Raw genomic sequence first — 576,716 nt, 5'->3', positions numbered from 1 at the left:
GGCCAATCTAAGCAGAATTTGCCTGACCTCCTTTATAGAAAGTGGTCCTCCTGGAGCATGCCCTAGCAGCTCCAGGAGTCCTAAGCAAAGCATATGTGCCTAAGTTCATGTCTGGTTACTGACCTTCTAAAGTTACTGACACTTACTGGTCCATCCTTGCCCTTGAGAAAAGACTCTGCATTGCAAGCTCTGCCTGGGTCATTTCCTGAGAAGCCAGAAGATCAACGGGTGTCAATGTTGGCTCCTTGAGAGAGGTCACTTTACTTGGTGACAGACTATAAGTAAAAATAGAAGCCCCAGTGTAGCCTCTTGGGCAAATGACTTATTCATGGGTTCTAAATTATTGAGGTCATTGAAGAGAGTGCTATTTTAATCTTTGAGAGAGGAAAAATGGGGTGAACTGGGCCTTAAGTAAGGTTGTGTCTTCTAGGGCAGAAGGTGGACAGTGTGAACAGTGATTGAAAGCAGAGGGGTGGGTGCACACACCCCGTGATGAGCATCTGCTCAGTGGGTGGCCCTCAGAAGCCTGCATCTGCAGACAAGCCGGCCTCCTTTGTGGCCCCTCTGCATGAGGAAGGGCTCTTGGCAGAGACGGGTTGGCCTTGCAGGCAGGTGCCTTAACTAGAGAGATTTTACACAATGCTGGGAAGTGGTCTTTGCCACAACTTGAAAGCTTTGTTTTCCTCTTGAAATGCAAATGATCCCTGGGAAACTTCACACATTGATGGTTTATCAATCGCCACCTCCATTTTTGGTGAACATCTTTGAAAAAAAAAAAATCAACAGTTGATTGAAAGCAAAAATAAGATGTAAAATAGTCCTTGGGTGAGGGAAGGGGAGGAAGGGGGCCTGGGATGTAGGAAAGTAGAAACGAGGACACTGAAAAAGGAGGGAGAAATTGACAAAGGTAAACTTACGTTCGAAAACACAGTATTTCCTCTGCACTGTCCCTGAGTTCCTTAAGGAATTCTGGGTGATTTTCTCTTCTGTCTATTGTTTTCATCCCCTTATAACAATTTCTCGTCCAGATTTGATCAATAAGTATTGCAGAGAGCCTACAATTTATTCATCCTTGTATGAGGATTTGCTGGTTCTTTCATTTAATATTTTTATAACCCTTCTTCTTTTTTGGTGTTCTATGCCCATTTAGCATTCTTTTTTGACTTCCCAGTGTCTGGATTTCATTTCCAAAATTAGAAAATACCCAAAATTGTGAGGCAGAGCTCCCTTGTAGCTATGACAGGAGCCCTAAACTACCCCACCCCAGACATGAGCTCCTTCCACCTTAGACCTGGAATCAAAGGCTGGTCGCCCAAGAAAGCAGTGATGTTACAGAATTCCTTCTGGGGAGAATGGAGGCAGTTCCTTCCAGTTTCCAGCACCAACATCTGGGTCCAGCATTGTTGCATTGACCAACTGCAGTGTCTGTGGTGTTTTTGCCCTTCACGCCTATCCCGTCTTCATGAGACCAGCTCTGCGACCTCCTAAACATTTTGGGAGCTAGCCAATGTCCTCTTAGTGAAGATCAAATCTGCTGAAATTGATAAGGGTTGGCAACTTAGAGTTCTGATTTTTTATCTATTTAACACATGCACATGTTTCTATGTACCAGAACTTTATAAATATTAACTCATTTAATCCTGATACTAAGTCTCTAACATAGAAAATATTATTATCCCATTTTATACATAAGGAAACCAAGATACGTACAGGATCCATAATATGCCTTAGATATCTCACTTGGTCAGTGGTAGAGCTGGGATTCAAACCCAGGCTCTGAACCATTTTGTTCCCCTGCCTTCCAGATCTTTCCTCATTGTCCTCACTTGCCATCCTCCCCACTACTCCTACCTGCCTTTGTGCTTGGGTCTCCCCACCCTTTATGAACCGTAAGGGCCTGTGTCTCAGACCTGCCTGGTTACTTCACCAATTTATAAATCTAAGTCATTAAAAAAAAGGGGGGTGGGGGGAGCGTAGGTGTTTTCCTCCTGAGACCTAAAAACACTTCATTACAACTGTGAGAAACAATTTCTCTGGAAAAATCTTAGTGTTTGCCTTAAGTAAGTAGCTATGGGAATGCCTAATAGTTTTTAGACATAAAGTAGAAATATTGCTCTCAGTTAGGGAATGGCAAGGCCAAAAGAAATACTAATATTAATTCAAGTCAACTTATGAGAACTTCACCTGTGTTCAATAGCCTATGTAGAAATTTGCAATAAAGAAGTTTATTTCTATATAGGATATTGAGAAGAAATGTGTGATAAATATCAATGCTAGTTCTGCTGGGTTTTATGGTTTTTGTTTCTCACTGTCTCTCTTTGCCTTTCTCCTTCCAAGCCCTCTGTCTTCATATTAATTTGCTCATGATCCTGAGCAAAGTACTAACTGGCATCCAAGGGTACAGACCTTTCACTGGGCAGGGAACCAAGCAAGGCTAACTGTGGTCCCAAAGACCTGTCAGTGCTGTTACCATTTATTCCTTCTCGATCTGCCAAAGCTTCTCAACAACCCTGTTCCTTCTGCTGGCTATTGCTAAATGTCCATCATCTCCTCTGAAGGGGATAAAAATAACCCAATTACATTCCATTTAGGTCACATATACACTTAAGAGACCTGCAGAAATTTTCAGAACTTAAAGAAAGAGATTTTTTTAATAAATGAAGGGCAGCAGATGAGAACTGGGTAAGAGAACAGTTATCGTACACATTAACAGCGGTGATTTGGGTAAAAAGTGAGAAGGAATTCTCAGGTAGTGAGAGTAGAAAGGCATAAATGCTATACCAAAGGAGATGATAGTTTCTCCTTCTTGGATTTTCATATATATATATATATATATATATATATATATATATATATATATATATATATATAATAGGCAATTTCCAGTTAGAAATGAGAGTGTAGCCCTGCCTAAAAGCAGGAGGTAGATATCCCATGTTACTGCCTGAGTGGGCACTGATGGGCTGAGAGTATATGGAAATGCCAAGAGGACCAGAAAGGGAGAAGAGAAAAAAAGAAGAGAATGGAATTAGGCATACCTAATGCTATACTCTTCAAAATTCCCAAAGACTTCAAAAAGTGTATGTTTGAACTAACAAAAATGACCCTAAAGGGTAGCCCATGTACCAATGAACAAAAATTACAGATTCCAGTAATCTGCAAAGTGAGGAAATGCATGCTCTGGTACGAAGGATGCTAGCTAGTCAACAGTCAAAACTCTGGGTGGCATTCTTAGGAGTCTCTCCGTTTCTCTCCCCCACTCATATGAATTGTTATTCCTTCTCTTCTCAACCCTCACTCATTCTTTATGACCTGACCTGAACCCCATCTCTTCCATGAACCTGTCAATGGTAACTCTAGCCTTGCTGGTCCAACATTTCTCTGAAATCCTGTTAAATTCAGTCTAAGCACTCAGTTTTAAAAACTATGGGTGAATGTGGTCTAAAGGTACAAACTTCCAGTTATAGTTAAATAAGTTCTGGGGATGTAATGACAGCATGATGGCTATAGTTGATAATACTGTGTTGTGTACTTGAAAGTCACTAAGAGAGTAGGTCTTAAAAGTTCTCATCACAATACAAAAAAAATTGTAACTGTGTAGTGATGAATATTAACTAACGTATTGTGGTGATCATTTTGCAATATATAAAATATCAAGTCAAGATGTTGTACTTGTCAAACTAATATAATGTTATATGTCAATTATATCTCCATGAAAACAAAGCCCAGATACTTATAACCTGTATTGGATTATTTGTCTTTGGTTTCTGTGAGTTAGTCTCAGCTCCCAATCAGGAGTCGAGCTTCTTAAAAGGTCAATTCATTTCATGCTTTTACGTCTTATGCTTTTCTGTTGCCCAAACTTCTGGCAGAGTCGGAAACAACTTAATTTTCAGCTGCAAGTAACTGAAAACTCCAACTCAAACTAGCTGAAACCAAAAGGACATCTATTATCTCGTGTAACAAGAGGAGCAGCAATAGGTTGGGCTCCAGGTGTGACATGTTGGGGTGCCAGCCCCATCTCTCTCTGTGATGCTGTTAATTCTACCTTCTTTTATGAGTTGATTTCCCCCTCAGGCTGGGAGGAAAATGGCTATGGCCATTCCTGAGCCCATTCAGTCACGACAATCACTGGAGAGAAAAAAGGGACTACCTCTTCCTATGGCTCTTTTCTAGGAACGAGGAAACGTCTTCCATGACTCCTCCAGCAGACTTTGCCTCCCACCTTGTTAGCCAGAATTAAGTTACATGACCTTTCTTCAATCATGCAAGGGGACTGGGGTCACCACGATGAGCTGCAAACTGCCCCCAGAACTGAGGTCATCTCCCTCCAAGTCATCAGTGGTGATAGTGAAAGAGATGAGTTCTTTGAGCACAAAGGAAGTTCTCTTAATGAGCATTGGATACACATCCAGTGGTGTACTGGAGTGCTTTGTGCAGGCTTGTAACAGCCAGCTGTTAGCTTCAGGAATTTTGAATGCGGGTGGTTAAACACAGCCATTGTCAAAAATTAAATTATGTAAGCTTACAATTAAGGTATATTAAAGCAAAGGTAATAAATACTCAAAAGTCATCCATACCTAATTATTTTTGCTACATTGTACAATTATCTATGCTTATGATGTTATTCACAGTTGCTGTAACTCTGTATTGGAAATACCATATAATGCTGAGCTACTGGGGATCTCTTCCCAATGCTGCATTCAGTGACATCACGTTGGCCAACTGAAAAAGGCTATGGATGGTACAAGCATTTGCACCACAGAAATTGCCGCGTGATACAAATCAGGGCTTGATTTATTATTTTTCTGATTGTCTAGAATTATGAAAGTGATGGAGAAAAATGTTACTAATGCAGATTAAACTGAAAAGTATGTTGTATCTGTAGCCATTTTATTGTGAATAGCACCAAAAGAATTGAAGAAGTATTTTTCCAGTTTTCAAAAGCCATTATCTGAGGCAGCAAAATCATTTACATAATTGACAATGAGTGAAGTTTTCGTATATATCTTCCCTGTTTCAGTTTCATTATTACTCATTAACATAAATGAAAATATCAACCAACGTTTGGATCAGAATTATACTCAATTGTTTGGATTATGGATACAAGAGTTCAGGGAAAAAAATCAACGAAAGCATTCTGTGAGAATCAGCTTTATGGAATTTACAATAAAATGTATTGTATCATTTATTATTATTTGGAAGTTGTATGTTATACATTCTTATTATTTGTAAAATTTAGAATACTTTATAAAATTTAGAATATATATAAGTAATAATATATAGTATATGTACTATATATAACATATATATATATATTTTTTTTTTCCACCAGAGAGACCATTATGAAACATTTATAAGCACAACACTGGGATTACCAATATATTTACTGCAACATCCTTGATGACCAACTAATTTAAGTTAATTTTGTTCTATCACCATTTAGAAAATATATTAATCTGACTTTAGATTTTCTCAATATGTTAAAAATAGATTCAAAACAGTTCACTAAGTTTATTTTTGTGTGGGTAAGGATTTGAATGGACACCTTTTTCTTTGGTTTAGTTTGCTGAAGGTTTCAGCAAATCAGTGAAATTTATTTCCCTTTTGAATCTGTAGTTGAATCAATTCAAGTTTCTGGTAATAATAAGTCATGCTGTCAAAGAAATTTACCATAATGACATTATTCTCTCTGACTGTGATGAAACCTCCTGGACTTGGCATTTTGACACCTACTGAGAGGCGGGTGCTCTATCAGGAAGGTGTTTACCTCTGAGATTACACCGAGTCAAACGAGGAACTTCATTCATAGAATGTTTCTACCTCCTTTTCCAGTTGCTTTTCCCTGAAGAATAGATTGATATTCACCTGCTGTTCTCTGCCTCTATCCTGTTACCCAGTGTTGGGAGGAAAGAAGCGTGCTTGGCCCTTGGGAATGTATGTTAAAATGGGACTCCTATACCGGGGTGCCAAAGAAATGTATACACATTTTAAGAGATGTCATCTTAAAATATGCATATATATTTTTTGGCACCTTCTGTATAATTTGGAGACGTGTCCTCCTTGGGGAAGTTGCCCACTGGGCTTTATTCCTGAATATGGTTTCTGGTCCTAGTAGATGTGATGTATGTTGAAATAGGGAGATGAAGGAAACCCAGTCAGTATTGTTTTCTCCATAATCTTGTATCTCTTTGGTGCTTATCTCAACGGTGCTTCTCTTTTAGGTTCTTAATGTGGTTAAACAAATCTTGACACCTCATCTATGATTGTTATTGTTATTATTATTATTATTATTATTATTAAATATATGGGCAATGGCAGTTATTTATTGACCCCCTGCTATGTGTCAGGCACTAAGCCAAATACCTACCTATATCTTCTCTAATCCCCAGGACAACTACACAAATAGTGATAATCATTTTCTTTTGACAAATAAGGAAACTGAAGCCCAAGGAGATTTAATAATCAAAGTTTCAATTAGTCTATCTGATGCCAAAGCTCCCATTTTTTTCCATTATACCAGGATTTCTCTCCTTTTTCAGTAACTTATTAGGACTGAATCTTATTGGAGAAACATATCAAATGATCAAAAATGAGAGAAGTTGCATTTGAGTAATATTAGCCAATAATCCACATAGGAACATTCTTACTTTAAGCTTGACCATTTACTAATGGATTTATTAATAGTATTGATTTTTTAAAAAAAATGCATTTTTGGTGTCCTCACAAGTCTACAAAGGTCAGGCAGATTCAGGGCAATAAGTGCTCAGAGAAACTTCCTGAAAAATCTAGTGATTATCTGGACACACTGGGGCACAAAGTCTTCTGTTTCATTAATTTCATAACCTCTTGTATTTGAATCTCAGAAAGTAGGTTGATTTCAGTCTCTTAGAAAAATACCCCACAGGGTTTTTCCAGCTTTCATTGTGTAGGTGACATACTGTAGAGGTCCAGCAGTACCAGAAATGACATATGCCCTACCTGATATGACTACAGCTTGTTTTCCAGGTGGGATCCCAGCTTTCAGGTCAGAAAAGAGATGCCCTAGGTGTAAGGTCAACCAGGCAAGGAGCTAGCAGCCTTTCAACAAAACGACCCTTGACTGTTACAGACCATCTTCATTCTAAATGCCTGTAAGGCACAATCAGAAGAAATAAAAGGGGCCAAAGCATAAACACAGAACAATGGTGACTCTTGGCATCACCACCAAGTGGCATTATGCCTAGCAAGAAAAAGGCTATTGCTGGTATCCTTTTACTTCCATGAATTGCTTCTAAATATCAGAACCAAAAACAGCTGGAGATGCTTTATATCATTACAGTTGAGGTGCTCCATATTATCACAGGTCAGACTAGGCTTCTCCAAGTTTATAAGCTCAACACAGACCACAGACATGCAACTAGGTTCAGCCTCACCCAAGAAGACTCTCCCCAGTCCCCTTTACAAATCACTGAAACAAGCAACAGGCGGCCTTGAAATAAAGGAAGCATCACTAAAGGGCAACCAAGCTATGGCAGTGTTTTCAAAATGTTTTCTTCCTGTATCTGCTTAAAGAACTATGAAAATTATGTACCCTTGACATATCACTTAAAAGTTTTATCATAAATTTTATAGTTGCGAAACATATAGTTTCTGACATATTGTATGCTGTACATGGAATTCAAGATCTTTTCAACAAAACGTTGAAATTACAGATTTAGGACATTGAGTTTAGTGAAAATATCTACCATATAATCTAATTGAAAAGGCCGTCCTCATTGTCAAACTAACAAGGAAATCAGAAACACTTTATGTCAGAAAAAAACAGTAATTTAAAAACTTCAAATAAATTGTTTAATATTCATTCTCCCTTGACAACCTTCTCCCTTCTGAATCTTAACTGTGAAAAGAGAAAGAAAGACATTAAGAGAGAACAGTGTATCACCTGGATGACACAAAACCTCTGCTCTCTTCAATATTTCTTATCCAGGCTTTCTTGGTTTTCTTTCAGGGGACTCTTCCTCTATAGTGATGTGTTCTTGATGTGAACTTTTGTTTTTACTCCCAGAGCAATGGACCTTGGTAAAAAGATTGGGAGTGGATGTTGAATGTCTGCCTTTCTTTTTAAACTGGGAGAGGGTCGCTGTGAAAGTGGAGGCATGGCAGGAGAACCTGCAACAGCAGCGAAGTTCTCGGGCAGAGTAAGTTAGAAAGGCTGATACGGAAGTTGAGAGTCTGCAACGTTATTCTCTCAACGCTCTCAATACTGTGTTCAGCTTCAAAAGTCATCCTCATCCCCAGCAGTAAGCAAACCATTTTTGAAAATCACTATTCCAAGTCATCTGCATGGAAACAAATAGAGTGTTGTTTCCAAGACTTATGTTTATGAGTTTCTGGGTCTTCTTTCCCTCCTCTTCCCTTTTATCTCTTCTTCCCTTTTCCTTTCTTCTCTCCTTCCTCCCTTCCTCTCTTTGTCCCTCCCTCCCTTCATCAACCAATAGGAGCAGGGACCACCTATTTTTCCTCCACTATCTGATGCTCCTACCATCATTAAAATCCCTCCTCCCCAAAGTGGGTAGAAATCTATTCCTATTTGCCAAACCTTTGTTCTCAGGTCTTGGGAGAGTCCCTAACATGTGTTTACAATATCATATATTTTTGTAAATTTTTCAAAGAAAGGTATGTCAGTGTTCTTTTACTTAAAGAAGATGCCCACCCACTCCCAAATGTATAAGCTTCCCACTCTGTTAGTATTTCCAGATTTAACAAATAAAAATTCAGGATGCCCAATTAAGATTGAATTTCAGATAAACAATTAATAATTTTTATTATTCTAAATGTTGCCTGGGATATACTTCTGCTAAAACAATTATTAGTTGTTAATCCGAAATTTTGTCTAGCAGATGCCCTACATCCCTTAAAACTTTGATCCCCCCCTGTTTGGACACCAAATGGCAAGGTAAACCTTGCTGTTTCCAATCAGATAAAATATCTTTGGATTTATATTGTAAACTCTTCTCAAGCTATGATTTGAGACCTTGAAAGGTTTGTGGTGACTGATTTTATGCAAGATTTTTTGGCACATTTTTGCTACAGCAACACAGATCAAAATGATTTCCCAACTCTGTGGGAAAATGAGAAACTCTGTTTACTGGTGAGAGATGAGAGAACTGTGAGATGTCACCATTGCACTTTGTGTTGGGATCCAGCATGGAACGCGTGTGTTTGGAGAGGAAGCGCCATGATGGCTGCAGAAAAGCAAGAGCAAGTGAGAGAGGAGAGAATCATGGCTCAAGAAGGTTTGGGTTGCGACAGGAAGTACCAGAGCAAATGTTTCTCAGATGATTTGGTCAGGACCTACGGTGACAAATATATTTTCTGTAGCAACCCAAAACACACCTCCACATATATGTGATTGAAACAAAAGTTTCATGAAACATTGGTCTCCCCCAGAAAAGGAGCTTGCATCACAGCGTAAGTCAATGGGCTGTTTCTTTCACTGAGAAAATCTTGCTATGAAATCAATGTCCACTGAACAACATGCTTAGTGACAGTTGATTCATGTTCTGGTTGAGTGCCTTATCCTGTCACAGTGGGTAACAAAGAGTTAGAAGGTACACCAGTCCTCAGATGACCCTTTGGGAAGTAGCACAGACAATGCTACAGAGCAGGAGTCCAGAGCAGCACAGAGGGGATGCAATGTAAGGTGTGAGGAGAGGGGAGGAGGAGAAATGGTGATTGCCACTTAGAACATCCATGATTACACGTCACTGAGACCAGTGGGCCTGCTTTGGAGAAGGTATAGACACATTTCCAGGGACCCCATCCAACTGGAGGGGAAAGTCCCTTTCAGACTACCAGCTCAAGAGCAGATATTTAATTCCTACGTATGGAGGGTTGGGTCAGAGAAAATGTGAAGATTTTACAACAAAGACTTATATTGGTTTTGAAAAAGTGAACTTCATCTCTCACCTCTACTCTGTAATAGTTTCCTTACTACGCTCTCCATTTCCACTTTTGCTCCCTAACCCCAGCCCATGTATTTCCCATATAGCAATCATGGTGATATTTCTAAAACATAAATCAAATTATGTCACTACTCTGTGTAAAAATCATAAACTTAGAATCCAAATTGCTGAATGTGGATTATAGCCCTGTGGGATCGGGCCCCTGCCCACCCCTCCAGCCTCACCTCTTTCCGTGCCTACTTCACTCACTTGTCTCCTGCCACACTGCCCTTCTTTCAATTTCTGATAGGGTCAAAACCTTTATTTCCTCAGGTTCTTTGCACACACTGTCCCCTGTTCTGGGATTGCCCCCAACCCCACTCCACTTGCATAAATCCTGCTCATCTGTCTATTATGTGGCAGCTGACATGCTAATTCTTTAAAGCAGCCTCTTCTGAATTACTCCTGCCTCATCCATCTCAATTAAGTTCCCCTGGTTATACTCTCAGCGCCCTGTATTTTCTTCATAATATATATTACAATTTGTAATTAAATAATTATCTCTGCGTTCTTTGTTTGCCTAATATCTGTGTCCCCATTTAACTGCAGGTCTCGTGAAGCTAGTTCATACAGCAATGCCTAAAACGTTAGTAAATGCCCCAAATGTTTAAATGAATGAATGAGGAACATGATGACTAGTTGTTTCAAATGTATGCTAAACGTTGAAAAACGATCTCTCTGTCAACCCTCAGATTATTTGTAAATACACTTCACACAATGTGTGTGCACAATGGATCAGACACCTGTTTATTAATGTCTAACAGTGCTGTGCTGGGGTGAGCTTATATAGGCTTAAGACAGCCAGTTCTGGGCATTTCTTCCCAATTTCACATTTAGTGACACCACATTTAGAAACATTGATTTCACAGCAAGATTGTCTCAGTGAAAGAAACAGCCCATTGACTTACGCTGTGATGCAACCTCCTTTTCTGGAGGAGACCAATGTTTCATGAAACTTTTGTTTCAATCACATATATGTGGAGGTGTGTTTTGGGTTGCTACAGAAAATATATTTGTCACCGTAGGTCCTGACCAAATCATCTGAGAAACATTTGCTCTGGTACTTCCTGTCGCAACCCAAACCTTCTTGAGCCATGATTCTCTCCTCTCTCACTTGCTCTTGCTTTTCTGCAGCCATCATGGCGCTTCCTCTCCAAACACACACGTTCCATGCTGGATCCCAACACAAAGTGCAACAGTGACATTTCACAGTTCTCTCATCTCTCACCAGTAAACAGAGTTTCTCATTTTCCCACAGAGTTGGGAAATCATTTTGATCTGTGTTGCTGTAGCAAAAATGTGCCAAAAAATCTTGCATAAAATCAGTCACCACAAACCTTTCAAGGTCTCAAATCATAGCTTGAGAAGAGTTTACAATGTAAATCCAAAGATATTTTATCTGATTGGAAACAGCAAGGTTTACCTCGCCATTTGGTGTCCAAACAGGGGAGGGATCAAAGTTTTAAGGGGTGTAGGGCATCTGCTAGACAAAATTTCAGATTAAGAACTAATAATTATTTTAGCAGAAGTATATCCCAGGCAACATTTAGAATAATAAAAATTATTAATTGTTTATCTGAAATTCAATCTTAATTGGGCATCCTGAATTTTTATTTGTTAAATCTGGAAATACTAACAGAGTGGGAAGCTTATACATTTGGGAGTAAGTGGGTGTCCTCTTTAAGTGACATCAGGTTGGTAGCCATGATGGGAGTATTTATACCACAAAAATCAGTAAATACTGCAAATCGGGACATTTTTTTTTCCACTGGAGAGCCAGTTTACCAGCACACCACTGATGTCTGCTATATACCCAGCATCATGTTAGGTGTTATGGAGCCACCATTAAAAATAAGTCATCGTCCTTGTCCAGCAATAGTTTCCAGTCTAGTTTAGAAAATATGACATATATCAGGAATCAAGGAGAAGCAGGGTACAGCTGTGCAGTGTGAGTGCATCCCTGGTCAGAAAAACATGAGATCAGCATGTGTTGGAATAGGTACCAATGGACGTCCTTCAAGCCACGCACATTTCAACTACACCCTCCCATTCATCTCTCTAACCTGCTGGAGGCTCTGAGAAGACTTCCCCTAACTTGGCTCTCAATTTCCTAATTTGTGAAATGAAATGGTCCAACTTGATTGTCTCTAAGGTCCTTTGTAGCTTAGAAAAATTGCATGGTTCTAAATGGGTAGACATGTGAACCATAATTTCTGAGTCTGAAAAGAGACGAGGCAAACACCATTGTGAAACTGTGATTAAAGGACTCTCAGGGATTCCATGTAAGGATAAAAGGGCAAAGTAATAAAATGACCCTCTTGCTACAGAGTTAGGTCAGTTTTCTGTTAGCCAAAGAAGAGATTTGGCATCTGAGAATAGCGGCCCTCATGGGTTTTCCTCATGAGCACAATTTGGTAAATCCAGTGACCATTTGACAGGGAAATAAGGTCACTATTTTTAAATCAGCAGGAAAAGGGCAGAGCAGTAAGACAGAAAGATGACTTATCCTGTGGCCAGAGCACACAGAATTAACTGGAGAAACTAATCAAATCAGACTAGATAAAGCTGTTGCTGCCTTGTATCCCCTGTGCCTAGAAGTCTTGTTGGAGTTGCTCTGCCACAGATCCTGATTTATGATGCGGGCTGACTTTATTGCCTCCTTCTGAGTATCCAATTGTATGCATTTCAATTATTGGATTAAAAAAATTGCCATTAAATATAACACAAGGCTTTTGATGATGCTAAGTAGTGGCAAAAGTCTGGTACCTATTGGAGGGGCCTGCTCCCAGGAACCTGCAGAACCCTCAGGTGAGGCTGGTTCTGGGCTCTCCGGGCCCTCTTTCCTTCTCCTGCTCTGCCTCCCCCACATCCCTAAAGGCAGGAACAGCCACTGCCAGGTTGGATTGTGTAGTCCACTCATCTCAAACCACCCTGAGGCTGCAGGGCAGCAGGAAGCCAGACTGACAGGCTTTTCCCATTCAGTACGGCCCAGCTGCAGCTCTGCCCTGCTGCAGGTGGTCATGTTGACATCTGGCTCAGGGAGAGGCAGGGCTGGAGTCTTTTGAGTCCTGAGTTCCCCAGCCCAGCTGCTGTGGCCATGGCAGAAAATGAGGGTCAGGACTGGGCTCCTCCAGAGGGCAACTAGACGTTTGTTTGGGCCTGAACTTTTGATTTTTTTTCAGTTAGAGGATGAAGACAGTAAAGATCTGGGGCTCAGGATGGCTCAGTTCCCCACAGATTAAATGAGGGCCTGCACCAAGGATAGAAAGGTGAGAACAGTGGGCCAAGGGGAGTAAGAACACCGTTTGTGCATTTGAGGAGTTCACAGTCTAATGTGTGAGATGTTACATGAACAAATACTTTCAATGAACCAGGATAAGTGATAATATGCACAGGTTGCTATGGGAGCGCAGAGGACGGATCTTAGACCAAAAGGAGTTGTCCCTTGAGCTGTGTAGTGAAGGATGAGGAAGAGTCAGATAAAGCAAGTTATAAAGAGAGTTCCAGGCAGAGGGAAGTGCACAAAGCATGAAGAGCACGGCATGATTGGGGAATCACAGGAGGGGTGGAAAGTGGAAGGCAGGGTTTGGGAGACACACAGCTGGAGAAGGAAACATCAGCCAGGTGAGGGAGGAACTTGAGTGGCTGAGTAAGGAAATTGAGCTCTGCTCTGTAGGACTTTAAGAGCCCCTGAAGGAAGGACACTGAGTAAGAAAGTTATAAGATCAGTTTACGTCGATAGACCCCTCTGGTGGAGGGAGAGGAGTGTTTAAGGAAAATGAGTCTAAAGGCAGGCATTTCCATTAGGTTTGTGCAAAGATACTGGCGCTTCACAGCAGTAGCAGTGGTGGATTGAAAGACCGGCAATGGGCAGGTCTGAGAAGGATTCAGGAGGTAAGATCTGAAGGACTAGAAGATCTTCATGATGGATTGAATGTGGAATGCAGAATGGTGAGGGAGGGGCATTTGCCAACGATGGCTGCCAGGTTTCCTGCCTGAGTGATGGGGGCAGAGCTGCATTTCTCAAAGTATGGGCCTTGTAACACCAGCTCGCCTGGATATGAGAAGGTATTGTGTCTAAGGGGCGATGTCCTCAGATAAGCTTGAGAAACGCTGCCTTAACCCAAATTAAACCAGATTTGCATACTGCAGGACTTCTCAGACCCTGTATTATGTTGCTGCTACTACTAATAATAACAACTATCATTATTAATAAGTGGAACATGAATTCCACTTATTATGTACTCTTTGAACAATTTGGAAAGAAGCAAAATCCCTGAGAAAACTGTTCTGAAACTTGAAAGTAATCTGTGAATAAGCACACAAATATGAGCTAATAACAGTATAGAACTAATAACGTGGTAATGAAGCAAGAAGCTTATAGCGCAGGCAATCTGAGCCACAGGCATTGTGGGACATGGCCAGGTGCAAGGCTAAATATTTGATAGACGTTATTTCAGGTTCCCATAGCAACACTGTGGGATAGGAATTTTTTTTACCTATTTTACATATGGGGAAACTAGGGCTCATAAATATTAAATAACTAACCAAAGATCATCACACATCTAGTAAGGAGTAGAAATTCACCTTTAAAATTATATCATATCATTTCTATGTGCTAATATATTTAGTGAATCTGTAAGGAAGAAAAGAATCTCGCATATGGTGTCTCCCAAATTTAAGTGACCACAGAATCCTCTGTTTATGGAGCATCTCACAAGATTAGTGGCACTTGGAGTGCATTTTGTAGAGAGTAGTGCTGTTAACTAAGATCAGGAGAAGAAATTGATATGAAGAGAATTACATTTATGCAAATCATGGTAGTGTAAGTTTGAAAGCTACCATACTAGAAATACAGCTAACGTGTTATAAAAATTCAAAGTACACAAAGATTATTTCCAATATTGGTGGTCAGGGAAAATGGTCAGTTAAGATGTTATCACCTTCAAGTAACAGAAGACCCAACTAAAAGTAGCTAAACAAAAAAATGTATTAAAGCATGTATCGAAAGTCCAGAGACACAACAATTCTACCGTTGGTTAATTCATTTGTTCAACATCATCATCAAGGATGCAAGTTTTTCTCTGTTTTTCTGCTTTGCCATCTTCAGTATCTTTAATTGATCTCTGAGGCCCCAAGGTGGCTGGCACAGTTCCAGATGTTGGATGCAAACAGCAGCACAGGATGTCAGGACTGACATCAGAGTACTAAGACTCTTAGCAAAGAGGGGTTGAAGAGGGGAGCTATTACATGACATCACTAAGAACACATCTCCTTATACTTCAAGAAGAAAGTGACACTTCCTGCTAAAGATCACTTCAAATATTTTTTGAGTCCGTTGCCAAGTACGGATTGAATGGGGCAAAGTGAACACAGACACAAGGCACTTGGGTTGAAAGAGATGAGCTGCCATGAGCAAGCAGGCAGCTGGTGCTCAGCTGAGCATGCTGGAGGGAAGCCAAACCACTGTGAGGCCTCTCCTGAGAGCTGACTATGAGTCAGCATGCAACAAGGACTGATAACTTCAAAATAAGGGCCATCCCAATGCCAGGAGCATCCAGCTGCAGGAGGCCGCGCCAGGATCGCTGTGGACTTAGAGACACAGTGATGATTCGAGTTGGTCATCAGTTCCCTAGTGGATTGTCTGATAGACTGTCACCTAGGGCCTCCAACAGGAGGTATGCTGAGTGTAAGGTCAGCCAACTCTCAAAAACAATATTGTTATCTTCATCGCTGGGTGATCAAAATACTTCAGGATTTGTTACTTAGCGGTATCTGGACTAGGTGAGACCTATCTCTTGCTCTGATTGCTTCTAAGAATCAAAATGAGCAGAATTTAAGAATCGTGTCTTAGAGAGACTCATGTCTAAATTACAAAAGCACTTGGTAAACTGGAAGCCCCCATGCAAATGGTAGCCCTTATTGTTAGGAAACATTGACTGAGCTCTTGGCATGCTCTTGGAAGACAAGGAAATGCAAAAAGACAAACAAACAAACAAACAAAAAAACCAGGAGGATTGAAAATAAAGAAAATGTAAAAGATGGAAAATGTGGAATAATTTAAGTAGAAAACAAAAAATTTTCCTAAGAGAACATCTCTGGTGTCAGTTTTCTGTTTTTCCATAGCATCAGAGATGTGGTAGAACTATTGGAGTCCCACTTTATGCACAGATCATAACGTGATGGAGTATCAGGGCAGAAACAGTTGGAGGGCATCTTGTTGTCACACAGCAGCCTAGCCGCTTGTCCCTACCATCCTTTCCTTAGGGAAAGAGGGTTGCGGGTTGTCCCTCTTAGGGGTTGAGTTTTATAGGTCTCCTCTCTTGGTCCCAGTATGCTGGGTCTGTGGTCAAAGACGAGTAAGTTTCCTCAAGGGAGGGACGACTTAAGCCAGACGGGACCCCAGGGACCCCCATGAGTTAGCCTTTGAAACTAGGAGGGATGCCCCTCCTCCAATGTTTCCTGGGAGCTGCTGACTCCTGCTTCAAGTGACCAGCACTCTATTGTGCTAAGGAATGATTAATTGAGTGAAACCATCTCACTCCCCGCTTGGCTCATGGGATGATTGCCATGAGAGACCTGCTCCCCCAGGGATTGTATACACCGCACCTTGTTCACATGGGGACAGCGTGCACAGGTTGCTTTGGGACAATATGATTGGATATTGGGAACATGCTAATTGTATTAGTGGTGTAAGAGTTTTACAGACCCTGCCCAAAATCATGTGATGCCTATTGTAAAAAAGCAATAAATACCCACGACGACCCGATTCGGGGCTCCAGTCTCTTGAGGCTGTGAGTCCCTTGGTCCTCTGTGGTTTCTCTGCATTCAGTGTCTCTGGTCTCTTTATTTCTATAATAGAATTTAGCCCCTGCCGCCTCCCTCGCTTTCCCACTGCTTGTGTTGTGCAGGACGCAACAGCATCTCACTCAGTGGCCCCTGGAACAGCTCTCTAATCTAGTAGTTTGGAGTTTCAAGTTTTCAGGCAGAAGATGACAGCAATACTGTACCCAGTTCAGATCTTATCTGCAAGTGTTGAAAGGCTGCTGAGAAACGAGTGCTGAAAAGCAAAGTTGTCAAGAACAGAACAGCTCAACCTAAATGATTTTGGAAAGAAGTTGCAGAGGGGCACGTGGAGTCCAAGGACCTAGAAAAGAAAAGCAGGAAGGAGGGAATGGGTCTGGAGAGGCAACAAAAGTTTATGGGCTTGCATCTGCTGGGCTTAGTGCTCTCACTTGTCAAATCATTTCATCAGGAAGGTATAATTTCAAGGCCATATCAAATGACGTGTAGACTTATAAAACAGAATTTATGTTGCAAGCTAAAAGCAATATCAAGTTCTGCAGGAAGCACGCAATGTCTGCCCAAGAGACAAATGTGGGAAGAAGGGCCTTCGCAAGAGTTTGTCTCGGAATAATCCATAATAACCGAACACTGGTCAAGGTTATCGGAAAAGGAGAGGATATGCTGTGGTCATGAGGAAAGACTTCATTAAGTCTTATTAAAAAACAGGTGTTGTGGGGTCTGGGGATTTTTTTCCCTTGGTTTCATGTTACAAGTGGAGGAGCCTACAGCTTCTTGCTGCACCAATTCCTCCCTCTTCTCTCCAAGGATGGAGGAGTATTTTTTATGATTGGTGGGCTTGAAAGAAGCTAAAAGCGTCTGTCTCAGCCCCTTTCTCCATCCTCTTTGGGGATCGACACCCCTCAGAGAGCACACATCCCACTCTACTATTCCCTGGCACCCAGAGGGGAGACCTGGACAGCGGGCACTGCCATGACCAATTGGGGACCTAAATCTAGTTCGGGGATGCATCCTGGGGAATCCATTGTAGCTGCATTCGTAAGCCATGTCCTCCAAGTCCAACCAATCCCGTAGCAGAAACACAGGTGATATTTTTGTTTCCACCTTCCTGGCTCCTACATCTGCATCTCATTGTTTCTAAATTCAAAGGTCCTGGGAGGGACACTACTGCTGACCCCTTCCAACCCCAGCATCTGGAAGCAAGGAAGAAACCCAGAATCAAAACTTTAAAGAATACAATCAAATGTAGTGTGTTGAACTTATTTTACTAAATAAAGTCCGGATTCTATTGCCTGGCGTTCAAGGCCCTTTATGATCTGAAACCAGTATATCCTTGAATGTGAACTAACACTACTTCCCTGCACGCAAATTACCACTAATAGCATCAGACAGAAACACACTCAGCACTTTACTCTCTTTGCGCCTTCACTCAGGGGGTTGCCTCCAGATGGAAAGCTCTTTCCCCCATTTTTCATGTCTATATCTGACCTATATGCTCTTCCAGGACTAGCCCAAATTTCACCAAATCCATAGCTGTTTCTGTAGCAGGTTCCATTGAGAGATTCTCCATCCACAGTCACCCCCACTTTCTTCTTCTTCCACTGAGCCCCAATTTTCTTTAGTTCTCATGTGGCTGTATACATCCCTGTGACCCATGACTATCTTAAGCAAACATGGTAGTGGCAGCCCCCTGTTAATGACTGATTTAGGAGTGAACGTGTGACGAGACTTTGAACAACCAGCTGTTTAGAAAGAAATCCAAGGCTGGAGAAACATTTGGCCCCTGACTCCTGATACTCTGAAAACGCTATCAAAACTCCTTTAACACCAAAAGTTTCTCTTTTAGCAACATTTTAACTTTAATCCTCTTTCTCTAGTAAGTCTGCTACCACCCTTTCTCCTTTCCTTTTCTTGTATTTTTAAGGACATTCCATCTCATTCTTCCTTGTTTTTACCCCTTGCCCTCTGTAGGGAAGATGTTAAGAAAATTCGCCTTCATTGGCTGATGTTAGCTTCTTTTTTGTCTGTGTGTCTATTTCCCTCATGTCGGGTGATGTTAGTCTCCCCCACGTGAGGTGGCTGGTCACATTAAGATTAGGTTTTGTTCCCTCACATGAGAGACTGCATGTGAGGTGATGGTTATCTTTTGTCTGGTGGCTTTTCATGCCCCCACATGAGAGACTGCATGTGGGTGGGGTTCCCTCATGTAAGAGACTGCATGTGAGGTATTGGTTGGCTTAGGGTTAAAACAATTTTCCCTGAGATGCTGTTTTCTGTCTGCTTTACCTGCATCAGCAGATGAGGTTGAAAAGTGATGTTATATCAGAATGATGTGACAGGCTCGTTGCCAGGCTTTGGAAGGCCTTGGGCCAATGGTCCCAAGTAGGAACAGTAGATATGCTTGCCCTTCAGCTAGATAAGCAATATTTTTATCACAGTAACTGCCGAAACCTCCTGGAACTGACTATTCCCTGACAGGGAGGCAGAAACAAGGAGCTTGGCTCTTTTTCTTTTGAAAAGCTATATAAGACAGACCTCAGTGGAAAGGGAGAAAGATTGCAATAGGAGAGAGATTCTTTAGTGATTTTTCATCATTTTGGCATGCTTGGGAACTTGCATACAGCATTGAGAGACACTTGTTTCCAGCCGCAGACCTGCTGAGGTATTGGCTGGTTCCCGACCTCTCCAGTGTGCTTTCCCCATGGTTTGGAGAACTTTCCGGCAGAACATTTTTATTAATGTATATAGTTTAGTCTTAACTGATCTTAACTGCTTTTACCTTCTGTGATTGCCTTTCCCTTTAGTTGCCTTTGTCTTTTGCTATTGGATATTGCTAAATAAATTGATTAGCTGTTGCTAAATCAATCAATCAGTCCCTCCCTAGCATGTGCTTTCTCTTCCCCCCCCCGCTTGTCATCGCACCCTCCCTTGACTCTCTTCTCATAACCCTGCCTCACAACGTTGTACCTGTTTTCTTTTTGTTTTGCCTCTCCTCCCTAACCCCCCCACCCCCCCACCATTGGTGTATTCCAGTGCATTCTCTCCCAGTCAGGAATGTCTATTTTACTTTGTAAATCCTTTGGCTCTTCTCTCTTCCCTGAGAAATTTCTGTATATCACGTGTTCACATGGTCCAACTCTTGGATACCTTTTATGTTCTTCCTATTGCTGTCTTCAGGCAGGATTAATTTCAGCCTTTATCTTTCACTTTAAATCTGACAGTCTTTCTTCTTTCTTGCATACAAATCATCTCTTGCATATCATTTCACTGAGCTTGCTCCCTTTTTAATGTGAAGCATAAATGTGCAAACTGCAATAAGTGAGTAACCTTTGATCCTGTTGTCCGACCTTCTGATTCTAACTGTTTGGTTTCATGGCTCACTTCATTACTTCTAGTCCTTTCCCTTTTGCCCAAGGTTATAGTTCAAATGTTATTCTACAACCACCTTCCTGAACTAAGTAGGAATGGTTCCTAAACCTTAAGATCTTGAAATCATTTTCTCTTTCAGATTGTCTTGTGGGCTGTGTGTAGAGATGTCTCCTCCTAACTCACACTGCAATCCCATATTCATGGAGGTGGGAGAATAAACAGATTTATTAGTGTATGTATGTTCCCAGCAGTTCCTAGCAGTCCTATGCTGAGGCGAGCCTTTGGTAAAAGCTGGAGAAGGGGGTTCGGACATAGCAGAGATGCCAAAGTGATTGATAGAATATAGAGCTAGGTGAGAAGGAAAGAAGACTTGAAGACAAAAAGCCAAAGGGGAGGCAGATGGGGTGGGGTGGGGGGGAGAGAGAGAATGAGAGAGAGAGAAAGAGAGAGAGGATATGCAGATTCTCCAGCACATCCTCCCCTATGAGAGAACTAGGGAGAGGAAGAACAGCTTTTGAGAAGTGCCAAGAAATTGCCAGTAGTGGAAGCACAAAGTAACTATGAGAAGTCAATAGTTCTAGTAGGATCTTTTCATCAGCCTCATTTCAAAGTAAAACAGAATGGATATCTAATCAGGACTGAAAGCAGTTGTTCCCCCCCACACCCCCCAATTCTAAATTTTCATGAATTTGTGAGACATACATTCATTATTTCTAACAATGAGCCTTGTCCTAAGTCTGTAATGTGCCCTCAGTTATTTGCTAATTATGATATAAAGTCATCATGGCTCCCTCGGTATTAAAAATGTTATTTCTTTCATCTTGAACTTGTCCCTTTGACGGGTTTGATTTAAAATGGGTGGAGTATATTAATACAGGAAAACATGCATATGATTTATAAAGAAAATAGAAAATACATTGAGGGCAGGTGCTCCAAGTTTTTATGGATCAGGTTCATGATCAAAATTATTTAGAGACCACTCCTTATATTCTAGTACTAGTTGTAGGTTCAGTCTCCAGGGCATGGCCAGGACTTCCAGGTCCTCTGAACTCTGAAAAAGAGGTGGAATGAGGAGATTAGGTCACTAAGAGGCAATTAAACCTGAAGTGAAGCTTCCCTGACCCTCCTATTTAAAACAGGAACCGATGCCATTTCTCTGTGCCTCTCCTAACTTGAGTTCTCTCTATAGCTCTTATCACCTATCATATCCTATCACATTTCCTTACTCATTCCATGTATTATCTATCTCCATCCCACTAGACTGTAAGCTCTCGGAAGTCATTTTTTTTTTTTTTCTGTTTTGTTCATTGTTATATCTCTGGTGCCTGGGAACAATGCCTGGCACATAGCAGCTTGTCAATAAATGTTGGTGGAATGAATAGATAAAATATCCTTTCATCTCTGAAAAGCAGTCCCAAGAACACCTCGACTAGTAGATTTGGTGGCAATTCTAAGCGGCTGAGTCTTCAGCAGGTCGGCCTTCTGTAAAGTTACCAAGGTGGGAAATCTACTTTGGCATGTTTCCATCTATGTTGTGCACCTCCTCATACTACCTCCCTACTGCCCAGAGGGGACATAATGTGACAGCCCACCCCTGACCCCTAGCCACTCAGGTGCTCAGCGTGCTGCACTTCATCTCTCCTCTCTGTCCCCTGTCACATGCCTTGGGTTTTTGTTTTGAATATCACTTCTGAATGAATTGGTGTGCTGCCCTGGGCCATGACTGATTGTGGCCAGGTACACGCTTGCACTATAACTCACGACTGAGGAAGCAAGGCCTCAGCTGGGGAGTCTTACTCTAGAATGGACACGTCAGGATGCTGCAGAATCCAGAGCACAGAGAGCTTTGGTAGATTAGGGTATCTTCACATCACTCTCTCTGGGCAGCTGCCTCGGTGCCAGGCTGGATGCTCAGAGGTGTGCAGTTCACCCCCTCCTGCTTGCTCTTGGGTCTCCAGGAATTGCTGAGTTGAGCAATGGGCTAATGATCATAAGCAGTTTGTGTTGGATGGATTTGCTTCTCCTCCAGTGAGTCTTTCGATGAAGGTCCTGAGTCTGAGATGCAGATTTCTTGGGCTCTGGGTGGTTGGTGTCAACGGGGGCAGAGAAGGAAACTCTCGCTGTGTTTCCTTCTGCTCTAGTTGGTACCGACTGTTGCAGACACTAACCAGGACTGAACATGATGCTCCCTAATTCAAGGCTTATGGGTAGGGCATGTGACATCTCCGCATGCCTGAAAACCAGAGACTTGTTTTTCTGTCATGCGCTTGGTTTCTAAATAGAGCAACAGATGTTTTGTTTTTGCCTCTTTCCTTTCTGTCTGGGGCTCCTAACGTGGGTGATATTAACCAGGTGTGACAGGATTCAGGTTTTTATTTATAGCAGTGGAAAACAATTTTCATGTCTTTGCAGAATTCTGGGCCTCGGAGGCTGTCTTTCTACAGCCTCCGCTTAAAATCCTGAAGGTTGAAAGTGCAGGAAGTTTGAAGGGTCTACAAGGTAAAAGCTGCATTCAAAGGGTACAAGAGAGTATGAGGAATCTGATGGAATTTCCTCAGCACTTTCACTAATTGATACATAGTGGCTTAGCCAGAAAGGTGAGGATTATAATTACAAATATCTTTACACCATCATAGCAGAAGGCTCTTACCGTGCACCATCAAAACTTGTAGCAAGATTGAAAATTTTTTTGTTAAGTTGGGGAATCAAAATCATGCCTACCTTAAACATTTTAGTTCAGGTCACATAAATATATACTATATTTGTTTACCAATCATTTGATTAGAGCCAAATCTTTTTTACTTTGAGATGGGTCTGCTTATTTTAGTTCTATATTATTTTTCTTAAATAAATCAAATCTATAATACATTTTCTATACAATCATTTTTTCTCAAGTGGAAAAATAACTATAAAAAACTTGCAAAGCACTCTATGTCTTCCTTCTGGATTTTTATGAATTCCACCCACTTCTCACCATTACCACACACACACTGCCCAGTCTTTAATATTTGTTTATCCTGCACCTAATGGACACCATTTTGTAGGTAAAAAATATATTTTATTGGGTTATTACAAAGAATTCAACTACATTTTATAGAATGAACAATTCCTTCACTTTTAAAGTTCCCTTTTGAAAACAATGAGGTATAATTGACATACAACAAATGGCACATATTTAAGTTATACAGTGTAGTAAGTGTTCCTATGTGTCTATAACTGTGCAGCCATCACCACAATCAGAATGACAAGCATCTCCACAACCCCAAAGGTTTCCTCGTGCCCCTTTGTAATTGCTCCGTTCTGTTCCTCACAAACCACCCTCCTTCCCTGGCAACAACTGACCTATACACTCTCACGATAGGTTGGTTTGCATTCCCTAGAGTGTCACAGAAATCAAATCATAACAGTATGTACTCTTTTGTGACTGGCGTCTTTCACTTGCTGTAGTTACTTTGAGATTTACAATGCATCAATAGTTCATTCCTTTTTATTGCTTAGTATTCCATTTGGTGGGTATACCACAACTTGTCTATCCATTCACCTGATGAACCTTTGGGTTGTGTCTCAGTTCGTTTGGGATGCTGTAAAACAATACCACAGACTGGGCAAGTCATAAACAACAGAAATTGATTTCTCACAGTTCTGAAGGCTGGGAAGTCCAAGATCAAGATGCCAGTATGGTCGCATTCTGGTGAGAGCCCTTCTCCTGGTTGATAACAGACCTTCTTGCTGTGTCCTCACGTGGAAGGTCCAAGGGAGCTCTGTGTTTCTTCTATAAGAGACACTAATCCCATTTGTGATGGCTCCACCCTCATGACCTCAACACCTTCCAAAGGCCCCACCTCCTACTGCCATCATCCTGGGGGAGAGGTTAGGATTTCAACATGTGAATTTTGGGGACACAAACATTCAGATCATAGCAGATTGTTTCCTCTTCTTGGTGATTACAAATAAAGCTACTATGAATATTCATGTTCAAGTATTTGTATAAAGATCTGTTTTCATTTCTCTTAAGTAAATACCTAAGAATAGAATGGCTGGATCCTACGGTAAAAATATACTTAACCTCTTTAAAAAATTGTCAGACTGTTTTCTAAAGTGAACGTACCATTTTACGTTGCCACCAGCAATGTATTCATTCACCAGCGCTAGTTCTCCCACATTCTCGTCTGCACTTGATATGGTCGGTCTTTTTAATTTCGCCTGTTCTAATAGGTGTGTAATACTATCTCATTGCACTTTAATTTGCATTTTCCTAATGACTGATGACGTTGAGCATGTTTTCATGCTGTTATTTGCCTTCTACAAGTAGAACAAGTCCACAAACTTCCCAGGAAATCAAATATGTCTAAGCCTGTTGTGTCTTTCTTAGAGCCACAGAGAATGATCCATGGGAAAGCAGTAGCACCAGAATCCAATCAAATGATGGTCCACAGATGACCTTGCATGATTAAAAATGCAAGTACCACCCTGTATGCAACAAGAGGTCCCTTGTGGGCCCATTTCATTGCCTGTCAAATCTGAAGTTCCTATTGTAAAGGTGCCCAATGTATCACTGGTTCCTGTCTGTTTTTATCCTTCCTCATGTTCTTTAGTGAAATACTAACTCCAAATCCAGATTTTCTTGTCTTCTGGAGACAAAATGCTGCTCCACACACATACTTTTAGCAGGCCTGTTCTTCTGTCCACATCCTCCAGACACTTACTATTCCAAAATTTCAGAATATGTATGCTATTGTGTTTATTGCACTGTGTTAAAACCTCAGATTAACCCTGAAATTCATGTTCTGCACATTCACATCTCCTAAGTAAATAGCATCTTCTCAATACCATCCTCTTCCTCAACTCCACATCCAGTTTGACAGTGCTTCTGATCCAGTGTATCTCTTAAGTCTGTCTACTGTGTTATCTCTATAGGTCTCTTAGTGTAAGCCCCGTTTGTGTCTCTGGCACCACTCAGTGCCTTTCAATGCACAGTCATTATCCATCACCTCCTCTGTGAAGCCTTCCCTAACTCCTCCCTCCTTGTTCAGGTTTGGTGCATGACCTATGTGCTTTCCTGGTACTTTGCTTTTATAAATAGCATACCACTTATTATGCTATATTAAAATTTTATGTTTACTTGTTTGTCCATTCTGCTAGACTATATCTTCCTTGAGAGCAGGGACACTGATTTATATATCTTTATTCCTGGTGTTTAGCATGGTACTGGCACAGAATATAAATGTTTGTTGGAAGTTCAGTGAATGAATGAATGACTTAATGTACTGATAGCAGAATTCGGAACATATTTGAAGCTAGTTACTACTTTGCAAAATTATCAAAATCATCAAATCCAAAGATTCCTATTTTCCCATCTTGCTGAAGATCCATAAAAATAAATTATTTTAGCACTATTGACCGAAGACATATAACTATTAAGCTATGATTAATCTCATATGAAAAGCACTTCAGTTTTTGAAGCTTAACTTTTACATCTTGTTCTAAGTTCAGTCATAAGGATGTTCTCTTTCCTATTTCTATGCATTTACTTCAATGTCCCCTTTTCTCTTAATAAAACAGACCTAGTAATATTTCTCAGAATACAAGAAGAAAAGTCAGGACCCATTTTTTTTTCACCCTACAGGCTACCCATGCCCATGAAATTTCCTGTCTTAGAATCATTCTGCTAGTCTATTAAATATGTTTTCTTGCCTGAGGCAGTGCCCCTAAGAAGGGGAAAAATTGCCTCAAATCGCCTTAGCAAGTTGTAGAATATTGAGTAATGAGCACCTGTTCCTATCTGACCTGCAGAATGTTCACAGACTCTCTGTAAGTGCATGATCTTCCCGTATTTTGTGATTTCAAGTATTAAGGCAGAGCAATGAAGCTTTTTGAGAATTCAAACAAAATTTCATCCAATTTCCAAATCTTAGTCTCCTTTATGTCTCTGTGCTTGGTTATTAGTGATGTTTATCTGTATTGGACCTCCTTTATTAAGCCCCACACAATGAGTAGCAGCTACTGGGAGGGTGTCAATGAAGAAGTGAAAGGGAGCGTCGCATGTCTCCCACTTTTCATCAAAAGCTAGACATGATTAAGCTTAGTGAGAAAGGCATGTCGAAAGCTGAGATAGGCAGAAAGCTAAGGTCTCTTGCACCAAACAAGTTGTGAGGGCAAAGGAAAAGTTCTTGAATGAAGTTCAAAGTGCTCCTCTAATGAACACAGAAACGATAAGAAAGCAAGGCGGCCTTATTGCTGATATGGAGAAAGTTTCAATGGTCTTGGTAGAATTTTTCTCTATTATTGAGTTTTGGAAGTGAACGCAAATGCTGGAAGTGGGATATTTAATACAATGGGGCCATAGAAAGCATTAAAACAAACAACTATATATATGTATATCCAGTAACTTCTGAGAAAACAGAGAGTCTGAAAACTGAAAGACCTTGTAGAAATGCTGACAACATCTTAGAATTCTTCAACCCAAATTAAAGATGAAACAGTGACATTGATACTAAGTGGAAGTGGCTTTCCATACTTAGGGTCTCTGGTGTTTAATTCATGTGCTCTCTGGAGAGGCTCCTGAGTCTGTTCTGTCTAATCACCTCCCCATGGCACGTACTGGTGCAGTGAAAACTCAGCCAGCAGCTGTAGGGACGCCCTCAGTCTTCAAATCAGATGGTGGAGTTGTATCTGTGGTTCACAGGAGGATGCTGCAAGCGTCTGCCCTTCTGAAGCAGAGAACTTTAATAAGCATCTCATTAAACTAAGCATGAAGGTACTGGCTTAACTCTTCATACCACTTTCGATCTCTCTAAGCAGGAAAATCCTGCCCTCCTTGGCCTGGTGGGATTGCTGATTCTATTTTAGGCCCTGCATATTATACGTGATAAATAAAAAGGAATTCATTTTTCTTTCTGATGAAAGAGGCTTTTATTCCTATATAAGAGGATCATAACTTTTAGTAAAAAAATGTAAATTCAGCCTATTTTCATTACATGCATTTGGATTTGTTTTAACTGAGAGAAGCCATGAAGATAAGGGGGCAAAATTCCACAGCACCTCACACTAATTCAACTCTGTGAGTTAGAAAAAGCACACTCTTCAAGCAGACAAATTATAAAAAGGTACCTGCTCTGGACACGGCAGTCAGACAGAGGCAAACCTCAGACCAATTAGAAGACAGTGCCCCTTCCTGTGGGCTGCCAGGCTTGTGGCCTGGCCCCAAGAGCAGAAGCAGAATTCAGCCCCCACTCCTTCCTTATCTACCGACAGGGGCCCAACCTGCACAATTGCTCCCTCTGTGCATAACAGTCTGTTTCTTAGAACTCAACTTTCTTCGAAGGTCAAGAATGGGAGATGAAGGGCTGTGTAAATAAATAATATCTTTTCTCTCTGCCACTGCACAGTGACGAGTGCACGTGCAAAGGGCAAGTAACAATAATAAGGAGGGAGAGGTGAGGGGTGGTGTCAGAGGGCTGCAGGATGAGTGAATGTCATGGGGACAGGTATGAGGCCTTGAAAACGGGAGCTCAGTGAAGGGAGGTAGAACCAAAGCTCAGAAATGATGACGAGAGGAAGGTCAGATTCACTGGGAAGGAATAGAGTTGGACCCAACGCCGAAAACGGTGTTAGCTAGACAGAGAGTGCCTCAAAGTTGTGGCCGCATCTTCTTTCATAGTCCCAGGACGCAGCATGGAGCCTGGTTCCACACTTACTTAGTTGGTTGGCTGATTAATTCGTAGATTTTTTTTAGGCAACGTCAGATTGATCTGGAGGGAATAATGGCACAGCCAAAGCCACAGCAGGTAATGCCATCCCTACTCTTTACTGAGGATCAGTCCGTCACTTCTGCATTCACATAGCAGCCACATATCAGCCTGTGACTACTGCACTTCTAGAATTCCCCCATTCAGATCTGCAATTTCAACCAGCGATTGCCAAAACTGACTAATCGCCAAAACACCCAGGGACCATTCACCAAGGCAGCTCCAGGGTCCCTGGGTGCTTTTTTTTTTTGGACTTTATTGGGGAACAGTGTGCACTTCCAGGCCTTTTTTTTCCAAGTCAAGTTGTTGTCCTTTCAATCTTAGTTGTGGTCGGTGCTGTTCAGCTTCAAGTTGTTGTCCTTTCAATCTTAGTTGTGGAGGGCGCAGCTCAGCTCCAGGTCCAGTTGCCATTGCTAGTTGCAGGGGGCACAGCCCACCATCCCTTTCAGGAGTCGAACCGGCAACCTTGTGGTTGAGAAGACACACTCCAACCAATTGAGCCATCCGGGAGCTCAGCGGCAGCTCAGCTCAAGGTGCCATGTTGAATCTTAGTTGCAGGGGGCGGATGCGGGACTCGAGGAATTGAACTGGCAACCTTGTGGTTGAGAGCCCACTGGCCCATGTGGGAATTGAACCGGCAGCCTTCGGAGTTAGGGGCACGGAGCTCTAACCGCCTGAGCCACCGGGCCGGCCCCCCCTCCCCAGGTGCTTTTGATCTTTAGCCAGTTGAGCAAACATTAAGTTAACCAACAACAGGGAAGAGGAGGACCAGAGATCTGGAGCACAGGGGGTGGGGACAGTTGGGGACTTCCCTAAAAGGGCGGGGGAACGTGGGGACCTCAGGCTCTGAGAACATTCCCCTCTTTACACCCTCCCCCTACACATCTCTGTTTCCTGTATTACCTAACATTGAAGTGGCAGGAACGTCTGGGCTACTTCAGGTTGGCAAACTGCAGGACCATAGCATCATGGCAGCTGTCACTTTGGATTCACCCTCGGTCATCAAAGTAGTTATCTGTGCAGAAAGGCAGCAGAGTGCTCAGCACCCAGCCGCTCCTACGGTTCCAGCTTCCAACCTCTCCTATTTAAAATACCATTTCTGAGCCAAATCACTATATCCCCCCACCTCCCACCTCCATCCCCTGCCCCCAACATTGTTATTTGAAAATCCTCCTTCTTTCTACACTGCACAGTTGTTATAGGAGATTTCCAGGTTACAAGAGATTATATTCCAAAATTTCCTTTGTTGATTAGTTTTTTGGAAATCGAAATGCCTTTCCCAGAAAAATAATGTCTGATTTTTAGACCCACGCATAAAGTTTTATTTAACATACACTTACACTAATTCATGACATACTACTCTCTCTAGTTGCTCCTCATTTAACTGATGAATAAACCAAGGCCCAGTGAAAGTGAGTTGCCAGCGAAATGAGTTGCCCAGCCCACGGCTCCCAAGGAGGATTGAGTGAAGGCAGTGAAGGGCTTGGTGGTTGTGTGGCAGGCACAACAGGTGGCTTTGGTGGGCTGGAGCTAAGCCAGTAAACAGATTGGAGGGAGGGTTGTGTGGACGCCACTAGAAGGCATCAGGGGAACAGGGCTGGGTGGCTGCTTGGCTTCAATGTCTAGCCCGAGTGCTACTTGCACAGTGTGGGGATAACCCTCTTCCCTCACCTCCAACTCCACCATCCCCTGTATTCACTATAACAGATCATTGTACAAGCTCACATCTGCAGAGGTTCATTGTGTCAAGCACGATGCATATATACACACAACCCTACGAAGCTGCTATTCCCACTTTACAGATGAGGAAAGTGAGGCATAGAGAGGTTAAATAAATAGTTCAGGGTTGCAGCTGATAGGTGATGGAGCTGGGGTTCTTAACCACTACATAGTACTGCCCCTTTCATGTATAGCTGATCTGTTTCAATACACAGCTAAACAGCTCTCCTTAAAGATCCAGAAAAACAACTGACAAAATATACTGTCAAGGAGTGAGATAAAAAAAGAAAACGCTTTTTCAGTGTTCCAGTATAGAGCATTCTGCTGTGGCAAGGAAGCCTAATTATGTAACTTAGAACAAAACCATTCCACTTTTCTTTTAAGTGCCAGTTTCTTCATCTCTTAAAGGAAAGCACTGGATGAGAAGGTTACTTCCAACTCTAAAATGCTCTGGTTCTAATTTGCATGAAAATTAGACAGGCTCTAATGACTGTCTGAATGTAAATATTGCATCTACCTCTTTGTAGCCATGAAACTTCTCTAATCTTCAGTTCACTCACCTGTAAAATGAGGATAGCAATAATAGTGACCGCTTAGGGTTATTGAGAAGATGAAATGAGAGAATAATTGTAAAGACTTTAGCATGGGGCTGAACTTTAACTATGTGACTAGTATGTAGTACACGTTCAAGAACTGTTCCCTTTCTCTTCACCATCACCATCATCACCTTATATATATAGGTGCTACCTGTCAAGGTGCTCTAATTCTAAAGGCCTGAACACTGCTGATGCAATAAAGAGACAGCAAATTCTCAGAGTAGGCAAATTTGCAACCAAGATATTTAACTTTACACGGAAAAAGAAAAATTGTATTTTGATTTGAGCTGCTCTTTCAGAACTGGGGAAAGGGATCATTCAAAATCAAGTCCCTTGAAATAAACTAACCCTATATGCACCTGTGTCATAGTCCATGGAAGAGAAAAGGATTCATTAGTATTTCTAGGAATGTCCCTGATTCCTATTTTCAGCTCCAGCCCCAAACAAGAACATGTTTTCAGCAATGAGTTAAAAGAAGGCAGGCCCTCTGCCCCGCTTTTTGAGAAATTTCTACTATACTAGGCGGTGCTCCTATTTCAAGGCATCTAGAAAAGGCACTGAGCTGGAAAATGAAGTCAGGAGACTCAAGTTCTAAATCCCTGGCTGTCACTAAGTGTCTCTGTGACCTTGGGCAAGTCGCTTCTCCTTTCTGTGCCCAGCAAAGTGCTGTGCCTGAACAGGACGGTTTTTATGATCCCTCCAAATTTAAGATTATGTGGTTGACAAAAGGTGATCTTACTGTTCTTATGACAGACTATCCTCTCTTTTTCTTCTCTCCAGCTCAGGGTGTACACAAATGCCTGAATCCATACCCAGGGCCCAGTTCATATAGCAACCGCAGGCCATCAAGTGTGGGTGGTGAGGGCCTAAAACCTCTGACCTGTTGAGTCCGTAAGAATAGATAGAATTTCAGTGCTGGATATCACAAGCTTTATCCCCCACTAAAGACATAGAAAGACGCAAAGAATGTGGATCTCATGTGTGGACATTGTCATAGCAACTCACACCAGGGTCATCATATCACTGAAAAGCGAGCATCTGAGGATTGCATCATCTGTCCTCTGGTTCTCCAGCAGGGGACTGGGTAATTGCTTCAGGAGAATGAGAGGGCAACAGTCAATACAGTCACAGCAAATGTCTCTCCTTCTTCACTGCCTATCCGCACCACCTCCCCATGGGTTGAAAATACCTCCGGCTGGGTCCTCTGTGACTGGACATAACCTTCCTTTGAGGGAAGAGGGGGTGTTTCCTATGCTTGCCCTGATCCATGCCTATTATGTAGGTGTACAGAGAGCTGGCAGCCCCCTGCGTTTCTGGACACATTCAGTGTGGTCCCGGGAACAGCTGGAATACTGGAGGAGAGGGAGGCTGGGGAATATCATCTCGTGTGCCCAGGGAGAAGTGGTGTGGTGAAGAGAGGACAGTGACTCTAACACAGTGGAAGAAGCACCTGCTAGGGGCCAAGTATTTCCGCATATTACTTCCTTATAGTCCTTGAAGTTTGTTTGAATTTGATTCAAATTTTACACAAGTAACTGAATTTTGGATTTGGGGGATGAGGCGGGTGGGAAAAAGGATTCCCTCCCACCACGACATTTATAAATTAATATATTCTTTTACACTTTTCAAGTCATAAGTATGTAGAGAATTTCTGCTTTGTGCAAAACCCTGTGATCAATTGTATGGTCTGGGAGGAAGCAGGAAAGCCTGCAAATACAGTCTTTCAAAAGAATTCACAATTCATATGGGGGAATCAAATGAGCTCAGGAACATGGAGATGTCAGGCTGGCTGTGGAGAGAGTATACAAACGGTTAGCCTCATATCTCAAACTAGGATTTTGCTACTGTGAATCCACTCTTTACCAGTTTGTTTCTTTTGAGTAAGTAATGCATGCACACAATACAAATTCCAGTGGGGACAAAACGGTACTCAATGGAAAGCCTCTCTAGCTCTTTTTCCTCCCAGCCTTCCAGTTCCCATCCCCAGATGCAACCACATTTACAGTTTCTTGTATAGCCTTCTAGAATATTCTGTATATTTATATATCTCCTTGTGTGTTTTGTGTGTGTGTGAGTGTGTGTGTGTGTATGTGTGTATGTGTGTGTGTGTGTTTTCCCTCCTTGCTTTACTCAACAGCAGATCTTAGAAGTTTTTCCATAGGAGTACAAATAGACTTACCTCATTCCTTTAAATCAAGGTGGACACACAGCAGCCCACAGGTCAAACCCTGTCTCCGCCTGTTTTTGTAAATAAAGGTTTTTTGGAACACAGTCATATTCATTCATTTCTGTGTTTTCTGTGGCTGTTTTTGCACTACAGGGGCAGAGCTGAGTATTTGCGATAGAGAATGTATGAGCTGCAAAGCTTACAATGCTTACAATATTTACTCTGTAGCCCTTTATAGAAAAAGTTTGCTGACCCTTGATTTAAATGACTGCCTAATATTCTACATAGGAAGTATGGTCCTTTATTTTCTGTTCCTTATTAAGAATTCGCCAGTTCTTTCTAATCTGTTATTATTACAAATACTACTGTAATTGATATATTAATACGTGTATCATTCTGACATTTGTGAGTATGTCCAGGTGTGGGATAACTGGGCAAAACATGTCATGAGCTTTTCGTGTACATACGTATATGTCTGTTAATCTGGTCCCACCAGCATTAATGATGTGAAGGAAGCTTTACGGCCAGAAGATAAACTAATGGCAAGAATCAGTTGAGAAGTCTCTGCTGTTGGGAGATGAAATTAAGAACAGCATTTCAAAGGAGAGTAAACGGTGTTAGTTTTCAACCCTTCCCCTAGAATGGGACTGTGTGAAGCTGACAGATGGAAAGCATGGGTCTCCATTCACAAATCTACTGATGTATGGGGACTATGAAAACCAATGCAAGAGCACTCACTCCTGTTAAGGTCACTTGTTGTCCTAATTGCAAGCTCCTCCTTACCTCCCTCCCTGCTCTCATTCCCCCAAAAAGCTGCATCAGAGACTTGGGGGCAAATGTGTGCCTGCCTATGGGGGCAAATGGTGACTGCTGCTTTTAGGGAGCGCTGTGAAGATCACTGAGGTCACAGAGAGTTTGACTTTGTGTGATCAGGTTCGCTTGAGTCTAACTTTGCTAGCTTAAACAGGTTTTGGTGCTGGGGGTGCTGGGTTCCCCAGCCGGTGGAGGCCAGTTTCAGCTCATCCTTAGGAGCAGCGTCTGGAATGATCAAGCTTTGGGAGGAAAGTCGCCCCTTGGAGATTCGAAAGAATTCAGGCCTTTTCTATAAAGAGCGAGAAGTAGAAGCAAGAATCCAGACCTCTGCTTTCCCCCACTAACAAACACCCTGCTATGTGTCAGTCACTATTCTAAGGGTGAGCGTACAGGGACGAATAAGAGAATTTGGCTGCCTGTAAACAGGCTCAGAGGTTAGTAGAGCAAAACAGATTTGCAGTTCCCAGACTGTGAACACCTTTTACATTTTCAAGAAAAACACAGCAATGCTTGACATCTGTTGAACACAGTACGAACAACTAACTCAAAGTAGTTCACAGCTTTACCATTAGAATGAAACATTCCTTCTGATAATGCCCTATCTTTGCAAAGCTAAGTTTGGAGCAGTTGCTGTGCTATAACAGGAAGCAAGTAACGTGCAAAACTCAACACGGAAAGGCAGTGTCCAGGGTGATAAGTTTGAGAAGCTGTATGTGCAAATCGTATACTCCTCCCGCTAATAAGTGATGGCGGCTATTTTAAGAATGAAATAAAACGTGTTATGTTTTCTTCCAATCTACGTGTACTGTTTTTTCAAATGACTACTAAGTTGTCAAGACAGAAATATTTATGAGGTTGTTTGGACCTAGCTCCCTAATAAATGGAACTGTTGTTCGGTATTTCTTTTGGCCTATGTGCTCTATAAAAAAAAAAAAAAAATTACCAAAACACTAAAAGCACTGTGAACAGAACAAGTCTGGGAACTTTTGAGATGGACAGGCTGCTTCCCAGCCCCGTGACCTCAGGAAAGTTAACAATCCAAGCTCAGCCACTAGTGCCTCAATTATAACAGAGCGATAATAAGACTAATAGCCCCCGCAATAACTTGGGGGCTCTTGTGAAGGTTAACTGACATAATGCAATTAAAGAATTTGGTCCAGGGCTTGGCACACAAGTGATCAATAAATACTAGCGGTATAAATCCACAGCACCCTGGTCACCATTAGAGAAGTATATTTAGCTCTAACTACTATTACTAACTCAGCTTCAAATTCACTGGCTTTTCAGCCTACAGCTTCTCAAATCAAGTGCTATTGCTATGGTGGCTGCTGTAATGTCTGTAATACCTGGTGTCAACCACCATCATTGTGAAGCCAGGAAACTAACCATCCCCCTGAGGTTTGTCACAGTCGTATGTGAATGATTTCAGCCAGTCTTCTGTTAGGGCTTTCCTCTTTATCTTAGCTCACAGATTGCTTATTCTGTTTGATAAAAAATAAAGTTTTAGTAAAGCTAGTGACACTTTATGAAGAAGTCAATTTAAGACATATTGCATCAATATTATTCTCTAGTGTCTGAAATATGTCTAAGTTTCAAAAAGCTCTCTTGGCCTGACTATGCTACGTTTTCATTGTAGCTTGTATTTTTTAAAGACCAAGTTTGGATTTAAGATCTTCTTTCTCTCCGAGAAATGTATAGTAAGACTCGTGACTCCTCATTTAAAAAGACAACCCAACTAACAAACGAAAAAACCTCTTTTATTTTGGATGCTACCCTGTTTCCAAAACATCCATAAAGATGGCTATTTCCATCATTAAACAGCCTTCCTGGCCTTTCAGCAACGCTGCTAACTTTTCTGCCAGTTCCAGATGGGTTTTAAGAACGTATTAGGCTTATTAATTTTAAGAAAGGTAGAACAGATTAAATAAAGAAGAAGGGAAGCCCCACACTCTAATTGTCTAGATCAGTGGTTCCCAAATTGCTGGGGAAAGGAGGCATATACATACCAGAGGAAACGGGCAATACCTGGACACATTTTTGATTGTCACAGTTTGGAAGGTGGGAGTGGGGAGAAGGTGCTGCTACTGGCAGGTAGGGAGTAAAAGCCAGGGGTGCTGCTAAACATCTTACAAGGCACAGGGCAGCCCTCACAACAAAGAACAACCTGAGCCAAGATCTTCAGAGCCCGGTGGTTGAGAAACCCAGTTTGATCTTGATACTGTTCCTTTTCTTCGTTCAATCACACTTTTTGGTTCTTTTAATACCTCTTCTCCTGGTCTAATGGGTTCTTTTGAAGCATTAGCTTCTGGAATTAGGCTACCAACAGCTGCAGAAAAATATCAAGTGTTTCTCCAAATCAGAAGTCCTCAATATTTCTTCTGCCCATTAGTATTGCCTGGGGAAAGTGAGGTAGGAGACTTTTCCGTGTGAGTGCCGGGATCATGTCCCGTGAAACCAAAGGATGGAAGCACAGATCCGGGAGAGGCGAGGTGTTGTCAAAGAGAATAGTTTATTAAAAAGCAAAGAAATACAGCTCCTGAGCAGGAGGGGGTTCCCGAATGGAATGCCCAGTGACTGAGACAAAAGTTCTTCCTTTTATACCTTCCCTTGCCTGCTTGGGGAAGGGGGCTGACGCCTTCTAATGGAATTCGTCTGTTTGTCCATCCTTAAGGGATTAACGAACCCATTCATATCTATCAGATCTGCTCCATTGTCGGGCTAAAAGGGTTTTTGAGATAACTTATTAACCTCAGAACCTGGAGGTTCAGGATATGGCTGTCTTTTGTTTATTCCACCAGGGACCTTCCTGTCTGACTAACAACATGCTAACTAACCGTCTCAGAAGTTTAAAACTATGTCACTGCTGTACTCCACCTTCAGACCAATTAAATCTGAATCTCCAGGGCTGGGACCTGATCGCAGTATGTTTTGCAAGTTTCCCAAATGATCCTTACATGCAGTCAGGGTTGAGCACCATGAATCTAAATAAATAGAAAGGTTATTTCCTACACTTAATATGCACGAAGAGAGAACTCAGTTGTGGGAGGGGGAGTTAGTGATGTTGCTATCAGTATAGAAATGCTGTTTTTTCCCCTCAGGGTCATGTTGACTATTTGAATCAAGAGCTGTTTGAGATTTTTCACTCATGTGGCTTGATCACCTGAGATTTACTAGTTTTTGTGGCGGATCCATGTATAGCCAAAATTTTATATATCTGTAAGTTTCCAAGTGTTTTCTTAATCCTTTTTTCTTTTTTAATTACAAAGAAATGAGAATCAGATAGCCCTGCTGCAGTGTCCCAAAGCTTGACTTTCCCCTTTCCTGGAGTCTAAAGAAGCCAGGAATGTTTCTTCCATGTGTCTCATGCACCAATTGAACCTGGATGCCTCTCAACATCCTGAAAGGTCAAAGGAAGGTTTTCCAGTTTACCCTTTCTCTGTCCCTTTCACTGCTGCTCCCAATGCTCCTAGCAAATAGTGGTCAAGCAGATGGTTTTGGTGTGATGCCCAGAGGCTAACAGATGTGACTTCTGATGGAATAACAAGAGGACAGACCTTTTCTAGTGCTGCATTCGAACCAAACACATGGTCTGCTCCCCAACAAATAAGTAGTGCTTCCTATGGCTGATTTTCAATCTTCCAAAACAGGGTCAAAATCTTTTCAGACTAAGGGGAGAAGTAAAGGAAGTCAATAAGAAAGAACTAATTTCAACCTCACAAGAGATAAACATTTTTAGTGGACAATCTACTTCTCATTTCTAAGCATTAGATATCAACATAAGACTGGGGGTTCAAGAAAATGAAGGCTCAGCACTCAACCCTGCAGAGTAGAAGACGTTTATTGCTACCTGCTGACCCCCCTGCCCAATGCCCTCCTGGAAGGATCCCAGATGTTTGGGGAATTAGGCGTCTTTCTCTTGATGGTCTCTGATAAACTGAAAGTATTCTATTGAGATTGGGCCCTGGCCCATAGTTGTATCCTCAGGGTTCCAAGAGTTTCCTTCTAATGGATATTTTTAATTATGCTGTTATTTTATTCTAAACATTATATTTAACACTATTCTGATCTCCTGAATAACTACCTTATGTTTAAGTTGCCACTCGCTGTCATTGCCTGAATTTGTGCTTGGGACTTTCAGAAAACCATAGGTAGTATTGAGGGTCCCATTATGTGGCACCAGTTGTGGATGTAAAAGGAACCACATACTAACCCTGACAAGCACAGGGGAGGCCAGCACGGCAGCCCCTACAAACTCAGAGACTGAAAATAACCACGTAGGATGATCTGAACATAGAAATTCCTAACTAAAAGCAGGTCATGGTGGCTAGTCACATCCTAAGCCTGTAGTTTCCTTGACAAAGGTCCATCTTTACGTTAAACAAGCCTATCTGTTGTCTATTTTCATCTAAAATAACATACCCTTGGAATGTCAGAATAATTTCTTTTCTTCTGGACTCCTCAGGGCACAACCTCAGCTCCACAGCATGAGATCGCAGAACCCCTCATTATTATCTTGTTCTGCGCATACCATCTGTATGTGCTGTGAGTGTTAATTGTTAGCTATCCTGTACCCACCAATGGAAAAGAAGTATGGGTCTCTCCATTTTACTTTTAATCTAATCCCAGAGATATCCCCACATTGCTTTCTTCTCCCACCCCCTTAATCTACCACCAATGGATTTCATGCAACCCTCCTTACGTCTCCTCCTTTGATTCTAATGTATAAAATAAACTGCAAAACTGCCATTCTCTGGGGCATTTTCTCAATCTCTTGAGATTTTGCTTCCAGACAATTGTCATCAGCTTGGCTCAAATAAACTCATTAAACTTCTCTATAGGTTTAGAAGTCTTACATCGACATAATCTTACTTTTCTCCAAAATTTTATGTGTAATCAAGTGACTTGTTGATAAATTTACTCAGTACACAGTGAAAAGCATTAGTTCCCATCATTTCCATCCTAAATTCTATGTGTCCTTTGAGATCTCACGGGCACCTTACTTATACCTTTACTATAAAACGATGTCCTCTGTTGACACCGTCTTTTTCAACCATTCTCTGTTTCTCCACCAGTAGACTATGAGCCCCTCAAAAGCGGGGACCGTGGTTGTACTTCAGTCCTCTTTGTATGTCTGGCACCTAGCAGATAGTAGATGTTCAGCAATTGTTTGAGGAACAAATGATTTAATAAATGAATCAATTAATAGAAAAACAGCTACTTTAAGCCAAAAAATAACTTGAAGGGATTTTTTTTTTTTCTGGGAGATTTAGACACAACCAGCTAGAACTATCTATGTATCAATTAACTCAAAGTTTCAGTGGCAGCCAGGCACCAGAGCAGAGTCATCCAAAAGCCATTGCACATTTGCCCAGACATCAGTGACGTAATCTGCACCCTGTGTTAGCCAGTATCTTGGAGGGCAGGTGCCTCAAGGTCCACTGCCCTGGGACGTCTTCTACGGCGTCCTGTCCCTGGGAGAAGCATGCTATTTAATAATAGCCGGGGAGATGCTCACTGAAGGGAAAGCTTTGCTCGCTCACCTTTGGTGTTAAATGGGGATATCCTTCCCCTACTGAACTGCTTGCTTCTTGGGAGCTGCTTGCTTGTCGTATAAACAGTTTGTTAGGCACGGCTGGAGGAAAGAGTGGCAGGAGACCAAAACTGGTCTATTAGAATTTATCTGGGGTGTTTGAGCTGCGGGAGGTCAGGCTAGAAAAGACCATGACCTCCCCGAGCAAAAAAACGGGTATGGAGTTTTACAGGAAGGGATAAATGAGGTTGTTCCCCCTTCAATGCTTCAGGGGGTTTTCGTTGTTTTGTCTCTAGCAACCAAGGGTTTTGGGGCATGACCAAGCCCTCAGGCTCCACACCCTGGCCCCCAGGCCTCCATCCCAGGCCCGCTCTGATCACCAGCCCCTAGGAGACAAACAAAGTACAAAGCAAGACAGGATAAGATGGTTGCTACATTCCAGGTGGCTTCTCCAGGTCTAAGGCAAACACAAGCCCGGTAGATACAAAGTACAAAGCAAGACAAGATGGCTTTTAAGATAAGCCATCTTGACATAAATATGGCCTAAATATGGCCTAACACAGTTGACTTCAAAGCAGGTGGCAGACATTTTCTGTAAAGAGACAGAAAGTAAATATTTTAGGCTGTGTGGGCCATGCAATCTCTGTCGCAACTATTTCACTTGGCCATCATAGCCAAGTGAAATAGCACAAAAACAACCACAGACAACCTGTAAAGGAATAGCATGGCTGTATTCCAGTAAAACTGGGGAAACTAAAATTGGAATTGTATCTAATTTTCACATGTCACAAAATATCGTTCTTCTGATTTTTTTCACTCCTTAACCATTTAAAAATTTGAAAATCATTCTTAGTTTGTGGGCCATACAAAAATAGGTGGCAGGCCTGATTGGGCTCTGTAGTTTGCCTATCCCTTCCCTAAACCACTATCTTCCCCTCAACCTTGTCTGTTTCCCTTCACACCTATTCCTTTTACTCCAGTTAAACAATGATATTCAGATGAGAATATTTCTAGAAAGTAGTGGGTTGTCTCATGAGTCACTTACAGCTTGGTGTGAATGAGTAAAAATCAAGGTCTTTCCTCAGAGACTGGAGAGAACATGAAGATTGAGGACGCGCAAAGGAAACAAGACAAAGTCAAGTTTAACCCAACAAAGACTTGCCTACACCCTGCAGAAGAGAGCGTACTTCGCTTGCTGCTCAGGTCAAGTTGATTTTTCACTGAGAAAGAATGAGCTTATTTCTGTCATCAGAGTAAATGTTCTCATTTCAGATCAACCAAGGAAGCTGTTGATGTCATCTTGGGCCCCATACTTTTATGTGTGCAACTTGCTGACCTCAAATTCAGTGATGCCTGTGAGGGGTTGGTCTGGGCATTGCTGTGAGGCAAAGAGAACTCATCACTGATATGATCTGGTGTTGTGACCATCTGCACAGAATTAGAAGATGGATTATTGCGCATTTGTTTTCCTTTAGGAATTAGGGCTGGCACTGGCTTAGCTTCAGTGCAGCCAAAGTATTAACTGAAATGCATTTCTATCTTTACAGCCACATCCCATTTAGTCATGGTGACTTTGGGGTGACTTTTAAAGCAATCTCATCAGAATGAGTTGGCAGATTAAGGCTAACTTTCATGTCCGAACTGTAGGCAAGGAGAAATGAAATGTGCCACGTCAGCCCTCCCCGTGCAGAAAATGAAGCTGAACTGCGTGACGTTGGGGCTAATGAATATTGGTTCAACTCTCAAATGAATCTCCTTTAGTCAACGCGTTCAGGAAGATTCAAAGCGATATAAAACCTTCAAGACAAGGTGAAAATGTGCCACAGTTGCAGGCTATGCACTGTGCTGCCGGGCTGTCTTGTTTGCCGTCAGATACAATTTGAAGTTCTATCCTTGTCTCCTTACCTGGTTGATAAATTCACTAAGCTCTCTCAGAGCCAATACGTGCATGTGCACTAAGGATGGCTCCTCTGGATGGCCCTCCTCATCACTGAGAAGTCACCTGACTCTGGGGGCCTCAGCTTCCTCATCTGCAAAATGGGGCTTAGAGTCCAGATCCCAGAATCGCTGTAAGGATTACATGAGATAACATATGTGAGGATGCCTCATAAACTCTACAAATATTGACTTTTGTTTTACCTTCTCTTTTTGCCTAGAACTCAAACAGGAATATGAACTATTTAGCTACCTGCAAACTGTGGAATGAACCGCTGAGTCCGTTACCCAGGGAAGAATTGCTCACTGATGGTCTTCTTGCCTCTTGCCCCCATCAATAAGCACTTGCCAAAAGGATGTAGACACTGGAGCAGGAGACATTTGATTTACAGGAACATGAATTTTTTGAAGGATCAAGATTAAAGATATGTTTTTCTGACGCAATTCAATTTGCTGCTAGCCCCTCATTTTTACTTGCACTGTCCCTGCCAAGCCAATTCTGAACAGATCACCGGCCCTTCTATCCTTCAAACACACATAGCAAATCCGCAGCACACGACCATGTAAATAGGCACTACACACAGACTCAGCCTGACATATAGACAGCTAGGTGGTCAGCCATATTCTGTGGTGCAGGAGTGTTACCGAGGTTTCTCTGCTATGAAATACCTCCCTCCAAATTTAGGGTGTATACCCAAAATGTCACTGTTATGGCATTGTTCATTTAAGCTATAAAATTGCTCTTTTTCAGAAACAAATATTTCTTAGAAAGGTGATATTTTGCTACCACCAGGCATTCACAACTTCATGAAAATGTCTTTTATATTTTTTCTAAAACAGGCAGTCAGGGGCTTCTTTGAAGCTAGCTTTCTTCTTGAGAATTGGCCACAAAGCATCTCTTTCTCTGGGACCTCACCCTGGTCCTGCTAGGCCTCCCAGGATAGACGACAGGACTCCCCCCAAATGGGGACACTTGAACCTCTGTACTGGTTTACGTTAATTGAGTACTTGACATTTGCCAGGCACTACTATTGAGAGCGGTATGGGTCTGAATTAATTTAACTCTCACATACATCCTACAAGCTAAATGCTATTATAATCCACATTTTGCACATTAGTAAACTGAAGCACAAAATTAAGTAACTTGTGCAAATTTAGAAAACTGTTAAGTGGGAAAACTGGGTCTTACACACTGGAGTCTGACTTCAGAGGCCATACTCAGCTTGCCACTCAGAAAAGAAAAAGGGAAGAAGGGAGTGATCCAAAAATGCTTTGCCTGTTAGCCCCGCAGCCCCTAATGGTGTGGTGGGGGTGGTCGTGGTGTGCCTGCCTCTTCCCCAGAGCTGGCAGTGGTCTTCACACTGGGGAACGAATGCTCCTGGGTGTGCAGAAGCTTTCCAAGGGTTATGTGGGTGCAGTCAGTTTTAAGGGCACTGATTTCCACGTCCTCACCTTCCAAGTGTACTTAACTAAAATGGATCTTCTCAGACATTTCTCCAAAGAGGACATACAAATGGCAAATAAACATATGAAAAAATGCTCAACATCACTAATCATCAGAGAAATGCAAATCAAAACCACAATGAGATATCACCTCACCCCAGTCAGAATGGTTATCATCAACAAGACAAATAGTAACAAATGTTGGAGAGGCTGTGGAGAAAAAGGAACCCTCATACACTGTTGGTGGGAATGCAGACTGGTGCAGCCGTTATGGAAGGCAGTGTGGAGGTTCCTCAAAAAATTATGAATAGAATTGCCATATGACCCAGCAATCCCTCTCCTGGGTATTTACCCAAAAAATCTGAAAACATTTAGAGATAAAGACACGTGTGCTCCAATGTTCATTGCAGCTTTGTTTACGGTGGCCAAGACATGGAAACAACCAAAATGTCCTTCGATAGATGAATGGATAAAGAAGTTGTGGTATATACACACAATGGAATACTATTCGGCGGTAAGAAAAGATGATATAGGAACATTTGTGACAACATGGATGGATCTTGAGAGTGTAATGCTGAGTGAAATAAGTCAGACAGAAAAAGCAGAGAACCATATGATTTCACTGATATGTGGTATATAAACCAAAAGCAACAAAAGAACAAGACAAACAAATGAGAAACAGAAACTCATAGACACAGACAATGGTTTGGTGGTTGCCAGAGGGTAAGGCGGGTGGGGGGTGGGGGGTGGGAGATGAGGGTAAGGGGGATTGAATATATGGTGATGGAAGGAGAACTGACTCTGGGTGATGAACACACAATGGGATTTATAGATGATGTAATACAGAATTGTACACCTGAAATCTATGTAATTTTACTAACAATTGTCACCCCAATAAATTTAATAAAATAAAAATAAATAAATAAATAAATAAATAAATAAAATGGATCTTCTCAAGAACTTACCAGTGATAGACAGGCTTTCCCCCCCACCTCTCTCCCACGATAGCCTTTCTTCCAATTTATGACAGAAAAGGACACCTCTCACCCTTCCCAAACATTGATCAGATGCATTATCCCAGGTTGTCAATCTTTAGGACCCCAAACAAGGAGCAATTAGAAATTCTGGAGCTGAGAAAGTGAGTGATTCTAATGAATGGATAACACATTCTTTAGAAAAATCAAATGTTTCCAGTTCTTTGTTCTCAACAAAACTGAAACACCACCAAATAGAGCGGATGGCTCATTAAAAATAATTGTTGATGCTAAAGCACCATGTGACTATTGGCAAATTATTTGGGAGTTCAAGGATTGCATGACATGGCTATAATAAAATGCGTTTGATATTTATGTGAACAAGTTTTTTTTTTTAGTGTTTACATCTATTAAAATGAAAATAGGAATATCATTTTACATTCATTTTTGACATTTATCCATGGATATGTAATACTGTTCATCTACATGTATATGGCTAATTAGTGGGGAAACCCATCCACTAGAGGTGCATTTCCAATTTTTTTTTACTTTTTATCTTTAATAATCACCGAAATTTATAATATAGTAATGTTTTGATGTATTACACACTAATAGTCATTGTGGTACTATCTCAACCCAGAAGACTGTTTTTTGACACTTACATCAGAGGTTCCCAAACTTTCTTGTTTCCCAGCATCCCTAGTGAACCAGTAATTTCCGCTGTGTCCCCAGACCAAAAGAAATACCTCTCGGTTCCATTTATCAACTGCTTAGATCCAAACACATAAGTATTTATATCATAACAACGTAATAGCCATCTGTAAAAATAAGATACATAAAGTGAAAGAAAAAAATAATATTTTTATTTCATCGTTAAATAGCCACCCTGGCTTACTAATGGAATGTACACATATGTGCCTGTTGTATGCTGCACGACTTCTCAAACTTGGGAATCAGATTGGCTATTATTACCCTCATTTGCCATTCCTGGCTTACTTTTGTGCTGACTTGCTTTTTAATCACAGCATCTGCCAAAAAAAAAACAAAAAAAAACAAACAGTTTTGCTAAAATATATGTCATCAAAGGAATGTAGTTCAATCTCATGTCAAAGCTGTGAACTACCTCCAAACTGGTAGTTCGTAATGTGTTTCCCTTGAAAATTTAAAATATCTTGCACACCTGAGTAAATAGTTCAGGAGTTGCAGACTTAGAGCCTTAGGTTCACAAGAAATGTTTTAAAATATTTTAATTTACATACTTCTTTTGTTGCAGAGAAAATGATTGTGTAATTAATAAGACTTACAAGCATAAACTGTATCATGTTGGAGTAGTGTTCCATGAAGAAAGTGGAATGGAAATATACTTTGTTCATGTATCTTTTAAATGGATGATGTTAGACATCGATTTGATATGGTGTTTACATATCATTGGATACATTTAACAGAATGATGACTTTTGTTTTTAAATGTATTTATTTTTAAATATCATTATTAATGATATACCAGAAATTGTATTCTTTGCCACTGTTTAAATGTACAACAGTTACGTGTCAACTTAAATATGTGGGAAGGGATCATAATTTTTCAAAATTTTTTTAGGGCCACGCTTGTCAGTGTTGGCACCATTGGCATTTGGGGCTGTCTTTGCTGAAAGACGGTCCTATACATGGTAGGATATTTCCTAGCAGCACCCTTGGTCTCTTCCCAATAATGCCAGTAGCATTTTGCCCTAAGTTGTGACTACCAAGTGTCTCCAGATATTGCCAAATATCCAAAATTGAGAACTACTTTTTAAGGGGCATTTGAGCAAAAAGGATAAAAACCACATACTAGACTTATATGAGAAGCAATAAAAGCATAATCATTAGTAGGTTGGGTTTTAGAACTTCAGGTCTTACTCTTACTGGCCTGGGCAAGATAGCTCATTTTTCTAAGCCTGTCTTTTCATCTGTAAATAGGAATGAATTTTGCTAGCACCCTAGAGAGTAGTTGTGAGCCTTAGATGACAACATACATGTGAGATCCTTAGCAGAGCCTGACACATAGTAATCTGTTAACAAATCTGAAGCATTATTAGTTACTCCCAACGCTTCCTCAGTACGCACTTCTGTACAGAGGCTTCTCGTTTATTGCATCATCTGTCTGAACTCCTCTATCTGATAGATCTTTTTAATCTACCCTCACACAATCTAGCTAACCTCACATCCTTGTAAGAAAACCATTGCATGCCAGACTCACAATTATGCAATATAATTCCTTGTCGGAGTCTAGTTCTGTGCTCTGTCACCAAGGACCTGTATGAGCCACTTGGCCTATCTCCTGGTGTGTGTGTGTGTGTGCGTGTGTGTGTGTGTGTGTGTGTGTGTGTGTGTGTGTGTGTGTTGGGAGGTCTGTAGTGGAACTTGGCAATCTCAGATTGTTTCTTTAAACTTCAGAAGAAGGAGAAGGGAAAAATGAAAAGGAAGAAGAAGAAAGAAGGGTAATTCTGTAGACCACAGAATGCTCACTGTTCTCTTACAGGCCATCCTCCGCCTGCCTTTATCGGTGCAGCTCCTGCTCCTCTCTGCCTAGTCTGACTCTCTGTGAGCGCAGCTTAGATTCCACCTCTACTCTTAAACCTGCTCTGCTCACATAGCTGTCTCACTTCTCTAAACTTCTTTAGCACTTAATGACATGCTCTCAGGTCACAGTGGTCTCCGCTTGTTTCTTGTGTCCATCATGTGACTCTATTGAGACGATGACGTCTTTGGATACAGAGTACCTTACATCCTTTTTTCAGTATGCGTGTGATGTTCAGACTGCATCACACAATGTTGAATAAATACTGGTTAATCAGTTAATCAATCTGGCTCGTTATATTTTGGTGTGTGCTACATATTAAGTGTGTGTCCTAGAAAAGTTTCTCTAGAAATTATCATGGGGTTTGAAAATACATAGCCACTTAAAGTTATACAAGCCTAATTGGACAGGGCTATGCCATGGAGATTCCCATGATATTTCACATCTAATGTGTCCCTCAGTGGTTGAACAGTGATGGCAAGTTCAAGGAACATTAGATACCCAAGCTACTCTTGTTCATGTACTTTTATGGGCTCTAAGAGTGCTCTCCTAAGTAATTCTTTCAACTGCGGTTCATTAACAGCTGTTAACAATCGCCTTAATTAATTACCTTGCCTTGGAGTTAAAGAGTGAGAATGGTTGTCAAGGGCATTATTTGCTCCATTACCCAAAAGCCAAAGATAATGTGTGCTAATGAATCAGAAGATGGAACACCCAACCCTTCTCCAATCCCACAACTGTAAAAACTTATTCTGCCCTTTAAGGTGGGTAACATCAGCCTTTAGAAAGAGCTTGCATTCAGGGCAATCCTCAATGGAGTAAGAAGACGGAATATCTTCATTTCCCTTCTTACAGAAACACTAAATTTCCGCATTAATGATAAGGCTCAGCTTTTTAGATAATTCAGGGACCAATTACCGAAGCTTTTTGCTTTTTCTCATTGTCTATTCCTTCTCTTAGTCTGCCTTTTGGCCATTTCACGGCTGTTTCATAGGTGACTTCATGCGTAGGCTAGTTATACCTTATATGGTATAAGTCGAACTCCGTTTGGTGAGACTTCTGTAATAAAACTGCACTTTACTTTTGTTTGCTTTTAAAATGTTCTATTAGGCTTGGATTTGTAACTATAAAAGGAATACTTTCTTCTTTTAAAAAATTAAAAAAAATATTTTGGGGTAACATTGGTTAAGAAAGTTATAGAAGTTTCAAGAGTACAATTCTATAATACATCATTTTTATATTGCATTGTGTATTCTCCATCGAAAGTCAAGTCTTCTTTTTTTAAAGAAAGAAGTAGTGTTCTCTAGAAAAGAGGTAAATCTGATTTTATTCGAGATAGTTGCTAAGGAGATACTTGGTGTCTTGCTGGAAATAACAAAGCTGCAGGGGGTAAAGAGCTAAGGTGAGGAGAAGTAAATCAGAAGTTGAGTACCTTGTCTCTAATAGGAAAAATAAATCATGGCAGTTCTTGGTGATTTCCTTATTTATGTGTTGGACAGCATTCTCTTTTTACTTGAACCAAGGGAATAGAAATCACATCTTTCTGATTAAATCAGAAGTTGTCAAAAGTTTGTGGTTCCTCCCCCATAACAGATTTTGAACTGACGTTGGCTTTGGGTCTTAAAACTATTACAGTTCTAGGGTCATTAAGAGTGGGGTGGGGTCCAATGGTGGATTAAGCAGTGGTTAAAACCTCTTTGGAATTCACACCATTTGAAATGTTCTAATTGGGTACAATTTCTTAAGGAAATTACAGTTTAAAATTGTATGATATATTATATATAGCAGTAGAGGCATGTCAACCTAAATTGCTAGTACTGAGGAAAGGATCCTTAAATTTGTGGTGTGTAAGGGGTTGGGCGGAGCTGTGTGAAGTGTGTGCATGAGTGTTTGCAGTATGTGCAAGTATGTATGAGTATGTATGTGGTGTGTCTGTGTGTAGGTGGTATGTGGGATGTGTGAGTGTGTGTGTATGTGTGTGTGTGTGTGTGTGTGTGAGAGAGAGAGAGAGAGAGAGGGCTGCACTCAGAAAGTAACTCCTGAGCTGAGTCTCAAGAAAGGAGTGTTCCAGGTAGGTAAGAAGGGTGAGGCCTTCAGGCAGAATAAACAGCCCTTTAGCAGTAGAGAGGCACTGAGGAAACAGCAGCTAGATCCTGCCAAAGCAGGGAGGGCAAGCTGGGAGATGAGGCTGGCTGAGTGGATGTGGGCCGGGTCACAAATGCATTCATTGTCTGTCATACCCTGGCAAAATATATAAGACTTGAGAAAAAGGCAACTAGTTTGATCAGCAATCAGACAACTATTAAACTGCCAACATAGATCCTGACCTTCTGTGCTGAGGGTTGGGAAATTGTCTGCTCCCTGCCCATCTCCTTGGGTTCTCTGATCCTCTGATGCAAGCTGATGCCAATTTGTTCGGACTTAACCAAATTCAAACCTGGATCCATTTTCTTGGTGTTTCCTCCTGGTTTGTCAGACACTTTAGGCTCTGGTCCCAGCTTGCTGGCTCTGATCTGCTCCTTTTCAGCTGTAAGTCACATCCAGATCTCTCCTTAAAATGGAGCTATCCAGAGCATTCCCTTTCTGCATATCTCATTTCTGTATCATCCACATCCAGCTTTCTAACCAAGTGTTCATTTTGGATGTTCTTTTCAGCCCTTGACACAAACTTCAAATGCCTTTGCTTACCTATTTGAATAAAAGGGTTTGTTGTTTTTGTTGTTGTTGTTTTACTTTGTCTTAAAACACAATTGAATGAAAAAACTATGTGCCTTTCCTTTCCCACTGTGGTATAGTAAAATGTATTTGGTCTTTTTCCCTGGTTCCTGGCACAAACCTCCTTGGGATATCCTGAATGTTAGGAGTGTCTTTCGTCGTCACTCATAAGGAGCTACTTTAGAGCCCACCTGAGTTTATGCTAATGAGCTGACTTAGAATGGTGCCTCAAGTTTGCCTCAGGATGGGGCTGGTCACCAGAAGGACAAGTGATTGCAGGGCTGGAACTTTTAGTCACACCCCCTGACCTGGGAAGGGGGTCAGGGATGACTACAGATTAAGCTCTATAAAAACTCTTGAACAACAAGAGTTGATGAGCATACATGTTGGGTGACTGCATCCATATGCTGGTAAGGTTGGACTATTCGGGTTACTTGGGAACAGAAGCTCCTATATTTGAGATCCTTCTAGATCTCACCCTACATACCTCTTCATCTGGCTAGTCATCTGTACCTTTTATGATATCCTTTATAATAAACTGGAAAATGTTTCTCTGAGTTCTGTGAGCCGCTCTAGCAACAACAAACAAACAAAAACCGAGGAAGGGTTGTGAGAACCTCCAATTTATAGCCAGTCAGTCAGAAGCACAGGTAACAACCTGACCTTGCAAATGGCATCTGAAGTAAGGGTGGTTTTGTGGGACTGAGTCTTTAACCTGTGGGATCTGATGCTATTGCCAGGTAGTATCAGAATTGAGTTAAATTAAAGGACACTCAGTTTGCTGAGAATTGCTTGGTGGTGTTGGGAAACACACATCCAGCCCACCAATCTGTGGATAAAAAAGGGTTTCTGTGGAAAGTTACCTCACAGAGTATCTGATCATAAATTCTTAACTGGGTAAGTCATGGTAGGTAGTCGAGGCCCAGGCATATAACTTATTTAGTAAAACGTTTATCTCTGCTTTAAGCAAGCCCTGCCCATTGTGTCTGTGCATCTGGGCTACTTTTCAAATCTCTCCTTCTAAAGTATGACCACCCTCAAGAAAGCACATAAGCTTATCCATCCTGTAATCTGATCCCCACCTTCCTTTCTTCCACCTTCATGTAACCCTTAATTTCAAATGCATAAGACAAATTACAAACTGTTAGTCTCTAAAGCATTTAGCTCAGTCTATTGAGATCTTGCTTCCAGGTATAGTCTCTGTTTGGCTCAAATAGATTTTTATAAAAATTCTCTCCAGGTTTGGATGTTCTTATATTGATAAATCAATCACATTTGGCCATTAAGGCCAAAACATTTTATCGCCAGTGTTCCGCCATCCTTTATTGTAGTCATGGTTTGGTAGTTCTTCTTGAAGATAGAAAGATGAATTTGGAACCTATCCAAATTCCTCCAGTTCTGATAACTTCATGGTTTTATCCCTAGATTTCATTATCTGCAGCCCAGCAGTGCTACAATGCAAGCTAAATAATACTTTTTGCATTTTTTTTGGTTCAAATTTCTGATCCCTGTAGATCACTTTTCTGTGTCAGAGGAAACCATGTTGACATGCTCATAGAAAGAAGGAAATGTCCCTGGGAGCTCCCCTGCTGCCACTCCCTGAGGATAACGAGGGCTGGACACTGCCTAGCATCAAGGGACCATCAGCGCTTGCTTCCATGGGGCTCCCTCATTCTGGGCCATAATGAAAACAGACAGACTGTCTGACTTCAGCAGGCACCTGACATCCAAGAAACGTGACCGTAGTATTGTGAGGTGATTTTTATCTCCTAGTTCACATTGTATTGTATTGTATCTCAGCACCAGTTTTGACGGTACCCCCACTACCACTGGAGGCCCGGCACAGCCTGATGCCCCCTCGTCCAGATTTTCTCAGTAAATCCACGTATTTGCAGTTTGCAAAATGATCAGATCTTTTCTTAGTCCAATCAGGCTACTTTAACAAAAATGCCATAGACTGGGTGGTGTAAACCACAAACATGTTGTTTCTCAGTTTGGAGGCTGGGGAGGCCACGATCAAGGTGCCAGCAGATTCAGTGTCTGGTGAGTCTGCTTCCTGGTTCACAAGTGACTGCCTTCTTGCTGTGTCCTCATGTCACAGAGACCTTGATTGAAAAGAGACAGTCTTAGGGACTGAACTGTGTCTCCCCCAAATTTCTATGTTGATGCCCTAACCCCTGCCTCAGACTGTGACTGTATTTGGAGATAGGGTCTTTAAAGAGGTGATTAAGTTAAGATGAAGCCTTTAGAGTGGGCTGTAATCCAATCTGATTGGTGTCCTTATAAGAAAAGGGGATTAGGACACACACAGAGACACTAGGGATGCAGGCGCAAAGAGGAATGGCCATCTGCAAACCAAGAGAGACCTTAGAAGAAACTAACCCTGTTGACATCTTGACCTTGGACTTCAAGCCTCTAGAACTGTGAGAACACAAATGTCTGTTGTTTAAGCCACCCAGTCTGTGGTATTTTGTTATGGCAGTCCTAGCACACTAATACAGACAAAAATAGGCAATTGTTCATAAGCATTTGAACTAACAAAATAAGATGTGGTTTTTTTTTGAGGCTATAGTGTGAAGTACAAATAGAATGGACCAATGATCTTACAATTTCACCCTTGCTTCCAGGATATTTGGAGGGAAAGAGCATCCACTGTGAACCCTTTGAGAAACTGGATCTGGTTTACTGTCATTACCCAGGTGCTTGCGTGTGAACTATGGACCATATGCCCCAGTTTTCACCTGTTGTAGATCAATTATGCCTATTAATTCTTTTTAGTGCCTACGTTGAATTTGAAATGGGTCCTGATTTATATGATAGGTTATACGGTCATCCTTACAGGTAAGGTGGGGTAATGTGCCTCTCTACAGCAAATCTCTTTCAGCTGGGATTAGAAAACCAAGCAAGTTTCACAGCATAATTTGCTGAAGGAGAAAAGGAGCCAAGTGTCAGTGGCCCTGTGGCAAGCTCATACCAAAACACACAAGTAAGCAAACAAAAAAGAGCAAGATTTAATACATTATTATTGGCCTTTGTCCCCCACACAAATACACACACCATCATCCTAGAAACCCTCTGCCATCCCCAAGTCTAAGTGCATAGGGTTGCAGCCACGCCTGACCTCTCTTCTTCCATATTTCCTCATAGGGTTTCTAAAGGACCTTAGCTTTTGTGATCTCTCCCATTAAGCCTGCTTTTTACAGGAATTCGTTTTTAATTGGTTCCAACTGCATGAATACATGTGGGACTAGGGAGGAGATCCCACAATGTAGTGGACCTGCTTCCCTCCATTTCCTGCCTCTGCACAGAGAGGAGAAAGCTATTTCCCCCTCTCCCAAGTAAATTTGCTTATAGGCAGAACTGAATGCAAGTAAAAATTTAAAAGAGTAGCTATAAAGAGAGTAGATACTACATTTTCTCACCCCCAAAATAATAATAATAATAACTATTATTATTATTATGTGAGGTGATGGATGCGTTAACCTTAATGTGGTAATGACTTTGCAATATATACATGTAGCAAGTCATCACGCTGTACACCTTAAACTTACACACTATCATATGTCAGTTATAGTTCAGTAAAGCTGGAATCATAAAAGACAGCTAGAATAAGGAAGGTGGCCAGCAAGCAACAGAGGCTCAAGGAAAAAATAAAATCTTTATATGAAATAACAGGAATCTAGGGAAGTAGCCCCCTAGATGCTATTTTTTATTTTCAGCATTTCAGGTTAACACAGATTGAGTTAATGATGTTTGCTTATAGCTCCCAGGCAACTCTGAAATGGCAGGGCTCAGACTAGCAGAGATGCACTTCCTGCAGATTTGGAAGGGATGCAGAGCCAGGCCTGGGGGCTGTGCTCAGTCCCCCAGCTGCAGATATAGAGGGAAGGGGTATTATGTCAGAGATTGTCTATTGCACCCTAGGCACCTGGCAATTTTCACAGGTCCTCTCCTTGTCAGTTTCACAGGTTTGCATCAACTGCTCAATTTCAGTGGCTAACAAGCTTTTCTATTGAACTAACCCCAGAGGTTCAATGATGGAAAATGAACTATATTAGAGTAGGAGATCATTTAAGAATCCTGAATTCCATTTCACCCCTGGTGTTTATGTTTTCCATGGGAGAGATGAAAATGTGTAGGTTCAGAAAAAGGAAATTTCTGAAACCCTGATGGGAAAGTTTGAGATATTTCCTGCTGCTTAACGTACTGTTAAAGACCAAAAAATCAGTTCAACCTGAGGTCCACTTTTTGGTTGACTGGTGATTGCTGTTTGGAGATTTTATGACAACCTTTTTAAGTCAATGAAGATAGAGACATTTTAAAGTTCCAGCTTCACTTTCGTCTTTAGAAACATTTTCTCAACATATGTCTTTTATGAAATTATTTAATTATTTTCTCAAAATTATTTAATTATTCAAAAACCTGACTCGTGAATATTTTATGAGCTTCAGTAAATCGTGTGCGCGTGCGCGCGCGCATGCTCACGCACACGTGTGGATATTTTCATGTGTGCTCTTTGGATAACTCTCTCTCTGTATATATTCTAGATAGTTGTCTGCATTGGGGTCACAGTCTTTGGACTGTAAGCTCCAAGAAGACTACTTTTAAGTCGGTTGATATTGAACTCTATTATTATGTGGTATTTGAAACATAAACATGATGGAGATGGTGAAAGGACAGCGAGCACATTTCCTGAAAAAGGAATTGAAATTTTTTGGTCATTCATATCATATTATAATTCCTATTATTAATTCACACTGTCATATTTTGACACTATATTGAAATATTATGTAATTTGTACGGTGGAATTTTTTACAACGAAAAGCATTCAAGGTAGACGATATAGACATTCAGGCTGATGTGACCCATACAAGCAAAGTCACGAATGTTGAGTCTTCCTGTCAAGTACTTGGCCTGCAGACAGCATCTATTATATATAAAATGCATTATCTATTGTGCTCTTATTGATTTTTTTTATTGTGGCAAAAACAGATAACATAAAATTTGCCAGGTTAAGTATACAGTTTTGTAGTGTTAAGTATATTTACATTATTATGCAATGGATTTCCAGGACTTTTTCATCTCAAAGAACTAACCCTCTGTACCCATAAATAACAACTCCCCTTTCCTCCTCTCCTTGGTCTCTGGAAACCACCACTTTACTCTCTGTTTCCAAGAATTTGACTACTTTAGATATCTTATATAAGTAGAGTCACACAATATTTGTTCTTTTGTGATTGGTTTAAAGTAGCATAATGTCTTCATGTTTCATCCATGTTGTAGCATCTGACTGTATGTATTACCGCATTTTGTTTATCCATTCATGCATCGGTAGACATTTTCGTTGCTTCCACCTCTTGGCTACTGTGAATGTGCTGCTATGAATATAGGCATGCAGATATCTCGTTGAGATCCTGCTTTCAATTCTTTTGGATATATACTCAAAAGTGAAATTGCTGAATCAAACTTTATATTTTTTGAAGAAACACCCTACTGTTTTCCATAGTGGTTAAACCTTTTTACAGCCTGAGCAACAGTCTTCAAGGCCTCCAATTTCTCCCCATTCTCACCAATACTTGCTATTTTCTATTTTTCTGGTAGCAGCCATCCTAATGGGTGTAAGTCTTATTGATTTTTGACTAACAAGTTCCACAATTTCTATTAGGGTCTATTTCAGTGCCATATAATCTTTACTACTGAAATAACTTATCCCTGTTCATTCATTCACTCAGCCTTTGTTTAGCATCTACTTTGTGCTAGGAGTAAGGGGATATAAAGGCCCTTTAAAAAGACATCTTGCATGCCATCAGAGAGTTAATAGTCTCATCAGGGACAAACGAAATGACAGAGTTGATGCTAAAATGTAGGCAAGAGACAGATCTAAAGGGCCTTGTGTGTCATACTCTAGAAGAGGATGTCACCTCCATGATCTGGGAAGTGACATGAATGGAAAATGTAATGGGGTTGGGGAGAGGAGGAAAGGACAAGATTGAGGATAAGGAGGACAATTCAGGAATTTCAATTGTCTTTATATGGATTGAATTAAGTAGGGATGTTTGCATGGGGCCAAATTCAAGTGATAGGAGTTGAATATATGGACTCTGATGAGTAGTTTGATGTGGCGCCTAATGGAAGGTGAGGAATCCAGATGCCTCTCAAATTTCTGATTTGAGAAACTGGGTGGATGGTGATGGCATTAACTGAGATGAGAAAATGGCAAGAACAAGCAGGCTGTTGGTGGTGCTTGCTGGGGTGGGGACCACAGGAGGATGACAAGGAGATAGAAGAGGTATGAAGTACCCATCACATATAGAAAGAGAGATGTTTACAGCCGTAGTTGGAAAAATGAGCCTGGTGCCCCAGAATGTGGTCTGAGCCAGAGCAACATGGAGGATTTGGAAGTCACCACTAATAAATTAGCAAAGGCCGTGGGAGGGGGTGACATCACTCAGCAGACCACGCAGAAGAGGAGGAGAAGAATGAGGACAAAACTCCAGGGGAGCCCAGCACTTACAGGGTGAGAGAGGCAGGAAGAGGTTAGAAGAGCCAGGGGAAAAATTTCTCTGGTTGGCCAAAGAAGTGAGATAATGACTGAAAATTGTCCAATAAATTTAGCAACATGTTATTGTCACCTTGGCAAGAGTATTTTTAGTGGATTGATGGCCATAGGACACAGATTGCAGTGACCTTAGGGGTAGTGAAGAACTGAAAACCATACATGTGGCATACTTTTTCAGGGCTTTTGTAAAAAGAGGAGAGGGTAGGAGGTATAGTTGAAGAACTAAAAGGAAGTTATTAAAAATTATTTATTAATTTTTTGGAATAAGTTTTTAGGCTGGGAGAAAGGAACCAGTGGAGAAGAAAAAAATTGAAAATAGGAAACAATGGAAATGGGGGAAAATTGATGAAACAAGATCCTGAGATGAAAAGCTGGATAGGCTGAAAAGAGCAAGTGAAGGTATTGGCATTGGACAAGAGGAAGTAAGAACAGATAGAAGTTCCAGGGCCCATATCTCTCTTCTGTAAGTGAAATCATTCCTTGTTGCACTTTACAGCAAGTCTCGTCAAAGATGGAATATAGATCAACATCTTCTCCATTATTAAAACAACAAGAGAAATACAAATCCTATGGTCTAAATTTTTATTCCTCTCTTAGCCATTTAAACTCCAATGAAATCTTTTCTAAAAATCACCTTTAGTTTGAATGATCAGAAAACAATAGAAGGATTCTCCTTAGAATTTCCCAGCAAAACAGGAATCCCTAGTTCACCGATGGCAGGGTTGCTAAGCAACCATGTCACTATCTAACATTGTCTACCAAAATGGCCTGACATAGGAAATAGCCTTACTTTAAGTGCCAATGTAACTCCATACTTCATTTTGCTGTCTCCCCTAACCCCATAAATTTTGTAGTCTTTATGAAAGGGAATATTTGCCATAAAACACAAAGGATATTTGTTTCCTTAACCCTGAAATTTGTTATGTCACTTAGCAAATGATGCAAAAATAGTACCTATGTCCTTTCCAGAACAGGAAACAGAGAAATTCTTCAGAGTTGTTAGAGAGATTTAATTTAGAAACACCATTATACACTCACATCCATCATACAATTGCATCATGTTTGTTGCTAGAGAAAAACAGAAAAGATTTGCCATAGAGAATTACAGATAGAACTTAAGTATGAACATTTTTTTTTATGAGCTTCGAGGGACTATTTTCTTTCCTTTTTTTTGGTCAAAGTACTTTTTTTTAACATATATATTTAATTATAGTTGTCGTTCAATATTATTCTACTTCAGCTTTAGGTGTACATTGCATTGGTCATGCGGGACTATTTTCTTGACAATAGAGTACAAGAAGGTAATTGAGAAATACAATATTTATTATTCATGCTTATATTTATTTTTAAAAGTCTTGATGACACTGTATTTTGTATAACACTCTGAGATTTGTTAACATTGAATGCTTACCAACTGCCATATGTTTTTGGAGACTAATATTTCTAAGATGGATTATGATGAATGAAAAGAGAGCTAATACTGATTGGTTACCCACTGTAGTACGGAAATCTTGTATACATAATCTCATTTTTCTCCAAACCTGTGAAATAGTTGCTTTCTTTGCTATTCAATGCATCTATATTAATTCAGGGAGAGAGAAACCTACTGAAGTGGCTCCCAGGTGTATGTTTTAGATCCAGGACAGTCTCCTCTGTTTTTTACCATGTTTTCTAGTAGGGCATCCCTTAAACTCTGAAAGACTAAGTGATCTTTACTACTTACCCCTCTCATTACTCATCATTCTTTAAATTCTGCAGGTGCTTTCTAGTATGTATACTTGTCAAATAACAAGACTAAAACAATTTAATAATGAACTTGATGTCCTTTATTCAAGGGAAAACAGTCCATGGATTGGAGGGGTACAGTGCCTCACAAGCAGGAATTTGGGGCAGCAGCGACTTTTACAGAGCGGTTGAAGAGGCAATGTGGAAACAGGGCATGATTGATTAGGAGGTCAGGGATTTCCTTACACACTGAGCAGGTCCTGTTTTCTAGGGTGAGGTAAGCAGCTAAACCTGAGTTGGAGGATTGTGATTGGTGTATGTTAGGTTTCCTCGACAGGTGTTTCCTAAAAGTGCAGGCTGACTTAGGTGTAGATTTGTGATGTGGGCCAGGCCACTGGGGCGGCCTCCATTTTGTGGTTTCCAGAGTACAAATTAACTTTATCAAACGCTTTCTCACTAAGCACTGTCTCCTACCTAGACTGCTTTTTACTCCCCTTTCATGCTCTTATTTTCCCCTTATCTTTGAAGCCCTCTACCACTCCTTTTTCTTATCAGGCCCTCCCCAATTGTCTCAGAATTCTTTGATTGCCTAGCCGTGCTGACCTATAAAGCTCTCACTAAGACCAGTAACAAATCCAGCGTATCTTATCAACTGACAACACATTCTGGAATCCTCGTGAGTCAAAAGATACAATATCAAGTCCTTCTATCAAGACTTGAAGTTCTGGAACTAGAAAGTATTGATATGAATAGAAGACCTTCAAAGCTGCTAAGCCAGGTAAGTCCCAATGTATACAGTACACTCATCAAAGCAAGGAGGATGGTATTATTACTACACCCTGTGGAAAAAGCCAATAACGACGAAATAGATAAGTGAACATTTCATGCAATGAAACCTAAAGCTCACATTTTACTTCTCTGGCCTACCAGATTGGAACTCTCCTATGAAAGTGCAAACCTCTGGTCACCATCGTTAGATTAACTAAGCAAGGAGGCAGTTGGACTGTGGCAGCTCTAATGCCTTGGCAACCTAAGTAAGCAAACCAAAATCTAAGCTTGCAAATGCCCCAAGATTATAAAATCAAACCCTAAGGACAGCCAGTCATAAACAGACAACTGGGCTCTAAGCTACAGTCAGTTACTAATTTCCTTGCTTTGCTTCTGCATTTTCTGTATAAAAATTTCCCAGCTCCTGTCAGTGGAGCGCTCCTAACCACTTCTGGTTTGATGCCGTGCCGTGGGAATCAATTTTTACTCAAATAAACTGAAAATGTGTAACATGCCTCAGTTTATCTTTTAACTCCACTCTGCATTTTAAACCGGCATCAGATTATGTTCCTACATACTCTCTTCAGCTAAATATGGGCGAAAAGGGGGTGTTGTAATAAATTATAAATTCCTAACTGGGCAGGTCATGGTGGGTAGTCATGCTCCAGACATACTTTAGTGAAAGGTTTTTAAGCAAGCCCTATCCGGTGTTTTTGTGCTTTTGGGTTAATACATTTGAGATGCCAGAAGTAATACCCTTCGAAGGCATAACCACCCTTAAGAAAGCACATCATCTTGTTAACTATCTTATTCCTGCCTTGCTTTCTCCCACCCTCATGTAATCTCCCTTAGTCCCCTCCTTAATTTCAAATACATAAAAGAAGGTGTAAAACTTACTCTCTGGAGCATTTGAGATCTTGCTCCCCACCATGTCATCAGTTTGGCTCAAATAAACTCACAAAAAGTCTCTACAGGTTTGGGCGTTTCTTACGTTGACATAAATAAAGACTCTGTATGTTTGGGATACAATTTGTGAAAATCAAATTTCCATCCAAAATGGCAGAGAGCTACCTGCCTTTAAAAATGCGTTTCACTGGAATTTCATTCTAAACACATATTCAAAGATAGCCATACAAAATTAAGAAATTTATTTTAGTATAGTAAAATGGATTTCACTATAGTTTCAACAAACGTGGACAATAAAACTTCACACTTGGCAAACTTGCAGAGGTAGCTCATCTCATCTCCTATAACTTCTGATCAAAAGTCAATGCCTCTGTGACCTACAGATGTATTTGTTTGCCTCAGTTACAGACTGAGCTGTTCATAAAATTTAACGTGCTCACCTGGACCCACTAGCAAAAAAAAAAAAAAAAAAAATGCCCAAAACAAAAAAACAAACAAAAAAAACCCCCATAGATTTGAGGACTTGGCTGCCCTGTTTATTCACGAAAATTATCCTAAACTGAAAAATGTTTTGTGTTCCTTTACTCCCCTCTGCTGGTTAATTCTAAGATAGCGCTTAATTGTTTGTGAAAGTCAAATTGCTAAAAACATCACTTGTTTATAAAACAGTAAGAAACAATAATGTTGAGAATTGTGAAAAAGTATTCAATCTTTTCCTAAAATGCAATTCTTTCAGTTTGAAATATTAGACATTATTTTCTAGAACAAATCCTTGGTCTATATAATTTGTTTCTAATATCCAGTTATTTTCCCCCCACTTATATTTGATGCATGGTCAAGAGAATAGGAAGAGTGTATTTGACCACAAAAACTGAATTCATTTACAAACTGAAATAGTACCACACCACACCTTGTTTTATACCAATCCATTTACATTACAAAGCATTCTCAGGTATGTATGTCTTATTTCTTACAGTAATACCATGGTATAGGTGTGAACATTCTAAAATATAGAACTTATTCTTCCTAAAAAGCACAAAGAATCTCTGTGTTCAGCCTCAGTTAAATTGTGAAATAGGCTCACTAACTTGGCACCTCTGTTCTGTTTTTTGCCATTTTTTTTTCTATAAACCCCTGTTCCCCAGGTGACCAATGGTATAATGCTATCAAAGTCTCCCCATCAAAGTCTGCCTTTCGAAAATAAAGCATCTGCAACAATTATTCACAATGTTTCATCTCTCAGGAGAATTTGCATTTTAAAGGAAAACCAGAACTAAAGCCAAAGCAACCAACTTTTAACAGGAAATTACAGAGATTAGTGAGGGAGACATTTTTATTTATTTATTTATGTATTTAATTTTTTATTTTTTAAATTTTTATTGGGCAATTTTTATTGGGGAATATTGGGGAACAGTGTGTTTCTCCAGGGCCCATCAGCTCCAAGTCAAGTCGTCCTTCAATCTAGTTGTGGAGGGCACAGCTCAGCTCCAAGTCCAGGCACCATTTTCAATCTTAGTTGCAGGGGGCGCAGCCCACTATCCCATGCGGGAATTGAACCAGCAACCTTGTTGTTAAGAGCTCAAGCTCTAACCAACTGAGCCATTTGGCTGTTCCGAGGGAGACATTTTTAGATAGAAAGGTTTTCAGTTACCACGCAAATCAAAAGGTAGTGGCCTTTCATAAAACTTTGACACACTATTCCCCCTCCTTTTTTATGCTGTAACAGGAATATAGAATAAAAAGTTCCTCCCTAAACTGTATGCTTCTAATTTGTAGCATAGCTTGATTGATTCAATAATAGTATCAAGTATAATAATAAAAGTAAATACTGCCTATCATAAAAAAAAATAAAAGCGGTGGCTTTGAATCAAGGCTACTTTCAATCAAGTTCACTGGTGTCTCCCTACCGGAAAGATGTCACAATTAGTATTGTGTGTTTTAGATGGAGCATGTATTTTGGAGCCAGGCAGATCCAGCTTTGCCACTTAACAGCTTAGGACCTTGTACGAATTTCCCCATCACATCGAGTTCCTTAGAGACAGAATTCTGTGACACAGAAGATAGTCCAATGAATATAACATTGCTGTCGGGGGTTAAGTGAATCCACCCCTCTTTGAATTTTGGCCATAAAAATGCACTGAGGTAGTTCATTTTTCTCATCTCCTATAAATTCTCATCAATAGTCAAGGCATTAGGATTTTAATGCCTCATATATTCTGTGGATTATAGTGATGTACTTTACAGCCATGACCTTTTCAATATTCTGTAATTTGCTTGACTGAGCCTGGCCCTCTCCTGTTTACAGCATTATTGATGTCTGCAGGAGGCACACAGAATAAATAGATAAACACAGTAAACTCTTCAAGGGAAACAAGCCATGTCATATCTAGCAGGGAAATGGGGATGCTATCCTTTTCTCTTGTATTAAAAGTTTGGAAGTGAAAGTCTGAAGAGCATGCCTTTGTTCTGAGGAGCGGGGAGAAAGGATCTATGTGAAAGAATAGAGTTCTACACACACAGTATGGTACACAGCATAAAGACTTTCTCTCAACTTTCACAATTTCATCCAGCTGTCAGAATTCCCTGAGGGCTGAGACTCCTGACTTTGTACCAGTTACAAGTGTCTGTCATAATTATAGTTAACATTTTTGAGATCTTTAAGGTACCAGGCAAAATGCTAAGAATTTCACACGAGTCACGTTATTCTCATAACAACTCTTTGAAGTGTGTATTTTAATAATTTCCATTTTACAGATGAGGAATGAGGGGCTCAGACAAGTTACACAAGTTTCCCATAACTAAGTGGTAGAGCTGGAATTCAAATCCTGGTTATCTGACTTTATTTCCCCGGTGGTCATAAAAATGTGCCATTCATATTTCTGTTGCAAGGAGCATACATAGCTGACTGAAAGCCCCAGTTGTTGGTCCGCTGGATCCACCAAGACATTTGCACCGGGGGCTGCTCCCAGCCAATGACTGAGGATGACTCGCACTGGCCCATTCCTATGGGATACAAGACTCCTCCCACATGTGATTTTAAGTGAGGAACTCTCCATCAGCCTGGCCAAAATTTCTTAGAACTGTGCTGTAGTTGAGGTTTTTCCTATTTAGTCCTCCATCCCTCCCCCTCCCCATTCATAGGTGTCAGACCTGCATTGTGATCTAAAGGTTCTCCCTACCCACTCCTGCTCCCTCTGGTTTATCCTTCACAAACACTTCCCCCCCAAAATCTCTTGCACATCTAATCATGTCTTGGCGTCTGCTTGCTGAAGGACGCAAACAATACACTACCCCTGACTTATTCTGGAGAATGGCATAAACCTCCCCATCTTTGTCTGCTTATGTCAAAGGTCAAGCACGAATTGCCGATGACATTTTAGGTTGATGGGACAACAGCCTGTCTTCAAAAGGCCTTTGATGATTTCAAACCACTACTTTCCTCACACCCACTGTGAAAAAAACCCACATAGGATCTACAACTGTGTCCAAATTCCTTAGACCTGAGGGACCACAGACACGTGCAACTAAACCTTGGAGACGGTGTGAGTGCAATGATAGGAAAGCCGACCAAGTGTGAGAAGAGCAGTCCTGAAGGGTGTTCTCCGTGGGTTTCCGTGAACATGGTGCAGAGCGCACCAAAGCTCATTCCTCAAACACCAACCACCCAAGTGCTCTGAAACAACGAGAAAAAATAAGTCAGCAGTCAAACACTAGGACGTGCAGCCTAACTCCTGCCTCTTACTGGTAAGTCCCAGTGTACAATGGTGGATTAGAGGCCCTTGGAGATCCTGTGGCAAAGGAACTGGTTTCAGTCCCCACATTTATTTGACAAGGGGTCTGCTTTTTAACACTCCGCAGAACTAGGGATCTGGAGTCTGTGCACATAGCCATGTTGCTATACAGGTTTCCCTGCTTCCTGTCTTCCCAAATTTAGATCTTTAATTTTCACCCCCAAGGTGTTTTCTTGCTTGTTTGTTTACCCTACTGTATACGAGTGGCAGCTGAATCCGTCATTAATTCATTCAAAAAGCAGTCGATGAGAACTTTATTCGAAGTTCTGGGCTACACTTTGTGGGAAGTAAACATGAACCTGGCTCCTGTCATTCTCAAGGGTCTTAGCCTCAGAGGAGGAAAGATAAGGCGTGCAAACAGACCACTCAGCGGGAATCCTAAAATAATTACATCTCAGAGAACAGACAACACCCTGATGGGATCACAGATGACTGAGCATGGAAAAGCAGCGTGTATATGTAGCCCTGTTTATCAACAAGATGACCGAGGTTTCAGACATATGTGGGCCCCAAGCTGGGTTCCTCCCCAGTGTCCTAACTCCAAATCCCACCGAATAAAGCTTCTGCAGCTGCTGCCTCCCGCGGACTTCGCATGGCTCACGCACTCTACTCTCTCGACAGGATTTCTTTGTTATATTTAAGTACCTATGTGCTAAAATTTGAGCGTCACAATCAGCCCACAAATATGGACCAGCTCCCATAGCCGAAATTCCCACCACAGGCCGGGAGTTAGGGTTGCTAAAATCAGCGTTTGTGAATCCTGACTCAAGTTGTCGCACCTCGGGATCCGTAGAAGCCGTTTCTCCGTAAAAGGGCCTTCAGCCTCAGTCAAGTTCTGAAAAAAATGGGAATGAGGTGTCTATCACATTTCCCCGAATATATTGCTTCAGGCGCAGGCCAGGTGTATTAAAAAACTCTTTATAAAGTATTTTCCTTCAAAAATGTGGTTACGAAAGAACAAGTGGAACTCATTTTTTTTTAATGTTTCTTAGTTTTGCCCGCCACACCCTTCGTTGTCTCCCTTCCGACCACATCCCATTAGACAGGCAGCATCTGGCCACCCTCCGAGGTCCTGATTTTGAAAAGAGGAGCCGGCCAATCAGAGTGCGCAGCGATGTTTGGCGCTGCCATTCGAGCCTGAGCTGTGACTGAGGGTGGGACGGCCGCCGTAGCTCCCGGTGTCTGCCCAGGAGGTGGGGGCGGAGGCATGAGGAGAGCTGCTTGGCTTCAGTGAGCGCACCGGGATGTGCGGGCCGGGGGCCTCGGGCGGGCTGATGGCGGAGGGCGGGAGCAGCCTGTGAAACGGGGTGACGGTGGCAACCAGCCCGGGCGGGGACCGGGACTGGGAGAGGCGCCTGAGCAGCCGGCTGGTCCGGCGGCTGGGCTAAGGCGGGGACGCGGGGGGTCAGAGAGACGAGCCCTCCACTGAGCCTGCCGGGGCAGGAAGGGCGAGAAGAGTCGTCTGAACAGTTCGCAGAGAGACGAGGGCTGAGTCAGGTTTGGAGGACGCGGGATCTCGGGAAGTGGCCGGAAGTGGCGAGAAGCTGGTAACAGGCGTTGGTACGAGGATCCGAAAGGAGCAGGAGGAAAAAGGGAGGTGTGTGTAAGTTGCGGAAAGGATCGGTGACAAGAAAGAAGGTCTGTGTAAGTGAAGGAAAGGTGAGGTGTGACTAGATCAAAGGACTAAGAAGACGGTGGGTGGAAGTGGATAGAGGAACAAGGAAAACGCCGTGGACGTGTCTGGGGTCCGGGGTCGGAACAGCGCCAGCCTTGGCCGGAAGGCAGCGGAGCAGAGCGCAAACCTGAGCGTTTTCGGAAATTGGAAGACTTGGTGGCGAACGAGATTCCGGACTCAGATCCTGCCTCGGAGAGTCCCGGGCGGCGTGTCCGGGATGTGGGATCAGAGGCTGGTGAGGTTGGCCTTGTTGCAGCAGCTTCGGGCTGCCTATGGCATTAAGGTCAAAGGTAGCCGTGCGCAGTGCGATCGCAGGAGACATGAAACGACAGCCACGGAAGCAGTGGTAAGTTCTGAGGAAGTGGATTGAGGGTTTTGTTTTTAAAAAGCACACCCTGTATCATCACTTATTACCAGGTCATGCTAAAAGGTTCGTTCTGTATGGATCCAAAAGAGAATGTGGTGGTGCGTCTAATTCAATACAGATGGTCAACTGCTGAAATTTAAAGAATGACGTTTTTTATTCTTTACTGGAAGTTTTGGTCTTTGAGAGAAGGTGGCAGGGTTTTTCAGCCTCCGCAGCGTGACATTTTGAACTATAACATTGAGGGGGAGGAGTGTCGCTGTCCTGCGCTTTGTAGGATGTTTAGCAGCGTCTTTGGCTTCTACCCATCAGATGCCAGTAGCGTCTCATTTGTGACAATTAAAAATATCTCCAGATATTGCCAATTTATTGTATTTTGCACAAGTAGCACATGGGAAGGGAGACGGACACTACCCCATTACCACAGTTATAAGAGTGAGATTTGGAGAGGAACAAGGGGGACCGATACATTTTCTAAATGAATCAGTAGGTGAGGCGGTGTGACAGAACATTAGAAATAGGTTTCGGATAATATCTCTATATTCACCAATTAAAAAAAAAAAAGCAAGCTTGCTGCTTCACTATATCATATCTTGAGACATGAAGTTATTATTTTTTTAATGAGTAAGTGGAGAAGCCAGAGTGGAATGATTAAAAAGCTGTTGCTAATTTTGGGGTGGTCAAAGTAAGGGGATTTTGAAGGAGATTTTTATATCTCTACTGCATCATCCAGAACTTCATTGTGAAAAATAAATTGCATATAATGCATTTTATTTTAAATCTATTTGCCTATTAAATCTATTTGCCTATTACTACTTTCTAGGTGCTTAGAGAGGAAAACTAATAAAATTAAATTGCATAGCTCTTAATTTATAATTTCTGAAAGATAAGTATGTGGAGAAGAAAACTAACAAAAATTTGTATACCTCTTAAATTCTGGAAAAATTGTTTTTGTTGTTTGCAACTTAATGGCAACATATTTGTTTATATTTAAAAGCTACAGTGTTTTTTTTTTCTGGTTGTAAAACTGGCTTTCCAAGATCTCAAACGTAGTTGGTTTTGTAAGTATCTGAAAGAATTTGTATGTGCATTTTTTTTTTCACCGCTTAAGATAAACTGACACCTATCTTTAGAGTCAGATAGACCTGAGTTTGAATCCTGCTTGATCCCTACTAGGTGTGTGATTTTAGCCTGCTTGTTTAATTTTCCTCCGCTTCAGTTTCCTTCTCTGTAATAATGGTATCTCTCCTTGGTTGTTTAAGGGATTTAAAAAACTGTAGATTTAAAATCTGTAGATAGGATTAGCACAATGCCTTTCATGTGCCACTTAATTAATGATGGTTATTAGGATAATAAAAGTATTGAGAATAATGAAACTTAAGAAAAAGAAACACCCTAAATTCTACTTATGTATAACATTTTTAGACTTACAATCAGCTTCAGCATCTGATTTATTTTAGCATTTTGTTTGGTTGCATAGTATCAAGAAAATTCTGGTTTACCGAACTAAGCGGTTGTCCATACTAACATTTTTTTTAGGTAGCTCACCTTGAAATGATGGTTGTAACAGTAGCAAATATTCTTTGAATGCTTACTCAGTGTCAGACACTGTTATAAATATTTTGCATCTTTTAGTTTATTTAATTCTTTCTACAACCATGACTTAGGACCTATGTGGGTACTGAGACATAAATAATATTAATTTGATCAAGGTCACTTGATAAGTAGAAGAGCCAGGATTTAAAATTTGGCAGTCCTGCCTCTAGGAGCTTGCCCTCTTAGGCACTGTACTGCACTATCTTTTCTATATTTGTCAATTAAATGGAACCAGATGCTTGGAAAAGGACTAGTGAGATTTTGTTACTCTTTTGAATCATTAACAATGCTGGATGATTTCCCATATATGGTAAATATAAGGTTAAATAATATGCTCTTAAAACATAAGTGCTTCAAGAGCGTTCATGGAGAGCGCATGCATCTAAGCTAAATTAACCTTTGTGAGATTAGGTATACCCACTTATTTAACTTTGTATAAAGCTTCAATTTATTTTTAAGTCCAGTGAATAGCTATAACCTTTTAAATCAGTGACACTTTTTAAAGAAGTTTGAATGCGTGCACAAAGATGGTGAGGTATGTACAAACATGCAAGTTAACCAACATACAAGTTTACTCTGGGGGTCTTCAAGTATTAAAATTTGAATGTGAGTAATACATTTGAATATGACTTAAACAATGGTAGTTAAATGAAATTTGAATTAAGTAGTTGCAGAATCTCTACCTTGCATACCTCAGAACATAGTTTCAATAAGCACTTTTCCATGGACTGTGGAAAAGATAATCAAGTCTAAAAATAACCACTTCTAGTATAGTTTAGGAAGTACTCAATGAGTGACAGGAAGTACCACTGTAAATTGACTTAGCTTTTTGTTCAAATTAGTATTTAGAGGTGACAGAAGGAAGATATAAGGTCATTATTTATAAGGTTACTGAAGGAACCGGTAGTATTTTGGGGGTGAATGCAAGAGTTTTGGGCCAAATTCTGTTTAAGAGTTTTCTGTTTCAGTGCTAACTAGATTGATTTTCCTTTATGACATTAGAAACTGGTGGAAATTACCACATTGCTTGAGGGCAGTGACTTATCTTTACTATCTTTGTACTCCCAGCACCTAGCATAATGTCTGGTGTATAGTAGTTACTTTTTACCAAATGTACTCAAAATAATTGTTTTCATTGTCTTGACTGTTTATTTCTGCTATCTTTTTTTATCTCCTGATATTTTTAACTTGCCTAATGTTTATGAAAATTTATATTATGCCTAATATTTGTGTTAGAATAACTAAATTTGTCGTTTTAGGGTAAAATATTTGGAGTACCTTTTAATGCATTACCCCATTCTGTTGTACCAGAATATGGACACATTCCAAGGTAAGCAGAGTTTGAAATGAAGAATAAATATTTCAAACTGGTGTTTGAATGTTTAAAAATAGTCGATGGATGCACACATTTGTTTTTGAACTAGCAAATAATTTCATTTCTTAACAGTAATGTAAAAATTTTTTGAAACTTTTACATATTTTAACTTTTTGATTTGTACTCATTCCCAGGATTGAATTTTAAGGTTCAGCAGTGAATAAAAGTTAGAAAGAAAATTATTTTTGTTCTATTAAGTTAGAGTTTTCAGTTCTGTGCCAATTCTTTTGCTGCAATTCTGATTATATTCAGTAATATTTTGAATTACCAATTCAGTTGTAATTTTTGTATTTCTTGTTTTAGAAATGTTGGATAAAAGAATGTTTAAGCTAAGATATTGGAGTATTTGTGAATATAAATTATGTAACACTAACTTTTCTGTTCTGTGTCACTATTTATAAATAACCTATGGACTAACAGCATCAGAAATTACTAGAGAAGGTTACATCTGAAGAAAATATTTAAAAAATATATATAAGGAAACTGTCTTAGCTCTTACTAATTAATTTCCTCTCCGTCCAAAGTAGGGTTCATTCTGGCTACTCTAGTTCAGTAACCTGGGTTTTTAATCAATGCATTGTCCAAAAGCATTTATTGAACACCTTGCTGCTTAGAAAGGTTTTCCTTCAGCATATAGGTGTTGATTCACAATCTTTATAAGGTAACCACTTGCTGTTTTGCTTTTTATATGACCTATAAAAGGATTCTTTATAATGATTTTCAACATTTAGATTGCAAAGTCATATTCCCAGTAATAATGACTACATCTTTGTTGTAATTTCGTTGCCTGCTTTTTTTTTTTTAAAAAAAAACAAACTCTTCTGTCAGTTGCCCTCTGCAACGGTCAGCCACTGTGTACCACTATGATTCTATCAGTTGCTTGCAGCTGACATCCGTTCTAATTTCTTGGTACCAGCTAAGCATTTAAAGCCAACTCTGATTGTTCAGAATTGTTAATGTAAAGAAACTGAGCACATACCTTTAAATACGAGAAGGATTGTAAGGACTGGGATATATCCAACTTCTCTGAGAAGTAATGTTACGGTGAGAAAAAAACCTTGCCTTATTTTTGGGCTAATGTAGTAGATGGTAGATATTTTGATTGAGCTGTGTATGTTGTGTAAGGTCACACACGGAGAGAAAGAAAAGAAGGCTTTAGACAGTCCTGGGTCATCCTAGCATGTAGGTCTGGCAGAAAAAGGGGATCCGGAAAAGGAGTCTGAGAAGAAGCAGTCAGGGAGTCAGCAGAAAAACCAGAATAGTGATGAGGAGTATTTTCAAGATGATCAGGGGATGGTCAGTTGTGTTCAATGATGGTAGGAGAAGATGAAGACAATGAATTGACCGTGGGTTTGGCAAGGCAAAGGCCATTGGTAACCTTGACGAGAGCTGTTTTGTTGGAGTAATGGGGTAAAAGTCGGATTGGAGAGGGTGGAGTAGAGACTGGGCTATGAGGAAGTAGAGGCAATAAAAGTGACAAATCCCGTGCTCTGAGTGGAAGCGGAGAAATGGAGTAGGATGAGAAGGATGTAGGATTAAGCGGGCTCATTGAACTTGTTATGGATAAAAAGATGGGTGTTAGAGAAGAATTTAGGAGCTAGTAACCTTTTATCACAGGGATTAAAGGGATTTGTGGCATCGGAGCTTCTGAAGGGAGTGTAGTGCCTGGTCTGCTGATATACTTTGGCAGAATAATAGGATTTAGAAAGATGTGTATCTGGCCACCTGAAAAGATTTTTCTCTTTCAGTTTTCTTGTTGATGCTTGCACATCTTTAGAAGAACATATTCACACAGAAGGGCTTTTTAGGAAATCAGGATCTGTTGTTCGTCTAAAAGCACTGAAGGTAAGCATATTCTTGAACTGTACTTTTTCTTTTTTTCAACATTTTTAAAATTAGTTTCAGGTGCACAAAACAATGTAATAGTTAAACATTTATCATTTATATCCCTCACACAGTGACAACCCCCTCCCCTATCCACTACCCCTCTGACATCGCACACAGCCATTACATTTCCACTGTCTCTATTTCTTATGCTGTACTCCGCTTCTTGTAAATATATATATATTTATAAAATTGTAGTTAACATTCATTGTTGTTTAGCCTCAGGTGTACAGTGCAGTGATCAGGCATCTACATCATCCCTGAGGTGGTCTCTCTAACGAGACAAGTGTCCATTGGATACCCTACAAAATCTTTACAACATTATTGATTACATTCCCCAAATTGACTTTCATATCCCCGTGGCAATCTTGTGGTTACTGACTGTGCTTTCTAATCCCCTCACCTTCCCCCTTATCTCCACCCCACCCCCCCCATCTAGCAACCCTCAGTTTTTCTTCTATGTCTCTGAGACTGTTTCTGATTAGTTCATTCATTTATTCTTTTCTTTAGATTCCACATAAAAGTGAGATCATATGGTATTTGTCTTTCTCTGACTGATTCATTTCACTTAGCAAAATGTTCTCTAGGTCCATCCATATTGTTGCAAATGGTAAGATTTCTTCTTTATGGCTGCGTAATACTCCATTGTATAAATGTACCACAGTTTCTTAATCCAGTCGTCTACCGATGGGCATTTCGGTTGTTTCCATGTCTTGGCTGTTGTGTATAGTGCTGCAATAAACATAGGGGTGCATACATTTTTTTGAATTAGAGTTTTGGATTTCTCCGGTTAGATACCTAGGAGTGGAATTGCTGGATCATAAGGCAGTTCCATTTTCAGATTTTTGAGATACCTCCATACTGTTTTCCATAGTGGCTGCACCAATCTGCAATCCCACCAACAGTGCACAAGGGTTCCCTTTTCTCCACATCCTTGCCAGCACTTGTTGTTTGTTGATTTATTGATGATAGCCATTTTGCCTGGGGTGAGGTGGTATCTCATTGTGGTTTTTATTTTCATTTCTCTGATGGTTAGTGAGGTTGAGCATTTTTTCATATGTCTGTTTGCCATCTGTATGTCCTTTTTAGAAAAATGTCTCTTCATGTTCTCTGCCCATTTTTTTCTTTTTTTAAAGATTTTTTTATTGGGGAAGGGCAGCAGGACTTTATTGGGGAATAGTGTGTACTTTCAGGACTTTTTTCCAAGTCAAGTTGTTGTCCTTTCAATCTTAGTTGTGGAGGGTGCGGTTCAGCTTCAAGTAGTTCTTTCAGTCTTAGTTGTGGAGGGTACGGCTCAGCTCCAGGTCCACTTGCCATTGCTAGTTGCAGGGGGCGCAGCTCACCATCCCTTGCGGGACTCGAGTTGAGCTGGCAACCTTGTGGTTGAAAGCCCAGTGGCCCTTGTGGGAATCGAACCGGCAGCCTTCGGAGTTAGGAGCACAGAGCTCCAATCGCCTGAGCCACTGGGTTGGCCCCTCTGCCTATTTTTTAATTGGATTGTTTGTTTTTTTGGAGTTGAGTTGAGTGCTGTTTTTATAAATTTGGGATATTAACCCCTTATCAGATATATCGTTGGCAAATATCTTCTCCCATTCAGTAGGATCCCTTTTTATTTTATTGATGGTTTCCTTTGCTGTGAAAAAACTTTTTAGTTTGATGTAATCCCACATGTTTATTTTTTCTCTTACTTCCCTTGCCCGAGGGGCTATATCAATAAAAATCTTACTCTGGGTAATATCTGTAAAGTTTCTCCCTATATTTTCTTCTAGGAATTTTATGGTTTCAGATCTTACATTTAAGTCTTTCATCCATTTTGAATTCTTGTATATGGTGTAAGGAGGTGGTCCAGCTTCATTTTTTTGCATGTGTCTGTCCAGGTTTTCCAACACCATTTATTGAATAGACTGTCTTTACCCCACCGTAAATTCTTGCTTCCATTGTCGTAGATTAAATGACCATATAGGTATGGATTTGTTTCTGGGCTCTCTACTCTGTTCCATTGATCTTTGTGTCTGTCTTTATGCCAGTACCATGCTGTTTTGATTACTGTAGCCTTGTAGTATAATTTGATGTCAGGTAGCATAATTCCTCCAACTTTGTTCTTATTTCTCAAGATTGCCGAGGCTATTGGGGTCTTTTATGGTTCCACATAAATTTTAGGATTATATGGTGAACTGTAATTTTTCTTTTGTACCACTTTTTGATTTGATTTTTACGACCGAAATATTTGTAGGTATCACGTGAATCATTGACAGAAATTGAATTTGCAAATAGCTTTTTTTATGACAGGAGAAAAAAAAACTTTTTTCCAAAAGAAAATGTATATCATTTGTGTAATGTTTCTTTTTTTTTTCGGTTTTATTGAAGTATAATTCACAAAACATTTAATAGGTACCACTTGATGTTTTGATTTACGTATATGTTGTGAAGTGGTCACCACAGTTAAGCTATTTATATGTTTTCAAAGTTTACAAAGTACTTTTAAATTCGTTACCCTGTTCCTATAAATGAAAACAAACACTTTTAACATTGATTTTAGTCTTCTGAAAGGGAGTGATATGTCTTAAGGCAAAAGTTAAGAGAAATTCATTAAAGAAAGCTCTTTAGAGTGTAAGAAAGGATACTTTATTTGCATTGTACTCTTAAGCCCATAAATACTCAAGATTATTTTATTTATTTCAGAATAAACTGGATCATGGTGAAAGTGGCCTGTCTTCTGCACCGCCTTGTGATGTTGCAGGGCTTCTTAAGCAGTTTTTTAGGGAACTGCCAGAGCCCATTCTCCCAGCTGATTTGCATGAAGCACTTTTCAAAGCTCAACAGTTAGGAACAGAAGAGAAGAACAAAGCTACACTGTTGCTCTCCTGTCTTATGCCTGACCACACAATTGATATATTAAGATACTTCTTTAACTTCCTCAGGAATGTTTCTCTTAGGTGAGTAGTAAGTCTTGGGAAATAATAGTTTAATTTCTCAACTAGCTAGATTTACCCCTCTAGATAATGAATTTCATTTGGAATGGAAAATTTTCTAAAAAATATTGTACATTTCCTTACTCTAAGATGTGTACACTGTATAATTTAAGAAACAATATACCAAATGATTTAATATTTCTTTGGTGTCTTAGAGTCATCATGAATGTCTTAAAAAATTTTTATTTTATTTTATTGGGGAACAGTATGTTTCTCCAGGGCCCATCAGTTCCAAGTCCTTGTCCTTCAGTCTAGCTGTGGAGGGCGCAGCTCAGCTCCAAGTCCAGTCATTGTTTTCAATCTTTAGTTTCAGGGGGCGCAGCCCACCATCCCATGCAGGAATTGAACAGGCAGCCTTGTTGTTGAGAGCTCACGCAGCCACCCCTCCAGAAGCTCAGCGGCAGCTCGTTGTCTTCAATCTAGTTGTGGAGGGCTCAGCTCACTGGCCCATGTGGAAAACAAACTGGCAACCCTGTGGTTCACAGCTTGCACTCCAACCAACTGAGCCATTCGGCCACCCTATGAATGTCTTAATGGCTTATTGATGCCTATAGGATCCTTTGTCCACTGAATGATTTCAGATTACAGTGTTTTTAAAATATTTGTTTTGCTTTTCAAATTTGTCCCCTCTCCCTGATATCACTGAGCCTGTTTGTTCTAGACATACTTCCTGCCTTCTAATTCAAATTTTCTGTGTGTGGGTTTGAAAATCAAATAAACATGTTCAATTTGTGTGGAAAAACAAAGTTTGCATGATTTTTATGATGTATATCTAAGCACACATAAGCTGTGTACTTCTGGTTCAGTCTTATTTCAAGCCAATCATGTAGATGGATAGATGAAGGGTAACATATTTTCCCTTGTGTTTGGTAAAGTAAGAGCTCTTCAAAATGTGTTTAATATGTTATTTTTACTCCATATTTTTTTATCTTTGGCTACATCTCATAAAACCATTTTTCATTTAAGGTCCAGTGAGAATAAGATGGATAGCAGGAATCTTGCAGTGATATTTGCACCAAACCTTCTACAGACAAGTGAAGGACACGAAAAAATGTCTGCTAACACAGAAAAAAAGCTACGATTGCAGGCTGCAGTAGTACAGACTCTTATTGATTGTGCATCAGATATTGGTAAGATGTAGCTGCATTATTAAATAATGGGATTTGTTTAAATGAGGGAGATCCCAGCTTCTTCCAAGTGAACTATAAAGACAACTGTGAGGAAGTTGGTATAGACTATTTAAATATTTCTAGGGGGAGTAGAGGAAAGATCTTAATTGCGAACGTTTTCCTTTAGGGCATGTTCCAGATTTCATCATGGAGAAGATACCAGCTATGTTGGGTGTTGATGGTCTCTGTGCTACTCCATCACTGGAAGGTTTTGAAGAAGGTGAATATGAAACTCCTGGTGACCATAAGAGAAAGCGAAGACAAAGTGTAGGAGGTAAGTGTCAGTGACAGTCCGTTTTATGGGAGTACAACGATTTGCTTTTATCCGAAAGGCATTTGAACATAAAGAAGCAGAAGCTATAGTGTATTGGTGCTTACAGCATAGTTGGAAAGACATGGCATATGCATGTGAAAAGTGAAAATGACAGTACAGTCTAATATTAAGTGCTAGATATTTAGCACAAATAAAATGTGTTCAAAGGAGAAAAGTTCCCGGGGTTGTAATGTCAGGGACTCTGCAAATAGGAGGTCAAACTGACCCTTCCTGAAGAATGGGTAGAGCTAGGGGAAGTGGGTGGAGGGTAAGAATACTTGCATCCTGTTCTAGATGAGAAGGCTGCTATGGAAAAAGATTTCTGTAAGGAAGAAGTGATTCTGTAAGGAAGAATTGCTGTCTATAAAAAGACGAGCATGACGTGATTGAAGCATTCATCCTAATCCTTAGGATGACACTGGGTTAGCTCAGTGTCAGGCTCAAGACTTAGAATATTAAGCTGGTATTGGAAAACCATTGAAGGTATGAGAAGAGGAATAACATGATTAAACTATTTTAAAAGTTATCTGGTTTGAAGAATTGAGACTTGAAGGAAAATTAGGAAGAAAAGTCAGAAATGTGTGGCATTTCAGATTATAGAGGTAACAGTTTGTCTTTCCATACTCCTGATTTCGCTGTGCTGTTCTAATTGTGTGTTACTGTCTGCTGGGGCTGAATCTGTTGCTCCATTGTCTCTTCTCTCTTCTGCTCTGGCTCTTGTTTCTCTTCTTTTTTCCTTTTTCTCCCGCATATTAACCTTGTTTGTCTGCCTAGGTGCCTTGAAGTTTGGCTTGATTAGCCACTGCCTACCAATTAGATAGAGCATTTCCTGTCTTTGGCTCTTCAGTGAGGCTTTCAGTGAGGTTTGTGCCTATTTCACTTGTGGGTGTGTAGTATATACACATAAGTGAGGTATAGCTGAGCTTAAATAATTATTTTGAGTGATATTTAATGAACATATTTAAAATACCTTTGTGTTTCATTGTGACTGAAAATTAGGAGCATATTTTTGCATGAAACTATTCCTGTTTAAGTCACAATTTCCTAATAGCTAAGTCCAGTACATATTTTTTTGGCCTGTATTATTCAGAATCTGTTTGACCACTTGACTATTTCCTTCCATATATTTTTTTTTCTTGTTTTTTTCTTTTTTCTTCTTTTTAAAATTAATACTATGCTTCATTGTTTCCCCACCTCTAGCTATTTGTTCTGGCTCATTTCCTGGATTTTCTTTTTCTGACAATCTCTTAAATGTCCCATTCTTCCATACTTGATTCTTACACTTTTTCCTCTTCTTAAGTGATCTCATTCACTTTCATTTTTAAAAACTACCATTTCTGGGCTGATGACTCCCAAGTCTACTTCTCCAGCCCTGGTCTCACCACAAATGGATTTATATCCAGTTAGTGTCTCATAAACATGTCTAACTCTTTTTTGCATAATTTCCTTTTTCTTTTGGTGGCACCATTGTCTACTCAGTCATCAAAGTTAAAATTCTGTATGTCCTTATTTACTCTTTCCTCATCCCCACATCCCACTGCTCACCAGCGCTTATCCCTTTGATCTAACGACCTTCTTTCCTGCCTCCATTTTCCACTGATGCTTCCTCTGTTCTTCTCTGGCCTGGATAATTGCCACTCTTTCTTCAGGTCTCACCTTAAATATCACTTCCTCAAGGATACCTTTTTTGGCTCCCCAATCTAAATCTGTTACTGTATTTGTACTTCAGACTGTTTATCCCATTTGTCATTACGTATTTAGTATTTCCTTGGTGTATTTAATGTTTGTTTCCTCCAGGAGAATAAGTTCCATGAAGGCAAAGACCGTGTCTGTTTTGGTCACTCTTACATCTCCAGGGCTAGGCACAAAATAAATATTTGTTGAATGACTTAGTAACGTACTTAGAAGAACCTTCAGTTAGTTTGCCTGCCTCCAAGGAGGCTTGCTCCCTTAAGTGTATCTTTCACACCTGCTGCCAAAGTAATTTTTCTAAAATGCAGATCAGTCAATTTTGTTCCCCTTTGTCTTTGGAGAAGTTCAAGTTCTTGAAAATGACACACAGGCCCTGGTCTGCCTGATACACAAGGCTTATCCCTTATCATATCCACTGCTCCCTGTTTGCTCTAGCAATATCAAACTACTGGTTTCTAGTATACATAAATCCTGTTTTAATTACTTACATGCCTCCGCATGTGCTATTCACCTTGCTTCAAATGTTACCTTTCTACCTAATCAACACCTACTAATTCTTTAGAACACAGGCCAGGTTTTACTTCCCATGAAAAGCTTTCTCTCCTGCTGCCATTTCGTTCCTTTCTTTACAAGTAATGCTTTCCTCTTCCATACTCTTTCTGTACATTATACATACTTGTTTTACGTTGTCTTTTGTGTGTGTGTGTGTGTGTGTGTGTTTTTGAGTGGGAAATATGGGAGTATGGGAGTATAAGTGGAATGGAATAAAAATACATCCTTTAGTTTTTTGTTTTTTTTCTATTTTGAAACAATTCCTTTTAAATACCCTCACTTTAAATACCCTGACTTTAAAAATGTATAATCTGATACAAACTTAGACACTAGACCACAAATATCGATATAAATTATTGGTAAACAAAAGGTAAATGTTAAGTTACAATTGATTGTGTGATTATATATGCCTTGCATTTCAGATTTTGTTAGTGGAGCCCTAAATAAACTTAAATATAACAGAACACCCTCTATTACACCTCAACAGGAGAGAATCGGTAGGTATTATACATATTTATTTAAATGAAAATTTCTGACTTGTTTTGGTTTAATCAAATCCAATATTATTTTTAATGGAGATATTGTAGTATAATACTATGCTGTGACATTGCTAATTACATTGGATGTAATGAATCCAAAATTGTACGTAAGAATTTCTTTTAGGCTACTGTTGTATCTTTAATTTTCTAAATCATGCTTTTCTATTGCTTGTAAGTTGGGTGCTATTGAACATGTGAAAATAACTCAATCTTATTTTGTTTTAGAACCAGAAGTTTATTAGTGTATGTTCCATTTTTTATCTTGGCTGGCTTGTAGCTGAAATTCTGTAGCTCAGAAACAGACAATATAATAATTTGTTTTGTTTTCCAGATTAAATAAATTAACTGGTTAATACTCAGTTATAATGAAGAGCAAAAATAATATTTAGATCAGTTTTTGTTTCAACTCTTTGAAGATAATTTTCTTCCCTATGTTAATATTCTTTAATGTGAATTTTATGAATCTTAGTCTATTTGGTGTCAGTTTCTACTGTTTACTTTCTTTTTTAAGAATCTTGCCTATTTGCAACTTACCTATTTTTATTTTGTGGAATTGCATAGTGTTTATTAGATGTATAACATACATTTGATAATGTAAACATATTACCCTATTCTTTGGTTAGCCCTAAGTAATAACTTTATAAGAATAAATTAATAAAACTTTTGTATTTTATCCTGTGGGAGAAACAACAAATTGTGGTGTTTTTTTTCAGCCCAACTATCTGAATCACCAGTGATTCTCACACCAAATGCTAAGCGTAAACTGCCAGTAGATTCTTCTCTTGGTTTCTCAAGTAAGAAAAGGAAGTCGATCAAGCACAATTTTAATGTTGAGCTGTTGCCAAGTAATCTCTTCAGTAGCAGTTCTACACCCGTGTCAGGTAGCAATTATAATTTATGTAATTGGGTTGTAAACATTACCATGAGTGCCTATTCTGGGCAAAGAGCTATTTCATAATAATAACACTTTTATTTTTTATTTTTATAAAAATTTATTTGAGCCAAACAGAGAATAAACCTGGAAGCAAGATCTCAACAGACTGAGAAAAATGTTTCCTGATACCATTCTTTAGGAGCCAGAGCTTTATTCTGTTTTTTTATCAATCTGAATTTTTATGAAGTCCCTAATTTTTAAAACAGACACTGGTCCGTATAACTAATGTATGTGTTTTATGGCTGTGCTCATTGAGCGTTATGATAAATAGCTCGGAGTGAGCGTTTGGGCTTCTGTGCATAGCACTGGTGCTCAGGTGTTATGTGATTGGACATCCTGAATTCTACTTTAGTTATTTCTGGATCTATAGCTATGGCTGTATAGCTGTCTTCTGTTGGGTAGCCAGAAGTTTGATCATCTCTGAATCTAGAGTGGGGTGGGGGTGTTACCATTGGAGTAACCATTATGAGTTGCATTTTCTTTGGGGGGAGGGGTGGTATTTTTAATGTTTTATATTCAGTTTTTATAAAAGCTTTAAAAACTTGGTTTGCACTGTTATAGCATGGTTTCCAGACCCCTTACCAGCCCAGCTATTTTCTTCCAAATGAACTGCACAAGTTACTAATTGTGGCCGACCAGAGCCTCCAGAGGATAATATCATATAATCATGCCAATTTGAAAACCACATTTTTGTTAGTGTGGTCTTAGGTTGAGCTGGCTTCTTGTGCATGTGTAGAATACAAGTTGGCTCATAGTAACTTGTGGTCAACCCAAAATGAAACTAATTAACCCAGGGTCCTCCTCATATTTGTCTCACATTTAGTCAAAAGGTGGGTGATCTCTGATTCTTTTAGATTTGTGTTGGTTTCAGACAGTGGTAAGAGTTCCATTTTGAATTCATTAGCTGGGTTATCAGATCTTCGCAAAAGCCTCTCTTTTGTTTCTAGTATCCAAAAGGTTTATATTTTCCTTGTTTGTTTTATTTAAAAAATTGAACAGAATAGCAACTTGTTCTCTGTGTTCCTTCACAGGTTTTTTTATGGTTCATTAAAGTGTAATAAGAACTCTGAGTCTACGTCTGTAGCTTTTTCAGTATTCAGAATTTGGAGGCTTAAAACTCTTTTAAAGTAACTTCATGTTTTCTTGATATTTAAAAGCTTTTCCACTTTGAAGGACTTTTTCCAAATGGCACATGTGAATTGTAGTTCTGCCTGCCTTATTTGCATTATAGCATCTCCCCCAAGGAAAGAGCTTGTTGATTCCTTCTCTCCAAACTACTCCCAAATAACATTCTTATGTTATTGTAACGTTAGTATGAGCCTGCTTAATCAGTGAAACATTTTTAATAAAAAATTTAACAAGTTCAACAACAGTAATCCTGTTATTTTAACTCACAATTTTTTTTAAACCCTACCTTCTTGGCAGAATTTGATAAATTCCATCTGCAAAATGCTTTTTTAAAAATGTATACAGGCAGCAATATTAATCTAAAATAGCATACCTATTTATAATTGCTTTCATACTACAGTCCTAGAGTAAAGCTACCTGTGTCACATTGGGTATATTATATTGGCCTCCAAAATTTTCTTTCGCCAAATGCATCCTAAAGTCACTATAATGGTTATAATAGTTTCTGTTTTAATTAAAAAACATAGATGTCTCTGGGGACCCGTGTGAATTCTTTATCAATACTGGTGTTGAGTTGAGAGGGTTCATGTTTGTACAGTGTATCCTGGGCATGACTCAAATATAAGTCAAATGTATATGGAGCTTCTGTTCATCACTATTTTATTTTTTTCCTAGTTTCTGTTATAGTCAGCTTCATGATGTAGTGTTAAATAACTTAATCAGAACGAGCTGTAGTAACTGCCAGTTCTTAGCATGGAACATGGCAGTAGTCAAGTGATTAGGGATGTGTTATAGACAATTTATTTGCCAAAAATATTGGACAGGTTGTACTCCAGAGTCAGGTGGACAGCAGTTGGCTAGCAGGTGCATACTGGATACTCAGACTCTAAATTGTTTTTCAATAATTAATATTTTATAATAGCATTAATTAATATTATGTATCAGGTAATGTGCTGGACTTTTAATGTACATTCCAGTAATATTTATATTCAACCATGGAAGTCCATTTTCAGAGCCTAAAGCCATTTAGTAAGTGGTGGGACCAATTCAAGTCGATCTCGAAGGCTTGCTCTTTCTCCAGTATGCAGCTGTGCCCACCCCTCCCTTGTATTTCTAAACAAGTTTAAAGCAAAACTCCAATGTGAAAGCAGTGTTTAATCTGACCTCTAACGGGCATCTAAAAATTAGAAAATTGATACTTTTTTTTTTTAGTTGAGTTGGGTTATTTGGCTCCTGAAATTTTTAACCAGAAATTATGTGATTTTGTTGTAGCTTAGGGGTAGAAATTAAGGTTTTTAATAGTTTATATTTTGAAAATAAGATATGTGGTACATTACATGTGTTTGTTTTTATAGTTCACTTTGATACAAGCCCAGAAGTGTCATCTCAGAGTTCACTCTCTCCTGTAGCCATCAGTGGAAATCATTTGATCGGTACAGATGTTCCAAGGCGAAGTAAAAGGATTGCAAGCAAAAAAGTTTGCAGGTAATTTATTCAGGACATTTTGTTTTCATTGGATAAATATTTTGTATATATAATATAGTTAATAAAATATTTTGTCTTTATACTGAGAATCATAATTTTTAAAAATTCCCTCTGCCTTTATAGTCTTATTAATCAACTGCCCCTTATGTATCCTCTAGAGAAAAATTCCTAATTTGAGGTCAGTTTGCTTGCTTAAAATCCTGCTTCATGTTGATGTGTGTAATTTTTAAATTTCTGATTAATTTAAAAAGCTAGTCTATTCTAATGATTCTGGTTTATAAGTGACTAATGTGTGATGGGCAGGAAAGATCAATTTTATTTGCAAATACAACATGTTCATATATGGTATCATAAAGCTTAATTGATTTTAGAAAATTACTACACTGTTCACTTACTAACAATATGACTTGCTCTGGACGTTCTCTAAAATTTCAGTTTGCAAGCATTTCTCTGGGTTTATGTATGCTACAAACTGACGTTTCTAATTCTGCTCTTTTAAGAGTGGAATCAGGAAAAGCAGGCTGCTTCTCTCCTAAAATCAGTCGTAAAGAAAAGATTCGAAGATCTCTTCGTGTGAAATTTAGTCTGGGGAAAAGTAGCAAAGATGTAGTAAGTATCTTTCACCATTTTTCATTGATGTTCGTGTTAGCATAAAACTGTAGATTCTATGCTAAAAAATCCTCTCGATGCCCCCGCTCCAGTTACTGTCCCATCCACTGCTCCTCGTTAGGCCAACCTCTTCCACGTGAATGTCTCCAGTTCCTCCTTACATCGATTCCAGTGGGGCTTTCCTCCCCAACACTCACTGCAGCTGCTCAAGGCCACCCATGAATAAGGTCATTGTTGCCCCAGCCAGCGGACAAATACCAGCCCTGGTTTGACCTGACCTGCCTGCTTCGTTTGACCTGGCCGATCACTTGCCCCTCTTCAATGTTCTTTCTTTCCTTGCTTCAGGGACACTGCACTCATGATTTTCTTCCTTCTTCGCTGGTTACTTTTCTAACTCCCATGTATCAGAGGGCCCAAAGCTTTGTCGTTGGATTTATCTTTTCTTTTTCCACTCGTGGTGGTTGGTCATCAGCTTTAAACATCATATGTTTACTTGAGGCTTTCAAGTTTATATCAGAATGCTCTCCTGAACAACTTGGCTGTTTCTTAACATTCGTTTCCTTACCTCCTTACTTGGATGTTGATCCAATAGACATTCGGGTGTAACCTGTCCCAAATAGAGTTCTGATAATGCATTTCTTCACTGCCTCTATTTCCCCACTTCTCCCCCAACCACACTTCTATCTGCAGTCTCCGCCATCTCAGTTAATGGCAACTTGTTCTTCAGTCACTTAAGGCAAAAACCATGCAGGCATTCTCAACTCCACACTTTCTCTCACACGCCTTATCTAAACCCTCAGGGAATCCCATCTAACTTTTGCTTTCAGAGATATCCAGACTGACCAGTTCTCACCAGGACTATATTTCTAACCTTCTCTAAGTCCTGTTTTCTCGAACGTGGATTATTGCAGTAAGCTTCTACTGGTAGGTCTACTGCTTCTACCCTGCTGCACTACTACAGCCAAAATTATCCTTTTAAAACCCAAGTTAAGTCATGTCACTTTGCTCAAAAGCCTCCAGTGATTCCTCATTTCACTCAGGAAGAAAGGCGAAGTTCTTAGGTTGACTGCAGCCCTCCACATGAGCTGTTCCCAGCCAGGGATCCCTTTCCTAGCCTCTTCCTGCCATTGCCCCTTGTACACTCCGCTACATCCGCTCTTGCCTCCTTGCTGTTAGTCAAATGTGCCAGATCTGGCTTCAGCCTTAGAGACTGCACTGGCATTTTCCTCTCCCTGGAATGTTTGTTCTTCATCTAGAGCATAAATTTCAGAAGGTTTTGGTCTTGAGATTTATTTGTTTGTTTGCTTGCTTGCTTTTCTTTTCTTCTTTTCTTTCACTATTGTGAACAGTCCCTGGCACAGAATCCTCAAAAATAAATTTTTTTAGTTAATGAATACATGAGGCTGTTTTTATTTTAGATAATAAAATATTAACTAATAGCCAAGTCAAATGCGTACAGTTTTCATCAGCATACATGCAAATATATTTGTGTTGGCTATAAAATTGTTATTCAATTACATATCCCTTTCAATTCACTATAGAGGATTTGGTAACTACAAAAAATTTAATTTGTCTTAATATTTTGAAAATTAACTGGTTCATTTCTTAACCAGAATTTTTTGAATTTTTCTTTTTTGTACAGAATGGGTGTTCTGGTGTCAATAGATTTGAAAATGTTGGTCGACGACTTGCAAATCAACAAAGTTTGAAAAATAGGATTGGATCTGTAAAAACAGGTCTGCTTTTTAGCCCAGATATTGATGAAAGATTAACAAAGAAAGGTAAAGCTACATCTCTATGATATTGTTAGGAGTTTTACCCAAAAAGCCTACTTTAGTTGATTTAAAAAAAATTCCCCCCCCCCAGCTTTATTGAGATATAATTGATGTATAACCTTTAGTTGTATTTTAATGACAAAATATATTAGGTAATTTACTGTTCTAAAAATTTAAAATTCATGTTTGAATAATGAAAATAGTAGAATTGGCAGTGTATTTTTCTGTGAACAACTGGAAGATGCTTATGAATGTAAATGTGAAATGTTTGACATTTAAAAATTACTTTTAATATAATTCTCTAATTTATTGGAATTAAATGCTTAATACTTTTATTTACCATGTATTTGTATAATATTTCAAAACCAGGTAAAATATAAATGACTAAAACCCTGAACTGCTTTATTTTAGGTTCAAAAAAGATTAGTAAGTCTGAGGAAAACTTATTAACTCCAGAGCGACTAGATGGAACAAGTTACCGGATGTCTTGGACAGGACCTAGTAATTCATGTTTTCGAGGAATCGATACAAATGAAGCTTCTTCAATAGAAGGAAATCTTGAGGTGGAAAACTCTTGTTTGGAGCCTGATATTACGGTGGAAAAGTCATCTATTTATGAGCTCACCCCTTCTAATGTACATAGTAAACATAGTCACAACAAAACTGGAAGCTCTCTTAGTGATAATGAAAATACCTTGAGCACAGAGACTTTGTTGAAAATTCAGGAAGCATTTTCTGAATCTGGAAGTAATCTTTATGCATTGATAAATCACGGGCAGTCATCAGTAACTAATGTGGGGAAAGTAAAATTAAATGAAACATCTTTTTTAGCATGTAGCCCAGAGAAAAATCTATTTGAAACTAATGATTTGAATGTGATAGGATCAGAGGAATACCACACTAGTAAAGGTGAAAATCGTTTTTCAGAAAGAGACTTCTCACTACATCATACTCAAAAATTAGATAGAGAAGCAACTATAAAATGTTACTCAACTGAGATGAGGATGGTACATGAAGAAAGCATTCATTCAAATATACCAAACGATTATTTAAGCAAGCAGGAATTGCCCCTCGATGAACAAATAAAGAATCAACATTCCCCAAGGGATAAGCTAAATACTGAATTAAAGAAGGACAATGTGACTGAAGAAAACGTACCGAAATGCACAGCTACTACGGAGGATGTGGCTAGCACCTCTTCCTCAGAGCAGATTGCATGTAATGTAACCAACTTGTCAAAACCTAGGTCTATGAGAATGGTTCAACAGCAGTCATTGGTAGAAACATGTGATACAACGGTTTCTGAAAGTTTACAAGTAACAGAGCATGGAAAGGTTTCAGACCACATACAGTGGTTTAATAAGCTTTCTTTAAATGAATCAAATAGGACAAAAGTTAAGTCACCTCTTCATTTTCAGCGTACACCTGTCCGTCAGTCTGTCAGAAGAATTAATTCTTTGTTGGAGTATAACAGACAACCTGTGAGGCATAAATTGGCACATGTTGGTGATACAGCTTCTCCTCTGGTTAAATCACTGAGCTGTGACAGTGCTCTTCCCTCTTGTGTAGAAAGTAGGTCAAAAGATTCCTCAGTTTCATGTACCCAGTCAGGTCCTAAAGAACAGAATTCTACACCATACAAACAGTCAAATGATGCAATTTTAGAATCAAGCATGGAATTAACTTCTAAGTCTTTCTCACGGATGAAGAGGCTCCCAGACTCCATGAATGCTTCTCTTAGGTCTACCAGAGTTTATAAACAGAAAGGGATATCCGATGACCAAATTAAGGTTCCCTTTGATGATCTGACAAATCATGCTATATTAAAATCTGTTGTAAATAATAATATGGGCTTTTCTTCTGAGATAAATAACAGGGTCCTTAGGAAACCATCAGAAAGGGAAAGGATCTGGTATAAAGGTTCTCCCAAAAATCCTATTGGAAAAGCTCAGCTACTACCAACAAGTAAACCTGTAGACTTGTAATTGGTAAATGTTACACTTTGTAGACTTGTAACTGGTAAATGTTATACTTTGTAGACTTGAAATTGGTAAATGTTATACTTATCCTTAATGTAAATAAAATTAGCAGTTGGTGATGTGACTTGAAAGGTAATCTACATGTTAATTTATAGCTCAGGATCATTGTTACATGATGGATTTTAATTTCACTGTACAAGCAACTTGAATTCTTATGCTTATATAAAAGCCTTTGTTTTTCTTAACTATGGCAATATTTAAAACTTTAATTTTATTGTGATCTTTTAAAGCAGAGGTTACACTTTACTTTTTAAAAGAAATTGTTGACTAGGTTTATGAGAAATTTTTGAAAATTGCATGAATTCTATTTTTTAAATGTGATAGGAAGAATGGAATGAGTTGTGTCAATTTCCTGTTATCATTCCTCCTAAGTCAATAAAAGTTTCTATAGGACATTTCTAACATGTAAAGGGAAGAGACAAGTCTTGGAAATCTTATTTCTTGAATTAATGTTTATTGTTTTTACCCAAATACCTAGACATTAGCTTGTTTCAATAGTATCTTAATCCCTTCTTCCTATTTGGGGCAAAGTAATTAGGTTTCTATTGCCTGTAGATGTGTAGAGTGTGTTCCCTTGAATTAAGAATAATAGCTAAAGCATAATAACGACCTGAGTGTCCTCATATAGTATGATGCTGCAGGAGTAATTGATGACTTTTAAACCATACTGTTTTTTTAAATTTAATTTGCACAAATACATTTGTGTGTTTTATCTGACATAGAATTTAAAATTAAGGAGGAAGAATTAGCTTGAAAATTTTAATCAAGGTGATTTCTTATGTTGAGATGCTTGACTTTAGAATTTGAAGTAGTTGATGTACCTCCATATTTACCTTGGACTCTTCTTACATGTTAGATTCTTACAGAAGCCTATGATGGTTTTGTCTTGTATGTAAATATTATTTATTTAGCATGGACATTAAAGATAACTTTCTGAAAATGACGCCTGAGACTAATGAAATTCAAAGTACCTTTTAGAATTTGACCCAAATTGTCAAGCAAATCTATTTAAGTTTATATTTTAAATTATTAGAAATTACAAGTCTTTAAGGAAGGAATAATAACAGTAGAGGTTCTTCTCTAAGTTTTAGAGGAAGGACTATGCAAGGCAGAACCAACCACTGGAGGAAGTCCTGCTGGTCAGTTGTTAGAACTCCACAGGGAGAAGTCCGGGCTGAATAGAGCAGCAGTGCTCCCCTACTCAGAGCAGCCGGATTTACAGTGTGTGTATATATGAGGAATTTAAAGTCATCAGATGTTTGCTTTACCAAGTTGGTAGCAGAGCATCTGTTTTATTTCAGAGCTGTTTTCCTCTCTCTAGGAATCCACCTTTTCTCAGAACTAGTAAGTATTTGACTTAAAGACTGTAAAAAATCTGGAGATACAAGCATCATGTTTATGTGACATCAAAACAGTTTTGTAATGTAGACTGGGTATGTGTTTCAGATGTTTATAGTATTTCTCTACTAGTAGAGATAGAAAATATTCATAAACTCTGAGATATGTGTTGTCCAGTTTGAAGAAATTTTTTGAACTTTTTAACATGCATTAATGTCCTTGTATATCCATGAGGATGGGTGAAAGGGTCAACTGGAACAGTGATGTCAGTAAAAAGGCATAGGAAATTAACTACATATCACCTGAATTAGTGGCTTTTCTGAGAGATGAATCAATAATCAATAATGAGAGATATTTATTTCTAAAAAAATATCACGTCACTCCAATTTTGTTAGCTGAAAGTGAATAGCTTGGAAGCATGGGAAGTGGAGAAAAAAGGAAAATTGATTTTAGACTTGATTTAATCTGTTTCCATTTTTTTTCTTGCACAAAATAGAGAATAATGTTGCTAATCTTGTGGGAATATTTGATCAAGTGATATGCAAATATGATTAACAAAGTTAAAAGTGGACATGTACAGTAACTTCAAAGATTATTTTCACTGTCCTTAAACAAGTAAAGACTTAATTTATGAGCGACAAATAATACAATTACATAGAACTTAAATTAGGCTGCTTAGCAGCACCCTATAGAAATACAGGATTTTGATCATCATTAAGCTCAGGGTATACATGATAGGTGTTTTTAAAATACCAAATTTCATATGAATCATACACAGTTTGGTATATTTCAGTCAAATTTACATTCACCACAAAAGCAGAATATTGCAATGACTTCTCCATTTTTCCCAGCACAAAATAACAGTGAACAATGTTAAAGTAACTTCAGAATTGAAAAATGTAGAAGCTCAGTGTGCATGAATAATAATATTAACCCCCAGCTTGGTCTTTGCGCCCAGAACTAATAGTGTTGATCCAGCACACACCGAAACAAGAAGCAGGAAGCCGAAGAGCATCCATGGAAGGTAAGGTGCTAGGAAGGAGGCTTGGCTTCTACCCAAAAGGCCATGTGTCTCATGGGTGAATTTCCTGTGCCTTCCATTGCATAAAATTGCTATAGGTGATCACGGATTTGCTGTATAGAACTAGGGCAAGAGAGCTGCATTTTAACCTCGGCAAGTTTGTTTACTTATTAGTAATTATTAGTTACTCTCAGGCCCCCAGGTACTTCAGTCTTCCCCAATCTGAAAGAAATTTGCAATACAATGTTTATTGTGTGGTTTTACATTTCATTTTTTGTCTTTGAACAAAATCCAAATGTTCAAGGTTGCTTTATAAATATTGAACAGTATTCTGGGCCCACCTGGATAAATGTCTGCTGTGTGTGGGGAGCATGGTTTCTTTGCAGGCCAAAGGGTTTTTACTTGGCAGTTGGTGTGGATGTTTAGAAATAACACTCAGAATTAATATTCCCAGAGGTTTTCAAGTGTTCTGGGTGTATCACTTTAACAGGAGTTTCTATCATTTTGTGTTAAATATCCTCATAATTTCTCTGCTCAGTGAAAGGGCGCCTGAAAGCAGCCTTATGATACACCCTATCGTCGACATCATTAAAAGTTCTTAGGATGTCTTTATCTTTTGTTTCTTCTACCATTGCCCCGTTACCTCTTCGAGACTAAAAAATGCTGGAAGGGGGCAAAATTAAAGATGTGCTAATGGGGGCAAAGTACAAAGTGGCAATCAGGCGCCTTGTTAATTTGCTTGAGAAAAGGTGAGTCACTTCCATGGGGGTCGACAGATAGAGGATCCCTAGGAGATAGATATACCTGGAAAGCGAGGACTGAACGCTGTGCGGCTCGGGCAGGAGGCACCAGCATTGGGTTGTGTTCTGGGGAGTCCTAGCCCCGGTGGCCTCCACCTGCTGGAGGAGGAGCCGGGGCGGAGCTAAGATGCGGAGGGAGGTGACGCACCAGCGACCCAGACAGACTGCGCCGCTCCCGCCCGACCCCCAGCAAGGCCCAGCGCGCAGCAGGCTCCTCCGGCCCCGGGTGAGTCCTGCGCTGATGCCGGCTTGGCCTCCTCATGTCCAGCCGACCTGCGGGTTCTTGGGGATCGGGAGTCGGGGCGGGCGACCTCCTGAAATCCTTGAGTTGGGAGGCTGGGGGCAGACAAAGGATGTGTGTGGGGTTAGGAGGTGCAGCTATAAGCACGAGGGAAGGGGTACGGAGGGAGGTTTCGTAGCTCATCAAATGACAACGGTGTTGCCCAGGGTATAAATGAAACAGAAGGCATCCTGCATTGAGAGCGGACTAAGGGGAAGATGGAGATGTCTGGGGAGGCTGGTGGCTCCTCCGGCCTTTCCCGTCAGAATTGCAGGCTTTGCTCTTTGGAGAGCAAGGTCTTACATCCACGGGTGACTAGAAAAAGCCTTTTCTATGCAGGAAAAAAAGGGAGGTTATGAATATTTCGGTTTCAGGGAAGAAAATGCGTAGAAAAATGGTCAAAAGAAAGGGGTTGTGCTGCCACTGCCAGAAGTGTGGGTCTGCAGCTGCAGAGGGAAGCTGCATGGATGTTTGTCCCCTTGTTCTGCGGGCTTCTGATTCTACAGAAGCCAGCGTTTAGGACGGTGACTCCCCAGACTAGTGTTCTCCTTCACCGGTCTGTCTTCCCTCTTATCACTCTGCTTCCCCAAAGTGTAACCCCCAGAACCCTAAGGCAATATTGCCAACATAATAATAGCAACGTAAGGGGCCCTGTGCTTAGCAGGGTTCTAATCTTGCTTACGTGTTTTCCCACACTTCGCAACAACCCTGTAAGACAAATGCTTTGCTCATCCACCTTTTTTGCAGAAGAAGAAGCTGAGGCATTTGCCCAAAATCACCCAGCTAGTATGTGAGTGAGCGCGCGGACCCACCTCCCCTTCAGATTGCAGGGCAGGCCTGAGCTGTGTGTACTTTCATCCCCCTCAGGAACTCAGATGTATTAGATGTCCCCTAAGCTTCAGTGTTCCTTCCACCGCTCCTCACGTTTTTGGTTCTTTACCACTTGTGTCTTCCTCACTCCTTCCTGTGAGCCTTTTCTCCCCCAAGACTGGGAAAACTCAAGATGTTGCTTTCCCTCCCCTTTTCTCAAAATTGAAGCAAGAATTTTTGTTTGTTTTAATAAGAGAGGACGAGAATGGTGGGTTAGGGGTAATACAGAACTTCCAGGGAGCTGTAAGGTTAAAAAATGACTGAGAACTGCCGTTCCAGTCTAGTCTTCCCAAGAATTCAAGTACAAAGCGAATTGGCTATCTCAAACTGTTTTGTTTCTTTAACACCTCTTCACAGCCGATGTCCTGGCTAGAGTGGACACTTAAGGCAAAAGCAAACCCCTAGGATTTTCATTGCAGTCCCTTTCTGGGTGGTCCTTGAAATAGTCCCTTGAGTGATTATATCACCACAATTGCCAGTTGTGGCCATTCACTGTAATTGGTCTTATTTCTGCAGGTTAAAAATGGTCTCCAGGATGGTCACCACCATACTATCTGGCCTAGTGTTTTGGTTGACGTTTGGACGGACTCCTACATCCGCTTATAGCCCGAGGACCCCTGACCGGGTCTCAGAAGCAGACATCCAGAGGCTGCTCCATGGCGTGATGGAGCAGTTGGGCATTGCCAGACCACGAGTCGAGTATCCAGCTCACCAGGCCATGAATCTTGTGGGGCCACAGAGCATCGAAGGTATGTACTGTGTTCTGCCACTTTGAAGTTTCCATTAGCATTTAACATAATTAATGCATATTGAAGAAACTCCCTCTCTCTGTTTTCCCTTTCTTCTTACCCTACGCAGTACATACGATCCAGAGGAGAATATACGTCCCATGAGAGCAGGGTCCTTATCTATCTAATTCACAGCTGTAGCCCTAGCACCCAGCACAAAGTCTGGTGCATTCATATTTATTGAATGAATGAAGGAAGATCTAGTGTTATCGCTAAAGAAAGATTAGAACCCAGCTCCCATGTCTTCTCCCATACTGATCTTTGGGAAATTGTGTCCCACCCCCCACCCCCTAGCTGGCTGCCTCTGTGAGACACTGTTTGTAAAAGATCTTCAAAATGTAGGACCTATAGGATCTAATTTAATTCTTGGGGATGACATCATATAAACCCAAAAGGAGGCAAAAGAGGAGCTAACATTAAGAGTTTATCAGACTCACAGATACAGAGAACAAACTGATGGTTGCCAGATGGGAAAAGGATAGTGGGGCCGGTGGAAAAGGTGAAGGGATTGAGAAGTGTTATACAAATTGGTAGTTACAAAGTAGTCATGGAGATGTAAAGTAAAGCTTAGGGAATATAGTCAATAATGTGGTAATAACTGTGTATAGTATCAGGAGGTAGTAGACTAATCAGCGTATCACTTCGTAAGTTATATAAATGTCTAACCACTATGCTGTACAACTGAAATTAATGTAAAATAATATTGAATGTCAACTGTAATTTTTAAAAAAAGATTCTAAGAAAAAGAATTTGTCAGAAACTTAAAAAAAATAAATTAAATTGTTTTAGTGTGGCAAGACCATTTCCCCACAGAATTTTTCTGATTTCTGGCAATGTGGTTGTAATACTTTTATTAAAAAGCAGCAGTTTGTTGTTTAATGATTTATTTATAGAGAGAATCTGAAGCTAGCTCTTGTGGGCTGGTGAACAACAGCTCTATGAACAAGTGCCTTATTTCCATGCCTTGCTTTGTATCCTCTCTGATTCAGAATGATCTGTTTTTCCACTGAGGCGCAGCCCTAAAGCAGTAGCATGGTTAAAGTAGGTTAACTGCAGGGAGCATTTCAAGTATTTGCCCACAGGAGTGGGTCTTACGGAAAAAGGTGAATTCTTTGTCTGAGTTTTGTCAGAACACACACCCAGCAAATTCTCCTCCCTGTGGACTGATGACGCATAATGTTTCTGAGTTTTAAATTTTCTAAAAACACTTTCTACCTAGGAGTCTTGTGACTGGATATTGTTGATACGTGATTCTCGTATCTGACTTGCTACCCACAGTTTGAAGCCATTGAGTAGAACTAACCCTGTGGGATTATTGTCTATTTAGGCTGACATTTGATTTCAGCCTAAACGGATGCACATGGATGACTTGAATCAGCAAGCCTGCCGACCTCCCATAGGGCTTGAGTCAGAACAAATCACGGGGCTTCACGCCACCCCTTTTGGGGAGAATCTAAATCCTTCCCATTCCCTGCCACCTGTTGCTTCCAGCACACCTGTCCATTTCAAACCAGCTCTTTGGAGACAGTAAATATCTGCCCTTTTAATGCAGGAAGTGCTTGGTGAGTCACCCAGCTGTTGTCATGGAGAAAGCCTTTTGAGTTTCTGTTAATACCTTGATCATCTATGTGGAAAAGCAATAGCTCCCTGGCCTCAGAAGCCTGTGTTTATCCCGAGCCTCATTTTCTTTACTGGATAGCCCACTATTTAGCATCCAGTATGTGCCAGGCACCGTGCAGGAGGCTGGCAGCTCTGCCCTAAAGACTTACTGTCTGGGGGTGGGAGGGGGACAGGGGATCACAGATGTACAGACAAGCTGCTGCCATGGAAGCAGAGAATCGGAGTACTTATTCTGCTTGAGAGTGGATGGGATTGGCTGTAAGGAAACACTTCTTGGAAGAAGCAATATATATATATTTTTTAAATTAAAATTTATTGGGGTGACAATGGTTAGTAGAATTACACAGGTGTCAAGTGTGCAATTATGGGTTTTGAAATTGAACTAGGAATTCAAGGGAAAAGGCATGGAGGTTTGAAAGAGCCTGGATTGGGACAATTCAGAATTAAAAATCCTCTTCCCATTATTGTTACCCTTGTAATGTGAGGTCATGACCATATTAGGTGTCCTCTAACAGTGTCTGTACAAACGATGAATATTTGTTTGTTTTTAGTTTTCTGTTACTGTGCAACAAATTGCCACAGATTTTGCAGCTTCACACGATAGCCATTTATTATCTCGGTTTCCATTCGTCAGGAGAAGGGCTGGGTTTGCTGGGCCAGGCTGAAATCAAGGTGTTGGCCAATGATGCCACCTCGGCTGGAGCTCAGGGTCCTCTTCCAAGCTCAATAAGATTGTCAGCAGAATTCAGTGTCGTGCTGTTGTGGGACCTAGGTCCCCTTTTTCTTACTGTTGGCTGGAGTCCCTCAGCTCTTAGGGGCCACCTTCAGGTTGTAAGTCATGTGGCAGCCCTTGCACAACATGGCAGCTTGCTTCCTCAAAGCCAGAGGGAGACTGTCCATCCCTTTAGTCTGCTAATTATAATATAATAGAATTATGGGAGTGACTAGCCTCTGCCATTTAACAAGAAAGTGATATCCCATTTTGTTTACAGGTCCCACCCATAATCAAAGGTAGAGGATTATGCAGGACATGTACAGCCGTGGGGGATCTTGGGGGTCATTTTAATATTCGCCTATTACAGCTTGGGTAATAGCTTAACAAAGAGGAAATAGACCAAAAACTTTAAGGGGAAAAAGGAAATAAAATAAGAAGCCTGGATGTTTCCCAGTCTTGAACCTTGGCGCTAATTCGTGAGGTAGTCTAATACTTATTCAAGTGAGTGTAACATTGTTGCAACTCATGCATTTATTTGCTTTGTCTCTACTCAGACAAAGAAACTCTACTTCTTCTCATGCTAATTCCCAGGCTTCTGACGATGTATGGAGTATCTTCCATATCCCTTCCAACATTTATTTTATGATTTTATTATGAAGGACCAAGTTAGAAAAGTGTTTTCCCCTAATTTTTATAGAAAGAATACACATAATACATGTATTCCGGTGTGATTTTTTAACATTCCCAAAGATACTTGGATTTAAACACCAGCTCCATTATTTATTAGTGATGTGACCTTGAGCAAATTATTTAACTTCTCTAAGCTTCCGTTTAGCTTGGGGGTAGGACTTAAATGTACTCATCTGCAAGGTAGTATTCCAGATCAGATAAGCAAAAGTAAAGTCTTAGCATCCATGACTGCCCTACTGTGAAATCACTTCTAAATGAATCATCGTCATCACTTCAGATGACAATTACTGGATTCTGAGTGTCTTGCCGCAGGGTCGTTCATTGTCTAATCCATGGCACATGGAAGACAATTTTCTCGTTTTGACTACTCTGATTAAATTGTATGATCCTTAGATTAATCTCATTACTGAAGATGCATATTAGCTCTCAAACATAGTATTATAAGCTAACCTTTTAGTATAGGATAGTGTGAGCATAGGTTGCCATTAGGTCACTGAGGTTATATACTCCCTTAAAAACAATAATTTCCTCATTTCATCCCATACCCCTTCTAGTTATTGTAACATTTTTCTGCTCCCCGTCACAGCAACCTTTTGACACATACTGATTGTACTTCCTCACTTCCCCTTCTTTCCTAGTTCATTGCAGTCCGGTGTTCCCACCACGCCTTTGTCAAGTCAACAGATATTTCTCGAATGCCAGGCATGGTTTTAGGTACCGAGGAAATAAGCATGAACTGCAAAGATTGGCAGGGCAGGGGACATATAGTCTTTACATAAACAAATAAGTAAAATATATAATAAGTCAAATGGTTATAAGTGCTATAAAAATACAAAGCAGAGGAGGGGGATGGAGGAGACAATAGTAGGTAACTACATAATATCAGGGCAAAATAAGTGTTATGTTGTTGCTCACATATACTATGTAATTAGGCCTATGATGGTTGCGTTTCTACTGAATAGGTACAGACCTTTTTTCTTGTCGTTTGTCACTAAGCAATACAGCATAACAACTATTTATATAGCATTTGCATTGTATTAGGTGTTATAAGTAAACTAGAGATGATTTAAAACATACAGGACGATGTGCACAGGTTATATGCAAATGCTACACTGTTTTACTTAAGGGACTTGAGCATCCGCAGATTTTTGGTATCCGTGGGGGTCCTGGAACCAATCCCCCACAGATACCCAGGGACTACTATATTGCTTATCACTTTGTGAGGCATGTACATGTCTATTACATTCTTTTATACAACTGAAACTAATTTAAAAATATATCAAAATTCTTTCTTATAAGACTGACTTTGGGGCTTCAATGATCTCATGTCAAAACAAAGAGAACCAAGATTATTTTCTTAATAAATATCAAGCAGAAAAAGAGTCCTTTGTAAGAGAAAGCCTATTTGAAGGGGCAGATCCTAAGAAGTCTCTCCTTAACCAACCTTTGGCCTCGGTAAGGGGGCTGCTGTGCCTCTGCTTTGCCACCAGGTGGCAACAATTGCCTATTTTAAGGTTGGAGGGAAGTTAGACTTCATTGCAGAACGACAGGGTCTCTCTTGTTTCTGGCTAGCCACCCTCTGCAGTTGGAGGAAGAAGTGGGGCTGGCTCTCCATCCAGCTATCCTCACTCAAATCTGTTTCTAGGTTATCCCCATCCTGGGGAACCAACGAGAGCTGTGGGTTTAAGGGATGTCTTTGAGTGGGCCGGGGCCTCCAGTGGTGCGCGTGTCCTTTTGGGGTCCATCGAGCCCACCCTGAACTCAAATCCTTACAAAAGTCCCTGGATGATTTCCAGTTTTCTTTCTTGGGAAATTGCGTGGGTAGTGATGAGAAATTCAAAAGGAATACAGGGAGGTTTTTGGTGGTTTTTTTGAGGGGGAGGGCAGAATAGGGAGACGAAAATGATGACTTATTTTTATGTTGTGTTGAAGGTGCCCTGGGGAATCCAGGTGCAGGTGTCCAGGAAGCACGTAGGTGTACATAACACAGGAGAGGTGTCTGGGTGAAGGAAGCTATTTGGGAGTCAGCCCCGTGGTAGTGGTGGCTGATGCTGTGGGAAGGGATGAGATCACCCTGGGTGAGAATCAAAGAAGAGGAGCAGAGCACCTGATGAAAAGGCTGGGCAGACTCGGTCCATAGGCCAGGTAGCAGACGGAGAATCTGCAAAGGAAACCGAGAAAGACCGGGCATAAAGGGAAACCAGACATGTGAAATGCAAAGAAAACAAGGAAAGAGTGTTTCAGGAAGGAGCAGTGGTCACCACTGTCAAACTGGCAGAGAGCTCACGTGAAATAAGGACCATGGCGTGGAAAGCGTTCACTGGCTGTAGAAACACCAAAGTTATTGGGGGTTTTGGATGGATCCCAAAGCCCGGTGGAATAGTGGGGGCAGAAACCACACTGCAGGAAAGAGAAGACACAGTGTAAAAATCTGTTAACCTGAGTTTTCCAGGTAAGGGGGAAAAGACTGGGTAATGCTTGTGGAAGGATTTGGAGGGAGGGTGATATGGAGGCAAAGAAGGTTTTTGTTTAGGTTGTTGTTTTAAAGATTTAAAGTTGTTTAAGTGCTAATTGGCAAGAGCCAGTGGAGAGGGAGAGTTGAAGATGTGGAATGAAGAGCAGGTGACTGAGTGGTAAAAGTTCCTGAGGCGGGGGGAGGGGATGAGAACTGCAGCACAGGTGGAGGCCTGGGTCTTCCCTCCGATGGGAACAAGGGAAAATACATCAGGATGCAGTCAAGTTCAGAGGTTTTGACCTTAGTGTTGGCAGACACTCTACTCTTTTGAGCCACCTGCTCAGAATTAAGATAAGAATGAAAAACAATCAGCCTCCTACATGTATTCCTTTTCATCCATCTCATATAGCTCACATCCATGTTTTCTAATATTTTAAAATTTCAGACAAGACTTGTTTTAACTTTTTATGTATAATCTAACTAATGGTTTTTTACTAATTATATTATAAACATTTTATATTTGCATTATGAAACTCCTAGATAGCTTCTAAAATGTAATTCAAGATCAAAAGATCTAAAGAGTGTCATCTTCATTTTCTTTTTTACTTAATAGTAATAAATGTTTTAATGAGGCATAAACCCAGAACAAAAATGGGAAATAATTTTCATAATCTTAGTGTGCATTTTAAGTGAGTTTCACTGCATGCACAAAAGATGAAGTAATGTGAATCTTCACAAAACAACAATTTGTCAAGAATCACAATTTCAAAGTAGTAGGCTTAGTTGGTAATTGTAAACAATGCTTATTGGCTTTTAGCTGATAAGCAAAAATACTCATCATCCTTGATTAGGATTATTTTTAAATCCTGTGAATTTTGAATCATGTGAGCTCTTCAGTTCATCTTGTAAATAAAATGTGACCATCAAAGAGGTACATAGAACACCCGCAAAATTACTGGAATTAAGTTTACTGTATAACAACTGCCAATCATTGTGCCAGGTGTCTGATTCTAGGACAATCCTTGTGAAGTGCTCACTTCCATGAAGGTTTGAGCGCAGGTGAGTCTGAGCCTTGGTGTATTTTCATGGGAGTTAGTAGAACCCAAATGTGTTACTCAGGGTTCTTCAGAGAAACGGAATAAACTATATATATCTATATTTATAGATAAATCTCTCTCTCTCTCTCTCTCTCTCTCTCTCTCTCTCTCTGTATATATATATATACACACATCTATATATCTATATATATATATGTATGTATGTATGTATGTATGTATCTATCTATCTATATATAGCTTGTGTGTATATGATGTCTGACAATTAAGTTCAAGAACTCATCCTAGAAAAAGTGCTACATACCTCATTGCTGAATATCACTATGGTCACCTTTGAAGTACTCCCCTTAGGAAGCTACACACGGACACCAGTGCCTAACCCACCCTTCAAAAAAATTTTGGAACTCTTTTTCTGGAATGGCCATCAGAGCTGTTGTCATATTACCCTTGATGTCCTGAATGCCATCCAAATGTCTTCGTTTCAATATTTCCTTTATCATCGGGTAAAGAAAGAAGTCACTGGGGGCCCAGATCAGGTGAGTAGGGCAGGTGTTTCAATACAGTTATTTGTTTACTAGCTAAAAACTCCCTCACAGACAGTGCTGTGTGAGCTGGTGCATTGTCGTGATACAAGAGCCATGAATTGTTGGTGAAAAGTTCAGGTCGTTTTTGTCTAACTTTTTTACGCAGCCTTTTCAGCACTTCCAAATAGTGAACTTGGTTAACTGTTTGCCTAGTTGGTACAAATTCATAATGAATAATGCCTCTGATATCAAAAAAGATTAGCAACATCATTGCAACAAGTTCACGAACTTAATTATCAGACCTAGTGTGTGTGTGTGTGTATGTGTACATACAATGTATAGGCTGACATGTATAAGACTGGATGTGAATATATTTATATATTTATTATGGTATCTAAAAATCATGAAGTCCATCACTTAGCAGAAGCAGAGACACAAACACTGGTAGTGAGTTGGAGTTACTTTTCAGTGTATCATGACATTGCTAAAATGAGGCGATAATGTTACAGGGCTTTCAGATTTGTAAAAACATAACCATAAATCATGCTGATGTCCGATATGAGCTGAGAATCTAGAAAATATCACATATACCTCAAAATATTGGACTGCTGTTTGAGGACTGGATATTGCTGTGATATTTTCTTCTATTGTCCCATACCTGTTTGGAGAGAGAGATTTAATGGGATTTTAAATGTGCAAGCTGTCTAAATAAGATGCAGTCAAATGAAGTATGGTTAAGGTTTTACAAAAGAGAGACAGACAGACAGTTATTTTAAGGAACTGGCTCATGTACTTGGGGGCTGGAAAATCTGCCATCTGCAGGGCTGACCAGCTGGCCAAGACCCTTGAAAGGGTTGATGTTATCTTGAGTCTGGAGGCAGCATTCCTTCCTCCTTCAGGGATCTCAGTCTTTTCCCTAATGGCCTCCAACTGATTGGATGAGGCTCACTCACGTTCTGGAAGATAATCTGCTTTACTCAAAGTCTACTGGTTTAAATGGTAATCACATCTAAAAAATATCTTCACAAGGGGGTGGCCGGTTAGCTCAGCTGGTTAGAGCGTGATGCTAATAACACCAAAGTTGCCGGTTCAATCCCTGCATGGGCCACTGTGAGCTGCGCCCTCCTTAATAAAATAAATTTAAAAATGAAAATCTTCAAGGCAACATCTTGAATGGGGTTTGACCAAGCAACTGGGCACCATAGCCTAGCCAAACTGACAAATAATTAACCATCTCACAGGAGTGGATGACTAACTAACACAGTAGCATAGTTGCCACGTAGCTACACTTTTCTAAGCAAAATGATTCTAACTCACATAAAACTAGCCTAGTGCTTTTGGATGCCTCCTTATCGGTTCTGGATCTCAGGCGGTCATTGTGCCCAGTCGCATGCTTCCCCCTCACAAACACTTCCTTGAGACTGGCAAGGAGGGCAGACATTTCTTGTCACGTTTTGCAGGTGTGGAAAGAGAAGCTCAGAGAAGTGACTTATCTTGGGATGCAGTTAGTCGCTATAAGTGGGCTCAGAGCCCTGGTCATTTCTTCTGTTACGTCCCACACAGCTAGTTGATCACAGGTATAGACATAGATGGACAAGCTTGATCTGAGACCACACTGTGATGCAGGTTTAAAGGATGGTACTTACTCCCAGGCTCATTGTGGATCCTTCTTTGAACTGCTGCTTACAGAGGCACTGCCTCCCTCACTGGACACGGTGTCTGCCTGGCTTTCTGTCAGCAGTACCTAGACAGGGCCGGGCACGTAATAGACACATACTAAATATTTGTCAAAATAACCTCTTTGAAACAACATCGATGTCTGAGACACCAGCAAGTGCGACTGGTGTTATTTCAGTCAAGATCATCAGGCCTGTGATACAACCTATAAGTACACCTGGAGCATATTACGTATTTATTTAGGCTTATTTTTAAAATTTAAAATTCTTTTTTATTTTTCAATTACAGTTGATGTGCAATATTCTGCGAGTTTCAGGTATGCAACAGACTGATTAGACATTTATATACCTTACAAAGTAATCACCTCGATAAATCTAGGACCCACCTGACACCATACATAGTTGTTACAGTATTATTGACTATATTCCCTATGTTCTACTTTGCTGGAGCATTTTAACACGCTGCGTACGGATCACGAGAATCTTCACGAGGGATTTAAACCCCGCCGTACGCAACATGTTAACTTTAATAATCCAAAATTCACTGGGCCTTCTCACAACTACCCACTCAGGACCTCAGCTCCTTGTAAAGTACCCTAAATATTCCTGGAGATCCCAGAACATACCCCATGTATGATCCTGAACATAACGAATCGGTCTGCTATCAAGGGGCAGTTCCCCATCCCCCCCTTTTTCTTCTCCTGGTCCATTTTACCTGGGTATCACCTGGTCCTCCAGCCACTGAGCAGGTGCAGCTGCAGGGAGTTCTGTTGTAAGGTGTTGGTGATGAGGGCAGAGGGCGATCCCTCAGTATACCGTGTGCCCCTAAATCCTGGAGAGCTTTTCGGGAAGCAAAACTTGCCATTTTATTGCACAATGTTCCCAACAACCCCTCCATATCCCCGCCCTGTGGTTTCCATAGGATTCACGTGAGTGATTGGACAGGGAGACAAATCGAACTAAGCATCGGGCACCATAGGAGCTAAAACCCCTCCCTCCTCATTGACTGTGATTTGTCCCTGCGTCAGCCTCGGGGAGCCAGACTCCTCTTTCCATTAGTGTGCGTCTTTCCCAAGGAGGCATCTCAGTTCCTCCTGCAAATACGTGTCTGACAGGGGTCCTCCCGGACATGCTGTCCTAGCCGAAGCCCAGAGTGGGTTCAAGCTGGGGCCTCGGTCCCCATTACCTGAGACAGGCCATCTGGGAAAAGGGTGAGGCAACAAGAAGCGTGCTGAGTTTCCAGGGGCCCCACAGTGAACACTTCCACAGATAATCCACAAAGTGCATCATGCACATGTAGGAAATGGAATAGTGGTAACTACATTTTATATAATATTTTATGGGTTGCAAAAATACTTTCCTGTACTCTGTCTGATTGGATACAATCTTTGTAACAGTGGGGGGAAAAGTTGAAAGTTGCCCCCACGACACAGCTTGAGCTTCACAAGTTAGCTGGCAAGCCAGCTGTGTTAGGTTTGAATGCAACTCTCCAACCAGCTGGCTTCTGTCCCTGTCCCCTTGTAGACCCGTCTAATCCTGTGACATTTAGCTGAGAGGTCGGTGCAAAAGTAACTGCAGTTTAAACAGTTTAAAAATAATTGCAAAAACCACAATTACTCTTGCACCAACCTAATATGACGCTGGGAGTCGTGGTAAACCACATGCGGACTTGGGGAGATGGTGTTTTGGGGACATGAAGCTTCAGGAAGCAAATTTGCTGACAAACTGCCCTCTCGGAACAAATGGGTGCAATACCTGGGGCACCACAGTTCGTAAAGAAAGTTATTGAAGCAGACCAGAAGGGTTTCACAGGCCACTGCTCGGCACCACCATGAAAACTAGGCGTGCGCTTTTGACCGTGGGGTGCTATGTGACTGGCGTAGCGGTCGGGGCATGTGGTATGGAAGGTGGGGGTGGGCGGCAGGAAGAGCACTGAGGCAGGCAACCAGCCGTGTGGCACGAGCAAGTCCCTTAAACTCTGTGAATTGTATTTTTCCAGTCTGCAAATGGAGGTAAGTTGTCTGGTGCATCCCCAGCATTGGTACCAAAGCGTTTGGGACCATCTGAAATGTCCCGCGTGAGAGAAGCATCCCTCTGTGGTCATTCCTCCTTCCATCCCACCAGGTGTGTTTCCAGGTGTAAATGACTTCAGGGATGGTAGATGGTCGTATCTACGGCCACGTCCTGTGTTCCCCATCCCTGCGTTCTTCTAGGCGTGGCCTCGGAAAACTGCCCTCAGGAGTTGCGTGTTCAGCTTCAGAGGGACCCGTTTCCCCCACTGGGTCTTAAAACGACGCTCTCTGCTCCCTGTCGGTGTTGACGTCAGGCGTTAGGAAGATGTGACTGTAGTGAGCGCGGCTTCCTCCTGAACATTCTCGTAAATGGCAACTTTTCCATCTTCAACCTTGCTCTGTTCTACTATCTTGTCCTTATGTCTGTGTACGTGTTGTGTTTTGCTGTGAACTCGGTTATAGAGGCGTTTTAAAGTCAAGAAGACTCGTTGGTGAACTGCCAGGCCACGAGGGAAGCACGCGCCTGTGCACACAAGCGATGTCCGCGTCAGACACGTGTGCGGAGGCCCCGGCGACGTGCTGTCGGGGGCCTGACGGCAGACTGTCCCCGGGCTGGCCTGTCTGCGGGCCGTGACCGATATTCTTCCCTGGAACTGGGCGTCCTATCAAAATGCGGTCTACACGCTTTCATTTTTATTTACTCACTTGCAGTTTTTGAGTGTCTACTATACGCCAGGAACTGTGACCTTGATGCATTTTAAAATCAGTAAGCACGCATCTAGTTTATTTATATAGGATCTTAGTAAAATAGGTAAGTGTCAGGTATAACCTTCCTTTAACCCGTTAGTAAAGGTTAAACTCTCACCAGAGGAATTGAGTTGTTTTTATAGCAAATCAGGGATGGAGCAGGATTCGACTGTTTGCCTCCTTGCTTCTCCATTCTCTGGCTGCATTTTCCATTGGTGCTTCAGTCTAGATGCATCCGGAGGTGTGAGAATGACAAAACACAGAAGAGATCAGGGATAATGAACTGTTTTCATCCACCACCTCACTGCAGGGAGGTGGCCAGCTAGATCACTGTGTGTGATACAAACTGATAGCTTAGATTGATGCACAGCAGAGTAGCAGGGCCCACTTTCCCTTCCTGTGACATGCAGCCCTTGTTTAAGGAACCTGAGCCTAGGGGAGGGGGAGGGCCATAAACATTGAAATGCGTATCTACAACACACTGGGATAGAAGCTGGGAGCCCAGGATGTGGGTCAGACAGTCACCGCTAAAGGAGTTCTGGACGGGGATAAAGTGTTGGCCTCCAGAAAAGGCATCATGGGTCAGTTGAACTTGAGCTGGACTTCCTTAAGGAGGGGTCGGATGTGGACCATGGGGTTCAGGCAGGAAGAAGGATGTTTTAGCAGCCCAGTATGTGCTGAGTGCAGGGTGATTATGGGGACGGACTGTGGCAGCAGGGAAGCCTGGACACTTTTAAGAGTATCACCATATTCTAGACTTAAATCGTGTGGGGATGGGGGCATAGGGTGTGTGTTACTCAGTTCCCTAAGCTTCCCCAGGGAAGCTCCTGCCTCCCACAACCTGTCACCTTGCCTGCAGTGTCCTGCAACACATCTCTCCTTGCAGATAAAAAGGCTGCCCCAAACCTGGAGACGCCCTTGATGGTGACAGTGGTGGTGGTATTGGGTGGGAGGCTGCATTAGCTATTTGTTTTAGGGTTGGTCAAGTACATGCACATTTTGGCCCTCACACCGCTGGGGTCTCGGGAGATGGAGGTAGGGACTTCTTCAGTTACTCGGCCTGCATGGTTGACAGAGACGGAATGTGGTCGTTCACTTGGACACATTTGATTATAAGCTCCCCGAGGGCCAGACGCTGACCTCTCACAGTGCCGTAGAGTATACCTGGGTGTACAGTGGGTGGTGGCACACCTTGCAGTGGGAAGAGTTGTCCGCTGGCATTTGGCCTGAGCAAGGCAGAGCGACGCTTACCCAGAGTCGGACATGCCCATGGTGACGGGCCCTTCCAGCGGAGATTTGTGGCGGGCGTCTGCACTCCTGGTCTGCTCCCCCAGTAACCTGTCAACGTGTTTCTTTGAGACAGAGATTGTGGCTGAGGTGACAGTCCAGTCTGTCCTTCCCTGCAGAGGCCCAGGGGACCTTCCTACTGCCATCTTTCTGGTACGACAGCCCAGCAGGCCTGTGTCAACAAAGCCTGCATAGTTTGGACAAGAGGTGGTGACTAACATTTTCCTCCCCAGCAGCAGGAATGGTTGGGCCTGCTGGGAAGAATTCCTTTGCTGCGAACTTCCAAAGACGCCTGTCTCCTAAGCTTACCAGTGGGTCTCCTCCTCTCCTGCTTTCTTTCCTTTTTTTTTTTTTTTTAATTCCTTCAGCAGATGATGGGAGGGACCATTTGTTCAGTTTGTTCAAACTCTGTGAATAGTCCTTGGTCACTGGAGTGTGCAAAAATATGGCAACCAGGCAGGTGCTATTGTCTGAAAGTGTTTTGAAAGGAAGGGGGGGAAAAGAAGAGTTATTCCGACAGTCAATGATGCATTATACTAATTATCGAAAGGATTTTTTTTTTTTTTTCAAATGTGTGGTCAGTGAAGAGAATTTTTGGCAGTCAGCTCTCATTTTACTAGGCCTGTATAAAGCACACTGGAGCCTCGTAAGCACCTCTAGTTATTTTACAGGCAGGGTTTTGGTGCCTATGGGTCTGGGCCGTGCACAGGCAACATGTACCTGCAGGCAGGGGCCAGTCAGCTCGCTCCCAGCTTGCTGGTTCCCTGGCTGTGACCAGAGTAAGTTATCAGCCCTCAGGCAGCCTTGTCCGTCCTCCCGACCCTGCTTCACTGTGTTCATCCATGCTCCAAGGCATGTCAGGGCACCTCCCTCGCCCTCATCAGTTACAGCTCTGATGACAGTGCATGAGCGGCCGTCAGCCTCACCCCAGTTTAGGCAAAGGAGCTGAGCGGCAGCTGGTGGGATCTCCCCTGGCTCCAGATTGTACCAGTACTGTCTTGATGGAGAAGCAGTCAGCAATGAGGGTATCTTGGATGGAGAGTTTTGCTTTCTCCAGACCCTTTTTAATTTCTATGAGCAGATTTATAGGTAGAGCTTGAATCATTGGTGGAGGGAAAAAGTGCAAGAAACGCAAATTGATGAATGAGCCCCAAATCAATCACATGTAGCTTTGGTTGCTAGTGAGAGATGCATGCGTGACACCTATGCTTGTGTCCTTTGGTTCCCCGCACCCCTCTCCAGACTCAGCCTTTTAACTGCAGGGTGGACCCAGTTGGGCAATGTCAGGAGAGGCGATTAGCGTTTCATCTCTATCAGCTCCATACTCATGGAGACATTTGCCTCCATGAGTTTTTGGTAATCACTGTTATAGACCCAAGAATTCACTATTTCATCTGGGATATTAAAGCTCTAGAATCTGGGAAGAACACGTTAAAGCTTACTTAACTCCAAGACTATGTTGGAAATGAGTGTAATTGAGATGTAATTAAAAGGTTAGAAAGTACTATTTCATAATACCTAACAAACAAACAAAAACACACAAATTTGAATAATACTGTTCTTTCTTTAAACGTGGTTCTAGGGGAAGGGAACTAATATTTACTTTGCAAATACTATGTGCCTGACTCTCTCTGTATGTTGTTATTTTTGTCCTCGGAAACGCTATGTGATCACTCCGTTTTGCAAGGGGAAGTTGTGGTGTACAGTGAGTAATTGGCCCGGCACTGACCAGGTAAAGGGCATAGGATGTGAGTAATTGGCCCGGCACTGACCAGCTAAGGGGGATGGGATGTGGATTCAAATCGTGTGTTTGGCTCTAGAGCAGGGTTTTCACTCTCAACACTCTTGACATTGAGCCACAGTCTTCTCCATTGTGGAGGCAGCATCCCTGGCTTCTGCCCATCAGATGCCAGGAGAATCCCCCAACTTGTGACAACTAGAAATGTCTTCAGATACCGTCAGATGTTCTCTGTGGGTCAGCCTCACCCCCTTTGGAAAACCACTGCTCGGCAGGCTTTATTTTTCCTACCACTGCACCATCAGAAGGAAATTTGGGATTGCCTATAAAGACTCTAAGCAGTATGGGTTACTTATGACTATAGTAGTTTTTTGTATTATGGAGTAATAAAGCCCATTGTGGATGATTTAGAAAATAAATGGTTTCCAATCTTACCACCTAGAGATACCCATTTTTGACATTTGTCGTGTTTCCTTCCAGTCTCTTTTTCTATGTATCTATGTAGCTTTTAAAAATCATCCTGTAAATATTTTTATCTGGATTTTTATACTGAATATTATATCAAGAGCCTTTTCATGTATCATGAAAAATCACTGTTGTTTTTAGTAACTACGTTATATCCTATTGTATGTTTATGCCACAGTTCCCTTAAGTAAGCTTGATGTGCTCTCCTCAGATTCCGCAGGTTGGCCATTTACAGCTTTTACAGTTTGTCCCCATCATATACATTGTTTCAGCGACCATATTTGCACCATAAAGCTTTGTGTAGGCTTCTGATAAGTTCTCTAGGGTATATATGTCTATGAAAAGAAAAATTGGGTCAAGCTCCTTGCAGCTCTTTAGGTGACATTTCTAACAGAGTGTCACATTGCTTTCTGTGTGTGTTGGACTAATATGGCTGCTTGCTCTCCATCTGTTCGTGGGAATTTGTCTCTCCTGCTAACTGTGAGTATCGCCTTTTTAAAGATGTCTTTTCACTTAACAGGCAAAAATGGCATCTCATTGTTTTAATTTGATTACCAACAAAACTGACTGTCTTTCCATCTATTATCTAGCTATTTGTTTGTTTTATCCTCTGAATTACTTGTTAGTGAGATGGGCTGCCTTTTTAGTAGCTCTGATTTTGTCTGGCCTTTTATGATTTGCTGCTTTCCCTTTTCACAGTGCAGACTTGTAACTGAAGTTCCTTAAGTTGTTTAGCAGCAATACAGGGAGACTCTGGGCAAGAGTTAGGTGAAGAGGTGGAAAGGAATGCTTGTGTATAGATTGGGGTTTACCTAACCTAGAATTAACTGAACCCTGAAGATGGAGGAAGAAAAGAGGGGAGAATGGCTTGTGCATGAGGTCCCAGGACCGTGAGAGAGGAGGTAGTGCAGAAATAGCTGGTCAGGGATTTCCTGGGATGGCCACCAGGTGGTGCCACCGGCCCATGATGAAGTGGTTTCTCTAGTCGCCAGGGCTGGGGAAGGGTATTAATAAGTGGTTATAAGGTGAGTGACGTGATAAGAATGCTGAGTGCCAGTCACACACACAGGACATTCACAATTTGGACGTTTATAATTGACCTATCAATGATTATGAGTTGGCATGGTGTGTGTGTGTGTGTAAGGGAAGGTTAGGTAGGGTTGGTTTTAAACATATACACAGAGGGTGACAAAAAGATGTATACACATTTTAAGAAACGAAAAAACTATTAAAATTGTGATGCAATGAATGAGGCTAATATTCATTTGATTAACGCCATCTTTTGAACCAAGGTCATACTACATATTGCTACTATAATTCAAGTCAACTTTGAAAAGTAATACACAGATAACATCTCTTAAAATGTGTACATTTTTTTGCATACCTATATATATATATATACATATATATATACATATATATACACACACATATATATGTCTCCATTATATTGAGATATAATCCACATGCTATACATTTAGAATACACAATTTAATGGTTTTTAGTATATTCAGTTGGCAAATATCTGCCAACAGCAGAAAGAACACTGATTTAGAACCTTGCCAGAATATTCCAATGAATACTCCCTAGGGTTAGTGTGCGAATCCAGAGAGAGAGGGTGTAAGATGTAGCACACTGTGCAAGTTAGGGTATTGGAATCACAGCCCGGATGGGACTTCAGCACATCTTATCCACCTGCCTCCTTTCATAGTGGAGAACATTGTGGTCCCACAAGGTGAAGTTCTCTGCTGAAGGTTATGTGCCAGCTGTTATAATAGCAGTGTAGCCAGGATGCTTTGCCTCCTGTTTCCCACTGTGCCTTACTTTTCCACATCTCCCGCTTTTGGGACCTGAGGAATCATAGCCAATTGCCTTTCATTTTCAGAAGTGAGGAAACCCGTGCCTAATATGTCCGTGGTTACTGACTTAATTGATTTATATTTGTTTTGGATGAGTAGGAGTCGAAATAATGACATGAAAAGTTCAAGATCGAATTCATGGATGGCTTTTCAGAACAGCCCAGGGCAGATCCAAGTTCTGTGAGGCCTGAAGCTTATGCAGTTTGGAAACCTTTAAGAAGAATATAAAATTGCAAATACAAAATTCGGTGCCGGGCCTTGTAATTGGCCTGCAAATAAATGGCCCTGAATCTTAAGCTTCATTTTCTTCACTGTAAATCCACCTCTAGAAATAGTAGTAGCAAGAACCCTAGTCATGTATGTTCTGATAATTATTTTATGTATGTAAATAACGTGTTCTGTCTAGAACCATTCAGTCACCTCCAGTCGCACAGAATGGAGGCCGTCCTGTCAACAAATATGTATGGAATATCTGCTTCATGTAAAGAACACCGGAGCAGGCAGAGAGAAGGAAGGAAGCTCTAGTCTAACTTAAGAGCTGAGGCCCCAGGGAATAGTAATGAACTGCTGCCAGTCGTGCCTCCCAACTCCAATCTGGAACAGCGATGCCTAAGGGAGCCTGGCCTCCATTTGTGTCTCCAGTTCTCAGAGAATCTTCTTCCTCTCATAGTCATTCTTTTTCGTTTATCAAACAGGGAAATGTACGTCAGCATGAGTAAAACCCTTTGGGGTTTCTGGTGTAAAACTTCTCAAGGTTTAAGTATTATTTTTGTAGTTATACCCCCGCCCCCCCTCGCCAAAGTCCTTTAAGTCTCAAATCACTGCCTTGAAATGAATTATAAGTACGTTTATTCAACAGGGCCACTTTTCCCAAGCCTGTGCTTAATACCGCTGAAATAATTAGATTAACATGAGTATCCTGAATGGTCTGTATGTATATTCTTAAGAAATTAATTTTGTTTCTATTTAGGTAAGTCCGCATCTTTACCCAACTCTGTTTGTTTAAACAATCACATTAGTATTAGCTCCTGTATGTAGCAACATCAAAAAAGCAGGGTTTCTGCCACTTTCTGAACGATAACATAGAGATGGAAAGAAATCTAGGGTCAGGAGGGAAACTACTTTAGTGGAGGGTGTTTTGCTATGTTTGTTTTAGTTCCTTTTTTTTTTTTTAATTTTATTGGGGAATATTGGGCAACAGTGTGTTTCTCCCGGGCCCATCAGCTCCAAGTCGTTGTCCTTCAGTCCAGTTGTGGAGGGCGCAGCTCAGCTCCAAGTCAAAGTCCAGTCACCGTTTTCAGTCTTAGTTGCAGAGGGCGCCGCCGGGAATCAAACCGGCAACACTGTGGTTCAGAGCTCGCGCTCTAACCAACTGAGCCATCCGGCTGCCTCTTAGTGCCTTTTTTTATTGTTACATTTAGTTTTATTGAATTCCTGTGGAGAAGTGAGGAGTCAGAGTTGTGAGATCGTAAGTCCCTTCAGGTAAAACCAAGCACTGTTCAGTGTCTTATCAAAATTTTCCTTAGCACTGGTGGGAGAAATGGCTGAGCCCTCGGTGTCATCCAAATTCACTTTCTTCTTCATGGCAGTTTTACTGTCATTCGAAACGAGCCTTCTGGAACATTATAGCGCAAGGGAGCATTAAAACCTTTGGAGCGTTTACAACATCTCCTTAAAGTGCTCCGTGAAGGGTTCCGAGCTGGTGGTTTGAGGAATGGCCAGTGACGTCTGATGTCATGACCAATCCCATCACTCGGGTGTCCCTCCCTGCTTGAATCTTGGATTTCAAACACCCTCACAAGCTGTTCCCCCAAACGCTTAACAAATCAATCCTAAGAAAAAAATAAACAAATGCGCAGAGGAGCAGAAGGATATTTAGGATATGGTTTTAATTACAAATTTTTGAGTTTTCCTTCTCAACATCTTGTATAAGCCCTTAATGTGAAAACAACCAGTCTCTGAGTAGGAAAGCAGTCAAAGCCATTACCATTAGAGATTTTGAATTGCATAATAAACAAATAGTTTATTTGTTTTTCTTCTCATTAACACTAAGGGAGCTGAGTCATGGCTGTAGCTTTAAAGGACTGAATGGCTGTCTGTTGAATTCGGCATACATAGGGCTATAGCATATAAGGTGCAGATACCTCCTTCATCAGCCTGTGAAACACTGAGCCTGCTTGCTGTTATGTAGTTTCTAGTAAAGGGACTTCCAAAGAAACACACCTAGTGGGCACTCTCACACTTCTTGGGGTAGGTGGGAACCATCTGGATGCTTGCCTGTGGCGTAATTACCTTGGGACCATCCTGCTGGCCAACTACTCTCCAGGCCCCTTTACCTCTGTTCCCGCTCTGCTGGCCCTTGGGCTATTTCTCTGTTTATTGACACCTGAATCCAAGGAGAAAGAAATGAATATTTATTAAGTGCTATGTTTGTACCAGTTAATCTTTTCAATGAAGTATTATTATCACCCTGTTTTACAGAGAAGGAAACGAATATTCAAAGAGGTAAGAAAACTCATCCAGGATCACATAAGTATAGAGCTCGTGCATTGTAAAATAACAACCACTTAATATTTGCCAGAATCCATGCAAAAAGCTTTCCAAGGACGATTTTATTTGATTTTGTCCTTGTACCAACTCCTTAAGATTGGCATTACTTGTATCCTCGTTTTTACTGGCAACGTCATACAGCTAGTATGAAGGAGCCAAGGTTAAAACCCCAGCAGTTGGACTGTAGAATCTTGCTCGCCGTGTCAAACCTCTGTTACGTACCTGAGCTGTCCAATATGACTGCCAGCCACATGGGGCTCCTGAACTCTTGAAGAAATATGGCTGGGGTGCTCTAAGTATAAACTACACACCAGGTTGTGCAGGCAGTGTGGAAAAAAGAATGCAAGATAGCTCATCAGTCATTTGTTTTATATTGGTTACATGTTGAAATGAGAATAATTTGGATATTATTGGGATAAATAAAATAAATTATTACATTTAATTTGACCTGTTTCTTTTTGTTTTTTTTTTGAAATGAGGCTACTAGGCATTTTAAAATGACCTGTGTGGGTTCACATTATCTTTCTTTTTTTGTTTGTTTTTATTTATTTAAAAAAATTTTTTTCAATTCTGGTATTCAGTAATCAATTCTGGTATTCAGTACAAAAATTATGTTAGTGTCAGGTGTGCAGCCTAGTGGTTAGACATTTATGTAACTTACCAAATGATCCCCATGTCTAGTACCCACCTGATATCGTACATCGTTATTACAATATTATTGACTATATTCCCTATGCTGTACTCGCATTACATTTCTGTAGGACAGTGCTGCTGTATGTTAGTTCAAGTAATGAGAGATGGTGAAATTTACTCAGGCCAAACATTGTTTTTCATCAGTAGCTCTTGTTAAAATTTTGGTTGTGAGTAGGTGGGAAGGTTGAAGCCATTTGAAGAAAAGAATTCCAGGCAGAGATTACATGGATATGAAAGGAAGAAGCTGGGAATATTTGTGTGAGATGGAAAAACTATAGGCCAGAAAAAAATATACCAAAAGTTTGCAGAAGATTTAGTCTGAGCCAACTCCCTCTCTCCAGACACGTACCAACTGCCCTTCCCTCCTGAGGCTGGAATTTTAAAAAAATAAAAAATAAAAAAGGAAAGAAAAGGAAAAGGTAGTAACTGCCAGAAACTCAGAAACAGAAAAGAATGTTCTACAAGGAGATCACTGTTTGTCCAAAACAAATGTTTATGCTAGCTATTTATGAAAGACGTTTACTTATTTACAGCAGCTTTGGATGGAGAAAGAGAAGTAAGGACTCAATAATTAAGGCAGGTATGAATTTGTAAGGCCAAGTCTGAATGTTCCTGGTCATGGCCAAGAAGGCCTTCCCTGACCCAAATTGAGTTCCCCTTGTCTTAAGCTACAGACGAGTGGAGGGGACTGCCATTGGAAATCATCGCATTCCCGAGCTGTGTACCCCCAGTCTGGGCAAGGGTGCTGCTCCCCTGGCCAGTTCAGAACCTCAGAAAGGAGGCTCCTGACACCAAGCCAGTCAATAGAAGAGGGGTCTGGGCTGGTCCAGCACTGCCAGGCCTTCCCACCTCCCTCCTCCATTTTCCATAATGGGCCCATCCTGGCTCTGTTGCCCCTTCGTCACACCTTCTTCTCAGCTGTGTGTTCCCAGTGACCTACTTCCCCTGAAGCGCAGGCTGGCTGGAAAAGTTCAGCCTTAACAGAAACTACCAAAGAACTTTTGAGTCTGGGGCAGAGGACCACCTCCATTACCACGATGTCTTGGTGCCCATGCCATCTGTTGGCTTACCCATTCATTGCATCCCTGTTTCCTAGGTTTCTTCAGGTCTCTTCTGTTCTTTTCATTTGTGTTGGAAGCTATCTCCTTGGACCCTTGAATACTAATTCTGAACCTCTTATCCATTTACGTGGGTCTGGGTTAGCCTCGGATGTCCGACGTATGTTGATTTCTGCCTGCCTGTCAGGACCGTCCCTACCCCTGCCCCTTTTCCTGACCTGAGAACTTGACATTCCCTGCTTGTCTCTTTCACTGGTACACTAGGGGGCCTGGAATTCCAGTTAGTGAAGTCAGTACTTTACGATACAATAATGATCCCAGAACTTCTCTAAAGGGCAAACGCATTATAAGGGAGCAGAGTCCCACATGTGAATTAGGACTCATTGTCATGTTAGTAGAGAAACGTACCCAGAGGAATGATGCATTGGATTTGTCATCATCTTTGAGGACGGAGATGTGGGGCGCAGGCGCTGCACAAAGGACGTCATCCATAAGAGAGGTTTCAGAAAGGAAGATGCAGTGAGAGGATTTAAATAATTGGAGACAGTAGGACGCTCGATGGGACTGGGCGTGAGAGGGCCCAAGTTCATGTCATGACTTTTTCGGTTCGTATTTGAGGTTTGTCCATGCCCTCGCCTAATGCCAATACCCACCACAGTTTTGTTTTATGTCCCATTAATTTTTCAAGAATACTTGGTACCTCAGCTTAAGCTCCACTCTGACTCCCAGTGAGGTCATATAATTTCAGCAAGAATCATAGAATAAATTTTTAAAGGACCCCAAGCGGTCCTTAACCTCAGTACAAAAACAGACTTGGCTTCCATACAAATCGCTGAGTAAAGGCTTCATTTCAGGCAGCAAATAAAGTTATATGAAAGGGCTGAAAGTGCTACTGAAAATTACCTATTGAAATGACTGTTTTTTCCAAAACCTACAAAATTCACAGCTATCCTAAAAAAATGCCTCCTTTTCGAATTAATGTCTTTTATGTTAATTGTAGGTTGTGTGTGTGTGTGTGTGTGTGTGTGTGTGTGTGTGTATGTGTTCAGAAGGGCGGGGCTTGTGGTGGCTGCAGGAAAATTAGTTTAATTCACAGAATAAAATTTGAACTTTTGTAAATGAGTAAACAACCAAAACAAACACCACTTTGGAAAAAAGTACACATTTTCTCCTTTTGAAAAGCAAGCAATGCCTAAGCAAAATACCTTAAAAGTGAACTAAAAAGCTTTTCTAAAATAAACAACTCTGCTTGTGATCCTAAATTGGGACCATATGTAGATGTGAAAGCTAGAAATGCAGTACGCTTGCTCGACTCTGAGTCTCTGCCTCTGCTGTTTGCGTGCCTCCAAGTAGATGATGATAATGCTGCCTCTGGTCCCGAAGGAGCCTGAGTGCTTCAGATCCTAGTATGAGAGGCGCAGCAGAAGAAAGAAAGAAAAGGAATGAAAACAAATGCCTTTCAAGACAAAATATCTGAACAATGAGTTTCACTTTGCTTCTCTGCCAGCAGACGCAATTCAGATCTCCTGCACGTATAGGAAGGAGCCAGCTAAGTGCGGTGTGTTTGCTGCTGATGCAGGCGGGTGTGTGGGGAGGTCCCGGTGCAGGACTCAGAGCGTTAGTTAGCGTTAGGATGGCTCTAGCAAAGTGCCTGGACCAGCCCCCTGTCCTGGGGCAAATCAATGAATAAGCCAATTCAGCATAGATAGAATCATTCCTTTGTTTTTCTCAATTACCAAATGCTCTGTGCTTTGGGGTCACTTGTCATGGGTTTAGAGAATGTGGATATTGCAACATAAGTCCTCACAATTCTAAACAGCTTCAACTAAATTCTGTTACTAGGGAGGAGAAGGGTTGAGGCCATAACATCCATCTCTGATTGTAAGTGACCATATACTCATTTTCTCATTCTAGGACACATATTTCTCTGTCTGTATAGTGCTAATGGTCTCTTCCACTGAACTGGCATGTACATCAGATATGTGTTGAGGTGGATATGTTTTGTACCCTGTAACTGGACAGTAAATCCTTGAGAGAGAGAGATTATGCTGCCTGGGTGGGGATAGGGGTTGCCTGTTCCTGAAACAAATGAGTCCCAGTATTAATTATTTCATTGAGAATAATTGAGAAGGAGAAGTCAGACACCTCATCTGTCCCCTGTTAGTCTCCCCTCCTCTTAGTTTCGGCAGGGGATCTTTTCCATCTTCCCACTTTCTTTCCTTGTTTCCTCAGGTGCTCTCTCCTTTGCCCTTTCAGCTCTCTGTCAGGACTCTGAGGGGAAACACCAAAGGAGGGTAGCGTTCGTTGGAATAACCTATCTGATTACTTCAGTCTCCCAGACCATTAACAAAAGAAAAACTCGTCATTGGTGTATAAATGATGTATCGAGACGTGCTGGAGGAATGAAGGCCGGGACCACAGTGTATTTTTAGCGTCTGCTGTTTGTGGTAACATAAGTGAAAACTGCTGGATCCATTCCCTTCAGCTGAATGGCTGGTATTCAGGAGAGTGTGCCCACTCCCTGCCAGACTCTCCTCATGGAACTCCGTTTTTATGAGCTGGGTGACTGGCTCCTTGGCACCAGGCTGCCCCGCCACAATTATCCTTTATTGCCCAGCACCGATGCCCAGTTACGTGGTTCCATGGGCAGCCCCAGCGTGGGGCTGGGCTGGGGGTGGGGGGATGGATGAGACTGCTGGCTGCGAGCTTGTCAGGGTGTTACCAAATTGTAAGGCAGAGACTGCTGGGCAGGGGCTGCGTCTGGATTCTCTAAACCTGGCACGAGGCTGGCACACAGACGCGAGGACCGCAGCTGGCTCCCCATCTCAGCGTCTTTCCCATCCCATGGGTGCCTGGCTAGACTGGGAAGTTGTCACCCTCCCACCCGCCCCAGTCACTGACATTTTGGATCCTCAGAGTGAGTGAGAAAATAGGAGAGGCCCCTATTATTCTGACAGGTCATTCTGCCCATTATGCTCTGGAGCTAGAATTAATCTGATCTTTGGAAGATTGAAATCCACTGTGAAGGATTTGAATAGGCTCCATACGGCCCCATGGGGGGCCCTTCTGGTGCCATCGTGGAGGGGAAGCAGTGCTGGGAGCCCCAGCCTCTAAGTAGCAAAAACTGGCTTTGTGGCTTTAAGCAAGGAACTCTCTCCCAAGACTCACTTTCTCACTTCTAATTGTGAGTAGTAATTCTTGTCCTACTGACCTGTTAAAATGTTTTAATAAGGATGTAAAAGGACATTGAAACCATAATGTTACAAAAGGGTGGCGGAGTGGTGCAGGTCCTCATTTATTTTCTTCATTTCCAACCAATCTTGACGTCTATCCAAACTGTCTCCACCAGCCCCAGCCAGGAGGGGCTCTTGCCTCATTCTAAAGAACATCACTGGTACTGTGAGACCTTACCTTCAAGAGGGAGGTATTTACCGCCGATTCCCACAGAATTCGTTTGAAGGAGAAAGGGTGCTGGGGGGTCCTTTTCTTTTGAAATGTGAGGCAGTGCCTCTTTAATTAGAGTGAAACCTTAAGTAAAAGGACTTTAACTGTAGCTACAGCGCCCTTATCTGAAACCTCAAGTGACTTTTCAAAAGCCCTCTTAGCAGCCACACTGGATGTCACAAACTCCATGAACCGAGATAGTCACTGAGAGCTCTCTCAGAGCTAATGTAATCTTATTTTCTATATAATTTGAGTAAGTCTGGCTCTCTCATGTTCCAACCCCTTGCTACTGATAGTGTAATTCATGAGCCAACAGCATCAGCATTCCCTGGGAACTCGTTAGGAATGCAGAGTCTCAGGCCCCGCCCTTCACCTCTTGACTCAGAATCTGCATTTTGAATCCCCACGTGATTTGTGTGTGTGTGTGTGTGTGTGTGTGTGAGTGTGTGTGTGTGTGTGTGTGTGGTAAAGCAAATTGGAAGAGCCTAGGCCCGCTCTCAGTTTATTTATTTATGTGCTATACTTCATTAAGAAAAAGATTTGGGACGACTAGGATTACTAGCTTACAAGGGAGGAGAAGACAAAGAACTGTAAAAGCCATAGCAGCTGGGACCATTTAATATAGTTATAGCTCTGTGAGAACACACTGCTACAACCCTGTCAAGAAGTAAAGTCATTTTTCCAAAGCTGCTGTTTACTTAAAATTCACAGTGAAAAATTTCCTTTAATGTGGTGAAATAAATGAATATTGATGTTTAAGGGGGTGCATCAGTAATCTGGATACTACTGTGTTTCCCCGAAAATAAGACCTAGCCGGACAATCAGCTCTAATGCGTCTTTTGGAGCAAAAATTAATATAAGAACCAGTCTTATTTTACTATAAGACTGGGTCTTATATAAATGTAAGATAATATAAGACTGAGTCTATAATATAATATAATGTAATACAATATAATATGATACTGGTATAATACCGGTATAATATAATATAATATAATATAATATAATATAATATAATATAATATAGTATATAATACCCAGTCTACAATATAATATAATAATATGATATAATATAATATAATATAATATAATATAATATAATATAATATAATATAATATCGGGTCTTATATTAATTTTTTCTCCAAAAGATGCATTAGACCTGATTGTCCAGCTAGGTCCTATTTTCAGAGAAACACAGTATATGGAAAACCACATTCTCCAGTAAAGAAATAAGTGAGATATTTCTATAATTGGAAAGCTCAGTTCACACAGATTTTGTTTTTTATGCAATACACTTAGGAGAGTCAAATGACATTGAGATAAGGTGTGATACCAGAGATTTATTCTACAACTAAACAACTAAAAAACCCAACCAATATAACAAAAGGCCCATGACTATTCAGAGTCAGGTAAAAATTGGGGGTCAGTATGTATTCAATTTTATATTTTCATTCACTGTATACTGGCAACTTATCTTCAAAGTCACCAAGGCAGGAAAATGGATTTGAAATGAAAAGGAGTTTTTAATTAACCAGAAAAGTTAGTGCCCTTTTCTGGATAAATGAGTATTGGACCCCAGCTGTTAATCCTCAGGAGTCTTGCTGGAAGCTGCCATGTTGAGACTAGACAAGTCCATGAGTGGGAAAGCCTGAATCTGAGGTTGACCAGATAGCCAACTGAAACCAAGATCAACTACCCAGCTGAATCGCCATTGAGAGGAGGGCGAATCCAGGCACAAAGCAGGGGATGGGAACATAGAAAAAAAACTGAAAGCTGTTGAAGAAATCCACCCCCCAAATGTGGAAAAGGCCTCAAAAGACTTTTAGGGAGTGTTCCTGTTCATGCCAAGAAGATTTTAGGGCCCTGGCCCAGATCACACCAACCCAGGTCTCCTATTTCTTCCTCACTTCCTGCCCTCTATTGCTTCTGATCATGACAACTTACTGCCAAGCAATGCACAGAAAACCTACAATAATTCCATATCTAGATATCGATATAATATAATATAATACCAGGTCTTATGTTAATTTTTGCTCTAGCTGCTTGGAAATACATAGCTGTAGGGTACCAATCTTATTATATAAAGCAAGTTTATATAAACAAAACTGGGCTTAAAACTTATTTGGCAAGAATTGGATATTATCTATTTATTCTAGAGACATTTGTGGAGTGATGTGGCTGTGATGGAAACAGATAAATAAAGCATCCTCACAGGGTAGCATTAATTAATTGCCTGAAATAATTTTAAAGCTGTAATGAAAGGTCCTGTCTTTACCCCGTGGCATTATTTCCCCAAATCAGTGAGCCTCTCGACGTTGGAAACCTCATGCACGCTTGACTTATTTCGCCCTGATGCATTATTTGAAATCTCTCATTTTTCTGCTCGTGTTCTGGCCAGTCTAAGCCCAATCCTGTCTCTTTACCCTTGAGTTTCAGCGATAGCCTTACAGCAGGGCTTCTTAACTCTCCTTCAATCTACCTTTGTATAGTGGTCTTCAGAAGAACACTTGGATAAGGGGATTTGGAGTAGAGTCATTGGGATTGAAAAAAACAAGCACGAATTCCACAAATGATTCTGCTGTGCACCCCTAGGTGGGAACAAGGACTTTAAACTGTTGCTAAATGAATGTTCTACGCAGCATCCGATTATTACATGGCTCTCCTGCCCAGAAAGCTTTGGTTGCTGTTTATCATTATATAAATTCGTACTTTTTCTGCCCGGCATTGTTCTTCCCTCCCATTCAGCTCCTCCCTTCCCCAACAGTGCTCATCAGTGATGCTCAAATATCCCGTGCTCACACCGACCTCTGTACCCTGACTTGTGGTTTTTCCTTGGCCACCAGTAAGGATGGATTCTGTTTTTCATGATTCAATTCAAGTGTTACCTCTTCCAAGGAAGTTTCTCTGGCAAGTTCCTTGTTCCCTAAATTTCTACATCATTTTTGTCTAAACCATAATGACTTTTATTGGGAAATACATCTTATCACATACCACTGGCTTATAGCTTTAGCCTTAAATAACCGATGAGAACGAAGAACCAACTAGAGAGTAAGAACCACATCTTTCACAATTAGATCTTCTAAGCACTCAACATAATCATCAGTATGTTACTTCTTGCAGGAAGTCCTCCCTGTCCTAGATCTGGGTTAGATATATCTCCTCTACATACCAGTGATATCTTGCTGCATTCCCGTTACATTATAAGTGCATCACAACTCCCCGTTTTTATTTTTATTTTTGTATCTCTTATAGACTATAAACTCTATGAGAGCAAGGCTCATATTTATCTGGTCCATCATTGACCCTCTAGCACTTAGTACAGGTCTTGATATATGCACAATACATACTTTTTTTTAACTGACAGAATGATTGATGATTTAAAAATATGTGTTTGGTTGAGACTGGGACAAAAGGACTAAATAACATCCACAGCATCTTAACATTTTGATTGACTTGGTTTCAGGTGTCATAGATAAGTATAACCTAAACATTATACAGAATCAGATAAGTAGCATTTGGTTGTCTACTCAACTATGTCATGTTCTGATATATAATTGATAATGAAATTATCAATTCATTATAATTATCAAATTATTTTCTATACATGGTGTTTTCCTTGTCTAAAAAATGCAACCTCCTGGAGAGCCAAGGATAGTATTTGTTACTTCTACATGTCTCCCACAGTTCCTACCTCAGTGAGTGTTTCTTGATTTGATGTCATAAAATGTAGTTTTTAAAGAGCCTGTGTTATAATGTATCTGCCTGGTGCTAAACATCTGTTGCTTCCTCACAAGTGCTGCATTCATTTTAATGGCACTGGTGCATAGAGGTAAACAGAGCCTTGGCAGGCCTTCCATAAAGGAAACTGTGTTTGCTTCCTTCATTAATTACTAATGGAGCATTAAGACATGCATTCTCCTTTGAGCCAAGTTGGATAATTCCTGGCACTTAAGACTAGGGTGCTTTCAAAAGTTGAGGCATGTATTGACACACCAGAGAGCGTGCCCTATAGCAAGCACAGGGGTGATTATTTTGCCAAGACTGTACAAAGCTTCAAATATATCAATACCACACGTACTGATCTGTCTCTTTTACCTTTTGCAGGTCTTGGGTTAACGTGGGATAATAAATAGGAATCTCCAGAATGTCTCTGAAGGCAGCCACCACAGTACGAATTGGGCAAACCATCAGAAAGATACAGAAAGGTTAAAAATAAAATGGTGGTCAAAGATTTACCGGAACACAAAACATCAGAATGAGGGTGCAGTGCCAATAGAAGACATCTGGAACAAAATACGATTTATCAGTTTTTACTTAATGCATTAATAACACAATCAAAATGAAGCATTTATACTCTGGGGCATGCCAACTAGCATAACATCAACATGCTAAAGTGAAAACAGTAAGAAATAAAAGAGATTGACAGACAGTTATTGGTAGATAAGTGTATCTTGGTAGATACTTATTGATAGATGTTGGTATACTTTAACTATAGTCATCATATGATAATTTAAACAAGATAATATATGAATAAAGACATAAACTAATATAATTAAGAATGTTGAATAATTGGTTATATTTAGACATTTATGGACTATATACAAATGCATCCCGTTTTAAATATTCACTTGGAAAATTTACAAAAATACCTTTTTTTAAATGCAGAAATTTTGCAGGCTACTCACACCCATCACAAAGCAAGGAAGTATAACAATATAAATGTAAACAAAACAACCTAGCCACTTGGTACTGTCTATATTTGGGGGCTAGAAGAAATGGGAATTAAAGTAGGTAAGATTATCCTTTTAAGGATAAACTTCAACCATACATAATAAATTAAGATAGAGTGACACAAAGTCACTTTGAAGAGACAATATGATTCCAAGGACACTAAGATCTAGCCATGATCTTACTGACTATATTAACATGATCTTGCTGAATACATTAAAGGGAGTCTTATCTAGCTGCTGGACTTGAATAATATGACCAGTTGGCAAGACCATCCTTCTCGTGGAGGTGCAAGTATGGAGTTATTGTAGCCTGATTTTACTTCTAATTTCATGCACACCTTTTGATTTTGGTTTGGTCCTTTGTGTATAGTTTCATGTACAGGGTGATTGTGCGTTAAGGGAGCTGAGAGTGTGGAGCCTCTGTGACCCAGTAAAGTTAATGAACAGGAATTCATTCCACGAAATGGTCTGCTCTACTGCTGGAAAAGTAAGCTTCCTGTACCTTGTAGGATATTAAGGATACAAGAAAAGAAAGAGTGCAGAAATTGATGTGCATTTGTATATATAAGTAAAGCAATTACACAGTGTAAGTTGTGCTTACTACTATGCCTTGGTACTCAGAGCAGGTTTTGATATGTATGGGCCACTTAAATATTTGTTGAAGGAATGAAGTGGGGAAATATAGAACTACTTAACAAATTCTGGTGGGATAATTGGTTAACTATTTTTATATGCACTAAAACAGAGCATATGGATTAAAGGGTTAATTTTAAAAATAGAAAAACTAAAAGAAATATCCACATATTTGGTAGTACTTCTGAAGGGACAACAATTTTGTAAGCTTAAAAGGATGAGAAGAAATTACAAAGGCGAATAACAGCAATAAATCTGACTACATAAATATTAAAAACTTATGTTAACAAAATATAATAATATCCAGAAATCAGAGTCAGAAAACATGGGAAAATATTTGCAGGAAATATGACATCCAAAGGCCTGATATCTTTATTATGAAAATGTGCACACAAATTTATAATAGAAACATTAAAATTCCAAGAGCATAAACAGACAACTCACAAAAAAGAAATTAAAACTAGTAAGTAAATACATGGAAAAATATTTGACTGACCTGGTAATCAAGGACATTCAAAATAAAACAGTAATTTTTCTGAAAGCCTTTTAAATTATCAAGGAAAACAAAAATTATTTTTATAAAACCCAGTGCTGGTAAGGATGTTGTAAAAGTGGCATTCTCATCTTTTGTTGATGATACTTTATAAACTGGTAGCTCCTTTCTAGAGAACAGTGTGGTGATATAATATAAAGGGCCATAAAAATATTTGTAGCCTTTGACCCAGGAATTTGACTTATGGGAATCTATCTGGAGGAAAATTAAACCAAAACATGGAAAAAATCAAATGCCTAAGAGTAAATTGGGAAACATTAAATGTCCCACATAGGGCAATGATTAATATGCCATGATAGAACCACTGAATAGAAAACTACATAGCCATTTGTAATTAAGGGAATAGAGACCATGCAGCCACATGGTGGCTTATGTTTTAAGTGAAAAATAAATGAACATTTATGTATAAAAAGATATGTAGGGGAGAGAAGATTGAAGTAAATATACCAAATTTTAAGTGATTGCTCTAGAATGGCAGGAAGGTAGTGACTTTCACATACCTTTTTTTGGTTATATGTTGTCAGTCAGCCTGTTCTCATACCTGGATGCCAGTTGCCTCCCTTTCTCTTCCCCACCGCTCCCTCTCCCAGCCCCCAAGCTCCATGCCCCGCTTCCAAAGCCCTACCCATTTGTGTCAGTACCACTCAAGTACTCACTGGTCCAAGAAACCCTCCCCATCCTATATCAACCAAATGCAACTCTCCCTTTTCTGTGCTCCCATAATGCTGTATTGACATTTTAATGAGAGCATGTATATAATGTGCTTTGGATGGAAATGATACATGAGTAATTAATTTAAAGAACACAGGGAATTGTTTGATTCTTTTTCTTTCCCACAGCACAGAGCACAGAGCCGGAATAAATATTAGTTGACATGAGATGCACTGACATGAACTGCTTGTGATTCTCTGGCAGGTGGAGCTCATGAAGGGCTGCAGCACTTGGGTCCTTTTGGGAACATCCCCAACATCGTGGCAGAGCTGACTGGTGACAACATTCCCAAGGACTTCAGTGAGGATCAGGGTTACCCAGACCCTCCAAACCCTTGTCCAGTTGGGAAAACAGGTAACGCACTTGCCCTTGGGTTCTTGGGGATGGTAGAGGCTTTGGGAGGAAATTAAACATTTGAACATCAGCTACAAATATTTGGACTAGAAGTAGTATTTCTAGTCCGATGAGCCCCTATGTGTTTGTAGGTAGATTGGCAAGGGTAATTTATTCTAGAACCCTTGGTGAGTTCTGGTGTTCAGATGCACCCACTTCAGACTCCCTTGCCAAGGCTTGACCTTCTGTCTCTCTCCCTCTTTGGGAATTGATGGTCTTTTCTGCACTTGCTATTCTTTATATAAAAAGAGAGGGTTGTTTCGTTTTTGTTTTTTTTGGCCTCTTCTTTGCTACAACTGCTGCCTATTTTTAGAGTCCTTGGTACTGATTATTTGGCTTGTGGATTACCCATGCCCATTTGTTTTCCTTACTTCTCTTGACACTCAACATTTCAACTGTCTTAACCAGTTAACATCTACCTTGAAATATTTGTCTGGAGGCCGGGAGGTGGCATGAGAGTGAGGGTAAGAAGTTGGCTAAAGTAGAAGGTGGAAACTTACCTCGCTCCTTGTGTATGCTTTCCACTTTCCTGCTCCCTAATGCCAAAGAGAATGAATGGTGAGTGGGCTACACTTACGCTGGGCTTTGAGCTGCTTCCCTGGGGGGCTAAGAATAGTGGCCCTTGATTCGGACTACCTGAATTCAAACCAAGTTCAAGGTATGTGACCTTAAACACGTTAATTAACCACTTTGCACCTCAGTTTCCACATTTGCAAAGTGGTAATTGTGGGAAATAAATTAAATTACCCGTGTCAAGGACTTAGCACAGTACCTAGCACAGAGTAAGGGTCATTACATGGCATCCTGATTATACTTAGCTTTGCCACCAGCAAATAATGCGTCTCTCTCCTTGGGCTCGTGCTAACTTTTAGCACCAGAGTAGTCTTTCCCCCTAGCATAATAATAATAATAATAATAATAATAATAGCTGGTACTTATGATCCTTACTTTACAGAGATGGCAACTGGAGCTTAGACAGTGACATGCCTAAGGTTAGCTGTGTAGCAAGTAGCTGAGCCAAGATTCAAACTCAGGTCCATCTGACAGAGGGCTGCACTCAGCCGCCATGACAAATTGCCTTGCTCTGAAAATTGTGACAGCATTGGCCCCTCAGCTTTTCTTAATCATAGTGCAGGCTCTCTCTGGAAGTCACTGTGTCTGAGAGATACTTCTCATTTCATTTAGGGTGAGGTGTCTGTGTTTCCTGGGGCACAGAGCCTCCATCCTGAGATGGAACAAGCCAATGTGGGGATGCTGGCCCTGGGCTACAGGAAAGCCTAAATCACTGCACGGAGCCGGTCCCTTCAGCCACACTTTACTTGCTCGGAGAGCATTGGGTGGGTAGGAATAAAGACCAATTCAGAGTCTGAAGACCAACAGCCTGCATGGGGATTTGGTTAAATGGATTAGATGTAATATAGTGCAGTGGTTCTGAAAGTGTCATTTCAGGGACCAGCCGCATCAGCATGACCTAGAAACCTGTTGGGAATCGAACTTTGAGGCCCTACCCTAGACCTATTGAATCAGAAACTCTGAGAGTAGTACCCAGCAATCTGTATTTTAATTTGCCTTCCACATGGTTCTGGTGCATACTCACGTCTGAGAACCACTGTTGCAGGAGAATGGAAAGAGAATCAGAGTTGGAGCCAAGAGAGCTGAGTTCTAGTCTTCACCACAGTCAGTAGTCACTTTACTTCCCTGGGCCTCTGCCTCTTCATCTGTGAAATGAGGACATATTCAGTGCCTGTAAAACACGTACAATGTAGCTCTGGGCTATCCCCCCAAAAGACAGATACCAAGCTATGTAATGAAGCACTTAGGAGCGCTGAGACAGGTGGGCTGATAGAGTTGGATAGAAACCCAACTCCCAGACCCTTTCTTGTCACAGAGGATCTGCCATTTCCTTTACTGTCTTTCCATTAAGCTAACATGTTTCTCAGTCTTTGTTCGACCATAATTTGCATTCTAAACAGGAAATCACTTGGTAGATGTGGCCATTATTTGTAAGACATTACTTCAGGTACCCTCACTGAGAATCATGATACCACAGGGGAGCAATCCAAGAACAAAATCTTAATTTCCCCTCCTGTGCCGTGTTTTCCTCTGAATCATGGCCCACTCACCCTGGATAGAGCATCGGAACTCAGCGAGTCCCTCCTCGGGGAGAGGATGTGAATTCCAGGGCACGTTTTTCAAACCTAAGATACCTTTGATTCCCGGAGCAGGGCTTTATCTCTACCTCTCAGAGAAGCAATTATGAAAAGGTTGTAAAGCTGCCCTATGGAGATTGCCAGAACTCGTGTGATTTGCTCTCCCTTTCCTACATGTTAATTGCTGTGGGTGAAGAAGTTAGATAAATAGTTCAGTAAAAAGTGGGGAGCCACAGTAGAGCGACATTAGGGACTTGTTCAGAATGCCAGTGACTTCCCCACGAACTTCATGCTGCAAAGAGCCAAAAGGCTGAATGCCTAAGCAGCTGGAAGGCCTCAGAGCAGACCCAAGAGACTAGACTACTTGGCTGATTGTATTAGACCCCTTTTAGCATGGACTTTGATGCTTCCTTATCCCTTTGAAAAGAGATTCTTTCTTCCCCCTAGCCCTGCACAAAATTCTCAATTCCTTCTCTGATCTCCCCCGCCTTTTTTTTTTTTTTTTAATTTTTAATGGGGAATATTGGAGAACAGTGTGTTTTTCTAGGACCCATCAGCTCCAAGTCAAGTTGTTGTCCTTCAATCTAGTTGTGGAGGGTGCAGCTCAGCTCCAAGTCCAGTCACCATTTTCAATCTTTAGTTGCAGGGGGAGCAGCCCACCATCCCATGCGGGAATTGAACTGGCAACCTTGTTGTTAAAAGTTCGCGCTCTACCTGAGCCATCCATCTGCCCCTGACCTCCCCGCGTTTAAAGCTGTTGTCTAAAGCACATTAGAGACAGCAAAAAAATGACTCATTTTCAGAACATCATGTCTAGTAATGGCAGGGCATAGATAACAGCATCTGCCAAGAGGGATAGCCTTCCTTGGCTTTGAATGGAAGACATGCTTGATTTCAAAGAGCAGTAATAGGACAAACTGTCCTTTAAAACAGACAGTGGAAGAGAACTAAAACAAATAGCAAACGTATTATGCACCAGATGCTCTGTATACGATCATGTCTGTTCCTCATAGCAGCTCTATAAGGTAGATATGTGATTATTCCCATCTCATGGAGGAGTAAATGGACTTAGAGAGACTAAGTTAACCTTTGCAAGGCATGAAACCCATCTATCACTTATGAGCCAAGATTTGAACTGTGTGTTCTGGTCTACTTGCCTTCAAAGTTTACCCTGTTATCACTGTAACACACATCACGTATTGTCTAGTGATTGCTGTTGTTCTTGTATAATGTATTTTTTCCAAGAAGCTGAAATTATTTCTAAAGAGCTCACCCAAGAGAAAACAAAGTGAGTCATGTGGAATGTAGGTATATTAGTTAAGGAAATACTTGTTATAACAGATAAAAAATTATAATGTCTTAACACAGTAGGAGTTTCTCACTTGTGTGAAGTCCTGCCAGAGGTAGGTGAGGGTGTGGTGAGGAGGAAAGGTTCAGGAACTCTGGCTGCCATCTTTCATCTTTGCACTTGACATCCACAGTTGCCCTGGTGGCAAGAAGAACAATGAGGCTGGGGTGGTGGGGTGGGTGGGCAGGGAATGAGGATCATATAGGAGGTTTTTATGGGCCAGGCCTGGAAGTGGAATAAATACATCACTTCTGCCCACACCCCATTGGCCCAAACTCAGGCATATAACATCACCTGATTGCAAAGCAAGGCTGGGAAATTGGCTGTGTGCAGAGGGGGAAAGGGAAGTGGGTTTGGTAGGTAGCCAACCAGTCTCAGCCAACCAGTCACAGGTAGGAGAAAGAGTGAGTTTGAGATGAACAAATCCCATAGGGAAAGTGACTGATGTGAATAGAATCTGACCTTTGGGTGTCTAGTTGTCTTTAATAAATTAACTCTTAGAATAATGATAAGTGCCTTGGCTGTTCCTCAAAAACCTTTTGCTGTTTGCAGTAGATGATGGATGTCTCGAAAACACCCCTGACACAGCAGAGTTCAGTCGAGAATTCCAGCTGCACCAGCACCTTTACGATCCAGAACATGACTATCCAGGCTTGGGCAAGTGGGTAAGTCCAATCTTGGTTACCAGTAGATTTTGCACTCTGGTGCTCTGAAGTGTACTGATGGCAGAGATGGCAGAGATGAGCAATATGGGTGGGGAGAGAGAAGAAAGAATTATGTAGACTGATTTTTCAGAAATCTCCGGTTGAGAGGGACTTTGTGTAATTACCATTCCAGACCACGATCGTATGTCTAGGGTACAATATACCTGCCCATCTGAAGAGTCGATGACCTGAACCTATCTCATCAGTTATAGTCTCCAGAGACTTCTACTCCAATCTGGGTCGTAACACATCCTAAAGTCTTACTAGTGCTTCACACAGCTCTTATAGGAAGTATGTGACTTTTTTAAAATGAAAGGATACTGAGAAAATTTGCAAATGTTATCTCTACACTGAGGGAGATGACCTCTGCAGAACGAAGGAAAAACAATGCCAGAAGCTTAGAAACAGATGTATGTAATTCTGTGTTGTAGAAAGAGAAGACAAATTCCAAAATGTGTAGCAGTGAGCTTGCTGTCAATACCAGGCAAGAATCTATAATTGCCAGTTAAGGAAATTCTTTCTAAGCACTTGGAAAGAGAAAGCATGGCACAGGTTTGCTAAAAACACATTTTGTCAGACTAATTGTATTCCACTTGCCAGCATTATTCCCTTACTGGCTGGCTTGGGAGGGAAATGAAGTGAGCATGGTCCACTTGGACTTCAGCAAAGCATTTGATGAGATCTTTCATGATCTCCTATTGGAAAAAGTGGAGAGATAGAGCCCAGGCAAGAGCACAACACCAAAAGGGAGCTTATTAAAGAGTCTGTGTCAATAGGGAGACAGATTTCACATGGCGTCCTGCAGGTCCACGTTTTTATAAATGTTTGTAATAAAAAACTTAGGCCGTGTACTTAGCAGATTCTCAAAGGATGACACAAAGTTGGAAGGGATAGCACTGAATGACAGAGCTGGGATTCAAGATGATCTTAACAGGCCGGAACAGTGAGTCAAATAAGATCACATTTGAATGGGGATGTGTGTAGGTCCCTGTGGTTGGGCCTATGTAATCAAATGCTAAAGCCACGTGAGGAAAGTGGAAAAGTACACACTTGGAAAGAGAAATCTTTCTGAGCGTTCATTCACGTATCAGTAGGTAGTTAATATATCTGTGGAATGAGTGAATGAGCAGATATGCCTAACTGCCTAAGTCCGTCTAAAGCTATCGATCCCTTCCCAGCTCATTACTGGCAGCTGACCTTGCTTCCTACTTTACTGGGAATACTGTAGTCTCAGAGAACTGAGTTCTCTCCCTTCCTTTTACACTGTTGTGGAAAGAAAGCGCTGTCCTGCCTCACTAATGACCATTTTCAGTTTTTCATCATCTTGCTTTAACATTGCACCGAGTTGACTGACATGCAACCCTCAACGTGCAAACATTTCCTGTCTTGAAACGGCAAAGCAATGACACCCCCTAAGTGAATTTGCTTCCTCTACTATGCATTATTCTATTTCTCTTCTTTTTCATAAGCAGTTCTGTTCAGGAAAATTGGCTTGTGGAGCCGTTTTGAAGCCTACTAGTAGAGTTTGAACATGTTGAATTAAATAGGCAAACATCTGTAGGTGCTTGGATAAGAGTCTGAAATTATGAAAGGCTCCTATAAAAGAAGTTATTCTGGTGGTGTAATAGAGAAGGAACTAAAGGCAGGAAAAAATACGGGAAGTAATTCCAGTTATGAAGTCTGTGAATATAGTGAACTCAAGTGGATCTCACCAACATGATGAGAATCTAAGACACTCTGGAGGAGGCCGGAGAACCGACTAGAATTGGTATATGGCATAAATATAGCACGAGGAGGAAAGAAGAGATGTCAGGTTTATATGAAGTGGACGGTGTGAACTTTTCCTCTGAAGGAATCTTAAAAAGAAAGGCAGGAAGAGGAGAGGGAGGTGGGAGAGGAAGGAGGGAGTGGAGAGAGGGAGGGAGAGGGTAGGAGATCACGCAGGAGCACTGGGAAGGAATACACAGAGGCGGGCAAAGGTATTGCCTAACAGAAGCAAGGGGCAGGTTCAACAAACACCAAACAGAAGACATGGAGCTTGCTTCGTTTCAGGCACTGTGATAGGTACTCAACAGGCAATGGTCATCAAGACAGAGTACTGGTTCTCAAATCGCTTAGTCTTCTGGTTGAGAAGAACTGCAGGAAAAGAAAACCCGACTTAGCACTGTTCAGCTTCATGTTCTAGCGACACCATGGGCACCAGGTGCAAGTACTGCAGTAGGAAAGATGGAAGGTAAGTGTAGAGGAAGATCCAGGACTGAGGACTCACATGGCCAATTGCACAACAGCCACTGAGGCAGTCGAAGGTGCTAAAAAGGTCAGCATGCAGGTCTAAGGGGAGACGGTACCCGCGTAACTGGTTGGCTAGGCATGAACTAAAGAAAGCAAGAGGGAGGCTGAGAACAGTTTGAGTGAGGGCAGAGATCCCAACTGGGGAAGCGGGAGAGATGGAAACTTCTCTCTTGCCAACTTTCCTTGCCTCTTCTTGAAAAGCTTTAAAGATTCGTCTCACCAAGTTCTAGTCACTCTCAGCACTCCAGTAAGAGGCCAACCACCATCCTTCGTTCTCTGTGTATCCTTCTCTGAATACTGATTTGTTTTCCCAGTCTTTCCCCTTCTATATTTGTGTCAGAGCTCAAGAGTAGGACTGAACGTAAAAGGGGAGTACTATTACAGCGTCAGGGACCAAGAACCAATGTTTGCACACCTTTTACCATCTATATTTATGGGTTTGTTTAAACTTAAGTTTCCTTCATTTATTTTCTCATTACCACCTGGCAGTAAAACATGGTTTGCTTCATCTTCACATGGAAGTGTGAACTGAGTATGTCTTGCTTTTCTAAGCTGGGGTCCATAAGTCTTCCTCAGTATTTATATAGAATGATGGCCTCAAGCTTGTCTTAAGCTCAACCATCCTTTAGGTTAACAAAGTGATTATCTTTCACATGAAACTGCATATAAGACCCTGATTCCTTATTTGCTAATAATCTTTCCCTGTTTTTGACATTAGATGAAGCTGAGCTGGGTCTTTCTTTAGCAGATTCACAAAATATATCAGTGTCTGCCTTGTTTCCTACATTTGTATCTCTGTTAATGCATCAAGACACATTTATTAAATGCACATATCATATGTCTTCCAGGCCTGTGTTAGGTGAAGGCAATATGAAGATGAACAGTAATTGTATTTTATAATGCATTAATAGATAGTCATATTTATTGAGCACATACTATGTGCCAGACATTATGCTAAATACTTTACATGAATTATCTCATTCAATCTGCCCATCCCTATCACTCTCCTTTTACAGATGAGACAATACAGGCTTAGAGAGTTGAATAGGCTGCCCAACACAACAGAGCTGATGATTGCCAGAGTTGGGATTTGAACCAGACCATCTGACTCCAGGAATTCTTTAAAACTTGGAGAAATTCCTTATCTCTTCATGGCTCATTGCTCAGAATGTGTCCTGTCCAGCAGTCCTATTGAGTCCGACCCCGGCCTGGTTACCTTTGAGACAATGTGTAACGCACAGCACTGAGTGGCTGTGACCAAAGGGTGGCTAGTAGATGTCAGTCACCTCCTCCCGTCACATTTTCCTCTCCGAGGGTTCCAGGAAAAAGTTGTCTTGAAAGCCAATATTTCTCCCTTCCAAGTGCGTATCACATCTTTTCGTCAGCAGCTTGGGCAGGTAGAGGCTCTTCCTTAAACGGAAGCCACGGGTCATGGTGAGAGCCGGAGCCAGGTGAAAAAGAAGAGCCAGGAACGCTGTCTCTGCCTTTCTTCGCGTTTCCTGACCTCAACATGTCTGAAGAGTCCAGTGCTCTGCAGTTGGCGCTTGTCTCATGTTTCTACGTGATCAGACTTAAGTGACACTTTTCTGATACGTTCTTCTTAGTGTTGCGTATCAGGAGGCACGCGGTCCCAGTTGGTCCCAGAATTGCTGGTGACCTGGTTAAAGTCGTGTCTGCCAGTTTTCTCCAAGGTAAAATTACCATTTTTGCTTTTGAAATGAATAATTGATCTGCAGGGAGATACTTTGAGACTGTCTAAATGCTCTGTCCGTGTTAAAATTTTAACCAACAGTTTTAGTATCCATTGATGATACTCGCCAGAATCAGTTATAACTATGGTCATTTTAATGGTGATTTTCTTACTCTAGTAGTCTTTATGCACTTATTCTGTCCTAAGCAAGAGTTTCCCCTGCTTGCTTTATGTATTTATTTAAATTGTGTTTATCGTGCTCGCTTCGGCAGCACATATCCTAAATTGGGTTTCTCTGTGTAACATCGGTATGGATTTGTTGATACCTGGTATTATTTATTTTGCTGTTCAAACTGTCCTAGGTTTAGCCAGTGGGAGTCTCTGCAAGCTGGCTTTTCTTTCTTTTTGACATGTCCCATCGCTTTCTGGGCGCTTCCTTAACTTTGTGGCTCAATTAGATATTCCAACTTCATTCATCCTTGAGCTTCCCCTGCCTTAGTCCTGCAAACAGACATTTCTCCAAGAAGCCTCCCTGGTTCCATTTAGGAATGGAATTTGAAACCAACATCTGGGCAGTTGTCCAAAATCTTGATGGCACAATGGAAAGCCCTTTTTATGAACTCGGACCTGCTACTCACATGGGAAACAGGCTCCACACGGCTCCCTCCTCACCCATCAACAAGGAGCGGGTGTCAGGAGAGGGGGCTGGCTTCTTCGCATTCGTTTTGTATCCTTCTTTTACCTCCACTGTGCCTGCCACTCCTTGCCTTTAAATCCATATAAAGTAGGGCTAATCTGGAATGCCCTGGCCACTGTCATGCAAGGGTGGGACAGCATCGTCCTGCTAATCCTAACCCTAGCTCTTAGGGAAACACAGGGACCATCCTTGACAGGAAGACTTGCCAGACCTTCTGCATTTCCTTTAGAATGAAGGCTCTTATAGACATAATTGGCCCCGCAGCCTTCAAAAGGAGAGTAATTAAAATGCTCCTGGTGGCACAGTGGAGCTCTGTCACGGCTGGTTGGCTGTCCTACACAACGGTCCCAACTCAGGTGCCTCCGCACACTCCCTCCTGCTCAAGCAGCTGAATGAGGGGTTGCACATGAAGAAACTTCTTTCTGCGCGCCCTTTCCCCAGCCCCCTGTCCCAGCTCTGCATGAACTCCCCGGACAGTCTCTGTGCATCAGGAATTGTTACATTCCAGAAAGGCATCTACAAACGGCAGGAATGAGCCTCACGGCGATATCCTCCTTCCTCAAGTGAATGATCTACACATCCCCCTTTTCTCTCTTCTGATATAGATGTACATGTTGCTAATTGAGGTAGCATTGGTTTAGAACATTATATAAGTTCCAGGTGAAGGACATTATGATTCGACATTGTATACACTATAGCGTATTCACCACCGAAAGTCTAATTTTCATCTATGACCAGCCAATTGACCCCCTTAACCCATTTTGCCCTCCATCCACCCGCCTTCCCCTCTGGTAACCACCAATCGGTTGTCTGCCTCTAGGGGTTTGTTTTGTTGTTTGTTAGTTTGTTTTGTTTTGTTTTATTCCACATGTGAATGAAATCATGCGGTATTTGTCTTCCTTCGTCTGACTTTATTTCACTTAGCATAATACCCTCAAGGTCCATCTATGTGGTCGCAAATGGCAAGATTTCAAGAGATATTAAATTGATCAGTTCCTCGAGTGAGCACGAGAGGGAAGCTGTGACCAGTACCGGCCCTTTGGCAGTGGAGGCTGCTTCCCTCCCTGGCACAGCCTTTCCACATACTTGAGGTTGGGCAAGAGATATGCACTGTAAATTGTGGGTGAGGTAGATTTTAATGAACATGAAAATGATGAAGCTCATTCTTGGCATTTGGCATTTGCATTTCTAAATCTACCATTAAAAAAAAAAAAATGGTTCTCTCCAGACAGCTCAGAGGATACCAGTGTTGTATAAACTTGTTCCTTACCAACACTCTGTCGTCTCCTTTTTTTTAATCAATGTCAAGGTATTTTTATTTAGAGTAAGATGAATCACCATTTTATACATTATTTCACTTCTGATTAAAAATCAAATAAAAAAACAACACAAGTAAAGCCCCCTCCCCCCCCCCCCCCCAGTTCCCTTTCTCCCATTCTGCCTCCAGGTTAAGTGTCTGTCTTTTATAATCCCAATAGAAGGGAAATCTGTTGAGCATGTGTCTGATATTCTAGAGCTCATTTAAGTCCACGATGTGTTTGAAATACAGCAATATGTGGAAACACTTATACAAACTGTGGTAACAGATCCCGTTCTTTCCCCCAACATAACTTTCCTTCTGCCAAGAAGTTTTTTGGCAGTTTTTAAAAGGTTCACTCTATTAAAAATGTTATAGACCAAATGGTTTTCCGATTGTCTTGACTGGGTGCACTGACTTTAGCCACAGGAGGAAAGGTTGCAGAAGTCAGAGTGTTTCATTTATTTACCTAGAAGATTGTTATTAATAGTCAGACACGACTCTGGAGAACAGTTTCTGTGTGCAGCTCCTAAACAGGGAGTTAGATACAAAATTAATGCGAGATAAAATTGTTTGTTTTAAACAAAGGCTGTTCAAAGTGGGGAGATAGGTTTCCAACGCCTCTTGTGTTTCAGAATGTTGTATTTTCCTGTTTATATGATTGTCGATGACACTGATGTGCCTCAGGGCATTGCAGAGAACTTTATTAAAAGCTGCACAACCACCAGCTTTTCCCTTGTGGTCCATCTTTCTGACACGACATTCCTTTCATCTAGCTTTGTTTCCAAAATATGTGTATGTAAATATCCAGGGGACACACCAAGGGTTGCTTTTAAAATAGACGTTCACCAAATTTGATCCATACTTCTGCATTTGTTTTCTTTTCTCCCCGCTCTAGAACAAGAAACTCCTTTATGAGAAGATGAAGGGAGGACAGAGACGAAAGCGGAGGGTAATGTACGGCTGGCTGGGTTGTTGTTGGGATGCCTGAAGCTTCTGAGTGGGGTAGTTGACAAGCTGGAACTTTCAGTTGCTGGAACATAGAGAATCCTTTCACATGCAGTCCTGGGAGGGCAGAGCAGTGGTCCCATGTGACGAGCGCCATGCCCAGAAAGTCCGCCCTTGGTTTCTGGGATGCTTTCTCAAGCTCTCACATGTGATTTTTAGTGGGAAGCCAAGTTGTATGGTGATTCCATCACCTCCATTGCACACAGGAAATGTGCATTGTGTCTCTCGCATAGATGTGGGAAATGCGGGGAGTGCATTAGGACAGGTCTTTCTGCAAAGGGTGTGTAGGCCACTGGGGGTAACTGCTCACACATCTGCATCCATTATATAAACCCACAAGGTAGGAACAAGGAAGTGATGAGCAGCAGTCTCCAGGCAATAATTTTGAAGGAATATGAGGACAAAAGATGAAATGAACGAACCTCACTCCTCCTACGTACCATTTTTCTTGGCCTAGCCGGATTGATATAGAAACCCACTAGATAGATTATATCTGTTTGCTGACCTCTGAATTTACTGCAGGCTTCGTTACTAACCATTCCAGGGTGAGACCTTGGTCTGGGTGCTTTACTTTTAGCCACCATGGCGTTGCTTCATGTAAAGCCGATTGTCGCATATGCTTTGGGTTTCCAGTGCATTTGATGGCATCGGGACTTAATAAGGGATCATTGTCTGTCCTGTCAATCCACGGCTGCCTTCCCACACAGAAGCGCCTGGCCACCGGCCATCTTTTTTTCATCAGATGGAGAAAGAGTTAAGATCCTGCTATTACATAGCACAGTGCTGCCAGATAGTAACCATTTTGGTTAGAATATACAAACTAAACCTCATACCCATGGCCACCGACTGTTTATTAGCCTAGCAAGTGCCGGGATCCTGGCAAAATTTGGGACTCTGGACAGTGGTCATTGTGGCAATGCTGAATAGTTTTGCCAAATCCAGTCAGAGAGTGCTTTAAGAAGTGTGGATGTTCTGGACTCAGCATTCATTTTCAGACCCCAGCAACAGAGAGTTCCCAGCTTCTGTGCCACCTGACAAAATACAGAAGACCCACAGCCAATTTTCTATGTGAGATGCAGTTTTGACGCCTGGAAACAGATCTTCTTCGGGAGAGTAAACCGGGTTATTAGGGGTTTTTCTTGGGTGATTACAGTTTCCCGTGGCAGAGTATGGCAGGAAGAGTCCTGAAGGGTGTAATGTGGTTTTGAGAGAACATCAAGAAATTTTATTCCAGGAGCTCAGAATACACATAATTTACCAATAAGGTGGCTTGAATATCTCCCCATGGCACAACAAGGACATTTCCAAACAAGACCAATGATGGATCCAAAATGAATAACTTGGAATGAAGCTTTGTCTCTACTTCCTGGCTCACCCTTCCTTCTGCCCTGACTTGAGTCATGGCTGTGGGTCATGATTTAGGTTCAGTGATGAGACCCGGATGACCAAAACTCAGAATTCTGGCTAGGACACATGTTATAAAGGTTTTACTTTGGCCTCAACTTCTTCCGCATAGGAAAGGCTTAGAATCTGTGAAAATAAGGGTCACTTTGACCTAGAGGTATTAGGTTCTTTCTGTTCTCAGGCATCTACAAAGACCCATGCTCATGCCGTAAACCATGGGCCTCTCAGGACTTATGGGGAAACAGAACTTGCCTTTCCTGTCATCAGGCCTCAGATGGTGTTTCCATCTTAACTAAAGACATTGACCACTTGCATGAATCAATATAAAGAAATTATGGGCTTCCTTTTGGGAACAATCCAGGCTTTCTCCAATGAATCTCAGCATCTGCTGTCGGTTTCCAGAGAACATCAAAAACAAGGATCACATCACAGTGGTTCTTCCAGCTGTGAAATGGGACTAATGTTCGTTGTGTAACCTAGCCAGTCCCTCACCCAATGGAGAAGATAAATATATCAGTGCCTCAAGTTCTTCAGAGGATAATTAAAACCGAGTGCCATTATTATTATTACTTTTAAGTTAGGATTCAATACTAGTAAACATTTATCAAAAATGTTCAACTGATTGCCCCTTTTAGTTCTCATTAATTTACTTCCCCTCCCTTCCAATCGTTGTCATGTTCTGGGTCTGGGAAGAAGGACTATCTCCCATAAAAGTCCCTCACCAAGACAATTCTCCCCAAAGTTACAACTGAGCCCCAGGTGGTTTTATGTAACTTTCCGTACTGGCTCAAATCCAACTGAATTCCTAGTTGCTTCATGAGTAAAAGGTTAACTCACCTTTAAATGACCTTGCAAACTTTTGAACTCTTAAGAGATCTCTTGTTAATAGTTGAGATCTACTATTTATCTTGTTCAAAGAGTTTATAGACCGTTTATTCCATATTTCATAAACATGAACATCTCATGCCCTTTCTTAATATATGAGAATTTTCAGAATAGATATTATTATTAAACAACAAACAAAACATTTATGGTATCTATGATATTGAATATAATTTTTCAGTCCATACTTGCTCCACCTACCCAAAGATTCTGATGTGATTCCCTGGGGTAGGCCAGGCCATTCTAGTTGACAATCCTTGATATAAAAAGTATGTTAGCTATTTAAAATATTTTAAAGATTCCTTCCCAGCAAAGTGCCGTCTTTTGTGACATGTCATTGTTCAGATCTATGAGGACGTTGCATATGTTATAATTCTTCACTTGTTTGTGACACAGTATTGCAGGGTGAGTTGGACAGTTCATGATCCATTACCTGTCAGAATGTGGAAGGACATTTACGAATACTAAATTCAGGTTTCCATTTCTTCCTTTGGAGAATGTCTGCTCACCTTTCTAAAGGTCAGACCCTGTTCCATGGGCAAGAGAGACCCACCTGTGAACTGCCTCCATTCATTCCTGGGGGCTTAGTATCCAAGGGGATTGCTGATCATTTGTAACTACAGCTTCTTTTGTATATTTTCATTCAGGGACTAGAAGGCTATTTCAATAAACAAATATTTCAAAACGTTTTGAAATTTTTCTGCTTGCTAAATAAATCCTGTGTTGTAAAGCTGCAATTACTAGTTCAAATCCAAACCTCAAAAAAAAAAAAAAAAAAAAAAAAGATATGTATTAGAGAAGGAATGGAAAAACCTTGACTCATTCAGAATACCAACAGATGAAAGAGATGTCAGACTATGGAGACTTGAGTCAAAAATAAAGGAGCCTTCCATCTAACTTCCTCCTTTTTCCTTCAGCTTTTCAATTTGCTAGAGCTTCGATGAATCCTCTTTAGTAGAATACTGGCATGGAAGACTCAGTGCAACAATAGGGTGAACCTGTGACCAGTCTGCAGAGGCTAGTTTCCACTTGGCCCTGCTCTGTCGTCTTAAGAACATTCTTCTTGTAAAATAATTTAATGCACTTCAGATTCTCTCTCCCACCGAAATAAGGCCACCAAACAACAGTTCTCTTTCATACAGGGCTTGCAAGTCTAAGTTAATAGTGAGAGTGTGTTAGATGGTTCACATGAAATCTTTGTGCCAGAAAAGTGGGGGGCATATTGCATCTGATAAGAACTTTACAGCTGTGTGAAAGACATAAGTAGACACATTTGTCAGTCAGACAATGTTTCTCTGCCTATTGAGGTACTGGTTAGTGTCCTGGAGTAATCCTTTGTTAGGTGGTAGGTACCACTGTTACCTTGTAATGAACCCAATAGGCCAACAATGATTCTCTTTCATCTGTTTTGTGAGATGTCTGTATTCAATGTTCAGGTATAATATCAAACCATACATATTTTTTCAGAGTGTCAACCCATATCTAAAAGGACAAAGACTGGACAACGTTGTCGCGAAGAAGTCGGTGCCCCATTTTTCAGATGAGGATAAGGACCCAGAGTAAAGTGAAGATGCTGGGTGGACGCCACACTGCCCGTTAGGCCTCCATCTCGCTGATGTGCGCGTGTCATTAAAACCCCCATGAATGGCAGCATGTTTCTAATTTAGACAAATATGGATAAAAACCAGCTTTATGTTGTTAGTGCATTGTCCTTCACACTGATATCTCTGCTTTCTGCTAAATTATAATAGGAGCTTTTTTTTTTAATGCGAATCTGCAGTGAATATTAAAAAGAAAGTGTGTACTTCAACAACAGTAAAAAGCAAGACTAAGAATGACACGTCCTTAGATTTCTTGCAGTTTAGAATGGTGCTTTGGGCCGCACTGTTTGGGCCAAGTCTGTAAAAACTGGCATTTGATTTTGATGATGTTGTTCCCCCAGCCCTGGGCGTTGTCACACACCAATAAAGAAGACTGTGCTTCAGAGGAGGAGCTGACACATTTCCCTTGGCTGCGTCTTAATAAATGTGTATGCAAGCATTGGTGTGGGAAGTTTTATTTATTTAGGGCATGATAAAAACAATGTCTTTGCTTACTAGAACAAACTCACACATACGAGCTTATCTGTTCTTAATGATCCTGTGAAGTAAATGGGGTTGTATTATTATCCCCAATTTACAGATGGTGGGACTGAGACTCAGCTCTACAGAAAGCTGAAAGTGGCACATTCAGTAATCATGACTAAGGTCCTCTGAGTTTGAGTTACTTTGTTTATTCAGTAAATGTTGGGTTTCTGCCATGTGCCAGGCACAGGGCTGGGCTCTGGGGGGGTGCATCAGGGACCCAAACTGACCCCTAAGGCCTCAGGCAGCAGAGCATGCAATCCAGGTCTCGATCCAGGTCTTTCTTTCTGTGCGCAGAGAGTATACCAGTCAGCACCACTCTGCTTTGGAAGTTCGGAATGGCTGGTGTAGGAGCACTCTCTTGCCTGTTTTCTGAAGAAGTGTGCAATTTTCTTCCAGCAGAGTTCTCCCAAGTCAGAAAAACAATTCAGTGAAAGGCTGGCAGGAATCAGTTCACCGGTGAGATTATTTCCGTGCCCTTTATAACTCTTCGTGCTAAAGGAGACAACACTTTCAGGCTTTGATATCATTGGCCTCAATTTCCTTGGCTATAAAAGGGAGACAGCAGTGAAAAAGCACCCAGGGAGAATGATCATTCTTGAGTTTTCTTGTAATGAGTGCACATTAAGTCTAAATGTCAGTGACTTGTCTAATCGAAATAGCTTGACCCTATTTAGTGAAAATGCGAGTCTGTTGTTATCGCTTATAAAAATCAAGAAAGGTATTGGCACCTTTTTCGTGGAGGAGGCATTTTTCCAAGCGGGCTTCTGCAGGCAGTTTCTCCACATCCCACAGCATGATTTCAGAAGCATCTTTACCTCCTGATTTCAAAAAGTAGTTCCCTCACATTCTAGAGACGTATAGAGCTGGGAGGGTCTACCCTATGAATTCTGGATTTTGTAGGCATTTTAGTTACATTTTAGACCAGTTCTAACTCTCTTATGAAAATCAAAGACAGCGCTATCTCTAAGGTTGTTGGACAGAAAAAAAGAAAAATGGTTAAAGAAATAAGTGTTGAGGTCATGAGGAAGAAAGTGGTAGGTGAGGCAGGAGGAGGTGGGGTTACTGTGCCTGTGTTTGTCCTGTTTGCCCCCAGATGCATTCTTGCCCTCCCCTGTTGTTCTCAGAATGGCAGGTGGGGTTTCCCAGGCTCCCCTGTCTGCTAACTTCTGGCTGGGTTTAACGTGAGGGGAGAGGAGATGGTGAGAGAACGGGAGAAAACAGGGTAGTTTGTTCTCTCTCTCTGTAGCTGCCTCTTCTCAGAGGCTCCAGGCTCTGCCAGGTGAACCTGACCGCCAAGCTCCAGTCACGTGTCTTCCTCCCCTAGTCCCTGCAGCCAAAGGAAACCATAGCTGCTTCTATATTGTTATTCTCTGGGTTATTGCACTAATACCCGTAGCTTCCTGGCTCTTCTGTCACTTGTTAACCATGTTTCGGTATTAAATCCTTTCTATTTGAAATCCTCTGTGTGCCACAGAATCACGTGGTGATCATACGGTGCCATTGCCTTGGCACAGACACATGGGGCTCAGATAAGCCCACAACCACATTTCAGAGGTGACATTACAGAGTCAAATGGAATGACGGAGGCTTAGGATGCCGACCTGGGGTCACATTGGGCAGGATGTAGTAGCAGCTGCAGTTCAGAGCCTCACTGATTCTGTATTTGTGAAAGCTCCCGTTTCTAGACTCTAGTAACCTCATTATGGCAAAATTAAAGGAAAGCAAAACAAAATAGATACTGCCGTTTCTCTGACACCTAAGAACTGCATCCTGTTTAGCCAAACCTCAACTCGAGCCCTTTCCTAGTGATGGTGCTGGGAGCCAGTGAACATTTAAGGGGGGAAGGACTACCCATCAGAGCATCAAACTACAAGGCGCCCCTGGTGGGATCTTGGGTTCCTGACCACTGTACAATCAACACGACCGCTCCATAAAATTTGATGTTTTCAATAATCATAATCATTCAAGCACATACCTGGCAGGTGGTCCAGAGTCTCCTTTCTTAGGGCCCCCCCCCAACAATTGTCTAAGACACCCAGGGTATTTCACCAGTCTGAAGTGGGGGTGGAGGGATGGGCTCATTGGGCATGATCAGGCACCACAGCTATTTTTTGCTACTACACAGCCTTGTTGGCGAAGCTTGGTCTTGCCTAATGCCTTGTCCCTTAACTAGCAGAATGCCAGGCCAAGGCCCCAGGAGAGCTGACGTGAGCTCCAGGGTTGGGCTATGAAGTTAACAACTGCTTAGTCCCCAGTCACAGCTGCTATCAGCTATGTACAACACAACTCCATGTGGAGCTGCTCCAACATGTGCCGCCTCACACCCTCTCCCCTGTCCTCTTTCCAAGGACCACTCGAGAACGGACCAGCTCTAGTTAGACCCTTTTGCCAAGACATCATGAGAATTGACAAGAGGAAGTGGCCCTTCTTGCAGGAATAGCACTCATTTTTTGTCTCTGCTTTGGCTTCCCCTCCGCCAACACACTGATGAGGCTGGCATTTGTGTAGCCCTTTCACTGAGCAACTGGTTCAATTTCTGCAGAAGGCATTCATGCCCCTCCAAGTAGGAGGATAGCTGAGATTCTCTCTAAGGTTCTGTGATTCATTCACAGACATTTCATGAGTCATGACTGAGCCAGGTGGGGAGATACAAATGATTTATGAGTCCAAGAAACCTGCAAAGTAGAGACGATGATAGGGTGACAGGAATCAGTAGAATCTGTGCAGGTGTAATGAGGACTCAGAAGAGGGACAGCTAACTTAGAGTGGGTGGGCCAGGAAAGGAAACCAGAAGGTCACTCCTGAGCTGAGTCTTAACGAGGTTTTCAAAGCCTCTTTAGGAGGCTTTCCATTCTCCCTCAAAAAAGGGAGAATGGAAAGCAGAATGTTTCAAGCAAAAGAATGCATGTGCAAAACTATAGAGAGTGAGGCAATAGTGCACAAATGAGTCTAATGTGGTGATAGTTTTAAGGGCAACATGCAGTTGGAGGCTAAGAGGTAAGGATGGTGACGGGGGAAGAGACTATGTCATGAAGAGCCAAATGGACCACACTTTAAAGTGTGTGCGTTTTATCCTGAAGGATAAGTCCCAACAGGATTTCATAAGGGGAAGGGGCATTATCAAGTTCATATTTTAGAAAGCTCACTGGTGACAGTGTGTAGACCAGGCCAAAGGCTGCTCAAGTTTACAATCTAGTGAAGAAGGAATAGGAGGCGGGACTAGGGAACTAGAAATGCTGAAATTTTAGGGCACGTAGAAATTCCAGGTCCTGCGAGCTCTGGAAGCTATTTGTAAAGCAAGGTGGTTTCAGTGCTGGGTGTGAATACCACCTCCATCTCATTATGTCAGAGTATTTGTGGGGACAGAGTCCCAGAGAGCCGTTTCCACGCTCTTAGCCTCACGTGGAAAGGTGCTGGCTCGGGTAGTAGATGGCCATCAGCTGTGACTAGTTGGCCATCAGCTGTTACCAGTTAGCCATTAGCCACTAATATAACTGCCATGGCTGCGTTGGAGGGTTGGTTGGTCAGTTGTCAGAGAGGTAGACGGCGGATTGCAGCTAGCTAGTGAGTTGGTTGGTTGGTTGACAGAGAAGTGGAAGAAAGGTGGTGGATTGTGCGGCTCCTGCTTCCTGGGTCTCCAAGCCGCCAGCGAGAATATAGTGGTATGACTTCCCTATCTATGGCTCCGTGGGTGTTCCTTTTTGACCTCACCATATCCTGCATTCTTGTGTGGGGAGTGAGAGCTGAGACCCTGCATGACAATATTTAAGTTTAATTTCAGGACAAAAGGAATTCCACCATGTTGGGTAGATTCTCTTCTCAGCAACTTTCACCCAGAAATACAGTCAGGTCAGAAGTCACTCTTTCCCCCAAATCGGTTATCCCTGATTCTCTTACCACACACTTCCGTGTTCCTGTGGGATCTCACACATATTTCAGTACAGTCCCTGCAACAAAGCATAACAATAAGAGCTACTATATATACAGACCAGATTCTATGTATGTGGTTCATTTAATCCTCCCTCCCTACTACATGGAGCTATTGAGGCTGAGAAGTTACATTGCTTAAGGAAGACTCCACAACTAGTAAATGGTAGAGATGGAACTTGAACTCCACAGTTGAGAGTCAACCCTGCACCACACTGCTACCCAATGCTAATTTGCTTATTATGTGTTTGTGTGGCTCTACTGTGTTATAAGTTCCTTAAGGCCATGGACTGTGTCTCATTTTTCTTTCTATTCTGGCACCTTGCATAGGGCCTGACAAAGGCAATAGCTGCTTGCTGAATGAATGAACATTATGGGACGTTTTAAGCCATAAAAGGTTGATCATCTTAGATTATGTGTAAAGAAGGAAAAGTGGGTGGGTGGCCGGATGGCTCAGTTGGTTAGAGCATGAGCTCTTAACAATAAGGTTGCTGGGGCCAGTGAGCTGCAACCTCCACAACTTGATTGAAAACAACGGCTTGAGCTTGGAGCTAAGCCACCAGTGGGTGACTGGTTGGCTCAGTGGTTGGAGTGTGGTGCTCATAACTCCAAGGTCGCCAGTTCGAGTCCCACATGGGCCAGTGAGCTGCACCCTCCAAACTAGATTGAAAAAAACAACAACTTGACTTGGAGCTGAGCTGCACCACCCCGCAACTAGATTGAAAAAACAATGACTTGGCATCCTGGAAAAACGCACCGTTCTTCAATATTCCCAAATTTAAAAAAAGGAAAGGTGGGATTACTTCTTACTTTGGTGGGGTTGACAGATTGACTTAACGTTGGGTCATTGATTATCAGGTCATTTTAAACCTAGCCTATAAAACTTCTCTCTTCTTTTCTTTTCCTCCCAGTCACTGTCCAAGTGTTGGCAGTTCAGGAAATGGCAAGGCACAGAGTTCCAGCCAAGTCCCTCAATGTGCTGCACTCCAAGGACAGCTGTGCATGACCTATTTATAAGAGAAATAGACCAGCCCCGTGCAGAGGTCCTATTCTCCGTGAGGGCAGATCTGTGGGCAGCCTCAGCTTTGGGTTATGCATGGGCTTTCATCGGCCAGTGCTACTCTGAGCATGGGAATATTCAGTAGGCATGTGGGAGCCACATAGGGCATATGCCGGCCTTTAACTACCGCATTTCCCTGAAAATATGACCTAGCTGGACCATCAGCTCTAATGTGTCTTTTGGAGCAAAAATTAATATAAAACCTGGTCTTATTTTGCTATAAGACTGGGTCTATAATTAATATAATATAATATAATATAATATAATATAATATAATATAATATAATATAATATAATATAATATAATATAATATACCGGGTCTAATATAGTATATTATAATACACGGTCTTATAATAAAATATAAGACCGGGTCTTATATTAAGTTTTGCTCCAAAAGATGCGTTAGAGCTGATGGTCTGGCCAGGTCTTATTTTCAGGGAAACAGGGTATATCAAGTGCTGTGGAGACAGCCTTGGGAATTAGAACAGAGAAACCTTGGGAAACGTTGGCCAAACAGTGGGGAGTTTGCTTAGAGCACAGGAAGAGAGCCTAAAGGAGGAGTCAACAGAGCAGGTCAGTTCCACCACCTCACATAAGGGATCTCCAGGATATTATTCACAAGATCCCTCAAAAGGCAGATCTACATAAGGAGGCTAACATCTTGAAAAAGTAACATTTCCTGAAGACTTCTGAGGCCTGGGTTTTGCCAGCAGCCTGAGCACGGCAGGATTTGGGGTACTACCTCTTCATATACCTGATTTCCTGTTTCAAAGGAAAAAAAGAGACTCTCCCAAGACTTTGCGGCTGTCAGGCTGCTCTCCCCTGTTTGATGACTTCATTGTAGATGAATCAGAAACATATGGATCAAATTTCCTCCTAAAATACACATGGATTTGGCAATTAAAAGAAAATATGTACAATATAGCAGATTTGGTGGCCACCAGCCGTGTGAGAAGGCAGGAGCCAGTAAAATGATCCTAACTATTTAGTGAAAGGAAACTTGATTTCTAATGGACACAGAGGAAACCATACAGAAAACTAACAAGAGATTCATGAATGTCATACCTTAGCTTCTGAAGTTCATAAGCAAAGGCAAGGTGTTTGCAAAGATTCTAGTAGAAATGTGTCTTTGAATTTGGGTTTAGAAGCATTAACTTATAAGTTATAAAGAAAGAACCATTTAGAAAAAAAGCTGCTACAAGATGGGATGAAAGAGAACAAAAAAGTCCATCCTAATAGGTGAATGTTCTGTTGTTTGATGAATTTAATATGGCAGTAGAGCTTATTGATAAGTTATTCCTTCCAGCAAAAACCAAAAACATATACACAGGAAACAGAAAAAATATTTGTAATAGCTCTTAGCAGAGGCAATTGAAAACATGAAGAGTAAGAAACATCTTAATAAAACCAATTTGGCCACAGTAGTAAATTATCTCCAAGCAGGCCATCATATGAATTTTCATCTTCTCGTGTCACTTTCCTTGATAGGATTCATTACAATACCATTCACTCATTCATTCATTCTTTCAGCAGTAACTTATCAAGGACTTATTTTAGGTGCCAAATACTGAGCCTTGCTATGCGGGTCTTATACACAGGTGTAGAAGATAATCTACTTCCCTCCTGTAGTTTCTAGCAAATACATAAATGAATCTTTAGCACTTTGTATATGATTATTATGGATTTGATCCCATACCGTCACAATTCACAAAACCTGTATAATTGGATTTCTATTTGATATTGGGTTCTGCTACTTACAAGTTGTGTGACCTTGAGCAGGTTATTTCAACTCATTGAATTGGAGTTCTTTCGTTTGACAAATGGGAAAGGCAATATCTCCTTCATCAAATTGATCTGAGAATAAATTCCCTGCAATACAGCATGTGTATTAAACCTTGATTTGGATGACAAGTTCAGAGTTAGTTGGATTATAGTGTAAGAAACAAATTCTTTACTCTGGGTTTTTCCAGATGAAAGTGATTTAATGCAAGGAATTGGGTGCCTACAAAATTATTTGAAGATGTGGAGGAGCAGGAGGCAAGGAGTCATGCTGGACATAACCAGTTTAAGGTCACCATCATAGCTGGGATCCAGAGGTTGGGAAGTGTATGCCACTGCCATCATCACACTTCTCTGACTGATGCATGACACTCCCGAAGCTGCTGTCTTGACACAGAAATGCTGCGTTTGCCTCACCTACTGTCTCTCGTAGGAGAAACAGCAAAAGTAAATCATTTTTCTCTTTCCTCTTCCACCTTTAAAATCTTGTGGGAGTGCATCGATTTGCTGTTCTATTTTGTTTCCAGAATCCTAGCTGCCAGGGAGTCAGCTAATGGAATTTTTATCTTTCTAGCCCCTGCAATACAAGAACACACATAGTAGGAGATGGGAGTAGATATTGTGTGCCAGTTGACTATATCCAACATTTAAAGTATCACAGTGTTTATACATAATAAGATCATAAATTTAACCATTATTATTAATAGATATGCTAATTTAAGCCAGCATTCATGAACTATTATTCTTAGAAGTGAAACTAGTCCACATCATATGTTCCTCCTCCACTTTATCAGAAGTATATAATTAGGAAATCAATGTATTTTCATATAGGAGTAGACAAAGCATGAGTAACTGGAGCCCAGTTGCTCTGATCTCAGGTTAGTCAGCAACTCATTATTTTATAATCGCTCTGCAGAAGAAAGTGTGGCCAAATGGTAGATTGTGGAATTTTAGAGATGACTTTTCTTTAACATCCTTCCTGGTTGATAAAATAAGAAACTGTGTTCTAAAAAAAAAATGAGTAATTGCTGCAAAGATTTACATTAAATTCAAGCTTTATCATTAGTAATGACATGGAAACAATTTGTCCCCCTAGATGCATGATGGCATGAGTGAAAAAGGTGAAGATGGAGGTGTTTTCTTTTTCATTTTTCACTATACTTTGGCTCTTTGTTGTTGTTTTTGATTTTTGGATTGGGCTCACAGATTTTTTTTATCCCCCATAGCTTTGGGCAGGTTTCAGTTTGGATGATGCTATTTTAGAGTGTCTGATGTGAAATAATGCATTATATTTAGATGGTACCAATTATCCAAAAACATCAGATTACTTTGTAATTAAGCCGTCATACCTCAGAAAACTCTGAGACAGGTTGGCATAGGAAAGAGGGAGTTATTTTTATTGCAACAGCCGATGAACTTAGAAAGTGAAAGGGGTCAATGGAAGAGCCAGAAAGAGAATGAAGAGATGCCCAATAGTCTATCCCCCACCCCACCCCCAAACAACAACCCTTGAGAAAATTTCAAAATCACTTTTTACATATGCCTTGACCATTGGTTCATCAAACATGTCCTCAATAATTCACAACTGAAACCACACTGCAGTATTTTTGTTTAAATAAAGAGGATTGAGAATGTGAATATAGTATTTCTTTTAGTTTTCCAAATGGGTGTGTTTCATACAAAACACTGCCAGCAGCTAATACTGTTTGTTAATATGCTCAGATCAAGTGGGTATACAACAAGCAAAACTGTAACATTTCTCAATGAAGTATGATCAGATGCTCTCACATGCAGTTTGCCTCCTTGTCTCACATCATAAGAAAAAGGGCTTTTTTGGGATGTATTTTGTCAACACTGAACAGTGTAAACAGCTTTTTCAAGAGGTCAGAGTGTTTTCCTCCTGACTCACTGTGAATGACTACAAGATCGTTTCCTTTTAAGTTAAAGCACTCTACAAATTGTTCTAGTGAGCCAATTTACATATTTTTTTATCACACCTATTTTTAATAAGAAGTTTTTCTTTCTAAACATTTATTTCACTTTGCCCCAACCTTTCTGTGATGCTTGGGAGAAAAGAAACAGAGTTCATTTAAAACACTCTTGTTTATGATGGATGAAACCACAAACTTTTTGTGATGTTAACCCACTCACAGAAAGCAAATATGAACTTCAGAGTATTTTGTGTTTGGAGAGAAGACACACCACGGAGAATGGGCTCATTTCAATTCAATATATTATAGGAAGGAAAAGATCAAGGAAGAGCTGGTCTTAAAACTGTCAAAATATGAGAATTTGATGGGAAGAAAGAAGGAAAACAGAGCAGTTGGAAATGTAAAGATAAAAGAGTTGGATCCAGACATGTCTATGTAATTTCCCAGAAATGGAAACTGCACTGGCAATTTGGAAAGAGATATCGAGAAACAATATGCATTAAATGTTGAACGTTTCTTGCTGCAATGAACTTGGAAGGCTCTTAGAACACATGGCATAATGGTCTTATGATTCATCTACATATGGTCTTATCCTTGGTGACTGACAAAGGGAGAAATAAAGTTTCATAAGGAATTAAACACAGAAGAGGAAGCTAAACACTATTTCAGAAAAAGACTCTGGGGAGCTTCTCAGTTACCAGCAGAGTATTAACTAATTCAGTCTACTAAATACACATAGGGATAGATCACGTTCAAAATTTCCTCTAATTCTGCAATAACTCTGTTTTCCTTTATTTATTTATTTATTTATTTATTTATCTCCCTCCCCTTCTTTCACCTGTCCCCCGCCCCACACTCGGGTTCAAGCCATTGTTTCTCAGTCTAGTTGTGTAGGACACAGCTCCCCGGCCCATGCTGGTATTATGAGCCTTGTGCTCCCCCCTTCTGAGGCAGTCAGTTGTCAGCCGCTCACAGCAGCTCACGGCAGCTCTCGCTGGCTGCCGGCCGTTCACAACGGCTGCTGGCCACTCATGCTGGCCACCAGCCACTCACGCTGGCTACCGGCTACTCAACGCTGGCTACCAGCTGCTCATGGAGGCACACAGCAGCCTGCCACAGCTCACGCCAACCTTCCGCTGATCACTGCAGCCCAGCTCCAGGGAGAGCCGTTGTTCACAATCTTAGCTGTAGAGGGCGCAGCTCACTGGCCCATGTGGGAATCGAACCAGTGACCTCTGCATTAGGAGCGTGGCGCTCCAACCACCTGAGCCACCGGGTCAGCCCTTTCTGTTTTCCTGATAGTCCAAGAGTTGATTTGTCTGAAGTTGCTTAGGTAGTTTGGTGGTTGGGCTTCCATACACATAGAATTCATTCTGCTACACCAGCAAGTCCCAAACCTGGCTGCTGGTCAGAATAATCTGGAGAGCTTTGTAAAAATACAGATTCTTGGGCCCCAGTTTAGGAAATTCTAGTTCAGTAGTCCAGAGCAAGCTCTGAGAGTCAACTTTTTTTTAAAGTTCTTCCAGTGACTCAGATGCATGGTCATTTTGGGGAAATGATGTCCACAACTGCAACCAGAGATAGCATGAGAATCGGTGAAGGTAAGAGACCAGGAGAGAAGGGGGTAGAATAAAAGATCTCCACTGCTGTGTGAGTAGCCTGCAAAACTACACTCGTAGTCTCACAAAATTCTACCAGATCTGAAAAACATATGTCACGTCACCTGAATTTATTTCTAAGACCCCAGACCTTGCTAACTAGCCCATCTCCTCCCAGAAGTATTATGTATTCCTGAGGTTTGGAATTGTGCTTTCAGAAGCCACAAAAACCATGATAAAATGCTGTTTGCTATCCCCTGTTTCCTCAGGATGGATTAGGATGAGATACTTGGGATTCCATCAATAAATAGTGAAGGAAGAGGCATTTGGAACTATGGATGCCTTGAAAATGGATTTGGCTAGCTACTTGACCCTTATTCAAAAACGAGTAAAAAATTAAATCCGTGGTAAAACGTGTATCATTCCTGGCCACATGTGCTAACATACCTTCTCTTAATCAGTATGGCTTTCCTATTTTGTGCCCTCTTTTACCAGGCTAAGAAAATGAAAATATCTGCCAACAACAAATCTTGACAGTCTCCCAGAAACACAAGGGGAAGAGTGCATTATTATTTTCTCATGAAACGCTACCGTGATATTTTTAGCGGAGTGGCTGCTATCCTTCCTGGCAGACCATGATGCTTACTTCTCTGGGGTCTTTGGGATGTTGTCTCATGATTACTTTTATAAAGGGAAGTTATTAGGATGTATAGAAGTTCCCAGAATGAGGCTGCACCATCATATTGGCTATCCCTCAATGTGAGGGGTGCACACAGAACACACGGGTGTGCTCGCTGATCCCACAACAAAGCTGTGGAAATAGAGTCCCAGAGAGCTGTTTCTAGGCTCTCAGCCTCACATGGAAACATGCTGGCTCGGGTAATAGATGACCATCAGCTGTGACTAGTTGGCCATCAGCTATAACTGGTTAGCCATTAGCTACTGATATAACTGCCATAGCTGCGTTGGTTGGTTGGTTGGTTGGTTGGTTGGTTGGTTGGTTGGTTGGTTGGCAGACAGAGAAGAGGACGGCAGGTTGAAGATTGTGTGGCTCCTGCTTCCTGTGTCTCCAACCCAGCCTCCAGTGAGAATATAGTGATATGACTCCCCTGTCTATGGCTCCATTGGTGTTCCATTTTGGCCTCACCATATCCTGCGTTCTTGTGTGGAGAACGGGACTAGAGACCCTGAATGACAAAAGCTATGGACTGAAGTTACCCCAGAGGGCTTGGATCCAGAGCCACACCACATTCCTTTCTCCAGTGAGGTCCAGTCAAAGCACAGAAACCAGAACCTGGGGCAAGAACAATGGGAAGTGGAGGGAGGCTTACAATGTGAAGGAGAATGATAACAACTCTGCACTTTTTATCTGTTCATTTAACTCGTGTGTGAACACCTACTATGTTCCAGGCACCATGTTAGAAATGGAGGAGACAGTGAAGCAGACAGAGATGGTTGCTGCCCCACAGGATTTACAGGTATGCGGAGGAGACAGACAAATGAAGCAAATTAACAAACTGAATAATTTGAAAGTCTGGTAAGAGCTAGGAAGAAAGGGTTTTAGGCAAGGGAAGGACATGATCTGGTATGCAGTTTTAAAAGTTGACTCCAGCGGCTGTGTGTCAGCTTTGGTGGAAGTGAGGAGAGCCTTAAAGAGGCAACAACAGCTGTCCAGATGAGAAATGACCTTGATCTTGACCTGGACTAGGGTGGTGGCAGTGAAGAGATGGGATTGACAGGAGCTCAATACCCGAATGGCCATTATCAGCAACCAAGGTTGGGATGAGCTCTGGCTCTTAGTAGTGTGGACAAAAAAGGGACCACATACTAAACCTGACAAGCTCAAGGGAAGCCTGCATGGTGGGCCTTACAAACTCAGAGACTGAAAGTAACCACATAGGATGGTCTGAGCATAAAAATTCCTAACTACAAGTGAGTCATGACAAGTAGTCACATCCTAGGCCTGTAGCTTCCTTTACAAAGGTCAATTATTAAGAGTGAGCCTATTATCTTTTTGCATCTAAGATAACTGTGGGGACAGACTCCCAGAGAGCACTTTCTAGACTCTCAGCCTCACATGGAACGGTGCTGGCTCGGGTAGTAGATGGCCATCAGCTGTGACTGGTTGGTTATCAGCTGTAACCAGTTAGCCAATTAGCCACTGATATAACTGCCGTGGCTGTGTTGGTTGGTTGGCATGCGGAGCAGTGGTTGGCGGATTGCACATTGTGTGGATCCTGCTTCCTGTGTCTCCAACCCACCTGCCAGTGAGAATATAGTGGTATGTATGACTCCCCTATCTACGGCTCCATGGGTGTTCCTTTTTGGCTTCAGCATATCCTGTGTTCTTATGCGGGGAGCAGGGCCAGAGATCAAGCATGACACCCTGCATGACAACAACATACCTTTGAAATGTCAGAGTAATCCCCTTTTTCTGTACTCCTCAGGGCACAACTTCCCACCAGAGCCTGAGACCACAGAACCCCTCACTGTTATCTTGTTCTCTGAATACCATCTTTGTATGCTGTAAATGTTAATTATTAACCAACCTGTACCAGACAATGTAGAAGAAGTATGTATCTCTTCATTTTTCTTATCCAATCCCAGAGATTTCCCCACTTTGCTTTCTCCCACCCCCTTAACTTACCACCAATGCATTTCATGTAACCCTCCTTATGTTTCCTCCTTTGATTCTAATGTATAAAGTAAACTGTGAAAGTGCCATTTTTCAGAGCATTTTTTCAATCCATTGAGATTTTGCTTCCGGGCAATTGTCATCTGTTTGGCTCAAATAAACTCATAAAAATTCTCTTCAGGTTTGGACATTTCTTACGTCAACAATACTTCTGACACAACTCCTGCAAGTGATGGGATAAAACAGAAGATGGAAGTGGACATAATGAGGAGATTTGGAGCACTTTTGTTACGATTCAACTCCTTTATTTTAAGTGAAATCCTTGCTTTCAGTTCAACAATGACTGAGCATCTTCTTTTTTTCAGGGCACTGAGCTGGACCTACAGGGAACTCCAGGAAGAGGAAAGAAATGGTGCCAGTACTCAAACAGGCTACAGTCCATGGAAGAAGATAGGCCAAGTGTACATGTAACCAAAATAAAAGAAAATGCTAAAGGGTCTAAGACGGAGCCTTGAAGTAAGAGGATGACTTCCACAGGAAGAGGTGAGGATGGGAAATTCTAAGTGGAGGGAGCGGCGGGAGCAAAGGCGTGGGAGTGGGACCTGTGTGATGTGTTGGATTTGCAGAAAGTTTGACTGAGACAGGCAAGCACTGAACTCCAGGGGTAGGAGTAGACATCCTGGGCCATATTTGTGTAATTCTCTATCTGTACTAAATGTTTGTATCAAAAGCAAACACTCACTTTGAAATTCTTCTTCTTGATAAGATTCTTTCCCCCAGATTGACAGCACAGAGCTCATATAGCAGTAATTGCTATTGAAACAGACACTTAGAACTACAGAGCTAAAGCTTAGGTACCAATGAAGGGAAGGTGTTGTTTTCTTAACTACCTTGTCTTTCTTATTTAAAGGAAATGATCCCTTTCCTTCCCTTCCCTTCCTCTCTCCCTTTCTTCCTTCCATTCAGGGAAGATTGGAAACATAACCAGGGGTTCAGTAGTGTCCTGAGCCTTTGGCTAGGCAGGCTTTTGGAGGTTGCTGGCGCTGAGAGGTGGTCACAGAGATTTGTCTATGGGGTAGGTTGTACATCCTAATGTGTTCACAGACATTCATGGATTGCTCTGGCTAGCAGAGTAGCTGCTGCAGGAATCATTATGATTTTCCGACAGGTTTTCTTCTTTGGCTTTATGTTCCTGTGGCCAAGAACCACACTTTCCAGTCTTTAGCCTGTCCTGCGCTCAGCCCTGCATTTCCCTACAACATGGTGGCCATGTGGGCAGGTGGACATATGCGTTTGGGAGATGCTGAGCCCCTCACGACTCAGGCTGATGGGGTGACCAGTCACCAGGAAACCCCCGATGCCTCAGTGAGACCCATGGGACATTATCTCAAAGCCAGTATTTGGGGACACGCTGCCACAGTGTCCAGTCCAAAGTATGTCCTCTTTATTTTCTCTTTCTTGTCACACAGACAGGTAACATACAGAAACAAACATTAAAGACAAGGCTGCCAAGTCTCCTTGAAAATGTTTCTCTCCTCCTGCCCTAGCCTTCAACACAGGGGAAAAATGCAGCTCAGTGCTCATCTTAGAGATTTCTTTTCACGTTCTCTTACCAGTCCCATGGATTTCTTCCTTCTCTGATCCTCTTTCCAAAAGCATCATATTACTGTAGAGACTGTGCCCCAAATGCCTTATATCTACGAAGCTCTTTACAAACATTAATAGACAAATGGTTAGTTTACATAAAGCACACATGTATTGCTCTGACATAGCAGAGAGGAGCCCACAGTTTACATTTTTGCCTTTCTTTTAAAAAGAAATGAGAAATCATATTCCAGATGATTTATTCTTTAAGCTAGGGAGGGAAAAGTGAAGAAGGAACTAAAGTGTAAATTTGGACCCTTTGTGAGCCAAGCGCACGTTGGTACACAGCTCACATGGGTTTTTAGAGGAGAAAGCAGGTCTTGAATTTACTTTGTCACCTTCAGCTCCATGATTCTCTGCCCTGAGCAGATCCCAAAACACTGAATTTATAAGCGCTCCCAGTTTTAAAAAATTGGATTAATACTGTCGCTAACAACAATTATAATGACAGTAAGGCAGTATTTACTTGAAACTCTAAGAAGGCCAGATTTATCTGAGTTTTCAATGGCCTTGTGTTCAGAATTCTTTGTAAGTAAAGTCATGTAGGATCCAAACTCATATTTCTCATATATATATATATATATATATATATATATATATATATATACACACACATATACATGTATACATGTTTTATATAACCAAATGTCTTGATAATACCAGCTATTGAATCATTTACATCACCTGGCATTTAGGTTGCTTTTTTTGTGGAGTGATTATGGTGTTTGACTATCAATTCAAACACCAGTACATAGTGTAGACTGTAACTACACAGTGTTTGGTGCAGAAAGTAAGTGGAGGGGGCACAGATATCAGCAGGCCATAAGTTCCTTCTCTGCCTCATACAGCTGTGAACCCTTGAGATAGTTATACAACCTCTCAGGACACCAGTTTCCTCACTTTTAAAAAGAGTGACTAATAATAACATCATAAGATTGTTTTGAAAATTAAATTAGGTAATGTACGTGAAGCCTCGTGTTAGTACTTTTTAAGTAGTTAGTAAAAACTGATGGTAAGACACACACACACTATATATACACACACACACACACACACACACACATAATGGGAAGGCAATCCATGTACGAGTGTACATTTGTGTGATATGTGTGTAAACAGTGGTTATTTGGGTTTTGGGGATTATGGGACATTTTTATTTTCTTTGTATTTTCTCTATTTTCCAAGTTTTCTACGATGAGTTTATCATATTTTTATAATGTTATAAAATATTTTAAAAAATGGTATACATCCATACAGTGACTTTTTAGGACAGAAATCACGTGGTTGCTTCCATGCATTAAAAAAGGACAAAAAAGTGGAAAGATCAATCTTAAAACATGGCTCCTAGTAAACAGCAGAGATCTCAAGGGAACAAAGGCTGGAAATAAATTTAATAAGGCAAAAGTAAAAGAAGAAGGAGCAGGGCAGCCAAAGACAATGGCGTACAACTCAGAAACCTTCAGTTTAATGAGCACTTTCAGCAGATCTTCTCCAAGGCACTGGCATTTTACAATTGCAGTAGAATGAGCTTTTCTTGGAAAATGCACCTTAAAAAGATTGAGAAAATTAAGAAACACAGCAGTTCGAGCCCTAAGGGGAAGCAGAAAATCAATAACTGATTAAAGTCCCATCCAATTTTTTCTAAGAGTGAGGTCACGTCCAAGAGCTCAAAACAAATAGAAACTTTTCAGACGAGTCACTCAGTCTGCAGACGAAGACGAGAGTCTCATTTGCAGCAGGTTCCTTTATATTCTGGCACTGGGTGTGTGAATGTTGAGAAATACATTTCTGTCTCTGCCTTTCTGTCTTGTTTCACTCCCACGGCTCTGCCAGCAGTCCTCGGTATGGGAGTTTCAGCCTCTTGCTGCGTGGCCAGGCAGCTTCTGCTCTTTTTCTCAGGTTCTGTTACTGCAGTGAAAACACAGTGAGAACTATAACTTTTAGTTAAAATGATTCTTATGATGCAGGCAAAAGAGAGCTAGAAGGGTTTGCTGTTCTGCCTTTGCCACTCTGTGGGTATTTATAACATTGATTGGCTTTACCAAAAATAGAAGTTGCTGTGCCACTTACTGGAATGGCATCACTCCTTTCTTCCCTTCTCTTCTCCCCTCCCCCTCTTCTCCCCTCCCCCTCTTCTCCCCTCCCCTCCCCTCCTGTCTCCTCCCCTCCCCTCCCCTCCCCTCCCCTCCCCTCCCTTCCCCTCCCTTTCCCTCCCCTCCTCTCCTCTCCTCTACTTTCTTCTTCTCTGCTCTCCTCTCCTCTGTCTCCTCCCCCCCCCTTTCCCCTATGCAAGTACTCATTAGTAACTTACCAACCAACTACTATGTGGCATTCACCGCGTTATGCACTGTAAACATAAAGATACATAAGACATGACCCATACTGATCATATACCTTCCTTGTCTTTGTTTTAGCTCCCAACTGAGCTCTACAATCTAAGCAGTCACTGCTGTTTACTATCTGGAGCTTTCACAAAGCTTATTTTGCTTACATCCATCATCCACTCATCCACGCAGAGGTAGTATCATTACCATTCCTATAACATGACGATTGAATTTGGGCTCTGATGATTTAAATATCTAACCCAGGGGCACTCAGTTCTTAAGAGGAGGAGTCAGGAATTTATTTTGATTTTTCAGACTCCACGTTCAGTGCATTTTCCACTGTGCCTACATGTTGATGGTGAAGGACCATGTCTGTACTTTTATGGTTTCACCATCTGCATACTACACTGCACATGTAGTGCACACAATAAATACTTGTACGGAATTAGATTGGAATTGTATTAAAATAGTCTGCTTGAGTCATCCTTTCATATACTTGTATTTGGCAGCATTGTTTAGACTTATCACACCCATGTGCCTTCTTCATATACAGGAAACCGGTAGCTGTTTTCCTGCTTCTGTGTAGAGAACAAGGTGGGTAGCCAGGAGCCAATCCTCTCCAGGAGGAGACAGATCAGCAGACATACAAACACCAGTATGGGTTTATATATGTTTAGAAAACATGCCTACCTTGATTGGAGCTGGTTACAGAGGACACACAGGAAGGAAAAAAATTTCAGTGTCCAAATGATGATCAAAATCACTCTTGAAATCATGATAAAAGATCATATAGTTTTGTAATTTTTAGAAATCAAACAATTAAATATAAATAGAATAACAAATACCCATGTACTCAGAAATTAAAATTGTCATCATTTTGTCATACTTGTTTCAAGATTTTTAAAGATAAAAATTTAGAAAACATTATATCACCTTCTTACTCAATATACAAGAATAAACTCAAAATAAAGACTTAAATGTAAAACCTGGAACCATAAAACTCCTAGAAGAAAACATAGGCAGTAAACTCTGACACTGCTCTTAGTAATATTTTTTTCTGATATATCGCCTTGGGCAAAGGAAATAAAAGAAAAAATAAACAAATTGAACTACATCAAACTAAAAAGTTTTTGCACAGCAAAGGAAACCATCAACAAAATGAAAAGACAACCTACTGAATGGGAGAAGATATTCACCAATGGATCTGATAAGAGGTTAACATCTAACATTTATAAAGAACTCATACAACTCACACCCAAAAAACAAACAATCCAATTAAAAAATGGGCAGAGGACCTGAATAGACATTTCTCCAAAAAGGACATACACATGGACAATACACATATGAAACGATGCTCAACGTCACTAATCATCAAGGAAATGCAAATTAAAACCACAATGAGATATCACCTCACACCTGTCAGAATGGCTACCATCAATAAATCAAAAAACAAGAAGTGTCGGTGAGGATGTGGAGAAAAGGGAACCCTCGTGCAGTCTTGGTGGGATTGCAAATTGGTACAGCCACAATGGAAAACAGTTTGGAGTTTCCAGCAATTCCACTTCTGGGTACTTATCTGAAGAACTCCAAAACACTAATTTGAAAAGATATGTGCATCTCTACGTTCAGCGCTATTTACCATAGCCAAGATATGGAAGCAACCTAAGTGCTCATAAATATAAGACTTGGTAAAGAAGAAGTGGTACATACATACAATGGAATATTACTCTGCAATAAAAAAATGAAATCTTACCGTTTGCAACAACAGGGATGGACCTAAAGAGTATTATGCTAAGCAAAATAAGTCAGGCAGAGAAAGACAAGTACCATCTGATCTCACTTGTGGAATCTAAAGAACAAAATAAACAAAGAAAACAGAAACACACTCATAGATACAGAGAACAAACTGATGGTTGCCAGTTGGGTGAGGGTTGGGGGTTGGGTGAAAAAGGTAAAGGGATTAGGAAGTACAAATTGGTAGTTACAAAATAGTCATGGGGATGTATGCTAATAGTCAATAGCATAGGGAATACGGTCAGTAATACTGTAATAACTTGTGCCAGGTGGGTACTAGACTAGTCAGGGGGATCACTTCATAAATTATATCAATGTCTAACCACTATGCTGTACACCTGAAACTAATATAAAATCATATTGGATGTCAACTGTAATTGAAAAATAAAAAAAATAAGAAAAAATTCAAAATAGAATAAAGAGCATTATAAAGGTGAAACCTCTTTGTCTTCTATCCCCCATCCACTCCCTCCCCCACACCTTTCTGGTGGGCACTATCAGAGGGTTGGTTTCCAATCCATTATTTATACATTTACATGAACACATATGTTTTCATACACAATTTATACTATTGTGTTATATGTTTATGTAAAATATACATAATAGTGTCATACTGCTTGTATCATTTTGCAACTTATTGCTTGTTTTAAACACTGCTATGGTTTGGAGGTCTATGTTGAAATCTTGACATCTTAAAGTCCATTCCTTTTAATAGCTATCAGCATTTTGTTATATGAATAATTTTTTATGCCTTCTCCTTCTCCTGTTGATGGACACTAAGATTGCCCAAAACAATACTGCAATAGAAGTGCTCACACAAGTTTCTAGTCCTCACACACGCACGTAAGTTCCTCTGAGGTGTTTACCTAGAAGTGGAATGGCTGGGTGGCATACTAGGGGCATGTTTAATTTTATCATATATTGACACATTATTCTCTGAAATGGTTGTACCAATCTACACTCTCACTGGCATTGTATTTAAGTGCGTGCTTTTCTGTACCTTTTCAACAATGGATATTGGCAGACTTAAGTCTTTGCTAACCTGCTATGTAAGCAATGGTATCTTCTTATTTCAGTTTATGTTCCCTCAATTTACTAGTGTCACGTAGCATCTTCTTATGTTTATTAGCTGTTTGGATTTCTTCTCTTGTGAAGTGCCTGGTCATGAGCTTTGCAAACCATTTTTTCCTATTATTAGGTTATTTGTAGAGTTTTTTTTCTTATTAATTTGAAAGAGAAATCCATTCTGCATCTGAATCTTTTGACTGTTATTTGACCATTGCAAATATCTTTTTCTTTAAGTACTGTCAAGTTCATTATCACATTTTATAAGGAAGGGCATACAACATCAGTTCCAAATGGGTAAAGGGCTTTATTCTTTTTTAATCCAATGCAAGACAGTACATATAGTCTCATATTTAGGTGAACAGCCATAGCTTTTGCAGCTATAAGCAAAAACTTCCCTACAAAGCCTTTAAGGATCTTCTCTAAATCTGGAAAGTAGCTTCCGCTTAGCATCTTGGGAGTTAGATGGAGATAAATTCTATAGATAGGTGTACAAAACAAGAAAAATGGACTTTCTTTTTACAAATCAGGAGCTGAGCAGTTTCTACACTTCTCTCAACAGCCTCAAAGTAATTTGAAATTAGTTTCTGTAAGTGCAACGTATCATTTGTTGATCATTGTTTAGGCATATGATTTAAAATTTTACCTTTGACTACATGGAGTCATTCTACTTCTTTTCTCTCTTACTGAGAGCAGGTTTCAATTATGTAATTATGGTGAAAGAGGGCTGAAGGGGTTTTACTCTTATGCCTTCATTCTGATTGGATAATGGTTTACAATGACTGGTTGAGAGCTGTGGAAACACAAATATGAGGCAAAAAGCTTGGATATCCATATAAATATTTACAAACATACTGCACTATAAACTGGGAGGTGAGGGCCCGTATTTCCCATATTTGTGATGGTAATATCCTCAGCATGCCACTCAGTTGATAATCCCACTTAGTAGGTATGTGCTGAACTTTCCTAATCCACAACAATTGATTGAATCTCAATTCTGTGTTAGACACTTTGTATTCTAAGTGCTTGGTGTGGTTAAAGTCCCCCCCACCCCGTGAAGCTTACATTCTAGTGGCAGTGAGAGATAAGTGGCAATGAAGAAAAATGATGCAATGAAATGGGATAGAGTTGTAGGGTAGTGAAATGGGTGTGGTCTGAGAAGCCCTGGTAGGAGAGGTCATAGTGATTATCAGCAACATTTACTAGATAGAGGTAGAGTGATAGAGACAGATTGAGATACAGAAAACCAGTGTCAGGGCTCCAAAACAATTATTTCCAATGCAGTAGGTAAGCTCTGCTTCTTTGCATATTTATTTGGGACAGTTTGTGCATCTTGAAAAAAATGAATAAAGCATTGATTTTAGGTTAGAAGGTGTGCCATGAATTTGCAAACTATGTTCCCTTTCTTTGGGGGAATAGTTTACACAGTGAGAGAACAGCTGTCTCCTACAGCTTGGTGTTGGGCTTTGGCTGGTCTGTTAATTGCCTTAGTATGTGTATTTCTGACTATGTGTATCGCTCCTGCAGCCCCGTCCACCAGAATAAGTCTTTAAAGTCCTGTTGAATGTTCACACCCAGCAGGCAACTACAAACTATGGCTCACGAGATGATTTAACAGAAAAGTATTGAAAACATTTAAAGTACAGCACTGAGTTGTTCATAAGGAGAAATTGCTGTTTGCACAAACAAAACATTCAAACAATGAAGATCCTCTAGGTCTTGATTTAATGCAGACTTCCTTCTTGTTCCCTTTATTTTGAAAAATCGATTTCAAGTTTTGAATAGCACCTAGTAGGTGTTCCCTGTGTCTTGTCCCCTCCCCCTAACGCCTGCCTAACCGGGGAAAAATCGTGTTGTTTGGTGGTTTGGTTCTATTTTCTTAGCCAAGTGCTTAAAACACGAATGTTTCTTAAGTACCTTTTGATGGGTTTCACTGTTTTGTTTATTTTGCTTTAGTCGGTGCAGAAACCTTCAAATTTCCTTCTATAACAAACTCCCCCCACCCCCACCCCCGAAGTCATCATCTGACCTGGCTGATGGAGGCGGTCTGCAGACCTTGCAGCCAGGTTGATTTTCGCATGGGCTATAACTTCCACACACAACTTACGGCCTCTTTGAGGAACCAATTTTCAAGCTAAGAGAACAAACGAAAGTGCTCGCTCATCTTTTGAAAAATATGCGCTTGGTATGTTCGCCACTATTCATTGGGTTCTCAGTAATGAATACAGAATGTGACATCGGTTTTTCACATACAGAGCTTTTTGTCTTCAATTTCTGGGATGTTATTTCCTCGTTTGACGTTTCGTTTTCCTGATTTATTCATCTTTAACATGCTACAGAAAACCTCTTCCCCTAGCGATTGTTCTCTCCCTTTTTAAGACGGTTTAGGAATGGAAACCTTGACTTTTGAGGATCCTTTTAGGTTTATTCTCCCCCCTCCCCCGTTATTCCTTTCTGCACACTCTCAGCCGTGGCTGCCAGCATCCGAGCTGAAAGAACCCGTGGCGGGAGAGGAGAGGAGGGTGTCATGTTGGCGACAGGCTCCTGCTGGCGGCCAGCGAGCCTGCCGGGGTTAACGGGGGCACAGGGGTCAGCACCCTCGAAGTTGGGGGCCTTGGGCGGAGACGAGACATAGCCACGGCGACCACTCAACCTGAGCATCTCACAGTCCTGCTCCCCCCACGGGGAGAGAATCGCCTAATCTGTCACGATCCCACCGAGATTTTGCTCTTCCCAGCACGGTCTCCGCGACCAAGCGCGTCGCGGGGCGGACGCAGGAGAGGAAAAGCCCAGGCCTGGGGCAGAGGAGGAATGAGGGGCCGGGAGCCGGGGGGGATTTCCTCCTGCGCTTCCCCCTTCAACGGGAGCGGAAAATGTGATTTGCTGTGCATTCCAGGCTCGGTTCCCTGGGGTGACCTCTCCCAGCCGGCCTGGGCGGGGGGAGCAGACAAAGAGGCGAGGCAGGCGGAGAGGACCCCGCGGGGAGGCAGGAGGGGTGCGGGGGGCGGGGGCAGTACCGGGAAAGGGGGTGGATAGCGGGTCCCGCGGCAGCGACGGCGCCTGGCCAATGGAGAGGCGCGGCCCCGGGCGCCGCGCACGGCCGCCGGCATTTAAACCAGAGACTGAGCGATGCCCCGCACTCGGTGCGCCCTCCGCGGACCGGGCGACCCAGCGTGCGGCGAGAGCGTTTCTCTCCGTCCGGCTGACCCCGCGCGGAGCCCGGGAGGCTCGGGCCGCGGCCTCACACCGCGCCACGCGTCGAGAGCGCAGGCCCCGACGACCCGCCGCACTGACAGGTGAGCGTGGAGGCGCGGGTCAGAGTGTGTGTGTGTGTGTGTGTGTGTGTGTGTGTGTGTGTGTGTGTGTGTGGTGTGCGCGCGCGCAGAGGTTTGCAAAACGACTCCCGTGTTCAGCTCGGTGTAGAGATGCGTGGCAGCTCTCTGTGAGCGCGGTCCCTTGGGGTGAACCATGAAGAACCATCGCGGGGTCCTTTCTGCCAAAGTCGGGGCTGTGGTAACCTCGCCTTGCGCGGTCTGCAGGGAAAGACTGGGAAAGAGGATGTCAAGAACTAGAGAGATGGCCCCGCATCCCATTTTCTCCTCCCGGAGCCCCAATAATCGCGGTTCTGGTGCGCGTGGCAGCCGTGAGCGCCAGCGGCACCCGCACAGGGAGGGCGTGCAGTCCTGGCTGCAGGAGCGCCGGGGCAGAAGACTAGTGAGCCGAAGCAATGGGGAGCAGCGGGGACCTGCATCTCAGCAGTAGACGGCGGGGCAAGTTATGCTGCAGGGGTCCCATGTATTTGAGGCAGGGCGCTGGGACAGGGGACGCCTGTCGCAGCGCTGTGAATGATCCTGGCGCGGGGTGGAGGATCCGGAGAATCAGCGATTGCGCCCATTTGCTCATCCTCAAGGTGAGATGGAGACTCTCACAAGAGGGAAGCCGCGGGATTCGGCCACAGTGGAAGCCCGAGGGTCGGGTGACAGGACACTCGGTCCTGGACGCGGAGTTCAGCGAGCCCTTCGTGCTCACATTGAACACACCACGAGCTGGCTGCGCACTCGTGGGCGCTAGGTTCCTTGTTCTAGGCTTCTCCCGGTACCCCGCGTGCTTCTGCTGAACCGCGGACGTCCAGGCACAGGGCTGCGACAATCTGCCTGGTTCCACTTCCGCGGGTACCCCTTAGTTTGTGTCCCAGAGGTCCCCGCGTCGCCTCACTGCGCCTCCCTAGCGACGGACCACGCGAGACTGGCAGCAGGAGGCTGGTCTCCGGCTCGGACATCCAGGTCATCTCTTGTCCTCCTCCGACACCTTGTTCAGCCCGGTGACCTCGCTGCAGCTCGCGGAGCAAGGCCAGCGATGCAGGGGTATCGGGCTGTCACTTCGTCAGCCAGTTATTTGTAGACTTTAGGCTTGGGAAGAATAGGCGCGCCACCGCTTCGGCATTATCTTCGGATCCCAGCTCCGCCTTGGGGACACCCCAGCCTGGTGTTTCCCCATGCCGCGCTCCGGCGACAGTTCCCGGGAGAGGTGGGGGGCACATGAGCGGTGACCAAGGCTCTGCGGGCCGAATGGGCTCCCGGGTCTAACCCGGCTGCCTCCTTCCCCTCCCTTGTTGACTCTGAACCCCGGCTCTTTCAGACAGAAATATAGCCTCGAAGTTAGGGGTTAAAAATCTCTTCTTAAAAATAGTACAAGGGCAGAGAGGAGACCATCAATAGGTAATTGGATATCCCGCTGGAAAGAGCAGATCCGAGCGGTGTGCGTGTCTGTTTATGTTCCTTTTCGAGATGGTGCCAGGACACGAGTTGATTAAAACAATCTATTGTGTTAAGTGGGTCACCAGGGATTTAAACTGTCCCAGGGACCCCAGAGTAGTGGTTTTCTTCTGGCTGTACACACAAGTTAAATAAATATCGGAGAAGAGGTTAAGATAACCCTCCTCCCAGGGTGAGGAGTCTTCTTTCACCCCAGGGCTTTCCATCCTTTTCCTTGTCCCTTCCCTTCCCTTCCCTTCCCTTCCCTTCCCTTCCCTTCCCTTCCCTTCCCTTCCCTTCCCTTCCCTTCCCTTCCCTTCCCCTTCCTTCCTTCCTTCCTTCCTTCCTTCCTTCCTTCCTTCCTTCCTTCCTTCCTTCCTTCCTTCCCTTTCTTTTTGCTAGGTGGGGCATGGGGACTTGAAGGGACAGATTTTTCAAAGCAACCAGGGGAAGATCTTCAGAAAACTATGGATTCTCATCTTCCTGGCACACCCAAGTCTACAACACTAGGTGATTTGAGTACTATCACTGGATAAATTATACTCCCCAATGGTTAGTATTAATTAATGATTTAAGTGTTCTTTAGAACTGTAGTTGCTGTTTGTGTGTGTGGTGTATGTGTGTTTAAACCCTAGGTCATTGTAGAAATTAAAGTCTTTTGTAAACTTGGTAATTTCACAGATTTCCTATTTTCTTAAAAGTTCATTTTGAGTGAAATGTTTTAGTAATTCACGATCTATAGGAAATCCAAGTTGGCAAACAGTCTTTAGGTGAGTGGTTACACAGGGAGGAGTAGAAACCTACTAACTCCCCACATCTCTGAATGAGAGCTGCCTGCCTTGTCTTCTCAACTGAAGCCCTTGGTCTAAGCGTTTAAGTATTGAAAGTGATATAATGCCAAGAAATTTTATGCCACAGATCCCTCTTCCAAGAAAAGCTTGTCAACAGCAAAGCTGTGGAGCATGTTCTAGAACAGAGAATAAAGGACAGACGGGAAAACCTAAGGCTTTTATGGAAAGGAAAGTGGGAGGAGGTAGGGGAGGTGTCTGCAGCATCCACTGAAAGGCACAGATCAGGCAAGTGTTACCAGCCCACGTCATACATCTGCAAGGAATTTGCTTTCATTTTAACATATGCGCTTAGAAATGCAAAGTACAACATTAATTCCTGGGACAAGAGAAGTTTTTTTTCTTCACATGTGAACATGAAGATACAAAATAGATAATTATTTGAGTTACGATATTCTTCCAACTTTATTGCATTAGAAACACGTCCATGTGTCCCTTGTTAAATACTGTGCTGGGTGTCCAAAGAATAGTGGTTAAGGACATGTGTTTGGGGGCTAGATAGAACGAGGCTCAAACCCTAATACTTCCACTTGATGGCTGTGTGACCTTGGACAGATACCCAACTTTTCTGAGTCTGGATTCCCTGATTGGTCAAAGGAAAACAATGTTATCTACCTCATATTTTGTTGTGAATTTAGCATAATGCCTAGCATAGTAAGGGCTCAAAAATATAGATAATTCTTATTTTTAGTGGTGGTATTGGGAGAGGCAGTCACATAATATAGCACCAGGATATATTACAAAGTGGTCTGAACTTAAATCCCAAATCTCACTGACGCAGAGACTAACACACATCTTTCGCTCCAAGACAGAACCTATAACTAGGATGCCCGTCCATTAGTACTGCTCAGTGAACATTTAAAATTTATTACTTTCTAATGTATTTCCTGTTGACTGAAGTTTGTTGGTGAAGTTTCACTAACTTCACCAAAAAAATCTTCCAATGAGGATGGAGTTCCTGAGATACTTAACTACACGGTGATCTCCTTCCGGCCCTGTGCCATGTTGGGCCCCAGCGTGTTTTAGCCTAACTGGTGTTCAAAATATGGAGGTTGTGATTCCAGTACTTGCAACATGTACAGGATGAGACTTTATGCTCTACTGGTTCTCTTTTTATCTTCTTGGTGCAACTTGTCTCAAAAAAAAAAAAAATCAACCCAATGTATTCTTAAGAAATCACCTACTTAATTTTTAAAAGTTGACTATCTTTTTAAAAAGTAAAGATCAAAATCAAAATAACCTTTTACCTTCCCAAAGATTTAGTCCTGAGAAAAAGATAGCAGATTATTCTAAAACCTGGCCTGCACTTAAGAGTATTTGCTGTCTCTTCCATTATTATTTTTTTTTAATGCTGGGAGAAAGATTTGATGCTTTACCTGTTGAATGTCTTTCTAAAACTTAATTCATCAGGAGGAATTGATGAGATGTTGAAGCACAGACAGACATCTGGCTTGCTGACCATTGTCTCTTCACTGTAATTTCCACCCAACACTCCACTTAACTGATTATAAGCAGGTTAGTTAGCTAAAATGACAAATATGGCAAGAAGAGTGTGGAAAGAAGCTGGCCTAAACTTTCCCAAAGACATCAAGAACATTGGAAATGGGTCACACACAGCATTTTTATATCTGATTCCCCAGAATTAGATGATGTGTTCTTAGAGCCTTGTGAAGATTGGAATATGTCACCATGACCTGCATAGGACAGAGGTGGCTAATCTGGTTTATCCTGCATGCAGATGTTTGCCCTTGATCGCTAAGGGAAACGTGAAGGAAAGCATCAGGTAGAGAAGACCTGCTTTGAGAGTGTCTATATCCTCTGGGACAAGTGGATTAGAGGGGACGACAGTGGTAAAGAAGGGGGAAAGGTGGAGGTGGGATGGGTCTTGCTGGTTGCAGAGTAAACTCACCATGAAAATATGATCATTATTACTTGGAGGAGAAATGCATTAAGGGGAAGTTGAGGCAGGTTTGAAAAGAAGATTATCGGTAAAGGAGAACAAAGGGAGGTCTGCGTGGCTGTCACGAGGCACCCGGGATCCACGAGATGCAGCTTTAACTTAATGATGTGAGTGGATCATTTCATGAATGCAAATTACCAAAAATGTTTGCAGCTCCTGGTTGGACATGAGTGATAATTCCTAGGAACCTAAATCTGGATTAGCATTTCGATTGAGTTTTGATAATGGGGACACTCTGCTAGGTGTTGATGTGGAAAAGAATTGTCCCCAAGGAATTTACATCTTCTTGATTTCCTCCATGTCTATGATATTTACAAAGTGCAGATTATTTAGTGGTCACATAAATGGAATTTCAGGAGCAAAACCGTCCTATTTCCTTCACTGAGTAATTAAGACCAGTTTGGTGTGGGGGGACGTTGGGTGACTGACCACAGTGACTTCACAGAGCCCTGGTTCTAGTACTAGTTACCGTCCTCCTCCCACTCACTCTGAACCATGTGAAACACGCAGAGTGCTTCAGAGCACTGCTGTTCTCTAAGAAGCTGAGGGCTCTGTGGATTGAGATTCCTGAAGCTGGTTTTCACTTCTCTCCAAATAACTAGTTAATAAGGTTGAAGAACTCAAAAACCTCACAATAAACATTGAAGATCTTTGAAGAGTAGGCTTTTTAAATATATAAAAAAAAAAAAAAACACATTTCATAATATTTTCCACATCTAATAAATCTTATTTTGTGAAAAATTTACTTTGGCTTACAAAAAAATACAAAGCAGCCTGTCACTTGAGACCCCTTTGGCTTATGGGGTATGCATACTCCCATAGGAACGGGAAGTCTGTCCAAACTAAAACTGAAAATCACAGCTGACTAATTTTGGATTTACTGCTTTTTTGTTGGTTTCTGCCATAGTGAATACAATGGCTTCAATTGGAAAATAAAACCCACAGCATTCCGCATGGGACCAGGTAAAAATTAGTGGGTATTTGGAGTTTTCCTAGAAAAAAGAGGGCAAATGTTAAGACGCTTCCGGGACTATAAGGAGGTTGCTATACTGAGGGTCAGAACAAAAGGATTCCAATTGGCTGTGTTACTAATTGGTATGTGGGAAGGTGTTTTAAAACGCAAAGAATGGAAACTCTAAATCAATGAGGTCTGTAGCAATCATTCAGAGCACCTACTGTGTGCCAGGCACTGAGGGTAAGATGATGAATGAGCCCTCATGACTCTCAGACTAGGTATTTATTTCATTACAGATGTGAACATGCCCAAAAGGAAAATCTGAGTATAATGGAGGTCCTAAGTTGGTCTTGGAGAAAGAAAAAAAAAAAAAAAAAGCATTTTTGCACAGATGTTTGTGGGAGGGGATGGCCTCATGATGTGAACCTGTCATATGCAGTCAATGTACGTTTCCGGTCAGTCTCAGTTGGCCTCTGTGATGTGGGCTCTGGGGTCTTGCTCTGGGAGGGCTGAGTTGTCCTGGAGGCCATTTTTAGTAGGGATTGGGGAAGATCATGGGTGTAGGCCTAGGGCTGTCTTATATGCTCCTCTTTCAAATGGGCAGAGATTGCATTTTAGTTTAGATCCTGGCCCTGAATTGAATAAATAGCAGACACTTGGGAAAGCTTCTCAAATTCACTCTGTATTTGCCGAGGAGACGAAACTGTCATGGCTCAAGTTATCCTGGTCTCTGGAGAAAATCAGCACTGTTTTATAGCTGGACTTTTCTCATGAGTGATTTTTTTAAAAAGACAAAACAAGGAAATTAATTTTTTTTGTTGTTGAGGCAAAAAAGGCTCTGTTTAAAGAACAGGGATGTTGTAACATAAACTGACAAAAGCCAGGGAGTCTGCAGTCAGAGCAGAGAGCTAAATGTCACATTATCAGCTCCAAACTTGAACTTGCCGAAAAGTATTAGGTTGATGCTGGGAAGATGGTGCCATTTAAGGATATTTTAAATTTAATATTTAATTATCTTAATTTGACATTATCCTTAGGGTTGCATGGTCTTTACTTGCAGGCCCTATCCCTTAGAGAGTCTGGATTTCATACTGCAGTTGTCTTTGAAAGGTAATTGCTCTAGCTAATAATACCTGCTGGTACAGTTCCTCGGGGAGGGGGGGGGGGGCATGAGAAGATTACTATTAAGTTGCACTTCCCAGTTATCTTGTGTAAGTAACACCGGTGTTCAGAAGAGAGCAGGGAAATGGGTACTTCACAGCAGTGTTTTCAGGATCAGAAAACTGTGGTGGGAATGGGGTGGGGGTATGGAGGGACAGGGCGAGCCTCAGGATTCAAGTCCGATTTGGTGTGATGGTCTGAAGAGGGAGGCTGTGAATTTGAAACTGCACTCATGGAAAAGAAAAGCCTTCCACATTTTAATAAGCCCTTTGTGTCCCATGGCTGCAAGTGCTACAGGCTTTGCTACTCAAAACTTGTTAGAAAGGAAGACAGACTGAATCAGAATCTGCATTTTTACAATGTCAGGGGACTGCTTGCACGTTCAGGTTAGAGAAGCACTGTCCCAGGAGAATCTTCATAGTCTGATGCTTCTCTGTTGCACTCTGCTTTTTAAAAATACGCTGCTTCTGCTCCTCCTTCTCCGTCTGCCCCATCTTCCCTGAATACCCTGCCTCTAGAGTCGTCCTCCTTTGTCTGATTTATATTCCTCACTCCATTCATTTTTTTCCTCTTCCCATCCTTGCTTTACTGTTTTTCTTGTCAGTTTTCCCTCTGCCTCCCCCTTCTTTAATTTTTTTGTCATTATTTATTTATATGCCACCTCCTTTTCTGATCCATAGCTAACTCCAGATCCATCCACAGTAATTCACTGTCATTAATATATCCAACATGTCTATGGTATTTATTAATGTAAATATTTGCACATACCTGTTCTCGTCCCATTGTCTACCTTCTAAATTTTACACACACACACAGACACACATGTGAATGACCTATTTTACTATTTAAAGTAGAAAAAAATGTACATCATGGTATAAAGAATGATAGAATGAATATCTGTTCTCAGTTTAAAAATGAGAAAAGGTGAAGGGTCCAGGAGTCTTTATGAGTTATGAGATCTTTCTGGTAAAGTAATTCATTCTGTCTGCAGCATAGCCATACATTTGGTCAGTTCTCAAATTGCTTTCACTTTTACATCAAATTTGATCTGAACAACCTATCTGGGAAGATGAGGTATTTGCTGAAATGAAGTCATTTATTGAGAAGTTAAGTGAGTTTCCTCAGGTCTGATAGCAAGTTGCTGCCCCAGGATTTCAAATAGAAACTCAGCCTTGACTTTTCATCTAGTACTCTTCCTGTGAAGCATTCTCCCTCTGTCAAGTGCTTTCTGGTCTCCCCCACTGATCTCCTTCTAATGCCTGATAACAGCGACCATCTCACAAGCATCCACATAACTGAACAAGGCACAACTCAGGAAACACTCAGGCTGGTTAGGGAGAAAAGACTCGGATACTTTCCTGGCAGATGAAACCCTTTGGACAATAAGGCTAATTCATCTTTGCTAGAAAACAAGATCGAAAATAAGTTCCCCCAAAGAGGAGCAAGATAACCTGGCATTGAGATAGTAGCAATTTCCTATATGTCTTCTAGCACAAGAATGAGTACAGCTAAGTGATCGTAATACAAAATCAAATGCAGTTGGTGTCAGAAGCCAGGAAGAAATTCCTGCGGGAGTACATATGTTGAAGAGATGGGTCCTGGCTGAGTTCAAATCTTAGCTTATATGCTGTGTGACCCTGGGTGAGCTACCTCATGGCCTGATGGCCCAGAGGGTAATGAGAAAAACACCTCTTAATTCACAGAGATATGTGAGAAGTAAAGTAAATGTTTTACAGAAAATGTTTACCAAGTGCCTGATAAAAGGTTAGCTGTTATTACAAACACTGCTTAACATTGCGGTATATTAGGCGACTTTGTCATTGTTCGAGCACTGTAGAGTACACAAACCTAGGTGGTGTAGCCCACTCACACCCGGGCTGTGTGGTACAGGCTATCTATCGCTTCTAGGCTACAAGCCTGTACAGCAGGTTACTGTACAAAGCAACATGAGATTAAATCAAGCACAAGAGAAAATTGTTCGACCAAGAGACATGCTAAGCATGAGATGGATGAGGTTGCTGCCTGTGTAACACAGCATACTGTTGTACAGCAAACCTTTTTCATACATAGAAAGTATGCATTCTAAAATAAGGATAAAAAGTAGACTACAGTAAATACACAAACCAGTACATAGTCATTTGATATCATTGTCAACTACTGTGTACTATACGGAATTGTATGTGTGACATTTTTATATGACAGGCAGTACAGTAGGTTTGCTAATATCATACCAGCCTCACCACAAACACGTGAGTAATGTGTGGGGCTACATTACAACAGCTACTATGTCACTAGGCTATAGGAATTTTTCAACTCCATTGTAATCTTATGGGACCACTATCATATATGTGGTCCATCATCTACCCAAACGTTGATATGCAGTACATGGCTGTATTAACGTTTTCATTAATCAACTTTTCTATTTTTCATGTTTCCCCTCTGTGTTTCCTTCCTTCAGCATGAGCCGCACCGCCTACACTGTAGGAGCCCTGTTTCTCCTCTTGGGGACCCTGCTGCCAGCTGCTGAAGGGAAAAAGAAGGGGTCCCAAGGTGCCATTCCCCCGCCAGACAAGGCCCAGCACAATGACTCCGAGCAGACTCAGTCTCCCCAGCAGCCAGGCTCCAGGAACCGGGGGCGGGGCCAAGGGCGTGGCACCGTCATGCCCGGGGAGGAGGTGCTGGAGTCCAGCCAGGAGGCCTTGCATGTGACCGAGCGCAAATACCTGAAGCGAGACTGGTGCAAAACCCAGCCGCTCAAGCAGACCATCCACGAGGAGGGCTGCAACAGCCGCACCATCATCAACCGCTTCTGCTACGGCCAGTGCAACTCGTTCTACATCCCCAGGCACATCCGGAAGGAGGAAGGCTCCTTTCAGTCCTGCTCCTTCTGCAAGCCCAAGAAGTTCACCACCATGATGGTTACACTCAACTGCCCGGAACTACAGCCACCCACCAAGAAGAAGAGGGTCACGCGCGTGAAGCAGTGTCGTTGCATCTCCATCGATTTGGATTAAGCTGGGACACCCCGCTTGTCCTAGGGATGCAGCCCCACGCGGGCCCAGAGCCAGACCTAAAACAACCTGATTCTAACTTGGCTTAAACCTAGAGGCAAGAAGAACCACCGGCTGCCTCCTGACAGGCGCCTGCTAGTGTGTAGTTTGTGTGCATGAGTGTGCATGGGTGCCTTTGGGTGTCTGCAGACACCAGAGGAAACACAGTCTCTGCTAGAGGGCACTTCCTATTACCTAAACAAATCTGCTTCCATAAGGGATGGCACAGAAAGCCCACACCACCCAAGGCACATTCAAAGGGGGAGGGCTGTGGTCTGGTTTTGCCTTTGTCTTCCGTGTGCCCTCCTGGGACCAGAATCTCCCTTCAGAACCAGCGGTCATGGAAGAGGCTACTCTGAGGGCAAGGGACCTGTTTTAGTGCTGTATTAGACTTGGGAAAGGTATTTCAACCTGTGCTTGCTTCCTCCCTCCCTCCTCACATCCGTGGTGCATCCCTGCTTAGGATCTCAGTGACTATTATTATATTTCAGTCTAATCCCCTATTGCCAAGGGACTGAGCGTGAGGACCAGTTGAGCCTGGCAGAATTCAGCGGGGTGTTGTGCAGTCTTGGAAGGCCAACCCCAAAACACACTGAGACCCATGTTTTAGCAAATGTTTCCTGGTATTTAACAGAACCCAAGTGAACAGAGGAGAAATTAAATTGTAAAAAAAAATAAATAAAAATAATTTTGGCTGTCATTGTGAGCTGCTGAAAAGTAGTCGTAACCCAATGCTAAAATTTAAAACATAAATATTGACCAAATATTTTCAGAACCAAATGAGTGAGCTAAACCAAAACAGCCCCTTTCTGCTTTGCCCCACAGGTGGACAATAGATGTAGTTCAGAAACCCCTATGCAGGGATAGGAAGAAAAACCCCAAAAACCTCATAATCAGAAGGTTCTAGTGTCTTTCCTTTTACTTGGTTATAATCACCTCTTTCCCAGTTCATTATTTCTGTGGAATGCTTCTGAGAGCCATACCCTGTATTATAAAGATTCTGCCTCTGCTGAATGTACCTGACAGTGGAGAACCAGGCTAAGATGAGAGAGTTTAGGTCCTGCTCCATTTTAGCCAGAAGTATAGTTTGGGTCTTTTTGTTTTAGACATTGATAGGAGTTTGAGCTGGAGAGCAGAGGAGAGTAAGGAAGTAAAGGAGATTGCCTCCAGCTAAGGAGTAGTTTAATGCCTAGGAGGAGATGTGAGAGATATGACCACCCATTTTTCCTTTGCCCTCTGAGGGTCTAGTGGGAAATTACACCAGAAATCAGAGCATTTGGGTTCCTTAGCTGCCCCCGTCTACTGCTGGTGGGATTCATGTAACTTTGTAACTGCTCAGAACCTACTTGCAAAGGCTGTCCTTTGGCTACTGGCAATACCTACTTAGGGTTTATCTAATGGCCAAAGTGCAGTGCAGGTGGACCTTACTGTATTTTGGGTTTGGCTAACCTATTCTCTTCAAGCCTAAGGTTTTATATATGCACACCCCCCCCCCCCAACACTCTTTTTGCCGTGTATCTTCTCAGCCTCACTAGCAAAGTCACGTGTAACATGGGAAACAAACACCATAGACTTGTGTTTCAGTTGCCCATCAAGGCTCCAGCATTCAAAGAACCATTGCAATGAAAGAGGCCATTTAATTTTTGTTGTGGTTCAGTGCTCTCCCATCTAACTAAACAGGAACCGTACTTTGAGGCAGAAGTTATTTTGAACACCCAAAATATTGGGTCTAATTTTAAAACTTTTAAACTCACTACTGATGATCCTACACTAGGTAAATTTGTGCGGACACAGTCTGTGCATTTCGTATACACTGTATGCCCCTGCCCTAAATCTTTCTATCATCCACATCCTCTAACAATAAAGCACAGAATGGATCTAATTAAGCACGCAAATGCTAAGCCAGAATTTTGAGGGTGGGGGAGAGGAAGAGAAAGGGGAAGGAGCTGAAAATGTAAAACCACACTAGAGAGGAAAAATGACATTCAGAACCAGCAGACACTGAGTTTCTCTTGTTTTAACTCTGCCACAAGCATGCAATTGTGTTAAAAAGAGATGATTACATTGGCAGCAGTGATATTCTTTCAGTAGCTTCCACAGTCTTGCATGGAAGTCGAATTTGACTTAGGTAAAGAGAATTTCCTCAAAATTAACTTCACTCGGATAATCAGCATAACTGCCCTAAAAACACAGCACTAGCCAAAGAGGGAACCATCTGCTTTTCTCAGTGTACCTATATCAAGACCAGCACAAGTATGTTGTATCTTCCAACATTTATTGAAAGTGCCATATCTGTTACATATTGTATTCGAGTCACTGATGATGTAATGATATGTTTTTTCATTACTATAGTAGAATTTTTTTTTAATGGCAAGATATTTTCAATCTCAATCTTTCGTATTAAAATAATGCCAAACACCAAATACGAATATTACGATATACACTTTGTACTTGGCATTAAATAAGAAAAACACACATCCTGCAAGTCTGTAAGTTGTTGTTTTGTTATTGTAGTTCTTCAAAGTTCAAAATGTAAGTGAAAAATCCGGAGGAAAGGATAATTTCCACTGTGTGGAATGTGAATAGTTAAACAAAAAGTTATGGTTATTTAATGTAATTATTAATTCAATTCCTTTGGTCACTGTGATTTCAGGCATTTTTTTTTTTCTCCTTTATTTGACTTCCTTTGAGTTGAGCAAAGAAGAGGCTGGCACATTGTATTCTGTTGGAGGCTTTTATCAGGTCAGAAGGAAACAATAAAATCTTGACACATCTGAACATGCATTACAGAGTTAAGACCTGAGCTTTTATTATTTTTTTAAATTGAATGTTCCTTAAAGGTTAACATTTCTGAGGCAATATTAAGAATAATTTTAAATGTAATTTGGGAGACTTAATGATATGTGTATACAAACAAATAGCAGATAATAATGAATAGTTCTCAAGTCCTTTTAAGGAGAAAGTCTAAAATGAAAAATGTATGTGCAAAACATTTATAAATGACTAGTTAACGCTTAAGAGTGAAAGTAGTTCTATTGATTTGTCATTTTCAAGATATTTAATATCAACTGCATTATGTATTATATCTGCTTTAATCATTTAAAAACAACAGAGGATTATATAGACTATGGTTGAGGTACTTTGCTGTGTATAAGGATAAGAGGGGATTTGATAGTCTCATAAAAGCTAATTTGGTTTAAAGCAAAGTTTTATGAATCTGTTACTAGAATTTAGTTTCATCCAAATTATGTTCTATATAACCTTCCCCAAAGAGCAACCAATAAATTGAACCTCTTCTCTGTTTGTGTGTGTGTATGGGTGTGTTTTTAACTGGTAGTATTCACAGGGTAGGGGGGTGGGGCGGGATTCACTTATCATAGGACCAGAGGTAGAAAAAACATAATTAGATCTCATGTAATCTCAAAGGGAATTTATTTCTTCCATCTGGACCTTCCAGATCCTGCTTGATTTCAATGGGACACCTCAGGCCGTGGCAGTTAGAGGCAGGTATGCAATAGAAAGTACCAACTTCTTCCCCAGAGATAGAACGAAGAGTTAGAAAGGGTTATGAAAAGACTTCAGATAGTGGAAGAACTGGCACACAGAAATGATGATGGCTGTATTTTGAAGTGTTCAAGGGGAAAATGGGAGAAAGATTTGGGGCTCAGTAGAAGGAAAAACTTTCTAATGATGTGAGTGATTCAGCAATGCAGTGATCTGCCATGAGATGGTGAGATTCCTGTCTTTGGAAATATTAAACCATATGCTACTATCATTAGTGCAGAAAAGTCACTAAGCAAAGAAACAACAAACAGCAGCAAGAGCAAATCCCGAGCAGGGGAAGAGAGACTGATTTCAAGAGTTACCACACTACATTACTTAAAATAACAAATGAAAATTTTACCAGAGGAGCTGAAAAGCAGAGAGAGAAATGAGAGAGAGAGAGAGAGAGAGAGAGAGAGAGAGAGAGAGAGAGAGAGAGAGAGAACTCTATTAAAATCAGAAATGAAAGAGGGAACAGTACTATGGACCTTACAGAAATAAAAAAGGATTATAAAGGACTACTATGAACAACGGTATGCCAACAAATTAGATACCTTAGATGAAATGGACAAATTCCTAAAGTGACAAAACATCTGAGTCCATTTTTTGATATTTGACTATGAACATCTTTTAAGCCTCTCTCCTCCCTCTTCCCTGTCGGCCCAGATCTGGGCAAGCTGATAAGAAAGCCCAGGTTCTCCTTCATTTGGCATTGATAGGATGATCAAACCATCCAAACAAGGGCCTACCTGCATGTGGGAACCCTCATCCCAGCCTCTCTCTCTATCAACCATAAAAACTCCAAGTTAGTCTCCTTGCTCTGTTCTCTCATGCCATTTTCAGACTAGGTTGGGAGGCCTGCCCTGTTCTCCACAGAAACCCTTGTTATGTGAGTAAGAAAACTTGTCATATACTCTTGTTGTGTGTGTGTGGTGTCATCAATCTTGACATCCGAGCCAAACTTTGAGTAAAGGTCCATTCTATTTATGCAGGTGTCTCACTGAAAATGACTCAAGAGGAAATAGATATTTGAATAGAACGATCACAAAGAGGTTGAACTAGCAATTGAAAAAACGTTTCACATAGAAAAGTCCTAGATCAGATGGCTTCATTGGTGAATTTTACAAAATATTTAATATTTCAAGAATTAATATCAGTTTTTCACAGCCTCTTAAAAAAAAAAAAAAAAGAAGAGGCGGGACCACCTTATATCTCATCCTATGAAACCAGTATTACCTTGTTACCAAAACCAGACAAAGACATCACAGTCGAAAACTATAGACAAATATCCCTTATGAACATGTGTGCAAAAATCCTCAACAAAATACTAGGCAACTGAATTCAGCAACATATAAAAAGGATGATACACCATGACCAAGTGGGATTTGCCCCAGGAAAAGAAAGTTGGTTTAATCATCAATCAATGTAATACATCATATTAGTAGAATAAAGGACAAAAACCACACAATCATGCAGAAAAATCATTTGACAAAATCCAACACCCTTTCATGATAAAAATCACTCAACACACTAGGAATATAAGGGAATTCTGATAAAAGACCTGATAAATGACATCTATGAAAAACCCACAGCTAACATTACTTAAGGGTAAAAGACTAAAAGATTTCCCCCTAAGGATATCTGCTTTCACCACTTCTTTTCAACATTATATTGAAGGTTCCAGCCAGGGCAATTAGGCAAGAAGTCATCCAGATTGGAAAGGAAGAAGTAAAACTATTTCTATTTTCAGATGACATAATCTTGAATGTAGGAATCCTAAAGAATCCACAAAAGAAGTATTAGAGCTGTCTTAGTCCATTCAGGCTTCTCTAACAAAATACCACAGACCGGGTGGCTTATTAAAAACAAACATTTATTTCTCACAGTTTTAGAGGCTGGAAGCCCAAGATAAGGATGCTAGCATGGTCAGCTGACAGCTTGTTTCTAGGTCCCAGACTTTTTATTGTATCCTCACATGGTGTACTGTTTCTGGATATAACAACAGTAATCCTGTTCATAATGGTTCCACCTTCATGACTTAAGCACTTCCCAAAGTCCCCACCTACTAATACCATTACCTTTGGGGTTAGAATTTCAGCATATGAATTGGGGTGGGAGGGACACAAACATTTAGACCATAGCAAGAGCTAATAAATGAATTGATCAAGGTTGCAGCAAGATCAAGATATAAAAATTAATTGTATTCTATATGCTACCAATGAAACATCTGAAAATGAAACTAAGAAAATAATTCCATTTGCAATAGAGTCAAAAAGAATAACATACATAGGACTAAATTTAACAAAGGAAGTACAAGACTTGTATGCTGAAAATTATAAAATGTTGTTTAAAGAAATGAAGCAACTAAATAAATGGAAAGATGTCTGTGTTCATGGATTAGAATAGTTAATACAGCTCTGCAAATTCAACAAAATCTATCCCAACTGGCTTCTTTACAGAAATGGACAGGCTAATCCTAAAATTTAGATGAAAATGCAAAGAACCCAGAATGACCAAAACAATCTTGAAAAAGTAGAAAGTTGGAGGGCTCACACTTCTGATTTCAAAACTTAACAACGAAGAATTATTACAAGGCAAACATTCTTTCAACTAGGTTAAGAAATATAAATTTCCTAGCTTCTCCAGAAGCTCTCCTTATGACCCACCTCAATTTTAACCCTTTCCATACCACAATAATAATCACTCTCCTGACTTCTATAGTAATTTCTTCTTTGCATATATTTATAGGATTATCATCAAAATGTTCATCCTTAAACTCTACACTTTAGTCTAGTTTCAAACAGTTTAAGTGAGAAAAGATAAAGGCCCTAAACCCCTTCCTATAATTTTTAAAAAAGATGTTTATTAAAGATCTAGCTAACATACAATATTATATTAGTTTCAAGTGTACACCATAGTTGTTCAACATTTATATACCTAAAGATATGATCACCATGATAAATCCAGCAACCATCTGACACTGTACCATGCACACAATATTATTGACTATATTCCCTATTGTTTTTGACTTCTTGCATCTCTTTTCCTTAATTTTTTTTTCTCTTGAGCTACCCTTCCCTTATTCTGTGTGGTGCCACTTAGGCTTCTTATTACTGTGTCTTTCATCCCTGCTTTCTCTCTAGGCATAGGAGTGACATAAGACCACAATGGAAAATCAGAATATTCATTCCACTTGTCCACCATGATTGATTTTAGAAATGGGCTTGAAACTCAAACTGGGTCCATAATAATCTTCCCTAAGATTTGAATATAGAGACTGGAAGAAAGAAGATCTTTCCTTTCCTAGGATCACAAGTTATAATAAGCCTGCTGATCAAAATCTGATGACAGACATCTTTCCTAAGTATATGGATGAAACTGCATGAAGAATGAAGCCTCTACACACAGAAAAACAGAGCCAAAAGATGGAGTAAGTATCTCAATGAAAGAATTTTTTCCCTGGATCAAGCTAGGCTGCAAGTCAGGCCAACCTATGAGTAATCCTGTCTTAGTTATATATTGCTTTGTAATAAATTATGCCAAAACTTAGTAGCTTAAAACAACAAACATTTATTATTTCACACATTTTCTGATATGGATTTGGGAGTGACCAAACTGAGTGGGTCTGGTTTAAAATCTCTCATGAGTTTGCAGCCAAGGTGTCAGCAGAGGCTGCAGTCATCTAAAGGCTTGACTGGGGCTGGAGAACCCCTCCCAACATGGCTCATTCACGTGGCTGTTGGTTGGAGGCCTCAGCTCCTGACAGTGTAAGTCTCTCTTCACAACATGGTAACTGGCTTCTTCTACAGTGAGTAATCCAGGAGAGAGCAAGAAGGAGCCACAGGACCTTCCATGACTTATCCTCCAAAAAACGACACAGCTTTACCTTCACTTTACCCTATTTATCAGAAGCAAGTCACTAAGTTTGCCCACATTCAAGAGGAAGGAGAAGCGTCAAAGAATTTGTGGTCATATTTTAAGATCAATACACTCTCAGTTACTTAAGTCATTAAATTTAATTTTGGGCTTATTTTGTATTGGGTTTATGTCGCTTGAACCCAAAGAGTCCTGACTAGCATCTATATCTGAGTTACTAAGAAAGACGTAGATGTTTGTTTTTTAATTGGTTTTACTCTAGTGAATTGATCTCTTATGATCTAAAGCAAGCAGAGCAGTGTTAGTTTCATTGTCTTACATCTGTATCATCAGCAGCACCCAAACTAGTTCTACAGAAGGCAAGACCTTAACCTACAGCAAAGGTAACTTAATTTTCCAGCAGCGTCAGAGCACCATTTTGTAGATAGAAGCTAATATTAGTGCCACGGAGGGACCTGTTACACTGCCTTCCAATTCCTTCCCATTCCTTCTCCAAATCTCAAACTCAGGCATCCTCCTCATAGATCAAAATTTTAGAATCAATTTTCAATTAGAAGAAGAAAAGGCCTAATTAGTACTTGTGTACCTTGCAGTTTTCAATTTAAGGGCCCAGAAAGAGAATATTAGTATTGAAAATCCTAAATCTCACATTTCTGAAAATGTATACAGAGCAGAGTAAAGGGTGCTTTGAATGGAAGGGATGATAATCCATGGAAAAGAAATTATTCTTTGAATTACATTGTAAACTAGTTTACTAGAAAAATTATCACAGATTTAAAAGTTAATTCTTATTTTTATTAAATATATCAATAAGTATTTTTGGTTACAAACAACAGAATTCAGTTTAATCAGAAATCAATATATTAAAAGTTACCAGGTGGCTCATAGAATCTGTGTGTGTGTGGGGGGGCAAGAATGTCTGGATACTACATAAGAATATAAAGTCCAGAAATGAACTAGCCATGGAAAAAAATGCCTTACACACCATGGGGCTATTGTAGGATTACATCATTAGTTTGCCCACCATTCACTGTTTATGTCACTAGGGACAGATGTAGAATGTAACCTAGATGCCCAAGAACCCAATGACTCCCTCTCTATGCTTGACAGCAGTTATGAGTTTTTATGAATGGCTGCTGACTCAGGTTGGTTTCTTCTGCCTACAGGTCTAGTGTAGAACTTAGAGCAAATTGTAAACATAACTTCATGGGCGTCTGGGAAGTGTGAGTGTTTAGCTTTCTAGGCTTTATAGTACAGGAGCCAATCTAAAAGGATTCTGGAATAGGTGCCAAGAGGGCAAGATGCCACATCAAAGTAATACGTAAACACAGCGGTTGTCATGCAGGGACACTGGTCCCGCTCCCCGCACAAGAACGCAGGATATGGTGAGGCCAAAAAAGAACACCCACAGAGCCATAGATAAGGGAGTCATACATACCACTATATTCTCGCTGGCGGCCGGGTGAGACACAGGAAATAGGATCCACCCCATCCTCAATCCCCCACCTACTTCTCTGCCTGCCAACCAATCAACCAACCAACACAGTCACGGCAGTTATATCAGTGGCTAATTGGCCAACTGGCCACAGCTGATGGCCAACCACCACCCCAGCCAGCACTTTCCACTTGAGGCCAAGAGCCTGGAAACTGTTTTCTGGGACTCTGTCCCCACAGGGGTGAAAACAAGAACAACAGATTTTAAGAGTTTATATGAAAAACATCAGTCTAGGGTCCCATCTCTTCTACCTGACTCTCCTCTGTCTCATTTCTCAGGTCAACCGTTTTCAATTCTTTTTGTATGTGTGTCATGCAGGGTCTCAGCTCCCATTTCCCACACAAGAACGCAGGATATGGTGAAGTCAAAAAGGAACAACAGTGGAGCCATAGATAGGGGAGTCCTACCAGTATATTCTTGCTGGCAGTTGGGTTGGAGACACAGGAAGCAGGAGACACACAATGCAAAATCCGCCATCTGTTTCTCTGCCGACCAACCAACCCCACTTCCTAGCTGCAATCCGCACTTGCTAGCCTAGCCATGGCAGTTATATTAGTGGCTAATAGCCAACTGGTAAGCTGATGGCCAACTAGTCACAGCTGATGACCATCTACTACCTAAGGCAGCCCCTTTCCACGTGAGGTCGAGAGCATGGAAACTGCTCTCTGGGACTCTGTCCCCACATTGCATCTTCTGCCGTTGAGGAAGGCTCAACTGGGGTCAATGCCCAATATGACTCACTCACATGGCTGGCAGTGGATGTTGGCTACAGCTGAAAGCTTAGTTTCAAGTGGTCTCTTCACATGTCTTAGGCTTCTGAGAGCATAGTGGGTTCCAAGAGCAAGTGTTCCAAGAAAAAGAAGACAAAAGATGTTGGTTTCTTAAGGCTGGGCCTGAAAGCCTACACAGTGTCACTTCCACCATATTCAACTGGTTAAAGCCATCTAGACTTGCCCACATTCAAGCAAGGGGATATCCTAACCTCTTAATATGGGAGATGTCAAATAATTTGTCTCCATATCTTTAATAACCATATCTGACTTGCATTCCTAGGAGAAGGGACCTGGTTCAGCTGTTCTGTATTTAAATTTTGACTCAGTCTTCTTGTATTCAGCCCTGCAGCTCACTGTGACATCTGTCTTCTGCTGCACCCCACCTCTGAGGATTTTTAACTCAGTTTGAAGCTTTTTTCATTGTGCTATCAATGTTCACTCTCCTGTCTGCCTTCCATTTCCTAAAATATTACTGAAATCACTCAATTTCTACAATCTCTATTTTTTTATTCTTTGTTCTTGTATGTTTATACTTTTTAAATTCCTTACTTTAGTGGAGTTCTACAAGAAAAAAAATCCCATAAATTTATATGGTGGATTTATCTGAGTCCAACAAAAATGTATACCCATTATTACTTGACAACAACTTGATTTTATAGAGTGCTTTAAAAAATTAACTTTTGCATACATCATTTTATGTGATCCTCATTAATTTTGAAAGAAAGGCAGGACAGATATTTAAATGATCTCCGTTTTAGAGGTGAACAAGCTGAAATCAGAGACATAAAATGATTTGTACAATGTTATGTGGATGATTCGCTTTCTTTTAAATCTTCTAGGGAAATGTTCTGGAATTAAGTCTAAAGATGACAAGGAGAAGTCAAGGAAAGTAAGACTTGTTTTTCTTTTTATTTGAGCGGGAGGATGCAGTACATGGAATTCAGAAAATCTAGAATTTGTATAGCATTGCAGCATCCAATTCACGATCTGGGATATTTTATATATATGTGCAATTGTAATGGGGTAGGTCAAGAACCTATTACTAAGAAACTAAGAAGACTTTGATGGCCCAGCTCAAATTTCTACTTTAGGCCACACTGCTCATTCTATTCACTTGATCCACATGCTGGGATGTGAGAATTTTTTCCCACATCCCTTTGCAGGAGCCCATTTTAGCAGTTCTTATGGGTAGTGACTGAGTTTCAAAGAGGAAGATCTTATAATGTCTCCCAGGCATACTACAAAGGAAATCTAAGTCATCAGATAGTTGGATCTGGATCTGGGCCAGGATAACTCAACTCTTCTTGTAGAAGGTGCCATGGGATCGATAGTGATGGCAGGTGATGGAAGAAGTGGGTCCCCTTAGCTTTATGTCTTGTCTGAAAGATGATAACCATGCTAATAAATTTAGTGCCACGTTCTTTACAGTGTGTGCATCCGACCCCTAGAATAAGGCCATAAACCACACTGGGGTCCATGATGCTTTCAATTATTAGACATTCATTTCTACTCTTCTTCTTTTTTTTTTTTTTTTTTTTTGCTTCTGCTAAAATTTGGCTTTCTGGAAGCATGGGATAGGGCACTAGTGGAAAAAAAAATAAAAGGTCCACTTTTTAGAAATCTGAGAAAAATTATATATCTATCAAAATAAAACCTAAGGTCCTTAATGGGGATGATATAACATTTCTGTCATTGTATCTGCAATAAATACATAGACATATCATAATGAACAGAGCCTGTTTGGGGATATCCCTCGGTCTTTTCAGAGCCACAGATGATTTTGTGTTATCAATACCCTAATTAACAGAAGCACTAAGTTTTTCATTTAATAGTTAGTACTTAGGATATGTACAACCTCTCTTAGGTTTTTTGAGAGCAGGAAGGCATCCAGAAAAGAATTTATGGGATGGCACTGAGCCCCAGAGAGAGGCTGAGTTTATGAAGAAAAAAGGAAAAAGAATAGAAGTTGGTATTAAAGAAGATAAGTTATTTGGGTTTCTTACCCTGATACTCAACACTGAAAATTTGTCTTTCTAGTTTGATTAGTTTCTTCCCTGCTGGTCTCTCCCTCTATATATTTAAAAAAAAAAATTTTTTTTAAGTTTCAGTTACAGCTGACATTCAATATTATATTAGTTTCAGGTGTATAGCACAGAGGTAAGACATTTATATATCTTAGGAGGTGATCTCCTTGATAAGTCTAGTGCCCACCTGACACCATACATAGCTATTACAATATTATTGACTATTCTCCCTCACGTTTTATTAAACACTTTAACTCTTCACTTCCTCTCTAGACATATTGTCAAAACTTAAATGCTAGACCCATATCAAAATCTAATATCTGATACTCACCCATGATTCAAAGGAAACTAAGCACTACTCTCAAAGTAGAATTAAGAAATATTAATGTTGATAAAATACTAGATGGAAAAATCTTAATTCCAACTCTCCCCCCACAAAAACTGAGGACTCTTAAATATACTTCTACTCTGAGATCTTGTCGTGAAAAAATTTAAAATTTCCCCATTCATTCTTACCTCTCACCCAAGATTCTTTGTATTTGTGAATGACAGTCTTTCATCAGCAACAAAATGGCATACTTAGTAAAAAACAAAGTAAGATTGTGGAAGAGAATCATGTCTCTTGGAGAAGATTATCAGGCTAGGATCATGCCAAATCTCTTAGTAATTTTCTTTTTTTAACTTTCGGTTGGCAAAGACCCAGCAAGATTGGGGTAGGTGAGAATAGGTGAGGAGAAAAGAAGGCTTAGGTAATAAATGAAGACAGAAAATTTTGGTTTGTTTTGTAAGTTTCCAGAAGGTTCTTTATGCAGGGAGAGAACCAAAATCAGTAGAAGGAAATTGCAGTGGAAGAGAAATACATAAGTGGGCCTGGGCCTGACCAGTATCAAATTGTGAGGATCCTTCAGTAGAAACCTTGCCCATTATATGGAAAATGAGTGAACCATGTTAGTAGTCAGAGAATGTTGCTGGGAGTTTTGTGTGATGTCCCCAAATCCAGAATACATATTGCCATTGTCTGCATTCCTCTCTAGACTTTTTAGTGTGACAAATTGATAAAGGGAAAGAGGGTTGTGTTGAGGCAATGAGTAACTGGAAAATGTTCTTAATTGTAGTGCTACTTCTTTGATTTTTTTCCCCTCTGAAACAAACTGAAAAATAAAATCCTGCATTTGTGCACTTTGCTCATGAGAACAAATGAAATCAGAGTCATGTATTGACTAGAGTTCTTAGTTTGGGATTTTAATAATGCCTTTAATTGCTATAATTCCCTCATCTCTGCTATAAGGGAGACCTTATTCAGTAACTTCAAACTGAATCATGTACAGAATTTGTACAGACACTAAGTAAATTGCTAGACAAAGGGCACAGTTGAACTTTCATTCAAAGCGGTGAAAAATTTATGGTAAGACAAATCTATGCTTTTATAACCAAAATGGAGGAAAAGGAATATATAAGTTTTCAAGTAAACATTCTATGACTCAGTTCCACCAGATTTGGGCTAAACAGATTCAAATAATCTAACATGAATGTACATCCTCAATTATGAAGTTAGCTTTGCAAACCAAAATTCTGGCTTTGGGAGAGAGGGCTAGAGAAGAGTCGTCAGTGGACTGGGCTAAGTGATGACAACCTGGCCATGGCTTTGAGCTCTTGAAGATCTCAAGTATGACCAGAGAGGCCCAGGGTTGAACTCATCAGTACATTTTTATATGACACCTATCCTGACACAATCTCCAGCTCTCTGTCCAATTTTTATATGATCCTGTGGAGTTTGTTTCATTTCAAAAGTATCAGGAAGTTTGACTAAATCACCCAATATGCTTTACTGGGAGCTAAAAAAGCCATGTTCTCTAGATTCCAAAATTGAGAGAGTGGATGAATCTAGCAATTGGTAGGTAACGTGATCTGCCTTTTGTAGCAAGCCAGAAGCCAGATGTCCCCTCCCCTTTGATCTGAATAACACTTTAGGCTGCAGACAATAAGATTGGTTTTAAATTTATTGTCTCTTTGATTTCTGCATTCTAATGCTTTTTAAATTCTTTACACAGACAGGGCTATATATAGGCAACTGAGGTGGTTCAATGAAGGCCAAAAAAATGCCAGTAGCTTTTGAGAAGTGCTGAGCAGAGAGCATATTTTTCTGCAAGGAAACAAAGACGACTTACTTGGGAGCAGGAACTTTTTCATTTCTAGTCGTTTTATTCCAAAATGAAATTCCTCACTTCTGTTCCCTGCCAGATTTGTGAAAAAGGTCCTTGCAGACCACCCCTCTCAGCAAAGTACTAAAGCAGAAGAAGCCAATTTAAGGGAAGGAACCTAAATAGAATGACTTCCTTCTCTCAGCCCTCTGTATCCTTCACCCCAGCTAAGGTTTTATTCCTCCTTGAGGCAGCCTGTGAGAGCCAGTCAGCTGAGGCCAAGAGTTGATTTCATTAGTCCTGTTGGCAGTGCAGATGCAAATATCTGATTCTAACCTCACTTCGTGACAAGAATTACATGCCATTTGGGAATCTCCTTCAATTAATATTAAGTGAACAATATTGACTGGGTACTCAAATGGGTAAAAACGTTTGGCCCAGTCCCTGCCCTCAAGGGGATCAAACGTGGAACAATTACTCTGAGAAGGCAGCCTATTTAGGGAAGAACACGGAAGAATGGCAGGAAAAGGGGTTCAAGTTTCAACACATTTCATTGCATCTATGTGACTTTGAGTGAGTCATGGCTTTTCCTCACCTCTGTTTTCTCTTCTGGAATAGTAGGAGAACTCATGTTGACCTAGCGTTTTATTAGATTAAAAAGGCTTTTCACAGACAGATCTTATTTGAGCCTAATAATCACCCCGTGAGGTAGCCAGACAGTACTGTCCATATTTTAGGATGAGGAAATCGAGCTAAAGGATGAAGCCTTTTCGGAGGCCTTATTACTAGTCTGAGAGAAAGGCTAGACTGGGACTCAGATCTCCTGACACCTTCCCCAGCGCTCTGCCAATTAATAAGACTTTCCCTGCCTCTCTGCCTGTGAGTCGTGAGGACCAGAGAGGGTTTGACCTGTAAGAAGGGTTTGCAAAGCAATACAGTGATTACAGCAACATTCTGATTCCTTCTCCCCAAGGGTCCCCTATGAACTTCCCCCAGAAGAAAGGACAAGCCATGAAAGCACTCAGGGAAGTGAGGAATAAGAAAACAGCGAATGTTGATTTTCCCAGTTCTGTGGTGCAGCTCACCTTCGCAGTGTGGGCGTGGGGTCCTGGAGGCTCCCATTTGGGTTGACACATCTATCAGATTTTCCAGTCCGTTTTCCATCAATTCCTTGGATATCATGTATTAGGCTGGAAAGCACTTCTTTCTACTTTGTGGTTATGAAATATGAATGATGGCCACAGCTGAAGCTTTTAAGCCTGATGAGGAAGGCCCCCCAAGACAGGATCTTAGGACCCTAATGGGTGGTCAGGAGGGGCTGGGAAGTAGAGAGCAAAAGCTGGCTCTCACTACATCTAATAACCAGCTCTCCTTAATATATTACCCTCCATGGTCACTGTACTAGATGTTTTAAAAAAATATGAAGAAAATATCAGACCCAGTCTGTATACTCAGGAGCATTATGAACAAAATGGTAGCAAAATTACTTTTAAAAAGTCTGTGGAGTCAGCTACTACAGGATTATATCCACATAGGTGTACAGGAGACTCTTAGCGGTCACAGAACTGCCGATGGGGCTGGCTTCACCCATGATTTACACAGAGGTCTCTTAAAGTGAGCTGTCCTTTCAGACCTGGGGCCCAGCTGCCTCTTTCGTATACTTTTATCCTTTTCCAAAAGCTTAGAATTCATCCTGTCTGAATGAAGACTTCCAATGTGTTGAACGAATGCTAAAGAAGTTCTAACTATATGATTAAAGTACAGTGGTACTTCAGTTTTCTAATGTAATCCACGAGCTCTGAAACATTCGGAAACAGTGGACAGCTAGGCCTCAGGATCTTGCCCTCAGGGGAAGCTCTGTGACATATTGGACTTCTGAGTTGTGTTTGAAAACCGAAGCATTTACTTCCGGTTTATGGCATTCACAAACCAAAATGTTCGTCAACAGAGATGTTCAAAAACCGAGGTACCACTGTACTTTAGATGGCCTGAGAAAGAACAATACAGAGACTATGGGATTTTATCCCAAAGGCCAGAAGCCCAATTTGTACTCAGTTCCTGAGAATGAGCCCCAGTTCTTAGTTCAGACACTCAGGCTTTCCCTCTGACTCCCAGTCTGGCAGATGAAATTGGGTTCACTCAACACTGAAGTCTGGTCTGCAGGTGACACGATGTTGTGGGCAGCAAAGCAGGGTGCTACCGTGTTTCCCTGAAAATATGAACTTGTCTTATATTAAGGTTTGCTCCAAAAGACGCATTAGGGCTTATATTCAGGGGATGTCATCCTGAAAAATCATGCTAGGGCTTATTTTCCGGTTAGGTCTTATTTTTGGGGAAACATGGTACTTCTTGGCATCTACACGAGGGAGAGATCACTGCTGGGAACTGAGATTTATATTTCAGTGAGGCTTTTCCAATCCTGGAATCCAAATGCACAGGAGAGTGCAAAGCAGCCTGGGAATGTCATCGCCTTACCCAAATCAAAACATGAGGAAGGGAGCCAGGTGACACCACATAAATGGAAATCATCTACTGTACAGAGCATGGGGATATTTAAATATGAAATTGAAAGTGTTAAGGACATTCCGGTCCAACTGTCTTACAATGCATAGCAACTTGGTCTTTCTATAGTGTTACTGTCTGATATGTGATTCTCCTAACTTTGCGAGGTGGGGAGGTGTGAATGCATGTATGGCAGACTGAGAAAGCAAGATTCTGAAAGGTCCAGCGATGCGCTTAATGTCATAGAGCAAAGGTGTGACAAGAACGCAGCCTCCCAATGTGGAACTCAGCGTTTTTCAATTTGTTTGTTTGTTTATGGCCACATACTCTGATTGGCTTTAGCCTCCAAGGCTCCCTGGATGGGAATGAAATTGTAGCTCCCGTGTTTTGTTTTGGTCATTTAAAGGTTTCCTTTCTTTACCATGCTTTATATATACATAGAGAGAAATATGCAAAACAAAGTTTATTGACTTATTAAAAGCCAAAGACCTCTGTAACATGGCCACATCTGCGAAGGCTTTTGTGTGCGTTACCTGGGGTGGCTTGATGGTGTGAGACAGAAACTTGTGCTAAGGAGAGCTCCACACTTGGTATAATGCTCTGCTGTCACTGTTTTGAAATTCTTCATAACTTAGGAAGAAGGGACCCAATATTTTCATTTTGCTCTGGGCCTATTAAATTACGTATCCAGTCATGCTCCTAGCCAATCCTGTCCCTTCCCTCAAAATAACCATTATCCTAACTTTTATGATACGAGTTGTCCCTTCTTTACTCTTCTCTATAGTTTTATCACTTCAGTCTGCATGTGTAAACATTATATTGTGTCTTTGAATTTCATTTTTTAAAATAATTTTTCAGTTATAGTTGACATACAATATTAGTTTCAGGTGTACAACATAGTGGTTAGACATTTACATAACTTATGAGATGATCACCCTGATAAATCTAGTACCCATCTGACACCATACATAGTTATTCTAATATTATTGACTATATTCCTTAAGCTATACTCCACATCACCATAACTATTTTGTAACTACCAATTTTAATCCCTTCCCCTTTTTCACCCAACCCCAATCCCCTCCCATCTAGCAACACTCAAAATGTTCTCTGTATCTGTGAATTTGTTTCTGGCTTGTGTGTTTGTTTATCTTATTCTTTAGATTCAACGTATAAGTGAAATCATATAGCACTTGTCTTTCTCTGTCTGATTTACTCCACTCAGCACAATACCCTCTAATCCATCCATGTTGTTGCAAATGGCAAGATTTTATTCTTTTTTATGGCTGAAATAATACATTCCATATCTGTACCACCTCTTTTTGTCCATTCATCCATGATGAACACCCAGTTTTCTTCCATATCTTGGCTATGGTAAATAATGCTGCAATGAACATATGGATGTACATGTCCCTTCAAAATAGTGTTTTGGATTTCTTTGGATAAATATCCAAAAGTGAGATTACTGGGTCCTTGTTTGTTTCTTGTAGTCTTTGTTTTAAAGTCTATTTTGTCTGGTATATGTGTTGCTTCCCCAGCTGTTTTTTTAGTTTCCATTTTCATGAAATATCTTTTTCCATCCCTTTACTTTCAGTCTGTGTGTGTCTTTGATCTGAAGTGAGTCTCTTGTAGGCAGCGTATACAAGAGTCCTGTTATGCATTCAGCCACCCTATGCCTTTTGATTGGAGCATTTAATCCATTTACATTAAAGTAATTGTTGATAGATATGTAATTATTGCCATTTTATTATTCACATTTGTTATTTTATTTTCTTCTTCTTAAAGAAGTCCCTTTAGCATTTCCTGTAATACTGGTTCAGTGGTGATGAACTCCTGTAGTTTTTCTCTTGTCTGGGAAGCTCTTTCTCTGTCCTCTGATTTTAAATGATAGCTTTGCTAGGTAGAGTAATCTTGGTTGTAGTTTCTTGTTGTTGTTTTTTTTTTTTTTTTTATCACATTGTATATTTCTTGCCAATTCCTTCTGACCTACAAAGTTTCTGTTGAGAAATCAGCCGACAGTCTTATGGGAGCTCCCTGGTAGGTAACCACTTGCTTTTCTCTTGCTGCTTTTAAGATTCTCTCCTTGTCTTTAACCTTTGGCATTTTAATTATGATGTGTCTTGGGGTGGGCCTCTTTGGGTTCATTGCATTTGGGACCCTGTGCTTTCTGAGCTTGTATGTCTATTTCCTTCACCAGTTTAGGGAAGTTTTCAGTCATTATTTCTTCAAATAGGTTTTCGATTCCTTGCTCTCTCTCTTCTCCTTTTGGTACCTCTATGATGCTTGATGTTGTCCCAGAGGCCCCTTAAACTCTCCTCCTTTTTCTGACTTCTTTTTTTCTTTTTGCTGTTTCAATTGGGTGTTTTCTGCTATCTTATTTTCCAAATCACTGATTCAATCATCTGTTTCATCTAATCTACTGTTGATTCCCTCTAATGTATTCTATACAAGATCTGCCAATTAAGTTCAACAACTCATCCTAGAAAAAGTGCTACATACCTCATTGCTGAATATCACTATGGTCACCTTTGAAGTACTCCCCTTGGGAAGTTATGCACTGACGCCAGTGCCTAGTCTACCCTTCAAAGCAATTTTGGAACTCTTTTCCTGGAATGGCCATCAGAGCTGTTGTTGTATTACCTTTGATGTCCTGAATGTCATCAAAATGTCTTCCTTTCAATATTTCCTTTATCTTCAGGTAAAGAAAAAAGTCATTGGGGGCCAGATTAGGTGTGTAGGGAGGGTGTCACAATACACTTACTTGTTTACTGGCTAAAAACTCCCTCACAGACAGTGCCTTGTGAGCTGGTGCATTGTCATGATGCAAGAGCCATGAATTGTTGGTGAAAAGTTCAGGTCGTCTAACGTTTTCATGCAGACTTTTCAGCACTTCCAAATAATAAACTTGGTTAACTATCCAGTTGGCATAAATTCATAAGGAACAATCTCTCTAATATCATAAAAGGTTAGCAACATCATTGCAACAAGTTTGTAACTTAATTGTTCAACCTCGTATTTCAGTTATTATATTCTTCATTTCTGACTGTTCTTTTTCATATTTTCTATCTCCATTTTTATGCTTCCTATCTATTTGTTGAAGTTCTCCCTGAGGTCACTGAGCATCCTTATAAACAGCATTTTGAACTCTGCATCTGGTAGATTGCTTGTCTCCATTTTGTTTAGTTCTTTTCCTGGAGCTTTGTTCTGTTTTTTCATTTAGGACATGTTTCTTTGTCTCCCCATTTTGGCTTCCTCCCTGTGTTTGTTTCTATATATTAGGTAGGGCTGCTATGTCTTCCAGTCTTAGTAGTGTGACCTTATGTAGTAGGTGTTCTGTGGGGCCCAGTGGTGCAGTCTCCCTGGTGACCCTAGTCAGGTGTTCGTGATATGTTCCCTATGTGTGTTGTGTGTGCCCTCCTATTGTAGTTGCATCTTGGTTGCTCTTTGCATTTCAGTGGGAGGGATTGACTCTCAGGCTGATTGGTTGTTAGAATTGGCTGTGACAACAGTGGAAGCACTTCTGTGCAGAGGCTGAACCTAAGAAGCAGGATTTGATTAAGCAGGGCTCTGGTGCCTGCTGAGTCTGCCCTTTGGGTGTGTCATTTGAGGAGGCTGTTGGGTGGTGCTCTGGCTCAGTCCAAAGCTGGTCACCAGGCTGCCAGATGTGGGACCTCCTGGGAGGGGTTCTTTTGCAGGCGAAGTTCAGGCACAGCCTGTGCCCTGTCTGGGGTGACCCTGAGTGAGCCACCAAGCAATTGGCATATGGCATTTGCCTGCACTGGGCTTAGAGGTGCCTCAAGAGGCCAAACCATGAATCAAAGCTGGCTGCCCTTAGTGCCAAGGCTGGGACTGTTCAACAAGAGTTACAGGGCACACTGAAGCCAGATGCTGCTTATTTGGGGTTTGTGAACCTTTGAGAGATTTTAGGAAAGGCTGTAGCATGAGCCAAAACTGCGTGTTTGCATGGAAATGACCCTGGAAGCAGCTTGGGTGTGCCTGCAAGTTGGGTGGGGCTGGGCCTCAGGGAATCACCAGGGCAGGGTGAAGAGTATTAGCACCACTGATGGAGACTCAGATATGGTGCCCATCTGCTTCTGCACACCAGGGGTGGGGAGGGCTCAACCAAGAAATAATGGCTTCTGCTAGCACTTCAGTCTGGGAGAAAGCTGCTCTTCCAGCCCTTGCCCTGAAGCCAGACAATTCAGTTCCTTCCTGTATGTCCCTAGAGCCTTTCAAGCTGCTGCTCCAGCACTGGAGCTCAGAGCAAATGAGTCTGTCAGTGAGTAAGTCCAGGAGCATGATCTTTAAGAGGAGGGTATGGAACTGCAGCTGCCCTCTGTCTCACTCAGCATCAATCTCTTATTTTTCACAGCCAGAAGTTGTGGGGACTTCTCTTCCTGGCACTGGAATCCTGGGTTGGGGAGACTGCTGTGGGACTTGGACCCTTCACTCCTCAGGGGGGACCTCCACCTCTGAGATATACCTCTCAATTTTTAACTCCCACACATCAGTATGGGACTATCCTGTTCCATGTCTCCACCCCTCCTACCAGTTTTGAGGTCACTTCTTCTGTATGTCCTCAGTTGTAGGATTTCTGTTCAGGTAGACTGTAGGCAATTCTCAATGATGGTTGTTCTATAGTTTAGTTATAATTTTGACGTGGCCATGAGAGGAGGCAAGAACAGTGTTTACCTACTCTGCCATCTTGATTCTTATGTAAATGAGGATCATTTATATAAATTTTATATAAATGGAATCATTTGGCATATTATTTTGTATGTATGATTTCTTTCAGTCAACCTTGTTGATAAGACATAATCATGTTATTTGTAGCTGTCATTCATTAAGTCTCATTGCTATAAATATTCTACTATATGAATACATATCACAATACATATTTATTCTACTTTTTGATGGATATTTGACTCATATCCAATTTTGGCTATTATGCATTAGTGTGCTATAAACATTGTTGTATGTGTATCATTGTATAAAAATGCATGCACTTTTGTTGAGCATTTACCTAAGAGTGAAATTGCAAGGTCATGATGTATGCGTTGGCTCAGCTTTAGCAGATAATGCAAAATTATTTTTCTAAAGTAGCCATCTCAATTTACATTCTTTCCAACAGTATAAGAGAATTTCCTTGCCCTAAATCTTCACCAATGCTGGGTATTTTCTGCCTTTTTAGTTTCACCATTCTGGTGTGTATAGTAAATCACAGTAATAACTCATTGTGATTGTAATTTGGACTTCTCTGATGTTGAGCATTTTTTTTTTTTTTAATGCATTGGCCATGTGGATATCCTCTTTTGTCTAGTTTCTTGTTGATTCTTTTATTATATTTGTTGGGGTTTTTTCATATGAATGTATAGGAATTCTTTATGTCTTCTGGTTGGGAGTCCTTTACCAGAAATATGTATTGAAAATATCTTCTGCCAGTCTATGCCTTAAAGATAACTTTTGATGAGAGAAGCTCTTAGTTTTAATATAGGAAAATTTATCCATCTTTATGGTTCATATTTTTTGTGTGTACCATTTAAAAATCTCTAACTTTTTAAGACTTTATTTTTGTTTCTGTTTCCAGAACTTCAACTGTGGGATGTCTAGGAGTGAATTGTTTTCATTTATTTCTTGGGTTTTTTACAGCTTCTTGAATCTGTTGGTTATTATCTTTATTTAGTTTTGAAAACTTCTGTCATTAACTCTGTTGATATTGCTTTATTACTTCTGTTCTCACTGTGTTCTCCTTTTCTTATCTTCTCTTCAGTTTTTCATCTCTGTGGGTTTTGTTTTGGATATTGTTCTCTGATTTGCCTTCCAGTTCACTGATTCTCTATTTAATTATTTCTAATTTGCTGTTACACCTTTCCATTGCATTCTCAATTGGGATTATTGTATTTTTCAGCTTTAGAATTTTTCTCTCCCAATTCTGCTCTTTAATATTTTGTGGATTTCAATTCTCTGCCAAAATTTCCAATCTTTTATTTTTACTCCTTGAACATAGTAAGCTGATAGTTCTAATATCTGGAGCCTCTGCATATTTGCTTTTACTGAGCATTGTTATGACTGATTCTCATTTGTGATTGTTGTCTCCTTATATGCTTGTTTATCCTTGTGTGACAGTCATTTTATTTGAAAAAAAAAAAAAGGCTTGTTTTTACAGAACTAGGATATTGTATTCTTCCAGAAATAATTTTTGTTGTTGTTTCAGGCACTTGAGAGCACTAGCAGTCTGGTATCATCTTACCTCAGCACTATTTATATTTCAAGCTGGGTTATTGTTTAGTATGGGGGGCTGTCTTATGCCTTACATGATGTTTAGTAGTATCTCATTGTCCTCCCATTGGATGCCAATAGCACCTCTTCCTATTTATGACAATAAAAAATGTCTCCAGATATTGCCAAATGCCATCTGGTATTTGAAAACCACTGTATTAACCTAAGTCAAATTTATCAGGTTTAAACATAGTGGGACCTAATATCCACTTTTGTCCCCCTTGCACATCAAGGCTCCCCAAAACATAGCCTACCCTCTCAGTTATCTTTTTCAGAGTCCCCAGGTGGAAAGCACTACCAAATACCATGTTTTTATCTCTGGTTTTTAATCTTTTAAATCTTAGTTCAGTAATTTTTACTTTGTAAAGACTTTCCTAAAGTCTTCCAAGTAAATTTTAAAAATTTACCCTGGTTTTCTAGTTGTGCTCAGTGAAGACCAAATCCAAATTTGATGTAAGGATGTATATATGCAAACACATTCCTGCTGCCTAAACAACACCCTGTCATATCCTATGTCTTACCTGCAGCTATGGACATAGGAAGTCTGTCTACATGGCCTCCTTCTCATATGGGCCATTTTGCCACCTGATAGAGGCTCTCTCTTTGCCTTGCCAGGACCCTTTTTGTTATTAAAACATTCTTCAAAACACTTGTCTAAAGAGCCAATCTTCAGCTCTAAACTTCAGTGACCCAGTCTCAAATATTAATATGTGTTGTGTGTAAATACCCATCCATTTTTCATTAGTGATGTGTTTCCTCCTTGGTATATTGTGTGTCTTAAAGACAAGGGCTTATAGGGTCCTTTCTATAATAACTACTTATGGAGAAATCAGGGATCCTAAAAATCATCTAGTTCAAACAGATGTGGAAATTAAAGTGCAGTAAGTCCACATAAATAATATACTGTTGTGGGATAACTAGAACTAAAAGCATGTGTCACCTCTAAAGGAATGAGGAGGGTCAGAATAAATCAACTCGCATGCAAACTAGGTAATAAAATGACAAGGCTTGGGTTGAGGAGAAGGGACAATCCTTTCCCATTGTGAAATTCAACTGGGGCTGGTCCTAGGAAAAGCAAACGCGATACTGACTGTTCTTATAAGAGACTGTTCTTCTCTCATATAAGAGAGAAGGAAATAATGTTTATTGTTTTGTATCAGGAATTTCTGCATTATTTGTTTTTACCTTTGGCAACCTTATGCAATCTGTTTGAGATAATTTTTACCCCCATTTTTAGATGAGAAAGCTGAGTTTTAGCATGCTGTAACTTGCTTCAGGTCAGCAGGCTACTAAGTGGCAGAGCTGGGATATAAGATTTGGTCTAACCTCAAAGCCCATGATCTTTTTCTCATGCCTTGTTGCCCCTGACAGTTCTCTTAGGGTCATGACTTCTCATTTGAGGGCATGTAAAATAAATGTGTATTTTAGAAGACCATCTTTCTCTAAGTTACCACTGAGTCTTAGATGGGGATCTACCGTATTTCCCTGAAAAGAAGACCTACCCCCAAAATAAGCCCCAGTTAAGATCATCGGCCAGACAGACACATTTAGTACGTTATGACGATGTTCCAGAATAAGGTGACATGACTGTATTTGAATAAATGTAGATTGTTGTACATGGAAAAATAAGACATCTCCTGAAAAGACCCCCTAATGTGTCTTTTAGAGCAAAAATTAATTTAAGACCCTGTCTTATTTTCGGGGAAATATGGTATAGAGAAGAGGAACTCATGACAGAAAGGATCTTGTTAGGCTGTAAGATGGCCACTGGGAGAGCCCTTGGTGGGGTCAGTGTTCTCTTACTGGTCACACAAAACCAGAAATGGAAGCTAAAGAGCAGAGGTGCTTTGACTTTTTAGATTAGCACTTTCTCTTCACTTCTTAGGCCCACATTTTTCTTCTGTGGGATAAATCCTCCTAAATACAATAGTTTCTCATAAGTGACCAAACCATTCTGGTCTTTGGAACTAGGCTGGAAGTTTTGGAAGAGCAAACAAAGTATTAAATACTTTGGTAACTCTTGATGTCATCTAGAACTTGAAGAATGGGGGTAAGCATTTTCTTTCTTGAAGGACTTTTTTTTCTTTCCTTCTACTTTTGGTTCTGGACAGCAGAAGAACATCCAAAACACTCTCCCCAAAGAACAGTTTAATTTCAGCAGCAAATATCTTCGAAATAACTCTAAATGAGGTCCAACTTGGTCTCAACTTGGCCTTAGATGAAGCAATGATCATATCACAATATAGGTAGAAGGTTCTGGGAAATTCTAGCACTACATGACCTGATTTTGTTTAAATATCCTATTCTGTGGATAGAACATTATTTTGCCTTGTCAGATATATTTCCCGATTGATTCATGACCAGGTTACTTCAGGATAACTACTCAAAGGTACATTAGGTGGCTGTTTCTCATAGTCTCACAGTATTCCTTATATGGTTCTCACCAATTTCTGTTTTTTCTTTTTTGCCTTGCCCCACTTCATCTCATCTATAGAAAGAAGAAAATTCTAAAAGGTGTGTATTAGTTATTTCTTGAAGGATATAATATATAGACCCATTCTGTTAGTTTCTTTGGCTTTTACAAAAGTGTTGGCAGCTCCAATACTCCCAAGTTAGATATTTGACAAAAAGTATGGTGAGGTTTGAAAGGGCAGTAACATATGAAAAAGAAGCGTCTTGTTAGAAGGAAAATTTTTTACTGTATTGCAAAAATGAAACTTTAAGACTACCCAGGTGTTAAGACCTTACAATATTCGTCTGTATAGCCTTCTTTCTCTGGAATCAGCTGATTCTATTTGTGATGTTAGAGATAGGATAATGGCTGAGAGTGTTTATTTGAAGTGCCTGAGTACTGGTTTCCCCACTGACCAACTGCATGGGAAAGTTATCAACCTCTCCAAGCATTAGTTTTCTTACCTATAAAATGGGGATAGTAATGTTTACCTTATAGTATCTATAGGATTAACCAAAGTAATGCATATAAAGTGCTTAATATAGCATCTGGCATATAGGAAGCCCTTCATACATACTATTATTTTTTTTATCATGGTAAAATACACATAACATAAAATTTACTATTAAAATCATTTTTAAGTGTTTATACAAGTAGTTCTGTGGCATTGAGTACATTCAAATTGTGCAACCATCATTACTGTTCATCTCCAGAATGTTTCCGTTGTCCCAAACTAAAACTCTGTACCAATTATACCACAACTCCCACCCCTCTCCCCACCTGCCCCTGACAACCATCATTCTACTTTCTATCTCTATGAATTTGACTTCTATATGTATTTAATATAAGTGGACTCATACAATATTTGTGCTTTTTGTGACTGGGTCATTTCACTTAGCGTGTCTTAAAGGTTCATCCACAGGCAGGTGAAAACGGGCAGCTAGAGTCTGAAGTGGAATATTTAGCCTCGGGAATTTATGGCCTGATCATTGGACCATCAGCATATGTACACGGACTATTTAAAGAATAGACAAAAATATATACTTATAAATTCAACAAGTTTCACTACACTCAGCAAAGGAGAGTACATCTTGGTGAGAGCCGAAGGGAGTCTTCCTGAGGTGACTGATACATTTCCTAGGTCCGTACAACACACAGGCCCCCATCCTCTCCTAGGTGATGTAATTCAGAACACAACTTTAATAATGGTTTCTACAAACCTGTAGGAGCATTCTTTTCAATTAGCAGTTCTAAAACATTTCTCCATAATGGAGTATTTTAAAGAAGAGAAGAGTTTCACATGATGAGTGAGTTGAGCAGTGGGCAGGGCTTTGGCCTTGGGGTCAAGATTTGGATTCGAGTCTTGATGTGCTTACTAACACTGAGCGTGACTTTCGTCAAGTCCCGTGAACTTCAGAAGTTTTTACTCTGTGAAATGGAGATTTTATCCGATGTCTGAAGATTTTTGCAGCTGTATAACTCGATAATTTAGAAGATTTTTTAGCGATGAAATGTTTTCCCAGATAATCGCTATATCTATTCATTAACTGCCTATATTCACTCTGGGGCATATTTCAGTAAACTTCTAGAACTCAAGAGTGCATGGCATTTGGGAACACAACTCACAAATGAAGCAATTATAAAACATATAGTCACATTTCTATCTAAACGGAAGGGTATTCTCCTGAAAGTCTTTTAGTCTTTTGTTCCTAAATACCTGCATGTGTCAGAACATTGCTTGAAAAGAATTTGTACCTTGTGCTTAGAGCTAGAATACAATTATATTTCTGTTCTGTTTCCCTAAGTACATTGTTTACCAACTCACAACTTGAAGTCACCAATCCCTGTGGTGCTCTCTCACACACCCCGTCTTGGGCAATTTATTTTGGGTCAGCCACGCTGAGACAATGCCTGGCTGGGTTTGTCTGTTTGGCACTGGCCTTGAATGTCTGGCTAGGTTGCTCACTGCTGGTGGGGTGGATAAGGCAGAAGGGCAGAACTATGAATGATGGACTTACTGACCCAGCTCTTGCAGCTCAGTAGTAATACTGAGCTTGGGCAGTAATGAAAGTTAGAAATGACAGGTATTCTCCACGTTAGAGTACTGTGGGGAAAGTTTCTTAAATGCCTCCTAAAAACAAATCTGCACTGCATACCAGATAGACATGAAACCAAGATTTATTAAAATACCCATAGCATACTTACAATTGGAAGCCATGAATGCAAATTCCAAAAAAATAGAGTTCTATCTCTTGAAACAAATTAACAGAGGTATCAACAGATTAGGATAAATATAATCTATCACAGAGATAGAATTCTTTGAATAGACAATCTACATTTTCTAACCAATATATATTATGTACAAAAATACACTTGATGTAGTGACCAAGTAGTGTCAAGGAGGACACATACACACACACACACACACACACACACGCACACATTTTCATTATGTACAAATCAATATTGGTTCCTTCACCTTTCCTTTTTAAAAATAAATACTTCATTTGGTTGCAAATAACATTTACAAATTCAAACAATGAGTATTTCCAGCTTTGACAGAATTAATTATGCAAACAAATTAGAAATACATATTTTTAAAAATTTAAAGGGAAAAAAATACCTGAATCCAATTAGCTTATTACATTAAAAAATATCCATGTAAGGTAAGGTTTCATGTCTTTAAAGTGCCTTCTCATTTCTCAAACTGCCTTCATTGTTGCTGAAAATCCTTTAAGAAGGTTACACCTACAGATCGGTTCAATACACTTGAACAGAAAAGCCAGCGCTTTTGAACATCCAATTGTTGATTATTTGGGACATGCTTATACTTTCTTTTTACATGCTTTTAAGAGTCTAGCAGTTACTGTTGATCTGAACACAACCACAAATTGTCAACGTTCTGATCCTGATTTGTGGAGATATTTGAATCATGAGTAGTAGTAAGAATGGAGTGGCAATAAAAAGCCTATGATTCAAAATATTTACACAGAATTAAGTCAATTTGTCCAGTAGCACAGAAAAGTTACTTCACGCTTCAAACATTCAGTCTTATGCATCATAGTGGGTGACCTGCCCTGATCTATAATTTATCAAAAGAATGGTCCCAGTTAGACAGTTTTAAAGTAAAATCGATGAGAAATCAAGAAGGATGAGAACAAACCTCCCCTCAGCCTTCTTAAAATAAAGTAGAATAAAATGAAAAAGAAATGCATGTTCCATTTCTTTTATGGATTTTCCCCTCTTTGCCTAAGTGATGAGGTGATGCTGACATTAACAAGAGGCAGTCACAGCAGTGTGTCTCAGTCGGTGACAGCACAGTGCCCTGTCCAAAGGGCTGGGAAATGGAGCATAAGGTGTGAGAGGAGAGAGTGAGGGCTCAGGGAGACATTCGGCTGTCTGTGAGGGAGAGGGGTAAAAAGAGCTGTGTCCTGGAGAAACTGTACTGGTAAAGTGAGAAAAAAAAAATAGCTGCAGGGTGTGAGGGAAGGGGAAGCGGAAGCAGAGGTATTCAAAGGAGCAAAGTGAAATGAACCTAGATGCCAAAATGACTTTTGGGCAGGCACAGACAAAACAGGAAGGTCTAATGACAACCCACCCTATGGAAATGAGTCTGTAATTTAATGGTGTTATTTCAGCAAGCATAGGCCAGTTGCATTAGGGTACCTGCTTTTCCAGCACGTTGTCAGGCACTGACCACTATGAGATACTGGGCACTCTCAGTTTTTGCCTCATCCAGATTCATGGAGTTTCCATTGAAAGGCCACCCATGACACAACCATGGCAAAAATCACCAGCTCCCTAATGAAGCATTACATACATCAGCCAAATGTTGCACCATGGCCTTATTCAAATTGTCCTTCTTGTACTTCACTTGTCTCCCTCATCCCGTGGCTTGCAATCTCACAAGGCAGAATGAAGACACCTAACTGCACAGGGCAAATGCATTTTAGGAAGCAGTGTCCAGAGTCCAGAGTGTTGCTAAGAATATTAAACCTTAAAGGACTTGAGATAATTTACGTTTCCGTTAGGCCTGATTCCTATTAGGATGCTGACTGATTTCACTTAGGTTCTGGGCACACAGTCCAGTGCTGATGTTCCAGGCCAAAGCACGATTCCCTAAATCAAAGTCCGGGGGCACGCTGCTTCCCGCACTAGTCTAAATTAAAGCTCAATGAAAGGAAGACTGTAATGAATCAATGACGTTTGCTTTAAAGAGTCTTAAACATTATTCAAGCTCTAATTTTAAAAGTTTCTGCATTTGTAGGAGTATCTTAGTTGTATCTTTAAATTAGAGATGTTTTTTAATGCTTATATTCTTTGAAGATTACACGTCCTATTAGGGTAATATTATTTGTGTCTTGATAAACTGAAGAACTGCAGAATTATAAAATTAATAACTTGGAGTAGACCTATTCCTCTAGTAGACCTGAAAATCCTATGCGTGTCACCCTGGGCAGACAGCAGATGTGTCACTAGACTTTCCCCTTCACTCATGGATTTGTTTCCAAAGGAAATGGATGTCTTTGGAGGACTATGCAGAGTGCAGTCTCAGTGGGGCTGAGACCACCTTCTTTATGTCTTGGTGGTCAGGTGTGAAGAAATTAAATTATAGTTAGGGACAAACTGCCAAGAAGAAAGGGGAAAAAATGAGCTCAAACCTATTAAAATGTAAAGAATTTGAATTTCCTTCTATTCTCTTATTGGGAAGAGTAGTATAAGTTTTTTATGCTATATGAGTATACCTATTTTTATATATCTCATAGAAAAAAATCTGGAATCCAAAATTCATCCCAAGAGTTCCCAGAGAGTTGTTCCTTCCTGAATATATCTATTGTCCACATATGGGGAGGTAGAGAGTAATTCACCGGCATACTCAGTAGTCTATGGGACTAGCTTTTCATTTTGGAAAGCTGCCCAGATGAATAAACAAAAATATAGTTGTTTCCTGACAAGAATGGAAGCAAGCCCTGAAAGAGAACAATGAAAGAAAGTAGGTACAGCTTTGCCCAAGATGTTGACGAACCACTGTGAACGCATGCTGAAAACACTTGATTTCTTAGTTGAGGTGCTAAGTATAACGCACTGGCAGCTCACACTATACATGGGGAGAGATATTCATTCTCCTTTAAAGCATTTTCACAGTTTCAAAGACAGAGAGCCCCTTGGGGTCTGCATGGGTAGAATTTAGGGAAATGCTCAGGCTACAAAACAGCCTAGATTGGTAGAAGGTTGTCGATTCCATGGAGAAGAATTCCAAGTTCTTTGGAGGTGAATTTCTGCTGGAAACAATGGACTCATTTGCATTTTGCAAGTCCAATGCTATCAAATTTCACATAAAACATAAAAAAAAAAATAGCCCACAGAAGTATCCGAATAAACTTTTAGAAAGGGAGACAGACTAGACATTCTTAATATAAGGATAAGATTTTTTAAAAATAGAAAATTATATGAACATAGGTGGAATGTAGAAGAATAAATCAATGGCTTTAGCTACCACTTTCATATAAAAATCTTAGACTACGTCAGTCTTTCCCAGATCATAGAATGGAGAAGAAATTCATGAACAAGTACTTCATAGATGTAACATGCAATGAAGTCTGGAGTTCATTTGAGCTGTTGTCTGAAGTGAACCATCAGAGAAAGGAGGAGGAGGAGGAAAAGGTCCTCTGTGTTACTTTCTATCACAGTGTGTGTGGGGGTAGGGGTTGGAAGGGGGGCTGGGGTTAGAAGGGGAGTGAATCCAGTAAGGTCCATTGGGGGGCAGCCAACCTACTGAATGGGGCCTGATTTACTTCCCAGTCTCTTTGTTGGTAGAAACTTCATGCGGACTTAAGAAACCAAGTAAGCTAGCTGCCATTTTAACTTCTTCACATTTCCAAGTAAGTTTTCAACTACACAAATTTGCCACATGCTAAGTTTATATCACAGTGGTGGTTAAGAGTCTTGGAACAAATAAGACTACTGAATTGGCTTCAAGTTTTACATGTTAAAACTTTCTTGAATTCACTAGTGCCCAACAAAGCATTGCTCTGAAGGGTTTGGTAGATTGCCCATCCCTTGGGAGGGGAAATGAAGAATTGTGAAATTAACATTCAGTGCTTCTAACAAGGTGTCAACAACTGACGGGTGTGCAGAAATGACACAAAATGGACCTCTCAGTCACATACAGCTACGTAACAGAGCCGAGATATGCCTGGATTCAATTGCTAATGGGATTATAAATCCTGGTATGTGAGTCTAAAGGAGTCAGATATGCTGAGGCATGTTTCCGAAGGTGCTTTTCTTTAAGTGACTTCTGCACCAATAATAGAGAAGGTTCCAAGCAGTGGGATTGTTTTTCTCTACAGCTGGAAAATGGAAATATATCCAACAAGTTATTTGCATTTTGGAAAGGCTAAAAACTATTCAAAAATAAACTCATTCGATTTCACAGTATGTCGATTTTTGTGATTCAGGAACTAATAGACTAATTTGTGGGTTTCCAAATCTGTTGATGCTTTTTATTTTCCATTCTAGCTCTTGGCCTTTTCTTTTTTTTTTTTTTTTTCTTTTTTCTTTTCTGATTGAAATAGGCAGGATCAAAGTAAAATGAAGCTCAAATCTAACAAAGTTCTTCCTGGCAATTCTTAAAGACAATTTAACCTACTTTATAAAGTCATATATTTGATATTTGTATCAGATATTTTTTGGGAAAAGCTATTTTTTGGACTTCTTTCCTCTCCTTAACTCAGAAAGCCCTAAACTGATTTTACCTTTGTTTCGGGGAGGGGAGAGTATGACAAAACAGACCAGTTTAGGACGTCAGGGAATGAAGACGCTCCCCTGCCAACGTTACAGTCTGGTTATTGGCAACGAGACTGCAGGTCTGCGTGGCTGATTCCCCTTCACGCACTGACTAGGTGTTGTTTCCTGTGCTGCGGCGGGGAGTGATCTGCAGTCACGACACCAGGCAAGGGAGAAGGAGAAATAGAAATGAGAAAACATAACATTCAGGAAAGCCAGAATGTAGTTAAAACAAAAATTCCCCCATCGCAGGCAGTATAATCTATGGAGAGATGTGCAAAAGTACACTTACATCTCTTCTGCCACATCCGATCCTGGTCATACTGATGACTATCTTTGTGGAGGTTCCCAATATCACCAAAGAGTTTTATTCCTTCCTTCTGTTTCTCCAGTTGCAGTGTGTGAGCTTTTCATTTAGGAAACTCCTTTCCTTACGGTACTCATGGACAAAGGGGTTGCCTAAGGGAGGCTCAGGTGGTGTGCGCCTTCTACTGTCCTCACTGGAGGGAGGGGGGGTGGCACCCAATCTGACATTCAATTCCTCAACCAGGGGGCCAATTTGTTTTGGTTACAACATTTACAGATGCAATAGCAATACTGGGTTTCCTTACTGTACATTTCAGATTTCAGAAATTCTTCCTCCATAATTCCCAGATAGTTGTGGCAAGTATTTCAAGAGACATCATGGACGTCAACTCAAGTATTCAAAGGGCAACTGTTGGGCAGCAGATCCATCACCTGTGACCGTGGGGGCTCCCCCATCATAGTCATCCATTTCTGCTTGGCCACACTTTCCCCTTTTTCCTCCCCCTGGGAAGTTGCCTCTTCTTGGGTTAAAAGCCATACAGCACACCATCTTCTAACCCTATTTTTGACACCTCGCAGGTCTACTGTTTTTTTTTACCTACCATGTTTATATCATGCTCTGGTGTAATATGTAGCATACTTGTGTGCTCGCGGATGATGCCACTTACTCATGCAAGAATCTGAATTGCTATCCAACTGTACCCTCAGATTTAATGACTCTTAGCTAGGAAGAAAAGATGTTGTTTCTAATTTAAGATTTCTCAGCATATGACTAGTAAGGCAGGAGTGAGTGACTGGTTCAACACAGAGAAGCAATACCGGTCACTCTCCCTCTCGTTCAGGGACGGCTGTGCTTAGAACATCCACTTAAACCATGCTTGCCTCTTATGCCTAAGCTGCTAAGTGGTACCCCAACTACTTCCTCTTCATGAAAAATTTAGAGACATCTGTTGCTTTTAACACAATCTCAACAAGCGTTTTAGAGGAATCATTTTAAGGGTCCCCAGGTTGTGTTAGATGGCCCACCTTGAAACTCTTGTGACTCTTTACTGAGTATCAACCTAAGTTGGAAATGAAGACTGTGTCAGCAGTCCAGTACATGAGTGGACCTGGGAGGGGGCATCCAAATACATAAGGCAGGATTCAAACTGGGTGAAAATAATGGAAATCCTGCCCTGGTGCCTAATATACTGACATACTATTAATATATTTGACTACTCATACAAAATCATTAGGTTTCCTGAACAGAGGCAGGCGAATGTCACTCTTTAGAAATAATTATTTTACTGCTAATTTCTAGTCAGTCCATGAGGATGAAATCCAACTTGGGCTACATTTATCTAACTCTCAAGTTAAATATTTCCCCCCATGATTCTTCAGCACGGGTTCCCTGAGAGCTTGTTCTTACAGGATTATGCGGCCAAAATGACAGTCTTGCTTCTTGTCAGTGATTTGATTTGTGAGCATCCTACTTCAGGACCTGAACTGTATGACAGTGGCCCCATGGAAAGACACCTGCTGCTGTCTCCCGTCAAGTCTATAAGGACCATAAGGATCTAGACTTATGTTGGTCTCACTGAATTCTAGGTTGATTCCCAAGGCATTGGCAAAACAGGCCCTTTTCTTTTGAATGATAATACTAGAAGGAATGTCACAGAGCCCAGGATGGCTGTAAGTGGAATTTGTTTTAAATCAATGAATTCCTTAGGTTTTCTTCACGGTTAAGTGAAAATGAGGAAACACTATAAGAAAGCAGTATGAAAAGCTTCTTGCGCACAAGCACCTTCTTTCAGTCATGTAAATTCTTTACTAGCTTTTCTATTTTACTTGTCCCATCCTTCTGTTTTGAATTGAAAAACCAAACAAAACCATTTATGTTACTATATTCCTTTCTTTTGAATTGTTATAAAAGGTGGGTAGCACCTGCAAGAATATGGCTTCGGAGACTTGATTTGATCCTGACTGGGCATTTTTGATTCCCGAGATGGGCATGATATTAAGATATGGTGCTGCTTTAATTAGCTGAATCTATTATGTGGTCCCTGAGAGGGCTGATAACTGGCAGGCATTTCCTGGGTAGAAACTCAGGCACCTGGCAAGTTGAGAGGTTCTGGAAAGATCTCGGGGGAAGGGGCAGGCCACACACCGCAGCCAGATCGAGAAGGGTTTGAAGTTTGTTGTCCTTTTCTCTACTGTCCACCACCAACTGGAGGTGAAAGCTCGGACCTTTCTCCCTTCAATGCCCAATGATACTCTTTGATCCCTTTCTCAATTCACCCCCAGCCCCTCTTCTGCCCTCACAAGATAGATTAATTTCCCTTGCTACTCAAGGGGCAATGGTCATATCAGCTGCCAGGGTCTGAAAAAGCTGCCTATGCATGATATTCTACTCAAAGTTTAATATTAATGTAATTATGTTCTTTGTATTTGGATGCAGAAAACTTTTTTTCTGCCTTTAATTTTTCAGACATCAAAGACCCCTGCTTCACCCTTTGTCACATGCTGGTCAGTCAGGTCATGGTAAAGACTATGAGTAGCATTTGCTCTCCTGTCTGGAAAACACCTGCTGGTGTTAGAGGGAACAGTCCAGCCACACACAGTCCCAGAACATGACATAGGGCTCAGCTGCACATCAATATGTCATTCACGAACATTCTGAAATGTGAAATATGCTCTGTAACTGGGTCACTTGTCCAAGCAGTTGCTTTGACTGCAAGTCTGTCCCTGCTTACGTATCACTGGTTCTTCTGGGAGAAGGGGTGGAGAATCCCTGCTGATTCAGGAAACCGTAATGAACTGATATAAAAACAAAAGACTGGGTCTCACTTAATAGCTGATGTCAATTCCCTTATCATAATTTGTTCTCCAGGATGTTTATGGCTACTTAACCCCTTCTCCACCCACGTATAATTCCATTTTCTCTCCTTTCCGTTACATGAACAACAACAAGAAAATAACCATTTCTCTTGTCTGGGAAATACATAGTCTTGGACTTCTTAAAAAACAGTTTTGGTGAGTTTCAACATTTTTGGCGAGAATGATGCTTTAAGATCTTGCTGGAATAGGATCAAAATTAAGAATACTAATTAAATCAGCAGTGTGTAAAGGCTTGAACTTTCTCAAGGCAACTGTCATAAAAGATCCTTTTCTTCTGTCACAAATTTACATGTGTCAAGCTTGGACTAGAAAGCTTGAAATCTCCATTTTTTAAAAAAATTGGAAAATCTTGGTATTTCTTCTGGTCTTGAACAAAGTGAACTTAGGACCTCTACAAGAAACAATTATCAAATACTCCTGCGATGTTCCCTTAAACAGATTTTCGTTGTTTCTGTGGCTTAACAAGGGACTTCTTTAAGAAGGCACAGGATGCTCATTGCAGATGACCTCAGGAAGAGATGAGCAAAACAAACAGTAACGTATCTTTCAGGAACTTCCTGCAGCACTGGTGTTGGATCACGTAAGGTACTGCCCGTCTTGCTATCATCATTTTCATGTGTCTGTTTCAGTTGGTGGACACACTGGCTTCCTTCTGACGCAGTCTTTCTTTCTGTTGTTTGAGAAGAAAAATGAGTTTATTCTTTTTCTTTTTTCTAAATTTTCACCTTGCTCAAATTTTGATAAATTTCTCAAATTTTGGTCTAGAACGCTGAACAGAGTTGTACCAAACACCCAAGAAATGAGAGTATCTCTGCCCTCCTTTCCTGAAACCTGTTCCTGCCAACCTATCACCCGTACCCTCCAACAAACAAACAAAACGAATAACCAGCAAACCAAAATGAACAGTCAACCAAGTATATTCATCTAAAACACCAGCCTTTCTTATGCCACGCTGTTGTTCTGTGACGAAGGTGTTAACCTGCAGTGTTACTCAAAGACTCCTCCTATCCCCACCTGTGGCCTACTGATGGAATTAGGAAATGCTCAAGAAATTATCTCTAGAGAGTCTAGATATGGACAATTGAAATGGAAGGTGACCAGATTCAGTCTACGCACAAGGACAGGAGCTCCCATTTGGCCATGGAGCTCCATGCTCTGCTCTCCCTAAGCTTCCTTCCCAGGGACAGCCTTCTAATGGGGAAGGATAGGTAAGCCTGCTGGCGTGATGGAAAAATAAACTAGAGTGCGTGAAACAGAAACATGGATGCTTCCTGTTTCTAGGACTTCAGAGAAGTCAATACATTAAACATAGTGAGGATGGGTGTATCTGCTTAGGGGCAGGCAAATAGGAGGCTGAAAAAGAAATGGGAAGAGCAGATGTGGGGAGAAGCCCTTTGAGGATGGAGCCTCAGCTGCTTGTGACATGTGACATTGCACTGAATTACTATATTGGCCTGGATATAAACTTGAGTTGATGATTTTTGAACACCCATCCTGAGTTTGGATCCCATTCCTGACTTGTGAAATTGAATCTGGAATCGGTTTACAAGCTCTTCCTTAATTCCCCCTCAAACAAACATACAACAAGACAAACAACCCTAACAATCTGAGGATCACAACTGGGAGCTTGCTCACCATGGGGGTGACCTATAAAAGAATGCCAGCATAAGCCCACTGTTCCCCTTTGTCCACAGGGCTGAGTCCATTCTCTGCCTCTGAAAATAAGGTTTGGCTGTAAAAAGTTAGGACAGAAGCCCAAATAAGAAGCCTGGGAAAAGGGGTAGAGGCCAATGGAGGAAAATGAAAGTTATGCTTGAGCCCACTTCCACCCAAAAGCATAGGGATGAGTGTAATGAATACACTGTCAATGGGCACAGAGGTCATGTCCATTCAGGAAAGGGCTGTGTGCACTAACTGTGGTTGTTCCTGATGAAGCTTTATGACTCTGACTTTACCACTTCTCACTCAACATTCATGTAGCTGCTGATGGGATTGGTATGAGAGATAGCATGGTCCATCAACAGAAATAATCTCACTTTCTAATTCATGCTCCATTTAAATTGTCAAAGGATTTGAAGCAGCTGGCAAAAAGTACTTGTGATGCAAAAGGACAAAATAAGTAGCTGAGGGAGATCAGGGCATAGGGAAGGTAGGGTCTGAAAACCAGTGAGGAGAGTGATACTTCTACTTATCACTCATTGCTATTCTCCACTGCAAGGTCAACCAAAGCTGCTGAAATGTGTAATAACAAGAAAAAGAGCTAATATTTATTGAGCTCTTATTATATGCTAGGCACTTTACAGGTCTCTTCTCAGCTTCCTCAAAATACCCCTAAAGCAAAGGTAATATTATTTCCCCTCTCTTGACCAAAGAGGGAGGAGTAACTGACTGATTTGGGATTTAAACCCTGTCACCTCGTGTTCCTAACCATTTAGTTATTCTGACTATGTCAGGAATGAACAGTGGAAATTCATTATGACCCGTCCTGAAAACAGGGCTGTGAAGGACAACTTCTCACAGCCAGGAAGTCTGACAAGACTGCTAGTTTCTAGGACAGGGAGAGATATCAGGAAACCCAGGGTCTAGTGCTGGTTTTTGTTATCCATTTGTGAAATGATTCTGCGTCTCAGTTTTCCCAACTATGAAAAGAGGATAAACCCTACCCCTTTCTTTAACAGGGAAAAGGAATTAATGAGGGTGAAATGCTGAAACATTTCGGGAGAAAGGTGCTTTGAGGTAAGGTAGATGGATCATGACATGGGGTGGAGTATGAAAGGGTAAGTGACTCAATTTGGTTTATCAGGAAATGACCTTTGTTGAGTACACTGGGAGAACACACGAGCTGTGTGTTGTTCCTTACTCCTTCCATATGACCTACCATTCCCATGAGTTTTATCCTTTAAATACAGAAACACTCCTGGGTGTACCGCAGTTATAATAATTTTGGGGTAATGTTGAAAATGCATCTCACCAGACTAGCCGTGGGATTGATTTTCTTTGTCTCCACTTTCTTCTCTGATGTCAACTTGCTGACTGATTCCTGAGCCATTTTCAATCTGAAATTGAAACAGAGAGTGGGGGTGGGGGGAAGAAGAGAAGGGAGCAGGAAAAAAGAAAGAAGAAAAAGTAAGAGGTCAGGTTAAAGAGAGATTCAAATGATGTTGAGTTAACCAATCAACAGTTTAGAAATATAGGAATGGTTTTCCAATGCTTTAAATTATTAAATTCAAACTCTAATTAGGTGTGAAGACATGTCTTCCGTGTTATCAATAGTAAATTACCTTCACTCACTGAGACGCTCACCTAGATGACTTTGGGAAGCCTGTGTTTTTGTGATTAATGCGGGAACTTCTAATCCATAGAAAACTGGATGCACTCACTTTACTCTTCTGTATACTTCAAGGCTATCTGGCTTGTAATCCACTCAGTACACAATATGGACACAATTTTGAAAACTGAAGTTTTCAGGAAACATGAAAACTACAAATATTAAAATTCACTAATTCACATCAAGTAAAAAGACAACTGACAAAAATGGAAGAAAATATATGTAAATCATATACTGGACAAAGGACTTGTATTCAGAATACACGAAGAACCTTTACAACTCAAATAAAAAGACAAATTACCCAATTAAAAATTACCCAATTAAAAAGTAGGCAAAGGATTTTAATAGATATGTCAACAAAGATGACATACAAATGGCCAATAAGCACTGGAAAAAATACTCAACAATATTAGTTGCCAGGGATATGCAAATCAGAAGAAGCCACATCGAGATTGGAACCGTTTCCCTGAAAATAAGACCTAGCCAGACAATCAGCTCTAGTGAGTCTTTTGGAGCAAAAATTAATATAAGACCTGGTATTATATTATATTATATTATATTATATTATATTATATTATATTATATTATATTAAAGACCCAGCCTTATATTATAGTAAAATAAGACTGGGTCTTATATTAATTTTTGCTCCAAAAGATGCATTAGAGCTGATGGTCTGGCTAGGTCTTATTTTTGAGGAAACATGGTAGGAGGGGCAGAGATGTGGAATGCCATAGGCACGTGTGGCAGTTAAAAATTGGAAGGAATATTTCAGCTGTGGAAGTCCCCCCTGAGAAGCAAGGGGTCCCAGCCTGACATCGGGCTCCCCAACCCAGGGTTCCAGTGCTAGGAAGAGAAGTCCCCATAACATCTGCCTATGAAAACCAGCAGAGATTGTGGCTGAGTAAGAAGGCTGCTGGAGTCCCATGTACTCCTCTAAAGTACCCACACACGGACTTACTTGTTGACAGACTCACTTGCTCTGAGCTCCAGAGTTGGGGCAGCAACTCGAAAGGCACCAGGGTCATATGGGGAGGAAGTGAATTGTCTGGCTTTAAGATGAGGACTGGAGACACAGCTTTCTCCCTGACAGAAGTGTTGGCAAAAGGCATTGTTCCTTTGTTGAGCCTTCCCCAACCTAGCCAGCACATACAGGTGGGTGCCATATCTGAGTCTCCATAAAACCTGACTGACACTGTTGGCCCTGAGCTGGTGAGACCCCATCACACTCAACTTGTGGGCCCACCCAAGCTGCTTCCAGTGACTTTTCTGTAGAAATGGCCTGTCTTGGCTCATACTTTGGACTTTCCTAAAACCTCAGAGTTCACAAACTGTAAACAAACATCATCTGGCCTTGGTGTGCTCTGTACCTCTTGCTAGCAGCTCCATGCCGGTCACCAGTGGCAGCCAGCCTCAGTTCGCAGTTCAACCTGTCCCTCCAACCCTAGCACAAGTAGCAATGATCCAAAGATCACTTTGTAACTCACATCAAGTGGCCCCAGGCAGGGCACAGCCAACAGCTGATCTTGGTCTGCAACAGAACCCCTCTCAAGAGGACCCAGAACCAGCACACTTGGTGGCCAGCTTCACACCACACCAGAGCACTAACCAACCACCTCCACAAATGACAAACCCAAAGGGCAGACTCAGCAGGCACCAGAGCCCTGCTCAAGTGAACCTGCTGTATAGGGTCAGCACCTGCCCAACAGCTCCTCCACTGTAGTCACAGCCAGTCCTCACAACCAATCAGTCTGAGAGTCAATCCCTCCCCTTGACATACAAACAGCAACCAAGGCTTAACTACAACCCACAACCTATACAGGGCACACACAACACACACAGGAGACATACCTGGAACACCTGTCTAGGGTGACCAGGGAGACTGCACCACTGGGCTCCACAGAAAACCTACTACATAAGGTCATACTGCTACGACTGGGCGGCATAGCAACTCTACCTAATACATAGAAACAAACACAGGGAGGAAGCCAAAATGGGGAGACAAAGAAACATGTTCCAAATAAAAGAACAGAACAAAGCTCCAGAAAAATAACTAAACAAAATGGAGACAAGCAATCTACCAGATGCAGAGTTCAAAACGCTGTGTATAAGGATGCTCAATGATTGCAGTGAGAACTTCAACAAAGAGATAGGAAACATAAAGTGGAGATAGAAAATATAAAAGAGAACCAGGCAGAAATTAAGAACACAATAACTGAAATGAAGAATTAGATGGAATCAACAGATTAGATGAAGCAGACGATCAACTTAGCAATTTAGAAGATAAGGTAGCATAAAACACCCAATCAAAACAGCAAAAAGAAAAAAGAATCCAAAAAATTGAGGATAGGGGCCTCTGGGACAACAAAAAATTAAGGGGTCTCTGGGACAACATTAAGCATATCAACATTCGCACCATAGGCATACCAGAAAGAGAAGAGAGAGAGAGCAAGGAGTTGTAAACCATTTTGAAGAAATAATGACAGAAAACTTCCCTAATCTGGTGAAGGAATTAGACATATAAGTTTAGGTAGCACAGAGAGTCCCAAACATGATGAACCCAAAGAGGCCCACACCAAGACATATCATTATTAAAATGCCAAAGGTTAATGACAAAGAGAGAATTTTAAAAGCAGCAAGAGAAAAGCAGGTACCATGTTTCCCCAAAAATAAGACCTAGCCGGACCATCAGCTCTAATGCACCTTTTGGAGCAAAAATTAATAGAAGACCCAGTATCATATAATATCATATATTTATTATATTATAAATAGGATATTATATTATATTATTTTATATAAGACCTGGTCTTATAGTAAAATAAGACTGGGTCTTACATTAATTTTTGCTCCAGAAGATGCATTAGAGCTGATGGTCCATCTAGGTCTTATTTTTGGAGAAGCACAGTAGTTACCTACAAGGGAGCTCCCATAAGACTGTCAGTTGATTTCTCAACAGAAACTTTGCAGGTCAGAAGGGAGTGGCAGGTAAGGAGGGTGGGGGGTGGGGGGTGGGAGGTGAGGGTAAGGGGGATCGAATATATGGTGATGGAAGGAGAACTGACTCTGGGTGATGAACACACAATGGGATTTATAGATGATGTAATACAGAATTGTACACCTGAAATCTATGTAATTTTACTAACAATTGTCACCTCAATAAATTTAATTAAAAAAAAAAAAGGAAATATTCAAAGTGGTGAAAAGCAGGGACCTACAACCAAGACTACTCTACTCAGCAAAGCTATCATTTAGAACCCAAGGATACATAAAGTGCTACCCAGACAAGAAAAAGCTAAAAGAGTTCATCATCACCAAACCAGCATTACAAGGAATGTTAGAGGGACTTGTTTAAGAAAAATAAGAAAAAACATGAAAAATATGAATAATAAAATGGCAATAACTACATATCTATCAACAATTATTTTAAATGTAAATGGATTAAATACTCCAATCAAAAGACATAGGGTGGCTGAATGGATAAGAAAACAAGACTCATACACATGCTGCCTACAATAGACTCACTTCAGATCAAAGACATACAGAGACTGAAAGTAAAGGAATGGAAAAAGATATTTCATGAAAATGGAAACTAAAAAAACAGTGGGGTAGTAATACTTATTCCAGACAAAACGTACTTTAAAACAAAGGCAATAACAAGAGACAAAAAGAACCCAGTAATCCCACTTCTGAGTATTTATTGGAAGACACCCAAAACACTGCTTCGAAGGGACATGTGCATCCATATGTTCATTACAGCATTATTCACAATAGTTGAGGTCTGGAGGCAACTTGGGTGTCCATCAATGGATGAATGGATAAAGAAGAGGTGGTACAGATATGCAATGGAATATTACTCAGCCATAAAAGAGAATGAAATCTTGCCATCTGCAACAACATGGGTGGACCTAGAATGTATTGTGCTGAATGGAGTAAGAGAGAGAAAGACAAATGCTATATGATTTCACTTATACGTGGAATCTAAAGAACAAGATAAACGAACAAACAAAACAAACAAATTCATAGATATAGAGAACACTTTGAGGATTACCAGATGGGAGGGGGTTTGGGAGGGTGCGTGGAAAAGGTGAAGGGATTAAAACGCACAAATTGGTAGTTACAAAATAGTCATAGCATCCCTATGTAAAGTATAGTATAAGGAATCTAGTCAGTGAGATTGTAATAACTATGTATGGTGTCAGATGGGTACTAGATTTATCAGGTGATCACTTATTAAGTTATATAAATGTCTAAGCACATGTTGTACACCTAAAACTAATACCGTGTTTCCCCGAAAATAAGACCTAGCTGGACAATCAGCTCTAATGCATCTTTTGGAGCAAATATTAATATGAGACCCAGTATTATATTATATTATATTAATATTATAAGACTGGATCTTATATTATAGTAAAATAAGACCAGGTCTTATATTAATTTTTGCTCCAAAAGATGCATTACAGCTGATTGTCCAGCTATGTCTTATTTTCAGGGAAACACAGTATATTACTGTATGTCAACTATAACTGAGAAATGAAAAGTAATTTAAAAAGAAAAAAATCCCACACATTATGATTCCATTTATATGAAATGTGCAGAATAGGCAAATCCACAGAAGCAAAAAGTAGATTAGCAATACCAGGGTCTGGGGAGAGGTGAGAATGGGAGAGACTGCTAAGGGGTTTCTCCTAAAATTAGATAGTGGTGATGATTGCACAGCCTTGTGAATATACTGAAAACCACTGAGTTGTACACTGTGACAGGGTAAATTTTACACTATATGAATTATATCTCGATAAAGCTGTTATAAAAATTCATCAAAACATACAATGTGATATATAGATGATGTAGTATAGAATTGTACATTTGAAACCTATGTAACTTTACTAACCATTGTCACCCCAATAAACTTTAATTTAAAAAGAACAAAAATAATTTAAAAAAATTCATCAGTTGAACGTGATATTATTTCTTATTTACTGCATCAATTCAACAATGTATTTCTTATCCATCAGACTGACAAATCTAATAGTCAGACAATATCAACTGTTACTGAGGATGTGGGGAAATGGGAACTACCAAACAGTTCATGAGGAAGTGTAAATTGGGACAGCTGGCTTTAGCAATATAAAGTAAAACTGCAAACATGCATATCCTATGAGCCATCAATTTCTCTTCTAGGGGAGATGCCCAAAAGAAACTTTTATACACTGACACAAGACTTTTATTGTAGTGATATATGCAATAATGAAAAACCGGAAGCAACCTAGCGATTAGGTTCAGTAGGGTAATGGATAGATGATAATGGCCAATAATAGCTAATATTTATTGGGCGCCTAATCTGTGCAGGTACTGTTCTGCCTTCTTTATTTGAATTAAATCATTGAATTCTCATGACAATCCTTCTGAGATAGAAACTTTCACTATTCCTATTTTACAAGTCTTAACCACTTTGCGATACTGCTTTTTAAATTCTATTCATTTAATGGAATATAGTATAACCGTGAAAAGGAATGAATTCAACAATTATAAATAGCAGAAGCATGATATTGAAAGAGTGAAGATTTCCGTAAAGAGGCCATGCAGTATGATGATATAGTGCTCAGGTCCCCAAGCCAGTCTATGGGAGTATTTCCCAGCCCCAGCACTAATTAGCTGTGTGACCCTGGGCAAGTGACGTCCCTGTGCACTTTGATTTCCTTAAAAAGGGGACAACAACAATAGTGTCGGCTACATAGAGTAAGTGAAAGGACGGAGACAATACAGTTCCAGGCAGACTATAATCACTCTATAAATGTTCGCTAGTATTGTTACTATAGGCATGCAGTATGCTGCATGGTATATGTGTCTGTAAATGGTACCTACAAAACAGTATTTTTCACAGATACCTGCATGTGTGTACAAACATACATATAAACATCTATCTATATTTATGCACAGACTGGAAAGATACTCACTAGTTTCATGACAGAGGTTATCGCTAGAAAGATGGAAGAAGAAAATGGCTTTGGAAGGTAGTACATAGAATAATACAATTTCATTTTAAAATATAATGCTTCATTTTTTAATTAAATTTTTCTTAAGAAATATGTGGCAAAATGTCAACAGTTAATTCTAGGTGGTGGGAATATGAGTGTGTTATATTATTCTTTGTGTATTTATTTTAAAATTTTCTTCAAAAATATTTTAAAATCCTAAATATTCAAAAATTCAACAACCACAGACTCTTTAAAAAAAAATGAACACGCTTTTTCTTCAGGGCCTCAAATAAACATCTTTTGCTCAACATTAATCACATACTTGTTTAATATTGAAGAAGTGGTTGAGTGTCTTAGCCCTTTACTTAGTTAATTTTATACAATTTACTTAAAACATACGCTTAGTAATCCAATCTCCCAGGCCACATGCACAAGTTAGTTACAATGAATTCAACATGTTGACTTGTGCATCAGAAGAGAAATAAAAATGAGACAAAGATGAGCAATGATTTATATAACCCAAGAAGAAATACATCTGCAAAGCTGCCCTGAGAAGGGGCATTTCCCAGCTCTGCCATAGGTCTGAGCATACACACCACACTGCCTACTAAACTTTCCTGTTTGTAGCAATAACTATAACTATACCTACACCCACACAGGAAAAGACTGCACTAAAGGGATCAAGACCAAGTCAGACTACACTGGAGACTCTGACTATTAAGGGATTTGCAAAACAAGACGAAGGTGCTGTAAATGAGGTCCCAGCTTGCGGAGCATCTACTGGTCTTGGCTTTTCTCCAGCAAGATTTGCTTTCAAGGAGAACACCTATTAGTGATCCTTTAATCTCAATTCCATTGGCATGGTTTGGAATTACTATTTCTCTCCAGGCCTCCTAAGTGTTAGGAAGCTTTTCCTGATCACTTTTTGCTTTAGTCGTTCCTTGTCACCTTTGAATTCTGGTCTCTTCTTTCAGAGCTGGTCTTGTATCATCCTCCTGCTCAGCATCGCCTCCCCCAATTTCTATCTCCCTCAGCAGCCCTGCAACCATTCACCATGTTCTCTGGATATCTGGGGTGATGCTGGTGGCTGAGGATGTAGAGGCAAGGGGGATGGGAGCCAACCTAAGGGCCTCTCCCCTCTGCGAACATTTTCCTACTGGTCAGTGGCGGTTTTGCAGACTACCTGCAGTCTCTCCCCCACCACCCCAAGCTCCCCAGGGTCAATTCTGGTCTTAGGGATTCATCCTGCTCTTCTCCAAATGTTCTCATTCAATTACTATGTCTCCCTTTCATAGGGCACTCTGGAGGCTCACAAAGGATTAGGAGAGGGCAAAGGTTGGTGGCGAGTGGCTTCAGCATCAACTAGACTTGATTTTAACCCTGCCGGTTATTAAAAGTTTTGGAACTTGGGGCAAGTTAATCAACTTTTCTGGATTTCATTTCTGTTTCCTTATCTGTGAAATGGAGGTTAATCTCAACCACAAAGTATTATTCTGAAGATTAAATGAATTAATGTATGTAAGACATCTATTATACCTGGTATATAGCAAGTGATCAACGAATATTGGAATAGATGAAATGAATAAGTGATTACAAGTGATTGATCTCTAAACTGTCAAAATGCAGGCATCAAGGATGGTTATGAGGAAGACATGCAAGTGCATTAAGATCCATGAAAATATAAAAGCCCCTCATGTCATCTGAATATAACCAGGGCTCACGACTGATCCCACAAAATGCAAACCAGCAAATTCTCACTAGATTAGATTCTCTGTATGTTCTTAACATGAGAGTCCACATGGCTTCTCGAGTGCAAGGATGTTTCCAGCTGAATTCGTGTCCTATCTATGATAAGGAGCAAATGCGTAAATATCCTGACAATCTGTGTTACGCACATTGGAATGGCAGAGCACCTGGGTAGGTCTTAAAAAACGCTTTGACCTGACAAGAGACTGATGACGATGGTCAGTTGGTCTGTCTATCTCTCAAAAATGTTCTCCAGAAACTGGGCAAAGTGTCATACGCCTGGTGAAGAAACTCTAGTAGCTGCTGCTGCCGGCTGCATTAAATTCCCTCAGCATCAGTGTTCCGATAATTACGTGGGAAAAGACTGCAAATTGGAGGTCTGCTGTGTGATCAACCTCAGAGGATTTAAATACATTTAAATTGTGGCTAACATTTGTAAATGCAGAGATTTCAAATGAGATTCAAAGGTCTAACCTCTCTTGTACAATGGGAGGTATGCCAATACCAAGCGGCATTTCTGCAGAACCACCTCCCGTTGGGGCACTTTCCATCACTCCCCATCACAGCCGAGGCTGTCAGGCGGTACCCTCTGCCAGCTTGTCTGCACAGTTGCTTTTCTTATACCCAGTGCACTTCACTCATTTTTGTTGCCTGCCTGGACTCTGGAAGCTTCCAGGTTTTGCTGAAAGGTTACTGTGATAGTCCAGGAGTGCAGAGAGGAGCGCCCAGACAACTGAAACAGTCTTCTAAATGACCTAGTTCCTCCAATCCATCCTCCTACTGATGAACATGGTCTCAATTAACAATGCATAATTTCCCTTCTCCAAAACTTTCAATGACTCCAATCAACTACAGCCGGCATCTAGAGCTGGTTTTAACAAACGTTTTCTGTAAAGGGTAAATATTTTAGGCTTTGCGGGCCATGTGGTCTCTGCGACTAGTCAGCTGTGCTGTTGTAGTGTGAAAGGAGCCATAAAAATATATATCCATGCACAGCAACACAATGCTGTGTTCTAATAAACTTTATTTAGAAAAGCTGGTAGTGGGCCGGATTTGGCCCACCAGCTGTAGTTTGCTGACCTTTGAACTATAGCATATGAGTGAAATTCCTGACCCTGGCAATCAAAGCTCCTTCTTGTCTATCTTACCTTTTCAGACCCAGATTTGGTTTTAATACTGTCCTCAGACAAATTATTTAAACACTGTGAGCCTCAATTTCCTCACCGGTTAAAAGTGGGACTAATACCACACCTAAATATCACAATTGCTGTGAAAATTAAAAAATATATATTACATATGACTGCTTACCCCCTGCCCTGTGCTCCCTGTCCCCGGCAAGCTACTCACCATTCTTTGTACAAAGCTTTTCTCACCTCTGCATCTTGCTCATACGGTTCCCTCCATGACTTTCTTACTTATTTCCATGTGTGCAAATTCTTCCCATTCTTCTATTCCCAGCTTAAGTGCCAAAGTCATGAAAGCTTCCTTCATCTCTCTTAGCCAGAAGTAATTGCTCTTTTCTTAAGTGAAAGGGTACTTTGTACCTCTCTTCAGGCACTTAAGACTTTTCATCTTAGGACTGTAGAGGTGTCTTATTTCCCTTAAACCCTCAGAACCACTTGAGGACAATGATCACGCCTTATGCATCTCTGAGTCCCCTCCCCGTTCCCATATCTATCATGGTGCCGTGCCCCAGTCAGCTAGCAAACATCTAAGTGACAAATGAGTGACTTGTACTGATAGTCTCCCCCTCACCTTAAGCAAGTCTAAATATTTATTAAATACCATGAGTAGTAGAATGATTATCTTTTGCATTTATCCTTGGGGAAGAAATAGTAAAAACATTTTCAAATCTACTTCCAGTTATTGATTAGTGGATTGAATCCTAAATAAGGAAAAGAAAGGTCACCGAAATGTGATAAATATTTATACATATCAACTTATACATTCCTGGATTCCTAAAGGTATACACATTGCTTTGGCTATTAAAAAAATCACATAGGCAATTAATTGGTATCTGGACATAACTGATCTCAAATCATGGCTCAGGTTGTGGTCTACACTCTAAACAGCAGGGTTAATTTCAGTGTTTAAAAATGAGTAAATGTTCTGGAAAAGGCAAAACTATGAAGACAATAAAAAGATCAGTGGTTGTGGGGTGGGGGAGAGAGGAATAGGCAGAGCACAGAGGACTTTTAGGGCAGTGAACATACTGTGTATGACATAGTAATAATGGTGGATACAAGTCATACATTTGTCCAAACCCATAGAATGCATGACATGAAGAGTGAAGCGTAAGGTAAACACTACGGACTTTGGGAGTTATGATGCATCAATAAAGGTTCATCCTTGTTTTTTTTTAAAAGGTACCGTTCTTCTGATGAGTCATGTTGATAATGCGGAAGGCTATGGATACATGGGGACAGGGCATGTAGGGGAAATCTCTGCACCTCCCTCTCAATTTTACTGTAAACCTAAAAGTGTTCTAAAAAATAAAGTCTTCTAGAAAATGAAGCAAACAAACAAAAAACAGGGTACATGGCCCCCACAAAATACCATTCTGTTTTAAACACCTATTAGTTATATTTGTTAGAAATTCTCTTAATAATGACCAATTCATTTCAGCAAGTAGAAAGTTATACAGTCTGGTAATATTACCAAGGCATACTTGTTAAGAAATCACTCACTTTTGTGACACAGACAATAGGTCCGAGGGAGTGACTTCAGGAGTACAGAAGGAAAGCTTTTGCTTATAGTGCTACTAGCTTCAAAGAGGAAACCCTGTCAGACATCCAGTACAGTGTGACCTAAAAGCATTAATCTTTGCATGACTCAGACCATGTACACATCCTCACTGAAGACATTCACAGTCAATGGCCCTAGAAACACTGGTGGGTAAAGGCAAAGAAAAAGGAGGCACTGCAGGAAATACAGTTCACAAATTGCATGGCTGTAAAAGCATGAAATCTGACCAGCTGTAATGTGAATCTGTTTCAAGAAGACTTAATATCACTCATCACTAAAGAGAGGAGGTCAAAATAGTCTAGAAAATGACAGGCAGGCTCTGTGCCCCAGCATGTGGAGTAGTAACAAGCCTCTAAGTCGGCGTGCCACAGGGAATGCCTAAAAAGTTCCCTAAAAAGCAGGATAATAAAAGCTGAAAGTCTAAACCACTATACCACCGGACTGATCCTAAAATTTAAAGACAGGTGAACCAGAGTCTCCCTGACATGTACAAGAACTCTTCATTCTGGTGGCTATTCTGAAATATGTGGAGAAACATGATCAACAAAGGAACATGAGAAAAACACGCTCCTGACAGTGGCCCAGTAAAGTCTGGCCTAAGGCCCCTTTGAAAGGTGGATGAGGTTTCCGGAGAATGGAAAAGGTGCCGGCACCTACTGGAGATCACATCTGTAAAATAAATAATTTGCCAGCCTGATGACCCAATGTGGGTTGGCCTTACCAATCATGATTAGGGATAGCTTCTTCTACAAGCAAATGATGGCATTTTTAAGGTCTCCCTTTCGGAGAAATAGTCAAAAAAGGGGTAGAAGAAGCTGCAAAGGTAAAATAACAACTGGCTGTTCACTACTGTGCTATGATCTCCCTTCAGCCTTGAAGTTCGTAGCATCAGGCCAAGGAACAAAAAAACACCATAAAAAAGAGACTACGGGAAGGTGTGGAAGAGGCTTACGTAACTAGGAACGCTCAATACTGCAGGATTCATGTCACTCTGGGTGGAGAAGATTGAGGGCAACGTGTTGCTATTTCCTCAGGAGGATTACCCGAAGCATGGATGGCAGTAACCTCACAGGGCTGGTGTTTAATGGGCTTTACGGCAGCCTATCCTTCCCGTCACTGCCTAGGAGCCTGCACATTAGAAATAAGGCGCTGTGCCCTCTGTGGCGTGTGTCTGGGTCTTTTGATAATCCTCTAGTCTTCCCAAGGTACTGCCCTCAGTTCACTGAGTCAGATTGTTTCTCCATAGCCAGGGGGAAAGGGGCGGAGGCCTAGCTTCGGTTCTAAATCAGTCAGAGCAATTATGGAGACGTGCCAGGGGCTGTAGGCACGTCCCTTATTTCTGGCCACCTTGACAACACTCCCTCACTAGGTATTCCTGAATTCTTAATATAACTATTATACACGTATAATAGTTATGAAAGTCAATGCACTAAGTAAAAAAGTCTTCAGTGTCAGTAAAAAACAAACACCAAACTCATTAACTCCTCAGCGTAAGGGGAAATTTCTTCCTCACTGCAGCAGCCGATGAAAGCATTACTGACTGGTCTATGTGGAATGTTTCCAAAGGGTAAGAAAACAAAACTCAAAGAAGAGAGCCATAGACAATATGAAACAATGAGTAAGCCCCACATCATTTATCTCGGGCAGGCCCACAGGACTACATATTTGAACAGATACACACTCTTCCGTGCTCCTTCTCTCTTTAGAGTCTGATCCCTGACCCTGAGTACCTCTCCACCCCCACGCACTCCCCCCATCAGTCTCACTAGCAGGTCTTAGATTGAAAAGACTTAGCTCTTTACACATCAGAAAAGTTACTCCATGATAAATTAGCCCATCACTTCTACTTCCTAAATTCGACAATTTTCCCTTCCCCCTTCCTAAGATAGTTTTCTATTTACAATGAAGGAAGTCCTCTTAGAGACCAAATGTCACCAGCTACACAATCAGCCACGGTTTCAGCGGGCTATCACTCGTAGGACCCAAAAGGATTTTGACTTCAAATGATTAATTGCAGAACAAAGGCCGCTTCCGTTTGCAGAGCTTCTCGCCCAGGCCACAGGGGAGTGGAAGTGGGGGGGGTCCCTGGACTTGCCCTGGAATGCATGATCAGTTAAAGCCAATCACTCCGCACTCTGTAGACGAAACACCCCAAACCACCCCTGCGATTTAGGTGCGGAGTGAAAGGTAACAGCATTGCATTTCCTTGATCAGGGAGAGGTGTCTGGGAGACAGATTGGAAACTGAAGTCGGCCCTGTGTCATAAATCTGCAAATTTAATTGCAATGCACGACTAGTCTTTGGAAGACCTTTCCAATCCTGATAATGAAGACATGCGTGTGCTTGTAGACGCCAACTCCCCCCTCTTTGATTTTGAAACCTGTACCACCTACTGAGTCTCACCAAAAACTAGAAGTGATCAGAGGCTGTTTGCACGGTGACTGAAACAAAAGGGTGAGGGAACCCGGGAGACTGTGGAGCAGGCCGCCTTTCTGGCGCCCCTTAAATCATACGACCCAGGCAGACCCCTACTCCTTCTAGTCTATGCCCAAGGCAGGAGCTGTCAGGAGGCCCACAGATAAGCAATTTAGAAATATTCTTGCTGGATAAAAGAGACTTACTTTGGGTTTCCACTGCTGTCTGCCAAGCTAGGGAAATAGAGTGCAGACAGATGCTCTCTAAGGTTCTTATTTGAGCTCCAAAGAGGTTTGAGGCTTGGCACAACCATGGAGCCCAAGGAGCTTCACTTTCTTGTTTTTTTTTTCTTCTTTTTAAATACAAATTGAAAGTAATACAGTCAAGAACAGAGAAGGTGATTGTTCTAGTCCATTGACTAATCTTTCTTGTTTCTGAACACGTCTATTCTCTTTAACAAAGCTCTTAAGATTTTAAATCCTTGGGTAAAAGCAACCCACATGGGATGTATTTGGGGAAGTCTACCTCCAAAATCCAAACAAATAAGATTTCTCATCTATCAGAAGCAGAAAATAAATTCTGTAATCAATTTCAATGTGGAAAAAAAAGAAAAATAAGCCCAAAACATTAATCGTTTGTTTATTCAACAAATATTAATTGAGCACCTACTATGTATAAGGAAACACAAGGTGCTGGAGCGAAAACAAAGAAGTACAAGACATTGCCCTTGTCTTCTAGGACTTAAGATTTATTTAAAGTATGAAATGTCTATAACTAAGTGAATGAAAAAGAAGTCACCGTGCTCAAATTGAAGAGATAGCAACACCCTAGAATTCTGGAGGAAAGACAACTCACAGAGAGAGATTGGGGAATACTTTATGCAGGAAGCAGTATGTGATCACTAAATAAAATTCTTCGAGAATAGGGTCTTATAGGGTACATAGCAATTAAGACATAATTGATATTTTTAAAGTGTGTGTTTAAATCAAGCTGATTAAGCGCTGCAAATTTATATTATGGGAATGCAAAAATGCAAACACATTAGAAGGACATGGACTGAACTCGGAGTGGGACACACAGAAACCATGGCAGATAGACTGGCCCTAGAAATCACACCATGTATTCTTCCAAAATGTGTGTTGAGCTTCCCAAGTCCAGGCCATTGCCATGTGACCTCCAATAATGTCCTTACCTCTTTCTTCTCTAAGTAGCTGAATTCACCTTCTCTGTGAATGCCCAGCTCATTTCCTACCTAAATTCACAGTAAATGAAGGTTGGAAGAGACTGTCAAGACCATGTAAGTCTAGTAGTTCCTAAACTTGGCTGAGAATGCAGTAAGAACCACTGGGGAGGTGTCCTGCTCCTTCCAACCTCCAAAGCTTACCTGATATATTTAAGCCAGGGATGGGTGAAGCCAAAGCATCAACCATGGTGATCAAACACAAAATGTGTTCTTGCTCTGCCCTCTCCGGGGCGAGCTTTCAAAAACTTCAGATCCTTACACTCCACCCCCTAAAATTTTGATGCAGTAGATTTGTTTGCATTCTACAAGGTTCTCCAGGCACTATGGAAGATCTGCCAGATTTGGGAAATGCTGATCTCCAACATTCCCCCAGTGGCTTCTGAATCCCCTCTACAACTTTCTGTCTACGGTGGTCTTGTTTATGACTAAACATCTGAAGACACTTGCTGGCTTCCACATCTCTTTGGGATCATTTCCTCCTCTAAATGCTTACACCACCCGGGATCTTGAATGCTCACTTAAAACCAATTTGTTCTATGTTGTGAAGTCCTTTCTATGTCAATAAACAATTATTAGGCTCTATGCTGAAGACGGCACCATAGAAGATGTAACAAGGAAAAGGTTTATATTACATGAGGAAAAAGACACATAAACTGTTAAAATAACAACTTGGAATGGATTAAGTGCTAAAGGACGGTAAGAAAAATACGCTGTCAAAGACCTAAGAAAGAGGTAGTTCTGCTACTTAGAGGCAATTCAGAAAATTTCTGGAGGAGCGGGTTTTGGGGGTAGTCCTTAAAGGATGACTATATTTTGACCAACATGAAATAACCAGGGACAATGCCGTGTAAAGAAATTATCTGATAAGAATACACGGCAAGAAAGTGCAGATGTGAGAAACAGTGAGTCTCCATGGTGGGTACCTGCACGATGAGGATATAGACGATGAGGTTGGAAAGTAAGTTAAGGGCATTTTTGGAGGCTCATGGTCTAATTTGGGAGAGAATATGGAACAACTGAAAGAGTTCAAGCTTTAGTGTCAAATAAGACCTCGGTCCTTCCCCTATTCTGTTGCTTACTAGTGAAATTGTGACATAGGCAGTTTGTTTATTCTCTCCTGTGCTTATCTATGACATAACAATGTATCTTCTTTTCAGGGCTGTCCTTTCAAGGACTCAACCAGTTAATGAATATAAACAACCTTATACTTAGATGGCTCATGCTCTTCCCTTTATTTCATCAGTAACAGCAAACAACAGAATATGTTTAAGGAAATAAATGTGATCTAACTTCTGTTTTAGAAAGACAACTGGATATGAAAAGACATTGAAGAGGAAACAGAAAAACTATAAGCAGAGAGAACAATTAGAAGAATGTTTCAATAATCCAGGTGAGAGATGAGGTTCTGAACCAGGATAGAGCCACTGTGAAAACGGAGTAAAGAGGAATAACCACTGAGGAGGCAAAACTGAGAAGTCAGCAGTTGGTGGAAAGTGAATCTTAAAGCATTAAAGATGATTCAGATTTCCAGCCTGGCTTCTGCTACTAGGAAGACAGTGGTGCAACTGAAAGTTAGGGAACCTAAGGGGCGTCAGCCTCAGATGAGAGAGAATAAATTTTAAGCGGGAACACTGAGCTGCAGATGAAGGCTGAGCATCCTGTGGGAAGGCTAAGTGTGCAGTAGGAGATTAGGGTGTAAGACTTCGAACTAAGAAGCTGGCTCTGGGTAGGAACACTTGGGAGGCCTTGGCAAAGAGGTGATAGGTGAAACTGTAAAAATAGTTGGCACTAGCTAGGAAGAGAGTATCGAGCAGAAAAGAGGACACTGAGATGTGACCCTCAGGGGAAGGTTCACACTTAAGGAGTAGAAGGAAAAGAGGAGCTAGTGAAGGAGATAAAAGAGGAGTGGTCACCTTCACAGAAAGATACCCAGGATATTATCAAAGCAGCGAAGCATTTCAAGACAAACAAACTACCATCAGTGCCAAAAGCTAGCAGTTGTAAGGAGTTAGAAAGAGCCGTTTGATTCCACAATTAGGAAAGGTGGCAAAGTCTGCCGATGGTCCCAATCCCATTTCTCCTGCTGCCTTTAATAATGGAACCTAGAAGACTTGAGCTGGGCACATGGCTTCCAGATAAGGCTACATTGCCTGGTCTCCCTTGTGTGTAGTCATGACTAAGTTTGGCCCAGAGAAATGTGTGCACCTTCCCGGCCACATGCTTACAAGGAAAGGGTGTGCTCTTCCCTTCCCTTTGTCACTGGCAAGAGCTCAGAAATAGCGGTGCTGATGGATGTTATGTGAGCCATCTTCAACCTTGTAAATAATGGCCACACCTTAATGATGGCTGCCACAGGAATGAAGGAACCTGGGTCCCCAACATGCAAAAACGTTGTACTCAAAGTATTACACAAAAGTAAAATAAAGCTTGTTTAAGCAACAGTTACTTTCGTTTTTATGATGATAGCTGATGCTTAATGATACAGGAAGGAGGGAATATGTGCAAAGGAAGAAGTGAGGAAACTAATAGAAACTCGTCTTTTAAGAAGCTAGAAGGGAAAGGAAGGAGAGAATGATAGTTTCAAGAGGAAAGAGGGTCAAAGAGGTATTTTTTTTATCAATGATTTTATAATTCTTATCATTTTAAAGCCTACCATGTCGTCTCCTTATTAATAGCATATTTTTAATTTTGCAGAAGTAGTTTTAAATTTTTTGCTTGGGAAATAAGCAGGATTTATTCTTCATGATTATGATAATTCTGTTTGTAAGTTAGCTCTTTGGGACATTTACTGTTTGTGTATTTGTACAGAACTGCCTTCAAATGTGACTTTTGGAAAATGCAAAGTTTTGCCAATGAACTAGAGGGCGATTTGTATTATTAAAGGGGTCCTTTAAAATACAAAGCTTCGGTATACAAACCATTTAACCACTAACAGAGGGCTAGGGAAGAGAAAGTTAATTTGTTACAAGTTACTGTAATGAACATGTATGGATGCCACTAGGACAGCAGAGTTTAATAAATAAAAATTTTAGCGCATGGAACTTTTTCCAGGAGTAACTTTATCATGTAAAAAGAGGAATTCCTGCAATGTCTACACTGCTACCAATGGCTCCTGTGAGGGATGACAGCCTCTCTAAGTCCCCAGCTCCTGGTCCTAACGTGACCTAAGCAGTAGGGAGCTCTGAGAACAGCTTTTGGGACAATCCCACATCACCTCTGAACTATCTGCTGTCAAGGGCATGGCAGTTGCATAATTAATCATAATAGTTACAAAGAATATACTTAAAACAAAAACCCTGTTGGTATTTAGCTGAAAAACAAACAAACAAACAAACAAACAAAAACCAATGGTGTGAATTATAGGTGTGTATAAAATTTCTTATTTGCATTTCACATAAAATTCACCAAATTCCTTATTCACTCATTAGTTACCCACCATGGTTTTTTTTCTTTTCTTTTTTTTTTATGGCACTTTTAAAGTTTGCTTTGGCTCAGGTTGCATTATTTGCCAAGACTTTATTCTTGGAGTCACGACTCCTCTGGGACTTCTTTACCTTTTGGCAAATTCATAGCTCATTTTGTGGGTGGCAGTGGTTTGTGGCCTCTGTGTGCATGTGTGGTCATACGTGGAGAACAGTCTTAAGATGTCCTTAATGGTGGAACATTTCATAAGGTAGGATGCTATATCCCAGCGTAATTAAACAGAAGAATAACAAGCAGAAAATGAGTAAAGAATAGCCAATAATGGTAGCAGCAACAATTAGGTTACCTCCTTGCAATTATGCATGAATAATCTGCTAATTTAATAGGTGGAAGAAATGTGTTCACAGAAATTCACTGAATATTTGGATATCAAGGGGCAAAGATACAAAAGGGCATGAAAGGGTAAAATTGAGGCAAAGCTGCCTCTGAGAATAAAAGTTTTGATGACCTTTAATAAGCCATTAAATGCAATGTTGGATCTGGAAAATTTTTTTTTTTGTGTGTGTGCGCATTTTCAATAAATAATGTGGTCTTTTAGGACCAACATTAGTATTTTAGGGGAAGAACTGGGGGCATAAGGCAACATAGCTGTAGACATTCACCAATTCCAAGAGGGCAATGAAAATTCTCCCTGCCCCAAACCTCTCCCCCATTTACCACCAGACCTTGGCTTGAAATGTCATCCAGTATAGCTTTTAATGAGCTCGAGAGGAGAGGTGAGGAACATTATTTCAGAACTGAAACACACAGTTTCTCAGAACAGTCGAAAAGTAGTGTTTCGCTTTATAGAGATTTCAAGCTAGAAGAAATCACAGCAAACAGTGTGCAGTTCCCGCTTCCTCCCAATACATACATTTTACAGATGTGACAGTTGGGCCCCTCAGGCAGTAGGTGACTGGCTCAAGATCACACAGCAAACTAATGGAGTATAAATGCTGGTTGCTAACTCTCTCTTTAGAGGTCTTTTTTACACTTCTGAGCACTCACTGGCTGTATTTACGAGGGTAAGAGAAGGGCCTCATTTCACTGGAGGATGAGTTCCAGGAGTAGAGACAGTACGTGGACGAGGTGGGTCACAGAACATAGGTCTGGGGAGTGGGGCATTCTGGATTTGTGCCTGGACAGAGAAATTGTCTCTTTTGCCTAATATTGGCTTAAATGACAAGGAGAGTTTACTGTCATTAATACAGCATCATGTAGTAGCTTGCTCTTCTACTGGCTACCAGCAGGTAAACCATATTGCCGGTGAAACGCCATGTCCTGACACCCGCTCAGCTTAGTGGTAGGGTTTATGGTTCGCTCACAAGGCAAGAGGACCCTGGACACTTTTAGACAGTCATTTGTATGTTTAGAGATTGTTCCGGGTTTCAGGAGGGGCAGTTGTTACCCTATGTGGAGTGGCATCATCTCATTTTGCATTAAGCTAATGTGTATTCATGGAAACCATACTAAGGAGAACAGGAGGAAGGAAGGAATCTCTGCCACTGGAAATTGATCTCAAGTGGCCTAAGGTAGTTTTCAACACGCTCATTTCATTTGGAAGTGAACCTGTCCCTTTGAAAATACTATTATCGATCCTTAATTTTTCCCAATGATTTTTGGGAATTTAGTTAGGCTTCCAATATGTCTAAAAATCAAGTGAGTTAAATTTTTTTTGGATGGGATCCAAAATTATGGGGTTTTTTTTGCTACTAATTACAAGCCATCAGGTTTCCATTTGGTCATGAATTTTATTTTTGAGGATGACTTCGTACTGTGCTATATTACCTCCTGACATTTAGTATTGTTGGAATTTATTGGATTTCTGGGAAAAACATAATAAAAATGATAATATCAAACATCATTAATTAGGTATCCAAACAAAGTAATCATATTGTTTCTCATTTAATTACAACAGAATTCAAGCTAATTTGCTTATTTTACCATAATAATATATGGTTCCAACAGTTTAAAAGCTAAAATCCTTAGCAGACAGAGGGTAATTATTAAAAAAATCCTCACTTCACAAGAAAATTCGACATATTAATCAATTTGTTTAACTGGATGAGCAGTGATTTGTTAACATTACTTAGCAAATAGGTTTTCGTTAACAAGCTGCTTCCAAAAATATTTTATGAGCCATCATTAACTTTCAGAGATGTTGTTTTAGGTTGGAAACCTCGGTGATCCATCTCGCAAAGCACAGTCAGAATGAAGAGAACCCTGAAATTGCTCAATGAGAAGAACTGAAAAGGGTCCTGTGAAGTCATGACCCTTTAAAGGTGTTGGTTTACAGAGTGAGAAGTGGGCAATTCACCAGCTGCACCCAGGAAACAGTGCTGCAAATGCCTGTGGCTAGGAATCAGAGGATGTGTCATTTTAAAGGACAGTTGGCACCGCCATTGCAGGCCCACAACCTGTTTGGTCTAACTTCAGTGACAGGAAAAAAGCCTTAATTTGGAATATAGTTAAGTATTTCAACAGAAGATTATTACAATGAAAAGCAATTAATTACTTTCTCTGTCGTTGTTTTTTGGACTATGTTTTAGGGCTCCACCCTCAAGGACAAATTCACTGAGGACTATGCTCAAAATGTGAGGTGCAAAATCTTAAGCAAAGGCCATGTAATTTGGAGCCCACCGCTGGATTTCCCCGAGTGTGGACGTGGAGAAGGAAAGGAGCTTAGCACTACCACTCTCCTCAGAGGCTTACAAAACACAGAATTTATTCCACAGAAGTTTATCTTAGCTGAAATGGTTAAATAAGTGATTGCAGGGCAAGAATAAATAAGTTGGGTGTCAAGATGTTCTTTTTTCATTCTATTGTCCACAATCTATTTTCTTAACAATGTCACTTAACTATTTCTCTGCTTCAGTTTCTCTACATAATGTATGTACTCACTTTAATTCCCATGTTCCCAAAGAGGCAATGGTGGAAAGATATGTTGACAAATATTTTTAAAGCTCGATAACTTCCTTGGAAAGAAAGCAGGCTTTTGAAAAAAATTCCCTGAGAAAATGTTTAAAGACTCAGTAATACTGGGTCAAAAAAATCTCTAAATTTTGACCACTTTAAAAAACAGCTTTTTAAAGGTGAAACATATTAGTGTATTGTGTATGTAGATATATTATGCATATACATTTTCTCTGATGACAAAGAACGAGAATACTGAACTAAGGAATCTTAGGTCTTAATGTATAGTGACATAGATGCTATAATTCAATAAACCATTTCCCTTAATTTGTAGGATTTTCTTTTTTCTTTTTTTTGTGTCCTTCTATTTAACTTTGAATGCATCTGTTCTGCAGGAGTAGTAGCAAGACCTGTTTGAAGCTTAAATCCATGACACCCTTTGTAAGGACAGTGGCTACTTGATCAAAACAGTGATCAAGCAGAAATGCTTTTTTCTGATAAACAGGGCCAAATTCAGTCTAAGAACACTCTCCCCCCCCACCCCCCCATATTCAGAGCAGAAGTTTTTTTCTTCTACCCCAACTAATAAAATCAGGAGGCTGCAATGAGGCTGAGCGGCACACAGTTTGATGTCCTCAGCAGGATACGGGGAGTCAGAAGTGGTGCTGTAAATCCAGAGCGGGGCTTCAACACTGTGTTAAGTGTGGCCTGAGTCTCAGAGATTTCCCTTTGATGCAAGTTGAGTATATTAATGGGAAAAGCATTCACTTTTATTTGTCTGTACTGTCTGCGACAGCAAGGCTGCCTCATTTAGCCTGGGCCAACATGAAAATACACAGAGAAGCAATCTGTTGCAAATTAGCACAGCTCCCCTTTCATTTACTAGCTAGTAATTGGAAGGGGTTAAGAAAGTGTAACTTATCAAACCACGTGAGAGTATCTGCTTGTGTGGACAGCAAGCCGCCCTGAATTTCCCTCTGCGCCCTGAGGCAATAATCCTTCCTGATGTCCACTTGGTCTGAAAGACAATACTGACACGTGTGAGTACACTTTGTTCGGTTGGAGACGGCAGTTTCCTGGACTCTCCAAGGAGGGATTCATGACCCTATTAGAATCTTACCTTTCTTTAGATATGTTTTTACTCTCCCGTTTCCAAATCATCTTGAAGTCACTGCAGAACTCGTACCACACCATAAACACGTAGTTGGGTGTGATGTCCTTCTCACCAGACTTTGGCTTCATCCCAAAATACCCCACTGTCGTTTCAAAACTGCAACGGGAGAGAGGGGGGACATAGGGAGTTAGAGGGTGAGAAACTGTCAACACCAAAACACATTAGGGTGAGGAGAGGGGACACTGGGGGCGGTTTCCCACATGTCCATTCTCTCACACAGGAGCCCTGCCTCAGAGTTACTGTGGCTTATCCTAAATCCCAGAAAACCTATTTTCTCAAGCCGATTTTCCAAGAAATTCAACTTGATGGGAGATATTCCCAGGTATATCTTATCCATAAAACATCCAGCATGTATAATTCCAGGGGGTATGGAAGTAAAACTTTTTGAGTTTGCTCTTCATCTCAAATGCATGTCATGTATCTGCTCTTCACTTGAGGTTTAATGAGTACATGGAACCCTGATGATATTTGATTTTGTAGCATTAGCAGTGGTCAGTTAGAGAGCCCATTGGGGATAATTAATCTGTTGAGTATTTCATGGAAAATCAAGACTGTTCTATCCTTACTCTGGCATCTGCTGGCTTTGTAAACCGGGGTCAATCACTCAGCATTGAACTCAGAATTTTTTTTTTCAAGGGTAAAATAAAAGACCTAGCCTCTACGATCTTTAAGAAGGCTATAGTTTAAAGCTTCATATGATACAAGAATACAAGCCACCACTGTACAAAAACAGGTACGATTGAGGGCATAGCAAGATTTGGATGAAACACCATATTTGATCTTAAGAAATGACCTCCAGTCTGGTCCAGGGTTTACAAAGTAGATTCCCAGATATCACGAAGAACCTCCTGACCTACCCCATGGAGGCCCACTGCACACCAGACTACCTGGGCCTCCCAAGCAGCCCTTCTTGGAGGCACCAGCTTTGCAGCAATTTATAGCTCTGCACTCAATCTTCGCCCCCTCCACCCTCACCCACCCCAAGCCTCACAAGCTCATTTGCCATGAGCAAGAATCATTAAATAAATGGCCTCCTTTTCTAGGGTGTTAGAAACTAATCAAAGCAGGAATGGCTGGCCAGGTTTATTACTACTCAATGCTCTATCATCTGTTCAGACACAGCATTATTTTTGTGGTCATCCTGAATACTAAGTTCCTAATGGAACTCTATTCAATGGCGATTGTAAAACCTTGAAGCCCCGTTACTAGTACGGAGCATACTTTCATCTCGTTCTCAGTTATTGGTCAATATGTATCTCATAAGATTTTATCACATTTCACAGATGAACTGTTAATTGATTCCATGGCTATGATTAGGCAAGATCCAAGCTGGAGCTGCAGCTCTGAGGCCCATAAATTCTTTGTGCTTCTGTAAATAATAAATCTGTTTTTAATGCAAATTAAAACTACTGGTCAGGGAATTTTGGTTCTCAGTTATTAAAAGACTGGAAGTGTATAAGTGGAGAAAGGCAATAACTGCAGTAATTTCTTAAGGGGCTCTCTTATAATTCCAAACATATATATTATAGAGCAAAAGCATTACTGGAAGAAAGTAGCAAATACTCTTTCATCCAGACACGACTCCTAATTCTGTGGGAGGCAAAATACTGATAACACCAATTGTATATTCTATGGCATATAATTTTAGTTCATTCAGAATGAAAATTATATTGACTGTGGCATGGAAATACATAAATAGGGAGTTATGTGACCTATAGGAACCGGCCATAAATTTCTTATAGAGTCCTGGGGCTTCAAAACTGGAAGGGGCTTACAGGTCAACTCGTCCAGTGTTCCCATTTTACAGAAGAGAAAACAGAGACCCGGAAAAACTGAATGCCCCTGTTCATTGGCAGAATGTGGCCCCTTGATTCCCAGTGGAAATAAAAGTTACTTAATTTTGTTTCCACTTTAGACACAGTCCCCCCCCATCATGCATAACCTGCGTTACCCCCAGCAAAGCACATCATTACTTTTTCTTCCCATGCTCACCTTCTACGCAGAAACATATTTATTTGTGCATTCATAGAGAAGTGAACCTCTTTCACTTTTAGTCTTCGGGGGAACAAATGATCTTCCTACTTCCCAGCAAGACATAGGGAAGAGCACAGAAGCCCCTGTCGTTGGCCTCCTTGGATCACCCCAACACCTCTGGCCTTATGTGGAGTCTAGACCGTGAGACCAAGTTACTGCACATACCGGTGCAGTTTTAGAGGATGACAGCATTGTTTGGGGGTTATCACAGAGCTCGAGGAAAGCATGCCATCATCCTGCGGACCTCCCTTTTCCCAGCTCTAAACTGAAGTTCGCCATGTACTCTCATCACCTCTCCCTCTGGGGAGCGGTGAGGTCTTGCTTGCTAACCCTCAAAGGGGGTGAAAACAAAAGGAAAAAACAGAATTTCAGCACTTTTTCCCCCTGTGTGTTTTGGAAACTAAGAAAGCAAGCGAACCTCTTCAGAAGAACTAAAGTAAACAGCGTCTCAGAGGATGGCCTGGCTTTGACACTCTGCAACTATGACAGAGAGGGAGCTGCTCTGAGGACGTGCCTTATTTGATTTCAGTGCTATTCCTTTGTTCAAGGAAAAGCTAAACGCTAGACTGTGAACCTACAACTATCCGATAAAGTCTAGAACGCTGTCCTCCTCAAACAAAACTCTTTTCCTTTCCAATTCAATTTTGATTCAAAGAAGACTGATGATTGAAAATCTTCTGAAATTTGTACATGAAAATTATCAATATTTAATGGCCAGGAGAATTTTCTCCAGCAGACAAAGAGGCAATCACGCTTTTTGAAACTTCTGCTTGTCAGCAGATGACTCTAAAATAGCTTCCAACTTTTAAAAGACAGATTTCTGATCATATGTTATGTTTTATAAAACTTTTTTTACTTCACTTGAAACTATTCCCTGACTTCTTTTCTCCCTGCTACGATTCCTTGTCAGATTTGTATCTTTTTAATTTAGCTAAACATTTTTAAAGTACAGACAATGATTATATCAAAGAGCCCGTAGCAAAGTGAACGGTTTTACTTTTGCAGGGTTGACATGCCAGAACGGAACACATCCGCTTATTGTTTTACATGCATGCCTTCAGAAACTGCTTAGGAAAAGCAAATATTCCTTAGCCTCAGAGTAAATTGTTTCTCTTGAAAATCAAACATAAGAATTTACTAAATCTCACACAAATATTGCAACACTGACCACCAACCTCTTGAAAGAGTGTAACCAAACAACTGTGGTTTCTACATTAAAGATGGGACTGAACATATTTCATGTATGACATGAAAGCTAGACTACCTTCACCACAAAGTCACGGAAAACGCTGACAACCAGAATTTATGACCCCCCCACCCCCAGCATGGCTAACGCACAGCAGCAGCGTCAGCCCCTCTAAGGTGGGCCCCCTTTTCCTGAAGCAAGACTCGTGAAGATGTATTAGAAATTTTGACATCTATCCCAGAAACCGAATTTCTGTTTGCGCTCATACTCTTGCGCCCTTGTTGATGGTCTTTTTGATACATGCTGCATATTTCTATAACACAGATGGATTCCTTTTTCTACAACCAGGAAGGAAAGTTTACTATAGGGATAAGGCCAAGAAAGGGGGACAAAAATCTGAAAACATAACCATGTGATTGTCTTGTTTTTCGCAAATTATCCTGCAAGGATGATAATCACGATTCAAGAACATGTCTGCACTTAGAAAAATGCAAGATTTGCCTTCACCTCGCTTTCATCTGCATTTTAATTTTATTGGCAATTATAGTGGGAAGCAGGCCAAGAGGTTGGTGGCTGTCAACAAGCACAGCACACAGCAGTGTCTACAAGCTTTCAGAACTCTCAGGAGGAAAGTGGTTTATTTCTAGAGTCTGTTCATTTACATTTAATGGACTCCTCACACATTTGTAAAGCTCATCTTTCCTTATATGCAATTTCCTGCTCTTATCTCTTATTTAATTTTCTAGTAATTTAGAATTGGTACCAGCAACATTTATCTCAATTCTCTGTGCTGAATATGAGGAGGTCTCAGCATGGTCCTACGCCCGCTTCTAAGAGGGAGGGTTAGCCAAGTTGACTAACCTCGTCAACAGACAAAGAAAAACGCCTATGAGAGACCATAGCTGGTGATTACTTAGGTGATGTGGATGGTTCCACTCTGGTGCCTATTAAGAGAAAGAAGAGCAAACAAGAGGCTTGACATGGGCGAGAGATTGAATAGAAGATCTCTGAGGACTCTTCCAAATTCTGGGGGAGTTTTCCATACAGAGAAGTCAGTCCCTTCTCCCTACAATATCCTCTAGGATCTAGGAAAAGACATAGTAAGTCTCTTCGGTGTTTGGAATAATTGGTTGAATCTAGTTGCAATACAAAGAAGGATGACACCATTTCTAACTCCTATGAAGTGGTTCAGGGGGCAGAGTATTGGAGGCACAGAGGAAAATAGTGTCATGACGTGTGAGGCAGGAAAGGCACTTCTGGATGATCCCCTGCTTCTTGAGGAAAAATATTCCCAAGTCTCGTTATGGTGCTTTCACTCCAGCCTTCCACAGACTGTGCTTGCTCGCGGAAGCACAATCTTAACAAACGGGGCCAAAAGAATGGCTAGTCAGACGTTATGCTAACCGAAATAAGCGAGTCATAAAAGGAAAAAAAAACACTGTATACTTTTATTTAGACAAGGTAACTAGAGTAGTCAAAGTCACAGAGACAGGAAATAGAATGGTGACTTTCTGGGGAGCTGGGGAAAGGGAGAATTATGGTTTAATGGGTACAGAGTTGCCTTTAGAGAAGATGAAAAGTTCAGAAAATGGATGGTGTTGATGCTTCACAGCAATGTGGAATGTACTTAGTAGTAGTAGTAATAGTAGTAGTAGTAGTAGTAGTAATAATAATAAAAAATAAAAATGGTTAGTCAAAGAAAGAATTGGGGCCAAGTCAGAGCAGCTTACCTTTTCTGTGCATTCTCCAAGTGGCTTTCTTCCATTTTATGCTCTTTTTTGGCTGTGGAAGAGAAATAACTATGATCAAAACAGTATTTCCTTCTGTAACATCCTTTGTATCATCTTGTAACTTTCCTTATATCCATTCATTATCCAAATAAGTCTGAATTCAGGAGATGGCGGTCCCTACCATACGTCCTGCAGATGGCACTCTATTCGCTCCATCTGCCACCACTGCTTTCTTGGTAATAGCTACAGCCAATGGGGGCTGGGTAACTGATGTTCTCACTGGGACACTTTTGGGAGTGAGAGGGGGTGATGTTAATTATCACACCTGGACCAAAGCATCCACCGGAACAATCCCGGCCAGGTTGGTACATGTGCTCGCCTTGGCTCTAGCTGGCCTCTTTGTGAGCCTTTGATGTGCTCAGCACTTTCTCCCCTCCCCAAATATAACAAACCAGTACCACGTGCAGCAGTTCTGCTAAGATTCAAACAAATTCATGGGAATCCTTGCACATACTGTGTCTACACCCACAGCCCCACTCCACAGCGCCCCCTCCCCGCCATGGCAATCTGGGAAGCCTATGGTCTCCTTTCTCAGAATAATGTTTTTATAGACATTGAAAAACACTCTTAAGACTACTAGTAAGAAAGTCAATGATGCTGAGATATAATTTATAGATTAGGAACCAGTACTCTCTACAGACAATTTAATTAGGGACAATTTAACAAATTGGGTGTTTCTTTTACATATTTTTTCTGATTAGGAGATAATATTGTTATATAATGCTACTCTTACATGTAAAAACTGTCTAGAAAAAATAGGCAAGTCATAATCTCTATGAGCCTTAAGATTCCTTTCATTTAAGCCTACAATGATATAAAAATGAATGGAGAAAAAAAATCAATCATATCTAGGGCCTATTGTGATATTCCATGAAAATCATGAAAGGATTTTAAAAGATCCCTATTTTATTAAGCCTTGTTCTGCCCTGTACCACCTGTGAGACTGTGGGCAAGTTACTCATCAACTGTGTAGTTACTGCATCATCTGTCCTATGAAAATAGCCATGGTAACTATTATCACACATCTGTCAGAAAGATGAAATAATACAGAGGGTGCCAAAAAATGTATACACATTTTAAGAAAGGAAAAAACTATTAAAATTGTAATACTCAACATATACTGATAACAAAAGATGAATACAAGTCACGTTTGACTTCTGTAATTACAAGAGGTGCTCAAAGTGGTTACCATCAGCGTCCAGACACTTCTGATTACGGCAAACTACTGCTTGAGCAACGTTGACCAGTGTTCACTTGTATACAGTTTTTTTGGCACCCCCGGTACATGTAGACTGCTTAGCACATAATATATGCTCAATAAATGACGTGACAGGTATTATTAGTCCGTCATCATCATCAACTTCTTCACTGATTCCAAAATGTAAATTTTATCAAGTTATTCCCATGCTCAAAAGCTTCCAACAGCTTGCCATCACCCTTGACATTATCTCTAAGGTTTTGACAATGTCCCAGAAATCCCTGCCAATCTGCTCTCTGGCTCCTCTTTGACGTTACCGCCTCTTTCCCATATTCACTCCCTTCCCACATGGCTGGCCACCTTGCTGAGGCTTGAGCACGTGCACTGGGGACCTTTTCACTGGCCTCTCCTCCTCCCTGGGACACCCTGCCCACAGTCTCTGAATGACAGGCCCCCTCACTCCAAATATCACCTTCTCTGACCTCACTAAATAAAAGATCATCCCCTGCCACACACCCTGCCCTCACCGCCTCCCAGTCTCCTCATGTTACCTTTGCCCCCATGGCCTTTATCTACCTGACAGACTACTTGTTTACCCTTTTGTTTATTATACAGCAATTGATTTAAGCTCTAGGTAAGCAGCAACTTCGTCTGGCTTGTTTTCTGTTGTGCCTGAAACATGGAAAGTGCCTATATACCGTGTTTCCCCGAAAATAAGACCTAGCCAGACCATCAGCTCTAATGCGTCTTTTGGAGCAAAAATTAATATAAGACCCGGTCTTATTTTACTATAATATAAAACTGGGTCTTATATAATATAACATAATATAATATAACATAACATAATATACCAGGTCTTAATTTTTGCTCCAAAAGACACATTAGAGCTAGGTTTTATTTTTGGGGAAACAGGGTAGTAAATAATTTTAGCTCAAAAATGCATGTACTGGATAAAGATCGCTTGAAAAGAGAGATACTAAGTTTCCTAAACATATAACTTTATATTTAGAATATGAAGATAGGCTAAAGAAGATGGTAAGGTTAAAGTTGTATAGTATTTTCTCTAAGTCCGGTAAATTTCAACTAACAAAAATGATTTCCTTTTACATTACAATGATTTGGCTTTGATAACTACACTGTTTTAGGTAAAGACATAGTTACAGCTATCTTTTGCGGTATAATTTCCCCCTATCCTCCTAGCAGGAATCTCTGTGAATTAGTCTGGTTCTTAGCCAATCAGATATAGAGAAGCAACCTATTTCTCTCGTAGGCTACATCAAGTTCCCCCAAATGTGAAACAAACTAGTGGTTTGTTCTTATTCAGTGATTCTTAATTACATGCATGGCCAGACAAGAGGAAAATTCTGCTGAGGGCTGAGTGATCTTCCTGGAGCAACTTTGCTGGTCTTAGTCACCATTGGTTCCTGACTGGCTGCTTCAATGCTGTGCTAAGCAGACTATGGTCAAGCTGTCACTGCATATAAATTTAGTGACAAGAAATACCCTTCCCAAACTGAGTCAAGCATTGGACAAGATTTTGCAATAGCTTTATAAATATAGTTATTTTGGGGAAAAAAAACAGCATCCAAATGAAAAAGAGGTATTATTAAGAGGCAATGCATACAGTACAATCTTCGAGGGTGCGGGGTAAAAAAGAGTCCTCAGGAAAATAAGAACCTAGAGATCTCAATTTTTCCAAGCAGAGGGTTTATGTACAGGCAGAAAAGGCAGCACCCTTCATGGTGTGACTTGCCTAGATATTTCCTCTGCCACTGTGTGAAATTTCTATCCATGTGATTATACACTTTAAGTCTTCAAAATGCTGTAAGCAAAACAAAAAGACATTACCTGAAAGGAAAATGTTTAAAGACTGGGGTTATACATACTCAAATTCTAATATCAAATAAGGTCATTGTAAACCGAGTCTAAGAATTCTAATATTCTAAAATTTGACCCCTAGATTCTCAACACTGGAACTGACACAGTCTCAGTGTAGGAAAGCCAATAGGGAATAAGGAAATGAGAAGGCCATGGCCCATTTAAGGGAGGAAGGCACCTGCCGTTGTTACCAGATCTTTCACCTTTTCCAGAGAAGCTAGGGGTTTTAAATGAACATTCCTAACTTAAAACAAAAAACAACAACAACAACAACAAAGACAAGTTTCTAATACCCTGTTGAACAAAGAGGACCTTTCTGTTGTCCATTTCTGGCTCTGTAAGCTCTGACTTAAGCTGTTAGTAGCTACTGACATAATGACATAGGTGGGCTTGTTCTTTCATTCCATGTGCCAGGCCCTATTCTAGATGCTTGGGATTCCTCCAGTGAAGAAAACAGTCAAAGGTCGCCAAAGAACTGGGGAAGACGGACAAATAAACCAGAGAGAATAAGATCAAGTGTGAGTCATTTTTTTTTTTTTTTTTAATTGGGGAATATCGGGGAACAGTGTGTTTCTCCAGGGCCCATCAGCTCCAAGTCGTGGTCCTTCAATCTAGTTGTGGAGGGTGCAGTTCAGCTCCAAGTCCAGTCACCGTTTTCAATCTTTACTTGCAGGAGGCACAGCCCACCATCCAACCGGTAGCCTTGTTGTTGAGAGCTCACGCTCTAACCAACTGTGCCACTCAGCTGCCCCTCCAGAAGCTCAGCTGCTTCCATTATCTTCAGTCTAGTTGTGGAGAGCTTCGAACCCACAACCCTGTTGTTCAGAGCTCACACTCTAACCAACTGAGCCATCCAGCTGCCCCTCCGGAAGCTCAGTGGCAGCTCATTGTCTTCAATCTAGTTGTGGAGGGTGCAGCTCACTGGCCCATGTGGGAATTGAACCGGCAATTCCATTGTTCAGAGCTCGGGCTCTAACCAACTGAGCCAGCCAGCAGCCCCGAGTGTGAGTAATTTTTGATAAAGGGTAGCAGGAAAAAAAAAGTGTGTGTGTGTGTGTGGGAGTAGCGAGTGGGGAGAGACAATGTTTGCATTGAAGATGGCAAGTCTTAGATGAAAATTGTCCTCACCTACAACTTTGGCTAGTAGTGGCCAGGAGTGTATGTGTGGGATTTTTTTAGACTTCTGTTCTACAAAGCCACAGGGATAGTAATATTTAGGTGCTTCTTTTTTTTCAGTTTAAATAGGTCCTATGTGTGTGGTGTGTGGGGGCTGGGAGGGGCAGGCTTCTCAGAAGACTGAGTTTAGAGGAGTTCTCACATACTGACACAGCACCAGGGGACACAGAGAAACAATGGCATCCCCAACCTTGCTTTCTTCTCTCTCCTCTTTCTTTCACAAGAAGGTGCCACACTGTCTGCAATGAGTTAAATATAATTTTCTAAATCAGGGGACCAAAGTAGCTCCTTAGCCTGATGAGAGTCTCAGTTTAAGACAATAAATGCAATAAAGGAAACCAATCAGAGTACTGAAAATGAGAAGTTTCGCCTAACATCAAGTTTGTCTTCCAAACTTCTTTATCAAGACTGCATACACAGTGTGACAATGGTAAGGTCTGGAAGTACTCAGAGAAAGCTGAGAGTTAAGTTTGCATGGTGACCTACCTAAAGCATGTAATTTTTCTGTCATTGGTACAACTATGGTTCTTTTCTTAAACTTTAATTTTCTCTATTACAGCACAATAGTTATTTTTTCATAATTGTATGTTACAGACAGAAAGCAACATGGCTTCTTTCGAAGGTTTTTTATTTTTTTATTTTTTTTTGTTTAAGAGAGATCTATGTGGATTTTATTTAATGCAGCTTTTACTGAAGAAAGACTATTTGCTTTTGTGTAAGTCATTAATGTCTTGGAATTTTGTTTCCTGGTTCATTTCATGGCCATTGTCTCATTAGTTATCATGAAATCACCCTACAATAACAATTCTGAAATTCATAAGTACTGTAGCCTATCAAGTGAAGCAGAAATGGCCCTTTTTATTCAATGGTTGTGGGCCCAAGGAATGCAAATCGGAACTCAAGATAGCTAAATGCCAAGTTTTAAGCCCAGCTCTGAACTTAAGTATCATGGGAAAGCTGTATGGGTTCTGTGTTCCAGTTTTCCTCTCTGTAAAACGAAGATGATAATACCTACCTCTCACATAGTTATGGGGGCTACATGCAAAGGGCACAGTGCTTGGTTGAATCAGAATCTTTGCAGTCAGATCTTTGATAGTTCCATGTCATGTTGAGGCTGGTGGTAGTTTAAGCTTCCAATGTGACAGCTGTTTTAAAAAAGTTAAATCCAGGTGTAGCATAGTGGAAAAAGCTTGGGATTGGTGTTGGGTGGACCTGGGTTGAATTTCTGCTCTGCCACTTATTAACTGAAAGACCCTGGGGAAGTCACTTAATTCCATTGAACCTTACCCATAAAATTGGAATGATAAAATCTACCTTGCAAGGTGGTTGTGACTATTGGATGTACTGAATGTCAGAGATTAACATAATACATAATATCCTAGAGCATTGAAAAATGGCAGCCATTTAGCACTGATTGGCTAGAAGCAAATGCTAGTAATCCCTGTTCTAGCTCTCTGACTTGGGGATGAATACTGCAAAATTTCAAGCAAAATGCTGCTCTCTCTCTTAAGAATGTCTACAACCACTCTCCATAGATGATAATTTTATAATCATATTCAAGTCAGATTGGGTGTCTTTTGCTCAAAATCTCACTGTTTGCCCATTTCACTCACAAAGCCAATATCCTTACCATGACCAGTAAGGCTTTTCTACAGGAGGGTGTTCCCTCTGTCCAACCTAAAGTCAGTTTATTTGCTGTTTCAGCCCATTTTTGTTTTATTTAATGTTCAGGAGCGAAATAAAGAAACTGATTTATAATTTTACACATACCTGTGAGTTGAGAGGGTAGATGTGAGGGGACATGTGCTTATGACTATTCTCACCTAATTCTTTTTCCCACTTAATGATCATTGAATTATATAAGCTCTGAGCTGATTAAATGATTCACTTCCTCAATACTAAATGAAAGATAATGACGCAGGGATCTGTTTTTAAAAAGTAAGCTTTCTGAGAGCAAAGATTCCTTCTTTAAGCTCTAGCCTCTGTATAGTAACCTATTATAGGTTCCCTGCTTTGCACACTAAATCCAGTTTTCTCCACAGACACCAAATTGCCAACTTAAAAGGCAAACAATGCAGTCCCTATCAAAACACCAATGACATTTGTCACAGAACTAGAACAATTAATCCTAAAATTTACATGGGACCACAAAAGACTCTGAATAGCCAAAGCAATATTGAGAAACGAGAACAAAGTTGGAGGCATCGCTCTAACTAATATCAAATTATACTCCAAGGCTAGAGTAATCAAAACAGCACGATATTGTCATAAAAACAGCCACATAGATCAATTAAACAGAATAGAAAGCCAGAAATAAACTCAAACCAGTATGGTCAATTAATCTACAACAAAGGAGGCAAGAATATTATAATATGTATTATTAGGTTGGTGCAAAAGTAATTGCGGTCTTTGCAATTATTTTTAATCTTTTAGACCACAATTACTTTTGCACCAACCTAATACAATGGGGTAAAGACAGACTCTGCAATTAATGGTGCTGGGAAAACCAGATACGTGCAAAAAAGTGAAACTAGACTATTTTCTTACACCATATATGAAAATGAACTTAAAATGGATTTAAGACGTAAATGTAAGACTTGAAATCATAAAACTCCTAAAAGAAAACACAGACGACAAACTCTTTGACATTGGTCTTAGCAATATGTGTGGGGTAATGCCTCCTAGGGCAAAGGTAACAAAAGCAAAAATCAACAAAGGGATTACATCAAACGAAAAAGCTTTTGCACAGCAAATGAAACCATCAACAAAACGAAAAGACATCCTACTGAATGGGAGAAGATATCTGCTAATGATATATCCAATAAAGGGCTAATATGCAAAATATAAAAGAAACTCATACAACTTAACACAAAAAAACCCCCAACTAATCTCATTAAAAAATGAACAGACTGGTGGTGGAATTGTAAATTGGTACAACCACCATGGAAAACAGCATGGAGGGGAGGTTTCTCAAAGAATTAAAAATAGAACTACTTTACGACCCAGCAATTCCACTCTTGGTTAGTTATCCAAAGGAATCCAAAACACTAATTCAAAAAGATACATGCCGCCCTATGTTCATTGAAGCATTATTTATAATAACCAAGATAGGGATGCAACCTAGGTGTCCATCGATGGGTGAATGGATAAAGAAGAGGTGCTACATATATACAAGGGAATATTAGCCATAAAAAGAATGAAATCTTGCCATTTGTGACAACATGTATGGACCTAGAGGGTGTTATGCTAAGTGAAATAAGTCAGACAGAGAAAGACAAATACTGTATGATTTACCTTATACATGGAGTCTAAAAAAACAAAACAAACAAACAAAACAGAAACAGACTCATAGAGAACAAATGGACAGTTGCCAGATGGGAAGGGGGTGGAGGGGATGGGTAAGAAAGGTGGAAGGGATTAAGAAGTACAAATTGCCAGTTATAAAAATAGTCACGAGGATGTAAAGTTACAGCATAGGGAATATAGTCAGTAACACTGTAATAACTATGTATTGTGTCACATGGGTACTAGATTTATTGGGGGGGAGGTTACTTCATAAATTATATAAATGTCTAATCATGATGTTGTACATCTTATACTAATATAATATTGCATGTCAATGTAATTGAAAAAAAAAAAGGCAAAATAGATTCTGCCACTGCTCTGCCTGATGTGTTTGCTCACCCCTCTCTGTCCAGGATGAAAGAAACTCACATTGCACAGTAAGCCCTTCAGGACCTGACTGCGGCTACTTCCTGTTACAGGCTCCATGTTCCTGTCACGTGGGACTCCTCCCTCTTCCCAGCACTGGGCACTCAATCTGTCTTCTTGTGCCTTTACTTTTGGGCACGCTGCTCCCTCTGCTTTGAATGCCTCTTCCCCTCCCCCCTTGGTCCTTCCCAAACACTCACAGTGTAAATGTCTTTCTTTCCTTCAGAACCCAAGCTTTGTGGAGCGCTCTGTGAAGGCTCCTCTGCGAAGCCCTCCACGTGGCCTCTCCTCCAAGGGGTGGCGAGCTGCTCTTTCTGTGGAGCTCCAGCAGCACTGCGCTCACATATGTGGGACACGGTACGCAGGTGACCTGCTGGCAGGCTGCACATTCTGCTGGACTCTGTGCTTCTGGAGGGCAGCCGCCAAAACCTATTTCATAGCGTTTCTCTCAATGAACGCCTAGTAGGTACTCCACTTATTTGACAGCCGGAGACACCGACAGGAAGGGAGCCATACTAATAGAACCCAGTCCCTGCTCATTATCTCCTCACTGGGGGGCCATAGCCCATTTCCTGGCCCAGCAATTTCTAATCTCCCATTTTCTTTTTGCAACAAAACAAAAAAGATCCCAGTAGAGTCAAAGGGTGAGAGAGTACTATTTTTTCATCCTGTTCTCTCTTGTTTTAGATTGATACATCATTTAGATTGATATATCACAGGCACGGATATCATCCACTTTTGAGTTTCATCTGTATCGGACTGAATTTTTAAAACACAGTAATTATAAAAAATGTAAAGTTTTTATAAGTGGAATGACATCTTTAGAAAAGGTGTCACCTGATATTCTAAAACCTGAAAATTTTTAGAAAATATTCAGACTAGAAACACTGATCATCTATATGTACCAAACTATACAAATTTATCCTCAAGAAGGTGATGATTCATGCACTGAAAGTAGCTGAAGGAGGAGGTCACTCTTCAAAGAAAGTGGGGGTTTTATGCCAAATATAATTAAGTCATATTTATGTATACCCATTTGGGAGGTAGTAAATTGTGGAAGGAGGGGACGGGATAGAGGTTGGAATATCTCCTTAGTATTCTTTGCACAGTCTATTACACTTTAATATACCATGGTTTATAGACCTGACATGGTTGGTATAAACCAACAGGACACACAGTAAAGAAGCTGTTTTTATTACAGCTCTACAAATAGAGGAGCCAGGTGATGCTAACGAGGAAACAAAGGGACCGCACTGCGCTTCATGTGGTAGCCATCTGATGAGAACACGGCAGGCATTTTTCATTTCTTAGCAAATCGCCCCGTCGTGCACTTTCCAGGGGAAAAGAATGCTTTCACCAACACAGGCAACAGCACACTGACACTGGAAAGAGGGACCGGGGCCTTTTAATGTTTAATTGAGAGGGGAAAAATATAAATATATGGAGCCACTGAGTTTTGGAGAGGTCTTACTCTTACTGTTTTTCTCTTGGTATGTTTGCCCAGGGAGGATGATATCTCCTTATTTAGTCTTCCTATTTTATTCGTTTTGCTGGTTGTGGTTAAATTAGAAGAATGGTCATTTCTGGTCTTGTCATAGAGTTTACATTTGCACAAATCTAGTTGGACAGTAAATCTGAAGAGCATAAGGGGCCATTTGTGAGATTTTCTGTGTAAATTGGCATGAGGTTGTATAAAGGCATATCAAGGGTCCCAAGATATGGGTATAATTTGATTTTCAGGTCACCTGCCTAAGGTTAACGTTGACTAGAAGACTCAGCCTTTTGATGAAAATACCAAGTAAAAGCCATTGTATCAGAAGACTTTGAAGAAGTCTTTGGAGTCATAAAATCAAAGGAACCCAGATAAAAGGAGTCTTGAAAGTCATCTAGTCTAACATTCAGGCTGCTGTTTGAGCCAAGACCCTCTGTGTTCAGACTTTCCAGATCTCATCTTTTCCATCATTTTTTATCTGCCATTTTCAGTTGCCCTTTATAACAGAACCTGAATATTTTTACAGGCATCAAAGAAAAGGAAAATATTGGCATCACCTAACTTGGGCACCTGGGACCTTTCTCAACCAAAGTTCATCTGAACTGCAGAACTTGAAAAATGATTCGAGCAGCTCTCAGTCTCCTCCTCTCCCCCACATGTACACATAAGTTGTATCATTCTAGATGCCACAGGGAGATGTCAGCTCATTACACAAAATGGTGGTGCAAGGGTAACAGGGCTTAATTATCTCATAAATGGTTGAAAAAAGTCAGTCCTGATGCGATCAAGCTTATAAATTACTTACGATCTTAAGTCATTTACGTTTTTATATTTCTAAACCTAGGCATGATAATATTCAAATAACTCAGTGCCTGACCACTGCAGTGTACACCTGAAGCTGAATAATAATGAATATCACCTATAATTTTATATATATATATATATATATATATATATATATATATATATATATATATATATGGTCTCAGGAAGTGGAGTACAGCATAAGGAATAGAGACAGTGGGAATGTAATGGCTGTGTGCGATGTCAGAGGGGTAGTAGATTGGGGGAGGGGGGTTATCACTTTGTGAGGGGCATAAATGTCTAACTCTTACATTGTTTTGTACACCTGAAACTAATAATAAAAACAATGAAAGATTAGAGATACAGACACAGCATATTCATACAAAATAGAAAAAAAATTAAATATTTTCATTAAAATGTTTCACGGATGTAAAAAAAAAAAAACACTCATAAAAATCTTACTGCTATAATGATTTGAATTAGAAAAATTTCCCTGGTTACACAATGGAAAGAAATATATTATTCTTTTATATTTTCTGATGACTATAATAATTTTTTGTAGGCGATAAATACAGTTTAAGGGACTACAATATAATTCTCAGTGTTCATCAGATTATGCATTTGGTGTTTCTCTATAGTAACTATTGCAAAAGTAAACAGTTTATCCATTCACAATTCTAGCAGGTAACCAGGTTATGAGTATAACAGGAATCTAAATGAAGTAATTTTATCCATCAGTCACAAGTCAGCCCACTGTAAAAGCTGTATGACTTTTTTTCAATATACCTTTACCGTAGATGAGACTTTTGCTCCCACAGCTAAATTTTTCAACCATTCACAATATTGACACAACATGTAACCTTTAGATTTTATGAGGAATTCTGTTCATTCTTCTTAAAGACAACCATTTCATTAGCTGTTAATTTTCTACTCTATTTTTCCATCTGTTTCTGTGTAATCCAGTGAAATCTCACTGTGCAGCACAACTATTTGTACACAGCAATTTTTGTGGCTTCAAGGTGATACAGATGTAATTACTTGAGAAAGTTTGGTAAGACTGTATAATCTGTAAACCAGCTATAACCTAGTCCAGAAGTTTAATTTTATAGAAATGAGAAAATGGATACCCAAGTTGATGAAGTGACTTTCCTGGGTCACACTAAGAGTGTCAGAATCCAGGTCTCTTGCCTCATAATTGGGTATACTTTCCAATGCCCCCTGCTGCTTCCCTGGGGGTGGGGGGCAGTGCTTTTCTCCAAAATTCTCAAATACTAAGGTGGTACCTTGGAGCTGTACTGTACTGCACATTTTCTACAGAAGTATATACATCAGAGAGAAAGTGCCAAGATGGAATTTCAGCTTTCACTCTAAATTTCCTGACTCTTGATGCTTTGAAACAGACCATGGGGGTAAAATTTTAGAATGATCTGGTGAGAGGCTCATTAACATTAATGGGAGTCAGGTGGTTGCAGGGCCTGAAATTCTCCATGTTATCTCATCTTCCAGGCCCATATATGTCTTTAACTTATCAGCATTAATAGAAATGACATGTCCTTTGTAAAAATGTTTTTTTCTTAGTCATTTTTTTCACAGCTACTTCTAAGTAAGCATATTTATAAAATGTGGTTTTCACTTAAAGAATAATTATACATAAATCCTATTTCCTGAAGTGTCTACCTTGTCTCCCTGTCGTCTCATTTCCAGTGGGAAGGCTCCGACCATCTACCATGCTTTAGAATTTTTTCAGGGGTGCTGGAGGGACAGTGAACTCCATCTGTAGCTTCATCATGCAGGGAGCAGACACAAATGAATCATCATTTAGGAAATATTAGGAGTTGCAAAGAAGCCAGATTTGTAAAAGAGGGCTACCCCCATTTTGTTCCATGAAGAACCTTGGTGAAATTTCAAAGACAATGGAGTTCAGAGTTGTGAGACTATAAATAACCATTTGGTGATAAATGGCAGGTAGACTAATATTGGAAGATCTCCTTTAGTCTACCTAGTTGTTTAGTCTCCCAAACAACTCTGTCCTATCTTGGTATTAGCATTAACCTAAAGGTATATAATCTGGAAGGCATGGACCTTTTGTTTAAAAAATTTTGTATTCAAAATGCTTAGCACTTGAGACTATAAACTAAGTGTTAATAAATCAATACCTTGTTGCTCCATTCATTGGTGAGAATGACTACAAAAGCAGCCGCTAGTTTGAATTTGTAAGCAGGTTCAGGAGCGACATGCTAACAGGATCCCTGGTCATTTTTTTATTTTTATTTTTATTTAAAGTAGTGCTTTTTAAAAGCAAGGGCTTTGTTTGTTTGTTTGTTTTTCATTTCATAGCATTTTAACTACTTGTTTTTCAACAAATCTTTCTTTAAGCACCACATTAACAAATTGGGAAAAAAAGTGCACCAATTGGCTTCTTTGGGTTTCCCACAATTACATCTGATGACTATCCACATTATTTAGGGCCATCACTTGATTCTTTGTACCTCCACTTGTTCATCTGTATACTGGGTAAAATGCAACCTTACACTTGAGAACTTTGGAGCTACAAGAAACGTAAGAAATCACCTAGTGTAAACCTCTTATGCCAAAAGTGAGCTAAGTTAAACAATAGGGGACTGAATAAATACATGTTGGATTTATAATGGAATAGTTTACTGGACTGTGACGGCTTCAGCCCACCACCCACAGCTAATGGGATCCAACAGCAGTCAATGTACTAGCTGATCAGTTAGTATACTTATGAAGCAGTAAAATAACCTTATTGAAGGTGGTGGCAGCAATGATGATGATAATGATGATAATGGACATTCACTGAGTATTGAGTGCACGACAGATAACATGCTAAGGGATTTACACAGATCGTTTAACTTTTCAAGGCATTTATCAGGTGAGTTCTATATTGTGGATAAGGGAGTGAAAGTTTCAAATTGTTCCATTACTTTCTAGGTGTTGGCCTTGGGCAGTTAACTTGGCTAAGACTGAGTTTTCCAATCTACAAATGGAGGTAATAATAGGATCTACATTAGACAGTTGTTGTAATAATTAAATAAGATGTTTGTAAGGCACTCAGCCATTGCACCAGCCACATGAGAGTACTAAGTGTAAATTATTACAGTCATTCATACCGCTACAATTCTTAGTCATCCAACGATGTTGGCTTGTTCAGCTTTTCTTGGATTCCCACGAGCCTTGTCTGAGAAATTGAGCTTCCTGTTTTTTCTTTAGTAATATGTGTATCCCTATAATAAACCCCCTAAGACCTGAAGCAAATGCACTACATCCAAAATACCCCAAATCATGCTTTCAAATGATATCATGGGAAATTACTATGACATCATTATAAGTGAAAAAAACTCAGTAGTAGATATGGTGTGACTAAAATTATATTAAGATGCATATCACAGAAATAAATGATACATCTTTTAAAAATATAGGTGCTCCGATGTTCATCGCAGCTTTATTTATGGAGCCCAAGACATCAAAACAACCAAAGTGTCCTTCAATAGATGATTGGATGAAGAAGATGTGGTATATATACACAATGGAATACTATTCTGCCATGAAAAAGATGAAATAGTGCCATTTGTGACAACATGGATGGATCTTGAGATTATTATGCTAAGCGAAATAAGTCAGACAGAAAAAGTCGAGAACAATAAGGTTTCACTGATATGTGGGATATAAAACTGAAAACAAAAAAGGAACAAGACAAACAAATAAAGAAACAAAAACTCAGACACAAACAATAGTTTAGTGGTTCCAGAAGGTAAGGGGGGGGTGGTAAATGAGGATAAATGGGATCAAATATATGGTGATGGAAGGAGAACTGACTCTGGGTGGTAAACACATAAGGGGATATATAGATGATGTAATACAGAATTGTATATTTGAAACCTATATAACTTTAATAACCATTGTCACCCCAATAAAATGTAATTTAAAAAAATCAGAAGGCAATATACCAAAATATTACAGTTGCTATTTCTGCCTCTGGTTAATAGGGTTTTTGTTTTTTTAAATGTTTTTAATTGTTTTTCGAAGAGTTAGTATCATTTAATATAATCAGAGAAAGAAACAACAGATGCTGTTGGAAGCACAGCACGTTCAAAGCAAGTGAATTGCCTAAGGTCATACAACTAGTTTGGAACAAAAAAGAAAGAACTTGTCCCCTTACTTCAGTCTAGTTTTCACTATGCCACGTTATTCTTTATAGGTTCCTGCTTAAAAATTATAAAATTGTCATATTACAGAGTGGAAATTTAGAGAAATAAGAAGTCATAACTGAAAAACAAGCATTTGAATGAATAAGTTAAATTTAAATGAATAGTCACCTAAAGTCCTAGTCCTTTATTTATACCTTAACACACACACACACACACACACACACACACACACACACACAAATGTGAAATTCTATGATCTCTATAAAGTAACCATCCACATATTTTTATAAATTGTCCTGAAATATATCCAATATGAAGAATGGTTTTAATCACATTTTAAAGGCTAAAACTTAGATAAAAAGCCGTTACGCATGGTCAGAGATCTTAATAGCTTAAGATTGATCTTAACTAATCAAAAACGAAGAGGGGGGGAAAAAAGTCATACTCATATATCAGATAAAATATAATATGGCACCCATACCTTTACAAAGGAGAGTTCTTCTCCATCTAGATTTATTTATACTAAACCTCTGACATCTTTGTAGCATAAGACATTTGTTAAACAATCGAAGCTCTCCCTCTAGAAAAATGAGTGTTCAGATGTTTAGTCATGAACATAAATGGACCACCACAATGTCAAGTAAGTGATCATGAAACACCCTTTGCTACCCTTAAACCAATCTTCTTTCAGAACCATGGAAAGGCTAAGTGTACTTATTACGAAATATGACTTATAGAGAGAGCCCCGGTAACTGAAAAGAAAGTCTCACTTCCCTGATATCTGCTATTGCTTTGAGCATCAAGATACTTTAACTACTTTTCTTTCATATGGTCAAGAATTTGTCATAGCTGGGGCTTTAAATTGGTCCACTAGAAATGGTACCCAAGAGTTTTCATAACTTTAACAGTTGTGATGTTACTAAGAATCTAGATGCAGGGAAGTTAAGTAATAGTCTATTTCTCGGGAGATATTTCCAAGAAAAGAAAATACTGGGAGAACTAGGATTCCCAAAGAAGAAGCTACAGAAACGATTTCCCTTATTAAAACCCACAGAATTTGTTCCACCAGTAGAAGTTATGCGGAAAGACCATTAGCACAGCGATCGTTATCAGAGTCAGTAAAAGGAAACAAAGAAATGAAGCTTGGTTTTAAACCGGATCACTTTGCTTATAAGACTGCAGAGGTGAAAGTGCTGATGGTGAGTTTAATAGAATTCGAGCTGGCTCCTCTGGAGTCACCTTTCAACAGTAACTGTCATCCTCTTTTTTCTCCCTTTTCAACAAATCTTTATATTTTCCCCAGATTTTAAAAATAGTAAGTCCTCATTATATAACATTTGGATATTTGAGGGGAAAAAATAAGAAAATAAAAAGAATGCTTAAGCCTTTCTTAAGTAATGGCCTCTATTAATATTTTGATTCATTTTCATAAATGTAGGTGTGCATTTGTAATCATATACTCATTTGTGCTTTTTTATATAGTTGAGATCACACTGAATATATAATTCAGTTTCTTGCTTTTTCATTGAACATTCAAGGCATAGGTTAAATTTTAAATAACTACTTTTATAGATAATTTATAATTTAATTTATAATTTTTGACAGTAATGGTTGAAAAATAAGCTTTTATTTCAAAGTGGGTATGGAACCTATTCAAATAAAACAAAAACATTTTCTGACCGTGTTTCTTAAATGAGATCTTGTAGGAGAGAAATGTCAGTTAGGACTATTCAAATAGTATTATCAAATATAATTAAAGCGGATTTGAATCATTTGATTCAATTTGGAAACAATCCCTTTAGTCTTCCTATTTTTGTGGCTTAGTGGAGAAATGTTTTAGATGGCCACAAGTATTAAAGTCATGTCAAATGCTACAAAACAAGTTACAATTTCTATCCACTGTGCTTAAACCTAATATACCTGTCCTGTATTTGAAAAATACAGGCTAGAAAAGTATCCTTAACAGGCAAAAACACTGAGACTTCCGATATGCTTGGAAGTAAGTGTGAAGTCTCTGGGCATAGGAGAAGCCACACACACACCTCATAGAAAATAAGTCGCCCTTCAAATCCGAGAGAGGTGTAGAAATATTCAAATACTACGTTGGAGAAGTGCCACTATCTCCTTTAGGCAGGAACCTGAAGTTAATTGTGGAAATGGCATGAAGCTGATTTCAGAAAGAAGAAGAAAAGCAAAACCCCGCCCCCCCCCCAAAAAAAAAAAAAAAAAAAAAAAAGAAACCTCATGAAACCAGAGGCTTGAAATGTTTTACTGGAGAAAAACCATAGCATTACCTCCTCCTGTGGGATGATAACAATGATTTATGAAGCTGAAGTCATTTCTAGTGATTGTGCTTCGGGGAGATTGGTTTCACATGATCTGTGAAGCCAGGCAATGGGAGCTGAAGAAGAACCCCACATGTTCAATTGAGGCTCCGATCTGGCCTCTTCAAGGGGATTCCAGAACTCCGTGGAGGGGGAAGAAAAGCTATTGCTTTCTGATCCATGAACCCCCTTCTCCCCTCCCACAAGCTCATTAGGTGGACACAAGGCTCTCTTAGGCTCTTTCCTTTTAAAAGTATTACTGCTTCTGCTGTGGGGGGGTGGGGGGGTAGAAGCTCATTGTAAATGCACAGCAGGATAGTAGCAAAGCCGAGATTAATTCCCCATGGATTTATACGGGTCGTTCTCACCCACGATGACTTGTACCGTTTCAAAGGTGCTTATGCTGCTGTTTTTATGGCTGGTCACTAACTTTATTCTGGCATATGGCGGTTGGCGCCATGACACGGAGTGAACATTTTATACCTGAATTAAAGTGGCTATTTGACAGTTTCTGTCAGAAAGTTCAGAGCAAAGAATTTGTGGGACAAGATTTATTGCATATTTTATATGGGACACATCTGTTTCTTTGCTAGCTTTGTTCCTTCCCTTAAAAAAAAATTTAAAGACATTTCCTAAAGAAATATAATGACTGATAGAAAAATAAATTTCCAAAACAGAAGAAAAACATGGTCAAAAGTTGGAATATTTAGGACCTAATTAAAAAAAACAAAACAAAAAAGAACCACTTACTTTGAGAAGGAAAAATGACTCGTAGTCATGAATAAAAGATCAGTGAAATAATGCAGTTATCATTGGCAATTATTTTATGGCTGGTTTCATGCCATATATATATAATGAAGTTAAAAATGTAAGTGCATAACCTAGCATTTTCTGTATACTTGAAACAGGACTGGAAAGAATAATCTGCCTTTGATGTACTTTTTAAGATTCTGCTATCCCCCATGGTGGACTAAATAATACGTCCAACTACATCAGTGTTAAACAAAAAAATTACAGATTTTTAAATATTTAAAATTAATATGCCTAAAGATAAACGCAGACAATTTCCAACCAAAATTCATCAACGCGATGTGAAGGGCATATATAAACTTCATCCTCATCTAAAAACTCTTCCTATTGCAGCGAGTACCATAACAGAGATTTGTGATTACATAAACACTGGACTCAACCTGGAATCTTGTATTAACGGGCTACTTTTTATCTTAATTGTGACGGGAGAGCCTTTAATTCTGAATACTGAAATATTGAAAATAAAACTTTCACTCTTAATTATTTTGAAAAATTAATTTTTAATTACTTTAGGTCATACGCACTCTCCTCATACAAATATTAAACGTTAGAGATTGAGTCCCCTTTGATAGCCATCTACGCATCACCCTCCATCATCCCAGACACACATTCTCATGCTCTCCTGAGACTCAACTACTGTTATGGGCTTGAAGTATACCCTTCCAGAACTTCCGAGTGTCCCTGTACAATGTGTGCAAGGTTTTTCTAACTCAGACAGAGAAGAAGACTTGCTTGCTCCTAAGGTATGCATCGTTTATATTTTACTCAAGACTGTCAAATAGACGTCCACAGCTAGAGTAGCACGTTATACTCCTAACAACCAATACTATCAAACTTGAATTTTGGCAAACCACATAGATTTTGGTACAAATCCTTACTATATGTATTGCAGATATCTTTTCCCATGCTTTCCACTTGCCTTTTGACTTTGTTTACAATGTCTATCACGTACGCATTTAATATTGAAGTAGTCAAATCATAAGTACTTTCCTCATGTCTTTCGCTTTTAAATTCACTTTAAAAAAGACCTTTGCTTCTCTCAAGGTCATAAAGATGTCCCATATTTTCTTAGATATTTTTGTTTTTTATGTGTCTTTTTATATTTAGTTCATTAATCATTTTGAATCGGATGGGCCAGGACTCCTTTTTTTGGAAATAGATAAGCACTGTTCAAATAGCATTGGTTTTTCTAAACGGTAATCAGAGTATGCAAATAACAGCAGTTTTGTTTCCTAGCTCATATTTAAACATGTAACGTCTTTTTCCTTCACATCGCCCTGGCGAGGGCTTTCAGCTTCTGAGTAAAGTTGACCCATTCATGTTCATTGTGATTACAGATGTATTTGGATTTATCTCTGTTGTATTTAATTTTGCAGTTTCTTTTACCAGGCTTTCTAGCTATTTCCTTTTCCTCCTTTCCTGACTTTTGTTGGATTCGCCACCTTGTCTTTGTTTTAATTTTTCTTTACTGGTTTGAATATGATTAATTTTAACTTTTGGATTGCTGAATACGTTTAAATTTCAATACGCATAACCCAAATATCTGTGATTCAAAGGGTATCTAGAGTTAATTATAGCTCTGTACCCTAACTCGGAACAATATAAGGGTGGTCTGCTTTTTCTTTCTCCCCCTGCCACTTTCTATGCCACATCCCATATTGATTGATTCATCTGACATTTTACTCTCAGATTACCCTAAACAGATCCTTTACAATTAAATTTAATCATCATTTTATGATTTTATTTGTTCATTATATCCTTTGCCACTCCATTTTTTCATAGGATTCATTTTCCTGTTGAAGGAATGCAACCTCAAGAGAGGATTTACGAATAGTACACTTTCTACGCTCTGTGAGTCTCAAAAGAATTCACTTTTCTCTTTCACTTTGATGATGTAAGTTTAGCTAAGTGTAGAATTCTAGCTTCAAAATAATTTCCCTTCACAATTTTAAATTTATTACTTTATTGTTATCTTGCATTCAGTGTTGCTGCTGAGAAGTTTGTTGTTTAGCTCTCAGAGTTTTTCTAAACCCGTGTTTCTCAAAGTTGATTATAAAGAGTTAAAGGTGTGTCTACATGTGCGTTTATCTTTCATTGCCCTGAAGAACTCTTTCAATAAAAGATGCTATGTCTTTCTCTTTTATAGGAAGTGATCGCATATTGTATCTGTGAGTATCTGTTTCTCTTGACTTGTATTAAATAGATGTTGGATTAAACAGATTAAAGTTCTAAAAAACATTTTCTATACCTCATCATTTCTCCACACTTTCCATATAGCGTGTTTCCCCGAAAATAAGACCTAGCCAGACAATCAGTTCTAATGCGTCTTTTTGAGCAAAAATTAACATAAGACTCAGTAGTTTTTTCTTCATGCTCTAGTCTAAAATAATTCCTTTGACTTCATCCATCTTTCAACTCACTAATTTGATTTTCAGTGATATCTATTTTACCATTCTGTGCATTCACTATTTTTTAAATATAGCCAACCAAAATTTTCATTTCTATGTTTTCCACTGGATTTTTGTTTTTTAATGGAGTGGTGTTCTTTTGTAATTCTCTGAAATTATAAAACATATATGCTTTGAAGACCTGTTCTGCCACAAATGTATTTTCTCAGGTGTAAGTTCTTCTGCTTGTTGAGTTTGTTGGTTTTTCCCTTGTTGATTCTGGAGAGTGCACCAGTCTTTGTAGCTGAGTCTCACCAGTGGGTGCAGGAGTGGGATATTGGGCTGTAGCTTGTATTCTAGTTGTTTTGGGGACAGTGGAGGAGAGATAGAATGTTCTACTAGGCAGGGTACTCCCTCAGATCAGCGGGTGCCCAACGCACTGCTCTGTCTCTCCTCTCCAAGAGCCCCTTTCATGGCCTTGTTGAAGAAGTAGATACTTCCATTGTGGTTGTCTGTTCCAGGGCATGACCAAAGGGGCTGCCTCTACACAATGAGAAAACTTGCCCAAGGGTTGTAACTCCAAGCTACTGCTTACATTTCAAAACTCAAAGTTTTACATGTTTCCCCCATAGATTTATGATGATAGGATAGTTCATGCATGCTTTTCTTAGATTTTACAACCAAATAAAAATGCCAAAGTGGCAATCTTAACTATTATCATAAGTAATGATGTGGGGTGTAAATAATCATTATTAACCACTTAAAAATAATACCTATTTTAAAGGAGCCACATGGAAACAAAGCCCCTGAAACACACTATTCCAAGTCACACTGGAAGTGTATTCACACATGCTTTACAGGTCATGTTCACATTTGCAAAGTACACTTCACAGAATGAGTGTCTCTGAACTCACAAGGGAGAAGGTACAGAGCCTAGAACAGTAATATCCCATTGCAGAAACAGTGGAAGACCACGTTGAAGCTGTGTGCCCCTGCCAAAAGCCACGTGCTTCCTTTTTCGCAGTTCTATAAAATGGCATCTGTGAAGAAACCAGATTTCCTTCAAGTGCTGGAAGCCGCACACATTTGGAGAACAAGGGGTTTGGGATGACAGCACATGGCACCACCAACAGAGACCACACTGCAGTCACGGGAGGACTGGGGGGAGAAGTCAGAGCGGGGTTGGGGAAGGCAGGAATTTTTTAAAATTCTTGGCCACTTTATCATTAATTATGGCATTAAATAAATAGGAGCACCAATTGAAAAGGGACATGTCCCATTTCCTTCATGCCATGAAATGCAAGTCTACTGGGGCAGGATCTGGAGTCCAGCAGCGATTTGCAGAGGCTGAGATTCTTATGTAGTTTCCTTAGTTCCAATAAATAATACATTATTGATTCATTTGTTACATATAGGTAATGCTTTACAGTTTACCACACATTTTTAGAAACAGTGTTTTTTGTTTTTGTTTTGTTTTTTAGTTTTTTAAATTATCGTGAAGGACAAAGTACGTATCCCAGCAAGGTAGACAGGTTCATATTTAATACTGGTCAATATCTCAACCATTCTGATCACTTTCTGCATCCCCTCCACTGGCTCTTCTTCTCCCTCCTCTTGCACTCTAGATATGTTCAGCCTCCAAGGCTGTCTCTTGGCTCTCCACTCTTCTATCTTTATATAACTAGCCACACAGCTACCATTCTTCCGCTGATGAATCTCAAGTCGATACTGTCAACTCCAAATTACATTCTCAACAACAGATTTGCATTTCTTCTGCCCCATAGGTCACCATGACATGAATAGCTGTCCAGAAATTCAAATTATCCCTGAGTCCGCCACCATAACGCAAAGCTGTTTCTTTCACAGTCTTCTACAACTCAGCACATGGCATCACCATTCACTAAGATGATCAAGACTTGGGAATTATTTCTGGCTCCCCACTTTGCTTCAGCTCCAAGGTGGAAATTGTTACCAAACCCCTGTCTTTTCTACTTCCAAAATATATCTTGAATTCATCCATGTTTTTCCATCTCGATTTCTACCACTAGGGTCCAAAAAAAAAAAAAAAAACGCTGTTGTTTTTCACTGAAGTTACTTTAGTAATCTCCTTATATCTATTCTTACTTCCTTCCATTTATTTTCTACATGCAATCAGAATAATCTTTTAAAACATGAATGCGGTCGTTACTGTTATTTCACAAACTCTTCTAAGGCTCCCCACTGAATACTGAATAAAATCCAAATTCCTTCTCCTGGCCTTCAGGGTTCTGGACGGGCAGCTTGCCCTGGGTTCTAGTGGCACTAGCCCATTTTAGTTTCTCAGTATGCCAAGCTCTCACCCACCTCGGGGCTGTCACCCATGACATGCCTTCAGCTTGTGACATTTTTCTTCCTACGCTTCCCATGACTAGATCCCTCCCTAGCTTAAATGTCATTACTGCAAAGAGGCCTTCCCACTCTTTTAAAGTAGGTTTCTTAAAAGTCTGCCTCCACTAAACCTAAACATTCCACAATTTGTAATAGATGTTGGATTAGCTATTTGTTTTTTTTGTCTCCTTGTTAATTATAAGTTCACCTAATGTATTCACAACTATGCAGATTGTCCCTGCACAGGACCTGATATACTACAGGCTCTCCACACTGGCTGAATGAATTTTCTGTTACGCTACGCACTGCGATTGTCCTACTGTATAGTCATCTGTTTAGGATTGGCTCTCCAGATCAGGCTGCAAGATCAGTAAGCCAGGGAACTGTCTCCTGCCTTTGCTTGGCACAATATTCGACACATTATGGGCCTAGACATGAGAAATGAATGGTTATGATTAGGTACTCAGCAATCTTTTTCCAAATTATATTAGACCTGACATACAAAATCAACTTGGGAGATGTTGTTTAGAGTAAGTAGTTTTGAGAGGTAAAAAAACATTGGTAATAACCAGAGGCCAAGGAAATCGTGGATAAGGTCTGTTTGGATAACAAAACTTGAATGATGGAAACAACTTTGAAATAGTAGTCAGAAATAACTCAAAGAGAGACTCAAGGGAGCTGGTCCTCCCTCTGGATGTCTAACTCTATCGTTGATGTACAGTGTGGTTCCTAGGAAAGGACTGTCTCTCAGAACATCCCTCTCTCATATGTCAAGAGGCCTGATAACTGCTTTCTTCACAACGATAGTAGGAGGACAAACGAGGTGGTACAATGTGAAGTGCTCTGCAGGCTACTGGACAAAAAGCACTCTGAGAACAGAAGAGTCTCTGGGGGCCCTGCTTACTGCAGCCTGAGAAGCTACATGCCAATGGTGACAGTGTTGAAGCTGAATTCCCTAGGAAAAAAATGTTTCCCCGATAGAAAAAAAAAAGAAGAAAGAAAGAAAGAAAGAAAGAAAGAAAGAAAGAAAGAAAGAAAGAAAGAAAGAAAGAAAGAAAGAAAGAAAGAAAGGAGAAAAAAAAAACACACCAAGAGGGTATGCTCAGAAACTGATGGAAAGAGCTGATGCTAGCAGGTCAAACCAAAGGAAGATTTAGTGAAAAGAGAGAAAAACAGAATCAAAGGCTCCCAGGGAAGCACAGACCAATTTCATGAGAAACAGGGAGGCTGTGAGAGAAACAAGGGTGGTCTCTCTTGACATTCTTCCTAATCCACTGTTGAGTCCAGACTTGCTGACACTGAACTCTAATGCTTGGTTTCATTTCTATCATGCCCACCTGTGAGTTTACTTTGGAATTTTGTGAAGAAACAGAAAGAGACCTATCTTATATTAGAACCCTAGGTGATATGACACAGAATAGTTTCATTAAAATGTTCCAGGTAGTTTCCAGATTGCAATAAAGCTGTAGAAATACTATTCTGTATGCCTTTCCCTGTTGCCTTAGCTGGTTCTTTCCAAAGTTACTCATTCTTGTCTCTTTCAGCTACTTTCTAGATAAACAAATTCAGAAAACACAAACGTCTGCCTACAACTGATGCATTCGCGCTGTCCTGAAACTAAATAAAACTAAAAGGGAATTAAAAGAGAAGCTGAAGGGCTGGCATCTCCCTCAGGCTTGTTGCCATGTCTCCATTAGGTTCTGGGTATGTGTTTATTTTTATAGCTCTCTTTCGTGAATAGATGGTGTGAGACAGAAGTCTTATTTCCAAGGTTCATTTTACTGAGTGGCCTGTAGTCAGTCTTTCCAAGAAGAAAGATGGAAAATTATGGTCTAAGCAGCATAACTGTCCATCGAGGGACCAAGAAGAATTCTGGACCTCATCCACTCAACAGCTTAAATTATCATTTATGAGCAGCAAAATGATTGTCTTTGAGTCTCAGCAGCATTATTTTGGGCTGAGTTTATGGCATTAAGGCCCAGCTAATCATAAGGATCTAATTTTACATTCCCATCACATTCACATGTAGATGATCATTATTGCATTATTTAAATAGAAAAGAAAAAAATGCTCAAGGAATCTTGTCCTTCTAGATGGAAGGTATAATGTATAAGAAAATAAAAGTAATTTTAATGCTTGTACCACTTACAGCAAAAGAGTTCTAGTTATCTCATGTTATTGTCTTGTTTATCTTTCCAAAGTCCCAGCGAAGAAAAAAGGATACACAAATGACTGACTTTCCTATATAGTGGAGTTCCAGACTGATGTGATTCACTTATTGACAGAAAGGGAAAGGTATACAGCTACAGAAAAACATGGCTCATTCACACAATGGAATCATCTACAGCAGTTAAAGAATTAGATTCGTATGTATCAATAGGGACAGATTTTCAAACAGTCCTGAGTGAAAAATTAGGATACAGAATGATAAACTCAGTATGATTTACCCTTTCAACCGTGCTTTCATTGCCTTCCTGAAGAAAATTAGGATATCTTATTCTTAATATGGTAAATTTTGATCACTGAAGGTCATCCAAAGAGAATTTCAATTCTCTAAATAAATGGAGCCAATAGAAAAAAGTGATGTCTTATCTTTTTATCATGTAGAATTTTCTTTCCACGTTGGCTTTTTGTAACAGTGATGGAGCTCAGTCTGGCTGTAGATCTAACAATTTGGATCATAGTTCTGCATAGCGTCTATTACATTTTGCAGAGGATGATCCAAAGAGGCTACCCGTCTCCTCTGAGAATGAAAGATAAATATTTGTGGTTACAATAGTGTCACGATTCTCAGATAAAAGGAGGGATTTCGGTCTACCACTTGGCTCATGCTTCCTTCTAACCAAACCACGATTTTTTTAGCAACCTAATAAAATTACTGGGGAAAGAAAGCATGCTCTCTGACTACTAGGAATGTTGACACAATAAAGGAACATTTTAGTAGTTCCAATGTCTTTTTTTTTTTTAAGGATTTCAGAATTCCTGCCTTCTGTTACTTTATGGCATTTCCAGTAAACAGGGAGATAGAGAGGTAAAGCACAGTATTTCTTGGGTGAGGACCTAAGGTAAACCTCTTTATCTGCTGGCACCTTTATACATGGCCTACACATCAAATGCTTTGTCATCCCTTGGTGGAAAGGTCCTGACGGACGGCAAGCATACTAATAATTGCTTTCTTGTAGCAATAGCGAGCCATTGGGTCACAAACTGAAAACATGATTTGTAAAAACACAGAAGTGGGATGGCAAAACTCCAGCCACGCTGAAGAAAATTTCCTTCTCTACTTTCTCAAGGTCTACTCTAACTTAATCTTGATGTAACTAGCCAAATATCCAAGAATAAAAATTTGTTATGCAATATCTAGTCTAAGACTATACAACAATTCATGAGACTAATCAAACCTTCTGACTAAGTTAAAAACAGACACTTAGGCAAAAGTTCCGTCAACCTTATGGCTCCTCAGAGTGAGAAACCAGGAGGACTGGATAAGCCATCTTCTACTTTCCAGTTGCTAGTGTTTCTATCTTGTAACACTGGCCCCAGGGTAGTTGGGGATGGTTCTCTAAGAATGAAAGATTTCTTCCAATTGACACTTTCATTAATATTAAGGACTCCATACCTGGCTGCTGGGGTAGATGGTGGGAGTCAAGTCAGCAGCCCACACCTTCCTTGGAGGCCAGTTTCCTGGAATTAATTCTCTGTGCCTATATTGCATGAGCTGAAAGTTGATGGATGCAGTCACATTCCAAGACACCTTATTTAGTGTCATGATGAACCAGGCCTATTGTCTCAGCTTAGGAAAGCAGTAAGGATCTTCAGACCCCTGCCAATCCATGCAAATTACCCTTCCATCTGTGTAAAGTCTAGGATACTTGAGAGATGAAAATAGTTATGACTCTTCTGTTGCTGGCATAGAAAACAATATTCTACATTAGATACAACTCTCCAAGGTCTGAGATGTCAGTGGTAGGAAGGAAGAAGAGATTTAGAGAAATATCCCACAGAAAGGAAAGAGAGGAGGCACATTTCTCCCACGGGACAAAGTTAGGAGGTATTGAATCCAAATTCTATACTCATGTAGAGATTTTATGCTGACTGAAAAGAAGAAATAACTAAATAAGGATTACGTTTATCTGCAACTCATTTTAATGTCTCCTTTGTTTATAAAAGCAATTGGACAAGTGAAGGGAAATTTCTACATTTTTCTGGATAGTACAGGATCCTATGTTTAGGTTATTCAAAATTTTGGGGATCATGGAAGGCTAAAGACTGGCCCCAAAGTTATCAGACATGGGAAGTCAAACAAATGACAAAAGACTTGAAAATCTCATAATCCTTGCATCTGATCAGACCTTGACTATTAGATGAAAACAGATTTTTTTTTTTCCTTTTTAAACCACCCTGCCTGTGTGCTCATTGTAGAGGGCAGACACTCTGACTCACTGTCTTCCATTCTTCATCAGTTTGTTGCTTTGATCACATTTTTGGCCTAGTTCTTTTGGTTAGATAGTGGTAGGAAGAGTTTGACTTTCCTTTTTAAATCTTGTTTTCACCTCTACACGCATTTCATTCTATTTATGATTTAAATGAGGACGAACCCCTTCAAAGGTTCCTTTTCTTTTTTGGACAAATTCACTTTGTGTTTACGAAGCACCCACTGCATACTAAGCAGTGGGGATTCTAAGGTGAGCAAAAGAGATACTTCCCTCTCTTATTAGCTAAGTAATTCCTCAAATATTTAAAAACTGAGGGAAGTGTGGCAGAAGAAACAAAAAGCGTGACAATTACATTAACAATAACAGAGGGACCTTAACTTTCACAGGGGTATGTCTAAGGAAAGCCCTGCCTCTCTGAGGAGAGGGTTGTACCATCCAAATACCCCTTGTCTTATTACCTCTCTCCACCTCCTCAACCACTCGAGCCCAAATCACCAAAATACCACACTGAATTCTCCACTTACTCTCACTGGGGTCCTCCTTTGACATCAAACAGATCTAGCCTGTCTGAATTCAGTGTCCTCATTTGTAAGATGGAACAAAGTGTTGTCCTCAAGGGTTTTTTACAAAATGAGAATAAATGAGACTATACTTAATATCGACCTGGCCGAGAGCATGAAATAAGAGTTAGCGCTTACTATTTTTATTCTTGATAATAAATCACAAATGACATCGGAGCTTGGGAGTTTCTACAGAAGCAGTCACACTTGAGGACAATTTTGTAGGGTGTGTGTTAAACTTGGCTAGAAAAAAGGAAGTAGGACTGGGACTCCGAGGCTCGAGCTGAAACTTCTACTTCTCGCATGTGAGCAAGGGCCTGGACTGGCTAGAGGGAAGGGTGGCCGGTGAGGGTGTGTGTGTGTGTGTGTGTGTGTGTGGGTGTTGCAGGGGTCAGGGAGACAACAAGGAGACTCACTAGACTGGAGAAAAAATCTTTTGTGGGAGCAGTAAGCTTGGATAAGTAGAATAGAGAGCATGAATATAACATCTCAGAGAGTGACGCAAACAATCCATTCATGTAAATACTCCCCAAGAAGGCAGCATTCTTTTTACTAACTGCTGATTCTTCGGGGTGAAGAAGGGAAGTAGAGAAGGGATGCTTGTCAGTAAATAAAATCCACTGATGGGGAAGTATTTTGAATATATTTGTAGGAGAAGTTCAATGCTCTCCAGAGTGGGAAAACTGGCATCCTCAGGGATTTCTGTGTATCTGCCTCGAAATCCTGGGCTTCTATCTATGGACAATTTGAATATTTGCAACTCTTAAAAATATCATCCTTCCTGAGGGATTTCAGGCTCTGTTGAAAAAGTTTTGCTGTTCCATCGGTTAGCACCAGCCTAACAATACCGAGTTCCTGTGACTACTTATGATTTAAAACACAAACTCAGCCTTTGCATGTTTTTGTAACATCCCTATAACTATGGGTTGTTTAAAAATAGCTATAGCCCAAAGAGTTTATTTCCAACATCTGACATGATTGTAGTTTACAGCGATTTGTTATGTAAATATTGGTAGCAGAGGAGAAATAGGAAAAAACATGCCCCTTCTCAAAGCCTGATGGATTTAATGCTTTTGTCAACTCTGGATTCCAAATCTGGGGGTTTGTCTGTCTGTGGTGTGTAAAACAAAATATCATGTGCCTGCCTCAGCTTTTCTTCTGGTGGAACAGCAATCTGCAAAGGAACACTTGTTCCTCCCTCACTTTCCTTCACAGACATCGTGCTGCGGTGTGGAGAGGGGTTTCCATGCCACGCCTGTTGAGATGATGCCGTGAATATTTTTAAATAAAGGGAAGAGCTTTCTGAGATGATGACTGAAGTAGTTTTTGCAACTGCCAATAATTAGAGGCTTGATGATGTGTAAACATATTTGTGAAGCTTCTATAGTTCAACTTTCGGCTCTGATCCTGGGTTACCTGAATACAGTATGCTTTCTGTTTTGAGGTGTGTATGTGAAAGATGGTAGGTAAGGAAACTTTTTACTCTTAGATTTGTCAAAGGGAGGAAAGTAAGGGACAGACTCTTTTGCCCCAATTCTGTCCCTTTTCTAGAATACTGTCTTCTCCTTCCTCACTTACTATCCCTCCGCTCTCCTCCCTCGACCCTACATTTATTGAATGTTCACTGCATGTTAGCTTTCTAATTTCCTTATCCCTATGGTCACATTTTAAGATGTGGTCCCTCTAATGGCTGCTACCTTTTCTAGAGCGATCGTACTCTAATTCTCCTCTTAGAGGCTAATTAGGAAAGACATAGTGAGAAAAAAAAAAATGGTTCTGGTCTTCAGTTAGTTTAACTGTTGGAAAGGAAAGGGCTTGGGTTATGGAAATGTCTTTGGAAACAATGACTGTTTTGTAAGGTTCTCTTTTGGAGAAGTGGGATGGAACCCATACTGATGAGGGAGAAGACCCCCAGAAAGCCAACTAGCAACAAACAGTCACAAAAGCCAAGGGCACCGGAAGTGAGCCTTTGGACCCAGGCCATCCGATATTCTCCCCAAATTAGGCCATAGAAGAGATGAAACAATAGCACAGGAAATGGTTTGCCACCCACATCATTGACCCAAGAGTGTAATACACTTTGCTTTACAATTATAGCTGAATTAAAGGGTTTAACAAGTCTGACTATCTCTCTGAAACCTAATGAAGTACCTGAGCATCTCTTCCCTGATCTCCATACATTCTTTATAAAAGTTAGTGGAAAGCACTATTTTCATTTTCATTCTTCGTGATTAATGCAATGAAACAACTGCCTTTTTTTTTTTTTTAACTGTTAGTATACAATCTTAGGTTTTACATGCATTAAAGAGCTAACTAAAGTTCACGCTCTAAAATCTGTAGGGAAAAGAAAGGTAGGCATCTTCATTTAATTAAATATGAATTTTTCTGACTTCATACTCATTTTTTCGACCTCCTTCATAAGCCCAGATCTTATACTAAAAGGCAGCTACTTCTCACACTACAGCAGGATTTTGAGAGTGACAGCCCTCTATAATCTCTACTCTGACCCTTCCCATTTTTTCTTGGTTCTCAGAGCCTCCTGAAATTTATTTCCAACCCAGTTTTACTTGCTCTTAACTCCCTCTGGTTAGGTGAGCCCAGACTTCAACATGGCTGTTTCTCCATATTCTGATGGAAACCAAATTAAACCCTTGGATGGTGGATTCCCTCTTCTTAAACTTGTGTGTGTGTGTGTGTGTGTGTGTGTGTGTGTGTGTGTTTCAGGAAAATTAGAAAAATTATATTTCTGTCATATCAACCATGACCTTGAGTCCAGCTCAGAGTCCTCTGTCCCTTGAACAACAACCAGATGAATGTGCCTAACTCATTTGACTCAATCTCCCCCAGGGCTTTTGGAACAGAACATTGTGTCTCGGGGTTTTGTAGTAGCAAATTGAGGAAGTAGGACCTTAATCATATAGAGACATGTATCTCATCCTAAAGCAGCTCTGCTCCCTTGCCCCTTCTTTTCAGGTTGCCCCAACGAGAAAAACAATAGATACATAAAACAAACAAAACAAAAAAACACAAAGAAAGAAAGACAGAAGCCAAAGCCCCTAATCAAGACTATTACTAGTTACCCCAAACTCTATTGCCCAAGTTCTACTCAGCTGGTTCTTCTTCTCCCCCAAAATGTGGCTGAAACTCCCTTCTGGGCCCTCTCTTACTCTCACCATTGTTATTTTCAGCCCCCTCCCCCCTTTTTTTCAAGAAAAGGCAGTATCATCAGGAAGTGAGCAGATAAATGTAATCTAGGTAGCACCTTTCTCTGAACAAATATTGTTTCATCGTTTTCTTATTTATAACTGTTCCTGAAAACGGAATCCAAGTTCAAAGGACGGGAGTTGGGAGGGGCTAGCCATCACTGATCACCTTGTTAATTTTAGAACAGGTGCTTCATCGTCATTGCACAGAGAGGTTTGATGATTTTACTCATTGAAACCCTTCAAATGCTAACATTATGATACCAAAAACATCCAGAAGTTTGCCATAAACTGGTTGGCATTATGGCTTTTGGGCATTCTTAGGGGAAAGGCATCACCTTTGTTAAAGTTGGTGAATTGGAGTTATGTAAGGGTGGTTTGGAAGCACAGTAGCAGGGAATTCAGTCTCTTTCTTCGTAAAAGCACATAGATGCTGGAAAGCCCAAGAGGAAGGACTGGAGAAGAGGGCAGGGCATGTGGATGGCACCCAGCCTGCCTGGGATGCACGTCAGGTCCTGACCACGTGCCTCACAGATACTCATGCACAAGGGATAGCAAATCATTCAGATAAAATGAAAACTGACTGACTTTAAATGTAAGTTACTTGAGTTTATTTTTTCTAAATCATGACTCTAAAACATAAACATAGAATTATTTTCCTCTTCCAAACTGATATATCACGTTCCTCCCAGGCTCAGACCACCAACCCAGGTTTCTGCCATCAGAAGTGGGGAAAGTATTGAAGATCCTGTGGAGAAGCCGGATTGAATGCCCTGTTCTTCCAACTTCCAAACCAAAGACACTTGGAGATGCAGACACATGTTTTTGTGTGTGGTCTAAGTTGCAACCTCAGAAAACTTGGCAGTTTTCTCACCATGGACTGTGATTTCCATGATGTTAGGGTTTGCAAGGGTTTTGTTTTCAAATAGGTATTATGGGTAATTCCATGGGAATCCTTTTTCAATCCCCCTGAATTGGTAACCTTTCCTTAAGTGTGACCTTGGTGTTCAGATAACCTTGGGACACAGACAAGGAGGATTTCCAGTGGTAATATCTGTCTGGTGTAAAGGGGGAAGGAAGAAAGAAAACTTGTAAACTCACAGAAATAAAAAACAAAGAGCTTTGCACGTGCTGCCCTGCTCACTATTCTTTTATTTTACTTTTTTTTTTTAGTAGTATAGTAATGTTCACGTCTTCTCCAGTTTCACTGGTTCTATTTATTGTAATTCATAGCAACAGTAACTCACATTCTAACTTAGCTTTATTTCAGCAAGTCCCTTTCCCCCTTACCTTTGGTTTCAAGGCTATAAGTGCCCACATGGTTTCTCCCCAGAACCAATTCTTTACATTTTTACACTCAAACTGTATACAGCTCATGAACTTTGCAGTTAGTGGATGTAACATTGTTCTCCTCATTTGGTGAAGAAGATGATACCCCCACGTTTCAGCGCATATCCCTCAGCCTCTTTACCATATATTTAATCAACAGGAAAGTCTCGAGCTTCTATCTATCTCAGAAATCCTGATGAGAAGGCAAAAGGGCTTCAATTAAGCAACATGGGAACAGTAAATGCCATGTAGGTCCTACTGTGATAGGGTGTCCTGGGGACAAAGAGATTAATGAGAAGGTGCAGCTGCTGCCCATGATGGCACTTTATGCCTCTCTAATTCCTCTCCTAAGCCCCTCATGGGAGGGCACTCACATAACTGAATCAAAATGGCAACTTGGGTGCTTTCTTTCCCAGGCTTGATAATAACATAGCAGTAGACAAATGCTTTAATGTTGTAAAAATATGTGTTGAGATTTCTCTCTACAAGTGGAAAGACAGTCTTCTGTCAAGCTTGGGTCTGAGCTGCAAACAAGTGGCTGACCAGGATCCACGGCAATGGCTACGGAACTATTAAAGAAGATGTGATTTGAACAATGCCTCCTGAGCCCACAGGTCAGACTCCTCCTCATGGTACAATTTTATAAATAAACACAGAGGTCCAGAGAAGTAAAGTGCCGAAGGGGTTCAATGGATGGAAAGCCCAGTGTAGAATGGAGCACTCAGAGGGCAGTTAACAATGGGTAGAACTTAGGGAAAGAGAAGGCTTCTGACTGATCCAGCCATAGAGTATCATTGAAAAAGGTTTAGTTTTTAGAACTATATCTACGCACATGTGACTATAAACTGCCTCTACCAATTGATTCAATCTTCACTGCATCTACTGCCTCTCTCTACATCTACTTTCTCTCTATCTTCCTCCCACTCTCCCCAAAGTGATTCTTCAGGTGATTGTGCAAAGAACACCTCCAGCAGCCTCTATCAGCAGCCTCCCACCCACTTTCCTTCCTCTGAGTCTACACTGGCTCATCAGAAATCTGATCTATGCAAGACAAATGCACTTAGGTCAGAGAGGTCAGGAGCATGGCTAGAATTGCCTGGCTTCCTGGGCTCTCCTCCTGGGCAACTGGGACATCGGGTTATAACACTTGAGCTACAATAAATATATTTACTGTACTTTGTATATGCTCCATGGAGTCAATTCAATTCCCTTGGAATATCCTATACATTCCATACATCAATGCTTAGCTCCTAATCTACTTTCATTTCTGCTTTCTCTTACCTCTGAGTTACATGGTACCATTTATGCATGTCCTCGAAAGCACCATCTTCTGTTCATGAAATCAAAACTATTCACAGAGTGCCTCTAGGCACTGTAAGCAGCGAGTAGAACAGAATTCCTGACCTCCAGAAACATACATTTTAGGGGAGCAGACAGAAAACAATGAAACAAATACATGGTATTTCTGATGGAGATAAGTGCTAAAAAGCTATATAAAGCGAAGAAATGGGAAGAGAGTAATAGAATCTGAATAGGTGTTATTTTGTCAAGGTGTTCTCTTTGATATTTGAGCAAGAACCAGAACAAAGTGAGGGAGCAAGTACATTCTGACCAGAGGAAGAGCCAGTATACTTCCTGCAGCAGACGTATACTGGGTAGGCTCAAAGGTCAGCAGGGAGGCTCAGGGTGTTGGAGAGAACAAGGCAAAGAGTGGTAAAAAATGAGGACAGTGAGGTGGTGGAAGTCAGATCACATGGAGTTTTGTAGGTTTAATAAGGACTTTGCATTTTATGATGATTGAAATGAGGAGTGTCTGGAGGGTGTTAAGAAAATGAATAACCTAATTTTATATTGATTTTAAAAGGAATTGAAAGGCAAGGCTAGAAGAAGGAAGACCAGTTAGAAGCTATTACAATAGTTCAAATGAGGAATGATGATGGCTTGAATCAGTGTAGTAGCAAGAGGTATGGAGGGAAGTTGCTGGATTCTGGATAGATTCTGAAGGAAGAGTTGACAAGATTGCAGATGGATGGGTTGTGAAGTGAGAGATAAAAAAGGGTGCAACTTTCCAAGACTTTTGGCTTGTGTATCTGGAAGAATGACAGTTCCATTCCCTAGGAAAAAGCAGATGTGTGAGGGCTCTGGGGTGAAGTGGAGAAATCAAAGTTTGGTTTTGGACACCAAGTCTGAGATACTAACTTGGCATCCAAGTGAAGACATTGAACAAGCAGCTGCACATACAAATCTGGAGTCCAGAGGAGAGGTATGGGCTAGAGATATAAATTTGGGAGTCATCAGAATAAAGATGGTTATCTAAAGCCTTGATGAGATCACCAAGTAAGTGAGCAGAACTAGAGAGGGAAGAAATCCATGAACTGAATCCTGAAGCCTTCCAAAGTTTAGAAATCAGGAACGAGCATAGAAGATTGAGAAGCATTCATGAAGCAGGAGGATAAAAGAGAGAGTTGGCCTAAAGCTGAGAGCAGTTTTCTAAAGGGGGAGTTGATTAACTCTATCAAATGCTACTGAAAGGTGGAGAAAGACTCTGTGTCGGAGATATAGGGTCCTCGAGGCTAGAATTCATATCTGAGTCAACATTTTTTCCCCCCACAGGGCCTCACACATAGCAGATAGCCTAAAAATGCTGAATGAGCAACTGAAAAAGAATAGTAGTGATTGGTCACAGAGAACTGGAGGTGCTCTCCATCGCTTCCTTGCCCATAGACAGATGTCTGTCCTAGGGCAAAATGGGGAAAAGACGACCACTTCCACAGCTGTCATGCTGAAAGGATCACTGAATGCTCTTGCCTCCTGTACATGGCATGACACAGAGACACTTCAAAGGTTCTAGAAGGCGGAAAGGGATGGTTGGGAAAGAAATGAGTGCAAGAGGGGAAGGGGTGAGGAAAATGAAATAAGGACCAGAATGATTGGAATGACGCTGGGCAAAGATAGTGATTCCTGCATAAGAAGGAATCTGGAGAGCATGTTACAAGAAACCAAAAACATAAGAAGGGGCGGGGGAAGCAGAGAGAAAACAGAAGGCTATGAAAGAAGGCAGAGAAAACTGAGGTAAGAGAGAAAAGAAAATTAAAAGCAGAAGGAGAGAGGGAAAAAAAACCTGAAGAGGTGATGCCAGTGTCTGAAGAAAGAACAAAGGAAATACCATGCCATCGGCTTTCTCTGAGAACAGGATTGGGGTCTGATGTCTGTGCACCTTGAGACAAACAGTAAACTGTGGAGGGGGGGGGTGGGGGAGCTCCACAGTACTTCTGGGCATTTTGAATCTGAGAAGAAACACACAGGCCAGGGTGACATGCTCAAGCAAACACCAATGATAGCAGTCCTGGGGTTACAAGTGACCTGACTGCATGTTTACCAAGGCCATGGGTGGCAGAGAGGTACAGGAGGCTCCAGTCTGTGCCTGGCCCCCCCCCCCCCCCCCCCCGTCTGTGTGTATGACACTCTGGCCGCTCCAAGGGGCAAAGAAACAACCATGTTCAACTGAGTGACCTCTCTTGTCAGCATTTAGCTAATTAAGGAAAGATATTACCTACAGATCGCTACGTCTCAGTCCTATTTCCTGCTCGTTAAGAAAATGGTTTAGTGAGGAAAAAAATCAAGGCAACAGAATCTAAATTATTTTTTTCTTCCCAAATGAGCTGAGTGGCAGTGGTTGCTGTTGCCAAAATGCTTGAACAATAGGATTTTGACACGAAGACTGAAATCTAAACAGCATGAAGAAATCTCCAAAGCCAAGCGGTCCCCATTATCTCATGCTTGTACGACTATCGTCCAAAAGATGAGTGATGATTCTCCATTTGTGCAAGCAGAGCAGTGGGCCAAGGGCCTGACAGAGCCACTAATTGCCCGTCTGCTTGTTTACACAACTCAGAGATGGTGACTGGACAAACAGCTCATTTCCCTTGAAATCGGACCAAACTGGGGGTAGAGGGAGCCTGTCATATGTGACAGGAGGAGCAGGCAGAACTCTCATGGGAACACGACTCTGGATCAAAGCCAGGGGCCAGTGAGCTGAGCAAAGATGGGTTGGAGCAGCTGGCTTTCCCTGAGTAGCATGAGGTCCAGCACACTCTGCATCCGATCCATCTAGAGCCCCACTCCCTGAGGTCAGGACATTTTGAGATAGTCAGATACAAGAACCAACGGGAGAGTGTCAACACCCAGCTCACTTCCAAGGCTTCTGCTGCTACGATGACTTTGTTCAAGTGAACTTCTCGGCCCTATCAGACTTCACTTGACACTTAACATTTGCTATCCTGTACAGCTGCTCACCATTTTAGTGTCCTATTTGTTTCCTAAACTGAAATGTGAGCTCCTTGAGGATGAGGACTGGAAGTCTCCAGATGCCACAGCAGGACACTACTACATGTGAAGAGACATTGGCCAAAAAATGACTATGGTAGTTAAAATGATGATTAGCAACTCCTAACAGTTCACACATTTTTTTTTTTCTTCACCTACATCAGGAGGTTGGTTTCTTGAGACAAGAGATCCAAACCTCTCAGTTACACCCTTGGCTGACTGTGGAAGTGAATAATGCCTGGCGCCAATCAAGAGTCTTGGAAACAGAACTGAGAAGATTCTCTTGAAGACCAATTTTCTCTCAAGATGAGAATGGGCTTTAAAAAGAAAAATCTATCTCCATATGGCCCAGCCCACAGTTACTGTACTCATGTGCAGCAATAAGGCATGAAGTGGGAAGCAACAAAAATTATCTAATTTGCTTGCTGCTTCTAATTATACAGAATTACTCCGGGTACACTGAAGACTGTATACTTCAGGGGAGGGAGACCTACATTGGAAAGTCAACCAAACAAATTTCAGATATTGCCCTCTGAGCATTTGGAGAGCCATGTATTAGAAACTCAATAAACTAGTGTTGAACACAGCTGAGAAGGGACCAAGTCTCCCAGGGAGGAATACCACAGCCCTGGGATCCAAAGCAGATGGGAGTGAGTGACAACCTGAGGTCTGCGGGCAGAACATAGCAGTGCCAGCTTAGCGCACCATTGACCCATCACCTCAGGTTTCCGCTCGTCACTGCTGTGTCCCAGCCCTTGGTGAGCATTCCTGTGGTTCAGACTCTACCACTGGAGCAGCTGCGGTAGGCGGAGGGCAGAGAAAAGCTAGAAGAAGAGATAGCTCTTTTGTGGAGAGGGCTGCAGACTAGGTCACCTTCAGGATGATCATATTCTCAGGAGACGCTCTAAGTCTACCTGAACACCGACTTGGTGGTAGTTCCATTTCTCCCAGATCGCTAGGAGACCCGTGGAGCGTTTGGTATCAGCATCTTAAAAATACCACTGAGGAGTCAACAGCATAGCTGCAGCCTCTAATCTCTGCAGATAGTTGTGTGCAAATGACTAAAACCGTTTTACATTAAAATATAGTAGCTGTGTGAAAGGTATTTTAGATCATGTGGGAATCTACGTGCAGGTGAGTTACTGGGATCCAGGAGACTTGGTCATTTCAATTAGCCTGACAGAAAAGATGGCTGCTTAGAAGAAGAGGCAGTCGTGGGGGCAGGAGAGCAATTCTTGAGATGACTAGGACAGCCAGCAAGAGCGGGGTGGAATGTATGCGAACGATACAAACACAAGAGGAAGGGGTGCCAATGGGTTTGCATCTCCCATTCATTCAGAGCAATAAGTGGACTGTAATTTTGGACAACTGGAGTGCTGGAAGGAAATGCACACAACTGGTTAAATCTGAAACAGGGTGAGAAATAGTTGTTTAAAAAAGAAGAGATGACTCCTCACTCCACCCTCCGCAATCTTTGGAAGACAGACATAGACAAGAGTGTCACACAGTGCAAAAGGTTTGTATTACACAGAAACTGTTGCTCAAAGAACTTACACATAGGAACAAAATTTAAAAACAAACAAACCACCACCATTTATCACAGTTTATCCAGACAGTGGTTTTCTTTATCCCTTTGGCTATTACTGCAGATATATTTGCTTGGAATTTTTTTTTTCCTTTTTCCTGACAGCTCATTGATCTTGGTTGAGTTTGGATTATTGCAGTTTGTGGGAAACAATCTAGGCTACTTTTCTAGCTTGTTCCTCCTTAGATACTTCTGGATATTATCCATTTAATATTTTTGAGAAAATATTATATATAGACACACATACATAAACACACACACATACCCACACACACACAGACACACACGCACACACACAAATATTCTAGTCTCAAAGTAAATGTAGCATGTTCTTGAAAAAAGGTTACATAAATCCAAGGGAGTAACGTCATTATTTTAAATTAAGACAGGAGGTATTTCAAATCAATCCACCTGGAACATGTAACCAAAACTCATGAACTTTAACATAAATTCCAGATTCTGTTTTCTTATCTGTAATTGCAGGAACAGAAAACTGGTAGATAAACTAGCAACTGAAAAAATATTATTTTCAATGTAGTTCAGAAGTAGCTCTTAAATGTATGCATTCCGTCAACCCTTCCCTTGGCCCCACCCCCAACCAGAAAGCATTTTAAAGCATATCTATATATAGTGCAACTGGTGAGACCTATTTTCTCTGTTACTCGGTAGCTCGTAGATAAAATTTTCAGCTACAACAACCCTGACAAGCCCGGAAAGACCTCATTTAAGTACAAAGGATATATCCTGATCCCACAGGATCACAACTGCCTGCTGTAGCTAAGAAGAGTGTTCATAAATCTGTTTTTAAAACATTCCTTATCTTCCTGGGGGAAATAAACAAACAAAACACCTCAACCCTATGGATTCATATCAGACTAAGATACGCCAGCATGTGCTATTTTGGCAGTGGAGCACTGCTTGGTCTTCAGCTCTGTCAGAGCGAGCATCACTAACCTATTCATTGAGGGACCAGAGAGCTAGTCATAATCCACTAGAAAGGCACACAGAACTGATCACTGGACATTAGGGTGAAGAATTTTATTAAAGGAAATAAAGGAAAGGAAAGGAAATACCCTAGTTCCCAATTCTGTCAATATTCTGATAGCGTATTCCTTTGAAAGTTGTAAAAAAAATAGTTAAATCCAGAACTTAATTATTTATAGTGACAATAAGAATATTGCAGCCTAAATGTTTTCTTGTCTCTCGTGCCTGTGCTGGGAAAGTTGACTTCTGTTTTGTTTTGTTGTTCTTGTGTTGTTGTGGGTTTTTTTTAATGCACTGAACCATAATTAAAATAAGAAGATTATAAAGTTGTAGGGAAGGGCCTACGAGATCATCCCTGAGGAAAAGGAGGAAAGTCTTGTGTCAAGTGCACAAAGTATTGAGTTATCCAGGGCCTGATTTGCATGGGCCTCCAACTCCAAGGAGAATCTCTCAAAAGAGGAGGAATAGAAACTGCAGCAAATGGGACCTTAAATTGAGTCCCAGGAAAAATATCATGGTTAATGGTGATGGTTCTCATCAGCTAAGAGGGATGTGTAACATGTGAATCCCTTGGTAAGGTGGATTTGTGAGGCTATTTTTTTTTGGAAGATATTTATTTCTTCCCACGGAGTAACACAGACCAATAGGACTTTTCTTGTGAGAGATTAAGGAGAATGATGAAATTTCATTTCCTGGAAACACTTTATGTCCTGAAGAAGTTGTAAGGACAAGAGCAAACACATTTGGTGTTTATCTGACCCATAAAGACAACATGGATCTCTTTTCCTAGGGCAAGCACTAATGGTTAGCTTTGCAAATCTTGATGGACTAAGTCCAGTCAACACCAGAACCTACTAGTTAAGAGTCTAGATATCAAGGGACATAAAACTGAGGCACAACCAATTACACACCGTGGTAGCTTGCCTCCAGGATGGCCCCCATCAATTCTTTCCTTCCTTGTACACATGCACTGCTGTCCACCGAGAGGTGGAGTCTGTTGCTCCACATTTGAAAATGGGCTGGCTTGTGACTTCTTTGACCAAAAGTGATGCCGTGTTTTACCTTTAGCCTATACTAGGATTAGCTGTTTCTGCTTTTCTTTGGGGGGGGGGGGGGGGGCGGGGAGAGAACTTTTGTTTTGGAGAGCCAGCCACTATGTAAGAAGTTTAACTACCCCACGGCCACCATGCTGTGAGGAAGCCCAAGCCATATGAAGAGACTGCACAAACGGGGAGATGTCCAGCCAACCGCCACCTGCCAGCCATCCCAGCTCAGGATCCAGACATATGTATGAAGAAGTTTTCAGATAAGTCCAAATCCAACCACCTCCTGACTCCAACCTCATGGAAAACCCAGAGCAAGAACCACTCGGTTGAGTCTAATCAATACACAGAACCATGAAAGATAGTAATAAATTGTTATTTCAAGCTACTAAGTTTTGAAGTGGTTGATTCTGCAGCAACAGATAACCAGAATAGACCCGATTGATTCCTGATGCTAACAGGCATTATAATCCCATGTTTCCCCGAAAATAAGAACTAGCTGGACAATCAGCTCTAATGTGTCTTTTGGAGCAAAAATTAATATAAGACCCAGTCTATATTATATTATATTATATTATATTATATTATATTATATTATATTATAGTCCCAGTCTTATAGTACAATAAGACCTGGTATTATATTCTATTATACTATAATATATAAGACCAGGTCTTATAGTAAAATAAGACCAGGTCTTATATTAATTTTTGCTCCAAAAGATGCATTAGAGCTGAATGTCTGGCTAGGTCTTATTTTCGGGGAAACACGGTCTCTACTGGCAAATATAAATTCCAGAGGCAAAGACTGTGTTCATCTTGCTCATCATTGTATTAACAGCAAGTAGCAAATCTATAGAACATAGTAAGACCTTAATTAATATTTAATGAACAGTTTGAAGAGCCGCATCTGTGCTAGTATGGCAAAAGAAGGACTCATGGTCAACAAAGTATCTGAGATGGAACAAAATCTGACTTTACTTGAGTTATACCAAAGCACAAGGGAATATAAGGGGAGGATAAAGGGAAGGCAGAAAACAAATATTTATACCTATGATTATGCTAGCTATTTGAGTAGGTGGCTGACATATGTTAGCTGATTTGATTATTAAAACAACTTGATGGGATTAGTGGTATTACCATGTTTCCCTGAAAATAAGACCTAGCCAGACAATCATCTCTAATGCATCCTTTGGAGCAAAAATTAATAAAAGACCCGGTATTATATTATACCCGATATTTATTATATCATATCATATCATATCATATCATATCATATCATATCATTATATTATACCCAGTCTTATAGTAAAATAAGACTGGGTCTTATATTAATTTTTGCTCCAAAAGATGCATAAGAGCTGATGGTCTGGCTAGGTCTTATTTTCTGGGAAACATGGTACCTCTATCTTTGAGATGAGAGAACTCAGCCTGTCTGGATAAAGTAAATTTCTCAAAGTCAGACAGTTAGAGAGGGATTTGAACTCAGGTTTGTATAATTCTACAGCCAGCCTTCGTTTTACTAGAGTCTCTGGGAAGACTATAGCAGAAACAATAAGAAAACAATTTGAAAAAGATACAAAGCCCCTCCCTTGAATCTTACCCAGGACTAATTGTGGTCAACACGCTGGAACCCATTTCACCACATGAAGCTCAGACCACTTACAATTAATGCCACAGCCGTGACTACAAATTAGGAAGCAACGCCGGAAGAAGCTTCAGTTTAAGAAAGCAGATGATCACGCACATAATATATGTTAGCAATTACACTTAATCCTAGAATCATGAAACTGAAGGGACGATATTAAGGGAAGAATAGTGCCCTCTTGGGAAGAATAACAATTTCAAATAGATTTTGTGGTGGATTTCTGCATTATTAACTTGAATATATTACACTCCCCTAGAATAATTATAATTACTCACTCCACATTTCATTTATTTCAGCAAGGAATGGTGCGATGAGCTCAGTAAACAGATGGTTTGTTCATTTCAATGAATAATTTGAATGTCAACAAGTGGGTAGATGCAAGGGGAAGAAGAAAAGTGGTAAATAACAAAAGTCCTAGTGTCACACTCTGAGGTGAAGTGAGGATGTGCTGCCAGGGACAGCACTTCAAGAAGCTAAGTGCTCAGATTTTGCTAAATTTACGAAAGGACGTGAACTGACACTGCCTATTTCCTATAGTGAAAAAAACCACTGTTTATCCCTGTTGATAACAGTTATGATCTACTGAAATACATATTTTTAGATTTCCAGAAGAATAACAGTAGAGATCAATAAAACTTAAATATAAACACTGGGAGAGAAAGGTAGATATATTTCTTCTCAATTCAAAAGGTTAATAAAAAGATTAAGGAATTGATCGCATTTTCTAGTTTCAGCTTGCAACCTTTCAAAGTCTCACCATTCTCCCATCTACGGGAAAGAGAGTTTGAATATTCCAGTAATTAACAGTTAGTTATCAAGGCTAGTTGAAGTCCTTTAGTCTAGTGGTGTTTACTGTCATTTTCAATCATTTTTAGCTGCTGAGACAGGACGCCCGACTTTTTGTGGGTCTCAAGGATCATGTGTTTGCAGTTCCACTTAGTGTCCACTAGGGGGTAATATTGTTGATCTGGGTGGCCATGACATGAGCTCCATAAGGCATGCCTTCTTTAATGGAATTATGTAAATAATTTCTATCATTAAGGTGTAACTATAGAAATTTAAATTATGCTTTGAAATGAAATATTTTAATGGTGGAAGAATACAGTCCTGTAGAAAAGCTCCACGCATATCTGGTACCTTTTAACTTACGTTAACTCTGCCTACCTGATTTTTACTCTAATTACATGATGATCTACAAATTATAACAAAAAGGAAGCTTCAAGTCCTATGGAATCCAGCTTATATTCATTGCTTTTGGCCTATTTTCAAAGGAGATGCACAAGATAAACATGATTTTCCTTCTAGTACCTAAGACCTTTCACCGTAATTATTTATTATTTGCCATTTGAATTTGGAACCCCAGCTATTCACATCATTGGGAAAGTAACACTTCTGGGCTTGAGTTTCTGAGCTCCATCGGCTGAACCATCTGATAAGACGGTGATAAAATGACAGGGACTCTAACAGTAGCTGCACCTGCTGACATACAGTGCCAGGCCCTGTGCTAAATACTCTACATACATTATCTCATTCAGGCCTGGGCTCCTTGTGCTGCCACAATACTTCTAAAGCAAAATGAACTCAGTGGAAGAGACAGACCTGTATTATTCGAAAGAATGAAGAGGGCTTTCTAGAGTTGTGCATTATCTGCAAAGCTGTGTATTATATAATATGTATTCTGCAAAATAACTCCCAGAAGGCAGTATAGGTGTTAAGTTCTTCCAGCATGAAGAAGACAATAACTGAGTAATTCAAAGAGAAGTCATGTGATAGAAACTGCAATCAATCACTGATTAAAACCTGGCTGATAGTTGTAAAGAATCCAAAGAGGAAGTGGTGGCTGAGCCAACAATCACATGAAGCAATTTATCATGAAAACATCTATTACGCAAGAATTTGGAGCTCAATCCTGATTTTATAAAATACTTAACTACTTGTCACCACAATTCTTTCCAAAGTACGAATGAAACTTCTCATTGTTACAGCTGGGGAAGGAAGGTATTACGGGGGTCTCTGTGAGGACTCCAGGAATGGGAGTTCCTGGGGTTAAGCTCCAGTGGACAGGTCTGCTATTGCCACCCTTTTCTCGTTCAGATGGTGAGAGCAAATTCTTATTTCTCCAGTGACCCACTAAGGCCTTGGGACACAGAAAAAAGAAGAGATTTTCCAAGTTACTAGGATGACACGGTACCAACATTGAAACTGAGATCACACTGACCTTGAATAAATCTGAAATCCTCAGACTCAGTTTCCTAACCTGGAAATCTAGGAATAATAGAATCAGCTTCTAAGGATTGCTGCAAAGATTCAATGAATCACTGTGCTTACACTGTTGAAGTCAAGAGGCACCCTCCCAAACTCCGTCTGAACTAAAAACTTGAGGGAAATTTTCAGCCGAATTGGTGTTTCTCATGGAGGGTGGTGGTGGGATAATAACTAAGCTCTATAAATAACACATTGGGGCGGCCGGATGGCTCAGTTGGTTAGAGCGCGAGCTCTGAACAACAGGGTTGCTGGTTCGATTCCCACATGGGCCAGTGAGCTGTGTCCTTCACAACTAGACTGAAGACAATGACTTGGAGCTGATGGGCCCTGGAGAAGCACACTGTTCCCCAATATTCCCCAATAAAATAAATAAAAAAAAGAAGAAAGAAGTTCCCTTCTACTGGGAAGTCCTATAAAGGACCCCATATAATTATAATTGTTATTAGACAGATAAAATGATCTTAAAATTATTAGGCATTAGTCTTTAAAAAAAAGAACACATTGTGTTTATTAATGCTTTATAGTTCATATGATGGTTTTATGCATATGTTGTCTCATTTAATCTTGATAATGACATTGTACAGTAGATACTATTCCTATTTTATATACAAGGGGAAAATAAAAGGTTCAGAGAAACTTAAAAACCTGTCCAAAATCACACAGAGAAATTAATGGTGAAGCTAAGGTCCAAACCCAGGTCTCCAACTTCAAGCAAATGCTCTTTCTGCTACATTCAGGATACTTAAAAAGCAAAAACAACACCCCCTCCCCATTTAACCAAAAAGTATATATGAAGTAATGATATGAAGATTACATAGTGCAATTATTGCTCAGTAGCAGAAATAAAACTTCACAAGTTACTAAAACCCTGCTTCTGGGGAATACAACTTAGTTTACATTTCTAGTTTTTCCAAAACAAGCCAATGAAGTATGGAAAGAAAATTCACAAGTGGACAAGGTCTTTACGTAGAAAGAGCCTGGCTTCCTTGGCTTCATTCCATACTTGTCCTTGGGGTTGTTTCTACTCATCAGTAAGGGGTTACTGTAATTGCAGCTCCAGAATCTCAAAGGATCTTGGATTCTGCCACAAGGAAAGGGGAACGAAGGTATCACATCAACACTGAAAATACCATCACAGGTGGGCCCTAGTAATACTTTACATTTAAACGATTAAAGGCCCTACTTAAAGTTATAACGATCAATTTAAGGTGCATTCCCTGTTCTACTAAAGCATCTCGGTCACATGAGCTTGGAGCTGTTGCCGCACATCCGTGAGTGTTAATACACAGTAAGAGTCTTATCCTACACTTCACTTCCCTTCAAATCCAAACATCTCCATCTCTGTTCCACTTGCATGTAGTTCTGAGATGTTGCTTAAAAACAAAACAGACAACCTGCATGGCTGGTATGGTAAGAACCAGTGGAATTTCAACCCTAGATTAGTTTCTTATTTGCCTTCAGAGATTTGCAATAACTAATATCCATTTTTTCCCTTTCTTCTTTACTTAAATGATATTATAATATACCTACTATTCTGACTCTTGCTTTTTCCACTTAAAATATATCTTAGACGTTCTTCTTTGTCAATACAGAAAGACTTTTCCTCAATCTTTTTTTTTTTTTTTTTTAAGTAGATGGAAGCATGCTATGGAAGCACTGTAATTTGACAATTCCGTTATTGATGGTCACTTAGGTTGTCTTCAATCTTTTGCTGTTGCAAACAATGTTGCAATAAGTAACATGGTACATAAATCATTGCACGTGGGAACATATCTGAGATTATGCTTCTAGAAGTACAATTGCCAAGTGAAAAGGCATATGCATTTGTAACTTTAATAGATACTGCTAAATTGACCTCCATATGGATTGCAAGAACTTACACTTTCACAAGAGACCTAAAGAGTGAAGTTTACCCTACTGCAATGCCAACATAGTTTGTTATCAAACTTTTGTAATTTTGCCAATGTTATAGATGAAAAATGGAATTTCAATGTAATTTATTTTGTACTTCTCCTATTTTGAGAGTGGCATCTTTTCATATGTTTAAAGAGTAGTTTCTGTCACTGTTCATATTATTTGCCTTTCTTTTTATTAGACATTGATCTATTTTTAAACAATGTCTAGGAGCTCCTATATATTAGGTAGACTGATTTTCTGTCTATGATATGAGTTGCAAATTTGGGATTGTGAGAGATTTCTTTTTTGTTATTTTAAGCAGTATATGTTACCTAATATTTTATTGAGTTTATAAATGAAGAATGGATGTTGAATTTTGTCAAATGACTTTTTCTACATCTAAAAAGATCGTCATATGAGTTTTCTTGTTAGAGTTATTAATAGCAATGAATTATCTTAATAGAGTTCCCAATATCATATGATATCTTTATGTTCTGGGAATAAACTCCATTTGGTAATGAAATGTACTGTTTTATTTGAAATTTTAAAACTACAGTGTGAGTGATCTGTAGTTTTTCTTTCCATGTATGTATATCAGTATTATGCATACACAAAAATAATTTACATTTTTATTCTTTTTGCAAAACTTTCCATTGCAGGGAAAGAAAAAGAGAGCTAGAGTTATTCAAAAGACAAGTTATTTAATGTTTGGCTAAAAAAAAAAAATTAAGTAAACTAAAGATATAAAGGGGAGGTGAATTGAGGACAGAAGCGAGAGAGTGAGAAGAAAGGGGGGAGAGGGAGGAAGAGAGAAGGCAAGAGAGGGTGAGAGGAACTGATTTTGGGGTGGGGAGGTATATGTGCTCTTTGCAGAAATTTATGGGAAAAAACAAAACAAAACAGAAACACTTGATTCAAACTAAGCCTTTCAGATAATAGTCTACTTAATAAACTTCTGATAAGATATATTTCTCTACCTTCCAAGGATTACTTCCCTGTTATTTCAGTGACCCAGAAATCACAATGGATTATTTTAATTCTTGGCCATTTGATGTTATTTGGGGCCATCCATGCTGGTACTTTTTTGAGTAATAGTGAGGTATAAAAGAACCCAGTGGCCCATATAGAGGTTCATTCCCCCAGCTGTAGTCCTTCCTTCCACAAGGTCTGTAGGGAATGGAAGAATTATTTCCTCTCACAGTTCACACTGTCTGGATCATTGACCCTTCCTGATCTATGTAACCATAATGCTTGAGCACGCTGACTCAGATGGTTTTCTTTCTATATTTTGGGGGTTGAAGCGATTACCTAATAACCTGCTCTTATTCCTGCTCTTATTCTGCAGTTTAGAGGTTCAACTGTGGCCCTGTCGATCTAAGCTAAGCTAAGTAAGTATTTATTAAGAATGGATTATATGCAGATCTGTAACACAGAAAAAATGTCTTGATATCCAGGAGGTTTGAACACAGACATACATTATAGACCAAAAATGTATCTCATCAGTTTCTGGCATGATTTACCAATTGTAAAAGGATTTAAACAGGATACTCACAGAGGAAAAAAAAAAATAGCCCCCAGGAACTTTACAAGATTCAGGCTGTTTGTTCATTGATTAATTCAACAAATTATTAATACCTATCATGGGCCAGGCTAGTCCTAAATGATGTTGGGATGAGAAAGTGAATAGGATAAGTAGACATGGAATATCCTGCTATTTAGATAATTCTTTTTGCATTCAATGTGGAAAATCAGAGGTGTGTTTTTTTCTCAGTTTTGTAAATTTATTTGTTTACTTTTTACTAGAAAACAGTTTCTTGACATTTAGAACGTCTCTAATTTTAGCTGGTCAAAGAACCTTAGGACTAGCATGGCTTATTCAGATTCATTTTGATTTGGTTCCATTCATGGATGCCAGGTAAAATTAATGGAGAATGAGATAAGACCAAGTGTGGGAGAGTGCTGGTATTAGCACCAGTTTAGGTTTCAGCCCTCCCTGCCAAAGCTATAAATACAAATGACCAATTTAACAGCATGAAAAGACCACCTACAAGATCTATACCTGGGACCTAATCAGTTGCTCTGCGCCTTCTTTCAATTACAGGATCCCTGCCATGTTTATGGGGACTTTTAATGTGAGCATCACATTTTTGAAGGCCATATCATTATGACCATGTTTGATCTGAGGGTGGGAAAACATGAGCTCACATAATGCCTGCAGAAGGTTACTCTGAACTGAGCTGTAAATTGCAATCAACAAGAGCCTACTGTGGAAAAGAAAAGCCATGTAAGGAAAAGTGCTCAAATACTGTGGAGATTGCAACTCTGAAAAGTGGTGCCATTAAAATTACTTTCGATTCTGCGCAGGAAATGAAGTTAGTTAAGAACAAGTAACACAGTTTTATCAAAATGACACTATTTAAGGGCAAACTGAGAAGGGAAGGATGATAAATCACACAAGGATAAACATATCATCTCCACGTGTGTGTGGCAACAGGATATGATTTACAAAAGAAAAATTAAATCATCATGATTGTTAGAAGAACGGAATTGCAGCTCATGTAAAAATTAGCCGAACCATGAATCAACTGAGTCACAATGCGTGTATGTGAGTTCTCAGGCATAAAGAATGCAATTGCTTAGGATTTTATGAGTGATAAGACCCCCCTGATAGAAAAATGGCTTTCCTGCCAAACACTCAAATATTATGGAAGTATAGATGTATCTTTTCTCGATTATGGTCACTATATTACACCCTGTGTTCAGATACTCTGATACTTCAGGAATTTCTCATTCTACACCCTTTCTTTGTGCTATCTCATTCATTCCTGCTACCCTCTAAAGTCTCGGCACCCAGCGCTCTCCCATGAACCCAACATCTCTGCCTGTGCTTCTCATATGTATATCAAATCCACAAACCCAAAGTTCATGTCGTTGCCTTCCATCCAAATCTGGACTTCCTCATCAGTATCCAGCCAGTTATCTAAGCCAGAAAAAGGAGTTATCCTTTTCTCCAAAAACTTGTCTGCATGTTTCTGTACTTCCAATGGGTTATCTAGTTCTGTAACTCCTAAAAGCTTTATAAATATGTCCCTTCCTTTCTTATTTTCACTGTGATTGGTTTTGCTCAAGTTCTTACCATCATTTGCCTGGACTACTGTCCAAAAGAGCTTGATAGACTGGCTTCCAGACTTTTATTATTCCAAATCTTCTTTATACATTGCTCTTAGTTACAATGTATTTCTTAACAAAAAACAAAATGGTCCCATACATCAAAGCAAACCCAACATGACCATGTCACTCCCCCACTTGCTATTTTTCAAAGGCTCTCTGTTGCTTGTAAGACAAAGTTCAGATTCTTCAGCAAGTCGTATTGTGACTCTCCTCTGCTTTTTGGTCTTGTGTTCTTCCCGTACGCCCTGTGATCTAGCTATACCTAGTCTCTTGCCATTCCCCAAACACATCATGCCTTTCATCCTCAGACGCGCAGTGTTTTCCTCTGCCTGGAATTCCCTTCACAACTTGTCAGCTGAGAATTCCTTGTCCTCAGTTTCTTCATCTGTACAACAGGGTGATAACCATGCTTACTTCAGAGGGTCGTCCTGAGGACTAAATAAGATGATGATCTTCTCCCCATAGTGTCTGGCATACAACAGGACTCAGCAAATGTTAGCTGTTGTTGCCATTGTTGTCATTGTAATTATCTTGGTTTTTTTCCTAAATCTGAACAAAAATATCTCCTTTCCTAAAAGTCTTCCCTGACTTCCTCCTCTCTAATCCTATATACTTAATTACAGTACCACATTACATCAACTTCAAAATTGATGGAATTGTCATATTTCAGCATCTCTGATATCAGGATACATCTTATCATCTATGACACATCATGGTTTAATTACCAGCAATTTTTAATTTCTTAGTAGTACTTGTAATAATGATGCTTCTTACAATGAATGACATATTCGGTGATACATTATACTTAAACTGTATGATAATGGGCATAAAAATTTGATTATCCAGGGTGGAGAATGCATATTTATGGTGGATGGAAAACCCTACATTTTCTGTGAATCAGTGAAACATCCACCTCAAAAAAGGGACTACTATTTAGAATTCCATGGTAGCCAAGAGAGATCCCATTTGCATATCCTGCAACTTGGCAAGGCCCCACTCCCTGAACCACAAGTAGACACTGGTGGTAGCCTGATGAAGTCTCATGCTGCCATCTCCTTCAAGTAAGCACCTCTACCTGATAGCCAAACAGTGGCCAGACCCAGAGCAAAAGTGCAGAGGGGCTGGCTTATGAAACAGCGTTCTAATAACCCAGGATCCACACTGGAAAAGGTAGAGCAAAAAAAGTGAAGGAAAAAAAAAGCGAAGAGCCAAAAAGTGATGAGGTGAGAAAGGTCAAGGGGCCATGTCTCTAGGTAAGCACTGTCCAATAGAAATACAATGTGAGTCACATATACAATTTAAAAGTTTCTAGAGGCCATGCTTTACATTAAACTAAAAAAAAGCAGGTCAATTAATACGACCTTTTATGTAAAGCAATAGATCTAAATGATCATTTTATCATGTAACCAACATAAAAAATCAGAAATGAAATGCATTATATGTTTTTTTGCACTAAATCTTCAAAATCTGCTGTGAGTTTTAGCCTTACACACATCTCAAATTGGATCAGCCACATTTCAATTGCTCAACAGCTGCACGTGGCTGGTGCCTGCCACACACATTGGATTGTACAATTCTAGGTTGAATTTTGACCAACTTATTAGGTAATGAAATAACAGTAATAAGTTGTTTCAATAGTGGCTCCTTCATCGTACAATACTAGGTAGATTTAGGATTCCTAGAGTATTATATTTTATTTGTATATTTTTGAACTCTTTATAGGATGACAATATTCCTTAAAATTAATTTTGTGCTTTGTTTTGGCTGATTTTGCTTTAACCATGATTTGAAGTAATTCCTCATGTCCTTCTCATATTCCCTTCACTATGTTGGTTAAAGGAGCGCTGACTCCTTTATTCAATTAATCTTTTCCTAACAAGATAGTCCTTGGGAGAGGGACAAGAACTATATGATTTACTTCAGTATTCCCAGCTTTTGTCACAGTGCCTAAGGTCTAGCAGGCTCTGAATAAACATCTGTATACAAATAGAAAGGTGAACTAAAGTAGACAATAGTGGTTTTCACCTGGGGAGTAAAAAAAAAAAAAAAAAAAAAAAGGCTAATACCTGGACCCACCTCAGAGATGCTGCTGGTGGTCTGGAGTTTTGTCTGGGTCTCAAAATTTTACAAATCTCCCCCAGGCAATTCTAGTGTGCAGCCAGGGTTGACAACTGCTACTCTTGGGCTTTCTTACAATATCTTTCTGTGGTTGCACCCTTGCCTCCCTGACGTAAGGTCCATTTTGCCTCAATTCCCTCTTTCAGAACAGACCAGATATTTCTTGAGAAACCTAGTGTAGAAGAAATTAATACAAAATCCCAAAGGAATTTGTAAATCTCTTTTCCAAAGCACCAAAGAAGATATTCAAGTTTCTAAATTTATTCATATTTATATTTTTCCAACAAAAAAGAATAAAATTCACAATTTAAGGTTTAAGATGCTAGTTGATTTAAGGAGAAAGGATTAAGGCCACCACAGCACATATGCATATAATACCCAGATATACCTATTGCAGCATTTTCCAGATATATAATAATAGCAGTTAAAAATAAAAATTGGAATCTAATGACATATGAGCCTCATTTCAAGTTAATTCCATACATGTCAAAAGCAGAAATTATTAATTGGGGGTCAGTAGAGGGAAATATTTTATGTTTTTCTTCGAACCCTTGACGCTATATTGACATGGCATAATCATAAAGCAATGCCTCCACTTTGATAAGTCACATATAAAACCCCCCTAATTTTAGTCACATAAACGTGTTGGTATCACTATTTGCTCTCGAGATGGGGTTTTGCCTGATGGCATTAATTCCACCGTGTACGAGGTTCAGCAAGTGGCCAAGAAAGAACTCTGACTTCTGCTTCCACAGACCAGCCCTCACCAAGGAGGAGGGGGGAGTGAGCTCTGCACTAAGGGAGCAGCAGGAGAGGAGTTGCTCTGACTCATGGCCTGAGAATTTCCCTGCCAACTCCCAAGGTGGTTTGGCCATACTGCATGGATTCACCTTGCTTAATGGTCTTTTCCTGACGGTGCGGTATCACATGACCTTATTAATAAATAGAAACAGCATGTTAATATAGCCCCAAAGGTTCCTACATGCATTTCCTCTGGCTTTCTAGCAAACGCAAAAGCTCCCTCTGACTGCCCCACACTCATTTTTTTTTCCTTATTGAGATATAATTGGCATATAACATTATATTAGTTTCAGGTGTAGACCATAATGACTCGATATATGTATATACTGTGAAATGATCATCATAATAAATCTAGTTAACATCCATCACCACACAGTTACAACTTTTTTCCTTGTGATGAGAACTGTTAAGATCTATTCTCATAGCAACTTTCAAGTATACAAGAAAGTCTTGTCAACTATAGTCACCAGGCTGTACGTTACATCCCCAGGATTTATTTATCTTATAACTGGAAGTTGTGCCCCACACTTATTTTTGTTTCACGTCTTAAGCTGAATTTGAGAAATTAGAATAGGAAATATCCCAAAGGCATTACATTTCCACGTTCACTAACAGTGATCAACAAAAGTTCCCTACTCCTGCCAAAATCATGGAGAAGAAACACAACTTGGTACGCTTTCTAAATAAGTCCTGCGTCTCGTGCATATCACTTCCATCTAACCCCAAAGGGCTGATGGGTGCCAAGTGGCTGGATGTGTGACATTCACCTGGCCCCAATTTTCCTTTCTGAAAAGCAATGGAAAATACAGCACATGTTTCCAAGTTGCTACACTCATAAAACCAGGAAGATAATCACCACCCACCTGTCTAGTCTGACCGCAAATCTGAAATGCACGACTGCTTAAGTTCTGCATGTACGTCGTTTGTCAGTTAACATGTACTAAGGGTCCTCTTGGGTTCCATGATGAGACAGAGGAAAAGTCTTCCCCCCAAAGTTTATAAAAACAGGAGTAATGTTAAACATTTTTAAATATTAAAACAGATTTGCAAGGTGATATAAAAGTTACAGGACAACTTTATCTACATGAGTATGTAACCATCATGGGAAGGTGGACTAATGCAATCATTGGAGCTGCCAGTGGCCAGCTAGGATGCGTGGGACAGTGGGCCTCAGAGAAAGATGGTGGAATGAAGCATGTTTTGCAGTATCATGTATGTGCAGCTGACACAGCTTCCTACCTTTCTGGAAGAATTCTTCTAGTTTGTTCTTGAAAGGCTGGAGATACTGCTTTGGTGACTCCTTGCACACCACTGCCATCTGTTTCTCACTTGCTGCGAAGAGAAGTTTGGAATTAGACTTCCCAAGACCACATATTTGCTGAGCCCATGCCCTGAGCTATGCACTTGGGTATTGATTGTGTAAAATCCTTATCAGTCACGATTTAGCCAAATTCAAAGGGGGAAAGCAAAACCAGAAACAACACAACTAAAAGTAATTAGCTCACACCTTTCTTCAGGAACAGGAAAATGTATCACCTTCAACTTTCCTTTTAGAGATGCAGCAAAAGCATTGACTTGGGATAGGTGAAGTACGCTCCTTTTGGTTTCTTGAAAACACAGAGAGGCAAAACTACTGAAGGACCAGTCCCAGGAATTAAGGGTCCCAACCTTTATCAGATCACACTCCAAAAGTAGAGTGTGAAATAGACTTTGCAGAAATTCTCAAGCATTCAAGTTGCCCAGAACCAACAAATTGGCAATTCCTCAGGGTGACACCCATATCCCAGGCTGAGAACTAAGCCCAGCATCTCCCTTCTGGGCTTAGTTCCCATTCACCCACTCATCCCATTAATATTCCATGCACACACGTGAAGTCATTTCATATGTGACTTACCTCAGACATACTATCTGGAATTTGTAATAGAGTGCTTTTTTGATAATCAAGCCCCCTCAAATCAGAGATCTCTGACTTGGTGATATGGAAACCACAATAATCCATAATTCACCATTACAAAAGGCAATTGGCCCAGGCAAGAGGCATTTTCCCAAGGTTTCTATATGTGTGTGCCAGTGGCAGAAATGCATCGGGGGAAGAAAGGCTTCATTTTTCCAAAGCTAGAGCTGAGTCATGATCATTTCGGTCTAGCGAACGTGGCCAGAAATTACTGACATGTTCTTGTCCGACAGTGCATTGGATTTTCCCCATGAAGAAATCATGTCATCTGGTTCGAAAAATAGAGAAATGTGTATTCCATATCTTGGAGGAATTTACTGAAGCACAAAGGTAAGCTACGAGAGGTATTTGGAAGAGGGTTGGAAAGGGGGCCTTTATTTATGCTGGGAAACTCGTATCCAATAATTCGGTGTTTTCAAAACCAGCATCCCAGAATGTTTGCTATGCAAGCAAAGCAACAAAACCTGTCAGCACCGAAGCACAGGAAATGCACAGGGGACACTCAAGTGTCCCCTGAAACTATTAATAGTTACTTGACGCTTTTCTCTGGCAATATTGCCACCTAGATTGCTGAAATCCTAGACAACTCTGGGAGACTACAGGATTGCGCTGAGGATGAAAGTATAATGCGAGGGAACTCTCATTTCCTGAGTCAAGTTCAGAATCAGCTACGTTCTCAGTAACCAGGGATCATGAGGCAGATCACACGAGAGGCCTAAATTCGGACTCTGTCTTTTGACATTGTTACTTCCTAAAGTTTTTAATCGAATTTATTTTAAATATCTGTGATTAGCTATTCTGATAACCATTCCTATGCGGTCTATGGAACCCTGTCCGTTGAGATGTAAAGACTCATTTCTTTTCTTTAATGATCTATCTTACTGAAGAAATGCAAATCCTACCTGGAACAAATGGGAAACAAATTCTTTAAAACCAGCCAAACCATCACTTCAAAACATTCCTTTCCCCCCACACGTTTACCTCTCTTTGTCGTCTTATTTGTCCTAGAGTAATTACTTAACTTCTCTACTATTATCAGGTTTCCCTTTACCTCTTTTCTAGTAGATGGACCTGTGGCCAAGTGATAAGTACCTCCTTCTTGCCATTATTCTCTTCTTAAAACAGTAGTGCTTTGGGCTGGAGTGGTATCAGAGAGAGGAGGAGAGGGATAGAGTAGATGGAGCTGGAATATAATTTGCAGGTACAAATAGGTGTTGGTGATGCAGTCGATGTAGGGCTGAGGGAGAGGGAAAGATGGGCAAGGCATGGCTGCAAGTGCCATGTCCTGAGATGGGGAACAGTGGAAAGTATTACCATTTTGTTTTGTTTTGTTTTGTTTTAAGGGACGAGAGATCAATAGTTAACTTTGAAGCATAAGTTTTCTCTGATCGCTTTGAATCCACTGTAAACAAAGTGAGGAAAGATACAAAACAAGATAAAAGTATTATGGATTCTCATTGCTAATTCAGTTAAATTCAAACTCCCGGGCCTGGGATTTAAGGTCTTTTCCATTTTGGTACCATTCTACCTTTCAGCTCTATTTCCCATATATATTTGACCAACCAAACAAAAATTATGCAACATTTTCAAATTACACCAACCAGTGGTCCCAGTGCCATGGAGTCACTCTGCTCTCATCCCCTACATACTTTCTACTGCATCTGACAGAGTCTTGTCCATCCTAAAAATGTTTCTCTGAGACACTGCCCCACCAACAAAGCTTTTTTCAGTCTTAAGTTTCAGTATCCTTCAAACATCTACCTTCTGTGGACCATTTATGTTTTACCTTTAATTGTATTTATTTATGTACTTATATTAATCCCTGCAAAGCCATCTTATGGGTTTCAAATACTCATCCCCCAACTTCTCCAGAGGGCTCCACGCACATCTGGCCAAAGCATCAGATTTCCTCACCTTAACTAGATTCTTATGTGGAGGAAAGTTGAAAAAAAATGAGCAAATAACCCAGACTGAGAGTGGGCTTTGCAAAGGTACAGTGTGAACTTCTCATCTCTTTCCTCCCTTTCCAGGAGAGGTAGACCACAGGGTCTCAGTGTCTTCACTCTACAAACACTGTGATCGGCCCAACGTGATTTGAAAGGGCCCAGTGTATTTTAAAGACCCCCCAAAACACCCACCACTTCATGCCATAAGGCACAAGCAGGACCGCAAACAGCATTCTCCTGACCAGGTAGTTCTGAGAAGCAGAAGACTGGCCAGTGGGAATCAGCACTTTTCAATAAACCTTCACGGCCATGTAAATTTTTCTGATGATATCCATCTGTGATTCTGAGAACACAGGGAGCCATATTTAAAGGAAAACTAGAATTTCTCACCTTATAAATCGGGAGAATCTTTTAAATCCTTTAACTTGCTCTCTACTACATTCAAATGCCAACAACTCCATTTAGAGAGAACTAGTTTTCATGAACACAAGTAAATAGGACGAGGCATGCCTGCATTGTGATAATAGGGCATAATTTCAGCCACGACAGTGATTTCTTCAGGGTTACCTCTCCCCAGCCCAAGCAATGCCAAAGGTAGAGCTTCTTTTTCTAATTACAAAAGCAAAACCTCCACTTTTGCCTGAATTAAAAGGGTTGATGATTGCGGTTTTCCCTTTGTCCCAGCTGTGGTGACAGAGCCCATCACGCCCATAAAGTGCTCACATACTATGAGGCTCTATATTGGTGTGGTAAAGGGTTGGTGCTTGGATCAAGACCGACCTGGCCTCAGATGGGCTGTGGCTTTTCTCATCTGCGAGATGGGGACTGTCCCCCCCCCCCCCCACAGGCATGATACAAAAATTAAGTGAGATAACACATGTAAAGTGGTTTGTAGAATGACTGGCATTAGCAAGCAGCCTCATAGTATGTTATTTTTATGATTTAGTAAAGTTGGTCAGGAAACACGTCACAGAACGGCAAGAGCGTCATGGCTGGGGATCGGTCACTACAAATGCTGCGCACCATATTTACAGAAATAGACCCTGGTGGAAATCTCCTGTGTGGAACCTAGGGATCATGACTGTCATCCCCTCACTGAAGTTCCACAATTCATTGTGAGAGTTCACTGAGGAATCTCCTGGGCAAGATGAAGTAAAATGTGAAACAAGTGCCCTAGGCCTCTGAGCTTCAGCGTTCTGAAATTAGAAACTGAATTCAGCACAAATGAGAGCAGCTGGCCTGCTGTGCTGAGGCTCTCTCTGCACCCCAATGGGCCCAGCCATCCACGCGGCTTATTAGAATTAAATCTCTCCGCACGGGTAAAGCCCAGGGCTGCACTCTGACTGCCTCAGCACAGTTGTGCTCCAACTTCTGAACTTGGTTTATCCAAGATGCTTTCCAGCAGACAAACGGGAGATCTGAAGACTAATTAATGATGACACTGGAGACTAGCAGTGCATCAAGGAGAGAGGTCACTGACAAATCCACAAATGTTGTTTATTGTCTACCCACAAGACATGTATACAATATTGCTAGACCACCAAGGTTGCCTCAGACACAGGCTGTGCCGGGAGTTCCAATGTTAAAAGCCAAAGTCACAGCGGGGTCTCTTTCTTTTTCTTTCCATTAAATTTTTGACAGAATTAAAAATACATCAATTTCTGAAGTTAACTACAAATGATCATTGTGAAAGATAGAGTGATTAAATATTGAAAACCAATACATAATGAAATAATAGACAATAACATTGAAAGTATTCTCATTTAAAGATTAAGTGCTTGTGAAGCATTTTAGTGAAGGAAAGACACGGCCTTGAATGTTTTAAGATTTTAGATATTAGACAGTTAAGGTCACAGGTGGTTATCTGTTATTTTGTTTTTGATCCCCCCAAGAATAAGGAATAACATTTATTGAGCCACTTAAAAAGCATGGGTAGGTTAGACTGACACACAGGCAAGATCTAGATATAATTAATCAAAATCTAATATATGTTTAATTGTTGTAACAGATCAAATGTACACGGGTACTTTTTAAGAAAATGTGGAATACATCTCTCTCTTTGTGTTGAAAGACCTCTGTATGGGCTTAGTAAGTCAGAATATATCTTTAGAGGACAGGAAAGGTTTCTCTAGACTCTGTCTCTTCAATCTGGAATTCTCTCCTCTGCTTACCTAACTCCTTCCCCACGCCCTGCACGGTTCTATGCAGGCCTACCTCTCCCTCACTTTTACAAGGTCCCTGTCCTTTCCACGAGTTCCATGCTCCAAAGGATCATCACAGAGGACTGTCACCGCAACACACAGAACGGTTTGACTAAAGTAAAAGATTGTATCAGTGAGATTTAAGAGAAAGATCCACATCAGAGTCACACGATGCGGGGTTAGGGGTTTATCCTGAAGGAATTCACTCAACAAACACATCAGCTCACCAAGTAGCTACGGTGTGCCGACTATGTGCCACAAATCGTACTTGGTACTGGTGCTATATCAGTGAAAAAAAAAAAAAAAACAGACTAAAATCCCTCCCCTCAGACATTGTAGTGAACGGATCACCAACAAAAATGTTTTAGTGGGCAGGGACACAGTAATGACTATTTCTAGTAATGTGAATTGCACGCAAGCCTGTGTATTAGTTCCTTTCATGGTAGCATAATGTACCCCAATGACGCTTTTTAGTAATACTAGGATAGCATAACGTCCTTCCTAATGCTCTGCACATCAGAGAGAGAGAGAGAGAGAGAGAGAGAGAGAGAGAGAGAGAGAGAGAATTTTTGGTTTCCTACCCCCAAACACACTTTTATCAAAACAAACTTAAAAAACAAACTCAGATGTCAAAATTGCGATATTAGCACAACAAACCTACACAAGTCTTTTTCACGGTATTGGCCTGGAACTGAATGGTTAGGAAATTACATTAATTCCAATGTATTAAAATAGTAAAATAAAAACGGCTTTTGGCTAGCTGCAATTCACGGATTTGTATGAAAGGGGAAAATCATATATAAAACTAGTAAAATATTAAGAATTTTAAAATTTGCTTATTATTTTGCACAAATGAGAATGTACTATTTTGTGGCTATTATATATATGTATATATATGTAATATATATGTATATATACACACACATATATACATATATACACACATATATACATATATGTGTATATATAAATATATATATTTATATATATTTTATATATACATTTTATATATTTACATATATTTTATATATATCTTTATATATTTATATATTTTTTATATATTTATACATTTATATATATATTTTATATATTTATATATATTTATATATATATTTTTATATATTTATATATATTTTATATATATATTTTTAAAGACTACATAAAGGAAGACTTCAAGTTGATTTAAGCCAAAAACAACTGACAAAAACGTGAAATAAAAAGTGCCTATCTCACGTTCTTGAGCCCCAATGCTAAATATGGAGGGCATTTTAAGGTTTAGCACAGTGAGTAGTGAGGGGTGTTAGAGGAAATCCTGGGGTGGGGTGGTATGAGGGCAGACAGAAAATCTAATCTAGAAAAAAACTTGTTTAGATTAGATTTCAAAGGGGACTGTTAGACTCATTCTTTTTTTTTGCTAAATACTGTCCCTCACCCCAAGCCCAAATTTCTGGTCTAGCATAGACAACTGTGCATTAATGACTGTTGTGTGGACAACCTACCTGTAATCAAACATGTTTTCTGTCTGTACTCTTGTTTGGTAATTCAGTTGATGTAATTATCATGTCCAAATTATTCCTCCTAATGACTCTATTCATCCAAAGGCAAACATCTATATCCAAAGTGCTCAAAAAACTTGAATGGGCAACGGGGTATAAGGAGGGAAAATATAGCTGTTATACACATGGTACCTGGGTCAGCATGCTACCTCCGAATAATGCATGTCCATAGATGAACTTACACACACCAGAGCCATTTTGTGTCTGTACAAATATAGTGTCTACGCCTCCAAAGCTAATTAGGACGTTATGCTAAGTGAAAGGATCCAGTCACAAAGGACCAAGTGCATGATTCCGTTTATATGAAATGTCCAGAATAGGCAAATCGATAGAGACAGAAAGTAAATTGTGGTTGCCATGAGCTGGGGGAGGGAGGGATGGAGAGATTGAGGGAGTGATGGCTGAGGGGTACAAAGTTTCTTTTTGGGGTAATGAAAATTTTCTAATATTAATTTCATTGATGGTTGTAAGACTGTGAATATACTAAAAATCATTGACTTGTACCCTTAAATGGGTGAATTATATGGAATGTGGTTATATTTCAATAAAGCTGTTAAAAAAGGCTAAGTAGAAACTCCAAGCAGTAAACTGGAACGATAACAAGCAGATAAGTGAAGAATGTCCTATCTGTGCTTTTTTTTATAAGGTAGGGTGATTTTTTTTTTCAAATCTTAGGTATGACTATGTCTCCATTATAAGTTATAGTAAATTAAAAAAATGTTTTCAACTACAGTTGATATTCAATATTACATTAGTTTAAGGTATACAGCATAGTAGTTAGACATTTATAGTTATAATACTTATTAAACCATGTATCTGAAGTGGAAAATGAGTTTGGAATACACATGTACTTGCGAAATCAACACATAAGTCTTCAAAAGTTACCAATGTTATCAAAATAAAAGACCTCTTAAACAAATAATTGGAATGAAGGCAAATACAAGCAAGACACTTAAAGAATTTTCTAACTTAAATTAAAACGAGAGCATTGGTATATTCTTACATATGATATATATCTATATATATCAATAATATGTATGTATATACTCATACATATACATCAACAATCAAAACATTAGAAAAATTTCCTCTTTGAACTACTATCAACTTAAAGATACAGTTACAGTATTTATTTTTCATTTTCCATACTCTTTATTGGCTGGGAAAGTTATATAACACCTCCCTGATATAGGAAATTTCACGAGAACTAAGTGAAACATACATGAGAAAGCATTTTGTAGATTCAACAGTAAAATGCTATCCATTTAAAATATTCAAACAGTGCTAACCTTAGCTAGATTACATATTGTACATGGTTTTATTCTTTTCTTTTCCAAGAACAGCATGAAACAATGACAGCCACTCCACAAACTCTTTGAATAAATTGGTATTCCTAATATGCATATTTTAGTAAACAACAAATCATTACACTATAGTCTAAATTCTTTCACAAACTTTAAAAAATACTCACTTTTTCTATTTCTCACTCACCACTCACTCCTAGGCCCAGTGAAATTTACTGCATCCCCATTATGACACTGCAAAAACACCCCGAAGTCACCAGTGAATCCATCCTGTTGTCAGTGTCCTTTCTGTTTTCTTTCAAATCTCATTTTAGTTCACTGCCCAGCAGGATTTCACTCTGTTAAAGACTTCCCCTTCTTTGAAATATGTTGTCCCTTAGTCCCATGTCCTCCCTTCTTGGCTTCTCTCATGCGTCTGTTCGGTAGCCTCATCCTTCTATAGTCAACTGTTAAATGATCAAGTTCTTGAACATTTCTTGTCCTCTCATGCTGTGCTTCTCTCTCTAGGAACTCTCATTCAGGTAAACATTTCAGCAACCATCTCTAGGACTGTGACTCACAAGTTTACACATCTAGCGCATAGTTTCATCTCTGGAAGAGCTCTTGAATCCATTACTCCCACCAGACTGCTGTATATCTTCTTATGGGTTCTTCCCACATCCACCCTGGCTTCCTTCTGATTTGTTCTCCATACTAGAGTCAAAGTGACCTTTAGAAAATACACACCTGAGTGTGTCAATCCCCTGCTTAAACTTGCCCGTGGTTTCCACTACTCTTAGAGTCTGGGCTCTTACAAGGCCCTGCCTGGGCTGGCTCCCGCCTGCCCCCTCAGTGTCACTCACACTCTCCCTCCTATACCCTGTGTGATAGCCACAGTGACCCTCTCTCAGTTCCTCAAGCATAATCAGCTCCCTCTCACCATCAGGGGGTTCCTTCGCCAGTGACATTTTTCTCTACCCCTAGTAATCAGGGCCTAGTGTGGATCAGTGATCATTTTCATCTCACCATAAAGGTTACTTCATCAGGATTTCTTTTCGACCCTCCGCTTTATACTAATGAGCTCTCTTGTGTTACACAGTCTCATAGCACTATATACTTCCCCTTTGTAATTTTATTATAACTCTCATGATGATTTGATTGTTTTCCCCCATTAGGCAGAAACAGAATATGTTGCTTCCTATTTTACCCTTGACATCTGCTATAACGTCCAGCCCATACAATGTACTCAGTGAGTACTTGCTAAATAAATGAATGAACTACCAAATCGTGGTGGTAGTGGGGGTGGGGGTGGTGGTCATATACACGCAGTACAGATATTTTATCCAAAAAATATATCTCTATAGAAATATAGATGTATCTCTTTATAAGTATAATACATGCAGATGGATGCAGGGGCTGGAGAAAACATAAGTAGATTGAACACCATGCCATTTTTACTCACATTCATTCAATTAGACACAAGACACATGTGTTTAAAAAATCTTAAAAGCCAAATTTAAAATTCTTAGAAAGGAAATGGTCATTACTGGAAACAAAATTCTTTGACAAATTTTTGGCGTCAAAAGCATCCCATCATCTCCAGATGAGGATTTGAGTGGATGTTATCTAACATTCTAGCTGCAGGGAAAGGGATGTTGTCTTTCCTGACAGAGGAAGAAGAGTTGGAATTTCTTTCAGGAGAAGAGATGGACACCGAGAGATAAGGGTAGCAAGAGAGAAGAACAATTGAATTGGAGAAGGATGGCCTCTGAGGTATCCCCACAGCTTCAATACAACTTCCTGCACTCTGTGCTTGCTGTGAGTGAATATGGGCTATGAATACTAATGAAGGGGTTGAATTTTACACTGAGTTTGGACCTAATGTAGAACAGAGACACCTCACAAGGGTACACCCCATGTACCCTTTAAATCCCTTTTCCTTCAAATTTATGGGTAGATTTGTTTTTCTGCAGAGATGGGATTTGAGCACAAATTGTGCTTGGATTACAGGAGACAGGCAGGTTTCTAGCCCTACTTTGTATTGTATGTATATATATAGGTTACACACATACTCACGCATTCAAAATACTTACTGAGTATCTGCACTAGGCCACTGTGCTAAATGTTGGGGAAAATATTTAACCAGATCTGTTGGTCATCTCTCCTCTAAAAATGTTCATAAGAGTCTAGTAACAGAGAGACAAGGAAATCAACAAATTGTGATGTAGTGTAGTGTCGTGGGACACTGGGTAGGGGCTTCCAACTCAGATTGGGGTTGGGCGGTAGCCAGGGAAGGTTTTCCAAAAAAGATAACTTACGAGTAGAATTGCGAAGGTCACGGAGGAGTTAGTCAGACAGCCAAGGAAAATAAAGGAAGAAGGGAGTGGTTTCAGAAAGAGTAAATATGATGAGTAAAAGTAAAGCATTATGAGAATGCATAGGTCTTTTGAAATAAGTTAAATGGTAACAGTATGTTGAAACTTTAGGACATATCCCTTGTTTCTTTCGCAGATCTATAGTGTCCTGTGCCTAGATTTTGACTCAAAGGAACGAGAATGAAGGAGCTGAAATCAAAGGAACTGGACCCTAAGGAATTGGAACTACTCTGGTTAGGGAAGGGAGGCCAAATAAGGCCACAGAAGTCAGAGGCTTGTAATCTTTATTAAAGTGGTCAGGAAAAGTCTCACTGTGAAAATAGTTGACTAGAGATTTGACTAGAGTAAGGGAGAAAGCCAGGCATAAGTTTGAGGGGGAAAATCAGGCATGTTACTTAGAGCACGTTAAGTTTGAGACGCTAATGAGACTCTCACATTGCATACAAACGTCTGCAGTTTAGGCTGCATGGGTGGGATAGAAATAACACATGAGGAAGTCATAGGCATAAAAGTGCTATTTAAAGCCATGAAAGTAGATGAATTGATAGGGAAAGAATGTACACAAAGAAGAGAAGGGGTGCAGGACAAACCCTGAAGCATGTAAGCATCTAGAGGAGAGGCCAGAAAAGGATGGGGAATGAGCAGGAAAGTACAAAAGTAGAAGTGTGGAATCACATGATCTGAGAGGAAACCAGGATTGCAAGAAAGAACGAGGTGACTGCTGGGTGCAGTACTGTTGAAAGGTCAAGTAGAAGACAGAGAAGTGACCACTGATTCTAGCAACACGGAATTCACTGGTCATCGCGAAAGCAGTTTCAGAGAGTGAGGGGTGGAGGGAGGAAGCCAAACTGGAGAGGGGAGAGGCAAATGGAGACAGATTCCATAGCCACTTGTTTAAAAAGTTAAGCTAGAGAAAGAATAACAAAATGAGGAACATCCCTCCGTCCAAAAAGATGTTCTCCGGAGTTACTCTGATCAAGAGTGGGTGCCCCTTTCTCCAGAGGAATGTTGCATAAAAATAAACCCACCAGGGATCTTGAGCCGAGGAGAATCCCGTGATGCTGATTCACTTCACAGAGGGAGGCTGCCCAAGACCAAATTCACCTTAATGTCCCATGATCACGAGTATTCTCCATGAAAAAAATTAAGCAGAAGTGACAGGGCCAAGTGAGGACATGCCAACATGCTTTAGGACTTTTGGAAAGACTTGTGAAGCTGGGCCACTCACTACAGCATTTGCATGGAAGAGTCTAAAGTACTATTCGAAGGTCCCTCCTATCAAACATCACAGCTGAGTCAGAATTTCCACTGTGATGATTATGTGGTTATAGACACAGCCTTGGTCTGTGAGACATTAGCTGAAAGATATTCATTAATCACCTACTCATGACTAGGCCTAAACATAGATGGACTGGACATGATTTGATTTATAGAGTGTTAAGGGATCCATCTATTTATTTAAAAGCATCCCTTCCCATGGTCCCTGTGAAAATCACTACCATTTTGAAGCCTCCCCTTGCACTAAAGACACTGACTTCAGAAGATCGCTTTAGAAATGTATATGTAGCAGGGGAGAAAGAAAACCTTACCAAAGAGAAATTCATTAACACTTTAGTATAAATTCATTTCTCAGACTGGTTTGAAAAGGCTAGGTTTCAAGCAATAGACAAAACAGTTGAGTTACAAGGGAGGAGAAAGGCTCATTTATCAAGGTTCTGCTCGCTAGGTAGACTGTATAATAGGAAGCCATGGGCAGGCAGCCCCAAACATGAAATTCTTGAGCATCTGGAAGGGGAAGGACGTGCATCTTGGGGAGAACAGCAGTTAACCTCTAAAGAGCATTATGAAGGTAACACACATAAAGAAATGTGATAAACATTTACAAAAAAAAAAAAAAATAGCAGAAGAAACATCATTCATGATACTGTGACCAGAACATACACTATTTCATACTTTAGTACCTTTTTTTTTTTTTAGTGTTTTGGCCTCTGCAACACACACACTCCTTATAGGGGTTGCCTTTATACGTTATTTTTTTAATATACTTGCGTTTGATAGAGAAATTTACGTATCTTTATTCTTTCTATTAAACATATCATGCACACTTTCTCATATTGTTTCACAAAACTCAGAAGCACTGTGTTTAACAGGCATATAAAATTTCATCAAGTGGATGGACCCTAGTTCACTTAACAATTCCCCTGCAGTCGAACAGTAAAGTCCTTTCTACTTTCTTCTTATAATGAATCATTCAGGCTTTAAGTAACATAAGGAGCCCATAAAAACTTATTCTGAGTTTAGATGACGTCTTTAGGATATATATGAGAAGTGGAATTGTGGGTAAAATAGGAAAAACATTTTTTAGAGTTCTTGATAGACAGACACAAACTGCTTTTGGTATAACATGGATAGTACCAAAATGGGGAAGACAAAAGGGAGAGATTTCGAAAATAAAACTGTGCCTTCTCAACTGCTTTGCAGAGGTGGCTGGCTACATATAAGCCAGAATTGTGCCTGTCACTGTAATATAGGGCCTGTGGCCCTTGCATTGGTAGTGATTACTCTCTAGAATGGCAAACAGTAGATGACCATACATGCACTGAGGTCATTTACTCAAAGGTGAAGACAACCAGTGACATTCGAAAGTTGATAAAAGGTAATCTAGGGTTAACCACAGTGTAAGACTAGGTTTGGGGTCTGCTGTTGAAAGCAACTTTTTTGAAAGGCTCTATGTGTCACATTTAATTTGATATAAATTAGACTATTGTCAATACCAGTGGAGCTATCTGAATTTTTGGGGGGCCAGTTAAATTTTAACTGGACTGAAGGCCCCCCAAAATTCAGGTACCTCCACCAGTAACATTTTAACTGGCCTGTAGGCCCCCCCAAAATTCAGATAACTCCTCTGGTATTGACAATAGTGTAATTTATATTCAAATTAAATATGGCTGCTTTCAGGGGCAGGCCTCAAACCTAGTCTTACACTGTGGTTAACCCTAGATTTCACTGATATGTGGGATATAAAACTGAAAGCAACAAAGGAATAAGACAAACAAATAAAGAAACAAAACTCATAGACACAGACAATGGTTTAGTGGTTACCAGAGGGTAAGGGGAATGGGGGTGGTGGTAGATGAGGGTAAAGGGGATCAAATATATGGTGATGGAAAGAGAACTGACTCTGGATGGTGAATGCACAATGTGAGATATAGATGATGTATTACAGAATTGTACACTTGAAACCTATGTAATTTCACTAGCCATTATCATCCCAATAAATTTTAATTAAAAAAATTTACATCAAACACTCAGATTTTTTAATATACACACACACACACACACACACACATTTATATAACTATAAACACATAATTTTAAGATGCTCAGACCTGTGGATCAACAATATCAAATAATGATCTGGACATATGATTACAACTCAAGTGATTCGCAGAGACTAGATAGAGCCCACATTTTTTGGCAACCAAGTGAGTCTTACTTTAAGAAGTATCTTTAGTGAAAATCAGTGGGTAAAAGTTAAGAGGCCGCCAATGGAATTGGCAAAGGCAGAGCAAAGCCCTGTTGGGTAAGATGCCCCGTTCTCAAAGAAATTACATTTGAAGTCAAGCAATATATCCTACTCATTGATCAAATCAGGAAAATTGTTTGCCTATAGGAATGCTTAAATAAAGAAGACTTCCTCTGAAGACAAAATGCTTATTGCAGGGCAGTTTTTACTAAAATTAAATGACGAACTTACACAAATAAATTTTGAGGGCGACAGGCCTGCCTCTTTATGATCCAAGGAAATCAGTAAGTGGAAAAGGTAGCAATGCTCATTTTAGGATTATTTCCTTCCAGCAGTGCAACAGCTGGCTACAAAGAGACCAGTGATTAAGATACGTAAGCCCATTAGCAAAAAGCAACCTGCTTTCACGTTGCTCAACCAGGACAGCTGCAAACCTTCTGCAGTTTCTCTGACCTCGGCCTGGGCCCATGTTCCGATTTCAGCCTTTACTGGTTAGTCACATTAACTGTAATTTTCTATTCTGGAAAGTGTTTACATCTAAATAAACCATGAAGAAATAAAATAGAAAATATGGAAAGGCATAAGGAGAAGAGAGAAAAGAAAAGGATGGGAAGTTATTTTAAAACACACAACCGAAGCTGGTGGATGGATTCTGGTATCTAATCTTGGCCCTGGGAATCACTGCCAAAGCATGAAGCTGGCAACTACTGTTAATCAGTTTGCCACTGTCTTCAGATTTAATGCAATATTTGGCTCATATGTTTAAAAAAAATCCCCTATTCCAGCTAAAATATTTACACTGTTCTATGTGTCTCACTTAATGCCTGTTAAGCAATCGTCTTTTAAAACTCTACAGACACTTGTAAATCTGTCCGGAGAATTGTGGCCTATAAACAAAGCTTCAGAAAAAGAGGGTTTGCATTGTCAATTTGCTGGGAGTTGGGATTTCTTAGGATGTGTTTAAAAATAAAGTTGAAAATCAGAAATAGTTGAAAGTGGGTAACAAAGTGACCAATAGACTCGCTGGCAGGATGCTGTTAGTGGTATTAACGGGAAACCTCCAGACACTGACCTCGGCTATTTAAAGCCTCACTCTCCTGTAAACCTGTCATTGATTCTGTCTCTCTGTTGAGTTATGGCACAGGGAAAGTTACTGGTCCAGCACCCTCAGTGGTCTGCATCCCAGGGCCTGCCAGGTTAGAGAAGGTGAGTTGGTGAGGTCTGTAACAGGAGGCTATTATGTGGTTACATGCCACATGAGTGTGCGTAAATGTTTTAGGAAGGATGGGGGACTGGTAAAGGGGAAATTCTCCCCTGGGAGAGGGTGGGTATAACAGATTTTGAAATGCCTATTAAACTCCCTCACATCTCTAGCCCTGATGTTAATGAGCCCAAGTGATAAAATTTAAAAGCAAGGGAGGCCCATCTCCGCTATCTGCTGCTGCCCTGGGGAGCCCCAGCAACTTGTCTCTGTCTTCGAGATGAGTCAGGTACTTGTGATAGGACTTTGAGCAAATTGTTCAATCGTGTAATTATTCCTGTTAGACTAGCCGCCTTTGTATTTTAATTCCATGTCACTGACTTGAACATGTCATTGATTCTGATTCACAATTAATTTTTTAATAGCTTTAAGGAAGAAGAGTAACACATGAAAAGTATACTTCAGTTTGAAAACACAGCCCCAGTTTAAAACACTCAATTTTGGGGTGTGGTAAGGGTGTTAAGGGGAGGTGTGTCCTGGATTAAAAAAACAACAAGCGAGATATTTGTAATTCCAAGGTATAGTTCCTTGAACAGCAGGTAGCAAATAATTGTTCATTCTCTTTATAATAGGAAGGGCTTTGCAAATGTTTTTGTGAACCTGCCAAACAGCTGGAGGGCAAACTCTACACATCTTCCCCACCTATCAGACAGACCGCAAGTTTAATCACTGTTCTTAGGGACAGATTAGTATAATCTGTTCCTGCCAGGAGAAATCAGAAGAGAAAGTAGGAATAAATTTCTCCCTCAGAAAATGAAGGTAACACTTGCTCTTAAAATGTGTTTACAAATGACTTGATATTTTGGTGAGTTCATTTAAAATTAGCAGCTAACTTTGTGCTTTGAATAAATATTTGCTGAACAAGTGAACTGATTGAAAAGGTCAAACAAGGTCCTCCTTGTATTTGGGAGATTTTTTTTTTTTTTTTTTGATACCTGGAGATTTGATGGTGTTTTTAAAGGCCATCAAAACAGTCAAGAAAAAACAGTTTAAAAACCCAGTCAAATGAGCTCATTGCAGTACATTGGTCATTCTAGATTTTCCCTGGGCGTTCGTCTTTCTGTGAGCTACGGCACAGAGAAAGTTACTTATCTCACGGCGCCCGTGAGTTGTACCTACAGCCTTTTATCTCTGTACTCAATCATTCCCTGAAAGCTATATCAAGTCCTCAACCTGTATGATCGAAAACAAATAGCTCGTAATGGCCAACGGTATCTCAGACCTCAGCCTGCTTTATGTGCCTCATTTTACTCATCACAAGAATCCTATGAGCTCAGTCTTGCCATTATCCCTATTTTTAGGTGAGATGAGTCAAGTCAAACAGATACTAAGTGGCTGGGTCATAATCTGAACTCAGGATGTCACACCCGCTGGCCTTGTGCTGTCCTGCTTCCTACTCTAACCACCTACAGGGAAGTTCTATGAAAGTGCTTTGCAAACGGTAAGGAACAAGGCAATGGATACCAAAAATCACCAAGTACCACCACTGGGACCCCTCCATTTTAAATGGGGAAGCAGAAGGCCAGGGAGGGTAGGGGGAGACTAGGTTATTACATGGCACAGAGGAGACCTGAACCAGGGCTGCTTTTTCCCAGGTAGGTCACTGATCTTTCCATGGGTACCTAAAAGGTAGTCATGGTCCACAACCTATATCCATCTAAGAGCCATGTTGTGGCCAAATCTGGGGGGAATAAAAACACTGGCAAAAACTCCAATCCCCTTTGCAGACACTCAAGAGGTGTCCTTCTAACTTGACTCACTTGTGCGTCTGACAAAAAGAATCCATTTGTGAATTGTGAATCCTCCATAAGGTCTACGATACACAATTTACTTGGGTAAGAAAATATTTTGATATTCACAAAACCACCCACAAATCTATTTCTGTGAAGAAAATGTTTTGACCTGACACAAATTTATGGTAACGTAGATTTGGTAATCAAAACACCCACGTTCTATGCCTGGCTGGGTGATCCCAGCTGTATGACTTCCTATCTTGGCGACCTGTTTTCTCCACTGTAAAAGATGAAGCTCTGTACACAAATAAGGTATCACCATTATAACCACATTAATACCTTTTTCTTTTTTTGAGTGGGAAATGCAAAAGACACTCTTGCCAATGAACTTGCCAAATGCGTGCTGCTTTCCATTTCTCCTACCCAATTCCCACAGCACGCTGAAAGTTTGCAGCTGGAAGGAGACTCTCTGGTTTCCCTGAGCAATTCTTCCTATAGTTGAGTAGCATCCTTATCAAGAACAGTTGTGTAGTTTCCAAACCTGTTTATGTCAATTTTTCTCTTTATTGCAATTTCATAATTTAATCAGTCAATGGTAAACTGTAGCAATGTGACTATGGAAAAGTACTACATTTATAAATTTAAGTGGAAGAGACTAAAATACTGCGGTTAAATACAGATGTGAGAAACTATTGGAGACTGGGGAGACATGGCAACTCAGTGCAATGTGATTCTCAGGGTTGGGTCCTGGAACAAAAACAGGACATTAATGAAAACATTGGTGAAATCCAAATAAACACTAGTGAGTTTAGTTAATAGAAATGTATGCCAGTTTCTTAGTTTTGATGAATTTATCACAACAATGTAAGATGTTAACAATGGGGAAGCTGGATAAGGGCTATATACAAACTTTCTATACTATCTTTGCAACTTCTCTGTAAATCTAAAATTATTCCACGTGAAAATAAAAAAAAAGTTCATTTAAAAAAAAAGGTGAGGGCAAGACAGATGTAAAAGATTGAGAATAATTATAAATATCTACAAAGATTCTGTGGTGATATTTGCAAGAGCCACGACTTCACTTTAAAAATACAAAAGGGAAACCATAGGTGATCTGTTATGGGGATAGAATATGTAGGGAAGACCCACAAAACTCCATTCAACACATCTGTAATTCAACAAAGGGCCTCAAGTCTGCATCAAAAACCACACAAATGATATATTTAACTTGTTTTAAATAAAAGCTTAAGGGATGCAAGTATCATATTCTATGATTCCTGATTTGGGCCAACTTTTTTCCATTAACCAACCATATTGGGTAAGAATCCTACTCTATAAAAATTACTTTTAGATGGTATCAACACTAGAATTTTTGAGGCATGAATTAATTCTAAAGCAGATCCTTGAGAACCATTTAGAAAAAGAAAACCTGATATAATTTTACAGTTGACTTTTATATCCTGTTAAACGGCCAGAATTCCAGGGATTTTTTTAGTGGTTCTAATTATCTAAGTCTAGGGATGAACCTAATAATCCTTACTGAATAAGGAGAATTGTAGAATGCCGTGAAATAGCACATCAATAATCATCATCTTAGAAACTCAGAGTTGGAATGTACTTTCAAAATTATCTAGCACAACTACTCCTGATGGTACCATATATACCACCCATTGAACAGTCTTCCAAGCAGAAGTATTGAGGCACCCATTACCCCTCGAGGTCCTCAGTTTTCCGTTTGGACAGCTTTAAAATCTGTCTTCCTAAGACTTCTACTCATTTATGCTCGTTTTGCCCATAAGGAAATAAAAATTTCTTTCTAATAGCAAGGTCAGCAATTATTGAAGTAAGCTGAGTCTTTTCTACTATTTATTCATTTACTCATTCATTCTCCTGCTCAACAAATAATGGTGGCAGATACCGACCAACACAGTAGACATAAGCATTAGAAAGGTCATTAGAGTTCTGCCTTCCTGAAGAAGGAAAGGGAGAAAATTTACAAATAAATAGACAGAAAATGATAACAATATCAAAACTGTGGGCTGTAATACAGAGTGACTATTCAAAATGGCTGCTGTAGTTTGGGTGATCAGGGGAGGCCCAAGACATGGGGGTGTCTAGAAGGACACTCTAGGCAGAGGGAATAGCTGCTGCAAACGTCCTAAAACAGAAACAAACTCATTGGGACACAACACAAAGACGGCCTGTGAGACTGGAGGGGGTGGGCTGCCACGAGATGAGACAGCAAATTGTGTAGAAACTTGTAAGTCATGGCTGCAAGTTTTGAAGTTGGATTTTTCCCCCAAGGATAATGAATATGAAACAACGAAGTGGCCTGATCTATCCGATGTATGGAGATTGGATTAAAGGGAGGACTAGAGTGGAACCAGGGAAACCTGTTAGGTATCTGTCGCTATGGCCCAGGTGAGGGAAGGTGGTGCTTTGGCCTAGAAATGTAGTGTGGATACGGAGAGCAATAAACTGATTCAAGGCATGTTCTGAAGGAAGAGGCCACAGGGTTTGCTCATGGACTGGATGTCGGCTACGAGGGCACAGAGGGAATCAAAGATGAGTGTTTTCCTCTTATACTCTGCAAAGGGAGTTGTTTTATGAGAGGATCCCAGTTAATCCTCTCAAACGACCAGTGAAGCGGCAGGGACACCCTCCTTTTCACACAGGGATACGGAGATGGAGGGGATGAAACTTGGCCACGTGTTACACAGCTTGTGAAGCACAAATTCGAATTCAGGACTTGTGACTCAGATTTTTCCATGATCATAGCTTTTATTTCAATATTTTATGTCTCTTGTCAAAGGAAAAAAAAAACACAAAAAATAAATTCTATTTACTGTGTTGATCTATAAATAAAGGGTAGAAATAAAGTGAAAACTGAGAGGAGGAAACCGGGACAACATAACTCATCCTTCCCACCTAGCGATGTCACAATCAGGGCTTCAAAGGAAAACACAAACTTCTTCCATTAATTAAACGGGTGAATCAGGTTTCAGTTTCCGTATCCTCTCTTTTTTCTGTACAGCTTGTCTTTGAAGGCATTCCATTTGGGAAATGTGTGACCTTTCCCCACCATGCTGCACTTAATTGAATGCTTTGCATCAGAAGTCACCATGCTAATCAACATTTTACACCCACTGCCTTTCTGAAATTCTTACCCCAGTTCCTTCTGTCTGTTTTGTTGAAATCGTTTTACAAAAATAAATCATATCAAAGTTTTTCTTTTATCATTTCTAAAACTTTGCTTGCAAAACTAAATATTTTTAACACCATGGCAACGCAGTCAGGACTCTGGCTAATGTATTCAGTCCGCACCAGAGTTCAGGCTTTGCACACTGCTGCAGTGGACAAACGGACTGCGAAGGAGGAAAGAGCTAATAAATTAGGCACGGTCAATAATCATTCAAGGCATGTCTTCTGGAGCTTCCTAAAAGGTGATAAATTAGCCAGGCTTGTCCTCACGGATCAATTTCCCCTCGCCCTTCTAGGACACGACAATATGCAGGAGCAAACTGCATGGCTCTGAGTGAATTTAAGTTAATCCCTCCCACACCTCCCCAAGTACTTCCTCATACACTGCTCCTCTGACCCTTCCAATGTCCCTCTGAGCGAGGCAGGGGGTAGGGTGATAGCTCCATTCTTTCAGCCGAGGCTCACAGAGGTAAAGTGATTTGTCAGAGTTGCACGGCTTATCACGGGGTTAGTGAGAGGCAGAAGTGAATTTTTAAACTGCATCTCCTAAGTCCCAGTACCCGTCCACATACCCGCCTTCACTGCTGAAACGTAACTAAGCTATCACTTACAAATGCTTCGGTTTGCTGTTATTTTCTAATATTTATTAAAGTTATATGTGCACAGAGAAGAACAAATGAACTCTTTGCACTCTGCGAAGAGCAGTCCCCGATCTCCCCCCACCGCACACGAGCCCCCTCCCGGTAGAGCCCGTCCCTGACTTAGACGAATACTCAGTGTTGACATTTTTATGACTTTGCAAAAACAACTCCCAGTCCCAGCTGATATGTGTAAATTCGGATTAATTCACCTTTCCCAAACATTTTCCCCCAAACTCCCTCACAGTCAGAATGAACGATTTTTTTCCTATTAATAATTTGTTCTGCTTTCTATGTACTTGTCACTAAATGAAATCCAAACTTGTTACTAGTTGTCGAGATCTTGTCAAAACATTCGGATACATCAGATTGCATATTCCTCAAGAAACTTCTCCATGATTCTTTTGACCTAATCTAATCTGGAATGTTTGTTCTTCGTGCCTGGCTATCATCCCAGGCTCTCTGTCTATCCTGGAGCATCCCTTCACCTCCCTTATCCACCAGATGTTTTTATTTCTTGTCACCTTTGTCTTCCTGTTTTGTGGCAAAGCACATTCTCCAGGGGCATCCTGAGAATGGGTACATGGGAGGTAAGTTTTGTGGGAACTTAACATGTTGGAAAACATTTTTATTCTGCCCTCATATTTGATCAATAATTTAGTGGATATAAATTCTGGAATGGGAATAATTTTCTTTCAGAATTCTGATCCATTTCTAGCTTCTAACGCTGCCATTGAAAAGTCTGAAGCCATGCTGCTTCCTGATTCTCTGTGTGTAATGTGTTTCTACATCTCACCCCTGCCCTCTCCCCTTTTAGAAGTATTTGAACTTTTCTTTTTGTGCTAAGTATTCTGGAATACTCTAATAATGGTATGGTTCTGTTTTATTCTATTGTGCTAGAATCTCTCTGGGACTTTTTAAATTAGGAGCTTGTGTCCATCATTTTGGGAAATTTTCTTGATTTCATTGATTTATTTACATATGAATATACATGAAAGTTTATGTATGTATATGTGTGAATTTATGTGTGAATTTGTGGTATGCATGAATCCTGTGGTAAAAATTGGATTGCATCTCATTTCTCTCCACTTCTGGAGTAGAACTCAGCTTTCTTATTTGGCCAATTCATTTATCACTTGTCTATTTACCTTTTGAGCTTCAGAAATGTTGTGGTTATGTGTTTCTCTCTCATTCTGTGTTCTTGTGTGTATGCTTCCAAAGAACTCTCTGTCACTGTTTTAGTAATTTTCAAGAGGAACTGAAATCCCACACAAGCGTTCAATCCAAATGAGTGTTCAATTGGCCATCTTTTCTCAGAAGTTCTCCCAAAGTTTTCCAAAGTCTTTTTCCCCCCTTACTAGAGCCACACTGCTTATGGACCATGCTCAAATGAGTAATAAAGACAATAGTCACTCTCATGACGAGATCTAGTTTTTCTCTTTCTCTCTTGAAGAATACATATTCTCATGGAGGGAAGCCATGGGATAATGCTAGGTAGTAGAAGTCACTAATCCTGCAAGTCAGGGCTGGCCCCGAGCATAAGAAGCAAGAGTCTGCTCTGCTGTGTGACTTGACAAGTCCTGGAAGGTTCCCATAACTTCTCATTTATGTCAGAATCCCATTACACGTAACTTGCACAGACGGAGGAGATAACAAAGGAATCAAAACCATGCGGATTGCCTTGAAGTGGCCCAGGAATAGTCTGCTATTTCTCTGACTAACCATGTCAAACCAGTTTGCTTATGCTTTGGGTCATGAAGGGATATAACATAGGGTACGTACCTGTCGGAGAGAGAGGAAGAGAATGAGTGGGTTGGAGAACCCAAAAGAGATTGACAGGCAGGTCACAGGTAGACAGAGATTACAACATTAGTTGAGTGGTTATGGGTAGAGTGAAAAAAGTGCCTAAATTCAATCCAATTATCTGCAGCCCCTTTAAAAGACGAACTAGAGAATTAAGTGGGGCTTATTCTTCAAGCTTTATCATTCTAGGTCATATAGTTAGTCCTTGAGGGGTGGGCCTATAAACAGAAAAACAATAGTGCATGACACAGTGGAAACAGTACAAGCTTTGTGATCAGGTAAATGTGCTTCAAAGCCAGCTTTGTCATTGGTGGCAAAGTTGCTTCAACTTCCTTGCTAGGAAAATGCGGGTGATACTTATTGTGAAGTAGTGCTAACAAAGAGAAATGATGTAGGCAAATGTGCTGGTATTTAGTAAGTGCTCATTAAATGGTAACTATTGTTACTAGTGATGGTGGAAATGGACACGCGCTGAGCCTTTGAGTATATTTACTGCACCCATGTCCACTGTCCACCCTTGCAGGGAGGAGGATTTTATCCCTGAGTTTGTTTAGAATTGCCAATGCATAATGGTAATAAAAAGTGAAGCAACTTTTAGTAGATTTTTATTAATGCTTTTAAATTCTCTACAGACATGCCAGATAAAAGACAGGACACCAAGTTCAATTTGAATTTGAGATAAACAAGGAATAATTTTTTTTAGTGTAAGTTGTGTCCCGTGCAATATTTAAGACATAGTTACGGTCAAAAAGTCTTGTTTATCTGAAATTCAGATTTAACTGGGCCTCCTGTATTTTATGTGATAAATCTGGCAAACCCTAAGTGCATCCCCACGTTGCATGTACTGGGGGCAGAATGAGCCACTGCAGCCCTGTACCCCTACCCCCACTGCTTGGTAGGCCCCTGATTGTCTATTACAAATACAAAGGAACAGCCATTACGGACTTTCTTTAAATCATTTCCTTTGCTTCCTGAGATAGTATCAATCGACAATCACTTTTCTTTTTGTAAGGTGGGCACAGCTCACAGTGGCCCATGCAGGGATTGAACTGGCAACCTTGGTGTTATTAGCACCACACTCTAACCAACTGAGTTAACTGGCCACCCCAGCAATCACTTTTCTTAAATTCTGTTTTGGGTTCAACAGTACTGACTGACTTAGCCCACCAAAGGCCGTACTTTCATCCAAGTAGTGGACAGATACAGAGTTTACTGGCTGAGGGGGAGCCAACATGGCTGCAGGACAGAGTCAGAGGATGGTGGGGAGGCGAACTTGCACTAAAGATCTGGACAGTGGAGCTGGGACAAGGTCCTTCCCCCCTACCCTCGATGTCACAAACTTGAAAATCCATCAGCATATCAGTTACACCAGTTATTAGCATTTCTCCTCCTTTCTCACAGTCAAGTCTTAATGAACTGCTGTAATAGGATGAAGGCAGAACACCACACATAAACCCAAATCAAAATGAAAAAAAACAACAGAAAGCAGCCAAGGGTAAGATGAAGTTCTGCTAACTAGTCTTCCTGCCCTTCCTCCACCGCTGGGGACACCAACTCTCCATCAGGCAGCATCCCTTTCCGATGCCATCAGTGCTCAGTCTCAAACCCCGCCCCCCACAACTCCCCTTTCAGCACCTCCCTAATGTGATCTCAGCAATGTATTTGCCCAGACACTTTAGTGAGCTAAATGGCAAGGAGAGGACTGTTTCCACCTTTCAGGAGAAACAACAGGTAGTCTATTGCTTACTATGTAGTTTCAAATAGGAAAGGTTTTCCACCATGTAAATAGTATAGCTGACTCACAGTGATTAATATTAAGATAATGTTTTATTATCTTTTTAAAAACTATGGCTAATCCTTAACCTCACTAATCTACCTACCTATAATTGAGAGTTGACTATAACTAATGTTTTTAACCTAGTTTTAATTGTAAAAATTTCCTATAGATATCCAAATAGTCAAACTATTACTACTACACCAGTCTCTGTCAAGGGTCATGAGAAACTACCACGTAACCATGTTCTCACTTCCTGTTTTTACATGTGTAGGTGTCTGTCTGTTTCCCTCCCTAATTCCTCCTCTTTTAGCTGATTATGTTGGTATTGATTGTATGCCTCTAAATAACATGTGTTGATTTTTTTGGTGGGCCTTTAGAAGGGAGCGGAGACACATGGATTCAATCTGCCATCTTCATTTGGAAGACAAGTTGACTACAGTTTAAAAAATCTATCAAAAAAAAAACCAAAAAACCCAAAAAACCTACAACAAAAAACCGCTCTTTCTTGAACTATTACTTTTCATGTACGTATGAATTTACATCCTCCTGTCATTTAGATTTTGAACAGAATGTTCCAGTACGAGTAATGTACAAAACAGAGGTTCATCTGGATGGTTCTGGGCGACTGGTCACTCCATTACAATAAGGACATCAGGACTGAAAACACCTAAAGATGTAATTGATATACTTCAATGCGAAGTTAGTTTAGAAATATTATTACTATTCAAACTTCGAATGAAGATTTTAACATTTATTGAATGCCTGGACTATGGGTTTCACACAGCATCTCATTTAGAGAAGCCTTAAGGAGTTAACATTTTAGGATAAACATTTATTGGATAAATATTCCTAGGGTGGTAACAGATATCAAAAAAAGTCAACAGAGACTCCTGTCTTTCCAAAACTGCGTAAGTGTATGTTCCCAAATATTTCTAAATGGTACATAAGAAAGGGCATGTTCAAATATATAGTCTTAAATATTTAGAGAAGAGGACATCATCAGAATTATCTTAAAACACACACAAACTTGCATCTTGGCCAACCTTCTCAAACAAGTTTGAATGTCTTATACTGAGGGTTAACTACTAATTATATTTTCCCAATTTATATGTATAACAACAGGGCTAATAATGCATCATTTTCAAGGCAAGATTTAGTATGTAACTAGCTGATTAAATAGCCCACCCTCAATGACAGGGGATACTAAGTAACTATTGTTAGCTAATATGGGCACTTTATTTTTATTCTTAAACTTTTCAGAATAAGTTGACTTCTCAACACCTATTTGAAGAGTTCCTGTCTCATTTTTCAACAAAAAAATGAATTAACCTTCCTACTTTCATAGCCAGAATGAATTTTTCATAATAAAATACTATCACAGGATCATGTCAAACAAATGTGGATTTGTGGGTGGTGACATTAGAGTAATTTGAAATAATACTAATGTTATTCGTTTTGCCTTTCAGGCATCAAGACACCAGAGAGGATTTGACCACTCTGTTTGTTTGCATGGGTAACAAACAGTAAGGACAGTGTAGCCAGATGATATTAAGAGCGATACTAAAGGGCAAAGACCGTAATTATTCATCACAGCTCCTCCTGGTAAGGTCATCTAGTAATGATGACTTAACCAATTGTGTCTTTATATTAAAAATTTGATAGTAATATAAACATCACTTCTTAAACTACATTTCCCAGAATGCATGTTCTGCAACATAATAGTATTCAGTGAAAGGAAAAAATGATAACATTTCAAGTTTTAAGGTGAGAAATCCTGGTGACTGTAATACTTGGAAAATCCTACATTTATGGCCTCAGCAGTGGTGTGTGTGTGTGTCTGGTATGAACTGGCACAATCAGAAAGGATACATTGCATGGTGTGTTTGTTTCCTAGTCTTACATAACAAATTATCACAGACTTAAGTGGCTTACAACAACACAAATATATTACCTATGGAAGTCTGACATGGGTCTCACTGGGCTGAAATCAAAGTGGTGACAGGTCTGTCTTCCCTTCTGGAGGCTCTCGGGAGAAGCTATTCCTTGTCTTTTCCAGTTTTCGAGGCTTCCCACACTCCTCGGTTCATTGCCCACTTCTTCCATTTCTAAAGCATCTCTCTGATCATTGTACTGCACTAGCTCCCACAGACAAGGAAAGTTCACAGCTTTTAAAGATTTATTTTCAAAGATTCATGGGATTAGAGTAGGACCACTTGGCTAGTCCAGGATAATCTCCCTGTTTTCACGTAGGCAAAGTCCCTTTTTGTCATGTAAGGCAACGTACTCACTGATTCCAGGGATTAGGGTTTAGATATCTTTGGGAGCCGTTTTTTCTGCTTGCCACATGTGGGTTCATAAGTATACCTTCAGAATTTTGGCCAGTAAACACGGTTGAGGGATAAGAAAGAGAGAAATTATTCCTACTGCTTGCTGGCTTTTCCTCCAACTATTAGTGACAATATCACAGTATTAGGGAAATCAAAATTATCACCTCATCTAGGGATGTAAAACAGTAAACAAAATATGGAACACATTCCCAAGCACCAAGAACTCATTCTGTTTCCACGATGTACAGAAGACAGCATGAGTGCCCTGGGAATTAGATTCTCCACAAGCCCAGCGAATTGGCCTCTCGACAATATGGGCCTGATTCTACTAAGTGTGCATTAGAAAAGGTATATATTCCTAATGAGCTTTACTAAAGCTTTCCTTATTAAGGGACCGTGCATTCATTATCTCCTATGACATAGGTGCTATAATCGTCTCATTTCACAGGTCGGAAAATGAATAGTTTCTACAGTTACATCACTCAACAAGATCCTGCTTTCACCAAAGCAGTAGAAAATACATGTCTGATTCCAAAGCCTGGGGTCTTAGGTTTATGCAACACTGTGTCTACTCACTTTTACAACACATCTCTCCTAATATCCTCCTCTTCCCTACCCCCAATCCAAATAAGTTCTCTCCTGTCTCTCTCTGATCTGAGGGTGTATATACGTCGTTCTAGGAGTGTGTGTGTGTGTGTGTGTGTGTGTGTGTGTGTGTGTGTATACACTTGCACTCATGCACCCACATTCAGTGACTTTCTTTCTGTCATTTGTATCTCATGAGGCTTTATACCTTGACTACATATCTTTCTATTTTGATCTGTGACATGATACGGGGACTTCTGGCTACAGGCAGGGTATGTCATGAGCCCATGGCTGAGAGTCATACCTAGTTTCAAAATGTGGCTAGGTCATCACCTGTGAAGTAACTTGGCAAGGTACGTGAGTACCATAAAGATCAGTTTTCTCCTCTTGTGACAGAGCAGTAATAACATCTGCTTCATAGCGTCATTGTAAGGATGAAAAGAAACAATACACGTCAAGCACCTCATAGATGATAATCACACAACAAACTGTAGTTGGTGCTATTATCCTTGCTGTGTTTGCCCACGTAAAAGTGCTATTCAAAGTTCTTGTCCTTAGGAAAGATGCTTATTGACAACCTCTACTCATATCAGTGACATTCATACAACCAACAACCACAGTTTAATGAACATTGTATTTTTTAAGGCGTGGTTCATGCTACTCCAAATAATTTTCTTCTAAAGGGCGTTGCTTGCTGGGAGAACTGGGGCCTGAGACTTCTTGAAATTTGCTAATCACATCTGGTTTAGCTTTAGACATTTTCTGGGGTTTTGCCAGCAGCCACGACATTTTAATGGCTACAATAAACCTCAAAGCCTCATCAAATCTTTGCTGTATGTGTGAAAATTATGTCCTCTTCAATTAAACATTCAATCTAGGCTCACACCAAGGCCTTATGGAAAAGGAGGTGAAACCTGAATGGGAATGTGAGATGAAACGGACCGCCACGACTCTGGCCATCTTGCCAGATGGTATTTAGAAGAAAAAGAAATTCATTAGAGAACCAATGGTCTGTATTTTCTTTAAATATTTACTAGGTACCTTTCATGTGTTAAAAACACTGGCATCCCTAAAGATTAGCAGTGCATTTTTTGTTTAAATATTCAATGTGTGTGGGTGTGTTCCAGTCCCCTCATTTGCTTTTATGGTACTTCGTGTCTTTTGGTGAAGTCCAATACAAAGAAGAAAAAATAACGGGGGGGAGAGTCAGTTTTCCTTCAGAAGATCTGACATTTCCTTAAACTTGACTGAGGAAAGTGTAGGTTGAGTACTGAGAGATCTGGAATGACTCCTAGGATCTCCTTAGAGAAAATAAGGTATATCAAAGTGGGAAGCTCTGGGGGACCCCTGGTTGTCCTCTGTCCTCCTATCACTCGTCTCATCCCTTTCTTGTTTATCATCAAACACAGGCACGCCAAAGGGAGGTGGCCGAGCCAGGATGCCTGACAGAGGAAGCCCCTGGAAGGAAGGAAGGAGAAGAGGAAAGATCAAACATAGATCAGGTTTCTGCTCAAAAAGCTACACGAGACGGCAAGGCCAAGGGTTTACAAAGGCCAAGAGATGAGGAGATGGGAATTCAGGGATAACCACGGTGTGAACGAACATGGGTGTCTGCTGCCACTGCTCACCTTGCAGCCATTGGGAGGACTGGTCTGAGCCCTAATTCTGCCACTGGAGAGGGGCAGAAAAAACTGCTACATGAAGGCTTACTCTGCTTTATTACAATAAGAATCAAGCTCCTGCTAGACAAGGATAAAACTGTCTTTTTTTTTTTTTTAGGAAAGGGAAAAGAATAACCGTAAATTCACATATCACATTCCTAGACAAAGCATTCATTTGGTTGAATTCATGCTCTCAACCACATCAACAGGAGGGGGAAAAATCCACATGTTCCTTTAAAAATAATTTACAAGGTAAAAATATTCACTTGTAACCACTATCCTTATTTAAGCAAGTTTTATGCCCAAAGTAAAAATAAATGGCTTTTCCTGCCACTAGGAGCAGATCTTTCCCACTTTACTTCCATTTCCAAACTGTTCTCTGTCTAAGACTTAGGTTTCTGAGCACTCTTTCACAATAAACATTTTTAAAATGTTTATTTTATGTCTTAGTGTAAAAATATTCCTGGTTCAAGCTCTTCATTTCCTCAAGCTCTCCCTCTGGCACTCTGGGCCCCATTTCCACATTAACACGCTCCCTAAATCCTCCGTAGAGCTCTTCAATTGGAGTTATACAAGCTCCAACGCAAGTATTTATATTCTTGGACAAGGAGATGTCTCCACAGTGAAAACACAAGACTCTAGAAATGCCAAAGGAAAATTCCTGCCCAAGAGAGACATATTTTCACCTTTTGAAACAGCCAAAAAGGGCTTTCGGCATTTTGTTTTGTATAATTAGAAATGTAAATTAAACTGGAATAGAAGGTTTACTATGGGTCTTGCCATCATTATTAGACTCAGAGATAAACCAAATATATAGGGATGCGAGCATGCACGTGTGTGTGTGTGTGTGTGTGAGAGAGAGAGAGAGAGAGAGAGAGAGAGAGAGAGAGAGAGAGAGAGAGAATAAAACTAGTTAAGAAAATACATGAGTCCTAATCAGATAGACCTGATTAGAGCTCAGTAAATCCACCTCTCACTGGTGTGGTGTGAGAATACAACCTCTCTAAACCTCACTTTTCTCATCTGTAAAATGGAGTTAGTATAGGGTTGTTTTAAGAATCACGACACAATAGTAAGCATTCGATAAAAGGTTGCTGTTATTAAAATTATATCTATTATACGTTGGAAAATGTAACTATAACAAGATGTAGATACAAGCACTAATTAAAGCTAGCAAAAGAGAGGGATATGTAAATACAGTGCCTCCAAAAAATGCTCAGACATGGAAAGTTTCATGAGGGCTGCAGAGTACCACAACTGAACTCTGCACCAATTTCATCCCATGAGCCACACATAAATAATCCTCTTCAGTCATTAAAAAAAGGTATTTTTTTTTTTTTAGCTATTATAATAATAGAACAGTTCCTGTTACCTTCTAGTTGCCTCTTCAATTTTCTCAAGTCTTTTATGAGGTCTTCAAACTTGACTTGGGAAGCCAGAAAGAAATCTTGTGGTTCAGGCAGGGGGAAAACGCTCTTTTCTGTTCCTGCTTCCTAAAAGATAAGGTAAACAAAAGTACGTTATACTTCTCAACTGTCCCTTGCGGTTGAAATTCCAAAGAATCTTGTGTTGGAGGTTTGATGAAGAGTCATAGCGATGCCCCTCTGCCATTCCTAAACTTGGACTGGTTACTTTGAAGTGCTTCCCTGTCTTTCACAATGTCATTTTGGTCTTACTGGCATTTAGATTGGTGATGGCCTGGGTAAGGTCCTATTCTGCCTCATGAATCAAAGGGAAAATTGTCAGCTATGTCCTGATCTTGGACATTCTACTTCCATGCAAAAGGGCATAGGAGGAACACATGAAAGTACTTAAATTTAAAGTCCTTGTTTGAGTTTCACATGGTAGCAATTAGATTAGATAACTCATCGTCAATGGGTGTGAGATGGAAGGTGCTGGATAAGGCGGCACTGTAATGGACGAAACAATTAATCTCCCTTACGCCTTTACCTACCTTCCCCTGAAGCTTAAAGCGTGTGTGTATGTGTGTGTGAGTGTGAGTGTGCGCACGTGCATGCGCATGTGTGTACATGTGTGTGTGTGAGACTGAATTCTGCACACATATTTGTAAACATTTTCCAAATGTTGTTTGGCTAGCCTTAGCAGATATTTACTGAGGCACGATTGGGTATAGTTTTTGACAAGCTCCAGAACTATACCTAATAGAGTATCTGAGCTGAGAAACACCTTGAGGGACAAAACCTTCAGACACATAGAAAGATAAGATGAGCCTCAAATTTCTTTTCCATTCCAGCTTGCTTTCTCCCTGAGTTGTTTAATATAAGCTCTGTATCTTGCATATCTCAGACAGTCTTCAGGTCTCTCCACATAGCCTGCTCTGCCAGCTTTCCTTCACATTCCATCTTTCCTCCTGCCATTAGGACTAGTTCCAAACTCTGAAACTGCTTTACAAGGCACTTTATGATCCAGCCTCTGTCTACATGTCCAGCCTTATTTCTCTCTTCCCCCATCTCTCATTCCTTCCCCCAAACTTTCATAAAATAATAGAACGGGATGCAGTGCAACTTTTATACAAAACTGTCCCTTTCCAACCTTTCCCCAGAATGTCCTCACATCTCCTTGTTCATACTCATCCTTCAAGTCTCAGAATAGATATCACTTCCTCAAAGACTTCCCCTACGTCCCAGCAACCAACTCCTGGGTGTTTCCAAGAGCCCCTCGTATTTACTATGATCACTGCACTTATCAACATTAAGTTACAAATTGCCATGTTAGCTTGTATGTCTTTCCCACTAAACTATAAACACTGCGAAGGCAGAAACTGCATCTTATTCTCAGTATAAAATATTATCTCTGGCATATCAATAAACTTTGTCCAGCAGCCTTACAGAGAGGTTTTAAAACACTGCTCTGGGAAGTCTGTACCTTTAGCAGGAGACATCTAACCTATCATCATATTTTCTTGTGGTTTCAGTGATTCCCTGGACCCTTCCTCTTCCTTTAAGACTTTAAACTTCACTTGGGATGCTAGGAGAAGGTAGTTTTCCTCATTAGATCACAACAACATTTTATGTAATCAAGGCACCTTTTCTCATTTTTCTATACTTATTTCACCACTTTAAAAACAATGAAAACAGTGCCCTGGTCTGAGGGCCAAGATGGAACAACATGTAACACACTTGCCACAAAACTCCATGGTAATCTACACTGGGAGAACTCATGAATAATATCTAATGTCCAAAACTTTTTATCAGACTCAGCACTGGCTTCATTTTTTTTTTTTTTTTCAATGTAGAAAAAGAGAAAATGCTGCTGAGCAAATCAGCCTGGTAGTAGCTCTTGTGCAAGTTGTATAATTCGCATTCAAGAGACATGGCTCTAGATGAGTTTCTTTGAACTTCACAGACCTAGACTTGGACCCAAAACCTGGCATAAGTGGAAAGAAACTTGGAGCTGGAGCCACCTTTCTTCAGCTAATTGCTCATCACCACTAACCACAAAAATCATCACTTATGCTCCTAGAGGGAGGGGGTAGTTTAATAAATCACATAATTCTACACTCTTGTTGAGTGAAATGCATTTTGTACAGTGAAAACTGGGAGAGCACCACACAAATGTTGACTTCTTACTTTTCCTAAATGGGGCCATTTCCAAGTTTGAAACTATTCTAATGGTAACATTTTTCCTCTGCAAAGTTGATTCCACAGGGTTCAGTTCTTTTCAATGAGAGACGTATATCATAGGCAAATCGCAGCCTTCCTACACAATGCATCTGACTTGGTTAAGGCAGACACTCTGAGGTAAATCATGGATTTACCATGCGTTTAGAACCTTGGATTGGAAATGTCACTTCTCAAGATTCTTCTGAGAGTAATTCTTCTGCCTCATCAGTACCTGCTGTCAGAACTTCAGGTACGTACACACTGCCTGAACTGCAACAGGCCTGCCCCATTCCACCAGAAAATAGCTTTCACCTCTTCACAACTACTTCTTTACAGATGCCACTTACTACATTCTTGTTGATATTTATAGTAGATGCCACTCAGCAAGGATTTATCAGGCACCTACATTACAGACACTAAAAAAGAGACAGCAGTGCATTCTGGACCTCAGGGAGCAATGCCAGGATGATAGGAAATTGCTCATCGATATCTATAGACAAGGCAGAATAAAACCTACTGTGAGAGAGTTGTTCAAGCACAGTGTTCCCAGCCTTCAAAGGAATAAAGCAGGAGGAGGTGAGCAAAGCCTTCATGGAAGAAGGGCCATGAAAGATTGCTCTATTTTTTATTATATATCTTTTTTTCCCTTTTACCAAATTGATATGTGTTTATTATGTTTAGTAATTGAAAAAATCTCTTACAATCCTACCACCCAGACATAATCAAACATGTTAATATATATCCTTCCAGGTTTTTCTGTGCGTTTGTGTGAATTTATGCTTTACATATTTGAGATTATACTATATATTATTTGAAACACGTCTGTAATTTAAAAGCAGATCAAAAGTATTTCCCAATGCCACTAAATGTCCTCCTATATACTTTCCATGGCAACGTATTATTCCATTTTATGACTCTACTGTGTTTCTCCGAAAATAAGACCTAACTGGAAAATAAGCTCTAGCATGATTTTTCAGGATGACATCCCCTGAACATAAGCCATAATGCATGTTTTGGAGCAAAAATTAATATAAGACCTGGTCTTATTTTCGGAGAAACACGGTTTGACCTTAGTTTCTATCTTGGGACATCTACCAAAATTTTTGCAATATTTTGCTATTATAAATTATTTTAAATAAAATAGTGATACATGTCCTAATTTTTTTCCCTTAGGATAAAACTCTCTAGAAAGATTATACATATTTCTAGGGCTTTTGATACAAAGAGGTAAAAGTCTTGCTAGCCCATATAGCACACATCTGCATGAATTAGAACAAGGTATCCCTGTACGTAGGCACAGCTTGTGCAAACAGCTTGACAAACACATGACATCTTTACGTGAATTTCTTTCAAGGTGCTCTTTAGAGGAGACATAGTTTGGTGAGTCTGGGACAGACTAGATATAGGTCTCATCTGACCTTAAGATCTTAAGTAGAGAATAACTCAGCCTACCGTGCGTGATAGGCCTGAGAAAGGTTTGATCAATTTACATTGCTAATTCTATATATCTAGTTGGCGATTTATATCTTTGATTCATTTTGCCACTTTTTTTTTAAATGAGAAGGGACAAGTTGAGCTTTTCTTGTTGATTCTGAAGAGCTCATTACGTACATATTAGGTGGCGTGCTTGCTTGCTCATTCATTCATTCATTCATTCATTCATTCATTCATTCATTTTTTTGGAGTTTTTTTCCCCCCCAAAAGGTCTTTTATTATATTAAGAGAGTATTATATGAAAAAAGAGAAATTTTAAAAAGGCTAAGGACAAGAATAGTTCCATTTAGGGAGAATGTTAGATGCGAAAAACACATCAGTAAGCACAGGGTGTGTTTGGAAAGCATCAAGTCTTGAGTTGAATCATAGAGTATGTGTAGAGGGAAACTAATAAAAGTATGGTTGTAAAAGACTGGAATTAAATTGGATAGGGTCTTAATTCACTTGAAAATGGGGAGCCATTTCATTTTTGAGTAAACAAGTGATGTGAAATGAGCAGATCTATAAAAGGTAATCGGGCCACAGGGTGTGGGATGGACTAAAATGGGAATGAGTAGAGGTGGGGAGGCCAGATGGGAAGGAACTGAAATTCCCTAGATGAGCTACCTTAAAGCCTGAATGAGCTGGGGAAACAGGGAAGAACATGAGAGACAATGTAGTTGAAGGACAGAGAGGAATCAAAGAAGAGCACGAGCTTCATGTCTAAATGACCAAATATTATACGACACTTAATAGAAGGAGGGAAGAAGTTTGTGTGTGTGTATGTGTGTGTGGGGGGTGGATGGGATGAGAAGCCTGGTTATAGACATAGTGAGAACAATTAGGTAAACCCACCAAAAGGGCAGGAAGAATGACCATAGACGTCATCAGTGTTTAGCTTCTCTTCTGGATAAAATTGTAAGACCTTTTGAAAATAAGGTCTTGGAGTCATTACTTTGCTTCCCTGGGTACCTAGGAAAACTAGGAAAAACTCTGCTTCCATGGATAGTTAAACAGGAGCCCTGACATTTTCCTGAGACTTTTTCCATTCATATTGATTGCTAGATTTCTCAACAACTTACAACAGTACCTCTTTCTTCTCAAAGTTAGGACTCCTTGTTCTCAATTGAAGAAGAAGGAATAAAACACAGAGACTTGTGCTCAGGTAGCTTCTCACAGAAATTATTTCTCATTGCAAATGTCATTTAAGAAGAGAGGAGGGATTTCAAATTCTACATCTTCAACTTGTTTACAGATGAACACTACTGATGAAGTCTGGGGGTATTACTGAATATTAATTTCCTAAATTTTGGTCTGCATCCCAGAATCTAGTTTCAAATACAACCAATTACTGAGTGATATAGAGTTCACAGAGCCCCTCACAACCTGGTCAGAAGGCACTGAGATAACTGCGGATCTCTCTGAAGCTGTGTTATATAGCAGATTGAAAGTTAGTAGATTTGTGCCACTGAATAATGCTTCTCTTTACAAGAGTCAACTCAACTGTCTTGGCTTCAGTGTTCCCATCTATAAACCAAGGAGGCTTGAATAGCTCTCAAGTTCTATGTTGAACTTGAAAACCATCCATCCATCCATCATCCAATTTCTGAATGCCAACAATGTGTAAGAGTTGAAACCCCTTTAGGGTAGTTTTCTACATGATGCCATTTCTTACCTGATCATAGTAACGCAGGTAGTATTTCACGACATAGTCCACCAGATTAATTCCATTATCCTAGGTTTAAAAGAGAAGCTTAAATGAAAATCATTCACATGAGACTCTGCTGTATTATACAGATGAGAATTGAAATCTCAGCTTGTGACCCTAATATTTTTAATTTGTGATACCTGGTCCTAGTACTGTTTGAGACTGGCAAGACTTTTCCTCTCTCTTCTTTGTCCCACCCATTTTTAATGGCATCAATACAAAGAAATGACACTACGCGATTCTTTTTTAGGGAGGGAAAAAAAAACCCAAACAGATAATCCATAAAACCTCTGAGCTCAAACAAACAAACAAACAAAATACTGTCTCAACATTTTCTGGCATAAAGCCAAGACAGGAGGGGGCTGGAGAGTGCTAAAAGGAACCAGGGACTAGAACAGAAAACCGTCCCTCCCTTTCCACCTTTCAAAAGATGTGTGTTCTTAAGGGCATGAAAAACAATCAGGACAGCTTAAAAGGAATGCCACGCCACTTTACGACCCTGGGAGGCCAGGAGCAAGCAGGTCCTCGCACAAGGAAGCCTTTGAGTCTTGTTCACATGGGTCTAATTCTAATTTGCCTGTGTGTTTCCCCTCTCTCTACTCCCCCTGCCCCCCATGGGACGCCTAGGTATGGGCTGGTTGTTTCTAAAGAGGTAGCTCTGCAGGGGTGTGGAGCCAGATGACAATCAGGCTCAGGAGAGTGTGACAGTTGCTGCCCGGCCCAATTGTTGTGGGCGAAAGAATAATTCCAATGCTCAGATCAGTTGGTGATTCAGCATTGCTCCCTGCTCAGGAAAGAGTACATTACAAACAGCCAACACTGAAGTCAAACACACTCTTGTGCTACGGCTAATATTGTATACTGTTTTATTCCCTCAGTGCCGTGCAACACCTAACTGTGTATTTTAGAGTGAACCAATATTGGGAGTTTTGTCATCAACATAAGATCAAACATAAAAAAATAGTATCTATCTTCATCAAAAGTCAAAAGAGAGCAAAGAAAAAATATCTTGTTGGAGGGAGGCTAGAGATGAATGGAACAATCAGAAATAAATAAATATATATATATATATATATATATATATATATATATATATATATATTTCTTTTTTTATTAATTAAAGGTATAGGAGGAAAATAATGGCAGATCATAGGCATTCATTATGAAAAATACGTAGTACCCGACTTTTGACGTCCTTGAGTTTGGGCAGAATTTCTAAGCTGTATCCATCTGCTTGTCCCCGAGTCCTATTTCCTCCATTCATATAATTTCCAAAAGCCAGAATGAGAGCTAAAATATCCTTCACACTCTTCATGTGCAGCAAGCCCTGTGATGGTAAACATCAATTATTAGGGAGTGGAATTCCACATGTATCTATGTTTATCTAACAACAGATATTTATTGAGTACCCAACAGGCTGTTCTTTTACTAATTCGGTTAACAGTTGGTGAAATGGGAAGTACACTTTATAAGTCATGAGTGTCCTAAAAAAAAAAAAAAAATATATATATATATATATATATATAAAAAGCCATCATTTTCTATCCTTTCAGTGACTTAGAAACTGTGCCTGTTTTAATATTTAAGGATTAAATATTGGTATTTATATTTCCAGTTGAGCCAGTTTTAATTTTTTTAAATACTTATTCTAATGTATTTATAAATTGAAAAAAGAGAGTTGTCATAGTTAGGCTTCACATTTGATGACTTCTAAGGAGAAAGGGGTTTAATATTATTTGAGGATCTATTTATGGACAATGCATTGATGTAAACAGTACAGTTAAGTGTAGGGCAGATATAATATAGTCTATTCTTCCTTATTCCTTGGTATAATCCTCAGAGGTGAACTACAATGATGCATTCCAAGGCCAGAGACTATGTTTATTAAGTGTTTGTGGATATATCTATTAATTTTTATAATTTCAAGCTGTTTAGGGCTTTCTTCAGCTCTCTAACTCATTTGTTTTTCCTCTGTCTCTTTTTATTTTTTGCTCCAAGTACACATTTTCAAATTGATTCTTTTTTCTTTCTCTGTAGTCTTAGTTGACTTTACCTTCCTTTATTATAAGGAAAAGAAAGCCAAATGCAGCTCGAGGCCAACTTCTGCTCCTGACTTTTAGGGTGCTACTACAGGGTCTATAGTATACTTTGGTAAAATTTGTTGAAATCTTTTATATTTTAGAAAGAAAAAAAAAATCATGCCTTAAGATAAGCAACTAAACACTACAATATTCGTGGAGAGGATTATCACATTCTTCAGGACATGGTCTTTGTGAGAAAAAGCCCAAGGGCTAGAATTTAATTTTATAATGGATACCAGCGTGGTAAAGCCAACAAAAAATTTATTTGCCCATCACTCATTATCACAATCATTTATTGCCTTTATCAAATCTCTAGAATTTTTTTATTTCACTACGTAGGCACATTCCAGATGATCAAATTCATGGGTCTAAGGCAAAAATCTCTTTTGCACTCCAGACAGTGAAGTGGAAAACAAACTATACTATTTAGGTTGGTTTTAAGTGGCCCGTAAGTACGTTGGAAGGTATTTGGAACATTTGAGAAGAAATCTGTAAAAATGTCGCTTTCTCCTTCCTTCTCTTCTTTTCTCTCTCCCTCCCCCACCCCCACCTCACCTGCTAGCACACACATACTCACACTTAGGCAGGCTAATCGTCACAGCTATACTTAGAAAAACTTACACCCTTAAGTCCAAAGGTTTTCACAAAGGAACTGTGGTTGATTTCTGTATAAGGAGAAAGTTATCTTTTTAAATTAGTCAGCAACATACCTTCGAAGCTCGTGTGATGATCTCTACCTTTCGATGCAAGGAGGTGATACCCTCGGAAAAGACAGATCTGAAGATGATGCACTGGGCACGCTCAGCAAAATTAGGGATCTGGGCTAACTCGTGTAAAAATCTGTAAAAATTAAAAAGGACTCATCTAGCTTCTCATACAATCAATCACAAGGAAAATAAAAAAGCTGAAAAAGATCCACCTGAGAGCATTCCTTATGTGACAATGTCAATTTAAGAATTAATAAAAGGTATGAGATAAGCTGACTTAGGCAACTCCAAGGGAATATATTCTACCATTGACAACAAAGCTACGTTTTAAGATGGTTTCTATGATGGTAAATACATGCACGGTTTATAAATTACTTTAGGAACAGAAAGTCAATGCAATTATATAGAACCACAACAAGCTATCTATCTCCTGCTACCCAAATAGGAGACTAAACCCAAATGAAAAGTGTTAACCTTTAGTGTACGAGAACAAATGCACAATCAACTCCCTTCATAATTCAGCATTCTCTACTGATGTATTTACACAGGCTGAGTAAAGGGAAGACTTGAGGCAAATGTCTGTAGACAAGTGATAAAACATCTCTTACTGAAATGACATTACTTTTATTTTTTGCTCAGTGAATTAGGTTATAGTCGATAATGCCCCTATTCTACAGATATGTGTTTACTTTTCCACATCAACTTACCTATAAAGACAGAGTTCATAGCTCAATGCTTGGAACAAAGCAGTACTCATTAAGTGGCAAGTCTAAAGCTTCTTAAAAACTATGGCAAGACAGATCTTAAAAGCTAAGGGAGAGTACTAACCTACACACAGAAGCTTACTGTCTGAGCAGTTGGGCACCGGTGCCCTTTGCAAAATTAAGTTGGAAGAGCTACGTAGTCTCCAGGCCAATCACCAGAGGAAGGGGTTTAAACTAAAACGGGTGGAAAGAGTTGGACGTGAATTCAGAAAAGGAGAGAATCCACTAACAGCTATTAAATTTATTTTGGGGTTGAAATGATTATTACCTGATATTTCTGAAAGTCTTGGTTAACTCATAACATCATTACTTTGACATATTGCAATCTGTCCCCAAGAATGCTTTTTCACAGAGGAGCAAAGCTGAAGCCTCCTCTTTCCATACCCAAAGAAATTTCCTTAGCCTATATTCTGTGCCTCTGTGACTTTATTTTAGGGAGATTTGGGTTTCAATAAGATTCTAATTGTCAGCTGTTTTTCTTAGTTATCCTACAACCAGGTCATACCCTTTTTCTTTTTTAAATGACACTGAGATGAAGCAAAGAATGCCCATAAGGAAAACACACCTGTGTTTTAAAGTTCAAAAACAATGAACTTCATTTTGAGCATGGTTATAACGAAAACCATGGATATAAAAGTGGAAACATAGGAATTCTGAATTAGGACAAGATGAAAAAAAATATACTTTTATGTAAATTGTTTCTTCATAAAATTATTATTAAACCATAGATTCATTTACAACTGGAATCAAGAGTATCACCAGCTTTTACAAACATGATCAGTAAAACGCTTGTGGGACTGTGGGCATTTGGTCCTTGGGGAGTTTTATTTATTCAGATGCTGCTGAGAGATACCGCGGGGGGAGCGCCGTGCATTTCTCCCCTTCCAAAAGTGACCACGAGACCCTATTCTATAGGTAGGACCCAGATCCATAGAGCACTGCATGCTTCCAAGTTTCAATGAACACAGTGAGTGAAGCATATTCATGAAGACGGTGTGAGAGAACATACAGATCAACACCTCAACTCACCAACAAGGACATCGATGAAAAGCAGGAAATGCTAGGTGAACAATTACTAGTTGCAACTAGTCTCAGAACAGGAGGTTTAAGACCAATATGAGGAGACCAGTCCATAGGCTCACCAGCTTATGTTACCCTGGAGACAGTAAACTATAACTGCAAGGCTCTCTGGGATTGAAGCCTGTCTGGGATCAGGGTTTGCAGTGAGAAGGCTGACAGAGAATCTTAAAGATCCAGTGTCCTGTGCATGGAGAGGGGCCTGATACACATATCCAGAGTTGGGTGGGGCAGGGGGAGGGAGTTGGGGGACAGGACAGGAAGTTCAGGAATTTTATACTACTTTGGATAAAACTGGGGGAAATGTGTCACGGAAAGTTAATATCAGAGCATCATTCACTAGGACTGAGTTTAGGCAGTCCTATACACATGCATGAAGCATTTACAGTGTCAGACACCATGCTAAGACCTGAGCACAGCATTTAAACTATATACAGTTCCTACTTGATAACCTGAGAAATAAATCAACCATTACCGTGGAGCGTGATGTGTGCTATCAGTGACGGAGGCTGTAATAGGAGCTATGGAAGCCACACACAGGGCATCAAAGCCAGAGCCCTGGAGGGACATGTCAGCCGAAGTTTCCTGGAGCTCTCTGGTGTCTTACAGGGCACATGTGAGAAACTGCCCGGCAGAGCCTAGACAGGCTGAATGATACTTGTAGGGGAAGTGAGTAGGAGTCAGATGCTCCAACATAGTTTAAACTTCTAAATGAATGAATGAAGGATTTTAAACAGAGAAGTGATCCTTTCAGCTTTTTGTTTTAGAAAATCGCCATGGCCGTGGCTTGGCCGACGGATTGGGGGTGAGAGCAGATTTGAGCCTTAGAGACTGATAAGACGGAAGCTGCATGATTCTCAGAGGGAAGGTAAGAGGGCCTGCAGTGTGAATGCAGAGGGCAAATGGATGAGAAAACTAAGGTAGCAAGAGCCAGAATAACTGACCAATCCCAAAGGATTTTAAATAGCATCCGGGATGACATACAGGTTTTGGGCTTGGACACCAGATGAAACGTGAAGATACGATATAATGAAGAAGCAAATTTGTGGGGAAAAAATACGATTTTATGTCACTTTCTACCCAAAAATAGCCAAGCAAAGCTTTCAGGAAGAGCACCATGGCTCCTTTCCCATCTATCTGGGAAAGTATCAGAAGTATAAGTAACCTCAAAGGTTGTAGGACAGTGTCTGATAAATATCTTATCTCCCAACTGTGTTTTATTCGCTGCCCATAAGGGCAGAGGGATGAACTCTTGGTCTTGGACATTGGGCCTTGGTACTTAACGAATATTTATAGACTGATTTCCTTTGAATTAGTCTAATTTTATACCCTAGGGCTAGTATTAGCGAGGACTAAAGGCCCACTAAAGAAGCCACGTGCTAGGGACCTTTCCCCAATGCAGGCTTATTTTCCCAGGAAGGGTTGCAACTTCAGCCTGTATATGGGAGAGAAGTTTTGTATCTCACATTGTGTAGGTTACTCATCTATGGTAGCAACTGAGCTGACAGGTGGAATGATGTAATGTGGTCCACTGCTTTTAAGGGACTAACATTTGGTGTATCAACCCCTAAGCCCCCACATGGTATTATGTCAGGTATGTGTGCACACAGAGGCTGTGTACACAGCATCATTTCCTGTTTAATCTGTGTTCTTCCACAGAGGAGTTCACTCACAGAGCCTTATTTCAGAAATCAGTGTGTCTTCTTTGTGGGAGTCCCAAGGCAGTGGGGACCCTAGTGGAGCATCCCACAATAGGCTGTGTATGGTGTCCTCACTCTAGACCACAAAAAGCTTGCATCAGGCCTAATCAAGCCCAATAGAGCCTCACCTCACATCACTGCCATCCCAAGGCACAGTGTAAAGAGTGGACTGCCATCTCGGAAGGGAGTGGCTCTCAGACAGCCTGGTTCCAGGCAGATGACACCTTTATAGGAAATGGCTTTCTAAACCTGGCACCGGGGTGTAAGAAAGCTGATGAGGTGAGTGATGAGGCCGGCCTCTCCATGCTATGATTTATAGGGCTGGGCGCCATGGGGTTCTTAGGAAATTGTAATGCCGAAACTATAAATGATGCGTATTTTCCAGTACGTAAAACATGCTTATAGTCAACTAACTTGGAGCTAATGGCAAATAAGTTGCCAGAAAATCAGGCTCTGGTGTAAATCAAACAAACGCGGCACTGTGCAGGAGGTCAAAAGCAAAGGTGAAACTCACTTAGGCCTGAAGTCCCCACCTCTTTGCTCCTCACCCTCCAGCAACAGAGCCCAAGGAACGTCACCTCACCAGGACAACACCACAGGCCTCTTTGCTGTCAGTAGGTAACTTAGCATGCTCAGGAGGTCATCACAATAACTATTAACAAACTTTAAAAATGCTCTTCCATCCAGATCATCCATAGAGAAAATAGGAATAGTAAGTTATATGTCAATTACCTGCCACCATTATTCTGTGTCCTGGTCATTAATCTTGAAAAATAATGCTAGAAAGGCATTAACACAAAAGGAAAAGGGGAACACTTCGGTAGCAGGACTTCCTTTCACTGGGTTGGCCACTCCCATAGCTTAGAGCACAGGCTGCAAATTATAGCCCACAGGCCAAATTCGCCCCACCGCCTGTTTTTGTATGGCCCATCAACTAATAATGTTTTTTACATTTTTAAAAGCTTGAAAAAAGAATCAATAGAAGGATAACATTTCATGGCATGTAAAAATGATATAAAATTCAAATTTCGGTATCCATAAATAAAATTTTATTGGCGCAGTCACGCCCATTTGCTTACGTATTGTATATAGTTGCTTTTGCAAAACAGCATCAGGCTTGAATAGTTCCAACAGATTGTATGGCCCACAAAGCCTAAAATACTTACTATCTGGTCCTCTACAGGAAAAGTTTGCCAACTCTAGGCTTAGAGTATCATTTCTCAATGAGGCACAGGTGGCATTACCCAAAGCTTGATATGCCCTCTTGTCCCTGTTAAGGACTAAATGTTTGTGTCCCCCTGAAATCCTTAAATTGAAATCCTAATCCCCAGTGTGATGGTATTAGGAGGTAGGGTCTTTGAGAGGTAATTAGGTCACGAGGGTAGAGCCATCATGAGTGGGATTTGTGCTCTCAGAAGAGACAAAGCTTGCTTCCTCGCTTTGCTTTCTGCCATGTGAGAATACAAAGAGAAGTGGGCAGCCTGGAACCTGGAAAGCTGTCACCAGCATTTGCCCATCCTGGCACCCTGGTCTCAGACTTCCAGCCTCCAGGACTGTGCGAAACAAATTCCTGTTGTTTATAAGTCACTCAGTTTAGGGTACTTTGTTATAGCAGCCCAAGCTAAGACAGTCTTCAAATATTCCCCATGGCCTTGTCAGTATCTAACTATTCCATCATTAGTCACTTAATTTTCAGTGATTAGCACATTAATGGGGATTCATTTATTAAGTTAGAAAAATCTGACGTAGGGCCGAGAGTTGCTAAGGATAGCTCAGGCTGATGCAACAAAGGGGCAATGGAACCCCATTTGCATTGATTCACAATGTTCCTAGGCGTCACGAAATAACTTTGGGGTGGGGGTGGGGAATCCTGACCTATGCTCTGTGTGAGAACAATTCACCTAAGGACCTAAGTTTCCCAGAATTATCATGAAGGTTTGTCAATAACTGAGTAAACCTAGAAATCCCTTGCCCAGCCATTTGGGAATGTTTTTCTGGGCCTGAATGCCCAGGCATCCAAGGGGAGTGGGGCATTCTACAATACCCAAAGGCAAGGCAGGTAGCTTTCAGCACAAGCTACAGCCCCTGCATAAGTCTAGGGCTGACTTATTACCTGATGCTTTATCACTCAATTTTCTTTTTGTTTCCTCCTCTTGCCTCATCTCCAGGCTGAGACGGGCGGCCTACATTGGACATGAAACATCCAAGATAGCAACAGGCAAAGGAGTCCTCTGTCCCCTCTGGACCCATTTCACACTCTCACAAGAGTCTTGGGCCATGTGAAGCTGGAGGGGGCTGAGGGTCTGCAGAGCCCCAGAAGCTTATCCATGGTTTGCAGACCCCAGGAGCCCAGCCGAGGATGAGTCACTTAGTTGCACGTTAGAGTTCTGGGTTTTCAAAGGGTGTGGAACAACACCCCAAACCACAGAGCGAACAACTCTAGATAGTGCATGGAGAGAACAACGCACGCCAAGAGAGGATGAAAAAGTCATGTCCAAACCAGGCAGAGCAGGTGGGGAAATTTGGGAAAGCCTGGCACATTCAGCCTACGTTTACTGGATACGACATTTAGGAACATCAATGCAGTGGTGTGACTCTGACATCATTTTTTTAACTGATCAGCAGAATCTTAAACAGAGTAATGACCTCTTCCTTCTTCAGTTACCCTTTTGGCCAGAATGTTTAGTCTAGGAGGCATTAACAACTTGCTAGAACAAGAAAGGGGAATCACGAGGGGTGGGGAAAGGGGTTGAGACATATTCTATCCAGCAGCACAAATCTCGTGGCTGCTTTTCCGGGCAGTTAGGTCATCCTGCTGCATGCAATAGGTCACGGGAATGATGGAGCTGAGACTTAGGCTCATTGCACAACTTAGAGGTGATTATTCAGAGCTGGGAGGCTGGATGATAGAGATCGCCCTTCTCCTTTTGGCCCCCAAAAAACGTGTTTTAGCGTCCTTACTGCTCAGGTTTATCCAGCAGCTTCAACTCTTCTTCTTTGGATGTCTCATAATACTTTCTTATTTTAACCAATTCATCCTCTTGGGCTCTCTGTGTTCAAAAGGAAACAAAACAAAACACAAAAAAATGAACAAGGAGAATCTGTCTAAAGCAACGTGTCTTAAAGTGTGGCCTCTGGACCGGGAGCTTCAGTACCACCTGTCACTAGCTAGACATGCCAACTACTGGCCCTACCCCAGCTTTAGGAAACTTTAGGTGAGGCCCAGCAAGCCCTGCGAGCGATTCCGATGCACACTAATGTTTGAGAACCACTGGCTAATACGAATGGTCCTAACGAGTGACATTAGCTGGATCGATGGTAGAAGCCGGGACACTGGATTGCTAACTTCGAGTCCTCTCTCTTTGCCTGTAAGCAGATGTAGCTCAAGTTGTCCTTAGCACTTGCCTTCTGACCCTCAACAGCCCTCCTCACTTATGCAGGCCCCTGACTTTTTATTTCTAGTCAGTCACCACCTTCTCTTTTTCTAAGTTTTGTAATTAATTTTGCCTGTAGTGCTTATGTTGGCATTTGGTCCCATACTTTCTCAATTTATTCAACTATTTGAGTTGTATGCAGCTTATCTCTACTGTAAGTTGACAAGTACCAAGTATGTGCACAGTCCTGGGTCCATAGTAACAACAAAAAACTTCTAGAAGGCACTTTGCCTTTTACAAAGGTCTTCAACATCAATTAGTGTATACTCATTTTATAGATGATTCCACTGAGGCTTACACTAAGTACCTGCTAAAAGGGACTGACTCGGAATCTCTCTTCCATGATATCACACTGCCCTCCAGGAACGTAAGAAATGCAGTGCCAGCTCCTGATAACCTGGTATCTGTATGCCTTCTTGTCTATTAATGAAAGCCTTACTGATAGAAATGCGAGAAGTTCTCACCCACGCATGCTCAACAGCTCCTGATGTACATAAAGGATATAAAATTGTGGAGGGAACTGGCAATCCCAGTAGGCTGGCTTATCACACTATGCAAATAGTCTATAAGATACTTAGTATTGAAATGAATCATTTTTGAGCTCGCTGACCTCCAGAGCTCCAGGCAGCTTCCTGGGAAATACCATTTCTTCAGTAAAGAGAATCTGGTTCAATGTATTTTCAAATCCTCACCGAGTCAGTGAACCAGAACAGTCAAAAATTATAGAAATTCTTGACTCCCCTGTGTCATCTTCTCAAGAGAGCCTGTCAATTGTGTGGGTTATTTCCTCATATAACCCAAATTTAAAGACCATCTATGTGTACAGTGTGGTTTATTTTCAAAAGACATTGCTACTGCTACACATCTTATCTCTTAATACTCATAAAAAATCAGGTACAGCCCATTATAGTTCCCATTGTACTGATGACCAGACAGGCATCAAGAGTTTAACAGGCCCCACATCACTCAGCAGAAAGTGGTAAACCTAAGACTGTCTGACTCTAAATCCAAAACACACACCTACCATGCTATGTTACTTTCCGCATTCATACCATCAGCTCATTTGGACTAAAAGCAAGCATCCAAGCTGGTACCAGCATTCCCATCCCTCAGAGGAAGACATTGGTGTACAGCAACCTGAACCAGTAGCTTACCTCATTAACTGACAGCAAGCCACAGGGCTGGGTTCCTTCACGTAGAAGTGGCCTCCACCTTGAACTACCCTCCCTGGCAGGTGTGCAAAGAGATCTACTAACCCCGATACCACCAGAGGGTTCCGGAACCTAGTGCTTGTCTCATGTCCGCTCATATTTGGGCTTGCGTTTCTGAGTCCTAATCTCTTTCATGCTATGTCAAACTCCTTACTGCCAGAGAACAGGAATAGCTCAGTGATTCTTTAGGTGGAAGGAGTCACAGGTAACTATGTTTTAGACCTTGAAATTGTTTTGGTTAGGAACGATATGGAAATCTGGAAAGTGGCGCTGTGTCTTTTCGGTACTCACGTTTTCATATAAGGCTGCCAGAGTCTCCAGGTCCACTACAGAGTCATCCACATTGAAAATGGCTGCCGAGCACCCAGAAAGAAAGAGAAGAAAAAATACAGGGCTTGGTTAGACTCCCCCATACTAGATTCCAAGCAATATAATATTGCACTTTCTTACACAAGTTGCGTCTTTCAGCTCGTTGCTGCTCCCTTTGCTTTTGCACTAGGGGGTGCCCAGTGAAAGAAACCAAAATGGTTGCTATTGCTGGCCTGAACCTTGGCCCTGCCTGGTTTAATTCCTCAGGCTCTAGTCCTTTCTGCAGTTTAATTTAGGCTCCACAGGAGAAGTGTACGTGCTTTAAAACTAAATCAGTTTGTGGATTTGAAGCCCAATTTTAAATCTTTCTTCCCGGCTGGTAATTGAAGAGATTTAGTACCTAATGCACCAGAACTGACTCTTGCCCATTACCAAGAAGAAAGAGAAAAAAAAGACAATGTTGGCAAATTAAATGAATTCAGGCATGTGATTTCAGGCACCTTTCCATGGCCACTGCAAACATCTTGTTTGGATTAAAAAGACAAGAAAAAGCAATCATTGCATCAATGGCAAATTAAGATTATGGAAACCTCCCATGAGTCAGTCTTAAGGCAAATTCTCATTCCCATGGTTTTATTAGGATTCTACTTGTTGTTCTGTATCTTTAATAAGTCACTTAGCTGTTAACTAATATGCTTATAATTTCATCTAGAGAGATTCCTTCCCATATATACCAGGATATAAACGTGGAGTTTTTAAAGCCTTAATGGATTTGACAATCAAAGTGTTTGAAATAGGCAGCTCCACATCTTTAAATAATTATTCAAAACTAATAAAGTTTGTTCCCTCAACCCCACCTCCCTTCTCTGACTTTACATTGTGAAATTAACCAGCACGCTAGTAAATTTTCTCTGTGGCAGGCTAATTAATTTTATTAAACCAACCAGTGATATTTAGAATGCCTTAAAATTTTGCTCGTCAACCATTATTCTGTTCATTGGCATTACACCATGGTTTTCAGAGAAAGTAGGGATCAAGGTAAAGGGAAGGTTGCTTTCAAATTGTTTTGCTTCTTCTGTAGTTTAGAATCATATGAATGCCTTTATACAACTTTAATAAAGTTAATTAACTCAGCTATGATCATGTAACTTCACAGAACACCGAGAAATGTACTTAAAATTCCTTCACAGGCCACCTTCTCTAACTTAGGAGTTAATCAGCAAGCTATTCCTAGATAGGTGGGGCAGTGAGAAAAGAAGAGGTTAATATTCTACTGGCAAAGTTAGTCACCTCAGATTCCACCAAGACAAAGAAAAATTACACTACTGGAAAAGCCAATACGAAACCACAAAAGAAAAATGTAGTTTGAGGAAAGAATGAAAGAATTTGCCCTTCCAGGACTGTTATTTTGTACATGAAGATAATAAGAATTCACTAATTTATTAGATAGACTGCGCATTTTAACATGGCTGTTGCTTTAAAAAAAACAGAAACTAGCCCAGAGCAATGTCTATTTTATGTAAATTCCTATATTCTCTTACAAAAAAATCAGCCAACGAGAATGCAGTAAGAAAAAGTGAAATCCTAAATAATTTATCAGAAATGTTCACTTCTAATCATACATCCTAGGTACTATGCATGGACTATAAGTTTAGATATAATCAAGTAATCTTAACTAATGAGAAAGAGAACGATCTGTGGGCTTCTTTTCCTAGTGAGTAAATAATTAGTTTTTAAACATTAACCAGTCTGGGTCCCAGACCCACAGTTTGAAGGGTTATATGGTCAGCCAATGCCCCTCCAGGTACTAGGTAGCAGAAAGAAAACATCTAAGGAGGATGGGACAGAAGAACAAGCACACGCCTGGAGACCCATGCTTGGTTCATTCATTCAACCATCCCTTGGATAAATATTTATTGAATGTGTATTAAGTTCTAGAAACTGTTCTAAAATGCTGTGCTTATACAAATCAAAAGTGTATAGGATATTCAAAGCATTTGATCTCATGAATTTATACTCTAGCTTATGGGACAGACAAAAAGACTAGTAAATAGTTTTCAGATAATGATATCCTATGACGAAAGTAGAGAAATGAGCAACATGAGATAGAATGATTGATGAAGACTTCTTTGAGGAGGTGACTGTTAAGTGAAGAGCGAAAGAGGTCAGTTCCGGGAATCTCTGGGGGAAGAGCATTCCAAGGAGTGGTAACTGCAAAAGGAAGTTTCTTTTTCTAATGAAGGAACAAGCTCAAGGTACAGGAAAAGACCAAGATGACGATCATGGAGGCATCCAAACATACTCACTATGTGACCCTGGAGAGTTAAATGGTCTGAGCCTCAGCATATCCATAAAAAGGGTTTAATACCATTTACTGAAAATAGTAAGGGGGATAACGTGTATGCTTGGAAGAGTGCACAGAGCATGGCATAAACGCAAAATGGTACCTATGAACTATGGCTATTATGATTTTAAATATACAGTTTGCTAATGTGTTTTAAAGCTCGTTAATGCCTATCTCCTCTGACATCTGGAAATAATTAAAAAAGACTTAAACTACTGAGCATTTTATGCTATAAATGAAACTTTACAGAATTCTTGAAAGTTTCAGATAGGAATAGTTGCTATTAAACCCTTTCAGTCCTTCAAAACCCCACTTCAGGCCCAACTTTAGGAAGCATTATCAATAGGAAAGATATATGCACAAATAACTCTAATTACAAAAAAAAAAAAAAAAGTACCAAATGTCTTAAGGGAAATACAAGATACCTATGTGTCCATTCAGAAAGTTAACGAATTTTTATCTCTAATTTCCATCTTTCCCACCAATCGACACTTCATCATACCATCGGTTATATTTGTAAAAGCTGGGTCTCAAAATTTTACTCTGATGTTTAAAACACCTCTGACATCTTTCCTTCAAATGTGGATAAAGCCCAAACCCCCTTGGCCTGATTTGTAAGTCCATTCCCTTCCTGGCCCTGAGCTACACTTCCTCACATCCTATCAGGTCCATTCCTCCCATGCACCCTGCGCTCCCGCCAGATTGGGCAGCTCCCCATTCCTGAACAAGCTACGGCTTCTTCCCTTCCACACCTCATCCTCCAAGGCTCAGGTGAAAGGTTTCCTGCCCTGCAAGGAGCACCTTGACCTTGGAATCATTAAGTCCTCACTCTTTTCCTTTTCCATGGCACTGTACTCATATTTTACATACGGTAAGAAGAGTCTACTTTAAGATCTTGTATTAAGGTCTGTTGCCTAACAGTTTCCCTCTCCCACTGGACTGTGTAGGACCTGTAGTCAGGGATCGTTCTATACACCTTGATATCCCCAGCTCTCAGCATAGCATCTGGGGTGTAATAGGAATTTAAAAAAAAAAATCATTTGTGGATGGAATAGATGCTACAGGAATCCCAGAGTGAGTCCTTCTGCTCGGTATCAGGCAAAGTTTCTTGATTAAGAAAGCATGGAGTCTTAAAAACAAACCAAAACAAAACATAGGGATGTTAAAAGGGACAGAATTTTTGACAGATGAGATAGTATGGGTGTACAGCTGAATTAAGCTTTGCCCATCCCCGTTTGTCCCTATTGAAAAATCAAAGCTTAGTCAGTAGAGTTGCATAATAATGCCCCTACCCTATAAGATGCACGGCTTGCCTAATAGTCCTTACCAAAAAATAATTAAGTGTAACAAGTGAATTTCTCATTTTTAAGGAAAGTATCTTTCCCCTCATTCTTAACCTTCCAAACCTTTTTTAAATAGCAGTATTGCCTTAGGCAAAAAGGTTACCAGTAACAATTCAACTGTTACCCTGCTCCAGCAGACACCTGAAACCCCCATTTATTAATCACCATGAAGTAAGCCAAATTCATTCCCAGCAAACACACTCTGTAAATTTACAACTACTGCCAGTGAGCATCAACTGGAAGGATGTGAGGCGTTCCAAGTGGAAGAGGCAGATGCAGACAAGCTGATGCCAGGTGCAGGCAATAGCAGGTAGTTCAAATTTGGGTTGAAAAGAGTGTAAATGAAGGGAACTAAGGAGAGAAGGCTGCAAACATAGTTTGGAGCAAGATCTCGTGGGATTCTGAATGCCATGATGAAGAGCCTGCCATGCCCCTGAGACACCGTGGTGGGGGGCATTGAGCAGTTATGAGTGGGGAGTAAATTGGATAGCTAGATTATACACGACACGTCAAAATCTGGAACGACTGGTTTCGGACCTATGCCAGTGGGCAAGAGGCAGCAAAGACCTGCGTACTGTGGACAGAAAGAACAGGACAGAGGAGAAAGACACTAGAGCACATACAGAGCTCTGGGATTGAGGAAACTGCAGTGTCAACCACTCAGAGACTTTATGCCTAGTTTTGGGGGAAGAGCTGTGGACCCACCACAGAACTAGGCAGAGGTGTTTAAGAGCTGGACATGCCATCTGATCTTCCCCCCAGGACCTGGGAAGGAATGGGACAGAGCAAATGACTGGCGAAGGAGGAAGCTGATGGGTTAATTTAGGGCCAGCGCCATGCATTCCACTGAAGCTTCTCCTCTTCCATGTACGGATCTTAAAAATAAAAGTAAGATAAAATACAGAGGTGGAAGAAGCACTATGAAGAGATCATCTGGTTGATCCCAGGAACTCAAGGAAATTAAATTATTTCTGTTATTTCTATCCTCCGGAGTGGCCAAAGGAGGTTATGTTATTGGCCAAAGGTCTAAAAGGCAAAAAAAAAAAAAAAAAAAAAAAAAAAAATCTTAACCCCTAGAACTCCTAAAAAAGCTATCTTGCAAGGACATAATTCTGCCTCCTAATCAACAAAAACAGTTAAGTTCCTACATAGGGCCAGAATCAATACCTGATCATTCTGTTTCCCAAATGCTGGGACAGTGTATTAGAGAATTGACTCTTGAAGGCATTTACAATCAAACTGTCATCACGAGCCCATTTAATTAGTTAAGCGATGATTACAATGTAGGAAGAAATCAAGCACTGATTAAAATAATTTTGGAGTTATCTAGGATCAGGTAGCACCCTCCATTTTATACTTTAAAAAACACACTCTGTCCCCGTTGCTCTGTCTGCCTCTCTCTCACATGCTCACACCTTTTATCTTATAAGTTGAATAAGCAAATACCAGCCTACACAATTCTATAGCTTGCCTCAAAGTCCTGATACAGTAATTCCAAGTAATTCTAGCTTTTGTTCCCATCTGTAGAGGGCTCATTATACCAACACTCCTGCAGATGGTGTCAGAAAGGTGAAGTGTCAAATCCACAAAGTTGAGACCCCAACAACTCATTGCTACTGCAATATCAATCATTGCTGGTGGTTTTTACTTTTATCTCCCTCTCTCCTTAGTTATCCCCACTCACACTGTCAATTCAGTTAGAATATTTCACCTACACCTCACAATATGCCGAAAGGAAGTAGACACACGCTGTGAAAAGCTGGTAATTTTATTGGGTTCCTTTACCTTTAAAAATCTGTTACTTGGTCAAGTCTGGTTTCTGGGCTCCTTTTTTGCAGGGAAATTGAGGCAAACATTTTTATGTGGTCCTCTGGTGCCTGCTCTGTACTCCAAGAATTATATACACAAGGATCATTAGAGTAGTGTTTCGCCCATTAAGATATAATAACCGTCAGCAGGGACAAAAAGCAGATCAGCATCACAAATTCAAACTAACAGGCGCACATAAAAAGTATGTGCCTGCTTCAGGCACATGCCCAGAGTCAGGGTCTCACACAATAGGCAAATTCCCTCTCCGGTTTGGAGACAGCTTTGCACAAGACCAGGGTAAGGAGAAAGAACATGGAGGAATTCTCTCAGCCTTGCGGCCATTTTTAACCCTGAACACTTTCCCCCCAAGTGTGCCGTATCCAAATAAACAAAGAATGACAGTGTTTGCTGTTTGAAAGGCTTCTAATTAGTAAAAAACAAGCAGTTATTTAGGGGAGCTGTTCTTTTTGACTAAAGAAGCACCCTTGGGCAAGAAACACGTGGGAGACTGAGGTAGGAAGGCACACTCCTTAGTCTGTTAGATTAGCCAAAGAAAATCTTGTCATCCAAAGTGTGGAAGACGTCACAGACAGATAAGGCTGGGTTAGTTTACCAGCTTTGGCTAATGTTGGTTTTAAAAATACCCTCTTTGTAGCCTACTTTATGCTTCTTGGTATTTCCTTAAGTAGTTGACACGATATCTTATACAAACTGGGATTTTAATAATCACTTGCAAATGGACTAGATCTATTCTCAGCCCAAGAAAGCAAAGATTATTAAAATTACTTGACGCTATTAATGGAAATTACTTTGTTAACAATGTTAACTTTCAAGTAGCAATGTGATGACTTAGCAGTTTTGCCCCAATTACTGATATTTTTAGGGCTTGATACTCAATTTGTAAGGAAAAGAGAACAGAATGGGAAAGTAGCATAGGAGGCCCTGGGTTTTTAAAACTTTCAGGTAACCTACCCCCCAAAACTTCCACAAACCCTTAACCTGTACCAAGGAAAAGGCAAGGATGTAGGGTCATGGAAGGAGGCAGTGGTAGAATCTGAGAGCAAGGCCAGAAGAACTCTGTGAAGTTTCACTTCCCAACAACAAGGCCATCACTGAGAGGGAAGACCATGTTAAAACTGGGCAAGAGTTGCAAAGAAGGGAGGAACGGGGAGGGTGAGACAGAGCAGGAGCTGCACAGAACCCGCCGCACTGAGAGCTCTGGAACCACGTCTGTTCACAGCGGCCATGGCTCTCTTCTAAGATGCCTCACCGATTACGATGTTCCACCTCCAGTCGGCACTGGGCTTGCCTGTGACGTGGGGACACAGGAACGCGCAAAGCCTTGCTCTATGCGAGTATCCAGATGAAATGCTGAGGACGTGAATCAATTGAAAGGAATCTCTGTCCACTACACCAGAGGGACAGTAGGCAGACCTTGCTAGGGATTCATACTTAATAAATTAATAGCCAACATTTATTGGGAGCTTCCGGTGTTTCAGGCATCGCCCTAAGTGTTTTACATTTAATCATATGAGGAGGGTGTGACTGCTGTCCCTAGCTTTACAGAGGACAAAACGAGGGCAGAAAGTCACACAGCTTCATGTCTAAAGCTCAGTTCCATAATCAAATTTATGATTGTTTTTCTTTGATCCCTTTAAAAGTATTAGACTATAAATAATCACTTTACCTACAATCCTCACCACTTCAAAAAATACACCCAAACAAATCAGTTAACCAGATACCACAACAGTCTATACAGAAGCCTTGGTCTCTCAATGGCATCACAGGCTTTTTACATAAATCTATAGTCTCCCAGTGGGCACCATATACAGCTCCTGCTAAAAAAGAAAGTTGTTTTGTAGTATACACAACAAGAATTTCACCATTTAAATAGTAATCACTAATAATTAAATTCTAATATGCTGTCTTAGTCTGTGGAATGAAATGCTCAAATTTCAATCTTTGTTAATTATTTGCAGTTATTCAAAATAGTCAGTATTGTAGTTGAAATCGCAGCAAAATAATTTCTAAAAGAAAGAAATCAGGAGCTTGAAAAATAATTATCTGAAAAGAAAAATACCAATATTAAAAGAAAAGAAAATCGACAAGTATATAAAGTCTAAGTTTCTTGAAAAGATATGAATAATTGCGATTTGACACTGCATGGCAGAACGAAGAAGGGAAGCAAAAGCACAAAGAATGAAGAAACACAAGCAAAAGGTGCCCCCGGACACATAAAGAACAAGCACTATCAAGGGAATATATTTTACAATCTCATTCACATTGCCGAATGCCTGCTAGCGTGCCATGTTAGTTAATGCAGTCCTTAATTCGTACTTTGATGAGGATAGGAGGCAAGCATAAGGACCTGTGAACAGGAGCCGGCTGGGACGTGGACGAAAAATGAAAACCCCAAAAGGGACACTTATCTAATCGATTCCAAAAGCTCAAAATCACTCAATCTTATAAACTAAAAATCCTAATTCCCACCTAAGTCCAGGCATGTGCTACATGCCTGGAGGTGCCCAAGGTGCCATTTTATAGGTGCAATTAAAATTGTCCATGGTTCAAACCTCAAAGAAGGGCTACAGCATAGAATTCACACAACTTCCCCTCCTTCATCCCTCTATGCTCCGTAGGGCAGTGGAATGAGAAAGAGTTTGGATTAAGCTGCTTCTGTTCTTTCATTAGTTCTGGTTCTTTTAAGCCAAAATTACATTCCAGGCAGATTGGATGGTCTCAGCCAGTGCCTGAAGGGAAAGTACAAAGAAAGGCTACCCTCTGCTTTTTGGACTCAGCTCTGAGGGAAGGAATGTACAGTGGTCTAGAAAGAGGTGGGTGGGAGCCCTCCTGCTCAGGTGTTTTAGATTCAGTGGGAAGACGAGACAGGTGGGAAAGGAAAGGGCAGTATTAGAACGACTGTTTATATTCATCTAAAGATATTTTTTAAAAAACAAGATCTGCCAATATTTAATAAGTTGATTGACCCTGATACCTTCAGTACGTACATGAGCAGGTCATGATCACCTCTCAGCTTTGGTGGGTAAACTCCTCCACGCATGGCATCCTTACTTGTTCTTTTACTTTCAACATATTATGATTCGGGGGGCAAGGGGGAATTAAATGAAGTTTTCTGATTCTAAAATCTGTTTTCACTAAACTAAACTCGACAAAATAAATAAGTTGGCTTCAAAAGATTTCTGCAGGGAAACCCCAGATTGAAGATAATCTGTCAACAATAAGAAAATGATGGAGCAGACACTTTGATTGCTAGACAAGTTCTTCATCAGTCATGGAATGAGTTAAAAGCAAGGACAGTCACATCAGATTTGCCAAGATGTTGACTTCCATAAATTATAATAGAACTCATCAAGGGACTGTTTCAAATGTGGGTTTAAATCCACTATTGTTGTAATGAGCCTCACCTATTTATAAATTGAGCCTTGAGAGATTAGCTAATGAGAACCCAAAGCCATCAAAGAAACCATTAAAAATTATTATTAATCTCACTTTAATTTTTCTATGTTTTATAATGTGAATGTTAGTTCTGTCACACATTTACATGAAGTACATGTTTTAGAAAACTCCTTGAGAAGCAGGCTCAAAACTTTTTACTGATAAAGGCACACAATAAAAAATTTGGAGACCAAGTGCCTTTGAGTATAGGGTCTTCTAGTTTAGAATTAGAATGTTCCTCAGGAAAGTCCTAGACAATTAGTAGTGAACTTTAGATGCCTGGTCAAATTTATTATGTTTTAGACAACTAGCAGAAACCTTGACAAATATTTTTAGAAATTATTAGGCAAAAGTGAGCAAAGTCCATTCTCAGATCTGGGTTTCAGACTGGGCATATAACTCTCCGGCATCCTCTCACATTTTGGTATGAGATTCGTAAACAGAAAGATAATTTTGATGCTGATGAACTCTCAAACTGAGATTCTGGACTAGTAGGAACTAAACTAAAGTGTTTTATTTTGATGTTAGATTAAATATTATAAATATGAATTCTGCATGTACGGGAAATTCCAAATGAATGCCAGGAGGTTTCTGGCACCTCGTCTATTGCAATGCATACAGAGGTTTATGTCAAAAATAGTCAACAGCAATTTTCCATCTCCTCTGGGAAAAGAATAAGAGGAAATCACTAGCATGGAATGAAAACACTAATTTGCAGTCCTGTAGGCAGAAACTGGGTCCAAGGAAGCCAAAATGCTTTTAAATACAAGTCATCCAGTTTAGCAGATGGAAAACCAGCAAGAAGTAAGTCACTTCTTCAGAGTCTCCCTTGGACCAAATCCATGTGGTGAGGGTATTAGAGTCAGTCTCCGGAAACCATTCTTCCCCCATGACCAAGGTCCTCTCCTTAGTCATGCGGTGCTTTAAACTTCAGTCAGTATAGGGATTTGTCTTTCTCCTACACGATGTCCAAGACCATCTTAGGTAGAGGGAAACACATGAGGATGGCTACCTTTTGGGAGATGTTATGTCTCTAACCTAGCCCTATCTATTTAGCATCAGGCCAGACTTTTCAGATGCTCATTGAACACACTGAACACTTGAGCTAAAATGTGTCCAATCATCTCTGACTCAAATCACCCCAAGCAGAACTGATCTTTCGGCTTCTACCCATGCTTTTCCTTCTCTATTTCCAGTTTATGTTTCTGGCACCATGACACACATTCTCGTGAAGCCAGAAACCCAAGGTACATACAAGACTTCTTCTCCAACATCATTTGCATCTGATGTGGCTAACTGGAGCAATTCTATTTCCAAATATCCCTTGTATATGGTCTCCTCCTCTACATTTTTACAGATACAGCCTTACTTCTGGCTTTCGTCATTTATCTCAACAATCACAATCCCTTTCTAACAGATATATCCACCTTCAGTACCTTTTTTTTATTATTCATTCAACAGACACTTGATAGTCATCACTCAGGTGCTATTCTGGAGATTAACACAAATGAAAACAGTAGGCGAACAAACAAAATAGTAAGTGCTGTGTAGAATATAAGAGAGTTAGGGTGATTTACATTAGGGAAGGGAAATCTGGGAAGGCCTCTTTGAGGTGACATTTAAGCTGAAACCTAGCAAAGGAAAGGAGCTAGCTATAAAGAGTGAGGTGGAAAATCATTTGGCACAGAGGGAATGTGCAGTGCTGTTCACTGATGACGTGCTGTGTCTTCAAAGACTCAGAAGAAGAAATGAACATGGCCTTTGTAAGGAATGGAAGAGGACCAGTGAGGGTGGAGTGCAGTGAGAGGGACACAAGCACAGCCAAGGGAAGTAGGAGATGTGGGGTGTAGCCAGAGCATGGGACGCCTTGAAGGCCAGTCTCCCACAGCCCGATATATTTCTGCACTGAAAATCCAATCACAGTGCTGCCCCTCTTAAATGGTGTCTCCCTGAGCATCATGGGATAATGTCTGAATTTCATGTGATGATATTCAGGGCCCTTCCTGGGCTGGATGCTGCTTCCTTTCTTTAGCCCTGTGCCCTGAAACAACACGTGTACATGTAATCTGCACACTTGAGCTCCTCGTCTTTTCACATACCTTCTTTCAATTGGAAAAGTTTCTTCTCTGTGTGTTGACCACCATTTCATCTTCTAAGACTCATCTTAAGTTTTACAGGACTTAAGATACTGCTTTGTTATTTCATAGGCAAGTATACTGTAATTTTGGGCTGCTTTTTACGTCTCTCCGACCATCCTGTGAACTCTTGAGAATATGTTGCGTCCTACGTGCTGTGGTTATCATGCGGCCTTATACAGAGCTGGCTTTCAAAACGTTTATTGAGAGAGGAAAGAAGGGAGGGAGAAAGGCAGGGAAGAGAGGGAAACAGGGAGGGAGGGAAAAAGGGAAGGAGGGAAAGAAGGAAGTTGGTTTTGTCCAAATGCATTGGAATGGAATACATGACATTCAAATTCCATCTAGTCTATTTTTTAATTAAATTAAATGCTAAAAAAATTATTGAATTACTTTTATATGACACATTAGCCCAATTAGTTGTAAACAATGCTTAATTATCACAGAAGTTCTTAGCAAAGAAATGCAATCTGACATAAAGAACAAACACTGGCTCTCTACTTGCACACATAAGACTGTGAGGTACAGAGCCCCCAAATTCCACTTCTTAAATACACATTATAGGCAGTGTCCAGTGGACAATGGAGAAGTGTCCACCTTACAAATGAGGAAAACAAGGTTGTCTTTTAAAAGCTAAACCAGTAAAAACTGGATTATCCATCTGTGGGAGGTAATTGTAGACTGAAATACCCCAAACGATTATCTAGGTGACCAAGCTGTAATATCAGCAAAGGGGAAAATGGCATAAACAAATATATAATGACAAATAGAGACAGGTGATATGAAGGTAAAGATGAACAGAAATAATAAATATTTTTGTCATGACAAAGGAAAATTCTGTAAGTGAACACATTAGCTTTATGGTCTATACATCAGCTCTTTGTGACTTTGAAAAGTGCAAGTTAGTGGACCTGTCTTTGTGCGGTGATGAAGAGGAATATATGACCAGAAGGCTGAAGAATAGTCTCTGAACTGTGGTCATTTCACCAGGATTGACGTGCCATGTGACCTTGCCTGGCTGCCAGCTGGCCTGCCCCAATCAAATCTCATTGCAGTGCCTCCCCCGCCCCCTCCCGCCACCCCCCCACACACACACCTCACATTAAAACAAACGTTTTAGGCCAACGTTAGTACAGGGAGTCCTTTCATCAGGATGACAACACAAGGCCAAGTGCATTCCATTCACGACCAGACATGGGCTCAGACTGAAATGTAACTGACACAGCCCGGCTCCTAAGTGACCTTCAGATGCCAGTGTCAGTCAAATGATTCTAAAGAAAAATTAAGCTCAGGTTATATTGCCATATTCATCTGGAATGCATTACTAAATGAAGACATGGAATGGGGATGATTTTTCAGAACTTAGGAGCCAACTCTGTGGTAGATTACAGGGGTGCTTGAAGCAGGAGAAAACAAAGATGGCGCCCACAAGTCCTGGAAACCTGTAATGCTACAACTGACATTTCCAGTGCTGAAATGGAAGTTCACTTCTGCTTCGTGTAAGCATGTCCTTGCCCAGAGTAGAATGCTGGAAATGGTCTCTTATTCAACTCACAATGAACATTCAGTCCAAAAGGCTGGAATGCCATGGGAAGGAGGTTTATGGCCTTGAGTTGGTAATTGGAATATCACATGGCTGGAATGACTCTTATCCCCATGGCAACGTACTGCACTACAGCAGGACATGCCTAAGAAGAACTGAATCAGTCTAAGGTGCTGTTGCCATTGTGAAGACTCATATCCATTGTGCTGCACATCATAGTGATGAAACCAAGCATACTTGGTTTTCCCCAGGCTTACGGAGAGTACGGTTGTGTAGGACAAAACTCTACCCCTGATGAGGAAAAGTGCTTTCTCATTTCAATGACTGCATCCACAATGTTAGTCTCCTCGACGAAAGACTATACATCTCTGCTGATGTATTTTCGTTTTATTTTACTTTTTCATTTTTCCTTTGTCCCAGCATCACAGTTTCCTCGTTCGAATTGACCCAAAACTCAATTATTCTAGAAGACCTAACACCTGAAGTTACTGAAGAATCCCCTCTCTAATTTCGATGGTGGACCTTTTTAGCCACCCTCTGCCCCTAATTCAAATCAACTACTGCAATATTTTTGGAGGTTTAATATTCACACTTACATATTTAGTTCTACTATTAAGCTTAAATATTTAAAACAAGACAGCATACTTGAATACTCTGTGAATATAATCTACTTCAGGATATTTTTAGTTTTATGTGGACTTTTTAATGTCTCCAATGAAGCAAAATTTTAAGCCCTAGCAAAGCTCATTCGAGCAGAAGAGTAGTGTGTGAAAATACTAAATATCTTTCAGTTCAGGTCCTTTGGAGTCTTCTGCTGGGTACCAAAGTAAAACAAATTTGAGGTAACGCAGACTGAAACCTGAAGGGCAGTGTAGTTTGACAGTGTCTCCACTGGTAAACCCATGCTAAATTCTACTGAAACCATCTACAAGAAATTGTATTACCACTCAGAAAATATTATCAATCACATATCAAAATAAAGATTTATATTTCATTGATTATTTGGAGGACAGATTTCAAAAGATAAGATGGTGTTTGGTCTATTTTTCCAGAGAGAATGAAAAATATACATGAGTAAAATTTCTTCTCTTTAAACATCTTATTTCAAATTGAGCCAAAGACAACTAAGCTGAAATAGCATCACTTGCAAAAAAGAAGGGATTAAGAAACAATGACATAACCAAGTAGATGAACAAGAAAAGTATTTCTCCATAGAAGTATCCCGATGGACGGAGAAATAATGGAATTCGTATATTACTATTTTGAAAACTTCTAATAAAATAATGAGTCTAGGCAAAAATCACAGTGTCCACTAACACCATAAAGAGACAATCCGATATTCTGTACTTCTTGATAGAATATACAATAGTATCTATGAAGCAGTCTTCCCCCTACTCAGATTAAATCTCTAGATCAAACTAACAGTTTATAGGAACCACAGGAACAGAAGAACATAATAAATAAAACCATGGCAATATAATCAGCAAAATATTGTGGGAAACCCCACAGGACAAGTGACCTGGTTTCTTCAAAACATTAATTACAAAGGAAAGAAAAAGATGGATGGTAGAAACCTCTAGATTAAAAGAAACCTGAGAGACACATCAAAGACAATGCATGAAATTTGTTTGGATCCTTAATCAAACTAACTGTAAACAAAAGGATGAATTAGTGAGTGTACAGACAATCAGGGAAATTAGTACTACATACTTGACGATATTGAGAAATCACTGTAAATATTTTTAAATATATGATAATGGCACTGGAGTTATGCTTGAACAAGTGTCCTTATCTTTTAGTGATGTATTAACATTTTTAACAGATGAATTATGACCAACTTTCTCTTCACAATAACCTAGTTGGTGGAGAAAGGGTGCTTCCCATACAATAAGAGTGAACCGATGGCTTTGCAGCTGGGTAGTGGGCACGTGGGATTCCCTATGGCATCCTAATATGTTTGAAGTCTTTCACAATAAAATGCTGAAAAAATTAAAAGTTGGAAAAAAAAGTGATGGAGAAGACTCACCCTGCTGGATATCCTTCATTTCTAAATGCAAACTAGATATCAAGATTCCCACAGTTTGAGATCGTTTTCCGTCCAATAACTTGATGATCTGGAATTTAAAAATAAAATTAACACAAGCTCAAATGACGACGCAATCTTTCAGAAGCATATAAAAAACATTAAGACTTTTATTTTAGATGCTCTGATTGATGAACTAAACTGATGCTACAGTCACTCTATTTTAACAACCCTTTAATTTGAGAGTAGGTTATGTACAACTATAGATATTTTAGAAAACAAAGGAAAACCACCACTCCAAATTCCACCAGTCTGATACAAACACTAAACTCTATAATATTTTACTCTGAACTTTTTATTTAAACACATTTGAACTAAGTTGCAATTGCTACATATGTGTAATTTTATACCCAACATTTTTGCTTATCATTAGCATATTTCTATGTTGCGACTTTTTAAGTCACTTCATAGCCTCCATTCTTTTAGGCTGTGTCATCTGCTGAGTGGTTCAGGGGGGAAAATCAATGTGATTTTGACTCAGCGGTTTTGTCAGTGATATGGCCTTGGAAATGTGACTTAACCTCTAGGAATTCAACTTCTTCTTCATGAAGTAGGGCTAACTGTATTTAGCTTATCCATTTATTCTAAAAATTAAATGACAATGTATATAAAGCACTTAATATAGTTCCTGACACAGGTTATTTAAATAAATTTTCCGTTTTGGAGAGTAAGGTTGTTTTATATTTGTGCTATTATTAATATAAGCAATACAATACTTTATACATAAAGCTTTAATTTTTAAACTGTTTAAAAACATTCTTTTATGATATTACATATGTATAGCAAAACTTACACAAATTTTTTTTTATATAAACTTCAAACACCTCACTGTCAACTATTTCAATCTCTATGATTATTCCACGGAGAGCTCTTCATACTTTTGTGTTTCTCTAAACCTAGATAAGCTAAATCATTTCCTAATAACATATCACACAGTGGTCACTAAGGGAAAAAAAAGTTATCTTTTCTCTCATGTAGCACGGTTACAAAAATAACATGACATGCACTTAAAACATCACAAATCTTATGTTTTTAAATGCACTTTCTGTGTAAAATACACACCAAACTAAACAGTTACACTTCCCCTCTTATGTAGGTGCTTATAAACTTCCCAAACTATAGTGAAGACAAGATTAAACAGTAACTAACATCTACATGAACATTGGTACCCCACTAGCTGAGTTGCTTGCTGGTTAAAAGTAAGAGATAACATGGGTTAACCAAGATTGCCTAATTGTGCAAATTCTCTAATTACCTATCTATTGATTGATCCTGAATCCTTTAGTGCCAGCTTTTTGTCTTTCTTAATTTCCTTCCTCTGCTCAGAATGGCTACTTTCATATAACTATTGGACCGAAAATATAGTAAATACCAAGCTTTCCTCAAGAGAAAAGGAAAATCTGATTTTTCGGTCTAATGTGTTTAATGATTTCAATATTTGCCTTAGAGAAAGATTCTGGGGGATACAGAATTTCAAGAGTTTGAAAAGAAATGAAGAAGGTACTTAGTGTTTTTATTTATTTTTTACATGAAAGCAAAAGCAAAGGAGGAAGAAATTTTGTATAATCAAATATCATCTTTAAAAATGCAATTTCTGGCTTTTTCTGAGATAGAGAACACAAATTCAAAGTGAAATGATTTTTAAAAGTCCAATACAGAATTAAGAAAATCCATATAAGTTTGATGTAAATATTCATTCAACAAATCTCAGCTCTGCATCTGCTATGGCAGTGCTCTGGACTCTGGGGGTGCAGAGACGACTGAGGCTGACCAAGTCCTCATGAAGTTTGTAGAGCTTACCGATCTACAAAATCACTTTGGTAACATTGCTGACAAGAACCAAAAAGGCAAATAAAACCATCACCTGAACTAACTGCAAAGCAAATTCAAAAGAAGAAGACGGTTTGGAAACTGACTAGATTTATTCTTACATGTCCAGGAGAGTGGCTGATACCTTGGCCATGACACGCACATCAATGCCAAGGAGATAGGCACAGGCACAGGAATCACATTTATGACAAGGTCACAGCTGGGTAAGAGACATTTCTTCAAACATTCCCCAAGCTTTTCAGTTAGGATTCTGAAAACCATGGCGAACACATTGTACTTATGGGGAAGACAAAGATCAAATGCTAGTTTTTCTAATAGCTAATTAAAAGAAGGCAAGGCAGGAACCACAAGAGAACTGAGGGAGGTAGGGAGGGAGAGGGAGAAGGAGAGGGAGAGGGAGAGGGAGAGAGGGAGAGAGGGAGGGAGGGGGAGAGAGGGAGAGAGGGAGGGAGGGGGAGAGAGAGAGAGAGAGACAGAGAGACAGAGAGAGAGAGAGAGAGACAGAGAGAGAGAGAGAGAGAGAGAGAGAGAGAGAGAGAGACAGAGAGAGAGAGAGAGAGAGAGACAGAGAGAGAGAGAGAGAGAGAGAGAGAGAGAGAGAGAGAGAGAGAGAGAGAGAGAGAAAACAAGCAAATCTATCCCACTTCATTGTTCAACCCGGCTGAACTGTGGAAAGGATGTCACCACAGTCAGCCATCCTTGCAATTTTGTCTAACGACTTGCCTCAGCAGGTGTTTGGAGAGTGTGCATTACCTTTAACTTGGCTGAAACCTTATGAGTTTTTTCAAATGCTATATCGAAAAAGGGTGGGTAAACAGTGGTAAAGTCAAACATTTGTATTCTCTTCCCTACTTGTGTCCAATTCTCTTATCTCTCACTAGACTTTTAAAATATACTTTGAAGTTTCCGTATTGTCTTTTTTCAATTGTAAAAGAATACCAGGTTTCTCAAAACCTGCTAAAATGGTAGGAACAAAATGGACACTGAATATACGAGTATGTCCTAAGCCCACTTAGTTTCTTTTATTTCCCATAGATTGCAAGAATAACATGAAATCTAGCCTATTAACAAATTTTTAAATATATAGTACTGTTTTGTTAACTATATGCACATTGCTGCACAACAGATCTCTAGAATTTGTTTCATCCTGTACAACAGAAACTCGAGGCCATTGAACAGCTACTCCCCACTTCCTTCCCAGCCCCCACCCCCCATCCCTGGCAGCTTTCTGCTTCTATGAGTTTGACTACTTTAGACACCTCATATAAGTGGAATCATGCAGCATCTGTTCTTCTGTGACTGGCTGATTTCACTTAGCATGATGTCTTCAAGGTTCATCCATATTGTAGCATGTGTCAGAATTTCCTTCCTAAGGCTGAATGTTATATATATAATAGGAAATTCTGATACATGCTACAATATGGATGCTACATGCTACAATACATTTTTTGGCATCATACACATTTTAAGAAAGGAAAAAAAAAACTGTATTAAAATTACACTGATGGCAAACACTTTGAGCACCTCTTGTAATTGCAGAAGTCAAATGTGACCTGTATTCATCTTTTGTTATCAGTATATATTTAGTATTACAATTTTAAGACAGTTTTTCTTTCTTAAAATGTATATATATTTTTTGGCACTCTCTGTACACACACACACACACACACACACACACACACACACACACACACACCACATCATCTTTATCCATTCATCTGTTGATGGACATTTAGGTTATTTCTACTTCTTGGCTATTATGAATAATGCTGCAATGAATATGGGAGTGCAAGTATCCCTTGGAAATCCTGTTTTCAATTCTTTTGGGTAAATACCCAGAAGTAGGGTTGCTGGATAATGTGGTAATTCTAGTTTTAATTTTTTGAGGAACCTCCATACTGTTTTTCATAGTAGTTGCACCATTTTACACTTGTACCAACAATGCACAAGGGTTCCAATTTCTCCACATTTTTACAAACACTTATTTTTTTGTTTTTCTGTTTTTTGTTTTTTTGATAATAGCCACCTAAAAGGTGTGAAGTGATACCACGTTGTGGTTTTGATTTGCATTTCCCTGATAACTAGTGATGTTGAGACTATATTCATGCACCTGTTAGTCATTTGTATGTCTTCTTTGGAGAAATGTCTCTTCAAGTCCTTTGCACATTTATAAATTGGGTTTTTTTTTTGTTTGTTTTTAATGAGTTGTGGGAGTTCCTTACATATTTGGGGATATTAACACCTTATCAGATATATGGTTTGCAAATATTTTCTCCCATTTCCTAGGTTGTCTTTTCACTCTGTTGATTGTTTCCTTTGCTGTGCCAAAGCTTTTTAGTTTGATGTAGTCCCACTTGTCTATTTTTGCTTTTGTTGCCTGAGCCTTGGTGTCATATCCAGGAAATAACTGCCAACACCCATGTTATGAAGTTTTCTCCCTATGTTTTCATCTAGATATATTATCATTTCAGATCTTATATTTAAGTCTATAATCCATTTTGAGTTGATTTCTGTTTGTGCTATAAGAGAAGTGTCCAATTTCATTCTTTTGCATACGGATATGCAGCTTTCCCAACACCATTTGTTGAAAAGACTATCCTTTCTGGAACATTCTATAGTCTTGGCACCCATGTTGAAGATCATTTATACCAGCGTGTATTTATACCAGTGCCATACTGTTTTGGATACTGTATCTTGTAATGTTTTGAAGTTAGGAAGTGGAGGACAACGTCAAACACATTACAAGGAAAAAAATAAAAGTAAAGCGAGGGTTAAAAAATAAAGGGTAGAATAAATATGTATTTTAAAATATCCTTCTTAAGTCCAACATGCAAAATGATTAAAAGGAAACACTTGGAGGAAAACAACACATTACACTACTAAACAGATCAAGTGAGGTTCAGTCAGCGAAAAAGTCTGGGCCAAGACTTCAGGATATATTCAATCTTTCTGAACTTGGTTAGAGATGGGGCTGAACAAGATGTGATGAGAAAGTGTCGGAGGCAGGGAGAAGGAAGACAAAGAAAATCTGAGAACTGACAGGGGAAAAAAGGCAGAGGGGTGTGCTGTAGGCTCTCTGGTCATATTTTGTGAGCTTCTGTCCGAGTCTTGGCCAACCTAGTCACGGGAGCACAGACTGGAATTAAGTAAGGGTTCCTTCATTGAACATCCATTTGTCAAATGACTCCCATTTGCCAGGTACTGAGCTCAGGATTAAAGATGCATAAAGTCCTGGAGAGTTGACAAGTTCACAGAAATATCTGTTATTTTTTTTCTATTCTCTTTTTGCAAATTTATTTTTAATTATGAAAGCAATAAATCCTTATTGCAATAAAAAAACATAAACTATACAGAATGCAAAAAAGTAAAAGGTGACACATTCTTTCATTCCCTAATTCCACTGTCCAGCACCATCACTAGTAATGGGAGTTTGTCTCCTTACAGATCTAAACGTGTATGCGTGCCCATATGTGCATAGGGTTTTATCTTTATAAAAATGGCAAGCAATACATTTTATTCTGCAGCTTTTTTCCACTCTGCATCATTTTTTTTAAATTTCATAAATACATTACTGATATCTTCCACGTCAGTATAGGCAGAGCTACTTCTAAGTATGACACATAATTTAAGTATTCCTCTATCGATGGACATTTAGAAATTTTCCAAATTTTGTCAATTATTAACAATGCTGTAATGAACAAACATGCAGATACATACTTAGTAGCCTGAGTTTGTATTTCTATTGGGTAGATTTACAGAAATCCATTTTACATTTTGATAAAAATTGCCAAATATTTTCTAATAGATGCTATAATTTTACACTCCTGCCAAATATTTGAGAGCGACCATTTTCCTCTTTCTTCACATACTGTGCGTATTATCAATTTCAAAACTTTTGGCCATGATAGGTAAAAATGTTTTTTCACTACTCTGAATTTTTAATGATTTAACAGTAAGGTTAAACATTTGGTGGTTGGTGACATGTTCTTGTGAATTGTCCTCAGACCCTTTTTTGCTATGTTTTCCAATTACTGTATCTATTAGGCTAATATAGTGCAAATAAATTTAAATAAGGACATAGCTGAATAGCAAGAAGAAAGATATACACACAGAGATTGCTGTGAATAAGGGGAATTTTCCAAAGGAAGAAGTGGGAAGAGAGCAAACTCCCCTCTCATGCAGCCCTACTAAGCATGAGGTATTGTACTCTTCGGCACATGAGCCAATACAAGTGGACAACAGTGAATTGGGGGCAGGGAGCACTACAATATTGTAAAGTTTGATTTTTTAGTGGATTTCCTGAGCCACAACAATATTTCATGTTCAAAAGTCCTGTAAAATAAGTAATCACCTCACTGCTAGGGCAATAAAGAAAGGGAACAGAAATAGAACACTTTGTTCTGCTAACCCAATACTCCTTTTTGATATTTGTGATCAAATCTCACAACTCCTTACACCAGATAGATATCTAATATCTGAAACATTTACCTTCAGGAAAGAATAGCTAGGAAGAAAATATTAAGGAGGGAAAAAGACAAGAGTGAAGAAAACTGACGGAGAGTACAAATGAGACAAAGAAAAAGGGAGAACAAAGATTTAGAGCACGACAGAATAGTTTTTAAGAAGATGCTCAATTAAGTTATCAACCAAGAATTATTACACTGTTTTTAAAATAATTTTTTAGAATCATGGTGAGGTTTCAAATAAACAGATCCAATTTATGTAGAACCCTCTATTAACTGAAAATTTCCCTTGTTTTTCTTTTATTGCATTATATGAATTCTTGGTGAGCCAACTTGTAGACAGATAACACAAACATCAAAAATTCCTTTCTGAAGAGAAAGAACATATGACAAGATAAACTAGTGTTAGGTATTGTCCTCCCCAATCCACTAGCTATTCTAATATATTCTGAGCTTGAACGAAATCAAACTCAATTACCTACACCTTCCATATTCGCATTTCTGAACAGTGTGGACTGTTGATCATAATGATTATTTGGAAATTTTTGAGAATTCTAAGTTGCCTGAGATTGTCAGATATTTCAAAGTCTGCCTTTTTTATAGTAGGAAATTTAACTAGTACATTAAAAAAATAACCATGGGACTTTAAATACAAAAGTTATATCAAACTATTTATTAATTTAAAAATGTAATTACTCAGTGCCAACCCATTTTTAAAGCATTCTGGTTATTATCCTGTGCTCTTTTAACAGTTTTTAAAAGTTGTCTGGCTCAAATCAGAGGTTCCCAGCAATATAACAATCTAAGTGAAAATACAAATAAAACTAAGAACTACAGCCATAAATACAATGGTCCTTCCCTCTAGCTTTTAGCATTAGCACACTGAGCTGTCGTGGCCCCTCGGCTGGTGATGAAAAAGTGTCTGGCATCAGCTTCTGGTGACGAGTTAGTAAGAGAAAAGTCAGGAGACCAGTCTCGTAGTTCTTGGCCTGCCCTGACTCATCGTCACATCAATGTTGAAAAGCACTCAGTTCAATTTAACCGCATTCACAAAATGCAAACCCCTATGTTAGTATATTGTGAGGGATGTAATGATTCATTATAATAATACATATACGTATCTGTATATGAATATATATTCAATTGGAGCTCATTCAATGGGAGCTCATCCTCATTCAATAGGAGCTCAGAGACTAGTTAAAAAGAAACATATAAGGAAGACTGATACAAGGAAGTTATTTACAGGGATCAGTTAACATAAAGAGTTTCTAACTGTTCTCAGGTAGATGATCCCCCAAAATGCCAGAGTTTGAATGAATGGCTGTTTCGGCACAGTCTTCCTTGGGTAACCTGAAAGCATTCCCCAAAGCATTATATTCAGTGCCTTTTTCCTGAAACAAAAGTCCAGGTCTCTTCTTCAGAAAACCTCTCCACAAAGGAGAGTTGAGAGAGAAGCTCTGCAGACCCTAAACCCCACATGACACTGTAACTAATATTTTGGTTATCCATATATAAAGGGCTCTTTCCATCCTGCACGGCCACAATGATGAAGGTCCTTTCAGGCATTGAGACCAGACAGCAGTAGGGGCTTTCACACTGTCAAATACCTTGAGGCCAATCCACCATATTGGATTGTTGAATATTGGAAGGATTCCTGACATTATTAGTCCATAGCTTCATGATATGCATTTCAAATGAATGGTTTTCCATGTACATGTGGAGTCAGTAGGCAGAATCACACCTTGAAACGCCCAATGCGACTTCCTTCCACGTGGGTTGGTGGAAAAGAGAGCCCACTCCAGGTTACTCAAGGAAGAGACATCAGAATACATTAATGGGAGAGTATGAGTACTTGTAAAAGTTTGCTTATCCAATGCACACTCTGGTTGAAGTGGATTCTGGAATTATTTAACCCTTAGCATTGAAGAAATCTGCAAATGCTGCCTATTGGATCCGTCTGCCTTTGGACTGAGACACATGGCCAGCTATTTAAGGATGGAATTTATGAAAGAATGTTTACATTTTTAAAAATTATTAAGGTTACGGTCATACAAGGCACACAGATTTACAGCCATTTTCTGTCACCAAACAAAACACAGCTAATCCTACCTCAGCTAATCCTACCTCAGTAAACATAGCCTAAACTTTTAATGCTATTCCTGTTCTATGACTACTCCCAATACCCATTTTTTCCTTCTTCTTTGTCCTCATGTGCATAGTATTTGATTCGTTTAATCCTCAAAATCGTTTTCTAGAATTAAGCAACTTTTGGCATCAAAGCATTTTACTTTATTATGTCTGACTCAAATTCCTCCTGCTTCTGTTTCAACCTTTTTCTGCTCTCCGAGAAGGCAGACAATAGCTGTTCTCACCATCTCACCAACACAAAGCTTCTTCATAAACCTCAAAACCATCTTTAAAAAAAAAAAACACACAAGAGATGCTTTATATCAAATCCTTAAAAATTACTTTTTGAGAAACGTTAGCAAGTCCTCAGTTTATCTTGGTCCTATCTGGAGTCAGCTGAACTTGGCAGCACATGGCCTTCTCCTAGGTATAATTACAGTCTGGAGGAGAGTGCAATTTGTGCAGCATTCCACTGACCTAGAAGCTGACCTTGTGCAGGGGCAAATTCACAGGTTGTGTTAAACCCTATTAGACATGCCTAGTTTAAGGCCAAGCCTTTCCAGACCCCTGCAGCATGCTAGGATTAGGGCATGTCACACATGCGTACTATTACATTGCCTAAGGAACTCTCACAATGCCTTCAGGGGGAAAGGGAGTGGGGGGGAGGGGAGGCAGGCCCACACCCCACACTGTCTAAACCTGCACCTTGAGCCAGTATATCCAAATTATTATTATTTCTTACATATGTGGGTTTTTTAAAAGAAAAACCTGCCTCTTTGAATAAGAATTAAGACAGAAATAAGAAGACAGATTTGCTACACTGGAAAAACCACACCCTGACTACTCAGCTAGAAAAGTCTTGGCAGACAGACCGAGAAAGAATTCCTGCAAGGTCCAGTGGGATTTTCACATCTACATAAAATCCATATATATCTTCAGCTTTCTGTCTGAGCTTGGCACACATGGCCAGAAGTGAAAATAAAAATAAACGGTCTGAACAGACCATGAATGCTGGAAGCATACTCAGCCGAGTGAGTTTGGCACATCTACAAAATTAAGATAATCATGGAAGTCTTCTTCTTCCAGGGAGCCTTCCCTGTCTGAAAACAAAGATGATTAATTTCTGCAACTACACCTTTGCTAGACACCAAACACATTCGGACCTAGACCAGATCAAGTAGGTATTCTGTGCTTCGGCTTAGTCCTCACGTGTGAATTTTCTGTTTCAGCCACAGGATTTCCATCTCTGGTGAAACTGGCTTTCTCATAGAGCCTGGAGAATAGGCACCAAGTCTAGTTAGATACAGCCTCATATAGTATGGTATATACCATACCATGAGTTATCATTGATGAACTTCTCCTGGGCACTGGAGGCAAGTAAGCCCCTGTGAAAGTGGCAGACTTTCCTGTCCAAATCATCTCCCCACCCCACCAAAAACAAATAAAGAATCCACATACATGGGGGAATATACTTTTATGACAATGATGTGTGTGTGTGTGTGGCAAACTGAGTACATGGTTTGCCTCTCTCAGGGAGATTGAACAACACAGTGGAGATTACACAGAAAGTAGACCATCTGACTCTCCAAAGCAAAATTCTGAAAAACTCTATTTCTATTTTTGTGCACGCAGACTGGCAATATCTTTTCCTTGTGCTTCATATCAACACTCACTGAATGCCACTATTTGGCAAAACTACAGACATTAAGAGGCTGGAATAAAGCCCGCGCACTACTAACGACAAGTCAGCCTGCCTTATTAAGAGTCATCCTTTGCGTATCTAAGTCACTGGCTTCCAAAGGGATCAAGGAGCTTTCACAATGACTGTGGCATTTATCATGAAGACATTCCTGTGGACTAGTTCAGCAGACAGGTAGAATCCTGTTAGAGATGTAGAAATGGATGCCCCCATCCTAAGGGCCATAAGCTCTGATGATTGAGCTGATAATTTACTCTGATAACACCAAAGCATAAATGTAAATTAGTACGGGGTCCGACTTTGGATGGATTAGAGAACAGCATCTTCTGGAGAGGAGATATGATATATCAGGGGACCCCTAGGTTTAATTTTACTCTCATTTAACTGTCACCCATTCACATACCCCCAAATTGGACATTTTTACTTTATAAGTAATAGAAATTTAATTTGGAAAATAAGTGAGAATTTCCCGTGGAAATTTCAAGAAGCGACACAAGATGATATAAGGCCATGAGGCACGGTAGCCCACAGATGCAGGCCTTACATACTACACACACACACACACACACACACACACACACACACACATACACAACTGAAAATTACATTCGCCAACTCGTCCTAGAAAAAGTGCTACATGCCTCATTGCTGAATATCACTATAGTCACCTTCAAAGTACTCCCCTTGGGAAGCTATGCACCGATGCCAGTGACTATTCCACCCTTCAAAACAATTTTGGAACTTTTTTTCTGGAATGTCCATTAGAGCTATTGTCGTATTACCCTTGATGTCCTGAACATCATCAAAATATCTTCCTTTCAATATTTCCTTTATCTTCGCATAAAGAAAGAAGTCATTGGGGGCCAGATCAGGTGAGTAGGGATGGTGTTCCAATACAGTTATTTGTTTACTAACTAAAAATTCCCTCACAGACAGTGCTGTGTGAGCTGGTGCATTGTCGTGATGCAAGAGCCATGAATCGTTGGCGAAAAGTTCAGGTTGTTTTCATCTAACTTTTTCACGTAGCCTTTTCAGCACTTCCAAATAGTAAACTTAGTTAACTGTTTGTCCAGTTGATACAAATTCATAATGAATAATCTCTGATATCAAAAAAGGTTAGCAACATTGTTTTGACTCTTAATTTGGACTGATAGAACTTTTATTGTCGTGGAGAGTTGGCTGACTTCCATTGTGCACTTGGATGCTTTGTTTTAGGGTCATATTGGTACTCCCATGTTTCATCACCAGTGATAACATGGCCCCAAACATTGTTTTGCCTTTCCAGTAGGTCTTGGCAAACTTCGACTCTCCTTTTCTTTTGTTCATTGGTGAGCTCCTTCGGGGCCATTTTTGCACACATCTTTCTCATGCCAAGATTTTCAGTTAAGATTTTTCCTATTTATCTATAGATGTTTACTTAGTCTGCTATGCTTCTCACAGTCAGCCGATAACTCTGATGCACAATTCAATAAATTTTTGCAATGTTTTTGTGAGTTCTGCTCTTTAATGGCCGCCCTGACCTCTCTTCATCAGTGACGCCTTCTCTCCCCTCAGAAAAACGTTTAATCCATTTGTACACTGCCGGTTTCTTCATTGCATTTTCCCCATAAACTTGGGCTAACATGTCCCTGATTTCACTTCCACTCTTGCCAAGTTTAACAAGAAATTTAATGTTTGTTCATTGCTCTAATTCAAGTTCAGGTGTTCTCATGACGACACACAAAAACACGCAACAACATAATGAATGCCACTCAGCAAGACATCACCACATGTCGACACAAACACAGCTATACCAAGGTATGAAACCTTATTGAGCTGTTTGTACAACGCTGCCAATGTAAGCGCATGATGGCAAATTTGCAACCTTAACTGTCACACCTCGTGTGTGTGTGCATGTGTGTGTGTATGTGTGTATAATGGGAGGAAGCAACTGACACAATCCCACTGCATAGCTGTGTCCATTCCTTTGCCCTCTCTGCTATTTATACCACAGCAGTGACTACAAATGAGACAGGTAAGCAACTACCCCTCCCAGCCAGTGCCAGGCGTAAGGGCCAGCTGGAGGGGACTGGCAGGACCAGAGTTGGCAGTCATCTTGCTATCTCCTCATGGAGAGTGAGTCCTTCCTTGGAAACTTGCAATCGTTTCTTGGCGGGTGCCCAGGAAAATAAATGCTGACTCAGCTTCCTTGTTCCCGTCTTCTCCCGTGCTCTACTCCCTGCCACTCTTTGGCACCACACCCAGAGGAGCTGGTTGGCTGGCTCCATGGTGCCACATTATGAAATGTCACCTGACTTGGTACAAACAAGCCCTTGGTGCTGATGGCCATTGTGGCCAGGTATGCTTCTGGGTAGTGGCCTCTGTCAACTGGCTTGAATAATGCTATTAAAATAAGCTTTCCACATGCAGCCTGATTATCTGTCCCATTAAATATTTCAAGGCAAACTAAGCTTCACTGTTTTCTCAGACTGTTAGGTCTGAATCTCTTCCATGGCCTTATTTTTGGGGACACATAAAATTGCTCAGATGAAGTTTACTTTAAGGATTTAGGCTCTTCACCAAGAAATGTGAAAAGGCAAATTGTCACCCTGTCCTGAGTCTGAGAACACATTTGGCATCCCATTCCCTTACTGATGAGACAGAAGAACCCTTTTATTGGTTTTCAGGCTAATGGATTCTGCTCAGAAAGCAAAGGGAGAGGAGGCCACAGCAGGTGAAGGCTGTGGGTAGAGGGGACTGTAAGATGGAGACCAGTAGGAATGTGGAATAAACCATTAGGAATAATTCTAATGGTTTTGAAGTTTTTGTGTCATGTATAAAACAAACTCCAAACCAAAATCATACCCGTTTTCTCACTGATTAGAGTCTTAGGAAAGAAACAGACCAAGAGATATCAGTGCATTCATTGCCCAGAACCAAAGCTATCATCACACAAAGGTACAGATGAGAAATGTCATCCTACTACTTCGTAGAGATCAAGGCCCCTTAAAAAATGCTTGCCCGTAATAATCATGAAACAATTCTAAACCACTGACAACTAACCTGGTAAAAACCAACTGGATAAAGGGCTACATGGCAGAAAGAAAATGAAAAAGGAAACACAAGACTATAAAAAGATCCAACTTATGGTAAAGCATAACAAAACACAACAAAACACAGGCCCACTGTGCAAGACTCTGCTTTTCATACTGATGGTGTAAATGCTAAGAAAATGAGAGGAAATAGGACCTTCTCTGGGACAGAATTTAATAACATCAAGATAACCCAGAAAAATTCAATTCCATAGCTTCTAGATGGCCTCCAACCATCATGGCTCAACAATCCCAAGGCCAGGAACTTATTCCATACACGTAATTCAAGCTTCAACAGCGAGGTGCAGAACTTATTTACTGCTATTTTAGGAGAGATGGAAATTCAGAGGCTCATCACTCAGGATATATGTATCAGAGGCATGACCCAGACCTCTGAGTCATGTTTTATTGTTTTGTGTTTTAGAATTCTGCATCACAATCCCACTATCAATTCCTGCTGTCCCAACAACCAATCTGCATGGCTATCAATGACTGGTGGAGCAAATGTTCCTTCTCTTCCCTTCTCACCCTAGTGGACCTAGCATTGAAGAGAAAAGTGAACACTTTCTCTCCATTATGCCTAAGTAGCACAGGAAACATTCCCATCCTACATAGATAGCTCTACCTACTGTAGGCAAAGCCCTTAAAGAAGTTTGGTGGAGGCACTAGAAAAGTTGTCTCTAGTATAAGGCAACTAAGAATTTGTGGGATAACAAAAAAACAAGACAAACAAATAAAGAAACAAAAGCTCATAGACACAGACAATAGTTTACTGGTTACCAGAGGGTAAGGGGGAGGGGGTTGGTAGATGAGGGCAAACGGGTTCAAATACATGGTGATGGAAGAAGAGCTGACTCTGGGTGGTGAACACACAATATGATATGTAGATGATGCATTACAGAATTGTACACTTGAAACCTATGCAATTTTATTAACCATTGTCACCCCAATAAACTTTAATTAAAAAAAAAAGAATTTGTGGGATACCCTCTGTAAGTTTCATATACACGTGAATTACCAGAGACCTCATTAAAAAATAGATTCTCATTCATTGGGAATGGGATGGGACCTGTTTTGGAATGAATTATATTCCCCTAAAAAAGATATGTTGAAGTCCTAACCCACAGTAGCTCAGAATGTGACCTTATTTGGGAATAGGGTCATTGCAGATATAATTACTTAAGGTCATATTGGAGTCAGGTGGTCCCTTAATCCAACATGACTGGTATCCTTATAAGAAGGTGACCACATGAACACAGAGACATGGGGGAAGAATGCCAAGTGGTGATGGAAGGCAGAGACTGGAGTTATGCAGCTGCATGTCAAGGAATGCCAGAGACTGCCAGCAAACCACCAGAAGACAGGAAGAGGAGAAAGATTCACCTACCAGCTTCAGAGGGAGCATGGCTTTGCCAATACCTTGAGGTGAGACCTCTAGTCTCCAGAACTGAGACATAAGATTTCAATAATATTTGTTATTTTTTGTCACCCACTTTTTGAGGTGGTCCTAGGAAACTAATACCTACAGAGCCTGAGTTTCCTATATTTCTAATAAGCTACCAGGTGATGCTTCTGCTGCTGGTCTGTAGACCACATTTTGAGTAGCAAGGTGACCAGAAATATAGTATTCTGTTTACGATCACTGGCAATTAGCACAGTGCCTGATATATACGCATGTTGTTTATATAATCACTGATTCTCAGAGTGTTTTTGGCTAACTGGCTAAAAATGTTTTCCTTTCTCTAACAATCTCCATGGAGTCTTCTCTTAAAGCTATATGCTCAGTCAGGGAGGGGGGCTTTCTCATATAAAGCCCATTCCAGGTACACAATAGCCATACTGCTCTCCCAAGGATTCCAAATTTAAAAGTTTGTAAGACCTTTGGATTTCCTGTCTTACCTATATCATTTCTCATTTAACATTAAGATGTCGAATCCAGTCTCATATATATATTCTTAGTGGCTCAAATAGGGCTTTTCTCTCCAAAATTTAGAGTGTTACGCTTTTGGAAAGAACACATGCTAATAATTACTCCAAGCTGGTTAGAGATAATGGGCAACAGAAAAGTTATTATCTTCAATGTCATTGTACGTCTTTGATATGATAATCATTGCATTCAAGATATCAGAAATGATGGATGGCCTTTGATTTCGAGTGTACCGTGATGCAAATTACCTGGCTCTTTCCCACTCCTGTTTGGAAGGTGAAGAGCTAGTGATAGTGGGTCTCCTAGCTTTAGAGCCTTGAGCCACTCGACGGCAAAATCGGTGACAAAATTCAAAGAGAAACACTTTCTTCTTTAAAGATGCCTAAGACTACTTTACTTTTTCCTTTTATGGACATACTTCACCTAGAACAACCTTGCACAGTCTTAATTTGCAGCCATTGCTGTAACGTACACTATTTATAACCTAAGTCATTCTACGCTGTTAACTTTCTGGCTAACAACAGTTGACATAAGTACCTCATTGCTTCTGGTAGACTCACTGAGTTTCTTCCATAAACATAAAATGATGATTCCAGGAAATGTTAGTAAGAAAGGAGAGATGAAGAGTACTGTATACAAATATTTTAAAATTACTACAAGATTATGTTAGGGCTTATGGTGTATAACCGGCACATTTCCCCCAAGATATAAAAATCCAAACTACTTTCAGTTTTAGGCTGCCAGAGTGAAGGCCTTTCACCTTCTCTTCTCCTATAAAATCAACGAAATTATAAAACTGAGGTTCAGAAATGCAAAATCTATCTTCAGTGAAATTGTAGACACCTTTAATTTCGAAACAGAAAACGTGAAGGCAGAAGTAGTTGGAGACATGGTATATTCCATGGCAGAGTGATGGAAGTACCAACTTAACTGTCTGCAGAGGAAGGCAGGACCTCGGACCGGCACAAATGAGAGGCATCAAGTGCTGGGGAAGGCAAGGGTGAAGTGGGAGCCAAATATAAGGGGATTATTTAAAAGTCAGTCTATGGTACAATTGGATGCCGATGTATAATCCCATCTATCATGATCAGGAAGTGTACTTTCTAGAGAAAATCACCCAGACAGATTTGGACTCACAGACATCAGGCACACAGTGGGTGGGGTGGAGGGCTTGTGCTGGAATAGGAGTCATTATCAAAATCCCACATCCTTCCTAGGCTTCTCTCTCAGAATGCTAGCAGTCAGGCTGACACTCCACTTCCCAGACCCCAGTCAGGTGCCTGGAGAAATTCTATCTGGAAAAACGGATCAGTTGAAGAGCAAAGACAAACAGATCCTGTCATTTGGGGGTCCCCAAATGAAATGGCTGGTCTGCAACTGTTGACCCCAACCTGAGCGTCACCTTGTCCATTTATACTGAGCTCCATCCAGGTTTATCACGCCTCAATCTTATGTATAAAAGAGCAGCCAAGGATCACCAATTATCTGAAGAAATGCTCTAACATGAAATACAGAAGTCAAAACCAAAAAACATATATGAAAAGAAACTTGGAAGAAGAAACATAGGAAAGTTGGAAACAAAAGAAAATGTAAAGAAACTATAATTTTTAAACTCAGAAAATTAACTGTATTCTTTTTTTAAAAAGTAAAATGAGCTTTTATAAAATATAATTCTGAAATACAGAAATCCTTGTTTACCAAAATAGGAATTCTATATTAACTATCTACAATTGTAGAAGGAAGAGACAGCAGAATACATACCAGAGAGATAAGTTAAGGGTGTTGAAAACTGGTGCCTCTGAGGTCCAGGTGGGAGTGGGGTGGGGGCAACAGGAAACTTTTAATTTTTCTTTTAAAAGCTGTGAAATATCATACAAAGTGATAGCACATGTACATTTATGCATAGTTTAAAGGATGTCAAAAATAAACCATGTACTCACCCCCCCCACTTATGAAAGTGAGAACTACTAATCTATTTGAAGGCTATCTTCCTCCACAATTTTCCTCCAAAGGAACCATTATTCTGAATTTTGTGTTTATTATTCCTTTGCTTTTAAAAAAAAAAAAATGTTTTGCCACAAATGTATGATTCCATAAATTTCTTTGTCTGTTCATGTTTTTGAACTTCAGACCAATGGACTCATTGTTTTGTAACTTTTTTTTTTTTTACTGAACATCATGTTTATGAATCATCAATGTGGATGCATCTGGCTGTATAGCATTCTGTGATGTGGCTTTACATCAGTCCATTCATCCATTCTAATGATGATGGATGGATATTGTCATTTTCAGATTTTTGCTATTATAAACAAAGCTTTTACAAATATTCTCTCATGAGTCTCTTGGTATAAATGTGTAGAAGGTGTACACATGTTCACATGAACTAGACAGAGCCAAATTGTTTTCCAAGTATGTGGAACAACTGACCTTTCCCTTTGCAGCAGTGCGAGTTCCTTCTACTCAACACTCTCTCAATATTTTACAGATATGCTTTTTTAATTTTTGCCAACTGGTGGGTCTAAAATGGTATCTCTGCATTTCCTAGCTGCTACCTTATCCTTATTATCATTTTATGTTTATTGACCATTTATTCCATGACAAGTCTGTTCATGTATTCTGCCCATATTTCTGTTATTGTTATTGTATTTTGCCCATATTCTGTTATTTCTCTTATTGATTGGTAAGAATTCTACCTCTATCTTGGATAGGAATTCTTCTTCAGTTATTTATGTTACAAATGTCTTCTCCAAGCTTGTGGCTTATCTTTTCATAAACTTTGTGTTATCTTTTGATGAGCAAGAGCTTTTCAATTATAATGTAGTTTTATTTTAATTACATATTTATTTGATTTGTGCTTTTTGTGTCTTTCCCACGTAAGGTTAATAGATACGCTCCTGTATTCTTTTTTTATAAACTATTAACTTTTTCCTTTCTCACTCATGTTGTTGATACATCTGCAATTAATTTTTACTCATGAAGGAGGGAGGGATCTTTTTTCTTTCCTTTTGGCCACATATACGCTGATTTTTATATTTTTTAATAGTCAATTTTACCCACTGATATGAGATACCACATTTGTCATATATTAGTTTCTGTATATGCATGGCTCTGTGTCTGAACCTTCAGTTCTTTCAACTGACCTTTGTTTTGTTTGTTTTCTTTCTGTGCCTATTATCCTACTATAGCTACCTTATTACATATTCCTTAATTTTTGTTGATATGAGGTAGAATATGTATCTTATCTGGGTTTTTTCCTAGAATTTTTTTTTTATCTTTCTGAATTTTATGTTCATTATTCCTTTGCTTTAAAAAAAATAGTTTTGCCACAAATGCATGATTCCTTATAATTCTTTGGCGTTCGTGTTTTTAACTTCAGACCAATGAAATCATCCTTTTGTGAATTGATAGTTTTACTAAACATCATATTTATGTTTAAGATTGTTTTTGTAAGGTTATTTTTGAAACTTTGCTCTTCTATACAAATTTTTAGAACAAGCTTATCAAATTCCGAATAATCTTATTTAGATTTTGAATGAAATTACTTTGAAGCTAGATATCAATTTGGGGTGAACTGATATCTTTACAATGTTGGTTTTCCTGTTTGTGAAGAGAATATGTCTCTCCTTTTATTTAGGTCTACTTGAATGCTTTCAATACAATAATTTTTTTCATAGATTGTTGGATTCAGTCTGCTAATACTCTGTTTAGGGTCTTCACATCTATATGACAGAGATTGGCCAGTAATTTTTCTTTTATTTCCTGTCCTTGCCTAATAGTGTTATAAAGATTATATACTAGTTTGTTCAAAGAACAAACTTTTGACTATATTGATCTTTACTGTATTAAATTTTTAAAAAATAGTTTTCATTCTTGAATCTTTTAAAATATATTAGGTTGAACCCTATGAAATTATAAATATTTGATCATATTTGACCTACAAAAATGGCTTTTCTTGTTGTGCAACCCAATATTTCCTTCTAATTTCTTTGGGCTTTTTTTCCCTAGCTATTAATTTTGGAAGCTTAATTGATTTTTGACCTTTTTCTTTTCTAATATAATCACTTATGACCATACGTTTTAGCTATATTGTATGAGTCTTGATAACCAGTATTTTTATTTTTTGAGTTATAAGTGTTGTCTGAACACCATTGTAATTTGTCTCTTGATCCACGAGTTATTTATAGGTGTGAATATAAATTTTAAAAGGCAAGTTTTATGTTATGAATATATTTAGGCTGTATATTTGCTATTGATATATGATTTCTAACTTATTTCCTTTTGATCAGAGGATGTGCTCTGTATGAAAAATTGCTTGAAATTTGTTGAGATTTGCGGGAACATTGCTGTTTCTTAAGTCTCTTAATACTACTTGACTTTTAAATTATGTTTTACGTTGACAACAGATAATAGCTAATTCAGTCTATTCCATTGTTAATATAGAATCAACCTAAAATATCATACTTTAAGAGTTTCGTCATCATCTAAATCAGCCATTCTAAACATGTTTATTTTATTTATTTAAAGCTTATCATATTCTAAAGGATTTAAGGAGGCTAATGGCCGGCCCTCTTAAAATGGTACCACACAGATTACCATGAAAACCAAATAAAAGTTGTAGTAGAAAATGGAAACAAATTTGAGTGTCTTTTTGTTCTATTGCGTGGTTTTCTCTTGCACACCTTGAGGACATTCATCTCTGAGCATCTAGCTTAAATTCATTTGCTCTAATTACATAGTTGTGTCCCAGTGGGACACGCACAAAGACATGGTAGGGTACAATGAGCTCAGGTAGCTCTCTGGGGCCCAGGGGCTATCATTGAATGACAAATGAGGCTTCTGTTGTCCTCTAAGGGTGACATTAGAGGATTTTTTCTCAGCCTTCCTACTCCTCATAGTACTAATGACAGTGGTGATAGTATGGTGGCAGCAACAAACATTCTGCGTCACATGTAAAGCTAAACACTTCACACAGATTAGTTTAATTATCCTAATCACCTTTTGAAGGGGGCACTATTGTTATTCTCACTTCACAGGCATAGGAACTGTAGCACAGAGGAGTCTTAGAGAGATGAAGGGACTTGCCTCACGGATAAAGTGATAACTCAGAAAGAAAAAGCCAGGCTGGTGTGGTTTCAAGACACCCCTGGTGAACCACTACGGGACTCCCTTCCAGACTTAGACGAGCTGTGACTCTGGGTGCACGGGGCCTGCAGGAGGAAGCAGTGGGCTACAGACCTGGAGCTCAGGCCTGGGCTACAGCCCTGTCACTGGCTTCCTGGTGGCCCTGAGGCAAACACCAAATCTCAGGTGATAGGTGTCAACTCCCTGTGCTGGTCTGAGTCCTAGCTCCTTCTCCATGTACCTTCAGACTCACAGGTTCATCCCGTTCTTTGGTGGCAATTGAAAGGCTGAATTGCTCAGGTGTCTCCCCACCCGGAGAGTACACATAGTGCACAATAAAAGCATCACATGGCAGAGTTTCTCCAATGTCTTACTTACTAAATCATTCCAAACATCATATGCTTTAGGCATTTTGCTGCTACGTTCTGAATCACATTCTTCTCTAATCAACACTCTCAATGTCTCATTTTTTCCCATTAGTAAGATGATTATAGTACAAAGTGAACTATTTATAATGAGCCCCAGCTCAAGCAATGTGGCTTTCGGTTGGCTTCATCTTAAATAAATCTTTCTTTGTTAATTAATGTACCTTATCCCAGTGTTGTAAGTAACATTTTTCCTGAACTGGACGGGGAAGAAGAGAACCACACCCAGAGTGGAGGATCCAAAAATCTTCAGAATCAATATGAATGCACTAACCATTTCAAAGTAAAGTTTAAAAGTGTTTGTGCTTGTTGTAAACTAAGGAAGTTGTACAAGAGAGTAAAAAGTGATGTGATAATTAGGTCATGAATTAACCCCCTGGTACCTGCAGCTCTATACTATTTTTAAAGACCCCCTTCTCACCTCCGAGGATATTTTGCACATGCAAAATGCCTAATGTGACTAATAAGGTACCTAGCATAAAAGTTAATTAATGAAAATGAAAACACTAAAACTCAGGTTATTTAGTAACCAGGGCCTGGAGCCAGATCCCAATTAAACCACTCTTCTGGTGAAGGAAGGGATCAAAATGCCCAATAGGTTCCATCTGGCTGCTTTCTGTGGGTCAGTCTAGAGTCTCATGTCCTTTTCTTTTCTTTTGTTTTTTAAGGAGGGTGCAGCTCACAGAGGGCCATGTGGGGATCGAACCAGCAACCTTGGTCTTAAGAGCACTACCCTCCAACAAACTGAGTTAACCGGGCACCCCACTCATGTCCTTTTCAAACTAGCCTTTCCACCCTCTCTTTTCCATTGCTACGAAGAGCTGAGGGCAGCAGTCCTGCTCAGCCTGTACTGGTAAACTTCCAGGCTCTCCCACTCTAAGCGCAAGGGGCCTGGCAGCTAAGGAATCCAGCTAGAAGCAAGCATGATTCACTAGCTCTTCCCAGCTCAATCCCTTCTGTCATTCATTCCACTAAAGGGGCCCCTAACCCTCCAATCCCATTTGTACCCCACTGAGGAGATCTGATAATGGTCCTGGCAGAGCTGTGGCTTTTCATAACTTCTGGCAGGGGCCTCAATGACCCAGAACATGGCTACACACATGATTTCTTCTCATACTGTCTTTGTAAATTGACCATGGCTAACCTTGCTGCCCTAATCAGATCAATCAGAATAACATTTCTTTAGCTGCGGCATGCTGGCAGCCTCCTAGGCTGAGGCGTGACTCAGAGTCAGGCTCAGATACTGAAGGCAGATTTTTGAGTTTCCAATGGTCTCAGGTTACTTTGCTTTTATCACAGTTGGTGAGCTTTGTAAGACCCGTGTTTACAGCCATGCAAATTAGCCTCAGCTGGAGAGAAATCAGGTCAGGCCCAAACGAAATCAAGCTCTGGGCCAAAAGGTATGTTATCAAAAATTGAAAGCGTGGCCATAGTACAGGGGTCAAGCCAGACTGTCCTAAGAAACACATGGGCCACTTTGTCTGGTATAACTTGAACTTTTGGCTTGGCCTCTGGACCCTGAAAACTCTTGAGAGATGGAAGGGAAAATGGTAAAGGGCCACACAAACCAGTGGAGGCTGGCAAGCTCAACAAATGGCTGCTGCTGCCAAATGCATTTTCTGTTAAATAAAGACAAGTGTGAGAAGGGAAATACCGCATCTTTGAAAGAAGAAACATTGTGATTGTGAGGCCAGTTTGTAGTATATCTCATGTTACTCACTGACTAGGCAAGGTCCAAATGCAAAGTTTTATTCTACTCACATACTTGTACACACTCAGTTTTAAAATGTAGGTGTGAAGGTATACACGTATAGATATGATCTGATACGTTGCATCTAGAAAACATCTTTAAAAACATCCATTCCAGGTGTCATGACAGTTACAGAAACTAAGGCCAGAGAGGTTACATGCCTGGACACACGACAACAGCTAACTACCAGTTACCTTCCAAAAGAGGTCTTTGGAGCTTTTCTATTGCCATTTTCCCCATGATATTTCCAGTCCTTCAGTACCACAGTACATAAAGAAAGTTAGTTTAAAATAATTCTTCAATACATTTATGACTCTTAAGACCTGGGGGCGGGGTGGGGGGGAGGGAAGGCACATGTTATTAAAATCCTAACAATTAATCTAACAATTATTCCCCAAGCTCCCACATACTCATACAATATGGTGCCAGCGGTGTCAGGCAGCTTGATCTATTGGATCGTGCCTGGACCTACATGCTGAGATGCTGGTTCACGTGTGAATCTCTTGTCAATCTGACCTTTAATAAACAAAACAAAAGTTAGTGGGTCTTAAGTGTCCCCATTTGCAAAGTAGAAGTAATGGCCTGATTGTTGGAATTCATCTAATTAAAGCTCTCATCTTTTGACAGATGAGAATGAGACCCAGGAAATTTAAAGGACTTGCCCAAGATGCAATAGCTGGTTAAGATCAGAACTAGAAGTGGAAATCAGGTCTACTGACACCAAAGCCAGTGTGCTTCGGTCACTAAACAAGGACCAGGGAAGAAAATTCAGACTTCTCTGAGTGAATTTAAATCTGGGCTGGAAGTTCAAATCAGACCAAAAGACCATGTGTCAGGGAACTAAGAGCACAGGCTCTGCGGTTGTGGCTGGATTCATTTCCTTACCACTTAAGAGCTGCGTGATGCTGGCCCAGGTACGTAACCCCTCTAGGCTCCCGCTTCCTCACCTACAACATGGGAATAGTCATAGTAACTATCCTGCTGGGTTCTTGTGTTCATTAAATAAGTGAATACATGCCAAGCACTTAACCGAAAAACACTTAGGAGCTTACCATTAAGTATTATTATTACTATTGAAATCTTCACTTGAAAGATACTACGAAAATCCAAGGTTATCGAGACTTCTCTGTCCATATGAAATGTGTACCTGTGAGAACACATGGGTGTGCAGGGGCTGTTTTGACCTTTGTGTATATTGGAGATGTGTGCACTTTGCAAAGCATTTATGAATTTCGTAGCAAAAGCATCCACGTGACCTGGGTTTGTGACTTAAACATACATATAAGATTCTGCCTATTCTTGTTATCTTCTCACCTACTTCCAAGCTTAGAAGTGGAGGCCGGAGGAATCACCGCCACAATCAAAGTACCAATACTGGCACTCACCCTGAAGCTACTGTCTAGCCCCAGCCCATGTCATAGTCTTAGCGAAAAGCTTGTATTAATCATAAATGAATGATGTCCAGGAAAATTCAGGCAAGGCTTCAAAACTTTCCTCAGCTAGAAGGAAAGGAAAAATACTTTTTAAAAATGCAAATACTTATAATGGTTCTCTCAGAGCCTATCTTGTAATCTCCAATCATTCTTCTTTGTTTTCCAATTAGATAATCCCAAATCTATAGTCAAATAAATCTTCACTCCCTTTAGAGATGAAAGATTTAAAAAGTTGTCTGTGTGTGTGTGTGTGTGTGTGTGTGTGTGTGTGTTTCCAGAATCAATCCCAAAGGAGCTAAGTCTAATACTTCATAAATTTTATACTGCAGTCATTCATTCCAAGCACTGGAACTATGCCTACTAGCGATTTCTATTCTACTAATACCTCCAAGCCTTTCTAATATGCATTTGGCTCCCAATACTTTGTGTGGATAATTTGCTGTGAAATTTGGCCTCATGGTCCACAATAAAGAGATTTAACAAGACTAAAGAGGGTGCAGAGGGGCAGTCACTCTCTTGTAGGTTCCATTTCTCAGTGCGCTGGGACAGAAGCTAATTTAGCTCTACATCTCAGCATTCTAAGGTGCCCTCTTGTGGTTTGGGGTAGGCAATGAGCATCCCAGTGATACCGCCACTGGTTGGAGCTGCAAGTCCCGATTAAGTTACTGTTTAACAGCCAACAAGAGAAACATAGCTGAACTCCAAGAATAATATTCAGATTCAACATTCTGAAGGCATCATTGATATCTGTACTTGACAAGTTCTAACCACCTTTTTCTTTTTTCAATAAGCAAATGAAGTAAAAGCACAACTTAACTTTTGGGGCCATCTTATTTCCGAATAAAATTTACAAGACAGAATTTTTGTAAACTGATGCCTGTCATAGACGAAATGCTCCTGTTTGCTTTCAGTACATTTGGCCAGTCAGGGCCCTTTAAGGTGAAGAATAGGAAAGTCCTGGTTGTTCCAGCTATCACTCAAGGAATCTGGACATAGCACTAATGAATGACCTCAAGGTCATCTATTGGTGCAATCAACACACGGGCAACTTATTTCACTCATTTCTATAGATGATAACCTTTAACCTCACTGTTCATTTTTCAAACCCATGAGAAATATAAAGGGGTTTGCAAACTCATCCCCATTCCTGGGACAGGGGGGCAGGGAGATGCACATACCTTACCAAGGCAGCTAGAGAAATTATCTTTGTACACAAAAGCTGAAATTATATAAACTTGGAAGGCAACAGGTTTTGAAACCCTATAAATTTATGTTCAGGCTTCCAAACAATGTTCTCCTTCCACCCTTCTCCCCTCCCCACTAAACTGAGACACCGAGTCTGGGATTTGAGAATTACAGCTATGATCCTCGCCAAAGTGACCAAATTACAACTGATGGCTTTTGGCTCCAGGACGTTTCAACAGACTCCTGTCTGCTGAACCATCACAACCTCTCCCCACCCAGCCACCCCCCACCCCAAAGTGCTCAGGGAAGAGCCATTATTTCATTATTCTTAAGAAATCTCTATCAAAGAGGCTGAGGGAGAGGAATGATTTTATGTATCTTACAGAGGAGGGAAGAAGCATAGAAAATTATTTATAATTCAAAGTGAGATCATGACATCTCAAAAGAAGAAGACTATTGGCAGGTCTTGCTGATTTTCGGAAAGTTGTTGGGCAAGTTTAGAAAGCAACTGGAAAGTTTATCAGAGTAGCTACTTCCTTGACAGGCACCAGGAGAAAGAATCTCAGACAATGAAGGCAGATTTCTGGCTCCTTGTCAAGGTGTTGACCTACCTTTCCCAGAAACAAACGTAATTTAGAGGCAGTGTAACTGTGGGCATATTGACAGTGGAAACTCTTATTTTACAGTGCAAAAATGCTATATAAACCAAAGCAAGATGAACTACTAGCTGTCTGTATGTGTCATTAGAGGAAGACGTAGAATCCTATAAATATTGAAAAGCAGGAATGGTGTAGAGATTAACATTTGCAAATAGTTTCAGGAATCGATATACTAATGTATTAAGACCTCCGACAACCTTGTGGGAATCAACAATGTTCAAGAACTTCTTTGCAAAACCTTCACATTAGTGCATAAACTAAGAGACGAATACATAATTCTAAAGGATAAAGTACTTTCCTAACCATGATTTCATTTTATCCTTGTAACAACCCTGTAAAGAGTGGTTATTCCTCATTTTATAAGAGAAGGAATGAGCGTGGGAAAGTTAAATGATTTGCTCGGAAGGTTAGCACAGAGCAAAAAATAGGAGACAGTACTAAGTGTCGGTGGTGCCAACAAGAGCTGATGCTTTGAACTCTGCTTCTCAGTCTGGTGGTTGCTATGTTTGCAGTGGCCGAGTGGTCTGGTGTCACAAATGAGCTTGGCACATGCTTGAGTGTCCAATACAAATTTGTGAGAGTTAGTATTTATTTATATAGCTAATATTGAAAATACGGACAGAGTCAAAGGAAAACAGCTCCAAACCTACATTATTGCGTTGTTGGAGTTACACGTAAAACATCTTTTTATTCAGAGATTTGGCTTTCTATGGGAAGACTCTGAAGAAAACTGGATAATTTCACAATGTTGGAGACATTTGGGATTGGCACAAGGAGCTGTATTTTGTTGATGAATTTAATAACAGCTACTCTCATTTATAAATGTCAGATCAATCACCCCAATAAATGTTGTTCACGTCATCAGTGTGGCAAATGACTGCTTAAGTAAAAGGGAAATGAACGTGATGAGGCTCTGTACATCCTTTCAAGTGTTCGTCATGACTGATGTCTTCCTAGTTAAAAGTGTGCAAACTCCCTCTTCATCTTTCTAGGTCTCAGTGTCTCGTGTGCCAAATGGGGGTACTGAATTAGATGATTGGTAAGGTTCCTTCTAGTTCTTAGACTATATGATCTTATAGAACAGGATACCTGCCCAATGTACGAACATATGTATCTGTTTACTTTAATCCAGTTCCACTGGTGGGGACTTCAAATGCTAGTACAGAAGAGGAAACGGAACCTGAGTTCAGCAGAATCTTGACAGTTATTTCTGAATGGGGAACATGGAATGTGAAGAGGGATGAAAGCCATTTCAAAGACGTTCACTTGTATGTCTAAGTGCTGGCTGAGCCCCCACAGCCGAGACTAAGGATGCTGGATATTACCATCTCCGACATGTACTCCACTTCAGTCATTATAGAAGGCCTATTTGGCAAGTGTCTTCCTGGTCATGTGGTATGGGAACCATTCTGTGGTTAAGCTGATGACGTTGGCCCCAATGCTGAAACTCCTCAGCGGCTCGCAACCTCTAAAATACACTTTCATTTTTATTTTAAGAGAAAAGAAAACAAACATCTGACTCTCGGAAGAGACCCAGGGATCCATCTTGATGCTGGAAATCTGAACACAGGCATGGAGGGAAGGCTTATAGGAGGCAGGTTTAGTTTTCTGGTGTTTGATTCAGCCCGCTATTTGCTTTAAAACTTAAAATCTCAGCACTAAGGTAGACCGCAAATCTCACTGAAAACTCCAAGCAGCCTCAAGCAACAAGCCCAGCAGACCTACATTCTTGCCTCTACTTAAAGGAAAAAGTGGAGACTACACATGCGTAGATTATATGGGGTAAGAGCAACCCCACAGCTCAGAAGGATTAAAGAGTTCAAATGAAGGGTATTTTTCTCCTCAGACAGTGAAACAAAATAAACACACCAAGGACTAACTGCCTTAGTGAAAATCCTTTGTTGAATCAAACGATTATGAGATAAGAAATAAGAATAAACAACCAAATGCTTTGATGTTTAAAAAAATATTCATTTACCAAAACAAAAATAATTAGTTTTATGACTAAGCAACACGTTACCAAGCATCCAGAGAGAGAAACAAAAGAGGTGCATAATAGCAATCTGTGAAGAAAGAGAGAACAAAGTTAAGTTTAATATGACGTTGCCTAAGAATGCATTTAGCGGAGTTCCTGGTTAGTCATGGAAGGCTTCCTGGAAGTGGCGAATTGAAGCAAGCTTTGGAATATAAAGATTCTTTTTTTACCCTTTATATAGAAACTATAATCTTCGGTTTCTGTAGATGGCATTTAAAAAGCCAGCTGGCCTATAAAGCACGCTTGTTTCCACCTCTAAATGTGTGGGCATACATTTTATGTAGTAGATCAGTTGACTTTTTGCCTGGAACTAATGGTTTTAGTAGAAAATTTCAAATTGTTCCATGTAATATGTCCTTTTAAAAGATTTATTGTGAAATTTAATTACTATATGGACCAAATTTTTCTCGTGAAAACACAATGCCAATGGACTGCAGAGGTGAAAAATTCTGATCACGATTTTCATTCATAATTCAAGTCAGTGGGAAAAAGCTAATTTGATTCACAGGAAACTGCATTCAGACTTTTGCCACGTTTCTCTCCTATAAAGCACAGCTGATTTCATAATCCTAATGTTACTTGAGATATCAACCAACAGATGAACCCCATTATATGATTCAAGAATGAAGAGTTGACGATGATCTCATTAAATATTACACACTTTTCCAAACACGTCCTCAAACCCTCCTAGATTTGAATGTCACAACATCCTGGTGGGTCAGGTAGACTCAGATATTGTTAATCCTCTTTTACAGAAAAGGGAAAATACAGCCTCGAGAAGGTAGGCAACCTACCCAAGCTCACATAGCAAATCAATAGCAGAACCACCTCGTTTACTTTTTCCTTAACACCCTCCGTGCTGTTATCAAAACGCCAATACTAAGAAATAACAGCAGTAGTAGCAGCAACAGCAGCAAAACAATAGTAGCCATCGTCGGCTGAAGGCTGACTATATGTGTCACACATTAGGCTGAGCATGATGTCTATAAAACCTCATTAATAATGACTTAGAACAACAGTCAGAGCAGACATCATCTCATGTGATGGTTAGGGGACCGAGGCAAGGAATGGAAGAACTTCGACTTAGGTCACATAGCCAGTGACTGACACAGCTGTGATTCAACTTCACAGCTATCTGACTGCTTGAGAATCTCGAACTTGTTTCCTGACAGGCTGACTGGTGGCCTCAGATTTTAGGTCCTCAACTCTTTGCTCGGATGTCACCTTTCGCAGTGAGGACTATCCTGTATACTCTATTTAAAACTGCAGCTCCATCCCCATCGTGCCAAACTGATGCTCCTTACCCTGCTCTGTCACCTGGTTTACTTTTTGTTTTTAATGTTGATTGTTAATATAAGCTCCACAGGGCAAGAATCTTTGTTCTGTTTTGTTTTGTTTTTCAGCAACATATCCCAGATGCCTAAGCAGTGCCATCCAATAGAACTTTTTGTAATGACAGAAACATTTTATATCTGTGCTACATGGGAGCCACTTGTCAAAGAACAAAACTGAAAAGTGGCCAGTGCCCCAGAAGGACTGCCTTTTTTCATTTCATGCAATTTTATTAATTACATTTAAATAGCCACAGTTTTTTTTCTTTCCCTTGGAATGGCTAAAAAAACTCCACATTAAATTAAGAAAATATGAATGGATAAAGCTGTTGTGGTGTATATACACAATAGAATACTATTCAGCAGTAAGAAAAGATGAAATAGGACCATTTGTGACAACATGGATGGATCTTGGGATTATAATGCTAAGCAAAATGAGTCAGACAGAAAAAGCAGAGAACCATATGATTTCACTGATATGTGGTATATAAAACCGAAAACAACAAAAGAACAAGACAAACAAATGAGAAACAAAAACTCATAGACACAGACAATAGGTTAGTGGTTACCAGAGGGTAAGGGGGGTGGGGGGTGGGAGATGAGGGTAAAGGTGATCAAATATATGGTGATGGAAGGAGAGCTGACTCTGGGTGGTGAACACACAATGGGATTTATAGATGATGTAATACAGAATTGTACACCTGAAATCTATGTAATTTTACCAACAATTGTCACCCCAATAAACTTGAATTAAAATAAAAAAATAAAAAAAATAAAAAATAAATAAATAAGAAGAAAATAGCTTGAAGTCAGATGATATGACCAAAATAGCAAGCACACATTCTCAACTACTGGCTCCTTTTTGTCCTATGTGATTCAAAACCTTCCAAACCTGTTTTGAAAATAGAGGGAAAGCAAACCAGCAGCACATAACGGATTCCCATGTATGACAAAAAATACGTATAATTACAATGATTACTATAATCACTCAATACCTTTTTGACCTTGTTTTTTTTCTCATAAGTCTCTGACAGAGGTTTTTTCTTCTGCTGAGTTGTGTCTTTGGAGAATAAATACTCAAATTCACTAGTATCCCGAATATCAGGTTCTTCCAAGGAATCCCACAGCGTTGGTGTAGCGTTTTGGCTTAAAAGAGAAAATGACAAGTTAAACTTAAGAACCAAAACAGAAGAGAATAAAATACAATAAAATCTGTAATTCATTTTTTAACTCATTAAAAAATACACACACACACACTCACACACATACACCCCCTAATACACCTTGGAGGAAAGGTTTTGGCGTCACATTTTTTTTCTAAAAGCCAAAATGTACCATAGAACATTAAAGCAAATATACATTTTGAAAACAGAATGGTCATTAGACACAATCAAAGAGAGAGAGAGATCTAGAGAAACTTTGTGGGACTGGAAATCCTGGGATTCAGATTACTGAGGCCTTGTAAGCTGCTTTTCCCTTAGTCTGTGGCATTTCCATGACGGATAAAAATGGGCATCATATAAAGACTGAAAGATAATCCATTTTAAGACACCGATGGGATGATTCTTAATTAGAATGAAAATGGATTACTAAGGTGAAGATTTACCCTCTCTTTGGATTTCTTCTGCTGGTTTTAAATTGGGATTATGATGCTAAGCATTATATGGTTTTCAGGTCCACTCAGTGCAGGACCCATAATGTGTGAACAGGCTGTGCTCATTTAGAAATACTTGATTTATAATACCCTGCCCCAACGACAGTAGTCAAACAAACCAAAAAACTCCACGGATCCAGCCCCCACTGGGATTTCAACTGAAGCAGCAATGGGGAGACTGTTTTGTTTTGTCTTTGAAAAACAGGGGCACCCTAGTTTTGAAACAAAGAAAGGAAAAAAGATATGGAAAATTGGGTACAGAAGAACTGCCTCTGACAGCTGACTCAGGTGATTTCCTCTCCAGGCTTCCTTCAGTCAGAACACATTTTCTTTCAAATGTCCACTTTCTTAGTTTCTTATCTTATTTTAAAACACTTTTAATGCCCACCCACAGACAGAAAAAAAATAATGTCTCATCTCCGTATTTATTGCTTTTCAAATATACGTATATGCTATTACCCGTAATATCTATAAGTATTTACCTTATGTATTTTCTCAATGAAAACTAAAAGATGTATTATTACATGGGATGGTCCTCACACTTTTTTGATACTAAAAGGTGATTTTCATGTTCAAACCTGTTGGGAATACTGGTTTTTCAGATCTGCATGTTCACATTTTGCTATATGTCTGCCTTTCCCATGAAATAATGACATTTTGGTTCTGGCCACATTCACTTCTCTCCACATTTTTAAATTACAATTTTTCCAATATAATATTCAAGCCATTTAAGAGTATATATGTGACATATGTAAGTTATAACATACAATTGTATGTTATAACTAATAAATGTAATAAATACCTATGAAATCATCACCTAAGGGCTAGAAGATTTCTAATAAAGTACATATGATACGTCCATGTGCTCCTTTCTCAGCCACCACTCTCTGCCAAATACTTAAGTTCCATTTGAAGCAGTTAACACCATTAATGTTAAGTGCTTATCTCAGCTGCACTCAGGAAGGGAGACCTTGATGGGAGAAGACAGTCAGGGAATTTTGCAGCACGCAGCCCGTTAGGGGCTACTGCTTTGGGCTTCATACAGGTACTTAGAGGGAGGTGATGGGATGCATAAGGCAGATTGTTCAGACCTATCCCCACCATCTCCTGCACCTGTAATGCTTGGCCCCAGCTCTGAGGACTCTGAGCTCAGGCCAGTATGACTAGTGCTATAACTTACTCATATTCTGAAGTAAATTGGCTTTGGCGGTCAGGTGAAGCACTGTATCACCATGTACAACATTGTTCCTATGGGAAAATACACTTCTAACAATGAGGAGAAGAATTTTGGAATGCCACCACTCGGTGAGTTGGGGGTAACTGGCACTGCGGGGGCAGTAACAAGGACTCGCTCACAGTGGATCATCTGCCATTGTGGTCAACTCTTTTCTGACCACTGAACATACAATTCTAGCTCAGAAAAAGAAGAGGAAGGCAGTAGAAGGAGGAAGAAGGAAGAAAGAGTGGGTAGGGAAAGAAGGCGAGTCAGGGGAGGAGGGAGGATTGGGGAGCAAAACAAAAGGGGGGGAAGAGAACATATTCACTAGGAACATAGATATTAGGAAGCTGAAAAAGTAGATTGATGAGAATTGCTGTTTCTTTAACTCAATGTCCCTTCCCTATTCTAGAAACCAGAAAACACACACCAAAGAAAGCAACAATTGCTTTCAGTTCGTGTTAGTAGTGAAAAGCAATCTAGGTGGATGAGAGGCAGTATACATGCAATGGAGAAAATTAATATTATACTTCTGGTTCCCCAGAAGACAAAAACCAAAATTTATCACGTGTACCACGGTATACAAAGTGCTTAGCCCTCTGATGGGACAAAATATTAAAACACCGTTTCATCTCCTTTAAAAGAACACATCCCAAATAAGTTTACTCTTGTCCATAAATGAATACTATACAGAATCTTTTGACCATTTTAGTTTAAAAGAAGTAGTCATGCTCTGAGGTACAAAAACATTTTGAGGTACCCAAAATAAGAGACGAAGTGTGTGGTGCAACAGAAGTGCCCATGTTGAGTCTCCACACACCACTTTGGGGAAGCCTTTCCTCAACCCCCAAAATCATGTTCACCAAGCAGGGCTCTCCTGATGTCCTAGCTCAAGAAAGTTAGTACGTTCATCTATCATACTTTGCATGTTGCTCAAAACTGAAGCCCTAAATTTATGGTAAAACTAGTAAGAGCTTGAGCATTTCACTGTTTTCTTTCTCAAAATGGCCATATACATAAAGGAAGGAAAAACACAGACAAGGATGATCTCCAGCTTGGCTTTGTCCCACCTTGCACCAAAGGTGGGTGAAGGGCCTGTATCTCCCCCAGAGGCCCTGTTACACCGCGGCTGTGGTCTGTGATGTTGGTTGCTCATGAAGCCTTGTGGGAAATGAAATGGAGGCAGACTAGTGAGACCCAGGTGTGGACAGCTCCGTCTGCTGTCATAACACATTACTCCAGGGCTGCCAGGTGGGATTCATCACCCTGGAAAGGCTGCACAGTAATTTGAGGACACTAATAAGGAAACACAACTCCACATAAATATTCTGGGAAATTATTTCTTAGGAAATGTCATCTGAGTTTTAAATGGGAACACTAGTACGTACTTTAGCTAATGGTAGAAGTTATTTCAGGATCATCTCATAGTTTTGTTTTATTTTGGTTTTGTTTTTACCATTCATTTGGGAAATTATAAAGTATCGGCATTAAAAATCAGGATTTTCCCCACATAAACTCTTGGCCCTATTTTTTGGAGAGAGGAAATGGGCCAAATATGAAGTATATAATCAACTTAGTTCGCCATATGCTTAGTTTTAAGGTATCCCCCCCACTTCTCCTATAGTGACTTCCAGTTGCTTTATACTTGTGAATTGGATGTTATTTTATTCAATATCCTGCGTTCCCCAAGAAAAATGTTACATAAATTGAAAAATTCACCACCACATCTTGATTTGTGAATAAGTTCAAAAACCTTAATTTAAAAAATGTGTTCTATATTTTCTGTTCTTTGCAAGCAAATGAACTTCAAACCTAGAGAGTAGTCAAGAAGTGACACAACATCTCTCATTGTCCTCTTGACAGGCTCTGAAATGATGCAGAAGAAATCCTATTCAAATTTGTTTGCATGGAAGTTTCCAAATAACCGTACTTTGGGGCCTTACATATTTAGCTTAACAAGCTATACAAATGGAAGGTGCTTTTTAGCTATCCACACACTGGCACTTTCTCTGATGGGCAACATGGTATAAAATGTAAGGGCACTGAACAGCTAGGGGAACCAGAGTTCAAGCAGAGAGTTTATATTTTAAGACTCCCCTCTAACCTGAAGAACTGATGACTCAGCTAGATCTGTTTTTTGTTTTGTTTTTTATTGAAAAATTACACATACCTGTTAGACACCAGACATTAGGTTAATGATACCATCTAAAGACAAGACAGATAATTCTAAAAATCTTCAGTGAACCTGCAGTATAGATTCAGGCAATGTCTTTATGATTACTTGCTAACTGTAGCGATGGTGGAGAAAGCTCTTAGACCCGGACTCATTTCTGGTCTGTAAAATGGAATATTTATCTAAAGAAGGATCTGACACTGAACACATCATTTCTCCCCAGCATCAATCCATATGAAATACAGATAAGACCTGGTGGAGACAGACATTCTCCCCCAAACACTCCCCAAAACTTTGTTTATCCAGGGCTTTCACTGTACCACATTTGAGAATGAGCGCTACACTATGCAGAAATTAAACTGGTAAGAATAAAACATCACTGTGCAAAAGTCTGGGAATTCACAAGCTAAGAATGGGCCAGGGGAGTTGAGCTTACCTCTTATCACTTATTTGTATTCTAGTCCAGTACAGAGGCTTCATGGGACAACTGGGCTCAATGGCTGGCTTCCGAGGACACTGGCTAGAAGAAGGGCCGACTCCAAAGAAGAGTCCAGGAGGAGGTGGGGGCACAAGTCCTGGGGGTGTTGGACCAGGAGGAGGCCCCCCACTACTGAGCAGAGCAGCTGAGTTAGGAAGTGGTGGGGGGGGAGGTGGAGGAGGTCCAGCGCTTGGAGGCAGAGGAGGTGGCGGAGGTGGTGGCGGAGGGACTGGTGGCAAAGGTCCAAGTCCAGGTGGGAGGGGAGGAGCGGGAGGGATGGCTGCTGGTAGGGGTGGTGCGGGAGGGGGAGGTGATGCCTTCTGCTGATTTGATGAGACGCCTTCCACAGACTGCAGCGGTGCAGGGATGTCTTTGTTGTCACTTGGGGGAGAGAGCTGGCTTAAAGAGGAAATGTTTAGCTTTTTGGGTATTATTGGGTTACTTCTGGTCGTCTTGCCTTCACCTTCGCAGGGTTTGAGGAAAGTCTCTCTGTCTGTCTGGATGCACACATTTCTGTAGGTCTTTGGAGGGTTGTCGTCATCGGTGGAGATACACGCATCTCTCATCTCTTCACATCCTCCTCGCCATCGGTGTTCTATCTCGTGTTTGAGGTTTTCTATGGTTTCTTCTAGTCTCGCTGTTATCACTGCATGCTCACCCCGGATATGAAAGGCCTGAAGTTCAAACTGAGCCTGTGCGGTGGGAAAGAAAGTAAAGAGCTTATAAAAAAACAAATATCAGAAATAAAAAAATGCAGTACCGTCCCCATGCCACCACAGCACAGCCCACATAAATGCAGGGAAGTACAGAGACGTTTTTTTGAGAATCCAACAAGGTGTAAATTTCACTTTATGAATTTTCCAAAGACTTAAACAGTTGGAGAAGCAGAATTTCATCCAATATGAGCTCATGGGGAATAATTATCACGGATTAAGACTTAAAGTAAAATGGTCATCCAAGAACTTTCACTTGGTTTTAATATCAAACACAAGACAAAACTTTTAATAAAGGTTTGAACATGCTTGAATGTATCTTTTATTACTTTTGGATTTGGTTTGGAAAAACAAAATTTTAAGAAAAAAATTAGATCTGGAGATCCTTCTGGCTTGGAGGCTACTGTTCTCACAGTCGTCCTTAGAATGTCTCCTCTACAGGGTTTCCGGGTCAATACAGCAGAAACAAAAGCTGTGAGTAGAAACTATGACGCACACATATTTTTAAAAAGTTTCCATATCAAAGCTGCCCATAAGCATTTTTGTCTGTTTCATAATCATTCACAATATAACAATAAATAAGCAATATAAGTGCATAGAAATGAGAATATTAAGATTTACTATTTTTCTCTTCTACATACCCAGCATTTTAAACTACATTTTATGACACTGGCCTTTTTAATACTTATCTCGTCAGTCATTTCAAAGCCTTGAGGGTATGATTTTATACTTATGAGCGCAGAGCTGGCATACTGCCAGTCACAACGTCATCCATTTCCCAGCATTCATAGCCAGTTAGCCTAATACAGTTAACTGGGAAGCAATCAAATTTATAATTTTATTAACATTCCCCAAATCCAATAACAGTAATTAAATATTTCCAGTGCACATATTTAATTTCTGCCTTCCCCATCAGATTATAAACTCCACAAGATGAAATCAGGGACAGTACCTGCCTTCATTTCTGTATCCCAGCCGGCAGCACAGCAGGTACATAGTACAAAAAAGATGGATGGATAAAAACCACTGCAATAGTTACATTCAGTGACTGTCCCAAGAACCTTCCCATGGCTAACAAAACTCTCTTCACTATATAATTTCAGCCCACAAATATCTAGAATACCAAAGTGTATACAAGTGCAGATCCTTTTTGCACTGAAAAGGTAAAGAAATATTTTTAATGGCCTAGTCAGGGAAGGTAAAGAAGACATAGGAAGATTCTCTACTTTCATTAAGACACTTCTAACTATATTTTTTCCAGGTTCACCTTTTCCCTAAAAAAAACAATCCACAGGTCACTACCATCAGTAGAGCCAGAGACAGTGTTTTTCTAAAGCTAATCCTCTCATACATGGACATGGCAGCCCCAAGCCAACTCGGGAAATAATTGGGGGGTTCAGAGCACCATCTATTTCTCATGTAGCACAGAGGGTTTGGTGTCTGCATTCTGGACTCACACTACTGGTACCTGGTTCACATCTTGGCTTAGTGACTTGCTAGCTCTATGACCTTGGACAGGGAACTTAGTATATTCAAGCCCAAGTTTCCTCAAGTGCAAAGACAGGATAGTAGTGAACCATCTCTAGGGTTTTTATAAAGATAAAATGAGATATTTCCTATAAAGCAGCAGGCATTATGCCAGAAACATACTAAGTTCTGAATAAATGTTACTGTTAGTTACTCTTGCTCATGACAACATTACAGTAAGAGACTAACAGATCTCTAATCATTCTTAAAAATTTCCAAATAATGCCACCTTTGTGAAATGATGGCCACAAAACTAGGAAAAGCTTCAGCAGTCAGGATAAACAACGTACTACAAATACAAACGTTTACCCAATCTTTCGTGAGTTCTACTACCAAATGCCTGAAAGTAATTTCAAGCTTCATTCAACTACGTGATCAAGATAATCTTTGTTTCAACATCCTACCCCCATCTCCACCTCCATCTCCCTCCCGTCCTCCTCCACCCATATCTCAGCTCTGATTCCAACCTTAACTTACTCATCAACCTTTTAATTTCATTGTAGTGACTACTTCAGCTCTGCCACAGCAAACTAACTCTTGTTGTTCCCGACTAACCTTCCTCCAAGAAGACTAAGAGTCAAATAATATTCACAAGCCAATTATTTTACTCAATCTTCAACTTCTTAATAATATGAAAAAGTTGCAAAGACATGTTCCACAGAGAAACTTTCTCTTTATTACACGACTGGCCTGTATCTACAACAAAGGCCCTGCTCCCCACCTCTCAACCATCCATCTTCTGAATCTGCGGAAGCTGAGATATACGCCTATATACCATTTTGGTGGCTCTGTAAGGCATTTGATTAAAGTATTGGGCAGGGTGCAAATTGAGAAGGTTATTTAACCTTTCTGTACCTCAGTGTTCTTGTAAGTAAAATGGGGATGACAGCAGAGTCCACCTGACAAGGCAGTGATGAGAAGCAGATGAGTTGATATATGTTAATGTATGTCAATTGACATATATACATTTGGAACACAGTAGGTGCTATATAAGCTTGGTATCATTATTACTGTCTCTTTGCTGCCTGATGGATCACAGAGGCCAGTGGCCATGTCAACTTGCTTTCGACTCAGCTTGCTCCCCAGGACCATGTTGTACCCTTCTAAAGCAAAAATAAGGGTATCTAAATCCTTCTTCAATCCTTTCTAGTTGTCACCCTTTCTTTCTCACCCTACCTTTTTTCCTGCATAGCAGAGTTTTTTGGGGAAAAAAGTACAGAACTCTTGCTTTATCTGTTTTTTTCATCCATCTACCTTTCAATCAATTAGTTGGCTTCTGTCCCCACTGTCTTATTGAAAGATGATTTGAGTGTTACATTTGGTCAACACTCTTCAGTGATTCTGTCCTCTCAGCTGCATTGCTCCAGTTGACTATTGGCCATGCCTTGAAATTCTCTCTGCTTGCCGGAACTTCTGCTATACCCTCTCTACTCACCCTCATTTGCCTCCCTCTTCTCGGCTCTCTCCAGTTAATCTGTGGATTCCTTTTCCCTTATTCATCCCTTAAATGTTGTTCCCCAGGCCTCCTCCTTGCCATTTTTTCCTTCTCTGGGTCAGCTACACAATCTCTCTGGGTCATCTGTGTACTCATGTTCTGTAACTTCCGAATTGGTATCTTCAAACTGTACTTCCAACGATCCTCTGGACTGGTCTACCTACATATTTAATCAGCCACCTCAGACTCAACATGTCTGAAAATGAAGTCACCGTTGCCACACCTTAATCTGTTCCTCCTCTGAAATTCCTCCTTGCAGTTAACGGCACCCTCGTCCTCCCAATCATCACATCTGGAAATCAGGACGTCATGTGGGATGTCCTTCGCTTTCTTTCATTCCCAACATATTGCTTATCAACGAGTTTCATTAATCTCTTGGATTTGTTCCTTTCCCTCCATCCCCACTGCCTCAACTTTTCATTGGGGCCTCTTTATTTGGACAATGGTCAGAGCCGTCTAATTCATTTTTCCCATCCCAGGTTAGCCCCATTGGTTCCACGAGGACTAAAAAAAAAAAAAAAAGCAGGTGTTTATTCCTTAAAATCCTTTCAAATTGTGGTCATTACTTACAGACTGACACTGAAAACCTTTTAGTATGCTCTTCTCATCTATTTTCTGCCAACTTTCTCCACGTTAGGCTCCTGCCCCTCCCCCAGATACGTCCTGGAATCCAGTCTTACATTATGTCTTGCCTTACCTAGGACCATGAGCTTACATGGTGGCCTTTGCAGGTGGTGTCCCCTCTCATTCCTTCCTCTGACACAAACACCAAAGGTAAGGGGACTGACTACTAAGCACAGATTGCGTGAATGGCTTTCTCACAAACTGTATTCACTGACAGGAAGAATTACCAAATAAGAAGGAAATATTGAATTTCCTTGTACTCCATATCGATACACTGAGATTATGGTAAGCAACGCTTCTGACCATTAAGATTTAAATGGCCCACGTAAAGAAACAACTTACCTTTGCCCTTCCCTGTTTCACAACCCCTTTGATCATTCTGATTTTTCCTTGGTTGTGTTCAGAAACTCAGCATTACATACCGTTTTTCCCCAAAAATAAGACCTAGCCGGACAATCAACTCTAATGCATCTTTTAGAGCAAAAATTAATATAAGACCCGGTCTTACATTATAGTAAAATAAGACCAGGTCTTACATTAATTTTTGCTCCAGAAGACGCATTAGAGCTGATTGTGCGGCTAGGTCTTATTTTCGGGGAAACACGGTAGTAATTCAAAGTGATTAAAGTAGTAAGTACCCTATTCATTCTGTATCCATCCATATCCTATCAATTATTGCAAATTGTGCCTGGCTCTATTACCAATGAAGAATCTCAAGTCCATGCACACCATGATTCGAGACCTTGGGAAAACTGGCTTTTGACCGCATTTTTCATTCTACTTCCTGAGTACCACTTCCACTTAGCACGTGGAAACCATGTGCTGTTTCTCCTCCTGTGTCTAGAGCCAGATCTAGGACTGCTAATGACTCTGTGAATCAAACACAGAGATTAGAACTTTCTGTTGGGTCATCATGTACTACTGATAATGTTCACCTAGGATCCTGAGAATCTTTATGAAATGTCAAATCCAGGCCCTTACATCCAAAATTGCAACTAAGGCTGAAGGAAACAGAATGCGTTTAAACCCGATCGACTCTCTTTCCAGCGCTTTTTACTTTCACATTGAACATGGTGCTTGTACATGGAGCCAAAACAATACAAACCTTTCATTCTTTTTAGATAAATGTTCTTTAGGACATATGAAGCATTATGGGTTTCCCTCTCCCCGACCCTCTCTGCTAAAAAACTTTACTAACAACTGTCATCCCAATAAACTTTAATTAAAGAAAATAAAAACCTGTTTTTCTGCATTTATCCCAAGATATTATGTGAAAAGAGATAGGTGCTGAAGTTTGACATCTTTCCAGTCTTCCCCAAGTTTTATCTACCAGATTTTATCCAAGTTTCATCAACCTTCCTTTGCTTATAACTTCATTGCTTCTATTTCTTTCATTTTTAAACACATCATCTTCCCACCTGCAATAGTCTATTAATCTATATCCATCTCCTTCTAAGCAAGATTCAAATTCACAATGTTTAAGAGAGAATCCCAATTAAATCATTGTTTAAATCATCCTTTTCCTTCACTGGCACTATCTTTATCTGTCTACGGTAGTGGTTCTCATTAGAAATACCTAGAGAGTTGATGGGCAGGGCCGTCCCCCCAGGTCATCATCATTCAGTTGGTCTGAGATAGTGTCCTCACGCTGGTATCCTTAAAGCTCCCCAAGAAATTCCAATGGGCAGCCGGAGTTGAAACCAACAGTAACTGTTCTGGATCTTTCTTCTGCTCTAAACACAGCTGAGAGAGTATGACACCACGATGTCACGATGTGGATTAGTTTTGGCAATCACTTTGACTTGGGTCATTTCAGAATCTCCAAAAGTAACATGTGTTATTTGAAAAAGGCCCTTCCTAATTCTGATATGTCCCCATAAGGGGAGTATCCCTCCGTTAAGCACATTGAGACTAGTTATTCAACATAACAGATAAGCCTAAATTCTTTCCATGCTACTCGTTGGCTGTTTAAAACCTGGCCTGTTTACTTTTCCAGATACTTCTCTATACTTTCCCTGTGTTGCACCAATACAGATGTAAACATATAACCAACTCCCACATCTTCATGCTTCAGCACATGCTGTTTCCCTTATTTAAAACACCCTTTCCATTTTCACCTAGTGAAAGCCCCAAAGGAAAATTCAGTCAAGTTCAGCAGAACCTTCTGGCTTAAACTTTTCTTAATTCTTCTTGACAAAAGTTTTCCTTTGACTTTGTTGCCAAGGAACTTTCTAGGTTCACATTACACGATAGTCATTTATGTTTATCTTCTCTGCAAATCTAAAAGCTCCAGGCAGTTGGGGACCATGCCTCTTCGTGTTTGAACTTCGAGAACATTGCACACTGCTTGGCTAGTTAGTAATCCATAAATGCTTATTAGATTGAATTATTTCATTAGCTTTCAATATTAAGACTTCCTTATGCCTCTGTATTACCCAGCAAACTAGACTGGAAGTTCCATGTTTTTAAAAAGAGGGAAACATTTGGTCCCCTTCCTCTTTGATAGTCTTATACATAGCATAAACTGTGAGATTTCATAGTTGTTATTGCCTAGAAAATTCAGATAAAACATTCAGACTTTTTTCTTTTTTCTTTTTTTTTTTAAGTGTGGGTATTTCTAAAAGTTGACCATATTTAATTTTAACAATTCAAAATATTTCATGTAGATCACGAGCTAAAGTAAGCTTAAAGGCTGTTCCCATAAGTATAATAAACTATCTAGCAGAATTGAACCACATTTATGATTCTAATCTCATTAGGAATTGGGCTCTAGGCAATTCCCCCAGGCTCCTCAGGGGCAGGTTCTCTCTTCCCCTACCAAATCCTCATTATTTTTTAATATCCTCTACATTAACACTGCTCAGAGATATCATCAAAGGAACACACTGTACTGAAACCCAAGCAACAGAGGGAGACTTTTGCTTGTCTGGTCCCCACAAACATGTCTGTCAAAAAGAAGGTGGAAAAGTGCCTACTGATGAAAGACATCGTGACGGTGCCAAAGCACTGTGGAAAAATCGTCCATTAGCATTTTGTTGTTATGAACGTTCTCTCCCAGGGGTGCTGCCAGGGCCAGTAAAAATTCAGGTTGTCTGCTGTACAACTTGAGTTAAGTCAACCTTTTCCACGAATTCTTCCAAATGCTACATTCTTAAGTTGGGGAAAACAAGATAAACCCCAGGAACTGTTTAGAAGCACAGTGAAGCATCAGCACTTCAGAAAAGTGCAGTGTGAGCTGAGGGAAGTAAAGGAAAATGGGGCTTAGGAGCATGAAACACCTCAAAGGGAAGGGATTTCATTCTTACAGAGTTCTTACGTAAGGCAAGAAGATGGTGGTTCAATGGCTTTGGATGTGGGCAACCTGGCTTTTGTTTTGTTTATGAAGGTTGCATCAATGTCAATAACTGACTTATATTTGCTACTGTAAAAACAAGTCTCTGTTAATGAAAAGAATGGCATTGGGTTTGATAAAAATCCCATAAGTTAACAAGAGCTGGCTTTAATTAACTCTGATGGATAAATGTTTTTGCTTTTACCAGAAATAAATCACATTGTGTTACAACTAAGAGGCCATCTCAGGGACAATCGGAAACATGAGGCACATCTGACATATCACTGCAATTGGAACTTACTAGGAGGGACAGAAAAAAAATGAAAATAGAGAAACATGGTAGGAACAGATTGGGTAAAGAGCAACCAAAACATAAAATAGCACTTAAGTTGACTCCGAAATAAAACCCAACACATGCAATGACAGAGAGTACAAAGTTAAATTACACACATGTAAAAATGGTGCTATCCCCAGTAATCATCTGCCATGTTGATGTTCAGACAAGATGGCGAGAAAAATGAAACCAACATGGAGTGAGTGTGCGGGGTGCCTTAATTCACTCCTTGAAACTCTCTGTAAGGCAACCATCCTGGAGGATGTGTTAACTTATATAAGACCATAACTTGTACAGTGACAAAGGAATATGAATCCTGTTTGATATGAAAATTCATGCTTTTTCCTCTTTACCAGTTTGAATTGATTCAATCGATAGTAGCCAAAATAATAGTTCATGATTATTGACTAACAACATGATATACTGCCTATGCATTTGTATTATATGAATGCACATAATTATGGCAATCACCTGTAAGAACGCTGGTATTGTAACTGTTTCCCAGATGAAGGCAGGCACAGAGAAATTAAGTAAATTGCCAACAAGATAGACTCAAATTCAGACCTTTCATGCTAGTCTATGAAAGTTTCATGCTAGTCACCTTATCACATGGGTCCTCAGTAATGAGTAATCCTTCCCATTCAATACTGTTTAAGAAGTCAGAATGCCAACAGAGAAATAGAGGTACTTTCTAATTAAAGATACTTTCTCTGAAATATTTGCCCTCTGTCCTTCTGGCAAAGAACTGGAATCATTGAGTAAATGATAGATCTGAAGTTTTTTGTTTTCCAGGCAAGTGTGTGTGGAGAGGGGGTGGGGGTAGGGCAACACTGGCCGAGGGTCAAAAGATCTAGGTTCTGCTCCCAGTTTTTTCAGTCCATTTTTTTACTTCCTGTAATCCTGATTTTATTAATATCTAAAATGAGAGGTTAAAATACTTAATCACTAAGGTTTCCTCTAGTTCTAAAATGCTAACAATTTCTACACCCAAGACTTCATCATATCTCTTTCTCTCGAAGCTTCCTAGAATACAGCTCCGCTCATGAAAGTTTCTTAAGGATGTACGAACAGTATTATCTAAGCCATATAAAGAAAGAGTCCCAATTCTCATTATGAATGCAAAATACACACAAGGCCAAACTGACTTGTTAAGGGGCTCTGAAAACACACCAGTAGTTCAGTATGAAGTTCAGATAAAGTTGCGAATTGTTTTTGAAATGTGATAGTTATTACAAGTATTCAGGAATATACTTCAAAAATAAGCAAATATTATGAACAGTCATTCAAGGAAGTAGTGGGGAAGTAAAACAAATGAAACAATCTTTGAAATCTGGACTGAGGTTCCTACCTGGCAAAAAAAAAACACAAAACAAAACAGGATTCTAGCCAGAGTGCTTTTGTGAAACAAAAGAATAAAAAAATCATTATTCATGGGAGATTCTGGTAACGTTTTATTTCTAAGTTATTAATATCACTAAATATTGTGTAAGTCACAGAATGGATATACCTGGGGACTTTCATGGAAATGATTTTCAGACTTCAATTTTCCAAAAAAAGTAATTCTAAATCTAATAAGCAAACCCAAGACTGCACATTTCTAGGAAATGAGCCAACATACTAATTCCTTCTCTATTAAGGGAGAGGACTTGGATTTTATGTTGTATTATTATTATCACTACTGAAGCTACAGCTAGTCCAATAAGGCATGTATGACCTGCTCTAGAGCACATGTGACCTTAGAAGCATCAGGTAGTAAACCCTGGTCCTTAATACTGTGACAAACTGAGGTTCTCCAAGTAATTACAGCAATCATTTAATATTTCTTTCTCGACTCATGCTTTGTCTATGAAATGACACCATACTATGGTAAACGCCCATCTGTCCAATGGTATCATTTTGAAAACTATGAAATGGATCCCTCAATGGTGTTTGTCTCATATACTCCTAACTTTGCTTATATTTTAATTGAAAAGAGATAGGAAATGAAAGATGGTATTAGATCACTTAAAGAGCATTGTCCAATGACAGCAAGTCAGGAGGGGTCACTTGAGTTCCTTCTAGTATTAAAAGTAAAGATGAAACTTCCATATAAGACTATAGGATTACTGAACAAAAACAGTTTCCACATCTTTACCAATGTTATAGTGACAGACTGTAAACAAGTCTTCATTATATCAAAGTGGGATGAGATTATGGTCTCTCTGCCATCTAATATTCAAACAAAAACTTTGATGAATATCTACAATGCACCAGGTCTTGTGAAAAGTAAATTAAGGTCAAGAACTGTATGATTCCACTAACGTGTGATATCAAACAAGAAAGCAACACATGAACAAACACAAACATACACACACACACACACACACACACACCAAAAAAACGAATAGACCAATAGACATAGACAACAGAATGGTGGTTACCAGAAGAGAACAGGATTGGGGGAGGACACAGAGGGTTATAGGGGGTCAAGAGATGGTGTTGGAAGGAGACCAGACTTTGGGTAGTGAGCATACAATGGAGTTCACCGATGTCGTATTATAAAGTTGTACACCTGAAATTTATATAATGTTATTAACCAATGTTACCCCAATAAATAAAAATTAAAAAAAGAAACCATCCATACTTCGAGAAACTCACATTCTAGTTGAAAAGAGATATTTGTGAGTTATTTCTAAATTTCAAGACATCTGAGCTGCATGGGTTTTACATTATTCTTAATTTTATTCTTATTCTTATTCTGACATAACTTTTTCACTGACAACTGAAGAAAACCAAAGAACATATAGGTCAGTTTGTCCAGCAGAGACATCCCAGATTGTCTGTGGTGCTTTCATTATACAGTAACGAGCCAGTCCATAACTAACACTCATAACTAACCTCCTTGAATATCCTCTCATGAGTAAGCAAGGAGGTATTTGGCTTCCTACCTTAGTATTTGAACAAATGACCAATGATGTGTGCCTAGGCCACAACCACCTTCTCCTTGCCACTTCAAGTCTTCCCAGGGATTAGTCACTTGATAAATCTGTCATTGAATGGGTTTTAAATTATAGGCTAATCGACAGGGAAAACAAACAAAAGGGTTTATATGTGTTTTTCATTAAGATCTGGGCTCTGGCCTAGGATGCCTCCTCTAGAGGAAGCTAGGAAGGGAAATGTCTTAAATATCCCAAAATTGCTCACCCCAGCCAAAAGACACACTCATTATACAAGACATAAGTTGAAATGCCAAAAAAAAAAAAAAAAGAAGCTTACAAAATTGAGTATAGTCTTCATTCTCTAAGTAATAAACCCAAGGAGAAATATTTTCTACTATAATTGGACAGGCTGGTTCAGGTAATGGAAAAACCACTAAAATAGTGGTCAGAATGCCTGGATTTGGTTCAGCATAAGACTGCTGTTATGAACTTAAATATGCTTCTTATCTCTTTATCTCTGGCTTTTTTCTTCATCTGTGCAACACACAGGCCAGAAAAAGATCAGGAGGCTTACAAACAAGATTTCTAGGGATCCATGGAGGTATTTCAGCAGTTCTGCAAATACTTAGTTTTAACGTTATTGTAAAAGGATATTTAACCTTTAGTCCCAAAAGTAGCTAAAGAAATATCTATGTCTTAAAGAGACACAAATATCTGAAATCCCTAAGGTAGAAGTTTCACCTTTCTCATCAATGCTATAGCATTTTCACTCCTGTGGTCCAATTTCCAGAGATTTTTCTCTCTCTAGGTCACGGCTGGAAGGGGGTTAATGGTAATCATCTAAGATGGTCCTGCCACGTCCCACAGCACCTAACATTGCAGCGATATGAGAACACAGCCAGGGAGTGCGTGGGTGACTCCTAACAGTTCAGTGTCAGGCAGGATGTTACGTTGCCTGGAACACTGTGCCGTCTTATTTCTTCCTCCTTCTCATGGTCTATTTTCTATCACATTTATGATGAGTCTGATTTTCTCATAGTAGTTGATCAGTAAGTGCTTTCAGGGATCCAAGGGCCTAATTTTCTGCTCTGTAAAGGAAAAGGACCCAACATCTTCTATACCTAGGCCAACTGGAAGCGTTTTCTTTATTAGGGTTTTTCTTAAGCCAGCCTCCAAAGCAGGGATCAGAGTCTTAGGTTAAAAGTGCGCCTTGGATTTACAATAGATTGGTAACTTTTTTCCTTAGAGAGATACCACCTATCAAAACAGTCTGTTCCGCGGTGCAGTTAGAACAGTTTCCTCCTGTACTTACAGGGTCTCCAAGACACAGGACGCCTGTTATCCCTTCAGTATTATAAGCTGCAAATTCTCTCTATTCTGTCAGATGAGGATGACATTACCTGTCTTGCTTCCTAATAGATGTATGTCGTGGAAAGTGAAACTCAGAACAAATTGATACTCTGACTGAAAAACACTGCCGAGTTTATATAATATTGGATGTTAAGGAACAGTAACTAGCTGGATTTACAGTACATTGTCAGCTGGAAGTACTAGCACAATTCATATGTCTCCTGTGTATAGGTTAATATGTATGTTTACATGGTGGCCCAAGAGAAAAGGGTAAACACAATGGAGTCAAATAAAAGTCAACCTTTCTTCTAAATAAATTGCATTAAGTAGGATCCATATACCCTGAGAATGCACATTAAATGAGCATTGTATCATACAACAAAAACTACAATACCATTTATGTCCAAGACACATTGAGGTTTACAACAAAATTCTTCTATTTTTTCAATATTCATCGACAGGTACCTCTCTTGCCTTTTTACCGCTCCTTAAAAAGTACTCAAGTCCTTTCTTCTCACATCTGCCCACTCCCCACAATGACCAGAACACTTGTCTAATTCTGCCACCCTCCTCAAGATAAAAATCTCCCACTGCTCATTTTACGAACTTTAAAAGATTTTCAGTTACCTACTATCTTTGCATCTCTACCATACTCTTTGTGTAATTTCTCAAAAATCTGGTTTACTCATAGATCACCACCATTCTACTCATGAAAAGCACTCATGGCTTCCTGAGTTACCCAATTCTGTCATTTTTTCCTCATTCTCCTTTGGGACTCCACAGCGGAACTTGAAAATGGTTTGTCTTGCTTTCTCTGAAAAGTCTAAAGCCCTGAACCTCTTCCTACCTTCATGATTGTTCTGCCTACTGATACCTTCTCTTCCTCCTGCCATCTTCTAAATACATCAACTCTATGAGGACTCACGTTTTTGTCTCCCTTGTTCACTGATGCATTCCTAGAACCACGAGGAGTGCCTGGCCTGTAGCAGGCACTCAGAAAGTTGTTGAATAAAGAAGTTTTCCAATGTGCTCAGCCAACTATTAGAAGTCTCCAAAGCTATAGTGCCTGTGACTACTGCATTCACTCAGCAAAAGGAAGAGAAAGGGGAAGGAATCCCTGAGAGGTGTCCATGCAAGGCCTGTTACATATGTGATCAAAATCCTCCGATCTCTGTGATTACTGCTATTATTCCTCAGTGAGGTCCTAGCTGAGGAGTGCACAGCTGATGGAGACCATGTCCTTTCCAACAAGCCTCATGAGAGTCTACCACTCAAAAGTCCAAAGTTACAGGTCTATCTCCATTCAGACCTGGTAAGTGTGTTTCATTCGGGGAACCTCCAGATTCAATTACTGTACAATATGCACAGAGCTTACATGAGAGTTGACAAATGGACGGACCCCAAATTAATCAAAGTAAACGTGCTACACCAAAGACATTCATAATGCCATCATTGTGAATACACATGCTTTTATTGGTAAGAATTTTTATAGTTTCAAATATATTTCCATTTCAAAATAATTGAGGCACCCACGGACATGTTTTATTTCATGTGCATCCAAGTGTTATGAGTTATTTTCCAATCTTCCTTCACTGGGACAGACACCAAAATGATTAGAGCAGGGGTCATATAAATGCCTGGATCAACAAAAAGAACCTTCCAATTGCACCCACGATAATGTGGGTGACAGGTTTATTTTTCATAATGGCTAGGCTCTTTTTGAGTTTCTGTATATAAGCAATAAAGCTTATCAAGCATCTCCAGTTATAGATCTATCTAAGAAGAGACAGAAATGTTTCTAGAGCTGTGCTTGCTTTATTTGGAATATTTGCAGTTGAGGATGTATGTGCTCTGACAGCACGCAAGTGACAGAGTTCGTCCAAAGCACCTAAGCTCATCCTCTTGAAAACAAAGGGACACAGAATAATGGTCATTTTGAGCATCGAGAGAATTCTAAAACTTCCTGACCATAGAGGATCAATACCCATCTTTTTTAGAAACAGTTTTGGCAAAGTATCACACTGATTTATTTGAGCTCACAAAGATCTGATGTAATATTTAGAAACAGATCTTTTCTTTATGTAAACATAGATTAAGAAAAATGTAAATCCCTCATCTACGTTTATTTTTTTTAAATAAGGATTTTAATTATATATTTATAAATCTAGGGTGTTCAATGCCTTAAACAGTTAAGAAAATAAATGGAATTTGGCAGAACATTTGTTCTGATTACTAGATGTTTAATGATACTTGGAACACGAAGATGCATGTGAAATTACACTCAAGTATGATGCACACAGAACAGCTTGGAAAGGTTCAGATCTCATTTTGACTTAATTCTTTTCTCCTGGAATATAGACAAACCATATTCTTGTTTTCCTCCCCCACTCTCCCCTCCCCTTAGCTTAAACCAGTATATTGCTTTTGATTGATACTCATCTCCATAATTTGTGCTTTTTGAAGGGATAATTATTACAAGAATTACGTTTTTCATTTTTTTCCAGTAATTGGAAGATATGAATTTAAATCAGTATTCTTATTTCCTAACTGATCAAGCATGGAACATAATTCATGAAATGTATCCAAAATAAATGTTTAACTATTCTATGCAAAGTTGAATGTCGCTTCAAATTTAGTTTGACAGAGGGTTATAGATGGCTGAAAACTTTTCTCCCCAGCAATTTTTCTATTTTAAATGTTACAGCTGCACATATAATAATGCGAAAAGACAGGGGCACTATTACCTGAAAGCTCATACATAATTTCTTCATAAGGCATTCAAGTTATTAACTAAATATACAGGTTAATGATGAAACAGGGCTAACTATATGACATCTATATCACTAAATAACTTGTGGTGTTTCATACCATCAACATGCTGCTTTCTCATGGACTGTGTCTGCCCGCGACAAGAGTTTGTATGTGCCAGTTTTGTGTCATGCACCCTTCATGAAAAAATGAACTCACTCAAGTATCCATGCCAGTCATCCGTTCTAAATAATTACAAACTACTTATACTCTAAATATTTAGATTACTAGGAATCTCAATGTTGGACCATCACCTTTCCCTGACTGAACAGAGCAGAAGGCTTTCTGATTGCATGTCCTTGAATACAATATTAATACACATATGAAACAGATTAGAATGGTTGAAGTGTTTGAAAGAAAGGAATTTTGATTTTTATAAAGATTGGCGTGAAGATCATTTTTCTTGGTCCAAATTTACTTTGTTAAACATACCCCAATCTCAATTGCAGTTGCCAAATATAAAAGCAAATGCCTATTTTCTTCCAAATCACTTTCTTTTTTATATTTTTCTGTCACGTGTTTTTCAGATTTTCGTATCAACATAGCACAGGTAAGAATAAAAGACTAGAATTAAATCCAAACACTTGTGTACTTGTGAAGAAAACACTGAACAGTCCAGTATTAAAAACTGGGGCTCATAAAGGAGGAAAGATTTGTCTTTATGTTTCTGGGTATGATTGGTTTTAAAGCTGATTTTGGGGGGGCTTGCAGCAACCCCCCAGCAAAATTCACAACTTCTCAGTAATGGTCTTTTGTTATGGGCAGTGCTTGGTTGCAGGTTTGGGAAGAAAAATGTAAAATTGCTCCAAGACGTTTTCCTGAAAACAGGCAGCCGCTCAGTCTCTCCACTTTTTTTTTTTTTTTTTTTTTAAGACAATTAGTTTGCGAATGAGCAAGGAGTGAGTGATGCTGTGGAAGTCCTGTGCTGGAGTCCAGGTCACAATAGAACAGTCAGTCTGGACACTGATCCATGTCTCACAAATCTAGAAAATCTCATTGAAAATTATAATATAATGTCTCAAGCTCCTATTTATAAATGCTGAAAGCAATTCTTAATCTTGCAGAGATAAAGAGTAAGGAAAGAAGCAAAAAAGTATTAGACAAACCATTTGACCTTAAAAAACAACAACATTGAAATTGAATTAAATACTTGGAAGAGGTAGCCCTATTTTCCTCCAATTGATCTGTACGTTCCTAAAAGAGCCATGTTTAATTTTGTTCGTGTGTCTGAAGACTGGTTTTAAACATGTCATTTTAAACCTCAGATTGCATATACTCAGGACCGCCAACCACTATGGGCTGCATGACAGTTTTTCTGCACATGACTTAATTGCTGGTAACACTTTCTCCTTTTTGGCAGAGCAGTCTCCACATGGCTTAAGTGATGGAACACTGGATTGGGACAAAACCCGAATTCCAATCACGGTACTTCCATCAGCTGCCTACATACGCTTGGGCTCTATTACTGCCAACACACAGTAACCAGAAGGTAAATCTCAATGGGTGGTCAACTTCCTAGGCTATAAGGACCCCTGCCCTGTTGGGGGCACATTGCCTCCCTGTTGGGGGCACTGAGGAAGAAAAGGTTGATAACCATTAAGCTTGATTCTAAGATCAGCTCTTTCAGCCCTTAATTCCTCTATAGAATGAAAGGGTTTACAAATTATCACAAATTCAAATGAATCTATGTTGCTTTAACCTAAACTACAAATGATCCCTCACCATAAGCTATCTATACATGCAACATCTGACAAATGTACATCTAAGACAACAAAAAAACAATAAACACCATTTTTCCAATAGAAAAACATAAACTGTAAACAAGTATCTTTTAAAAACCTTCTGGAAACATAATTCTCCTACGTCTCTGAATTTGAAAAATACTGCCTGTAAAATTGCTTTGGTTTAAACCCAGTTTCTGTTACAGAGAAAGAAAAAGGGGAAACCAACTGGTGGTGAATTTATGCATTAATGCATGTATTAATGTGATGGCAGACTCAACTGTTTGCTATTTATTGAAAGTTTATGTCCCTCTTGTGTTGGGCACTGGGGTTGGAAGGAAGGGGTGGCACCTCGACTTTCGTGATTATAATATGAGAAAGAGTCTACTACGTGCCTAATCTGGTAGAAAGAGCCTGAGGTTTCAGAGGACGGAGCCTTGGGAAATCAGAGATGGTTTCGTGTATGATGAGGAAACCTTGCCGGGCCACAAAGGATTGGCAAAAGGTAGAGTGGCAGACTGTGAGCAATCCAATTAGAAGAAAAAGGCAGAGTGATGGGAAAGCATAGGCAAACAGTGGAAGAGAAAACAAAAGTTACAAGAGAAGGTTTAAATACCATCATAAGGACTTCGAACTTAACCTGACAGGGAATAGTGAGCCACAAAAGGTGTGTAAGAGAGAGGAATCACAATCTCTAAGTAATTTGTAGCATCGCTTGAATATAGGCAAGATATGATAAAGGCCAAATTAGAATGATCGCAGCAGGGTGCCAAGGAATGAGTGTATATAATGGGCCATGGGGCTAAAATTAGCATAATTTGGCAATCAACTGGATGCAGAAGCCGAGGGTGGAAGAGTTGCCAAAGACGCATCTGAGATTTTTGGCCTGGACTTCTATGAGAAAAGTGGAACCTTACCTATATAGGGCAGCTAATCAAAGAGACGGTTTGTGTTGTGTTTACATTGGGTGGCGGGAAAGTCAGAAGAAGATAAGCAGACAAGTCATTTCAATCCTAGGATTATAAGAATTGTTGATGCTCTGACTTTGGAAATTTTAAATTGGAGATACTCAAAACATTTCCCAGTGTAGGTTTTCCAGCAAAAACTCGAACTTTCCTGGAGCTGGAACTCAGAAAAACATGTGAATCCAAATAATTAGGTCTGTAAAGCCTTTACGTAGAAATAAACTTGCAGCAGCAAGCGAAACCTCAAAGAGACAATGTTTAGAAAGTCAGGTAACTAAAAGCCACCTTTTGGAGGGTCACATTTGGGGGTACTGCAGAGTCAAGCATAAGGGACAGCAAAGAAGGTAGAGAAACACACTCAGAGGAGGAGGAAACACAGGAGAATTCAGTGTCTCAGATGTAGAGGGAGGAGATCAAGGATTTCAACATGGACAATGAAGACGGATAGGGGACTGATAGCACTGGATAATAGCTTCCTCTGTGGTCTCGGCTGCTTCAGTACAGCGGTAATAGAAAGCAAGTGGTGGGGGAATCGGCAACCTGTAACTACCGTTTGAACGCTGCGCCAGTGAGAGGAGGGATGGAAGCTTTCAGAAGCAGTACAGTCAAGCAAAGGATTTTAAAGTAAAGGACAGCTGAACTTATCATTAGAAATGGGGGGAGGCACCTGCCAAAAAGGGAACAATGAATGAGAAAAAGTGCAGAAGAGGTGGGAGGGGATGAGATCAAAGAACTCAGGTGGAAAAATATTAGGTGTCTGAGTTTCTTTTCCCATGCACGGGGCCAAAGAAATAAAAGTGTCAATAGTCTATAGACAAAAGCACTCCGTTAAAAAGTTTTTCTTCTTGTCTTAAAAGAAATGCCGCCCTTTTTTCCCCAGAGCTAATTCAACCTCATTTCACCCTCCTCCCTTTTCTCAAGAACAATTTCTTATCGACGTGTTCCTCTCTGGTCAGTTCTCCACGTTCCCTCCTCAGGTCTCCTGTTGACAATGAAGGACTGGCTAAGACTGGTGCCAGGCCTAATCTACGCCTCATGTGTATCTGTTCTGATTGCCGGATAGCCTCCTCACAAATATCACCCTCTGTAATCTGAGTAACGCCCCGCTGAGGGTAGCATCCCCATTTTATGGACTGTCCGAAACCTCGGTCATAGGAAGTGTCAGGACTATGACTTAAGACTCGGTCTCACTCTCAAGCCTCGTGTTTCTTTCTCCTGTGCAGAGTTCTCTCTAGATACTTGTCAAGAGGCCGGCAGTGGCCTCTGTTTCTGTCTAAACATTACAAAGTACTGGCGTGCTGTCAGAGACCAAACTTTAAATGGCTGCAATAGCTTGATAGATGGTGTGAAAATTTTATGGTCCTTCCGTCAGACACCATAATTTATTATCACATAATACACAGTTAGAAGAACCAAAAGAAACCATCCCACAAGGGCAAACAATGTGGGAGCAGGGGCCCTTTGACACGCTGAGGCCACAGCCATTATATGGATCCAATAAGAAGGCCGTTGCTACGAGCGAGGGAACCACCTCTTGATCTTGCAAAATGTTTTTGGACACCTAAAGGCTCTTTTATTGCTGTGGTTGATTAAAATGAAAAGCTTAAACGACTAAAATGTTCTTTTTGATGAGTTTTTGCCATGAACTATGGACCTTGTAGTCCAGTGGGATTCGAGCCCTTTGATCCTGGGCACTCACATAAATTCAGAGTCATAAAACAACATTGGATTTGATTTTACTAGTGTGGCTGATGTTGCCAGATTTGTAATGCAATCTTGTTTTCTCCCCTCCTCAGTTTTGGGCCCGTCCACTATTGTTTTATAGCAAAAGGAAAGGAGTTTCCATTTGTTTTTGGTAATCAAGCTTCAAGATTGAGCCACTACCCCGCAATGTTGGAATTTCATACAAAAAGAATGATATTCTACCATATTCATCAACATGAGAATCAATGTTATTTTATGTGCTGAAAATATCAAAAAGAAAAACTCTTTTCCGCAGGAAAATAATTATAGATTCACTACTTAAAAGGGTTAGAAGATGATGTGGTTAAGAATGACATAATAGGAGTTTGAAGTAGGAAAAACACAATCAGAGGTAACTTCATAAATTTCCAACAATACTTATTGAAAAATAAATTTTAAACAATAAAAAAACAGATTATTTATTAATGAGGGGCAGGACATATCTTAGTTTTCAAATTTCATTTTCCTAAAAAACAAAAAAATGGAATCTGTGGGAGAAGTAAAGAAATATTCAACGAGACATTTCTTTAACAAAAAGACATGCAATAAATATAACTTAGATATTTAATTCACTTCCTTTCCTAATCTTCTAAATCATTTTTCTGTGTAGGTAGCTGTACAGTAGAACAGCCCCATAACTTCTAATTCTAGAAGTGAAAGTTTTACTATAAAAGGTCTACGAAGGAACAAAAATACAAGTAATTTTACAGAGGCCAACTTGATCACTAGTTGGTCACAATTATTTATTTTTTAGGGAGTAAAACATCAGTTTGGGCTCACTGAGAAAGATCCATGATATATTTAGCCTGTTCACTACACCAGGGAATACTAATTTAAGTTGGATAAAAAATTTTAGCCATGTTATTTTTCATGGATTACCTGAAAGCTGGAAAATTGCTCACCAAGATTATTTTGTGAGTGACGTGGGGCACAAGAGGCAAGAGCGGTCTCAACAATTCTAATTTGAAGAGTTACCATCAAATACAGCAGTGTCACGATCCCATGGGCAAGGCCTCATGACATTTTCAGCTGCAGTCTCTCAATCTCTGCTGAGGTCCCCGTGAATATTTCAGAGTATGATCCATCCAGAGCAATATACCTCCTGCCTTCTGGTATGACTATATTAGATTATGAAACTGCTATTTTACAAGTTAAAATTGGTCACCTATCAGCAATTTCATATGGTTCAACTTATAATCTCCATCTGAATTTGAATAAAAACAAAACATTAATCTATGTTTTCTCAATTAATACTTTAAATTATACTGTAATATCTATATATTTGCAGCAAATAAGGGTTCTGGTGGGGGGGGGGAGTTTTTCGAAAATGCAAATCTCTTCATGTCATATATTCCTCTGCTCAGAATTTAGTCAGTAGATTATCATTGTTCTGAGGATGAAATTGAGAAATATTAAAAAGACCAACAAACCCTTCCAGAATCTGGCCTCTTGCCCTCCTGGCACTTCAGTGTTTTTCAAACTGAAGTCCATTAACCATTAATGGAATAGCAAATCAATTTAGGCTTTTAAAACGAGCATTTTTCAAACAGGAGAGCTGAATATATCAGATCAAATGAAATAAGTTGTGTTCAGTAGAACTCTAATTTCTCTCTCTCATACACACACACACACACACACACACACACAATGTAATCTAGTTCTCAATATAAAATGCATTTTTAAAAATTCTGGGATGCACTTGAAACATCTGAAGTACTCCAGAGCTTTATCCCATCCTATTTGTCACTTACTGTGTTCCACTCACACCGGCCTCTCTGTGGTCTTTCAAACCAGCCAAGCACCTCATCACCCTTCAGACCTCTGCTTAAATGTCGCTCCCTACAATTATCCTTCCCTGACCCTCCGAATCTAAATTATATCCTATTGTAGCATCTCGTACTATATATTTCTGCACAGCACTGATACTGTACTTACTGAGTGACTATTTTATCAATATCTGTCACTCTGACTGGACTACAAGGTCCCAGAAAGGACCATGTTTGTTCTGCGCTCTCTGGCATCTTGTACAGTGCCTGACACCCAGAATTCAATACACAGTTAATCAATAAATGAATGAATGATAGAGAGACCTCTAATTCCTTTTTGATGATTTATTTTATTTTTAATGAAACACAAATGATTGATTTCATAAGGCCTTGTTTTTAGGTGGCTCGATGTCTCCTGTCATATAGACTGTATTGGCCATAAATACTACATGATTGCTTCTGTACGTGCTTTAAGCATTATGCCTATAAATATAGACATATACATACGTATACGTGAATGCTGTTCTGTGAAATAAGCTAAGAGAAATTTTGTTTTTCATGTTTGAAGCAAAGCTCTGAACTGGAATGCTGCTTCAATCCTCAAAAGAAAAATTACTTTGAGTTTTATTAAGAGAAAAAGGGTCGAGCTGACCTCCAGTGGTGAGATTGGGGAATGGCTTCTAAAATAATTGTAAAATACCCAGATTACCTATTACACAAACCCACCCATCTATGCAATATACTTATTGCAATTAATACTTTAAATTATGCGTATTATACATATTTGCAACAGACAGGAGTCATTCCATACAGAGTATTGAAACTAAATAAGCATAATTGTATCACAGAGACACCTACAGCAGCTTCAAGAGACAGTAAAAGAAATTACCACTTATCTATGGAAATCACAAGATCTAAGACGTGACAAATCTCTTAGTTGAGATATAAGACCTGGAATTCACAAACTACATTAAAAGTAGATAATTTAAAGATACTAACAGTCACATTAGCAAATAGTCTAATATTAGTTAATATTAAAAACTTAGTTTAAGCTGCCTGTTGTTATTTAGTCTTCATCGTAGAAATCCTATTTTCCTAACTAAACAGTAAATCCTCTGAATCTAGAATCCATTCAGTAAGATACTCCAGGGTATGTGCTAAGTATAGTGTACGGTATATAGTAATATGTAATAAATGTTAGAAGCTTTTGTTATCATCACTATTAAATGATGTTTTATTTCTGGCACATCTCTTATATTTGACAAGCGCTCAATTAGTGTTTCATTAAAAAAAGATAAACTGTTAAATATTTAAAATTATACTTTAGGAAGTTAATTTTTATAGCAAAAATAATTTTGAAATGCAACATCTTACTTACGTCCTTCAAATCTATGCTAAAACTCTTGGGTTTTTTTTTACATATTCAGATGTTTCCTTCACAAAACCACAGCCGCCATCATATTGCCATTAACAGGAAGTAATGGAAGTGAGAACATCACACTTGTATAACAAAATTGTGAAAAACAATGCTCTTTGGAACATTAGTTGTAACACTAATCACAGAATGTTTTTCTTTTATATACGTACATAGGTAATACTGGAAGAACTTTACCACCACAAAATACTCTTTGAAAGCCGCGGACTTAAACTAAATGCTGTATCATTTACTGATCATCGACCACACGCCACTGTACCTCCAGTCCCATACTTATCACAATACTTGCACTCAGCGTCCTATCAACCAAGTTATAATATCATCATGACCACTTTTCAAGTGAGAAACTAAAGCCCAGAAAGGTTTAAGTAATTTGTTCAAGACACACATCCAGTAGGTAGTGGAGATAGGATTTAAACTTAAGGCAGATTCCACATCTGTGTTTCTACTCAGCTGTTGTGCCTACAGTTATGTTGCCTTTTTTTTCCAATGAATGGTTAGCTGACTTCATTACATAGGTTCATTCTTCAGCATATTCTGCTCCTAATGTCCATCATTTTTAAGGACTGACATTCTACCCACGAATATAGACGTAGTCCAGAAAAAAGGGCATGTCATGAATACTCCCTAGGCAAGGGCCTTCGAGGTGTAAGAACTTCCAGAAACAGTTCAATGTAGACGTTAAGAGAGTCACCTTGAAGGTTTGGTGTAATAACTCAATTAATCCTCAAATATAAAGACTGGCACATAGTAAATCAATAAATACCAGCTATTATTGTGGTTATGCCTCCACTAGGACACAGAGCAAGCTAGAATAAGTTGCAGTAAAACGGTCAAAGCATGCACATGTGTACACGTATGCACTCACAAACACACAATAAATCCACATTATGGATTCCGAAGCCCACATGGGGTTGGACTTGTTAGAGAAGAGACAACAGGTGCCGTTTATCACACAGGGGTACATCCTACAAATAGGTGACAGCATAGGGAGCAACCACATCATCCCATCTACTTAAGGAATCAGTCATGTTGGCAGCTCTGCTAGAGATAAGATTGGAGAACAGCTAAAGAACTTCCATGTTTAAACTGCAAAAATCAAAGAAGTAAGGAGCTGGCAAGATGCACAGAAGTTTTGCCCCAGTATTTTCTTACTTAATTTATGGTCTCAGAAATTGATTTCTCTGAGACTCGGGTTTCAAATCTCTAAGATGAATACACACACATATCACAATTATGGTAACAAATACTAGAGGCTCTTCTTCAAACTGGGCTCAGGACCAGTTGTGAGAAATGAAGCTGAAGAGAGCAATCTTCTACCTGCTCCTTTCTTCTGTACTTAGGTAGGCAGAACAGCTTGTCGTTTCTAAAGTCAGTGAAGTAAGAGGACTCTGTTGCTATTTTTGTCTTTCTCAACAGCACACAAATGTCCCCATGGTTTTTTATCATATAAGGAGCTTGCATAGGGTAAGAAGACCAGATGATCTACAGAGGTCTTTGCCACAGAATGAGGGGAAGAGGGTAAATGAAAAGTTAGAAAACTAACTTTTAGAATACTAAAGAAAGTAAATCAAATCAGTTGAGAAGGTGACTGTGGAAATGGAGCAGATTTAGAAACCGGACAGACCTGGTTAGTAAATGTTGCCAGCACACTAACCAGCTGTGAAAACTCAGGATTGCACTCTACTTCTCTCAGTCTCAATTGATTAGAAATTATGTATATGAAGCACCAAGCAATGTACCTGGCAGAGTTGGTACTTCGTACTCAATAAATGACTATATTTATAACCATCTCCAGTTAAGTCAGAAAGCAAAGAGCACTCAGCATTTAAACTCTAAAAATCAAGCAAAACTTTTCTTCGTACCCCTTCCTAAAAATGTCCTATAACTTAGATCATACACAACTTTTTGCCGAGCTCATCTTTCGCTCACCTTTCCAACACTGCTGCCCTCTCTATCCCACCAATAGCCCTTTCAAGGGAAGGACAGGAAGAAGGAAGAAAAAGAAAAAGGAAAAAGAATGAACCTATGTAATGAAGTCAGCTAACCATTTGTTGAAAGAAACTCAACATAACTGTAGGCAGCACAGCTGAGTAGAAATACAGATGTGAAATCTTCCTTGAGTTTGAATCTTTTTTTTTTTCCCCCTTGAGTTTGAATCTTATCTCAGCTACCTACTGGATGTGTGTCTTGAACCATTTAAACCTTTCTGAGCTTCAGTTTCTCACCAGAAAAGTGGTTGTGATAATATTATGTAAAAGTCCACAAAGGTTGAAAAGCTCAAGGGACTTTTGCTTAGTTCTCCTGAAGCCGTGGAGAGTGAATGAGGACGTTCTCACTCAGCCTTTCCAGGCTCCATACCAGAGTCACCAATTCAGACGTCTACAGTGCCAGGCAATCAGCATAAACAAGCAAAGGATCCCGGATGTAAGACAACAGGAAATGTGGGGAAGTGTTGTGGCAAATTAGAACATATGTGCTCATTTAAAATTATTCAAATATGACTTTTGTTTGGACATATGAGTTTAATTACCTGCTAGACCATCCAGATGGAAATATGTGCTAAATAGAATGAAACAGGTTCATAAACTTAGGATTGAGGCAAGCATTTTTTTGACCAGTTTAGGTTTAGACATTCACCAGATTGGACTATTTTTTTTTAACATTTAAAATAAATGTTAACCACATTTATTTTTTTTTTGTTAACCACAAGAAACAAAAAAATGTATTACAACTTCCAGAACCGCCCAAATTATTTTTTAAAACATGATTTAATTTTTTTTCACATTTTTTTAATGTAAAATTTTCTTCGGCAAATTTATCCCCAATAATAAATTTTCCCTTTAGAACTTAGTTTACATTTACATAACAGATTACCCTAAATTGATGTTCATCAAGATACCTCTCTCTAAGTCTAAGCCCTGATGGTTTACATATTCCTTTTAAAATGTAGTAAATATCTTTTAAGCTGTCATTCTCAAATATATTTGAGAAATATTTCCAAAGATATTCTGGAGAAAAAAATATGAATTAAACACCTAAAACTTCTTCATTTCTGTTACAGTGAGCAGTGTATCATCCAACCCATACTGGTCTATCAACTGAATAAGGCTGAGTTTGTTGTTCTCCTCAGACATGGCTGACTGCAACTCCTAAAGCAACCACTGGCTACAGCTCCTCCACTGCCTTATTACAACTGTAATAAATTAGACAGCTCATTCTTTGAAGTCTACATTTTGACTAATTTTAGCCTCCAAAGAAGGTCTTCTTTCTCCTGAATCTGCTTCTTTGCTTTCTCTTTGTTTATTCCTGTTTGGGAAGATTCTCACTCACAATGTCATCTTGGAGATGACAGCAAGACCCAGTATCAAGTGATTTAGATTCACATGCATTGATACTCTTGAAGGTATTTTTTCAAATATGTACTTTCTTCAAATTCACTGTCTATGTGTTTAAAATTTTCTTGAAATTCCAAACAGTTTTCTTCTGTTGAAGATGCTGGTTTCTCTGAAAGGGTCTAATGGTTTTCTTCATCCTCTACTTTAAGACATTTTACCACACTGGAACAGGAATTAAATGAAGATGGTTTTCCTTAACCGTTCTCTAAGTGTTGCACTCACAGGATTCCTGTGGTACACGCCACTAGATGGCTTTCTGTCTCCATGTATCTGAAGTAACCGTCACAAAATGTCTTATTCCTGGAAGCTCCTTTAGTGTTATTCCCTTCCAATAGGACTTTTTAAATGACACTGCTGACCAAACTTTGAGTTGCATTTGATGGTGTCACCAATTTAAGAACTCTATGGCTCTCCCAAGACTGCCTCCAAAATGGTCTTCTACCAAAATACTGAGTCATGAAGGAATTTCCAAGGTCCACTAAAATCATTTAACAACTATTCATGACATTTTGGGCGAGTTTCCTAGCACTGTTGTAGGTAATGTGGGCAAAGGGCACCTGGAAGACTTTGGGATTGAGATGGGGCGGACACACAGGACCGCTCTGCCCAGATCAGCAGTAACAGAACTTCAGAACAGGAAGGAAACTTAGAGCACCTAGTCCTACACTCTTACTTATCGCTGAATAACCTATTATTCATCCTGTGGTAGAGGATTATGCAAAACTCAGAATTACTGAGTGAGACAGAATAAGTCTGGAGCAAAGGAAGCACGTCCCACAGGCTCTAACAGACCTTACTTCCTCCTATCTCATGAAGAGTCAAAAGAGCAGAGGCGAACATTCAAAACACCACCTGTTCTAATCCTCGCCTATTGCCTAAAGTAAAAAACTATGGAAAAAAGAAAAACTATCTTCGTCCACGTGAGTGACTCAGGTTTAGAGTTTAAGCTTCAGTAAGGATGATTGGAGCTGATGGCACATGAAAGAGGCGTACAAAACTGGCATCAGCTTCCATGATACAAATGAGTAAAGCACATATTCCTTGTTCTACAACCAGAGTCTCCATCAGCAACCATAATATCTGAATTATGGGGGGCAAGACAGCATCCTGCAGGTTGCGACAAAGGGCTCCTAGGCTGCTAAGTCAGCTAGGGAATTAATTGCTTTGTATTTTCCATCAAAATTCAACTCCAACTATATCTGTAGGCTTCTAGGTAGCCAGTGGCCTAAAAGGTATCCCAACACCAGGAAACCAGGAAACTACTAAACTCATAATGTTATATCATACATCCATAGTGAAACAATGAATTAAAATATTTCTCAACATTTAAAATTTTTTCTTCTTTCTCGGCATCTCAGTAATGAATTATATTAATATCAGTACTTGGGGGAATATCATAAGGGTTTGATGAAATCATCATATTTCATCTTTGTGAAAGTTTTGTTTATTGGTCTACAAATTACTCCCTTTTCTTCACAGCAATCGCTAAGAATTAACAGACTTAAATGTATTGTGTTGATAGAAAAGAACATAACAAATGGAAAAGGCTCAGGATTTATGGGTCTTTATAAATTTAGCTGTATCAGCTCATGTAGTCCGTACTCAATTTTGTTTCAACAGCAATGTGTATACTATTAGAAATGGACCAGAGGGGTGGGTTGGAGATAGAAAAAGTAAGGAAATCTACAAGTTTCTCTTAATGGAGGCCAACATATCATTTGGTTCTCTTGGGGACAACAAGGTACAGCGTAAGTTAATTTCCACTTTGGCATCCATCCCTGGATCATTTCACAGAGGGAGTGATCATGTTAGAAAACTGACTGCATTGCGCAATGATCAGGGGCCTGCCAAAGGCCATTGCTCAGTAAACTTTCCCCTCAGTTAAGGGCGAAGCATGTGATGAATGGGGTAAAAGAAAAGGTTCCTGAAAAGGAAATGTCATTGTTGGCTAGTCCTTTTTCTTCTATCCCACAACCCAAAGAACATTAGTTAAAAACAGATAAAAACAATCTGTCATTTCCATGGCACCTACTTCCAAACTGCTTAAAAGGCTGGTCAAAAACAATATTCTTCAATTACACAAAGCTGCTCAAAAGCCAGACAAGGGGTATGCATATTTTTTTTTTTTTTTTTGCCAACTTTCAAAATTGAGGAAGCAGAGAGCCAAAGAAGTCCTACCCATCCTACGCTAAAGCTTCCCTCCTGTCACAAAGAACTGGACCCCCTATAGATGTGTCACTAACCTGTTCTAAGAGCTGCCTCCCTCCACTGAGTCCAACATCTGGAAAAGCACGAGACTCTGCTTCATTCAGACTATGACTGAAAACCTGAACACAATGCTCCACAGAGGCAAGGAGAATTGAGAAAAGATCTCTGGTTGAAAGGAGAACCTATAGAAGATACTACAAGAAAAGAAGTGGGGGTGTATAAATAATAAGGATTTAGAGATTCTAAGTTAAATATCTCTAAGGCTGAAAGCACAATGTGGTGGATAATTGAAACTTTTTTTCCCCCAAAGGTGCTATTAGAGATTATATAGCCTGGTGCCTCATTTTAGAAATTAGGAAATTGAGCCCCAAAGCATCGCCTGAAGTTCATGTTGTTCATCATGCCAAAACTAAGACCTAAGAATCCAAATCTTCTGATTCTAAATCTAATGTTCTTTACATTAATGCTGCGTTGATTATTGGAAAGAGGTTCGGCTTCAAAGTCAGACAGATCTAGGTGGATTCAAATTTGGTTCCCTTCTAACTAGTCTAGGACTTCTGACAAGTCAATCTTTGAAAGCCTCACGGTAAAATGGGAGGGATCTATTACTTTGCTTATATTCCTCTGTTTACTCTTTATAATACTAATACTAAATGACTGGAAAAGAGGTTGGCACACAGTAGAGATTTTATTAGAAGTTAGGCACTGTTATTTTTCAATCATAGGTTGTCATATAAGAAATATTTATGTATCAGATATGTACGATGCACTTTGGTAGGTACGTTAAAAGATACAGTGATCAAATATATGGTGATGGAAGGAGAACTGACTCTAAGTGGTGAACAAATAATGGGATTTATAGATGATATAATACAGAATTGTACACTTGCAACTTATGTAGTTTTGTTGACCACTGTCAGCCCAATAAATTTTCATTAAAAAAAAAGATATAGCAACAAAAGTCATTGCTCCCTCCCGGGTGCCTACACACTGCAGATTAATAAGCAGGAACATGGTGGCATGCAAATGGGGCTGAAACCACTCAAAGAATTGAACTGGAACTCAGGAAGTGGACTATGCATTGAGATAAGATTATGGGAATCAACAGAATGGTATTCCAGAAAATAGGTTACTGGGGGGGGGGGGGGGCAGAATTATGTAGGAAACAAGTTACACAGTTTTCTGTCTTATACTTCCTCTCTCTACATGGTAAAGTCCTAACAGGGGAACCAGATATTTCGCAAACTTATTTAACCATGAAATCTTTTTGTCAAGGAGCCTTTCAGAGGCTCACTGTTCAGTGGAACAAGCTTCAGTAAACCTGGTTTAGACTACCCTGAAAGCGAGCACAGAGGCAGGTGAACAGCTGGAAGATGATGTAAAAATCACCCTAAAAGAATAAGTCCATTGTCCCAAGGAAGTCCTCAACCAAAAGAGCCTGAGGACCACTCTAAACTCAAGTTGCCTCATCACGAGGAGATTCGTGCAGGGGAAAGGGCATGAGAAGTAACACTTGCTGAGCCATGTGCCACATAACCTGTGCCACCGGATGTGCATCATATTGAACCATCCTGGAGGGAAGTATCATCAGCAGTGTGATTATTATTGTACTGATGCTGAAGCTGAGAAAACTAAGTCCCAGAGAAGTTGACTCATTTCCCAACATCGCAATACAAGGAGTTCAACGCAATCCTGACTCCAAAACCTGAGTTCTTTCACATTCTCGTCATGCATAAAATAATATCGCATCCAATTCTCTAACTACAGTAGGCAAAGATCAGCTGTACAGTCACACATTTTGTACGACAGCTGAGATGGTGATTTTCAAACCTTGCTCCTAAGCAATCTCAAAGAAATAATTCCGTATTTATGCGATGGGAGAATTAATTTTATCATATGCTTTAGAAGGGCAGATCTGAACTATGTTTCTACCCAGTAGTCATGAAGTTGTACAATGGCTACCACAGGCAAAAATGTCTCAAATAAGTGAACACTTGTAAAGGTAAGATGTCAAGTTTTCAAAAATGAAGTCAGTAACATACACTTATCCCAAACTGAAAAATGAACCAAATGACGCTGAGTATCAGGAAGTAATGACAAACTCTCAAGGCCGTGTCTGCTAAATGAAGGGCACACTTGGACAAAATTAAAGAATTTTGCTGTGGTTACATTATAAATGACATAAAATAGTGACATCACGGAAAGTGACCTGCCACCACTCTCCTACCAGTGACTTGAACAGAAAAGTCAGCCAGTGCTTTGACTTTGTGTACAAGGCATATAAACATAAAGGTCTGGAAACAGATTAATTCAGGTCATCAATAAACCTTTGCTTTTGAACTATAAGGAGAGTATGTATGTAAGGCACTACACATTTTGAAAAGCTGGTCCAAGGACCAAGCCCTGTACCCTTTCTACAGAGCAGGCAAGAGAGTACAAACTCCAGACTCTTCCACCGACAAGCCTTGGGACTCTGGGTTAAAAATGTCAACCTCCAACCAAATTATTTTAGGTGGTAAGGATCCCATGTGCAGGTGGGGAAACCAAACAATTAAGTGACTTCCCTACAAACCTATAGTCAAAAGCAGAATGGAAAACTGAATTTAATTTCTCTGTTTATTGAATCATGCATTTTCTTTCAACTCTATGAAAACATCCCCCAAAAACTAAATGTGCTACATATAAATTTTTGTATATGGTGACAGGATCGATCATTTTTCCTGTGTACTTTAAGCATGAGATCTTTCTTATTCTAGAAGGGCATGTTGAAGAAGTCCTGAAATACATCTGACTTGTCCATGATCTGTAAGTGGAGAAAGAAAGTTGAACAGGCAACTGAAGGCTGCCGATGGAAATCACATATAAGAAATGAGCACTGAAATAGCAATTCTCCCACCCATTATCGTCTACTAGTTCTGCGACAATAGATGTGACTTTGTTACTTTGGGAAATAAAACAGGTAGAGATGATACTCAGTGAATGCCCACAAGCAGATCCAGGCTAGGTTATTGTCTGTTTTATGAGCTGCATCTGTTCTGACTAGTTGGTGTTGCTGCCAGTCTAGTTGTTTTATTTTCTACATCTACTAGACAACAAGGGTTAATTAAAGCATCAAGGAGGAGCCAGGCAAGTGAAACGGCCCAGGGTGGGGACGGTGGCAACCTAGAGCACATGTGCCCAGTTGAAGCAGATACCCGCTCCTGAAATCCTGCAGGTTGAAGTCCTACAGGAGAACAGGCCCACGGGAGCCAGACTTGCCCTATTTTTTAAAGAAGCAGCTAGAAATGCCTCCATATTTTAAAATAGTTATTCCTAATTCAATCTTCAAAATGCTATTTGCTAACAAAACACTTCTCTAGAATAAGAGTTGCCCGTTTCCTGTGGAGGGCTGTCAGTCCATGACTGCTGAAATCGACCTAAACTACAGTTAAGTGTATAGATTGGGGCCACTGCCCTGTCCTGATGGCAGAAATGGGCCATAGCCACGGGTTTCCAGCAATTATAAATATAGGTATAAATCATAAGCATGGGGCAAATTCTTTTTTAAGTTTACTAATAGCATTAAAAGAGCAGATCATTCTTTCAAAGATACTTAAAGGACACTTAAGATACAATTAGGAATATGTTTTAACCTTTACTATTGTCAATCATATCTTCGTCTGACCTTTACTTTAAATTGAAATCAGGATCCCAATATACATTTTTCCTTTCCGTTTATTCTTCATTCCCTTCTCCAACCTTTCCTTAGTTTGATATGTAAGATCATAGGACTTCCATGGGGATGATATGAAATAGTATATGCAATACACCTAAAACAATACCCAGCACAAAGTAAGAACTCAAAAACTGTAAGTGCCTGCTGTTGCCGTGAAGATTATTTAGGTCTCAAAGCCCTCAACAGGGCTGGTCTACAACTTGGGAAAAGCTAGTGTTAACTCTTAAAACTGAGCTGTTACATAAAACTTCTGCTCACAGAATCACTCTGTACCCATCCTTGTTAGAAATCTGTTTCTTAGATTAATCCCCATTTCAGTTCCTCTGAGACAGTTGAGAATGTTTTTGCACATCAGAACAAAGATAAAGAAAGAGAGGTCTCTGTAGGGCATTTTGCAACAAAGGAGATAGGGGCCTCCACCTCTCTTTTTCCCCTAGGAGGCAGAGGTACTTTTCCACTTTTTTTTGTTTCTTTGTGAAATGGACTCATTCGGTCTTTCGAACTATTTAAACCAACCTGGATGGGGGTGGCTTGAATTCATACACTACACAGCTTATTTAATGATCCTTTTGCTATTTGCAATGGCTTTGTGTATTATCCAATACACTGTCTCATTTATTTCAAAAGCACATTATCATGTATTGAAAACAAGAATATTTGATCCACAAGTTTAGTAAATTAGAAAGTAACCAGTCAACACGAAGCACCAAGTTTTATTTAAATTTTGCTCTTGTCCTCTCTTGAGGTACGGGGTCACCTCAGCCAGCATTAAACTAGAATCAGTGTCTAATCCAATATTTACATACTTGAAATTAAGATCCTGAAATTTCCCGTTGCACGCACTGCAAGCAAATACCAAACAAAAGGGGATGACAAATTAGATGGTGGGATGCAGGAAATGATGGCTGAATCTTTCTGGGTTTCACCAAAGAGGATCCAGTCAGCAATTCCCAAGCGCTCCTTGGGGATAGGGAATGGATGGCTCAACACAACTCCTCCTTCCAGGGAGGGTCACTTCCTTAAGTGCCTTAATCTGCATGACATCATATTACAGGCATGTGCTAACAGATAAATACAAACACATGAATGGAAGTGAGCCAAACAAAATAACTTATACTGTGCATACGAAAAATAACTATTTAAGTACTTCTCATAAACAGCAAAAGTCTAAATACCACTTTTCTGCTTTACAAGTCAAACCTTCCTTTTTCCCGATTGAATCATTTTCCCAATCTGATGCATTTGTGGTATTTTTAAAAAATAGGAATTGAGTTCTATTAAAAACAAGAGTCCAAGGCTTTCATCCCTGGGACAGATCCAGTGCCCACTGGCAGGAGCAAGCTGCAGGTGCTGTATAGATAAATATGCCTTCAAAGGGGCACTATTCAGCACATGAGAAAACTAAGAATCAGCCTCCAGAATCAGTTCAATAGAATCAAAGAGACATACCTGCAGGTTTTCAATTTCTTCTTTGTGCTCCCTCTTCAAGTGTAAAATAGCAGCTTGATATTCTGTAAGATCACAAAAGAAGCCAATTAGCAAAGAAGCACACAAGTATGCACAAAATTCAAAGTGAACATCTCCAAGATTCCAGAGGTGCTTCTACAAGTAAACCGAGTAAATAAATGCCACCGTTTGATGTTAACTTGACAAGAGATGCTGAAAATTGGGACAAGACAAGCAGCTCAGGATGGAAGGATGTCCTTCCATTTAGCAAACGAATTATAAGAATGCCCCAATTAGGCAGATAAGATAGGGTTAAAAAAAAAAAAGGTATGATGAGTGTTCTAGATAAAGACTTGGTCAGACATTTGTCTTTAAGGAGGAGCTGGAGGTTAAGGCCCCACAGAGAACAAATATACACAGGTTAAGAGCAGACACACAGGAAATAAAAGAAAACCTTCTATGTGACGTAAGAGAATTCCATTTTTAACACTGTCCCCCCACCCTCCCACCCCCAAAATATCTCCATTTGAATGTAAGGCTAAGCAAGTACCCAGAGTTGATTTTAAATTTTAGATCACTCAAGAAAGTCAAGATCATTTGTCATTTGGATGAGAGAATCCAAGATAAGTAGAAGTTGAAAGGAGGACAAAAATAAATTTCTGGTCCAATTTTAGTCTGAGCCTAATAATGTTTATTCCAACAATAGGTCCCAAGTGTACACAGGAACTGCAGCCAACTACTAAAACTACCATCCCTCTGGTTAAGCATGAAGCAGCTATAACAACTTTATTTCCATCAGGATGGCAAAGTGTGTGGGGGGTCACAGAACTAGGCAGGCTGCAGAGAACCAGAAAGCAAAATGCTATGAGATAACATTTTTTTGTGGGATAAGCCATTTTTTTTTTTAATAAATATGTTTTGGTTGTTAAGAAAAATGTCAGATGTCATCTTAAAGTTTATAAAAAGACAGGCTATTTTTTCAAGTGGATTTCAGAAATCAGGCATGTGAGTTTAGATTTCCATTCTAGTACATAAGGGAAATCTTTGATTAAGCCATAACAGGAAAGGAGTGTTGCTATTGGTAATTATGACTAGTCATACCGCTGCTCTTATGGGGAATGTGGTCCACTGAGCTGTGAATCCATCAGCAAGTTCTGTGGGTTCTACATCCAAACCATATCTTGAATCAAATCACTTCTCACCATTCCACAACCACAATAGTCCAAGCCACCACCATCTTTTCCCCGGACCTCTGCAGTAACCTGAAAAGGTTACCTGCTTTCACTCTTACCACCACCAAAACCCATTCTCCTCACAGGAGCAGCCTGAATGATCTGTGAAAGGCATGAACCAGAGACATGTCTCATCCCTGGCTATCCACTGCAGAGAGTGAAATTAAAACTCCCTACTGTAGCCCCAGAGGCCCTCCATGGCCTCTCTCCATCTTCCCCTTGTTCATTACACTCCTAACACACTGGCTTTCTTGCTGTTGCTTGAATTTGTCAAGATCTTTTCTACCTCAGAATCTTTACTAATATTGGGGACAATAACAATGAATTGTATTCATTGAGCACTTACTAAATACCAGGCGTTATCTAAGTACTTCAGATGTGTAACTTCATCCCTACAATAACCCTATGATATAGGGACATTTTCCTCATTAAAGATGAGGAAACTGATAGAAAGCTGAGTAAGCTGCAGAGCCAGAAAACATATATAATCAATGGGTGAACGTATGAACGGTGGTATATCCACAGAATAGAATACTACTGAGCAATAAAAGGAATGAGCTACTGATTCACATATCAACATAGACGAATTTCAAAGGCAGTAAGCAGAGTGAAGGAGACCAGTCTCAGAAGGCTATGTTTAATCCCATGTATATGACATTCTGGAAAAGACAAAACCATAGGGATGAAGAACAGATCAGATCAGTAGTGACTAGAGGTTAGAGATAAGGGAAGATTAGATTACAAAAGGGAGGCACATAAAGGAATTTTTGGGTTATATAACTAACTATTTTTTATCCTGATTATGGTGGTAGTTACATGACTCTATACATGGGTTAAAACTTACAAAATTGTACAACAAAAAGAAAGAAAGTTAATTCTATAGTATATTAATTTTTACAAATCTACATCAAATATTGTACTTTTAAAATGCTTTCCCTAGGAGATGCAGCATAACACAAGAATACCTCTTACCACCACTTCTTTTCATCATTTTCCTAAGGGTACTAGCAGACACAACAGGACAAGAAAAAAGAAAACTAACATGCTTATGAACACATCATGCACACACACACAACACACACACACACACTGACACACAACAAAGGGGGGAAAAGCAATTATATATTTATAAAAAGCCAAAGGATCCTGTAGATAAAATATTATAATTAATATGTGAGTTTAGTAGGGTGGCTGGATATAAAATTGGTATACAAAAATCCTGATACCAGCAACAGTTTAAAAAGAAAACTGAAGATAACATTTACGGGAACCCTAAAAGTACAAAGTACTTAGAAAGAACCTTAACAAAAATATTTAAGACCTCATGAGAAACTGAAAATACTATACTGAAATATATTACAAAGAAAGACACAGACAGATAGCGAGAAAACCATGTTTTTGGTAAGGTTCAATATTGTAAAGATGCTAATTTTTTCAAATTGGTCTATAGATTCAATGAAATCCCATTCAACATTTCTAAAGGTTTTGGTTTTGTTTGAAATTAAGGAGCTTGTTCTAAAATGTATATTGAAGCACAGAAGTGCAAAAAGCCAGTAAGAGCCAAGAAACTCTTGAACAAATAAATAAAAGATAAGACAACTTGCCTTACACCTAATAAGAATTATTTTTAATTATCACCACACAGTAGTGTGCGACTGACACACAGATTACAAATAGACTAATAGAACAGACTAGAGAGTCCAGGAACTATGAATTCATGCTCACAGAAGTTGCATGGGAGATCTCTGTTTCCACTAAAAATGGTCTTTTCAGTAACTATAGGTTGGAATTGTGTGGAAAAACATGAAACTGGACCCCAACTTTATACCATATAATAATCTATACTAAGTCAAGTAAGAGCTAAATTATAAAAAAACTAAACTATAAATATTTTATAAGAATATAGCACATTTTTTTAAACCTCAGGATAGGAAAGGACTTAAGATTCAAACTGTATTACACATAAAGAAAAGAAAACAAATTTCACTACATTAAAATTAAGAACTACTTTTCACCAAAATACATCATAAAGAGAGGGAAAAGACAAGTCACGGAATGGGGGAATATACTTGAAACAAGTAATCAAAGATGTACTATAAAAAATACATCTATATCTATATAGATATAGATAGATATATAAATATAGATAGATATATAAATATAGATAGATATATAAATATCTATCTATCTATATCTATATATAGATAGATATATAGATATGTCAGTAATTCCTACGAAATTATAGAAAACGATAAATAAGCCAAAAATGTCAATAGGCACTCTAAAAAGAAGACATATAAATGACAGATAAATACATTAAAAGGTGCTCATTCTTATTGTAAGCAGGGATATTTAAGGTCCGACAAAACTGGGTGTTGAAGATGTGGACCAATGGAAACTCACACATGAGTGATAGGAGAGCAAATTGGTACAAAATCGCTAGGGAAAACGTTTGGCATTTTCTAATAAAGTTGAAGATCCTCACACTACTTACCCAACAATCCTAATCCTAGGTACACATAAAAATAAACTGTAAAAGAAAAGCAATTAATATTAACAAAAATCAGTATAATAAGTGGCACTCAGGTGAAGAGGAATTGAGTTGGGTTATGACTGAGTAAGGTGGTGTCATATGGATGTTCGATGAAAAGTTGTTGTTTTAACCTCTGTGTTTTATGCTATGTCTTTATGTATACCTAATATTACAATATATATAAAAAACATCACTCTGGTTATATTAGTTTTCTCATATATCAAGTAAAGAATATTATACAGGTGCAAGAGATTCTCTAGATTCATGCAATAAGAATAAGCAATTTAGTAAGTTGGAGTCTTGTATAAATGTTGAGTCCCAACCCACGTGAAGACTGATAGCTAAACCTTAATCAATTCTCTTCCTCTACGAAGTAGACAAAGGAATGTTAGCTAAACCAACCTTCTTGCAAAACAGATATCCCTTGGGAATAACAGCTACATTCCATATAGAAATTACACAGGATATATTTTGAAATGATTCATGTTGTGTCATTTGTACCTGTAAGGAGTGACAGATACAATGATGACTAATGAACAGATTGATAAAGGAGATCATTACAAAGCTAACACCCAGTAAATCTTGATTCATCGCCTCCTCAAACAAACAGTTTTACCAACAGTCCCAGTGTGACAGTTGGCAAGAAAACACACCCTCAATGTTGACAAGGGTGACAAAATAGACTCTCTGGGCAGCACGCAGAAGAGGGAAGTGAATGCCCTCACTAGTGGAATGCTCAATTTGAGGCTTCACAAAAGAATGCTGACAATATAAAGGTTACCAAATAACTAGTCAAAGTTAGGTTGGGGGTTTCCAAATGCCTTCCAGGAGAGTCCCTCCCCCACATTTTTTGTTTGCAAATGGCTTGTAGTGGACCCAGGCAAATCCTTCCAGTCTCTTTTGGGGGTGAGGGTGATGAGGAAGAGGTCTCAATTCAAGACGAAGGATGATTTTGTTTGTTAAAAAGAGAACTTGACCCTGGTATTCAGTAGCTCTGGGACTCTATAAATGTATGGGGGGAGGGGAAGAAAAGGAATTGCGATTTTGAATATCTGGGCTTGAAAAGGGCAGATCTCTTTGAAGCCACATTAGCCCCAATCGGAATTAACAAATGAATTCAAATAGGAAGGAAGGAAGAAAGCAAGGGAAGAAGGGAGGAAGGAAAAAGAAAAAAAGATGCCCAGAAAACGTCTTTTAGGAAAATAGTACATTATATAGAATGACAGAAAAAGGAAAAGGAAAAAGGATTCAACGTTCTGGGGAAAAATTCGTTAAGAAACTTCCCTCCATAAAAACAAAGCTCTTTCTAGTCAAGTACTTAGTCTAATTGGTAAGGGCCCCTCTGTTTCAAGAACCTTCCTTTCTGATCAGCTCAAAACAACAATTGTGCCTTTCTCCCAGGCACAATTACAGAGTTGTATCTTCCAATACACCCAGGGCAGAATTCAAGATGCTCTCACTACCATGGAGGCATGTAGTAACCTTTGCAGTTTTTCACTGACTGAGATTCTCTTAATTATATGTGGGTATAGGTGACAATGAATATTATTTTTCAGGAACTGCTCTAAGCACTCTACACAGATTAACTCAGGCCAACCTCACATCACACTTACAAAGTAGATCCCATCATATCAAGGCCCATTTTACAGATGAGGAAATTGAGGAGCAAAGGTTGAACAACGTTCTCCAAACCACATACTCATAAGTGCCAACGATGTCGTTCAAGTTCAGAGAACCTGTGCTATTACGCCGCAGAGTGTGTTTGCTTGTTTTTGCTTGTTATTGCTGTTCATATGGTTGGGTAAGCCTCAGGTGTAACCAAAACTCAAAATCCCTAGGGACGTAAAGGTTGCTGGCTCTATCCAATCACTAGAATCACTTATAAACTTGGGAAGTCTTTTCCACAGCTCTTTAAAAGGGATATGGAGTTATTTTTAATGACAGGGAGGTTGAATGAACCTGGGGTTGACATGAGCAGAGTGAGTTTTAATGACGGGGCCCATCGATTTATGAGACTGCAATTTGTCCATCTTCTCTATGGGGACTTCAGGCCTTCAGACACCAGTTGATGGTTAAATCTGGTTTTCATTTACATTCTTACATGTACATACACACCCCAAATCAAAGATGACATTTGTGAAAACATCTTAGTTACTGACAGATGAATACACATTCAAGCAAACTCATCTCTGAACCAACGCAGAAACTTTCTCCAACCATCTCTAACACTAACAAAAATGGTGCTGGTCATAAAGGGCAAACTCACAGACCATTTACTTCGATATCTATGAATGAAATCAAATGTGAGCTCTCATGTATAATAAGGTTATGAAAGCAGAGTGTGGCCTGGTCTTGGTGCACAGAAGGTGCTCTAGGTCCTAAACAATGCAGTCCACAGTAACAAAGCTTTTGGAAAAGGCATAGCTGCCTTGTTACTCGTCAGAAATAGGCAAGGGAGATTCAAAGTCAGTGAAACCAAGAGGAAAAGGCTGGGTGTAATCAAAATCAATAGCTGCCAGTAGGGCCATCACCTTTGTAATGTCAATACAACACCTCTTATCAGCAGGCCTTCAACAACCGCACATATGGTGCAAAAAGTATAATAAGGAGGCCAACTCCATGTTGACAGCTTTGAAGCCTCACCTCTCCCTCTTCCCCTGTGCCCCACATCTGGTTAGAAAGCCTTTGACGCTGGCAGGAAATTCTAACCACACAAACCACTGCCCACAAGTGGGAATCCTTACACCAACCCCCTAAACATCAGACAACTCCAAGCCAGTCTATTAACCTTCCTCACTCAAGCATTTTCCTGCCCTGCTCTCCTTAAAAGTCTCAGTATACTAGTAATAAATGTGTGTGTATGTGTGTATTCATCAATCTTGGTATCTGACAAATTTTGGATAGAGGGTCCATCCTGAGTCTTCAAAAAGCATGAGACCATGTAGAAGTTACATTAATAATCAATGAAACGACCTATTATGTTGTTCTATGTACATATGGAAAGGAGATGGCTACTTTCCATATAAGAAAAACACAAGATCTGTCAATAGCTGGGAGACATCCCATGAATTTAGGAATTATAACTTTCAATCTCTTCTTGTTCAAGAATATTTAGGATTTCCTCAGGAAGAAATATAAACGGTCACTATTAAAATATGGGAGAATATCCCAACTTGCCAAGCCCACTAGGTTTTTCACTGCGCTGGGCAACTCTTTCACTCACGTGTTTAGCATCTCCATAAGCTAGGCACTGAACTAAGGATTGGGTATAAGAAAATGAACCCCACATATTTCCAGCCTTAAAAGGCTTCTCAGGGTGTACATCTCTGAAATGCCTTAGGAGCTTTCAGCACTTATACTCTGGCATTAACACATTAAGCCTTCGCCTTCTAAAAGACTATTTGATTTCTTTCGATTATTTTACATGTCGGTGTGGAAAACTGTTGAGCAAATATTTGTCTATTCTCACCTCCACTTTCTGCTTGGGGTGCAGAATATGTCTTACGACTCTTTGCTATGGCTAGTGGAATATGAACTGACATGATGTCAGGAGAGGATTTAAATTTGCTTGTACGCAATTTGGCTTGCCGCCTGCACTCCTGCTATTTCACAAAACAAGAATATACCCTAGGTAGCCACTTCTTACTCAGCCGGAGTCCCAGAGAGAGTCGCCTGATGCAGACCTAAACCTTAGCCACAGTTGGCAGCCAAGCCCAATTTGTGCACAGCTTGAAAGGGCCTAGCTCAGTTGAACCACAGTTGACCCTTTACACCCATGCAAAGAAATGCTTGTGATTGAAAGCTACTGGATTCTAGCGTGGTTTGTTACACAACATTATTGCAGCAATAGCTGACGTATACATATGGGAAGGTTCTAGCCAAGTTTACTTTGGAAGAGCATACCATTCTTGGAGGCTTTAAATAACGGGAATGAAGTCTCACCAACCAAGGTAGAAAGAACAGGGCTCAGGGAAGAGGATAAGTGAAGGGGGGAGGGAGGGGTGCAACATATTTATATCCTTTAATACTCAAAAAATGAGCTCAGAACAGCAATTGAGTCTTTATGTCCTAGGGTGATGGTGTAAAATAGATACAGAAGTCAGCAAGTTCATGGCTATGTCTCTGACTTTTACCTAGATTCTCAAGGTATCTAGGGCCAGGCACCATTTGATGGACATTTCACCATGGAGCAAACAGTCATTAAATCAAATTCTAGCTGCCAATGTCTGCCTAACTTTCCTTTTCACTTTGCTTGCTCTCTTACATTTATTTTCTGTTCTGTTAAAATGGAGATGCTAAGGAGTTCAGAACTCTAGGAACACAGGCTCCCTAAAACTTACATTCCCCTTTCTATCTACATAGTTTTAAAAGCCAAGAAACATCTACGCAGGCACAAAACTTGTCAGAATAAAATTTAGGCTACCCAATGCCTGCCACCAGATGGCAGACACAATACTTCATATTTAAACTTAAAGCTTGCTACCAGGTGGCACTCAGTAAGGCTGAAAGATTTGATAGGGGTGGGCAGGTGGGGAGACCTGAGGGGACACCAGAGCTGTGAAATGAATGTTTTCCTTTTATTTGAAAGATGGACTAGTATGGATAGGGTATCTGTATGAGAAAGACTCGAACAAATAACTTTTGGAAACCAAGTTTCCAAAGTTAAAAGTGACCCAATAGACTTCCAGTTGTTACAAGTACATGTTTTTTAGTTCCCTCCTAAGTCTGCATAGCAATGAAATCCAAAATATAAAGCAAGAAGGTTTAAAGTCATAGATGAGGACCAAAACAGACTAATATCTTGCAGAAACAGAAATGGAACAAAGCAGCAAAGTGGTGCTTTGGGCCTGCAGCTCTGGGCCTGCTGTGCCCCAGTTCCCGCCCGAGGAGGCGGCAGGATGGCCTGGAGTTAGGTTACTGCAGAGCAATAGGGGCTGAAAGGGTCCCCTGTGGGGCAGGAAAGCAGGGCTAGGCTGGCTGCTTTGGAAAGAGGACAGAGGTGAAGGTTCCCAGATGGGAAAGGGAAGCTAGAAGTTGCCCTCAACTGCTACCTGCGGGCCTCAAAGGAGGATATAGACAGGAATTGAGATCAAACTCCAAACCCTGTCCATCCCTGTTCCCAGGGACTAGATCTGCAACATCCAACTCACCACCTGGGCCAGGAACTCCAAAACACAGCCCAGGTGGTGAGTGAGACTGACTTCTGGTCTGGGGGTCTTGCAAGGACCAGGTGAGGCAACTGCAAAACAGAGAAGTATAAAAGGGGAAGAGAAGACTCTTTTTTTTTTTTTTAAGCATCTTATCTCTCAGGAGCCTTCAAACCAAACTTCCAGTATATACCGGGGCTGCCAAAAAATGTATATTAGTGGACACTTTGGTCCACGTTGCTCAAGCAGTAGTTCACTGTAATCAGAAGTGTCTGGACGCTGATGGTAACCACTTTGAGCACCTCTTGTAATTGCAGAAGTCAAATGTGACTGTATTCATCTTATATTATTGGCATATATTCAGTATTATAATTTTAATACAATATTCCTTTCTTAAACTATGTATACATTTTTTTGGCATCCTCTGTATATGAAGTCAAGACAGACAACAAAAACAATGGAAACATGAAATCACACAAAACAAATTTTAAATATTAAAAAAATATTTTAGCAATGCTTAGAATCCTTATAAAGATAAAACAGTAAGAATCATTATAAACAATGACAGTGCCAGCATACTCTGAAAACAAAATAAGACAATAGTGGGTGATTATAAAATTTAGAAATATTAGAAATGTAAAATATAGCCATTGAAATGAAAAGCTCAAAAGCTGGATAAACTCTGGCACAGTCCAGGAATGAATTTGCAAATAAAACAAAATGCTGAATAACTAAAAATGTAGCATGGAACAAGAAAAGGAGAATATAAAAGAATCATAGTTAAGAAATTTTGGCATTCATATAGGGACAACAAAGTAGACCATGAAATACAGTAGAAAAAAGTCTGTAAAAAGAAATATGCACATATGGAAACTGAATACGTAATCTGAGATTGCACTGAAGTTTGTGGGGAAAGGATAGCTTATTTTTAAAAATCCAGATTTTAGAAAAAGATTCATACTTCAAACCACACACAAAAATCAATTCCAGTGGATTAAAAATCTAAAAATGAAAAGCATAACAAAAAAACCTTGGAAGAACATTAGAGTATCTTATGACATTAGAATATGAAAAGAAATCTTAAGTAAGATATTTTAAAAAATAAAGGAGCACATCTTTAAAACCCAGCTATATTAAAATTACCAAAGCTATGTATGTTACAAGAAAGTGATAAGCCACATACACAGAGAACACCTTTGCAAAGCACACGACCAACAAAAGATTAGCATTTAGAACTGACAAGTACTAGACACAAATAAGAAAAGCAACCAGTAGAAAAATAGGCCAAAGGACAGTACTTTCATAGAAGAGAGACTCTAAATGGCTAATAAACCTATAAAGACATACAATCTCTGGTCCTCAGGACAATGCAAATTAAAAGTACAATGGGATACCAGTTCACACCCCCCAGATTTGGAAATATTACAAAGTTTACTAATACTAACTGCTGGTGATAAAAACCAAGGTTGAGGATTCCACACACTGTTGATGGGAGTGTTAATTATTACAATCACTTTAAAGACCATTTTGACAATATCTATTAAGTTTAAAGGTGCAAATAAAACCAGAAATTCTACTCCGAAGTTTAACCCTAGGGAGGCATTTACACATGAACACAAAGGTTTAACAGAACATTTACAGTAGTGTTTCACACCATGGAAAACAGAATGAACTTAAACTGCCAACAACAGCAGTACAGATAAGCAAATACTGAATGATATATTCACTCAAAGTGATACTGTGTAGACATTAAAATGAACAAACTAGAGCTATACATACCAACACACATAATCTAACAAACAATTTTGAAAGAGAAAGTTGCTGAGCACATAACGATATTATATATTGGTTTTAGGTTCCTAGAGTTCTGAACTCCTTAGCATCCCCATTTTTAACAGAACAGAAAATAAATGTAAGAGAGGAAGCAAAGTGAAAAGGAAAGTTACGCAGGCATTGGCAGCTAGAATTTGATTTAATGACTGTTTGCTCCATGGTGAGATGTCCATCAAATGGTGCCTGGCCCTAAATCCTCACCTTGAGAATCCAGGTAAAAGTCAGAGACGTAGCCATGAACTTGCTGACTTCTGTATCTATTTTACACCATCACCCTAGGACATAAAGACTCAATTGCTGTTCTGAGCTCATTTTTTGAGTATTAAAGGATATAAATATGTTGCACCCCTCCCCCCTTCACTTGTCCTCTTCCCTGAGCCCTGTTCTTTCTACACTGGTTGGTGAGACTCCATTCCCGTTATTTAAAGCCTCCAAAATGGTATGCTCTTCCAAAGTAAATGTGGCTAGAACCTTACCATAGGTATACGTCAGCTATTGCTGCAATAATGTTGTGTAACAAACCACGCTAGAATCCAGTAGCTTTCAATCACAAGCATTTCTTTGCATGGGTGTAAAAGTTCAACTGAGATGTAAAAACTGGAAAGGAAGAGACAAAACTGATATTATTTACAATGATACGATTGTCTAAATTTCAACGATGACGCCGTTTGTACAGGACTTAGAAAACCCATGCTATACACTGTCTAAGGACACTGAGGTCGATTGTGAAGGGCACCTCTCCAAGGTCTACATGGTGGCAGCCTCCACACAACCTTGGGAAAGTGGCTACCTCTGAGGCTCAAGCAGAGAAATTGGATTAAGGGGGATTAGAAAAGGGGTCGCCACCACTGGCTTTAAAAGTCTGAAGAAAATAGAAAACATAGCAAAATGTTTTGGTTAATATACAAGTACACATTCATATTTTGCTATTTTTCTATTAGTTGGAAATGAGTCAGGATTCTCTTCTACAAACAATAATGGTGCATCCAAAATTTCACATATAAACTTTTCTGTTCATAAGAGTAGGTTTAGTTTTCCAGTCAATGAGAAAAATTATCTACCTGAAACACAATAAATATGCAAAACAATACTAGGAAGAAAACAAAACAAAACGCATTCTCCATGTGACACATATAAGCATTAGTTGCCTTGATTGAAAGTTTTGGGAGAAGTTCCCTGCTTTTCAGCTTGTACCTCACCTCAATAACTGATAGGACCCTTTATTTAAGGCCAAGAAAATGAACTTCAGGAAAGGGAGGTGAAGGTCAGTCTCTGGAGAGGCAGGTGAAAGTCAGCCAGCTTTAACTTGAATGAGAGTGGAATTTTCTAGTAAACCAGGCCAGACAAGTACCTAGGAGGCCAGGCTACCCGCCCAGGTTTCTAAGGTAGACGGGACACTTGTGTCTCCCACATGGTGGAAAAGTACTCCAAAATAAAACATATTGCACCTGTCACAGTGCTCAGTGCCTGTAAGTAAAAGGTCTTAGCTTGCATTGCTTCTATCACTTGGAATGTAAGAACTGTGCTCTGTGGCTATTTTCAAGTCTTTTCTTATCAAAGATAAGAAAACTGATTTAGACATATGGGGAAAAAACAGGAAAGTGAGAATTTGGGATGGAAAGCTTAGTATCTTCTCTGTAGGAATATGGGGAGATATAAGGTCAAACCAAGGAGATCCATCCAGCTCAGAAAAAGTGGACTGTGCGCTGGCCGTCTAGACTAGCCAGTACCTCTAGAAAATGCAAACAGCAGATAAACAACAGGTAATTGTTTGAGTATAGTATGCCTCGTACAGTATTTGGGACATACTTATAGTGAGTAATTATTCATTGCTTACCTGAAGTTCACATTTAACTGGACATCCTATATTTTCTCTGGCAACCCTGCTTCAGGATCTCTAAGCACTCTTAGTGGGAACTGTATACAACAGACCAGGGATTTATAGAAATTGGAGACCATGTATATACAGGTAGATTGTGTGTACCAGAATGTTTTAGATAGCCAGAAACACCGGTTCTAGACATTTCAGTTTAACATGTATTTTTTAAAATACTCTGGATGATGTTTCAGTTTTGCCATGGTAGTTTTAACTTTGTTTTTCCCCAAATCACCTGATTTTTTTTCAGATAATTGCTCACTGTAACAGTTATGAGGAAGTCAACTATCTAGTTTTCAAAGTGAACAGAATTCACAATAAGACAGCAAATGAAATGGAGGCGACACACACACACACAAATGTACGCATCTCACTTCTGGTGGAGAGTTAGGAACACCACTGAGGACAGCATATAAAGAGAAGCGTACACTGGTTCCCAGGCAAAATACAGTTGCTACTCAAAGGTTGTAAGAACACTTCTGAAAAATCAGTTATGTGCAGCTGACCACCTCTGATCTTGCTATCATGTTACCAAAGTCAAAATCAGCACAGATAAACTTGAGATACCACCAGCACACTTGTGAAAGCCAAAACTTCTCCATCTGCCAACCAATTTAATCCTCCCCTGTAAAGGCTTTATTTAGTGGTTCTCAACCTTGGCTACATATTAGATTCACCTGGGGAGGCTTACAAACAATTTATGCATGGATCCCAGCCCAGAGGATAGATTTAATTGGTATGAGATACACTTTAGGCCCTGCGATTTTTAACAGTTCTCCAGGTGCTTCTGACATAGAGCCAACGTTGAGAACCACAGCATTTATTAGTGTTATCATCAAACAATGATGTCTGGTGAGTCTAGAAAGTGACAGATCTATTTAGAGTGTAAAAAGCATGCACCTCCATTCGCTAACTGTGGGCTCTCCTCCCTCCAAGCAACCGAGGCCACAAAAGCTCACTCTGCATTGAGCCAAGAGCTCAGACACTGGAACTGGGTTGTCACTTGTCCCACTGCAAATGTTCAAATCCATGAATAATATTCCAATGTTGGGAATATATAGAAGGGACTGCAGATGGGAAGAAATAAAAGTGGAAAGATTTTGGGGGCAATCCCATTTTACCAATACACCCCAACGTAGCCTGCCAGATTCTCATTTTAGAAATGCACCGTCTGGGCAGCACACGAAGGATAGCAGCTCATTTCACAGACATGTACAGTTTAGTCTGGCAGCCACACTCCAGGGACTGCTGGCCGGCACCCCCCCACCCCCTCTTCCGAGTAGCACCTGGTGGGGAAACATATCCTTCTTCCCTAGAAGTCCCGGTCTGAGGTTCAAGGCAGAGTCTTGATTAATCTATTACAGAAACAAGACACTCATTTCCCCCTTCCTAGTGATAACTTGATAGGCCAGACCATAGGAAGTCATTTTCACTTGTTCAAAAATAATAAAATAGAAAAAGGATAAATCTGTCATTGCCAAAGCTAACATGCCTTCCTGGTTTCTATGATAAGTGAGGATTTTCCTGTTTTACCTAAGAAATAACGTTATCAGAACTAGCCTCTGTCTGCAAATTAAAGCTAGTTTGAAAAAAAACAAAACATATAAAACTGAAGTCACAAAAATCATAGAATCTTAAACATAGGCTCTCAGAAGTCACTTAAGCCAGTCTCCCTCCCTCAAAGAAAACAGGAGGAAACTAATACCCAAATAAAATGGCATTTGCTTTATAGCCTAATCTCAAATCACTATCCAGGTGAAAACACGTTTTATGACTACAAGAGGAGGAAAAAAAAAAAAAAATCACATGACCGTTCAGCAGCGTGCAGTTTTCCTGACTACTTCTAGCATGTTTTCCACCATACTCTGAAGCCTCTTTATGGCTTTTTCTTTTTTTTTTTTTCTTTATGGCTTTTAAATGGGGTCAAATGTTCAGAGTAAAGGGAGAAGGAAAGAACTAGAAGTTTTCAAGGCATCGGACATGTTTGAAAAAGCAGCTGCTATGAACTGAATAGTGCAGACTAGGAACACATATTAGAGGTGGTGGGCAGCGTGGAGGACCCACTTGGAATTAGAGACCACAAGTCATAGCGGCAGAACCTAGACAGCTGTGCCATTTTCTCCAATAGCTTCTGCTGTCCAGATAAAGGTAGGAGACGAATGTTTGGATCTCTCCAGGGCTGTGGTTTTGTCAGACGGTTGCTACAGGTGGTGATGGGGAACCAAGGATATTACCAAGAATGTGACCGAAGGGATAGACATATCACAGAACCTCAATGCCATGGGAAGGAAGTGAAGACAGGAAAGGTTGAGACACAGAGAAAGACGTTTGGAGTCAAGCCCCTGAGGAAGAGATGGGATCTGTGTTTTGGGGGAACCCAGGGAGAAAGATGGAATGCTAGAGGGTGGTAGACAGAAAGTAGATGTTATAATTTATCATTTCAAAATTAAAGCTCTCTTGAGTAAATATAAGTCCCAGATGTAGACAGAGAGTATTAGCTGACTGAGACGGGAAAGAATACCACAAGAAGGGAGGAGAGGCCAGGGTTTGCAACAGGTAGATTACCCATGTGGTCATTATAGAAAAGTTGAGGATATGCCCTGGACCTGGGAGGTCAGCGATGAGTGTAACAAGGGGTAACCTTGAAAGTCACATAACACATCCCGGAAGTCAAAAGGACCCAAAGATCATGTGATTATGGTTATGTGTTCTGATTTATTTCCATTTTTGTTTTGCTTTTAAGAGCCCTCACAGTACAAGGATAAGGGGCTTGCAATGAATATATTCTTATAGGCTTCGCAGGGCCATTAGGATCTGGTTGTGATTATAAAACCAAGTAAATGATAAATAACACTTACACAGCATTTTCTATCACCAAGTCATGTTTAATGCTTTACTGAGAACACATTTCCTCAAACACAAGACACCATTAATTCTTAAGACACATCAGTACTTACAGGCCACTAAGAAAGAAAAAAAAAAAATGCTGCCAACTATAAAATGTCATCAGTTGTAAAACACACCATAATTTCAGATGTGGAAAATGTGCGTCATACATTAGATGAAATAAATTATTAATTTATTTAATTCTTGTAGAGGTATTTTGTGGGAAGTATTGTTATTAACACCCCCATATTAGAGATAAGAAACCAAGACACAGAGAGGTTAAGGACTTGCCCACGTTCACCCAGGTAACAAGGAATACAGACCGGATTTGAACCCAGAAAGCCTGGGTATAGAATGTACTCTTCATGTCCACACCAACTATATATACCAGCTCCATAAACGCTCATTGAGGAGGACAAAAGATATCACGATACACCAACCTAAGCTTTCGACACTTGCTGCCGGAAGGAGCCAGCGTTGCAGAGTGTCTGCTGCTGCTGATGGCGCCTGAGGACATGCATTTCCTTCCTGAGAGGACTCACACTCCACAGAACAGACCTGACTCAGGCCCAGAACTCCCTCTCCAGAGGCTCCACCCCAGTTAGTGGTTTCCTGAAATACACTGTTCGTGGCACCAGCTCGTCAGCACGAACTCATCCCCACACACCCACAGGTTTGTCTCTCCACATGGCTGTTGCTCCATCCATCCATCTTTAACATATGTACTCTTCCCCTTCTTCCAGTTGGCACCAAGGGCTTCATTTCATGAAGGTGACTCCCGGAGCCACGTTCACAGCCACCCATAATAGAAGAGCCACAGCTGAATGAGCGCCCAGATGCATCTTGCCATCAGATTACACAGCCTCGGGCTGCTCCACTCCTGGGGTTCTGAGAACCAGGAAACTGGGGCCGGGCTCATGAAAATCACACATTCCCTTCACAGCTCACTGCTTTAGTTACTGTAGTAACAGCTATCATAGAAATACAGAGTCAGAGTCACTGTTTCCACGGTCCTATAAACATATGAACCAATGTCCAACCTTGCTGGTCATCAAAGAAATATTAATAAAGCCTAAGATACCATTTTGTCCCTCTATTTGGAAAACATTTTTGCATCACAAAGTCCAATGTTGTCTAAAAGGCAGTAAATAGGATCCAGAAGTGGTAACATCATCATTAACAAAAAATGCCTGCTGTCAGAACTGTTGTTAGCATTAACATTTATTGACTGTCTTCTATGAACCAGGCATCGTGCTAAGCATTTTACCCTCCTTTCTCTAATCATCAGCGGTAGACACTAGAATGTTCCATTTTGTAAGAGACTGAATGCTACTGGTTAAGAAAGAGAAATGGGTGCTACCCTTTGAGAAGTTCAATTTCGTATCATGGTGATTGAGAGAGCAGACTCTGGACCCAGGAGGCCTGGGGTCTGAAGCCCAGCTCTGCCACTTACACCAGCAGGATGAGAGTTGAGGTATTTCACCTCCTGTGTCTCAGTTTCCTTGTCTTTAAATGGAGATAAGTGATTCCTACCTCACAAGATTGTTGTAAAGATGAGAGTTAATATTTGAACAGTGCCTGGCACCTAAGTGTATAATACATATTTTTAGCTGTTACTGTTATCACTGTTTCCTCTTTACTCTTAACTGATAACTTTGCTTCCAATTCACTGACAAAACTGAAACTGCCATAATATCTACATGCTCTATACGTCTCAGCCTTGATACCCAGATTCTCCGCTTCTGACTCTGTTACTAGAGATGACTTTCCGTGCTCCTACTGAAGCCGACCCCACTGCTAGCTCGCATCCTGCTGCTCACATTCTTAAAGAGATCACTCCAGCAAGTCTTCCCGCTTCCTGCATCAAATTTTTCCTTCCTACTGGGGCCTTGTCTCTGGTATAAAAAATAATATTATTTTCCCCATCTTAATTAGAACAAAATGAAATCTTTCTTTCAATCCCACTTGCCCCACCATTTACGACCCCAATTTTGTTTCTTTTGCAATAAAACTTCTCAAAAAAGCTGTTCGCATACTGTCTCTAAATGTCATTCTCTCTTAGAGGCACTCCAGATTAGACTTTTGTCCCAACCCGCTCCACCAGTATCTTCCAATACACTCCCTGCTTCTAAATTCAATGGTCAATTCTTAGTCCTTACTTGACCTGCGCTACCCTTTGACACAGTCCCTCCCTCCTGGTTCTGCCCTTTTTCACGTAGCATCCACGACTCCACAGTCTCTCAGTTTTTCTGCTGTCTCACTGGACACCCTTTCTGAGTTTACGAGGTGTAACAATTAAGTTCGCAAACTTGTTGCAATGATGTCACTAACCTTTTTTAATATCAGAGGGATTATTTATTATGAATTTGTACCAACTGGACAAATAATTAACCAAGTTTACTATTTGGAAGTGCTGAAAAGGCTGCGTTAAAAAATTAGACAACCTGAACTTTTCACCAATAATTCATGGCTCTTGTATCACGACAACGCATCAGCTCACAGGGCACTGTCTGTGAGGGAGTTTTTAGCCAGTAAACAAATAACTGTATTGGAACACCATTCCTACGCACCTGATCTGGCCCCCAGTGACTTCTTTCTTTACCTGAGGATAAAGAAAATATTGAAAGGAAGACATTTTGATGACATTCAGGACATTAAGGGTAATACGACAACAGCTCTGATGGCCTATCCAGAAAGAGTTCCAAAACTGCTTTGAAGGGTGGACCAGGCGCTGGCGTCAGTGCACAGCTTCCCAAGGGGAGTACTTGGAAGGTGACCACAGTGATTAGTCAACAATGAGGTATGTAGCACCTTTTCTAGGATGAGTTTGCAAACTTAAGTATCTGACCTCGTACTTTGCTGCTTCCTCCTCTTCACCTCAATCTCTTCCTGTTCGAGTTCCCCAGGATCGGTCCTGGTTTCCCTTCATCTACATGCAGCATTTCATCCACTCTAAGTTTTAAACGCCAACTCTTCCATGAGCAAATGACTTCCCAATGGATATCCATAGCTCAGAAGCCCTCTTCCCCAACTCCACACTCACATCCACATGCCTGCTAACACTTCCTGTGCAAGTCAAATCGACCCCTCAAGTATCACAGATCAGAAACAATGCCTGGTTTCCCCCTACACACTTACTCCACCCCCATTCTCCTCCCCCTCCAGTCCATGGCAAGCCCATCCTTCCATCGCTCAAGTCAAAAACCCTGACGCCATCCCTGACTGTTCTCCCCCACATCCAATCAGGAAATCCCCATAGTTCTACCTCCAAAATAAATCCAGAATCTGAATACTTTTTAATGCTTCCATTGCTACAACCAAAATCCAAGCCACCAGCTCCTGAGCAAATACAGCCTCTTGCCTGGAACACCATAATAATCTCCTAATAACTGTGATCCTGGGTCCACTGTGATCCGCCACCCCCCAAATTTCTAATTAAACACAACAGCCAGAGTGAGATTTTCCAAACACAGGGAAAAACATGTCATGCCTCTGCTCAAAGTTCTCTAACAGCTCCCCATTTCACTTGTAGCACAAAGGCCAATGCCAAGCAATATCCTACCCTGGCCTACAACGTTGCCCATCAGGGACTCCTTAGCCTTTCTTGTGCCACAGACCCCTTTAACAGTTGGCAAAGTGTATGGAGCCCGTCTCAAAATAATATTTTTAAATGCACAAAGGAAAATACAATAGGTTACAGAGGAAACCAACTCAGTTGTAAAAATAATTTTTATGGGATATACTAACACATGGACTCCTTTATTAATACAAGATCTAGTGGCAGGTCTAATCACTTACATAATTTTGATGTGACGTGGTGATGGACATAACCACCATCTGCAGCAACCATAATATGATGTGACTTTGTCTGTGACGTCTATTGCTGACAAGGTCATAGATTCTATTAAGTTATCAAGGTTCGGGGCTTACATTCATAACTGAAAGAAATGTTACATTTCAATTAGATGGTATTATTATTACAAATAAAAATAAAATTTCCCATTCAAAATAATAAATTCTATCCTCAGACCCCAGGTTAAAAACCTCTGGCTCTACATTATTTCTGGAACCTCTACTGGTGCAGTTACACAGACCACACCACATCTACTCTGTACTTAGAGCCTTTGCAGTGGCTGTTCCCCTTTTGTGCATTCCCTCGTCTTTTTCTCTTTTCTTATTTCTTTGCTCAGATGTCACCTTCTCAATGAGTCCTACCCTGACTGCTCTATTTAAAACTGCAACCAACCTTCCACCACAATCCAAATGCCTCTTACCTGGCTTTTCTTTTCCAAGCATTTACTGCCATACAATATACCATACAATTTATTTACTATACTTGTATTTCTTTATCATCTGCATTTAGTTCTCTCACCCTTCCCCCACCCCCTTAGACTGTAAGCTCCTGAAGCGCAGGATTTTTTTTCTGTCTTGATTTACCAATGTAACTCAAATGCCTAGAACATAGCCTGGCAAGTAGAAGGTGCTCAGGCAATACTATTTAAATAAATGTATGTGTTTCAAATAAAATTATTGTTGAGTGCCTATTATGTGAAATACTTCCTCCAGACAAGAATACAGTTTGTATTCTTCCATATAAGAATACCTTGTAAGATGTTATGCATTCATCATTACTATATATCCAATATTTCCTTCTTTCCATTCATTCTAAAGTGAATCCCCATTTTAGTTCTTAGAAATCCTATATTTATTGGGAAAGGACATAGCATGGTGTGAGCAGGGTGAGCTAATCTGTCTGTAAGTTTAATGGTATAAAACAGTGCTTCTGGAGCAAACTACCAGGGTTCAAATACTGGCTTCTCTAGTTACTACTGTGTTTCTCCGAAAATAAGACCTAGCCGGACAATCAGCTCTAATGCGTCTTTTGGAGCAAAAATTTATATAAGACCCAGTCTTATTTTATTACTCGTCTTATATTATAATAAAATAAGACCGGGTCTTATATAAATTTTTGCTCCAAAAGACGCATTAGAGCTAATTGTCCGGCTAGGTCTTATTTTCGGGGAAACACGGTAGCTTTGTAAAGTGCAAGGGAAGGATATAGCTTTTCTAAGCTCAAGTGTCCCTTTCAGTAAAATATGGATAATTATCTACCTCACAGCATTATGATAAGGATTATAATTTAATTATGTAATCCATGTAGAGCACTTAGTTCACTTCCATAGAGCATGGCAGTCAGACGTAAAGCACAGTATTCATTATTACTGTCATTATCAGTGAGATATGGAAATGCCCTCTTGCAGTACCAGTGGCAGAGTACGCATTTGTACCATTTCTGAGTGCCCAGGGTCTCCTCTCTCAGAAAGGATAATGAATTTAGAAAAGATTTCTAAATTGTAAAAGCGATATAAGCTTGCTTATATTTAGGAATTAGAATTTAAGAAACAAAGGAAAATCCACCCCTCTAAAACAAACACCGTTAGCATTTTGCTGCATTTCCTTCTGTCCTTCTGTCCTATATAGCTTACCAGGGTTGTAACCATTCACATCTACTTTTTTAAATGACTGTGAACTCTGCAGTAGCTGACTTGTTTCTGATCTTTATTAAAATTAAGAACTGAAGTAAGACAGAAGCCACGCTCCTGTGTTGCTGACCTCCCAGAAACCAGCCTCATTGTTCTGGAAGACCAGCTCATACACCAGACACAGAAGCTGGACGGTTGTCCAGATGCAACACAACAGGACAGAATCTCTTTGTTCCTGGTAGAAAAATGCACATTCTGGGCACGCTCCTTCAAACACCCTACAGCTGATCTGAGTTTGGGTGAGGAGGGGAAAGAAAATGTGAGGGGCTTCTTCTTTGAGACCCTATAAAGACCAGCTAACTCCCTAGGTGCAGGGGAGGCGAGGGGAGGGGAGCGAGTTCTCTGAGCAGGCTTATACTTCAGGGAATTGGTTGTGTCTTTTGTAACCTTAGGCTCCAGTTCGAGCCACTGAAAACCAGGCAGCAAGCCACAGGGAAAGGAGCTTTGCCATGCCCTCAGGGAAAGACGAGTGTTAACACGTTTTGTAAAAATAAGCCTGCTGCTTTCATTTGCTTGGCACACAAAACTAAATAAATGTCAGCTATTATCATTCCTGGCTGAGACTCAGTAATCTACATTTTTAACATGGTCACAGGTGACTCTCATGCAGTATTTTCAAAGTATAAACTAGAGCAGTGTTCTTCCAACTCTTCTGCTCATGCACCCACTAAAATGTTTCTAAAAAATAATATATGCCTCATACATTTTTTTAAAGTGACAGCTAAAAGTTTTCATTACAACTGTAAGTAGTTGCAAAGGACAAATTCTGGGGAATTTATGAATACTGATATCTTTAAAAAATATTTTACTCTTATTTTTTATTTTATTTTTCTTTTACATTTCACCTTAAATTTAAATTTAATTTCTTTTAAAAAATAAATAATATCCTAGTCGTTCAAAATTCAAAAGATAAAAAAGAGTATACATGAAAAATCTTCCTCTCACCTCTCTGCTGCCACTATTAAGTTCTCCCCCACCAGAAGTAAACGTTATCAGTTTTTGTACACCATTCCAGATATATAGATATAGATATAGATGGATGTAGGTATAGATATATAGATATGGGTAGATACATATAGTATATATAGGTATATATTTATACACATAATGATCTTGTCAATCTTTTGATATCACTACATTAAAAAACTGCTTTTTAGTTTACAGCTGAATGGTAGTTTATTGCATAAATATGTTATGGATATTTAGGGTGTCTCCCCCCATTTTTCCTTAATATTACAAATAATGATTCAATGCTTATACACATTTCTTTTTCTTCGCTTCTCTGTTTCCTCTTTTCATCCACCCAATTTTAGACACTTGTGCCTTTCCTACTAACCCTTTTAGACGTAGCTGATGGAATCGAATAACACCATGACTTGCCACTCAGCATTATCTGTTTAAAAAGGCTGTGGACAAACTCGCTTTAACACTCAGAAATTGTATGTATTTCCTTTTCATCTTTTAAAACATTTCAATTGCATTTTTCACAGAACATATCCCAAAGTCATACAATGTTATGCTAGGATGACAATTATTATTCACCCTCTCAATGTCCATGGAATACAGATATAAAAATATTTTGATTTTTGAAAGTTTCCCGTGATCACAAGAATTTTAGTTTTAGGTTTACTTCTGAAATGAGTGAGTTGTCATAATTTTTTTTTTTAATTAAATTTATTGGGGTGACAATTGTTAGTAAAATTACATAGTTTTTATTAGTACCTAACCTGTGAAAACATTAAAATGTGATAATTATTAAGCATTAAAATTTAATGGAAATATCTCTCTTATTGGAAAAGATGGGACAGATTTTTTGGTGCTCTAATAAAAAAGAGCTCCCAGATACCATTATTTAGAATTATCCTTTCTTTGACACCCTGGAGGTTTTCACACCTGAGAAAGGTATAGCAAGATTTGGAATAGGTGAGATTTATGCCTTTCCTTTATAAATTGGGTAGAAGATCCATTTAAATTAAAAGCACTAATGGAAGATGAGGATCTAACAAGTAATTTGCTCAGAATTATTCTTGCCTCTACTGTGGCCCTTGGAGGCTCCTTCTGTGCCTCCCAGTTTAAAGGCTGCTGATCTAGCTATATCCTAAATGCCTACGTATCTTATTAAAAATGCATATTCATGGACCCCACTCTAAATACCTGAATTATTTTTTCCCCAGATTATTTTTTCCTCCACTGAAGATGAAAGACTAATTTGGGGGATAAGACAAACACATAGGATGTTAAACGATATCAGATTTAAATAAAAATTCAATAATAAAAAACATATCGTAGGCAGTATCCATGGCCAAGGATTTCAGAAAAGTTCAGGAGAGGGTAAGATAGACAAAGTCTTTATAAAAGAAGCAATGCTAGAACTGGAGGAAATATGATAGAATTTAACGGATAACAGAGCGGAGGTAAACAGTGTACCAAGTTTGAAAAGTATAATATCAATTTTGTTGTCTAGAAAGAAGCAGTTGATAACTTTAGAAAGTATGTGGCTCATCAGAGAATATCAAATATCAAACATGACAGTTACTTATTGTTAAAAATAGAAATATGTTGTTGATAATATTAAGATAAATTGCTGTTAGACAACTTGTTTTACATGAGTTCGTTTCAGGCAAATGGACCTAGTGCGGAACACACACTTTATTCACGAACTGGGTAATCCCTAAACATAATGAAGACTGACACATCTCACCACGGAGTCCCACACTCATTCCAGGCTGGGCAAAAAAAATGAGTTTAAATTCAAATGATCTCATTTTATTCTTCTGACAGCCCTGGCAATAGGTTTAGCAAGAGATATAAGCCATCACCAAAGATGAAACCAAGTATCTACTGATTTTTATTAACTCTGATTTCATTATCACTCAGTATCATGAATAAACATATTTTTTTCTTTTCAATGTGCCTGTTCACAAGAAAATAGAAACCACTGATTGCCTCTATAATCTATTCTGTGGGCCACTCTCCAAGGAACTCCAAACGGGGCTTCCTATTTCCCCACAGCAGCCACTCGCCTCCCTTCCAGATCCACAGGCATCCTCAGTACCTCTACACCAGTCTTATAAAACCCATATTTGGTCCTGTTATTCCCCTGCCTAAAACCTTCCAATGGCTCCCCTGTACCCCAAGGTCCTCAGCACGGCATGCCATACAATTTCTTGCCCCCAAGTGCCTTCCTCCAAGTCTACAGGCACAACCACACTTGCATACCATCACCCTGTCTCTTATCAATCCTAATAAAATGTGTGCAATTCTTCACACAAGCCCTACTCTGCCTTTCCTCTGAATGTTTGGTATACCTTGCCTCCATCTGAACTATCCAGCCTATTTATTGTCTTCCAAGTTTGCTCAGCAGGCCTGTCCTAATTACTCCAGATTGACCATACTCTCCTTTGTGTTCCACTATACGCCATCCATTCTTCAGTAAGAGCATTAGAATGTTTTATTGCACTTACTTGTTACATTTCACCTCTCCCGGACCCTACTCTCCACCACACCCACCCTCCAAAAACCCCAAAAACGAAAAACAGAGCTATGAGCTGCTTGAGTGCAAGAATCTTGCCTTATCTACCTTTGTATTCCAAGGACCTATCACACTTATCAGGACATAGTAGATGCTCAGTAAATATGTGTAAAATGAATATATTATTATTGGTAACAGTGGAATTAATAACACCAATGAATTAGACACTAATAATGTGCTAGATGTTACTAAGTAAGAGTTAGATATGATCTAGGAGCATCAGTAACTCTGATGTCACAGCCATTTACCTGCAACTTCTAAGATTACAACACAAGATAGAATATGTGTCTAACTAAGTCAAGGGAAATCCCCCAGGAGTCAGTCCTAGCCGTGTCACGTAGCTTAACACACAATAGCAGCTTTTTTTTTTTTGCAAAGTTCACTGCTACTTACCTTGGTTAGTGGCACACTAAAGGAGTCTTCCCATTAAGGAAGAAATAACAGAATAACATGGGGCAGATCTGAAAACTATTTGGTTGTCATTTCTATTTTAACAAATCTAGTGCATTGCTGCAAACTCACTCTATATTTTGCTACTTAAAAATATAGAAAATATCTCCATAACTTCATTTAGTTTCCCTTGTCTTTAATTCATAAAATTCATTATTTTTGGCTAAGACTTTTCCTGATTTAAAATGACCAGAAAATCAGCAAATCAAATTCAGTATTTTATCATGACAACATAGGACTATCTCAAGAATGCAGAGATGGTTCTACAATAATAGATGTAAAATGTACTCACTAGTTAATCAGATTAAAGAAAGTTATATGAAGCTTAACATCCCTGTGCCTTAAACTATACGTATTTATACAGCCACGTTCATAGTAGCATTGTTCACAATACTCAAAAAGTGGAAGCAACACTACTGTCCACTGACAGATGAATGGATAAACAAAATGTGCTATAGACATAAAATGGATTATTATTCAGCCTTTAAAAGGAAACTCTGACACATATTACAACATGAATGAATCTTGAGGATGTTATACTAAGTAAAATAAGCCAGTCACAAATGACAAATACTGTATGATTCCACTGAAACAGTGATTGTCCCTTACCCATGGTTACACTTTCCATGGTTTCAGTTACCAGTGATCAATTGAGGTTCAAAAATATTAAATGGAAAATTCCAGAAACAAACAATTCATAAGTTTTAAATTGCATGCCGTTCTGATTAGCATGATGAAACCTCACCCCATCCTGCTCTGTCCCATCTGGGATGTGAATCATCCCTTTGTCCAGCGCTTCCAAGTCTGTGTACACTCGTATGCTACCTGCCCCTTAATCACTTATTAGCCATCTCTGTCACAGTGCCTCAGTGCTCGTGTTTAAATAACCCATTTTTTACTTAATAAGGGCCCCAAAGCCATTCACATAACTTCTATTACAGCATATTATAATTGTTCTATTTTATTATTAGTTACCATTGTTAACCTCTTACTGTTCCTAATTTATAAATTAAACATAGGTATATATGTACAGGAAAAAACATGGTATATATAAGGTTTGGAACTATCTGTAATTTCAGGCATCCACTGAGGGTCTTGGAACATATCTCCTGCAGATGGGGGGAGGGAGGAAAGTACTATATATGAGTTATCTAGAATACTCAAATGCACAGAAATGTAAACCACTATGTGCTACATATACAAAGTGAGAATACATGCTTATGAATGAATAAAGTGATAAAACATTTTTAAATGGTTAAAATGGTAAATTTTGTTATGTATATTTATTACAATAAAAAAATAAAACACAAATTATCATGATTTGTCTACCCATCCTCCCCAAAAAGAATCCAAGGCTCTCAACTGAAAAATTAGTAGAACTAATATGAGTAGAAAGTCAGAATTAGAAACATGAAAATCACTTTGTTATACCAATTAAACCAGTTAAAATGGGGTAATGAATCCCATTTATAATCAAATATGCAGAAATTCATTTGAGTGTGTGCAATCTATAAGAAAACTGTACAACTTTACAGAAAACTATAAAAGTAATGCTGGAGCCTGCCCAGTGGCTCAGGTGGTTGGAGCGCCGGGCTCCTAACGCCGAGGTCGCCGATTCGGTACCCACATGGGCCAGTGCTGCCTTCAGCTGCTGTGAGCGGCTGATGGGCAACCAACTGCCTCAGCCGGGAGGAGCACAAGGCTCACAATACCAGCATGGGTCAGGGACCTGTGTCCTACACAACTAGACTGAGAATGAATGGCATGAACTGGAGTTGGGGGGTGGGAAGGTTAGGCGGAAAAAGTGGGGGGGAAGAAATCCTGAATAGTTAGAGATAAATTATGTTCCTGGATGGGAAGACTCATTGTTATCAGGCCCCTAATATAGATCTATAATTTATATAATGCCAATGGGATCATTTCATAGATCTTGAGAAACTAACTTTCAAGTTTATATATATGAGTTTATGTGCATTGCACAACTACCAAAACAAAATTTAGAGGGGAAAAAAAAGAATTGAGGTGATTTGAATTACCTGGTATCTGAATAACTTTAAAACTGCATTAATTGCAAAAACATAAAATTGGCACAAGATTTAGATAAACATATCAACAAAAATAGTAATGGATTTAGCAATAAATGGAAAGGAATTTATGTGAGAGTTGGCACTCCGTATCTGCAGAGCAAGAATGAACTATTATGAAATAGTGTTAGGGCAAGTAGTTACGTGCAAAAAACAAACTAACAGCAGCTTACGTTATGTTGGCTTCACAATGTGCCAGGCACTGTGGTATAAAGTCTTTAAGTGCATTATTTCAGTGAATACTAAAAACAACTTAAAACAAAACAAAAAAACAAATAAGGAAAGTAACTAGCTTGCCCAGTAACTTGCCCAGTAAAGGTGTAATTTGCTTTAGTAACTGCTGAAGCCTAGAAGTTGCCTCCATCATATTAGATTCCAGAGCCCAAGCTCACTAATCATTACAGCACGCTACCACCCTTCACATTATCTACACCACATACAAAAAAAAATAATCTAGATTGAAAAAAACTAAACATATGTGTGTGTTTTAGTTAAAATATACATATTATTAAAGTTTACGTTAGGGAAGACTCCCTTAAGATCAACAACAAATCCAGAAAAGACATGACTACATAAAACATAAAATTTCCATGTAATGAAAGACAGCAGGAGGTAAAAGACGTGGCAAGCTGGACACTAAGATTGCAATATATAGATAGATATAGATAGATATAGATATAGATATAGATATAGATATAGATACAGATACAGATACAGGTATAGGTATAGGTATAGGTATAGGTATAGGTATAGGTATAGATATATATAATAGTCAAAAGACTAATTTCCTTCACATATAAAAAGCTCCTTCAGATCAATAAGAATAAAGACCCAATTTACAAAAGGGCAAAGAACACCAACAAGTCACAAAACAAGATAAAATGAATAGATATTCAACCACGCTAGTATCAGAGAAATACAAACTAAAAACAACAGTATGCCATTTTTAACCATTAAACTGGCATAAATTAAATGAATATTGGTGAAGTCTGAGTAATGGGCACTCTTATTTTAGCTTAGCATTAATTGGTTCAATACTTTGGGAGGGCAATTATTCGGTATCTACCAGTGGTTAAAATGGGCAAAGACTGTAACACAGCAATTCTGCTTCTATCCTACCAGAGTACTTAAAGCTATGCACAAAACAGATGTACAAAAATATCATTAAAGCATTGTTTACAACAATGAAATACGTGATTAAAAGATTTATACATTAGGGAATATTTCAATAAGTTACAGTTACTATTTTATTGATTATTATGTAGCCATTAAAAAAATAAGGTAGAATGAGAATGTTCCATGTACTGACATGGAAAGATCTCCATATTTTCCCAAAGAAACAAAAGCTGTGTGGTAGCTAGTTTGCAAGATACAAAGTTGAATACAAGGTCAATGAGAGAGAGAGAGGAGGGAGAGAGAGAGAGACTGATTGATTCTATCTACAAAAAAGTCAAAAAATCGCATTTATAAAAACACGCACAATTGCATCAAAAATTTTAGAATACTCAGAAAAAATTTTAAATGTAAAGGAAATTGTACAAAACTACAAAGAAAACTATAAACACTGAAGAAAGCTAGAGAAGACTATATTCAAATACATATTTTATTTAAGAAAAGATATACTATGTTCATGTATTATACAGATGTCAAAGCAATAAAAATCATATCCAAATCGATAAAAAGTAATTCTAAAATGCACATGGCAATAGGAAGAGCTGAGACTAACCAAGGTAGGAGGACACAGACTAGTAGATCATGACTTATTATAGGGTTATAATCATTAAGACTGTTAAACTGTTACAAGGTTAGATTAGCCCAGAGAATGGTGGAACAGAACACAGTCCAGGGGAAGGAAGGTGGGTTTTTCAGTAAATAAATCGAGGTATTTTGGATATGGAAAAAACAAACTTGACCTCACCTCAACTCATACACAAAAATCAATGCCAGTGTATTATAGGTCTAAGTGACAAATGAAGAACACAAATGCCTATTTAAAATAACTTGAGTTATTTTCATGACTTGAGTAAGGGAAAGATTGATTACTTTAAAAATGCTCAAAATGCCCTACTCATAAGGTAAATTTGATTATTGTAAAACAGAGAATCCCTATTCATGAAAAGGCACCATTGACAAAGTGAAAAGACAGCCCACAGAATAGGAGAAAATACAGGTAACCCCCGTATAACACGGTTGTTAGGTTCCTAGAAATGCTGTTATGCGAATCCATGTTATATGAAACAAAGAACTAGTACAAAAAAGGGGGTTAGGCTCCAAGAAAAAAAAAAAAAAGCATACTATTATATTTTTATAATTAAGAGAAACATCTTTATTAAATCAACTTTCACCAAAAATATAACATATTAATATGTATTAGTGTTTTCTTCGTCATCACTACTAAGCACCAGGATGGTTTTTTTGACAAGATATCTTCATCCTCTGAACTTAATATTCCACAAACAAAATGGATTTAAAATTCTAATAAATTTTAAAATTCTGCAGTCAAATCTGATATGACATCCATGCTCGAATGAAAAATTTCAAATGATATGTCTTTTGCTCTTAAAAGCTTTTATTATGTTCCATGTTATTCGAGGATTTCCCTAATTTCAAGTAAGATATCTTTTGCTCTTATTACCCTCTGTGTTGTTCAGGGATTTCTCTAATTCTCAAACCGTGTTAGAGTGAAACCGAGTTCTAGCATGCCATGTTGTACGAGGGCTTCCCCCAATTTTTGAACTGTGTTAGAGCAAAACTGTGTTATAGAAATGCCGTGTTATACGGGGGTTGCCTGTACTTCCAACAGAATTAACCCAAAGCCTCATATCCAGTAAAAAGAACTTCTCTACAAAATCAAAAGTAGACAACTTATTAAAATTGGACAGGTAACTCGAATAAGCACTTCACAAAAGAGGAGATCCTAAGCACTTCACAAAAGAGGAGATCCAACAGCCAATAGACATTAAAAAGGGGTTGATAGAGGAAACATCATTGAAACCAAAACAGCTTGAATTAGAAAGACCAAGGACACAAAATGTTGGCAAAGATGTTGAGCAATTGGAACTGTGGTGCCCTGGTGATGGGAGTATAAACTGACACATCACTTTGGAAAGCTGGTTTTTATAAGTTACTGACATTGAATACAGACATACTCTACGACCAGCTACTCTATGCCAAGTATACCCAGAAGAACTGTGCTCCTATGTGTAGCAAAAGTCACGTACATGTGCAAGGATGCACATAGCAACAAATTCATAACAGCCCAAAACTGGGGACCACATCGCTGCCCATCATCATTAGGCTGGGTAAATATACTGTAATACATTCATACAATGGAATACTACAGGACAATGAAAATGAATGAACTCCATATACATGCAACAACTTGTTTGGTTCTCACAAGTGTAATTTTGAAGGAAAGAAGCAAGACATAAAATAAGTCAGCTTATACTAAGGTCAAAAGCAGGTGAAACTAACCGCTGGTGTTAGAAGATCCTGGTTTCTTTTCAGGAAAAGGGGAATTTTGGTGAATGGAAGGGGGCAAAATAGGGGCTTCTGGGTGTAGGTAATATAGGATTTCTTGATTTGCATGGTGGTTACATGACTATGTTCATTTTGTTATAATTCAAACAGCTATATACTTGTAATATGAGCAATTTGCCATATGTATGTTATACTTCAATAAAAATGGGTTTAAAAAAGCCCATTGTGATGCCATTGAACTTCACGTATGCCTCATCTTATCTTGACAATAATATTTAAAATTATCATTGTCCTCATGTTTATGAATGAGGATACTGACTCAGGTCACAGCTAGTACATACATAACAGAGCCACGCTTCAAATCCAAGTCTATTTGATGCTCAAACCCGTGAAACCCGCAGTAAAGGTAATTCCAAACTTATGCCCTTGAGATGTCCCTGATTGAATTGTCCTTTCCCTCTGAGGCAGTTTTCTACCTTTCTCATCTTATGTCCTCGCTCCTTCATCCAATGCCTCCCTTTATTTGGAAGGGGTGGCGGGGGGAGATGCTCAAGAGTTTAGATATTGAAACTCTGTGTTTAATTATTTCTCAGAAATACAGCAATTTGTTCTTTCTACAGAGGAGGGGACATTTTACAATTTCCCAGCTGCTTTCTGGGAAGAAGGGATCTAAAGAAGCGATGCCTTTCTCTGCTGAGGTAGTTGAAGACTATGTGCACGCTAAAGGGAGAGGGAGGGCCTATGGGTGTACCTGCTTTGTTGCACTTTGCTTTATTGTGCTTAACAGATGCTGTATTTTTTACACGTAGGAGGCAAAATGCTCTATCAGTAAAAAGAGTGGGACTCACCTTGTTGCGGTGAGTCTCTGAGGTGTGCCTGTACATGAGCTACAAATGACAAGCTGTGGTGGGGGAGACCAGGGGAAGCTGCTGGAGACGGAAAGATGGAGAAGCTGCTTGGTGGGGGATTCAGTGAAATACTCCATTCACCACACTTAGTGGTTGCCAACAGATGAAGATGTGAGGGAGAGAAGAAAAATGGGGCCATCCGGATAGAAGTTTTCAAAAAGAAGAAAAACATTGAACGGAGGTATTTGTAAAGACGTGGCATACGGATATGGTCTATCAAACTTCATTCGCGTCTCCCCACAAGAGGCTTCGAGTGGATTTGAGCACTCATTTTATTTTCTCTGAGACACAACAAAACTACTGAAATATACAATCATTGAAATAAAAATATTTGCTCATGTACCTCCTAAAATAGAATAACGTCTACACTATCCATTTTAGCACACAAACCGTGGCTCAAAATGTTAACTGAGCCCCTCCTGAACTTTGCAAGATTCTGCAAACCAGAGCATTTTTATTTGCTTTAAATTGCTTAAGTGAGCCTTGATAGCATTCAAAATACTATGAAAACTTTCCTTTCTTATGAGTTAAAAAAGCAGTAGGAAGTGACCTACTCAATCTCTGAGATGTCTGGTGAGCCAGTGTGGACTCATATGTTTCCCTTTACTATTCAGATTGACTCACTCAGCTCCCATGATTTTTTTAAATAACCAGCATAATTCTTAAATACTCCATTCCTGTGTTTTCTTTGGAGATCTTTAAATCCCAGTGCACTGGCAGAAAAAAAAATTCATCACTCTCGACTTAGAGCTGTAGTTCTTTGCTTCAAAGTGTAATTTCAAAGTGTAAGCTCTCTTATTAATTATGTGTTATCCTCCAGGAAGTAATGACCTCTCTGGCCATCTGTAAAGTGAATAGGATGAACTTAATGATTTCTAATGTTTGAAGCTCTAACTTTTTAAAAATCACAGAATCTGGAATTTTACAATATTAATCTCTTGCTTCCACTTTCCTGAGCCAAAAACCATTACTAGTATTTCCTGAACACAGCATGTGATTCCTGAGTCACTGGTTCACATTTTGGGATTCCCTTTGCTTAATGTCAAGCTTTAGCTCCCATTTGTGTTGGGAAAGTCAATCTCCTCCCCAAGGCTCCCAGCTATCCAGTAAGGGAAAGTTTAACCCATTCATTTCACCTCTAGTTTCCCAATATACTCTTTCTCCAGGCACAAAATATAAGGGTTTCCCAGTCTTTAATCTGCACAGCTTCTAGTGTACGGGCTGTCAGCATAATTCCATGCCAGTGATGGTCACTTACCACAAAAGCCTATAAAATATACAACGCACAAACTCATCCCCTCGACCAAAAAAAAAGGACACGCAGGATAATCTATCTAGACATATGACATTAAAGGAAAATCCACTCATGGCTAATGCAACCCATTCACTATGAATGGAGAAATTTTAAAAAGGACAGTAGGCCAATAAAATATTCCCAAATATTTACAGCTCTCCCTGGCTGGTGAGGTAAGGAGTCTGACTCACTAGGAGGGGCGGCCAACAGCTCTATCCCTTTATAACCAAGGGAATCCAAATTAGAAACAAACCAGAAAGTAGGTGGATCTCAGCTAAGTTGAGGGATAGGTTTATTTTTTATCTGAACCAAAATTACTCTAAATAGGGATGTTCCTGAGCGACTCCAAGATCCTGGGTGGAGTGAGTAAGTCTCCAGAGACGCCACGTGCATTATTAGCTTGCTCACTCAAATGACCACGCTGGCCGCACTAGGCCCCCTTCCCCGTGCTGCTCACTCAGCAGGGTGGTCTACATGCCACCCCCTGGCTCCAGGCCAGCTCTGAGATACACCCTGGGGAGAGGAGAGGTTTTCCAGATGCACACTGGAAGAGAAACCAAATATGCACAGTTCATTTTGTTTCAGCAAACATGAGTGCTTTTCCTTGTGCTTTTTTCTCCCTCATTCCATGGGTCACTGAGTCACTGCCAGTTCCCTGAATGGTACCATTTTAACCGCACCAACATTAACTGCATTAGGGCATTAGGGAGAGGAGGGTCTGAAATATATGCAAAGTTAACTGCAGTGTCTTCTTCCATAGCTTTCTTTCGTCATTACCTTTTTAAAGGAGTCACCGAATGTTAAGAATCACTAACCAGAGTAAAACTGAGGGAAGGTACCCCTGAGATCAGTCAGTCCCCTGTGTCCTGCAGTCAGTCCAGCCTTAGCCTTGGGGGACTGGGAAAAGGGGGGAATTCACAGAGGAGCTGGCTTGCTTGAGTCACTAGATTCTTAGGAAAGCATTTGACTTTTAAGAAAAAAAAACAACAAAAAACACAAGACACAAATTCATCTCATGTATTTTTTAAAAATAATATGCCTGGGAATATATTTAGAAACAAGTACAGGAGATACTATATACAGAGGGTGCCAAAAAAAATGTATACACATTTTAAGAAAGGAAAGAACACTATTAAAATTTTAATACCCACTATGTACTGATAACAAAAGATGAATACAAGTCACGTTTGACTTCTGCAATTACAAGAGGTGCTCAAAGTGTTTACCATCAGCGTCCAGACACTTCTGATGACGACAAACGACTGCTTGAGCAACATTGACCAAAATGTCCACTTGTATACATTTTTTTGTCACCCCCAGTGTGTACCTTATATATAGTATATATAAACTTTTATATATATAACATATATATATATATATATATATATATATATATATACACACATATATATATGTATAATTTAGTTCACTAAAAAATCATTAAAGAAAATTTGAATAGTTTTATAAACTATATTACTAGGTGGACATACTAAGCATTTCAAAAGATCTCAATTTTCATTCCCACCTTCACGTTAATTTAGAAATTAATGCAATTCCAATAAAAATCCAAAGGAATCCTTTTGAAACTTAACAAAGCAAATTAAGATTTTCTGTAAGAGTAAATAATAGGAAAGCCAAAAACATGTTTTTAAAGACTATGCATGAGAACCTGCACAGATTCTGAGAGGCATTATCATGATGCAATAATTAAGATGCTGGTGCAAAATACAAACACATCAAAGAGAACAGAAAGCCCCAAACAGTCCCACACTTAGCACAGAGAGGAATAATACTCCAGCGACCTGCTATAAAATTAGCAACTTAGAAAAAAGAAGTTGTCTCAGATCTCTACCTCAGGCTATACACCAAAAATACAGTTTCTGACATGAAATGAAAGGAGAGAAGAAAAGAAGAGGTAGAAAGTAATCATTTAAGAAATTTGAAAATATAGATGACCTTTGAATACGGGAGGTCTTCTTAAACCAGTTATAAAATAAAATGTTATAAAATAAATTGAAAAGTTATAAAATAAAACGAGGATAGATTTGACTACATAAATATTTAAAACTTCTCTACCCCAGAAATTACAAGTAAAACTAAAAGCAAATGATAAAGAGGAGGAAATATTTTGTTTTAAAAGTATTTCTTTTTATCTAAATATATTCAGTATAAAAAAGCAACTTTGGCAATTTTTTATTATGCATCAAAAACCTTAAAAAGGTATATATACCCTTAGGAATTCCACCACAAGGAGTGTATCCTAAAATAATTAAAGAAAACCATTAACAAAAATATTTATAGCATTGTAACTTTACTAACAATTGCCACCCCAATAAACTTTAATTAAAGAAAAATATTTATAGCATTGTTATTTCTATTATTATATTACTTATACTAACTGGAAAAAAATTCTATAAATACAACCACTGTTAAAATGTAGCAAAAGTCACTTAAAGATACAGGCAAGTATTCTAATGAGAAAAGCAATCTGTAGAGTGTGATCAAAATTTTTTTAAGTCTTAAATTCACACAGGCCTATCATACTACAAAATGTTGGCAATGGTTTCTCTACGGAACAAGATTATAGAAAGTTTCTTTCGCTTTGTGATATTTGTGGATAGTTCCAGATTTGTTATTTTATTCTGCAATATAGAGATACATTTAAACCTAATGAAAGATTTTCTGAGACCTGCAAACAAAGCTTCTACATTAAGGAGTAGAAGGTATCCCCAGACCAAGGCTCTGATGATGGCTTATATTTTCTATGGACTGACTGGAGTAGAAAACATAACCCTTCCACAGGATGACAAAAAAACAGAAGTTTTTCTTTTTACAACGTTGTATAGAACCCTGTGTGGTCAGTAGTAATTTTAAGTGTAGGCCAATCCTTCATGCAGGCTGAGGGGCGCTAGAACCTTCTTTTCTCTGGAGTCTGTTGGCAGTGTACCTGTGCTGGGTATCTTCTATTTGCCTTTCTGGAGCCACTCTCCACCCTATTCTGGCCCCCAGTTCTGAGCCTAAAGGGAAGAAGGTGTAAAGCAGCTTCCAGTCCTCTGACTTCTCTCTGGGTTTGGCCAATGGGAAGATGGTGGGAGACCAGAAAGCAGGTAAAGAGGGTCAGGGTGTTCACTCTCCACCCCCCACCCGTGCTCCCTTCCCTCAGGTCACTGCAGACCTCCACTCAAGGCCCCTGCTCATGATGGGCTCCTGTGGGGCAGCCCTCTCCATACCACTCAGCCTCCCTCTGAAGTTCTGTGTATCCTAGTAGTTTCTGCTACTCTTGCCTCATTCAGGTCTAGGGCTATAAAAACTTCTCACTACCACCAGCCCCAGTGTACTGCTCCATCTCTTATTGCTCTTCCTAAACCCTGCCCGCACCTTTGTAAATAGTCTCTAATAAACTCTCTCTCAATCAAATCACCCAATTTGAGTGTGTCACATCATCCCTAACAGGACCCTGTTTGATCTAGTAATACCATGTTTCCTCGAAAATAAGACCTAATTGGAAAATAAGCCTTAGCATGATTTTTCAGGATGACATCCCCTGAACATAAGCTCTAATGCGTCTTTTGGAGCAAAAATCAATATAAGACCCGGTCTTATTTTTGGGCAAACACGGTATATGTAAATTTATGCTTCACAAAGGAAAAAAGCGACCTAAATTGGTTTAGAAAAAAATTTTTATTCAAGTTTAAGATAAAGTTTAACCCTATGTTTACCCTACAATTCAATGAGTCTGAAACAGAACATCCTTATGCTTTCTAGTTTTTTTTGTTGTTGTTTTTTTTTAAAGACTTTGAGCAATTTACTGACTGGGTTTTACTCAGCCCCAAGCTTCACAGGCTAATCAGGTATACTGTATCCAGATGTTTCTGGTCTGCCCCACAGAAAAGTGGCCTGGACTCACCATGCACTGGTTAACCATTTAAGGAGATGAGGTGCCCACTAAAAAATTTTGTCTGAAACAGCAAGACATCCCACAAGCTTGTTTCAATAGGAAGCTCCTGTACTCAGAGGAGGGAAAGGTAATTCTGAGAAGAACACGGGGTTTGTCACTCAGATGGTCCCTAGCCCAATTCCAAGGGAAAAAATTATCTTTTCATTCAAAATTGCTTAGACATTCCAAATATAAGGCACGATTGCATTGATAATAACGTAAGAAAGCACAGCTAAGAGATGGGAGAAAGCAATTCTCTCTTATTTGAGCAGAGCAACCCAGGCACAACAGTAAGTTAACCTGGGGACCCTCCCTGAGTCGTGGAGGTGAACTCCAACACCTGTGGTAGTCCCTTGAGTGACAGCTCTGGCAGGTCTGGTGCTTCTCTCCACTGGCACATCACCAAGGCTCCAAGAGCTCATAGATTGGCAGCAGAACTGCCCTAGAGGGTGGGCACAGTGTCATCAGAATGGCATCCGAGGCTCTATTAGGAGCCAAAGGCTTTAGCTGCCAAGGGAGGTAGTCACAGTGTCAGCAGCTACAGATGCTGCTGATGGCTTTGGAAATGGCAGGAGAGGGCATCCTGGGCAGTGGGCACCAGCAACAGTGGCTAGCCGCCTTCATATGGCTAAGAGGATTCGAGAAGCAGTAGTCTAAGGGGACAGCTTCTCTGATATCAGCCCTCTTTCTTTTTATCCTTGAACAAAAGTGAGATTACAGTATTAGGTGATATCTTAAGCCCTGAGAAAAAAAAAGATCATCGAATGATAAACTCTGAATAGAGGGAAATCCAAGCAGTGGTAAGTCCGAAGTGGCCGAGGGCAGCATAAGGACAGTGTGAGATTCACGATGAAAAACAATCTCTTTTCCATCTCTGCCAAGAACTGGACTTAGATGTCACAGCACAGAATTGCAATTCCATGCTTGAAATATGAATGCTAGAGTCCTGACCTCCCATTTCACTAATTTAATGAATAATACACCCTAGGAAAAATAAAAGCACCAAAGATGTAAATGCATAAGACTTCAAATACCTTGAAATATTTTTGATCTAATTTTTCTGTGCTTCCTACAGAGTAGCAAATTTTCCGTTTCCCTAAGGGCAGGGAAACAAATGCCAATACCACAGAATGCGTTGTTTTAAACCAAATGCTTGTAAGACTCCAGTTTTCTCAACAACAGAGCTTAAGACAATAACATGGAGAATGTTAACTTCCTCAAGGTTAGCAATAAATTACAAGGCAACCATATGCTGGTATTGAGTAGGGGGTAACAATATTTCCTGAAGGCATGGGGTATCTTACTTGTCTTTAATAACTCCAAAGTGTATCAGCATAATAATGAGCACCTAAGAAAGCGAGCCTCAGACCTGGGAGCTGGTAAGTAAGCCACAGTACTGCCACCCCTGGGCACTGGTTGGGGACCTAGATGCCTTCTCCAAACAGCTGACTTCTCTCTGTCGCATGATGTCATTGTGCCGTCAGAGCCCAGCCAAGACAACTATCATTATTCACCCCTTCCTCCTCCCTTTACCCATCTCATCCAAGATCTCAGAGATCTCTGAAAACACATTTCATTCCATTAAAAAAAAAAAAAAAAGACTGGGAAAGCCACCGATGGGGTAAATTACAGTGCTCCTTTGAGCTTCTGGAAATGGAAGAGGACAGAAGTGAAGACGAAGGAATCTCTGTAGAAGTATTAACACCCCCAAACTATGACTGACATTTATTTCCTTCTCTACTCAGCAAGCGCTCATTACAAGGAAGGTTGCCGTGACACACTGAGACGGACAAGACTAAGATCACCGATATAAACTAGGAAGAAGAACTCACAGGACTCTGGTTTGTCATTAAAAGCAAACTTCAGTACTTTTAAGTGCTCAAGCTGTGCCAGATCATGAGAAAAATAACTTGGTAAGGTGGTTCCAAGTTGCAATCACAAGCATTTCAATTTTGGAAAACCAAACGAAGGAAAGAAGATGGGAAGGCTATATATATATATATATATATATATATATATATATATATATATATATATATATATATATATAATTTCCACTAAGGATATAATAATTTTCATTCTGTAAGTCAAGCACTACATAAAAAAATGCTAAGCAGAAGTTGACACCTTGGGGTAGCCGAGTTTGTAATTGTGCAAATGGTGACTACAAGCAATCGGGTTGTAGAATGAGGTTGCCAACTCAAGATTCATCTGTGTACTCACTCACTAAAGTAATTTGATGATACTGCAGAGAACCCACACATTACTAAACTATGCAAACTTTGATCCACTTATGTCTATCAATGAATAGGAACTGAAAGAAGTATTTTTCTATAACCCGGTAGACCAATCTTAATATACCTATAAACCTAAGACAACCAGCAAAATATAAGCCTGTAGAGATAACCTTTAATAACAGGAAGATGACAGTTTTCATTAGCGACAACTATAGACACACACATATGCAATTAAGATATACTATCCTCTCATTCTTCATTTTGTAAAAATTTCATGTGAACTTTTCACTTAAAGAGTAAAGATACCTAGGTTCCCATTCCATTTAAATATATTCAAGCAAAAGTCCTGGGAAGGTTTCCAGAGAGTTAGATTGCTTTAAAAATGGTCATGAATTAAATAAAGCTTTGTCTCACAAAAGTGAAAGAGTAACTGATATGGTATCTGTACATTCACTCTACACAAGGTTCCTGTAGCTCAAAAGCATTACTCAAAGACAAACAAATCAGATTACAGCTTTGGAGAATCATACTCTGCCTCTTCCAGCAACCCTGCCAGCTCCCACAACATTATATGAGGGCCAACCACCTGCTTCCTGAGGAATTTGTAATCTACCTTCTCCATTAGTTCCTCAAAGGTTCTCCTACTTTACACACATGCCCCCTTCATTCATTCCACTGCATTTACCTTTCATCTCTCAGAGATTCATTAATGATAAGTGTGCAAGGGTTCACTTTAAAAGCACAACCAAAAACAAAAGCCTTCAGCATTACATTTTATAACAAAACAAAAACTCAAATTCTGAGAATCTACTGAATTAGAACTAAAAGCCGTTGCAGTAAGAGATTCTTTCCTGGGTACCTGGCTTGTTTTCACATTACCTGCTTCAGTGTACTTCAATCCCACTTTTTCTTCTGTGTCCTTTGTCTTTGGGGGTGGCCAGACAGCTTGGAGTCTGCCAGGAGTCCTATCGTCCTGCTCAGTGGGGCTGTGGTCAGGCTGTTCAAAAAATGGACAACAAAAGGAATACGTTAAATGAAATGTGCCCAAAGCCAATTATTCCCTGAAAACAAACATGCTAACTCTAAAATTAATACTAATGACCAGTTGCACATTGAGCTCACTGGGTGTAATGGAAACATCTCACTACAATACAATCCTTTCCCAGAAATGTAAAGTGATCAGTGGGAGTGAAAACAAAACAAAACAAAAAAACTCAAGGCCATGGGAATGTAATTAACGTACAGTATGGTAACCACGGTCAATCATGTTGTGTTGCAAATTTGAAAGTTGCTAAGAAAGTAAATTTTAAAAGTTCTCATCACAAGAAAAATAATTTAGTAATTTTGTATGGGGACAGAGGGTAAGTAGACTTATTTTGGTAATGCTTTTGCAATACATAAAAATGTCAAATCATATTGTACGCCTAAAACTAATACAATGTTATATGTCAATTATACTTCAATGAAAAGACCTCAAGGCCGAGTATTACACAACACTTGATAGATGATTTTTATAATAACTATTAAAAATAATCACAAATGTACTTTGAGTTGAAGATCTAAATACAAATGTACTATAATCAGGTACATTTATAGGAATGTTTACAAGTGTATCCCAAACAACTCCAGGATTATTTATAATATAATCGCCACATTTTCCATGAACATTCACTATAGGCCAAGATACACTTCTCTAAGCACTCCACTTGCTAATTTCAATTCTCTTTTTCTTTCCTATTAAAAAAATATAATGAGATGGCTTTCTTATTCAAAAAATCAACTATTCTTACATGAGTTGATTTTTTATAACTATGAGAATGTTATACTGTGTTTAGTTTTTCACTACAACCCAAGATAATTTTTTCCAAAGACTTTTTAATTTTTAGCATTTTAACTGATCAAACATTTAAAAGGGAATGATTGAGTTCTGAGTTGATACTAACCAAGAAATTCTATGTGCTGTCCCTATGAACCTTTAAGATCTACTGCACAGGTGCTTGCTAGGCTTTATAAATTATCGAATTTTCTTTGAGTTACAGTTTTTATTAATTACATAGCTAACATGTGCTAACTTTACTTTATCTTCACAACCACCGCATAAGCTGAGGGTTATTATTTTTTTCCACATTGAGGAGACTAGGCTCAGAGATGATCAAAGACACCCAGACAGTAAATGGAGTTAGAATTAAAACCAAGGTCACATTTTAAACCCAGTGCTCAGTCAGGATGCCTTGTAACCGACACGCAACATTTCAATCATATCACAAGCATGTATTCCACCAAATGGCAGGCTTTTAAAGGAAAAGTAGTTTTCACACAGGTGTCTAATTAAGAGGTGAGGAAATCTGAGCTGTGTTTCCTCGTTGTATCGCATCCTCATGCTGCTTAGTTTTTATAAGAACATTTACTAGTAACATTTAAACTTAGAGCAACAGGTTCCCTTTACTACCAGCACATCTTTACATGTATCCCACTTGTAACAATCCAGACAAATGTAAGGGACTAAAACAACGCTTCTGTCCAACTCCATACCTCCATATTCCTTACAAGGACAATTTCATTATAATCATCTTTCACCTAAAAGACAGTCACTAAGAGGTAACTGGGGTTCCCTTTGACAGGAAACCTCAAAAGAAATGCAACAGCATCACATTTTGTAACAAAATGTAAAACCCAAGTCTACATACGCTTCTGGAATCGGAGGGGCCATCCACTGGCCTTGACTTGGACCGTTCAAACACTGCTCGTAGGGACTCCTTCTCATGTCTCATCTTGCGCTTGAGAGCTTCCAGCTCAGAGGTGTCAGCGGTGGTCCCCTTTTTGGGGGGACGGATGAATAAGGCTTTGAAGGCCTCCAGGGCGGTTTCTGGTGGCTTTGTCTTGACCTCCCCACTCTGGGTTTGTGTTTGTCCGGGGCCGCTCTGGCTCTCCCGGGCAGCGCTGCAGCCCATCTCTTCTCCCCTGGGCGGCTCAGGGTCTTCTGCCTTCAGTTCGGCCCTGGGCATGTCAATGCTGAGTAGCTGGGAGAGCTGCTCCAGGAGAGTGGGAGTGGCCTTTAGATCACTTGTTTTCTCCCCAGTCTTCACCGGCTGTGGCACTGCCTGTGCTAGGGACTTCTGAACAGGCTGGGTCAATTTGAGCAAAGCCAGGTCCCCATCCTTTGGTTTAATTTCGGTGATGGTCTCCCCTCCCTCGGCTGGAGCCCCCTTCTTCAGCACACGAAGCCCACTAAAAAAAGCAGGAAGCTGGAATGGCTTCTCTCCAGGGACTTCTTTTTTAGAAGAGGTGCTCTTAGTCACACCAACACTCAAGTTCTGGTCTGTGACCACAGGTAGAACTTGGGAACCATCTTCTCCAGCTTGTCCTTTGCTGGAGCTGTGCTCTGTGTGAAGACCACCATTGCCAGGTTCTGGTTTGCTGCCTATCTCAGGCGGAGTCCCCTGAGGACCTTCGGCAGAGCACTCTGCATCATCCCTTTCCCCAGTGGCAATGTTCTCCCTACAATCGCCTGGCGTGTCATTGGGCTCCTCAGATGGCTTAGATAAAACAACACTAGGGGACTTCGGGCCATTGGTGTTGCCTCCCTCTTCTGGATCCTGGCCCCCATCATCAGAGTCAGAATCACTGGTGGTGTTCACGAGGGTCCCACGAACCAAAATGACATCGTCTGTGCTCACACTCAGTGCAGCGAGTGGAACAAGCTCTTGACCTGGGAGAGAAATCCCTGCCTCTGCTTTTCTCTGACTTCCCTCTGACTCGGTCTCTGTCTCCACCTTTGGAGTCTTCCCATCATTTCCGAGGTCAGGTGGAACCCGAGCCTCTGCCTCCTGCGGATCTGAGCCATCGCGGGGATCCTCAGGCTGAGGCGTGGGACCCGCCACTAAACTGCGGAATGCTTTCAGCACGGCATCTTCCTCCTCAGGCGTCACTGATTCCAATTTACTTGTAAACCCGAACAGGGATTTCACAGAGAACTTGCTCAGGATCGACTGAGCCATGTCAAGCCCAGCTTCAGGTTTTTCTGGTTCCGAGACATCACTGCCATTCAGAGAGTTACCAACGTCCTCCATGTCCCACAGCAGTGCCCTCAGTGGAAGTTCTGACTTTCGTCGCCTTCCTCCGCTCTCAGTTTATCCACTCCATCGGCTCTTAACTTACAGGACAGAGAGCAACAGGACCCGGCGGCCAGACTCCTCGGCCAGGGCGAGCACACTTGGTCTCTTTCAGGTCACCTCACTGTGCCCTCCTTCCGGTTTGCTTGCGCGACGATGGTGCACCCAGGGCAACTGTAAAAAGTCAGTGCAGCTTTATGCCCAGAAGCGGCTGAGGCGGTGCACCTTACTACACACGGGCCGGGGAGGGTGCTCCTCTGGGACTTCCGTATTTATTCCCGTGGACAAAAGGCTTTTTGTCCTAAGGAAAGTCAGCCTGCCCCCAGTCATCCCAGCCCAGGACTTTACCACAGCTCCGCCCCCAGTGCCTGTCGTTCCCCTGGTTGCTTTCAACTTCCTCATTGGTGAGCAAGCGAGACTTCAGAAAGTGCTGAGCCGGCAAGCTGATCCTGACAGCCCTCAACCAGACGGACGGAGCAGTCCAAGACATTCAAAAGTGAATCAGCAGGAAATGACTGAAATACTTCTTGCGGACCAGACCCTCCTAGGCCACCTAAATTATGGGCAGCAGCCTGTGCCATCCAGGCCAAAAAAAAGAAAACCTAGCAGGGTACACAGATCAATAGCCACGCACAAAGCCCAAAGTAAAGAAATAAAAAGAAAGAAAGAAATCGATCATTTCAAAATGACTGGAACTCAAGAAGCAGTTAATTTACTGCCCTTGAAGCTTTCTTTCTTTCTTTTTTTTTTAAGTGCCTTCTTCCGCTTCCCTGCAGGTTTCATCTGGAATGCAGATTTTAGCTGCTGGGGCCAGAGAAGGAAAACCAACACAACTGGTTTCAGATTACTACTGTTTTAGCTCTGCCCTAGTGTCTCAGTGCTCTACAAACAGGTACTTAGGCAAGCACGCCCACCACACCCCACGTCCACCGGCCTTAGGGTGGCACAGTAAATAGTCCCGGCTGGCAGGAACGATTACCCTCCACGCTCCCGGCCAATCTTAAGCTTCTGGCTCAGCAGCTCTGACTTCCTGGCTTCCTTAGGAATCCTGGCAGCCGGGCATCCCTCTCTGCTTCAGTGATCCAACCGAATGAAACCTGGCATGGTACAAAGTAACACACAACCTGCCTTGTTAGGCAAAGCGATTCATCAAAGGTCCCTAAGGAGCCATATTCCCCTAAGGGGCAAAACATCTGAAAGGTCTCTATCAGTCAGGTCTCTATCACAGACCCAATTTGCCTAACACAAAAATGGGACAAACAAAACAACGACCCAACATCAGCTCAATGTAGTTTCCAATACTCTGATTATCTGCTGGGAACCTGGCAACTGAGGTCGTGGACAGACTGTAGCCCTGTTTCCCAGATGCCTGGGTTTCTCCTGGGACAGCTTCCTGTGGTACCTGAAGGTCTCAGCGTTTCTCTTTCACATCCCATCCAATCAGCATGCATTTGGTAAGCACCTGGGATGGATCAGGAGCGTCAAACTGGCTTAATAGTAATCACAGACTCTCTTTGAGCAAAGCTGCAAGAAGATTGAGCCCAAGTGTTAAATACAAACAGCAGTTTATTCTGCAAAACCGTTGTCACCACAAGCAAAATGACAGTCTTGCCTTCTCTTATAGCAAGGAATGGCTGTGGGTCCCACACTGACAACGGGAATCATGTTCCTCAATAAATATTAATATTGAGAAATTCTGATTGCAATAATACATTGCTAGCAATGTGCTCAAAAAGGAACTGTCACACAAAAGAGGGTACATAGTATTATATTCCATTAACCCCTGTGGGAAAGCAAAGACAGTCATTCCTAATCCCTGATTTGACTTTGTGTCTAAATGGATACTTTCCTTTTTGCTACTGATTCAAGTATATTTTGGGATTATTAAATAGGGCACACTTAATCAAAAGGCCACCACCACACATGCAGAAATACTCATTGGTGCCATTTAAGTCTTAGAACAAGCTTCCTGTCTAGAGAAAATGCCCATTGATAAAATCAGACTTCTGCTTCTTCATGGCTGAGAAAAAAAGGAATCATGACACCAGATCAGAAGATCTATCTTCTAAAGAGCTATGCAGACCATCAAGTATACGGGTCAGGGTGGGGGAGATATGGGCACATATTCGGAGTTTTTTCTTTAACTGAGAAGGCTCCATTTTTTCAGACATAATGAATTACTGATTTTCAGAATACGTTTCTAAGCACCCTCAGCCGATTTGGGCAAAATGGGACATAACCCGGAAGGGCTCATTGGCCCTTCTACACTACAGCATGGAGCAGAATTATACAGTTCCAGCATCGTTGCAATACCCACAACACCAGTACAGTTTCGTGAAGAGTGGGGCAAGTCTTGGGTCCCAGGGGATGATTTGATTACAGCCCCTCACGGTAGGTGAGGTATTATTAGGTTCATTTTAAAAGTGAAGCAACCATGGCCAAGAAAACATAACTGCCCGAAGTTGCACGGTTAATAAGTGGGGAACAGTAATAACATCTAACACTTATTAGGTGATTGCTAAGTGCCAAACACAGTTCTAGTTGCTCCATATATATTAACTGATTGATGCACAGAACCACTCATAGCAGTGCTATTCTCTTTTTCCTGTTTGGAAGAACAGCAAGATGAAGTGGTTTTCCCATGTTCACAGCATTGGTGAGTGGTACAATTAGGACTTCCATCCAGGCAAGCAGGCTCCCAAATGCACACTCTTAGCCAGTCTTCTAAAACTGTGAGTTCTACTTCCTGCCAAAATAGCACGTCACAGACATGAGTCCTGAAGCTGAAGGCGTGTCAGCCCAGGTTGTTGTTCTCTCAGTAGAACGTATACTGTACTTTACCCTCTGAGATGACATGGAAGATTGACTTCACAGAGGGGGAAAAAAAAAGAAAGAAAGAAAAGCTTCATGAGAATGACCATTCTTTTCCCTTGTTGTCATTTAGGGGGCATCTAGAGGGGCTGCTTAGAAAAATTGAGCAAACATTCCTAGCTGGCTTTTCTGCGGTCACAGTCAAGACACAGACTTCAGGACTCATCAGGTCAAGAGGCTTCCCCGTTTACCCAAACAGTTCCCTTTCCTTTACGAAGCATGACTCCTATCACAAAGATGTATTCACGCAACAATCATTATTAAGCAGCAGTTATATACAAAGCTCCAGGGACACAAAGATGAAGAAAGTTCATCTTCATGAAATGTGTACTTTGATATGGGAAATCTGTAAAGAGAGAGGGGTCTCTGTTCATTGACTATAACCCAGTACTTTCTACCCCAGATCAGCCTGAACGGCAGTAGGTAGACCTAAAACAATTTTGAGTGAAAGCAAGCAGTGACCACCTAAATATGAAGATGAGTAAGAAATAGCAGCATGGTGGTTCCAGCCAGTGGTTCTCATGACCATGAAAAGTATTACTACTTCTGGTCCTTTAGGGAATTTTGAAAAATGTGTCTCACTGTAATGTTCTAATAAGCAACCTACCAAATTTGATCTTAGTTGGTTTGAAAAACGATTCTATTTAATATTGTAACATTTGCAAGGGGGAAATAATAACTTCTCTTGGACATCGCTTACCTCAGTGTCTTGTCCTGTTATGAATGTTTATTAAGCACCTACTACCCCAAATCCGGGACAGACAAGACTGTCACCTTTCCAACCTCCCCTGATTCTCTCTTGTTCTAACCTCAAGACACTTAAACTCTCTAATGCTATTCTATGCCTGAGCAGAAGGCCAAATAATGATCTGTCTTAAACAACTAAGTTAAAATGGGCATCATAAATACTTAGGTAGCATTTGACTCACAAGATGTTCTTTGTCACTATTTGTTAAAAAGCAATCAGTACCCAGCTACTTGAAAAAGGAACACAGGACGTATTAGTGTGGAGAGTTTACTACTCCCGTTAGTCCTCCATGTTTCTCCCATCTCACCATCCTTTCAGAGTGAGGCTGCAGCCATTTATGTCTCATAGCAATAAGAACATCAGTTCAACAGAGACATATCTGGTGAGAAAGATAAGGCTAAAAGCGTGATGGCAACAAAAAAGGTACGTCATCTCTTGGGAGCAGAACCTAGCTCCTTGACTCTCACAAGATGAATCAACATTAACAACTTAAAAAAAAAAAAAAGTCAATTTGCAGAAGCTGGATGCTGCCTAAAAAGAAAACTTCCCAGAGTCACTTCCCCTCACCTTTGGGCCCCTCCCCTGTATTATTCAGCTTAGATTAATTCCTTCCCACATTCTCATAAAACCCCAGAAAGGTAAAGGGAAAGGAAGGCAAACGAGATTACATTTCACAGTGTTAGGCTACTTAATTGTCATGTTTCTCTTTATCCAATTTATTTCACGTTCTAGGCCTGATTTTTAATGACTAATTGCTTCCAGCTTCCTAAAGTGGTTCAGCTAGGTTCATGTGGCGATTGCTTGAGAAAGCAAGTAGAAAGTGGAGTCAAAATTAGTTAAGGGTAAGTAAGAGTGTATAAACTTTCTGGAGAAGAAAAAAGTTTAGAGCAATACACTGGAAAAAGTAAACTATGAATAAAGTGTTGAGTGAGATAATGGGCGGAGGTGGGTTTTTGAATTCGGGAAGTACATTTTAACATACCAAGTGAAGTTGAGATCGGAGGAAATTATCTGAGGACATCACAAGTGCTCCAAAAGACATTTGTTAAATGAATGAGGTGTAAGGTTAGGAAAGTATTTGGATAGAATCAAGTTGTTGGGAAGCTGAATGGGACTTCAGAAATATTAGAAATCAACTGTCTTAACCTTCTTATTTTAAAGATGAAAACTCTGAAGCCAAGAGAAGCTAAATACCTGGTTCCAGTTCATTCCGCTCAGCTACAGCAGCGAGATCTGAACGAGGTGTCCTAGCCCTTGCCCACCTACCTCAACCCTCCTGCTGCCGTGCCATCGGATCTTACCTTCTTCCTGATCAGCGTCCACCTTATGCTCACTTTCCAACTCTTTGAAATGGAGTCATGAGGCCAAACGAAAGCCAAAGCCAGGGACCTCTCTAGGCTTCCCCTTCTATTTTACTCTCATAGCACCTCCCCTGCCTTCACGGTGGGGCTTCCCCCTGCCAACTAACACCACACATGAATACAAACCCCTCTGGCTCAGCCTGTCAGAAGCCAGCAGCTGTTTTTATTAATTGGTTAAGAAGAAAACAGGCTGCACTTGCCTATTGCAAAGACAGGTCTCAGTGATTAAGGACTTTTTCTACTGAGCAGTATCAAGGCTTCTGTGAAAATGCTCTGGAGGTAGATAAAAAACCAGAAGACTCTAAAAGGGAAGAGGGGAGGCTGGGGCGTACTTGTGAAGCCGGAGGGAAAGAGAAGAGCGGTGGGTTTGTGATCTTTCAATGATGAAGGTACGAGTGCAGTCTGCAGAGTTATGAACTTGGCCCTGAGTTCAGGGCTCACATCCTACTCTGCTCCTTCAAGAAGCTTGGCCTCAGGAAAGTTATAGAAGCTCCCTGTGCCTCAGCTTCCTCACCTGGAAACTGGAACTAAGAAAAGTACCAACGTTATGGGTTGTTAGGAGCATTCAATAAACTAATATGTGTGTGACACACTCATCGATGCTTGGCACATAGTAAGTACTATATAAATCTGATACATTTTCATAGGAAAGCAACAACTTTCCTAGGGACATCAACCAGCATCTAACAAATTGTTTTTTAACCCTCTCAGTATGAAACAAGTATTTACTGATGAATGACAGCCCAGCAGGAACTACCCCTCCTCATTCCTTCCCCCTCGATGCACTTGGTCAGGGGGGCCATTTGGTCTGAACAGGATTGTTCTTGACAAAAAAGCCTACTAAATATGCCTCCCCACGCCCCATCTGTACCACGAGTGAATGGAGCTCCAAAGAAAGTTCTTTCAAGGGATCCCTGAGGGTGTTTCAGGGCCAATGCTCTCTGGATTGGTTTTTTCCATCTGTGTCACCTGAAGAGAGTAATTAGCTTAAAGTTTTCCCAAGTGGCCACTGGAGAAGGTGATAGAGTTCACTCTGTTCTTTGTGACTTTTCCTGTGCTCCAAGATGATTTTTAAACCAACTCAATCATTTCAGAAAAAAAAAAAAAAATCCATGAATTTTGGATTTTCTCAAAAAAAATCCTTTTCTTAAGAGTCTGATTCACGCTGATGATGCCGCTGCGAGTGTAGTCCCTTCACACTGTGATGTCATTGACAAAATAATGTAAGAGGGAAAAGGAAAGGCTGTGACTTATTTGTGAAGCTGGAGGGGAAAGGAAAGAAAAAGGAGCACCTTAAGATACAGAATTTTCTGGGACATGTTTTTAAAGGGTTTTCAGTTTTTACAAAATGAATACTATTGATGTCCCACGTGGACGATCAGTACAGAAGGCACGGAGTTCACAGAGGAAGCATTTTCATTCTGGTTCAAGATGGAGACCTGCAATGTAATAAACCATATGTACCATCTTTGCTGCCTATACTCGCCTTCTTCCCAAGCAGTAAAACTAGACAGCTGTTGGCTATGCTATTACTGGATATCTTTTTCTTTTCCTTCCTGAATTTTTTTTAAAGAAAAAGTTATCTTGAGAATATTAGTTCAAACAGCAAAGATCCAGGTATCATTTTTAATAATTTTTAACTTTAAAGGAGGCAATAGAAAAAGTAGGGAAGGTGAGGATTTACTCAAAACAAAATGAAGATAGATGAGAAAAACATGCCTGAGGGGGGAGGAGGGAGAGAATTAGCACCTTTTTAGAGTGTCACTGTTGTCCCAAGTGGGCACCATGCTAAATTCTTTATGCCAGTTTTCTTGTACCTTAATCCTCCCCATAACTCTATGAGAAAGGTATCACTGACCCCATTATATAGGTTAGTGCTGTCCAGTGCAAGTTTCTGCAGTGGTGGAAATGTTCTACATCTGTGTCATCCAACACGCTAGATACTAACCACAGGTGGCCTCTGAGCATTTAAAATATGGCTAGTGTGGCTGAAGAACTACATTTTTATTTTACTTAATTTTAATCAATAGCTACATGTAGCTAATGACTACTATTTAGACACTGCTGCACAAGGACTGACAATTATGTTCACCAACTCATCATCCTAGAAAAAGTGCTACATACCTCATTGCTGAATATCACTATGGTTACCTTCAAAATACTCCCCTTGGAAAGCTATGCACCGACGCCAGTGCCTAGTCCACCCTTCAAAGCAATTTTGGAACTTTTTTTCTGGAATGTCCATCAGAGCTGTCATCGTATTACCCTTGATGTCCTGAATGCCATAAAAATGTCTTCCTTTCAATACTTCCTTTACTTTGGGTAAAGAAAGAAGTCATTGGGGGCCAGATCAGGTGAGTAGGGAGTGTGTTCCAATACAGTTATTTGTTTACTGGCTAAAAACCCCCTCACAGACAGTGACGTGTGAGCTGGTGCATTGTCGTGATGCAAGAGCCATGAATTGTTGGTGAAAAGTTCTGGTTATCTAACTTTTTCATGCAGCCTTTTCAGCACTTCCAAATAGTAAAATTGGTTAACTGTTTGTCTAGTTGGTACAAAGTCATAATAAATAATCCCTCTGATATCAAAAAAAGGTTAGCAACATTGTTGCAACAAGTTCACAAACTTAATTGTCAAACCTCATAGATGTTAATACTAAGGTTCAAAAAAATTAGGTTAATTCTAAGATTAAACAACCAGTGAGTGGCAAAGGCAGGATTTGGACTGGATCGATCTGATTCTAAATGTTCATTCTTTTCATTACAATAAATCAAAGAACTACGGTATTTTGTAACAGTTCTCTTTCACATTGAAACATCAGAATGGGGGCAAAACAGATCACCTGGTTACCAGAAGCAAATGGCTGCTGAAGTTAGAAGAAATCTGCAGGGAACAGAAAGGACACATAGATTATGAGCCCTGATTTGATCAGTAATGATTCCTTGAAGTTAATACTCACATTAATCATTTTAAGAAAAAAATGGATACAAATGTAAATTCATTAAAATGACAAAGGAGAAAACAAGCTAGGCATTGCCACAACTATTCTTGAACACAGTTGAAGAGAGGGCAGAAAAAAGGAAAGAGGGGGTAAGAGCTATGGTTCTGAAGTGGAATGTGTGTGGGTTCAATAAGGTATGTTAGTTACTAGTTGCACACTAGCTGTGTCACTTAGGCACGTTCCTTATGAACTTGAATCAGTGTCTACATGTCTCAAATGGGAAAAACATTTAACTCATAAGGATTGTCCTAAGTGTTAATTAAATGTGCTAATATTCCTAACCCACTACTTGCTTGAGTCACCACAGACACAGTAAATAGTGGCCACCGTTATTACAGAGCGTGTTTAGTTATGGGTTTCAATGGGTGGCAAAGAGGAGTCACATGTCCATAGTTTTGAAATATATTCACTATTGCCTCCATTTTGTACATTTTAATTGGGGATTTAAAGTATATGTAGGGTTTAAAGTTTATATAGCACTACTGTCATTTTCAACACTTTAGAAAGTATCATGAAATATTCCGAAGAAATGTTATAACCATGTCTAGAATCAAGGAAGGTCACTTACTTTCTGTAGCTAGAGAGGAAAGTTTATGATGTTCATACACAGGATATTTATGTAGTTGCTGCAGCTCTTAATGCAATTTAGAAATAATGATACTAATAAATCAAGATGCCTTCATTAAAGCCTGCAAAAGTCAAAAAGCAAGAGAAAACCAACTGGTCCATAAAAACTAGAACCTTATGTTAACATAAGGGTACTCTCAAACGTTCTCTAGGCAAAGGATACTGCATTTCAAATTCTAAATGGGTCATGTGGGATTGTAGTTTTAACTACAAATTAGTATCTTTATCCTGGAGAGAGAAGAAAGAAAATGCTTTTCAGAAATCCACGTATGGAACATAAATGATACATGTAGAAAGAGACCAGGGTTTAAAGAGACCACATGCACTAAATCCAATGAATGCACAGGGAAGTGAGATATTTAAGACAGAAAACAGAGACTGAAAAAATGGAACTTGTTCAAAGGGGGCAAAAAAGCAATTGTTTGAATTTTAGAGAAACCAAATAAGATATTTCAGCTGCAATATTCCAATTCATTTAAATAAAATTCCCAGATAAATTTCTCACCATTTTTATAAAACTAAGTTCTATTCTGTGTTTTCTTAGGCTTTGAAAGCATAATATATAAAGATTTCTCTATATATCTCTCAAGGGTCCAAATTTTACATAAGCTGGTACTGTATTTTTCATATGTAAGAGCAGACAAAGAGGAGATCAGAATAAATGTTATCACGATCAAAGAAAAGCGAACTTGGCAGTTGCATTGACCATTAAGGTGGCTCAATGGTTAGGGTAAACTTACCGTTCTTTTGGTTTTATGAAGAAATCTGAGATATTTGTCGTTATCGTGTAGTATATAGAGAGGACAGGTGGATTTTAAGGGAAGCAAGGGAAGTGGCGTAAGAACTGAACTTTATGAATGGCATAAATGAGGATTTCTATTTAATTAAATGTGACAACAACCTTCCACACCAATGTCAAAATTGGTACTAATTTGAGAGATATACCTGGTTAAATGTCATGGGGTTTAGAAGTTAAAATTAGATTACTTTTTTTCTCAATAGTTTAATCATGACTTAAAGTGAGGAGGAGTTTGTAAGAAAAAAAAAAAATGGTGACTCAGTAAAACTGGGGGCAATAAGAGTTGCACTGGAGAAGCAGAAAGAAGTGGTCTATGCTTCCAAAGAGAATTAGGAGACTATACATTTTGGTCTCGCTATCAGAGATGTAACATTATTCTTCATTTTAGGACAAAGATTCACACTGAGAATATTAAGATTTATTTGTTTCCTTTAAGTAAACTAATTTCCATCCCACATACATAACACTGCTTGGGTTGATTCATGCTGCTATAATAGAATCATGAAATCCAATATTATAGCTACAAGGAGCTTTGTTCCATCTTGTTCCTGTTCCTCCCTATTCTGTCAAAACACACTTGATAAAGAAACTGAAGCCCATAGAAGTTTAGCAAGTGCCCAGCGTCTCATGGCAAGTTAGTGCTTGAGCCAGGAGTAGATGTGACTGAGATCTTCAACTTTTGGCCTGTCGCAGGCCCACTGTTTTTGAATGACCCCCAAAGCTAAGAATGACCTTTATAATTTTTAATGATGGAGGGGGAAAAAAAAAATCAAAAGATAAACAATATGGCTTGACATATGAAAATTATATAAAACTCAAATTTTAATATCTATAAATTTGTATTGGAACACAGGCACACTCATTCATATATGTATTCTCTATGGCTTCTTTTGTCAGCAGAGTTGAGTAGTTGCAACATGAGATCTGATTGGTCCCCAAAGCCTAAAATATTCCCTCTCTGGCCCTTTAAAAAAAAAAAGTACAGCTAAATAAAGGGCCTTACTTAGTAGCACCAGTGACCATTCTGATTTGTAGATGCCAAACTCCCACTGATTATTAAATGTTTTAGCTATCATTCCACATACGAATGAACGGCAGCATATCCATAGGAAAAGTAACTTTCTAACGGTGGCAAATCAGGTTCAAAACCTAAAACAGCAGTCCAGTCCAACATGTCAGGCTGATCAAAATACCACACAGTAATATATGCCTCCTTGACCTTAACGCTCAAAGTCCCCCAGGGGAAAGATGTCCTGGCAAGCGGCGTGGTGATCATTAACAGGATGCACACTTTTACTACATCAGTACAACTCTTTCAAATGGAAAATCTTCCTTAGAAGATCAATATTTAACACAATATTAAAACAATAAGAGTCAAATGGTACTGTCTAAAGAAGGGGAAAGGGTTTGAAGATGAGGAGCCCTAGGGCCCAAAATGCAAAAACTGCTAAGGTAGAAAATAATCTAAAGAAACTATCCTAATTCTTAAAAATTATAATTAATAGAAACTAAGAAAAATACAAATATTTATATATTTCATTATATATATATATATACTTTATACAAAAATATATTATTTACATATCATATATTATATGTGTCTATGATACATAAATATTATATTTATGATTTATATATATACATTTGCCATTAAAGACTAGTTCAGGACATAGACCCTTTTTTAATGCAGTGATATACATCAAAAGCCTAAAAATATTGGGAGGGAAAGGGCATAGGAAAGATTATGTGTGGTAGTGCTATTTATTTCCAAATTGCAGTATACTACTGCAAAACTGGAAACAACTTCAACAACCAATAATAGAAAATGATGAAATAAATTTTGGGATACAATGTAGTAGGATATTATGCATTCACTTAAAATACATCTAGAAAGAATTTGTAACAACATGGATAAGCAATGTAATCGATGAACAAAAAAGGAAAGAAGGATATAAAGTATATGCTTACATGTTAAAAAAAAAAAATCCCTCATTGAAAATAAATCATACACAGTGAAAAACAGAAAGAAAATTTATCTATTTTTAACAGTGTCCTTGGCTTCTGAGATTATAGATTATTTCTTTTCTTTCAATTGAAATGAATATTTCAAATTTTCAAAAAGGATTGCATATAGTTTTTATGATTGAAATAAACTAAGTAAAAATAAGAAAAAATTTAATTCATGTAGGAGAACAAAAACCAGAAATACATAGTTTAGCCAATGTCTAAAAACACACATAAACACAGAATTAAAAAAAAAAAAAAACCAGATGAGGGTAAGGGGGATCGAATATATGGTGATGGAAGGAGAACTGACTCTGGGTGATGAACACACAATGGGATTTATAGATGATGTAATACAGAATTGTACACCTGAAATCTATGTAATTTTACTAACAATTGTCACCCCAATAAATTTAATAAAATTAAATTTAAATAAATAAATAAATAAATAATAATTAAAAAAAAAAAAAAAACAACCACACACACACAAGAAAAAGAAAGTAGTCTTTCAAAATCCATTTCTATACTTTCATGCTCCAGGCTTGCTATTGCAGCAAGTTCAACTTAAAGTAACCTGACCAACAGATGTCACTGTTCCACTTCTTACTTTGAGCACATCTTAAGATTCTTAACTATTTACGTACCTAGAGGGACAAAAACAAAAACTTTACAAATGTCCATGTCATTTCATGAAGTGCTGTAGATTTTATCCTCATTCAGACCTCCTTTTGTAATATCTGGGATGTCAAATGCTGGCTAAAAGGACATACTCTGATTAGGGTTTTATGGTTATGAAAAGTACAAGGTTCTTCTGCTCTTGGTCACTTGAGAAAATCACCACCCATATGAACATCATAGGCCTACCCAGGCTCAGCAAACACACACATCCAGGCCTGATAGTAATAAATTGGAGGGTATTAAAATAAATCAGGGACATGAGATTGTTGATAGGCATGAGCGTTAATGGAGGGACAAGTGCTTCTCCTAACATTCACCCCCTCCTCTGACAGGAAATTGGGAGGTGAAGAGGGGTGGTGAGAATAGTGACAGTTTGGTCAATCCTATCAGGCCATCTACAATGTGGAAGTAGCTAAAACCCAGCCCATTGCTTTGCACAGGGTAGTCAATGCTTCTGTGGCAATGAATACATGAATGAATGAGAAAGGAGAAGGCTGTGTTTTTAAAATGGGTCATCTCGTATTCCGTGGATTTGCTGCCAACCTGTCCACCTGTTATTTGAGCAGCTGGAGAGAAAGGTTTAGGAATGTGCAAAGAATACAGGCTATTTGGGTTTCTCTGGAGAATCCAGAGTCTATCAGTCAGCTAACATATGTCCTCACATTTTTAGACAAATACATTCAGAGATGACTACCAACACATGGGTATTTCCACAGTGAGGTGTAGGCAGCCACGCTGATGTGAGCAGAGGACTCTGATAACATTCAGATAAACTGTGCACTGTCACTTTCTAGTGCACAAATTTCATATCACTGAGATCTGTGTTCTGCAACCGATTGGCTTTTAGACAATGACCGCACCCCTTCGTGCAGCTTCAGCAGCTTTACAAACACAATTTACATTAAATGCATATTAAATAAGCTTCTCTTGACTACAAAGAATCACAGCACAAATACAAAGATTTCTACTTACATGGAGATCCAAGTACAATTCACTTCTGTTCGGCTTGTCTCTCTCCTCATGGAGCAGAAAGGGACAGGCTGGTCCTGATTTATGGCCCAGTCCCCACGCTCCTCCATCCCTATTGGGAAGGTCTTTAGTGGCTGACTGCTCATTGAAGCAGTCCCGGGGAAAGCTCTCGCAGGAGATGCCTAGACAAACACAGAGAAGACCGTCAGCAGCCCAATAACTAGAAAAACAGAAAGCCAGCCATATTGGCGGGCTTCTAGCGGGGGCATTTCATACTACCTCCTACTTCTCTTTCTGGTTATATTTTTAAGTGTTTGCTTTCCTCCAAAAGTGCTTCTCTTGATTACTCTTTCTGGATCACACTAACAAAGAATTAAAACATATGCCCTCATACTCAATTTAGAAAGGTAAGCCTATTAGCTGAACTCTATGCTCCCTACTCCTGCTTATCAATTCAGGCTCTATAGATCACTCATTCAGGGCCCAATCAGAATAAGCTGGAGGACAGAAGTCAGGAGGCCTGGGTTGCTGGATTTACTACTAAAAGGTGTCACCTGAGCCAAGTCACGAGTGTGTGTTTTCTGAGGCAGGGACTCCCTCATGTTCATCATATGGGCATTTGGTCAACTTTTTGAATAAGTGATACTGCGTGGCCTACTTTTCTCATCTCCAGAATGAGGGTATTAGGCTAGTTCATATCTAAACTGTTAGGATGATGATAGTCAAATGCGTGCCATACACTGTTCTTAGCCCTGTTCTTTGATTTTCAAAAGCACCCTCTAGGTATGTATCATTAATGCTCCCATTTTAGAGGAGAAAACTGAAGCACAGAGAAGTTAAACAATTTGTTCAAGATCAGTAAATGGTAGAGCCAGGAACTGAACCTAGGCAGTTACACACTGGAGGCCATGTGGCCTCTGCGTGGCAGTCTCGTGATAGCGATACGTGTTCTACAACAAAAGGACTTTATGGTCAAATGAGTTTGAGAAGAGTGGCACGCTCTATCCTTTGGGGTTATGACTCATCAGCATACTGAAGACCTTGAGATGTCCTTTAGTAAAGAAACTTAGCTCTATATAATAGTGTTTTCCAAACTTATTTGACCACAGAATCATTTAAAGGGACATCTGACAGACATGTTTCAAGCCACAAGTGTTCCAATAGAACATAGTTTGGAAAACACTAGGTTAAATCATCCCTAAAGTCACATATAGCTCCCAAGTCCTCTTTTCATTCCTGGTAAGCAAACTTGGCAAAATATTACATAATTAGGCAGAAGTTAGGGGTTTAGGCTCAGTGTCCTTTTGCAATAGAGATCACTGCTAGATATATGATACGGTGTTTATTACACATAATCCTTGTAACAGTGTCTCTTTGGCAGTGATCCAAAGCCAGCCAACGACTTCTGGCATGCTGAAAACCCTCACTTACAAGTAACTTGAGCTGAGAATAAGTCAGCTAACAAAGGGATCATGGGATAGCGTGCTTCTCCTTTACATTAGAGTAGCATTTTAGAAGAAACAAATTTGAAAACAGCCAAGGTTTTGCTTTTTGTTTGCTTATTGGTTGGTTGGTTTCCAATGACACTTCACAATGAAAGCCGATGCAGGCCACAGCACCTCTATGGCTGCCCACTGGTAGGCTGTCCACACAATACTTTGCTGTGGCCACAGAGAAAATGAGTCCAGGGCCTACATGTACTGCAGACAGAAGGTGTCCAGAAGGTTATAACCAGGCCCTTTCTTCACCTGAGCCAAATGTCTTAGAATGAGAGCCTTTTCAGTCACCTGGCCTCACCCTTTCCATATGCTCCTTACTATCTACTCTCTCCAGAGAGATCATCTCCTCGGCTTTTGTTTAGGGCCCATGTGTTGCAGTGTCCCCACTCCTGCAGAGAGGAGGCTCTCGGGTAAGCACCTCCACTTTATCTTCATGGTGACCCCAAGAGGAGGGTAGTGCTGGCCATGCTTTAATAGATGAAGAGATTAAAGCTCAGATCTGTTTTAACTTCCGTTTATATGGCTCATTTGCCTCCTGGACTATTTCTGTTCATATTTGGCAAGAAAAGAGAAAATAGACCTTTTTAAATTTATGGTATATACTCATCGTGCGATCTTATCTTCATAAATGTATTAAATTACTAATCACATCCCTCATTTTGAAGCCCCTCTACTTTTCCTTTTCATTTTAGAACAGTTGCTAGCATTCAGCAAGGTTCACACTGATTAATAAAAAACAACATAAAGCATAATATAGTATATGTCACAGAGAACATAAGTACAACATGTAAGGTGAGACATCTGTATCATCAAAGGCACATTGTCTGGTGAGTAGAAGTTCATCATTTAGATAGAAGAGAGTGGTAAATTCCCCACAGTAACTGGGACCTGGTGTCCTTAGAGAAAACACAGGTGCGTGTGCAAACACTCGCGCAGTGGCGATACAACACTGCATTCATGAGGTGTGAAGTGCAATCCACTTCACTCCTTATGCAAAGGAAAAACGACATCAAGTTTAGGTAGAAACAATGAAAAGTAACTTCAGTTTGGAAATTGTTTTAATTCTAAAGAGCCAATTTCTAATCCCTAATGTGGAACCAGACAAAATCCCTATGAAGGAAACATGCAAGGTAAAAACCATGGCACATCATTATTTTGGCGAGGATCGATTTGACAAGCAAAGGACCAAGGAGAGAAATAAGGAACATTAAAATGTTATTCTCCAACATCTGACAAAATAGGTGAGGACAAAGAACAAGTTCACCATTAGAAAAGACATAACAAACGTATCAAATAAGTCTTTGAATGGAGGAATGTTAATAATACCAACACAAGTGTTTTTAACAGTCAAAAAATAAAGCACATGTCTACACTGATGAAACTAGGGAGTGACCACACTACTCTCTTCAACTCAATACATCAAATAAAGAGGAAAAACATTACCTAAAATTCGTTAAGTATATTCTGTCAAAACAGTCAAATGTCCTTTAATTTTCTGATGCAAACAGATGGTGACATGTTTGATTTTCATTGCACGTTTTGCAGAAAGCTTCAATCTTATCGATTTAATCATAGGTCATTCCCTTCCATGTGTATATTATAAATTTGGTGTTTTTTACTCAATATTTATTGGTTATTTGGCTTCTCAAAGACATTTCAACAGCTTGATGGACCATACATACACACACAGGTTAATGCTATCGCTGACCACTATTAGTACAACATACAGCACAGTCACGGTACAGGAAAGGCGACTTACCTGGGGACCACTTGGAAAGTCTGTGCTTGTCCCAACCATTCAAATGACGAGCTGCATTTCCTGATGCTAACCTACAACATTAGACTGGGGTATTGCTGTCAATTATCAATACAATAGAAGCAGAAAGAAAGGAAAGGTAATATGCCATTTAAAACTGGAGGCAATACACATTGCTCATCTTTCCAAAATTGAACAGTCTCCCTACCTGTGTTACACTGGATTATTGTTTCCACTTCTTTACACCCTCCCTGTATGATTATTATGCACCCAGGGCCTTTTCCGGTTGCCTTTGTACCTCCTCCATTGGCCTAAGGATGTTGGACCTAGTCTTGTGACTTGCTTTGGCCAATGTGGTGGGCAATGTGACAGTGTGCCAATTCTGAGCCAAGGCCTCAAGAGGCGGTATGTGTGTTTTACACCCATTTGACAAGCACGCCCTAAGGAGCCTGCAGTTAGACACATAGAGCAGACCCAAACACAATCCTGCTGCCTGGACCCAACCTCACCTGAACCCAGCAGATCAAGGGAACCTTAGCCAACTCCTAAACCAAAGAATGAGAATAAATATTTGCTGTGAGCCATTGAGATTTGGAATTTATTTGTTGAAATAGCTGCCGAATGCACTCTTTATCATCTGTCCTCACCAGAAGCACTATACCTTTTAAAAACTTTAAACCATTTCAGCTGAGCAGGCTTAAAGACTACAGTAATCTTATTTTGTAGTTTATACTAAAAACAATTATTTAATATATTAGATTTTGAAAAAATAAAGTGAAAACTCACGGCATACCCCTTTCCTCATTCATACCAAGAGCCACATACAAACTACATTTCATTAAAAAAAATTAACCTTATTTAACAGACATTGACTTTAAATCTAAAGAATATGTACTTTCAAAGAGAAGCCTGCAAACATACTGCATAATCAAACCTGGACAAAAGTCCCTAAGGAACAAAATTACAGTGCCTTCTAGCTTTTCTCCTCTAATTTCCCCACCATAACAAGCCCTCACTTGACGGCGATGATAAAGTGGTTATGCCTCCAAAAAGAGAAGAGGGAAAAAAAAAACAAACCCAGCCTGAAACTCTCATGAGTTTTTGCTCCTATGCTATAGTCCCCAAGGCCATTCATCCATCATACTTGACTTAAAAAAAAATCCAAGAGGTGACGTTTTCCCAACCATGAAAATCAGAACCAATATGTAAAGGTAGACAGGTTGCCTTCTGTTACGTTATTCAAACATGTACTTACAGGTAAGGGAGACAGCAATCTAGATGTGTAGCTAATGGAAAGTGACATCAAGTACTTGTAGGGAGGGTGTGTGCCTGTTAGTGTAATTATTCATGTCTGTATCTAGGAAGACGGCTTTGGCAAAAATACAGTCTTGTGGCTGGTTTATGTCAATTAGGGATCAGTACTCACTAGTTCTACTGCCCTCGTTTTCATGTCTAGGGATGTTCAATGATACAACGTCACTAAACCAGCTAGGTAGACGGAATACTGAAAAATCGTCTTATCTATTCAACCCAGCCTCTAACTCTCCTTGCTAGAAGTATGTGGAGAGAAAAATGATGAGCAAGAGCAGACAGGGGGAGGGTGTGGAAAGGCAGTGGAAGGCCATCAGTGAATCCGGAAGTAGGAAGGACTGGAGAGAAGACTATGTCAATTTTAGAACCTATGGAGATAGTATCCATATCCATCGACAAATGTGATGTCGTTGATATTTAAATTCAAATAAAATAAAATAGAAATGAGAGTTGGAAGGCATCTTGTGTATCTCTCCATCTACTTGCTCATTTTATAGCTGAGGGAACTGAAACCCAGAAAGATTGTGATATTTGCAACATACCCATCTAGTGGCAAAGGCAGAACTAAAATCCAGGTCCTAGGGAAATCCTTCATGCTATTGAGAGAAGAATATTATTGCCAATCCACAGATGGGAATATTGAGGTCTGAGAAAGAACTAGATGTTAATGGTTTAGCAGATGGGTTCAGTTCCTGACATTGACCTTTACTAATTGTTTGTCCTTGGTGGAATTACTAACCCTTCCAGAATTTCTATTTTCTCATTAATAAAATGAAAACAATAAGAATATACCTGATAGTAAACTGTGCCCTACATTGTTTTCTTCCAAGAAACGTTTCCTGGGCTGGGGAAAATAATGTATTGGTGAGGGATGCAAAACAGTCCTTGTTTTAAGTAAAGAAACCTGTACACAAGGAGGGTGTATTAAACCTCACTTGCTCGTGATCAGTCCTATTTTTTGTTACAGATGATAAAGAGAATAATTAAGCTCATAAGAATGCATGGGAGCTCCCCAGTGCAGCAGATCCCAAAGCTGTTCAAGTTCTAGAAATAGAATTCACGTCATCAAATGCAATATCTCCACAGAAGTGGCTGATCATCTCCAAAAAGAGCAGCTCCTCGGGGCCCTTCACAGACACCCTATAACAGTCAAACACATGTGCCTAGAGCCATGAATAAAATTATTTATAGGCACAGCTTTAAATAAAGTTGCATTATAAAGAGGTACACAAATATATATTGTTACAGTTATTACATTAACCTCTTTCCATGCTCCTTTCCAGTACAGAATATAGATGTAAGGTGAGAGGCAAATATTACTCAAGACAGGACTCATTTATGGCTGAAGTTATACTGAATATTTTAACACCCACAAAACAGGGGCATGTATTTAAAGTAGCACAAACAATGCTGAGTAACCCTGCTTTAGACTGGATAGAAGGTAGGAACAGATGCATCTAAGTAAGGTTTGATGCAGGAAAGACCAACAAAGGGTCAAATTTGGAAGCTTGTAGGATTCACTGAGACATTAGGAGTCTCTGTCCTTTCTCAGATAATAAATGCCGAAGAAATTAGATGTTGGTACATCGAATTCCTAAGTGATCAAAATTCGTTTGTATTTTAGTCATAAGGAATACACTTACTTATTAACAAAAATATTATTGATGTGAAGAAAGAACAGAAAAACATTTATTATAGTAGTCATTATACTTGATTAACATTATTCAATGAACTTGAATAATATTTTTCCTTTTTATGGCACATCATTTCAGTTATTATGGGGATAGTTGCACCAATGGGGAAAGCAACTCTTGAAGAGATATCACATAATTACTAATTATTTTAATAGCTAAGAAGTTATAGTAAGCAAATAAATAAATAACTATAGACGATTAAGCCTTGGATTAAAAGAATGGATTACATGAATGACTTTTTAAAAATTCCTTTCCGAAAAGGAATGATCTTAAGAGATTCACAAAAAACAAATATATAAAACAAGATTAATACAAAGAAAAAAAGAAGGCACATATGCCAATTATTAAGGGTAAACATATAAGAGATTAAGAACAACATATGGCTTTGAGTACTCTTGTAAGCAAAGCAAGAACATTCAATTATTTCACTCTGTTATCAAAAGAAAGAAACATACTTACCCTTCAGGGCTGACAAAGGTTTTTCTGATATTAAATTCTGAGAGACATTGCTATATAATAGAATTAGTTCCCACCTTAGCCTTAGCTCCATCCCTGCTATTTGACCAACAATTGACTTCACAGAAACACTGGAACTGGTCTAGTTGTCTATCAATAGCTTTTGTCCTCCTAACCAGAGAGGTTTGAAAATTATCTTGTGTGCCCAATGATTCAAAACTGAAGTGATGAGTTCTTCAGCAGAGCAGCTAAGTAGCAGCCTCCCTTCCTTCTTCTACCAGGTGTTAGTACTAGGGAGGATCCCTGCACTTTAACAGTCTCAGCTGAGACCTGATTCATCATTTTCTCTTTCCACAAATCCATTGTATTAAGGGTCAGTGATGTCCTACATATGGGACACTTACAATATGCCACACACTTTATATACATTACACATTACATGTTTCCCCAAAAATAAGACCTAGCTGGACAATCAGCTCTAATGCATCTTTTGGAGCAAAAATTAATATAAGACCCGGTCTCGTATTGTATTATATTATATTGTACTATATTGTATTATATTATATTACATTATATCATATTATAGACCTGGTCTTATAGTAAAATAAGCAGTTTTTAAAAATGGTATCTCCAACAGTGGGTATAATATGAAATACTAGAAAATACTCAATCCAAAAGAAGACATAAGATTATGTAAAAGAGAACAAAGAACAAATGGAAAGGTAATTAAAACTCAACCATAGTGATAGTTACATTAAATATAAATGACCTAAAATTTCTAATTTAAAGTCAGATTTTATCAGACTGGGTTAAAAAAACAAGACTCAACTATATGCTATCTATAAGAAATCATTTAAATGTAAAAAATCCTAAGTAGATTAACACTAGAAAGATGGAAAAAGGTCTATCATAAAAATACTAATCACAGAAATCTTGAGGGTCTATACTAATACCAGATAAAATAAACTTCAAAATAAGATATGTCACCAAGCATAAAGAGAGAAATTCCATAATGATAAAGGAGTCAATTCATCAAAAAAGACAGAACAGTGCTAAATTTGTTTGTACAGTAACAGAATTTCAAAATATATGAAGCAAAACTATCAGAACTAATCTGAGAAATACATAAATTCACAATTACTATTGGAGATTTTCACACTCTTCTCTTAGTAATTAATAGAACAAGTTAACAGAAACATCTATAAAAATATAGGAGAATTAAATGACACTACCCCCAACTTTACTAATTGATATTTATAAGATATCCATCCAATAACTACAGAATACATATTCTTTTCAAGTGCATGTGGAATTCATCAAAATGGACCTCATATTTGGCCATAAAACAAGTCTTAATAAATTCAAAAGGATCAAAATCATAAAAAAAAATATGTTCACTGACCAAAAAGGAATTAAATTACATATTAATAACAGAAAGCTATCTGCAAAATCCCTAATATTTGGAAGTTAGACAATGCACTTCAAAATAACTCATAGGTCAAAGATAAATTACAAGGAAATTAGAAAATATTTCAGATTCAGCTAAAGCAGTGACCAGAGGGAAATTTATAGCCTTAATTAACACTGAGTGACTGGCCCTCTGGAACTCTGGTCAACATCCTAACATTTATTCCCTGAACTTGGGGATATCGGGTATAGTTGATGTATGGTTAACTCATAGAGAACAGAAGATTCAGTAACTTTGCTTCTTGAATGCTGAATGAAGAAGCTTTAGGGTTTTTTTGCCCCACTAAGACTCCCAGACACTTTTAGTCTCCAGGGTTAGGCAGATACTAAAACATTATCCTGGAGATAATGTTTTGAAGGTATCCTGACATTGAAGGTTTCTCAATAAACAGCTGTCCCACATCACCCTACAGTGAAGCTCAAATCCAGTATCTTTTCACAGGCACTCAAAGCTTCCAATCAGCTTTTTAATCCTCATTCTTAAGCATGTACAGACAACCAAGGACTATGAGACAGCTGAAGAGAATGTCTAAGAAAAATAAAGGGCAAGAAAGTGGAGAGCAAAAGGAGAGAAAGGTTGTATCACTCCATACCTGCTGGATTAAGGTTTTAGAGGTGGCTTCTTTCTTCAGCAGGCATAGCTCTTGCCATATGGCCCTCTTCCATGCCTCCAGTCCTTGCCAGCTTCCTGTAATATCATCCTCACCCTTTTCCCCTTCAGGCCTAGAGTTGATAATGGCTTTTGCTGTTGCTAGTTTCTGGGAACCTCACAAACCCATGCTGGTTTTCTTAATCAGTCTGGACATGATCTCTTCATTAAGCTATTTTCAGTTTAAACCCTTTTGAATATACCATCTATTTTCTGCCAGGACTCTGACTGATAGAGTAATTGATATCAGGAATGGGGTTTATTTCCTACACTCCAGCAAGCTTGTGTACTATTAAGGCATCTAGGGTGCTTGCTACCTGATGTTCACCATACCCAGTGAAAATAATAGCAGCAATGTAATGAGCCAATATAATCTTTCAAGGATACTAAAACAATCAAACTCCTTGCAGATTATATTATTACAGAGAAAAGGAAAAATGTTATAGCCCTAAAGTAGAAGATGAATAACTAGTATGAAAATAAAACATTTTCTGAATCAGTAAGTGCATATACCTCTCAGAGGCTATGTTGTTACACTCAGTAAGTAAGTATACCATATCTGAAATGGCACTTGCAATTTGCATCCCTGTGTAATTAAGTTTACAATGATCCAGTCATTCTCTACAAGCCATCAGTTTCCTCACTAGCCAAAAGAAAAGTTCAATGAGAGTATGGTATGAATCACCATTGCCGCATCTTTCAAATCTTTGATGGTGGCACAAATCTCTGCAATTATCCCAAGGTTGTAGTAAATGCTTTCAACTAGTGGGGAAAAAATATTGTGCTATTTCTCCAAGAACACACAGGTCTGAAAACCCAAAATAGAGGTGAGAGTGGCCCTTCTCACTATTACACCTAATAAGTCACATGCATAATTTTTGCTTCCTCTCCTTGCAACCTTGGGTTTGGAGATCTTAGTGCCCAAAGAGGGAATGCTTCCACTAGAGAATAAAATCATGGTTTAATGAGTCAGGAAGCTGAGAGCGCTCCTTGGCCATTTTAAGTTCTCATACACTAAAGATACATTTATTTCACTTCAGTGCTTCCCAAAATAAATGTTTTTAGTGGAATATTTTGAACTGAACCTAGAGTACTAAACTTCTGTGATCAAAGAAACAGTCAATGTTAAAGCTGCACATTTTGAAAACCAGTATAGAATGAATGTCCTTATATCAATATTAAAATGATACAAGGAAGCTATTTTTAAACAAATATTTTCAGATTCCTGGTAAGAGTACATTGATATGCATCCCTGAAAAGCTTTTTGACAATATGTTTCTGTACTGGGAGTTGACCAAATGCAAAACTCAGCCTGTTTTGCACAGCCTGTGAGCTAACAGTTCTTTCACTTTTCCGTATTTAAAGGAAGTGAAGGAGGAGGAAGAGAGTGGGGGATGGGGGGAGGTGGGGGGGCAAAGGGGGGCAAAGGAAGAGAACCTGCAGCAGCAACAGAGACCTTGTGGCCTTTAAAGTAAAAAATATTTGCTATTCGGCTCTTTACAGAAAAGGTTTGCTGACTCCTGTTCTAAAATGTTAACATGTTCTTATCCTTTAAATACCAGAACTTGACTTGTGTGAATCTATCCTAGAAAAAGAATTATTTTGCTCTTCAAGAACTTTGTAAAAGACACAGTATAAGCTGTCCATCAAAGTATAATGTATGATAGGAAAAAGTGGGAAACTAAATGCCATAAACATTATATAAACCCTTGCTGTAAGAAGTCTTACTCTTTGTTCAGTGCTGAATTAGGCATTGTGGGAGGCAAAATGGAAGGATGCAGCAGAACTCCATTTCTCCAAAGGATTTTACTTTCAAGTTCAAATGAATAGTTAAATAAATACACTCTCATATTCTATTTTATTCACTTGGAAATATTTCTGTTGTTTATCATTCTCTCTTTTGTTAAAAAATGTGGACAAAAAAAGGGGGTTCTATGGAAAGTAACCTCACAGGGTGATCTGATCATAAATTCCTAAGTGAGCAGGTCATGGTGGATAATAGCATCTCAGGCATATATAACTTCTTCAGTAAAGGCTTATCTATGCCTCAGGCAAGCCCTGTCCAATATTTCCGTGCATCTAGGTTTGAAATGCCTTTTTTCAGACCCCTCCTTCTAATACATGACCACCCTTTCAAACCCCTCAAGAGAGCACATAATCTTAACTATCATCTGATTCTGGGCTTGCTTTCTCTCACCTCCACATAATCTTCCTTATGTCCCTTCCTTCATTTCAAGTATATAAAAGAAACTGCAAAACTGTTATTCTCCAGAGCAAGTGAGATCCTGCTTCTCAACATATGTCATTGGTTTGGCGCAAAGAAACTCTTATAAAAAATTCTCTATAGGAGCAGTTGAGATCTTACTCCCTGATATATGTTGTCAGTTTCACTCAAATAAACTCTTATAAAAATTTAAAAAAATAAAAATTCTCTACAGGTCTGGACATTTCCTATGTCGACAAAAGAAACAACAGATCCCAAATGGAGTCACTTTGCTAAACCCCACTAAGACTTAATACCTAACCTAATTGCAGTTTCAGCCTCTCCCTGGATGGAATTTTAAATCAATCAGTCTGGAATTTCCTGGTCAGTACTAGTGAGTTAATCTGCCTGACAAAACCCCCTGTTTTTCCCTAAAGTGACTTGCCTGACATAATCCACTCTTTTAACGTTCTTGTCCCACCACCTTTCTGCCTATAAAAACCTTCCATTTTGTACAATTCTTGTTACTAGACGGAATGTTGCCCACCAGTTTCATGAATCACTTAATAAAGCCAATCAGATCTTCAAGTTTACTCAGTTTCATTTTGTTAACATTTCAAACTATAATATGTCCCAAAACAAAACAAAAAAACCTAAGCCACCAAAATGAATTTCATGCTTTCACACAAAATATTAGACGAATCTGTGTCTATTCAGAATGTATTGTTCAACTAAGCTATCATGGTTTCCTTTTCCTTCATATTTTGAATCTATTTGTTCAAACATAAAATTAACCCCAATGATCTTCTATTTAGGAACTTGTTTTTAGCATTTTTATCACTACCTGAAAACTGTTTTATTTTTTCTTCCCCCTGAGGAGACTGCTATAATCTCAAATGTGATTTCACTATGTCTTGGGTCTATTGTCCTACCAGAACACAGCTTCAACTTAGAATGCATGCCAGTAGAAAAATCGATTTACTAAAAGAAACTTAGCTTCATAGGCCAATTTCTCAGGAAAGCAACTGATCCATAAAGTGAGCTAAATCTCTACTAAGAATAGAACTGAACCCGCCATATAGTTTCAGCTGAGAAAAACATCAATATACTCAAGTTTAAGATAAACATTCTCTGGAATGATTCCACCAAATAATAGTATAGGAACCTTTGAGTCTAGCATTGCTGAGAAATTATAAACAAGCACAAGATGGTCAATAATGGCTTCAGAGGAGCAGAAAAAATTACACTGAATTGTATTGTGCTGACAACTATTTCAGGAGTAAGGTTTTTACTTGCATTTTACTCACATACATACAAGTAGACTTTCCTGACAAATTATCACAATTTATCATTTAAAATAATAGTGTGAGGCAGTGCAGTGACTTATTGCTAATGAGTGGAAGCACCAAATAATGATAGGGATGTAGAAAATTCCTAGGGAAAGGCACAACCCCCGTCGTGTGAGGTTAGGGAAAATGACGTAGCAGAGGATTCAGCACAATTAAAACATGAGCTGTACCCAAGATGGCTCCAGCCACTGAGAATTAAAGGAAACGAAAACACAATTACTAGGGAAACTGCTCATATGTATCTATTCCTACAGAAATGTCTTCCAGCTAATGTAATTCTAAAATAGTTCCATAATTTACCATGAAATCAAGGATAGAGTGAATTAACTGAAAAGAGAAAATAGTAAAGAAAAAAAATTGGATAATTTGATGTAAATTAGTAAAGGTGTTACATTGCTGAAGGGATCGGATGCTGCTTTCTTTGTAAAAAATTTTTTTAAATCCTATTTTTAAAACAGTATTAATTTGAATCTTAATATTTGCACCATTGAAAGAAAGAGCAAAAGAATGTTGAAATTTCATTGTGATGGTTTCTGTGGTAAGCAGAAAATAGACTGATCTTTTCCAAGGGTTCTCAGTGAGATGGTGGAGCTGCCCTGGAAGGCAGGAATTTGTAAGTTGGGACGCTGTCTGGAAACAATGAAGCACATGCTCTGACCTGATCACCATTATACGTGATGCTACCTCTCTCACTGCCTGAATACAGGGGACCAGAAACGGAGTGGTTAATAGTAAATATTTCTATTCTGGTTCTAATGATTTTTAGGCCCAATGCTCTGGATGATTCTTACCAAATGGAGATATGCTATCACTGGGCAAGGGTGGGGGCAAGAGTCTTCCCCAGAACTACAAACCGAGATTTTCTTTGCACCATTCTGAGCTCTTCCTGCCATGAAATGAACAAGCAAAAAAAAAAAAAAAAAAAAAAAGCGGCCATGATTAATAGCTAGCATGATTTATCCTAGTAAAGGGAAATAGTACATTGCTGGGGACTCAGTGGGGTATGAGAGGAATGTGGGATAGGTTAACAGAAGACTCTCATAATGTTAGTCTAGGCTGGACTGTTAAAGATTCAGACCCCTCAGAAAAAAGGCTCCCCCACTCCCCAAAGAAATGCAGACTTGCTAAAATGCTGGCTAAAGGCAAGAACAACTTGACAAGGGCAATGAATGGGGAAAGACCTAGTGCAGTTCATGGCCTTGTGATTAGATGGATAACAGGAAATCTTGACTAAATCTACATACTGTTGGGATATCTAGAGATTGATAAATTACTTCCTGTTTTCTCTTTCAATAAATACGATTTACTTTTTCTTCCCCCTTTTTTGTCTCGCTACGATATATAGGGTATATGAATTGCAAAAAAAGTATTAATTTGATTCATCAATTACAAAATATGGAAATGGATCATGATGGGACCTAGGAGAAATGAACACCACCCAATGACTGTGAACTCAAAGAACAGTGTCGTGCATGACATCACTTCCGGATCTAGTAGCTGTATGAGTTTGTGTTTTCTTCTACCATGCTTATGCATACTAGAACGAGAGCAGAGCTATTGAGGACCTATATGGATGTACAGAAGTTAAGGATTAAGGAGCAAAATCTTCAAGGCATCTCTTGGAATGATGGCCTGTCCCTTAACTGTTCTTTTTTTGGGAAGTGCTCCCAGAACTTAAGGGGAGGCTCTGAGCAGCCATGCCTCTACTGTTATCTGGACTTTTCAGAGCTGAGCGGTCAAAAAAGAGCTATAGGACCCAACCTGATGCTAACATTTTGTTAGTTAGTTAGTTTGTTTGTTTTGTAAAAAAAAAAAAAAAAAAAAAGGGAACAAAAACTGAAGCTCAGTTCTTCAGCTCTTCCTTAACTCCATAAAACTACCATAATATTCAATAAATAAATTCCTGTTTTGATTAAACTAACCAGAGACAGCTAATTTGCATCAGTGCTTCCCAAAAAAGCCTAAGAATGAGAATACCAAAAGTTTCATTTGGTATTGCCTCTGTGGCCAGAAAAAAAAAAAAAAGGTGGGCAACAGCTGTCTTTAGTGAATACTCGATTTTAGAAAATGTATAAATCTCATCATTTGAATCTATTAGCCTTGAAAGGAATTTTGAATCCTATGGACGCACCCCCAAATCCTCTACCTTACCAAATCCTGTGGTAAATTCTCAGGCCTCATTTCATGGAACTTCTTAGGAGCATCAGACAGAGTTGAACACATTTTTTTTCTTGACATTCTTTGCTAGCAACTATAACCTTGACACTCTCCAAGTTTTCCTCCTAGGTCATTACTCACTCCTCAGGACCTTGCTGGCTCCTGGTCCTCCCTACTCCTAAATTAGCGTTCTTAACCTCAGTACTGTTGACATCTGGGGCCAGATAATTCTTTGTTGTGGAAAGATGTTCTGTGCGTTGTAGGATGTTTAGCAGCATCTCCGGCCTCTCTCCACTAGTTACTGTAGCACCTCCTACTCCTCCAGCCATTGTGACAACTAAAAAGGTCTCCAGACATTACCAACTGTAGCCTAGCTGAGACTGATTGCTCAGAATATTTCAACACCCCAAAGATCTGTACTGGCCCTCTTCTCTTCTCCATCTTCACTCACTCCCTTGGTTACCTCATTCAGTATCAAAATTGTAAACACCATCAAAACCCTAGTGACTCCCACATTAGCATATCCAGCCAGACCTCTCTTTTTGTCCTATCTCATACAGGCACTGACCACTCACTGCATGTCTTATGTGCACCACAACTCTTGATTTTCCTCCTGTGGTTGGTCCTTCTCAGTCTTTCCCACTGCCATAAATGGCTTCAATATACACTCATTTCTGAGATTAAAAATGTGCTTTATCCTTGAGTCCTCTCTTTCTTTCACATTCCACATATATTTTATGAACAAGACCTGGTTGCTGTACCACCAAATAGTACTCCAAATCTGACCACTTGGCATATTGTTAACACCCAGTCTATGCCACTATCTACTCTCATCTGGGCAACTGAAATAATCTCCCAGTTCTTCTCCCTTCTTCCACTTCTGTCTCCCATAATATTATCCCAAAGCAGCCAAGGGATCTTTTAAAAATGTCACACTATTCCTCAGATGAAAATCTTGCAATGGTTTCCCATCAGTTGTTTGTTTTTAAAGGTAAATTCCTGGCCTTAATAAAAAACCTCACCCGATCTGACCCTACCTTTTCCTCCCCATCTCCTACTCGCTCCCTTACTCACTTCACGCCTTCCGCCAGGGAGACATTCTTGCTGTTCTATCAGTAAAACAACCTCATTCCTGTCTCAGGCATTTGCATTTGGTGCTTCCTCTGCTGGAAGTCTGTCCCCAGATCATCACATCGCTGACTTCTTCACATCATTCAGGCTCTGCTCAAATATTCTTCCAGCAGAGAAGCTTTCTTATCACTGCCCCTCTGCCAATATTTTCTCTCTGAAGTATTTTATCCATAACTCTTACCATTAATTGAAACTATATACTTAATGAGTCTCAAAGTTTGCTATAGCAATGCAAGTTATCAGATCAGATTTTCTTCTGTATAGATGGCATTGTGGTGGCCCCTCTCTTAAGAGAAAGGAGAGAAATGCTAGTATATTACAGGTATTTCATGCAGGCCACTTCTCAATTACAGTTAACTTTTGAAACCCCAGAGGCATGTTTATAGGTATTATATAAGTAAAATAAAATAAATTTCAACTTGGAAGCCATGTTACTGGGAGTGAATGACTAGAATGCAACACTGGCAAGAATTCTGAGGCCATGTTCAGGGGTGGGAGAGTCTTGTGATTGATTAGCAATGCCTTCCCTGACACAGGGGGGAAGAGTGGCGGTGTATGTGCCATGTTTTGCCATCCTTGACTAAGCCCTCAGATTCTTTTTTTGTCTGCTCACTTTCTGGCAGTTCTTACTGGCATTCTCACCAACTTAACAAGAAAACAGAATAGAGATGAAACTCAATTGGACACCTTAAATAGTTGCTACTTTGGTAAAAGTTTTGATGGAGGAGGAGAGAAAAAAACAACACTTAAGGCTAAAAGATATGCTGAAATAATCAGTAAGTGTGAATCATCTATATATTGCTTAACTCCCCCAAGTAGAAAAAGGAAATGAACTCAAACATCTGTTTATAAGAGAATGGGATTATTTTATTTTCCTTGCCCTTCAGGAAAAGACAGATTGAATGATGAAATTATAAGATTACAGTGTGAAAGATACTTGAAGAGTCTTTGCTATTAATAAAACATTCCTTTTATTTTGTAATTCCCTAATTCTGCTGTTGAATAATTAAGCAAGGACAGAGGAAGAGAAACCAAAGCTAGGGAGAAATAGAAAAAAAGTGAAAGTATAAATAAAGGTCACTATGTGACAAAAACTTCCCAATCATCCCAACTCCTCTCCCCACTCTTTAGAAAGGTCAACTGATAGCCCTTGGCTCCTGACATGTAACCATATCCCATTCCTCTTTTGATGTTCTCACCAAGAGGGATTTAACTGCCCTTTCTTTGATTCATTACATGGTCACTTCAAAGAAACTCCAAAGAGGCATCATTTGCCCAAACAACTCCCTTGTCTCAGTAAATCCAGATAAAACCTCAAAAGCAATTCATCCTAAATTTCACACATTATTGTCTTTGGCCTCTGTCAGTGACCTCAGCCTACAATATTGATTACCACTCGCCTCCCAATATGAATCTTTAGGATAATCAATCAGTTCCCAGAACAGGGAAAGAATTATATCCAGTCCATTACTGAAAATGTCCCAAGATCCACAATTAGCCCAAGAAGAAACCAAACAACCTAGCAAACTTGTCAGGATTTTATTACCATTTACAATCCATTTTTTACCCCAAAGTCAAGGAGGGAATGTTCCATACTCAGCTTAGGGAGCGCTTCAGGACGAACTGCATTTAAGACCAAGATGAGTGCTTGGTTTAGCAATATTTTATCAATTACCAAATGTCTCTAACTACTCTAACCTGTCAATAAGATTTGTGAGGTCCCTGTGAAAGGCAGAAGTGGTCAACATCACTAGCAATAAAACAAATACAAGTTAAGAGAGAAATAAAATACAACATCCTCCCCATCAAATCAGAAAGATAAAACCTTGAAACTATGCAATGTTGGTAGCAGAGCAGTAAAACCGGCACTCCGTCTCCACAAAAGCAGGATCGGGCCTGTGTGTTCATCAAGTCAGCCCGGCATTTCACATGGTGGCTGGATAGCGCATGTTCTCATTAAATATTCATGGAATAAATAAATGAAAAAAGTGCATGGCTCCTCTGTTGGTGGAAGTCCACTGAATAAAATTTGGAGGAACCATGTGATAATAAACATTAAAATGCAGATAATAGTCATACTTTCGACACTGTAATTCTTCTTCTAGGAATCCACTATAAGAAAATTCTTTAAAAATGCAAAATTCTATGCAAAACTGCTTGGTCACATTATTAAAACACTGAAAAATTATAAATAAGCCAAGAGTCCAAAATTAGGTGAGTGATAGTAAACAGATGGCCCCTTCTCCATGCAGACTATCTCCAAATAATCAAAACAATATTTACAACATTTTTGGAAGTATGGGAAAAGGCTTATAACATACGAAGCCAAAAATTATGTATCAAGTATAGGAATTTTATTTAAGCATAGCAAATAAACTGGACAGAAATGTAACAGTAATTTTTTTATGGGTGGTAACAATAGAAGGTTTTCTATTTTTCTATCCTCATAAATCTTTTTATTTTCTTCTACAATGGCCATAGAATGCTTTTGTAATTTAAAACAAAAGTAAAATTCTGAATTAACAGAATAGGAAGAACACTTTCTGAGGACGATTATTCTGATACAGACCCCCAAATAACACCAATAAGACATGTACCCACAGCCTCTCACATTAGGTCTTCTCTTTTTCTTCTTAATGTTTGACTATATTCAGGGAATATTTTGTAAGTACAAATCAATAAAGTATTTTGATCACTAATTTAAGTCTTATATTTTAAAATTTATTAAATCTCAATCAAAATCCTCCTGCTACTCCTTTAGCCATTTTCTATTTGTTATTAGTGAAGACAGAGAAAACTTGTCAGTATTTTCACACAATTAAAATTTTCTACATTAAAATAATTATTAATGCTTTGGCACACAGTATATTTTCATTAACTTTAATGAAGTTCTAGAAACAAGTCCTCTAATTTTTTTAATTGTCTTTGTATATCATCTAAGATAATTATTCAGAGTAAATGAGATAATATATGTGAATAAGTGCTGTGTAATTACAAACTGCTATTCAAAGGTTAGTTTTAAATTTTTTGTGTTATACCATTTCTTACCTTATATTTATTTCTAATGGTATATTTCCCTCACATTCTTTGAGCTGTTTTATTTCTGTATGTTTTCCATGGCACTTTGCATATGCTCTCTGCAAATTATATTGTTTTTTTGATGTATATTGTAAAACCTACACAAGTAATTTAAAATATAAATTTTTATTACAAAATTTGTTATAATTTTATATAAAATATTTTAAAAATTAAAGGACCCTGTGAAATGCAAATCAAAACCACAGTGAAACACTACTTCACATCCACTAGATGGTTATAATAAAAAAGACAGATAATAACAAGTGCTGAAAAGGATGTGGAGAAATTGGAACTCTTATACATTGCTGGTGGAAATGTAAAATGGTGCAGTGGCTTTGGAAAACAATCTGGCTCTTCCTCAAAAGGCTAAATGTAGAATTACATACGTGATGACCCATTAATTCCATTCCTAGGCATACGCCCAGGAGAAATGCAAACATATGTCCACACAAAAACTTGTACACGAATGTGCATAACAGCACTATTAATAATAGCCAAAAGGTAGGAACAACCCAAGTGTCTATCTACTTATGAATAAACAAAATGTGCTCTATCTATACAATGGAATATCATTTAGCAATAAAAATAATAAATATTGAAAACATGCTATCTCAAAGAGGTCAGTTACAAAAGACCACATATTGAAAGATTTCATTTATATAAAATGTCCAGAACAGGCAAATCTATAGAGGCACAAAGTAAATTAGTAGTTACCTAGGACTGGAGGGGATTGTGGAGAACTGATGAGTGATTGCTAATGAGTATATAGGGATTTGGTGAGGCGGGTAATGAAATGTTCTCAAATTGATTGTGGTGATAGCTGTCGATCTCTGTGAATTTACTAAAGGCCACTGAATCATACATTTTAAATGGGTGCATTATACGGCATGGTATTACATCTCAATAAAATTGTTTTTTAAAAAAGGCCCTGTGAGTTACCATTTTATATGAATTGGTGATATATTAGTATAATTTTTTGGAAAGAACTATGGGACTAACAAAATATTCATCTTTATATTACTTATATTTCTACAAGTTTACTTAAAGAAATCATTTAATGGAAACAAAAAGCATGTGAATAAAGATGTTAATCACAGTATTTTTCTATTGCTTTTAACTTGGAAACAATTTAAATATCTAACAATGAATTCAGTATTATAGTTTATCTAGATGATAAAATATTATCATCTGTTAAAATTATAAAGCTATAATTAATAAGATTGTATAGAAATATGAAAGGTTTCAAATAGTTTAGGTAAATATGGAAGTATATAATATATAAATGACCACAGTCATGTAAAAACACCTTTCTCTATGAAAAGAGTTGAGGTGGTTGGATTATGGAATATTCTTACAGTTGTCTTTTTGTAGTAGTTTTCTTATATAAACCTTTTAATTAAAAAAATTGAAATTGTTATTGCTCCATTAAACCAGTAGTAAGCACAGCGATCCAATAAAATTAAAAGGTTCCCTGGAGACGCCTAATGAAAGAGCATCGTGTACACGTGGGGAAGAATTTCAGGCACCAGTGTTTTTCTTTCTTTTTTTTTTCCTGAAGTTTTATAAGAGTTTATTTGAGCCAAACTGATGACATATGCTAAGGAGCAAAATGACGTCAAATGCTTCGGAGACCAGTGTTTAATTTAAAGTCTATCACAAAAAAAAACACTTTGATTATATTAGAAGCAATAAAGTAGTTACAAAACGTCCAGTTCACTAAGTGACAGGCACATATTCTACCTGTATTCTGGTATATATTTATTAGCCAGTATTTTTCAAGTGCACGGTAACACTGCTGCTCAATCAACAGAAATTCAAGATATATTCCTTGTTCTCCCAGGGCTCACAAGGGAAAGTATTAGCATAATAATTAATACTTAAATAATGGGAGTCTGCACACATATGCTGTGAATACGGTTTGCTAGGAAGTGATGTGTGGAGATGCAAGAAATGAAGGGCAATTAGGGAAGCGGTATAACAATCTCGAGGGCTATAGATACTGTGCTTACATTTCAGAAAGGTTTAGCCTTCACATTACAGCTGCCCTCAGCAGTGAGGGTGTACAAGGAATGAATTGAAGGTGGAGAGATGCTACTAGAACCTTTGCTATCAGCTATGTTGACAACAGAGGGTCGGTATGTACGTATATATATGTATGTATGTGTGTGTTTGCAGGGGATAAGGAAACAAAATTCTTATAGGTAATGTGCAATCAAAATGTTTAACACCCCCAAGGTATATGTACCTCTAAATACATTTTTCCGGCATCTACATTTACTGGTGTAACTTAGATGCCCAGCTCCCAAATCGTGACCTGTGACTATGATCATTTCTTAACAAATTACTCACTTTCTGACACATTCTTCCTCAAAGGTCAACTGTATCCTTGACATGGATTCAATCAACTTCTACACAGGAATGAAACAAAACGAGTATTCCCCTGTATTGGGGGAATACTTAGGTCCACTGCCGGCTTCGAGTCATCTATTGTTTTGAACCATCTAATCATCTTATCCCTTCAATTAGCAGTTAATAAAAATGAAGCCAAACTGTGAAACCAGTGAAATTTGGTTAAGATCCCTCCTATCTACCGTTTTTAAAAATTTATTGTTTTAATCTTCATTATGGCAAAGATTTAGAAAATATCTATGAGTAGGAGGGAAAACAGCCACAGCCTCCATATTCAGGGATGACTATTGCAATATTTCAGTGGATTTCATTATAGTATTTCTACATACATTTTCCATTGTTATCCAGTATTAGTTATTTAAGGAACATAGCTAGGAATCTAGGGTATACACAGTTACGAAGCCTACTTTCTCCCATGTCAGTTTGTTCCTCCATGAAGCACAACCCTGCTCCCCCACCTCCACCTCCAGTCAATACTTGGGCTCCTGAGAAAACAGAAAAATCACCTTGCGTCAATGCCCTGAGACATCTTCTTCCACTAACCACCTCACACCCCAATTTAAATAGTACCACTGCCTGCCTTCTGTTACTACTCTCCGCCCTCTGGACAGGAGCGGCTGGGATAACACTACCAGCCACAATCAAACATGGATTTACCACATCACTTTGAACATGGCACATCACATGCTGGATTTTTGGAGCCCCATCTCAGAGTCAGCTCTATGGCCACATCAGTTTCTCCAGCCCTGAGTCTGTCACTTTACAGTTCAGGTCCTTAAAGTACCACCATACTTCAAAGCAGAGCCTTCTTTAATAATAAAGCCCTGGGTGGAAAGTGCTTCTGTTGTCCCTTTAATTATTCTCATTATGCTTTTATCTACAAGTGTGGGAAACGAGATAAATAGTCACCTGAGAGCTCCTTGCTGAGGAATTGCTCCAGGCCCGCCCCCTGCCACCCAAGTCCAAGTCAAGCTCTTCCCTGTAAGTCAGCTCTCTGTGTTAAGGTCTCCTAAGCTGGTTTCCGACCTCTTTCCTACCTGTCTGTGATTCGCAGAGAATGTCATCCCGGTTTCCTTCTGAACCTTCTCTGATTTGCAGTCCTGCAGGAGACCACGGCTGGTGGCTGCTCTTTGTCTCAATGCCCTGCCAATGCGGACAGAAGACGCCACGGCCCCTGCACAGCCCAGGCCTGTAGGGTGTCACTCCTGGGAGTCCCTGCTTGTCCAAAGAGGAAGAATAAAACAGCTCAGGGCTCTAAGGAAAGGACCTTAAGAGCCTAACTTGAGGGCAGTAACGTAAGAAGTATAATAGTTAGCTTCTCGCCTCCTGAACATTTAGACCTAAACATAAATGTACAGAAATCGGGAATATCTGAATATTTTCCAAGAAATTTTCAGAAAAGAGTTGAACATGTAACACGTGGTCATTGGATTCCCAGAAGCCTGTCTCTGTCACATCTGTTCTGTTTCTGGAACAAGTCATTGTTGTTTCAACCATTTGAATCATCCAGCTCCTTGTTTGTGTACATTACAAGAATGCCACATAAACGTGAGTCTCTCCTTGTCTCATGACTGAAGCACTTAGGATTTCCTTCCCCTGCCACATGACCAACAATGCTCCTTTCGTGAACACAGTCAGTAAATAAAGAGTAATGGCTTCCGCAATGTCTCATCTGAACTATAAAGTCTATTTCTCAACACAGCCCAAATGCTCATAAAGTACTATAATTAAAAGAATGAAAACAATCCTACTTTCACTGATCAGTGTAAGATCTTTGATTTCTGGAAATTACCTATTTTTTCCCCTTTACTTTGCCTATCCACATTTGACTGAAAAGATGCAAACATCTATATAGTTACTGTTCACCCAGTTACTGCAAACTTCAGGGGTCTTGGAAGGTATGTGACCTGCGCTCATCTTTAATTCAATGCGTGATCAGTGTATTGATTTAACAAGTAATATTTACGTGGTCATAAAAAGTTCATTTATCCATTCAGTCAAAATACTGATTAAGCATCTACTATGCCAAGCACTGAATCATGTGAGACAAAAATAACTAAGACAGGTCCTTGCCTTCAAGGAGTCCAGCAACCCAGAGGGAAAGTGAAGTAAATCAATTCTTGGAATGTAAGTGTTACAAGACAAGTACTAAGGGAAATGAAGAGCAGAACTACCTCAGGCAGTCCCACAGGGAGTGGCGGTGGGCAGGAATGGGACACCTCTGAGGAGAAGTGATACTTGATACATGAAGAATAAATGAGATTTAACTTGGCAAATCAGAAGAGACATGTACACACAAAAGATAGTGTGTGCTCAGCAGATGGCACATGTTTCAGTATGACTGGAATGTGGGCTGCTTATGGAAGAGACAGGCCAGGGCCAGGTGGCTAAGTCCCTGGTGTGCAGCCCTGGTGAGAAGACTCAGTTTCATCCTCAAGTCACCCACATATGTTGATCAGGAAAAAAAGACTTCATGTCTTGCCAGCCCTCTGAACCATCTAGCCCCTGCCCTTTCAATGCAAATAGTTCTCCCACAAGCCACGATGCATTAAGCACCTGAAATCCAGCTGTGGCCAGCACCTCTGGACATGTTGTTCTTCCGTACCCTTCCCTGCCTCTCACATCCCTAAGTCCATTCTCAGCTCCCATACTGCTGCTTCTGGCCATGTTTTCAGTTACTACTGAGATCTTCCCTTCCGGCATCACTGTTTGACTCTTAACTCTTTCTGGTCAGGTGCTTCTAGAGACTTTAGCTTCAGGTTGCAGGCATCCCCCACCACCATATCCTGTGACCCTCTACCAGCGGACCCATTTGCATCACTGTTCATTTCAACTAGCCTCTCACACACCTGCTCAAAATAAGAATAACAATAAGTTTCTCAGGTGGCTCTGGGAAGTTTTAGAGTTTTTTTCCAGGGTAGATGGGGACTGTAGACTCTTACCTGAAAAAAGAGGACACCAAATTTTAGCCATGTCCCTAGTGTTTGGTGAGTCCTGTGATCTACCTTAGCCCTAGTTACTCGAATCCCCATTTTAGAGAGGGAAAAAAAAAAAAAAAATGGAGACCTACATTAACTTTCTCACTGGAGTTCATCTATAGACTAGGAAGCCTACTTTCTTACTTCCCTTTATATCCGGTTGGGAAAACCCTCTAGGTATTTTAAAGTACCCTTGGCTCACCTTAATTCTTGCTTCACCCAACAACAAAAGTTGGAAAAATCTAGATACACATTCAATCTCCTACAGTTAAATTACTTCTGTTCACTATTTGGCACTTCATTCCAACTTCCCCAGCAAAACTGCCAGTGATAAAAGCAGTGGTAGAAGGGGAGTGTAAAGCACAAACATGATCATAAGCTGCAAAGACAAATGATATCAAATATGATGTTTTTTTTACCTCATGAAAAATATAAAATAGCGAGAAAAGTGTAGGCCTTGGATTCAGAAAATTTACTATCCATCCATTCGGGCAGGTTCTTTGTCTATCAAATGGAGATAAAAGAGATTGCCCCCCAAGAGTTTTGTAAGAATTAAACAAGATGAAATATTGCAAGTACTTTACATAGCACACAATAAATGGTTGTTAATACTTTTATTAACACTAATATTACTACTATTACTTTTACTACCATAACCAAGGAAATACGACACTAACGTCAATGACCCACCTTTAAGATAAGCTAATGGATGATCCTGAAGGGACTTAGAAACATTCTATTTGAAATTAAAGTTAATCTCAGATCCAGGCATATCAGTTATATATCGAGAGGGAAGAGAACGTAAGGAGAAATTAAAAGATCTAATTTTGAGACTACGCCAGTAGTCAAAGGGGACAGGTCTTTACTAGTAGAGTCTATGGATGATTAATACAGAAAAGAAAAAAAAAATGTTTTAACTATTGAGTGTTGGCAAAGTACTTACTTCCCCTTCGCCAGCTCCCATCAGCCCTCAACCCCCACTCCAAAAGAGAGAGAAAGAAAACAAATCCAGGTGCCATTGCTGGAAGCTATACGCCCTCAGATTCTGGCAATAACAACAAAAGCATTTGTAATTTCCTGCCATAAAGAAGACAATACAGAAATCCTGCATCTATGTAAGAGTAATTTAAAATCTGGAGGTTATAGAAACCATAGCTGCATTTTGATTACAGGCATTCTGAGAACTACAGGAGCTGTGAGCATCACAAGGTGCATTCATTTCTTGAGTATTCTTATTTAACTAGAATATGCTACGGAGTATCGTTTCCCCAAAAGACATTATTTAACCTTAACAATTGCTGCTGCAAATTTTCAACTATAGATTGAGCTCAATATTTGTTTGTTCTTTGCACCACAATAAATGTGAGTCTACTTCAGAGGTCAAAATTTACAGATATATAGAATAAGAAATTAAAGTTAAAATATGATTCATTAATAAATGATTCTAATAAGTAAACCATATTAACTTCTAATATGTGGTTCACCTAATCTACTAGAGATAATCATACTGTAAAGGGCCTTTTTGTACCATTTTGATGAGCGGGAAGGGGGACACTTAATCTCCTTAAAGGAAGAACCACTAAAGCAAACACTGGTTATAAAACATACTCAGGACCACACAGCAAATTAATGTTTGAACTAGGAATAAAATTCGGATCTCCTCTGCATTCAAGTGCCTATTCTCCATCTAGCCTGGGTGATTGGTGGGGGGATGGTGGTGGTAGGGAAGGAGAAAAATCCTCTCCATATTTCTGGAAAGAAAATCTTTGTTTTCCCAAATCAAAATAAATATATAAGGTATTGTGAATTTGGACAGACTTTTTCTAAAACTTTTTCTGGTCTTGTCATAAGATGAAATCATATGAACTCGGAGCAAATGTGAATGAAAATATGTGCATGTGTCTCTTTAAGAAATGCTTACATATCATGAAACATAGATTGCAAATTTAAAATTATTTGACTCATTGCCTAAGGTCCTCCATAGGAAACTTTAGCTTTTGCTGTTTTAATTACTTATTCCCACTAAGCAATTATAATTTACAGAAATTTCTTATTAGCTTTATTAATAAATCCTCATAGTTTAATATCCACTCTACTTGGAACCGTTGATGATTGCCTGTCCAAACACAGAGACTCTTGAGGGCATACTAAGAAGTACGTCTGAAAGATTAGGACAAACCAGAAAAATAGGGAGAAATAGGAGAGTGAAAAAATGTCAGTGTCTCTCCCTTAAGGCGGAAATCAACTTTTTTTTTACACAATTTATTTTTTCCTAGGTAATTTCTCTAATTTGAATATAAAGTTAGAAAGTATCTACCTCAGTACCACAAAAACTTGTTTAATAAGAATGAGGGGCAGTTATTGTAGGAAAGGAGAAATCAGAAAATCTCTTCCTCATATATCCTAATAATGTCCATGTTAGATAGTAAAAGCAAAGAACATTATTTAAACAGTATCTACGTTAAAGATTAGATGCAAAGTGTTTTCACATACTTCAGCTAAGTAATATAAACATTTATTGATATTGACATGGCATTTTATTACATCAACCTATCTTTAAAGAACTGTATAAAATCTTCGTATTTCAAAAACACAACTAAAGACATTCACACTTCAAAGTCCTTACGATGAAAAGAATCTCTCTAGATGAAGATTATTCCTAAGCCTTCCTTTAAAAAAATAAATACATGCATTAATCCTTAGTTGTGTTCAACATAATTAGATGAATATATTAATATTCAGATGGTACGATTTTTAAAATTTGAAATCAGCAGCCCTGCAGGTTACAATTGGAGGACACCTGAACCAATTTGTTGTGTATCAAACAATGACCTTTGACGAAGAATTCTTCTTTCATAGCGCAGACCATAAACTCTAGCAAATTAAAAGCACTTGTTAAGTAAAGAGGAATTTCCATTTGGATCATCCGAATAGATGTATCTCTACTTTAAACAGAAATCTTTTTTTTCCCACCTGCAGCCACGAGCACTAGCACGGGCTTCTGCTTTCAAGCTTACCTTCCTCTGGGGCTACTGACCTCCTGTGTCGGCACTTCCAAATCTTGGGAACTGAAATCGACTGTCCATGTCTTGGGTTAAAGTGGTAGCCTGCACCTATGGTGCCAAAGGGTGGGGAGCCTGAGGCAAACATAACCGATTCTCAGGATAGCTTAAGAAGAAGGAACACGTAGAGGATGTACTTCCCTTGCTCCATCAAAGGAGCAACTGGTACAGGAGCACCCGGGAAGAGACTCTGCCAAGCATTAATGAGTCAACCTTCCGTACGCACAGTGAGCCAGACAGGTTTCACCACTTTACAGTCATATTAATGACAAAACTTTTTTTTTAAACCAACAATATTCTTAAAGAGCTTCTTTTTATTTCCTTCCTCTTTTGGGGATAGGAGAAGTGATCACTTTGCTTTTCAAAAGATGTTTTCAGTTAAACACAGGAACTTAATTTTTTTGAATCATCTTTCAAAACTAATTCCTACAACTGTCCCTCATTCTATTCTAAAAACGAACAATTCTAATGTATCTGCTTTCAAAATGAGTTAGGGATTTTTTTTCAGATTTTGAAAGCCAATCTTCTTCCCTACTTCCCCCATAAAATGGCCTCCAACATTACATTTAGCCTGGGATGTGAACTTGAACTATAAAAAATCACTGTATAATTATCTTAATGAAACTTTGTGTTTATATTGCGTCTTTTATCTAAAGAGCTCAAAGCACTTTGCTAACATGATCTTATTAAACTTCATAACACTTCACACAGGAATGTAATGGTCAGGATTATTATTATCAATTTTAAGAGGTGGGGAAACCGAGAGATTAGCAATTACATGACTCAATTTATGGTCATAATGCTAGCTGAAGGCACAGTTCGATTCAGAACTCTGACCTCTCTTTCCAAGGACATACCAACTGACCAGCAGAGAGCTTCATGTTGAAATGAGAATTAGCTTTCACTTCTCAGAAAGTATCTGTTATTTTGTTCTAAAGCTTTAAACAACATAAAAATAAGGCAAATAACAATCTTGTATTTGCAAATTATGGCACGTGTGCTAAAGATAGCAGATGTGCTAACTCCAGTCACTTCATTCCCCTCCCTACCCTTTCCAAGGGCCACCATCTTCCCCATAGATAGATAGGACATGCAAGGTGCCCACACTCTCTATTCAGAATGGTTAGCCGGAGCACTCTTTACATGTACTGGGAGGAAAGAGGTTTCCAATGTTGGAGATCCTGTGCATGTTCACTGTGACACATTCAAACAATATGGTATGAAAACGAAAAACAATCTCATGTTGCCATCCCCAGAGGTTACATTATTATATGTGGGGATGTGTAAATACGCATGTGTCGTGATACCAGACATTCTACTCTGCAGCTTGTTTTGGTTGTCTTCATTTTCCAATATTCCTTGGCCATGCTCTTTGAAAATTCTCTTAAGTGACTATTTATGGAAATATGTACAAGAGTATACAAAAATTCATTTTATTCAATCCCCTTTTACTGGACATTTGGGTATTCCCTTTCTTTTTCTACCTTATGAACTGCAATAAACATCCTTGTATGTTTAACTTGATGTGTTTTTAAAATATTTCTTTTGGATCTACTTTTCATTTTTCACGATCCAGGATTCTTGCTTATATAAATACACCTGTCACTTTATTCACTGAGCTGCTGATTGTATTGTGAGCCGGCAGCTTCAGATAGAAACCAGTCTCCCATCACCGCTTGGCAGAGGTTTTGGCTTTATCTGCAGGATACTACTCTTCTTTATCCATATGACCCAAAAATGTGAACTAGAGAACATCCCACATAGGAGAGATGGAAGGATGGCTAGTTGATATTGTTAAGAAAACAATAGGTACAATCACCCATGAATGGCTCACAGCCCACTTTCTCCAAGGCCTCAGTTCAACAAAAAATAAATTCCTGAACTTTTAGCAAGACAGAATGGTGGGTCCAATGTTTTGGAACAAAAAAAGTTTTCACAAGTAAAACTTAGATCGTGTATCTAAACCTGAGTTTGAACATAATGACTGATTCCGTTGTGCCTCTGTACCCTCAGACTACATAGGGGATTCAGTGTCAGATTCAATTGAATGCCAATATCATTTACAATGTTTTGGACTATCTATAAGTCAAGAGCCCAAACGGAGTCTATCCAGTGGTATTTGCCCTAGTATCATATTTATTTCCACATGGATATCCTGTGTCTATTATCTTCCCAATAAAGCATATTAGTTTTTCATTTTAAAGAAGGAAAAGAAAGCAATGGACTTAGAACCACAATGCGAAAATATCTAGAACTTAACAAGGTCATCATCATTGTTTTCCTACTAATTAATTCATTTGTTCACTTACTAAATATGTACTGCAAGCAAACAATGTGAATAAGACACAGTCCCTGCTTTCAAAGAGCAGACAGTACACTCATGGCTATTGACAAAGAAAACAGGCAAATAAAGAATGATACTCGGGAGGTGCAGGGAAGGTTTCCTGGAAACTGTTACAGTTAATGATACAGAGAAGATCTCTGTAATGATACAGAGAATGATACAGTAATGATACAAAAAACTGCCTTGCTAACAAAATGAAGTGCAGTATTCAGTCATGTGAAGCCTAAAAGATTTTTAACATCCTTAGCGCCCTTCACCAAAAAAGTGAATGAGTTGAGAAGCCTTATTTATTCTTGCCAACTTCTAATTCTATTTCCTTCTTAAAGTACCGTTGTGTTCTCTCAGCTCAAGTAACCAAGTAATTGTGTTCTTCAGAAGAAAGAATTTTTTCAATCCAGTCATTTATTAACAATTTTCTCCCCAAAAGTACATGCTGTGGGAAGGAAAGGTAATTTAAAACAAGTTTTACAAAATTAATATTGGTTTTGGACTATGTACATGAGGCACACTCTTTAAATGCTTATCTCACAGTAAATTTTATGCAGGCCTGTGAGGTGTCTTAAGAGTATAAAACACAACAGGATAAACAACCAGGTCAATATCCTAATACCACCTTCTAAATAGCTCCACTCGATAATCCAGCAACATTCAAATCAAATGGCCACTGACAACATACACAGTGAGCAAGGGAGAAACCTTGTGTCTGTGTCAAATCCATGGATGCTGATTGGACCCATGCTGACCAGTCCTACTTCAGGTATGCTCCTCCAAAGACCGAAGAATAAGGTCTTTGTTCCAATTGCTGACACAATCTTGCTATAAAATCTAAAAGAAGAAGTATTTCCTATATGTTGGGATGGTAGAAGACTGGCATAGTAGAGACTACCAAACCTTAATAAAGGACACTCACATTAATTTATATGTACTATGTGCCAGACGTTGAAACTAAGCATTGCCCATAGCCCTACAACCAAAGCTCAAATTTTGCAATCCTCTAGCACCCTTCTCTTTCTCTCAATGCCAGAATGTCAAGCCTTGTAGATCTATTTGTACAGTGTTTTTCACATCCATCCTTTTCTTTCCAGCCCCAGTTTGAATTCTCATCAATTGCAACCATCACCAACTGACCTTCTTTCTAATTTCTTGTCACCCTTCACTGTCTGGTTAATCTTCCTGAATCACAGCTAGGATCACATCTCTTCTCTGCTCAAAGGTCTTCCATGGCTTTTCATGGTCTATTAAATTAGGTAAACATTCCTTCACCTGGCATTCAAGGCCTCTCCATTATATAGTATGTAGATTTGATTCAGTGTTTGTTGAATGAATACATGACCCAAAGTGCATGCTCACTGTATGTGGCAACGGTCACCCAAAGCAGTGTCACAGCATATTATAATAAGTATTGAACATGTCTTTCAAGAGATAAACAACAAGGTCTAGAATCTGTTTAGGCCTAAAAGCAGGAATACCCAGAGGGAAAATACAATCTAACATATCTGGGCTGGAGATATAGTGAGGGTTGTTGGTCAAACAGACGTAGATGTTTGATGGGATGTGTGCTTTAACACAGACTCAGATAGCCAAGAAAGATACGTCCCTTCCAAGACTCCTCACCCCAATAAAAACATCTTGCTTTCTCCATTTGGCCTATTGGCCTCACTGAGGAGAGTTACTTAATTATTAGAACTCTTTATGTTTTGACATAAATCCAACTAAACTGACTTAAACAAAATGGAATTTATTAGCTCATATAACTGAAAACTCCAGGGTTATGGGTACGGCTCAATCTAGGTGCTCAAATGATTTAAGGAATCTCGCTGTTTCTTTTGATTCGGCTTTCTCATGTGCAGTCACGATAGCTGTTACAGCGTCACAATTATACGTGTTAGCTTAGTAACCTTAGTTACTAAGAAAGTATCCCAGTTGTTCTAGCAAAAGGCCCAGGGACCACTCTCCACAGAATAACTTGGAAAGTGTGCCGATCGCTGCGCTGATCACAGCAGCCAGGTCACGTGAATTCCCTTTGCCCAGTCCTGGGTCACACGACCACCTCTGGATCCAGGAGAGCAGTCCCATCCTTACGACAGAAAGTGAGAAAGTAAAAGGCTCTCATAAGAAAGAGACTCCTTGTAGGAAAAGTGGGACACTATTACCAGACAAAAGGGAAACGGATGCCACGTGGGAAACAAACACTGAAGCCCACTGTAAAAAAGTTCTGATGCATAAAGCGAGATGGCGATGGTCAGCTTCGTGTTGTGCTGTTACCCTTTCTCTGCGCGGCTCCTCACGTCTGGCAGAGGCCGCCCCTCTGTACATTTCACCCACCCTTGTCGTCTTGCTTCTTCCTCAGTAGACCTTCCACGGCCCTGCCACTCGGCAGGAGAAGGCAGCTGCAGCGGCCTTACTGACTCGCCACCCGGGACTGAGCACTGGGATTTCTTTAAAGCCCCCATGTGATCCCAACGTGTAGCCAGGGTTGAGAATCACTGGAGTCAAAAAGCCCTTGGTCTTCACTACCACACATACAAACACTGCTTCAATCTCAGAGCACCTGTTCTGTCGCAGCTAATCATTGGTGTTCTGGAAAACAGAACTGAGATGACTGCTTTCATTTTCAGAAACGGATCCACAAAGTTTTGAGGGAGAGGAAATGACAGCCATAATCAGATACTAGACTCAACAGCACTCGTTTGCCACAGCTGCCGCCATATGTTCTTTGCATAAGAACAATTCAATAAGAGACAGGGGGAGATGGGCTAAATTTTTATTTCTTAGAATCTTTTTTTTTTTTTTATTTTGGAGGAGAAAAACATCATGGAGTCTTGCTTGTCACAAGGACAGATGTTGGAATCACTGTGTGCCCCTCTCATCTACTGAAATCAGAAGCAATTCAATGCGATCATACCCTAGGCACATACCAAAAGCTTCTCAAGCCCACTTCTACCCTATCACAGACTTTTGAGATAATTTAAAGGATTCAGCTTGCCTGTGTCACCCCTCTTTCTAAAATAGCATGACGCTGTACAATAAGATTATGTCCAGGGAGGCCCCAGGATAGGGTGGAATGCAGAGTTTGAAGGCCTGATGCAACACTCACTAGCTGGGGCCACTCAGGTTAAGAAAGTTAACCTCTCAAACCCTGAGTTTTGTCACCTATAACATGGAGGTGATATACAGCCTTTTTCAAAGATTCTTGAAGGGTTTAGAGGTAATATAATAATACATAGAAAGCATCTTACACACAGTAAGCTGCCAGTAATTGTTGGCGATTATCATAGGAAAGTCATTTTTTAAAAAAATCCAGTCCTGAGTATTAGTTCTAAATGAAGAACATTAGACTATTCCTGGATCGTAAATGCCAAGACACTAGAACAATACATGTAAACAATTATTTAAAGGAAATATCTAATGAGGTTTGCAGATTAGTAACATTTGGTGTCTAAACAAATACTTCTTGAATTTGGATATCTAAATTATAGTTAAAAAGAAGAATAAGGTTTGTTAAATGACCAACTTGGTACGGTGAAATTTTCCAAATAGCTCCCACAGTTTTAGTGACCGAAGCTTTCTTCTCTTCATGTGAGTTTATCAGGGAAATGTTTCTTTAATGTTAAATGCCTAAATGTTTAACTTCCTAAGTAGGATTGATTGGTTATGTACAGCCCATTGAGGAAATGCCAAATTTCTTTCTAAAAAAAACATCTCTTTTTAAGAATTCATGGTTCAAGGCTCTCCTTTGCAGTAAGTCACTAAGCTGGGACAGTGGCTTCTAAAGATCTATATGTGAGATAATGACAATATTAGGTTGGTTACCAACCTCGCAGTGCAGTTCTGAAAACCAGATGAGATCATGTAGATGAAAGGTCTTTGCAAATGATAAAGCACTGTGTAAATGTTACGCTTTTGCAGCTACAGCTGCCACAGCTGCTGAGTAAAGGGAGTTTATCTCTGGTCACAAAGAGCGCCCATCCTCATTAGAGACACAGTTGTTATTAAGCATATTGTGAAGAGACACAGAGTTCTAGATTGAGAGGAGGAAGCGATGGCAGAGTGATCAAGGAAGTAACATGGGGAAGGAGGCAGGATGGGGCTTCAGCCTCACAGATGGGCAATAGTTGGACGAGAGGAGATAGAAGGGTACTGTGGGTAGCCAGTCTGACAGAGCAGCAAGGAATATTCGCAGATAATGTGGCGCCTTGAGGAACAGAGTTTGTGCAGGGAAGCAGAGTGTGATAAAGCTAGAAAGGAAGGTGGTACAGGTGGTGGAGAGCCAATGCCCAGAACGTCCAATATTTTCTCAAGATAGGCCAACTCTGCATCTATTCTTATTATTTGCTGAGTATTTATATTAATTACGTTCAATGTTATCATCTATCAACCTCCAAGACTCACTGAAAAATTCCCACAGACTTAGCCGAGGGTTCTTAAGCTTCTGCTCATTCTGAAGTTCTCCGGAGAAAGGGAGGTGGCAGGAAATGGGCTGAAAAGCGAGAGCTGCAAATCCTGGCAGCATGCCCAGAATGGAGGCAATTCAGCAGACGGGAAGAAAGGCAATGAAGCAGCGATATAGGCTGGAGGGGATACCAGGCAAAGGGGGGAAGACCAGTGACTATGAGGGCCAGTTTCCAGGGCCACGAAACACAACTCTTCTAGACCCACCATCCTGGTGAGTCCTCTGGCTCCAAAACTCTGGAAAGGAGGATGGAAGTAAAAACTGTGGCTGTGTAACTGCGAAGTGTGATGAATGCTTCATCTTAATTAGAGGCAGTGGTTTTTCTGACAAAAACAAACAAACAAAAAAACAAAACCAAAAATCCCTGGCTGGTTGACTGCAGAGTTACATGTGGGAGTTAGAGAAAACTGCACAATATATGTGGAAACAGACATGCTGAGCCTTAGGAGCTGAGTGGGAAGAGCCACAGGGAGCAAAGAGGAGAAGACGTCACATCTTACATGCCCCCAGACAGAGAGGATGTCAGGCTGGACGTATTTGCCTCTGGGACGCTGATCTGAACGAATCAAATGGTTGGTTGGATCATCCTTACCCAACCCCAGATGTCTATCAGTTTTCAGTAACGCCACGGTTAATGCTCCTCTGGGTTCCACCTGGACCCTGGGATCCTCTAACCAACTCTATGTTGTCCTTACATGGACCAACACGTGACCACAATCTCAAGGGATGGACCCGAAAAACTAGTATGTTAAGTTAATAAATGAATCCAGATCTAACTGTAAACAAAAAGACAAAAACAGATCACTCTTAATAAATGAAAACCAAGTATAATTGTCTTTATTAAACTCAATAAAGCTTTTTAAAACAATGGTGGACCTTTTAAAATAGAAGCCAAATCTGCAGTGTCCTAAAGCTACTCAACTCAACCAGGATAAAAGCTGAAATGAAAATGTTTTCAAATCAAACCCAGCTCCATTTCATCCAACGCTTCCTTCTCAGTCACATGATCAAGTCCCCTTGGGGTGGTGACCCCCTTCGCCTACCAGGTGGAGGCTATGCTGAGCCCAGGAGATGATTCCAGGCAGCTTTTACTAGAGTGACGCTTATAAGGGTGCCGTGTCTGTGGAGAAGTAGGTGCAACAAATCCAGATCCTACCCCTAGGTTTCCCTGAAGGGTAACAGGATAAAACAGTGTACCTCTGAAGGATGTCATGCCTCTGTTCATGCTAGAGGGGGGTTTGGAGAGAGAAGGGGAAGACACAGCTACAATAGAGGAAAGGGAGGGAGAGAGAGAAGGGGGGGGAGAGAGAGAGAGAGAGAGAGAGAGAGAGAGAGAGAGAGAAAATAAACAAGAATGAATACAAATGAACAAGAGACAAAAAATGGCAGAATGCCCAGACATGAAGGCAGGTGAGGAGACAGGAAAAATAGGGCAACACAAGAGATGTGTGTGAGATGCAGGCTGTAGGCTTGTTGAGATAGAAACCAGGAATAAGGCAGGAGGAAGGAAGAGGAGACCATGGTGATGGGAGCCGGGGAGAAGCCTAACAGAAGTAGGATGGAGAAACAGAAAAAGCAAGCAACTTGCCCTGGAAAAGACAGTAAAAAGCAGATTTGTGAAGAACCAGAGGCCATAATTTCTAACATTCTCAGAAAGAGGCGTTCAAAAGCTGATCAGCTGAAAATTTGGTCATGACAGTTGCTTAGACAAGACCAGAAATGATGGCTCCAATTCTGGACTACTAACACTTGAAGGATCCTAAAAGATTTACCAGCCTCTCTCTATGCTCCGATAGCCTGCAATTTGTTCATCAGTGAAAATACTCTTTCCACATCCTAAAACGAGAATTTACGTTCCTAAGATATTTCAAGGTCCTTTTATAAAATGCCTCACAGAAGTTATCACAGTCCATCACACAGAGGCATCATGATATTTTATATAAAAACATATTTTAAAGCTCAAGTAACACAACTCTCAGTGAAAACAGCAATCAGGTAACAGCATAATGTGATTAACTGCCAGAATTTGGGGGCCAGAATTGAAATCACTCAGTGGAATCTAGAAACTGTAGGCTATAAAGTACTTTAATATAATTTACTTCGTACATCATATTTATTTCTCAAATGAAAAAAGAGATTGGGAAACCACCAATGCTAACCGAGCTGAAATAAATATGAGGCTGGGGTAGCAGTATGCATACATGACAACGGTAAGTTTGCGAAAACACTGTTTAAAACGTGGTAACTTTTAGAGTTGTGTCAGTACCTAAGCCCTCCCTCATCACAAAGTTCAAATACTTCTTATTTCTAACATACCTGTCGGCTGACGGTAAACTGGCATTTTCTGACGTCTACTTAATGGCACACATTAAGCTACACACCCCCACAGGCATGATGTCATCTAGTCTCAACAACCGTCTACTGCAGTAGGTGTTATTATCCCACTTTTACAGATGAGCAGATTGACGCTGGGGGTGGTTCACTCACATGGTTAGGAACTGGCAGAGCCAGGATACGTATGGACCGAGCGCTCTCACTCTAAGTCTGGCACATTTTGCAAGATACCAGACTGCCTCCGTTGTTCACACCTCTGGCCAGAAAGGAGTTGGCCAACATCTAGAAGGTAGGATCCTGGAATGTAAATATTATCTTCTTATTCATCTACAAGCACGTCAAATATTTCACAATAAGAACATATACAGGGAGTCATTTAATGGACTGAACTTTGTTCCAGCAAAATTCATATGTTGAATCCCTAACCCCTGGTAACTCCAAATGGGACTGTACTTGGAAACAGGGCCTTTAAAGGGGTGATTACGTTTAAATGATGCCATTCGGGCGGGCCCGCATCCAATCTGACTGGTGTTCTTGTAAGAATGAATTCAGATACACCAGGGGCCTCCAAATACAAAGAGGGACAACCATGTGAAGAGCAACAAGAGGGCAGCACCTGTAAGCCAAGGAGAGAGGCCTCAGAGGAAACCAACCCTGCTGGCACCTTGCTCTTGGAGGTCCAGCCTCCAGACTGTGAGGAAATAAATGTCTGTTGTTTATGCCACCCAGACTGTGGTATTTTGTTATGGCCGCCTAACTAACACGACTACCTAAGATGTGCCACACACTGCACTGAGGGCCATGCATGTTACAGTAAATAAGACAGGGTCTTGTAAGAGCCCCTGAGAAGCAACCAGACAATTAGAATATGGCCTGGTAAATGCTACAGAAGTGCAAGTACACATGAGAAGACTGTGAGATCTGAAGCTGGGCATGTATATGACACAAGATGTCTGGGAAAGGAAGTGGTGTCCAGGCTGAGATCTAACAAGATTTCTCCCCTATCCCTGGAAAAGCCTCCTACATCCATTCACCAAATATCTTTCTGTTCTTGATCCCAATTCCCCCAAATGCAGAGAACATTCCTCTTGTGCCAGCTCTTGCTCTGCTAGCATTGTGTTTCTACTTCAGAAACTAAATACATATATATGTATATGTATATGTATATGTATATATATATATATATATATATATATATATATATACACACACATATATACATATATATGTTTTTGTAAATGCTTAAGTCTAAAAATTGGTTTTATGAAACTTTAGAAATGTAAACAAAACTTTAGATGAAAAGCTGTGCACTGTACTAGTTTCTGATAGCAAAGACTGACACAACTTAAGAATGCAACAAGAAGGGAGTAGTTTAAAAAATCATGGTTAATTTATTCAATGGAATATGCAAATATTGAAACGAATTTTAAGAAAATTTAATGTCATAGGAAAATTCTGTGATATAATATAAAGCAATTAAAATTTGGTTAATATAGATATGCAGTTTTAAGACTTCAATATATTGAGGGGTTATTTCAGACTTGTAAGGACTGGACTTTTTTTTATTAGTTTTTGAAATAATTTCTGTGTTTCAAAGTTTTCTATAATGATAAACACACACAGTCACTGTAGGCCACTTCCTCAAAGCAACTGTCTGAGTGGCCAAGAGGGAAAGCCATTAGGATACTGATGAGGGGGGACAATCAGAGCAACCAGAACAATGGGAAAGTAGAAAAAAATGCAGTTAACACTTACTAGGTAAATGCCCTCTGGGGTAATCCAGCCGCAAGTGACAGAAATTCCTCTATCAGCCACGAAATATCATTCAAATAGATGTGAGACAAGCCCAGAAGAAAGATACTGATCAGAAGTAACATGTTATCAAGATTTTCCCAAAGCCTTTACTTCTCTACAAGAAGTGAAACAGAGATAGGAACATCCAAGTTAACAAAAATGAGTTGACCTAATAATTTACCAATTAGATCATTAATTCCACCTATTTTAAATTGGGTTCTAGGCATTGACAGAAAGTTGAAAAGAAAAAACAAAAAGCAATAGCAAAGTTCTTTTCTCGTGGCCCCAGGATGGCTCTGGAAGCAGTGGGGATGGGTCACTGAGATAACAGTTCCAGCTCACCTTCCCTCCAACTACCCAATAAACAGCCATCTGAATAAAAAGAGTGCGCTTGCCAGGCAAATGCAGTTTCAAAACAAGTTCTCTGGCTGCATCAACACCGCTCTACAAGAAGCAAAACAGAGATAAGCACATCCAGGTCCTAGGACGTGCCCTGAAATGACCTATGCCACCTAAAGCAATCATTCAGACCAGTTAATCAAGGAACCTCAAATAATACTTTCCACTGCTGGGTGAGAAAAAGAAAGTCAAGAATTTCTTTTTCTTCCTTCTTCATCCCAAGCACTCACTCTAACTCCCCAACTTGTCCCTCTTTCCCTTTCTTCCTCTCCCTCTCTCCTGACTATAAATGCTTGTCTTCATTCTGATAGTCCAAATTATGAGCAGCTGAATGTTTCCAATAAAACAGCACTTCTCAAAACTCTTCTACAGCTTCAGCTTCTTCAGAGGGGACTGTATCAGTATTTCTCCTTTTTGCTCTGCCATACTCTGTACAGGAGAAATGAGCATTTTATTTTATTTTATCCCCCCTTGGGACTCTATCTTAATCTACTATGGTCTATTACTTTAACTAAAGAAAGAATCGGCTGATCTTTCCTAGACCTCAGCATATAGGTTTCAGGTGTGAAGAAGCCACCTTTGTGCAACTGGTGCCAAAAGGAGACGTGACATTTCTTCCTAATGTAGCTCACATTATGTCGTTTGGAAAAGAAACCCCAGGCCAGGACTGGCACGACATGATGGGTGTATTACACCCAGGGCACTCGGCACTCCTAAGAGCAGAGGGTAAAATTGCAACAGAAACATCCAACCCTGTAACTTCTCAGCCTGTCATTGTTTTTGGTGAGGCATTCACCTAAAAAGAACTTCTGGGACCCTGGTGATCTGCTTCCCAGGAATACCTTTAATTTCCTCTGCGAATTCCAAGCAGCACCGCCACTTGGGCTCTTCCACCACTGTCTCCGGCTCCTCCCACGTGTTGTCTTGCCCAGACTTGCATCTCTTTCACCACACACTCTAGGTGTCTCCACAATAATCCAACTTGGAGGAGGAGGAGCCCTGGGGGCGGTCGGTCTGTGAGCACACACCCCCCTCTACTGGACAAAACACAAAGAAACATATCTGTCTGGGAAAAGACCACGGAATTCTCCAACAGAAGAGAACATCCAAGTCACTGGCCTCACTTTGTACAGGAGAAAACTGAGACCTAGAGACATGCCATGAATCAACAGACACAGAGAATTGGAGGCCGAGCAGTGCGTCTCTCTGCCTCCCATGGAACCTCCCATGCCACCATCACTTGGAACTATGTGTCCTTCAGCAGCTCGGCTCACAAGAAGAGAGGACTATGCGACTGAGTGCCCAGGAGTCTCGAGGTTCTGAGTGCAAACACTCTCCAAGGCACAGCCATGGATGAAGAAGCAGGCTGTCCATTGAAAGAGCACTGGGCTGGGAGTCAGAGAACCTGTCCTGTCGTCCCACTTCTAGCACCTGCCACCTCTGAGAGGCTGGGCAAGACAGCCAATGTCTCTGGGATTCTCTCTCCTCATGTGAAGTGAAAGAGACCAGATGATCTCTAATGGGCCTCTCACAGCAGGAGCCCATGAGGTCTACAATTGTAAACAAGTGGGCGGAAGTGCAAACAGGATCATGGCGTAGTAGAGGAAGTGCATTAACTGGAATACTGGAGACCTTGTCCTAATCCTGGCTCCGGTACCAACTAGCAACTTGACCTTAGGAAATCTAGAACTCTGTGTTAGGAATAAGGGTGAAGCTAGATAATCTTTTTAGTAGGAAGATTGTACCTTCTCAATCCCTAAGTTTCTACAATTATGAATAACGATAGCGATGAGTATTGATGTTTTGTTCACAGGATCCTAACGCCACAGGTGTACGTTCATACATCTTTGGGAAAAAGTAGGGAGCTATTTACCTTTCCACTTGTTTGTAATAATACCACTAAGAGTGCATTCATCAAATTATTTGCTTGGAGTTCAAAGACCACATGTATGTCCAGGTGTTTCTAACCTGGGTAGTGGACAAGACATTGCAGTCTGAGGCTCTACCATGAAACCACAAAGCTTTTGTGAGTCACACTACAAAACAGGCAAGAAACCACTGCTTTCTATGAAATAGTCAGTAGACCTAAACCTGATACTGATATAATATTTAATGTCAACTGTAATTGAAAAATTAAAAAACAAAACAGAACAATGACGTTGATGACATACAGGGTCATAATACTCCCACCAGGTCTACCGCAGGGATTCAGAGATTCCTGAAGAGATAGTCCCTATCTTCATGACATTTTAACCGTACCTCATCATAGGTTGTCTTATGTATGATCAGATGATCTAACCTACATGCATATTCTATTGTTTAATCAGATTACATGCTCCAGAAAGATAGGCTTGTAATACTAAAAATATATATGCTTATTTATGTTTATTTATAAATATTTATATTATTTATTTAAAAAATGAGTAGACCTAATAATTTACCAATAGATCATTAATTCCACCTATTTTAAATTGGGTTCTAGGCATTGACAGAAAGTTGAAAAGAAGAAACAAAAAGCAATAGCAAAGTTCTTTTCTCGTGGCCCCAGGATGGCTCTGGAAGCAGTGGGGATGGGTCACTGAGATAACAGTTCCAGCTCACCTTCCCTCCAACTACCCAAAAAACAGCAATCTAAATAAAAAGAGTGCGCTTGCCAGGCAAATGCAGTTTCAAAACAAGTTCTCTAGCGGCATCAACACCCCACCTCGCACCTGGCTGCTGCTATCCAGGAGTCGGGACAGGCTAAGGACACAAAGGGAACCACTACTCGATTACAACATCTTCATAATCAAATGCTGGACTGCCAGCCACAAGGTCAAGTGGAAGGACAAAGAAAGGAAAAAAGAAAACTATGTCCCTGGAAGAGCTGCGTAACCTCTCTGCCATTCAGCTACCTCACCTTGTCTTTAAAAACTTAAAAATAAAAGCAAATACAATCAAGTAGTGCAGCTAAAGCTAAGGAAGCTTATATATTAATATTTTATAAACAAAACATTTTGTTTACCAAGTTTCTTCTTTTAAATGATTTTAAATGTTCCCCCCCCTTTCTTGCCCCCTCAATTATTTTTTTGCTTTTTTTAAATTGGGGAATATTGGGGAACAGTGTGTTTTTCCAGGATGTCAAGTCGTTGTTTTTCCAATCTAATTGTGGAGGGTGCAGCTCACTGGCCCATGTGGGAATCGAACTGGCAACCCTTTTGTTCAGAGCTCGCACTCTAACCAACTGAGCCATCCGGCCGCCCCCACGCCCCAATTTTTCTTAAAGTGTTAAAATTCAGGTGATATGCTCTCTTAACCTGCATACACCAAGACCAATAAGCACATTAGACATTAAATACACAACTTTTTGAGGACCTTGTTCCAGAAGTCTTTCTACATATTTTTTTTTTTCACATGGCCAGTGTAAAGTTTTGAGAGTCTTTACAATCTCACCTCTCTCTTAAGTCTCCTTTTGTAAAGATGTGTCCCTGAAAATAAAGAGAATGTTGATTTTTAAATGTTGGTGCACACTGAACAACAATAGGAAGATATCACAATAAGATAAACCAGAGCACAGAATAACCCAGTTAGAGAGGAGAATGTCTGCTCTGTCAGCTGGCCTTCCATGGTCCTTCTTCTCGTTGACACCAAGTGGGAAAGATCCCTTTCACACCTGACACAAGTATGCACTGTCCTTCTGAAATATGAGAAAGCAATCCCCTGAGGAAAAAGGAGGCCTCTTGGCAGGACTGAAGCGAGAGAAACCAGAAGATTAGCTGGCGAGGCCTGTGGTAAGAAGCGACTCTCCATGGAACTACTGGAATCAGCTAGGTTACTTCCCTAAAGTGATACGATATTCTTCAAATATATTACTTAAAACTGGATGGAATAATCATCGTGCATTATACACCAATACTGAGCTTCTTAGAGTCTGTTCTATAGACTATAAAAAACCATGGAACAGACTTAGGCATTTCCTATCCTGTTTTCTGCCTGATTTCCCCCCATCACACGTATGCCCAGCGAACACAGTATAGAACTGACTGATTATATTTTGGTCCTCCCTCCTCTAGAATAGATATGAGCTCCATGAGGACAGGGATTGGTGGCTTTTTTCGGTCTGTTGTGTCCACTACACCTAGAATACTGATGAATACATGATAGGTATTCAATAAATATCATTGAAAGAATGAATGATTTTGGAGTGCCTCGCAGATATAAACACAGATAATCACAGTGACAGAGCTGCACTGTTACAGTTCACAGAGGAATGTTCCAGGGCCACAGGGGACTTAGCAATGTGGGGAAATGGCAGGACACTTGATTCACATTGACTCCTTCCTCTGCTATTTACTGAGCAAGTCACCCTCGCTGAGTCTTAGTTTTGTCCTTATTCAAATGGAGATGGCATTCCCTGCTTCTGGGATAGGACTGTTAGGAATCACAGAAAGTGCATGGTCCTGAAGAGGCTTAAATCTCTTGGGAGATTATGACAAATACACCTTTTATGTGTGTATACTGCACACCCACATAGACGAGGACAGAAGCATAAGCATAAAGAGATGGAAGTGTTTGGGAACAATTTCAAATAGGAATCGAAAATAAGTACCCACGCCTTATGTCTATGGAATAGTTTTTAAACTGCTGCTTCCTAATTTTATGCCATGATATTTTAGGATGAAAGTGTCTAAGCAAGTGATTTCATTGATGAACAATGAAGAAACTTGCTCTTTTTCACTACACCCTGTAGGTGTTACAGTTATTTCATCTGGAAAACGGAGTAAGGGTCGTGTTAAGGACTCCAGAGTGTTTTGGATCCAAAATTTAGGAAAAGTCCATATAACCCTATCCAAAAAAAAAAAAAAAAGAAAGAACAAAGAAATGTTTTCTCTCTTATCACCTGTTTTAAATGTGTTTTATCTTCTATATTGAATGCAAGTCTTTTAAATCTTTTCCGGAACAAGGTAGGACATAAACTAAATAAATCATTAAAAAAAAAAAAAAAAGCAGATAGAAATATACCCACCCAACTCATGGGGATTTCTGTGAAGATCTATCTGATGATAATATATGTGAAAGTTGTACGCAAGAAACAGTGTATACCCACAGGTGTACTGCAGTTGTAGTTCCTAGCCGTGGATTTCTTCAGCCAACTCTACCCTTGCCTTCCCTGTTGCTTATTGCAGAGAGACACTGCACATTGGCCACCACTCGACAGCTGAGCCGCTTCTACCAGCCTCTTCCAGCTGAGAAGTAGGGACTACAGAGCAGGAGTTTTCAAAATTTCTATTCTGAAATTCTATCTTCTTTTTCTCTGCCTACCTTAAATAAGTAGGGAAGCTATATATTTCTAAGAAGAAAACAGAGACCTACCGGATTCGGAACTAAGGTAGCCCCCCAAGAGTCAGTATGATGCAACTGAAAGGGAAGCCCCTGATTGATGAGCCCAAGAGACAATATTTAACGATAACCCTGAGGAAGTGTCCTGGCATCCATATTTCTTCCCAGGGGAGGATTCTAATTTTCATTCATATTCCACTCAAGAAATTAACTTTCCGACTAAAAAATAGACAATACATTTTCTTTCAACATGTTACGTGAAATGCTTGCACATTTCTCATGCTAGAGAACGGCTTCTTTCCAGGATTACAGGCCTTAGGGAAATTAGGGGAGCTCCAGGTACCACAGCCTCTTCAAATATCCTCCACCGTGTGGCCTACTCAACAGATTGCCCTACTGCTCTGGTCCCCGGTTTTCACTCCACTCCCCATTACCCATGAAAGAAGGTACAGTAATGAGGCGGAGGGATGATGGACAACAGGTGCAGTGGGTCAGACAAAGGCTGGACTCTAGGTTCTGCCACTTCCCAGCTCAGTGACCCGGGCAACTTACCTCACTTCTCTGACTTTCTGTTCTTCATCCATAAGATGAGGATAATAGCAATTGTATATATTGTAATTTGAATTAAATATAATACGTATCAAGTCCAGTAAGTGCTCAATAAACAATAGTTTTGCTGTTATTGCTACTTTTCAGCCAGTGTCCATGGGCATACCTGTCTGTGAAGGCACAGGCAGGGCCCAAGTCATGTGGGAAAACGGAAGGAATGAAGGAACATGAGAGGAGAAAACCAGCGAATGCGTACACTGGGCAAAGGCCTCCAGAAGCTGCTCTGTCTGTGAGAACTCTATCACTGATCACCTGCCTGTGTGGGAATTAGATTTCTATCAGGTAATCTAAAGAGGAGCAGGGAGAGGAGGCATCTCCAACTCCTGGCCCCGGGATCCTGCAGCTCTTGTTCCTTGTCCCACGAGCTTCCTCCTGTTTCATTTCCCCCCCTCCTTGCCAATGCAACATGTGCACGTTTCTGTATTCCCATCATCTCCTCCTTTGCCGCCCCTTCAAGACCAGTCTGGCAAGTCCCCAAAGCCTTCCCCAGGGAGATACTGCCTTCCTCTGTCTAACCCTTCAACGTGGACACACAGAGGCTTGAATGAACTGAGCAATCTTGCAGTTTCATGGTTTTCTAGATAACCTGACTCCTCCCAGCAGTGAGGATACCCTTGGTATCTAGCAAACAGGGTACATGACTTGTATTATTCTAATCAATAGGATTGTTCAAGTGTGACCTCTATGAAGCAGGGCTCCTGAACCCACCCAGAGTTGACACCCTGTATGAGGAGGTGACGGCCATAGCAGTGGTAGAGGCGAGAGAAAGGGCTCAAGGCAAATGCCAGGAGCCGCAGTTCCCAAAGTCTGCTCTGGCCCTTTGCCATCTCTGACAGAACCTGGAGGGCACCTCCTATTTCAGGTTCCCCGAGATCTTCATGAAATTTCAAACCCTATCTACTCTGACAGAGGGTGGTGTGCCTGGGTTTCAGTCACGCCAGAGAATGTTGCTATCCTCCAAATGGGAAATAGATGTGAGAGAGAGCTAATACTTACCCACAGATCAAAGTCCAGACTTGAGAAATGCTGCTAAGAAGCCTGACAACTCACCTGAATGCTCAGAGAAGAACAGTGGGCTTGAAGGAACCTTCTCAACAATCATGTATTGAACTCATCTCACAGATAAAATGATGGGGTTCCTGGGAAACTGACTTCCGAGACCACCCCGCAAAGTGGTTAGTGGCAAAGGCTAGATTAAGCCCAGTTTTCTGTAGCCAAACTGGTAGGTTTCAAACAATTTAAAATCCAGTTTATGTTCGTTTGTTTTCTCTAACAAGGCTTCTCCTTTCGTATGTGTGTTGTGAGGTTTCCAAAAAATGATCTAATGAACATTTCCAAATACACACAAAAATAGAGAGAACCATGTAATGTAGCCACACAAACACATTGCCCCAACAAAACTATTAAGATTTGGCCATACCTGCTTCATCAAATTCTTACCTTTATTTTAACTTAAGCATTGTAAAACCATTTCCAGACCTTATATCATATCACTCCTTCACACTTTTTTAAAAATATGGATATTTTATCTATCTCTGTTGCCCTCGCCCCTGCCTCCCAGTTTCTTATTTATTAGGTTTGGGGTGGGGCTGAGCATTTTCATTTCTAATGTATTCCCAAGGGGTGTTCGCGATGCAAATCAGAGGCCATAAAAGGAGAACCACTGCCTTCCGTACAATACCATTATCGTACCTAACACATTTAACAGTCATTCCTTGGTACTATCAAGCATCTAGCCCATATCCAATGTTCCTGATTGTCTCAGAAATGTCTTTTTATAGATGATTTATTGCAATCATATTGTAAAGTTCACACGTTACATTGGGTTGCTATGTCTTTAAGCTTCTTTTATATATTTGCCAGACTAAACAATCTCCTCTTCCCTCCAGCCTATCTCTTTTGTTTACTGCCTCATAAACTTCCAAGTTGCTAAGAGACTAGATCTTAATTGTTCTCACCACAAAAAGGAAATGACAATTGTGTGACGTGATAGAGGTGATAGCTACCATTATGGTGGTAATCATATTGCAATATACAAATGTGTCAAATCAACATGTTGTACACCTTCGATTTGCAGAATATTCTATGTTAATTACATTTCAAAAAAGAAAAAAGAAAAGAAAAAGAACCCCTGGGCCGTCTCCCATATGGATTTCCGTTTGCTTGCTCATGGTGTTGCCTAGCTTATGCCTCTACCGTGTTTCCCCGAAAATAAGACCTAACCGGAAAATAAGCCCTAGCATGATTTTTCAGGATGACATCCCCTGAACATAAGCTCTAATGCGTCCTTTGGAGCACAACGTAATATAAGACCCGGTCTTATTTTCGGGGAAACACGGTAGCTTCCCTATTTCTTGTAGACTAGAAGCTAAGCCCTGGGTGTCTGATTACCTATGGATTCAGCTCTTTCGCAAGAATGCTCCATAGATGGGGCTATGTGTGATAATACCAAGGCTTAAATCTGAAATTCAGATCTGAGATATTTTCATATATTTGGAAAATTATATGTGCCTAATTTTTAGACCATTTAAAAATAACCCATGCCCTCTACACTAAAGTATACCTTCCTCACTTGAAAGTTTATAGATCCCTCTCTGTCCCCAAGGAAAAATAATAATAATTTCTCAGATTCCTCAGTAAGCCACCACACACCTGGGACCCCGTTCCTGGTCAAACTGGTCAGTTTACACACTCAACCGAACAGTTATAAGACCCTACACAAGTTAACATTTATTCCATGAAATGCCTGCAATCTGATGAGGATAATGATTAGTTTCTAAACAACCAAAGCTACTATTTTGCAGCTGCTATTGTCTTGAAACCTACCTCTAAGTTACTCAGATGCCAACGGAAAAGTCCTCTAGCATACACCAAGCAGGAGGGGCCTGCCTCTCAAACAAGCACAATTCCAGGTAGGCAGGGGGTGTTCCCAGGGTGCCTGTGAGCTAAGGAAAAACAAAACAAGCTGTGTGGGGATGAAATGTGATCTGATGTATGAAAGTGATGAGAATGAGCCAGCAAATAAAATTCCTCTTGAGAATAAATTCTCATTCCTAAAATCTAAAAAGCATGGATGGCATTTTAAGTCATTTGGACAGATTAGACTATGATCAAAATGGTTTATGTTGGCAAAATGACCTTCTCAGTCATAAAAGGACATTTATATAATTGAGCAATTTTTTTTTTAATTCAAAGGATAAAAATACAGAAGTCAAAAGCCATACTGTACTGGAGCTCCTCTCCAGCAAATCTCATTCCTTTTCCTGCACACACACAAAAACATGAGATAGTGGGAAAAGCAGACTCCTAAGGGTTAAATGAAATTCCATGTAATTAGCCTAGCACAGTTGGGGGACACTATAATAAATATTAATTCCCTATGTTTCATTCACTCTGTTTTATGAACCTTATTGTTGGCTTTTCTAGAATTCTATGCCTATGGAAGGGAGGAAAAAGGAGCTAGGTTTTGGTAGTCAATTGATTAATGATGAATAAACTCTTCTAATTTCTTCTGCTGAATGGAGGAATAGTAGACAATAAGAGGACACACTGGTACAGGCAAGCAGAGATAAATAAATTGTATACACTGGAGAAATTGTTTGCAGTCATTTTTTATAAAAATGACTGCGAGTTGTAATAATCAACTCTGAACAGCAGTAATGCATTGATCAAAAACTTAATTTTAGATAAGAATTTTCGTGGGCAGGAATGAAATGCTTCAGCAATGGAAAGTCATATTTGTTGAACCAGTAAACAGTACTGCCAGGGAAAAATTATTTTATTATCAACACTTTTTAACATACTTATTACTCATTTTATAAATACACTGGTAATGGTATAACGCATAACACACTTGGTTAGAAATAATCTTTCTTAAAGCAGCATTCTATAAGAACTACTGTTTATTCTGGTTTCACTTGCCCTAAGAATCAAAATCTTGTTTACAATAATTAGAGACGGACTTTTAATATATTATACCATTACCCAGAACAGGGGCTATTCTTTAAGTTATAAAATTGAGTAAGTTTCCTTTTAAGTATCACATCTTTATCAACAGAATTCAAAAGTAGTTCTGCTCTCTGCCCCCCATATGTTCTATAAAATGTTCACTACCAGACCTATTTATGCCAGCTGGGAATGCAAGCATGAAAAGGGCATAACCCTCTACTAAAGAAAGTCACAATCTACTGATTCCAGCTTCTAGGGAATCTGCCAGTTTTTTTCCTGAACACTTTTACAGAAACCCAGCAATCCTTTTGCCATGCTGTTTCTATAGAGAAGATTGGGGGGAAGAGACAGCACAGGAACTTGTGAAAATCAGAAACACACACTCCTATCTTCGAGTCAAATTATGACCAACTGTTATGAATATGCAATCAAAAAGTAAGTTTATTAAAACACATACTGCGGGATAGTGCCCGCAAAGTACTTAAAGCTTCAATGAGGTCACTAGGTAAAGTGTATGTCAGCACCGAAAAGAAAATTTACGAGCAGCTGCAGTTCCATTTGGTACATCCTAAGGACACAACTGCTTACAGCGTGCCTGGCACTGTGCTTGGCATCTTATTTACGCTTTATAAGAACCCCATGAAGCACAGTTTGTGTTAACATTGGAGAGAAAACTGAGACTAAGAGAGGTTGTCTAACTTGTATTAGACCATAGCAGCAGAATTCAGATTCAAATATATATGACTACCCACGTTCTTCCAGGATGCCTCCTCCAAACCTTACATCCGCCCAATCAAGTGCAGAGAAACCTCGTGGTTTAACTTCAGTAAGTCACAGCCTTACCCAGTAAGTGAAGGACAGAAAACACATATATGGGTATTAATGAATGAGATTCTTAGGAACCTTTCAGCAAGACAAGACAGCATTTGAGTCATAGATCACTTTTCAAAAAATACAATGAAGAAAACCTTCTTTGTTAAGCTGCACTTCACGCATCAGTTAACTTTGCAAGATAAGCAAAGTCTCGGTGCCTCTTCTGTTATTACAATCACAGAATCGAAATATTTGGAGGTAAATGATCCTCAAAGATGTATCGTCCTCAGAGATTTATTCTAACTTATGCATTTACCAATAAGCAAATGGAAGTCCAGGGATATTACCAATTTATGTTTCAATTGTCAACTAAGATTATTACACTGAACAGAATCTTTATCACAATTTACTTAATTAACAAACAAGTACATTTTTAAATTTATTTTTCAAACCTTTACTTTTTACTATTTGACCATAAGCCTAAATACTTATATTGCTTTGGAATGGAACTGCATTATTCCCTTGAGTTTAAATGCTAATGAAAGTTAATTATTGATAGTACAAAGGCTACCAGGCAACTGCTTATTGGGGAAATTTCAAGGACTCCAACGTAAATACCTAATACTGTAACTGAAAGTCACTGAAAAATGCAAAAAAGTTTCTTGTTATCTTCAAATTGGTGATAGGAACAGTATATGGAAGGGAAAAAAAAGAACCAAAATTGAGGTTAGAAGATGCAGAATATTCTATCACTGAACAGCTATGATACTTTGGATGGGATCTCATTTTCATTACCTATACCATGAAGGCACTGAGTCAAAGGATCCCTCCCAGCTCTAACATTTTATAATCACTGTAAGAAGCAACAAATATTAACTAAATCATATACTCCTATGTGGAGTTTGTAGAACTCTTGCTGCCTTTTAAAAAAGAAATGCCTTGAGGGTGTACGTTTCCAAAGACTTAGATTTCCTGAGGGAGATATTTATTTTAAAAATAAGTCAACATGCTTTATCTCTCTAAGCAAAGTATATTTTTTTCATTTTTTTTCAGGATTAAAAAATAAATCCAGATAGGCCCATTAAGCAGCAATATGCCTGGAAGAAAAGCAACGAATAACCAAGAAAATATAACATTTGTTTTGTCCTTTTGCAGCTGCCCACTTGTGGCAAAAAGAACTAGCTTACCTACTTATGCTCTTTAAATTGAGGGTGTGAGCCACATTTAACCATATGGTCCACTGCAGGTAATGGGTAATTAAAAACTCTTCTCAAAAAACTCAAGTTTATCTTGAACTAATTTTAGTGGATGCATCAAAAAGAAAACAAAGCAACCAGTGCAGAGTATCTGAGTTTTCAGCCCTTGTTTTGAAGGGGTATGATCTTATGAAAAAGCCACTGGGGCAAGGAACTGGTTCATTCACCCATCCAACATATATTTACTAGTCAAGGGCCAGACACTAGGATAAATGCTGGAGGTACACAGACAGACATTATACGATTCCAGCCACCCAGGGGCTCATAACCTAGTTAGTGTCAGAGACTCCCGTGTAAACAAATAACACAACAATGCCAAGTGTTTTAAAATGGAAGAAGCACAAAGCATTGTCTGGAACATATAAGAGCAAATGCTTAACTCTAACAGGAAGATTCATGGAAAAAAATATATTTATTCTAGATTTTGATGGATGAGATGTTCATCATGGAAACAGCATGTGCAAAAGCATAGAAGTAAAGAAAGGAAGAAAGAAAAAGGAAGGGAATAAAAAAAGGAAAGGTATTATGAAATAAATTTAAAATAATTTTTCCCAATCTGATATGTATGAAATAGGATCTCATTTTCCTTTTCATTTCCCTAATTGCTTGTCAGGCTTAAGCATATTTTCACATATTCATTCCTCATTCAGATTTTCTCTTAAGTAAATTAACAATCATCTTTGCCCGGTTTTTTTTTCTCCTGCATAGTTTGCCTTTTCTTTATTAATATATATGGATTCTTTATATATTTTGGATGCTAATTCTTTGTTAGTCATTAAGTGCCACAAAAATCTTCTCCCAGTTTTTCTTATTACTTTTTAAAATGACATAATTTGTCATAGTTAAAATCGGTTTAATTGCGTTTAATTTTAATTCTATATTACTTTAATATAGACAAATTCACCAATAATCACATAGTTTGTGCTTTTAAGACTTCCATATTTTCTACTGAAAGCTGTAAAGTTTTGCTTTTCACATTCCAGTTCTAAATCCACCTGAAACAGACTTTGTGCATAGCATCCGTTAGCTCCAACATTGATTTTTTCTTTCCATATGGATAATTAATTGTCCCAGCATCGTTTGTTGAATAATTTATCCTTTCCCAGTCTTTGTAATGTCAACTGCTGGGAAATAGATTGAGAAGAGATTTCCATGAAGAAAGTTTAGTAGGGAGGGTTCCTGAGAACGACACCTATGGGACAGTGAGGGAGGCAGTACTGGGCGGGAGATGCAATAGAGACCTCAGGGAGCTCTGAAGCTGGGGTGGCCCTTCAGAGGCAACACGATTGAGCTTTTGTACCCTCACATATAGACCAGTCATTGGATAGGGCTGCCCCTGAGGAGGTAGCTCCCTTGAGTAGAGGGAAGTTCCAGGGGGTTGGGGGAAAGAGGACTTGGCCGTGAGCCATTAGCCAGCAACACTCAGCAACGGAGAGGACTATGACCTTGATCTTGAGAGGGGAATCTGGGTACCACACACAAGACCGACTACACGCTTTCGCCATGGATCCCCTTTCCGATTTTACTGGCTCACTATTCTTTTGGACTCTTTTTCCTATGAAATAATTTCCAGATATGTCTCCATCCTGGTCCCCTGCATGTAATCCAAATTGTCAATAGCCCCCTTCCAATACATACCTATAAATACACCAAAATTCCAGATATCAGACTACATAGAAGACAGTAGTACATTTTTGCCTTTGATATAAATATCTATTAGGAATGTAGCCTGGCTGTTGTTTGAAACAGCCACATTCCCCAACTGGCTCAGAATCAATATGTTGTCAACTAAAACTGAAACCAAAGTCTCCTATGTCCTTTACCTGTAAGTGGATATTTTAATCTAACTGTGGGATGTTTCCAGTATCCTCTTGAATGTAATCTTGTTCCATTTAGCTTAGGAAAGATTTAACAAGCTTTGATTCTGTCATCTAACACCGCTCTCTCTATCTCAGCTTTTCTCCAAAGTTCACTAAGAACACCAATAATAAGATGGTGAAAAGGAAACATCTGAACAGGACAGGGAACCGCGAGGTGCCTTGTGACACGCCCGTGAGACCTCTTACATTTTGACATCGATCCGTCGATCAACACTCTAAGTACGACCCTTTGCGTGACTGTAGACCCAGCGTGTCTTCACACCACAGTTGTCACTTGGGGCAGGAACCTAGAGTGATCCCTGACGCTGTTTTCTCCAACTGCATATCTAATCAAGTTCATCTAGTTTTGAGTCCACAGAGTTTTGGAATCCATTCCTATTACTACCAACACCAAGACTATTGCAGATCTGTTTGAGCTTTACTCGTTTTTCAATTGATCACATCCCCATTATTGACAAAGCTGCTATTTTCCTTGGAAAACAAAGCTGATAAAGTTATTCCCCACTTGGAATAGATGACGGTAAATAGTGCCCCTGAGGGATAAGAAAATAAATGCAGTTTCCCAGGACATAGTCTGCAGAGAACATCCATTGGGCTTCTTTGGGCCTCTTTGGCATATAGACTATTGAGCTCATTAGGGATAATTGAAAGGCAATAGCTGTTTTTGAGGCTGCCATTTATAATCATAAAAATAATTCTTTACATTTGTCATGCATTCTCATGTATGCTGTCTTATTTCATTCTCACTGCAACTCTGAAAGAATGATATTACTAACCCAGTGTTAAGTGTGAGAGTTGGAGAAGTCCTATCTCACTCACGGACACATAGACAGTAATTGATGGAGGCGGGATTTAAACTTAGGTTTCCAGATTTCAAGGTGAGGGTGCTTCTTCCCCAATGCAGCTCAAATGAACAATTCTGTCTATTATGGTCTGTCTAGCATGAAAAAGAAAAAGCCATGAAAAGGCTGGGGAGTTTTGAAAGGGCAGCCTCCAAACCTCTGAAAGGAAAATAATGCTCTAAGGACATAAGGAAGTGATTTTTCTCCAATAACACAGAGGCTAAGGTTTAACCGCTTCTGCCACAAAGGAGCAAATGCTTTCCTCATTCAGGCTCTTTGTAAGATTAGTCATACATTATCATATGATTTTCCAAGAGATTTACTCATAAAGAAATTAGAAAGATGGCAACAAAATAGTAGCACTGCTCTTTGGAATAAAGCTGCAGATGTATGGTTGCAATATCTTAATCACTTAGTAGATGAAATCCTGTAACACCACCAATATTTGCTGGTAACGTAAAACTGGTTATAAAAGCTATATACTGAAAGCCTAATAGATGCTTACATACAATTTGGAGAAGTAGCATCTTGGACCACATGGCAGCAGCTGGCACTTGGCAGGCACCAGTAGTTATTTGAAGACGTGTATTGAGGCCAGAATGGTTGATATTATGATTAACGGTAAAAAGAAAAAAAAAGTTGTGATCACAGCTACAAATTTCAGACAGGGAAATATTCACGAATAGCATTCTACCTTCCTGTATGAATGCACTGAGAACAAGAATTGGTTATCAGGAGGACAATAAAACATTAAGAAACTTTTTCATGTTTATAAGTGTGTAGGCCCCTATATCCAATCAGGTCTGTAATAATTATTTAAAAACCATTACAAAAATGGCTAAGTGGGAATGCAATTGTTTCTCAAGGGTGACTCATCTACATCATTTCCCTTCAATAAAATATTTACGCTTACAAGATTTGAATTCATTTAGCATAGCTATCCGTTAGTATAATAATTTATGTTTGTATGTTGGTTTCCACTAAAGTGGTTAGAGACAGAGAGCTCGGCCTCCACCCCTAGTATTTCTCATTGAGTAGGTCTGGGGGATGGCGCCCGAGAAACATCATTATTACAGGTTTCCAGTTGTGCTGCTTGTCCAGGGATTACATTTTGACAACCACTGTCCTCTACCACACTGACCCTCCCCACAGGTTAGAATTTCTTATAATCACATCTCAGTTTTGCCATGGTGAATCTCTTATGCACAATAAGTAAAAACGTATTCAACAATTAGTTATTGGGCCAGCATTTATATAATATATTCTGTAAGCTTTATCAGATGTGCTGCTGTAGGTTAGAGACACAAAGATGAATAAAGCTTAATCGCTCCCATGGAGTTTACATTCTAGACAGACATGTAAACAAATAATGATGGTGTAATATGATAAACACCACGTGTAAAGTTCCATGACAGGAGAATGAAAGTGTTCATTCTACAATGAGGAGAATCAGAATGGAGATAACAATTAGGACTTCTAAAAAACTTTTTACTTTGAAATAATTTTAGACTTATAGAAAAGTTGAAAAATAGAGAGTTCCTATACCTTTCCCAATAGTATGCAAACATGGACATTTTGCAAGGGAAACAAAAGGAAAAATAAACAAATGGGACTACATCAAACTAAAAAGTTTTTTCACAGCAAAGGAAACCATCAACAAAACAAAAAGACATCCTACTGAATGGGAAGAGATAATTGCTAATGATATATCTGACAAGGGGTTAGTATTCAAAACGTATGAAAAACTCATACAGCTCAACACCAAAAAAAAAAAAAAATGCAATTCAAAAATGGGCAGAGGACACTTTGTATAACTAAGGTTAGGATGGATTTTTGAAGGATGCATAGGAATTCAGCCGGGTATCTCATGTAGAGAAATAATATATGAATGAAACCATCGAGTTATAAAATACTACTACTACTATGTAAACATTTTTCCAGAATTATGTGCTAGACGCTATGTCAAGCGCTTTAAATATATCACTTAATCCTTACAACACATAAATAGCTAAAGTATTACCCATGATGTGGATACTATTATACTATCACTCCCATTTACAGATGAGGCACTGAGGCAGTCGCCAATCTTCTGGTCGGTAGCAGAGCTGGGATTCGAGGTCGATGTGTTCAGTTCCTCAACCAGTACGCTATGATTAGCATGATCCAGAAATGGAGAACACGATACTGTAGATACGCACTAGGTGACATTAGTGAAAGCTTGGGGACAGGATTCTGACAAACGAAGCAGAAGATAAGACCAGAAAGGGGATGGAAAGCCTTAGAGAACTCTGTGGTAGGCAGAATTCTAAGACAGTCCCCTCGATTCCTCTCCCTGGGGGGACATGACCAGAACAACGCTCCCACCGTGAGTGAGAGCAGAACCTGTGACTATGATGGCATATCGTTTCCACGATCCAGTTATGTCCTATGGCAACACAAAGGAATTTTGCAGATGGAATTGAGGTCCCTGGTGTTCTCACACTGCCCCATTGGTTTGGGGCCTCAAATTCTCATGCCATTATCTAGATCTACCCATGCTTTTCCTAATTTAGACTTCTGCTTCCACTCTTGGAACCCTGTCCCATAACCCAATCTGTAAGGATCCTGCTCTGCTAGGTAATAACAGGAGTTCTATGGGCAAAATTATGAGTTTGTGTATAGCTTTGGGAATAAACCGCATGGCTTCAACTTATATTTGTATCATACACAAATATTCTAATGACAGTGCTTTCACACAGAAGGCAAACTTCAATGGTGGGCATCAGGCACCCAGCAGGTGGGGCTTGCAGGACCCCCTGAATCAGCCTAGAAGAGCTACCAGTCTTCTAGTTCACCAATACATTGGGTCATAAAGTGTACCTTGGTGCAAGTGTGCTGGCCTTTGATCATGCATAGTGCAACACAGTTAATCTGTGACCAGCAAAACGCATCAAACAGGAAGCCGCCTCTGGTTTCTATTTCAAGTCTGATCACTTGACTACACCTCAGTAACTGCCGTTGACAATAATGTTAAGTCCCATTTAAGATTTCAAAAGGCCTGTTCTGGTAAAACTGATCATGCTGTAAAGTTTTTCCAACTAAAATAACAGTTTCTTTGTTCACCAAAAAACACTTGGCTTTGAGGACGCAAGTTCCATTTAATTTTTGTCCCATTCTCTGAGTATTTTCAGATTCCTAAACGTATGCAGAGATTAATAGTTTTAAGGTTACTTTAAAAATAAAGCATTATCTACCAAAATAACATGATAGTAATTGCATAATATAGCATGAAACCAATTTCAATCTGTTTAACGTAGGATAAGTGGGGAAAGTTTGCCTCTGTTAACAATTTCCCGATCAAGTTTTCTTATCATTCATCCATCCACCTATACATTTCTTCAATGCAACATTCATTGAATACATGCCATTGTTAGTTACTGAACCTGATTCCAGGTAAATAATGATGAATGTAACACCATTACTATCTTTGAGGAGGTCTTTTTGAAAAATTAAAATAAGAAAACATCTGTTTCAATTCTGATGTATCCTATCACCAGCAGAAACAGTTTCCAAATGGAGATGAGATTCCAAGACCATGGCAGGGACAAACCTACTTCACTGTGCTGTATGGCGTGGCAGCTGAAGGAATTTCCAACCATTCTGTTTAACTACTCCTAGGGCAGTCTGTCACTCACGTTCACTGCCTTGTCACGTGTAAATTGGATGGTGGTTTTTGATTAAAGGCAACCACCAAAAAAATAATTAAATCAATATGTATTGACTACCTTGTGACATACATTTCAAGGAACTGCAACTCGTCCATTCAAAGTATTATATAAGTTCCTACATTCAAAAGCTTGATGGGAATTCAAGAGTGACATGCAAAACAATAAGAAAATATTAGAATATATATATACGTGTGTGTGTGTGTGTGTGTGTGTGTGTATATATATATATATATATATATATATATATATATATATACTACAATGCAAATAATCAAGGTCTAAAACCTATTTTCCTTCAGGAAAAATAATATAGATATCAGAAGAGACAAATTACTATTAGTTGAATAAATTTAAAAAGCTCTGTAGAGAGAAGATGTGATTTCAGGTGGTTCAGAAACACTAGGTAGGAAGAAAGGGGACCTTGCTTTCTCTTATGCTGTATCATCCTTGAACTTAAGATTTCATATTGGAATGACATTAGTATTAGAAATCCTATTCTGAGTTCTTTGTTACTTACTTTAATGCAAAAATAAAACTTCCCTGATTAAATTTAAAAGCTATTGAGTGAGCCAGCTTTAAGCTAGACTCTGGGGACTGCAGCAGAGGGATCACATATGATCAACACCTGCCAAGATTTTTACAAATTAGGTGGAGAATCAAAATTAACCTACACAACAGTAAGAGACCCAAAAAAGGCTATGTAAATAAGTGACTTTAAGAAAAGAAGTAAATGTAGCCACTTTAATTGAGAGGAAATCAAGAAATCCACATAAAATAACCCGTTTCATCACTGAAAGACACCAAAAAGAATAAATTATTAAAATCCTTTCTGGCCCTCTGAGCCAACAATGATCTGTAATTATAATAAAGCTAATATTTGCTAATGTTTGATGAAGTATTTTCATCAACATTATGTTATTTGATTCTCAAAAGAACCCTATGAATTTGGTATTATTGTTTCCAGCCAAGGCAGTCAGGGGAGTAATAACAAAGCGCAAAATCACTGTTTCTCTGGCTCTGCCAGTGCTGGCGCTCCCCTCCCCCTGCACACCAACTTTTCCTCACCATTTTAGGCACCACATGTGCTCACGGCTGCAATCTTCCCATCATCACTGCTGCTCTCCCAGTGCTGACTGTTTAACCTGCCTCTTCACGCTGCGAGAACTGTCACCAGTGCTGTAGCAGCTAAGGTGCCAGACGGGTCCCCAGGGCATCGCTGCCCACCTCTCTCACTTCTCCACTTCTCCTGATGACAAATTAAGTCTGGTTCATTCCACCAGGTTCCCTGGCACATTGCTTCAATAACACCTCGAGTCCTAGGGGCTCTTTGCAGGTTTGTTGTACCCTGTGATGCAGGCCCTGCCTTCCATATCTTAAGGAAATTTTAGTAAAATTACTCTTTAAGTTTTCACACTGCTTTTTATTGCAGTCTCCTCTCCCTACCATCCAGGCGTGAGCCCATGGAAGCTGGGTCAGCAGCAAATCTGGAGGACAGACGTTCTGCTATTTTCAGTGTTGTCCTTCCCTGTGAGGCTGGTACCCTCTCATGTGCCACAAATCCTGCTTTCCTTAAGATGAGCTCTGCCCTGTGACAAGTCTCTGAGCACTCAAGTAAAATGCTCTTGACAGTCTAATCATCTAATTATCCAGACATGTCTAGGCTCATGTCTGAACCCTCGGGAGAGAATGCTTAGGCTCACGCCACATGTTATTTATTCTTTCTGTAATTCCTCTGAGCTAACCTGGAAAGCAACAGCTTTCATCAGTCACAGGATTATTTTGGGGTTCTCCCCTCAAACGCAAAACTCCAACTCAAAATTTTAACTCAGGCTTAAAACAAACAAAAATCCTATGCCATAACATTTTAGGAAAAAATATGTGAAACCTAGACGATCCAACATACTGCCTTATTGTGAATAAAACTGTGTCGTGTGAATCACAGAAATCTGAATCTCAACATCTGAAGCCCTCCCTCACTTGCTTGGTATTAAGTCAGGTCTTTTCTCAGCTCTTCCTCCCCAGTTATGCCCTCCAGGTGTCCCACAAGGTTTCCATAGTTGGGGGTCTGATGCCTTTGCCCCCTTCAGCTCTGTTGCTGTCACTCTGATGCCCCTGGGTTGCGAACAACCTCTGCTCTCTCTCTGGCCAGCAAGAAAGTTTCTGCTTTTCTAGAACAGCTCTTCCACACCACACAACTATTGGTCTTCTGATGACAAAATTATGCCTTCCCTTCCTGCCAAGCCCCTTCTCCCTAGAGTGTAGGGCCTTTCTAGGAGGAGGCAAAAAATATTTGTGCACAGACTTTTGGCTCAGACTTGTTCTTTTATGATACTTCTCTTTCCATTGTCCATTGCTGCTCCCTATTATTCAATATCCCTCAAGGACCCCACAAGTCCCTCTACCTCCTATACATATCTGAATCCCAGTTCTGACCTAATTTCAAGTTATTTCCTATAAGCCTCTGGGCCATATAGAAAGCCTCTGGTCCAGTGCACTATCAATGACTATGGAAAAAATTCCTAGGACCTTCTACATGAGTAAAGAAATTTCGAAACATGATATTCCAGGAGGCTGAGCTACCAGGGCATGCTTTAAGGGGATGATATGGTATAACATCACAACCCAGAGGCCAAAAATATATTAAATAATACAGTTTACGTACCATATAAGAACTATCTAACAGGAGTTACAATCCTTGTAAGTGATCAGAAAGTAGATGAAGTGAAATAGGCAGTAACAGTCATTCATCCGTTAAAAGCTATCAAGAGGAACAAAGTAGGTACATAGTGTCTACTGTTTTCAATAAGTACTCTCTCCCAGAAGAGTCCATGAGAAATAAAATAAAATATACACCTTCAATATTCAGTACTTTGCTCATCAAGTTAATAAAATGGTTGTAATCCAATTAGAACCTTAAAAGTTTGTCTTAGGCAGGCCTGGTGGCTCACGTGGTTGGAGCTCCGTGCTCCTAATGCCAAAGGCTACTGGTTCGATTCCCACATGGGCCAGTGGGCTCTCAACCACAAGGTTGCTGGTTCAATTCCTTGAGTCCCACAAGGGATGGTGGGCTCTGCCCCCTACAACTAAGATTGAACATGGCTCCTTGAGCTGAGCTGCTGCTGAGCTCCCAGATGGCTCAGTTGGTTTGAGTGCGTCCTGTTAACCACAAGGTTGCTGGTTCGACTCCCTCAAAAGATGGTGGGCTGCGCCCCCTGCAACTAGCAATGGGGCAACTTGACCTGGAGATGAGTTGCACCCTCCACAACTAAGACTGAAAAGACAACAACTTGAAGCTGAACGGCACCCTCCACAACTAAGATTGAAAGGACAACAACTTGACTTGGAAAAAAGGCCTGGAAGTACACACTGTTCCCCAATGAAAGTCCTGTTCTCCTTCCCCAATAAAACCTTTAAAAAATAAAAAAAAGTTTGTCTTTTTTTTTTTTTTTAGTGCCCCCATCAATGATGCTATTTCAAAAATGGTCTTCTCCTTTAGATTTTTCAGTGGCTATTACTTCCAATGACAGTGTTAGTTCTGCATTTCTTTTTTCTTTTTTTTTTTTTTTAGTTTCAGGTGTAAGTTCTGCATTTCTATAGTTCTTTAGAAATACTGAAGATAAATGTGTTTGGCCTAGGACCACAGACTGCTATCCATGCTTTAAATTGTGTGCTCTGAACCCGAGAATATAAAACACAAATGAAAAACAATTCAACAGAAGGTGCCACCCTCAAAGCACAAATGGACATTAGCCTGGGGAAAAATCCACATAGGTAAAGCTGGCTTGGGATTTTAAAACATCAGATTTTGGTCATGGTCCTGCCTTTAAAACATACTCTGTTTTGAAAACCAAAATTTGAATGACAGAAATACTTTATTTTATATGGAAACTGACCTCAAAATATAAATAGTTCATTTGTAGAAAATCTATTTCACATTACATGTGCAAATTGGCTATTCTTAGTTTGATAAATTGGAGTTACTTTTCACAAGAAGCAGCCAAGCACAATGTGTTATCAATCACTGCTAAATATTAGAGCTTTGAATTTAAAAAGGAGATAATTTTATCTGAATCAATGAAATCAAAACTGTATCACAAGATCTTCCAATTCTTTCACTTCCTCTATTTTTCATTTTAACAATGAAAGAGATAGTTGGCCTAATTGAATTTAGAGGTATAAAGGTCATATAACAAAGAAATGAAACAGTGCAGTGATCATTTATTATTAAGATAACCTCTGTTCTGTAACAAAACATATACCACAAATACTCATACATTCATCTTTACCTTGTTGCTCATTTAAAAGACCATTCTAGGTGGGAATTCTAGTCAAGATGGTAAAGTAGTAAACACTGTGCCTACCTCTTTTCATGACCACATCAAAATTACAACTGAACTACAGAACAACCATCATTGAGAACCGCCTCAAGTCTAGCTGAACAGAAGTCCTACAACTAAGGACATACAGGAGACATATTACGTAAGGCCACTCTACTAAGACCAGGAGGCATAGCAACCCTACCTAATACATAGAAACAAACACAGGGAAGCAACCAAAATGAGGAGACACAGAACATGTCCCAAATAAAAGAACAGAAAAAAGCTCCAGAAAAAGAACTAAACAAAATGGAGACAAGCAATCAATCTATCAGATGCAGAGTTCCATCTAAACATTGGTTATAAGGATACTCAAAGAACTTAGAAGAAGACTAGATCTCAGTGAGAATTTTAACAAAAAGATAGGAAACATAAAAAACGAGATAGTATTCATAAAAAAGGACCAGTCAGAAATGAAGACTACAATAACTGAAATGAATAATACATTAGATGGGATCAATGACAGATTAGATGAAGCAGAGGATCAAATCAGCAATTTCGAACACAAAGTAGCAAAAAACACCCAATCAGGACAGCAAAAGAAAAAACTAATTTAAAAAATAAGAATAGTTTAAGGGACCTCTGGGACAACATCAAGCATAACAACATTCACAAGAAGGAGAAAAGACAGAGCAAAGGATTGAAAACTTGAAGACATAATGACAGAAAATTTCCCTAACCTGGTAAAAGAAATACACATACAAAGCCCAGGAAGAGCAGAGAGTCCCAAAGAAGATGAATCCAAAGAGGCCCACACCAAGACGTGTCATAACTGAAATGCCAAAGATTATAGACAAAGACAATCTCAAAAGGAGCAAGAGGAAAGCTGTTAGTTACCTACAAGGGGGCTCCCATAAGCCTATCAACTGATTTCTCAACAGACACATTGCTGGCCAAAAGGGATTGGCATGAAATATTCAAAGTGATGAAAAGAAAGGACCAATAACCAAGATTACTCTACCCAGCAAGGTGATCATTTAGAATCAAAGGAGATAAAGAGCTTCCTCGACAAGAAAAAGCTGATGGAGTTCATCACCACCAAAAAAGTATTACAAAAAATGTTAAGGAACTTCTTTAAGAAGAAGAAGAAGAAATAAATAAAAATTATGAATTCAAGAAAGTATCACAAAGAAAAAAATTCTCACTGACAAAGGCAAACACATAATAAAAACAATGAATCAACCAGGACTACAGCTAGTACAAAGGTGAAAAGGCAAAAGTAGGAAGATCATGTATAATTACAACACTAAATTAAGGCATACACACAAACACATGCACACATAATAAGTAAAAATAATGACAAAAACATAAACATGGAGGGGGTGTGTAAAAATGGTAGTGATTCTAGCATGTGTTCAAACTTTTGCGACCACCAACTTAAAATAAACTGCTATAAACATACCTTGGTATATATGAAGAAAATCATAACCACAAACCAAAAATCTACAATAGATATACAAGAAATAAAGAGAAAGGAATCTAAACACAACACTACAGAAAGTCATCAACATACAAGAGAGCAAGAGAGTAAGAAAGGAACAGAGAAGTAAAAAAAAAATCAGAAAACAATGAATAAAATGGCAGTAACTACATACCTATCAATAATTATTCTAAGTGTAAATGGTTTAAATGTTTCAATCAAAAGATGAATGGATAAAGAAGAGGTGAGATATATATCTATCTATATCTATATCTATACACACACACACACACACACACACACACACACACACACATACACACAATGGACTATTACTCAACCATAAAAAAAGAATGAAATCTTACCATTTGTGATAACATGAATGGACCTAGAGGGTATTATGCTAAATGAAATGAGTCAAACAGAGAAAGAAATAGCATACAATTTCACTTATATGTGAAATCTAAAAACAAAACAAATGAACAAACAAAACAGAAACAAACACAACTCATAGATACAGAGAACAAACTGATGGTTACAAAATGGGAGGGGGGTTGGGGATTTTGGTGAAAAAGGTGAAGGAGTCGAGGTACAAATTGGTAGTTACAAAACAGTCATGGGGATGTAAAGTATAGCTCAGGGAATATAGTTAATAATACTATAACTATATATGGTGTCAGGTGAATACAAGATTTATGGAGGGAACACTTCGTAAGTTATATAAATATCTAACCACTATGCTGAATACCTGAAATTAATATAATGAATGTCAACGGCAGTTGAAAATAAAAAATAAAATAAACCCCTTATACTTTGCCTTCTGGTTGGCTTAGAGGAGGTTTCCAGGCAGAAAAATCAAAGGAGAGTGAGGCCAGGCTATTTATTCCCCCAGCTTCCTCTCTGTGATGTGCTTCTACCACAAGCCACTGTTCTTGTCATTGCTCTTCTCAGTTAAGCTCCTTTATCTGGATTCCAGTGACCACTCTTCCCTTTTTCCTTAAGGCTTGGGGATGTTTGTTCCCTGTCAGGACCCTGTCTAATCCAGGAGGCTTTATGAATTGCCTTCCTTTCTTGGTTTCTGGATAATGCTCTGTCCTCATCTAATCCTACCTCGCTGACTAGTCCTTTCTGGGCATCGTTTCCACAGCTCTCCAGCAAACTGACTTTCCCTTCAATGCTAGAGTCTCAGCGCTGAGCTTCTTTCTGTCTCATTAAAGGACATGGGGAAAAATACAGAAAAGTGTGGGTTAGCTATAATCCTCTCTCTCTCCCCCTCCCTCCTTCCTTCCCTCCTTGTACGTATATTTGGTTTTTCTTTTAAAAAGTAGTTAAATCACTCTTTAAAAAATCATAAAAGTGACACATTCATCAAAACCAGTGAAACTGTAAAAATATATAAAGCAGTTGCTGCTCTTCCCCGTGCCCCTGGAGCCTTCCCTTTTACCCCATTCTCCACCATCACCCTGTCTTGTCACTAGATAAAGAATGTGAACAACCTGGCCAGTCTTTTTCTACACCGGTGACCATGATATTCAAAATCATACCAAACATGAGTATATACTCATATATATATATACCCATATATCAAGGGGATACTTGTCTTTACAAAAATTGAGGGTATATTGTACATTATTTTGCAACTTGCTAGATATAGATCTAGTTCACTACCTTAAATAGCCTTATAATATTATAGAATATAAATGTACTATAATTTATTTAACCATTTCACTACTAATGGACAATCAAATTTTTTCTGTGTTTGCCACTACAAAAAAATGCTGCAATAAACACCCTTATGCACATATTCTTACTAGTGCATCTATTTATGTAAGCTAAATTCCTAAAAGTAGAGTTGTTATAGTTTTCCCCCGAAAATAAGACCTAGCTGGACAATTAGCTCTGATGCGTCTTTTGGAGCAAAAATTAATGTAAGACCGGGTCTTATTTTACTATAAGACCCGATATAATATAATGTAATATAATATAATACCAGGTTTTATATTAATTTTTGCTCCAAAAGACACATTAGAGCTAATTGTCTGGCAAGGTCTTATTTTCGGGGAAACAGTGTAGGTCAAAGTTACATATAGTTTCAATTACCAATCCCCTATCTTCTTAAAAGTGTGTAGCAATGCATTTCCTGTCAATTTAATTCTTATATTTGTTTTACATGGGTATAATATAATACATGCAATTTTTGAATCTTATTTTCTCTCTTACCATTAATTACAGATAATTTTCTATGTACTATATACTTTCTGCAGTCATCTTAAATGGGTGCATATGTCCATCAAGGTTGTGAACCTTGGTGAAAATTTTATTGGAATTGTATCAAGCCTCAATATTAATATAGAATTATATTAATAAGAATTTATATCTACTCCCCATAACATAAGCCCAGAGAGGTATCAAAGTTTCGACAATAGCATTAGATATAATAAAATCTATTACAAGTACGCATGTGCCCCTCCACCTTTAATCAGTTGACATTAACTACATCTTTTCATGGGCACGAGAATTGGTCAAATGATTCACAATATCAAGAAGAGCTATGCGTCAAGCATATGCTTCCATCACCACCTTAGTGACTTCAGGCAGAGGAAAAGATCACAAGATTGCCAAGGAGCATGAGACATGGCGTTTTCCTGAGGGGTGAGCCAAGCTCCATGTGACTCTTCTGGCATTAAAAGGATCTACTTCAGATCAAAGGTAAAAGAAACCCATCAAAAAGGATAGGAATCCCAGCCACAAACCCCCTGCTATGCAGGCTCACACAACTGGAGTCCCTCAAGTTTTGAGCAAATAGCACATTCCACTTGGGACTTGGGAACATTTTACAGCAGTTTCCATCTCAAAATAAAAGACTACAAAACCAATTCCAAGGTGGGAGAGTGGGGAGAGAAGGGGGAGGACCACAAGAAGACAAATCTGGCCACCATTTGTTGTTAGTATATTCTCTTTGTATAGCAAGAAATTCCTGTGCATACGCCTTGGAAGGAAAAGTTAGGAAAATTACAAAGCCAACAGGATGTGAACCAGTTGCCTCTGGGATAGCTTTATGCCATCTCCTGTGTGGATGGTAATGTTGGCTTTAACAGCTCTGTTCTGTGAGAGGAGAAGGGGATTTCACTCTTTCCTGGGAATTACTACTTGTCCATAACACTTAAGAGTCTTCCAACCGAAAAAGGATCTGATTACTTTTGTCAGACTTAATGTCTTACTTGAACAGTTAATGGGACTTTGCAGTAATTTTAATCACATCACTTCAATCCACAGGAAATAAATGTCCACAGACCATAAACCCAACCTGGTAATAGCTAACATGGGAGAAAGGCCACTGTGCAGTGACAGTAAATGAATGATAGACCCCTCTTCTGGGCTGTGGGGACTGTCTGAGGCCTCTGCTGAATAGGGTGGCAGGAGAAATAACATCAAAGACAAAAGCAGCTGGAAGCAGGAAAAGTCTCCCCATATGGACACACCAACTGCAAGAAGTCACTTAAGGATCCAGAGTCTGAAGACGAGTCATGGCTACAGAAAAGGGGAAATAGAAAAAAGGGGACAAGAACATAGGATACTATCTAGAGATGTCCCTCCCTTAATACTTTTCAAAGGAGGGCCAAGATAAGAGGTAATGTTTGGATTTCCTGAGGGTAGGTCCCGACAAAGGGGAAGTTATCCATGACAGAAAAAAAAGTCCACACTCCTATTCTCCTTTTCTTATCCAACTCCTTTCCTAAGGTTAGAAGCACAGGTGGTCTTCCTGCCAAGGAATCCCTGTGATTCTAATGACTGGCTCCTGAAAGTGCTACTGAAGATCCCAAGAGATGGCTGGGACCAAAGGAAAGGGGATAGTTCTGAGCAATGGGACAGAGGCCAAGGGAAAAAGTGATCGTCTGTTGAACTCGCCCTTCGGTGGGCTCATGGTCAGTCACCACAGAAACTGAATGTCTTCTGTGTCTCTGCCTTGACCCAGACCCAACAGAGCATTTATAATATCTTTTTTATACAGAAAAAGAACAATAAAATAAAAAGATAATTCTAAATCAGGGGACAAAAAGATATACTGAAATTCAATGTATTTACTATACAGTTTCTGGATGACAGGCACATAGAATCTTAGAATTTGGTGTAATTTCCAAAAAAAAAAGAAACAAACCAAAACAAAAAACCTTCAGAGAAAAGGTAGCCATTCCCTGCCCATGCCTTCAAAAGTTTGTCACCTAATATTTGTAGAAAGCATCCTTTCCAAGTATTTCGAAATATCCAGCATCAATAGAAAGAATTTTCATTACTAGGGTTTGAGCGTACATGACATAAAATCTATAATTCTATGACTTTCTTGGTGATGCAGATTGGTTATATTATGAAAGAAGTAAGTCTTATCAAACTAAGATCAATATACTGAAAAGCAGGATGAAAAGCACATTTTTTTTTTTTTTTAGAGCCACTCCCAGGACCAACGATTTAGAGAAATTTATAAAAATGTCAATTCAAAACGAACAGAAAGCTTTTGAAGTTTCTCTTTCCTAGATAGATACTTTGATCTCAAAAATTGCACATGCTGCTTTCTCTAACCTGTAAGAGACCATATATCATATTGCGAGCTATTCCCTAGACAAAGCATTGACCAGATGCTGTTAAGGAACGGCTGAAAAAGAACCTGTTACCTACACAATAGCCTCCAGGACCCCGAGCACCTGGCCACATCAGCCTGGAAAACGTAATGAATACAGGAGTGGCATTTCTTATACACTCTCTTTTTTGGTCTTATTGAACCCATTTACAGAACCCCCACAATTGTTTTCCTGTAAACTTTTAAATCACATTAAGCATACAAACCAGATTAACTCTTCAGCACCTTTTGCATAAGAAATGTGACATCAGTAGGAATAGTAACCCATAACTAAAATATAACCTCAGCGCAAACATTACTTTGTGCTCCCTTAGGAAATTAAAAAATGAATTAAAAAAAGGAAATCTGCATTAAGTCTCTTCAGATTAGCCTGAATTCATCTCTCTTCTGGTGAAAACCATTTCTGTTATAGAATAATGATATTACACAAACCTCTAACAACAGACAGGTGAGTGAAGACACATGCTTTTGTTCTTCTGCTTAGAGAATCAAGCTCAAGCTACACCAGCAGCGTGAACAGCAAAATTTAGGTCAAGGGGCCCGTTACCCAGTGTTAGCATCAAGGCAGCCACAGGTTGCTACTTCTCTCTGCTTGTTTGCTTGTTTCCTTTGAGAGCCCTGTGTTAAGCAACCATGGAGGCAGCTTTAAGAATATGCCCCCAAAAATAAAATAAAATGAAGACATTGACAAAGTATTGCTTCTGGAAGCAACGATACCCCTGACTCCCTAAGTGAACACCATCTCCACACTCCCTTATAACACTCCCAGTTTTCTTGCTACAAAGTGAAGTAAGTAACAGGTCTAGGAATTTTGTTCACTGGTGATTTACCAGTCTAAATAGCACAAGCAGTCTGCGAACCACCCAGAAAACAGATGTAAAGCATCTTAAACAGGGACTAACCTCGAGATAACTGGTGCTGAGGCCGAGCTGTGATCTTCCCGGGCCCCAAGCTCTTTTCCAAAGGTTCCCCAGGCACCAACCGAGGTTGGTCTGCTCTGAGGAAGGCTGAGCTGGCTCCTTTGGTCTCCGTGACCTTTGCAGAGGATGATGGCTCCAAGGTGTCAGCAGACGGGGACCCAGAGAAGGCACCGCTCTTTCTACCACGAGAGTCATCAAGAGCGGCTTCCCTCTCGCCAGGCAGTCGGAGGACCCTGTGATGATGCTGACGACTGGGGAGCCTTGCAGAGAGAGGCGAGGGAACAGGTGACATCCGTTTGTGTGTGCCAGACGGAGAGGATGAATTATTAAGTACCATGCCCAGAGCTGCCGGGGCTGGAGGGGACGGCCGCTTCTCATCACCTCTGCGCTGTGAGGAGTCAGAGCCCACTCTGTGGGGCAGATCCAGAAACAAGGTTTTGTGGCCGGTCAAGGGCAGCCCAGCTGTCCTCTTGCCTCTAGTGCCTGGGAGGGTGTGGGTGACCATCGTGCTGAGGGGGAAACCCAGCCTTTTCCCCTCGGTGGCTCCGTCTAACTTCTCGCTCTCTTTCACCTTCAGGAGGACCTTGTTCACAGCCCCTGCGGTGCTGGCTGGAGCATGGTCCCTGGCCGAGGACGGCAATGACCCATCTTGTCGCTGCTCCCTGCCCTGCTGCTTGGAGCCACGAGCCCCAGTCTTGGCTCCTGGGAGGGTGAGCACGTCTGTGCTGGGTATAAACTCAGCTTTGGCTGCTGGGAGAACGGCAGTCCCTTCCTCAACCTCAGGATGGGGTTTACCTACTCTCTGCACCTGAGCAGACAGGTCCTGGACTTCGGCCACCACTTTGCAGACAGGTTTCTTCCTGCGAGTCCGCCCAGCACACTTCTGCCTCCGGCCCCTCTCTGCATCTGGATGCTTCTCAGGGTTCTCATGATGTGGAGACAAACCTGTCTGCTGAGGTGCCAGATTGGGAGGTCTCCTCTGTAGCCGCCTAGCACCACCATCCCCTGGTTCCCCGGAGCTGCAGTCAGGGGGCAGCTCGATGTCCTCGGAAGCCGACCGGAAGCTCCCACAGCCAGGGCCAGGGTCTGGGGTCCTGGGGATCTCTGGGGGCCAGCTTTCTCTTCTCTTCAGGGAATAGGTAAGGGGCGTGTTTGGGAGCAAGTTGCCCCTGTCTTCTAGGAGCCAAAGATCAGGCCTCGCTCGAGAAAGAGGAAGGGAGCTGCTAGAACAGACCTGGTCCTTTCCCATCTGAGGAGCCGATTCCTGGTCCCCACGCCCTTTTCTTCTTGTCCTCTTCTGTGGGAGCACCTCAGAACTTTCTCTTCTTCCACCAAACCTCCGGGGCTTTTTGCTCCCATGGGTGCCCCTCTTATTGAGACAGCCCACGGGGGGCTCCCCTGGCCAGTCGCCAGCACTCTGGAAACAGTCGTCCTCGGGGGCCAGGCTCACGGACAGCTCCGGCAGCTTCCCATCCTGGTTCCCCATCGTGATCCCCAGGATGTGGTCTGAGCTCAGCAGATTGGCCAGCAGTCTCTCTCGCTCTGCTGTGAGTTTGTACAGTTCCGTGAGAATGTCTTTCGTGGGCGTTTCCTTGAAAAATATGTCTCCTGGATGTTCATTTGGCTGCAGGCTGAGGCTGCTGATGTCTGACCCCTCCCTGACTTGGTAGCAGTTATGAAACCCTTTATTGGATCTGTCTAGAGTTACGGTGCCCTTGTATGAAAATCCTCTGACTTCCCCCCTTGGAAGATAGAAGCTGATGTAGCAGAGTTCAGTAATGGGCTTACGCAATTGGAGGGTGCAGTGAGTGCCTTCCATTATGCCTACCTAATTATTCATGCCTCGGAGATGCTGGTCTGTGGTCAGGCTTCCCAGGCTCCGATGCTGGGGCATGTGATGGTGGCTACGCAGGGAAAGCAGCTGACAGTCATCTCCAGCAATGAAACTGCCTGAGGAACAGGGGAAGAAAGCAGCTTGTCTAACAGACTGCATAAATCACACACTGACATTAAATCAAAGCATCACCACGACTTACCCTTCCTCTCTGGCTGACCTCAACCAAATCAAGGCATCGGCCAGGAGGCTGACTGCAACCTCTTCCCCAATCCCACCCCTCCCTGACCAGCAGAGCTTCTCTGCAGCTGAGAAATGGGAAAGCACTCGAATTTTAGTCCCAAGACCAAAGTTCCTTTTTCCCACATGGGAGCTCACTGCATACCCTACAGATCTCTCAACTGCTCGAGGCTTCAGTTTATGTTCTTCTATAAAACCGAGCTAATATAACTCCCAGAAATCCTGAGGAAAGGGGACTTTGAGACCTTTTAAAAACATAGCCATTTTAATAACTCTTGTTTGGAATATTGCTTTGCAAAAATGACATTACTTTCCCAAAAAGCACCTTCTAAGATTTGACATTATCTAATTAACTTAAAGTAGAGTTGGGGGAGGTATTTTGGGCACAAATTTGGAGTCTCTTTTGAACACAACTCGTATATTTTGCCAAAAGAGCTAAAAGTGAAAAATTTAAAGTTGAACATTTAAATAAGTAATTCAGGAGTCTTAAAAAAGTTTTTTGTTTGTTTGTTTTCTTCATGCTTCTTACCTGTTGAAGGCCAAATAGAATGTCAGAGAAAAAGCAAAAATCTATAAGACACTGTTGGCGCTGTCTGGATTTTTCAGTGTCTTCAGCATCAAAATGGCTGAAATGTCATATAAGCAGTGAATGTAGCTGTTCCCTCGTATCATTTGAGGGATCCCAGGAAGGTCTCTATGGTTAGCATCCCTACACACAAGCATGGAGCTTAGAATTCTATATTACAACACTTCACTTCTTTAATTAAGGCATTGCTCGGTTTTTGTAGCTAAAGAAATTAAGGTTCGATGACCTAACTTATGCTTTCATTAAACCCTATTAAACCCTAGCTCTGAAATCTTCTCATCGTTGTAACCAAACTGAGACCAGAACCCATTTCTCGAAGCGAGTGTTAGATTAAACCATGGGACTTTCAGAATACAAGCAAGACTTCTTGCTCCCTTCTCTGACAGTAACAGGAGTCACATCCCCACTTATATCCTTAAATCCCTAACTTCGGCTTCCTCTGTCACCCCTTCTTAAAGACCTGTTGTACTTTCCTGCTATTGCTACTTTTTCTTTTGCAGAGGAATAGTGTAAAAATAGTGGAAGTCACAATCACAGAGTTGTACCAGGATGAAGACCATCTAAACGAGGGATCAAACCATAGGGTATGGAAGATAAAAGGAGTGACTTCTGGGTTGTAGAACTTAGCATTGGCAACGCAGTTTGTCGCAGGATGCATGGTAAAAATAAGCCCTTATCAATTGTAAAAGAAAAGTGCCCCATTCTTGGAATCCTGAAATTAAAAAAAAAAAAAAAAAAAAAAAAAAAAAAAAGTTGCCGAGTTGTACTTTGCTTCCAAGATAAAACACCCTTCTAAAAGGTTCTGGGGGTCCAAATCCAAATGCAAATAGGCTTCTTCAAGCCATGTGTTCATAATTTCTGAGTTTCCAATGATCATATAAGCAAGTAAAGAATATATTCCTAGTATCTCTCTCTCTCAGCCTTATCATTTCACAAAAATTTCAAGCAAAAGATATTACCAGCAATGAAAGGTAGGAGTTGATGATTGGAGTAAATTGTTTTAATTATAAGGTGGAGTCACTTGGAAAGAATATGTTTCTCCTCTGAAATGCTGAGAGCACAGGCATTGATACATCAGTGGGGCACAGAGACAATCTAACTTGCCTGAATTTGGTAATAACAGAGCATCTTAATGGAAACTTTAAAAAAAATTATGTTTTCTGGTCTTAGGATGAGTTTTAGAATTAGCTTTGTTACAATTTTGGACATCCAAAGTCCAAACAATTTAAGATAGATTACTGCAAAGAAACACAAACAAATGTTTCTCAAACACCTGTACTTTCCCATTCTTTTCCATAGTTTGAAATTACTTTGTCAAAATTGTGCACACCCTCCACTCTCATCAGTGAATATTTATAGAGCTGCCTCCCTCTGGAGCATAGAATAACTATTCATGGTTCTTCCCAGAGATCCCTCTCTCAAACAAAGAAAAGACTGTCAGGATTCAGCCTTGCATCCCTGCCAATATCTGTATCTGGATAAATGTACCTCATATACTTTCTTCTTTCAAATATCATGTCCTTTGTGAAATGAGAAATTTCATTTCTAAGAGTTTCCAATCCACTAACTCAAAATACTACTTGGTGACACCTATTAGATGACCAAGAAACTACAAAACTCCTCTTTTTTGAAGTGGAAAAACATATGCCCTGAGCAAATGAACTAGAACCTGAACATTCCAGTGTGTACCATATCAAAAGAAGGCTTCCAAGCAGGGCAAACTCTTGTCTGTGACAACCCATTAGCAAGTCAGAATGCAGTGCTGAATCATCACACATATTTTCCATCCGAGAAACCAGAGGAAAAATGACTGTAAGTCTTAGTAGGAAAAAAGCAAAATAACAGGGAAAACAGTATGAAGTGGGATTAAATACACCAGCACGGCAATTCCATGCTGAGTTCATAGGACTATTTCAAGCAGTACTGTCTCACTGTGCTTTGACAACTCTGCAGGTTTCACACACTAAATTATACATTTTAATTTGGTCTCCAAAGTGACCTTCTTTGGTTGTGCTCAATGTAAGAGCACTTTGTTTCCTGGGAAATCTTCATGTCTTCCATTTTCTCTGACAAAGCCCAGCCTGACATTCTTTCTAAGACAACAGTGAGTTTTTTTCCCCCCCTAACTCTTTTAGCAATAAGCAACTACCTGATTTTATGCAACCCCAAATGGAAATATCTGTTGTATCTCATCATAATGGAAAATTATTGCCTTTTAGTAGAAGCTATTCAATACTCATATTTCACCAATGCCTAAAATAAGATCCAAGAATTAGCTGTAGTCATTCTGTCTGCTTACTGTAGATTTTCTAATTGATTTTGGCCCTGAAAGGCCAACGCAAAGCTTTGTTTGTTCAGCCATTGGAACAGTCATGCCCTATGACTCCATCTGAGCCCAATACTGCTAAGATAGATGACTATAACCTCCATTATTAAACTGGAAATCGTCCATTGTCCATTCAGAGTCAGGCTCTACCCTTCTGCACACCACTCTAAGCATCAGGAGACTTGACTTTTATAGATTCAAAGCTGCCCTGAACTCTGGTTTCTACTGGGTTTAGCCATTAGGAAATATTAATAGCAGATGGGAGAGCAGAATGGAAGAAGGGTCAGGATATTGATTCTCTGGCTCCCAACGCTATGGTTTTGCAGTAGGTGTGTCCTCTAATGAAGACCACAGTTCCTCTTGGGTAGCCCTCCCCGAGTTACAGCTATTTCCTCTGGGTACTAGTTATGTACGCTCCCTCCCATTGCTTTGAATTCTGCTTCTCATGCTTGATTTTGGACAAGTAGTGTCTGCTTGTCTCCTTTCCACCTACCCTAGAACAGAGTATAGCACAACTGTTCAAATAGAAGATGTGAAAACAAAGGTAGAACTGTAATAGGTTTCTAGCTTTTTTCCCCAGAGGAATTTTACTTCAAAGAATCTACACACTGTAGGAATAGGCGTAGAGGAGTAATAACTAAGTTACTAAAATACGAATCAGAAAGAGACCCATTCTATAAGATATCAAAGAACAGATCAAGAGAGGTCAAAGAAAGGAGAGATCTTTCTTTGCAGGATGTTTATCCTACAAGCATCATGTTTGTAGGATAAGAAAATGCTTCAGGAAGAAAAAAGCATTTGAAATCACTCCCCACTAAAGGGTAAGATTTTGACAGCCAACAATTTAGGAACGGGATTTTCAGGAAGAGAGGGGCATTATACAAGACTGGGAAATCTGGTAACATGTACAAAGGGGAAAATTGCTCTCTTTGTCTGTTTTTTAGATACAAATCAGAAGAGATATGAAGTGTGATTAAAAAACACAAAAAAACATGGTGAATGCTACTGCCAAGTGCCATCCAATGGAAAGGCAGGGATCTTCAATATGGAAAATGATGCCTCGAACCTTAGTAATAGTGTGTTACAAGTTTCACCTTGTTCAGTGCAGTCAGTCGGGTGTGAGATACAGTTGACAGAAGGTGTGTTGTAAAGTGTGTCATAAATCATGGATCACGAACAACACATTAACATGAAATGGGCAAACGGTTTCATCCTCCATCATGACAATGCTCTGTGTCACACATAGCTTCTGGTACAGCAATTTCTGTCAAATAAAAACATTAGAGCGGGTCCTCATCCACCTGATTCACCATGCAACGTCTGGCTCTTCCCCGAAGTTAAAATGACCACGAAAGGTAAATGTTTTGAATCGCCTCAGGACACCGAGGCAGCCATGACAGCACAACTAAAGACTCCCATGAAAGAGGACATCCAGAACTGCTTCAGAAAGTGGCAAGAATGATTGGATAAGTGTGTTCAAAGCGAAGAGGAGGAGTATTTTGAAGGGAATTAATGGCAATGTATCTTTTACTGTAATAATTTTTTAAATTTAAACATTCACCTTATCTTCTGATCATACCTTGTAAGTTAAGAAAGATAGAGTGATAACACCTTGTAGAAAGATTGAATCCACGTTGGTGGGAAGTTAACACTAACTTCATAGACAAATGGGAAGTCATTGATGGGTTTTGATTAGGAAAGTATTATCTTCAGCACTAAATTTAAGGAAGATGAATTTAGCAGAGATGTCAAAACAGAAGGATGTAGAAAGACTAGACAGAGAGTTAAGAATGAGGAACTCAGGAAAACATCAAATTCAGCAAAGAGGTTGAAAATAGAAACAAATTAGAAGGGAAGATTACAGGCAAAGTTTTAAATAGTAATTTTAGTAGAGTAATAGAACACCAAAATATATTGCAAAGAGCAGAGAGAACGTTGATGGTTAAGAGAAGGAAACGAGTAATAACCTGTTCAGGTGTCAAGGCTTTGTCTTTGCTGTTACTTTAGTTTTTTTAAGACAAAGGAGACTTAACCATGTATTTAGCTTAGGAAGGCAGAAGTAGTAAAGAGGGAGATATTGGCAATACAAATGAAAGATGGGATAAAATATGGGACAATAGATGAAAAAAGGCACAAGAGGAAGGAGAAGACATGGGCTGGAGGACTCGTGGGGAAGGTCAGCCTTGACAAGAAGGAGGGTTGTTCCATGTTCTGACTCGGGCTGAGTAAAGGGGAGAAGATGACTATGAGATACAAAGCAGTGAAATTGAGAGAGTTGACATTATTACCTCAATGATTTTTCTTATCTTCATAAAGATTCTATAATCATGTGATTTTCTCTGCATTCTTACAACATCACGAGAAAGGCAGCATTAAGCCAGTCTGTACTGCCAAAGCAAAATTTCCACCTTTCAAACTCTGATTTGACTATGAAATCACCAACACTCCAAGCCAGATCTTACAACTGGCAAATCTCTACAAAAATAAAATAGCAGCCAAAGCTTGGTCAATAGAATTATTTTTGGTTGATAAATGTCTGGCCAAAGTCACAGCTCGTTAACAAAGGAAAAGAAAATGGGCTCTGTTTTGTGTTTATTTGTTTTTTGACCCATAACCAATCCAATCAGATATCCAGATATACTACAAGGTGTGAGCACTGAAGATTCTGTTGAAGACTTCAGAGAATCCTTTTTTCATCTCTCCCTTTCCTCTTCAAAGCTTCAGTACATAAAGATAAACAAACATCAGCATCCCACATGATCTCGTGTTCACGTGTTGAGGATCTATCTGGCTTATATCTGACTTGTGTCATCATCTGTGGGAGATATATGAGTGTACTGTGGAAATAAACGCCTTCCCCATGATTTAAAAAAAGAATCTGTAAATATAAGAACCTTACTCATTGGATGCTCAAGGTTCAGTCAATGTTTGCACAGCATCTCACAAAGGTGGGCTTGGTTCCTTCTTGCTAAGACAAACATAGCATCCTTTGCAAAACTTAAAAGTATCTTTTTGTATATTTGAACCCATTCTGTGGAGCTGATTTTATGAGAAGTTTACATCAGGAACAATCACTGCATAGGTTAAGTCAAATTTGTGTTTCCAAATTAAGGAAACTGCTCGTGAACAATGACTTTCCAATTAGATAGAAGAAGGGATTTAAATAGGCTTTTCGATTCCACAGAGCGTGGCAGCCCCGTTTTAGGGAGGAATAAGGACACAGGCAGGGTGTTTTGAGGGGATGCTCTTGTTTAAAATCTGCTACAGAGCACAGCTCTCAAGGAGGAGGGAGGAACATGGGGACACTCAGAGAGAAGCTCCCCTGCCATCTCCCCCATTTCCCCTGTAGCCCTTCTGTTGGAAGAAAGCCTGTTTTAACTCTCATGTTATGTGTTTTAATTTCAAAAAATGCTCCAAATATTTTCATATATCGCAATAATATGTGTAAAACTTCCATAAGAGAAGTTGGGTGGTTCAAACTTCCATGTGAGCCATATACCACTCTGTGAGGCATGCATGGCAGATGTGTTGTTATCGTCACTGCACATACAGAGAGGATAAAGGAGACCAGAAAGTTTAAAGTCACTTGCCCCTGGTCACACATATAGAGAGCAATACAAGTGGAACTCAAATCCAGGTTTCTGGACACCCAGTTTGGTGCTCTTTCTACTATCTCACAATAGCTGAGAGCCATTTTTTGAAAAGAAGACTAAAGAAAATGCCATAAAAAGTTTGTCACTGGATAGAACTGTCAAGCAATGTAGTACTTCACAGAGTGAGCCAAATGGGCTCAAAGCCCACTCCTTGGTAAAGGTTTCCATTTAAATATGATTTTTAGAAGAGTTCTATGCCTGAGTAAATATTCAAAACCCTACAAAGAACTATAATTTATAGGCAACGGTATCGTAAGGTATGTCTGCTTCCTTTTTGCTTTGCTGCAGGAGACATAGTGGTATCAGAGTTGCACAAACGCTTACGTTTACCATGGGGAGAAAAGCAGGCCCTTATTCAATATCTAATCTAGTGCCACTTCATAAAACCTGCCGTAAGAGTCAGTTATTTTTGAAGTGCATTACACATAATACCAGTCATTCTATAGAGAGTAATGGTTAAACAGAAGGCACTCCCAAGAAAGGGACAGGTGACTGGCACGACATTCCAAGCCAGTGTCATATCTGTTTCAGCAAAGACAGCTGGAATCACCACTGCTGTCCCACAAGCTCATTTTCCTTAGTCGACTAATGAAGAGGCAGGAAGATAATAATTTGGGGACAAAAAGTAAGAAATTTCATAAATGTTAAAGGTAGAGGTAATAAAACATATAGGTTCATAATCGGTTGAGAAGGAAAAAGAAGAGGAAGGGAAGGAGGAGGAGGAAGAGAGTAGCCAACATTTTATGAGTTCTAAACCAGAGCGAAGCCCTGGGCTAAGTGCTCCCTATGCCTTATTCATTTAATTCTCGCCATCCTATGAGATGAATACTAGTTAACTCTCCCATTTTACCCATGAGAACCATGGAGGATTAGAGAGGTTAAGTAACTTGTCCAAAGTCACAAAAATATCAAATCACAGAATTGGAACTTGAATCAAAGTCTGGATGTCTTAAAAGTCTGCAAGTAGAAGTTACAAAATACTGCATTTCTTAAAACTTCAGGAAAAGATAATGAATCTGTGATGGGAGACCTGCAGGAGACCTCTAACACCTCTATATAAGGATTATTTCTCTTCTCTTTGGAACAAGATGGTTAACAGATTATGACAATTAAGCAAATAATACCATGATCTGTGTACCCCTTAGGCAGACAATAAATTATCCATCTGGCAGCAAGGAAAAAGAGCATGTAATGTTTGCAACATTCCTGCTAGGGATTCCTCTTTGTCCTGAAAGCATGGCTCATGGTTTAATGTGTCTGACAGGGCCTAGAGAAAGACTTGTCCCACAACGTAAGAAAAGTTAAAATTGAACATCACCATTAAATTTGCCCCAAGTGAAGAGAATTATTATTAAATGTTGGGAAGTTTCTACTGCAGGGGATGTAATAAAAAGTGCCGGAGTCCCCGCAGCCTTTGAAGCAGTCCCCCTGTGATCAGGAGCTTGGCTGTAGGGATGGACAGTTAGAACTGTATTTGCTCATTTAAACCAATCATATCTTCTGTAGAAGCCTGGAAGCCACAAAGGGAATATCTTAACACTATCTAACTTCACCCCATCTTTTGAGATCTGAATTTAAAAGAACTAAAATCTCAGTCACAGAGGGTAATTATGTTATCCCGAGTTTCAACAGTCCTATGACAGACACCTTCTATGTCACAGCTGCTAGAGTCAGACCCAAAGACTTAGCAAAGGAAACAGTACCATCTTAGGCTCAATACACATCTTCCCTGAGCTGCTCTGAGAATTCCACATTTGATTGTTACTCACAATGTCACCACTTTATGCAAAAACATCATGTCCACAATTCCTACAGCTGTACATAGGTACAGAAGGTACCTAACTGTTCTTTCATACCGTTGACATATAATTTTAGAAGCACTTCCAGATGATTCCACAAATTCATTCTCAACGATCTGTTAATTGACCTCAATTGAAAGACAAAAACATAAAAGCATAGTACTATACCAGAAGTCAGAAATTACAGCTATCCAAATGGCAGGCTTAGAAAGAATAAAGGTGAAGACAAGTATGCATTTATGAAATTGACGAAGAAGCCAAACCTTTGAGGTATAGATGGCTGCCCTAGATAATTTGTTATAGCAACCTCACACTGCTTCTAGAAATCTCCTATGTTCCTGGGATTCAAAACACATCCAAAAAATAAAATCCTTTCAAAAAACATAAAACAATTTAATAAGAACATTTCTGAATTTGAGATTGCTAAGATCTCTAGGTAGATTGAAGAAATAAATACATGCAACAAAAAATTAAAATTGAATTTTGAGACAAATGGCTGTTGTTCTGATCCCTAAGGGAAAGACTGGTGGGTCTTTCCTCCTTACCGGACCACAAGAGGATCCCTGAACATATTTCTGATTATCAGGAAGAGTTTACACGGTTTGTGGCAAGTTTCAAAGAATTTGAAATAAAAGCAAATATATAATAAGTACAGCAAATGGGTCTGCAATGGTAGTTAGAATGCACAGTGAGAAGGAAACTAAGGCCTGGGATTCCATAACGTTTTATAGCTTTTAATAAAAAGTTGCAATTGGCACAAATTTCTGTGTATAAATTGCAAAGTAAATCTGTGAATCAGAAGACATCACTAGGGAGTGCACTATTAAGTGCTTTTTTTAAATCATCAGATTAAATATTATAATAATATTCTCTAAAGTGGACACGTGTTTACATGGATGATGAGTCAATTTTCCCGTTGGGGGCACTCTGTGCCGTTTAAAAGACCAGGATTTACCAAGAAAATCCTTCTTAAAGGGCCAACAGCAGAAACATCCATTTGGCTGTACTGAGGGGCCTATTTGAGCCAAATAAATTTACCACATTCAAGTCTTTCTTCCCAAAGCATGTTTTGGAGCATTACTTATTTCGGTAAATACCAACATTTTACAATATAAATAACTTCAGGGCATGGAAACTTAATTCCACCTGTGGTTCTTAAAATTTAATTCTTAACAGAGGAAACATAATAATGGGGCTTTCTTAAATCTGATGGTGGGAGACAGAAAACAACACTTACTCATTCCTTTTTGTCGGTCTCAATTGCCTTCCCAGAGCCAAATGTCACTAACATAACCATAACAATAGTTAGCTTTCCTTCAGTTCTAAGGTGTTTCATTAAAATCAATGCAATGAACACATTCACAAATGCAATTAGAAACTGTGTGTTAATACCACTAGCTGCCATCAGAACATATGGCCCTGCTAGTACGTAAAACATAGTGAGTCAAATGGGAGATGCATATTATACATCTAAGGGCACTCACAGATTTTATAGTATTAATGAAAATTTGACATCATTACTAAAGTACAAAGAGGTGGAACACGTGGATTTATGACTAAATGATCAACCCGAAGTTCCATGATGAAGTTAATGCAAAGGTCACTGGTACACTGAGTCCCCTGAAAGAAAAAGGGCAAGATGAGGAAAAGTACAATACATGCTACAGGAGTGTTACGCAGATGTGTGTGCAGTGACAAGCCACAGCCAGCTGCACAACTAAGTGCAACCTGTCATCAACAGACGGGACAGAAAAGGGCAGGAGAGGAGGCTGACACTGGTTATGTGGTTTGACACTGAGTTGGAAATTCTACATTTGTTATCTTACTGAATTAGCAACTACCTTCTGCCTTATAAGGTTGTTACCTTCATTTTATATATCATTAAATGGAACCCACAAGAAGGAGGTGGCAGAGTTGGGTTTCAACACAAGGTCAGTGTTACCCCAAAGTCAACAGTCCACTCAGTACAACACATTCTAGTAGGAGGGGCTTGAAGACTGTCTCTCAATACTCTAGCTTATCAGGAAGGATTTAACAAGGGGAAAAGGAAAAGAAAAAAGCAAGTTATTTCAATGAGACTGGAGAAAAGATGAAGGATGGAGAATTAAAGAATGTGACTTTGAGGAGGAAGAGAATAGGGTGAGGGCGGGGAGCCGTATCACTGAAATAACGCAGCAAGTATGAGGCTGATCTTCCCATAGACCTTCTGATGAAAGAGCAGCAGCATATACGACACGGCAAAATGACGGGGAGCTGAAGAACATCAGTCTGGAGATGTTGTGCTGCAGACTGACCTACCTGAGCCCCGCCTGGGATACCCAGTCCTCTTCTGTGTGAAACTGATAGATGAGGCAGCCCCCACGAGTTTAGTATATGAGCACATATACAGGGGAAGGTTTTGTGTTGGAGGGACAAGAAAAAGGAAGAAGACATATTTAGTTATAGAAATTTGGGAAGAGAGAGAGGGCAAATTGCAGGTAAGGGGCAGGAGGAGAGAGAAAAAAGTAAGGACAATAGAGAGAAAGGGACAGGATCTGAGCCAAACAGAAGAAAGAAGGTAGGACATTTCTTTTGTGTTCATGAAAGACTTTGTAAGACTGAGAAACCCATCAGTCCTGCTTCAGGGTGCAGGTAAGAGCACATGGCCAGAGTTGGAGAAGGGGCTGTTCTCACCCATGCACCATCGCCTTCAGTGCCCTAAAAATTCAAAAAGGCCCGCTGTGCTCAGCAAGATGCTGTTTTCATGGAAGACATGAGCAGCAAAGCCAGGATAGGGTACAGTGAAGAAAAGGCTGGAGGACAGTGTGATTGGCTGACTGCTAAGCACACGTGAGGCTCCAGGAACTAACTGGGGAGGTTTGAAGAAGTGAATGAAGTCTTATGTAAATAGGAAAAGGTAAGATCCACCATAACAAGGTATTATTATTAATGTGGCCTCACTGGAACTCATAAACAAGTGATTGGTGAGTTACTAAGTTTATATACGGTAAAGAAGAAGCAAGTGATACAAAAAAAGATACGAGAAGAAACTCAGTGATAAATATGGCTCCCATCCCAAAGAAAGGAAAACCAAAGTTATCCAAATGGAATGGGTTTCTTTGAAAGGTTTGCTATCATTGGACATTTTCAAGTGCATGTTGATGACTATTTGATAGAGATTCTCTGGAAATTAAATCATTATCCATCCAGTTCTATAGATCCATCAGTCCTCCTTAATACCTACTCGCTCTCCGATGCCAATACATCACCAGATCCTGTTGAATTTACCTCCATGAACAGCTAGATGCTTAGATGATGTGGCCCTCAGAACCACTTTCATCCTGAGCTGGTATTATTTTTATTGTATACGAGATGGTATTATTCATCTTGGAAAGGTAAAGGACCTTTGCTCTATTTATTAATAGCTATTTTCCATAATATCCAACATCATTAAATTTTCATTTCAAATAAAAACAGTAGATGTCAATAATCATTAACCTTTTCTGGATTCAGTTACTTAGATCATTTAATCCCACAACACCCAGAATTTGATCCACTGATATTTAAGGATATCTAGCCCAATAGTAGCCACTAAATTCTTTGGCACTTAGGATCATATGAGCAAATATTATGTAGTTTTTCATGTTCCCAACTCCCATACTGTATGAACATCACTAAGGACAAGATCCCTGAGTATTACTGACTTTCCCATACTTGGACCTACAGAATAGTCAGGCAATCAGAAATATTACTACATTCTACACGTTAGTGTTTCCCAAGGCAAAGTGTAACGGTTCAATCGCATCATGATTTCCGTTTCAAAATCTGGATGCTGACCCATGGGGCTAAATGGGGAGCCCATGACATTGAGGGGAACTTTCAGATGGAGAAAATTTTTTCCTACTAAATGTTTGTTTTGATTAATAAAACTAGATTCCTTTTGGAGGAAAGAACTATTCTTTAAGGGCTAAGGTCTCTATCACGGAGAATCCCAAGGTTATTTCAGGGAGGAAACTGACATTCTAGAACAAAACTGCCTCAGTCTTCTAAATGTTTTAGCACCTATTTTCTCCTTTCATTACCTTTGTTTTATAAAAAATTCAAAAAGGCAGGTAGCTCCTATTTCTCCTTATCCCTAGCCCTTTCCTTTGTTTTTAAATGAAGAATTGAGTCCTCAAAAGTCAAGATCATTTGGCTGAGAACACTCTGCACAGTGCTAGCTAGTATATATCTGCGGGCCTAGGAACAGGAAACCAAAAGCTAGGCAGGGCCCCTAGTGAGGTCAAAATTTAGTATACCTCAAAGCAGAGAAACCCTGAAAATACCTATGCCTCCTTCGCCCACATACACACTGAATAGTACTCTCCCATGAAAAATCAAAAGGATCAAGACATTCTCACTCATATATCGTCCTCCTCAAATGAGAGGTTCTGCCCCAGTTGGATTATTTATTTACTACTGTTAGAGTTGAACCGAGGCTACCGTGCATTATGGTTTTCGAAGGAATCTCACATACATAATCTTATTTAAATAAGCAATTTATTGGAAAATTTTAGAAGACGAGATCAGCATGTGAGACACAGCAGACTTTGCTGAAGGAGGTTTAAGAGAAATACCTGGGTGGCGTGCCACCGAAGCAAATGGCACATTTTCCACCTAAAACTCATTCCCTGAGGGCCAACTGTATGCCTGACATTTTTGTCCAAACTATTCTAGGTGGATGATTGGTCTTTGGCTTCTCCAACCAGTCTCTTTGTGCTTCCTTTCCTTTCACTGGTAATGCATTCTCTTTCCTGCCCTTAAGAAAATTCACTTTTACAATAGGACCATTTAGCTCAATAAATCATTTAGCTTTGAACCACATATGTCAGCCATCCCAGGAGGATTTTCATTCTCAGGATTACCCTGTCAAAGGAAATGGTAGGCTGTGGAGAATTCCAGCTTCACTTAAATAAAAGAGGTGTTAATATGGTCAGAGGTCTTCCCAGTACTGAGCAAATCCTAATGCTTCTGCCTGCAGCTAAGACAGAGCTTAGGAAGATCGAAAGTGTTTCTAAGCGTTGGTTCTCAAGCGAAAGATGAAGGAACAGTCTACGTCTTTAAATAGTTAAGGTAATTACTGTTGTTTAGTGATCACTTGTCAGGTACTGGTCACTCTTCTTAGGGCTTTACCTGTTTTAAAGCATTCATTTTCACACACACACACACAAATCTCTGAGGTAGGTACTATTATGATATCACACTTCAGTGAAGAAACTGAGGCACAGAGTAAGTATCTAACTTGACAAGGGTCTCACAGCTGTGTGACTGAGCTGGGATTTGAACCCAGATAGTTGGCCCCAGAAACTTGACTCTGAAAATCCCTTACAGGACTGACTGGGGACATGGAGTCTCATTCATTAGACAGACCTACTCATTTATTAATTCTCCTTCATTACATCATAGAATATAGAGCACTCACCCCATGGTACAACTGGTCCAGGACTGACGAATCTTCATGTAAGCCAGTTTCCATCCGGGCAGCGTAAACCAAGGAAAAAGACAATGAATTCAGAGGAAGAGGGCTTGGGCTCAAGCCCAGCTCTGCCAGTTCCAAGAATGGTGTTTTGCACGTCACTGTTAACCTCTCTGTGCCTCAGTGTCCTCATCTGAAAAACAGCTTTTTATTCTCCCTCCCAATTCGTCATCCCTCCTGCAAATGAATGGACCCCACTCTCCAAATTACTTTTCTAGGTAGATGGCAAATTAAGGGCACACCTGGGATCAGAAGCCAGACTTCTGGAGCCAAAACACTCCACAGGACGGTAAAGGAGGGAAGCAGGCAAGGGAAGTGGCATAAGAAATGTACAAGGAGGGGAACAAGCCAAACTTTCATTATTAATGCAAAAGCTAGAAGCAAAGCAAATGAAGTGTTGCAATGTCGTGTTGAATGTAAAATTAACATGGGTGAAAATAAATGAATTCATCAAGGCTTATTATTCCCACCTCTATTGTAAAGGAAAATTCATTTTTAGCTTAAATGAGACCCAGAACACAGTGATCTCCACCCCAGCACGTCTAAAGCCTTTTTTCCCTGTGGTCCAAACCCTTTATCTGGCACTTAACATGTGTTATCTGAACAGGTGCTTTAATCACTCTCTCCAGGTCCAAGCACAAAGGCAAAAATTTTGAACTTGAGAGCCTTCTCAGGTTCCTACCGCCTAAACCAGCCTGTGATGTCTCCATGTCCTGCTCTTCATCTCCAATCTGTTATCCTTTTCTGGCAGAAGGTTGGCTCAGTCCTGGGTCCATGAACTCAGACTTCAGATGTCATTGGATTCCATGTCTCAGAGTCTTGACGGCCAGACTGCCCTTCCCTCCTACCCTTTAGCACAGCTTTAGGGCATATATTGCCGAGGTTCAAGTCCCAGCTCTTCCAACTCCCATGGCGACCTTAGCTAGCTAAGGAATCTCTATGTGCCTCAGTTTCTTATCCCAAAAATACAGGTATTGATACCTGAAGACCTGTGAGCATTTAGAACACAGTGTCTGATGCATAATCGGGGCTATATAAGTAATAGCTATCGTTATTATTATGTGTTCCAAATCCGCTTTATAGGGATCCCAACACACCCTGCCTCCTATTGTCAATTAAGCCTTTGTATTTTTCCTATTTGATCAAAATCTCCCTAAGAGGACAGACTGTCATCATAATCATCTCTGCTTCCCCTACAGTACACGGCTTAAAGATGGCAGACATTCAGTAAAGAGAGGACAGAAATGTCATTATCTGAAGATAACAAATTCAACCTGTGTCTCTGCTTCCAAATTCAAGCATATTGCTATTTGTAGCTGGCATTAATGATTGAGGATGGCTCCAGTTTAACTTTCCAACAAACACAACAATGAAAGTAGACAAAAAGTCATAATCATTTCCATCATTAAATTGTGTATTGGGAGAGAAAAATACGAAAACTACAGAAAGTCAGATTTGAGAGTACAAGACTAGCTTGATACCAGAATTTCCTTTAAAGATCAGGTTAAAACGGAAGCAGGGAAAGTGAAAAGTAAAGAGATTTTTTTTTAATGCTCCCAAATCACAATAATGGGAGGAAAAATGGATTTTTGAAAGCTTGATCAGTGCCTGAGAGAAATATGAAAGGTGTGATTTCATGATTCCAACATAAACTGAAAAAATATATTTTCATTATTCCCTTTGCTTACACTGCCCCAGAATCTTTATGACTCAATCTCAGGCTGCCTTCAGGTATCTGCTCAAATGACGCCTCATTAAAAGGCTTCCTTGGTGACTCAATAAGAAAGCATGTCTATGGCCAATGTGACTCCCCAACCATCACCCTGATGCACCTGTTTCCATGGCACTTGTCATCGGCCACATCATATATCGATGGGTCACTCAGTGTCTACCCCCACACACTGTAGAATGTAACCACTATGAAAGGAGAAGCTTTGTTCCCTGCTGTGTCCTGTGCATGAGAGGTTACCTAGAAAATCATGGGTGCTCAACAAAAGTCTGTACAATGAGCGATCCATTTATTAATATAAGTATTAATAAATATATATGTAAAGTATTTAAAATAGTGGCTGGCCCACAGAGTAGGCCCAGTTAGCTATAGTGGCAGCAGTAGAGTAGCAGTTTTCCTCCCTCAATTCTTTTTGATGGTTTAGTAACAAAAGACTTCTGCCTTGGGGGAGCCTCAGAAGAAGTGGGGTTAGATAAGGGATCAGAGAGGCATCTTTAAAATCTAAGCATGGAGCCATTTACTTTATTTAGGGGGCCCCTGGGAACTACTCAAGTGTTCTGTAATTCAGTATGGTCAAAGAACGGGCTTTAGCGGGATCTGGGGAGCTAACAATGTGGGGGAGAAAGCAAGGCTGGAACCAGGGTGCTGGGATGAAGAGCGTGCTGGGGGGCAGCTTGGTAGCAAACAGAAGTTCAAGGTGCCGCAGTGATTTAGTTCATCCTCTTACCTGGGTTCACCTTCGCTTGTGCAGGGTACAGGCTTTGAGATTTCAAAAATGTGATGTCACCAAGCTTGTTCAGAAAAAATAAATCTATCAAGGCTTCCCTAAAGCAATTTGCACATTAGGGGTGTGTGTGTGTGTGTGTGTGTGTGTGTGTGTGTGTGTGTGTGTGTGTGTGTTACAGCATTTTCTATAGGCTTGGGGAGACCAGTTCAAAAGGGCTTTCAGAAAGAGGGGATCACGATGCTGGCCCTTTTTCTACTGATGTGAGCCTAGGGAAGAGAAGATCCTCCATGAGTCATGAGACAACCATAATATCTCACTTGAACAATGGCATAGCACAGGGTGACCTACCGGCTGGCTTGCCACGATGAGGAGTTTCCACAATGCAGGTCTTTCAGTGCTAGAACCGGCACAGTCCTGGGCAAACCAGTACCAGTTGGCCCCCCTAGCACCACGGTGCCTCCAAACTGGTCTGTACTCATGCATCTGTTGCATGACACTGCAACCAAAGCAATCGTTCCAAAACAAAAATCTGACCTTGTCACCTCCTCACTAGTCACACAGTCAAAACCTGTAAGTGGCAATCTTGCTCTTAAGACAGATTTCAGCCCTTCACATGATCTCAAAGGCCCTCTGTGATTTGGCCCCTGCCTATTGTTCTGGCTTCCTTTCTCACCAGGCCCTGACCACTGTTACCGTTTTTTTTTGTTTGTTTGTTTGTTTGTTTTTTTATTATTAGTTTCAGGTGCACAAGACAAAGTAATACTTGGACGTTTATCATTTATATCCCTCACACTGTGTGAACCCACCTCCCATCCACGATCCCTCTGACATCGCACACAGCCATTCCATTTCCACTGTCTCTAATCCTAATGCTGTACTCCGCTTCTTGTAACTATATACATATATAAAATTATAGTTGGCATTCAGTATTGTTCAGCTTCAGGTGTACAGTGCAGTGATCAGGCATCTACATCCTCCCTGAGGTGGTCTCCTAATGAGACAAGTGTCCATCGGATACCTACAAAATCTTTACAACATTATTGATTACATTCCCCAAATTGACTTTTGTATACCCATGGCAATCTTGTGGTTACTGACTGTTTTCTAAACCCCTCACATTCCCCCTTATCCCCACCCCCCCCTCGCATCTAGCAACCCTCAGTTTTTCCTCATGTCTCCAAAACTGTTTCTGATTGGTTCATTCACTTATTCTTTTCTTTAGATTCCACATATAAGTGAGATCATATGGTATTTGTCTTTCTCTTTCTGACTTATTTCACTTAACATAATGTTCTCTAGGTCCATCCATGTTGTTGCAAATGGTAAGATTTCTTTCTTCTTTATGGCTGCGTAATACTCCATTGTATAAATGTACCACAGTTTCTTAATCCAGTCATCTACCGATGGGCATTCCGGTTGTTTCCATGTCTATTGCAGCACTATACACGGTTACCTTTTAATGGCTCCCAGGCAGGCCACTCCCTCCTGCCATGCAGGCTCTGTAGCTGCTGTCCCTTGGAACAGAATGATTGCCATCCATCCTTCTTTCACATAGTAGTTAACTCATAATCATTCTTATCATCATAGCTGCATCACCGTCACTTTTTCACAGAATCTTTCCTGACTTCTCTGAGCACACAAATCCCCTTTTCTGGGCCCTTTTGGTGTCATAGCCACTGCTATTGTTGCCCACCCACATCTTGGCCGTCACCTCCACACATGGAGAGCTATTCACTGAAAATCCCTGTGACGTTCTGTGCGATGGTTTTCGTCTGTCCCTGGGAACACCCTCACCTGCACACATGCTGGTACCAGAAGAGAATACAATAATAGGCAGTTACTAGATCTGGTAAATTTGGAGAGCCATGATACAGAGTCCAGATTCTAAATCCAATGTGAAGCTATTTGAGAATTTTAAGCAGAGGAGAAACATGATCTGATTACATTTTTAAAAGGTCATTTGGACTGCTATATGGAAAGCAGACTATAAAAGGGCAGGCGAGGAAGCTGAGAGAGACCAATTGGGAGGTTAGTGCAGTAGCCCAGATTATTATTATTCTAGAAGGAATCACTGTGGAAGTGCAACTGAAAGTATAATAAAAAGTAGCAATTTGTAGCATAACACATAGAGCCTTCAAGTTTAGGGTCAGCTCCAGACCAGCAGCTTACTTGAGAAGGCTCTCTGAAGTCTGCTTCATTCACATTTGTTCTTGGGAGGGGGGTAAAAATATTACTCTTTTTATGTATGAAACAGGGATGAACATATAGTACATAACCAGATGCGCAGCTCATCTGTGGTAGTAACATTTCACGGGGGTGGGGAAAGGAACAATCAGAGAAAAGTCTAAAGGAGAGATACAATGAAAAACAGCTTGAGAAACACGGTTCCAGAATATCAAACAGGCTGCAGGCACTAATTAGGACCGTCAGGTGCTCTTAAGCTGGCCTGGAATGGCCCCTGGTCTCCTGGGGACTGATAAGCCTAGAACTGCCCTGTCACCTCACGTTTCCTCAAAGCTGTACAGACACTGGCTAATTCACCATCTCAATGGGAAGATGGTCCAGTAAGATAAGATGGTCATTTGCAAGTCAGTCTCTCTAAACACAGATACTCCTGTGTGGACATTCTCGAGAAGTACAGCGAAAGAAGGACATTTCTGCAGTTGCATAGGGTAAGACAAATACTGTGCATCTGGCAGGATCTCTTGTCCTGAGTTTCATGCTTCTCTTTCTGTCAAGACTTTCTACCTGTTACCTGGTGAATTCCTGTGCTTTAGCACAGCCCAAGCATAAATGTCTCCTTCCCCTGGAAATCCGGGATGAAAAATTATTCCTTCTTTTGAGTGTCCAGAGCACTTTATAAAATAATATTAATGGAACTTATTTCTTGAGCACTTGGGGCAGGCTTACCTGAATTTATTTCATATAATCCTTCTATTATGAATTCCATTTTACAGGTAAGAAAGTGAGGCTTAGAGAAGTGAAAGAGCTTGCTCAGTGTCATATAACAAATAAGTAGTAGACAGGATGAATCTCTATTTATTTAAGCAGCCTCTTAACCTCCAGACTGTATACACACAATTATGTCACTCACCCCACTGTATTCTAACCAGCAGTTCATGTGCCTCTTTCCACTATTACTTCCAACATAAGTGACTCAGGCAAGGTGTTATGGAACAAGAATGAGTTTTACAATCAAATCGTATTGTATAACTTTGGGATATTACTTACTGAGAATCAGCTCCCTCTTCTATAAAGTGGAGACAATAAATGCCTACTTAATGGTTTACTGTCAAGATAAAATCAGCTATAACTTGTAATGCACCTACCACAGTTTCTGGCACATAAAGGCCATTCAATTAAACAAGTATTAATTGAGGGCTTATGAAACACCAGGCTTTAGGACAAGAACTGAGGACAAAGAAATAATAAAACAGCTTTCATAGAGGCAATATTGTAGGAATTTAATATACTTTTTTTGCTCTCACTTCTTGAGGACGGGGGACCAGGTGTTACTCAACAGTGAATTTTTAAAGTTCAGTAATGCCTAACAACAAGTAGTCACTGAACAACTTTTTAGTGAATGAACGGAAAATGTTTACACAGTTTCAGAGACCCTAAGCATTAGGGATTATGAATGACTGTGTCAGGTCAGTGGGTTGACATTTATCAAACAGTTGGTAAAATAACTGAAAGTAAAGCGCAAGGATATCACACCCAGCGTCTGTACACACTAAATTCATTTAAGCATACAGCTACTACTAAACTACTCTCCAAATGAAATTCTCAGAGCAAAATAGAATACTATAACTTGAACAATGTACAAATAGTCTAATAGTACCCAGGAGGTGAGCAGATGAACAGGGGAGAAAGTTTCGAAAGTGTTACTCTTCAAAAGAAAACGGGAGGGGGAGTCATTTTATACTGTTTAAGGAGAACAGTAGTCACAAAACCAGCTATATAATTAATGACAATGACTTCAACCTCTTCATAGTTTTTGTGATATTTTAGCCATAGAGAGATTTTTTTAAAAGAAATAACATACCTTGAAATGAGGCAGTTATTTCACGAGTAACTATCTTTAGTTTCAATTCAGTTTCTTTAAATTGCTTGAAAATTTTAAAAATTAATTATTTTTGTTATAGATAGCATGTCTATTCAATTTTACAAAAAGTATTTCTAGCTAAACATCCATCCGCCCATCCTTAGATACATACATACATACAGAGACAGACAGATGTCGGAAATGATGTTCACCTCAAGTTAACAGTGGGGATTGTGGTATTTGAAATGGTGTTTAAAGATTGTTGTCTTTGTAACTTTCTGCCTGAATTCTCGATAATCAACATATATTGTTTTTTAAAAGTGTGCTCCCTAAAAATGGAGGGAGAGAATATGCCAAGAGCAGTTAATCCTTCCCAGTGGAAATATGGATCATTGTTACTTTCTCCTTTGTAACTTTTCCCATTTTTCACATTTTCAAAACTGATTTTTAAAGGGCTTTACATCATACTCTACATTTATGATTATGTTTCTTTCCTCTCCAGTTAGACTCTAAAATAGAAAGTACTTTTTTACTTATGTTGCAAATAGTATGACTTGAGAATCCAGTTTGCAAAGCAGAAAAGACTGGAATCTTTTGAACGTTCTTCATAAATGCAATCCAGTTAAATAAATAGAGTGAAGAACTAATGAATGGCTATATGCATGCTTACATATTTAAAGGTTTTTATATGAAGAATGAGAGATAATGAAAGAGATTATAAAAAGCTGCATGATGTCAGACTGTCTGATGAGGTCTTTACGACCAGGATTTTTAACTAAGTGGCTTTGCTTGTCCCTTTGTGTTTAAGACATGCTTACTGAATGTCAACATCTGCTTGAATCAACTAGAATAATCCAGTTATTATCCTCTAGTTAAGGATAATAATCTAAAATACACAAATGGTTACATAGTTGTCAAAGGGACTAGTTTATGTGGCACGTTTGGGAAATGGTAGATAAAGCATCTGAGCCACCTGTTTAGCTTTCACAGGAGGTGCCACAGGAACATTTTCTCATTTACGAAGGTTTGAAAGAAAAGTTGGGATTCTGGTTTGTTCCTTAAAATAACTCAAGAAACCTATTCAATTTTATGTAACCTAGAATTCTAGGGACAGCAGGATTCAGTATTCCTTGAGTTTTGTATGATTACATTAAGAGTACAGAAAGTTTTTTTCAAGTCAGTGAGCCGCTTGGATGTAAAACCTTTAATCATTCTCGATTGCAGTTTATAGAATAGAAAACAAATTTTTGTTTCTGTTAGTTTTGGAACTGTTTTCTCTCAATGAAATTTCGTAGCCTATGGTTTCTTTATTTCTTACAAAGGAAAATAATTCTCATAAAACTGTATTTGTGAAATTCTTTAACTCCTATTGTATTCTGTCAAAATGTGGGTTGGCATTTTTCCAGCCTAGGAGTTAATAATATTCATAGAAAAATATGAGACTCTTAGATTTAAAGAAAACTTAGAAGTTATCCATGCCATCCCATCTCCCTCCCAACATGGGACTCTCCTCTTCATTGTAACCCTCATGAATGGCCATCCAGTCTCATCTTGAATGAACTCTTCCATGGCAAAATGTTCTTTATCCCACAAGGAAATCTTATGGCATCCTAGACAGCTCTAAGTGTAAAACAATGTTCCCTTATTCTGAGCCAAATGGATTTCCATTCATATCTTTCCACTGGTGCTTTTTCTAACTTTCAGAGCTGCAGTGAGTAAATCCAACGTCTGTCCTAGTCCACAGTCCTTTAGACGCCTGGAAGCCAGTCCTGTTTCCTGAGACCTCCCCTCATCCTGACTAAACTACCCGGTTCCTTCAGCAAGCTCTCAAATGCAAGCACTTCCATCCTCATAAACCCTGCACATTATCTGACTTCTCTCTAGTGTGTCCTTGACCCTACTACACAGCAGTGCCCACAGCTAAAAACAGCTCCTCAAAAAGTACCAAAAGTTGTTCCAGGATCACAAATACCATTCTTGCAACAGTCCCTTTAAATCATTAGATGGACACGTTTTAAAAAGCTAGATTCTATCTGACTATCTCTTCACCTGTCTTGAGTTGCAGTTTCCTCTTCACCGTGTTTTTCAGCCTTTACAATTTTGAAGACCATTCTTAAATTACCTTTGGTTGCATGCAACTGAAACCGATTTTGTCTACCTTAACCAAAAAAGAAAAACATATCCAATGTCATGAAATTCATGGGCAATTTCATGAAATCAGAGTAAGAGTTGAAGAGCCAAGAGCAGGAAGAACAGGAAGCAGAGCCTGCCAGTGGCCTCTGGGGCAGAGCTCCCACGCGGTGTCCCTGGGGCAGTTCTCTTACTGTGACTTAACTCCAGCGACTCTTAGTCACAGCAATCCTTCAGTCCTGAACTCTGATTCTTGGGAAAGAAAATCCAACTCACTCAGCCTGGGTCAGATTTCTGTCCCTGGTTTAAGTAGTCCTGGGCAGAGACATGGTGTTGCGTATATGGTGCCCATGTTTGTATATGAGGGTCCGTTGCAGAGACAGGGAAATGGATGTGAATGAGACAGATATCCACAAAGACTGTATTTCTAAGGGAAAGTGATATGCAGAAATATTAAGCTATGTTTCTTTTTATTTCTCCTTGTGTTTTACCCTTTTGGCTGATTCCCAAAACAGGTTGGTATTTTGAAATTGGTGTTCATTGCATCAGGAAAGGTATGTAACGAGGAGAAAAGAGAGAAACAGCCTGAGAATATTTTTGGATTTTGTTTTCCCAAATCCTAACCTCTTAAAAGAACTCAGGTAATGAATGTATCAAACAAGTAAAAGGACTGGGGTTTATGGACATGAAGAATCTGGAAGAAACATGGAGCATTATCTCCCCAGGGCTGTTGGGAAAGGAAGAAGGTAGGCTTATGGATCTTGGAGAAATGGGGAGCCAGGCCCTGCTTCCTGGCAGTCTCCCCAGAAAGGCAACAGGACTCCAAAGCTGTGTGAGCTACATGGAGGCAGAAGGAACCATAGGAAATGTCTCCAAAAGAGTTCTGCGGACCAAGGTGACCTGGACATGTGCAATGAAGAGAGCCCGGTGAGCTGAAACCTTGGGTGCTACAGTGTAACTAACCTGTGTGGTCTGATGCCTCCGTGACTAGAGGGTCCCCTCTCCCAAGGCTGCCCTCCTATGTCAGCCCCTGGTCTTAACACAACTGTGGGAAGTCATGTGACCCTAAGGACTTAGGGTAAGTCTTCCGCCTTCCCACAAGGAAGAGGCTTGAAACAGAAATGAACATGGTTTGTGAAATATAGGTGAGATATTTTTTCTATACCTGTCTTTGTAGTTGGAGATTCTCATCTGCTACACTTGAATGGAAAAGACAGGAGCAAAATGAGACCTGAGTGGCTATGCTTCTTCTCTCTCTGTGAATTTGACTTCATCTTTTGTGGGACTCTGCATGTCATACACTGATTGTCATGTTAAAAGCCCCCTTTTATAAATAGTAGCTTAGCAATTTTTTCCCAATCCTCTTCTTATTCGCGGCCTTCCTTTCCCTGATGCTCTGCTCCCGGGTCCAGGTCCTTTCTCTGGAAGTGTCATCTTAGACTATGTGCCCCTTCTCCCTTCTTCCGTGCCTTTCTTCCCTCTTAGATTCGGTTCAAGATCAAGCTCCCGATGCAACCACTTTGGAACCTTCAGCTACCTCACCCTTTTGCTTTGTCATTTGCCTAACCTGACTATCATATCAGAATTTTATTGTATTTAAATGTTTTATTTATTTTGGTAAGAACACTTAACTTGAGGTCTACCCTCTTAACACATTTTTAAGTGTACAATACAGTATTATACAGTATTATAGGTACAGAATTTTGTTTTTCTTAACAAATTCTTCATTAGTGAAGATCCTAAATCCAGCTAACAGTGCTGCAGTTTGGCAGCTATTGAAATGTTGTAACCAAAAATAAATAAATAAATAAATAAATAAATAAATAAATAAATAAATAAATAAATAAATACCAAGCCTCAAAGCTGAGTCTGAGTTGATTGCCCTTTTATTTTTGTAGTTGGCAGGATGGTTACTTCCTGAAGTTGAGTGATATAATAATGAACAAAGCCCAGAGAGTCGGTGACCTGGATCCGTTCTTGGCTGTGCCACTGACCGTGAGTGACCTTGGGCAAGTCACTTTTTATCTCCCCATCTCAGTTTTCTCCATTGGACAACTAGAAAAAATATCTCATCACCTACCTAGAAAATTTAGGGACAAGAATTATAGAGTAAGAAATAGAATAATACTACTTAAGAAAACATTTAACTTTATTTTTTTCAATTTGCCACAGTTTCCCTTATGGCACTAGGGTATGGAGTTTTAGTCCTTCAAATAATCATGAAAATTAGAATTAACCTCTGTTTTCAGAGTCTAAAAGAAATCACGATCGGCTTATGACATATCAGAAAGCAAACTTAACACAAGGCCAGTATCCCCCATTATGTGTGCTATGATCTGTTCATATTTATTTGGAGGTTGGCTGGGTAGGAAAAAGTGATTTCAAAAGCCCAGTTGGTCTCCTGTGGGTAGAAGGGACAAGATGCTACAGCAGAAACAGGTTAAAGGAGACAGGGACTTCAGCAAATTGGGACAGGACGGATGCCAATTCTGTAAATGAATTCTGGTTTTTTACAGACCTGTGGGCTGTTAAAAAATTATCTGTAAAGCTTTCCAAATATGCGCTAGGCTTAGAAAATTTTCTAAAGTAGCCGTCTTTATCTAAAAAGAGAAAGGATAATCATCTGAACGCCTAAAAAAAGGCAACTCCTGCTTTTCACTAGATCCATACCCAGAATACTGCAGTGTATTTATGGTTTATCCTGCTTTGAAAGTTTAAAAACTCTTAAAGCCAGGAATATTTTCTGTGGCTTACTAAGTAGGGCACAGACAGAAGGTGGAATGCAAGCCCAGCAGGTAGATTAAACACTACCCAGATTCCATTTACTGCCATACTCTTAAGCTAGTACATTACTTCTCCGAGCCCTGATTTGCTCATCTATGTGAGAGGGACAGCACCACCCGTCCACTGCACAGACGTACCTCCTGACAGATTAGGTAACCAAGGGAAGGAGCTTAAATCTGTTTTAAGCACAGGATGGACACAGAGGGAACATATGGCTCATGCTCTCTGCTTGCCCTTGGAATAAACTTAGAGGGCATTTTTCTCAGTACAGAACGTCAACAAGTTATAGAGACTCCGTGGTGTAACGGTGAGGAATTGGCTTTGTTAGAATTCACAGGGCCAAGACCACAGGGATGAGCTTTCAGTCAGTGAACAGACAGCAGCAATGCACCCTTCAGAAAGGCTTTAGTCACTGCCCCCTGGGGCCTGAACGCATTTAACATAACAATATTTACCCAGTTGTACAGCTCACAGAGGAAAATGATCACTAAACGCTAAGATAGCAATCATCAATCCAAAATGCTTTCCCCATCCTAGCTCAGCAATCTTAACATCAAAGCACAGACACGCTTTCCTTAATGCTTAGAGACGCCAAGACGTTGGAAAGAGGGAGCATGAAAAAAATACCATGATCACCTATCGGCTACTCAGAAGGGTTTTCTCTCAGCTGCAGATGAGGTCATTCTTTCAGAGAATTTCATTGGAACTTCACTTATACACATGTCAAGGTTTTGGAAACGACAGTTTCCCCAAATTACCATGATGAGTGCATTGCTGGGTTTAGCTTCTCCTGATTAGTAGACAGGTGCTTGATTCTCTCTGAGGTACCGCATTTTTCTTTCCATGTTTCATACAAGAGATCATTGGAGAAAGCATCTGAGCCTGGACGAGTGTGGACAGATACTCACACGTGAGCAAAAACAGAGCAACCATAGCTAAAGAGCAGCCGCACACTGCTCTGTTAGATGGATGTTTTAAATGCTGGCCTTTAGCTCATCTCATGTTCTCTGCACTTCTTTTCCCAGAACACGCACTAGAGCACTCCTACTGAGATGTTAGGACTAGTCTCTTCCTTGTAGCAGTGAAATGGTGTTTCCTGCCCTGTTTTAAAGCCTCATCTACCCTCCCCAATCAGCCTTCCGGCTGCATTTGCTACTTGTCCATTACTACCCAGATCCTGATGACCAACGTGACTATTAAAAAGTCCTGCCTCCCTGCGTTGCTGTTGTTGTATAGGCCACTCAGCAAGCTCACCGGGACATGCAATGTCTTCACCACAGACATTCAAACTGCAATCTGAGAAATTCACCAAATTGCCACTGCCTGTCTTCACTCCACATCTGAGGATGCTTTGAGGCCAACAGCTAGAAATCTTGGCCAACTGTGCTCTGGACTAAAAGACTGGAAAAATAGTTTGTCCCAACCACTAACCTTTGTTTTTCTTTTGTTTCCATAGAAACATCCCTTATTAAATGCCTGATTGCTCACACTATTATGAAAAAAGATACAGGCCCAAAATGGAGCCACTTGTGCTAAGCCCATGTCACCAAACCAAGACTGCAGTTAGGTTAGTCCTCTCCCAGGACTATAATCTTAACCAGTCAGTCTAGAATTTCCTGGTCAGCACTAGTGAGGTCATCTGCCTAAGAGACCCCTGCCTCCCCGAAAGGAAGGTGACCTTGCCTGAAACAATTCACTCTTTGAAAGGTATCTTCTTTGCCCTGCCTCCTTCTACCTATAAAAGTCTTTCATTTTGTACAGCTCCTTGAGGCTCCTTTCTGTTTGTTAGATGAGATGCTGCCCAATTCATCACTCACTGAATAAAGCTAGTTAGCCCTTCAAATTTATTCAGTTGAATTTTGTTTTTTTTATACCACATAGAGGCCTAACTTAGGTGCACCCCTGACTAACTCCTATACCATTGCCTCCTGAAATGAGACACAACTATTTAATTGGACTGACTTATTCCCAGGACTAAGCGGCTGATTCAATGAGATGGGCAACGCATTTAAATTTGTCATTTTTTGCTTTCTCATCCTTGTTCCAACCTATGTTTGTTTTCTCTCCTCCTTTGCAGAGCTCTTATCTTGCAAACCCTAACCCTAATCTCTCTTCAGCTACCATGTTGGCTTTTCATATATGAAACTTCCGGGGGCCGGGGAGGGGAAGGAAGTTTCAAAGGGCAGAATAAAGACTACGAAAATACACTACTCCAAAATATGCCACTTTAGCATATGGATTATTCTGAGCTAAAGGCTTTGGAAAATGAGGCGATGCAGAAAAAGCTTTAAGAACAGTGCACAAGTTTTCCTTTTGTAAAGGAAATTCACATTTATAAGACATTTCCATTTTAAAAGGTATCTCCTACGATGCCAGGAAGAGAACTCTTATTAATTCTCATCAGTGGAGAAGATACTGAGTTAAATCTGTGTTAAAAACCTTACTAAATAATGCTTGTTTATCATACTATCTCTGGTCACTTTCCCATAACTTACCCCCACCACCCAGAAGCCCCAACTCCGTTTCCTTTAGCCTAAGATGGTATTTAGCCCATGTCTGGGTACTCGCATATGTAAGTGTGATGCACATGATAATAAACATTTTTATTTTTCTCTTGTTATACAAAAAAAAGTCCTGCTTACCTCCAAAATATTTCTCCCAATAGTCTCTGACTCAGAAGACCAAGGTAAGAAAGTGTTTAATTTGAAAAATATTGGTCTTTAACAATGATCTATGCATGATTCTCCAGAAGGCAGAAACAGGCATAGTTCTAATAAGATGGAATACACTATATGTCAGTTTTGATTAAGGTAAGGAAATAGATGAATTGGCTTCAAAAAAAAAAAAGAAAAAGAAAAACAAGAACAAAAAATCCTAGCTAGTGGCCCGATTCCTTCAAAGGTGAATTCCAGAGGTTTTGGTCATTTCAGGAAAGTTGTGGTGAAGTCACATGGCCCAAAGGGAAGACTAACTCTTCCCCTTTGCCAGCCTCATATATACACAATGGCGTTTTATATTCAAAGCCTAAAGAAATGCAGACTACTATGGGACATGTTTTACATCTAGCCGTAGAACTTGAGAAACGTAGGTGGGAGGGAATGATCCATTTCCCAGAACCCTGCCTTTTATATGTTGACTAGGTAAGGAGGTTTGTAGCATTCTTTCTGTCTTCCTACTTTCATAATTATCATATTACAGGGCACACAGATGACTGGTTTGTCAGCATCTCTACACAGACACTAAACATAGGGATGTTTCCATTCCCTCACAAGGCCGGCCTGTTGGTGCAAGCTCATATTTGTTCCATGAGGCTACAATTCCCAGGGTCTAGCACCTCTACAAGATCAAGCAAATCAGATTAAAGGCTATAACTCTGTCAACACACAGGCTGGGATCTGCTGAGAATAAAGCTGATTTTTAAGACAAGACTATGTGCATCTAAAAGTAAGTATCCCGATAAAACTAAGTCCCAACAGGGAACGTGAGTAACTCCCAAACAGTGATCTGCCAACAGCGGCATCACTTTATATTATTAAATATCTCTGATGAATTTTCAGTCCTACAAGTCAAGTTTTAATAAGAATACCATTAAAGACAACACCGTCTAAAACACACCTTTGCCTGGGATGACATGCACGAGTCCAAAGCTTGAACAAAACTGGACTTTGACTCACCATATATAAGATAGGAAAGAAGTGTTTCTGAATCCTCTATCAAGAATGTTTACCATCATCACATCAAATTCCAATTTGCTCCCATTCCTCCCATTCCCCTTCCGTTGGGGACAGCTCCACCAATTTTATGTCTAGAAAGGGAGGAAGGCCAGGATATGAGGTTCACCCTCAGACAACGACAATGCCCACAGGACCCCACTTCCTTGGTCTAAGCCTGTGACCGAGGACCAAGCAATCACAGTTATTTCCTCAGATTCACTTTGGAGCTAGAGAAAGGAGCTATCCTTGGGTTACAGAGCTAAATGGATGTGAATGTAGAGCTTATGAAGACACTAAGAGGACAACGTGTGTGATGCAAAAGAATAAAGTCAAGACAGACAAAGAAGAACAGAAATAAAAGACAGAACTGAAAGAGATAGACAGTGTCACACTCCCTGACTTTAGCTTGTACTACAGAGCTACAATAATCAAAACAGCATGGTATTGGCAGAAAAACAGACACATAGACCAATGGAATAGAATTGAGAACCCAGAAATAAAACCACATAAATATAGACAGATAATTTTTGACAAAGAAGCAAAAAACATACAATGGAGGAAAGACAGCCTCTTCAATAAATGGTGCTGGCAGAATTGGATAGCCACGTGCAAAAGAATGGAACTGGACTGCTATCTGTCACCATGTACAAAAATTAACTCAAAATGGATCAAAGGCTTAAGCATAAGACCTGACACAATAAACTGCATAGAAGAAAACATAGGTACTAAACTCATGCACCTTGGGTTCAAAGAGCATTTTATGAATTTGACTCCAAAGGCAAGGGAAGTAAAAGCTAAAATAAATGAATGGGACTATATGAAACTTAAAAGCTTCTTCACAGCAAAACAAACCATCAACAAAATAAAGAGGAAACCAACTGAATGGGAAAGGATTTCTGCAAACAGTGCCTCCAATAAAGGGCTAATATCCAAAGTATACAAGGAACTCATGCAACTCAACAACAAAAAAACAAACAACCCAATTGAAAAATGGGCAGACGATCTGAAGAGACATTTCTCCAAAGAGGACATACAAATAGCAAATAGACATATGAAAAAATGCTCAACATCACTAATCATCAGAGAAATGCAAATAAAAACCACAATGAGATATCACCTCACCCCAGTCAGAATGGCTACCATCAACAAGACAAATAGTAACAAGTGTTGGAGAGGCTGTGGAGAAAAAGGAACCCTCATACACTGTTGGTGGGAATGCAGACTGGTGCAGCAGCTATGGAAGGCAGTGTGGAGGTTCCTCAAAAAAATTACGAATAGAATTACCATATGACCCAGCAATCCCTCTCCTGGGTATCTACCCAAAAAATCTGAAAACATTCAGAGATAAAGACACATGTGCTCCAATGTTCATTGCAGCTTTATTTACGGTGGCCAAGACATGGAAACAACCAAAATGTCCTTTGATAGATGAATGGATAAAGAAGTTGCGGTATATATACACAATGGAATACTATTCGGTGGTAAGAAAAGATGAAATAGGACCATTTGTGACAACATGGATGGATCTTGAGAGTATAATGCTAAGCGAAATAAGTCAGACAGAAAAAGCAGAGAACCATGTGATTTCACTGATAGGTGGTATATAAACCAAAACCAACAAAAGAAATAGACAAACAAATGAGAAAAAAAAAACCTCAGACACAAACAATAGTTTAGTGGTTACCAGAGGGTAAGGGGGGAGAGGGGTGGCAGATGAGGGTAAGGGGGATTAAATATATGGTGACGGAAGGAGAAGTGACTCTGGGTGGTGAACACACAATAGGATTTATAGATGATGTAATACAGAATTGTACATCTGAAATCTATGTAATTTTAGTAACAATTGTCACCCCAATAAACTTTTAAAAAGAAAAAAAAAGAGATAGAGACAAAGAGACAGAAAACAAGCTATCAACCGGAAAAGCATCTGAATCTCAGGACCCAGCTTCCTCACCAGGACATAAGAGTCTGGTCATGACTCAGTGATGTTAGCCCAAAATGCTCATTTCGCTTAGCATTTTTTCTGCTGTATTTCCATCCCATACAACAGAAAGGATCCTAACTGATACAATTGACAATATACGCTAAATTTCAAAGTATCCCCAACGAGCAAATAAGGACGTCTAACCTCTCTAAATGAGAAAACTGAACCACAGATATTCGGCAATCACTTGCTGTTTTCTACATGGGGAAAAAAATACATATTATTTTCAGAGAAGAAAAATATTGTAAAACACAAGTTCTTCCAAGCTGGCAAGTTAGACGTTCTTCAATTCCCAGGGACATTTGAAGAAAAGCAGTTGTGCTTCTCCAGGGCAGAAGCCAATGCATTCGTTAGTGTGTAAACAAGCACAATTTCCCAAGTCAGTGCACTGAAGAGCCAAGGAGAAAGGAGCACCCTAGGACAGAAACTTTCTCTAACGCTGCATCTTTAATATATCTGAATAGAGCTTGCTAAGCATTTGTGCAGGATGGTGAGAGACATGTCTGTCCAAACACAGGATATTTTAATTAGTGACACCCCTCTAAGATGGAGTCTTATGAGGAACCTAAAGACTGCCCTCCCGCATTAGAATCAGCTTTAACACTAAAAAGGATGGAGAAAAACAATGGGAAAAAAATACACATTTTAGGGACACAACACTGGGCTTTGTTACCCTTGTGGGCAAGTATTAATATTAATAACAGTTACCATTCCCCATAGTATGTGTCAGGAACTACTAAGCATTTTAACTATATCATCTCATTTAATCCTTACACCTTTCCCTATGAGGCAGGTAATACTATCCCGACTTCATAAACAAAAAACTAAAATTCAAGAGAGTAAGTGACTTCCCAAAATCACCCAGCTAGTAAGTGGTTGGTCCAGAATTTGAACTCATGTGACAGGTCTATGAGTTTAACCATTATGGTATACTGACTCCCAGATTTTATTTATTGTTTTCCTCCAGTAGGACTACTGTTCCTTAGTTCCTGTAGAACGTCTAAAGGCACTTTATTCATTGATCCTACTACTCGGCTATAAACACAGTTGAGAAAAACGAGAATCGTGATACCTTAACTCTGACCAAGAAGACCTGAGACTTTTAGAGCACGTTTAAAGCAGTATCTTCCTCAATGATAATCAATCTGTTATGCAACTCTCAGCTTTACTGTAGTCCTTTCTGAAACAAGGTTAATAGTCTAAGAGCCAAATGATCTTGTAGTAAGTCCTAAGAACAGCTAAGCAAGGGCTACTGAATCCCAGTTATGTGCCGATAAGACGCTACCTGCTGTAGATAATACAACATAATTCTCTCTCCCAAGAACTCAGCTCCCCTAAGGTGGTATAGCACATATGCAAACATGGGTCATGCTTTAGTACAACTGGAGCCACTGTAGAAGAAAGTCAGAGGCTAAGTTACTTAACCTGGTCCTCATAAAGGCTGGGCTCTGAACATTCACCTCTCCCTGACTGAAGCAGCGATATTGCACAGGTCTGCACCACAAGTCCTGGACTCTGCATTCAGCCCATCAGGAACGTGTGAGTGTCAATGTCAAACTCTCCAGGAGTCAGCAAGCAGCAGTGTGGATGATTAAAACAAGGCATCTTCTGTGGCAATCTCAACTACAAATGGGGAGAAGGAAACTCCCCCCAGTCACACCCTGTTCCCAGCTACTTGTCCTTGAGTTAAGTGAGTACAAGGCTCTGGCCTCAGGGGGCAAGGGCATTGCTTGTTATTTAGGGGGTCAGCACTTACATTGCTGAACAGAGTCTGCCTTTGCAGAACTTGAGGAGCTCTGCTGGAGGAAGAGAAATGATGGTGGTGATGGTGATGGTGGTGATGATGGTGATGATGGCGAAAGAACAAAACGGTGGTGATGAATATCACCTATAAATATAAGCACAAAGCAGCAACAGACATCCTTCCAGCCATTGCCAGTCATAATCATGAAGCAGCTTCTGCTCCCAAACCAACCCTAAGGAGGTGCGACCCCTCTGAACTAAACACATCCAACTTCAAAATAGAGCGTTGCATCCCTCCCTCCCCCGCCCGCCCTTCCACCCCGTCCACCCTTCCTGCGCCAAACTGGGAATGAGACTGCACTGGCGAGTCAACAGATCTGGGACCTGAGAGTTAACGACAGTTCTGTAGTGAGGAGCGTTAGGGAGACTCTGGGGGCCCCACCAACGCACTTCGGAACCGCTTGGTTAGGGAGCAGAAGGAACAAACGCAGAAGAGGAGGAAAATAGGTAGCGGGGCAAAACAGATTTGGTGCCTCATTCCGAGCCCTAAAACCCCGGGAGGCGGAGCAGGCAGCCTTTGGTCGTGAAGGAGAAGAGGCGGGGCAGACTGCCAGCAGGACAGACAAGTCTCTCTTTACCTGACCAGGTGCAGCAAGCGCAGCGGATGCAGCGAGGATGCCGCGCTTGAGTCCAGAGCCAGAATCTGAAGCGGCTGCAGCGCCGGCCTCCGTGAAGGCCCCGCCCTATCCCCGCCCCCAGCCCCGGAGTCCCGCCTCCCTAGCACGCGCCCGGCTGACCGGCTGTTTGGAGGAGGCGAGCTGTGAACTGATCGGCGGGGTTGCCGACCAATGGGAACGTGCAGCGGCGCCCGGGGCGTCAGGAGGGCAGGGCGAAAGAGCCCAATCAGCAACTAAGCCGCTGAGCCTGGCTAGGGCGCGGTGAGGTTATTGGGAAACGCTGGTCCAGGCTGCTGGGTCCGAGGCGGCGGTCGGTAGGCGAGGTGAAAGATCTACAGCCACAGCCAATCCCCTCGGCTTGCCCGCGTCGGGGCACCTCTCAGAGCGCGCGCTCTGGACTGGTTCCAAGCGATGAAGGGAAGGG

At 39.9% G+C, this 576,716-nt stretch overlaps 4 protein-coding genes and 1 pseudogene across 9 annotated transcripts; 3 read left to right on the top strand and 2 right to left on the bottom strand.

Moving 5' to 3' along the window:
* Positions 1–63,236: 63,236 nt before the first annotated feature.
* Positions 63,237–85,148, top strand: ARHGAP11A (Rho GTPase activating protein 11A). Its single transcript, XM_019725552.3, has 12 exons — positions 63,237–64,128; positions 67,002–67,072; positions 68,866–68,962; positions 71,684–71,937; positions 72,940–73,103; positions 73,270–73,416; positions 76,122–76,196; positions 76,952–77,119; positions 79,656–79,785; positions 80,286–80,394; positions 82,037–82,175; positions 82,581–85,148. The coding sequence occupies exons 1-12, from the start codon at positions 64,000–64,002 to the stop codon at positions 84,152–84,154; spliced, it is 3,057 nt and encodes a 1,018-aa protein (XP_019581111.3). The 5' UTR covers positions 63,237–63,999; the 3' UTR covers positions 84,155–85,148.
* Positions 85,149–87,456: 2,308 nt separating this feature from the next.
* SCG5 (secretogranin V) lies at positions 87,457–136,426 on the top strand. 2 transcript variants are annotated; one of them, XM_019725554.3, is made up of 6 exons: positions 87,457–87,593; positions 89,034–89,266; positions 120,726–120,875; positions 124,968–125,077; positions 131,991–132,044; positions 135,854–136,426. In XM_019725554.3, exons 2-6 carry the CDS (start codon positions 89,041–89,043, stop codon positions 135,947–135,949), a joined length of 636 nt encoding a protein of 211 aa, XP_019581113.3. In that variant the 5' UTR covers positions 87,457–87,593; positions 89,034–89,040; the 3' UTR covers positions 135,950–136,426. The 2 variants fall into 2 exon arrangements, with proteins under 2 accessions (XP_019581113.3, XP_019581112.3); XM_019725553.3 differs by having other exon boundaries at positions 124,965–125,077.
* Positions 136,427–158,737: 22,311 nt separating this feature from the next.
* On the top strand, positions 158,738–172,301 carry GREM1 (gremlin 1, DAN family BMP antagonist). 2 transcript variants are annotated; one of them, XM_019725556.3, is made up of 2 exons: positions 158,738–159,566; positions 168,407–172,301. In XM_019725556.3, exons 1-2 carry the CDS (start codon positions 159,400–159,402, stop codon positions 168,960–168,962), a joined length of 723 nt encoding a protein of 240 aa, XP_019581115.2. In that variant the 5' UTR covers positions 158,738–159,399; the 3' UTR covers positions 168,963–172,301. The 2 variants fall into 2 exon arrangements, with proteins under 2 accessions (XP_019581115.2, XP_019581116.1); XM_019725557.3 differs by lacking the exon at positions 158,738–159,566 and adding an exon at positions 161,360–161,576.
* A 23,942-nt stretch (positions 172,302–196,243) lies between these two features.
* On the bottom strand, positions 196,244–576,347 carry FMN1 (formin 1). Of its 4 annotated transcripts, XM_074327933.2 has the most exons (20): positions 576,254–576,347; positions 556,707–556,738; positions 540,811–542,778; positions 472,583–472,761; positions 456,289–456,406; positions 416,441–416,502; positions 382,899–383,632; positions 378,415–378,565; positions 348,307–348,394; positions 333,636–333,697; positions 331,661–331,749; positions 325,162–325,291; positions 323,551–323,697; positions 322,338–322,397; positions 316,939–317,059; positions 286,979–287,071; positions 234,002–234,053; positions 228,998–229,147; positions 207,024–207,108; positions 196,244–204,722 (listed from the first exon to the last, which is right to left on the bottom strand). In XM_074327933.2, exons 3-20 carry the CDS (start codon positions 542,645–542,647, stop codon positions 204,678–204,680), a joined length of 4,203 nt encoding a protein of 1,400 aa, XP_074184034.2. In that variant the 5' UTR covers positions 542,648–542,778; positions 556,707–556,738; positions 576,254–576,347; the 3' UTR covers positions 196,244–204,677. The 4 variants fall into 4 exon arrangements, with proteins under 4 accessions (XP_074184034.2, XP_074184035.2, XP_074184036.2 ...); XM_074327934.2 differs by lacking the exon at positions 556,707–556,738 and having other exon boundaries at positions 576,254–576,339; XM_074327935.2 differs by lacking the exons at positions 456,289–456,406; positions 472,583–472,761.
* LOC141570454 (swi5-dependent recombination DNA repair protein 1 homolog pseudogene) lies at positions 408,701–410,082 on the bottom strand (annotated as a pseudogene).
* Positions 576,348–576,716: the final 369 nt, after the last annotated feature.

Source organism: Rhinolophus sinicus, chromosome 3, assembly GCF_057876585.1.
Source record: "Rhinolophus sinicus isolate RSI-liver-muscle chromosome 3, RSI-T2T, whole genome shotgun sequence".
Classification (NCBI taxonomy): Eukaryota; Metazoa; Chordata; class Mammalia; order Chiroptera; family Rhinolophidae; genus Rhinolophus; species Rhinolophus sinicus.
The sequence above is the reverse complement of the archived record's forward strand: the minus strand, read 5'-3'. Positions and strand labels throughout refer to the sequence as shown.

Excerpts from the sequence above, each read along its gene's own strand:
- ARHGAP11A (XM_019725552.3), top strand. The coding sequence starts at position 64,000 with ATGTGGGATCAGAGGCTGGTGAGGTTGGCCTTGTTGCAGCAGCTTCGG. Across the intron at positions 73,417-76,121 it reads GCGAAGACAAAGTGTAGGAG|ATTTTGTTAGTGGAGCCCTA; the intron begins GTAAGTGTCAGT and ends CTTGCATTTCAG. Across the intron at positions 77,120-79,655 it reads CAGTTCTACACCCGTGTCAG|TTCACTTTGATACAAGCCCA; the intron begins GTAGCAATTATA and ends TTGTTTTTATAG.
- SCG5 (XM_019725553.3), top strand. The coding sequence starts at position 89,041 with ATGGTCTCCAGGATGGTCACCACCATACTATCTGGCCTAGTGTTTTGG. Across the intron at positions 120,876-124,964 it reads TTGTCCAGTTGGGAAAACAG|TAGATGATGGATGTCTCGAA; the intron begins GTAACGCACTTG and ends TGCTGTTTGCAG. Across the intron at positions 132,045-135,853 it reads GACAGAGACGAAAGCGGAGG|AGTGTCAACCCATATCTAAA; the intron begins GTAATGTACGGC and ends ATATTTTTTCAG.
- GREM1 (XM_019725556.3), top strand. The coding sequence starts at position 159,400 with ATGCCCCGCACTCGGTGCGCCCTCCGCGGACCGGGCGACCCAGCGTGC. Across the intron at positions 159,567-168,406 it reads ACGACCCGCCGCACTGACAG|CATGAGCCGCACCGCCTACA; the intron begins GTGAGCGTGGAG and ends TCCTTCCTTCAG.
- FMN1 (XM_074327933.2), bottom strand. The coding sequence starts at position 542,647 with ATGGAAGGCACTCACTGCACCCTCCAATTGCGTAAGCCCATTACTGAA. Across the intron at positions 472,762-540,810 it reads TCAGCACCAGTTATCTCGAG|GCATCTCCTGCGAGAGCTTT; the intron begins GTTAGTCCCTGT and ends GTGTTTGTCTAG. Across the intron at positions 323,698-325,161 it reads TCATCACACGAGCTTCGAAG|GGCTTGCTGCACATGAAGAG; the intron begins GTATGTTGCTGA and ends TTACCATCACAG.